A 484681-nucleotide genomic window follows, 5' to 3' on the forward strand; every position below is an offset into this window, starting at 1 on the left:
GGCTAGCTAGAACTACTTCTTCAATCCTAGGCATTGTATGCATTATAGGCTCATCTGTAATTAGTCTGATTAGCAAGACTACGAATAAAACACATTGCATTGTTCTCGTCTAACTTTTCCGATCTGAAGTTACCTACTGATAATTGCGCAATAGTCAAAGTATGCGCAAGACCACAGACAAGACACTAGTGAGTATGCGTGGGGCGTCAAAACTATGGCTGACTTCGGAGATAAAAATTATAACTTCTGCAAGAGTTAGATCTCTCACCGGTCATGTCAGGATGTCGTCCCATCGGGCTATGTGAGTGAAGGAATAATGAGGGCACCTGTGTCTGCGCAAATGCTTGTGCACTATGATATTATGTCCTGCGCAGTTGGCTGATCTCCTTACATGAGAACAGCCGCCGTAGCCGATAATCGGCTAGGAGGACATCATCATGTTAAGAAATTATGACCTTTTGGGGCACTTTTGGAAATTTTGATTTGTCCAGCTCTTGTTGCCGCTAACCATTCTAACTAAATATATTATTTTCCTAACTTACCTTCCCTGAAATACATCAAACCGATAACATTTAAATTGAGTTCTATACGATCGATAGTATCCGTTGTAACTTGTGAGAACTCCTGAAAGTGAACACAGTAAATTGTTTAGAGGACCACACCGGCCTATTTAGAGCATACAAAAAAGAACGCATTCCTTCGTATTATTTTATTTAGCACTAGCTGTGCCAAGTTTCAAGCAATTCTCGAGGGAATTCCTTTCCGTACCCGGATAAAGTATAGTCTTTGTCACCCGGGTATAGTGTAGATTCTCAACAGTGAAAGCTTTTTTAAATCATGATAAATAAAAGACCAAGAAAGAGCAGAGATGAAAATGCTAAGAGGAACGTGTGGTGTTATGCGAATGGATAGAGTATGATTATATGAGAGGAAGTTTGAAAGTAACAACGCTGCGTGGAAACCGGCTGTCATGGTATGGGCATGTGATGTGATGATGACAATGGAAGTCACTTCGTAAGGAAGGCTTTGGGTATTGGTAACGTGGATGGCATAGTTGTCCGGGTAACTGGGTTGAGGGGGTCAGATAGGGCAGTCGCTCCTTGTATAGCACTGGTACTCAGCTACATCCTAGACTGGAAACCAACACCAACATATTTGGGAAAAAGGCTCGGAGGATGATGGATGGCATAGTGGAAGAGGATGACCAAAAAACCGATGCATGGTGTGAAAGTCGATATGATTAGAAATAATGTTATTTGTGAGATGATGGCAGATGACTATGGATGGAGAAAACATGCTGCGCCGACTCCAAATAAAATTGAGATAAGAGGGGGATGATGATAATGATAATATTCATAGGATTTGGACCTGTTCATGGTTCTTGATGATCCTATAGTTTTAGATAGTTTTGAGAAGTGAATAAAAGTAGAAATGAACTTACTTTTGGCCATTCCCTCCTCCTAAACTTTCTAAATAATCTTCTAGGCATTATAAGGAGTAAAAATGTATAATATTTCTAATAATAAATGTTGAATATCTAACAAAATAAATAAAATATAAAAAGAAAGTGTTATAATGGTATCAAAACATCTGTATGACAGACAATAGAAGATTGAGTTTTTTTTTTGTGAAATATGGCTTCCTGATATCATTCATCAAAGAAGATTTCAATTCGTTTTTGAACCTCAAAAATCAAAAGTATATGTAAAGGTAGAATTCCGTGGATAGCGGCTACGACAGCCGCGCGCGGCTTACGACAGTCGTCGGCCGCGCGCGACAATAGTCAACCTATGAAAATGTATGGCGCCGCTGCCGAGGTCCGCGACAGTCGCGCGCGGCCGACGAATTTCGTAAGCCGCGCGCGGCCGTATGCATCTCAACATGGTCTAGCGCTTAGTAACATCTATATAATTTTAGTAAAACCAGAATTGAATTGTTTTTTATTTAGTCGGCAAAACTTCCTTTTGTTTTCATTACAATACAAATGCTTTTGAATCAGTATTGGGTAGTATCCTTCATCATTTCTACTTTTTAAAAATAGGGTCGATTGGTAATCTATTTTCATAATACAGCCACAGCAATACGTCATCCTCTTCTTCTTCAAGGATATCAATTAGCACTTCGACTAGAGGGAACGGACGAACAAAATCTACTAATTTCAACACAATGCCGCGCGCGGCTTACGAAATTCGTCGGCCGCGCGCGACTGTCGCGAGCCTCGGCAGCGGCGCCATACATTTTCATAGGTTGACTATTGTCGCGTGCGGCCGACGACTGTCGTAAGCCGCGCGCGGCTGCGTAAGCCGCGACCCACGGAATTCTACCTTAAAGTAAGCTGAAAATCAGCACTTTTCGAAGGTCAAGTTTACAAGAGACAGCCCCCAAAAACGCCCGCCCTTCAGCAGTTCCTATGTTTTTGCTATAAAGAAGAAATTGAGGAACTAGCTCAACAATGGTGCAACACAATTCTGCATAGTTTGTAAAACCAAAAACAAAGTGTTAAAAAAATATTGTAACTGGCCAAGCGCGAGTCGGACTCGCGCACGAAGGGTTCCGTACCTTCCAAACAATATTCTACATATTTATATATATTTATCGAAATCGCGCAAAAATGAGCAAAAAAATCACGTTGTATGGGAGTCCCCCAAAATATTTATTTGATTCTAGTTTTCAGTATTTATTGTTATAGCGGCAACAGAAATACATCGTCTGTGAAAATTTCAACTCTAACTATCACGGTTCATGAGATACAGCCTGGTGACAGAAGGACGATGGACGGACGAACGGCCGGACAGAGTATCGAAAACAATAGGGTCCCGTTTTACCCTCTGGGTATGGAATCCTAAAAATAATAAAATTATGTACAAACTAAAGTCGGTACCTGCTCAAGATTTCCCATTGGGAGCGGCTGTAAGAAGAAATATTCATAAATCCGCAGTTTGTTCGTTTTTGACGCACCAGGAACTCCACAAGCGTTGTAACTACAATGGTTTCATAGAGGAGAGGCAGTCGCTCCTTGTACAACACTGGTACTCAGCTGCAAACGGTTAGACTGGAAGCCGACCCCAACATAGTTGGGAAGAAAGGCTAGGCAGATGATGATGAATGGGACCGCGTCGTAGCAACTTAGGAACTTAGTTACTCTTAAAATCCGGCTTTTACATAAACTTTGTTCATTTGCATTCGTGCAGATATGAGTATACACTGGTTTTAGAAACTTTATGATCCCCCAGTTTTTGGAACTAAGGAAGTAGGTAAATATGAAGAGCCATTTCCAGTTCCAGTTTCAGTTTTCATACAGAAGTTGTTTTTTTCTGTTGTAACCATTTTTTATTTTTTTTAATGACGTCAAAAATCATCAAATGACCTGCTGTGGGTTAGCAGCGGTGAGGGAGTGTCAGACTCTTAAATCATAAATCATTTATTTTGCTTGAAATATGGTTTTACATAAGGTGTTAACAATAGGGTATTACATGCATTTTTGAAATATATCTTAAATAAATTCTTTAGTCTTAATATATCTCTAAAAAATTAAAAATATTTTTTTTTCTCACGTTATGTACGAATATAAATTAATTGTTTTATCATAATTTCAAATTTCGCGCGTATTTCGCGAAAACGCGGCACACAACGGACGCCATGATTGTTTTTTGGTCATGACGTCATTACGTTAGTAAACAAACTACAGCTGTCAGTAATACATATTTTGATATATATTGAAAATTTTAATAATGAGTAATTATGCTCCGTATCGTTGGTGTGTTGTTTCTGAATGTGAGAACACTAGTGTAAAAACACCAGACAAATTATGGATTCAAGTATCTACCAGTGGATATAAATATGAGAAACCCTTGGTTAAAAGTTGTTTACTACTGTAATGACGTCATTAGCATGGCGGCGACATTTCGTAGTGTTCAAAGACAGATAAAAAAACCTAAAAACTTTAAACTGCAATAAAAAATATATTTATGTACCTTACGAAGTGAAACTAACATTTCCCGATTGCTTTTCCTCTAAACAATCATTGTAATACACTTTTAATTTTTTTCTCATCTAGACTAAAATACCCTATTATGTAAGTTGTAGTGTACAAAACATATTTCACCCGTATTACGGGTATGCAAAATATGGTTCTTTAAAGCTAATGGAATTATACAATTATCTGTTTAATTAATATATTAATCAATTAAATTAATTTTTAAATTAAATTATTGGTTATAAAAAAAGGTACGGCATTTAGTGGGCACCAAATCGACATGTACTTTTGTTGAGAAACTCTTTAACACTATAAAAACTCTCCTGAATTAGCCACTTTCGAAGGGCAGTACAGAACTTGTTGTAGGTACGGCAAGTCAGTCATTCTCTTAGGCAGAGAATTATAAATTAATGGAGCCATATAGGCACAGTTTTTCTTAAAAAGCTCCAGCTTAGGGACGGGCATTTTTAAGGGAAGGCGATTAATTTTGCGTCTAAATGTGTTATCATTAGATATAAAAAGATAACCGTGGTTTTTAACAAATTTAGAAACTTCATATATGTATATGCAAGGTACGGTTAAGAGACTATGTGTCTTCTTACTGACTAAAAACCGTCGTGTTCCGTCGTAGGCCTTTTATGTAGGGCCGCGGTAACTCTTTCGAACAATCCCGCAGCCCTTCTGTTGTATCTTAGAATGTGATTGTTCGTTAAATAGAGGGGTAAAACCTATTTAGGTATATGTAGGTACCTAAATAAAACGAATAAATTCAGTTTTGGTATCAATTTATTTTTTTACTCTTACTTTATACTTATGCAAAGACTGAGTTGTTTGTGTCATTATTTGTGCACCGTCGGATAAAACGTGCCTATCTGAGTACCACTAAAAAAAACTGCATCTAAATCGATTCATGCGTTTAGGAGCTACAGTGCCACAGATGTATTTAGGGTCGGGAGTAAAAAAATATAATCATTGCTAGAGGTTAATTACAAGTTTATAGTTTCCTGTTTCTTTTGTGACTCAAGAACTAATAATGGAACCGACTGACTGTTAAGAGTTCGTCGTCTATTCGAATTCAAGTAGGTTTTCAATAACTCTACACTGCAGCGTATTTCTTGAATTTCATCAATAATTTTCTTCAAAGCTTTGTCTTTTTCCATGCGTTGTTCGTTGTCAGCTAATTGTTTGTTTACAACCACTTTGTAAATTTCATCGAGTTTCATTTGAAAAAGTTTTGAGCCTAGTACTTCATCTGACTGCTTCTTCTGCAAATGAGCTCGATCAAATATGGCTTCTCTTAGTCGGGCTGGCAGTCGTCGACAGTTCCTGCACGTGGACTTCCGAGGTCGCAGTACTATCACATTCTCCCACTTCTTATTCCTCAACCATCTCTTATACAAACACCTTGGCAGTATTTTCTTAAAAAACTTGTTACAAACAATACCTTCTAGCGATGTTATGAACTCTATTTGCTTTTCTAACCTTTTTATGTTACCTATGATTTCTAATCTATTGACGTTGTCGACTGCCACACCGACCAAGAGATTCATAAGAATAATTGAAATCAGAATGAGGAATGACATGAATATTATTCTTAGTATTATGATTGATGCTGATACTTCTATGGCACTCTTCTTACTTATGGTGTCCTGGTAATCGAACTCTGACGTCATCATGACCATGGTGGTGACGAAAGCTGACCACGGACCTTCGAACGGCGGCTTTGCACGGAACTGTATCATGAAGGTTATGGAAAAACCGAATATGAGGAATAGGAATGACAGCAGAATCTGAAAAAAAAACAAATTATATATTTTTTGTACATACATACCACATTGTTTTTAATTATAATGTGTTAGTCCTCATACTCTTATGGTCCAGAAATAGCTTCTGTCAGCGGTTACACCAGCCTCCCGTAAGAACTTTTCCGCGCACCCAGATAAAAAATAACTTACGAACTTTCTGGATACATGGACATTTACATCTCGTTAATGGACACTCAAAGAATTTTGTGATAAATAAATAAGTAAAATAAAAAAATAAAAAAAAGCGTTCAAATCGGACCGAACAAACAACGTTTTCACCTATAGTATAGAAGATTGCTAGTTAGCTCACCTTAACAACTTTATTGGCGACTTTGCCAAACATGAGTACATAGAAGCCCCAATCAGGGAATCTTGAGAGTAAGAACATCATTTCGAACCAGGAAAACAGTAGGGCAACTGAGGCGACAAGCCTTGCCCACTCTGGTGGGTCACTGCCAGTGTCCCAGGATACCACACGAAGCAAAACTACTGCCAGCAAGATGGACCAGAACTTCAACCAGGTCTCAACACTGAAAAGGTACCTCGTAGTTTTCATTTTTATGAAGATTACCTCCTGTTGAGCAAAGAAAAGAAAATTTTATACCTCAATCTATGTGTGTTAAATACATTATTTCGTTTAGCCGTCAAAGCGTAATTGAGGAACAAACAACCAAACCCAAAATATTCATTTTATTTTCATACTAATTTGCTGGCTTTTTAAAATTGAAAGTTGTAATTACCTGAATTGTTATCAAGCAGACTGTCAAGTAAGTAATTTGTATCCACCAACTGCTGTGTAATATTAAGGGTACATCTTTTTGCTTGCCGCTTTGTTTGTTTTTATCCGTATAATAGAACACAGAAACTGTGAACACGTTCAGAGACAGGACGAAACATCCGTACAATGCTAAAATACTGTAAAAAAACGGCAGAAATTCTTTCCATTTTAGATACACAAAGCTTTGTACCAACGGATGTAGTAGAAGCCGATTCTGATCGTATCTATTACCGGTATTTAGAAGAGCCTTGATCACCCTCATTTGTTTGGCATCGGACTCCTTCGGGACCAGCATTTTGAAGTCCACAGTCACTTCACATTTAGACTCTTGAAGTCCCATACCTTGAATGTACGAGTCAAACATTTCTTCCATAAATTCAGTCGGCTTCGACAAGTTGTTCATTAGTAAATCGATGGGAACCATCTTGCATCTTCTACTTTCGTGAAACCCAGAGAGATCAGCTCCTGCTCTTATAAGTAAAGCAATCATTTCTCTGTTCCCGTGAGAGCAAGCATCGTGTAGAGGTGTTTGATCTGCTGAATCGAGAGCGTTAATAGTGTTCTTATCATGTCTTAATATCAGATCTGCTATTTCACAATAGTTTTTGCTTGCAGCTATATGAAGAAGGGACGTAAATGTCAAGGTATCTTCGCAAATTGCGTTCTTACAATTTACGTAGTAGTGTACTTGAGCACCTTTGGCGATAAGCATTTCTGCACAGGTGAGATGATTATTGAATACTGCGTAGAACAATGGTGGACCTACGTTATCCATTTTGTTAACCATAATAGCTGTAGCGTGACTGTTGTATTCAAGTAAATATTTGAGTATTTCTTCACAACCGTGTTCGGCAGCTACATGCAGTACGTTGGCCTTATTCGCTACGGTCGTTTCTATATGAGAACCGGCAGTCAGTAATATTTTAAGAGCTTCCAAATGATTGTGAATTATTGCTTTGAATAGTGGAGTTTCTCCCTTCTCATTGCGAAAATCGACAGTGTTGCTCAATTTTGCGATATTCAATATCTCTTGAAGTATGTCTACGTTGCCCAATGCTGCTGCTGTGTGGATGCAAGATTCTCCATTTTCCTGTAAAATTGTATGTTTAACATTATCTTTATTATAGTGAATGCTATCACTCTGTTATACCTACTCCATGGTTGTAAGCATGGCTTAATGAGATACTAAATGCCTTTGTTTTTAGGCTGTGAAGATGACAACAAATTACAAAGTTTTCTACATTATTATGGGTGGTGTTACCTTCATAGTGATGCTGGCTCCTGCACCAAGAGCTATGCAGACGCCTTGCAACCAACCTTCTTTGATTGCTGCACAGAGTACGGTGGCGCCCGATTGGTCCTTCACGTCTACCGTTGCTAAGTGAGGGTCCAAATTACCAGGGTTTTGGTTTGCCAGCAACTATAAAAAGGGAACAGGGAAAAATATGAGTTTTATTTTTATTCAGATACTAAATGGCCCACCCTCGCTTCGCTTCGGTAACGGAGTAGGATATTCTATAGCTGATAATTATTGTTAGTGTTTCTCTACTATATTATGCGTGTATTATACACATAAACCTTCTTCTTGAAACACTCTATCCGATAAAAAGCCCATGAAAATCGGTTGCGTAGTTTTGAAAATTTACAAAGGGATATTGGAATATAGGGACAGAAAAATCGATGTAATGATTTAGCCTAGCGTTCAAAAATTAATGCTGGCAGGTTTGAATGGGCGTGGAAGAGGAAACATCTAAAATTGTTACCCGGAGTAGTTCTTTGTTTCGCTTTTTAACGCAGACATGCATCGCAGTGAGTCCTTGGCTGTTCCAAGCGGTGGCTGATGCTCCTCCGAGCAGGACCTCGTCTACTGCTCCTTCGCTTTCCAGCTCAACTGCTGTATGCAAAGGAGTGTCTAATGGATTGCTTTTATGATGAAATCTCTGGAACCTGCCGCCCGCTTTTATTAGTAACTTCACTGTCTCCTTGAAACTGCAAAAAATAATGATTTTTAGGGTTCCGTACCCAAACGGGACCCTAACAATTTTCGCTCCTCTGTCCGTCTGTCACCAGGCTGTATCTCATGAACCATGATAGTTAGAGAGTTGAAATTTTCACAGACGATGTATTTCTGTTGCCGCTTTAACAACAAATACTGAAAACTAGAATAAAATAAATATTTCGGGCGGCTCCCATACAACAAACGTGATTTTTTTGCTCGATATCGATAACGGCAACAGGTACATGCTTGAAATATTCACAGAATATGGAATGAATTATAATTATGGAACGTTTTATAAATAATAGTACGGAACCCTTCGTTCGCGAGTCCGACTCGCACTTGGCCGATTTTTTTTTATAAAAAGAGGTCAATAATTTGATCACATTTGAGTTGTGAGGTATTGGGCATGAACGTGGATGGATATAGTGGAAGAAGACGACTAAAGAAACGATGATTGGATTTTGATCAAGTAGTTATAAATGGGTAAAAATGTTACTTATGAGAATATGAAGGCTGTATAATCATGGAAGGCGAAAACAGCGCCGACCGTAAATAATATTAGTTGAATCTTCTTTTCTTTTTACACAGTCTATCTACATGTTTTTGGTCCTAACTCCCCGGGGCGGGCCTGCTGAAAGAGATTTCACATGAAATAAGCTGGGTCTTTGTAGGTACTATCTGTTTTATTTTTCTTTTTGGCTGTATTCTGTGTGTGTAACTGTGTACATAAACTATTAAATAAATAAAATAAGATTGGGATAAGGGGGCGGAGTCGTAGTGGCCTAGTGGGTAAAGAACCAACCTCTTGAGTATGAGGTTGTGGGTTCGATTCCAGGGCAGGCAAGTACCAATGCAACTTTTCTAAGTTTGTACGCCAATGGCTGATAAAAAGGTGAAGGAAAACATACTGAGGAAACCTGGATTATATAGTCTGAAATCACAAACCCGCATTGAGCAAGCGTGGTGATTAATGCTCAATCCTTCTCCGTGTGAGAGGAGGCCTGTGCCCAGCAGTGGGACAATAAAAAGGCTATAACAGTAACAGGGTTAAGGGCAGGAGAATGATGATAATTTGATCGAATTTGTGTTTTTTTTACTCGTTCGCTTCGATTTTGTGTCCATCATAATGTGCGCAGCCGACGACGTCGAGTGGCGTCCTGCACAGAAGGTCTTGCGCATGTGCGTTGGCTCCTGCGGCAAGTAGCAGCTGCACGCAGTGATGATGCGCGCGTGCGCTGGCCGCGTGCAGCGCTGTCCAACCTTGCTGGAAGATCGGCAACTGAAACACAACAACAATATGGTTAGTTAGCAAATTGTTTTCAAAAAGGCTGCTAGTCATGTGGTTTGCATACTCAGGTTTATTAACATTTCTATCTCAGGGTGTGTCCTGCGAGGTGAATTAACGCGAACATGAATACGAAGCGATCCGAAGCTAATTCAATTATAAACCTACGCTGCGCCACATCGTACCGAGCGTCACGTAGGCCATTTGAAAAGAAATCGACTGTCTGTTATTTTCGCGTCACGCCGCCCGCTTCACATTCGTATCCAAATTGCTCACAATTATTTGGATTGCATATTTTTCGTAAACGTGGATTTAAAAACTAACGACTTTAGCACTAGGTTTAAACCATCGTTTCGAACAAGTAATGGTCTAAACCTAACAAATTAATGGTCTAAGCCAGAACTTCTTAAGTCCACCTTTTATTATAAGCTGATAAACGTGCTTGTCAATAGTGTAGGTTAAACAGCAAAAAAAACAAAAAAAAAATTACAGGTACACTTTCTTCCTCACGATGTTATAATTTTGTATAATAATGTTTTTAATATTTTGTATATAAACTGTTCTTCAAATCATACAAACAGAATTGTGTTGCTAGTGAGTTGGTTCCACTATGTCTTCTTCCCATCAAAAACACATAGGAAGTAGTGAAGGGCGGGCTATCTTAAAGACCTTCAAAAACTGCTGGTTTTCAGCCTACTTTGAATAATCTTTATTTATCTTTACATACCATTTCCTTGACGTTTCTGCAGTTGTGTTCCATTCCATCTATCCAGTCGTTTGGGAAACGGAAGTCCACGTTGATTTGACATGGTGCGTTCGTCAGTTTGTTTACGGGCACGCTTTGTCTCCTGACTGCTTCCTCAGTTTTAGGGGATAAGGCAACGCAATCTAAAATACTTTCTGTCAGTGCTGAAAAAATATAAAAGTCGAAATCTTAAGTTGCTTGACCCAGAAGAGAAAAGAGGCTGCGGCGAGAAGAAACGGTTATATTATAGCCAATAGCATTGCGTAAAATCTTTAAAAAAATTATAACATCCATTCTAAGACTGTAACCGATCTCACGGATATAAAATTTAAGAACACTGTAAAATCCACTCTAATTAAAAAAGCTTATTATAAAATTCAAGACTTTGTTGACGATAAAGAAATATGGCGATAACTCATCACTCCATGTGCGGCTTCCCTGGCAATTAAACGACTTATTCTTCTCCCTTTGCATTGTATAGATTTACAGTTTAACTTTCTTGCACAACTTGCACACAAAGCACTGTTTGTACTGTGACTATATTACTTTTTAAAAAGAGTCTATGGAGTTTCTTGCCGGCTCTTCTCCATGAGACCAACTTTTTGGAACCGTGCAATTAATGTGAAGTTTCATAGGTGCCTGCAAAGGCCTATGTGAAATAAAAAGATTTGATTTTGATTTCTATTGGTCGAAACTCGAAACCCAGCTTCGCACCGCTTCCGTGGACAGACAGCCCAATTTGGTAATTTGTTATGTTATATCTGTCATATAAATAAAGACAGTTACACCACTTATTACACAAGAATGGTTGAACCGTTTAAGCTGAAAATAAGAGGGGAAGTAGCAGAGACACGGGAGAAGGACATAGCAGTTGTCTCAGAAACCGCATACGGAAGCTAGTTTATTTTAAAGCAGCTTGATCTAAATGCAGGATAAGGGTACAGACCTCGAGGAAAATGTAGCAGCAATGTAATATGCTTGACGTTGCCTTCCCAGGCCGCCAAGTGCAGTGGCGTTCTGCCCAGCTTGTCGGTTCTAGTGCATTCCGCTCCCGTTTTCAAGAGTAGTTCCAACGCATCGTTGTCGTAGAATGATGCTATATGACACGCCGACACGTGGTTCAATCGACAAGTTGCGTTGACGCTGGCACCCATAGCCATAAGTCTACAAAAAAAAAACAAGTAAATTCAGGGACCTTTTTGCCTTTTAGGCTGACGTGAGCGTCGGACTTTTTAGGACAGATAATCGGGTGTCATACACTAAAAGTCGTGGTGGCCTAGTGAGGAAAAAGCCAACCTCTCAAGTATGAGTGCGTTTGTTCGATTCCAGCTCAGGCAAGTACCAATGCAACTTTTCTAAATTTGTATGTATTTTCTTTTTTCAAATATTTTCGTTTTTATTTATTCACAATATATTTACATTAATTGAAAATAAAATAATAAAATAAAAAATTTGTATGTATTTTCTAAGTTTATCTTGGACACCAATGACTGTTTCGGTAGCACGTTAAACTGTAGGACCCGGCTATCCTTGAACATTCTTGACAGTCGTTACGAGTAGTCAGAAACCAGTAAGTCTGACGACAGTCGAACCAAGGGGTATCCGGTTGCCCGGGTAACTGGATTGAGGAGGTCAGATAGGCTCGCTTGAAAACACTGGTACTCAGCTGGATCCGGTTAGACTGGAAGCCCAGACCAACATAGTTGGGAAATAAATGAATGAATCGGGCCGAGGCGAGAACACATAGCTGCAAATTTTCATGACGCTTCGGTCTATAGAAGAGGATTTAATTAATGATCATAGATTCCATTTCATACTCACATACGCGTCGAACTTATAAAATGCAATAGAAATACTAGCAGAATGTTCCTTGACGACAAAAAAGGCGTGAACTATACCTCTATGGCCCAGCGCACACCGCTGGAAGCGCGAGCGAGCGCATTTGAAGACCATTATTTAATATAAACCTTAACTACCTTGACATACGGTCTACAATGATTGTGACCAACTCACCGTTTCATATACGCAATATCACCGCCAGGAATAGATTCCAGGAGTCTGGTGTTCAGCTTAGTGACATGGGTAGCACTTCTTCTCATGGTTAGAGTACCTTCGAGTATCTCCAGGGCTTGGGAAGTCAAGTTCGTGGCCACTGCTACTGGGAATATGCCCGTAGCAGTTGCGCTTTTGCGCACTTTTTCATCGTTTTCTCTGAAAGGATAGGCAGATCTTGGTCAGTTATATTTACTGAGATTTTTTTAGCTTGTGCCTATCATTTAAGTTGCACACAATTGTGTCTTTATTGACCCCTTATTGACTTCAACTGACATGAATTTTAGGGTTCCGTACCCAAAAGGTTAAAACGGGACCCGGCAACTAGAAAGCGAAAACTAGAAAGTTTGGGGCTCTCATACAACAAACGTATTTTTTGCTCATTTTTGCTCGATATCGATAACGGTAACAGGTCTGCGCTTTTATAAATAATGGTACGGAACCCGTCGTGCGCGAGTCCGACTCGCACTTGACCGGTTTTTATTTTTTCAAACTCACTACCTATATTTATGCAAGGTATTTACATCCGGTTAGACTGGAAGCCGGCCCCAACATAGTTGGGCATAGTTGGGAAAAAGGCTCGGAGGATGATTACAGATGTTGATAATAATGTTAAAGTACAGCTTAACAGCCTTTTTCAGGAGTTCTAAGGGTCATGACACATTATACCGGCACCGCAACAGCACAGCTGCAGCACGGCGTCGCCTCGAATTTAGACTACGGCTAGCTGCCAGCGCGCTAACTACGCGTTGTCCGCAAGGTGCAAGCTCGCCGTCCGCGCCCCGGCCGCGAGGTGTAAACTTGCTGTCACCGCAAACTCAATATTATTTTAAGACAGTTATGGTTGAACACGACGCAATGACGTTGTTTCGGTGCCGACTCGGAGTCGGCGCGTAATGAGCATGCCGTCGGCGCGCTGTACGCATAAGGTCCGCTCGCTTGCAGCACGCGGGCTGCGAGTCGAGTTGTGTGGTAGCGGCAAGCGCGCTGACTGCCCGCCGATGGCTTTTTCATATTGACATTACGAAATATATTATAATATACACGATTTAACGCTTAATTGAATGACAAGTTAAATGCTGGTGTGGAGCGGTGCTGTTGCGGTGCCGGTATGATGTGCCATGACCCTAAATGTGCACGTTAACTGTCCAGTCCGCAATTGGAAGTTTTTAATCATGTGTTAAAAATAGGTAGATCTGGATATTGTTTGTACCTAACTTCAAAATGTTACGTTAAAAATTGTACGCAGTTACCTCTGCGATGTTCTGTTGTCCAGACTTCTCGACTTTATTCTGTGGGTCACAACGTCCAATTTGTCGCATCCACTATGCGAGACTGTCGCGTTATCTAAAATTGAGAAAAATAACTAAAATACGCATCCTACGTGGACGTATCCACGCGATCCGAAGCGAATTCAGGCAATACGGAACGCCCACGGAATAAGGAAGACGAGCGGAGATGGCATAGTGCTGGTAGGTCAGGCGCTTTCTTGTAAGTCAAATTCCTATGTTGGGCTTGGCCAAAACGATAAGTTTCAAGTGAACCATCGAGGCGTTCGGGTTCTTTGAGATATCTGTCAAAGATTTTTGGTATTACAAATAAATATCGGATCCAAAGAAAAAGGGCGAAAACAGTAACGTTCCTCGTACCCCGAAAACCCCGCGTTTTGGTGCATTACTTTCTTAGGAGACAATTTGGTTCGTTAGGAGAGCGTAGGCCACGTAAGACACATCAAAAAAACAAGGATTTTTATTGTTTTCGCGAAACACCGCGTAGCTTCGAGTTCGCGTCCAAATTGCTCACAAACGACGCACTGTTACGAGGCTAGGAGGACATCATCATTTAAGGATATAACTAACACATTGTATAGGTACTTTTGAGTACTTATTTGTTTTTATTTTATCAGTAAAAATACTTAAGGAAAATAAACAATATCCTTTGTTAGCGACTTAACTTAAGCGTTTCATGAACCAGCTAGAATTTTATTTAGATAAGTTGTAGGTATCATTTTTCGTACCTACACACAAAATCTACATACAGAGTGTGTCGTTCATAATCACATTAAATCCTATCACATATACTTTATGATATTCTATGGCGAATTGTAAAAAAAAAATAACCTAATCCATTCAGTGGTTTAAACACAGGAGCCATTTTTCGTTTTTATAATTTACAACATCATGTGTAAAGCAGAGATAAAGTTAGGAGTTTCGAATGTTTTGCTCAGTTGATAGCTGTCAGTTTTCAAGGGAGAATTTCAGTTGTTTGTAATGACTGACTTTTATATGGTGTTCTAATTTTCGCACATTTTTATTCTATTAACTTTGTTTGAAAAATTCATTTTTTTTTTATTTTTACGTATATTTCTTTTTTATTTCTGTTAATCGACATATATTAACCAGTATATAAACGCATTTCATTTAATGTGATTATGAACGACACACCCGATATATTATACAAGAAAAACTAAACTTTATACAAGGAAAGTTTTGATACTTAGTTTTATTTAAGATAAATTGGCATAGTTACCTAGCCCCGAGCTGTTTTAACATGAAAAAAAAAAAACTTTTGTAAAAAAAAATACTTTGGTCCTACCTGTAACGTCTGAAGACGAAGATACACTCTTTTTGTCGCGGCCTATAATTTTCTTCATTCTAAACATTATTATATTCGTGTCTATGCTAAAAGATACGTGCAAATACTAATTTGTTTTGCGTAAATCATTGTTTATTGACAATACCTATAGATACTCAATTTTCCTTATATTGCAAAACCGCTGAAGACAAAATAATAATTGTGGTCGTACAATGTGTATCATAACGTATTTTTAGGGTTCCGTGCCCTAAAGGTAAATAAGGACAATATTTACGGACTTACATCCAGTTTCTTCATCAAAAGTAAAAGCCAAAATAATGGCATAAAGTAAAAGTAACGGTCAAATACGTTTTATCTATTAGTTTTGCTGTTATTTTAGCCTCGCAAAAACGAATTTGACCGTTACTTTTACTTTATGACATTACTTTGGCTTTCACTTTTGATGAAGAAACTGGCTGTTAGACTTCAGCATCCGTCTGTCGCCAGGCTACATCTCATAAATCATGATAGACAGATTATGTAGGTATGTGTAGGACGTAGATGTATTTCTGTTGCCATTATAACAAAAAAAATACGGAAAATAGAATTAAATAAACATTTTACTTTACGTGATTTTCTGCTCATTTTTGCTCAATATTGAAAACTTTGAAACGAGGTGGACAGACGACCTTATAAAGGTCGCCGGAAGACGCTGGATGCAGGTCGCTTCCAACAGGTATCTGTGGAGATCTAAGGGGGAGGCCTATGTTCAGCAGTGGACGTCCTATGGCTGAGATGATGATGATGATGAAAACTTTGACAGGTAGACGCTGGAAATATTGACAGCATATTGAGTTACTGTTACTGTTACAGTCTTTTAATCGACCCACTGCTGGGCACAGGCCTCATTAATTACCACGCTTGCTTAATGCGGATTGGGTGATTTCAGACTACATAGTCCAAGTTTCCTCAAGATGTTTTCCTTCACCTTTTTATCAATTACATAATTTTTATCAATTGCATATACTTATTTATACATATATACAGCTATGTAAAAACAATTACAAAATGGCATCAAAAAACTCCTCATCGCTGCTTACCGGGAGTGTACCCAAGAGGCTGGCAGCGTTAAATTGCATATTGAGTACATTATAAAATAAAAATTTAAAAACTTGCAAAAAGTTTGCGTCGCTGCAGGGTTTGAACCAGCTCATTAAATAAGGTCAAATAAGCCATTCCTATTTTCCAGTCCTTGTCTTGTTGTTCAATAGATTACACTAGTTTACAGTACATTTGTTGCCAGGATTTTTTAAGCTGTTGTTGACTACTCATATTTAACCATATTTAAAACTATTAGTAGATTTTTTTTATCAGCTCTAGTTTTTGAGTTTCAGCTAAGTGCGGTTTAAAGAGAAAAAACGTGTATTTACCTTAAAGAATATTTGTTTAAAAATTATATTAATTGTTAAGTCCCTAAAAACTTCGCTTTAAAGCTCTTCTCTTATGTGTAGACTTTGGGAAATGGTGTATCAGAGACCAGCAATAGTTAGACATCATATTTGCATCCCAGAAACCCTGATAACGTTCTTCCATGACACGTAAATCTTGATGCATACGCTCCCCCTGCTCTTCGCTCATATCTCTTAAATTTTACGGAAATCTGTCCAGATGACTGAAGAGGAAGTGAAGTTTTATGCTCATATTGCATCCCATATCTTTTAATTGTAAAAGCAGGTCTTTGACAAGTTCAACATAATTTTCATTATAATTTTTCAAAATTCGATATAATTTTTATTCTCTGAAAGTTCAGGTAAATGCTGCACTGGACGCTGAACACATGTACTACTTCGGTTTTGCCATTTAGCTCGATTTTTGGTGTTTAAGCTGTTTACATCACGCTACAAAAGTAACAGTCGTCGAGATGATTTTTCGATCTTTTCCAAATAGTTGGTGTTTTCAGTTTAAAAGAACTTCTTTTACCACTTGTACCATAATCTTATGCATTCAACGCACGATTTACAAACACAATCAGGAGTCCAACATTTATCATTTTTATCCAACAACATTCCAAAATATAAAAATAAGTATTTTTAAGCGTCTCTGATATGAAATTTCTACACATCTCAAACACATATTCTCCACATAAGTAACAAACATGGTTTGGGTTATTTAAACAACGTCTCCTTGAACTACTCATGTTGTAAAAACTTCACATATTTGTATAAACACAATAAAATACGTAATTAAGCGACTAAAAAATTTTCAGAAATGAGAAAGTCAATAACAAGTAAAGTCGAGCTACAAACATTTTTTTTCGGGTAGAATTAATAAAAACTAAACATAAGTGAACGTTACCAGCTATTAAATCCACGGCAACAGGCAAAAAGTTTGATTTTGTAAACTAGTGTTATCGTACGGGACCCTTCGTGTGCGAGTGTCACTCTCGCTTGACTGGTTTTTTGAATGTAAGCGTGAATTATTCTATTACTTAATTTTGCACATACATCTGTATATAATGTAAGTACGTCTAATATTATCAGTTCTTCCTGTGGTTTTGCCCACATCTTTAGGGAACTTTACGCATAGATAAAGAGTAGGTACTTAAATAGTATCATCGGCTCGCTTTTATCCGTGCTTTTTGATACCCCATCTTCACACTTGAAATACCAAGGCAGTCAAATTAGCGGCAACGCAATTTCATTGTTTAATATTTCAAACTGTGTCTTTGTTTCTTATCATATTTTATGACTTTTCCTAATTTGATATTGTTAAGCTATATTAAAAAAAAATCTGGAAGCCGACCCCAACATGATTGGGAAAAGGCTCGGACGATGATTAAAAAAAAAACAATATATTGTATATGAGTTTCGATTACAAATACCTACTAACGGCCAGTTTCTTCATCAAAAGTTAAAGTTAAAGTAATGTCTAAAGTAAAAGTAACGGTCAAATTCGTTTTTTCAAGGCTAAAGTGACAGCAAAACTAATAGAAAAATTGAATTTGACCGTTACTTTAACTTTAGACATTACTTTGACTTTTACTTTGGCTTTAACTTTTGATGAAGAAACTGGCTGTTAAGCTTGGGTTTCCTAGGAAAGCGGTGCCGTCTTATAGCGGCCGTCATATTACGGACGCAAATAGACGGTCTTCTTTACGGTGATGACATGTGGAAAGTTCCACGGCCGTTTTAACACACCGTCATAAACTTTTTGTTAGTTGTATCATACTTACTAACCTGTTTTATTTAATATTTCTCAAATTTCACGACACCAATTCTGTTTTAGTTGACTTTTTCTATAATCTTTACCTTTTATATTATATATTGCTTCGTGGTTACGAACGAAATCTATTAAAATTTCGTCGTCCTCGCTGCTCCAAGAGTTGTAACTATTTTTTGACGTTGTTCCGAAAAAAAAAACACAAATACGTATTAAAAAAGCTTCACCGCTTTCAATAAAACGTTCACCAAACTATCTGACACCGTCAAGACGGCCGTCATGCAAATGGCGGCACCGCTTTTTGAAGTTACGGTGTCAGTTACCGCTCTCTAGGAAACCGCCCCATTTTGTTTACATAGACAACGTTCTGGTGACGTCATTCACCGCTGTATTACGGCCGCTTTACGACGGCACCGCTTTCCTAGGAAACCAAAGTTTTAGACCGCTCACCGTCAATGTGACGGCATACATATAAAAGCGGCGATAAGAATATTTATTTATTTAATTCTAACGAATGTGGGTATACTTTTGTTTTTTATTTATGTTAAATTGAATTCTGAGTAAGTTATTACTGCCTAGCTTGTTTATATTTTACAGTAGACATTGGTTTCGTTCGGCGAGGGTAACTTGTTACAAAGAAATGAGTCGCCGGCTCCCAAATTCGGAAATTATAATAAGTAATTAATTAGGAACTGTAAGGTAAATTGTTTACTATTAATAAAAAATAAATGTGTAAGTATTATTTTTATATAACTTTAATTTAAAATATGTACTAATTTCGTAAGTATTCTCACTTAATCTCTAGTACCGTCAAGTTGACCGCTGCGGTCTTTGAAGGTATAGCATGAAGCCCGGCCCTTCTAGTGTTAATCGGTTCAGCTATTCGCCATAGTGTAACGTAGCGTAGAACATAGCGCATTTCGTAAATAATACTTATTAACTACCGCTCGCGGCTTCGCCTAATAAAAAGCCTATAAATAGCTTATGTGTTAATCCAGGGTATCACCTATCTACATACCAAATTTCAACCAAATTGGTCCAGCTGTTTTTGCTTGAAAGAATAAAAACATACATCCACACATTCTCACAAACTTTCACATTTATAACAGTAGTAGGAATTAGTAGGATTAGCAATAAAAGAGAAGCCCTGTATGTAATTAACATATTAACTAGTTTTTATTACCGGCTTCACCCGCGTTCTGTGGGAGCTACTCCACGCAGTCGGATAACTAGTATAGTCTTCCTCGATAAATGGGCTATTTAACACTGAAATATTTTTTTCAAATCGCTCCTATCTTGGGATTAATTACTACGTTCAAGCAAATAATATTATTATAAACCTGAACAGTTTGTTTGTTTATGTTCTTTAAGGCATAAACTACTGAATTACAGGATTATAAATAAATATTTTGGGATTTTTATATATTTGACTAACAATAAGGAAAATAATTCTGTAAAATGATTTAATAACTGAAATCACTACAAAATACAGTATAAAATTAATTCACAATTCTTTTCAGAAATGATATTCTCATTTAAAAGTTCTACAACTTATTTATAATGTATGTTCTATCAACCAATGATATAAAACATAAACCAATGACGTAAAGCACTGGTACTCAGCTACATCCGGTTAGACTGGAAGCTGACCCCATACATAGTTAGGAAAAAGGATCGGAGGATGATGTTATCAACCAATGCCATGTATGACCCGGGTAGGGCCGAAATCGCTTTGTGGGTTTTCTTAAACTTTCACAAAGCAGCCCGTAGTCTGGAAGTTGGTGATTGATTCACCCGTGCATCGGAGAGCACGTAAATGTCGGTCCTGCGCCTAATCTCTTTCCAGTCGCGTCGGATTGCCGTCCCATCGCGCTATGAGAGTGACGGAATAGGGAGTGCACCTGTGGCTGCGCAAATGCTCGTGCACTATAATATGTCCTGCGCAGCTGGCTGATCTCCTTAAATGAGAACAGCCGCCGTGGCCGAAATCGGCCGTGGACGCCATTATATGTATGACCTTCCTTAAGCAAGTTTTCATAAAGACACTCAAATACAGTAAGGTCGAAATCTGTACTTTACGGGAGGTAGTCTTTATTATTTTGACGATTACAAGCGATTTTAAGACAAAGTGGTTACTGATGATGTCGCCCTAGCCGATTATCGGCTACGGCGGCTGTTTTCATGTAAGGAGAGTAGCCAACTGCGCAGAACATATTACGGAGCACAAGCACTTGCGCAGACACTCACTATTCCTTCACTCTCATAGCCCGATGGGACGGGAGCAATCCGACACGACCGTAGTCAAATCAGGCGCAGCACTGACATTGACGTGCTCTCCGATTCACGGGTGTATCAATCACCAACTTGCAATCTCCGGGCTGCTTTGCGATTTCGGCCCGACCCGGGAATCGAACCTCGTAGTCAGCAGCCGCCCTTACGACAACTAGACCAACTAGGCAATCAAAGTAAGTGGGGTAAGCTATCATTGGTGCGTCAAAACAGAAACATGGCGGTTCCATGCCAATTTTACATCTGGCTTCCTGTAATTAATACCTTCGATCTGGCAGTTCTGCAAGGTATCTATTTTCCCTAAAGCCGATAGTTTTTCTTTTGTTGGCTTTATTTCGTCATCCCTTTGTTATTTTGGTTTTCAGCTATCGCACAAATCGATTCTCGAATTGAGCATGGTACAGCTCGATTAGATTTTGGCACACTAGGGGTCAGAATATATCTAGTAATATTACGTTTTTTCTCTTTCAAAATTTTGTCCATCCACTTCGGCAGGATTTTCTGAACGAATTTCATTTGTATGAAAAGTTCTAGGGATCCCAAAAATTCTATTCGTTTCTTCATTATTCTGATTCGAACTGACAATCTTATTTTTTGAGGATCAACCACAGCGGTCGATGCTATGACTGTCACTATAGTTGCGAAAATTATAAATATAAACATAGTTATTCGTAATACAGTCAAAGCGAACTCTTTGGATTTATTTTGTTTCATCAGGGTTTGATAATCGAGTTCAGAAAACATCATTGCTAGGACTTTCACGAGTGCGCTGAAGGGTCCGTCGAATGGCTCTTGAAACTTGAACTGGAGCATGAAGATAATACAAAACGCCAATATCAGGAAGGCGAAAGTGAACAAAACCTGCAAGTCAATGTTGGACACGAGAATTAAATGGTCGTCTGGGCCATCACATAAGTGTATGTAGAGGTTACTCCATACCTTCACAGTGCTGGCAGTTACTTTCTCCATCATAAATACATAGTAGCCATAATCATGAAAGTGGTATTGAAGGAATGTCATGTCTAACCATGACAGCAGTATGACCGCAGAGGCAATGTGTCTCGGTATATCTACACCTGTTAAACCCATTACGGTAGTGAACAGAACTATAAGACCCGTGATTACGAAAAAAAACCGCACCCAAGTTTCTATCTGGCGTGAGTACATGAATTTCACTTTTATGTAAAGCGTTTCCTGAAACATAAATTCATCGTCATTATCATCAGCCTTTTTTATCCACTAAACACGTTATTTTGGCTATAAATAGTGCTTACCTGTAAAACTAACAAGACTATACCGATGAACAAGATTGTTGACCAGACATATTGGCGAGGCGAATAATGACCTAAATCGTTGGTCAAAAATACAACCATGATATAAAGGGTAAATGATATTAAAAATAAGTAATGAATTGTTGTTAAAAATAGGAACAGGAGTAGTATCGGCGTATCCATCCATTTAATATAAAGAAAACTTTCTATTAAGGGATGTATAAATAGGCGTCTCTGGTCATACTTATTCCCTGTCTGTAAAAGCGCAACTATCACTTTCATATTTTCTTCATATATTACTGGTTTCAAAATATTGTAGTCAACTGTGACTTTACAATTAGCATCTTCGAGGCTTAAATTGTTTGTAGAAATGCACGAATCAAAGACATTCTCCATAAACTCTGTTGGTTTGAACAAATGGTTCATAATCACATCTATTGCTGTAGTGGAATTGTTTGTACGTGAAGCCAAATCCGCTCCTTCTTTGAGAAGGAGTTTGATCATGTCCCTTTGTCCAAAGCGAGCGGCTGAGTGCAGTGGAGTAAATCCTATATCATTTTTAAAATGTACAGTGTCTCTGTTATTATCTATTAATAACTTTGCGATTTCCACACGGTTATATCTTGCAGCTATGTGTAATGGAGTAGAGCCTTTATGTTCCTCCATAGTTTTTAGTCCGATGTCAGCATTGTGAGCTAAAAGTGTTCGGACACATTCAAGATGATTATTCTGCACAGCAAAATGAATAGGACCGTAACCTTTTTTGTCGTCCGCTGTCAGATCGTTAATCATTCTTCTAGTGATAGTATAGTCGTGGTCTAATAAGACTCTGAGTACTTCTTGGTACCCTTTTTCGGCGGCTATATGAAACAGGTTATTTTGATTTCGCAGTGTTTTTGTAATATCAGCTCCTTCTTCAAGAAGCTTTTTCACACATTCAAGATGGCCGTTGAAGACAGCTTTGACAAAAGCAGTTTCTCCTTGACTGTTGGTTGCATCTATAATATTATGATCGGCTGCTGCACTTATAATATGATTAAGAATTTCCACGTTACCTATAATTGCTGCTGAATGTATTGGTGTCTCATGTTTGTTGTCCTGAAAAAAAGCCAATCGATGTCATGTGTAAAATTGCTAAACTGAAATGTATTTTAAATTGCCTTAAAAAAAAGAGGACGTTCTCAATTCGACCATATGTTTCTTAATGTTTGTTACCTCATAACTTTGGTCTGGTTGAACCGATTCTGATGATTCTTTTTTTATTCGAAAGGTTGTCTTTTGGTCCCATAAAAATGTTATCAAGATCCAGCGAATAGTTTTTGAGTTTTTTTTAATAATGCCTATTTTGTGTTCGTAAGGTTTTTCCACGAAACTGAAGACCATAAAATAAGTTTTATTTAGTTCCTTTCTGACTGTTTTTTTTGTAAAAAAGTTCCATTAATTGTTCGCTGTTCAGCTTGATTTTTTCTAATTTTATTTAAAATTATAAGATTATGAATACGCACTCTTGCAGTGATGTCTGCTCCATTTTCTATAGCAATTCTCACACCAGTCTCCCAACCTTCCAAAACAGCTTTATGGAGTACCGTTTGTTTATCTTTGTTTTTCACATCTATTCCATGCCTTGCTAAATTCTGTAATAGAATATTTAAAAGATAAACTGTATATTATTTAAAAATAAACTAAATCTATATTTGCATAAAAAGAAACTTAGAATATATTTTCATTTATTTGTATGTAGTTCTTGCCTCACCAAACTATTTGTCATCACGGAAGATAGGTAACGTGAGGCTCTGATGCATTGACAGAAATTCTAGGTATCTATATTCTGCCGGTTTTGGGAAGGCTATAGACACAGGCTATGGTTTCGAAACGACATCGTGTTTTTCTCGAACTCTACAAAGCTACTTATTTGAAGTTTTACCAGTAGCAGCTTGTCGAAGGGTTCTGAAGTCATAGGTTACCTGCAGAAATTCCGAAAGTTTCTTTTCAACACATAGGTGGAGCGCGGTTTGGCCTGTTCGATTAAGCCAGTGAAGTGGCACTCCACTAACCACGAGCAGTGTAGCTGCATTTAAGCAGCCCAACTCAACTGCTGTGTGGAGTGGTGATTCAGGCATCTGCTTGTCTTGGCTACTGAAGTTGTTGCAGTTCGCGTTGATAAGTGTAGACACCAATTCTGTAAAACTATAATAAAATATTACTTGGTTAACCTATCTGTTTACCTTGTTTTGTAAGTTCAATGCCGTGTTAACCAGTGATCTCACTCATAATTATAAACGTGAAGGTTTGAATACATAGATGCGTGGCGTTACACGCAAAAAGTGTAGGGGTTTGAACTTTCCCTCAGGTTCCAAGCAAACCCCTGGGAACAGCTATTAACTAAGTGTAACTCTAAGTTAATTTCAATGGTTTGATTCATATAACATACTCATGGCAGTTAATATTGTGGTTGGAATAGTGGGCGGAGCCAGCAACGTCGAGGGGAGTTCTGCCAACACGGTCTCGCGCACAAGGGTCGGCGCCGGCCGCGATCAGCAAGCGCGCACAGCGGTGATGTGCGCGCGCGCTCGCTACGTGCAGCGCCGTCCAGCCCAGCTGAAGCACTGGCAGCTAATGCGAGAGATATTTCATTTAAATATTCCAACTAGGCGGCTGGTTGACGCTTCTCGTGACCAAAAGGCTGGCTATTACATAATACCTCGGACAAAGTATCAGCATGGCCATCCAACGAGGTAATGCTGCCAGCCTCTTGGGTACACTCCCAGTTGACAGCGATGGGGATGAATTTTTTTATGCCTTTTAGTTTTTTTTTTTGTTTTTACTAGGACAGTTTTTTTTTTATATTTAACGTGAATATGTATATATTATAAGATTAAAAATAAAATTATGATATCTAAAAAAGCAAAACTAAAAAAATATTCCAACTTAGTCTCAAAAGCACAAAAAACATGAACGTCCCTTTTTGAAAATTCATAGTTTGTGTTGTCAGTGAACTTGGGCATAGAACTTATTCATGTCACAGGATAATTTAGAATTGAGGCCTGTCTCTTACACCCTTTTCAACCCCTCTGCAGTTATGATCTGTAGTGTTGTTCCAGTAAGAAGGCAGCTGGGTGTTGCGCGGGCTAAAGTCACACTCGACGTTCACCAAATCCCTGACGTTCTGACTCAGCTTCCTAACTTCATCTTCGGTTGCTATCATGTCATCTACTACCCCAAGTCTGTTCTGTAAATCTGTAAAATATTTGTTAGGTCTGCTAAGTTTATTTCAGTATCGTGCCCACAATCATAGATTCTTCCTCCTAACGAGTGAATTCTCAAATCCGTCCTAAGGTGGAATTGTAACAATGACAGCTTGCTACTGAGAAGAATTTGATGACGCTGGTACTCTTTTAAGTTCTCTTTTAAAGCATTTTAATAAAACATCCGTACATGTCTGCATATTTACCTTCAGATAGGCCAAGCAAGACGGCAATCTGCCTGATGTGCCCTGTCCAAGCTGCAAGGTGTAGTGGGGTCCGCCCAAGTCTATCTTGCCTGTTCTTCTCAGCTCCAGCCTCGAGGAGAATGGAGAGGGCATCATCAGACCTCAAGACGGCCAGGTGACAGGCTGATATACAGTCTACGCCACATGTCGCGTTTGGGTCAGCTCCAGCTTTAAGCAGTCTATAAAATCACTCTTTTATTGTAAATCGTAGTCTAGGACCAGAAGAGTCACCGGGGCTGCGGGATTGTTCGAAAGAGTTACTGCGGCCCTGGTACATAAATGCCTATTTTCACCAACAAATACCTAAATTTAGGAATCCCCCTAAGAGAATTTAGGGAACACTTAATACGAATTTCGTTTTTACCAAAGTTAAAATGTCCCTTAAAACCTTTAAGTATTGGGGGAGCTTATTCTAAGTGACACTTAGTTAGGGAAACGTTAAGGAATCTTTGGTGAAAACGGGCAAAAGAGCTTAAGAAGGAACATGATGAATTTTAGTCAGTTTTATTTAAGAGTCTGACACTGCCTTACGCTGCTATACCACAGCGGGAGGGGTTATTTGATTGCGAGTCGAAATCGAGCACGAAGGGTTCCGTACCATTATTTAGAAAATGTACAAAAAAAGATACGTTTGTTGTATGGGAGCCCCCCAAAATATTTATTGTATTCTAGTTTTCAGTATGTGTTGTTATAGCGGCAACAGAAATACATCATCTGTGAAAATTTCAACTGTCTGTCTATCACGGTTCATGAGGCTGTATGCCTGGTGACAGACGGACGGACGGAAGGACGGACAGAGAAGCGAAAACAATAGGGTCCCGTTTTACCCTTTGGGTACGGAACCCTAAAAAAAAAAACCAGAAGAGTATTTCTAACGTTTGATGATGTTGTTACAATCTATACTAATATTATAAAGAGGAAAACTTTGTTTGTTTGTTTGGTTGTAATGGATAAACTCAAAAACTACAAGACCGATTTTAAATATTCTTTCACCATTAGAAAGCTATATTATCTGCGAGTAACATAGGCTATATTTTATCCCGGTGCGGGCAGTAGCTCCCACGGGACACGGGTGAAACCGCGGGAAAACGGCTAGTTATAGTATATTTTCATAAATTTTATAGGTACCAACTACACGAAAATTCCGCCTAATGAAGCTTGTGAGAGCCTGACGCTCTTCTACTCTACCTACGAGGTTCTAAAAAGAAGGTTATGATGCACAGACATTCTTTGTAACATTAAAGCTTAGTACTAAAATATTCTTTAGTTAAAATAAGTACGGTTTTTAGACAGTTCCCAGAAATCTACCATCAGACTCGTAGCTTGTCTCTGGAATCCACGAAAACCTTTCGATTTTTGCAAACATTGGAAAACTATATTCATTCACCTTTCTATTTGTCCCACATCTCGATGTCTTAGAGCTTCAAACAATCGTTTATTATTCTGATCAGGCGTGTCTGGTCCTGGAACCCCATCGCTTGAACATGAGACTTCATCAGGACCCCTTCGCCCTTGGGTTTGATTATCCCTGAAACCATACTTTTTGTTTGTTTTACAATGTTACCATCATTTTCATGATTTCACCAGTTTGCGTTGCCCAAGCACCTTCTCCTCTTCTTCTTCTTCCTCCTACCCTGTTCCCAATTTTATTTGTGGTCGGCGCAATATGTCATCCTCTTCCATTTTCCCCTGTCACTCGTCCTACTGACACTCACTTTCTTCCTATTCATATCATCTTTCAGGCAATCTATCCATCTTTTCTAAGGTCTTCCTCTCCATCCATCTACATTAATAGCCTAAGCACCTTCTCACAGAGAACGAATGAACGTTTCACTACGTTTACTCAAGGTGCTGTTGGATATTACAGTATTTCCTTATGATATGTTCCTTCATCGTTGTGGTAGTAAATTCAGCAGTCATATGTAAACCAATTTCGATGGAATTTAAATGATTTAGTTGGACACCCTTCTATGGACCTAGACTTTAATCTGCCGTCATAACTAAGAATGCAGTAATCGCAAAATGGCGGTTACGAGATAAACACAAAAAACATATCATCATCACCATCTGAGCAAGATGTTCGTATTTTATTGGTCATAATATATTTTATGAAAATCTATTATTATATATTTTCATGCACATGAACCTCTTGGGATACCATTTCTGGAAAAAAGTGAAAATCTCAAAAATGTCGATTACTGCATTCTTTGTTATGACGGCATCAGGGCAGTTTTGTGGATGGATGGTCTGTTACCATCACGGGCTCTATCTTCTACACCAGGCAGAATAAAGACTGCTCAACGAGTTTGAATCTATTGTGCATGATACATATCAGTTTGTAAACACTTATATTATATGTTCTTCTATTTGTTTGTAGGTACCCTAAAGGCTCTAAAACTCCAGAACCGATTCTATAAAGTCTTTAATTGTTGGGAAGTTACACTATGCTCGAGAAATGTAGGCTATATTTTTTGCAGGTGCGTGTAGATGTTACCCAAGGACGCAGTTGGTGATCTGAACTTACCCTGTTAAGTCAAAGAGGCTTAAACTCCTGAGATGGTGATGCGGGGAGCTGCAGTCTTCCTGGAAGCCGCTACCTGGCTGCAGAAGCGGCTGCAAGCAGCACTGCTCAGACTCAACAGAGAACTGAGCTGATTGACCACAAGTTGTAAAATTCAGAAAACCAATCAATTTTTTGATACAATGTTTTAATTATGCTTTTTTATTTTTGTAAATGTTACAGCCTTTTTTTTATCGTCCCACTGCTGGGCACAGGCCTCTTTTCGCACGGAGAAGGATTGAGCATTAATAACCACGCTTGCTCAATGCGGGTTGGTGATTTCAGACTATGTAGTCCAGGTTTCCTTCACCTTTTTGTCAGCCATTGGTGTCCAAGATATACTTAGAAAATACATACAAACTTAGAAAAGTTGAATTGCTACTTGCCTGAACTGGAATCGAACCCACACTCTCATACTCGAGAGGTCTTAGAGGACATTTTTGTAAATATATAGATTTAATTTGTTATAGGTATGTATTTTATCTTAATGTAATATAGATAAGTAGTTTTAAATGTTACTAAATATGTAAACATAAAGTTAAATTCTTAGTTACCTGAAAAGCCGATATTGTTAGTAGGGCTCTTTCTACCTTCCATGACTAAGTTACTTCTATGTCGTCCAGTCTCTTCATTTAACTTGATTAGAATGCTTTATTTCCGCTTATTTAAGTATAAATAAGTATTTTCAGGTACCTACTTTCAACTTATGATGTATTTTAATTCTTTGATAATACTATCAGACACTCGTCTTGAGTTTTAAGATTACATATTATAGAAGGTCTGATAAATAAAACGCTTGTATGTATTTTGCTAGCTTTCGCCAGCGATTTCACTCATCATCATCGTCATCATCATCATCATCATCATCTCAGCCATAGGACGTCCACTGCTGAACATAGGCCTCCCCCTTAGATCTCCACAGATACCTGTTGGAGGCGACCTGCATCCAGCGTCTTCCAGCGACCTTTATAAGGTCGTCTGTCCACCTTGTTTTATATTAAATCCGTAGCTCACTCGGATAAAAGTACTAAACAATAACCTTCCTCGATAAATGGGCTATCAAACGCTAAACATTTTTTTCAATTCGGAGCAGTAGTTTCTGAGATTTGCGCGTTCAAGTAAACAAACAAACTCATCAGCTTTTTGATATTTAGTAGGTACACAATCACAAAATAATATCAGTTGTATTTCCGGGATCTACTTGCTTCTCAAGATAAAGCTATTTCTTTATTTGACTACCGTAGTCTAGTGGTAGCAAACTGTCGTGCACAAGGACTGTAGTTCAATTCCCAGGTATGGCCGAAAAGTCTTGAAGTTCATGCTGTTACGGCGAGATACCATCAAATATTTATGTTCGCACACATTTAATTGCTAACATTAAAATAACGTAGACTTTGTGGGTTCGATTCCAGGTCCGGCAAGTACCAATGCAACTTTTCTAAGTTTGTATGTACTTTCTAAGTATATCTTGGAAACCAAAGGATCATAAAAAGGTGAAGGAAAACATCTTGAGGAAACCTGGACTATTAAGTCTCAAATCACCAACCCGCATTGAGCAAGCGTGGTGATTAATGCTCAATCCTTCTCCGTGTTGAGAAGAGGCCTGTGCCCAGCAGCGGGAAAAAGGTATAACAGAACCATACTTTGTGAGGCACTGTAACGAACAATGATTCACACAAATATTCATCCAGTTCGACTCATAATATAAGAAAACAGTAACAAGTTCTTCTTTTTTCTAAAACTCAGTAAAAACGTTACAGATGTTCGCACACATTTATAAAGACAAGGTCGCACAAAAGTAGTGTTTGCGTGCCTGCATTACCAACGCGTACCTAATTGTTTGCGAGATGATTCGCCAAGCTGACTGCCTCGTTGGTCGCTTTGTGGAAATCGCTTTGTGGGTTTTCTAAAACTTTCACAAAGCAGCCCGTAGTTGGAAGTTGGTGATTGATTCACCCGTGCATTGGAGAGCACGTTAATGTCGGTCCTGCCTATATATGTTCTGTTAATGATTCTGGACCTTTTTTTGTGCACTGCTTAAAGTTCATTCCTGTATAAGAGGTTGGTGCTTCACCCACTAGGCAACTAATACTTGTCAAGGTCAATTGGCTATGGAAATCGCCTCACGCCGCTTCGCTTTCGAATTCAGATCTCTCACTCAGGACGCAGCCGATGAACGTTATCTTGATTTCTGAGAGAGATGACCCCTGAAATTAGCTGATACCAGCCATGCGGGAACTATTGTACTAATCGTAATAATGGACAGTCCATACCATCTTCGGTTAACTAAGCTACAAGAATGAACGTTCGGTCTTAAGAACTTTGGACTAAAACGACCAAGTTTCAGTTACGTACTAAGTTTGTAAATATAGGGCAGAAAAAAGTGTTATCGAGGAAATAGAATAAATTCGATTTTTTTTTGGTGTAAATGACGATTTTACTAAAATAACCTAGAATATCATGTTTGTTCTAAAACTTTGCATCAATTCACTTTAAATAGTGATTGGTGTATTCATCCCATAGGTAAATACATCTAATATAATATAATGTAACAAATAATTTTTGGAAAAGCTTTTTGTGTTATGGTCCAATTATTATTATTCCAGTAAAAGCGAATTCTATCCCCATCTATTGAAGAACATGATAGGTCAGGATAAAATGTGCAGTCGTATTGATAATCCTTTTTTTTATTTAATGTCGGTTAGAAGCGTAATAAACAATGCAGGATATATCGGGTGTGTCGTTCCCAATCACATTAAATGAAATGCGTTAATATAATGGTTAATACATGTTGATTAACATAAAGAAAAATATGTACGTAAAAATAAAAAAAGGGAACAAATATAATGACCACCATAAAATGCTTTGATACCCTAAGTTTTGCAACCAGAAATATCTACTGAACACCAGAAAAATAAAGTCTAAAAATGTAATAGTACCAGCTATTTTAGTCACGACTTCACTTTAAATTGTATTCGACCACCAAATTTAGTAAATGATCACCAACTATTGACGACCAAATTAATGTATTATTTTTGCCTAAATAAGTCACTGTGATTGCCATAAAATGTAGGCTTATTACCAAATAAAGTATTATGATGCCATATTAAGTTATGTGTCCGGCTTGCAATGCATGCGTGAGTGTCAGTATGACGAGTGACAGGGGAAAATGGAAGAAAATGACATATTGCGCCGACGCCAAGTAAAATTGGGAACAGGGCAGGAGAAAGAAGAAGAAGAATGTGTTTCTCAATACACTCTTATCGCACTGTTTAGAGGCATGCAATAGACAATTTTCCACGCTAGTGCAGGAAAAGGGTCCCCATAATGTTATTACATTTATTTTATCAGGCCGAACTTATTTTTTTGGAGTCAGTTTACTTAAACAGGATAGCAAGATGTAAAAACTTTTTTGATGATCATTTACTACTTTTGGGATAACAATGATTTTTTTGGACTCATTTTGCTTAAATAGGATAGCAGAATTTAAAAACTTCGGTTATAATCTTACTTTAAAATGGTGGTTTAATTTTGGTGATCATTTACTATTTTTGGCTTACGCATGATTTATTTTGGAGTAATTTCACTTAAATAGGATAGCAAAGTGTTAAAACTTTGGTGATAGTTTTACATTAAAATGCGAGTTTCATTTTGGTGATCATTTACTATTTTTGTCTGCTGTTTGTTACTATATCTGGTGATCAGTTAAACATAAGCCATAAAAAAATGATTTTTTCAAACAAAGTAATTAGAATAAAAATGTGTTAAAATTAGAACACCATATAAAAGTTAGTCGTTACAAACAACTGAAATTCTCCCTTCAAAACTGACAGCTGACAACTGATTAAAACATACGATACTCCTAACTTTATCTCTGCTTTACACATGATGTTGTAAATTATAAAAACGAAAAATGACTCCTGTGGCTAAACCAATTATTTAGGATTAGGATATTTTTTTTACAATTCGCCATAGAATATCATAAAGTAGGTACATGCGATAGGATTTAAGGTCATGGCACATTATTGCGGCACCGCAACAGCACGGCTGCAGCACGTCGCCTCGAATTAAGACTAACTACGCGTTGTCCGCAAGGTGCCAGCTCGCCGTCCGCGCGCCGGCCGCGCGCCGGCCGCGAGGTGTAAGCTTGCTGTCACCGCAAACTCAATATTATTTTAAGACAGTTATAATTGAACATGACGTAATGACGTTGTTTCGCTGCCGACTCGGAGTCGGCGCGCTATACGCATGAGGTCTGCTCGCTTGCAGCACGCGGGCTGCGAGCCGAGTTGTGTGGTAGCGGCAAACGCTCTGACTGCTCGCCGTTGGCTGTTTCATATTGACATTACGAAATATATTATAATATACACGATTTAATGCTCTAAATTGAATGACAATTTAAATGCCGATGTGGAGCCGTGCTGTTGCGGTGCCGCTATACTGTGCCATGACCCTTAATGTGATTGGAACGACACACCCTGCATAGAAATAATGATACCTATAAAATGTATATTGTTATTGTTATTCAAGTATATTTAATATACCTACTATTTTATAATTCCTTTACAAGTGTAGAAGATAACCAATAAGTATCTATCTTCCGCGAAGAAAGAGTGATCGATGGGTACTTGAATAACAATGTTTATTTGACTAGCTAGATATTTTCCGCGGTTTCTCTCATGTTGAATATTTTAGATGGCTTTGTTTTTGCTACAGATAGACTTGTGTTGCTGGAGACTTTATTGCGCCACTTCTTCCTAACAAAAACATATAGGAAGTGGTGATTGAGGGCGTTTTGGGGGCTTTCTTCTGACGTTCTAAAAGTGATGTTTGCATCCAAGTCTGAATAAACGATTTTTGATTTGATTTGATTTAAATCATTTATTGTTTTTTTTTCTATGGCCTTACAGGATCTTATAAAACTACGTGCCTTCCTAAAAGCTGATGTAAAAAAGAAAAGAAACTCCATGGTCAATTTGACATCTTCTATCAAAAATTCCGCCAAAATCAGTCATGCTGTATGCGTGTTTGAACTCGTCTGTATGAGAAGAGGCCGTAGCCTCGCAGTGGGACATTTAAAGACACTATGAATGAGTGTACACACAATATGGTCCCGTATGTCACTCTGTATCAGGTCTCTCGGATTAACAGCAGCCGTTGATGGAATACCTGTGTTTTCTGAACTTATTCTTTAAAACTTCCACGAGGTAACTTTATTAAAAGTTGGAATAACGATTAAGGAATGATGTACTGATGGGAAATGTCGGTACAGCTGGCATTATTAGTATTAGGGACGGTAGGTATGAGTGATTCTTTTGAACATTGAAATAGTGTGTGGTCGTCAGACCAAAGTAAAATGAAACAAAATTCTATTATAAACTTTATTCTCATCTGCCAAGCTTACTTTCTAATCTCGCCAAAAACTGCTTTATCATTTCTAATTCCACTGCAACCTGATCTATCTTAACATTCAACTCTTCTATAGCAGTCTTCGATTCCTCTTCATAACATTTATTCTGATGCTTTATTTCTATCACAGCATCATCTATTTCATGTAACTGAGCTGCAACTTCGTCATATTTAGTCTTCGACTTAGGCAAATCGATTTCTGGCACTTTCGGCCCTTCAGGCTCTTGTTTTTCTTCCTTCTCTTTATTTATTTTCATGATGGCGTCATGCATATCGTTTAATTTAGTTTTGAAGGCTTGGAGACCCATTTCGTCTTCAATTTGTTTCTGTTGCATCTGTGCTTTAGTGAAAATTGCGTCTTTTATCCTTGAGGGAAGAGCTCTAGAGTGTCTCCACCTTGGCTTCCCAGGCCTCAGGGTCATGACGCTAAGGACATTGCGTTTGTTCTTCAAACTAGTATTCAACCTTTTAGGTAATATCGCATTGAATATTCTGTTATAAACCAAAGTGTCTAATGTCCCCAAAAATTCCACTTGTTTGACCAACCTTCTTATGTTGCCTAGGACTTCTAAATCATTGATGTCATTAACCGCCACACCGACTAGAAGATTCATGAGTACTATAGCTGCTAGGATGAGGAAGATGAGGAAGATAATTCTGACTATGATGAGGGATGTGGCTAGTTCTTTGGAATGCTCTTCATCAAATAAAGAGACGTAGTCGAACTCTGACGTCATCATGACGATGGTCTTCACAAGAGCAGCCCAGGGTCCGTCGAAGGGCATTTGTGAACGGAACTGTATCATGAAGCTGAGGGAAAAGCCTATCACGAGGAACATGAATGTTAGGAGAATCTGAAAATAAAAGGAAACGGTTAATATTAAATAATTTTGTTAATATGAGGAAATCGGAATAGAGAGAGTGAAAATTAATCAAATGACAATGTACTGTATGAATGTATGTGATATGTATTATCTAATACGAAATTCGTAATATCTAGTAAAATGTTATATCTTACTATAAGATCAAATTGGCCAAATCTAAGACAATCTCAATCAATAATAAGTGAGGAGCAGACAAATTAAAAAAATTGACCTTGCACTACTAACCCAAGAACTCATTTCAGTCTTATAACAGTTTATTTATCTTAAAAATACCCAAATTCTTAATCAAATAAACGAGTAAAAAAACTCACCTTCACAACGTTAGAAGCGACTTTCCCAAACATCAGGACATAGTACCCCCAGTTGGGGAACCTGGACAGCAAGAACATCATCTCCAGCCAGGACAGAAGCAAGGCCACGGTAGCCACATGTCTTGGCCACTCATCATCATTCAGGTTCACCACCACCACGGTATAAGGAAGAATGACTGCGAAGCCAAGTGATCCAAACTTGACCCAGGTTTCTAATTGTAAGAAGTATCTACTGCTTTTCACGTTCATGTACAGGAGTTCCTGAAAAAGACCTCTAGTAAAGAAATCTATGGGAAACCTTGAGATGGAGGGACAGCTATGTGATTAAATGCGGGGATTGGAAATTAGGCAGCAAACGTCGTCAGACCGCAATCATACCATAGCCTTTGTGCAGTATCAGTTATTATACTTAAATTGGAATGGGTACACAACTAACATATAGAATATCAAGTAGGGTTCATAATTTTATAATAAAATACAAATAACAAACCTGTATAAGTATCAAAGCAATTGTAGCATAAACTACGTAACTCCATACCGCCGGATCAAGCCACGCCGGCGTCTCTTCCTTCGTATCTCTGAAGAAAAATACTGACACGATGAAAGTCGTCAAAGAAGATAAGAATATTGCGTATAAACCTATGATTGTATAGAAAAATGGCAACAAAGCCTTCCATTTTAAGAATAGGAAACTTTCCACTAACGGATGGACGAGCAATTTTCTTTGTCCATATCTGTTCCCAGTCTTTAGGAGAGCTTCTATGACTTTCATTTGTTCCATCTCACAAACAGTTGGCATCAAAATTCCGTAATCCACAGTAACTTGACAGGTATGATCCTGCAAATCTTGACCATTACTTGAAATGTACGAATCAAATACATCTTCCATAAACTCTGTGGGCTTCGACAGATTGTTAATAATCATGTCAATAGCAGTTCTCCTATATTTCTTCGGTCCATCGGTATATCCTGACAAGTCTGCTCCTTCTCGTAACAAGAGAGTAATGACATCCCTGCATCCATGGTGACTGGCAGTATGTAATGGAAACCAGCCCATGCTATTTACTTCATGGACAGTAGTTTTATCGAATTTGAGTAAAATCTTCACTATGTCTACGTGATTTTTGACGGCAGCCAAATGCAATGGTGTCGAAGATTTGTGAGGGCTGCATGTTGTTCTTAATCTAATGTCGGCCATTTTTGATAATAGTAGCTCAACGCAGGCACCGTGGTTGTTATATACTGCGAAATGTATTGGACCAAAGCCTCTTCGATCAGCAGCTGTCAGTGAGTTGATTAAAGCATTGGTCACGGTTTCATTAAACTCTAGAAGGATTCTCAGTACTTCTAGATGTCCATAGTCAGCAGCTACATGTAATATATTCACGTCTCCTGGAAGAGTTATTTTCATATTCGCTCCTTCGTTGAGAATTTGTTTTACACAGTTTAAGTGACCGTGAATGATGGCCTTAAATAGAGCGGTTTCTCCTTCTTCATTCTGATAGTCTAAGGCATCTCTCTGTTTAGCGATGCTGAGGATTTCATTAAGGACATCCAAGTTCCCTAGTGCTGCTGCTGAATGTATGGGAGTTTCTCCATCATTGGCCTGCGGAATCATACGATTGTCATTAATATTGTGTTTAAAATAAAAATTTAAATAAACGTTTGATACGTGTTTATTTAAATTTTCAATACTTTGTTATATAAGGGCGATTTAACTTTTTGTAATAACTATCTATATAAATGTAAATGAATGCCAATTTTCGTTGTTCTATAAGTCAAGAACGGGTTCACCTACCCAAACCAAATGTTTAGGCTTTAATCAGACTTTTTAGTAGACGGTTTATGTGAAGTTTGCACAAAATCGATCGAGATTATTATTATCAGTTCTTCTTTTATCAAATTTTTTGTAACAAAATGGTGGACTTTATACGTAGCGAAGCGCATACCGCGGGCCACTAGTCTTACTTCCTACTAGTATTATAATCCTGCTAATATTATAAATGAGATAGTTTGTGAGAATGTATGGTTATATGTTTGGTATTCTTTCACGCAAAAACGGCTAGACCGATTTGGTTGAAAGGTATCTAGATAGGTGATACCCTGGATTATAGGACACATAGGCTACTTTTTATCCCGGCCAACAGGAGTTAAACCACGCGGGCAGCCGCTGGCGGGAGCTAGTACTCTATATGGTCTATAACATGTATTTGTACCTTAGAAGTGACATCAGCACCAGCTTCCAAGGCGATGCACACACCAGGAACCCAGGCAGCTTCAACGGCAGCTTGCAGAACTGAATGACCTTCCTTGTCCTTGACGTCTACTATTGCTAACAGGGGATTCGCGTTCATGTAGTCGTAGTTCGCTAAAAGCTGTAAAGTAAAAAAAAAATTTTTTTTTTTTTTTTGTTACTACCATAGATAAAAAGTGAACCTATAATTTAGGTAATTATCAGAACTTCTGTAAAAATATTATGTTACAAGGTTAAGAGTTTGTTTGCATTTTTGCTTAGTGGTCCGATTTGTAATATTAAATCATATCAAGTCTTTTATCTTGCAAGAATTCGTGGTGGCCTAGTGGACAAAGAACCTACCTCTCAAGTATGAGGGCGCGGGTTCGATTCCAGGTCAGGCAAGTACCAATGCAACTTTTCTAAGTTTCTATGTACTTTCTAAGTATATCTTAGACATCAATGACTGTGTTTGGGATGGCACTTTAAACTGTAGGTCCCAGCTGTCAATGAAAATCCTTGGCAGTCGTTACGGGTAGTCAGAAGCCAGTAAGTCTGACACCAGTCTAACCAAAGGGTATTGGGTTGCCCAGTTAACTGGGTTGAGGAGGTCAGATAGGCAGTCGCTTTTTGTAAAGCACTAGTACCTATTCAGCTGAATCCGGTTAGACTGGAAGCCGACCCCAACATAGTTGGGAAGAAGGCTCGGAGGATGATGATATCTTGCAAAGAATAATATGAAGAAGTATATGGGTACAAAATAAAATACACACAATTAAACATTAAAATACTTTTCCGAACGCGAGTGAAACTGCAGTAATTCGTTTTGGCAATTTTGTGGTAGTACAGCAGAATTGAACTTTGGGCTTCAAAAATACAACGTATAGTATATTTGTATCCTTTGGATGAAACCAAATAAAATCTATACTAATATTATAAAGCTGAAGAGTTTGTTTGTTTGTTTGAACGCGCTAATCTCAGGAACTACTGGTCCGATTTGAAATTTATTTCAGTGTTAGATAGCCCATTTATCGAGGAAGTCTATAGGCTACTTTTTATCTCGGTACGGGAAGTAGTTCCCCCGGGATGCGGGTGAAACCGCTGGCAGAAGCTAGTGGTTATATATAGGAAAGAAGGAATTATTTCAAGTAAAGCAAAGATATACTAGATCACTCGATGACACAATATTGAAAGCATCGGAATCAAAAGAGTTTGTGATTTCTTTAGTTTCAAACAACAATACTTGAGACTCCTTCAGTAATTCATAATTTTTATTCTGTCTCATTATTTTGTTCAAGTACTTGAACAAGATCAATTTATATTTTTTTATTGTGTTTACACCAAGTTTCAAAAACTCTTTAACGACTCTCAATGTCAAATTATTCTTTTACACAATGACTCAACTTTATAACAAATATAATATGTACAAAGTTATTTACAAGTTTATAAAAACATACCGCGGTTTCTCCCGCGCAAAACGTGGGAACTACTGCCCGTACTGGGGTAAAATAATATATTTAGCCTACACGGGAGAGTCCAACAGTGAAAGAAGTTCCTAAATCGCGTCAGCAAGACTAGGCTTTGCACATTATCCCTTAAATTGGCAAATCAATTTATTACAAAAATTTAATTATTTTTTGTTATTTCCTGGTTTATTACGATGACAGATGACTGAAAAAAATCGAAAAAACATCTACCTATTACAGTTTTCGCGAAAATCTATGTACTCCGGGGAGTACGTTGCCAACTATAGTGGTTCTTCTGTTCGTACTACGTGGAGTACGTTGCCAAAATATCAATAAAACACATTTTAGTAAAATCTTCACTTTATTAATCATAATTCTTATCAAACTACATAATATGCATTTATTGCGTGTGAGATTAGCGGAAGCAATTTCTTTTGTTACTTTCTCCTACCATAAAACACAAGAGCACATTGCATTTCACGCAAAAAACTTTAGTTCTTCTATCTTTGCAAAATCTACAGCGTGATTGCTTATCTGCTATTTCTGGAAAATGTCCGACAGCATTTTCTGACACTGTCCACCGGCCGTTCAGCTGTAGGTTTCTGAATTATTTTCTCCTTCACCTACCCAAATTCCACCATGTACCGGACCCCTTTCAAGAGCCGAGGTCTGGAAGGGGGTCGGGTGCAAAGATATAAGCATATCTGCTAAATCAGGTCATTTCAGGTTCAAGCACTGCTGAAAAAGAAAAAGAACATGCTGTATGACATACAATTCACAACACAACTGAAGTCATTTTACATAAAAACCAACAAACAAAGGCTAGTTTTTCTAAGTAATAGGCAATGTACTCCGTGTATACCAAAGTTTATGTTGTGGACTTCACTACGTACTTGGCAACGGTATTCAGGGAGTACATACACAGTTATGAACTTATAAAATTGCGATTACATAATTTACACACAAAATTACGAATGATTGATATTATTTATAATGTTCCTATGCAATTTAAAGCCAAATAACCACAAGTCCCATCCAAAAAAATTTAGAAAAACACAAAAAACTTACCCGTGACCCGGATACACCAGACCGCTTCGAAGACATTTTGAATTTGACTGCTATTTTTCAATGGAACCACATTCAAATATTTTTTCTACCAAAATATACAATAATGACAAGCCAAAAAGAACAAAAAATTGTATTTTTTTAAAGATTGGTACTACATTCGATTTAAAAAAAGTTAATGTCTTTTGTGGAGTACACTGCCAATTTAAGGGTTATGCGGGCTGCACTCGATCATTATTTTGCTATTATATTATTTTAAAACTGCGATATCTCCTATACAGAGTGTAACATTTAATTAAATACGTTAATATACTGGTTAATATGACATGTGTCGATTAGCATAAAGAAAAAAAATAATACGTAAAAAAAATGTTTTTTTTTTCAAACAAAGTAAATACAATAAAAATGTGCGAGAATTAGAATACCATATAAGAGTCACTCATTACAAACAACGGAACTTATTCCTTGAAAACTGACAGCATTACACAAGATGTTGTAAATTTATGAAAACGAAAAATGACTTCTGTGGCTAAACCACTGAATTTTTTTTTTTATTATTTATTTTTTTATTTGTTTCTTTCACATAAAACTACACATTTACCTTAAACTAGGCATGCAATTAGACCTCTAAGGTCTGTCTTAGCATGCCATGCATGCTAAGACATACCTTATTTTTCATGTTATTTATTATTTATTTATATTATTATATTATTATTTATTATTTTGCATGTTATTTTTTTTACAATTCACCATAGAATATCATACAGTACATGTGATAGCATTTAATGTGATTAGGTATGACACACCCGATATATCTATATATCATGAGTATAGTATAGTCCTAATATACATACCTGCAAATGTTCTTCAAGGTTTTTCTTGACGCACACATGAAGAGGAGTAAGACCTGCCCTATTCAAGCAGGTGACAGCTGCTCCAGCGTCGAGGAGTTCCTGAATGGCATCCAAGCTCTCGATTTCCACAGCAGTGTGGAGTGGTGTATCCAGGTTATCCAGCTGACTGTTCTTCATAGTGTTGAAATGACCACCAGCTCGCAGAAGCATTTTTATTACTTCGACCAGGCTGGAAATAATGAATGGAGCTGGTTATTTCTAAGTTGTATAGTTTAATTATCTGCATAGTCTTTTCCCAACTAAGTTGTGGTCGGTTTAGACAACGGATCCGTTGTTCCACGCGCTCCTCAAAGAGATATCAGCAACCCCAGTGGGCCCCAGCAGGGCCAAGGTCTGCCGGGGCTGCGGGATTGTTCGAAAGAGTTACCGCGGACATGGTACATAAAAGGCCTACGACGGAACACGACAGTTTTTATGCAGTAAGAGCCTGACACTCCCTCACCGCTGCTAACCCACAGCAAGAGGGATGACTTGAAAAAAAAAAGTTGTGGTCGGTTTCCAGTCTAACCGGATGCAGCTGGGTATCAGTTTTTTACAAGGAGCGGCTGCCTACCTTCTCAACCCAGTAACCTTGGTTGTCAGACTTACTTGCTTCTGACCACCCATAACGACTGCCAAAAATGTTCTTATGTTTTGCAGTCTGAAGCTTGAAATGTGTTTAATATTCTTATACATTAAATATATTATTTGAAATATCCATTACGTTACAATTACCATTATGATGTTGATACCCGCGGGAATTCTCTTCCCCGCTATTAAAATGACAACATCCTTTTTCCCCAAAAAATAAGAATAATATTTTTATCCCATCTTAGAAATTGTAATCAAAATTCTTGTAGCTAAAAAAATACAAATACTAAGGTATTTCCCAAGAGCAGCATACGTCTTTTCATATACACGACACAACTTTTTTTTTAGTTTCGCTCTAAAAATCCGCCCGCGGAGAAAAGTTTTACCCACGGCCCGAAGGAACCTGGATAAAAAGCGGATCTCTTCATGCACACCATATTTCATCAGATAATTCTATAAAGCCGTATTTGTAAATCTTTAGCAGTTGTTACGGATAATCAGCCGGGTAACTGGATTGAGGAGGTCGAATATGTATTGCTTCATATAAAACTCCTACAATCAGCCGGATCCTTTTAAATTGGAAGCCGATCCCAACATAGCTCGTAAAAGGCTAGGCAGATGACAATATATATCGGAACTAAGTAATGTTACACAATCATAAATGTATTTCTCTATATTTTTGGTGTCATTTGACATTCTATGAACAAAAATTTTGTACATTATATTTTGAATAATTGATTTTTGAAAACTTTTGATATATTATCTGACACTATTTGTTTTGACATTAAATTCATAGTTACCTAATCTTAATTTATTGCAATTTGTATGTGCACATTATGTAATTCTACAGAACGTAAATTGTTATTGAATAAATAAATGATGAATGATAGTGATAAGAAGCAAAAATATAGCAACAGCACTTTCACACTAGCGGATTTTCCATTCGGTATTCCGAACAGCAAAACTAGGATCACCTGACGAACGTCCACTATTGCTTATAATGGACAACCGGTGCGAAAGATAATTTCTGGAACCATGCAGCAGTTTTTATTCCGGTCAAAATTTGTCGTGACTAAGGGCAGCCCCGGATCTTCAATTTTTTTTAGGCGGGGCAAAAACTGAAAAATGCCGCCCTGCCTACCTAATTATGTTTATTTTCACCTTCATCATCCCATATAATTTCAGCTATCAATATATAGGCAGGCAGGGTCGTTACTAGCTCATGTAGCGCCTGGGTGCAATCATCAACCTATGTATTGAAAGATTTTGAGTAGTACATATTGATCAGAGTACTTAGAGTAGTTAGTTACTCGTTTTGTGACACAAAAAGTTAATAAGTTTTGAAAAGCGCTGTAAAGACTCCATAAATATTTTTTTTGCTACATTTGACTTATAAAAGGTAAGATATTTGTTTGAAGACTCACAAATTAAACTGGGAATTATGTACAAATAGAAACCGTGATGAGAGCGAGTGCCATTTATGTTCGTTGATTCGGTGTGTCAATAAAAATAATAAACAATTAAAAAAACAGCACATACATTGTCATTTAGACGCGAGCGTAGCGAGCGAAATTTTTTTTCGACTTTTTTAGAAACTTTTCTTGTCAGTATCATGATACAATGTGGAACTTCCTTATCAAACGGGTGTAATTTCATCGACTTTTCCTGGTGGTAGGGCGTCCCGTGGCGCCCCTAAGACCGAGGCGCCCGGGTTATTCGCACACCCTGCACTATAGATTAAGACGGCCCTGTAGGTAACTATTGCTGTACTTGTGCTATTATTTATTTCGTGGTAAAAGTTATATACCTAAATGATGAGTTGACATTGGTCTGTGAAGTGTGAATTTGACTGCCGGCCGCCTGATTTTGCCGCCCCCTGAATATGCCGCCCGGGGCATAGGCCCCGGCTTGCCCCCCCCTAGATCCGGGGCTGACTAAGGGTACTTACATAAAGAAACAGGTTTCCGGTAGACAAATCTGTACGGGTAGGTACCGATCAGCGCAGGTATAATATTTCAATGTAGTCCTATTCACTCACTTATACAGAAACAGGTAACTTGTCGGTGCCGACTACCTGAACCGTGCTATACGGATTTAATTTTGATTGTCTTTAAGGACAGATTCACCTGTTTCTTTATACGAGTCAACACTGTACTTATACGTGTTGTACAGATCTGTACAGATTTTTCTGTACCGGAAACCTGTTTCTTTATGTCAGCACCCTTAGGCCAGCAATACATGGACCGCTTGAAGCAGTCAAGAGAGCTGTCGACCGCCCGAATCAGATGCAACTGCTCGAGCGGTTCGTGTATGTGCGTCCACAGAACTCAGTAGTTCACTGTGCAGTCGACAGCTTAAAGATGTCGCCCCTGACTGCTTCAAGAGGTCCGTGTATTGCCAGCCTTAAATGTACTTACTATTGTGAAAGCGCAGTCAAGGTGCCATACTCAATACTCACGGGCTGCGGGTTGTTCGAAAGAGTTACCGCGGCCCTGGTACATAAAAGGCCCACGACGGAACACGACGGTTTTAGTCAGTAAGAGTCTGAAAAAAAAAAGGTTCCATACTCACTGTTTCTCATTCACATCTTGGTCGTAATAATAAGCGTAGCCAGCGACATCTAGTGGGGTTCGACCCTCAACATCTGTGATGTTAGGATCCGCTCCAGCAGCCAGCAGTAACCTGGTACAATGCTTCCGAGCACACGAGGTCGCCACGTGCAGTGGAGTCCAACCAGGTTGGAATAGCGGCATCTGGGTAGAATGTTATCATTTATGTATAAGGTAGTATGGTAGAGATCGCTTTTAGCGCTTTATAAGACCGTCCATCACCTACTTTAACTTGATATAAGACCAAAAGTGTAAATATCTATGTATCACTCCACAAGCAATATTATAAAGGTTTGCGAGTGTGTGTTTGTCACTTCTTCGCGTGGCTGAACATTTTGATGAAACTTGGTAGTAATGAAGTTTGCTTAAAAATATTAGATAGGCACTGTTTATTTCCTTTCTCAAACTTATAACAATGAAAAGTTTTGCCAACATTTTTTGGCGAATTGAAATTCGCGAGTTGCTATGCAGAAATCTTATTAAGTTATCAGATTTATGGCGGAGGTCCAAGTACCACCATAGTAAGTTGAACTCGGAATTTAGCTGCGAACCGTCATTAAGATTGGCGAGAACTATACTTTACGTCAAAGTCAAATCATTTTATTTCATTTAGGCCTTTACAAGCACTTATGAACGTCAAAAAATATAAAACAGTTCGATTCCGGTCGCCCATTCCAAAAGTAGCTTCCTATTTAGAAGAACGGGCAAGAATCTCCACGCCTTTACGAACTTCTTTCACAAGGGACTTTTTAAAAAGGTCTTTTGAACTGTTTTCATGAGGGACTTAAAAAGGCCTTTTGACTTACACTTCCAACGATATCACGGCATTCGTGGTCAATATTGTCCTTCCAAGGTTTGGGCAGCGTCATGGCAACCTCGCCAAGGTCACAGCGGACATTCGTCAGCTCCTTGATGAGAGGACACAGTTTTCTGACATCCTCCTCCGTTTCTGAAGACATGCTCTCCGTGCCAACTCTCTCCTGAATATCTGAAGAGATCATAATATAATATTGAGAAGATCACCTTTTCATCTATTGAGTGATTAGTATTATTACCTATAATGTTTATAACTGCTGCCATAACAATTTAGAGTAAGATAAAAATGTTTAAAGTTACAGCCTTTTTATCGTCCCACTGCTGGGCACAGGCCTCCTCTCACACGGAGAAGAATTGAGCGTGAATAAGATAGATATGTGTATTTTTATTATGTACTGGCATTATATGCCTAAGGTCGCTGTGCCCTAACAGGATTCACAATTGTCCTTACCTATAAACCAACTTTAACACCTTGTCAAAAAATTGTGGAATGCAAATAAAAGATATGAATATGAATAATCCTGAATAAAATACGCCTAGGTATGTTTCATATTGATTTTCGACATACGCGAATATAAGACATTTAAATAAAACTATTTTTTTACGGATTTTATCGCGGTTATATTAATATTATTTAATACCGACGTTTCGGATCCTTTACAGCATCCATGGTCACGGGCAGAGGGGGGCTCATGGATGTCTATGTTTTACTGGATATCTTCCATAGTTTCAAACGCATCACGAGTAAGTTACTTCGCGCACCCAAATATATTGTAGATTACCTACCTACATGCTTCTTCGGTGAATAAGCTTCGTAACACTTAGATCAGATAGGCAGTTGTCCCATGTAAAAACACCTTGTACACAGCTAAATTCGCTTAGACTGGAAAGTGATCCCAAGGCTGCGGGATTGTTCGAAAGAGTTACCGCGGCCCTGGTACATAAAGGGCTTAAGAAGGAACATGATGGGTTTTAGTCAGTAAGAGTGTGACACTCCCTCACGCTGCTAACCCACAGCGGGATGATCATTTGATGATTTCCCATAAAAAAGGGGGTCTAAACATCGTTTGGGACAAGGATAGGCAGATGATGATTGTTTAAATTGTTCATAAGAAATTAAACCTCAAAGAAATAATCCTGGCCACCAAACGATACTTCTTAAAAACTATCTGCTGTCACTTTGTCAGCTGCGATTTTTTGTTGAATATATTTTATCACTGAGGGTTGACGCCTTATTGCAATTTTATAGCTGTTATTAAAGAGATCAATTTAAGGAAATCAATATACAGCAGCCATGGAGATAGCTCATAATTTTATGGTATTTTTTCTTTTAGCTTTATTAGTATTGTAGCTGTGTAATTTTAATGTCATCATCGTCAACTTCCAAGCCTTTTCCCAACTATGTTGGGGTCGGATTCCAGTCTAACCAGATGCAGCTGAGTACCAGTGCTTTACAAGGAGCGACTGCCTATCTGACCTTCTCAACCCAGTTATGCGGGCAACCAAATACCCCTTGGTAAGTCAGTCTTCGTACGTTCAGTAACTTTCAATGTGTATGTTATTCTCAGGGCACAGGAGCTACCAATACCATGCTGCGAATCAATGAAAATGGAAATGTTGTTGGAACCATAATAGTTAACTGCGAAGGTATCTATGAGTATCATATATTATTGTAAGAAAATTATCTAGCTATTTGACTGCTTCTTTGGTCTTGTGGCTGATCGCCTTATATGAGAACAGCCGTCGTGGTCGAAATCGGCGTTGGACGTCTTTAATAATTATATCTATATGGCATGGATGGGCATAATGATTGCATCAGCTACTGCACCGCATTATGAGGAGTCCATTCCTGCATGAATTACTTAAATTGTTTCATGTCTGGATATACTGTGTGTAAGGAATAAACGCACTTCAACAACGGACATTATTTTTCCATAATCATAGAGGTAGCAACTGGACCTTCAGAGATTTTCTCAATGAAATCTTTATGAACATTCTTTGTTTTCAGGTTTTCCTGAAACTACAACGCTGGACAGCTTGACAGCTGCCACCTATTCCAACCATATGAGAAACCTATCCCACCATGCATCGAATGCTCTCAAAGAAATTGTAAGTAAACATCGCCTTTGGACTCTTTTGCATCCTGCCGGGGCTACGGTATTGTCCGAAAGAGTTATTTTACTCTTAGAAAATGGAAGGGGCCAGAAAGGACATTAATTCCTGGGATACAAACGGGCTCCAAAAAGAACATGGTTTCCTGGACCATCAAGGGCTCCAAAAGGAACTTGGGTGGCTCGGTAGGTGCCTGATATACCAGACACGGGAAGGTCATTTAATGATAACATGCCTACATTCCAAATAAGTCCAGTCATACTGTCGATAGATTAACGGAAGGTACCTAACATCCTTTGAAGTGCATTTCATTAGCACATACATATGAATCTAGTTTGTTTTCTGCCATAATCTGAGGGTCACTTTTAAAGGTGGGCCCACATCTGGCAAGTTGATGTGCTAGGAAGTATTATTCTCTACGGCTTTCTTATCGGTTTGTACTGTATTCAGTGTACTCTCTTTCAGGATGTAACTGATGAACTGGTAGTCTTACGGCTGGTCTCCAGAAAAACTGAGGCCGTTGTCGCTCCTGATGAAGAGTTCCACCTCATAGTGGTCATGAGAAGACATTAAACTTTCCCAGAAACTTCCATTAATTACTTTAAATAAAATTTGGTCATATGACACACGTAAGTGTCGTCAAAATCTAATGTTAATGTAACTTTAAATCAGTGAAATATTGTCTTGTTATTGTTTAAATGTATTAATGCCTGTTTATCTAGGTTATTAGTATTATAAATATTATTTATAACCAATTTTGTTGGTTTTATTTTCACGAGAAGATTGATGGCCATCTCCGTGCTCAAGAGGATAAAGATGAAACAGTCTTGCTGTAATTGTCTAATCTCTATCGAATTTACATTATGCGACATTCTGACAATTATTTTGGGTCTTTAACAGAGTTTCTCAAACTTTTAGCATTCGTGGACCACTTTCACAATCTACAACTACAATGTATCTCGTCGAGTTGACTACACATTTTTTAAATATGTTTACATTCTACAGACTGACCTACTGTGGACCCCTGATACAAATGTAAGACCCCTAAGGGGTCCTTGGACTCCAATTTGAGAAATCCTGCTCTATAACCTATTTATCTTTTCTATCTAGTTTGATCTCTCAGATCTTAACCTAACGATCCGGCCGTGCTCTCGCTGTGGCATATTGGGCTGACAAAGTGTAAGTCTCACTATAAGACATGTCATCGACACGAAAGAAGAAGAAGAACGATCTAGGTTTACCTTCAGGAAAATCCAATAACACAGCAACTTGTCTCGCATTCCCAGCCCAGGCTGCCAAATGGAGGGGAGTCCTGCCAAGCTTGTCTATCCTCAGCTTCTCGGCTCCGAACTTGATGAGCAGGCTCAGAGTGTCTCCCCCTATGAGGGCAGCAGTGTGGCAGGCGGAGACGTGGCCAAGACGACATGTTGCGTTCGGACTTGCACCGGCGTTGAGCAATCTGGAATTTATGACGAAGAATCAGAAAGGCGGCACCTTTTACTTTTTTAACCGATAATGTCACGTTTGGCTGTTTTTCATGCGGCTTTCAGAATTGTATTTGTCGGCACTGGTGTTCAAGACGAAGATAGTAGTAGTTGTATTAAGTTCAACACGGATCCACGATCTATTTTATCAATTTTTAGTACGTATATTTTCGTTGAAAGTATCAAAGTACTGACTAGTGAAAATCACTAACGATTATAATACTTGCTCTTTTTTCGCCCTACTTGGAATAATCACACCAATATTGGAAATTAGTAAGGTGTTTGGCCAAATGTTGGTACCCAGCATATTGGACGAAAATGCGACATGGTGTAAATACACTGTTGATACACTCGTGCATCGGAAACCACGTTAATGTCGGTCCTGCTTGTGATCTCTCCGGTCGTGTCGGATTACCGTCCCATCGGGCTATGAGTGTGAAGGAATAGTGAGTGCACCCGTATCTACGCAAATGCTTGTGCACTATAATATGTCCTGCGCAGCTGGCTGAACTCTTTATACGAAATCTGACTAGGACGTCATTAATTTATTGGAAGTTTGCTGTAGGTATGTTGTTCAAATGTTGGTTCCCAACATGTTGGACGTAAATGCGACCTTGTGTAATTATACTGTACTGCATTACTGTCCCCAACGTTTAAACACAATTATTTCGAGTAGATGACAAGGTGACAGACTAACCATTACTTGAAGAAATTAACCAATACTTAGGGTGCGTCTACACCGTGCATGTAGCTGGAGCAAGTTAACATGCGCATTAGCACGTCATGTTCTTAAAATGCATGTAACCGGCGCATATAGCAAATAATAAAAAAAATATAGCAAACTTCTTGCACCGTGAAGACGCACCCTTACAGTTTCCCGCTTCTTTACTTGCATTATGTGAGAAATTACTACCAGCCACATTGGTATGTACCTGTCTGTTTTCTAACCCCCATATTTGTAACCAATAGACTAAAATTCGTGTTTCCTATATAAGCAATATGTTAATGAATGTGCTGAATAATCAACCGTGCCTAAATTAACAAAACACCTAACATTGTAGGTACGCTGAACATTCTTTATGCGTAACAGTTATGATTTTGTAACAATTTCCAAAAGCTGCATAATCCTATACATTAAGATAATAATTTGATATAACTAATTTCAGATTCTTCTTAAAACAGTTCTTCAAAAAAAATCTACTTCAATAATTATATGTAGGTATACCCAACACCGCATCAACATCGTTTCTGCCAAACGTGAGATAATCGCGCACAAACATACAGGTCAAACTCTTTATTTATTTATTTATCACAAAATACAACTATTATTACAGGAGAACCTAATGCAATTTACAGATACTTCTTATTGACTAAAACCCACCATGTTCCTTCTTAAGCCCTCTATATAGCAGGGCCGTGATTAGTTTGTGACTCAACATCAATGTAAGGTAACTAAGGTATGTGCAGTTACTTTTTGATCTCTCTCCGGTGGTGTCGGATTGCCGTCCCATCGCGCTATGAGAGTGAGGGAATAGTGAGTGCACTTGTGTCTGCGCAAATGCTCGTGCACTTGTGTCTGCGCAAATGCTCGTGCACTATAATATGTCCTGCGCAGCTGGCTGATCTCCTTATATGAGAACAGCCGCCGTGGAGAAATCGGCACGCCATTTTTATTATTTTGTCAACATACATTTTTTTTTACTTAACAAGTACTTACTTTTCCACCTCCTCAAGATCATGACTCTCAATGGCTTCTAGCAGTTCTGTGTTCAGCCTCTGCAGTCGCCGATCTCCCCTTCTCCAGGGTTTGGACATGTTGGCTGCGGAGTCCAGGATTGGGGTGCTGGCTACCGTGGAACTGACTGATGATGGAGTCAGGTCGGGCATCTGGAGTTTTGTTAATGGCGGGCGGCTTGGATCACCCCTGAAAAGAAGTAAAGAACTCACTTTGGAGTTTATTTTGCTGAATATTTTTATAACTATCTATATCTCTACTATACATATTATATTATAAAACTTGAGTTTGTTTGTTTAAACGTGCAGTACTGGTCCGATTTTAAAAATTCTTTCGGTGTTAGATAGCCCATTTTTCGGGGAAGGCTATAGGCTACTTTTTATCCGAGTTCGTGCAGAGGTTCCCACGGGATGCGGGTGAAACCGCTAGCAGGAGCCAGTTGATGAATAAATGGTACATTGGCAGACTTAATGCTTCTATGAAATGCTACTACCCTGCTGTTATTTTTATATGAGTTTTTGCAATTTAAATCTAATATTTCTGCTGAAATACCGCGACTGACTGAATGAAAATGACAGAAATATCAATTATTACTAGCGCGGTAAAAGTGTAACAGTATTTTTATCAGGATGCGGGCAGATCGTGCGTCTTGGATAGTTTGGTAACTACACATCGCCACTAGAGGCGCTTGTGTAGCGTGAGGTCTTCGAAACGTCAAATGTCACTGTTTGTTTAGGCGCGCAGGTTTATATTTCTAATTTAATCAATATTTAACAATACTTTAGATTAATTATGGCAAATACAGGTTACGAATCTATAAATGCCACTGCTTTGACACACTTTTATCTTTCCGAAACTTATGTCCGCCTTTCTTTTCCGAACAAAACGGCACTGCGCAACACTGTGGCATCGCCAATACGTTTACACCATAGTTCTATTGTATTTTTGATCTAATATAATCATCTAATGTAGATATAAGTTTTGGCGCTCATAATACGAACTTTGATATTCGTAGTTTAGGACCTCACGCTAGTGTGCCATCTGGTGAAACAAAAAACGATAGCTCCCATTAGTGTTCGACCGGCTTCTATCTCTTCGAACTAAATGGTAGACTTTATACGTAACGAAGCACGTACTGCGGTCTACTTAGTATATTATATAGGGTTTGACTGCCTCGTTGGTCTAGTGGTCGCAAGCGCGACTGCCGTGCTCGAGGTCTCGGGTTCGATTCCCGGGTCGGGCCGAAATCGCTTTGTGGGTTTTCTTAAAACTTTCACAAAGCAGCCCGTAGTCTGGTGATTGATTCACCCGTGCATGGGGAGAGCACTTAAATGTCGGTCCTGCACCTGATCTCTTTTCGGTCGTGTCGGATTACCGTCCCATCGGGCTATGAGAGTGAAGGAATAGAGAGTGCACCTGTGTCTGCGCAAATGCTCGTGCACTATAATATGTCCTGCGCAGCTGGCTGATCTCCTTAAATGAGAACAGCCGCCGTATCCGAAATCGGCCGTGGACGCCATTATGGGGTTTGACTTACTGCCCAACCACCAGTCCCAATTGTTTCGGTCTCTGCATCCTGATTCGCAAATCGCCCCGCTCAGCCGGGTTAAGCAGCGGATGGGTGGCTTCATCTTGCCCACGTTCTATGTCTGTGAATACAAAAAATCGTGTTAGAATTTATTACATTTTGTCTATCTTATGGCGTGGTAACTTACGCTACCGTCTAATGTCACCCGCTTTTGAAAAATGAGCCGAGATGCAATAATGCAGGTAGGTCAGGTCTTCTAGGTCAAAAGTTACGAGTGAACTAACGAGGCGTTCGGGTTCTTTAAGGCATCTGTCAACGATTTTTGGTATTACAAAATAGGATCGGGTCCAAGAAGGCGTATAAGGGCGAAGACAGTAACGTTCCTCGTCACCCGCACACCCGTATTTTGGCGCGCTACTTTCTTAGGAGATTTTCCGTTATGGCACCTCCGCCGTCATTTTGTTCTCCATGGCTTTATAATATTAGTATAGATTTCTATAAAGATGTCGATTTCTTTACAAATAACTAACAATTTCTTCCTCTTCCTATGAATCATACTTTACTTGCCTTCCAAAAATACCGATGCGACTTTTTTACAGCTCTTACAGTCCATTTTCCATTCCATTATGTCCGGCATTTTTCAAAATGGGGGTATTAACCGGGCAGTGTGTTCAAGGTACTAATGTTGGTTTTTCCCTGTTACGGTCTCTAAGGCAGTAATGTTGGTTCGTCTAATAATTTTGTCATTTTTTTATATGATTTATTACTACAGTTATAAAAAAAAAACAGATTTTTTGAATGACGAAAAAAATTTTGTGTGATGTTAATTAATCCGGCAAGGTTTTTTTTCTATTAAAAAGGGCGTTTACACCTATTATTTTTTCGCAATATAATGTGTTCACGGTTCAGTTAAGATAGTTTTTGTTCATTCTGTACGGCAAAGAGAAGGCATAATATAACATAACTTTTTTATGAAATAAAAAAATACGCCAACAATGCTCCAAGCCTTTTGAACTTGCACTACGAAATTGATGATGATGATGATGATGTCCTCCTAGCCAATTATCGGCTACGGCGGCTGTTCTCATGTAAGGAGATTAGCCAACTACGCAGGACATATTATAGTGCACGAGCATTTGCGCAGACACAGGTGCACTCCCTATTCCTTCACTCTCATAGCCCGATGGGACGGTAATCCGACACGACCGAAGACCGAGAGATCAGGCGCAGGACCGACATTTACGTGCTCTCCGATGCACGGGTGTATCAATCACCAGCTTCTAGGCTCCGGGCTGCTTTGTGAAAGTCTTCTAAAACCCACAAAGCAATTTAGGCCCGACTCGGGAATCGAACCCGAGACCTCGTGCTCAGCAGCCGCACTCGCGACAGCTAGACCAACGAGGCAATAAAATACTACGAAATTACATAGTATATGTACCTACTAAATAATTCATACCTTCGTGACTTGATACTCTTTGAAAATAATTATTATACCAATGCAAATTTTTATTAAAAAGTGACAAAACAAGTAGTACCTATATAATAAGCCTTCAAAAAAATCCCTAGGCTTCCACTAATATCTGGATCTCGTTTTTTTTTTCAAATTAGACCATTATTGAGTCTAGCTTCCGCCAGCGGATTCCCCGCTTTCCGAGGGAACTACTTCCCGCATCCGAATAGCCTATATGCTTCTCAGGTAGATAAACTATATTACCGCCAAGTTGCGTCAAAATCCAATCATTAGTTTTTGCATCAAACAGGAACAAACTTCCGAACATCGATACATACATTCATCCAACCATACATTACATTACAATATTTTGCGTTAGTAACATGTTTAAGCCTAATCGATGAACACACATTAAATAAAAAAAACCGACTAGTTGAGAAGTGAGAACCTCCTTCTTTTTTGAAGTCGGTTGAAACTAACGAGGTTGTATAGTTAAAGTGTAAATTGATACGGATACTTGTAAATAATATAGGCAAGTTTATTATGTTTCTCAGAATAAATACGTGTCGACGAACTGGGTCGATGTACTTATGAATGAATCACTTTACACATACAAGTAACCGACAAAGATAAGATATTAACGAGATCCTTTAACTAAACATAACATGGGTAAATCAACAGATTATAATATCCCTCCTGCGGTGGGTGCAGCTATCAGAATTACTGACTAAAGCCCACAAAAGGATGATACGTATGCAACAAAGTGTGTGCTAAGTATGAATGTAGATGCATGGAGAGGAAGAGGAAGACCTAAGATAAGATGTATGGATTGCCTGAAAGATGACATAAATAAGAAGGGAGTGAATGCCAGTATGACGAGTGACAGGGAAGAATGGAAGCGGAAGACATATTGCGCCGACTCAAAATAAAATTGGGAAGGGGGCAGGAAGAAGAAGAAGATTGACTACAGTCCACCATGTTCCTTCTTTAGCCCCTTGTGTACCAGGGCTGCGGTAACTCCTATAGGATTTAAACAGAATAATATACAGTTCTAGCTAAATAACTTTGCCATTTCAAAGTCAAGCAATTTGATAAATAGGTACACGTTTCTGCAATAGAGTTCCGTTTATACATTTTGACGGGAGTTGTTGGTATTGCAGACACTTTATTTTATTTTTTTGTTCCTGCTGAGGAAAATGCCTGACGCATACACACACCGCCGCGGGGAGACGGTGAGGTTATGTGGGGCTTGCACCCACTAAAAACCACAGCTTTTGTGCCGTCTTCTGCCTTTTATAGAGGGGCCACGAGGACAAAAGACGACTTTCGTGACGTATTGCAGACACCTAACTAAGTCATCATCATCGTCCTGCCCTTATCCCAATTTTATTTGGGATAATCCAATCTTGTTATATATTCCATACCTACTCTTCTATCAGCCGTCATATCAGGGTAATCAGTAACATACTCACAATAACAATACCTAAGTAAATAACATTATTAAAAAGAGACTCTGATTAATAATCCCCAATTATTTAAAGTATTCGATAAAACATATCTGATAAGTCGCGATAAAACATTCACTTATTTAGGTTATGATGACAAATTCTCGAAATCAATCTGATTATTTATTTGTAAGACTTTTCTTGAAACGACAAAAAAAAAGAAACTTTTTTTATGAACACATTTCTTTCACAACATTTCACAATCTGTTGATAACCACACACACTGACCGGCTAAACCCTTAAATCTACACACAAAAAAAACTATTTATATCTATGTAATATCACTTTCCGAATATTGTTCTAAAATATATTGAAAACATATCACGATTTCACATAGTTAAATCTTCCGCAGCTGAGTCTAAACTGACAGTTCAAACATTGACCATGTTAAAAGAGTAGGTAAATATTTGAAGGTCAAATCGTGACGAATCATGTAAAGACAAACGCATCTTTTGTGTGTTAGTTTCTATGAGATAATAAGGCTAAGATCAGATAACAAATAAATGTGATTGTGTACATGATTCTGCTAAGTTAATAACACTAGTTTACAAATTTTTATTTTTTTTATATACCCCTCACAAAATCTACACCAGTACTCTCCGCCACCTTTGTACATTCTAAAAGTAACAACATAAACATTCTATCACGTCACATTTTTTTTCTACCCTCAAATATTTGTTTTTAGGAATCATTCTTAACTACCGATCTTTGGTGTTACATTACTTGTTTAGTTTAAGAGATATTTTTTGTTTAATTCAAATAAAATATCGCGTAGACAGTGTAAACAAAGTTGTGATCGCTTTTGTTATGTTTGTGGACAATTTATATTTATAAAAAAGAAAAGACATGTGACAGAATCATTGAAAATTGCATTTCTCCATTATTTCGGATTTCCTGTATCCAATCAAGAAAAAAACTGGGCCCAGTATGTGTTTTGTGACAGCTGTAGAATCACTTTACTGTGATGGTCATCCGGCGAAAACGTAGACCTGTCATTTGGTACACCAATGTTGTGCAGGGAACCAACTAATCACGAAAATTACTGTTACTTTTGTGTTACAAAGACTTCGGGTTTTAATAGGAAAACTATATCGGGTATTGTTTATGCATATGCCACTTAAAGAGGGAGTGTTTGGCGTCCACAAGTAAGCAAAATCATAAGTGATTTTAAGTTTGATACTCTTTTATCTACGACTGAAAAAGTTGCTTGGAATTCATTCAAAACTGTTGTTAGAGACTTTTTAAGCAATAATATAAGTGAAAACAAAGAAGAGATAGTGAGTGATTCATTTCAAATTATCATAAGATGGGTGTTAACATGTCAAAAGATTCATTTTCTACATTCCCACTTTGATTTTTTTCCGGAAAACTTAGGAAGCATGAGCGACGAACAAGGAGAGCATTTTCACCAGGATCTAAAGGCTTTTGAAGATCGTCATCAAGGCTATTGGGACGAAAATATGTTGGGAGACTACTTCTGGTCTATATTAAGAGAAACCGATTCCGAAACCTACAAAAAGAAAGTCCAAAATTAACAATTTTTAGTTGTTTATGGTCCGTTTTCTCGTGTTTTTTTAATTAAATATAATTCCAAATGTGGACGTGATAGATTTTTTTTACTATTTTTCCTAGACTACCAATAGATAGATAGATAAAATTCAACAACTTTTATCTGGGGTATAAAAACCGTGTAAACTAGTGTAATGTACCAATTGGATAAAAATTGAATCTCAATAGTAGTTTTAATCTTAGCGGGCACTCTGCTACTAATATAAGACCAATCGTATTCCAATGACATTTTATTGGTTTGCCATTGGTCTGCCATTTTGTGTCTTGGTAGTTTGCATTACAATCATATTGCAATCGTAAATCATTTTCAGACAATATGATTCATTATTGAATCACAGAAAAGGATAAAAACGTTTATTTAAAAGAAAAAATAGCGGAATGCCACATACGCTTCAATAGTAATTGAGTCGTGATTGAATCTCAGTTGGATATCGCTCAACAAGAAGTCGCTTAAGTAAAATTAGCAGATTTGCGTTCATCTGAACTTACCCTTAGATTATAATGGATTCTTCTACTAATTGATGGGAAAGATTGATATCTAAAAGCATCATGTGAATCCGCTGTGTGTATTTTTGCTACTAATGTGTTTTTTCAGAAGGAATTTTTCATCTATTAGTGATTTTGAAAAAGGTAGGTAATGCTTGTTTATAATTGTTTTTTGATTAATCTTGATATTATTTCCTAGCCTTTTTAATGATGTATTTATCTTTCTATCTCAATGAGTAAAGAACCAGTTTTTGAATGAGTCAACACTTTTTTTTACATCACACAAAAGTGTGGAATCATTTATAAGTGCACAAATAAATGTAAAAATGTAGTATCGAACTTCAGGTTTTAAACCAGTTTAAAATAGATTTAGTAAATCCAGAAATTATCCCCTACAAATAGGTTTGCTTCATTTCTCTCGTGGTAGCAAACTCAATTGTAGTGTACGAGTTCTGGCCACCGGTTCGATTCCCGGTCAGGCACACTCGGTATCTTCAAAGTTACCCTGATAGGCAGAGCTCGTTTTCTATTATATAAATCCGGAAGATGACATAAGGTCTACGAAAATCTACAGGCCAATGATCTTCTTATATCACTCTTTAATTATATTAGTATAGAAGTATGATATTAGCCTTAGCCCTTGAATACAAAACTCCTTTATCTTTACTCCTGGACCCACCTAATAACAATTACACACCTACAGTCTTACTTATAAACGTGAATTAAATAATAAGTTATACTTAAGGGGTGTTTAAGAAAAAATCTTATAAACGTGGCTGAAATAAATCATTTTCTTAGCAATGTCTTAAATCAGCTGTCAAATTAAGTAGCCTCACACCCTTGTTTAACCCGCTAATTAGCAAAATGGCTGGATTCTTACCAGCTGATTTTTCATTTCCGGTTTATTGACAGCTCGACTGTTTAATTTTATATTTTACGGATGCCATTGTTGCCATTACACAACGTTTTCATGACAAATATTTTTTTAAGCTACCAAAATTCAGGTAGTGTTGAGAAATTAGTATGTTTTTATGTCATTATCTGTTCATTGCTTAAGACATGCTTAAGCAACGTTTATAGGTCAAAATAATTTAATCACTATTTAAGGCTTTAAGTAGTAATTAGTTAAAACAATGATTAGAAGATGATTAGTTGATTTTTATAAGTAAGGCTGCTAATTATTGTACTGGTATACTGTATTTAATTCTATTCTTTATTCTTTTAATTCCCCGAAACTAAGAACCGAACTGAAAACTAAATAGCTGTAGGGAAGCTTAACTTATACTTCACTAGCATAGGTTATATTTTAGACAGATACAGAAAATAGTTCTCACAAGACTCGGGTGACACCACGGGAAACAGGTAGTGCTATAATTAGTTTCTCGTGGGAACTACATATTTCGCACACAAAAATCAACTGAGTCATCCTCGATAAGTAGGCTCTTCTATATGTATCTTATACTTACTGAAATATTTTTTCAAATCGGATCGGTTGTTCCTCAGGTTACAATTCCTACCGTCGTACCACAAAAACTTTTAAACGTCTGTTGAACACTTCTCTAAACAAAGTTAGATTATGACGTTGTAATAAGGTCTGTTTTGCAGCCACACTTTTTTTTAGACAAGTGTTCAACAGGTGTTTAAGTTTTTGCAGTTTTATGACAAAAATAAAATTAAACAAAATACCTTTGTTACGTTGCATTGTTGCACTCCAAAAACATTTTTGGCACAACACAAGCACAGCACACTTTAGTTCGTCACCGCACTACGTCTGAGCCAATGGCTAGACCTTATCAATTTCCTTTTCAAATATCGGCTAATAGACTTAATAATGTTTAGACAGGGCAAAGAATCGAATTTTATAATCCTTTAATCGCGTGAAATTGGCACACACTTGCATTCGGCGAATCGAACAGGTATGGTAGAATCACAAATGACATTTGATAGAATTCGATTCATCCGCCGTGGTCCTTTCTGAAAGGTATGCGTTCACTATAATTAGAACATATAAATAATAGTGAGAATAAAACTGTTTTACTGTTGAGGAAAAAATGATGTCGTGGAAGTTTATTATAAATAGATTATTTGTCATCTACGCAATCACTAGGTTGTTGAGTCATTTATATGCATGTATTTAATGCCTCATTTCTGTGTACAAGAAATGTTAGTTTTTTGAAGTTTATTCCATGAGGCACTTTTTGGATATAAATAGCAAAAAAAAAAACAAATTACTAAACACTAGCCGTTTTCCTATTGTTTCACCCGCGTCCTGAACTGCTGCCCGTACCGAGATAAAATATAACCTATGTTACTGATAGATAATGTAGCTTTCTAATGGTGTAAGATTTTTTTAATCGGTCCAGTAGTTTTTTGAGTTTATCCATTACAAACAAACAGACAAAGTTTTCCTCGTTTAATATTAGTATAGACAACTTGATAATTTATAACTACCCACTAATGTAGAACATACAAATCTATCAATTTCTGCTTCTATCTTTTATTGTTTTACCAATTAATTGATTACAAACAGGCATGGCATATCTAAACAAGTTTGGCTTCCTAACTCTGCGTGCGGTTTACTTTATCAAGAGATAAGGTCACACCCAGATAAGGATACAAAGAATTTTAACTTCGCTATAACGAAAACATAATTTGTACTTACATGGCCCCGGCACGTAGCTTCGAAATAATCTTCAGATGAAAACAACTCTTTAAAAATAATGACAGGCAAAAATTATAGCTAACAATAGCCATAGAATAATGATAATAATTTTAGCCCCTTCACTGGTCGATTCTGAGGTGCCGTGTCTGACCGTGAGGTGACTGATAGCATGAACGCCTGGAAAGTGGCTTGCCCAAACACAGCCTTCCCTGACAACCCGGCTTCCCAGAGACAGTGGGACGAGCCGCTCTGCAGATTGACGAGAAATAAACTAATTGAAACATCTGTCAATACTGCTGAGCGTGCCCGCCTACTGGCTGTGGGAGAGTGGGAGTCAGGGTTATGGCTTCACGCACTGCCGTCACCCAGCGTTGGGACCATGCTGGGTGACACTACATTCCGGCTCGCTACATGCCTACGCCTCGGCGCTCCCACTGCGGCTCCGCATCGCTGCCAGTGCAGTGAATCTGTGGACCGCCTTGGGCACCATGGTCTTTCCTGTAGCAAAAGTGCTGGTCGCATGGCACGACACGCCAGCATAAATGTCGTCGACGTCGTGCTCTTGTCACCGCCGGAGTGCCAGTCATTTTAGAACCCAGAGGCTTGGCACGCGACGATGGCAAGAGACCAGACGGGATGTCTATAATGCCTTGGAAGATGGGAAGGTCTTTGGTGTGGGACGCAACCTGCGTCGACACCCTTGCACCTTCCCACCTTCCCAGTACGGCGAGCTGTGTCGGTGCAGCTGCTGCAGCCGCGGAAAACCTCAAGCGGCACAAATATGTAAACCTCACCGGCAATTGCATTTTTGAGCCGTTTGGGGTTGAAACCCTGGGACCATGGGGCCCAAGTGCCCACAGACTCTTTCGAGAAATTAGTAAGCGATTAGTGGAGTCCACTCGTGACCAAAGGGCTGGCCTATACTTCGGTCAAAGGATATGCATTGCCATCCAGCGTGGCAATGCAGCCAGCCTTTTGGGCACGATCCCAGCTGACAGCGATGCGGATGAATATTTTGATACTTAGTTTTAATATTTCCCTATAATAAGATCATTTTGTAAAACTATTGAATAAAACGCTCGTCAGAGGAAATATATGATAATTAGAATAATGTCAATTATTAGACTCAATAGACACTGGATGCAGGTCGCCTCCAACAGGTATCTGTGGAGATCTAAGGGGGAGGCCTATGTTCAGCAGTGGACGTCCTATGGCTGAGATGATGATGATGATGAATGTCAATTAGGCCTGATAGTTAATTTGGGCTCTTAAATCAGTATGAAGATGTATGGAAGTTCACACGTAACAATGATCAGGTATTTCTAAGGTAGCAGACCGACTAAAAACTTTGATTGAATTAACAATAAAAAAAAAAATGATTAAAAAAAATATTAATCAAATCCAAGTTAGTTATAGCTCAGACAAGTGGGCACCAATGCAACATTTCTAAGTTTGTATAAACTTTTTAAATATATTTTAGACACCAATGGATGATTAAAGGTGAAGGAAAACATCTTGAGGAAACCTGGACTATAAAGTCTGAAATCACCAACCCGCATTGAGCAAGCGTGGTGATTAACGCTCAATCCTTCTCCGTGTGAGAGGAGGCCGCAGCCCAGCAGTGGGACGATAAGAAAGGCTGTAACGTAACGTAATCAACTTTTTAGTCAGTCCTATACCAAATCATCGGCCGACTAAAAGTTTTTAGTGTGCGCGCGCTCTTAACCGTCTCAGTAATTTTAAACCCATGTGAGAGAATAGACACAAGGTCATGATGGGTTCAAAGTCAACTGTATGAACTCTAGGATAGCTTAATCCGTTTTATTTGTTGTAAAGATAAACATCAGCTTTTAAATGCTAAAGTACCAAAGTGGCCATTACTAACGAAACTCGAATACGTTTCGGAAAGATTTCATCCCTGTTTTCTGGCAATCTCACTTTTATAAATGACATTAATCATCATCATCTTCCTTCCCTTTTTAGGGTTCCGTACCCAAAGGAACCCTATTGTTTTCGCTTCTCTGTCCGTCCGTCCGTCCGTCTGTCACCAGGCTGTATCTCGTGAAACGTGATAGTTAGAAAGCTGAAATTTTCACAGATTATGTATTTTTGTTGCCGCTATAACAACAAATACTGAAAACTAGAATTAAATAAATATTTTGGGGGGCTCCCATAAAACAAACGTGATTTTTTTGTCCGTTTTATAATGGTATGGAGCCTTTCGTGCGCGAGTTTGACTCGCACTGGGCCGGTTTTTAAGTTTCCCTTTAAAAAAAAGAGTGTCTGGCTACGAAGAAACATCACAGGAACGAATCGTAACACGATTTGAAACCAATAGTTACAAACCATAAGGATCGGGGTGAACTTAAAGTCACTAGAGATTTCGTTGACTAATCTAAGTTGTCCTAAGATCTGCTACCAACCGCACTTGATATACTTAGACGTATTTATTCATTTAATCCCTACTAATATTATAAATGCGAAAGTAACTCTGTCTGTCTGTCTCTGTCTGTTACGCTTTCAAGTCTAAACCACTAAACTGATTTTAGTAAAATTTGGTACAAACATAGAGTTGACCTTGGGAAAGAACAGGATAGGTTTTATCCCGGACTTATGAAGAGTTCTCTTGGAAATGCGATATAACCGAATTCGACGCGGGCGAAGCCGCGGGTGGAAGCTAGTGGAGAATAATTTACAGATGTCTGTGATGACTTTTCTTATCGTTAGAGTTTTCTTGAAACATGAAAGAACATGATGCGTTTTAGTCAACTCAGTAAGAGTCTCCACTCCCTCACGCCGCACCGCCGCACCTACGGGATGTTTTTGACATTCGATGATTTATAACCAAATAAATGTTTTATGCGAAGTCATTTTATTCAATTTAAGTAAAGATATACATATTAACGGATATAGTGGAAGAGGAAGACCAAAGAAACGATTGATGGATTGTGTGAAAGTAGATGGTAAAAAATAATGTTACTTGTGAGATGACGGCAGATAGAAGAGTATGGAAGGAGAAAACTTGCTGCGCCGACCCCAAATAAAATTGGGATAAGGGCAGGAGGATGATGATGATGATGATGACATATTAACGATAAAGATTTACATATTTAAAACAAAAAAAAAAGAAAACAAAAAGCATTAAAAAAAATCATCCCCATCACTGTCGTCTGTGAGCTTATTCAAGAGGCTCGCAGCATTACCACCATGCTGATCATTTGTCAGAGGTAATAGCCAGCCTTTTGGTCACGAGAAGCGTCAACCAGCCGCCTAGATAGATAGATCTTTAAATAAGGTGTGGGCATTCGGACCCCATTCCGGTTTCTTTTTTAAGTTTTTTCAGTAACCATCCTTAGTTCTTGAACACGGATACCTTATAAAATAGTGAAAAAGACTTTAAAATATGTACTGTTACCGAAACCTACCACGTCAGAGCGTCTCTTTATCAATAAAACATGCACCGCTCGGTGTCTCAGTTCACGGAATTTTGATCCCGAATTTATGTACAAACATAAAACCAGGCTGAATATTTGATTCCGACCCAAGCCTTTGTCTTGGTACATTTTAAAACGACACACCATTTTTTTAGGTGACAGTATTTATTTTAAACTCATGTCACCTTTTTCTTTTTTCCGACATCAAAAATCATCAAATGAGCTCTCCCGCTGTGGGTTAGCAGCGGTGAGGGAGTGTCAGACTCTTACTGACTAAAAACCGTCGTGTTCCGTCATAGGCCTTTTATGTACCAGGACCGCGGTATCTCTTTCGAACAACCCGCAGCCCCGGAACTCATGTCACCTTAGGTACTATAAAACGTGGTTTTAAAAGTACTGGACTTAATACTAGGTTTAAAGCTTCAACTTCGTTGAAGACGATGCTTTATTTTTTAATATTATACCTAGTTCTAAAGCCGGTAATTTCTTAGAACCACGTTTTATAATCATTATCATCATCATTCGGGTCAGTAGTAGTAACATCCCTACTAATATTATAAATGCGAAAGTAACTCTGTCTGTCTGTCTGTTACGCTTGCACGTTTAAACAACTGAACTGATTTTATTAAAATTTGGTACAGAGATAGATTTCACCTTGAAAAAGAACTTAGAATAGTTTTTATCCCGGACTTTTGAAGAGTTCTCTTGGAAACGAGATATAACCGAACTCGACGCGGGCGAAGAGACGCGGGCGGAAGCTAGTACCTAGGCTATATTTCATTCAGTTAGGTACCGGCAGTAATTCTTTTAAGATACGACAGAAAAACAGCTAGTTTACAACAAAATACTCCTAAGCGAGAGCGAGAAGAAAAATCCACACGTCTTACAAATATTTATAGTAATGTTACCTCCAATACATTAGGTATGTGGACGTAGCTCCGTCCGATGTATGTACATACACCATCCATCCATCGGTGGCCAACATCGACCATCTACGACGTGCGATGAATTTTAAAAACAATAAACTTCTAAGTTTCGAACAGTATTCTTCTGCAACGGTTCCGTATAAAATCTATACTTAAATTTATAAAGAGAAAAAAAATATTGTTTGTCTATACTAATATTATAAAGAGGAAAACTTTGTTTGTTTGGTTGTAATGGATAAACTCAAAAATTACTGGACCGATTCCAAATATTCTTTCACCATTAGAAAGCTATATTATCTGCAAGTAACATAGGCTATATTTTATCCCGGTGCGGACAGTAGCTTCCACGGGACGCGGGTAAAACCGCGTGAAAACGGCTAGTATATGATATATTAATTTATTGATGAAAACAAGCAGAGCGATGCTGACGCCTAAACAAATATTTATAGCTACTAAACACATCATAGTGACTAGTTATAATAGTGAAATTTCTAAACAAATCGATTCAGTAGTTTCGGAGTCTTTCCTACAAATTATTTTTTTTCTATTTATAATATTAGTGCAGATTTCCAAGGATTACAGGGGTCTACGGAACCCCAAACCTAGCAACTGAAAGCACATACGTCTAGAACTAACGTTGGTACAACGTGATCGATTATTTAGCAGCGGTGAGAAATTATAAGCTGCTCTCGTAAACTATACTGCCCGAGTAAATTAAGTCTTCCTTTTCATTTTGTAAATGGTTTTCGTGAACTAAAATGCATTTTTGTTTACAGTGCGGAATATCGGGGCATGTCGTACCTAATCACAATGAAATACGTTAGCATAACTGGTTAAAATATGTCGATTAGCACAAAGAAGAAAATAAAATTCGTAAAAATAAAAAAATGATTTTTTCAATCAAAGTAAATATAATAAAAATGTGCGAGAATTAGAACACCATATGTATAAGTCATTCATTATAAACAACGGAAATTCTCCCTTGAAAACTGACAGCTGTCAATTGGTCAAAACATTCAATACTCCTAACTTTATCTCTGCTTTACACATGATGTTGTAAATTATGAAAACGAAAAATTACTGCTGTGGCTAAACCACCGAATGGATTAGGTTTTTTTTTTACAATTCGCCTTAGAATATCATAAAGTATATGTGGTAGGATTTAATGTGATTGGGTACGACACACCCGATATGTTATAAAATGTTAAGACTCGTAATAATTACATCAATTAATAGTTCAAACTGCTATTGACCTTAAGTGAATTCCTAACTTTCTATGAGCACAGGTGCACCTTGCATTTACTAGGTACCTAGAGGACAAAATACTTTTCCAAGATTGGATAGGTATTGGAAACTGCTGGAATTCCTGTATTGACGGAATATTAGGATGCCGCTGTGTCCGAGTTACTCGTGACGGGACATTTCATAATATTGGTAAATAATACCGCAGAAGGTACACATTTAAAAGATTTTGAAAATTGGTTGAATTGGTAAAGTGATATCTAGATTACTAAATTAAACGAAAAGGCAGAATGTATGTAAGAACTTCGTTCATCAAAGTAAATAAATGAAAGTATTATATTTTACTAGCTTCCGTCAGCGGTTTCTATCGAGTGGTTTGTTGATAAAAAGCTTATGTGTTAATCCAGGATATCAACTATCTACATACCAAATTTAAACCAAATCGGTCCAGCCGTTTTTGCGTGAAAGAATAACAAACATATATCCATACATTTTCACTTTTACATTTATAATATTAGCAGAAATTAATAGAAATATTAGTAGAAAAGTAGTAGGATAGTAGGATTCTATACGAGATCTGTATGCCAATACTTACAAGCGACAACATGATCCTCCGATTCTTTTAAAACCACAATAAATAGCTTATTTAAGGAAACACAAAAGTCATTTTGTTGTGCATCAGTGAATTTGGGCTTGTGAGAGATAGAAAACCGACAGATATGATTTACTGCTAGAATGGTCCTTCGTAATTTTCCTGTGTCGTGTCCATATTAACAAATTCCTACCTGGCTCATGGTCCATTCAGAGTGACATTAAGCCTTTGATCGGCCATTGGACGCGCTTCAAATTGTTCTTCGACATATAAAGATATTTCTAAAAGCTATCGTACTTCGGAAATTGTATGTACTTCTGTTTCCAATTCTCTTCTTTAACGCTACCCACTGTTATCTAGATACAATTATGTAGATACTAGCTGATGTCCGCGACTGTATTTCATTTAACTGGACACCAAGCCCAACTACACACTTTATGAACTCCACTATATATTTCCTTATATACTCACATATGTACACTCTATGTACTCACCTATGTACACTCTATGTACTCACCTATGTACACTCTATGTACTGCCCTATGTATTTCCTTATATACACTCTATGTACACTCTACTACTACTGCCCTATGTATTTCCTTATGTACTGCCCTATGTAATTCCTTATGTACTCCCCTATGTACTGCGCTATGTATTTCCTTATATACTGCCCTATGTATTTCCTTATGTACACTCTATGTACTGCGCTATGAATTTCCTTATCTACTGCCCTGTGTATTTCCTTATGTACTGCCCTATGTATTTCCTTATGCACAGCCCTATGTATTTACTTATGTACACTCTATGTCCTGCCCTATGTATTTCTTTATGTACTCCCCTATGTATTTCCTTATGTACACTCTATGTACTCACCTATGTACACTCCATGTACAGCCCTATGTATTTCCTTATGTACTGCCCTATGTATTTCCTTATGTACTGCCCTATGTACTTCCTTATGTACTGCCCTATATACTTCCTTATGTACACTCTATGTACTCCCCTATGTATTTCCTTATGTACTGCCCTATGTATTTCCTTATGTACTGCCCTATGTACTTCCTTATGTACTGCCCTATATACTTCCTTATGTACACTCTATGTACTCCCCTTTGTATTTCCTTATGTACTCCCCTATGTATTTCCTTATGTACTGCCCTATGTACTTCCTTATGTACTGCCCTATGTACTTCCTTATGTACACTCTATGTACTCCCCTTTGTATTTCCTTATGTACTCCCCTATGTATTTCCTTATGTACTGCCCTATGTACTTCCTTATGTACTGCCCTATATACTTCCTTATGTACACTCTATGTACTCCCCTTTGTATTTCCTTATGTACTCCCCTATGTATTTCCTTATGTACTGCCCTATGTATTTCCTTATGTACTGCCCTATGTACTTCCTTATGTACTGCCCTATATACTTCCTTATGTACACTCTATGTACTCCCCTATGTGTTTCCTTATGTACTGCCCTATGTATTTCCTTTTGTACTGCCCTATGTTTTTCCTTATGTACACTCTATGTACAGCCCTATGTATTTCCTTATGTACTGCCCTATGTATTTCCTTATGTACACTCTATGAACTGCCCTATGTATTTCCTTATGTACTGCCCTATGTATTTCCTTATGTACTGCCCTATGTACTTCCTTATGTACTGCCCTATATACTTCCTTATGTACACTCTATGTACTCCCCTATGTATTTCCTTATGTACTCCCCTATGTATTTCCTTATGTACTGCCCTATGTATTTCCTTATGTACTGCCCTATGTACTTCCTTATGTACTGCCCTATATACTTCCTTATGTACACTCTATGTACTCCCCTATGTGTTTCCTTATGTACTGCCCTATGTATTTCCTTTTGTACTGCCCTATGTATTTCCTTATGTACACTCTATGAAGTGCCCTATGTATTTCCTTATATACTCCCCTATGTACTTCCTTATGTACTGCCCTATGTATTTCCTTATGTACACTCTATGTACACTCTATGTACTGCCCTATGTATTTCCTTATGTACACTCTATGTACTCACCTATGTAAACTCTATGTACTGCCCTATGTATTTCCTTATGTACTGCCCTATGTATTTCCTTATGTACACTCTATGAAGTGCCCTATGTATTTCCTTATATACTCCCCTATGTACTTCCTTATGTACTGCCCTATGTATTTCCTTATGTACACTCTATGTACTCCCCTATGTATTTCCTTATGTACTGCCCTATGTATTTCCTTATGTACTGCCCTATGTACTTCCTTATGTACACTCTATGTACTCCCCTATGTGTTTCCTTATATACTGCCCTATGTATTTCCTTTTGTACTGCCCTATGTATTTCCTTATGTACACTCTATGTACTGCGCTATGTATTTCCTTATGTACTGCCCTATGTATTTCCTTTTGTACTGCCCTATGTATTTCCTTATGTACACTCTATGAAGTGCCCTATGTATTTCCTTTTATACTCCCCTATGTATTTCCTTATGTACTGCCCTATGTATTCAAAATCAAAATCAAAATCAAAATGTACTGCCCTATGTATTTCTTTATATACTCCCCTATGTATTTTGTAATTTCCCTAATGTACTGCCCTATGTATTTCCTTATGTACACTCTATGAAGTGCCCTATGTATTTCCTTATGTACACTCTATGTACAGCCCTATGTGTTTCCTTATGTACTGCCCTATGTATTTCCTTATGTACACTCTATGAAGTGCCCTATGTATTTCCTTATATACTCCCCTATGTACTTCCTTATGTACTGCCCTATGTATTTCCTTATGTACACTTTATGTACTGCCCTATGTATTTCCTTATGTTCAGTCTATGTACACTCTATGTACTCACCTATGTACACTCTATGTACAGCCCTATGTATTTCCTTATGTACTCTCCTATGTATTTCCTTATGTACTGCCTTATGTATTTCCTTATGTTCAGTCTATGTACACTATGTACTCACCTATGTACACTTTATGTACTGCCCTATGTATTTCCTTATGTTCAGTCTATGTACACTCTATGTACTCACCTATGTACACTCTATGTACAGCCCTATGTATTTCCTTATGTATTGCCCTATGTATTTCCTTATGTACTCCCCTATGTATTTCCTTATGTACTGCCCTACATACTTCCTTATGTACACTCTATGTACTCCCCTATGTATTTCCTTATGTACTGCCCTAAGTATTCAAAATCAAAATCAAAATCAAAATGTACTGCCCTATGTATTTCTTTATATACTCCCCTATGTATTTTGTAATTTCCCTAATGTACTGCCCTATGTATTTCCTTATGTACACTTTATGAAGTGCCCTATGTATTTCCTTATGTACACTCTATGTACAGCCCTATGTGTTTCCTTATGTACTGCCCTATGTATTTCCTTTTGTACTGCCCTATGTATTTCCTTATGTACACTCTATGTACTGCGCTATGTATTTCCTTATGTACTGCCCTATGTATTTCCTTTTGTACTGCCCTATGTATTTCCTTATGTACACTCTATGAAGTGCCTTATGTATTTCCTTATATACTCCCCTATGTACTTCCTTATGTACTGCCCTATGTATTTCCTTATGTACACTTTATGTACTGCCCTATGTATTTCCTTATGTTCAGTCTATGTACACTCTATGTACTCACCTATGTACACTCTATGTACAGCCCTATGTATTTCCTTATGTACTCCCCTATGTATTTCCTTATGTACTGCCCTATATACTTCCTTATGTACACTCTATGTACTCCCCTATGTATTTCCTTATGTACTGCCCTATGTATTCAAAATCAAAATCAAAATCAAAATGTACTGCCCTATGTATTTCTTTATATACTCCCCTATGTATTTTGTAATTTCCCTAATGTACTGCCCTATGTATTTCCTTATGTACACTCTATGAAGTGCCCTATGTATTTCCTTATGTACACTCTATGTACAGCCCTATGTGTTTCCTTATGTACTGCCCTATGTATTACCTTTTGTACTGCCCTATGTATTTCCTTATGTACACTCTATGTACTGCGCTATGTATTTCCTTATGTACTGCCCTATGTATTTCCTTTTGTACTGCCCTATGTATTTCCTTATGTACACTCTATGAAGTGCCTTATGTATTTCCTTATATACTCCCCTATGTACTTCCTTATATACTGCCCTATGTATTTCCTTATGTACACTTTATGTACTGCCCTATGTATTTCCTTATGTTCAGTCTATGTACACTCTATGTACTCACCTATGTACACTCTATGTACTGCCCTATGTATTTCCTTATGTACTCCTCTATGTATTTCCTTATGTACTGCCTTATGTATTTCCTTATGTACTGCCCTATGTGTTTCCTTATGTACTGCCCTATGTATTTCCTTATGTACACTCTATGTACACTCTATGTACTCACCTATGTACACTCTATGTACTGCCCTATGTATTTCCTTATGTACTCCTCTATGTATTTCCTTATTTACTGCCCTATGTTTTTCCTTATGTACACTCTATGTACAACCCTATGTATTTTCTTATGTACTGCCCTATGTATTTCCTTATGTACTGCCCTATGTATTTCCTTATGTACACTCTATGTACTGCGCTATGTATTTCCTTATGTACTGCCCTATGTATTTCCTTTTGTACTGCCCTATGTATTTCCTTATATACTCCCCTATGTACTTCCTTATGTACTGCCCTATGTATTTCCTTATGTACACTTTATGTACTGCCCTATGTATTTCCTTATGTTCAGTCTATGTACACTCTATGTACTCACCTATGTACACTCTATGTACAGCCCTATGTATTTCCTTATGTATTGCCCTATGTATTTCCTTATGTACTGCCTTATGTATTTCCTTATGTACTGCCCTATGTATTTCCTTATGTACTGCCCTATGTATTTCCTTATGTACACTCTGTACTGTCCTATGTATTTCCTTATGTACTCCTCTACGTATTTCCTTATTTACTGCCCTATGTATTTCCTTATGTACTGCCCTATGTATTTCCTTATGTACTGCCCTATGTTTTTCCTTATTTACACTCTATGTACAGCCCTATGTATTTCCTTATGTACTGCCCTATGTATTTCCTTATGTACTGCCCTATGTACTTCCTTATGTACTGCCCTATATACTTCCTTATGTACACTCTATGTACTCACCTATGTATTTCCTTATGTACACTCCATGAACTGCCCTTTGTATTTCCTTATGTACTGCCCTATGTATTTCCTTATGTACACTCTATAAAGTGCCCTATGTATTTCCTTATGTACACTCTATATACTCACTATCTTTCCTTCCTCCGCTACCCCGCGACGCACCCTAAAAAATTAACTAAACAAAACGTTCTCCATAAGCCTTGGTTTAATCCAGTTTCAATAAATGAGCGTGCGTTTAATCTGCACAAACTTGCGGCGAGTACAAACGATACAAAAACGTTCTGTATGAATACAAGTGTTACAATTATTTATGTTACTGCCTAAAAGCAAATTAATTTTGGTTCGGGAGCTTTGGTGAGGCTTGAGTTTCGAGCGATTGGCGTTTATTTTACCTACAGTTTATTTAATACTAGCTGGTCCACGCAGTAGCGGACTCAAAAAATATTCATCACACCCTGAATATAGACTGAAAACGAATCTTACCAAAGAGAATCGGGTTACCTGTATTGAGAATGTCAGATAGGCAGTCGTTTTATTCCTATTACACTGCAACTGTCTCGTTAATCTAGCTGTCGCAAGCGCGACTGCTATGGAGGTCTCGGGTTAGATTTCCAGGTGAGGCCAAAATCGCTCAGTGGGTTTTAGAAACTTTCATAAAACAGCCCGCAGTCTGGAAGTTGGTGATTGATACACCCGTGCATCGGAGAGCACGTAAATGTCGGTCCTGTGTCTAATTCTCTCCGGTCGTGTCGGATTGCCGTCCCATCGGGCGCAGAGAGTGAAGGAATAGTGAGTGCCCCTGTGTCTGCGCAAATGCTTGTGCACTATAATATGTCTTGCTGGCTCATGTCCTTACAAGGACCGTGGCAACAATTGGCTAAAACGGCACTATTATTGTGTGATGCATTGTCGATGCCAAATGTTAATATTATTTGGTTTTCGTGCGAAATCTGTAGGAATGTGTTTCATATTGAGCACCGCTTAAGTTTATGCCTTCAAACCTATAAAATTCGGACTTTAATCAAACCCATACGAATTTACAAATGGCGCCCTTTATGTTTACGGTTTTACTAGGTAGGTATATTTTTACTGTTTTTGTTTGATTCGTACTAACGTATTCCTTTGTGAGGGCTTAATTAAATGATTTTTTTTCAAGTTTATAGTGTTTTTAAAAGTAGTTCAGTTGTTTCAAATTAAGATACATTAATGAATTGGACTAATTTACGTATTTTTTATATAAATCACATCTTTATGAGACTGTAAATTTCACTTCATTATTTGCCTTGACTTTTCCCAACTGTTGGGGTCGGCTTCCAGTCTAACCAGATGCAGCTGTGTACCACTATTCTACAAGGAGCGACTGCCTATCTGACCTCCTCAACCCAGCTATTCGGATACATTAAATCATTATAGATCACAGTTGCGTTAATAATTAATTAATTATGACATTAATTGAGTACTCGACGATCATTTGTATAATCTTATTGACTGAATTAATGGGTTTATTTAAATTAATTATCTGCCTTTAGGTAATTAAATTAAGGATAAAGAACACGTTTTCCTAGCCACTTATCTATTAACTGACTCTTTGGGAGCGAAATTCATCATTTGCTTTGCTGTTACCCAACTTTTAGTATAGTTATCGGCACGGATATTGAGCCCTGACCTTCACCTGCGCAGAAGCGATTTATTGGTTTATTGCCTTATGTGTACAGTGCGCAAAGCGATCCCCACTCCTCCGCCGAGAGCTCAATATCCGTGCCGGTAACTATATCGGGGTTCACTCCCAGTCTAATCGGATGCATTTGAGTATCAATGTGCTATACAGAGCGACTGCCTATCTGACCTCCTCAACCCAGTTACTAAAGCAACCCAATAAATTATATGATTTAAAATGACTGACGCTGACCTGGTTTATTTGCATGCAAGTGTACATATTTTACACTGTTCAAAGCTGGTTACACTTGTTGGAAGCAATATGGGTCAGTAACAAATTCATCAGATGTTGGCTGCACAATATACTGGGATAGAATGTTAACCGGACACCCGGGTGTAGTGAAACATTCAGTTAAACTTGAACTGACCCCGAGGGGAGTAACGTATTAACTATTTATTGATAAAACACTAGCTTTTGTCTACGGTATTGCTTATAGATGAGCTAGGTGGAAGTGAATTATGGATTTCAGTTTTTATTATGAAAAATTGCTTATTAGAAACAGCACTTTTTGAACGTCAGAATTACACGAGACTTAGAATTATTGCAATAGTAGAGTGGTCTTTCTCTCTTATAAGTCATCCAGCACATATTGCACAAATAGGATAGAATATTGTGAAAGTCCGTAAGTAAAACTAATGCTTGATATTCAACGACTCTAATTTAACTTACCTAAGAGATGTTACAAGTATTACGTAGAGAACTAGGGTGCATCCGATATTATGTATGTGGGTGCCTCCAATGCCGGTGGAATCGGAACTGATACCAGTTCCGTTAATAACCGTTCCGACCGTTCCGTTTCGATACCGGTAAATGTAGCCGTGACGTTCATGCTTATACCAAAATGTAACCTGATTTAGAAGTCAGTATCATTAGTGCTCTAACTGCAAACTTTTAGTCGGCCGATAGTTTGTTTGGGCTCATAAATCAGTATGGAGATGAATTGTAGTACAGTTACAACGATTGGATATTTAGTCGGCAACAAACCAACTTTGATGGTATGAATGGTATGAAATATAATTTAAAGCTGAAGAGTTTGTTTGCTCGAACGCACTAATCTCAGGAACGAATGGCTGGTTTAAAAAAATATTTCAATGCTAGATAGCCCATTTATCGTAGAGAAAGTTTCTACGGGACGCGAGTGAAACCGCAGGCAGAAGCTAGTGAGAAATAAAGTTTTTTAATCCTAATGATCAGATTGTTTTTAATTTTTCGGTTATATTACAATCATTGAACATTACGAAGTCAAGCTGTCAAATACATAATATGCACTAATATAATATTCAGGATTTTTTTTGTTTATTTGTAAGCCTCCGAAACTACTGACCCGAATTGAAAAATTCTTTCACTGTTGGAAAACTATAGGTACTCTTCCCGAGTAACATAGGCTATATTTTATCCCGGTACGGGCAGTAGTTCCGACGGGACGCGAGTGAAACCGCGGGAAAAGGGCTAGTACAAGATAATATAGTGCCCTTCCCTTTACAACATTACTATCAACTTCTTAGTTCAATATCTCTTCGTTACACGAACTATTACAATCCGAAACAAACATTAATTTTCACTTCTATCGGGCGTGTCATCAAAACTTGATATATTACTTGCTTGGGTTGACAAAACCTATAAATCGGCTTATTGTCTTACAAAATATGACAGGGCTATAAATAACTCCTTATCTAACGAATGTTTCATCCAGTTTACAGTTTCTCTATGCTACAGGTCTCTCTCATGCATTGTAGGTAGGTACCTACTAGGTTCCACCGGCGCGGCGGTTATAAATGGACTTAGATAGTCCATTTATAACCGCCGCGCAGACACTGAAAGGCTTTTTCAAATAGGTTTACTAGTTCCTGAGAATAAAGGGTTTAAGAAAAAAAAACAAACACACATGCTTATATGTATATATTTTGTTTTATTTATAACACAAAACTTTACACAATAATATACAGAAAAAAATACATAAAAGAGTAATGTATAAAATGACTTTTTGTATAGATAGGTAACTCTGATGCTTTGATGTCCTGCCATTTTCAGAACTAAGACAAATCTAATGTCAACTCTAATATTAAAATCTTCAAACCTTTTAAGTTCCACATCTAATCATACTTACACTTAAAATAACATACCCCCTCTAACGCAGTTGGCTAAAAAGAGAAATTACCCTTGATAAAAAAGACACAGTTGCCTATATGACGGAGATATGCGCAAATATAGCTATGAAGTGGTAATAAAAGCTGGGTTGTATGGAGACCTTCATAAACCATATCGTGGACCCTTTTGCAGGCAACGCCGGTAGTCAGGACATTATCGTGACACTGGGATACTGATAGGATAACCCGGGGTTTTTAACTTCTGGTGAAAAATAGGGGTGTTAAGTCTACCTCTATATTCCATTTAAAAGGCAGATAACTATAAATTGGTAACATACTTTATAGGGTGACTGGTAATTAATGGCTGATACATACTTCAATTTCTCATTATAAACTGTATACATACTTACTAAGTTCCTACATTTTTTCCAATATAATGCCACCAAGAAGATTTAAATCGAATTGATTGAAACCGAAGATTTATCTCTCAAACACCTAAGTACAAATCAATTAAAATAATATAGAGTATTTTTTAAGATATATTTAGGTAGTTGTTAATGTTAATGGTTTTTAATAAATGAAATAAAAGTCAGTATTCTATGATCATATTTATTTGTTACTACTCATTTTCAGTGCACACTTGGAAGCAATTAAACAATATACAAAGGCAATGATCATTAATTGACCCTATATGGTAAAATTGTATAAACACCACCAGCTGTTATTTTGAACATCTATGGTAGTCGTTACGGGTAGTAAGGTCAGATACTTTGACAACCAATCTTACCAAGGGGTATTGGGCCCGGCTAATTGAGTTGAGAAGGTCAGATAATCAGTTGCTCCTTGTTAAATACTGGTACTCAACTGCATCCGGTTAGACTAGAAGCCGACCCCAACATAGTTGGGAAAAGGCTCAGCAGATGGTGATGTGTGAGCACCACCATTGCAAAGTTTGACGTAGAACGACTGTGTATGACCTTAAACGGAGAGAAATTTCGTTTACAGTCAAAGTTAAGTATATTCTGATCATCAGAGATTCGTCAATTAATCACCATTGCCTATTAAACAATAACAAGGAATATGAACTCTTAACCAAATGAATATGTTTTGCAGAATTTAATGGAAGACTTAATTTAAATTATCTTTTTTTTTTTAAACAAAGTCTTAAATGATGAAGCGCGTGATTTAAAACAAATACTCCATTTTTTACATCATTTTAAATTACTTTATACAAAAAAAAAACTGAAAAACAATCAAAAACTTTCTTTGTAATTATTTATTAAATATGTATTAATATGTATAACAACTATAAATAACTCAATACACATGTATTAAATATTTAAATAAATATAACATACAATAACACATCAACCACGGGCTTTAAAAATATTTCATACCGGAAGAATAATAATTAAACTATTTCCGAGAATTAATTTGACATAAAAAATAATTAAATATATTTATACATATTCACATAACATACAAGCATGAAATAAAACATTTTCAGCCGATATTATCTATAATATTGATAATTTATTTTCAAAAAACGTGAATTTTACTAACTACCTATTATATCACAAAACACAGACGAGATTTATAAGCGATTAAACATAATAAGTACTTATTTACATTTATTTATATTAATACTACATTGTTATTTTATTATTTATGCTTAGAATTTAATCTTAGATACGTTAAGTTTAAAATTATTTGACACTCATTTAAATATTAATTTTACTTACAAATATTTGAAAATGACTTGTGTATTTTTTTCTGTCAAAATTATATAATTCTATTCGAATTATAAAATAAGATAAAAGTGTGAATAAATCTTATATAATTTCAAAATTACATGTTGTTTGGTAATTTCATTTTGTTTTGTCCGCCATTTTCAAATATTTAATTTAGCAACTTATTTTTATCGTAACGATTTGAACTGCACGTAGACGTCGCCTTTATCGATCGTTATTTAATTTTACTATAATTATTCATATAATTTAGTATTATTTTCTACAATTTAAAATTATTTTTTAAAACACTACATGTCTTTTGAAGTTATGATGACAAGAAACGTTAAATTTTAAAACCTTAATTTTCAATGATTTTTTATTAAAATTTCGAAGTTTCTATTGGTAAAAATGTGTGCTTAATAATCTGTGTGCCAGATATATTTTTATTTTTAATACTGTAATTCGATAAATTAGAATATTCAAATGATGTGCAGTGTGCTATGAATCAGTTTTTGTCTATTACCATACTGTGATATTAATTATCAAACTATTAATATAAAATTATGATTATTCAACGGTTTTATTTTATATTACAATCTGCCTAATTCGAACTAATCAAAAACAATCGAATATTTCTCATTCTGACAATTTTAATTATAATTTAAAAATATAAAAAAAAAACATAATTTGGAATGCAAATTGTCATTTCAATAAATTATTCTCCTTTACAATTATTATGGAAACAGATAATTGATCGCACGTTTGAGTGGTTCATTCGTTCATTTATTTTTAATTACGGCCTTAAAATTAAGTGAAATTCCAACTTTTGATGTATTGGGTGTGTTATTTTAATTTTCGTAAAAATAAAATGAGTGCATGCACGTATGAAGATATGTGTGCGTAATAAATAACATAATATATTGAACTGTTAACTGTGTGTGTAGGTAATAATAAAATGTATTCAATTGTTTTAAATGGAAAAATTGCATAAATTATACCTATTAATGGATAACGAATTGACAGATTGTAATAGAAATTAAAACCGTGACGTATATATTTTTTTCAAGTTTTATATATCTGAAATATAATTAAATCGTCGTCTGCTAGAATTTAGCTTAAACCTACATAGTATAGTGATATATTCTCTATGTACAATACTCCCCTACAAGGCATAGGATTTAAATACACAGTGGTCCGTTAATTAATATCTAAAAGCCCTACTTTATGGGGTTTTAAAAAAATAGAATCAGAAAACGCTGGTATACTTATTCAGTTTTTTTTTGTAATAAACGGTCGACGTGGTCATAATATTCCAAAAAGGTATACTGCGCCGCTAAAGATTTGTTTTTAATGCTAACTGCCGACTGCAACTGCCGACCGCACGAGCCGCGACTGCATGAAATCGGCCCAGCTGCACTACTGGTTTGTATGTATTTTTTGCATTAAACCGTTTGGATCGAAGCAACATCAGCACGTGCAGTCGCCCTCAGATATCGACCGATATCATGCAGTTGCTGCAAGTGCGGTTGGCAGTTGCAGTTGGCAGGTAGCTTTGAAAATGCACCTTTATGACTCTGTGACATAAGTCATAGCGTAATGGAAAGGATTTGACCGTCTGCGACTGAAAGAGAGGTACAGTGTAAGATTTTCAATAACTCATCGGGAATGGAAACATTGCGTGTATTTTTTTTTAAGAATACAAAATACTGCCTCATATTTTGAAGAATTTTTGATTTTGGGATCATGCCAAAATTCTGTTATTGTAACCCTTATTGGCTGATTTATCTTGCTGAACCCATATCTTTTCTTGCGATTCCATTGTTATTAAAGACTTATATTAATTATCCTTCTTCTCATAGAACACCATATTTTTCTAAAATAATATTTATAATATCTTTATTTTATAACTATAATTATTACATATTTAAAACAAAACCTAACATTGCATATAATATTCATGACGAACAGTCATTAGTCAGAATTCTTGTGTTCTAAATGAGTTTGATTTTCGTCATCAAAGTTCGTCATCGCTCCTTAGGTAACGAAATCAGTACTTATTCCAACTTTGACTGCAGTTTTTTATTTTATTTTAATTATAATCTAGGAAAATAATCACACCCTTTTATCTTGCACAGTGAGCGAAAAATATGTAAGTCGAGTGTCAAAATTTTAAATACATAAATAGAATACTTTTTTTTCTGCCAAGATTTTTAACCAATGAAGGCGGCAAAATAAAATATGGATCTCAGAAGCAGTAGTCCTTTCAGAAGTGCTTTATGCTTACGTTCTCCGTGTCAATAATTTTATTTTCAGAAGCCTCGTTGAAGTCTCGGCTTACTGTTTACCAAAGTGCTTAGTAGTAATTCCACAGTAATATACAGTTGACATATTTATATTAGGCCCAAACGACAGCAAAAAGTAAATTTTCAAACAAATCAGTACAAAATTTGACACTCGACAGGAATCATCTTAATACCTTAACACATTTAATCTGTAAGAACACTTTATACAAAAAACATATATTTATAAACAAAACAATATACATATTTGTCACAAAGCAGGTACGAATAAATTATTCATCTTAAAATTAATTCGATTTATTGATTCGACTAGAGTAGAGTCTAGGTTATCTTTTGACTAGATACAATTATGCTAGGTTGATATTGAGACCAACGCCTGTAACGAACTCGTCCCTTATAATTGGTAGTAGGGTTGTGTGCCTGAAACAAACAAAAATAGATTTTAAAACACATATTTTGACCTATGTAAATATAATGGTCCTTCTTGAGAATTGTATCTTATAGATTTATGGTTTCCTAAGTCGTTAAAAATACAATAACTTTTAATATTTTACTTGGCGATTATATACCTAAATATGTATTATTAATACTAAGATGTTTTTAATTATGAAAGCTGGACTCCAAAAATGTTTGATAAAGACAATAAATGTTACTACATCATGTTTCGTTGACATGTATACCAACCCGAATGTTATGAATCCATTAATCTTCATTCCATTAAATTTCTATATATTTTACTAGCTTCCGCCAGCGGCTTCGCCCGCGTGATGTGTTGATAAAAAGTAGCCTATGTGTTAATCTAGGGTATCACCTATCTACATAACAAATTTCAATCAAATCGGTCCAGCCGTTTTTGCGTGATTGAATAACAAACATACATCCATACATTCTCACAAACTTTCACATTTATAATATAGGTAGGATTGTCGATTATGTGTTTTATAAAAAAAAATTCTTTTCCATTATTAATCAGTCATTGAAGCTTAAAAATTCGTCATCCGTCCAAAAACAGATATCTTTGTTCTCGAACATTCTATTGCGTTGCCACAAACCAGTTTGCACCAGAATTTGAATTTCAGCACAGCCTTTGCAGCTGGCCAGTCAAAATCGTCAACTTTGTGACAAATCCGTACTAGCCTTTCTAGCTAGAATGTGTAAAAAAGAGGTCTGTGGTATTTTTTGGGACTGAAACAAGACTAAAGTAGTAAAGGAATAAAAAGAGAAAGAACATATTAATCTAACTTCTGCCAAAGGATTCATTCGCGTCTCGTGGGAACTCCTTGACGCACCTGGATAGTAAGTAGCCTATCTCGAGAAATAGGCTGTCTACAAATGAAAGATTTTTTAAATAAAACTAATTATGTTATTTCGCGCTTTATATAGAAAGGTGCTGTAGGTGTTTTTCGGATCGGGAGCCGAGTTTTATACTTTTACTGACTTCTTTAACTATAGCTAGGTGAGTATTCCTTGCATATAATAGTGTAGTATTTTTCTAACGATCCCAATTTCCACTAACATTTATTTTATACAATAGGATATATTTAGGTTATAAGGTGCTGTAACGCCATGTTGAAATGAAAACGTTGTTTGTAATTTGACTCGTCCGGGACTCGAACTGCAAACTGTGAGTATGTCACGTTCAGTCTTGTCGATTATTCCGTTGAGCCGACAGTCGCTTGCTGGGGCACGTATGTGTTTGTTGACAACCCTATCCTGATGCAGGGTTGCCACATCAACTAGTTTCATAGTCCTTGAGATGCAATTTTTTTGGCACCTTCACACACGGTCGGTTTTCCCTCTAAGCTGTTTATTAGCTTGTGTTATGGGTGCTAACACAACTGATGAACTATATATACTTATAATGACACCTAGACAACAACCAACACGCATGCTCATCGCACAAATGTTGACCATACAGGGAATCGAAACCTGGAGCATCAGTTCGGCAGTCCGGCATGGTGACCATTGCGCCAACTCAATGTATAACTGTTACTAGACGTCGTCAACTTTGTTCTTAGGAAAAGTTTTCCCAATGCCTAGATAAAAAAAGGCTGACTTCTACTCCTACATAGGTACCACATATCTCTGTCTAAAATTTTATCCAAAATGCAATAAAATCGATTGAGCGGTTTTTGAGTAAAAGCGTAATAAACAAACTCTAGTGTCTTTTTTAGAATGCTCTATATGAATTGTCAAATCAAATGGTTGAATTAAGAAAGACACAGTTGGGCGGTGAGTACCTAATCGTTAGTAGGTACCTACCTACTGTTAATGTTTTTTTTTTCTTCGATGAACTTGGGAAACTCACAGTGCTAAACAGTTTTCTGGTAGCAGCCCTAACTAGCTACGTAAACAGTTGAAGACAAAACAAGTTTACCAATACACTAGAATCAGCTGTACTTGGTTGGTGTCACTGTATTTTCTATCTAAAATACCGTGACAGGATAATAAAGGTAGTATGCAGTCATATTCGGTACTTAAAATTAACTTTCAAAAATCGATCATTTATATGCAATTTGTGTAAAAATACGAATTATGACGTCACAGATTTTTCACATTAAGGGGTCATGTGATTACTTCCATATTAAGTGTTCTTTTTGATCCAAGTTTTCATTTCCCATGGGTGTTGTCAGACTTTCCCTAATTAAAACACATATATTCCTTCTGGAACCCTTTCATTGTTATTTACCGGGGCTGGGGTCTCGCCGACTGCAGCTGAGTACCAGTGTTTTACATGGAGCGACTGCCTATCTGTCCACCTCAACCCAGTTACCCGGGCAGCCCGAAGACTGGCCGTTTAAAAAACTTAAAACTACCTACTCACTTTATATCCCTTTTTGGAAGAGGCTCATGTCCACCAGTGGACTGGGATACGCTGAGTAGTATGTCAGCTGCGGTCTACATGGAAAGGGTTAAGTCAATGATATCATATCGAAACACACGTAGATAGGTTACCAATTATGACATTTTGCACCTAACTTTTGACAGGAACAAGGTCTGTATGAAATAATAGCTTTGAACTTTGACAAATTTGCAATACACAAAACTGGAGATCAGAATGGACAATGTAGGATTAAAACGTTTTAGGGGTCAATCAATTTAATTACTTTAAACGACTTTGCAGGGCACCTGTAACCTGACCACATCCTTTTCAATAATATAATTTATTAGTTAAATTGTTAATCTGAGTGCTAATGACGCTATACTGGAGTTTGATACATAATATGAGTATTATGTCAAAAGGTCAAGATTTTCACATCTTTAAACTGTCATTGTGTAAGATTCTTAATCCAGTGCCGGATTAAGCAGATCCGGGCCCCGTGGTAAATGGCGCCAGAAAAAGTTATGTCTTTAAAGCCTGAAAGGTGTTGAAAACGACTAGTGAAGGCAGCGAAAAAAGCCTAAATTGGGCTGCGAGGGGCCTCTCTTGCTGTATGGTTAATCCGGCACTGATTGGTCCCACTGCAGCACCTATGGCTCGTATCAAAATTAATAGCGGCTTGGAACATCAAGCGGATCACTGCGCAGAAAGCGTTTTTAGACGTCAGCGAATCGTGGAGGTTAAAAGGAGAATGTTCGATGGTTAGAACCGCCATTAAGTTTGGCGGGATTGAGATACTCACTCATGAGGCGCGGGCCACGCAGGCGCATGTTTGTGTGTGGCGGCCCTAGCGCGCGCTAACAGGGTCATCACGGCGCGTTTAGTCGGCGACATTGCGGCCCGGGTGCCGCCCAGCAGGGGCCGCTTGCGGGCCGTACTCGCAGCCCCCGGCCCAGCCGCACCTGGCAACACGACTACAGTTGGACAAGGACCTTTTGGCACTATACGGGCGTTGTATAATCAACCTTATCCTCATTGAAACGGACTCGAAAATCAATTGATAGTTGATTTGTGAGCATTAGGAGATGGTTTAATGTCAAGTGCTAATTGAGTTTAGATTCTATTTCAATGGGAACAATGTTGATAATAGTTTAACGTAGCCCATATTGTGAACGCACTCTTTTTCAGATGGAAAACAATCAGTCAACTCCTGCTGTGGGTATGTCAAAACTTCTGGTAAATTAAAGGCTCCGAAAGAGATGTGAAAGGTTGACCCACAGTAGAAGGAGGAAAATGATTTTCCATCCAAAAAATGACGTTATTTCAAATATTTTTATTTTAATGCCAAAGGTCCTTGTAACACTGTACTTTTGAAGGTTTCTGGGTGTCACTTAGATGGCACCCAGGAGTTAAAAGTGTTGGGCGTTTAGGCCTAGACAATGTCACTTTTCAGAATCCTCAATTAAATTGTTAAAAAACATCTTGACCAAAAACCTTGTCATCAGTGATTTCCAATCAATAGCATGATAAAAAAAAATGACTGAAATAAAGCTTTGAGGATCTTAAAAAGTGATATTATCTTCGGGGGCTGGGAGTATAAGTATTGAACAAGATATACTGACAAAATAGGTAGTTTAATACACTCTAGTAACTATATCACTATTTTCCTATACCACTCAAAAGTATCTTATTATATCTGTCGAAAATTAAAATATGTGATATCTATTTTTGATTTAAAAAATAGCGATAAGATTTTTTACACTTCATTATAGAAATAAATTAAATAAATCATTATTTTTCATAAAGTACTCTAGAACTAACAGTTTTTGTTTAACAAAAAGTGTTTTTATTCAATGACCAAGTCTTCAAAAGTTCTTTAAAATTTCATTTTAAAGTTCAAAATATTATACTCTGATACGGATTTCAATTAAGGGTCTGTGGTCCCTAGACGTTTCAATTAAAACGCTGTCACTGTACAAAATGGTCTGAAACAATTAGCCCAGTTGTTAGGCACAAAATAAAAACAAGAACCAAGCCTGGTTGCGGCTATCTTTGTAGTTCCCAAAGTAAGCTTAATTGCTTTTCGGTAACGATACTTTTGAGCTTAGTTTTTAAGCTTCCGAAAAAGGTTCTCAATTTGAACTGAATTCTGGCATTTGCTGTTGTGTGGTTTAAAAAAAAGTCTCGATTGCACTTTGACATCGTTATTCGCTCATTTATCATACTGTTCCTCGTTTATTTTCTCTAGCTGTAGGTTTCCCATGTAAATAAATAAAGGATGATGGGCAATTTTGTATGAACCCTGGCCTGATAACCAATAAAGTTCTAATGTATATTAGATTATTACTTATACCCTACAGTTACTAAAATAAAACAGTTCATGTCAAGAATCGACCGGAAATAAGTACAGTCGGGCACAAAAGAGTTATACTTTTTGCACCATTTTTTTTTGTTAAAATAAAATCCATAGTAGAAAAATTCAGTGTTTGATGTATTTTCGTCAACTTATCACTTATTTAAATAAGCCTAGGGTAGACTATCAGTTAAAATCGGTCTTAACTAGGCATAATTGATTTAATAGTAAAACAAAACATAAAAACTTTTATTTCTACCACTGTATATTATTTCCATTATTGGAGATAAGCATTTCCTCGTTCTCCGGCACCAGGATAGTCGGCCCTGGGTTGTCGAATTATTAGAAAAGTAGCGACCCACCCCAGCTTCGCACGGGAAAACAGTATTTAGATATAGGGATATAAGGACTGTAAAAGCGACTTTGTCTTATACTATGTAGTGATGCACAAATGATAATCAAACCACGGTGGTCAAGTCCGCAAGGATACATGAGGGGTTTAATCAGTAGAATAAAGTTATTTAAGTTGTTTGTCTGCTTTCACAGAGTTCTCATCATATGGCATATCAGGCTGGTCATCCAGGACAGTCGACAGTCATTGGTGATGATAGATTGATGCCAGCACACCTCCAATTCCACAGGATTATATTTCAAAGCAAGATGTATTATCCTGGCCATTAGATGATGTCTGTGCAAGTACTCACGACAAGTATTTGCATTAAATGGGCTACGAACTTGACTGAACTGATTTGAAAAATCTTTCAGTGGTGGAAAAGTTACGTTATTTATAATGAGAAGATTTTAGTTTTCCTTATATACCATACGTGCCAAAGTAGTTTAATAAAATAGGCAGTCGTAGGCTTACAGGACTGATATCTTTTTTCCCCAGTGATTAACAATGTTCCACCCATAATAAAAATTGAAGTTTAGGGTATAAGCTATCATTTGATGCGCAAATGGATATTATTGGCTATGCCGCGCCGGTTAAAGTCACTGGAACAGAGGAATAGTTACACCTTACGTTGTGAATACTAACTGTTATTTTTTTAAATATGGACACATGTACCTTCTGTGACACGTCTTGACTGATATTGACAATAATATATAATGCACTTAACAGCCCTCCCATACAAAATAGTGGTAACAACATGTCAAGTCAAGTCCATGGGCTGTCGTATGCTATCAAGTGTCATATCTTCGTTCTCCGGTGGTTTACAATATTTTGTCCATAATAAAAAATGAAGCTTATGACATAAGCTATCATTTGATGTGCAAATGGTTTTTATTGGATATACCGGTTAGACTCACCCGAATTGCAGAATACGTACACCATACGTTGTAAATACTACCTGCTAAATAATCTTTTTTTGTTTCAATAAACTTGGAAAATATGGGCACAGACACCTTCTGTGACTTGTTCTGACAATTATTGACAATAATAATGCACTTAAACATCCCTCCCATATGCAATGAAGTGGTTCAAGTCCATGGGCTGTCCTATGCTATCAGGTGTTATATCTTCGTTTTCCGGCGGTTTACAAGGTTTTGCCCATAACAAAAAATGAAGCTTAGGGTATAAGCTATCATTTGATATGCGAATGGTTTTTATTGGATATACCGGTTAGACTCACCGGAATGGCGGACTACGTGCACCATACATTGTAAATACTTCCTGCTAAATAATTTTTTTTTATAAGCTTGGAAAATATGGGCACAGACACCTTTTGTGATATGTCCTGACTAATATGGACAGTAATATAATGCACTTAAACATCGCTCCCATACAAAATGAAGTGGTTCAAGTCCATAGGCTGTCGTATGCTATCAAGTGTCATATCTTCGTTCTCCGGTGGTTTACAAGGTTTTGCCCATAACAAAAAATGGAGCTTAGGGTATAAGCTATCATTTGATATGCAAACGGTTTTCATTGGTTATGCCGGTTAGACTCACCAGAACGGCGGAATACGTACACCATACGTTGTAAATACTACCTGCTAAATAATCTTTTTTTTTTCAATAAACTTGGAAAATATGGGCACAGACACCTTCTGTGACTCGTTCTGACAATTATTGACAATAATAATGCACTTGAACATCCCTCCCATATGCAATAAAGTGTTTCAAGTCCATGGGCTGTCCTATGCTATCAGGTGTTATAACTTCGTTCTCCGGTGGTTTACAAGGTTTTGCCCATAACAAAAAATGAAGCTTAGGGTATAAGCTATCATTTGATATGCGAATGGTTTTCATTGGATATACCGGCCAATTTTACCCATCATCCTTTGAGTAACTAAAGAGTTTTTTTGAACATGCTGATGGCTGGAAAAATTCTTTCAGTGTTAGCTCTTTATCGAGTAAGGTTGGACTTTGTATCTGGGTTCGCGGAGTAGTTTCCATAGGATGAGTGTGAAAGCGTTGGCAGAAGTTAGTCAACAATATATGGCAGACTACCTAAATAAACTTAAGTACTGTTAATAATACTGAAGAGCCTGTCAAAAAAAGCCTAGGGGTAGGTTTTTTTTTTATTAAAAAAGGGTGATTATGCCCTTGAAATGGAATGCTGATGAAAGCAAGCGATTTGGTTCTTCATAATTTAATATGCTGTAGTTCTATTTTTAAATTAGTAGCATTGTTATGTAATTTAAATTATTAGAAACGAAGACTAAAGCTTTAAGGAATTCATATTTGTGTTTTACAGCGTAAATTCTGCAATAATATTTTGATATAAAAAATTACTCTGAATCTTTAACAAGTTGTTTGTTGATTTATTAAAATGCTTCAAAGTAGTATTTACTGTGCACAATAAATTGAACTTTGTGATTTAGTATTTTCCTTTTATTTTTGTATAATAAATATATGTTTATATTTTAATTTTTAACTTATCTACCGACACTCGACTTCAGATAAACACAAATTAATTAGGTAACTCAGTTGTAATTTCCCATATTTTTTTTTGTAAACGTGCTTAGTCTGGGAACTTAATAAAGTGCGACGTACCGACCTTGCGTGGCGAGAGCGTGGACTGCAGCAGGCTTCACCCCCCTCAGAGCCGGGTGAGCATGGAGCACACCGCCCAGCACTGGGCTGCTCAGCCCCAAGATATCCCCGCCACCTGGTTAGTGAGTTAGTGAGCTTGGTTTAGTAAGCTTAGAAACTAAGCTTGGTGAGTAGGTTGTTAGCGTTGTTATAAAAATGTGGGTGTTATTGTTTAGATGGCTAGCTGTATGTATGGTTCGAGAATTTGGATTATTAGGCCCAAAATATACCAAAATAGAGTGGAAAAGTTTAAACAACCTAAAGAGTGTCTCCGTTGAAAGGTACACCGTATTAAGTGATAAAACTTCTCCGCTTTGCTCTGGTGAAATCTGGGTTTTATTCTTGTGATTGAATCTAAAGGTTTGCTAACTGGTTGAGAAAAACTATTAAGTCAACCTGACGGCAATTGGTATGCAATTATATAAATGAATATTTATATTGCCCAACTAAATCATTGTCAGCTTATTGAATGGTAAGACATGCCTAACATAAGACTCGTATCAAATAGGCTTTTACATAGTAACATTACAAACACAAGCCAGTTCTCACTAATAAATGTATCATTAGTCTCTAAAGCATACCAAATTCAGCCAGTTGTTATTGAATTCCAGGTATTGGCTCTATTGATAATTACCAACCGTGTATAAATTCCGACACACATTGTTCACTCAGGTTCGAAACTGAATATATTTACTGAACACCCGCTCTAGTAAGCTCAATAAATAGGTTTTTCAGTTACAGCATTATATACTCAATCCCCACCAAGACACGACGCAACGGTCAATTTTAAAAATTTGTAGTGGTGGATAAAAAAGCTCTTTATTTACTTTACTGCCAAAATAAGTAACAGAGATAATTTTATATTTATGGCCTTTGCAAGCATTGTCACGTTTACTTCCATTTAAACGAACCCTCATCCGTCAAAATTCATCAGAAACTAAGCTCAGTTAGCTACAACAACTGCCTGTTGCTAACAAAACCACGACGTATAATATGTCAAACAGAATTTCAAACTAAACAGTACACGGTATTGGAAACTACTTATTTAAGCTCGCTTTTAAAATACACACGATATTTTCCGAGCTTAGTTTTGGAAGTACTTTGTGCTTAGTTTTTCAAGTGTGCTTAAGTTTGGAAAGTATCGCTGCAACTAATGATCGGCAGTTGAAAGTTTGTACCAAATTGTTTGAAAGTTAATGGCCCGTTGTTTAAAATACTGCCAAGTTTCTTTAAGTACAAAAATTGAAGTTCAAACTGTGAATTTTGTTCGGGATTTGGAAAATTCTTAAGTGATTATTTTTGTTTAGATTTTTGGTAAGTTATCGAGATTTTACAATATTTCTAACTGACTTTCTAAGTAAATAATATCGATATTAAATAGTTGTTACAATTGATTTTTAAGTCTTTTCAACCCGACTGTGAAGTACCAGACCCAAATCTCTTGAACCTGAGACCAACAACGCTTTAACACTAGCGGGTTTTATGCTCGGTTTTTCTACATTCCACGCGGCAAAATACATGTTACGCACAAATAGCAGACATTGATTGCACCTGTAGATGTCATTTTGTTATGCCCTAAAAGCTACGCGTGTTAACGATAGTTGGAAAACATCTTGCCTAACCCCACTGTTCGGAAAATTTGCCAGTGTGAAAGTGCTGTTTTTAATAGAAACTTACCGAGTATAGAGTTCTGTGTGAGCAGGTGGTGAGTTGGGGGTTGTTGCAGCACCCCCCCTCCGACCAGGACTCCGTGACCTGTGTGACCGGCTGCCAGCTGAGGACAAATCAACACCATGAAGTATTTAATAAATATTATGTTCTTTGTTCCGCTTTCATGGCATTATGAGTGAACAGCTTGCGGTAAAACTTGCAATGCTCAATAAAATTAACTATGCTAAGTAAGTTAGTCTTACCAAAGGGTATCGAGTTGCCCACGTAACTCGGTTTAGGGGATCAGATAGGCAGTTGCTCCATATAAAATAACACTATAAATACACTCAATAATCAGCTGAATCAGGTAAGATTGGAAGCCGAATCCAACATAGTTGGAAAAAGTAGTAGTTGTTTAAATAAAGGTTAGTTGGGTAAAGGCTAGGCAGATTATTGTTTGTACAATAATCCTCCAATTTCGAAAAACTATGGCATACAAACAAAACTCTGATCCTTGTAGTTTACAAGGATTAACCAACCACATTCCACATTTGAAAAGTGAACGAAAAAACTAGTCACGAAAATCCGATTTCATTCATTCACAGAGCAGTCGTTCAATGTTCACTCTGTGACGAATATCCGAACAAAAATACTTTGGTATGGAGTTTCTACGTGACAATCTTTCTGTGGTAAAAACCTCTGGAAAAAGTCCAGGTGGATTTTCAGCTCAATTTTTTAGACTTCAAAGAACCTGTGGTATTCATTCAGGCGAAAATCCTGGCTGTTTTATCTGTTTTCAATGGAAGCTGCATGGTAATTTGGTGAAAAAGATGGTCTACTTTTTTTTGACTACTTTTTAAGCCACTAACTTTGTGGTGTGTGTAGATTTGGGTACCAATTTTATGTTCTTTTATTTACCATAGTAAATAACAAAAACTACAAGATAACGAAATAATTAAAATAAGATTTGAATATATTATGAGTCATATTACCTAATGCGACATTCTTACAAAAAAACTGTTTTAACAGTTTTTTAAACTGACTTTATTACATTTCAGGACTGATGATTTCTCCTGCTTTTCTGGGTGATCCACTTGAAATAAACTGAAGACAGTTTATGGTGTCTCCGACCCATCGCATCGTGTAAGGTAGGGTATGATAAAAGTTAATGCAATAATGAAACCTACCTTTGAACTTTTAATGATTGCATCTTTGGTGGTTTTGAAGTTTCATTTATGCGGAAAAGAGCTTGTTTTGTGCGGAGATTAAGTATACCCGAGGTAATTTGACAAGTTAATGACCGAATATATTAAATAGCTTATTATTGTATTTGTATTATTTACAGCTTTGTATATTATTGTGACTAACTTCCACCAACGCCAGCAAATTCATTTCAATATAAGACATTCGTTTTATCGAGGAAGGCTATAGGTGACTTTTATCTAGATCAGTGGTTCTTAACCTTTTTGGCATGAGGTCCCTCATGCCAAAAAGGTTTACCAAAAGTTTGTCTTGCCGGGGACCACCCCATTGTTTTACCTAAATTGAGGGTTCTTTGATAAAGAATACGAGCACACTATAATTAGCATTCATTTCTTTATTATTTAGCAAAAAAATAAAATTTACAGATTTTAATGAGATTTTTGTGACTGCATTCTCTTTACTAACTCCTGAATTCTTGGTTCAGTACTACTCAAAACTAAACGCATGTTGGCAGTGGCAGATTTCTATGCTTGTTTTTAACAATCAGAAGCGTCGAAAACCCACGTACGTATTTGCAAACATTGCGTTTACAAAACGCAAGTACTTACTGTTATACTTATGTAATTAGATTCCAAATGCGCGAGCGAAGCGAGCGCGATATTTTTTTCGGATTCAAACCAAACATTGCGTAAAATGTGGCCCAAACGTATCTACTTAAGTTTTTTTTTGTTGACAAATGCAAAAACAAAGGCACACATTTTGAATACGCGAGCGAAGCGAGCGCGACATTTTAATTATTTTTTAAGACTCAAAGCCAAAATTACGTAAAATGTAGCCCAAACATATTTTTTTTTCTGTTCGACAAGTAAGATGGATATCTTTTATACTTCCATGCGAAAACCGCTGATCGCATAGATAAGTCGTTGAAAATAAAGTTGGATTAGCAACGTCGCGAAGCAATGCTTCGCGGACCACTTGAAATGCCTTCAGGGACCACCAGTGGTCCGCGGACCAACGGTTAAGAACCACTGATCTAGATGCATTCCCTAAGGTCCAGAATGAAACCACAGGCGCAAGCTAGTAATATATGCTTCTTAGAAATGCAGTATAGAGAATATTATTACCTACTTGAACGTGCAACTTTGCAGGTAATACAAGGCTTCAAAGTTAACCGATATACTACGCAGTATTAAATACACTGAGGTGTTCAAACTTTGCCTACTGGACTAATTGATCTTATATCTACAGTCTGTATTAGGTAAACTTAAGTTTACACAATATATGGGCTATGGGATTGTTCGAAAGAATTACCGCGGCCCTGGTACATAAAAGGCCCACGACGGAACACTACGGTTTTTCGTCAGTAAGAGTCTGACACTCCCTCACCGCCGCTAACCCACAGCGGGAGGGGCCATTTGATGATTTTTGACGTCGTTAAAAAAAAGGCCACTGAATAATTTGTCATTTCAATTTGACTTTTTTAAGGGTTGGCTTTTTATATTGACGTTATAAAATGTTTTATATGAAATATTTTTTAAGGTTCGAATTCAAAGGACAAGTTAAAGCTGCATCATGCCCTCCTTACCTGATGATGGGCAGCAGAAAGATGATCAGGAGCCGGAGTGGGCGCCGGCGGGGAGAAGTCTCGAGCATTCGCGCCGTGGTTGATGGCGATACCACCCGGCAGGGTGGCGGGCGCTGGTGATGGTGGTACTCCTGACAACTGGTACAAAAAGAAGAACATTTAAATATTTTTTTACCCCATTCAGCTTACGATTATGATATCAAGTAAAAATAATTTATTAGTTTGCAAATTTTGTTATGACAAATAATAAAAGATTTTTCAGGAATAAAAAAGCAGCTTAATTGTTATTTTGGTTTCTTGGAATAAAATGAAAATATTTGTCTGTCCGTTGGCAATAAACTCAAAAACTGTATGCCGATCTAACCTAACCTAACCTTTGCTAGGTTTATATGTTTTTTATTAATACATAGATTCATCAGGAAGGTTTATTCATATATACATAACCCCAATAAGATTGGGGAAGTAATTCTACCGTGAATAATAATAACAAAAAAAAATTACAGAACCACTTTCAACAGGTATAAGTACACCATAGCTCAAAGTTATTCATTACTATCAAAAAAACTTCCTGAAATACTATTCCTAAACTCAGCGTAATGTCCAATGTAGTTTTTTATTCGCCATCTTTGATTGCCCAAAACGGATCACAGGACCCTTATTCGTCAATAGAAGGGTCCCAATCTACCTCCTATTGTGTACCGGGGCACAGTTACAATTTTGATTTTGTATGGGTGCCCGTATAGTCACGTTTTGGCCCATAGAATAGATTGAGAATAGAACCGGGTGTTGCGCAATTTACTTTTCTGGGACTAAAGATTTTCACGGACTTCTGTTTGGGAAATTTTGTATAGGATCTGTTTAAATTAGGTGGACTGATATAAGTGTAGTTTTTGAGTGTATTCACGCTAATAGGTACTTATTATTCTATTTGATAACATTTCATTTACTTCTTGTTTATTTGATAAAATTTGATGTACTTTTTCGAAAGTATCTTCTTTTGAAACTAGTGTAACTCTATGCTAATTTAGGCAGGATCAAAACTTTCAAGACGCCTTCTACTTATCTTCTAGCACATAAAGCCGTCAGTCTTTCAACTAATATGGTTATATTTTCCTAGTCAATTCGATTCTGAAGTAAGAACAAGTGTCTAAGATAAGTAGAACCTTTTGTTAATACTTATTTATGACTTTAAGGTATTTATGTAAATGTATGTCGCCTGTAATGAAAGGGGCCAAAATTGATATGGAATGAAAATGCTAAAACCTGTGTTATTTAGTTAAATAAGTGATCAACGTCAAGAGTACTCACTCTCTGTTTATGCGTAGTATCTCTAAGAGGGAGAGCCTCCTCACTGCCGCTCCGGGAGGACTCCGGAGGAGTGAGTCGACGCTGCTCGCTCTGAGAGGACAGGATCTGCATCTCCAGCATCTGTTCCTGTCTGATGTCATCGTTGTAGTCCTGGGCAAGAGAGAAGAAAGTCAATAATGATGTACCGCATGTAGCCTTTTCCCAATGATGTATGTTGAAGTCAGCTTCTAAACTACTCGGATGCTGCTGAGAACTAGTGTTTTACAAGTAGCAACTACCTATCTGACCTCTAGAAGCCATAAATTGGGACATGATGATACCCCATGGTAAAACCGTCTGAGTTTTGACCCTTACGACCTGGCAAAGATATTAAAATTAACAAAAAAATAAGCTAACAAATCAAATCAAATCGAATCATGTATGTATTTCATTTAGGCCTTTACAAGCACTTATGAATGTCAAAAATATAACTAAGTTTGATTCTAGTTGCCCATTCCAAAAGTAGCTTCCTACGGAGAAGAACGGGCAAAAAACTCTATATAACGTCTAAATGTACATGAGGTATGCTTTCAGACATGAATGATTCCAAAGAAAAGAAAAATATCAAAAAGTTTTCTTAGCATTAAGTTTGGAACCCTGAAATTCTTTTCAACTGGACTTTTCAAAAGTCTATCACATAAATTATCATGAAAAAGTAATTGTATTCATTTTGAGTAACATTAACAAACAAAGCGGTTATAAATTTTCTTGTAATCGCCTCTTGTCAGAGTTTTTGGAAGTCAGAAATGTACTTCAAATGTTGGCGGCACTTGATAAGAAATACTGCAAAGTTATTTATTAAGGTACATTTTTAGAATAATACGGGCAACAATATTATTTTAAATATGTATTCAAAATAAAGTTTATTTATCACGTTTTCCCATTGAAATAGTAAGTTGAATTGATTGGGATGAAAGTATGTAAAAAAACTTGCTATGTTTGTTATATTTTAAGTAAACATCAAATTGATCTATTATAAGTAGGTAAAAGTACCTACTATTTCCCTTTATTTCACTAATATATGTTTTTAATGTTATATCGATACCGGTACCTTTTTTTTTTGTTTCCGACGTCAGAAATCATCAAATGACCCCTCTCGCTGTGGGTTAGCAGCGGTGAGGGAGTGTTAGACTCTACTGACTAAAAACCGTCGTGTTCCGTCATAGGCCTTTTATGTACCAGGGCCGCGGTATCTCTTACGAACAACCCGCAGCATCGATACCGGTACCTTACGTGTAAGGGACCAAAACCAAGGTTTACAGGAGCATAAAAATAATCTTATATCATTATACTATACTCGTCTTGAACTATTAACTTTATTTTTATATCTATATAGCTCAGACCAAAGAAATAGGACAAAAATATCGAGATTTTTAAATATACCAATCGATAGCAAGAAATTCGGAATCCAACTAATTTTAGAAAAATGTCCCTCAAGTTATGCCCCGGAATAAATATTTTAATAGTCTTCCAATACTATTTCAAGCATCTTCAGAAACTCATCCCGCGATATGAAGAAGGACTATAAAACTTCACGAACGTGCTCGGATATGATATAGAATTTTATGAGGCGAAACACCATAAACGTACGAACCAATCAAACGAGAATAGCATTGAAAACTATCTTAGAAGTTCGGTTATTTCATTTCGACGGAAAATAATTTTATTTTGATCGCTATACTTCGCGATTTCGTTTTTTTTTTTTTCAATTTTGTGATTAGGTCCAGATACCAGCAGATCAATCTATCCGATTCTGTAAAATTTTACAGATTGGAGGTAGGTTGACGTGCTGTCATCTGTACATGGTTTTTGCACCACATGTAATTTTCGTTAAGAAGGGCCTGGGTTCAATCTAACCACAGCTATAGAATTCTTGGGTTTATTGAAACCAAACTATACCTAACCTACTTACTATGGCTTGGTTGAAAATTTCAGTAAAATAATAAAAAAAAAATGTATTCAGCAATAAGCTTCAAAAAATATGTGGATTCACATAAATAAGCATGCTAAATAAAACAATTTGTTCTTCAAAAAACAAAGGCCAAAAAATCACATCAATTTTTAATATCCTTCAAAAATTCCTCGCTCTGTCCCGATTCCCGAAAAACTCAAATAACAAACAACTCCGGCTGTCACACTTGTGTTAAATATTAAATATACAGTACGCGCCGTACGCAGAATATTAATATTCAAGGGTTAATATATCAAAGCTCTTTGCCTATGACAAAAGCATTCCCGTCGTCAATAATATAGGAGAGGAGCCCGTATACCCGACAAGGTAAAAATATCAATGTGAAAATTGGTAGGAGAATGCCATGTTTTTTGTCGGGAAACCTACTGATATTTTTTGTGTGTTTAATTGATTTTTTATGTGATTTTTGCTTTTTATGTTTTGGATACTGACAGAAAAAAAAATCATGTCTTTCTACTTCCATGATATAGAGTCGCTTCTAATAAAATACTGATGCTGGGCTTCTTTCGGTTAGAACGGAAGCCACCCCCGACATATTTGAACAAAATATAACCTACATGAGATGGGCAGACGATTTATATTGCTATATCTATCCCTGTTACATATGTCGACAATAGTTTTCGCCAAACTTAAACCCGGTTCACCATGGACTCACAACTAGTTTCCTAGCAAAAGTAAGCCTGGGGTCCGTTCATACAGACCGGCTCGGAGAGTAGAGCAAATTCTTAACACCTTAAAAACCGAGTTTTTAGTATTTGTAGTACCTAAGGCTTATTTTTGCCTGTGCACTGCTTTTGTCATTAAAATGCTCGAAGGCGCTTGGTGTGAAAATATAAGAGGAGCTGACCGGCTCCTATCGCGTACTTTGGTTTGGCTCCGATTGCATGCTCTCGCTCACGCAGCCGATCGGTTCCGGTCTGTCTGAAAAGAAAACTGCGCGCCGATGCTCTCCGAGTCTGTGTGAATGGACCCTGATACTGATACCACAAAATGTTTTCTGCTACCCGCATAATTTTCCGAGCCGCCATTAAGTTTAGATAGATAGATAATAAAACATTTTATTCAGACCAACAACAAGATACCACAAAGATACACAATAAGAAATAAAACAAAACAAGAAGTAGGCAGAAAGAGAAACATAAAATACAAATAGTTAGCGGCGTGGTGCAGGGTCTTACGTTTGCACCGAATGGGAGTCCAGCTCAGCACGTGTCAGGTAGAATAACTGACGCTGGTATTCTGCTAGGTCCCTAAAATGGCGCACGGACGTCGAGTAGACACAGACTAGACGTAGAGTTTGGCATTATATCCCGTCCCACCACTTACCGGCACTAGAAACCGCCTGAGTTCAGCAAGCGCGTACGCGATCCTCGCGTGCGCCTCAGCGGGCGTCGCGAACGCGCTGATCTCCACGTGCAGTTCATCTGACAGATGCGCGAACTTCGGGTCTCCGGATACACGGAGCTCTTCCTCCTGTCAAGAAAAAAAAATTGTTTAAAAAACACGCTAGTCATGTATTGTCATCGTCAACTCAGAGCGTGTGCAAAATTTCATCGTAATCGTCATAGTGGGTCAAATTAAGATTCCAACATTTTCTTACATACATAGTTAGACGTGAAGCTATTATAACAGTGTTAAAAATATATAAGAAATCATCACACTCCACACTAATATTATAAAAGCGAATGTTTGTTAATGCATTTGTGTGTTTGTTACTTCTTCAGGCGCAAAAGACTGAATGGATTTACATGGATCTTGGCTGCAATATAGGTAGCTGATATATCTGAATAACATATGTGCTAATTTTTAGTAAGTTAGTAAATTAAATTGGTTAAAATAAAACATGTCCTATAACGACATCCAAGTATAACCAGAAAAAAAATTTAGCTTTCTCGAAATAAATAACAATTATAGTACTGAAACAATTTTTAATATCAGTAGCTCTCGAGATTAGCATGTTTAACTAAACGATACAATATCATCAGTTTATCATTGCGTTGTAATGTGAAAACGTATTTCACCCTTTTAGTAACACTATTAGTCCTTAATTTAAACATCAAACAAAAACATTGTCAATTCGACAAACATTTGTCCAAATAGGAGTATTTGCTCAGTATAAAATATACCCTATTTGTATGCACATAATGTTTATTTTAGCAGTATGTTTGTACACATACGACAAGTGCTTTCATTACGCGGATGCAGCTTTCGGTTATGTCAAGAACATTTTGGACTTTCATGAGTATTTCAAAATAAATAAGTATGTATTTTGATATATTTATTTTTATAGATTCTTGCTAATAGTATAATGGCTGTACCCGTCGAGATACAAAACTTTGAAGGTAAAGAAAAAAATCATGAGGAAAGTCTGATCCACCTTGAGCAAGCGAAGTGATTAAACCCTCATGGTTTATTCCTTATCTGTACGAGAAGAGGACAGTACCCTGCAGTAGGACAGTAACAACTTATTTTACAGACAAAATAAACCCTTTAATTATAATTTTACCTAAACCCTTCTCCCAATTCTAAAACGAAAACCGAAATCAGTACCGAACTCAGTCAATAACCTATTTTGAAGTCGGTAAAAAAGGCCGATGATGATGATGATGATGATTCATCATCTTTCGAGCCTTTTTTTCCAATTATGTTGGGGGCTTCTAGTATAACCGGATGTAGCTGAGTACCAGTGCTTTACAAGGAACGACTGCTCTATCTGACCCCCTCAACCCAGTTACCCGGGCAACCCAATGCCCCTTGGTTATACTGGAATCAGACTTACTGGCTTCTGACTACCCGTAACGACTACCAAGGAAGGACCTACAGTTTAACGTGCCTTCCGAAACACAGTCATTGGTGTCCTCGATGAGCGTAATATGAATATAGCTTACCTTCTGTCGATCTTTCATGGACCCTCGTCCTAAGACGGCCATCTTGCACATGGTGTCTTCTTGTAACCTCTTCAAGGAGTTGCCTTTTGGTCCTAGCAGTTTGCCCACGAAATTGAACTGCAACAAGGACACTTTAAAATTAATTACTGAGCACGTGTTGGTAAACGGTGGCTTTTTTATGAAATAGGGGCCAAATGAGGAGTAGGTGTGGTAACCAATATGGACGTGAACATATGTAACACCAGAGTAAATGCAGTAGTATTATGATTTTTTAACCAATCAAGAAAACTATAGTTATAGTTATCGGCACGAATCTTGAGCTCTGACCTATATCTGCGCAGAAGTGATTTATTAGCGATGCACTGCGGGCCAATCACCGCTTTAGCCCGCCCCCGCGCCTCGCTTCATACCACAAAGGGGACCCTAAATTACTTCTGCGCAGTTGAAGGTCAGAGCTCAAGATTCCTGCCACATCCCATTAATAGCGCCGAGAAGAGTAACCATGGAGTATTTTTGGCCGTTCTTCTCCATAGAAAGCTAGTTTCCGAATGGGCTAAATCAAACTTATTTACTATTGACATTCATAAGTATTTGTAAAGTCCTACGTGAAATAAAATAATTTAAAAAGATTTTGACTTTGAAGGCATGATTATTTGCACGCACGACGAAAATTTAATACAAAGAGGCGTTTTTAGACTTCATAAAGACTGGATTTTCGGAAAGAAGAAATCAGCATTTTATGTTGACATTCTTTTATACCAGAATATTTTCATCCGGGTCATTGCATCTGGATCATAAAATTGCTTTAACTATGCTTAGATTGTATAATAGTGTATTTTATAAGGTTATCTATATTCTCATTTATTCTAGCCAGTTCTAGTTCAAATAATAATTAACTGAACTTCGAGTCTTGAGACTTGTTTAAAGAAACAAAACGTCTCCGTGAACATTTCTTGAAATAACACAAAGTTATAAGAACTTTTTGTTATTTTTTCTCAGTCGTTATGAATGTATAAATGGTATCTGTACAGATAAGCATTCAAAATTATAAAAATGTAATAAAATTGCTAAATTAGTAGTTACTTTTTACTTACATTTGTCTATTTGACTACATTATCTAAAATACACTAATTTACCAAAGCGTTTTTAAAAATACTTGTATAATATATAATATATACTAGCGACACCCACGTCTTGTAATAATTTTTAAAATAATTTTCCATTCCAGAGATGAGCACTTTTGGCCCGCTTTAGCCAACTATCTCTTCAGCTTTATAAATAAGAATAGATTTTTTGAAAAATATTTACAGTCAAGCACAAATAAAACGGGTGACCATCATACCTACATATTTTTGACATCATACACAGAGAATTTCACGGATTTTCGAACTTTAGAGTTCATGCATGAAACGAAAAATAAAATACTAACATAGTTCCAAAGTTCTGCATAGTTCCTGGACTGCATTGTCAAGGGACTGCCCGTACATTTTGCCATATTTTTGCCTAAAATCCAATGGTCAATGGTGTGACTTGTTAGATTTTTGACTGTTCCCAAAATCAAGTGCAAACAATTGGGGAGAATTGTTTAGAATAGAGAAATGAAGTGACTCGTCATTGTGCTTGTTTTTAAAGGAATTAAATATATATTTTTTATGTAAAACAGATACCTAAGCCCCTAAATTATTTTTTTAATGTAAAAGAGATAAACCCCTTAAATTAAAATGGGTTAACTAGAAGGTTAATTGCCATCGTAACTATTTTGTATTAGTTTTGCACTAAAATGCTACAGAAGAAATCTGTGAAGTCCAAAACGATTTAAATGGATTTCCAACTCAAATGGATGAATGACAGTTTTAATGGATTCTTACACTATATATTTTTTATAGTGGTAAAGTATTACTTTACAGGAAGGCTTTTTTATTTAAATAGCTTCCTCGTTTCAACTTTCCAATCTTCCGCATTTATAATGATAACAACTATTACAGTAGGAAGTAGAACAGAAGAAAATAAGATAGAACATACAATTTGTACTTCCATTACACGGTAAATCCTCACCATTTCGTATTCTACAAGACAGGATTACTTCATTAAGTATCGGAGCAGTACAAACGATGTTCATTTATTTCCAATTCCTTGCAGCCAGGAATCTGGAGTAAGCTATACAGCATAATTACTTGGAGAACGTGGAGTACTGGGTGAAAATGTATATTGATGGGCACTTGAATATGCTCTGAGGTAAACGCTGTGGAAGCTTCTGGAATTATTTGCAGCGTCTGATATTTTGAATACGATTTAAATGACAAAGTTCTCTATTACAGGAGATTATTAAACTGTGGCATTGATTGTACCTCTAAACCTAGCAAGTGTAAAATTATATAAATAAAGATCTATGCTTATTCCAAATTGACGAATTAAAAACAATTTTTAAATATTCAATTCTATAACTTAGGTTTCCATGGAGAAGACTGGGCAAGAAATACCCTGGTATACATCTTAAAAGACATTATATGAATATGTGCTTTTAGAAAACTTTGTCACAGTTACAGTGTCTGAAAAATAAAATCTTATATCAGAGCTAATAAATTAGTTCCCTCGAGCAAAACTGCAGAAGACAACTAATCCAATAAAATACTTTAAAACGAAAATAAAATTAAATCGGCTCCATTGCACTGCTGTCCCCAGACTCGAAGTGGAACGCTACTAATTGTCGGTCAGGCCACAGTGTCCACATACCCAGCGCCGTAGTTTGCACAACTGGTGGATCGATCAATTAGTTGTTCACAAGTTTTCTTGTCTGTGACCTTAATTGGATAGGACCGAAGCGTCCTTGTAATTGCTTTCTGAAATTCCGATCGAGAGCCTGATTGGTTGATGTGGCGTCTAATATTATTGTAGTGCTGTGATTGGTCGGGTTTTATAACAATAGCTGATTTACAGAATTCCATTTTTAAATGTACCTACTTTTTTAATGGTCTGTAAAATAATGGGGAGGGAGAAAGGGTGTTCTTATTTGTACTATCACCGTATTTGAGTATCTAAAAGCTAGTCTATCATAAAATTGGTTCACGCCTCATAGCAATAATAACAGGTATCATTTGAGCAATTAAAAGAACAATGTGTTAATTTTTACGACCATCAATTTGTAATGTTGGTCGTCCGAATTCGGGTTACGTTCGATTTAGCACTGGAATAACAATAAGGGAGAAAAAACATTTCGAAAATCGATTATTTTGATGGATAGTATGGATTTACCGAACAACCTATTCCGAAATAAACTACCTACCCCTGTAAATGGAAGTATATATTATAAGCAATCAGAAAAAAATCGAATCATTCTATGTCCGTACATTTGGAACGTTCATATCGGTTATAGATCTGTTTTTTGGCGAAAGTGTAACCGACAGACCAACATACTTTCACATCTAAATTATTATAGTCAAAATACTGCTGCCTTTCGTAACAAATTAACAAACCTCCAGATACCTATCACACAGAAATAGAACGAAAGTCAATTATGAAATGGGAATTGAAACGATTGGGAATTTTATAACTAGGCCACAAATAATTCCCATTGGATTTCAATTAGTTCTGAAATCCAGCGATTTATTGTTGTTTAACCACTTAGAAAGATTTAATTGGCTATCTCAACTGTTCTGTTGTGTCTCCGTAATGGGTGGTTCAAAGGATTTGTTCAAGCAATGTCTTGGTATCTTATGTGATCCTGGTACTTTTCTGTCTTGATCTCTATTTTGTTAACCGACTTCAAATAAAAAGAGGTTCATATCATATCATATCATGTATGTTTTTAGCTCACAATTTTTTGTGTTTTCTTGTCTTATTGAAGGAATCAAAATTGCAATTTTTATTTGAATCCGCTACTAGGTAAATGATAAATTCCGTGTGCGTCGCCAAACACTGGGCAATAAGCATCCAAAATTTGAAGTTGTTTGCCACCGACTCGCGAAGAAGAAGAAGATTTAAGTCTAAAATTGTCAATCATGAACGTTTTAGTCATCATCTGCTTAACCTTTCTCACATTAAGATTTTTCAGTTTAATCAAACGCAGCTGAGTACCAGTATTTTACAGTGACTGCCTCCTCAACCCAGATACAAGAGAACCCTTTGGGAATTTTAGTAAATATCTGGGAATCAGTTGATTACTAGTTAGATAATACTCGGCTGGATGGCAGACAAGTGGGATCGCATGAAAGCGGAGCGAGCGTTGAGAGATGAACAAACATGGCCGCTGATGCTATCGACAGATGACAGCTTGGGCTAAGGTGTGAGCGAATAGCGATTAATACCCCCTTCATACTTTTAATTCTTTAATTTGGCTTATCTCCTTACATAAGAACAGCTGCCGTAGCCTATAATCGGCTAGGAGGACATCATACTTTTAAGCCCATTTTTATTGACAACGCCAATTTTTCTTAAATCAACCTTTTTTATAATTTAACATTTATTGAATTGAATAAATAATACAAACTATATTTACAAACCTAAAATTACTTTATATGTTCAGTACATGTAGCTACAAATTAGAATAAAATGAATACCTAATAAATAACCAATAGTTTACTTTAAAAACTGAAAAGAAAAATTAACAGTAAACGGTTGTTTTAAGAAAACTGACGTTTATGTTGTCGATGAACTTGGGACTTAGTAAGTCGTTTTTAATTTGTCAAAAACGGTTAGATATAGGAAAAAAGTTATTTGTCCATTATAAAGGATAGCTGCTTATGAAGAACGGCCTTGGTCACTTTTACTTGTTCAGTTTGTATTATTTCTTTTGATTCATATTATTACAAATCAATACTCATACCATCATTAGGTAAATACTAATAATAATACTCGGTTTCCCATGGAGAATAACATTTTTCCTGATTCCATGCGGTTTCCGTTCACAACTTGGACCAAATCCGATAGTTACTATGGAGCATAAAGTGGTCTCCTAATTGTCATTTACGACGCCTTATATCAAGCCATTATAGTTACAATAAAGTACGTAATGTGATTGGTTAGAAGCTGTGTGCTCAACGACTAGTGATGGCCAACCCTTTTGCCAAAACCCGGGATTCAGAGGTCAATGTTATCCGGGATTGAAGCTGTTGGATTTTGGTGACAGAGGTTTACCTACTTTATATATATAATTTGTTAACGTGATCATCATTTACTTAGTCATTTACCGACTATGGTCAGGTTGGCTTCCAGTCTAACCAGATGCAGAGTGTTTTACAAGAGGCGACTGCCTATCTGACCTCCTCAACCCTGTTACCCGGGCAACCCAATACTCCTTGCTAAGATTGATTGTCAGACTTACTGGTTTCTGACTACTCAAAACAACTGCCCAAAATTTTCAAATAACAGCCGCCAGTTCTGGTGATATAAGAAGTTTCATTTTGATTTATGTAAATACCATTGATATACCTACTTAAATCTCCAAAAGAATTTAAAAACAAATATAAGCGGTATCATTTAAAAATTCTACCCACGCTATAAAATCCCGGGACGTGCTATACAAAGTCCGGGACTCGTGACAACACTAGTAATGACTCCACAGTGGCCTATTAGCGCTCTATTTGTAGCTACGGGATATCGTGTGCATTATTTGCGACGATAAAGGTTTTATGAGTATACTTGGAGGCTGTTATAGTTTCTAAGTTAAGAAGAGATTAAGGTTATATTAGTCACGTAAGACTGGTTATCAGAAAGTCTGACAAACAGTCTTACCAAGGGGTTGCCCGGGTAACTGGGTTGAGGAGGTCAGATAGGCAGTCGCTCCCTATAAAAGACTGGTGCTCAGTTGTTGTTGCAGCCTTTTTATCGTCCCACTGCAGGGCACAGGCCTCCTCTCACACGGAGAAGGATAGAGCGCTGCTCAGTTGCTTCAAGTAAAACTGTAAGTTGACTCCAACAAAGTCAAATAAAAGCTAGGCAAATGAAGGTCATGATCTAATGACAGTGAAATAAAAGACATTGTTTAGGAAACCTAGACTTAAGAAGTCTGTCTGTTTAAAGAAGACCTATGTCTCGATGGCTGGATATTTTTTCTTTAAAGAAAATCTGTCAGTGAAAGTTTTTAGTCGATTTGATACCGGTCAAATACAAGCGCGGATCCAGCCCTCAAAAAAGGTTGTGGTCACAGCTACTAGAAAATCGGAACTAGAAGCGGCTACTACAAAAGTAAAAGTCGGAGCATGAACATGCTCATTAAAAATTATGCAAGTCGTTTATGAACTTTTGAATGAAATTATTTCCTTTTTTCTGAGCATCAGGACTTTGGCATTAGGAATGAAAATAAACTTAGGAGGAAGTTGGACCCGATAAAAAAAAATAGTTTCGATCCAAACCTATTTCAATCAATAACTTCTAGTAGCCAGTAAGCCAATATAGGGAGGGTTTGACGCATTTGGTGCACTTCTCAACTACCAGTGGCGGCATAGCATCGGGTGGCACCCCGGGCTACCTATTGAGCACCCCAAAAAAAAAACGACAAAATAAAATTACGAACCAATCTAATAATGCTAAAAAAACGTTTTTTTTTTAATATATCTAAACTCATATTATGCTCACTATCAGTTCCGTCTCTAGCTCATGTACCGCGTGCAATCATTACTAAAGCACCCCTATGTATGGAAAGATTGTGAGTAGTTTTGTTTTTTGCGCGAGCGTAGCAAGCCGGAACATTTTTTAGATTTCGTCGTAGTTACCAAGTTATAAAACCAAAAGCAAAGACGTGGTATAAAACCGTATAAATTTGCGCGAGCGTAGCGAGCGCAAAATTTTGGAGTTTTGGGACACGAAATCACAGAAACAAGTAAAAAAAAAGCCACTGCTAAGTGAAAAAACCGCGAGCGTAGCGAGCGCGAGATTTTTTGAGTTTTGGTACTGTTTTGTACAAAAAAATGTAAAATAGTGACTATTGTAAATAATAATAATTTTATTGTAATAGACAGCTGTGTTGCTGGGAAGTTTGTTTTGTTCTTCACCGCTTCTTGTTAACCAGAAAGTCCTGAAAGAGGGCGTTATGGGGGTGCTATCCTTTTCTACTTTCAATTTTAACTTAAACTAATCTAACGTTTTCGATATTGGACTTAAACCACCGCAAAGTGAAAAAGCCGCGAGCGTAGCGAGCGCGAATTTTTTTGAGTTTTGGGACACAAAAGTACCTCAAAAACTAAAGCTGTAAGAAAAAAAATATGGTGATCTCGAATTAGTAAACAACAGTCATAAAATTAAATGCAACAAAAAAAAGTATTATTTTGTTCCCTAGTGTTATCATCAGCCTATCGATTTAAAAAAAACGTAAAAGTGTGATGTCACAAGTCTAGGTAATAAGGTTGTGGGCATGCCCATCGTGCCCACAACGGTGGATCCGCCCTTGGTCAAATACTTGATCGTTAAAAAGTCTGTAGAGCGTGTGTACTCTTAATCATAGATTACTTACTAACAAGGTGGACAGACGATCTTATAAAGGTCGCCGGAAGACGTTGGATGCAGGTCGCCTCCAACAGGTATCTGTGGAGATCTAAGGGGGAGGCCTATGTTCAGCAGCGGACGTCCTATGGCTGAGATGATGATGATGACTCACTTTACTTATTTATTAAAGAAATCTTTTCAAACATATCGAACTCTGTACGTTGTAAAACCACCCAATCACCCTTGTCCTATTTCCACGGCCATCCATCAAAATCCATTCGGAGTTGACAAGGTGTCATGTAACTCCAAATTGGTAACTTTTTTCTGTGAACAATGACAGGCCGTTAGAGATTGGTTATCGGATGACATTTTGTTTGTAACATGAGGAAAAGGGACTTGTAGTTATGTTCGTTTTATTTTTTGCTAGTTTTGTCTGCGGTTTTGCTAGTATCACGAGGAAACACTACCTGAGTATATGCTATTCTGATTTTACCTTATCACCTTTCATCAAAATGCATTCAGCGGTTTTTGCGTCGAACAGGAAAAAACATCTTACATAGATACTTTCGCGATTACGATATTATAAGGATAAATATATGACATTTGATAATATTGATATTCTTCTTTATAGAACCAGAGGAAGATTGAACTAATTTATCTAGCCAGCTAAGTGCCAGTCATCATCATCATCCTCCGAGCCTTTTTCCCAACTATGTTGGGGTCGGCTTCCAGTCTAACCGGACGTAGCTGAGTACCAGCGCTTTACAAGAACTAAGTGCCAATATGAACATGAAAATTTTGCCAATACAATAGCTTGACTAATCTTGGACTCAAAGTCACTATTTCAGATATTATAATTTAAAAAGAAAAAGTACGGAACCCCGAAAACGGTTTAGGCCATTTCATTTAGAAATAGTTCCCTTCTCTTCGTTAACCGGGTAAAAAGAGTATTAAAACACAAAAAGAGAATTTCGTATTTTCGCTTATAAAGTTCAGTTCAATCAATCCTATGGTGATATCGTTAATGGTGTTTCTTTTGGTGGTTTTTATCGCGTGAAGGCTTAGAGCATTGAACTGTCAGGAAACGCCATTGCCAGTCCTTATTTTGTTTTTCAATCAGGCCTATAAATACTTGCACAGTTCCCAAGAGCTGGTCTCATGAGAACCGACAAGAAACTCCACAGACACTCTTTACAAGAAGTGTTGACACTGATTTTCTTACAGTACTGTTCTTAATGTACTGTATTCTGACAAATAAATTTATCTTTATCTTTACAAGTTATCTCTGGAAAAGTTAATAAGATGTATTAATAATAATTTATACCAAATTTTACAATTTTAATTTACAGTTGCACCGTGTTATGTTACTCTGCCGGAGGTAGGTATCTCGACTATCAACAGATAGAATTGAATTTTATTTTGCATAATGTTGGTATGTGTGTGTTAAGTCCATACTCATGTTTGTCAATTTTCTCGTGTGAGTTCATAACTATGTGATCAAAAACGCATGAATGAGCTATCACTTTTTGTAGCGCAACGCTAAACCAAGCTTAAATTGGTAAACTTTCTCACATACAGATTACTGCTTATGGCGTCTCCAGTTGGTCATGTATTCTTAGCCTAAAGGAAATCATTTGATTTATCTCTATTTGGTTTGAAATGAGGTTTTTTTAACCCTTATTGATTGTTATCGGGATAACGGCTTTGTTAATGGAATTAGATTTCTATTATGAAAGCTTTAAGGTTGAAATTTCCTGAAAATCTGACGTAAACAAGGGTTTTTTTTTTAGTTTAGTAACGAGAAAAATTTGTGAATAGTAAGCGTGAGCATAGATGACTAAATAGTAACGGCGTTGGTATGAATAGTTTTAAAACGTTTTGACAAAAAAATAAACCGACTTCAATAATACGATTAGAAGCTTCTAAAGGTTATGGCACATTATAGCGGCACCGCAACAGCACGGCTCCACACCAGCATTTAAGTTGTCATTCAATTTAGAGCATTAAATCGTGTATATTATAATACAAGCTGTTGATTTGCATCCGTGCCATATTCAAGGAGGTAATTATACTAATGATTCTCGACCCAAATCAATAAAAAAATTGGTACGAAATTTTTTTTCTTTAATTTTTTTTCGGAATTCCGTAAATGTCATCTAGCCTTATTTAAACTTGGCGCGTATGTTACTGGCATTAAAACCGTGCTGCACCCTCACACAAACGCAAACACAAAGCATACGCAACGATCACTCATAAATTTCATTCATAAAATTGGATTACTTCGGAAATACCACGACATTACAATGACAAAAAAAAGCAGTGCATATTAGTTATTTCCCATCTAATGTAATTCCAATCGATTATTTACGTATTGTATGTCCTCCTCCTGAACTATGGCACAAATGCAAATCAACACCTTGTATATTTCGTAATGTCAATATGAAAAAGCCAACGGTGAGCAGTCAGCGTGCTTGCCGCTTCCACACAACTCGACTCGCCGCCCGCGTGCTGCAAGCGAGCGGACCTCATGCGTACAGCGCGCCGACGGCATTCTCATTACGCGCCGACTCCGAGTCGGCAGCGAAACAACGTCATTACGTCGTGTTCAATCATAACATCAATCATAATCGTCTTAAAATAATATTGAGTTTGCGGTGACAGCAAGCTTACACCTCGCGGCCGGCGCGCGGCCGGCGGGCGCACCGACGGCGAGCGGGCAGCGCGTGGTTGACGCGCTGGCAGCTAGCCGTAGTCTTAATTCGAGGCGACCGCGACGCCCGTGCTGCAGCCGTGCTGTTGCGGTGCTGCTATAATGTGCCACAAGCTTAAGGCTAAAAAATACTATGCTGAAAACCGCATCAAAAGTACTTCAGCTAAACCTGAGATAATCGACCACAAATATACATACATGGCTTGTACATATATATACGTATAGGTCAAACTGGGAACCTCCTTTTTAAGTCGGTATAACGAAATCGAACTATTTTGATACTTTTTTAAAAACTCTAAAACAAACAATTTGTAAGATCTTCTCTCTTGTAGTTATTTTTTTTCTGTTAAACGTTAGACAACAAACGTTCTGTTAGAAACGTATCAAAATTGCATTTTTTCATCTCCAAAAAAAACCTTGATATTTCAATTTTCCTTTACGAGTACATCCTGAGCCTCTGAGGAAAATTTATGTAATTTTTCAACGTGTAACAGCGAGGAAATAGTAGATAGCCATATTCGTACGTGGGGTACTTTCAGTGACACCGAGTAGTTAGCGAATGGATTATTAAATAGATAAATAAATAAAGATATGGCATTGGGAAAATTATTTCCTATTCTGCTAAAAATCTTTGCTATTGATACCAGTTTTGGGCCAATTATGTTTATGTATCAGCATGCATATATTAAATCTTGCGACCGAATTTGATTGTTTTAAGTAATTAACCTGTTACCCATATTTTTCGTAAATGTGAATAACCCCTGTTTTCGAAAATGATAAATAAAAGCTCAGCGCCCTAGTATGTATGTAGTAGTATGTATTTACGATACGATACTGACATACGCAGCTCGATTTAAATTGTTCCCAAATAACTAAAGATAACAGAAAAATTATAGCTACCTACATATGTTAGTGCATTTATTTGTCTTTCAACATATTATTTATATTTTTAAATATTAGATTACAAAAAAAAATAAAAAAAACATTTAAAAATATAAAAAATAGATGGCCACCGATATCGGACACAGGGTCCAAGGTACCGGTGGTTAGGGTCCCAGAGACAGAAACCTCCTCACAATACGCGCCGTATCAAGGAGTACTGCCTTCTGAATCAATCCCTTGATCCAGCCGCCCAACGAGAGCCTCCTGAGGTGTTCTACCTACATATTATTATTAACACAAGGGCATCAAAGTAACTTCATACATGTAAAAGTTTCGTTTTTCTAAGCTGGCGTTTAACTTTTGCTGTGCTCCACAGGGTCCACAATTGCACTTAGCTCTAAGCCTTCTGTAACACCTAATCTATACGGCGAGCCTTTTCCCAACTATGTTGATGTTGGCTTCTAGTCTAACCGGATTCAGCTGAGTACCAGTGTTTTACCTGCTCTATACATTGTGGAATGCAAATAAACAATATGGAGAAGTATGCGTACATTCCTGTACGCCCTCCATTTACAACATACTCCGTGTTGGACAACAAGCGTGATGCCTTATTTATCACACGCAAAGCGTTGGAATGACTCGAGTATTCGCTCATTCGAGAAAATTGAGCGGCGGAGTAAGAATGGGTTCCGTACGTAATATCATATACTAACCTACACCCGCAGTTTCACTCGCATCCCCTGAGAAAATAAGTAAAAAGTAGCCCAACATCATCCTCCGAGCCTTTTCCCAACTATGTTAGGGTCAGCTTCCAGTCTAACCAGATGCGGATGAGTAGGTACCAGTGTTTTCAGCTATAGGTATTACTGCCAAGTTTCATTCAATTCCATTAAGTAGTTGTTAACCGATTCCAAAAACAGGAGGTTCTCAGTTTGACCTTGATGTAGGTACGGTTGTGGTTATCTCACGTTTGGGTGCACCGATTTTAATGCGGTTTTCAGCGTGGTATTTGTTAGAATAAAGTGTATTATTGATGCGGGATTGTTCACGCGAGTTACCGCCTCCCTGGTACATAAAAGGCCTACGACGGAACACGACGGTTTTTAGTCAGTAAGAGTCTGACACTCCCTCGCCGCTGCTAACCCACAGCGGGAGGGGTCATTTGATGATTTTTGACGACGTTAAAAAAAAAGATGTATTATTGAAGTCAATATTATTCTTACGCAAAAGAGTAACAAATATCCACGCTAACAAACATACATTCTTACAAGTTTTTCTTGACTATATTAGTAGGAAGACGGGTTTTGTCATGTCTCATAAGATTGTGAACAAATGAAATGGGAATGCCGATTGCGCAAACATTTTATTTTTTTTGGAAGTTGAAGATAAAAGTTGTGTAACACAATACTGTTTGTTTGATTGAGTGATGTTTTGTTCTGTTTTCGTTATTTTGTAAATGTCAGTTAGGTATATGTGTAGCTTAGAATTTATTCATGTTAAATGTTATTCATGCCTTTTGAATATTGTAAGTTCAAAATTACCTATGTGAAAGTGTTATATAATTTCTTATGAAGGAAATAAATATATTATAAACATAAATAACATTTTTAGTAACAGGTAAGTTTTCAGGGAAATAACGCTGGTTAAACTGAAATATCATCCGTCTTACCACAAAAACTTTTAAACGTCAGTTTAAGACTTGTCTACAAAAATGTCAAATTATGACGTTGACATAAATATGGTTCATTTTGCAGCCACAATTTTTTTAGACAAGTGTAAAACAGGTGTTAAGTTTTTGTAGAACGGCCATATAAGTTTATGAGATTAGCGCGTTTGAGAAAACAAAGAAACAAACTTTAAAGGTCATATCATGATATTAATTGGGATATTGAACACCTATGAACAGCTTACAATAAAACACCTATTACACGTAAAAAAATTCGTACAATAATAAATTCCTGCAACATCATCGTTTCACCGATTTAACTTATCCAAATTACCTATTACGGAACCCCAAACATTTTGCGTTCCGTATGTATTAACGCACGTGCAACGCCGACAAAACGCGATATATTTACGTCAAACGATTTCCATTCGCATTGCAAACGTGACTAGGCAGCTTATTTATGTTAGCAAATAACGCTATTTATTATAGTCGAAAACATTCGAGGGGGGAGCAAAAAAATTATGTGATAGAAGTTTCTTGGATCTCTGGTTACACCGTCGAAGTTGGCGTGATGTTACACAGTTAAGATTTTTTTTTCGCCTTTTTTAAATTTACAAGCTATATATACAAACTATAGGTACATATCTGCAAACTTAATTACCTTCTATAACTAAAAATCTACAGACTAAAATAAAAAGTTTTTTTTTTTGTCTTTGTTTGAATTATTTTTTCCTGTGATTATAGTTCGGCCATTCAGAGAATGCGTTCCTGACACGTCGCGATTGAACTGACGACGTAACTTTGCAATGGCGTTGCAGTTACGATAAAAATATTTTTGCTGGTTGTTTACCGTTTTAACAATTGAGGAGCATTAAAACAACATTATTATATCAATAATCAATGAATGTAGTTACGTCGTCAGTTCAATCGCGACGTGTCAGGAACGCATTCTCTGAATGGCCGAACTATAATGAATATCATAAAAAACTGAACGTAGGTATCTGTTTTCCTCGGTTTCACCCGCGTCGCGTGATAACTACCTATAGTTATCGGCACGAATCTTGAGCTCTGACCTACATCTGCGCAGAAGTGATTTATTAGCAAAGAACCAATCTCGAGTGACGCGATGCGCTGCGGGCCAATCACCGCTTTAGCCCGCCTTCATGCCCCCGCGCCTCACTTCATACCACAAAAGAGACCCAATAAATACTTCTGCGCAGGTGAAGGTCAGAGCTTAAGATTCGTGCCGATAACTATACTTCCAGTACTTGGAGAAAGTATAGCTTATTTGAGCAGAGAATATTGTAGCTTACGAAAACAAGTGAATGTTTTTTTTTTTTTTAATCGGTTCCGTAGTTCAGCTTTTAACAATAATTTATGTATCATTTGCATACCTTTACATACCAGTCACAGAATTCAAGTAAAAAAAAACTAAACCTAACTCATGCCACATTTGGGCACGTATAAAAAAATTATTTAATTATTATTGGTCAACTAAGTCAAAGTCAACATCGTTTTTTAAAGTAGGCTCATTAGATTAGCACTTTTAACGTCAAAATTACAAAAATCGGCCAATTGCGAGTTGGAATCGCGCACGAAGGGATCCGTACCATTATTTAGAAAATGAGCAAAAAAATCACGTTTGTTGTATGGGAGTCCCCCAAAAATATTTATTTTATTTCAGTTTTCAGTATTTGTTGTTATAGTGGCAACAGAAATACGTCATCTGTGAAAATTTCAACTCTCTAACTATCACGGTTCATGAGATACAACCTGGTGACTGATGGATGGACGTACGGACGAGCGGACGGAGGAGCGAAAACAATAGGATCCCGTTTTACCCTTTGGGTACGGAACCCTAAAAATGACAACACCCCAAAAACGCCCCCTTTTCATTACTTCCTAGTGTTAAGGTCGGAAAGATGAAGCGGTGAAGAACAAACTACCCAGCAATTCATTTTGAAACTTTTTTTGACTTACTTTTGGATGATCCCGGACAGGCACCACAACTCGGACGCACACTTTGACCGGCTTATCTCTAGTGATGTCCAGCATCCTTCTTTCCCCTCGCCATTCACCTGAAAAGAAAGAAAGAATGTTTAATAGTATTGCTATAGAATTACTTTACGTCGATGTGATCAAATTATAAAATATGCAATATTTTTTACAACAGTATAGCGTAAAAAAAATACTAAAAATGATGTTCCATTTTATCAACATGATAGTTTTAGATACACGATATAGCATTCCCCAACAAAATAAATTCAAATACATATGTAGTATCAGTATTTTTTGCACAAATTGCAAACGGGTTGAATGACCTCCTCATCTTGATAGGGTAACAAGGATATCTCGACTTAGAATCTCCATTTGTTTCCGAAAAGGCGTTCGTAAGACTCTCAAAACAATAAACTCAGAAGAAAGATCAATAAAAAACATCAATTTGTCGGTCCAACCGCTAGAATAGGAACCACTTTAAAAAATCCTTAGAGTATCCGCACACTACAGATTAAACAGTCGGCCGACATTTGACCCAATGTTTCGCAATTTTTTTTAAAATTATTGTTGATTCCAATCAAAGTACTAGCAGCCAGTTTTTTCATCAAAAGTAAAAGCCAACGTAATGTCAAAAGTAAAAGTAACGTTCAAATTCGATTTTTCAAGCTAACGTAAGAGCAAAACTAATAGATAAAATCGTTCAAACGAATTTGACCGTTATTTTTACTTTATGACATTACTTTGGCTCTTACTTTTGATGAAGAAACTGGCTGAAGTCAGTCTGATACCGGCTAAATACCTGATCTTTGTAGTGTAGGTACATACTACCATTAATTTTCATCCTGGATTCATAAGAGTCCAAACAAACTTATCGGCCGACTAAAAGTTTGCACTATACGGGTACTCTTATAGTCGATACTTACTAAAACAAGTGACTTTGTTTGCCCATAACTAATTCCAAACTACCCGCAGTTTCTGAATAGCGCTGAACAAACAAACTAATACAAAACATTCAGTATTTGTGTTTTATGAGGTTTGGCTTTGGGAAAGTTTATGAAATTCACACTAGGGGTCTCTCTTGTGGCCTACTTCAATAGCCGAAAGGGCTATAACCACTTTGAACCTTTTCAATAATACATGAAAATTATTTGTCGACTAAGTTTAAATGTCACGGTAATACGGCTGAGCTGACGGAGATGAAATTAAGCATGCATGCGTACAGGGAAGTACCTATAGAGTACACGGAAGAAAAAAAAACGATTATCCGGATGACAAAAAATAGTTTTCTTGGGACGAGAGTGAACCCGCCAGAAACAGCTAGGTAGTTTTTTTTCATAATTCCGTTTTTATGAAATGTATCAACATACAAACAATCACCGTTGAAACTAAACAATACGGGAATTATTTGGGAATAAAACAAAACGTAATCTGATTATATGTACCAATCAGCTTTTCACTTCGTTCCGCCATATTTAATTCACAGCTGACAGCCATGACAGCTGTAATTTATCCCGCCAATTTTTTTCGTCGTGAAAATCTGTTAGGTTTTTGACGAGTGATACAATGATAAATAATAATACAGTTTGATTTAGGCACAGATTTACATAGATATATTTATATGGTTTAGAATTATTTTTAACTACAGTAATTTATTCTTCTATATCTATCTTGAAAAAATAACCATAATTTCCGAATACACCAAAAAGCAAAATCAGAAAGTACAAAATAACTTTCCTCAACATTCGCTCTATTGAACCCAATACCCCCATATCCGCCATATTTAATTCATATTTGACACCTGTCATTTTACCCGCCAATTTGACCTTTGGCCGTTTATTTTTCACATGGCAACATAATCCCGTGTCAAAACTAGAAGCATGGCTGTGAACGCATAAATTATTTATTTTGACGTAGATAGGATTATTCGGATGATTTATTTTATTATTTATAGATGTTTTAAAAATGTTATGTTATTATTTCGAAGGTTTATTTCAAGTTGACAAAACCATAGTCAATTTTTTTTACTTTTTTCTGTCCCCCAGTTGGGCACAGACCTCACACGGGGAAGGTTGAGCATTAATCACCACGCTTACTCAAGACGATTGGTATTTTAAACCCAGGATTCTTCCGGATGTTTTTTCTTGAATTCCGAGATTTAGCTTTTTATATTGGAAACTGAACTGTTAGAAAAAGCTGTTTAATAATTGTTTTTCACAGAACCTATGCCTTATTTTCTTCGGTTGAAGAAATATGGGTAAGTATATGAAGCTTTTCCCAGTTGTCGTTTTACATAATATTTTCTATTTTTACTTTAATTTGAATAATCGCAGTTTTTTTCTAGTTATTTGTGAAATATTCTGGTTAAGATTGCGTGCTTTTTATAATAATATTTTATTTAGAATTCGTGCAGGTTACATTGTGTTTAATTTTTTAAATATTCAAATGACATGTTAGCCTGCTAAGCTTATTATAGCTTGGTAATTTTACTTTAAGGAAGAGCATTTTATACGTACTATTTCCTACATTTTTTATTTTTCTGCAAGTTGACAGTTAAATAGTGGTAGCAGTTCTTCCAGGGATATTGGTTTACCCGGGTAAAGGGTTGAGGAGGTCAGATATGCAGTCGCTCCTTGCAAAACACTGGTATTCAGCTGCATCAGGTTAGACTGCAAGCCGATCCCAACATAATTGGCAAAACGCTATTACCTAATGGTGATGAAATTGATAGTTAAATAGAACTTTATAATATAGAGGTCGTTAACTTTTTTGGAATGGTTTTATCGAATTCACGATTACCTTGAAATGATGTCAGCCAACCATCTGGTCAAATATTGACCGATAGTTTATCTTGCAGTGTGTAACTCTAAGGCGAAGTTAACATCTCAAGCTTTACCAACTTAAAGCAAGCATACATTCAAGACTCCGGAGGGACTCAAGAAAGCCAACTTTGCCTGCGATCGACCGGACGCCAGTGTTGCCAACATATGAATCAATAATACTTCACGCTTCCGGAAAATGGCGGAGGATTTCCTGGAGTAAATTCCTAATGAGGGTTTGAAGACATCCTGTGAGCTAAAAGCGTGGAATAAAATATTATTTTGCTAGGTTTATATTACATACGGACAAGCCTTGTAAAATGAAGCCGTCTTCAGTTGGTTAGGTACAAGTGACTTCGAGACATCATCCTTTTGCCTCCCGATTCTAAGAAAAGAAGTTGGCGTGGAATGACTTCTTCCAGGATTCTAACGACACGGTGGCAATAGCCTACTATAGGTACCTATCGTGAATCACACTTTCTCTGGTCATCTTTTAACATTATAGCCAATTTTTTCATCCCTATGGCTTTTAATATTAGGTTATAATGGCGATGCTGCGCGATTGTTCAAAAGAGTTACCGCGGCACTAGCATTTACAGTACTCAAGAAAGACCGAAGTCAGAAAAGTCTGATACGCGAGAGGGACCCGCTGCAACCACAGATGGAGGTCATTTTATGATTTCCCATCGCAAAAGTAGGGTTTTAATGACGATGTAGTTATTGTTGGGAATCAGACCCAATATACCTTCGGCAAAGGGCGCTAGCGACCGCCTACTCGCTTCTGAGTCATCGTGGCGAGCGGCGCAGCGGCGAGCGGTGCAGCGAGGGGGCGACGGACGAGGGGGCGATAGACGAGTCTTGCGCTCATGGACACCACCGACGACGGTCGACATTCGTTTAGCTTACCTATATTAATTGTTTGTCCGCAAGATCTTTAATATTGTAATTAGAACGGCAATAAACCGCGCCTATCAACAGTATACAGTCCATTTATTTTAACATCCCGTAGTGGTGCGAACAGTTGTGTTGTACTTCTAAACTAATTCAATCGTCTCCGATCGTTTCCAATGTACAGAAAAACGCGTGTAAAGGCGCACAAGATATCTTGTTCGCTAATGAACAAAGCGCTTAGCGTTAATGCAGGCTGATAGTCCACTAATGACCTTTGTGTATGTGGCCTTATACGACGCCTCTCGCAATTTGTATGTGTATCGATTTTGTCATTGTAGATGCAATTTAAGGCCGCAAAGATATATTAAGAGGAGCTATAATTGTCATTTGGCTCATGGCTAAATATTAGCGGCACAGGTCGCTTGATCAAGTCAATCAATGAAGTTTAGGCAGGCCTCTTGTAACGGCGGCTCAGTCAGAAGTCAGAAAATTAGCAATCACGTTGACAAAGAAATGTCGGGTTGCCCGGCTAACTGGGTTGTTGAAATCAGATTAGCAGTAGGTTCATATAAAACACTGGTTGTTGCTTAGAATTTAAGCCGCTTCAAGAAAGGCAAATAGCTAGACCATATTGAATTTTGTAAGTACACCTTTTCAAATAAGACCACCTTCTTAACTAAATTACGGCTATATATTCATTATTTCACCACTTTAACTTAACAAGAAAAATAAACATTACAAATCAAAGAATGACTCTTTGCCTACAAAAACTTTTATGAGCTTTCTTGGACATGGAGTAAACAGCAAATGAAGTGCTCTCTTACATCCAAAATTCTTTATGAAAGGCTGCCGTGTCTATATTTTTATCCATGCTAATTGCCTTTCCAATATGGCGGCCGTACGTACTCAAAATGTAGATTCGAATATGTAGGTCTGTAGGTGAATTTTTCGCCTCGAATGTAAAGAGCCGTCGGGAGAGAATTTTAAAAAACTGTGTCAGGAATTGACTTTTAGATGTAGTGAATTTTCTTATTTCGGCAGACACTGTATTTAAATTAATTTGAATAATGCATTATACCTTTATATTGTAACATCTGTGGTTTCTCGTTAAAATGGAATAACGTTGATACTGTTACTGTTTTGGATGCGTAGAGGCTGATCTTTTTTTATGAACTTTAGTTATTATTTCGTTTCTGATAGGGTGTATTTTCGTTTGGCAGGTCTAAGATCGAACCTGGTTTACTGTTTGCGTTCGTAACAATGATGAATCCTATAAATCCTGCTTGGTATCAGCACCTACATATACTGGCTATATTAAGAGAGGAGTTAAGAGACCATGTGCAGATTTCATCAATCTTCTAAGATCCTCATGTAATATCTATGTTTAACAAATAAATATTTCTGATTTCTTATAATAACTTTCCTCAAAGTGATACAACACTTTTACTCAGTTCGTACTGTCAAAAGGATGATGATGATATTCGACATGTCTCTTTATTTCTTTTGCACTGTGATCCAAAGTCTAGATGTCATAATACAACTCAGCTTCTTATTAGAAATTCCTTGAGCTCCTATGTAACAATAAATAATGTAATTTAACCGTATAATCAAACAAATAGCAGAACACTTCAGCTACAAAACAATCAACCAAATTCAGAAATACACGAAACTATTAACAATTTCCTGCAACTAGTCAAATCTCTAATTCTATATGCTTCATTCCTAATCTGACAGCCGAGAGCCGTCAAACTTTGAACAAACTGTTAGGGGAAAAGCAAAGGTGTTTGCTTTACGTTAAGGTCCAATTTGGCGTGACATGTTAGTTCTAAGTTTTAAAGTGGATCAAGCCGGTGGGTTGTCAGTTGCAGCGGGAACATTTGTATGTTCTAATTAGCCGTTGATGCATTTGTTAAGCGGTTTCATTGGTGGAATATGAAGGTGAAAAAGAAAAGATTTGTGAAAAACTTCAGATACTTATCTAAAATAATTCCATAAGCATGAACGCCTAACCTCCACGGTGTTTAAAAAAATCAGAGCCAAAGTCAACCATTTGATTATTTTTTTTACAGAAAGATAAATTCTGTCATTTCAGTTTTATCTGTTTATTATTTAAAAACTTTTATGAAATAACGATATTAGGATGCCATTTTATTTAAAAATTAGTACCGAAAATCTTCAAGGTGGGAAAAACTTTATTGTTGACTAGCTTCTGTTAGCGACTTCGTCCGCATTACATTTGGACTTTGTGCAAAGAGAGGCTATCGAGAGTTAAACATGTTATTGAGCCAACCATAAAAGATAGACATATACTGTTACATAATTTTAAGGAAAACATTTCCGTCATACATTGTTTCTGTGTAGCTTGAACCATTAAGGCTGCACACGCGACGGAATATTAAAAAATGGAGTAATTTCTCCCGTTTTCCCAACATTTACCTTCACTGCTCTGCTCCTATTGATTATAGCGTGATGAAAAGTATCCTATAACCTTCCCAGGAGTACGGAGAATCATTATACCAAGTTTTGTTGAAATCCGTCAAGTAGTTTTCGTTTCCATAACGAACATACAGACAGACAGACAGACAAAAATTTTACTGATTGCATTTTTGGCATCAGCATCGATCACTAATCACCCCCTAATAGTTATTTTGGATATATATTCAATGCACAGAATTGACCTCTCTACAGATTTATTATAAGTATAGATTTAACATTTTCTAAACGATGATATTCTGCTATTTCGTTAGCGAACAAAATGTGCGTAGACAATTTTGGTGAAATCTCGCCAAAACGTCTTAAGTATCTTCGTCAAACAGTTCATAGACGAAAAACTGCAGTTACATTTAATTCAACTACTAAGTCAACGCATCTCAAGAACCACCTATTATGTCGACCAAAACCGAAGTCAAGCTAACTGCCGTCTAATTTCTACGTCCAGTTAGAAAGTCAAACATAAGCAGACCGAACCGTCGACCGCTGACCGCTCCAACTAGAGCCTTGCACTAAACTAACAAACCACTGGTCTATATTACCCCGCAGTTGTTTGACTTAACAAGTTCTACGATTGGGTCAGTTTCATGGAGTAAAGAAAGCTAGCAGAGATGGAATAATACAGGTAGGTCTGGCGCCTTCTTCTAGGTTAGATTCGTACGGTGGGCATGACCAAAACGATCACTTATGAGTGAACTGACGAGGCGTTTGAGTTTTTAGAGACATCTGTCAATGACTTTTGGTATTACAAAAAACCGGCCAAGTGCGAGTCACACTCGCTCACGAAGGTTTCCGTAGCAGAGCAAAAATGAGCAAAATCACGTTTGTTGTATGGGAGCCCCCATTTATTCTACTTTTCAGTATTTGTTGTTATAGCGGCAATAGAAATACATAATCTGTGTAAATTTCAACTCTCTAACTATCACGGTTCATGAGATACAGCCTGGTGACAGACGGACGGACGGACGGAGGAGCGAAAACAATAGGGTCCCGGTTTACCCTTTGGGTAGGTACGGAACCCTAAAAATTATGATGAAGACGTATAAGGGCGAAAACAGTAACGTTCCTCGTCCCCCGTACACCCGCATGTTGGCGCGCTACTTTCTTAGGAGATTTTCCGTTATGGCACCTCCGCTAGTCATTTGGTTCTCCATGGTTAGTCTACAAACCTTAACTGTAATGTAGTAACACTAGTTTCAGCTCTGACTGTGGTTGTGATAGTAAGCATGGTTGGTGGTTAAAAATGTGTGGTATGGTATCACATTTTTGGGAGAGGAATTTCCGAAAAAAATCTGGCGGTGTAGCTATTGTGGGTTATTCATACATAATTTTGAAAATAGTATGTCGTTTTTACATTTTCGTATAAGTGCCTACATAAAATATTGTTAGGTACGAATTCAATCGTACAGCCATTATCGAATGAAACTAGGTAAAGTCCCTTAAACTAACCATATCCTTGTTTCTGGCGCGGATTTGCGTTATAAAAACTCGAAGCAGTAAACGTCAGTGACATTCTACAAAATTTTTAATATTTTTCACTTAAAACTACAACCAATAACTAAAGTATATTACCCGTATTTTTCAAATAGCTTAGATAACAGAATGCCTGACAAATCCCTCGCGTCACATCGACAGCGGATTTATCCGGTTTTCACCGTCATAAACCGGCGCAATCCGGTTCGTGGGAGAGCACACTACGGCAAAAGTGGAATTTATTAAAGTGCCTTTTCTATTTCACTTAGCAACTATGTTGATTAATTTGTAAAAGGAGACAAAATTCAATTAAGTTTTAAATTCTATTAGAAAGGTCGGATAAAGCAATTTGATGAACTTTGACTTGGTTAAATGATACCTATTTTAGATCTAAGAAACACAAACGTGTTCTTCTCATTTGTAGGAAAATTATCTTCATCAATCATACTTTCGGCTTCCAGTCTAACCGGATGCAGCTGAGTACCAGTGCTTTACAAGGAGCGACTGCCCTATCTGACCTCCTCAACCTAGTTACCCGGGCAACCCGATATCCCTTGGTTTGGCTTCTAACTACCCGTAACGAAAAAAAAAATAAAATTAAATAAGAGAAAAACGAACACACAAGAAAACACAGAACAACAAAACACCAATCACAGAGTTATTCAGAAAAAAACGTTTCAGATAACGGAGCAAAAATATAGAAAATGAAGCAACAAATGTAGGAATTATCGTGAAAATAGTGTCGAACGAGAGGAAGCTGTGTTTCGGAGGCTGCGGGCTTTGGGTCACAGCCAACTGATAACGCCGGCCCGGAAGTTTTAGATCCGCCACCGAGTAATGACGGAATGGAGATCGCGTTAATGGAATTTTGGTGGGTAGGTATTTAGAGAGGTAGACGTGTTGGTCATTGAGGCGTATTGCGTCACTCAGTAGGAGTGTTAGGGTTAAAAGTTGTGAGAAGATTTTGAGGTAGGTATGTAAAACAATTGTACGAAAAATTTATATGTCAATAATTGAAAATATGCAGTAGGTACGAAAAATTATTGTCATTCCAGGTGGATGAACTAACTAAAATACTTAGACGTGTTCACGTCAATACAGAGTTGTTGAAAGCTAAGTAATGACTAATTGTTATACCTACATAAGAAAAAACTCATTATTGGACTGTATTTTTTATTATTTAGGATCAGCTTTATTTAAAAAAAAAAACATGTTAATTAGGGCAATCATTTATTCTTGCCTACCCTATCTAGGTAGGTACATCATATAGTAAATAGTTACCTCGTCCATGAAGTCCAAGTTTCATTTTTATATTTTTTAATGAATTTCAGAGCTCCATTGATTAATTACTCCATGGTAACTGACCCTTTTGCGAGGGGTCAAACAGATAACATCTGAGGATGAGGGCGGTCTATCTGCTGCTATGACAAACACCAGCTTTTTAACTTGCAAACTTTACGGAATATTGAAACTAAAATATTTTACCCATCTGATAACGCTTTGAAAATAACTTGTGAAATTTAGTGCGTGGCTCGGATAAAGTTAATGTTGTTTTTCGGTCTTTCTGTAAATAATGACTGGTAGATAATGGAATTAATTTATTTTGGAAAAGTTAAAGTTTTTTCTTTTTGTCTCTTCTGAAAAAGTTTTCGAGGAGGGATGACCGTTTATGTAGCACTGGATATTTCATGTGCTTTCACTTTTCGCCCACAGATTTTTTTTTGCGTTTATGGATCAACAGTACCCTTAAGTTTTCCTCAATAAATGGTCTATGTATCACTAAGCAGTTAATACAAATAATGAAATATTTTTTTATATACATATTTAAATAGGTAAGTAGGTACATGTTGAATAAGTGGATAAAGAATTTAAAGATGAATTATAAATCGTACGTTTTATAACCATTAACTAAAGTTACAATAGTTAATTTCTTAGACATTACTCCACTTTCCGTTCACGATTCAATTAGAATGTCTGTTCCTAATTGATAATGATAGGGTTGACAAAATGGCCCCTTCATTTGCATATTCACCAGCCACCCTATAAAATACATTGGCGTTAAGTTAAACAAAGCCCTTTCTCATAACAATGCCTGCGGAACCACAGTTGCAAAATGTTCACCACTTAAGGTACACTTTCGATACAAGCACGTGTCGCGTGCAGCCGACCGACTGATAGTCGCGCCGCCAATAAACTCAAACTCAAAAACGTTTATTCAAATGAGCCTGTTAAATCATAATAACATTTTTCGAATTTTCGAACCTTGAAAACTAAAGACAGCTCCCAAAACGCCCACCCTCCAATATTTCCTATGCGTTTTTGCTGGAGAGAAGAAGCGGCGCAACAAACTCCCAGCAACAATAGTATGGGAATGGTATGGTTTCTCAGCCAAGCGAACATACAGCATGTGGCCACTTCATACTCTAGCCCATACATTTTTATACTGTAACATTACAAATGACGATTTGGCCCACCGCGTCTGCTGTGAGGGCCGTGCGTGATAAAGCCTGTATCGGAGGGATACCATTACAGTACATTTTAATATGATGTCACAACAATTTAGCTGTTATTTCGTTACACTATAGTGCATATTACAAGGAACGTACTTTTAAAGGAGGTTCCAGTTAATTATTCTGTTTGTAACTTGGTAACTAAAACTTTATTAGGTACATGCAAGTCAACAATAAGTTAAAGGGAATATAGGGCAGGCCATTTGTAACAAAGGGGACCCAATTTATACATTTTGCTCGAGGCAAAATAACGTGCGGGTCGATCTATAATGAAGTTAAGCAACACTTGGCAAGGTCGGGCCGTGGATGGGTGACCATCCTGGGGTCAGTTTCCTGTCTAACTGGTTGCAACTGAGTACCAGTGTTTCATATGGAGTGACTGCCAAAGATGTTCAAATGACAGCCGGGACACAGCAATTTATCGTGAAATCTGTTGGTTTGGCTGTTATTTGACTATCTACAGCAGTCAGTAACTGTAAAGGGCTTTCAAAAACTTCAGTTAATGCAAAAACAAAGTCTACTTTTACTTGTTACCATCAAATGGATCCAGAACTTCCATCCGCCATATAATCTGTCCGGAACTAACTAGTTCCAACTGGTTCAATCGAGTTAGCGTCGAACTGGACGCCGCCGGACGCCATCGGACGTAACCGGACAGGATCGGACACGGGCCGTTCGATAAAAGTTAGTTCCGCAACCTTTAGAGTACCTGCACACTGCGAAACTAAATAGTTGGCCGACAGTCGATAGCCTGATGGCTGGCAATTTTTTTATTTTATAAGAATTTTTTTAATTCCATCAAATTTTTCAGTCTGTTTTTAATTCCATCAAAGTTTTCAGTTTCGATTCATTTTCATTCTGATTTATGAGCTGAAAAGGCCAATGCAACAATTGCAAGTACCAATGCAACTTTTCTAAGTTTGTATGTACTTTCTAAGTACATCTTGGACATGAATGGCTGATAAAAGTTTGCAGTGTGCAGATAATGTTAATTCTCCAACCATTACAAGATTCCGTGTGAATTTTTTATGGAATTATTTACTTAGTTTGGTTTTGTGAATTTCTATTCAATTTAGCAAGGTTTCGGTTTTGGGTAGTTTTGCTTGCTTGTTTTTTTTTGCTTGCTTGATTGTTCTGTAATTTTATTGATGAAAATGTTTTTATATTTTGAAGTATGTGGCTGTTTCCCGTGTCTGTAACCATTTGTTGTATCTATTTTTCTTTAAAGCATATCAATAATGAACTATGTAACATTTTTTTTAGGGAACTTCTGCGCATAGCGATGTTATTATGTCGGTCACGTCATATCCTAAACATAATTTTCGCATCGCCTTAATTCGGCTGGGACAAGAATTTATGAAAAATATGTAGGTACTTCTTCGTCAGCTTGCAAAAATTCAATTATTAGTAACTAGCTGTTGCCCGCAACTTCGTCTGCGTGGGCAATATAGAATAGTCAAAATACTACTTATCCCGTAGGTGCATTCTTTCACGTGACAGTATAATTAGGATTAGCACTTAGCAGTCGCATAGATTCATTGATCAAGGTTGTGTTGTGGATGTGACCATTTATCTAAACAAAAGAAGTAAAGTTTGTGACGTTGTGAATATCTCTGGATCTAGTCAGCCAATTTGGAAAATTATTACGTATGGTGCGTAAGTAATTTTCACAGGAAACAGCTATAATCTATGTCTATATGCTTTGAGTCTGACAAAGCTGTCATTTGTACATTTTCTGCAGCTGCTGCGACTAATCAGAAGCCAGAAAGTCTGTCAGTCTTACCATGGATATCGTCTTGTGTAGTTGACTGGATTGAAGATAGGTAGATAGGTAGTCGCTCCAAGCAAAATATTGGTACTCAAACAGATTCGGTGACTGGAAGCCAACACCAACATAGTTGGGGAATAGCTGGATGGATGATAAAATGAGTCATCATCATCAGCAGGCGCATAGGGTAGGATAGTTTCACTACTGGGGAGAAACACTTGTATGACGGGGATTTTCTGTGCACTTACTCACTATGATAAGGCTGACCCCACATTAGGCATGCGTGATCCTCGGGCGTGTGAGTAGCGCGGGCGTCGCGAGCGCGCTGCGTGAACGTCGCGTTTTGCTGCCCTGCGGCCTGTGTGAAGAGTGCAATTGACGCGCTCGCGGCGAGCACGCGGCGCTCGAGTTGCGTTCTTACCCCTTCGCCCGCTATCCCCGCCGCCCGCTAAACGCCTTAGCAGTTAAACGTCAAGGAGAGCGGCGCGTGCAAGCCGCGAGCGCGCTGCAAATGCCGCAGGGCAGCAAAACACGACGGTCACGCAACGCGCTCGCGACGCACGCGCGGCGCCCGCGCTACTCACACGCCCGAGGATCGCGCACGCCTAATGTGGTGGCCTAAGCCGGGACTCCACCGAAATGTTTGCATTAGTTCACGAATAGGCAAAATGTACGTATCTGTGCGAGTCCACTTCATGTGTTCGTACTTGAAACCTGCAGTTTTGCCAAGATTTTCAAAATGTACGCTCGCAATTTGCCATTTCTTGGTGGAGCCAGCAAATCAAAAGAAACATAAGTGTTGTATACTGTGCGTCACTATCGCACACCGGGAAAATGTCGCTATTGCGGAGGACGTTTATATACCATATTTTGTGTCACACGTAAACAGGACGACAGTAAGTATCCACCGAAACACTGTCAAAGATCTGATGAACAAACAAATCAGACCTGACTTGGTCACCTGGGGCCAATCAGAGCTCTATGAAGCGATCATACGCTTTGGCTCCTACTGTTATTGTGGTTTCTGAAAATTTCATCACCTCATTCAACGATGAATGTAATTCTGATGGTACTATTAAGAACACTTGCTTAGCGCAGAAGCTGACGTTAGCAGTTCAAGTCTTTTGACTTCTCGAATAGGATACCATTAGTTTTTGTGCAATGCACACCTGCAATGCATTCTGGATTAGGATAGGATATAGGTGAATAGGATTTGCAACAGAGAACAATTCTGTCTTTGTGATTAAATGACATCAAACGTAGTTTTATATAAAAGGTGTTTTTTTAGACTTGGCTCGGGTCTTACTGAGACTGTTCGTAATCGTGATCAGTGTATTTGCGATCAGAAGTTGAAAGTAAACTTGTCTCTGGTATGCGGCGCGTAATTTGTACGTTTTCAGACGCATAAAGCATTTTACGTGTGTATGGTATTAAATCGAGAAAGCTCCCATTTCTTATCTGCACTTTGTATCTGGGCTTGTTTTTAAAGCTACAGAATCCTACATTACCTACCTCACGCTTAGCAGCGCCTGCGAGAGATAGATCCTCATTTCTTCTAGGATTAATTTTACATATTTTGCATCAGAAAAAATAATTAAGGTCTACTTAATACTACTCACTCAAAGTAATTTGTTTTAAGGCCACCACATTAGTGGAAGATAGGCTAAACTATGTTTATGAAAAAATCCTGATATGAACTCCATCTGTAACTTTAAATGATAAGTAATTGTTCCACTAAAGTCATCATTTTTGACATAATGTTCAAAAAATAATTTAGATGGCACCGTTTTAAATTTGGCCGAGAACTATTAATTTTCCTTTCATCAAGGTAATAATTATAGTTGGATTTTGATGTGGCACGGCAAACTGACAAACACAATTGAAATGTCTATCGAAAAATTACACTTCGTGTTAAAATATGGTGAATTACGGAAAATACACAACTCCATCTGTTGAAATAATAATCCTCTATAAAGAATGTATGGTAATATGGTCATTTACCACCTCGCTCCTTTGACAAATTGATGATGTATTTTATTTACCACAGATGGAGCTACTTTAACCTTGGCTAAACAAAATTTTCATTTTTTTTTTCTTCCGAAGTTACTTATGAAGGTGTGATTTTCTGTGTAAAGATTAATAATAGGCCGATCAACTAATATAAGTACAACATTCAAATGTACAGTTTTGACAAATAGATTGCGTGTCGTAATATTTTACATGTTGAATTCACAAAATTAATCATATCTTTTGATAGAGTGAATCGATTTCGATGAAACAAAAACTAAATAATACCCCAAGTTACGTAGAATTTTTGTATATAAGCATTGTCTGCATTTAATTCGTAGATTTTACGTGAATCCCGAACAAACAAACAGATAAACAGACAAACAGACAAAAATGACAAAAATGATGGAAATGGGTTCTGTTAGTTATCCTTTAACATGCTGGCTATTTTTTTTGTCAATTTCTTCAATGTACAAAAATTACTTTTCTACAGATTTATTATATGTATAGAATACTTGTAAATTGGTTAAATATGTATTGTAAATATGTAAAGGCTGATATTCCATTAAATGTATCTGTGTTATATTGGACACATTTGTGACTTTTCAAATTCAAAAGTCACAAAGCGCATTGTCTTTTTTCTACAGTACAGTAAAGACCCTTTGAAAATTATTTAATGAACAAACACAGCCATAATTAGCTCTGCGTACGTCCATTGTTTCTAGAATATTTTTCAACGTAATCACCTTTCCTTGCTAACAAGACCCCTTTTGTTTTCTCTAACTTTGTCACAAAAACTTATGTTTATTATTTACGAAGCGTGTGGAAGCAATGTTGCATCGGATAATCTAACCAACTGGAGACGCCAATGCTGTGTCTCCCCGCTACTAAAGGTACGAGGTTGCTTGCCATAAACGAATGTCTGCAGTGCGAGCATAATGCTCTATGACTATTCTGCTAGATTTTTCGAAAGAGTTGTAACTCTCGTCTCGTCTCGTCGTGTGTGTCTCTGTCATAGAGCAGCGGCCCTGGCATACTAAAGGCTCCAGAAGAACCAACATGATTTTTAGTCAGTAGAAGTCTGATACTCTGTGGCTGCCTCAGCGCAAGGGGTCGTTAGATACCTAATCATAGAACACTGAAAGGGACAACATGACCATTGAATACATAGCTCTAGAAGTCGGTATCTGCAGGTCTATTAACCATTTTTATCTTGAGCGTAAATTGGTAGACGTTTTAGCATACAGATATTTATTGTTTTTGGCAGATCCAGTAGGTTGCATGCTCTAAGCGTGTATATAATGTAGCCTTTGATAATTATTTGAGACCATTCATTCAGACGCGTTCGTTCATTTGACTAACGAGCAGTGCGTTCACAAACGCTTACGTTCACTCGTTCATTCATTCGTTCTTGTTTTGAATTGTGCTTGAGGAAGATGTTTATTTGATTATATATGTTATGGACCAAGTGATAAATTGAGCAGTATACATAATGCCCGGTCATTATGAAAAATGCCCAATATGAGAGCGCAATTTGATAATAATTATTCAAATAATCAAATTGACCGGGCACTATACATATTGCCCGTGACCTTTTGGGCAAAGTAGTACAAGCAAAGTAATAACATATTTATATATTTAATTTTTTATTGTTATTGCCATTTAATTTAAAATAAACTAAATATTAAACCACTTAAATAATCAGCCTCATGATTTGGATTAATTATGAAGGACTTCTGCCTTAAAAATCCACTAGTTTTTGCATTTAAAAGTTAAGGAAAGTCATATTTAAAGGGTGCTTATTAAACAGGCTCCGTTTTAATATAATTATTCGCCCCGAATAATGTATGTTGCCTTCTAAATTACTAAGTCAGCCACAATTAACGAGCATCTAAATAATACTATCTCAGCCACTCGTTATCTTCTAAGTAAACCGCTCTAAATACAACTCCGCATGATGGTTATTTTTTAGCATCTAAATTTGTAGCATGCGTTCTAACAGTAAACTTCTAAAATACTATTAAATGACATCATAAAATTTATTTATTTAGCTTCTAATTTTTTAACTCAGTACGTTTAAAATGTAAGCAAGCAACATGCAGCAAGCATGGCTTCTGTCACGGCTCCGGTGCTGCGGGGCTCCGGCGGTCCCATGCGAGCTTATCGTCGCAGATGGTTTTCACGCTCACCGCCGCAGCTTCGGCTTGCTGGCCGGCTCAGCCGGCCAGCCTCAGCCGCGTCGGCGAGCGTTAAAACTACCTGCGCCTCAGCTCGCAGGCCGCCTCGCCCCTCCACACTTACGCGGTTTTGAATTGCACTCTAGGGGTAGGACAGACAAGACTACGTGGAGTCGGTTTTGCAGCGATACGTTTTCGTCACATCATCCTCCGAGCCTTTTTCCCAAACTATGTTGGGGTCGGCTTCCAGTCTAACCGGATGTAGCTGAGTACCAGTCCTTTACAAGGAGCGACTGCCCTATCTGACCTCCTCAACCCAGTTACCCGGGCAACTGTTACGTGGGATACGTTTTCGTCACTAACTTCAATTTTTTGCTTTATTATCAAATTGCCCAACTGGCATGTAGCAATATAATAATGCCCGTGCAATGTGATAAATAATGAAGTTAAGATAGTTATTAATCACTTGGCCCGATAAAGCTAGACATTATTCATAATGCTCGGGCATTATTAATAATGCCCGAATTAATCACATGGTCCATAACATATATACTAGATTTTTCGTTGGTTTCTCTTGTGGTTGTCAGTTTTAGCATTTATTGTATAACGTTGATTGTACTTCTAGTGTTTTTAGATAATTATTCAAAAGGATACACAAAGGCTAAATTGTGAAACTCTTTTTTAGAAGTCGGTTCAAACCAAATTCCTGGATCCAGGTTCCAGGATCGGGCCGAAATAGCTTTGTTGGTTTTAGAAAGTTCCACAAAGCAGCCCGGAGTCCGGAGTTGGTGATTTATGGTATAAATATGATATAACTTCTAGACTTGCATCCACGTAATTGTCAGTCCTGCGCCTGATCTCTCCGGTCGTGTCGGATTGCCGACCCACCGGGCTATGAGAGTGAAGGAATAGTGAGTGCATCTCTATATGTGCAAATGTTAGCATTCTATAATATGTCCTGCGCAGTTGGCTAAAGCTTTGGTTTCCTAGGAAAGCGGTGCCGTCATACAGCGGCCGTAATATTACGGACGCAAATAGACGGTCGTCTTTACGGTGAAGACATGTGGAAAGTTCCACGGCCGTTTTAACACACCGTCATTGACTTTTTCTATGCTAAATCTTTACTTTTTATATTATGTATTGCTATGTATTGCTGTGGTTACGAAAATCTATTAAAATTTCGCTGCTCCAAGAGTTGGAACTCATTTTTGACGTTGTTCCGAAAAAAAAACACAAATACGTATTAAAAAAGCTTCACCGCTTTCAATAAAACGTTCACCAAACTATCTGACACCGTCAAGACGGCCGTCATGCAAATGGCGGCACCGCTTTTTGAAGTTACGGTGTCAGTTACCGCTCTCCAGGAAACCGCCCCATTTTGTTTACATAGACAACGTTCTAGTGACGTCATTCACCGCTGTATTACGGCCGCTATATGACGGCACCGCTTTCCTAGGAAACCCAAGCTTAATCTCCTTACATGAGAACAGCCGCCGTGAGGATATTATTTCGCCATTTACTTCAAAAGCGATCTATCGTTCAGTGACTTATTCATCTCAATTGAATACCCGTATTTAACACAATCCTAACTCTAAATCCCAAAAGAACATTTCAAGCATTAAAATTCTTACACATGAAATTAAAAGTTCTGGGGAAAGTGATAAAATTCCGAAATCGCGTAGCTAGCATTTTCGTCCAGAATAATTAAAAGTGTATCCGTTTCCCCCGGGTTCGTCTGGGGACGTTTTCTTATAAATTGTAAAACTTCAAAGACATCTTTTAGCTTCGCATCCAAGCGTTCCGTTGTAGGTTTGGGTTCACTACAAGTTGTGAGATTAAGCGATTCTATTTTTGCTGTAAGGATTTTTTCAAAATAATGGGGTATTTAGCCTAAAAAAAAAATATTTTTATGAAAGAGTACCATAATAGTGCCACAGTTAAAAAAAAATGGTAAGTACTTATGGAGAAAAATAAACAAAAATAATCATGGTTGTACAAAAAAAGACTTATATAACGATATCTAGGTAAGGAAATTCTTCTCCTTCCTGCCCTGTTTCTAAGTTATTTGGGGTCAGCAAAATTTATGGATCTTTTAGTTGTCCGAAATAAATGATTATTATTATAATAATAGGAAGAAAAATTTCAAAGCTGAGAAAATAATGCAATTTTAAGTTAACATTATTATACGCGATACAATACCAAAATAATAAAAAACTATTTATAATATTAGGCTAACGATTAAAATCGCCTGTCGATTGTTCAATAAGAAACTAGTTCACTTAACGTTCACAATAAAAATTCAGTTCTCCTTCTTAGAATTCCCCGCTACCCCTTACATTTTGCACTGCCAAACCATTTACACAGTCATACTCAAGATCTCACTGGAAACACACGCATCAACTCCCGTTGCACATTTTACTGCATACCACTTACTCTAGCTATCATTGCACTATTGCACTATATTGTTCAAGCAAATACATCTGGTACAACCACGTTAATTGACGAGGTGTTAGTACGAATTTGTACTCGAGAAATGTCTAAAGCTGGGTACTCACTTAGAAGTGTAGCACATAACGTATCAGGTACGATCAACCTGCAAGTGGGTACGACTCGTCCATGGTCCTCACGAGCACACTACGAGCCGCCTTTGTGTTCGCAGCGAAACCGCCACTCGGCGGGTCACTGCGAGCTTACAGCGTTCCACGCGCGAGCGGCTCGCAGCGGGCTCGTGCCTATGTACTCACTTGATACCGTATCTGATACGTTACGTGCTACACTGCAAAGTGAGTACCCAGCTTACATTTCATTATGTAACTACATTAACTGTTATATCGGTTTATGTATAGTTTTCTCTTGTTTTCTGTTACTTTCACTTGCTTCTACTGACGCTACGCCGCCTTTGCGGGTCTTGTTTTCTTAAAACTATATTGTATGAGATACTAGCTGTTCTATTTAAATTGATTTTGAAGTTTCAAGCTCTTATTTGTTCGCGTTAAACTAAAAAATACTGAACAGATTTTCATACGGTTTTCACCAATCTTAGAGCGTTTTATGATTATGCTTTCGGAATGTAGGTACGTAAAACATGAGGATGATATCGAGGAAAAAAATAATTCTCGATATATCCATAGCATTCTTTAACTCGTAAATAAAGGAGAATCCTTCTGGAACCAAACGCAAGACTGTTGCATTAAATCAAATATGCAGTTGGATATTATCCAAATTGCCAGCTATTTCGGAGTTTGTATTCTGATTGTAATAGCTCTGTAAGTGTTTGGGGCTGTTGAAAAATTTATAGAATTTATTGTTTTGAACTTTATTTCTTGCTAGAGGACGAATGGAGTGGAAAATTGACCAGTAGTATAAGATCGCTTTCTCACGAGCGGATTTTTTTAGAAACAACTCATTTCACGTATATAACTGATGTTTCGTATGTTTGAGAGTTATTATAAGAGTTAGTTTGGTTCCATATGCAACAAGTTCATTTTTGAGAGTTTACAGATAGAGTTTAGAGCATAGAAAAAACTTTTTTTGCTCCTGTTGGTTGAGCAGACTTTTACCTACTGACTTAAACCCCCTCATGTTTCATCTGCAGCCCATTATGTACCAGGGCCGCAGTAACCCTTTCGAACATTTTTTTCCGTAATCCAATAATATAGTTAGACCATTTATATACTTGAATAGCAAATTAAATAAGCAAAGTTTGACAAAACAGTTCCATAAAAGCCACCAATATTTACCAAGGATTTTCCGTACATCAATAAAACGAACTATACGTCTCATATCAGGTTTTCATACCTGCACCCTGAAATATATTCCAAGCGATGTTTTTCTTCAATCTCAGGTCATACATACCTAGAATATTGGCAAAAAGGAAAAAAACTGAAACCGCGTTGTAAAACTAAGGGTTGGGACACATATAAGCTGTTGATTTGCATCCGTGCCATATTCATGGACGTAATTATGTTAATAATTCTCGACCCAAAATAAAAAAAAAATTGGTAGGTATTTTTTTTTTTCGGAATTCCGTCAATTTCATCTAGCCGTATTTAAACTTGGCGCGTGTGTTACTGGCCTTAAAACCGTGCTGCGCCCTCACACAAACGCAAACACAAAGCATACGCAATCATTATTCATAATTTTCATTCATAAAATTGGATTACTTCTGAAACACTACGACATTACAATGACAAAAAAAGCAGTGCATATTAGCTATTTCCCGTCTACTGTAATTTCAATCGATTATTAACGTATTTTATGTCCTCCTCCTGAAGTATGGCACAAATGCAAATCAACACCTTGTATAGAAGTGTGCAGCGCGGAACATACCTTACTTTATAACATTGTTATTTAAATCTGTGGTATTTTAATATATGTATTAATAAGGCTACATTTTGTCACTGTGCTAGCTTTTCTTTCGACCGCAATAAACGTGTGAACTAGCTCTTTAACATTTTACTGGAAAATCCCAAAACACAAGACCAAATTTTAAGTTAATGTCAATTTCGACAATAGTTTGACAGTGAAAAGTGCTCTCTGCTACGCTTTACTAAAAGCGAACACACATTATTATCCCAGCTGAACGCGGTGAAGAAATCGTTCATATTTTTTTTACACCTGTCATACTTAATTATGAAACGAGAAGAATTGAGCATAAATCTATCTATTAGTTAGATTTATGCTCAATTCTTCTCCATGTAAGAGGAGGCCTGTGCCCAGCAGTGGGACGATAATAAGGCTGCAACAGTAACAGATGGTAACAAAACGTGGAGTGCCCGAAAAAAAGTGAAGTCAGTTTAATGTAAAATACAGTTACTTTCATAAGGTTTCATGTGAATAATTCTAGAATTTGTTTCGTTCGAGGCGGTCGTCTCTGATAAATCTACGTTCGCCTGAAATGTGCACCAACCGTAGAACTAAAACAAAATATCGTGCGCCGAGCTTGCAATATTAAATTTTATAGTTTCCAATGCAAGCCGCGGGCGCTGCGGTCGTACACAGATTTTTTCTTAATATATTGCTTTAGTTCATGCTGTATTTTTACCTGGATTTTGTATGTTTATTATTTGTTTTTTTTTTTAACATGTTTTTTAAGATACGTCGTAGTGTAGTAGTAATAATAGACATGATATTTGTGACATGACATAACGAGAAAATTATAGAACGGATTTTGATGAAACATTGTAGTAATATGTACTCGTAATACTTTTCCGCATGCATGAGCAATCAAATGTCAGATTTCAGTGCGGTCAAGTTAGTTTATCAGAGCTCTAGAAATATCAATTTGGATGTTTTTTTTTGTGTTTATAGGTAGATTACAAAACTTTGAAAGGGCACTAAATAATAGTTCATTTCGGTATCAATTTATATTAAAACTTGTACTAATATAATACTGTAGATAAACATTAAATTCTATTAATATTACAAGGATTTCCATCAAAACTATTACCAGCCACAATTTGTCAGATCTATCCGAAACTAGTTCTGCAGTTACCCGGCGTTAAACATGACGGTTACAATTTATTAGTTAACTCGCAGTTAAATGTTATTTACGACTAACTTGCAGTTTGTTTTACGGTTAAATCTGTGGAAAATCTGGCTGCCTGTCAAGTCTTAGTGTTGCTTTAGTCTAAATAGATTGAGATTCACGATGGTTTGAAAATAACATTTTATATGAATGATTATTTTTTCGTTCTTATCATATTTTCGAAGGAAAAAAACAGAGACGAAAAGAATATCTGTTTCTTGCGGTTTCAAATGACATTCTGTGTAAACTACTTCGCACAACCGGACAAACAAATACATATAAACTGTCTTTCACTGGAGTAACTTTTCAAAATGAGCAGTACCTAGCTCTTGAGGTTAACGTGTTCAAAAAAACGCTTCAGACCGCCCATCGTACTCACTCTGGCTGGATTTGTTTGTTTCGTCGTTCCATGTTTGTTATACTGGTGTACAATAAAGAATATTCTATCTATTTTCAGCTTTATATTACCTACGTGTGGTAATGTGGGCTAACATTTGGTGCCAATACTATCATCGTACATATAATATACGGGTTTACATGATAGATATTACAACAATTTCTTACACTGTAAGACATTATTTAGCAACCCAGTGAGACGGAACATGATACAAACTTTACTAACATTTTGGCAAGATATTGTGTGTTAAAGTGTGGGATTGTGTGCTAGGCTTTATACTTTGTGTATACAGTGTAAAGATCGTTGAGGAGATATGTGAAATACCTCTTCTTTCTTTATTATATGTGTGTCCAAAAAATCGTAAATACTGAAATAAATACCCAATACTCACAATCTATTTAGGGGTACACGCATACACGTACCTAAAACCACAGATTACTTTAATAGTTATTTCGGTGATACGAGTATGTAAATAGTTAGTTTCAGGTAGGTACATCATTATCAGCCTTTTCATCGTTCCCCTGTTCAGCATAGGCCCCCTCTCACACAAAATGATCACCATGCTTGCTCAATGCGGGTTGTTTCCGCTTATGCTCTCGCAAAGACAGCATGCGTGTTCATCATTTGAACGCAGAATCTAGGGGCTAAATATCAATTATTATTATATATCATTATGTCTACGCTCAGTGGGAGTGCCTAGTCTGCACAGTGCGTTTACACTATCGGATTTCTCGCTCGGGTTTTCCAAGTGGATTTTACGGGCGGTGCCACGCGTATACGAGCAAGCAATTGGCAACCAGATCTCAGTTGAAACGATGATACGGGAAACTGCACGGTAGTTAGAGTTCCGTATCCAAATGGTAAAACGGGACCATATTTTCCCCTGTTTTCGCTCCTCTGTCCGCCCGCCCGTCCGTCTGTCACCAAGCTGTATCTCATGAACCATGATAGTCAGAGAGTTGAAATTTTCTCAGATGATGTATTTCTGTTGCCGCTAGTACAACAAATACCTACTGAAAACAAAAATAAAATATTTTTTATTGGGAGGCTCACATACAACAAACGTGTTGATTTTGCTCATTTTAGATAATGGTACGGAACCCTTCGTGCGCGAGTCTGACTCGCACTTGGCCGGTTTTTTTTTAAGCTAAGATCAAGAAAAGTATGGTATAATGATGATAACAATAGGTAGGATAAGTTACAACAGAATCCCGTAATACCTACGTAAAATAATCTAGCCTGAAATCGTCACTGAGTTTACAAATGCCCATAAATTACAGAACTACTAATGATCCAAACAGAGCGATCTAATTGAAACTTCTCATTACGGTTGCATAATCATGTCCATCTACAAAACTGCAAGCGAATACCAACCTTATCTCTACCGCATAAAGTTGAAAGTTCACTGACATGAAAACTCCAGTATTTGGTTTAGGATAATCAGCGCTGGTATGTACTAAATTGGAACTTGTAGCCTGGGTATTAAGGTTGATATTTGGCTGTAGTGTAGATGAATATCCTTCTAATCAAGAACGGATAATAGTGAGCGATATGCCATTAATCATGATGTTTGAATATCGACACAAGTATTACAGGGTGGTTATAAGGGTGGAAATGGAAATTAATTACTGCTAGTACTAATCACTATTTATGAGGTACCTTGTATCTATGGTAAACCTATATACTTATACCTACATAGAGATGCGAGTTATACCCACCATCATCCTCCGAGCCTTTTCCCAATCATGTTGAGGTCGGCTTCCAGTCTAACCGGATTCAGCTGAGTACCAGTGCTTTACAAGAAGCGACTGCCTATCTGATCTCCTCAACCCAGTTACCCGGGCAACCCGATACCCCTTGGTTAGACTGGTGTCAGACTTACTGGCTTCTGACTACCCGTAACGACTGTCAAGGATGTTCAATGACAGCCGGGACCTACAGTTTAACGTGCCATCCGAAAACCAGTCAGTGGTGTCTAAGATATACTTAGAAAGTACATACAAACTTAGAAAAGTTGCATTGGTACTTGCCTGACCTGAAATCGAACCCGCGCCCTCATATTTGAGAGCTTTCAAATGCTTTCCTTTATGTTAGCCGTTATTTGATTCTCTATCATCCACTCCATATTTTGCATCTTCGGCCTTCCCTCTTCTGTACATTCTCTCTATTCATCAAAATTCATACTTTACATCCGTGCACTCAGTGACTCTTATTATTCTTAAAACTTTATAATACCTATTTAGATTCATTACTTGACAGTAGCCATATCCTTGCTTTTAAACAAAGCAGTTAATGTATATACATATTATGTCCTGTATGCGAATTAAAGTTTATACTAGTGAAACTTTCACCCAAGCAATGTTTAATGGCTATCCGCTCTTAACTGGCGTTGACGAGCGGTACATAATTACTCTGCTGGTCTTAAATGCATAACAAGGTCACTGTCACCTTTTCAGTGCATTAGTTAATGCACTACGAAATATTTGATGCATCGCGAAACATTATAAGAAAGTTTTACCACCCTCCAAACGACCACTTTCAAAAAGGGTACCTTAGCATACCCGTAAACTGGAGATTAAGCAGTCGGTCGACAGTTGGCCCGACTGGATTTCAGTCAAAGTTTTTATTGGAATATGACAAAAAAAAACATAGAAATAATATAAAAAGAAAAATAATTTAGATGTTCCTTCCGCTCCGCGTGTGACACATTTTCTACAAAATTTTCATTAGTTCTGTTAATCTAATGCTTTATTTCGTTACAACAGTTTTCAATTGATACTGGCCAAATACTTGATCGACGCTATGTGTCTACTTCCATTAATTTCTGTACTGATTTATGAGCGTAAAAAAGTCGGCCGACTAAAAGTTTACAGTGTGCAGTGGGCCAAGCACGAATATCTAACGTATTCGAATCGACAATGTATCGAGGCCTCGATTCGAAAACGGAGTTTGTCGATAGTAGGCAGCACGAACCACATTCGAAGCACTATCGAACACTCGATTCGAATTCCAAGGTGACGTCATGCAAATGTAAATAGGGACGAGCCACAGTGAGCAAAATGAACGATTGTTGAATGAATGGTGCGTTCGAAAACTAACTCTAGTTGTTAATATTTTTTTTACCTTTGATTAAACGTTTTATTATTATTAAATTATAATAAAAACTGAATGTAATATAAAAAAGAGACCCAAAGTTAATTATTAGACATTATAAAATGGCATTATCTCTAGCAATATAACATAGTTACGGAGATTTTATTTTTTAAAATTGACGGGTACCGAACGCACCCACTTGACATCCGACGCGCGTAAGGGCGCCAAATTTGTTTATGTTTTGCTACACGTCCACAACAAAAGTATTTCTGTTTTTTTTTTGCTACAAATAATTAAGTGCTTTCAATATAATAAATATTATGAGAACCAGTCAGACGCAATATGAAATGATGGTTGAATTCATGGAAGCGTGAGTAAACAGTTTTAATAAGTTTGAGTGGCATAAACTTTAGTGTGAAGTATTTTAAGTGCAATGCTATTTCTATATTTTTAAATTCGGTTTCATTTATGTCCAGTGGATAAATTCTATTCCTAAGTTTTGCTCTGCGCGTAATTTCTCTACAATGATTAAAAATAAACATATAAATAACATTTTTTTTTTCAAACACATTAATTCTATAGGTTCGCAAATAAATAAAATATGATTTAATTACTTACCTTGTTTCTCGTGATTGATATCCATAATATTCTAGTAAAGCCGCTAAAAAATAATATGCGGTACTACGTTCATACAGTGGCGGTCTTTGCATTTTAAATTATATTGAAGCTATTACTAATTGTTCCAATAACTTAACAATAATTTTATTCACAAAACTAACTCTAAACAAACATAAACACGGTTAAAACTTTATTTTTACACTTCTCGAAACCTTTCTCACCGACTATTTTCAAGTGAATAATGTTTCGACCATACTCGATAGCCAGCCTTCGAGAGTTTACGTTACCGTACTGTTAGAAACCGGTCTAGGAAACTCTTTTTAAAAAAAAGGAAACACTTTTACTGAAATTACACCAACACAATTTATTTCAATTATTACAATATTATCGCGAGTGCAATAGGCAAGTGCACGGGATGGAGGCTTGAAGACGACTGAGGATGAGTGGGATGGATGCATGAGGAGTAATGTGTCAGCATTCTGATGGAATTGCAGCATAAGCTGTTGGGTCAGCCAGAAGGGGTGCATTGGAAGGGTATAACAGCCCCCCGATTAAGAGGAAACTTATGGGTGGAAAGGTAAGTTGACGATGAAAGAAGGAAGTTCCAGATCGAGAAGGGTTCTTCAGGTCATTCGGAGTCGAGGAGCAGGGATGTCTTCAGGATCAGGGCATGACATCTCTATGGTGCTATCAGGTTTGGGCTTACATCTAGAAGTTTTAAATGCTTTAAAATAGTAATACAATTTATATAATATAGCAATAGCTATTACTAAACTTATTATAATAGTAACATAAGAATAGAAATTACCGTAAAGGACAATATGAGGTTTCTCGATAATTTCATCAAGATTTGTTTTAATTTGGTCAGTTATTTTATTATAATTTGACAGAAGTGAATCTAGATTATTAACGTTTTTTAAGTTAACATAAGGAACCTTTATATTGTCTTTTTGGTAAGTAGTAGCACTACAACAAGTATCGTTGATTAAATCGAAGTGTAATATTATTGGTTTTGTTTTAATTACTAAACTATGTTGAGGTATCAACTTATTATCTTTACAATAGGCAATACAATGTTCTGGTATAGTTAATATTCCAGTACCATGGATAGAAAACTCAGATAAGTCTTGATTATTACATTCTATTGTGAGTTTTGAATTTTGGCTTATTACATATATCCATTGGTTTCTACGTAGTTTATGAAAGGTTTCAAAATTACCGTTTACGAATTTAGTGTTACAAATATGTGGGACAGAAGTCAATGCTTTAGAAATAATCTCACTTTCGCATATAGGGACTGCAGATGTGGAATACACACTAGGTGTTTCACAGATATAATATTGCGTATTTATAACTTTACAGGAGCTAAGTGAGTCTATTTTGCAATAAGATGACTTATCTTTAGTTATACCTATATATTTCGTGGATGGTATTATCGTTGAGTATAGTGTGCTATTTACATCATTAAGCTCAATAGGGTAAGGTATAGTGTTATATAGATCAAATTCCTTTACGTTCACTAAAGGTATTTGTAATACAAATATTATTTTGTTATTTGTATAATAGCTGGATACATCAGATATGTTTTCTATGATGTGGATGTTATTTAAGATTAAGGGTACAGGTAATTGCTTAGAACTAGGTAGAAATCTATAATTATCAACAAGATCTGCAAAGAGTTGTTTAGGAGTAATAATAGATGGGTATAATATATTAGACTTACTAAACATAATAGCACTAATAATATCTTCTAATTTAAATGATAATGTTAACATAGTACTTTCCAAAATATCTGATAATCCTGATATCTTAGATCTCATTAATAGCTTATCTGTTGCTAAAGTGATGTTAATTATATCCTGGTTTAAGGTATCGATAGCATGGTTTAAACTGGCTTCATTTGAACTAATTTGGTCAATTATTTCTTTCAGAGACGTTAATGTAGATTTTGTAACTAATATACTATCTTTCATCAAAGTAGCTAACTTAGTTTGATCATTTTCTAAGGTTTTAATGGCATCGCTGTATTTTATAGCGTCTTCTTCATCCATATTACCAAACAGTTGTTTAATAACAGAACCGATTCCAGCAAACCAAGCTGATCTTTTATTAGATTTGGACATGAGGTGAGATATAGAATCGAAATCTCTTACTATATCATAATAACGGGATGACAATGGTTGAAACAGATAATGACATTCGCTTTCATAATATGCATTACTTTGTTTACATAGATATTTTGAAGTTCCTAGAACGTCTCTTATGTTATCTAGATGTGGTTGGATAAAAGATATATCTATTGGAATAATAATATCTAATGTATCATCAGTGGTTTTTAGAGAACCAATAGGATCAAAGTATATGCCTGCGTTGTCAGATGCTGGTTGGATATAATTTTGTCTGTTTGATGCCAGGGACGGGTAAATGTAACCAATTCTGGAATGGAAGGTGATTGTAAGTTATTAGATTATATAGTATAGTATATTATACGCTGTTGCTAGTATGCAATTTCATTTCATCAAAGTGGTGTTTGACATGACGCCTATTTATTAGGAGTGACGCGGTGTTATTTCCGTGTATTTTTACTATTTTGTACGGGCCTTTCCATATTGGTGAAAGAGCTTTTCGAAGCCGTAGATGATTTTTCAGATAAACAAGGTCGCCGACCTTATATTTGATTGGCCTTGAACGAGTGTCGTAATAGTTTTTTGAACTTTCTTTAGATTTTTGTATGTGTTCTATAGCTTTAGCTCGGCTGTATTTGAGTCTGTTTTGTAGCACACGGACATAATCAGGGTAAGTTACGCTTGCAGCTTCTTCATAGACAGAGTCTGGTATGTATGGTTTATTTCCGAACACGAGTTCGTAAGGGGAGAAATGAGTAGTCGAATGGATAGCGGAGTTATAGGCAAGCATAGCTGTATATACAAAGCGGTGCCAATTATTTTGTTCTTCGTTTACATAGGATTTTAAATATTCTTTTAAGGTGGAATGACTCCTTTCAAGAGCGCCTTGGGTCTGAGGATGATAAGGGGTACTCCACAACTGTTTGATTTTTAACAGTCTGCAGGTTTGTTTAAACAGTTCTGCTGTGAAGTTAGTCCCTTGGTCCGTTAAAATTGTTTTGGGTATTCCAAATAGCGTGATAAAATGGACTAGACATTCACATGACTCTTCAGCCGTAGTGTTGGTGATTGGATAAGCGGTTGAAAACTTGGTAAGGTCATCTTGAAGTGTTAAGATAAACTTAAACCTATCGTTACCGGCTTCCGGTAGAGGACCTACAATATCTAATGCTACGCGTTCAAAAGGACGAGTGGAAAGAGATGTAATCTGCATGGGAGCACGATTAACTTTCCTAAGGGCTTTGTTAGTTTGACATTGCGGACATTTTTTCACATAGTTTTCTATGTCTGATCGCATATTTTTCCAGTAATACTTTTCTTGAATACGTTTTAGCATTCTAGCGGAACCTAAATGACCGGCGATGGGCATGTCATGATTTTCTTTCATGATTTTAGGGATTTCACTTAATGACGGATAAATGATGGAATTTTTGTAAATATGTACATTTATTTTCGAATTGTGAAATAAATATAATATTATATTGTAAACTTTTAGGTATTGATGACAATCAAAGGGGTTGCTAAAGTCTGAGATGGCTATCTCGGGATTGTTTTGATCTGCAAGACTAACTATTAGCTCATTTCTTATGGATTTGAGAGTTTTGTAAATATCTTCATAAGTGCAGGTATCAAAATGATTGACTTTAGTAAAGAGGAAATAATACGTTTTGTTTTCGGATTCGTATTTGAGAAAAGTGAATAGGGTTCTTTCTAATAGGGAAAATTCACTCAAATTAGGAATATTAGATATAACTTCTTGAACATACGGGACGGATTCATCCATATCTATGGATGTAGGGATGACAATATATTTTTTATCGGTTTTAGATAAACTTTCGTTATGTTCTATGATAGTTGCATTAGAACTGAAGTCTTTTGAGGTAGTTTTAAGGAAATCTGAGTAGTTACCATCTAGGATATTTGGACTTCTTGAATTTGAGCCGTCGATTGGTATTGTTGGATTTGATGATGGTGTGTTTTGGTTAGTTGAATTATCGAGGTCATCAAGATTACCTAATTCTGGTAAGCTAGCAGGTGGAGCAAGTGGATCTATGAGATCTTCGAGTTGGATTAAATCATCTGAATTTATTGACTTGTCGGAATCAGGTGAGTTAACATTTTGCCTTGAAGTGCTAGGAATAGGATCTATGGCATTAACAGATTTAAGTGGAGGGTAACGCGATAACGCATCAGCAGCATTATTTAATTTTCCTTTCTGATAGACAATTTCATACTCATATTCCTCCAATTTTAATCTCCATCTTTGGAGTTTACTACTGGGATCAGAGTGATTAAATAGCCAACGCAAAGGGCGATGGTCGGTAACAATCAGGAATTTCCTACCATATAAATATGGGCGGAATGTCTTGCAACCGAAAAGAATCGCAAGTAATTCTTTTTCCGTTGTGCTGTAGTTACACTCACTTTTATTAAGTGTACGAGATGCGTAGGCGATAGGTTTATCTTTCCCTAATTCGCCTTGAGAAAGGATGGAGCTAATAGCATAATTAGATGCATCGCAAGTTAAAACGAATGGTCGTGAGAAGTCAGGATATGTCAATAGTGGTGCTGTTGTGAGTTTGTTTTTTAGGGTTTCAAATGCTAACTGATGTTCATTTGACCATACAAACTCTACATTCTTTTTTAATAGATTTGTTAAAGGTTTCGCAATACTAGACAAGTCTGGAATAAATCTGCGATAATAAGAAACAAGTCCAAGGAATGACTTAATGTCCTTGGGAACTTTTGGTACGGGGAAATCCAGTATCACACTTATTTTTGCAGGATTTGGTTTCACACCTTTGTCAGTGATGACATGGCCTAGGTATGAAACTTCCTTTCTTAGGAACTCGCACTTGTCGGGTTGTAATTTAAGTTTAAATTGGCGCAGTCTGTCAAAAACGTTTGTTAAGTTATTAATGTGAGAGGCAAGGTCGTAGGAGTATATAACAATATCGTCGAGGTAAACAAAACATTGAATACCTTGGAGCCCAGATAAGGCTGAATTCATTAACCTCTGAAAGGTTGACGGAGCATTTTTGAGTCCGAATGGCATACGTGTGAACTCGTAATGTCCTGTTGGGACAGAAAATGCTGTTTTTGGAGCGTCATCAGCAGACATATTAATTTGATGGAATCCGGATGCTAGATCTAGCGTGCTAAAGTATTTACTTTTGCCCAGCTGATCTAGTATGTCTGCTATATTTGGGATAGGATAGGAGTCACCGATGGTTATATCATTGAGCTTGCGGTAGTCGATTACCACACGCCATTTCTTTTGACCGGATGCGTCGAGTTTTTTTGGTACCACCCAAATTGGTGAAGACCATGGAGACATAGAAGGTTTTATGATACCTTGGCGTAACATTTTATCGATTTGGGAGTCAACTTCCTTTTTATGACATTCAGGGAATCGATATGTTTTTACATGAATTGGTTCATCCGACGTTGTTTTAATTTTATGTTCTATTGCGTCGGTTGAGGTCAGGTTATCATCAGGTAAGTGGAAGATGTCAGAGAATTGGGAACAGACTGAGTATAGTGCCTCGGTTTCTTCTGCATTAAGGTGGGATACGCGAAGTTCCTTTAGAACTTCTTCTGTACGTTCAAAAGTGTGTGATTCGGCTGTGATTCCTATAAATTTTGAAGCTTGTAACTGGAAAGGCTCTAAATGCAATCGAAGGTCAGAATTGATTTTTACGGGTTCTTCTAAGGTGTTTAAAATTGAAATATTAACACGGTGGTTTTTCTTTACTTTAACTACACAGTTGGCTATTAGCAGGTTTTTAGATATATGTTGGTTGATTACTAATCCCTCTCCAATTTCTGGATTTGCGACTGTACATTCTATGATAGCTTCGCTACGCGCTGCTATTGTATAGACAGGTTCATTAAAATACATTTGAAATTGAATGTCTTTTAAATATAACATGCTTTCTTCATAATTAACTTGGCCATTCTTGGAATTAAATAAATCGTTGCCGATAATGCCATCATAGGGTATGGTTAAGTGATCTATTAAGTTGAATATGTGAGTCAAGTATTTACAGTCACTGTGGTCTTCATTATGGGTACTCATGGTTATGGGAATTTGTCCTAATGTGCTTAAAGGACTATCGGTGGTTGAATCTATGCCTTTGATCTTAAACTTGATTGATTCATTGATTACAGGCATATGATTGATAACTGATGTTTTTATAATACTTATAGATGCACCGGTATCAACGAGGAGCAAAAGATCTTTAGAAGACACAGGGGATTTAACTTGTATGTAAGGTAAGTATTTATTTGAAATGTTTTGTGTGAATTCATATATGGTTTTATTAATGTTTTCTTTATTTTCAGGATTACGGACAGAATCTACGATTTGGGGCTGGTTACCCTGTTGCTTGATTCTAGGTGATTTTAAGGATTCATCAGAATCTACGATTTGGGGCTGGTTACCCTGTTGCTTGATTCTAGATGACTTTAGGAATTTATTAGAATCTACGATTTGGGGCTGGTTACCCTGTTGTTTGATTCTAATTGAATGACCTCGAGTTTTGGGCTTATCATTACCATGTCCATGGGTCATCGTGTCGATATTGGTGTCGTCTATCATGGTTTGTCCCGTGCGACACCTATTCGGGACATTATTTAGTTTAAATCATAATTATCGACAGTATCATATCCTTCAGTTTCAGTTAAGGTGTTAATTTGTGGTTTGAAGGACGTGCCTGGTTGAGTGTTAGAATTAGATGGTTTATTTACATTGAATTTTTTGTTGTTATACTCGCGGAGTCTGCAATTTTCTAAAAGATGGCCTGCCTTTTTGCAATATCGGCAGAACGGATCTTTTGAAGCTGCTTGACTGGAATAAGGTTTTTGAGTTTGATTATTATTATAAAAGTTACTAGTTCTATTAGGTTTAGCGTTTATATCATTATTACGTGAAGTTTTCGCGACCGTACTCTGTTTATATGAGTATTGTTGTAACTTTTCTTCTGAAAGAGCACAATTGATGGCATCGTTAAGATTCTTAGGGTCTCTGCATCTGACTATATTCGCGATACGAGGAGTGAGGCCCATAGTGAAAGTGTGAAGAGCTAGATCCTCCATAGCCGCTACTCTACCAGCAATTTCACTTTTCTTGTGATTGGTAACCGCGATTTCTGTCAGAAGTTGGGATAGGCATGTTTCAACCCTAAGTGAAAATTGGCTAACATTTTCTTGTGCGCCCTGTCTACAATCTTGAAGTTCTATTAAAAGATGAGCGTAGTGTTTTCGCTCTCCGAATTGGTTTTGCAGGAAATCCCTAAGTGAGGGCCAAGTTTCGAACTCTTTTATTGAGCATGCTATTTCGGCTTTACCGTCTAGCTGGCTGATGATATATTTGAATACGATGTCTTGTTGATTAGGGGCGGATAATGAAATCGCATTATCGCAATTATTTATAAAAGCGTTAAGTTTTTCTCGGCTACCATCAAAAGGTTTTATGAATTTTAGGATAACGTTTAAGGTTAAGCCTTCCTTTGGCTCTTCCTTGACGTTCTTGGAACTTTGAGACATATTAATTAAAATAATACAAACATACAATTGTAACAAGCAAACCCTGGAAATAAAATTAGTATAGCTTAAAAGTTTACACGGCGAAATATTTCGTAGAACTGTTCTTATCGCTGTGCACTGGAACTGCGTCGAATCAATGTCTAGACGGAATACTTTGTAATCTTGTTACAATGTTGCGGTTATGAGATAAGCCGTCCCAAGAAAGTTTGATGGAACTTTGGTTTAAGCACTTGTAAATATTATAAGAAATTATCACAAAACTCACAGGAGCACTAAACATGTGTTTTTCATATTTATGCGGGAACTGGAACTGGAGTTCTGGATACTGGAACCGGGGTTGACCTTGTACCGGGTCGGTGCTGGATCTGGAGACGGGAGACGCTACTTGCGTCCCTGCTCTTTGCCACTTACTGCACAGTGGACCGGTTATGAGGTTCACCGGTATGGTGTACGGTATACACCTGGATGATGCGAGTCGCTTCGTGGAACTTATGCATTCACTGCACTCACTGCACTAGATTTTATTGATTTACGGAGGGAACCGGGAATTTTCAATCCCTTTTCAGCTGCCACCAATGTTAGAAACCGGTCTAGGAAACTCTTTTTAAAAAAAAGGAAACACTTTTACTGAAATTACACCAACACAATTTATTTCAATTATTACAATATTATCGCGAGTGCAATAGGCAAGTGCACGGGATGGAGGCTTGAAGACGACTGAGGATGAGTGGGATGGATGCATGAGGAGTAATGTGTCAGCATTCTGATGGAATTGCAGCATAAGCTGTTGGGTCAGCCAGAAGGGGTGCATTGGAAGGGTATAACAGTACGTCAAAAGAATGTTCGTGCTGCCATGTTTTGTTTCCTTTTACGCCCGATAGGGGCGCTGTACAATTCTCATACAAATGTTACTCGATTTCGATACGAATAACTTTTCGCAAATATTCGTGCTTGGGCTACAGGTATTCTAACTTAAGGAAAACATTAATGAACTCAATATTTTAACCCAAAAATGTCCTGGGAGGTTTTTCGCCTTCATAAATTCCGAGCACCATAAAGCGGGTCTTTTTAAGGGTTAAAAAACATAATTTCAGCCACAAATTAAGATTTTACTTGAAAAAGCTGATTCTTTTTTTACGTTTTGCAGTTAAAATTTAAGGGTTTTGTGGTAAGGCAGTATTTTTTTATTTGTTTACATTAGTTTAAATATAATGAGTTATTTATTTTATGTTAAAGGACAAAGTTCGGATATGAACCTATATGAATTTTTAATTATCAATTAAGCTTGTGGCACATTATAGCAGCACCGCAACAGCACGGCTCCACACCAGCATTTAAGTTGTCATTCAATTTAGAGCATTAAATCGTGTAAATTATAATATATTTCGTAATGTCAATATGAAAAAGCCAACGGCGAGCAGTCAGCGTGCTTGCCGCTTCCACACAACTCGACTAGCCGCCCGCGTGCTGACCTCATGCGTACAGCGCGCCGACGGCGTGCTAATTGCGCGCCGACTCCGAGCCGGCAGCGAAACAACATCATTACGTCGTGTTCAATCATAAAATCAATCATAATATTGAGTTTGCGGTGACAGCAAGCTTACACCTCGCGGCCGGCGCGCCGACGGCGAGCGGACGGCGCGCCGGCCGCGAGCGGACAGCGCGTGGTTGGCGCGCTGGCAGCTAGCCGTAGTCTTAATTCGAGGCGACGCCGTGCTGCAGCCGTGCTGTTGCGGTGCTGCTATAATGTGCCACAAGCTTTAGTGGCCTATTTAAGCCATTTGGTACATCGGAAATAATAAACATGACATCTGTGTCCAAAAACTGGTTATATGTTATACCGAAAATAATTCATTTTCCAAAACTCGCACTGGCATAAACTTCTGAAACTCCTGCCTTCTGTTAACCAGAAGACAATTATCAACATGAAGGTACGTACGTTAAATTCATGACTAATTTGCCAAGATAAGCCTATTTCGCGATAAATGTTTTAATTAATGTGAGACATAAATTGCAAGAAAGCGTCTTGAGCCCAGTGTAAATAAACCCGTACTTATTTTACGGTTCGTGTGTGGTACAAGTGAAAAGATATAAGAGGGGATAAAAAATAGTTGTAAAAGTTTCAGTGTCTCTTCTCAAAATATAGTCAGATAGTAAATACCGAAATAATCTCGCTTTTAATGAAAATTTCATGTGTAAGTGTTAGGTACATTCAATCTATGTATTTACAAAATAAATATTATGTATGACGCAACATCGCCCGTGAAATTCGCAGCGGAAAAATGGCAAGTGTGAAAGTGCTGTAAATGTGCATATGCAGTTAGGCATTTCTATGAGAAAAACATCTGACTTTGAAAACCAACTCTTTTTTGGGAAGCCACAAACCAAGTCATACATAGACCATCACCAGGATCTACCATGCTATCTTCAAAAACATATCACTATATACCTAACTTTAATAAGTAACTATCACGTCGGTGTCAGTTGTAAAATTAGACACAACATAACCTTTTTCGGTAGTCGGCTAAAAATACACAATTCCTACAATCTAAATTTTTCAAGCAGTTTCTTACATTTTTGATTTTTTAAGCTTTAGTATATACCCGCTACCGCTTATAACTTGTACCACAATCTCCAAGGCATACAGATGCAGCCATCGGACTCCCGATATTTGCATCCGCGAGATGGTGCAAGAACCATGAATAATTTACCTACTAGCCTGGAAATATTTATACGAAGAGGCTTCACCTGTGTCATTATATAAGGCAGGCAGAAGTTCAGCCGCTGAAAAATTTTAGTTTTTCGAAAACAGTGAAAAAGAATAAGAGCTTAATGTAAATATTTCGGCGTAATTTTATACATTGTTCATTAATGCTAGCTGTGTCTCTCGGCTTGACCTGAGCCTCGAGGGAATTAAGGGAGGCTCCAATTTTCAGTTTTTTTTTTTAAAAGGAACCTTTTTTTATCAACGTCAAAAATCATCAAATGATCCCTCCCGCTGTGGGTTAGCAGCGGTGAGGGAGTGTCAGACTCTTACTGACTAAAAACCGTCGTGTTCCGTCATAGGCCTTTTATGTACCAGTGCCGGGGTAACAGTTTCGAACCATCCCGCAGATCTGTAAGGAACCTTAGAACTGCTTTTTTAAGTCTGCACAATTTCATCAAAATTGGGGTTATTCTTCACTGAATTATAATATTTTCTTAGGCAAAAAGAATATTCATAATCTTCTGTTTTACCTGTACAAGTGTTTGCAATTTCTTGCCAATATTTTGGCTTGTGTTTATTTTTATGCAGTCCTCGTCGCGATACGATTAATATTGCCATTTTTTATAAATCTTTATTATAGTCGCTAGGAGTCCTAATCTGAATTATAAATAAGAATTTTATAAATACGAAAGCGAGTTCATTCGTCACTCCGTGACGATCCCGGATCAGAATAGGACGTCCCCATCTCTCTCCCGCGGGTGTCGTAAGAGGCGACTAAAGGGAACCTAAAGGCCAGTACATAACATCTGTACTTTGGGCCACCCGCACGGTGACGGGTAAATCACCACAATAGCATTCCCAAAGAGGGTTGGTGTCAGGCAGGCGGCCGACCATAAAACCTAAGCCAAAACTTCTGCAGCATGGGGAAAGAAAATATAGTTATGAGCGATAGGGCTAGGGCGTACCCCACAGGCGACGCGCAGGAGCAGCACCCGGCTCCTGTGGGAAATGGACAAGGGTTGTCGCACCATAACGGGCGGGTGCGACGTAAGATGCGAGCTCGAAGTGTGAGAGAATTGAGATTGAGGTATGCGAGTTGGAATGTAGGAACGATGACTGGAAGAGGAAGAGAGCTAGCAGATGTTTTGAAAAGGCGACGAATAAATGTAGCGTGCCTGCAAGAGACAAAATGGAAGGGTGCAAGGGCTAGAGAGATAGGCGAAGGATATAAGTTTTTCTATTGTGGAAGTGACGGCAAGAGAAATGGTGTGGGTATAGTTTTGGACAACAGGCTGAAAGAATGTGTCGTAGATGTTAAAAGAATGAATGATAGATTAATAGCGGTTAAATTAATTGTGGACGGCAAGGCCATAAACGTGATAAGTGTTTATGCGCCGCAGTCAGGCTGCGAGGAGAGTGTAAAGGAGAAGTTTTGGGAGGACTTTGACTGCTTGATGATGAATGTACAGGGTAGTGAGGAAGTCTATGTGGGTGGGGATTTTAATGGTCACGTAGGAAGAGAGAGCGATGGATATGAGAGAGTGCATGGTGGTAGGGGTTTTGGAACCCGGAATGCAAGCGGCGAGACATTACTTCAAGCTGCCTGTGCCTTCGACCTGGCCATAACAAATACGTGGTTCAATAAACGAGAGGAGCACCTCGTGACATATAAGAGCGGCCACCACGCGACACAGATAGATTACTTCCTGGTGAAGCGGAGTAGTCTATGCTGTGTCAAAAACTGCAAAGTGCTGCCAGGCGAAGCATTAGTCACTCAGCACCGACTTGTGATTCTGGATGTCAAAGTAACTGTCTCGCCCAAAAGCAACAAAGATCGGCCCCCTCCAAGGATTAGGTGGCGTATGCTAGAGAAGGAAGAATGTGCTGATGTATTTAGGAGTCAGGTTGTGGAAAAAATGACAGAAATGAAGGAGATGGAAGGTAGATGTGTGAATGAATGTTGGAGTGAAATGGCAAGCCATATAAGGGAAGTCGCAAAAGACGTGTGCGGAGAGTCGAGAGGAAAAGGTTTGATAGATAGAGATACATGGTGGTGGAATGATGAAGTACAAAAGGTTTTGAAAGAAAAGAAAGTAGCATTCAAAGAATGGCAGAATGTTGAAATAGCGAATGCAAGTCTGAAGGATAACAGAAAGAGAATATACATGGAATGGAAGAGAAAAGCAAAGAAGGCGGTAGCAGTTGCCAGAGCTAAGGCGCAGGAGAGGTTGTACAACTCCCTGGACAGTCCAAGAGGCCAAAAAGAGCTCTACCGAATTACGAAAGAGAGAGAGAGACGATCGAGGGACATAACCCACATAAAATGCATAAAAGATGAGTCTGGCAAGGTTTTGTGTAATGATGAAGAAATAAAAGAGAGATGGAAGGTTTATTTTGAAAAGCTTATGAATGAAGAGAATGTTTGGAATGGAATACTCCAAGAGGCACAAGTAAATAAGGGATTGGTAAGAGAAATTTGCATGGATGAGGTAGAAAGAGCACTTGGAAGTATGAAGAATGGAAAGGCCTTGGGCCCTGATGATATACCAGCTGAGGTGTGGAAGGTGTTAAAGAAGAACGGATGTATGTGGCTGACTTTATTCTTCAATAAGTTGCTGCATGAAGAAGTCATCCCGCAAGAATGGTGCAGTAGTTCGCTAGTGCCCATCTTCAAGAATAAAGGGGATGTGCAAGATTGCGGCAACTATAGGGGGATAAAGCTCATGTCGCATACTATGAAGGTATGGGAGAAAGTGATAGAGAAAAGAGTGCGAGAAGAGAGTGAAATTACCCAAAACCAATTTGGGTTTATGCCAGGTCGAGGAACAATGGACGCCATCTTCGCACTTCGCCAATTGTGCGAGAAGTACAGACGTGTGCACAGGAATCTGCACATGGTGTTCATTGACCTTGAGAAAGCGTATGATAGGGTGCCTCGGGAAGTGTTATGGTGGGCCATGAAAGAGAAAGGTGTGCCTGGGAAGTATGTGGAGTTAGTTCGTGCGATGTACAGGCAGTCCTGTACGTATGTCCGATCGTCGGCCGGCAATACTGACCAGTTCAGTGTGGCTGTGGGCCTGCACCAAGGGTCTGCTTTAAGTCCTTACCTCTTCCTGCTTATTATGGACGCCTTGACGGCGGACATACAGGAGGAGGCACCCTGGTGCATGCTGTTTGCCGACGACATCGTCCTGGTTAGTGAAGACGGACCTGAGATCCAGAGCAGATTGGGGAGTTGGCAACAGAGACTGGAGAATGTTGGCTTAAAAATCAGCAGAACCAAGACCGAATATATGTTCTGCGATTTCGGCGGTCTCTCCAGTCCTGAAGCCATAGCGCTGGATAACGCACTTCTTCCAGTCTGCTCCGATTTCCGGTATCTCGGTTCGCTTATTCAGGGCGATGGCGAAATAGATCGGACAGTTACGCACAGAATTAACGCAGGATGGATGAAATGGCGGCAGGTAACGGGAACAACTTGTGACCCTCGTATTCCCCTTAAAGTTAAGGGGAAAATTTACAAGAGTATGGTCAGGCCTGCTGTCTTGTATGGATCAGAGTGCTGGCCCACAAAAGCGACGAATGAAAGACAATTGCATGCGGCAGAGATGAGAATGTTAAGAGGTATGTGTGGAGTTACGCGAATGGATAGAGTGAGGAATGAGTATATAAGAGGAAGTTTGAAAGTAGCGCCGGTATCAGAAAAACTGCGTGGAAACCGGCTGTCGTGGTATGGGCATGTGATGCGGAGGGATGAGAGTCATGTTGTGAGGAAGGTGATGAGTATGAATGTGGACGGATATAGTGGAAGAGGAAGACCAAAGAAACGATGGATGGATTGTGTGAAAGTAGATATGGTAAGAAAGAATGTTACTTGTGAGATGACGGCAGATAGAAGAGTATGGAAGAAGAAAACATGCTGCGCCGACCCCAAATAAAATTGGGATAAGTGCAGGAGGATGATGAAAGCGAGTTCATTCGTTTGTTACAATTTCATGTTAAAACGGCTGTAATATTTTTCAAACTAAAAAGCCTCGGATGAAATATTGCAAAAATATGTACCTAGGTATTTTTAAGCAGTGGGCGATCCAAAAATTAGACTTACAGAAACTTCATTAAAGACACACGGATCCTTAATTAATCTTCGAGAAATATCTAACTATCTGAAATACGTTGTTATTCTGAAAAAAAAAAAAATCTTCAAAAAACAGTCCCAACATACTTACAAGTTTCAAATCCGATTGCTAGAGATTAGCGCGTTCAAACGAATTTCAACTTTATCTCCATTACTTGAAAATTGACATTCGAGTGCAGATTAGAACTAGCTGCGTTCAATATTAATCGTGTACCTTCGTAATGCGTTTGACATTTATTGTACATTTCCAAGATGGCGACACCTGTGCCCCGTTTTCTGGATAAAACTGAATTAATGGCTGCCCTGTACGTACAGGCGGGTACAAAATATTTACGCATTTTAGGCTTGCTTTAAGTGACTGTATTTTTTAAATATGGGGAACATTTTTTTTTCAATTTATTGTGGAATTAAAAAAAAAAATAATTTAATGTAGTATTTGTCAGCTGCAATTGTATTTACTTTCGCAGATTTCTGACGTGTGATCTTAATATATAAATTGGCTCATCAAAAAGTTACCTAATTGCGTACACATTTGTAGTTAAGTACCTAATTATTCAAAAAATCACTAGGTGGTACTTATAAAAAAAAGTCGCCTTTTCTGTCCCTATATCCCTACGTCCCTTTGTACGCTTAAATCTTCAAAACTACGCAACGGATTTTGATGTTTTTTTTTTAATAGATAGAAAGATTGGAGAGGAAGGTTTATAATTATGTTTAAATAAATAAAAAACAAAACTGACAGAGTCTTACCAAAGTCTCGTATGTAGGTAATAAAACGGGTTTTTTAAGTCAGATAGGTAGTCATATCATCTAAAATTCTGATATTTACATACCTACAAGCAGACTAAAAGCGAGCTCCAACAAAATTGTAGGTAAACGATCATTACGCTTACCGCCAATTTAAATGTGGCTAAATTCCGTAGTTTAAAACTTGAATATTAACTGAAAAGTTTGAATTTGCTTGCAATAGCAGATCTGGCATAAACCTTTCAAAAATTAGTTTAATAATTCAAGTTATAAATTAACTTTTGCCTACAGCGATCCCGTAATATTGGAATAGTAAAACTGTCAATTAAATGTCGAATTATATCATAAAATTAGTTAAGCTTGACATGGTAAAATAAATCATTTTATTCCAGAAGAAATTTCTTTGGGTTTTAAATAACTTTTTTCAAGTTTTTTATTAATTAATGAGTTTTAAAATATGACAGACACGTTGAAATAAGAAAAAAATAACAATAAGTCTCTACTTAATTATTTTGGTTTATAAGCACCATTCACTTCATTAATTTAAAGTATTAAAAATAGGTATTTATAATAATTGATAACCGCTTCATGCACGTGACTGTACTTCTAGTGACCCTTTTTAAACGATTATATTATTTTATTATCATTAAAAGGACGAACAGCCAGGTAGGTTATGAGCTATTTTCTTAGTTACAGTGGCATAACAATTATTAATTGAGTATTAATTAATTAAGGAGTGCCTATTGTTCTAAAAGAAACAAATAACTTTCATTTTTTACGAGCCTAAGATAGACCTTCAAAAGTTTTTGATATTTTCTACAAAATTCATGAAGTTAAGCAACTGTCATCACTGCCATAAAATCATAAAAAGGACGTAGGTAACATTCCACAAATGGATCAAAACAGACAATAGACAGTCGATACTAACTATTTTCCAAAAAAACAAGAAAAACAAAGCAACATTGAAAATGATTCATTCCCTCTCAGCAGTGATGTATACCTGAACAAAAAAGAGAAACCTGCTAAATAAAGCAAATATATTTTGCTTTCTGAACTGAATGTAAGCAATTAGTGACACGCTCCCGTTACATAGAGTATAACGTGGTAACGCAAGCATAGACAAAGTGCCAGAGATAACAAAAACAACTGTTGGTAAACTTCTAGTGTCTTTGGTGAAACAGAACAGTGATGTTGATAATAAACAGCTGGGTTGTGTGGCTATGGAATTAGCGGCGGCGGAAGCGGCAGCGAGTTATTTTCGTCAATAATATCTTGAAATTTACGACATTTTTTTAAAGAAAAGCTCTATGTAAGGCTCTATGTAAGGTGGATGCAACGATGGATTTGTAATTTAATTTTTTTTTGGAAATCAAGTGTCAAAAAAATATTAACCTAGGTACCTAAGTCACAGTAATATTTTTTTGCTTACATTGGCGTTGAGCCACAAGCTAAGATAACTTTGTATGTATTGAATGATCGTGCGCAGAAGGGATGATACTTAATTACCTTCATTTTTACACCATTTAGAAAAATAATTTACATAGAGTCCACTTCTCCCGCCTTTTTGCCACTCTTCACGCTTATTTCCTACCCTCAAACTACGCAACACAGCGAGTGACCGCTCGTATCTCACGGAATATCGCCACATTTGTAACGAGACGTTCCTGAGAGATCGCTGCCCGTCACACTGCGAAATAACAAACGCACTCATGCTGTTCCCGTTTTAAATTGCACTGTAAACCGTGCAGACTGCAAACTTTTAGTCGGACGATATATTGCTCGGGCTCATAAAGATGAACCTGGTAACACTTTTGGTAGTCAGTGTAGAAGCCAGTAAGTCTGACTACCAGTCTTACTAAGGGGTATTGGGTTGCCCGAGTAACCGGGTTGAGGTGGTCAGATAGGCAGTCGCTCCTTGTAAAACACTGGTAATCAGCTGCATCCTGTTAGACTGGCACCGATCACAACATTATGTAGTTTGGAAAAAGCTAGGCAGATAATGATACTCAGTTTGTTTGGCTTATAATACAGTATGAAGATGAATATTTGTACACACATTGCGAAGATCTGGTATCAGACCAACTGAATTGATTTAAATCAAGATTTTGACAAAAAAAAAAACAACATTTGGCAACAATCGGGTCTACTGTCGGCCGACTGTTTAGTTTCCTGTGTGCCGCCTAAATAGCCACATCACCAAGAACAACAAAATAAAGGGAGTTCTTCAAATGTAAGGCTTCATTTATATCAATGAATGTTAGCAGTGAAGGGAAATGTATTGTTTCTCTTGCAAACAGTTTACACTTAATTGTAGTTGGTCAGGCGGAGCGATTTTTAAAAACAAGCTGGTATATGGTCTTAGGAATTGGTAATTTCTTTTGTTTTAGTTTAGACTTGAGTGCAAGATTTCATGGTAGGGGTACGTTGATTAGTCAATATTTTTTTATTATGATTAAAACAACAACAGGGGTCGCCAATGTGGTGCGTTTTCTTAAAGTTTGAACGACCTATTTGTTTTAAAATACGACAGAACCAGTCTGATTTTTGTTTAAGTACTTATTTTTCAAACTCCACATAACTTTTATTCTGGTGAATATGTCTGACGTTTTGACAGATTTTCGATAGAAAATATGTCAAATCGCCGTGGTTATTTCTTAGATAGACGTTAAAACTGGACTGAAAAAATCGGCCCTAATACGTTAAAATATTAATATATTTGTAGTTGTTGTTTCCAGTCTCCTGCGACATAATTTTATCTTATATGCATATACATTAATCATAAGAGACATAGTGACATTTTGACTATAGTAAATATGAATAAATCACCCATTTGACTAGAAGTATGACAACTTATATTATTGATGAGAAGTACATTTGTCATTGAAAAATGTTTAATGACCAATCTCTTTTCAGGAAACGGTAAGAAAAAAAAAAACTAAAAAATTAGCTCTAGACTAAGTTTGTTGTGCCAGGATTTTTTTGCAAACGAGGTCAGGTATGCGCGAGACACAACAGATTTTTTATTGCTTTATAATTGCTTTATAATCATGAGTCTTGTTAACTTATTAATGGGTAAACCATACTTGATAGCCGCAATAAGTCAAACCAAATGGAAATGGTATCTAAGAAGTAGTACCTTTTTTTTCCGACGTCAAATATCATCAAATGACCCCTCCCGCTGTGGGTTAGCAGCAGTGAGGGAGTGTCAGACTCTTACTGACTAAAAACCGTCGTGTTCCGTCATAGGCCGTTTATGTACCAGGGCCGCGGTATCTCTTTCGAACAACCCGCAGCCCTGGCAGGCCTTGGCCCTGCTGGGCCCCGCTGGGGTTGCTGACATCTCTTTGAGGAGCGCGTGGAACAACGCGCGCCGTCGACACGGGTCTGTCGTCTAAGCAGACAGAAGGACGATGCCACCCGAACTCACCGCCCACAGACCCATGCCTACGGTGGCCGGGAGTCATCACGCGACACCCGGCGCCCATGGTGTCTACCTGGTCCAGCGCGGCGGCCGGGATGAGAGGTGCGTACTCTCTGGCGTTCCGACTCCTTCTTCTCGAGCATGACCGCTTCGCAGAAGGAGGTGACGGCATCCCATTCCCTCTCGCCTCGGACCATGGCCTGAACCAGGGCCGGACGCGAGAGGTCGCCGCCGCCCAAAGCCTCGACGAGGACCCGGCGGTGCCCTTGCCACGCAGGGCACTCCTGGACTGTGTGGTCCACCGTGTCCTCGGGGCTGTCCGCACAGTGATGACACCCGGGCGCCTCCTCACGACCGATTCGATGCAGGTACCTCCCGAAACAACCGTGTCCGGTGAGGACCTGCGTCATGCGGTACGTGAGGGCGCCATGACTCCTCCCGAGCCACTCCTCAAAGAGGGGACTCACCGCCACGATGGTGGCGTGCCCTAAGAAGTAGTACCTATATGAGACCATCCCGCGTGAATATAAGGCGTTTTAACATATTTATGTTTTAACCAAAACATCTGATCTTCAAAAACTTGTAATTGAGCACGAGTCTTTCATACTCCTAAAAACATAACACTTCTCTCCAAAGTCGGTCAAATAGCTACTCAACAAGCATCTCAACCAATTAGCACAATTGCTTGAAAAATAGCGAGTAATAACAACACGCTGGGCGCTGTGGGGCCATAAAACCAGCGGATTTATTCGAAAACTTTTACTTTGGTGGCGGCAAGAAAATATTGTGTTTTAGTACCTAGTGGACGGCACGGTTTTAAAGTTTTTAAAATCGCGGTTCTTGGTAAAAACTTGCTTGAGAAGTTCGTTGTTTGAAAGTTTTAGAAATGTGTCTATTATCTATGTCTGTACGTACACAACACAGGCATGCCTCTGTGTTGTGTACGTACAATTTTCCTAATATTTTTTATGTTTGTATATTTTTTCTTATACTGAAAATAAATGTTTAATATAAGATAATTAAAAAGAAAAGATATATTTATTTTTAACGTGACGCCATTAATAATTTTAAACAGGTACACCTACATTAAAAATGCTATCTGTACAAAAAAAAAAGCTTTTTTCAACTGGTGATAATTTCTTTATTATATCAAAAGCATTTGTAAAAATTCACAAAACAAATATTCATAACATATTGAATTCTAAAAAAAACTATGAAAACTTACAAAAAATGTATGTCTTTAATGTATTTAACATGTTTTATTAAAAAAAAATGTTTCTTAAGACAATTTATTTCGACAATTTTGGCTAAAGCCCAAATTTTTTCTCCGCGCCCTTATCTAAATATTTAAACAGACTATGATTTATACCTAAACGCTTGACACTAATAAATAATGAAAAACAAAATGGAACATCTTAGAAAAAAAATCTCTTATTTATTAAGTAATAGCGTTACTATGTTTTCTCGCGGTTTCACCCGCGTCCCATGGGAACTACTGTTCGAACCGGGATAAAATATAGCCTATTTTACTCGGGAAGAGTGTAGCTTTCCAACAGTCATTAGAATTTTTCTAATCGGGTCAGTAATCTCGCAGCCTCTAGGGTACAAAGAAACACCATTATCTCCCGAACCTTTTCCGAAATACATATGTATCTATGTTGGGGTCGGCTTCCAGTCTAACCGGATTCAGCTGAGTACCAGTGCTTTACAAGAAGCGACTGCCTATCTGACCTCCTCAACCCAGTTACCCGGGCAACCCGATACCCCTTGGTTAGACTGGTGTCAGACTTACTGGCTTCTGACTACCCGTAACGACTGCCAAAGATGTTCAATGACAGCCGGGACCTACAGTTTAACGTGCCATCCGAAACAAACAAACAAAAATAATATTGCTCTTTTTTATATTATTGTAGAATAGAAGAATTATTTGTCTTTTTGTTTGTTTGAAACAAAAGCTATTTCGGTTGACACCAATGTTTAAAGTTTATGACTCAAGATAAATGGTGTGGTATTTGCTTCTTAAAGTTTTGTTTGAACTCAAATAACCTTGTGTTTTGGACCTGAGATAAATGCTTTTTACTTGTTTTATTACTTACTTATCTTTTATTTTCTTCCATTCCGAATATTTTTCTACCAACTCCAAATTATTATTTTTTTAACTAGCTGTTTAACCCGTGATTCCACCCGCGGAACTACTTCCTGTCATCATCCTCCGAGCGTTTTTCCCAACTATGTTGGGGCCGGCTTCCAGTCTAACCGGATGTAGCTGGGTACCAGTGCTTTACAAGGAGCGACTGCCCTATCTGACCTCCTCAACCAAGTTACCCGGGCAACCCAATACCCCTTGGTTAGACTGGTGTCAGACTTACTGAACTTAACGCGGAACTACTTCCTGTACTGGGATTAAAAGTAGCTAACGTGTAAATGTTTTGTATATATGTACATATTAACCTATCGGTACATACTTTTGTGTTTAAATTGTTATTATTCCCAGATTTTTTCTTTTCAATATAGTTGATGTTTTATATGGGTAAAGTTTATGAAGACTAACTAATGAAAATACAAACAGTACAGCTGTGACAATTTATTTATATATTCTCTTTAACCTTTTCTTTCTTTCCTGTCTTCTTTCTTTATTGTGTGTGTACGGTAGACCGCACATCAGTGGTAACTGTCATGCTCCTTAAGTCAATAGTAATAAGTACGATTTTCCTATAAAACTGTTACTTTTTAACTGTACAAAAAATTAAAATAAATAAATAAAAAATAAACCTTCTGTTTCGTGGCCAAACACAGCAAAAGGTAACACTATTACTATTGTCCGACAGTTTCAATTTAAAATTGCGCAATAATCGAAGTATTTCGTGATGGCAGCGAGGAAATTAAGTTTGGTAACATTATGTGAGAAAAATTGGAAATTTTCCAACGTGTTTTGCAGCGAAGGAAAATCGGCAAATAGAGGTGTTGGTAGTATTTATAATATATTCCTTCTCAGAAACCGTCTGGAGGGTTTGAGAAAACTGTGAAGAAGTGTATAGGACTAGTGGAAGTATATGATGGACCTGCTATGTAAGCACTCATGAAGTACACATGTAAAGAAGTAAAGTATGTAGGCTTAGTTTGCTGAAATGGTATGATGAGTATGGTTCTGGTGTTTGCCTTGTACTACGGTAGAACTTGTAGCCCACAGTTTTTCGTGATTTTGAAATTAGCTTTCATCTAGCTAGGATAATAATATATCACAGTACCTACTCAGTTCCTAAATTATAATTGAATCAAACTTATGTTTTAGTTATAGTGTTTTTTTGTTTTGCTAGGATAGTTTTTATATGTATTGTAAATATGTAAATGTCTATGTAAATAAACATTGTAGATACAATAAAACTTAACTTAAATCAAACTTAACCTTAATATTATAACACTTACGGTCAGTTTCTTCATCAAAAGTTAAAGTTAAAGTAATGTCTAAAGTAAAAGTAACGGTCAAATTCGTTTTTTCAAGGCTAAAGTGACAGCAAAACTAATAGAAAAATTTAATTTAACCGTTACTTTTACTTTAGACATTACTTTAGCCATAACTTTAACTTTAACTTTTGATGAAGAAACTGGCCGTCAGAGAGCAGTCTTATTGTATCCATATTTAAATAAATCACCTACTCTTCTAAACTCCCTTCAATAAAATACACTACAAAATTCACACAATACACGCAAAAAAATACTAGTAGCCACTGATTTCATTGACAATCGCACTGACCTAACCGTAGCGAGTCGGAATACGTAATTTGCTAAATTCAGGTCACCGTACCGATGGTTACAGGGGAGCTATGTTCTAGTAATGTTAGCAGAGATTACCTATATCTGTAGACTATTGTAAAAGGGGTTTGTAAGGATGGTGATACGAGATTTACTTGGCTTGAGGAAATATGTTAAGATTTTTTTTCAGTTTAATTGGTTGTAAATAATTAATGAAAGAAATTATTGACAGACTGAAAGACCTAGGCATTGTACATACACTCAGCTATATAGAGAAATAAACATATACATATAAATAGGTACATTCATGAAATTACATAAGTGTACTAAAAGCAAAAGAATCACTGAAAAAGCTGGTTTCTTGCTATAAATGTAGACTGTTTATTCTGCAAATCCAAATTATAGCTCAGATTAACACCGTCACTTACCATCCAACTGGACTTCGTAATTCAATTAATTTTCAATTTGAAAATTATATTTTATATCATTTTGTTTTTATACAATCGATGGCCCATAATTTCACTTATATCGTCAAAACAGTGCCAAAGTGAGAACCCTACACCCCGCCTATACACACACATAGCACACACGTATGGCACATACGTGTCGACTAAACGCCGACTGGTGACCACAGGCGAAATTGCCAACACACAGTGAACATTGCATACAAATGAAATACACTCTATGTGCAACTGGCTATTTGCTGGGCGCGTGATAAAAGAACAAAAGAACGCTGGCTTTGTGGTCATACTTGTAGATTCCAAAAGTGTATGTGAATGATTATTTGCTATGCGTTATAGGTAGTTGAAAGAACCAGTTTAAATCTTTTTTCATAGACTTATAAAGGCCTGGTGCTACTTCAATAAGTTGGCAGATAAAGCACGGCTAAGTCTGAATGTGTGGGTTCGATTCAAGGTTCAGGCAAGTACCAATGTCTAAATTGTATGAGCTTTCCAATATTATAACCAATGAGGGAAGAAAGATGAAGGGAAACATCTTCATAAACCTGGACGTTAAAGTCTGAGATCGCAGATTCGCCTTGAGCAACCGTGGTGATTAAAGTCCTTCTCTGTACAAGAAGAGTCAAAATGAAAAGGCTGATATGGTTTTACTGTCAAATTGTAAGGGACACCAAATCGCAATAAGGGCTCTTGTTTACATTAAAATACATTCCCCCTTTCTACCAATTGACGGTATTCGTCCCCTTTAACCGAATTTCACCACCGAGTCTATTTTTACGACCGAAATTATTATTTTCATGGTTCTGACGTCATATTAACGGCAACATTAAGCCCTATTCGGTTCGCATAACATATATTTAGAGTACTCGCACACTGAAAACTTTTAGTCGGCCGATAGTTTGTTTGAGCTCATAAATTAGAATGAAGAATAATGGTAGTACGCACATTACAAAGATCAGCTATTAAGCCGATATTATATCATATCATATCATTTATTGCATATATTGGTATCAGAACGATTGAAATCATTGATTGGAATAAAAAAGAAATATAAAAATAAAAAAGTTATTTATTCAAAATAGGCTGGAAATCAGCCTTTTTTGAAGGTAAAATTTACAAAAGACAGCCCCCAAAACGCCTGCCCTTTCCTGAAAATGTGATCAACCATCGGATCAACTGTCGCACGACTAAAAGCTGGTAGTGCGGCTACTCTAAGCTGTATTTGGTTCGCATAACATATATTTATTCAGCTACTTATGAATTCCTGACCTTAGATGGTTATCGGCCTACACCGTGTTATTATATACGACTTATTTTGTTGGCAATTAGTTGCTTAATATATATTTTGGGGTGTGATACTTTCTTCACGTGTAATAAAGAGAAGGGTGAATGTGATTTTATTTACTACCTCCATTTTCTCGTGTGTATTTCAGGCATTTCTAAAAAGACAGCTGTCTTTGTGTGGGTTGAATCAGACCCACACAAAGACATTAATAAGCATTCTGACAAAACACTAGTTAATTTTTCCCACTAACAGCCAGTTTCTTCATCAAAAGTTAAAGCCAAAGGAAAAGTCAAAGTAATGTCTAAAGTAAAAGTAACGGTCAAATTCAATTTTTCTATTCGTTTTGCTGTCACTTTAGCCTCGAAAAAACGTATTTGACCGTTACTTTTACTTTAGACTTTACTTTAACTTTAACTTTTGATGAAGAAACTGGCCGTAAGTGTTTTTCTTATTTTTATTATGGATAGTTGTGATCTCTAGTTGCACTCGAGTTCCGAGAGAACTACCTCCAATGCCTGGGTAAAATCAAGCTTAGCGTTATCACAAATAACGTAGTAGTAGTTCGATTGTAGTTCAAAGTCAAAATAGATATAGTAAATACATAAACAGTGATAAACCCCACTAAAATCACAAACTCAACCACCTTTACCCTTCTTATTACTGATAGGAATTTTTACCACCCCCGAAAACCTACAAATCAAACTGACTTCTGAAAGCCCTCAATAACTAATGCCTATTTTCACCAACAAATACCTAAATTAAGGGATCCCCTAAGAGCATTTACGGAACACTTAATAAGAATTTCGTTTTCACCAAAGTTTAGGTATCCCTTATCCATAGTTATTTAAGTCAAAATTGGGAGAGCCCTTATTCTAAGTGGCACTTAGACTAAGAGATTGTTGGTGAAAATGGGCATAAGTACCTAGGTAAACTATGCCATAATCATAATACTCCTTTCTAAGCACGACACAACCAGACTAATAAGCCAGCGTAATGATGCGACACAAAAGCAACATTTATACAAAAAAAAAGACACTTATTTCCTTGAACTTTCTCCAACTAAATAATAAAGTAAAACGATTCATAAGAGAGCTACAGTAAAGACAAAAGAATAACGAATTATTTTCTACAATTACGAAAGAAATATCAGAGCGAACATCCATTTCAATTTAGACTTTATCTCTTGACCATTAAAGTATCTAATTGCTTGGCTGACATTCAGAGGATGGCTTTTATTGTTTCCGAAGTGGGTATAATGTCAGGTTTCAGAGTGACAATATTGAATTTTTAAATATCCTTTTTAGAAAACTGTGTTTCGTTTTTCCTGTTCCCTTTGTTAAGGATTATAGGTAAGAATAAGTTGTTTTAGCTATCTAGAAAAACATTACTTTTAGTCGTAAAACTATAGATAAGAAATGTTATTCTTAAAGGGATATTATCTAGTAAAGATATTTGTTGTTTAACTGCTTCATTTAAGAAGTAGAAAGTTACAATAAACAGTTAAGTCTCAGCTTCAAATTTTCGACCCGGGACTTTTTCTTTTGTGTTTTTTTTTTCATTGTAGGTTCAAGCGCGTCCTGTGAATACTACTTCGCACACTTATAGGTAAGGATAGGTATTGTGAATATGCGAGTAGCCTAGACACTAAAACATATTCTAAATTAAACACGTAAGGGCCTGCAATAATTGCATCCAACCGAACAATATCTTCAGGTTTATAACATTAATATTGTACCTAACTAGCTTCTGCCAGCGGTTTCACTCGCATTCCGTGGGAACCTCTGCACGAACCCGGACAAAAAGTATCCTATAGCCTTAATCGATAAATGGACTACCTTACACGAAAATAATTTTTCAAATTGGACAAACAAAGCAAGTTTTTCAGGCAAACAAACAAACAATCTCTTCAGCATTATAATATTAGTATAGATAAGTAAACAATAAGATTATCATTATTACTTCAATCACCAGTTTTTCAGTCACCAAGCTCTTCAAAACGTTTCAGTACTTGGAAACAAAAGTGAATTTTAATGAAATGTCTCATAAACTGTTCTTTGTGCTCAAAGAGTCGCGTTAAATTTAATATGTAGCCCATTTATTAATTAGGCCAATATACGCTATATTGTGCTAGAGGACATGGATTGGCACTGTCGAATGGATTCATAAGAATGGATATGGCAAGTTCATTGTTACCGTAACTATTCCTGTTACTGTCAGGGACTTTTAAATAGCTTCTGATTCGCATAATTTACATCAACTTCATATCATTAGACCAGGGAAACACTGGAGAGAAAACTTGGACAGCTTCCTCGTGGACTGGCCACAAACAGCGACCGATAGAAAAAGATGGAACGCTATAGGAGAGGCCTTTGCCCAGCAGTGTGGCAGCTGGCAGCATAGGTTAAATAAAAAAATATATAATCATACTACATTCATAAGGAATAGCAGGATCAAATATTTTAAAATATTAGAAATTACATCTGTCTCTTATGGATTCACGCCAAAACTATCCCCGCGATTTACTCAAATGAATCTTGGTTAACAGATAGTCAAGAATCTTAGGAAGGGCAAAAGGTACTTACTTACCCAGATGCGGGAAGTAGTTCTCTCGGTATACAAGAAAAGCACAGCACAGCAGCTAGTGCAAACATTTTTATTATATTACTAGCTTCCGCCCGTGGCTTCGCCCGCGTAGAGTTCGGTAAAGTATATCGCGTTTCCAGGAGAATTCTTCAAAATTCCTCGATAAAAACTATCCTATGTTCTTTCTCAAGGTCAACTCTATCTCTGTACCAAATTTTATTAAAATCAGTTCATTGGTTTAAACGTGAAAGCGTAACAGACAGACAGAGTTACTTTCGCATTTATAATATTAGTAGGGAAGACAAGACTTTAACAACCAGACTTATCAGCTTACAAACAAAACGGCGAATAATAAAGTCAGCATTACCTTCTCCAGAAAGTAAATAAAAAATGTACAACCATACTCATATTCGCAATACTTTAATCCAGCAACAAAGCCTCACAAAATAATATAATAATAACCGCAGTCAGACGGTCCAGCGAAATTAATGAAATTATACTGAACCCACGTAATTTGCCCGCGTAATTACTTTTTGGGGATCAGTGCATAAGATAGGGGAACACACAGAAGTTGTATTCAGAAGTCAAATCCTCATGTAGAAGGTATACTTTTATTAAAAATGCGATATTTCAGGGCAACGTTGACCAATAACGCAAGTCTCTAATTTTTGAATACAATACTTTTTCATTACATTTTTCTCTAATTCTAATTTATTAGCTTTTACAGTGTTTTCACACTGGCGGATTTTTGTCGTACGTATCGAAACCGAGCGTACATCGCCCGACACACTACAAGAAGAAATAAAGCGTCATTCAGTTTTAAAAGTCATTTTTCTACCAGTAGTAGTCAATTGTTTGATGTCACGGACATACGCGTGACACGGAACGAATCGAGCGACGTCGCTGGGAAAAACTGAGCGGAAAATCCACTAGTGTGAGAGTGTTATTAGGCTGGGTTCAAACCAAACTGACTGTCAGCCGCCGAACGATCAGAATATTACGCATAACGTACCATCGGTTAGATATGAACGAAAAAGTGAATATACGTAGGTACCTATATGGAAATGCAATAAATTACGTAACGTTCATTCACATTCGGCGGCTGACAGTCAGTTTGGTTTGAACACAGCCTTAGCATTATTGCCACAGCAAAAACAACATATAGGTATATATCTATTTAATACAATAGAATCTCCTTACAAAAGTGGTCAATACAAAAGGCTACACAACATATAAGAAAAGGGGTTTACTGAGTGAAACCCTAGTTAAGGCGTGAGCTACTTCATTAAGCCTACATTGTGTGAAAATTGTGGTGAGTGCACTTAGACGCTTAGAAAATAATGCGGACACCCTGTCGTGTTAAAGTGCTGTTCTTATAGAAAGTATGTAAATAAAGATGTAAGCTTAGAATATCTATTGACTACCTACTTTTTTCGTTGGAAAATAATTTTACATGGCCCTAACATTTGAAATTAAAGAGATTTTTTATCCCTTTGGTTTTCCGCCTGTATATAAACTAAGCAAATTATTGACCAAGGTCAAAAAAACGTTATGACGCAAAAAATAATATCTAAATAATATGGTGACAGTTAACTTCAGCTAAAAAGAAAATTGTGAGAGGACAGTTGAAGGCGGAAAAGCTGTCTAGTGCAGCTAAAAAAAAACATGCCAATTTGTTCACGAACGTTTTATATTGCAAATAGAGAAGTGAGTTGTGTTCCTTTGCTAAAACCGTTGAATCTAAGTGAAACTTATTGGAAAAGCATCCATGATTTATATTAGGTACTGTGAAGTAATTAATATCGATATCGATCTCAATTGAAGTAATCAAAATTAACTATTTCAATTTAGTATTTATCCCTACTAAAATGCGAAAGTAACTCTGTCTGTCTATTACGCTTTCTCGTCTAAACTGAACTGCTTTTAATAAAATTTGGTACAGAGATAGAGTTGACCTTGAGAAAGAACATAGGGTAGTTTTTATCCCGGACTTTTGAAGGATTCTCTTGGAAACGCGATATAACCGAACTTTACGCGGGCGAAGCCGCGAGCGGAAGCTAGTAATAACTAAAGCTTCAAAGTTAAAGTAAGAATGATTAGTTCAACAGACACATTTCTCAAAAACAAACACATCAAATTAAAGTAACATTCACTCATAACGAAAACAACTTCACCACTTATAAAACAAAAGGCGATCCATTCGACCATCCTACTAATAAACTGGAAACTACCGAACATAACCTCAAAACGGTACAAAAAACATTCATAAGTCGTCGTAAGATTAATAGTGGCCATCCGCTAAGATGTCGGAGACAAAGTCTCGGAGTCCGACACGGGAGTTGGAAAGCTTAGGCCTTCGCCCCCGGTCCCTTTTGGGGCTTATCGCCGTCTGTCTAATATGAATGGATGGTAAGTAATAGTTTTGTGATCTAGTGTGTAGTTGGTTGGGTAGCAAATTTTCGGTTATACCTATATTATAAAGCTGAAAGATTAGTTTATTTGCTTGAACGAGCTAATCTCTTTTTTATCGCTATCTCTAATTTCATACCTATAAAATTTGCATGCTGAATATGAGGCGAGATATGAGAAACATAATTGTATTGTAAAGCCATGTATTCACTGGGAAACAATGTTTCAGATACACAGTTTCTGAAACATCACGTAGATGTTTACAGCAACAATGTTTCGGAAACTGCCGTCCACACCGTCAGATGTTTACAATATGTCGCCCGAGGAAGTAGTGTTGTTGTGTGGTGCCTACATTTATTTGTATAAGTCCATTTCTAGTAAAAAGAAAAAGAAAAAAGAAATTACTTGCTATGAAGACATTTATTTGGCGTTTATAAACAAATGAAACACGCGTCCACACTTGTATCCATATGTTGCGCAACTGATATGTTTCTGTGCTCCCCACCCGTGGCGGGGAGCACAGATTCGATAAACACGTAGTGTTTACAGAAACAAAATTATATGTTTCTGAAACAAAATTATATGTTTCTGAAACAAAATTATTTGTTTCAGAAACACGTAGATTTTGTTTCTGAAACAGTGTTTATAAACAATTGTTTCTCAGTGAATACATGGCTTTCGACCTATATTGTACCTAACCATATTTCAAGCAAATAAATATATTCTATTCTATTCTATTATATTCTTCTGGACCTACTGGTGCGATTGGAAGAATTGTTTCAACAATGTTAGTTAGTCCATTTACCAGTAATATAAATGTCCGTTTTTCTGAAAACAACTGTTTACCTTGAAAATTGAAAGTGAAAATTCATGGAAAAAAGTAAAACAACTGCTTGGTGCTGTTTCCCATGAATTATAACAAGAAACTGACATTTATGTTGTTTCTGATTTGATTTTATTATCATTCCCATTAAAATTTAAAAAAAAAAAACTATTAAAACGGACCTAAATCGGAATTACGTTATGAGACAGCATATCATCAAGTGGGTAACAAAATATGTTTATTTTTCGAAAACCCATACTTATTGTTCATTTTATTCAACTTCCACGTCATTATTTATGCCTTTACAGAACTGCTTAATATACAAAGAAAATATCTACTAGCCGTTTTACTTTTTAACCAATCCGACAATATTTTCTCTATCATATTTTTCCTATATAAAGCTCTTCGAATTACGAAGCCGTATGTAACACACACACTTCATAAAGCAAGCAAATATGACCCTTGTCTGCTAGCTCATAGAAAACAATCTCCTTTGGCGGCGAAATAAATTGTTATTCTGGAACACATTCGTTTTTATTTACTTTAGTTTCAGGGATAATCTAGTTCCTGATCATGCTGAAGCTTTGTAGAGATTTTTTCTATTGCTTGTGTTATTTGTTGGAGAAAATGTTTTTTGTCTACTATGATATTATATCTACTGTTTGTGTCTTAAAACCAGTCTTACCTAGGGAATGTTCGGGTAACTGGGTTGAGGAGTTCAGATAGGCAGTCGCTCCTTGTAAAACACTGGTACTCAGCTGCATGCGGTTAGAAGCCGACCCCCACGTAGGTGGGAAAAGGCTAGGCAGATGTTGATCATCATCTCCCGAGCCTTTTCCCAACTATGTTTTGGTCGGCTTCCAGTCTAAACGGACTCAGATGAGTACCAGTGCTTTACAAGGAGCGACTGCCTATCTGACCTCCTCAACCCAGTTACCAGGGCAACCCGATACCCCTTGGTTAGACTGCAGTCTAACTTACCATGATGGGATGATGTTATAAAGAAAAAAATGTGTTATATAAATATGAATATACGATATTCTGAACTTAATATTTGAAAGTTGAAGAGTTTGTTTTCTGGTTGGGCTGATAAATCAACACTTTTCGTCAATACAGATTCGTGAATCATAATTTAAATAGCAAATAGAGTTAGAAAACATTACATATGAATGTAACAATATAGGATTAACAAGTTTATCAACTAATAATATAGTTTGTACCCTTGTAATATTATTGCTATTGTTTTGGACCTCACAATACAAAGCTTAGGAAGACAATAGGCATTCATTGAGTTTGCGGTAATAAAGATATTGTCTCCTTACTTACTTATAAGGGTTCTGTCTCTCTTATTACGAATGTGCCTAATATTTACTAATATTATAAAGAGTTTGTTTGTTTGTTTGAACGCGCTAATCTCAGGAACTACTGGTCCGATTTGAAAAATTCTTTCAGTATTAGATAGCCCATTTATCGGGGAAGGCTATGAGCTACTTTTTATTCGGGTTCGTGCCGAGGTTCCCACGGGATGCGGGTGAAACCGCTGGCACGAGCTAGTAATGATATATTGTACTAACTGCGATGGTCTAGCTGTCGCATAGAGCGTCTATGCATGAGGTCTTGGGTTCAATTCCTGTCTTAATCATAATTTTTATTTGTGGTCGACGCACTATGTTTTCTTCTTCCCTGTCTGTCTTTATATCACAAGTGACATACTTTCTCATAATCCACTTCTCATGTCTTTCACAAAATCCATCCATCGTTTCTTTGGTCATTTCCTTCTTCTGCATCCATCCAAGTTCAAAATTTCTCCTGTGAGAGTTTGTGAGAATGCATGGATGTTTGTTTGTTATTCTTTCACGCAAAAACGGCTGGACCGATTAGGTTGAAATTTGGGATGCAGATAGGTGATGATACCCTGGACTAATACACAGGCTACTTTTTATTAACACTCCACGTGAGCGCAGCCACGAGCGGAAGCTAGTATTTTCATAATGTTGAAATTTCGTTATGAAGAAGTTTATAAATGAAGTTTTTTTTTACCTACTTACACCTGAATACCTTAGAGGTATCCAAGTAATATTTCCTGTAGGTAAATAAATGTCTGTCCCAGTGGGAAGACTGTCCGTCAATCACGTCACTGTCTCGTAAATAAATGGTCTATGAAGGATCCGATGCATAATTAATAAAGTTACGTAGCTCCTGAATCTTTCTGTATATTTTAACAGAGGTACTTTTTGGATTTTTGGATAAAAGTAGCCAAAAATTTGTATAAAATGAAGTAAAATTAAAATGATTTTTAATTGGTCATTAATAAAAAACCAATATAAATAAAAAAAAAACTACCCTTTTGTATACAGATTCCAGATACACAATTAAATCATGCTCATAAACCATTCTACGAGTATCTATTTGTGAAATCTGCAAGAAAATCCATTTGGTAGATTCTAAGATAATTGCAAACAGGCAGGCAGACTATCAGAACGAAGGATTAATTTCAAAAACCATTTATACAGAAAAGAGAATCTTTATTTACTACTTTGCCAGTGTAAAAAAAATGTGAATATCTTTTGAATCATATTAGCGCCAAAACCACGCACGGTCGCCATTTTGTCTTAAATGTCAGTTTCATTCAATATTAAAACGCCCAAAATCTTAGGTAGAGTTTTGACACTAAATAAGTGGGGGGACAACGATGTCGTTTGCGTATAACGAAACGTTTTAGGGTCGGTCCGTTTTATGTTCAATATACGGAATATGTTTTGAATAGCGGAATTACTTGCTTCATGTAAATCGCTTAAGGCGCAAGTTCATTGACAGTTCTTATAAACTTTATTGGAGTTTTCTTAAAACAACTGTTTCAGTACTATGAATTTTCACGTTCCATGATTTTTTTTGGTAAATGGGGCGTAACTTTAATAGATTATACCAAAAGTTCTCTGATAATGATGCCCGAATTTAACATTAATTTTAACCGACTTCAAAGAAAGAAGGATCTCAGTTTGACTTGTTAGTTTTTATGTATGTGTGTATGTTTGTGTTTACGATTATCTCACGTTTGGCTTAACCGATTATGATGCGGTTTTCGTTATAATTTAGGTCAGACGAGTAGGTAGTTTTATTTGTATTTTTTTTTCTAACAAAGAGTAGAATTTATTATAATGTATTTAAACTAACATCTCTCTTTGGAGTGCTTCATTAAAGTAAATTGAGTTCTATTAATACGGGAATAAAGTTCATTATCCCAATTACGACGTAACAACTTAGGCGTTGACAACATTCTTTGAAGAAATTAGCATTAATGACTAAATCAGTAATTTGGTTAATATAATTTACCTGAAGTTAAGTAGATTGAGTTGATGATCTTACCTGAAAATAAAAAAGGCAATTTAATTATTGTTCATTATTATAATCATATTTATGACTGGCTGTTCAACGTGGTTCCACCCGCGATTCGGAGGACCAGTTTCCGCAGCTGAGTAAAAAGTAGCCTCTCAGTTTAATAGTTTTGGCGTTAAAAGCGGACATACAGACGTAGACACAAAGGTTCTTGCGAAATGGTAATATTAGCAAGGATTTATAATCAAACCGCTTCTGCCAGCGGTTTCACCCGCATCCCGTGGGAACTCCTGCACGAACCCAGATATAGGGTATTCTATCTAGGCATATCTATATAGCCTTCCTTGATAAATAGGCTAAATCGGACCAGTAGTTCCTGATATTAGCGCGTTCAAGCTAACACACAAACAAACTCTTCAGCTTTATAATATTAATATAGTATACATGATCGTCTTTATAAGTTTCTGTTCTCTTAAGTACCAGTCGTAGAAATGTCGCAATCTAGTCTAGATAAATACGCTATCTTTTCTGAAAGTCCAAATCAACAAAAAATACGCAAAATATACAAAAACTGGAAGTTCAACAAACCTCATTGAGACATCAAGATATACTTATTTACTCTTTATTTACTAGACTTTATTTAGTCGTTATTTACAAGGCAAAGTCTAATTCTTTTGACATAAAACAATTTTATGGGGTTCATTCCAAACTTTTATGGGGACGTTGCCAAAGCTGTGACCTTTGCGGAATAAAGGCCTATAGGTATTGAAGTACAAAAATACATATTCAATATACATTAGATTTATCTTAGCAAGTTCTTTCGTGATTCAGAAGGCATGTAGGTAACCAGCCAGGTGTCATTTGTAAGCTTAATTATAATTACCACACGCGTCTTATGACTCATTTTGTTTACCTCTATAATCTTATTTATTTATTTACAAATTTTGTACACACACATAATAGAGAAAGATGACAGGAAAGAAAGAATTTACAAAGGTAATGCTTATTTCTTAAGAAATCTCTTCCAGCATACCTGCGAAAGGAAAAAGAGAATAAAAGAGATGTAGACAGTGTGTAAAAAGCAAAGGAAACAGAAATCAAAATGGAAGAAAACAGCTGAATAATGAATACAGAAAAAGTAAAATATTTTTTTTACGCTAATAAGCCAACTACGTTATTTGATCATTGAAAGTCAATGAAATTAATTCAGGATATAGATTATAAAAAGCCAGGCAGGTGAAGATTTAGGTATAGATAAAGTGATGAAATTAAAATTCAATATTTCTGAAATACATATCTAAAACAGTTTAATTAAATAAGTTTGACCGAATTAGCTTACAGCGTGTAGTAAAAAAAGTATTTAATAACAAAAAAGAACCTAATAAAACTCATCTATTGTTTGAAAAGCACTACGATTCTGAAAGACCAATAAATACACTTGTTTATATTGAAAGCGACCTCTTACTCGGACCGTCAGCAAAAACAATCTCAAAATAGACTCTATAAAAGTCTCAACAAAGATAGTAAAGTACACTTCAGAAATACAGCCCTCATATTTGTTTTTTTTTTATTTGTTGCGTTTAAGTTTTAGTCTCATGCACAGTTTTATAAAATATATTTTTATATATTCTTTTAATGTTTGCATTTCTTTTTGTTTCTAATTTGTATACCGAATTTGTGCAGTCTATAACTGTCAATTTTCAGGGGAAAAAACATGTTTTTTATTGACTGACAGTATGGTCAACTACACCAAAAATGGTCCAACCATACATCTGAATATTTATCATTTTAAAAAAAGCTTACGACTTTTAGGTATTCCTAAAATTAAAAGAAGATTTATTCTGTGTAGGAGTACCAACTACCGTGTAGTCGGTATCTCAGAATATGGGTCTAACATCTGGTCTGAAATATATGCGAGCGTCTGAATATGAAAATTTATGTTCTGATAGCGAAGTCAGGATGATAAATCATAACATACGACCATGTGGCTTGTGGCAAATCTAGTCATGTGCTTTTGTATGTTTTCTTCATTAGGTACTATTAAAATTTATTAAGTTAGCTGTTTTTCCGCGATTTCACTCACGTCTTGGGGTAAATTCTTCCCGTAACCGGACAAAATATAGCCGATGTTATTCGAAGATAGTCTAGTTTTTCACCACCGACTTTTTCAAATTGGTTCCGTGGTTTCGGAGCTTTTGGGGTACAAAAAAAAAAAAAACAAAAAAATGGTTCCTCTTTACTAAATTAATTAGTATGGGAAAAACACAGTGTCCTTTCATATACTTACTGCAAGAAACTATGCAAAAAAAATGTGTGACATTTACCTTAACACAAGAAAACTGTCTTGACGCACACAAAGAAACCATTTAATAGACCCAGTCATTCAAATAGAAAACAATAAAAAAACAGCAATGAAATTTACTACCCCAAACCCTGTCAGCAAAAACGTACAGCTTCACATAATTGTGGCAAATACCCACGAACCCAACAAAACAAAGTGAAAACATAAATTCCGTATGTCCCGTTGTTTTTACCCAAGAAAACGGGAAATATTTCTCATGGCAACCCTATTATTATGTTCTGACTCCCGCCATGTTTGTTTAGGATGGGGCGAGTGACATATGAACATACAGACCGTGCACTTTTAATGTTTTTGATGTTTTAAACGTTGAAAATGAATTGGGTTTTCGAAATTGAATGAAAATAATGTTTTGAGGTAATAAAGGGTTTTTGACCGCCGTTTTTTCAGTTTTATACCCATGAAACATGCCCTAAGGCATTATGAAATAATGTTTACTTTTTGTTATCAACTATCCATTTTACCGCCGTTTCACTTCCATCCCATTGAAACTACTGCACATACCCGGATAATAATGTAGCTTTCCGACAGTGAAATATTATTTTTATATCGATTCAGTAGTTTTGTAACCTTTAAAGAATAAACAAATAGTATACACGCAGGTGAAACCACGTCACCATCTCATCTCCCGAGCCTTTTCCCAACTATGTTGGGGTCGGCTTCCAGTCTAACCGGATGCAGCTGCGTACCAGTGTTTTACAAGGAGCGACTGCCTATCTGACCTCCTCAACCCAGTTACCCGGGCACACCACAGTACCCCTAAAACTGCTTGAAACCACGTGTAACATCGAATATACAAAAGATATAATCTCGGCCGTGTATTGAGGAACTATGTAACTTAACAAATTTACTTAAGTCAATGAAACAGCAAACACAAATAAACTTTACTAGGGTACACCGAGCACAATAGGAAAACCTTTGTTGTGACCCACCGTCTTAGACTACATAAATAACTGGATATGCCATGAGCGGAAAGCTTTAAGTCAAAGCAGCGATAATCATGAAATTTAAAAAATTGCCAAACTCAAGCATAAAATTGACACACTGTCCTGGCATTGTGCGGCGTAGGTCGGGCCAAAACCACTTTGTAAGCATCAGAAACTCAAAGCAGCACGAATTATGGAAATTGGAAAAACACCAGAACTAATAAGGTGGTTAAACTCACAGCTCTCTCAACACACACATATAAGTATGACTCGTACCTTTGGGATGGCATAAAATGACTTGTCCAGTACGTTAAACGCTCTAAGCCCACCGTAAGTAAATTAAATAGCACCTACCAGACAAAGGTAGGGAACCCTCTTGAATCAAGTACAAGTATATACCTCAATTTACCCGCATTCACTTAAGTAACATACTTATCCCTGCGATCAAAATATATGACGTTCCTCCGATATGGAGGGACAAAAATTCAAAGTATGTTCTGTCGTTATGTTCAAAAGTATATTATTAAATTAATAAGAGTAAAACGAAATTCGCGTTTTAAAATTTTGAGTTGACGAGAATTTTTGTGCATAATGTATTTTTTTAGATTAAAACAAAAGATAAGGTGTGGTTTTTTTTTTGAGGATATTAGTGAAAGTTAGAGAACCCGCACACTGTTGTCGCAGTTGACCAACTAAATCAATATTGTTTTTCATTAAACTTCATTCAAATTGAGGTTTCCAGTAGGTCTGATACCGGTTAAATGTCTGATATTTGTAATATGCGTACTACCATTCACCTTCAAATTGAGTTATGAGCCCAAACAAAATATCAGCCGCCGAAATTAATGAAAACATTATTTTACTTTCTCATTTTTTTGTAATTGTGCATGATCTTCGCATGCTATTTATTATTGTATGTATCAATACATACAATACAATAATGTAATAACCAACTATTTTTAAAAAGAGTAACTATGGAGTTTCTTGCCCGTTCTCCTCCATAGAAAGCTACTCTTGGAATGGGCAACTAGAATCACACTCATTTTTAATTTTCACGTTCATATTAAGTGCTTGTAAAAGCCTAAGTAAAATTAATGTATGACTTTGCATAGTACAATAATTTTCAAAAATAAAATTTCAATAAGGTCTCAAGATGGCATACTTTTACCAGCCTTTTTGATATTTGACATAACGTCAGTAGCCATCTTGAATTTGCCTAGTATTCTTAACTCCAAGACCAACATGAAGGATAAAATACCGTTCGCCCTGAGGGGCCGTAAACCAAAATATCACGCGACGGCCTATAATTTAGTCGCGTTAACCTAAGTCCTTAAGTTACGACCAGCAGTTAACTTTAACTGGAATTAGTAAGCTTTTCGGTTAAAGAAATGCATTTGAAAGTTAATTTATAGTTTATCATAAATGTACCGTAAGCTGACAGGTTTTGTGTTTAAAAAAATATGAGTTTATAATGCTAGCAGCTATGTACTACATGCGATTTTCCCATGGTTTATCTAACCCATAAAAGGCTTTTGAATAATATTTTGATGCTGAACAAAATAAGTAACTAGCGGTAAACTTCTTCCCGTATCCTGATTAAATATAGCGTATCGTCCAGGGATAGAGTAGGTTCCCCGCAGCAAAAGATTTGTTGAAGTCCGTTCAGAAGTTTCGGAGTCTTGAGGGTACAAAAACCCCCAAAAAATTCTCTTTATAATATTTTTGGATTTATTGCTTGAGAATTTCTGTCAATTTGATACACAGTCGGCAACTGAAAAAAAATGGTGATAAACATTATAAGGAATCTTTGAATAGTTTTATATGGATACTTTTTCATAAGTGTAATTTAATTAATCATTTAGTTCTCGCCAAAACTATATTAAACCTAGTAAATGCTACTAACATTACATTTCAAGTACGTGAGTTCTATAAAGTGCGGTGAAGAGACGTCACAGTGAGTTGGGCTCACCACACACTGGCTGTTTACATAACATAGCCTACAGTCCTGAATTCAAACGTTCAAATCAAAAGTTTGCCTTCTATATTATATTAGTGAGTAAACTTTTTGAAATAAGGTTTGTTTTTGCTTGTACGTATATTTTGTCTTTTAATTTCAGAATAGAATGTTATTGGTGTTTAATTGCCGAATTCGTTATTTAAGATTTCTTGTATCAGGGTTGGCTCAACTCCACACAAGACCAACTTTTACAGCACTTTCTCATTGGCAGATAAAATAGAAGCAAAACCAAGCGTATGTCTGTGTACTTTTTAATTAATAGCGAATTATTGACCAATTTTCCAGAAAAAATAATGTTTTTATCTTTGTTTTGTAATTCCAATCTCAATCGATCGATTTTCAACACCAAATGAGACTGATTCTGATAGACTCAACCATACACAAGCAAGATTTCATAACAAACTGACAGCAGTACAGAAACTAAAAAGCCTGTAAAATGAAGAAACATTTTTGAATACCAACTCATTTTCAAATATGCATGAGTATGTCACTCTGACGTAAATATTTCTCTATGAGCAGTCCTCGACTTTTTAAAACTACACTGCACTGCAAAAAAGGAGTCAGCTACACTTTGTAAACGTAAAAATGTCTCACATACGAAATGTTACGTTATTCGCTTATTCTGCCTACAATGTATGTAATTTTTAAATTGTTTTCATGCATTTCAAAGATGTAGGCATGGAGAACAAAATGACAAACGGAGATGTCATAATGCAAAATCTCCTAAAAAGTAGCGAGACAACATGCGGGTGTTCGGGGGACGAGGAACATTACTAGCGCCGCTAAACTTCTATGCAAAACGCCCGTTATTTTCAAAATAAAATCACCAATCAATCAATTTATTTATTTATTTATTTATTTATTTATTGGTTTACCAACAATTGAATACACTAACATAGACATAAAAAACAATCAAAACAGATAAACAGTAGTGCACAACCAGTTACAGGTAAACTCAGCATTCATATGGTAGTTGTACGTATGCAAAAAGTAAAACGATGCATTATATAGGAACTACTACTAAGTTACATATTATATAAAAAAAAAGAATACTAAAACTAGGTACGAGTTTAACAATATATAAAAAAAAAAAAAATGATAATAATTTAAACACATAAAGTATGCATAATCAATCCTTTTCTAGACTTTTCAAAGTCTTTGACTTTAGAGTGCACAGAGAGTCAAAGTGTAGGTCAATAAGATCGCTACAGTCATTAATGGTCTTGCTTAACCTCGCAACAGGGGAGTTAGCACCTAGCACCGTTCGTCGGAGCGGTGGACAGAGCGGTGTTATGGGTTTACGCGGAATCCTTGAAGGCACACGAAATCTAAAACTACTCAGTATCTGTGGGCAAACAATTTTGTTAGCCATTACTTTACCCACGAACAGTACGTCCATAAGGCGACGGCGCTTTTCCAGCGAAATCATTTTAAAATGTTCTAACCGCTTGTTATATGAACGCGTTTTTTTTGCTATTCCGCCAGCAAATGCCAGGTGAAATAGAAAGCGCTTTTGGATTCTCTCCAGGCGTAACGAGTGTGTAGCATAATGCGGACGCCAGATCACGCAGCAATATTCCAGCCCGCTCCGAATGAGACTGTTGTAAAGCATAATTTTAGTTTTTGGACACCGAAACTGTTTGCAATGTCTTAAGACGAACCCAAGCATTTTCGAAGCCTTTTTTATTATGCAATCCATATGTGGGATAAAAGTTAATTTAGCATCAAACGTAACACCAAGGTCTTTTATTGTGTTTAATTCTGCTATTTTAGTTTCATTTATGTAATAGTCTTGTCTTATCAAATCATACTTTCTAGTGAATTTGACATGGTAGCATTTACTGGGATTTAACAACATTGAGTTGTCTTCACACCATTCAACAAGCCTATTGAGATCAGTCTGCAAGAGAGTGGCATCATGTTTAGATTTAATAATTTTGACGAATTTCAGATCATCGGCATACATAAATACTTTAGAATGTAGGAAACAATTTGGAATGTCATTTATGAAAAAATTAAATAATACCGGGCCCAGATGGGAACCTTGTGGAACTCCGGAAGAGATATAGCGGTTGTCGGATTGAAATCCGTTAATTACTACATAAAAAGATCGGGCTCTAAGATACGAATTTAACCAAGAAAGCAACATTCCAGTGATACCATACGCTCGCAGCTTATGTATCAGTATCTCATGCGATACTCTGTCGAAAGCCTTGCTGAAATCCGTATAAATGACGTCGGCTTGATGACCTGAATCCATTGCCTCTGATATCAGTTCGGTAAACAAAAAAAGATTTGTACTTGTCGATTTTGCCTCTACAAACCCATGCTGTTCGTCGCTTAGGTACAGTTTAAGGTGCTTTTGAATAAATGGACAAATTAGAGACTCAAAAATTTTAGCAAAGCAGGATAGAATTGATATGGGTCTGTAATTAGAGATCAGATTGTCCTCGTCAGCTTTATGTATGGGTACGACTTTTGCTACCTTCCATTCTGATGGAAAGACACCTGAGACTAAGGATTTGTTGTAAATAAGCAACAATGGGGTGACCAACTCAGCAGCACACTCAGAGATAAAAATTGGGGGTATCCCATCTGGTCCAGCGCCCTTATTGATATCTAATTTCTTAAGCTTTTCGTGTAAACTTTCACTATTTAAAGATATGTTTGATAGACATAAGCTATTAATTTCAATATTATTCAAACATTTTGTGTAGCCGTTATTGCAATTATCTTGAGAAGGGCTATAAACAGAGGAAAAGTAAGATGCAAAGTATTCACAAATGGTTGCGGGATCAGACGATGTATCGCAACCATTTGTCATTGAAATAGGATATGAACTTGACCCATCTCTTTTAGCTTTAACATAACTCCAGAATAACTTCGGATTACCTTTGAGTTCGTCTTGCAACTGCTTTATATAATTGTTGTAACAAAGTTTTGCAAGGTCATTACAGCGTTTTGTTAAAATCTGCAGTTCAATTTTATCTAAAGGGTTGTGGTAAATATTGTGGCGTTTCCTGATCTTATTTTTGCGATTAAGTAATTTGATCAGACTTCGATTGAACCATGGTGGAAATTTACTTTTTTTTGGGACTCGCTTCGTTATAAATTTCTCTATACCTTCACGAATAACGCCATAAAACAGCTCTACCATCTCATTAACATCCGCCTGTGCATCAAATAACTCATGCCATTCAATACTACTCAAGTACTTCCGGATCGGTATGTAACTCGTTTTCCGGAAATTAGGTCTATCATCAGTTGTGTTATATGGTAGTCTGTCTTCCTTATTCAGAGAAATAACAATATCAAGGGGAGGATGGTGCTGGTCAATGTTACCAATCGGATCCTCACTTTGACTCACTCTACACATTGAATTGTTACAAAGCACAAGATCCAAAATGCGGTCAGAAGAGTTACATACATTGTTAAATTGCTTAAGCCTATTTACATTCGCAAAATCTATTAATGTTTGATCTATATTGGTCAATTTAGGGCACTTATCGCAATCGGGAGTATTGACAATGCTCCAATCTATGCCACCGATATTAAAATCTCCTGCGATACAGACATATGAACAGTTTAGCTGTTCAAACACTTCATTACATTTATCCAAGAATTGTTCCAAGTAAGGGACTCGCACAGGTGGTGGCAGGTATACAGAACAGAAAGCTGCCCGACGAACAGATCGTGCCACAGACAGATCCAAAGTTAACCAAAGATCTTCACAATTACTTTCAAATTGTTTCTCTCGTTTGGAGTTCATAGATTTTTTTACAGCTATCAACACACCCCCACCCCGTTTACCACTCTGTAGGCAAGAACTTTCTCTGTCCCTTCTGTAAACAATATATCTGTCGTCGAACAACTCACTGCTCAGTACTGTACAATCAAGCCACGTCTCAGTAAAAATGACAATATCATAGTTATTACAACACACATTACGAAATATGGTATGCGTTTTTGTTCTTACGCCTCTACAATTTTGGTAATAAATATGTAAGCTATCGAATTTTACAGTATGTTTCTTATAATAACATGTGTCTTTAATTTAATTATATATTGCTATCAGACTAATTTATTTAGTGAGTCTAGATTTTTAACGAGGATGTGTTCGGACATATCTGTTTTTCTTACGAAGATTCTACCATTTCTGACCCACACAAATTTAAATCCTTTTTCTTTTGCCTTTAGCCTAGCAGCAGCATGCAGTGCTTTATTAGAGGGAGACAGGTGTTCTTGCACATATATTGGCTTCCTTTCACCAGCTAGTCCTAGGTCCGAAGTATTAAGTTTCTCAATGTTATTCTTACCCTTATTGAAGTTTATGACTGAGGACAAGAGCAGGTCACGAACTCTAGGGGAGGCCAATTGAACAACAACGGATCGCGGGCGGGAACCAGAGTTTTGTAGTTTGGCTACACGGGTACAGTGATGAATATCGGCGTCGCTCAACTTGCATCCAACGACGGTTCCCAGTTGCTTAATAACCGTGTAGAGATTTTCTTGTTTATTTTCTGGCAAGCATTGAAGTTCTAGATTAGTTGAACGCGTCTGTTGCTCCAAATAGTTAATTCGAATGCCCATATCTACCACTGACTTCTTGAGGTTAGTATTCTCAGTCTGTAAATCTTTCAGAGAGGTTTTCAAAGCTTTATGTTCTAACTGATATTCTTCAAGCTCTTTTGCATGGAAATTCATTGATGCCATCATGTCAGCGAACTCACTCTTTATCGGCTCAAGCTCTTTGTTTACGACTTTGAGTATTGAAAAGTTTATTTGCTCAAGCATAGAAGCAAACTGCTCCTGGATAGCTTCCTTGATGATTTCACGTACATCTTCACGGGTCACGATGGTTGTTTGAGGGGGCGAGTTTAAAGCCATTCTCTTGTACGCTCTTGAGGTGGAAACGTTACAGGATGGTGTATTTTCCTTTTTGGAGGAATTCAAGATGTAACTGGCGCAGTTAGAACACTTCCACGTATAGTAGTCTTCAGTCTCTTCAGAAATTTCAGGAAGAGACAGGCACTTAAAATGGTACAGTCTGTTGCATTTGGAACAATGAATTGATTTTATTTCATCATTGTTATCTTTATTTGCACAGCATCCCCAGGGTAATGTTGACGAAGCCATTCCAGTTAATATATATTAAAAAAAATGTAATAAAAAAAATGTTCCAAGGTAGCACACTATAAAAGACCCCTTCGAACTTTAATATAAGAAGTGCACACTAGTAAAGGTCCTCCGCAACGCAACGAGTGCACTCGGCGCAAACTCGCGAGAAGAACGTCGTAAGCGCCGTGAATACCGCGGCGCTTACGCGTTTTGTTTGAGTCGCTCGGTAAATTACTTCTGGGGGTAGACAATCAACAATTTTGATACGTTTTGGTCTAGATTTGATACACAGAGCACTAAAGTCACTTGTAGATTATAGTCAGATTGTTGTTATTGATATTATTCACACGGTCGGCACTTTTAATGACACTTTAAAGCACTTTTGACGCGTTTTAACAATATTTTTAACGGAGCAGATCGAATACAGTGTTGCTCGTACAATGTTCGGTCTAAACGCTAGACCAATCTTTGACAGATTGGTTTTGATTTGACAAGGAACCCTAACGCTTCGTTAATTACAGTAACTGATCAAGTCTATCGTACGTTGCTTGACCTACAAGAAGGCGCCTGACCTACCTTCCTTATGGCATCTCCGCTATGTTTCCTTCCTCCGTGGATGTAGATGATTCGTGTCAGTTCTCCTCACGAGTTGGATTACAATGTTGGTTTTATGGTCTGTTTTATGAGATTTCAATAAAACTGTAACACCTGTATTCAGGTATTTAGGTTTTGTTTTATGGGTACAGAGGTTTTTAGTATTTGTTTGAGTAGCGTATCTTGGCCTAATGATATCCTTGCGGTTTTAGGAATCGTGTAGAATTTCACCACTTAAGGAGTCAAATTGGCTAATAGCTACATTCATATTTTTAATGCTCAATGTTCACTGTAGTTAACAGGATGAAAGTTCAGTTATAACCTTTCAGATTTTACAAGTATTGTTGTTCTAAAGCGCAGTTTCAACTGTTATAAAAACATGGTTGTATATAATATAATACCTTTGACACTATTCGTTTAAAAAACTAAAATTCTGTGATAGACATTGACACATAACTTCGTAACATGTCATTTGAAACTAAAACGGATTCCCGTATAAAAAGCGAAAGTTGTCCAATAAACAGACCAAAAAATAAAATAGGTACCAAAGCAAAGAAATTCTAGCCAAAAGCCAATTAGTTTTCATCCTACCCTAGATTCTGTTTCTGATAAGTCTGATTGATCAAATTCTAATGGCAGTGCCCTCTTCAATACAACACTTGATTGATTGAATCTCAGATTATTCCTTTGTGTCTCTGAAGGAGAAACTGCTTTATCTTCATTCTAGTCGATTTCCATGTAAATAGTTATATTTGTAAATAACTGGCTGTTTCTCGCGGTTTCACCCGCGTAACGGGGTAACTTCTTGTAGTCGGATAAAATATAGCCATCCATCCTCCATCTCTGAACCTTTTTCCCGACTATGTTGGGGTTGGCTTCCAGTCTAACCGGATGTAGCTGAGTACCAGTGCTTTACAAGGAGCCTAAAAAAAGGAGGAGGATAAAATATATCCTTTGTCGCTCAAGGATATTGTAGCTTCCCAAATGTGAAATTATTTTCTAATTAGTTCAGTAGTAGTTCCTACTTTTGAAGCCTTTATGGTAACAAACAAATGAATATTTTTATTTTCTTCAATATATTTGTTTATATAAGCTTTTTCTCACGCTTTTGTCGGTTCCCTGGGGGAATTTAGTTACGAACTCGAATAAAAAGTAGCTTATTTTTAGGGTTACAATTTCTAATCTTCATACATCTCAATCGGTTATGTTATGTCTTTCCCACTAAAATATAAGGAACATACAAAGGTGGTTAGATTAGGTAGAGAGAAAAAAATAATACTTTTGAATAAAGAAGATTTATCACAAGGTTAAATACCTACATAACTTTAACTTTACAGTTTTCTTACAGCCAGTTTCTTCATCAAAAGTTAAAGCCAAAGTAAAAGTCAAAGTAATGTCTAAAGTAAAAGAAACGGTCAAATTCAATTTTTCTATTAGTTTTGCTGTCACTTTAGCCTTGAAAAAACGAATTTGACCGTTACTTTTACTTTAGACATTACTTTAACTTTAACTTTTGATGAAGAAACTGGCCGTTAGCCAGTTAGAGTTATCTTTATACCTGCTTTAACGGCCAGTTTCTTCATCAAAAGTTAAAGTCAAAGTAATGTCTAAAGTAAAAGTAACGTTTGACCGTTTCTTTTACTTTAGACATTACTTTGACTTTTACTTTGGCTTTAACTTTTGATGAAGAAACTGGCTGTAAGGCAAGCAGAATAGCCGGTCACCTTTAAAAGCAAGAACATGGTTATTTTTTTTTCAAAAAACGAAGTCATAAATATTTCTTAAGTCAAATTAAATAACAAGGAAAAATTTTGATAAAAAGTAAAAAGCGAATAAATGAAGCATTTTAGTATGTTAGCATCCAGTTGAACGTAACGCCTTCTTGATTATTTCCCTCCTACCCTTTTTAGAGTCTAGTAAACATGTCACGTGAGTCATATAAGCTGATGGTTTATGCCCTTTCAGACGGGCGGTGTAATGTATTTCGAATGGGCACCGTCACCTGTGTGATGTGCCTTTGATGGGTCGTGTGGAAAGCCTTTATTATGTCACTGATATATTGGGTTTTGTGATTGTGGAAGGGTTTTTTTATGAGAGTTTAATGTTTTTTTTTTCAGTAAGGTAAATTCTAGACTATTTACTAAAGGAATTTTGATAAATATGTACGCGAAATAACGCTCCGCCATGAGTATAAAATACCCTACTTAGGTAACTACCTACATACATTATAAATGTAAAAGTTACGTCTACACACTAAAACTATTGACTCTATTTAGATATGTGAGAAAGGTCACAGGATAACATTTATCCAAGTGCAGAAAACAGTTCTCTTGAAACCGCGTAAAATTGTTTGTCCAAAAGGGTTATTTTGACATTAAATGTCATGCTCAGTCGTTGGGAGTACCGAAGGAATTTAATATAGGTACACTTTCATTCTATTTATTAAATTCCGAAAATGTAGCACACACATGTTTAATCCTTGTACAAAATTCAGCACTTCAGTACTTTGTTTCTTGCAGACCTTATCAATTATTTGCGAAGACCGTTAGGCTTAGTTTACAACGCCGGGCCGAGAGTGTAAGACGAAAATAGTTTTAGCCAATTTATGTTTGAATCCTAGGGCCTGCGAATACATTTTTAATATGAACTAGAAACAAAATGAATTGGAGAAATAAATAACATAAATCAGGATCTCAGAGTTGTTCAAACTACATTTTGATAGGTCAGGTATTTCATCATCTTCATCATCATCAGTCTTTTTTTACTGAAGGGCAGACCTATTTCTTCCCATAAAGAGAAAAAATTACAGATTTTACATAGGTAATTAATTTACATGATACATATGTAAATGATAGGTAATTTTGCATAAAAATGGTCTATAATGTTTAGGTAAAACAAAACCACCTGTAAAATAACCCTAAATCCTTTCAGCAATGTTATCAAAAATATTTTCACATCTAAATCTAGAACAAAATTGCTACAGTTTTTACCCAAACCACAAATTAACACTTCGGACGGCCGTTGTCACATGTGGTAATGTGGTTTCGGCCTGTCCCGACCGTCTACACCAGCCTTTACAAACGAAGTGTATATTGCGAGCATTCTCGTCAAAAGCCCAAAACTTTGTTGTTAATATGGGTCTGTTCTATGGAGGAAGGAAAGATAGCAGAGATGCTATAAGGAAGGTAGGTCAGGCGCCTTCTTGTAGGTCAAGCAACGTGCGTAGACGTGATGAGTTACTAGAACTAACGTGGCGTTCGGATTCCTTGTGAAATCAATCTATCAAAGTCTGGCATTGATTGACTGGTGATTTTATTTTGAAAATAATAGACGTATGAGGGTGGAGCTAGTAACGTTGCTCGTCCCCTAACACCCGCACTTTGGCACGCTACTTTATTAAGAGATTTTGCGTGACATCTCCGTTCGTCATTTTGGTCTCCATGGTCTGTTCAAAAATGTATAACTTGAGTGTGGTCGAAGGAATTTTCAGTTGGTACACAGGGAATAAAGTTTGTGAAGATATGCTTGTTGACTGCAACGGTTTATGGCAATTGGCTTTAAAAATATAATATGAAGGATTTTTATTTAAAAAAGTGTGTATGTTTATCCAAGCTGAAATGACGCGAATAACTAGTACACCTACATTTACGAAAAAAAAAAATACAATATCCTCGCCTTTGCTTGTTAGTTGCTTCCGTAAAAATTACTTAAGTAACTTCCATAGGTTAAAGAAATTATTATAAGCGACTTACGAAAGAATTTTACATTTGCAAAACAACCGTATGTTAATATCGTATCACAGACTTCCAAGTGAGAAGGCAACTTATAAATACAAAATGTGGTAGCAGGGAACGATATTTCAGCTTAGACAAGTTCTAAGTATCTTTTAGTAGTATCTATTTCCAGTTCCAAAGAGGGTTTCTGTTTGGTCAGTATTTCTCGTGAAATCAAATAAAATTATTGACGCTACGGTGAACGAAGTCCAGACTTCTGTAACTATTTCTTAGATATATAAACCTCTAACACACTATAGTATACTGGAAATAACTATTCTAATAAATACTTGACCCATACAACCTTTTACAGGTCTCGGTAGACACGCGGCACATTCGCTTCTTTTCGACATTTCATTATCAAAAATTCTCTTTCAAAATGCCTTCTACTCTAATATCTTTCATCCCGGAATTCGCTACTTTCATTAACTCAAAAATACCACCAGAAGATGGACATTCCGATAACCCGCTAAACCATAAACGATGCTTAAATTATAGGAATTCAGAATATTCGACAACTATTCAACAATCATTAATTAAAACCGTCTATTTCCATCAACAGTTTGCTTGGCTATAAATAGATTAAATAGGTGCAATACTCCTAGCTATATCCTTACTCCACTACTTTATACAACGTTATTTTTTGCTTGTGCGAAACCTGAATACGAGTAGGTATAGTTTGTTCAGAATCAGTAACTGAATCGATTCCAATAGTTTTTACACCATGTTATATTTTTTCCCAAAATTATCTAAAAAACTTTGAATGTTGGACACCATAAATAGGTATTTATTCTCGCACAACAAAGGTCACGGCGAGTTCATAGCGGGCGCGAGCGCACAGTGCTATCGCGTTGCGCGGCATGTGTGCGTTTTGTGGTGATTATGTATTTTTACGGACAGTCCCGTAACTTAACAAGCTTATAACTTTGTGATTTTTCATGATACGGTTTTGAAATTTCGTACATAGATTCTTTACATAAAAATACTAGATAGGTGTATCAGGTTTCGCATAAACAAAAAATCACGTTGTATATCTATGTATTCCAACGCAACTGTCTGTACGAGTATGTTTGCGATATACTCAAAAACAATTGATCGAATTTTTATGCGCTTTTCACTAATATACAGGAATTTATGAAGATGGTTTTAATATACGTAGGGTCGGCTAAATAGTTAATTAACTCATGTGTTAGGTAAGTAATCACTCGTAATCACGCAAAACTGATTGAGACTTAATTTATATATTTTGTTAGTCTATATGGGTTTTAATTGCCTGAGTATAAAGAATATTTAATTTAATTTGTCACACAAATGTGGTGGTAGCGTAGAGATAGACAAAAGTTACTATCATGAAAGTTCGGGTAAGATGAACTCTAGCAAAAATATAGGTAGTACCAGAAAGACGGATATAGGCTACTTTTTAGGGTTCCGTACCCAAAGAGTAAAACGGGACCCTATTGTTTTCGCTCCTCTGTCCGTCCGTCTGTCACCAGGCTGTATCTCATGAACCGTAATAGTTAGAGAGCTGAAATTTTCACAGGTGATGTATTTTTGTTGCCGCTATAATAACAAATACTGAAAACTAGAATTAAATAAATATTTTTGGGGGCTCCCATATAACAAACGTGTTTTTTTGTCCGTTTATAAATAATGGTACAGAACCCTTCGTGCGCGAGTCCGACTCGCACTTGACCGGTTTTTATCAAAGTACGGGAAGGAGTTCCTTCAAGATGTGAGTGAAACCGCGGGCAGAATCTAGTCTATAGTTATGAAATACATATTACAGCTAAGACTTAATTGAGTCGGAGTACTCAAGCGGATAGGTAGGCACTTCCCACGTTGACTAATTGATCTCTATTAATCCCTGGCATTTGTTATTCAATTGCAAGCGAAATGCTCTATTCAGAACTGTTTGAATATAACTAATATATACTAATGTAGCGTTTATGTTTGTTCCCTGTTAAGATTTCACGATTAATGGTGAGTTGCATCATTTAACTATAACTATGATGATGATGATGATGATAACCGAACCATTTTCACAGCACAGCACACACAAACAGCTGCAAAATTGTCTCTCAGTGGTCAAATCGGCAATTTAACCACTGAGAGACAATTTTGCAGCTGTTTGTGTAGTCATCGTTATAGTGAAATGGTCATCTGACCCTAAATGTCGAAACTGAATTACTTATTTGATTAGGGCATCTGAATTACTGTAAAGTATCTGATCTCTACGTCATAAACTAAAATTCAACTCAATTGGCTCAGTCGTTTTAAGCATAAATCTAAATAAAAAAGTTTCTTTGTAAAATAACCGACTTCGATAAACTCAGAGAATTTTAAAACAAACCTTTACAGAAAAATCTTTACCTGTCATAAGTCAGAAAAAAATGCAATAACCCACAGAAAATGCATTTAATACACTGGATAGAGGTAGAGTTAAAATAAATAATATCCAAAAAGCTACCTAATATCTTCAACAAGGATAAATATCTGAGTACTCGCAACGATACTTAAATGGTCATTAGCGTGATAGGAGACCCGATAAGGATAAACTTATGCTGTTAACATTTTCCTTAAAGGGGTGATAAGCATTAACCAAAGTACAGCTGACTTAGAAACGACTCGTTTTGCTTACCAGTAGACGGTAATTTTTAAACGACCGACCAAAAGGAGGAGGTTCTCAATTAGTTTTTTTTCGATACAAGTTCCATGGAATAAAGGTTACAGAATAAGCAACCCTAAAGTTAATTAGACAACTGGTTAGGTTACCAACGATGGAACGACACTTTGTACTAATTGGTATTATATAATAGCGTACTAGATTTTTTTTCCAAGAATCTATCTTTCTTTGGGAGCTATATATATTTCCTTCTTCAATAGTTCTTGAAATGAATTTGTTCATTGAAAGTAAAAAAAAAACTCTTAGGCTTTATAATATCAGCATAGCCAGGTATCTACTACAAACTAGGATTAACAAGCAATAAATAAACATAGTTTTCTGCTTCCGCGCATAGTAATATCACGTTTAATGAAACATTTACTGAAAAGCAATACAGGAATTTATTTTTGGCCAAAACTTTTTTCTGCATCCACAGACTACGTATGTTAAATTCAATCTTTTTTCAATAACGACCTACTTTTGGGGCGAAATAGCTTTTTTTGGGTTTACAAGCAGCATTCATTTTCCAAAAGTTGTTTAATTTATTTCTTGAATGGGATTTTTCGTGGAAACCTAGATTACTTTTATGCACGGTTGATGGTAACAGAGTTTTTACATTGGCGGCCTTTTCACATAGCAGACCCGAGTGGATATAAAAAACGCGCGTTAGATTTCGAAAAGCAAAAATCTGTAGCACAGTTTTGAACGCCATCTTTGTTGCTAGAAGTTGTCAATTGTTTGCTTAATATACTTTCTATTCAGTGTAAAGTACTGTCGTGCGGAAAATCCGCTAGTGTGAAAACGCTGTAGAAACTTACCTATTATACATTTTGAAATATTAAACATTTTACCTATTAAAATATTAAAGCAAATTATCAATGACCTAATGGGCAGACATGGAAAATTCTTTAAATAGGTTAGGCAACTGATAGAAGAAGGCAGTAGATTACAAATAAATGTATTTCGCGGATACGGGTGAAACCGTTGGCAGAAGCTAGTCTTCTTCTAAATCAGTCCAGTCTTTTACTGAGAGCGTAACAAACACACGATCTCTCATATTAGTTAGGCAGATGATATAAGCACATTAGGTACTTAACGGGCCATTACAACTGGCAGTTAGCCACGCGAAGCCACGCGTTGCCATTCCGTCGGCGGAACGGCAACGTTGCCAACACACCTGTGTTTTTGACATGGGGAACAAAATGACTAGCGGAGGTGTCATAACGGAAAATCTCCTAAGAAAGTAGCGCGCCAAAATGCGGGTGTTCGGGGGACGAGGAACGTTACTGTTTTCGACCATATACGCCTTCTTTGGACCCGACAATTTTTTGTAATACCAAAAATAGTTGACAGATGTCTCAAAGAACCCGAACGCCTTGTTAGTTCACACACGTACCTAACAGGTCGTTTTGGTCATGTCCGCCGTATGAATTCGACTTAGGATAGGGCGCCTGAGCTACCTGCATTATGGCATATCCACTCATCTTTCCTTACTCCGTGGTTTTTGATTATCATCAGATCTTGGGCTATTAGCATTTCATGTGAGTTTAATAGCTGGGAATATGGGATCTTCAATTTATGTGGCATTCAGCCCATTTGAAAGCCTAGGGTAAAGAAGTGTATCATTTCTGAGTATCATAAGCTTTAAATCCCTCTATCGCTTGAAGGTTTGCTGTAAGAGAACCAAATTCTGAATTAATAAGTACGACGTTGTTCATAAACTGACTGTTTTTTATGTTTTTCCTATATTAAGTGTGCAATAAAGAATAACAATACATATAATACCTGCTACTGAAGTTATTTCAGACCACGACAGGTAACGGTTTAAGGGATACTTTAAGCTGGTTTTCTCCATTTCTTCTCTTACCGTTAGTAATTGTATATGTATAATTCAGTCAACGAAACTCTTTTTTCTTTTTGCTCTCTCTAATTATTTCTTTTCATCGAAAAGATTTGAACGTGTTTCAGATTTTGTTAAAAGACTGCGAATTCACCCTATAGCTATCGACTAAATAAATTTCAATATAGATATAATCAGTTGATTATTTATTAGTCTAGATTAAGATCAAGACCGAGTCGAGCTTGTATAATCTCTACGACTCATCAATTTGTGTTCTAGCCAATTTTATAAGCGCCTGTAAAGTGCTATCTTTTATTGCAGCTAGAGAAACTTACATATTTATAATATGCATGATGTAATGACTTACGTTAAGGTCGAACTCCTAAAAAACTAACTACTAAAAAGTACCTATTGTTCTCCTACTATTCTTTTTCACAAAACAGCCTTTTCACATTGAGCGATTTTCCGACCAGAAAAACCAAGCAAACAATTGCCAACTGCTGGTACAAAAGTGACGTTCGACAACGCGCGATAAATCCACCATTTTGAAAAGGTTGTAAATGTCAAAACGTGTGCTACAATGGCTACAATACAATACGAAAAATGGCATCCAACTAAAATGCGAATGAAAGGATAATCCTTATTGATCCTGAGTTAATACATCAAGTAGCTCTCAGAAAACAACAGCGAACAAAACCGAAGACCAAACATAGCAACCACACGACAAGTTTCTTAGCTGCCGACCACACGACGTAACCTTGTACACACGGGAATTCAAAGCGGGAAACTCAACGCGAACTGGGTTCCGCATGGAGAACAAAATGACTAGCGGAGATGTCACAATGCAAAATCTTTTAAGAAAGTTGCGCGACAACATGCGGGTGTTCGGGGGACGAGGAATGTTACTAGCTACGCCTTTTCAAGCCTTCTATGGAATCTGCACATTATTTTCAAAATAAAATCACCAATCAATCAAGACCAATCTTTGTCAGGTTGCTTTTGATGTGACAAGCGACCCGAACGTAACGATAGTTCTAGTAACTGATCATGCCTACCGAGCGATCCTTATGACATCTCTATGTTTTCTTCCTCCATGGTTCCGCATGATTAGTGATCCGTACGCTGCACATCAAAGTTGGACTTCAAGGTAATTAAACGTTTGGAAACTTCCAGGTGTCTAGTAGCTCAGAGAAATTAGACGGCGCCACGTATGTTCTAGAATCTAGAACTTTCTATAAATGTAGGTAATTAAGTTATGAATATCAGAAGTTTTGTAATTAAGAATGACTGTGTGTAAGTTGTTAGGAAGTAGTAATTTGAAACAGATTTTAGTTGCGAGAAAGGGATGGCGAACTCTACAGACTTTGGTATTTTGGTAATGTAAAAAAGTAGGTACCTGCAGTCAAGGCATAATATTTTTTAAGGTTGAAATGGAAGGCAAAATTAAAAAATATATGTTTTCCAATAACTTTGCGTTATTCATAATTCCAACTTTTTCACCTTATAAAGCAAACAAGGTTGTTATTAATTTCCCACGCAAGTAAAACTATAGGTTTCATAAAGCTCATCAATAATTGAACCAGTTTCCTAGTATTAGCTCACATTACCTTGAAAACACTTGGGAATTCTCTTGAAAGTATAATAATATTATATTTTTTTGCAAAAGAAATATCATTTCATTTTACTTTTTTATTAATATTAACTGTCGTGCTCCTGGTTGATACTTCCCGTGACTCAAATGAAAGCTTTAATGGGCCTAGAGGTTCTAACGTGGAAATGCTACCGATCTCTCGGGGGTACTCGCAAATGATGGCGAGTAAACATTTTACAGAAACATTTTTCTGACCTTGAATCTTATTTTTTTGTTTCAATACAATTGTCAGTCAGTCAGTCAGTCTTGCTTGTTGTTCTATTGGTTGTTTGTATTGCATAGAATTTTCTTTAATGTTTAATTATACAAATACGAAAACCATTTTCCAGCTTAACCAAAAAGTTGTACGTCAGGTTGTAGATTAGAGCCTAATGTTAGGAATTTTACGTGGTTCCTCAAGACATTACCACTGTACATATATACATACGTATAGAAGAAAACAGTTTGTATGGATTCTTTCAGTGTGTTAGTGTGCCCATCTCTCCTCATGCAATGCCCATCATTCGAAGATCATCACTCTATCTAGCTACTTTTTATATTTTTGACAACATAAATATAACAAGAAAATATGAAACTGAGTTCCACTGAACCCCAAAAGCAAAACTATAAGGAGAAACTAAAACCATTTCCCAGTTGTGCGAAACTTATCGCTATGAAGATATTAAATGTCTCCCAATGTCCATTTCTTTTGTGACACGCGAAAACAATTTGGTGGAGCATTACTTTTGTTGAGAACACGTCATTTGTTAAGATATAGCGTTAATGGTACCACATTTCAGGATGATGGGATCGCCTGGAAGTTTTGTACACACCTTTATTTTTTTTTTCGACTGGCTGTACCCACCCGTAAGTACTACTTAAAGCTTTTGTCTTTCCTCAAGTTATAGGCTATCTACGTCCAAAGCTGATGTGACGATTTAAATGAATTTTAAACTGTACAAAATTTGGTACCTACATAAAAACTGAAAATTCTGTAATCTTCAAAAAGAAAAACATCATCAAGCATCACGAGCATTATTCAGAATCTTCTTTATTAAAGCTCTTTGCCTAAAGGTGGCAAATATAGATCATTCATGATTATCATCATCATAGTAAAGAAAGATATAAAAATCTACGAACTCGAAGAGGAAGATGTCCTGGATAGAGCGAAGGAAAAGAAGAAGATACGGAAAGCGGACCTCGTCACGAGGCGGGGACAAACTCTAGAAAGAAGAATAAGATGATTATTATCCCTTCGGTATCTAGGGAAACACGTCAGACAGATTGAACACCAAAAAACCTACTAAAACTTTCCTAAGATTATTCACCATCCTTTTTTTATTATTCACACCAAACTCGGCATAAACCGGAGGTCTGACAGTAAAATGTTTACGACTAGCCTTCGCACAGTCCGATACGTAGTGACGGCGAAATTACATACAAATTGATGTATTGTCTTGGCATACGTGAATAAATTGGAAGGATGGGCGATGTAATTTTGACCGAATGACTTGAAATTCTGTAGAAGTGAAGTTTTTTCGACTTGACTGTAAAATGTACAGGATTCAATAAAGTTCGAGACGTAGGGTCTTGATTATTAAATAATCCGTGTCAGCGAGACTATATAATAAGATTTCCTTTTTAAGTTTATTTGATATATCTGCTCTTATAATTTCTTACTACTTACTTGGTGTTCTGTTTCTGTAAGATACTCAAATATCAAGTTCTTGGTAAAATCGAGGTTTATATAGATAAATACTAATATCATCAATATTTGCCAGTTTACGGCTGCCTCCCAATTCACCAGTTTGGGAGAGCAGAATGGTTAAAAGTATTGCGAGTGTATTAAATATTCTAACCTAAATCAAGAAAAATTACTATAGGTACGTTGTTGGTTGAAGTAGCTAATATTTTTTACCATCCCATTGGATGATGGTAGATAAATAAATAAGTAAAATTGATAACGAAGCACCAATAAAAAAATTGATGAACACCCTAAAACTTCCCAGAAATCCCCCAAACTTCATGTTTTTAATAACAAACCAACTTAACTCCACAAAGCCACTTCAAATAAACATAATTAAAAACATTTCGACTTCCAACAGACTTCCAATATTCGCCAATTATTAAAGCAAACAAAATTTTATAGGTTTTATGAAGTCGTTGTAGGAATTAATCAAAGTTATTCAAAAGGCGTTAGAAACAGATGTTACCGAGTTGAGACTGGTTAAGAAATTGAAATATTTTTAAGCATGGAGAACAAAATGACTAGCGGAGATGTCATAACGCAATATCTCCTCAGTAACTAGCGCACCAAAATGCGGTTGTTTAGGGGACGAAGAACGTCACTAGGTCCGATCTTACAAGCCTTATAATATAGAACCCGCCCAATACTTTCAAAATAAAATCAGTAATTAATCGAGACCAATCTTTGACAGATAGGTTTTTTGTTTTCGAGTGCGTGGTTAGTTCTAGTAACTGATCACGATCACCATACGTTATATATAGTGACCTACAAGAAGGCCTACCTTCCTTATGGCATCTCCACTACCTTTCGTTCCTCCGTGACTTTAAGTCTAAACTTTAACTTTGAAACAAAATTGTTTCACAGTTGGAACTTAGTTTCGGGAGTGGCTCTAAGTTTTGCTCCTTAGTTCTTTGTTACTTTTGAATGAATTAGGTCTTAGAATAGTTTTTAAGTGGAAATTTACTTGAAACTTAACAAATAATCATCATATAGAATAAGACCAAGTTTCACCATTTAACTATAACGATAGCTCAACCATAACCAGAAGTAAAGCTTGCTGCACGTTGGTCAAATCGGTGATATCAATAAATCATAACTGAAAATGGTTCGGATATCGTTATACTTAAATGATGCAATCCGCCGTGATTGTATCTGGTATCCAATTATACGTTTTCTTCACATGTGGCTATTGCAAAAGTGTAAGTACACCTTTTATTTTATTATTTTTTTTTTTTTTTAACGACGTCAAAAATCATAAAATGATCCCTCCCGCTGTGGGTTAGCAGCGGTGAGGGAGTGTCAAACTCTTACTGACTAAAAACCGTCGTGTTCCGACGTAGGCCTTTTATGTGCCAGGGCCGCGGTATCTCTTTCGAACAACCCGCAGCCCCGGCAGGCCTTGGCCCTACTGAGCCCCGCTGGGGTTGCTGACATTTCTAAGTGTAAGTACACCTAAAATGATATCTACAAAGCCCCGCTTTATTCCGTAAAGACAATACGTTTGGCGAAGATCTTTTAAAATTCCAGTCGAAACCTCTGAAAAATATTCACAGCCCAAATAATATATTATCGCCTATCTAAAAATTCAAATTGAAAACCTATCTTTCTTTCGAATTTCAAACATGAAAGAAAATGAAGCAACACCACTGATCTACAACAATATCAATATGAATACAAGATTATGTTTCCGCAAAATTCTCCAAGTTTCTCCAAACTTGAGGGTACAGTTCAGAGTTGTTGATACACTTCGAGCTTCGTATAATATCTTGCAGTTCATGATGTCCTAGTACCTAGGGCGCAGAAGTTTTTATATTACGTCATACGAATCCAAATGAGGTCTGGAGAAAATACGCTGAAGTTCTGATGTTTGTTTTATGTGGAAGTGTAGTGTGCTGGTTATTATATCATACTAATATTATAAAGGAGAAAGTTTGCGAGTATGTTTGTTAATTCTTTCAAACTAAAACTCCTGAACAGCACACGTAAAGTGTAAGTTTGGCCGGCTCGTTTATGATATTGGTGAGTACAAGTACAATAAACCTTGGTAGGTAAGACTGGTTGTCAAACTTTATGGCTTATGACTATTCGTAACGACTTAAATGTGCAAATAGCAACCATGAACGGGTCTTCCAAATCACGGAGCAATGCGTCATGACAAAATGGTCACCCATCCACGGATCGACCGCGCCAATCGTTGCGTAACCTAACGATTAATCGAACTGTGTGGCTGTTACTTAGATATGAGATAGTGAATAGCTTCATAATATTAACAGCAAAATAAAAAATAAAGTTCAATCGTTTAACCACAAAAGCGTGATTAATAAACACCGATAAAATTCATTCATACAGTTCATTACAAAAGAAACAAAAATACGTCTGTTTTTACTCGGGCCAATATCGCAAAAAGCTCAGTATTCATAGTAGCCACGAATGAATGTGGAGTGTCTATTTTATGATTCATTGGCAACGGGAATTGGACTAAAATTAATTGGTATCGTGGCTAACTTTATAAAAATAATGGTTATTTTTTTTTTCGTTTTGTTGATGTCTCTATTTATTCATTTTTATTTACGACTAGTTTACACTCGCGGTTTCATCCGCGTCCCGATATAAGTGATTCCCATAGCCGGATGATGACAAAAATCCTATGTTCTTCTCCCGGATCTATCTAAGCTATCTTCCCTCTAATTTTCAGGTCAATCGGTCCAGCCGTCCACGCGTGATGGCGTGTCCAAGGGATATAGGGATTCATTTTTATATATGTACCTCTAGAGATAGGTAGACCCCTATGAAAGAAGCAATAGTTTGAGAAAAGGTGAGGGCCAACGATTGTCATGGTATGGGCCTATAATGAGGATTGCACATGTCACAAATAATGTTGGTGGATGGTGGTGGGAAACGAAATTCAAAGAAGGAAAAAAAGAATATAAGAAGAAAGTGAATATTAAGTATGACGGCTGATATAGAGGAATGGAAGCGGAAAACATCGTGCCAACATTTGAAAGCGGTCAAAAAATGTTTGTTTGCTCAAAAATGTCTTATGTACCGTTACGTTTTCAACCAGTCTTTTAACTTTCAAAGACCCTTCAAGCAGTTATGTGAAACCACGTTCCCCCAAGCGACGTTTACGAACTTAATTCCAAGATATATATATATAACAAGATAATACTATAGGATGATCACATCACTATGATGCCAGCCTTCTGGGTACATTACCCAGTGACAGCGATGAGGAGCAATTTTTTGATGCAATGTATTAGTTTTAAGTTGTATATATAAGTTTATTTTTAATTGTTAAAATTATTGTAAATATTATGTAAATATTAGGATGATCACTTAATTTCAAATCCAATTACGCTAACCACTTAATGACTACCCATAACCGTTAATTAATGGGAGTTACCCATAAAGTATTATAAAGGACCATAATTATTGAAGCAATTAGCGTCATTTGTCGCCAATCAAAGCCGCCGGCGTAATGAATTAATGCGTCTCAATGACTTTCAATTAATATCGATATTAATTAATAATTCCATTATTTTGGAGTGTTCAATTAATTATAAGGGGTTTTACTTTGATTTAATTGTGTTTACTTAATGGTTTAAGGTTATTCGAGAGTTAATTTTATTGAAGTTGTTGATAGGTTAAGCCGGGGAACTGATTCTTGGGGGTCCAAGGCAAGACAAGTTCAGTGCTCTTTCGGTATATTACAAAGTAGTCTATGCAGTGGTTTCAAGCAAGATTGAGTGCCGATCTTTTGCAGTTTGCAGACTGAAAATGTATGCGTCAAGCTGAAGACCGCAGACGTGGTTCTCGTTATGATAAGAGTATACGATATACTTACATATAAATAGTTATGTTCTGTCGCGGATTTTACCACAGAAGAAGCATGGCTTCTGCTTATCTTGTACCTAACTCTGAATTTAAATCCTAACTAGTATTATAAATGTGAAAGTAACTTTGTCTGTCTGTCTTTCTGTCTGTCTTTTCTTCACGCCTAAACTACTGAACCGATTTGTGTGAAATTTGCTACAGACACAGTTTGGAGCTTGAGAAAGGACATAGGATAGTTTTTATTACAAAAAAAATACAATTTATTCCGGACATATAGCGCCATATATTGGTTAAACCAAAAATCTGCCTGAAGTCACTATTCCACGCGAACGAAGTCGCGGGCAAAAGCTTGTTTCCTATTAACTCACTATTAAAGCAATTTCCTATTATCTTTTGACCATCTGATTAGTATGCACGCAAAACGTCAGTTGCACGAACGGATAGATTTTCTAATATTTTGAGACCTGATACATGAATTATGTATACATTTTTTTTTTAATTCTCTTTATTATTTTTTTTATACATAGTTGTTTGAACTCACGAAAGAGTGTGAGTTATGCTTGTGTTTGCAAAAGTATGAATTTACTTTATCTTTCAGGCGACCTCAACATATTTGGGAAAAGGCTAGGCAGATGACGTTAATTTAATTTTTCGAGTACTGAAGCTTTTGTAAAGATTTTGTCTTGGAAAGCAATTAATATCGAAGTCCTTGCATAATAATCCTATAAGCTCATTTCTCGATTTAATTAACTTTGGTTGCGGGTACTCTGTAATTACATTTATATGGATGCCGTTATTGATCCAAGTTAATATTTCCTAGGAAATGACTTTGATATAATTATGGGTTAAGTTTTCTTTAACCGATTTCAAAACAGGAGGTTCTCACTTTAACTGTATATGCGAGATTAGTTCCTGTGAAAGGATTTTTTTTCCTGACTCTTACATATTTTTTTTACCGTTAATATATTGGGAAAGGTTTTCAGTCACAGTCAAATAAGTTTTATCAGTAGCAGTATAGGAACTTTATAAGAAGTGAGAGGGGTAGCAACAATTAAGCACAATTAACATCAATTAAGTAGCAACAATTAAGCAAGTCTGTTGATAATGTCCTACATATTTACTAAATATTGATCTTAAATAATTTGGTCTAAATACTGTATAAAAAAATGATCTTTGTAAGCCATACTATTAGCATTATTCACGCAAACTCAATATAATTCCATTGACCCATTTTCAGTAAATAAACTTAATTTTTGCATTAAAAATCAATAGCAAAACAAAAACTAATTAAGCTGGCTAACTCTTGCATAACATCGGCCGGCTCAATATTATAACCAATCACAATGCGCCGTGCCGCTTACGTCATTACACGGATGGCCGGTATTATGCAAATTCACGATGGAAATAATTCCACGTCCGTTTTAATTCGTTCCAAAATAATTTTATTTGCTCACTTGATTGCATGCTAATTAAGCATTATATCGGAGTTATTTTAAACCCTACAATTATAGGGGAATGATATTTAAACCCAATTATTTTAGGATTTAATTTTGTTTGAGTAATTTTCGTGTTTGTTTTATTGTTGTTGCTGGTAAAATAATGTTGGTATTTGTGGGTTGTGAATACATGGGTTTATGTGTATTTGTCATTTTATTTATCAATTTTGACAGATATACTTCAAAGGTATCTATGGTTTTAAAATGCCATCATTCCTTAAAAATTGACAGCTGTCAACTGCATTAAGCATTCGGTACCCCCGTACCTATTTATGAATAAAGTTTAGGTGTCAGATATTAGACACAAAATAAAGAATAATTTAGTAAGTTAAAAAGTAAATAAAAGCCCACATTTTCTTTAAATATTTTCACAAAATAGCTGCGCAAATATAGCCTTAATTCTTCCATAAAAAGTAACATCTGCCTTTTAACTTTTATTATTCAGCCGTGTCTTAATTTTTCAGAACTAATACCCTCTAAACGAGAAAATACATCATGTCACATTTTAAAAGTGCTCCTTGAAACGTAATCCATTTTGAAATTACACTAATGTACCAATTTATTCCAGTCATTTTAATTTTGAGCAAAATAATAAAACAGCTTACCGCATTTTCTTAGCACGCATTTGTTACACGTAGCGTAAAAATAATATTAGAAAGCATTACGTATTATTTTATGCTAACGACAGCTATAAAAGGCATGTTTCGTGTCTAACATAAGCTGAGCTCTGAACCCTCAAACTTTCGAACCAACCAGGGGTCAAGTAACTTGGTCGTTTAGTATTCTCCTAGGGAACGCAGTACGATGCAGATTACAGGCAAATTTTGTCTTATTTGAATATAATAAAGCGTAAGATCGACGGTTTGTAAATATTCATACAATCAGAGTGGTTTATGTTAATTTACTTGTGTCACGACAACATTTTCAATATGGCGAACTTTTGGCGCCAAAGTGGAGTATTATGCGCCTCGTTTGATATTAATTCCGTTGTTTTGGTGAATTATATTCTTTTGGATTAAAGTTTACCGTTTATTTATCACGGTGAATGGAATTATAAACTGTGTTCACGTCTAGTTGGGTTCTTTATTTATTTTAACGTTTGTGGGTGTCCGCCATCTTTGTGTAAGTTCGCTTTGATTACAAATTACGAACGTGTGGATGGTTTTCGCGCGTGACAAAATCGTTGATGTACCTTTCCTTATAATGTTATAAACGGTTCGGGTATAAATACATTTATTTGTTTCCGGATTCTGATTTATTCTAAACGTAGGATCTATTCTATCCCTTTTTGAGGGAAAATATATAGGCTAGAAACAACAAACAACGAACATATTAGGTAGGCCAGATAAGTTAAGATAATGAAGAAATGGTTAAGTATAGTTAAAGCTCATTTCAACCAATAAGTTTTCTTTCTTCCTTTTATCTCAAATTAAAGAACAACAGTGACTTAAAACTTAGCATTGACCCAATTGATACCAAAATTGATTTTTGCCACAAGCAATAAACTAAGTTTTAGCTAAAAATAATATTAGCTAAGTACTGCAATGTTCAATGTTCAGCCAATCAATCAAGCAAGCACTTTTGCATACTAACACACGAAAACTTAACGGTGTTGAATCACGCGACCGTAGTTCAACAGTAGCGGGAGTATTCATAAATATATCCGTAAGACCCACGTCCGATAAATCGGTGACGGATTTTATGTAGGAGAAAAATAAAACACACTGTTAGCAAAAGTGCAACGTCCTACAAAAAGTAGATTAGGAAATGCTTGTCAGAATGTCCTTCAAGAAATCGGAGCGATTATCAGTCCTACAGAAAGTCTGATGTGGGCGAGAAGCCTGAATGTTTTGAAGGAATGTTATGACTTGAAGTGATCCTGACTCGTTAAAATGTCATAAAGGCTGAAACCGGGAAAATCATTCATTCATCATTGTAGGTATCATTTGTTTATCTCAAAATTACTGAAAATTTTGCCCTCGGTTTCATCCGCATTACTAGAAAGTCAATTTTGAGAGGGCAAATGGTAAAAGGATTTTAAAATACCGATACAAATATATAAAAGAGGAGCATTCGTTGCTAAGATTGGCGCGTTTTATATTATTTAGCTTTATAATATTATAATAGACATAACAAATCATAAAATATTAAAACAATAACACTAAGAAAACGTTCCAACAGAACTAATTATATTAATTAGTCACCGAGTGAACTTGTTCTGTCTGACAGCTGTTACGAAATAACATTCTAAACTTATTGTAGCTGAAACACTGTGACGTTTATAGTATTTTTATTGGTTTAATAGTTTATTTTTGTAAGGTGTTTATAATTATTATACCTACTAGATTACACTTGCTTTACTCAGAATCTTGAAAGAATTTTATGTATCCCAGCATATTATTATGAACACCACGTGTTTACAATTTCAGTAGCAGTCAACATTATTTTTTATATATTTATTCATTATTTGACTAAAAAAACTAAAGCTAACAGCTTATTATATTGATTTTCCTTGTTTTTATATCCGTCTTTCACTGCACAGCTAATTACGACGAAGCTATCCATCTATCCATCATCTGCTTAACCTTGTCCCAACTATGTTGGGGTCGGCTTCCAGTTTAACCCGATGCAGCTGAGGACCAGTATTCTACAAGGAGCGACTGCCTATCTGACCTCCTCAAAAAAAGTGTATTTTATGTCTCGCGGAGTATGTCTCTTTCTTCCACCTCATGCATGAGCATGTCTTCCTCTATCTGATATCATCTCACAAGTGACATTCTTTCCACATCCTGATATATCTTTCACACAACTACACATCGTCTCATTCGTCAAAAATAAATCTAGAGACCGTAAAATAACATGAAATCTAACACAAATTTAAAAGAAACAATAATTTTGAACGAACACTTAAAGCTATTAATTCCATACCTTGACCGGTACCTATAAGAAACGACCGGTAACTATGAAAAATGACTGGTTATGTTGTTCACGTAACAAGCTCGCGTGACCATTGAACCGAAGTGAAATTCTTATTTTATTCATTTATTTAAAATTTCAGACGCGTTCATAAATAAAATTCTAATTAAAACAATTTGTTTTGCTAAGTAATCTTGGGCAATTTGGTTTCGTTTCAATTATAAATGGTTTTCATTTGACAGTTCATTGAAATTGGCTTTGTAGGACGTCATTTTAAACGACTCTAAAAAATGGACGTTCTCAATTTGACCTGTGTTTGTGCGCGGTTATCACGTTTGGCTGATTTTGATGTGGTTTTCAGCATTGTTTAGAAGAAAGTTTAGGTAAATACCTATTGATAGTAGTTTTTAGGGTTCCTTACCCGTAGGGTAAAACGGGACCCTATTGTTTTCGCTCCTTTGTCCGTCCGTCCGTCTGTCACCAGGCTTTATATCATGAACCGTGATAGTTAGAGAGTTAAACTTGATCTTTTTGCTCATTTTTGCTATGGTACGGAACCCTCCGTACACGAGTCCGAATCGCAGTTGGTTTTTTATTCCACTTCATTTCTCTCTAACTAGACATTAACATTTATTTACCACTGAAAGAGACATTGCTTTTAGGAGACAAAGTTGTCTTCATTGTATTTCTAAATTAAGTGATGCGTCCACAGTCACACCTACACCACAAGTGCATTATCTAGACTCAAAATAACAATATAGGATAGAGAAAATGAAAATACAATTACAATAGAAAGCTTTCATTAGTTCACCAAAACAAAGGAAATGCGAAAATCATCAATTTCTCTAACGTAACTCTATTCAAATGTGTAAGAATTGAACTGGATTTAAAAATAAATGATATCCATATATTATCGACTTGTGATTTTGCGAAAACTCACACTTTTATTCGTCACCATTTTTTGTTTCGATTTTTTTCAATCTATTTCCATGAATTTGTTTAATTATGTTAAAACTTAATAGTTCTTTGCCCAACCCCAAATTATAGTTATTCAGCAAAGCAAGTCTCTTAAAAGGTCGGCTAGGAGCAAAGTTCTTTGGACACAGAGAACGGTTTAGTGCTACAAACGCAGTAAGGAGTTTCAGGAGCGGGTTGTAACTAAGTACATACACAAAAATAAGTGATTTCATTTCGATGTTCTGACTGTTTTTATTATATTACAGATTCAAATAACAGACTGTTCGTCGAAAGGCTTCGAAAGGCACTTTTTTGCCTGTATACGCACACATATAAACAGTTTTTGATTAATTTAATGTTGTATGGATAATGCGTCATTTTCCCAAATACATTTTCTTCAACACATACAAGGCTCCGGATATTATAAAAAATTACTCGAACACATTATGATATGGTATCCAAAAGCAGTTAGGAACACAATTTATAATAAATTCTCGAAACAGCCATTAATCATCCCACTTTTAGGCTAATATGCTTACTTTATGTAATGATCATATTTCATTCTTATGCCTACCACTTAAATACTGATTTATTTTTATATTGAAGCGACTGGAGTGAGGTTAAAACCATCTTCTTTGCAATAAGTTTATGACAGTCGTAAGCTAGAGCCAGTTTATCATCGACAATAATTGTAAATATTAATATATTTATAAGAAAGAAAGCAAAACTATTGTTTTGGAGATATTCTTGAATTGGGTTTTTAATTCTTGAAAGCAATAGCAAACCTTGGAGGAGGTCTTCTAGAGACTTTCGACTGAAACCACGAAAGGGCAAAGGAACTATTAAATGATGGGGTTACCACCAACAAACGGAACTATAAAATAAATAATTTCTCGTAAAAAAACAGCTTATACCGTAAAACAAAAACTAACAATTTGAAAGAAAGTAAAATCACACATACTCCGTTACTACAATATTATAAACAGCAAAAGTCAGGCTATCAGATGCAGTGACCCACCTTGGTCATAGTATACCCAGATTGAATGCATTGAGGTTCGTTAGCAAGCCGCAATGGAGTAACTCCTAAGAGATGTTAGTGGCGCCCAACGTGGGACTCGAATTTCTCGGATCCAATTGAATAAAAGTAAAGTTGTAGAGTTGTTAAATGTTTAAAAACACATTCAATTATTATTTTTTAATAATAAACACGACCTATTCGTAGTAATGATTAACCAAACAAAGTTGGCGCCCACCGTGGGACAACTCGTTCAATAAATAGTTTATATTTTCCATAGGTAATCTTGTAATAGTTCAAATTAAATTAAAGCAAAAAGTATAAAGTAACCACTTTAAGTATAATCCAGTTTTACTAAACTAAGCCAATCCAATCTTAATAACCACTAGACAACATTATTTACCCATCACAGTAAATAAAAATCTTCGTAAAAGATTTTTATCAACGGAAGTAACTACTATAATAAAGTTAATGACCAATATTAATTTTAAAAAACTTCTCAATAGGACGTCTATCGCCACTCACAGTTGCTATGCAAATGATCAAAGGGCTATGATTGGCCTATATACAGTTAGTAGTGGTTAGTGGTGGGGGGTACTTTAATAGTGAATACAAGTGTATCATGTTTGCTAACTATTAATTGGATATTTGTTTTATAATTATGGCGTTTTTATCGTGAATTATGATGCTACTGAATCTCTATACGAACGCGCTAATGTCGAGGACTGCTGAACCGATTTGAAAAAATATTTCAGTATTAGGTAACGTATCTATGGAGAAAAGCTATAAGCTATTCAGCCAGAGAGATCTTCAGAAGACCATTAAGAGTCTGACATTCCAATGAACCCACAAATAAAACCATATATCTTTGATGATTTCCCATCGCACAAAAAAGACAAAATTCCGATGAAAGCTTGGCAGTAGATATATTTAAACACCTCAACCACTCACCTTATTTAAAAAGAAACAGGTAGGCACATAATATATTACTAAGTGGACCAGTTAAAAAAATATAAACATATATCAGTCTTTCTAAATCCATATCTTAAAAGATTTGAAAAATATTTCCAACGACCCGTTTTAATTGACACTAATCTAAATAGAATTCACTCCGTTTTTATTCGTTGTAAGTCTACTATGAAGACATTATTCGATAAAACAAGGCAATCACTATGTTTTACGATGACAAAACATGAATTTTATTATCATGCTTAGTGACTTACTGTGAAAAAAAACAAAAGAATTGAAGAGGCAATATAGTAGAGTTATTACCAGTTAGGCCGGGCGCCCATTGACGGGGCGGCGCGGTATTTTTAGGCTACAAATAAAAATATTGTATTGAGTGAAAAAGTTGAAAATTCAATGTTAACGGTTGTTTGTGCGAAAACAATAACCTTCCGTACCGTACATTGTAAATTTTACCTACGTCCCGCCCGTGGGAACTAGTCTAGTGCAACTGGTAAAAAAATAGTTACCCATAGCCTTTGTCCAAAACACTGCTATCTAACACGGAAATATTTTTTCAAATCAGACCAGTAGTCAGTGAGATGAGCGAGTTTAGGCGAACAAACAAATATACATATAATATCATAGAGTTCTATTTATACTCGTCCCATAAAAATTACCGTGACGTACCGTACCATCAATGGGCACTGGGCCTTATGTGAATCGAATGAGCGTTTTGGCGATGAAAGGTCCTTTATACCAATAAACGTTTTTTACTTCAATTGCTATAGACATAACAGTCGTTCAATGAGACAGGGCGTTTTATGGCATTGGTTTTTGCCATAGATAGATGATAGCAGACGTAGATGCGGTAATATAAAATTATATCCATACTAATATGTATCTAAACAGGAAACATTTGTTTGTTTTTCGATGATTCTAAAACTACTCAATTGATTCTAAAAAATATTTCACTATTGGAAAGCTACACTCTTCCCGAGTAACATAGGCTATATTTTATCCCGGTACGGGCAGTAGGTAATTCTCAAGGGACGCGAGTAAAACTGCGGGAAAACGACTAGTTACAAAATACAAAATAACGATGTGTTGAATTAATGTTTCACTTACAAAAAGTTACCTTTCACAAAAAAAAAAAACAAAATAAGTGGTTTTAAAGCAATAACTTAAAAATTAACGAGATTACTTCTAGATATGAAAACTCAGTCCTACTTTTGTTCTAATTTCAACCTTATCTCTTTAGAAATAAGCACTAAAATTAAAGGGTTGGTAGAAATAATCTTTTGTAACATTTCAACAAGTATCTCAAGACAATAAAAATAAATCAGAGAAAACCAGTATTGTCGGGAATTTTCCGATTTTTATCGGCCATTTCTCGCTCTGACATACGAGGTTGTTAGCGATAACCAATGAAAACGTATCTTGTGGTAATTCAATGTTTAAAACGATGTTATAACCATATTATTTCGATGTAAATCAGAGTTATGTCGTTACGTTTGAAAATCATTAAAAGTACTTAGTAATTTTACTGAAGCAAATATCCAATGAAGTATCGAAGGATTCCGGGGCTGCGGGATTGTTCGAAAGAGTTACCGCGTCCCTGGTACATAAAAGGCCTACGACGGAACACGACGGTGTTTTGTCAGTAAGAGTCTGACACTCCCTCACCGCTGCTAACCCACAGCGGGAGGGGCCATTTCATGATTTTTGACGTTGTTAAAAAAAAGCTTTTGTTCTCCACGATTTGACCTAAAAACTTTTGTGTTTGAAAACCGCTGGAGACAGGCAGACTTCTCAAAATATGACCTACCTAGATACCTACTTATTCTTCAAAAACACTTTGCGTAGATCTAAAAGCCATTAAGACCAGGTGTTGAGATCACAGTACATTGATCTCTTTGTTAAATTTATATCAATTAGAGGTTAGAGCCATTTAGTTATTCATTTGAAGAATTTTGTGAGCAATTTTATGAAAGAAAAGGCAGAATTTGAAAGTGAAATTCTTAGGAATACATACTGGAGTTAATATAATTTATTTTCTAGTCTTAAGTGAGTATGTGTTTTTTACTCTGATTATGGTATGTGATTTTTTCACACACATTTGTTTGTGAACAAATAATAAGTAACTTGCTTGCTAGCATGTGTCTTCGCGCACACATGTTAAAATTCGCAGATTTTTTTTTGTATGTAAGCAAACAATATGTTACTGTTTGGTAGAGCGAGCCATCTGCCCAGCATTTTCCTTAGATTTTTTAATAATCTTCCCAAAAAGGGGGAGCATCTCAATTCGTCAGGATCTTTTTTGCTAGATTTAGTAGACTAAAAAAACATTTGTGTGCGTCACAGTGCCACAAACTGATGGAATCTTGCCACAGAATATAAATCGCGCTTTAACAGAATATAACTCATGACGTCATATTATTGATAAAAATCTGTGCACAAACATATGTACATAACCTTACAGTCTGTGAATCAATAACCATCATAATGTCATTATGTTTTATTCGTACGAGTGTGTGAGTGTGTAGGTACAGCGAAGGGTTAAATAAGTACTTTATAATATTGTTTCATTTTAGGGTTACGCATAGAACTTATTGAAACGTATATTTTTTTTAGTGCCTGATACCTGTCCGTATACGATATGGTAGTCTGGATATGAAAGTTTTTGCACATATCAACTACTGTTCGGAATTGTGCAGTGCCTGAGTGGGCCTTTTTGAAATATTTTTTGAGAAAAAAACGAGTGAATGTAATTCTATCAGTCTATTAGCAGTCAACAGTTTATCTATCAATTTCTTTCAGGGAAAACCAGTTATAATTTATTACATATTAGATGGTAGGTGTGTATAGTTTTTATACATAACAATGTTGTAGATTGAGTCAAATAATAAATTGTTCACCAGAAAAAGAAAGTTAAAAAGTTAAAACGTAACAACTTACCGTCTTACCACAAAAACTTTTAAACGTCAGTTTATGCCTTGTCTAAAAAAATGACAAATTATGACGTTGACATATGGTTCATTTTGCAGCCAAAATTTTATTAGACAAGTGTAAAACAGGGTTTAAAGTTTTTGTAGTAAGGCCCATAATGTTTTAAATGTGCTTAGAGACTATTTAAGTAACGCCACGGTGGTATAAATTAAATTAGCTAATGTTGGGTATAGGTACAATCAAGACTTTATAAGTAGGCACAAATTATTTACTACGATAATATCTGTATATAAGTCATCTTTAGAGCTATATCTACTAAAACACCGGTATTCAGCCGCATCCAGTTAGACTGGAAGCCAACCCCAACACAGTTGGCAAAAAGGCTCTGTAGATGATGAGGACTATATCTACAGAACCACGAAAGAAAATAATTTAAAGGACGAAGGAATTATTATACTGATTGGAGGTGATGCCGCAGGCTTATATACGCTAGTTACCATTTCAGGCGTAACATAAGCATGATTACAAATATCATTACCAGAAAGCCAAGTATGATTACACCTTAATAGCAATAATTACGAAATTTTCTTTACTAGAACTTGAAAACTAGCTTAATGACAGACCGAACGGCTAATTTTAGCTGTAGGTAAATTATGTCAAAGCCTACGGTAAGCTTAGAACATTAAACCAACCGAAACAGACATAAAGCTTATGCGATAAAGTACAATTACAATTTACAGCGCTTACGCAGTGGTTGATTTTACGCTAGGTTTTTCCGCGCGTTAAAAAGTCCTGTGTGTGACTGATTATAGGTGAAAGACAATCTCGAGGAAACCTGGACTATCAAAAGTCTGAAGTCACCAACCCGCATTGAGCAAGCGTGGTGATTAATGCTCAATCCTTCTCTGTGTCAGAGGAGGCCTGCGCCCAGCAGAGGGACGATAAAAAAGGCTGATGATGGTAATGACACATACGAGTATGAGAAACAAAATTATACCTTTGGCAGAGAGGAAGGCGCTTCTTGTTGGTTAAGTTATCTAAGACGCAACGTGTTATCAGATTTGCTTATATTTTATGAGTTTTACCAAACTTCACGGTTTTGGTTAGATTTGACGATTGTCGACACGGTTTTCAGGTCAAGATTTTTGTCACAAACGTTGGATTGTACAGCGTAGACTTGTTAGTTTTGATTTTCTTAGAACTTAACTCTTAGGTAAACTTATCAAATATTAAAACGATTAATATGTATGTCAGCTTGTATTTACTTAAGTATATAAAATATTTGTTTGTGTAACTAGATATGGCTGTTGGAGGCATATCTAATTAATGCCATCTAAACATAAGATGATATGCCTATACGAAATAGATGAGACAGTTGCACAGCGATTTTCAAACACCATTTGCCTATTTATTTTTATTTTACTCCTCTAACTAACTCATATAGGAATTATGATTTATTTATACCTAGTTCAATATGCTACAACACTTGGGCCATTATACCCATTGTCCATTCCATTACTGAAATGTGAATATAGGCAATTATCTCATAACTTACCGTTCTTATGAGCATAGTATCCAGTCCCAGAAGATGAACCACTTCCAGTGGAGGAGCCCTGCGGAGGACGGCCCTCCTCGTCCACCTCCAGCGGCAGCGGAGTAGCCTCCATCACTCACTGACACACTCACTTGGCACTCATCACTAACTCACTTGCACTACTCACTTATACCTGGAAAGAGATGAAAAAATAGTATTAATATTATAAAATATAGTATTTACATATGTATATAAAATACGAGTGTTTATATGGTTGAAGTGTGTGTGATTCTGATTAGTTTTTTTTTTTTTTGGGTAAATAAAATTATTGTATGTTGTTTTGGTTTAACAAATATAATGGGGACAAGGATGAATAAGTTTTCTTTTTATTTAAACGGTTCCAAGTAATTATTAGTTATAAGTAAGAGCATGACAGACTTATAGACAGACATAGGGTTGTTTTGTATTCATATTGTAAGGATTAAATCTGATAAACACAAACCATGTTGTATTTGCGTTATTTTCGGAATATTTATGAAGTTATAATAATATTTTATTGAATAATATTAATAGCATTAACATTTAAAATCCTTTTGCGCAATAAATCATAATTTTCAAGTAAAGCAAAGGATATTTAAAGTAAAATCGTTCGTCTATTAAATTAGCAAATTAAGTGCCAGCCAGAAGGGACGCAATTTAAACCTTGGAATTCACTGCAAGATATATTTTATCGCGTAATATACGACAGGTATGTAATCGTTTCATTTGAAACGCTAATTTGATTAAGGATTTAGTGCATCTGGTTAGACTGAAAATAAACACCTAAATTATTGGGAAACTGGCAAAAATGATTTTTGATGATTGATAAAAAAATGCTTTCTATTGAAAAACGTTTATTCGTTCACTAGCTTTCACGAGCGGTTCTAACTACATCCTGTAAGAAATACTCTGCGCACCTGGATTAAAAGTAGCTTGTACCTTTCCTCGATAAATGCACTATCCATCGACTATCGAAATGACATAATCATATTCTAACAAACTCTTCAACGTATAATATTAGTAGGTATAGATGTACCTCATATATTTGATTGCTCTCAAGAAATATATTTTTGGCATGCGTGCCACCCAGGTTGGCCGACAATAAACAAGCTTAGATAGGAATTTGAGCGACAGTTGCGGCTTCTATTTATAATCCAGCCTTATAATATACGTTCAAAAATATATTTCAATATATCAACGTACGGCTATAACGTATGTAAGTCATGGTGACTGAACAACCAACCTCTCAAAGTATGTGTGGGTTCGATTCCAGTTTAGGCAAATACCAATGCAACATTTCTAAGATTGTATGTTCTTTCCATGTATATCTTGGACACCAGTGACTGATTCAATGTGAAGGAAATATTTCGGGGAAACCTGGACTATAAAGTATGAAATCACTAACCCGCATTGAACAAGCGTTGCGATTAACGCTCAATCCTCCAGAAGAGGGCTATGTTTGTTCAGTGGAACTTGGCTATTATAAGTTTGAATATGAGAAAAACAAACTAATTAACATACCTAATAAATCATTTTGATACAAAATACGTGTTCTAGTCTTCCTTATTCTTATTCTTATTCTTTATTGCACATACTAAACAATAAATACATACGGGATACAGACAGTTATGTACAACGGCGAGCTTAACCCAGAATTGGGTCTTCCTACATAAGATTTACGTTTTACTACCTAATATAATAAAATTGTATTTGTTATGCCAACATACTTATAGTGCCAAACGATCTTTAAATATTAAGGAATCTTCTGTAAACACGTGTCTTTAATTATTATAATATTTAGTAGAATAAAATATCATAAAACTCTTGGTCGTAGAGTAACTGTCCTAAAGTCTTAAATGATCTCCCAATTCTATCACACTAGTGAGAAGTGATATATGGATCTTTTTGTATATACTTGTCTTTTGGAATATTTGATAGTCTGGTAGACGCCTACGCTAGTCCGGAATCTATGATTAGTAGCTATTGTCAAGCCGCAGCGTGTCTTTGGTTTAAGGAAATAAATAACATGAAATTGCAAATAAATAATACGAATATTAAGGAGCTAAACTTAGTAACCACTGGTCCTATTTCAAGAATTATTTCTGTGTAAACAGTCCATTTATGGAGGGACACTATAGGGTAATTTTATACGATGTTTCCTTGGGATATGGATGAAATCGCGGGATAGAGCTAGTCACAGGAAAGTACCTTATCAGTCAGTCTGAGAGAATTTATACCCGTGAGAAATGAGATACGGTATGAGTAAACTTGTCATCTTCGTCAAAATTGCCCTTCGTTACCGAAATTCCTCTTACAAAACATTACAACAATACAAACAACAATTTGAATGACCCGCAACTCGCAATACATACAGCCATATAAACCGTCCGGCCGTCGGTCATAAACCAAACCCGTGACATCATACACATGTCGTGCCAACTGCTACTGACTGATATTTCCTTTATTTTATTAGTTACGAGTATTGTGGTCTATTGTATTTAGCTATTGTTCTGTTTGTAGCAGGAGTAACTAGCGAGAGATTGCGAGATTATAGTATTTATTGTCCATAAGTTTTTTTATTGAAGTTCTTATGGTCATCTGGTTGAATCAAACTCAAGGCTCAACTATATAATACTCTCGTATATAATACTAGCTGTCCCCCCCGTTCTACCGGCGTCCTGAGAGAATGACTTCTCGCATCCGGATAAAAAGCAGTCTGTTATTTTGCGCCCTTAATTTTAGTCGGTTAAGTAGTTTAGTTCTCGCGTGAAATCGCGAGGACAGACTGACATACGGGGTTATTTTTTCACCTCTAAAATGTCGGTATAAACATTGAAGTTGCTGTCTGGTTGTAAAACTGATAATTTCAATATTGATATGCAAAATACTTTATTTATAGGTATGTAGTGTATTCTAGCTTTATTTCAAGCCTATTACAACAATAGTTCGTAAACGCAAAATAAATGGACCAACGAAAAAACACAGACACACTTCAACAATACCTTCAAGACAGCTCAGTATAAAATTAAACATTAAAAAACACAGATGAGAAATGAGAGAATTCAAGAGTAATTATAATAACCGAGTCTCATTGGCCTTGCCGCCATTTTGAACGGAGACAGTCATTCATAACATAAGACAACCGTTTGTAGTCGAGCGTCGACACGACGCATCAAGAGTGTGAAATAACACGGATATAGGCCAGATCATGGGAAAATGAACCTTATAATCACTGTTCTTTAAAGTCCCTTAATATACAAAGCACACAAGTTTACTTGGATTATAATAAACATAATGTCATAAGTGTCAATGGTTATAAAGTACATTTTCGCGTGGATGGTCATATGAATCTCTTAGTGAGTGACGTTTTCTTCATAAAGATCGTATTTCCTTGTGTCATGTTAGGAAAACTAGCTGTTACCCTGAAGGAGCTATATTCTAGATTTGATTTAGATAATAATATACTTAAAGGTACTTTTGTCATGCACTAGCTTCCGTATCTGGGTAAAAAGTAGCTCTTTGGTATGTTATTCCGATACGTAAAATGTTACTGTAAAGTCTTGCAAAATCCATAATATAATTAAGTCCATCTTACAGAGCTTACACTAGAGGATTTTTCGCTCGGTTTTTCCGAACACTGGATTTTGACAGCAAACAATTGACAACTACCGATTCAAATGCTGACACGTGAAACCGCGCGATAAATTTTCTGTCAATTAAAATGTGTCGCGCGTAAAAAAACCGAACGGTAAATCGTGATATCCAAATCATATCTTCTATAGCTTTCATATAGCTTATCTTTCTATACAACGAGGTCCTAATACAGCATTTCGCTCTTCATTTCGTGCCGGCCCTCCACTTAATGAGACATGCGAAATAAGGAAATATTTGCAGCATCCCATCTTGAGCTAAGAAATTTACCCTAATTTAGGGAGGACCCTTTTTTGATGGTATTTACTTATACCTTTAGGATATTACTTTATTGTATATTAAATCTTAAGTGGACTCCAGTGGGCGGTGTGTTTTCAATGCGTGTTTTGGATATTTGTGTAAGTGTTAAAGAGCTATTGCTACTTGTTTATGCAAATTAGGAGGAAAATGTTATAGAAAAGATAAATTTAACAAAATATTCGTAACGTCATAATTATTATACAGGTACTAGTCGTTTTCCAGCGGATTTACAAAATTTCTTCGTAAAATATTGCCTATGTTACAGTGAAAGAATTTTTCAGATCGGTTTAATAATTTCCGAGCCTTCATTGTCCAAACAAACAAACAATCAAAAATATATTTCCTCGTTACTATGTTACTATAGATATATGCGAACTCTTTGAAATACGAAGAATTTATACTTTTGAAACCAGCATGAAGACATAAAGTTCTAAGAAGAAGTCTAAAACGATTTGTGTCAGGAGTTACTCATGATAAATATTCTTAGTACGCAGGAGATGAGACGGGAATTATAAACCACCTGTAGATTTACTAGAATTCTAAGAAAAATATATTATACGCGGTTTCACCTGTCCAAGGGAAATATTTCAAGTTTTTCTAAGTTCTTGTAAGTTTATTAAGCAAGTTTTCAATTGGGATAGTGAGTAAGCTGATAGTAAAGTTTGTGTCTATTGTACCTACATTTTTATTTTCTTGCTTTTTTATTGTTAGTGAATCTATTTATAATCGTCGCACCAATATTATAAACGTGAAAGTTTAAACGCAAAGTTGTGTTTTACTCCTTTCAAAAACTACTGAACCCCCAATAATATTTGGCCTACCTTTAAACCGGGTGTGCGATGCGATACAGTTTTCTCGGAAAGTGAGTATAAAACGGCAACGGAAAAGTTAGTTCTGCATATTTCTGTTTTGTAGAACAATAAAACTATTCTCAGGAAATCGCTACAAAAGTATATATTTCTTAATTATTCCATCCGCATAGTCTATTTTATTGGAATATGGAAATGGCAAGCTCGTGCAGAGAGCGGTTAAGAAAACCAGCGAACGTTTTTGTTCAATTAACATAATGTTCATTTCTTTAGTAACTTATGATTATTGTGTTGGCTTCTGACTTTAGAATTAGGAATAACTTGAAGAAAGTTTTTTTCACCATTTTATAACAGAAGAACTATCATTTTTTTTTTTACAATTTATATCAGGGTAATATTTATATTGAAATACCTACTCTGTTATATCTTCAGCATTAGTATAGGTTCATTAAAACTAAATCAAAGCATGAAAGGACCATGGGCAAAAATGTATGAAGCCTGGGCTCACCCACCAACAGAGATGAGACCACTTTGAATATACTTGTAAAGCACTAAATATAAAGATTTAAACTCATTTTTGCGAAGAATCCATGGGGTTATTTTGCTATGAAAATTTTTCTCCGACCATAAATAAACTAATATTCTGCAAAAAGTAGTGCTGTTATGGCAGTGTAGGTTTTGTTATTGAACACCTTTAACTAGTTTTAATTCCAGGTTTAATGTATACATAAAAAATAAAACAGCTGTTAACAGTTAAAATTATTTTTGTTAACATTTCAATCAATATCAATAATAATGTCGTCTAAATATCCTGCCGGTGGATTAAATTGTGAGTGCCTGCCTCACCCTAGATACCATATTATTGAAATGATATGAGCACAACTTCCTGCTGAGCGTCTACCTGTTAGACACGAGTAGTAATACTGAGCGATGGCATCTCGACCCATTTCGTTTCTGTTAACCAGAATGTATACCTACGTAATATGTAAACCTATTTAGGTGCATATCTTTTTTTTGCCATGGAATTGAAGGTAGTCCCCATAGTAACAATTTTAGTACAAACAAAAACCTTCACAACGGCATATGCTATAACTCTGTTGGACAATGAGCCCAATTTGACTCATGGTCCTTTAATAATTAAAATATAACCTACCCAAAAAGTTCAGCATAAAACCTTATTAGGAACACAAAAAAACGAGCAATCTGTAGAACCTCCTTCGAAAACCACTTGGCACAAAAGAAAAAAAAACACTTCACACAATTCGAATTCCGAAACCGACTATTCAAATTTGGCACGGCGGGAAAGTCGGTTGCTTCCCGCCTGTGGCTTGCAATAAACTGAAGACGAATTTGGTTTGACTCGCCACTATTTTTACAAACGCTCTACCTCGGGAGCTAGACCATCTTGTTTATTTTTATTTTATTTTTACAACTCGTAAAAGTATTTAGATGATGTTGATGGAAATAAAAAGCAATAAATCTCTATTTAATAACGTATAGACGTAACATAAAACTGTTTCCTCGAAGGGTTGTGAACACGGAGGAAGGAAAGATAGCGGAGATGCCATAAGGAAGGTAGGTCAGGCGCTTGCTTGTAGGTCAAAGTAAGGTACAGTAGGCGTGATCAGTTACTAAAACTAACGAAGCGTTTGGTTTCTTGTAAAATTCTTGTCCTTTTTATTTTATTTTGAAAATAATGGGCAGGTCCCATATAAGGCGTATAAGGTTGGATCTAGTAACGTTTCTCGTCCCCCGAACACCACTATTTTAGCGCGCCACTTTCTTAGGAAACTTTGCGTTATGACATCTCCGCTAGTCATTCTGTTCTCCATGGTTGCGAAGAAATGTACCAGCACGTAAAGTTTAACGACGACGGTTTTACGTGTATCGTGAATAAATTGGACATTTTATTGGTTACGGCTGTAGTTAGACATTTTATTACGAAATAACCTTAATTTTTTCAGAGATATCAAAGAATAAATACGTTTCTTAATCTTCAGTAATGATCATAAAAACGAGTGAAACAGTACTTAAAAAATCAGCCAAGTGCGACAAGCCAAGTCCGACTCGCGCTCGAAGTGTTCCGTACCAATGAGTAAAAAAAATTTTTGTATGGGAACCTCCAAAATATTTATTTTATTCTAGTTTTCAGTATTTGTTGTTATAGCGGCAACAGGAATACATCATCTGCGAAAATTTCAACTCTCTAACTATCACGATTCATGAGATACAGCCTGGTGACAGACGGACGTACGGACGGACGGGCAGAGGAGCGAAATCAATAGGGTCCCGTTTTACCCTTTGGGTACGGAACCCTAAAAAAAAGTAAAACTATTTCGCTCAAAATATTCAAAGATTTTCCAAGTCATCCTTACCTACTTAACTCTTTTTGAAGTCTTGTTAATTTAACAAGTAAGCACTTTTGTTAGAAACTTTAAGCGTTTAGCTGATGCATCTGGTCTTGATATTCTTTCAGAAATGTTTACTTAACATGCATTACTTACCTATATTTTCTTTGGTAGCATGTTTATTTCTTATAATCTATTCATTTGTTAATATTTATAATATTAATTACAAATGGTTATGGAAAGCGGAAGGCACAAATTTGCCGTTAATTGCTGATGATTTAAAAGAAATTAGCGTCCCACCCCGGCCTTGTCCGGCTGTGTTCCTACACCTATCGTTTCCCCACATTCCATCTATGGGAAAACTGTACGAAAATCCGTGCAGTTTTTCACTTTATCTCGAACAAATAGAAAATGAAACGGGACGCAGAATATTCTGTGATTATGAATGTTTGTTAAAATTAAATATATATGTATGAATACCTATATATTCAGACAGATTGAGCACAAGCTTATTTATTTCCTTAAAAAAATCCTCTTCAGCCAATATCCTCCACCACTTTCTTAACTCAAAATCAAAACGTTCTAGCTCAAATTACCCTCTCAAATAGGTACCAATCTAAGCCAACTCCATGAATACATTAGACTCTGATTCACAAGCCTTGATACTAATAGTACCCGCACACTGCAAGCTTTTAGTCGGCCGATAGTTTGTTTGGGCTCATAAATCAGTATGAAGATGAATGGTAGTACGTACATTACAGAGATCAGGTATTTAGCCGTTATCAGACCTACTGAAAAGTTTGAATGGAATCAAGATTTTCTTTAAAAAAAAATTTGCCAATCACAGATGATGATGATGTCCTCCGAGCCGATTATCGGACACGGCGATTGTTGTCGTGTAAGGAGATTAGCCAACTGCGTAGGACAAATTATAGTGCACAAGCATTTTCGCAGACACAGGTGCACTCACATAGCTCGATGGGAGGCAATCCGACACGACCGGAGAGAGATTGTTTAGTCTGCACTGTTCGGGTACTCTAAACGATTTCGTAGATATCTGAGTGAATTTGCAGTCAACACCATCTGTTCACATTTATAGTTTAACGATTCACAATTGTCTGCAAATCGTTAAATTTAACGAGACTATTTTAAACGTTACGCTAGATAAATTAGAATAACTGGAAGTAATGGAATTTAGGTCTTAGATTTATTCAAGAAATCTTATTGTTTCGCTTTGCTATTCATTTCAAAATGTTCTAAGTATTTCACATTAATTATTTGACATTCCAAGTAGAAGGCTTAAGGTGTTACATCATTTAACTATACCTAATCATATCCGGATCATTTTCAGTTGCCAAACGCCAATTGACTAATAGGCCTCAAATATTGTACGACTGATTATGATTTTCATCTCAGGCTAGTAACTTTTTTCAATTATAATGTTCTTTTTCAATATATTTTGGACACCAATGACTGAAAAAAGGGAATGGACAACATCTCGAGGAAACCTGTACTTACCGAATCTAAAATCGGCAATCAATCCGCCGAGCATGCGTGGTGATTAACGCTCATTCCTTCTCTGTATGAGAAGAGACCTCAACCCTGCAGTGTGACTATAAAAAGGCCAATGATAAAATGTATGTGACATGCGACCTTTTCTTTATGATATTACTACTTTGTGGCTAAAATAGTTGATACTAAGGTGACCACTACTATACATTGTAGGTAGCGTTCGTGCGTAAATAATAAAGTAACTATGACATTTATAGGGACAGAATGTAACACTGCAAGTTTGCAAAGGAACTGTCATTTTGTAAATAAATACATTGACATACATACAGTTCTCGTCAAATAAGTCTGCCTCTCTTAGGGCTGCCATCCGTCCGGGTTTCCCCGGATTTGTCCTCGTTTAGAGGCCGTCCGGGGGCCGTCCGGGCGGGGTTTTAAGAAGTGTCCGGGGAAAACCCGGACACTTTTTATGTAAGGAAGCACCTCATTGAATTTAAGTATATGTTAATAGTAAATGGATTACAAATTAGGTATTATTTTGTTTAAAAAAATCGTACTCGTTCGGGGAAAAAATGCGATTTACGCCAAATGTCCGGGTTTTTTTAATGTTTGTCCGGGTTTGGCGAAATTCGAGATGGCAGCCCTAGCCTCTCTGAAGACAGATATTTTCCGCTTTGCGCATGCCTTATAGTGGATTATTCGCATATTTTGACCAACGGCCAATTTCGGAGGCGCAGAATTTTATGTGTAGCGTGCTGTGCACACTGCCTCAAAAATGGGTGCTCGTTATCTACTCTAAGCTGAAGTTAGTTTGTATGAACGCGCTTGTCTCATTAAATAGTTGACCGATTTTAAAAATTCGTTCAGTTTTAAATAGCCCATTTATCGAATGAGGCTTTTGTCCTGCTACGTATAGTATGTAGTTTCTACTAGACGAATTTTTTTTTTCTCCAATCGGAAATCCAATATTAAAGTACAGACATGCGCCGCGTTGATACCTAGATCAATGAGCCAGTAAATTACCTACAAATGTAGGACAAAACATTTATATGTTAATATAAGAAGGTTACGTAAAGCTCAATGGGAAAATAGATTACCTACAAACAACTGGAAGCTTTTGTATAGACATAATAAATTATAGTCAAATAGGAAAAGTCACCCATATTGTGATTAGCACGAGGTTTGAATTAATTGTAGCTAACACGTGGTTCCTGTCATATTTACAGGGACCAGTTTGTTGAAAAAATTGTATTGGTTTTGTTTTTAGGTGCAAAAATTGTTAAACGTCAAAACTTCATGGACAGAAAATGAAACCTTTTTTACCTTTTTCTTCTTTGTTCTTTTGTTCTGCACTTTTGTTTTAAAGCTGTCACTAGAAAAATGTCATGAAGGCAAAAATTGTATTTTAATTTATTGTTTATTGTAACTAATTATTTCTACTATGATTAAAAGCTTATAAGAATACTCGACGCTTTGACTAAAACCCTGTCTGCGAGGCATTGTAAACATTGGTGACCCCGACGTGATCGCGGCCGAAATCAAGACTTGGCGGTGTGACGGCGGCGGCCGTGGCGTGATGACCATACCGGACTCAGCCGTTATCATGCTCATAACGGAATGTGGTAGTGAGTGACGCGGTTTGGCCATAGGGAAGTACGCCCAATCTTAGTTCTATTAACTTTGGAGTCAGATAACCTCTAATTGAAATGCCTCAACCTACTTAATCTATGTAACGAAAGTTTAACCTCCTACTTTGAACTTCTTCTACTTGTATCTCGCTTAAGGACGCACCCTGGCATTTTCCAGATTCGCTGTGTACACCTGCTTCTTGGGTTCCTGTGGAATGCACTGCTACTGCTAGATATCTCTATTTGCTTGCTACAGCAAATGCTTGCTGTATCTTGTGCTGTGTGACCTGCTTTGCTCGCGTGCGTCGCTGACTGAAGTTCGTAGTCGTTGCCTGTGCGCGACTAGCACGGTTTGGCTTTGCTTTCTTTAACTTAACATACCGTGTCTAATACTGGAATAACTTATTTCTTGACGGCCTGTTCAGTTCTTATAAGCTTCCACTATGTCTGCTGAATTAAAAGCTCTTATTCGGCAGCGGGGTTCAATAAAGGCTAGAATAACTTTATTTGATAAATACTTAAAATCTGTTAAACTGATAGAAACTGATAGCATTACTAAACAAATTATACTTGAAACCGAGATAAAACTAACAAAATTTAAAGAATTGTTCACACAGTTTGATGAATTAAAAACTAAAATTGAAGAATTAGATCCCACACAGTTGGAAGAACATGACTTGATAGAAAGTGACTTTTGTTCTAATATTGCTAAAGCTCAATTGTTAATCGAAGATCTTAGCCCTACTGGAAATACGAACTATAATTCTTTAGCCAACTCTCAAAGTAATAAACAGGATAGCCACTATAGTCACAATATTAAATTGCCTACCATTCAGTTGCCTACCTTTGATGGAGACTACTTGAAGTGGATGGAATTCAGAGACACTTTTGATTCATTAATTAACAATAATGACAGTATTTCTGAAATAAATAAGTTTCATTACCTTCGTTCTTCATTAGTGTCAGGAGCGTCTAATGTAATTAAGTCTATTGATTTCACGGCTACCAACTATAAATTAGCGTGGACTATATTGACTGAACGCTTCGATAATAAAAGGATAATAACTAATAACCATCTAAAAGCTATTTTGAATTTCGACAATATAACTAAAGAAAATTACAAATCTTTGCGTTACATGATAGATTATTACTCTAAAAATATTAGAGCCCTGTCTTCTTTAAATGATCCTGAATCCCGCTGGGATATTTTACTTGTATTCATCATGGCATCAAAACTAGATGGCGCCACAAGTCGCAAGTGGGAGGAACATAGGAATACTATTACCACTGCTCCGACAATTGAGGAATTCTATACCTTTTTAAGAAACCGTGCTGACGTTTTAGAAACCGTGCAGTACACTACTAATACTAATAAATCTGATAAACAATATTATTCTAAAGATATTAAACAAACCAAGTCACTTGTTTCTTCTAACATAAATGATAATAAAAAATGTGTTGTATGTTCACAAGATCATTTACTATATAAATGTGAAAAGTTTAAGAATATGTCTGTAGATGCTAGATTTAATGAAATTTCCAAGCATAAGCTTTGTCATAATTGTCTGCGTCCTGGTCATTTCTCCACTCACTGTAATCATCACTCTTGCAAATTCTGCAATAAAAAGCACAATTTATTGCTACATAGATCACGGTCTAACACTGACAAGGCAAACTCATCTGTTGACAAGACTTCTGCAATGTCACCTCCTCAAGAAGCTAGTTCTTCCCAGGTAACTTCTACTATTGCTTTGTTTAATCCTGTGTCACACTCTGTGGCAAAACCTGGGCAGATCCTGCTATGCACTGCTCAAGTCAATATAATTGACAGTCGATCTTCTGAGAATTATACGGTTAAAGCTCTCTTAGACAATGGAAGTCAGTCTTCATTCATTACTGAAAGATTGCAGAGAAAAATGAACTTGTCTTGTTCCAATACAAACATATCAATTGCTGGTATAAATAATAAAGTGACTAATACTAATAAAATGTGTAACATAAAACTTAAATCGCGGATTAACTTATTCCAGACTAATGTAAAATGTCTTGTTGTGCCTCAAATTACTGGCACATTGCCTAATTCCTTTATTGACTCCTCTGATTTAAATTTTCCTAAATCTATAAACCTAGCAGATCCTACCTACTATATACCCTCTGAAATAGACATACTGCTAGGTGCTGATGTTTACTGGGAAATTGTTGATTCTAAACAAATTAAATTAGGAAAAAATAAACCTACACTACAAAAATCTAAACTAGGTTGGCTCGTGTCTGGCCCGACCGGTGTGAGATCTACTCCTTCTATCACCACTCATTCTAACTTTTCTCAGGAGATTAAGGACACTCTGACTAAATTCTGGGAAGTTGAAGATATTCCTACCTTTTCAAATAAAACCCTTAAGCTTTCTAATGAGAAACAGTATTGTGAAAGTCATTTCGTGGAAAACACTGTCCGCTTGAATGATGGAAGGTTTTGTGTAAAAATTCCTCTGCGTGAAGTCCCAAGGGAGGCTTTAGGAGACTCTTATTTTGTTGCTAAAAGGCGCTTCTTGAATTTGGAAAGAAAACTGGATAAATCTGGAATGAAAAATGACTATGCTGAATTTCTTAATGAGTATCAGCAATTAGGACATTTAACTGAAGTAACACGTCCGAACTTCGGATATTATATTCCTCATCATGCAGTAATTCGCGAAAGTAGTGAAACCACTCGCCTAAGAGTAGTATTTGATGCATCTTGTAAAACCTCTTCAAACAAATCGTTCAACGATATCCAGTTTGTTGGACCAGTTGTTCAGGACGATTTAATGTCGATTCTACTCAGGTTTCGTAAGTATGCCTATGTAGTGACAGGCGACGTTGAAAAAATGTATAGGCAGATCATGCTAAATGAATCACAGCGCCATCTACAGCTAATACTCTGGCGGGAAGACAAAAGCCAGCCAATCAAAGTATTTCAATTGAATACTGTCACTTATGGAACAGCTTCAGCTCCTTATCTGAGCACAAGGTGTCTTGTGCAGCTCGCATCAGAGTGTTCTAATGAAGCTGTCGCCAAGACGATTAGGCATGACTTCTATGTAGATGACCTATGTACTGGGTCAGATTCAAAATCTCAATTGAAGGCCAATATTTCAGGAGTAATTGGCAAACTTGCAGAAGGCTGTTTCCCTTTACGGAAGTTCAGAACTAATTCTCCTGACATTTTTGAAGACTTACCTACTACTGGCTTATCTCAGGACTTCAGTAAAGAATCTTCTGTTTTAGGATTGAAATGGTCACCTAGCCCTGACATTTTGCACTATTCAGTTGAAACTAAATCTACTCCTATAACAACTAAACGCGCTATATTGTCAAATTCGTGCCGAATATTTGATCCCTTAGGTCTCTTACCTGCTTGCACTATTTTCCATAAAATCTTATTACAGAAACTTTGGTTACTTAAAATCGACTGGGGTAATGAAATCCCAACTGATATTAAAAGGTCATGGAAAGAATTCTATAAAGAATCTGAATATTTCACTCAGATACCTAGATACATTTTCTGTAGTTCTCCTATTTATATATAGGTCTATTGCTTTTCTGATGCTTCACAAGAAGCATATGGTGTATGTATTTATCTAAAGTCAAATAACAATTTAGGTGCTTTACTTAGTGCTAAACTATATTCCAAAGTCCTTCATTCTTTAAACCTTAGTATTTCACGCTCAGTATTTTGGACAGATTCAACTATAGTTCTATGGTAGTTAAAAACTCCACCTAGAACTCTTAAAACTTATGTAAGTAACCGTATTGAACAAATTCGAGAATTATCTGATGTAACTACTTGGCGTCATGTATCATCTGAGTAAAATCCTGCTGATATGGCGTCCAGGGGCATTCGACCACGGCTTCTCTATAATAATACTCTTTGGTGGCATGGTCCTTCATTTCTGACCAAGCCTGAAGATGAATGACCCCAATTTAAAGCTACTTCTTCTACCTTGCCTGAAATAAAAATAAGTTTAAATATCCAAACTATTACAACTTACGTTGTACCATTTCAAAATTAACTCCGAACTATATAAACTACAAAGGATATTTGCTTATGTACTAAATGTATAAACAACAGTAATAGGCTGAGTACTAAACTTAATGGTGTACTTACTTGTTCTGAGTTGAACAATTCACTGGAACTATTAGCTAAGGTGTCACAGAGAGAAAACTTAAAAACTTTGTAGGTGCCAATAACGAACTGAAAAGGCTGTTCAGAGAAAATGAGCGGTTGATTAGCGACTACGCGGGCGGAGCAGGCATACAATTTAAACTCTCATCCGCATATGCACCGCATTTCGGGGGAATCTAGGAGGCCGGAGTCAAAACGGCCAAATTCCATTTAAAACGAATAGCGGGTAATTCTAGTTTAACCTTCGAGTTATCTACACTCTTTGCACCAATTGAGGCTCTTATGAATTCGCGTCCCATTACTGCAATGTCAGCTGATCCATCCGATCTTTCCGCACTTACTCCTGGGCACTTTCTTGTGGGTAGACCGTTAACCTCGCTGCCATCACCCGTGACTGAGAAGATCGGTATCAACCGGTACCAACTTATTGAGCGCCTACGGCAACACTTCTGGTCTCGTTGGGCAAAGGACTATCTAGCCACTCTACAGCAGCGTGTAAAATGGCAGCGAGAACAGCAGCCAGTTCGTGTCGGCGACTTAGTCTTCGTGTTGGACGACCAGCTACCACCCTTGAAATGGCTTATGGGCCGCATTCAGAAGCTCTATCCAGGAACTGACGGTGTTTGCAGGGTAGTCGACGTCAAGACAGAGAACGGCGTCATTCATAGGCCCGTCTCTCGACTAGCCCTACTAGATTCCCATGAGCTCTTTGGGGAACATGTCCCCAAGGGGGGGGAGGATGTTAAACGTCAAAACTTCATGGACAGAAAATGAAACCTTTTTTACTTTTTTCTTCTTTGTTCTTTTGTTCTGCACTTTTGTTTTAAAGCTGTCACTAGAAAAATGTCATGAAGGCAAAAATTGTATTTTAATTTATTGTTTATTGTAACTAATTATTTCTACTATGATTAAAAGCTTATAAGAATACTCGACGCTTTGACTAAAACCCTGTCTGCGAGGCATTGTAAACAAAAATATTAAAAAAACAGGTAACTCATTTAAAACACATGCCGAAATTAATCAAGTTCTATCGAAACATTGTTATGCCTTTACTTCTTATTGGACGTGTATTTATATAACACATTTTTAACAACCACTTATTGACCGCGGCAAAAATGACCTTTTTTGCCCTTGGCAAAAAATGTTAAAATAATTCCAAATAAACAGAACAATCGAAACGAAAATTTCATAAAAACATAAGCATATTAAAAGCTAACCGTCGTAAAACATAAACTTTTAAACGTCTAAAATAAGGTCCGTTCAGCCACACTTTTCTAGATAAGTGTTCAAGGTGTTTAAGTTTTTGTGGTAAGGCTGTAAATATTTAAACCAATACACTGAAATCATCATCCTCCGAGCCTGAAATAAATTAAAACACATTTTCTTGATCCACACTCCCGCACCATCTTGGCATGTTTCCCAAGACAGTTTTGACGTTTAGAAAAAAAAAGAATAGCTATTTTTCTTAATGCTTTTATTAACAACCGTACATCATCTTTTGGTCTCCATTTAGAACTAGACATACACGATATTATCGTCCTCCTTTCTGTTTCAAAGAATTTATTGCCAGTGAAAAAAAAAAATTTCTCATCTATTCTTTAGTACCTATATAAAGAGGAAAGATTTGATTGTTTGTTTGTTTGTTTGTTTGACTCGAATAGGCTATGGATTTACTGAACCGTTTTGAATATTTTTTTCACTGTTAGAGAGCTAAACTATCTGCACTGAACATGGGCTATGTTTTATCCTGGTACGGGAAGGAGTTTCCCCAGGGCGTGGGCTATCAAGCAAAAACCAAATTACAGAATGCGGTCCAATCATGGAATGTCGATCCACCTGCTCACCCGACTTAACTGATCACCGAATACCAGGATATCACAAGTTACATGAACATACCCATAACCAAGTATCGACACTATTGCTCACCATGTACCAGGACAGCATAACATACATGGAGCAAATCCCTCGACACGCGAGTGAAACCGCGTGGAACAGCCAGCTGACAATATTTTTTTTTTTGCTCTCAATATTACTTCTATCTCATTTGTTTCGTAATTTATCAACGGTTCAACTGATGGGATAAATGGTGTAATTTTTTTTATTAAATATTAAATTGGTACGCGTTTTGGGCGTGATTGTACTATTGAGTTTTTTTTCACCATTTTAATATGCTAATGAGATGTTTGATAAAGCTTTATTGCTTGTGAAAGTGGAACGGGTTGATTTCTTATATTTTTACATAGAATATGAAAAAAATCTACTACACAAAAAACGTGCAGAGGACAGCACATCAACCTACCCCAGTCTCTCAAACTTTTTCAATAGATTTTCAACCTTATCACAATCGTGGAAGGTAAATTTGACAGATTCGGGTAGGTTGACCTGCTGTTTCTGTACCACGGCCGAAATGACATTATTTTTAACTATTATTGATCATACTTTTAATTAAAAAGTCAACATTACATAAAAAACTGCATTGTTTACACAACGCTGACACATGAAAGAGTAAAATAAAGTGACAAGCTGTCAAAGTACACTCGACTACACAAGTGGTTCGCAATTTAAATTTGCACGCAAATTAATGACGTGTGCGCCCGTCAAATTGGAGGTTCAGAACCAGGCATTACCGAATTCATGGCGCCGCCGAGACCAGGGGTTCGCATTGAGGATAATTAAAGCGAATTTTACTGGATTGGATGCAAAACGTATTTCTGCATCTCTGTTTTGATTTTGAAATGAATTTTTGAGAAGTTGGTTGTATGTTGTAGGAGTTGGTTTAAAGTGTTTTTGTGAATTTATATACTTACACTGTTTAATTTTATAACACTGCATTTAATTAAAAAAAAATATTAACTGAAAAGCTTTTGTTCACTCATAGTAAAATCACCAACTGGTTTAGATTTAATTAAATTAGTATGTATCTAGATTGAAATTGCAGTAGGTACAAAAAAAAATCATTTAATTAAAACATGTAGGTAAAGTTATACCGTGAAAAAGCGGGTGAAGTCAATACAGATAGGTGTATTTACATAATATATATTGGATGGTTGATTTTATGTCTGTTTTAGATTTTAATAGTAGAACATTGAAGCTTGTTAGTGTTATATACAGTGTGTAAACTATACATTTTAAATAGAACATAAGGAAACCTTTTCTAATTCCTATTGTTCCAATAAAAAGTTACATTGTTAAAGTAAGAAAGAAAAGCTGTGTAAAATCCTGTGCTTATTTAACAAAGGTAGCGCCGAACGTAGGAAGCCAACATTTTTCTTAAAGAAAGCTAAAAAGACGAGTTAAGTCGGTACCATGTGGCTTTCAGTAGGTACTTTTCAGAAACCCTGGGGGGACGACATGAATTTATATTCGTGTAGTTCAAAGTTTAAAACCTTTAGTCTTTCGTTTTTGAGAGTTCTGAAAATTCTTATACTTTCCTATATCCTTAAAGAAAGTCTTTCTCCCAATCGGTCTGTTGATTGAGATAGGCATTTATCTATACCTACTTCTATAAAAATAATTAAAAGATGATATAATATTTTATAATAATATTTTCTCAAAAGCGACGTGGGTATGCACCGTGATATGGTAGCAGTGGACAGAGGACTCACCCCGCTGTCGTTGGCAAATGAGAATTGGCGCAAACCTGTCGTACTAACTACCCACGATCGCAAGGAGGTATGGCAGAGCAAACAGCTACACGGACGCTTCTTCGGGGCTCTTCATGGCCCCGATGTAGACTTCAAAGCGTCCGTATCTTGGCTATTACGCTTCGGTGACTTGTTTGGAGAAACCGAAGGGTTTGTATGTGCAATTATGGACGAAGTTATCCTTACGAATAACTACCGGAGATATATCGTGAAAGACGGGACGGTTGACATATGTCGGGCAATGCACCATCCGGGTGAGTCTATCAGCTCGTTTGGCTAATGGTGAATACTTGCACAGACATAACCAAGTGGCCAAGATCATCCACCAGCAGCTTGCTCTGCAATACAACCTTGTAGACCTTGAGGTACCGTACTACAAGTATGCGCCCGACCCAGTTCTCGAAAAGGACCGTATCACGTTGTACTGGGATCGATCTATCATCACTGACAGGACTATTGTAGCCAATAAGCCTGATATAGTGGTGATAGATCGATTAGCGCGCCGCGCGATGATAATCGATGTCGCCGTTCCGCATGACGAGAACCTCGTGAAAGCAGAGAAAGAGAAACAAATAAAGTATCTTGACTTAGCACACGAGGTTGTCGCCATGTGGAGTGTCGACACGGCTGTTATTGTGCCGATTGTCGTTACAGCCAATGGTTTAATAGCCAAGAGCCTCGACGAACACCTCAGGAGGCTCTCGTTGGGCGGCTGGATCAAGGGACTGATTCAGAAGGCAGTACTCCTTGATACGGCACGTATTGTGAGGAGGTTTCTGTCTCTGGGACCCTAACCACCGGTACCTTGGACCCTGTGCCCGATATCGGTGGCAACCTATTTTTTATATTTTTAAATGTTTTTTTTTATTTTTATATTTAATATTTAAAAATGTAATAAATACGTGCAAGAATAAATTAAAAAAAAAATATTAAAAGATGAAAATTGACTGTTTGTATATTTATATTGTTGTGTTACGTATTTGTTGTTGTAACCACTGAACCGATTTAATAATTATAAGTAATAGTCTAATCCAATAGTTTAATTCCACTAAAAGTTCGATAATACTGCGGAAACATAAACTCTACAAAAAAAAACCAGTACATTCAATAAATATGCACTGCGTTTATAAACTATTTATATTACACTTTTTAAATAAATAAAATTCCAGTTCGATAAAAATTACAATTTACAATTTGATGCAGTGTAAATATTTATTTGAACTAGCACTTTACTCGGCGAGTATACGCCGTGTGTTGAATTTGTAAACAGTTCATATTTTTCATATTTATTTTTAATCCTGTGGATTAATATTAATTCTATATTTGACTGGTTTTTATTTTTTTATAATCCATTGATTTGTTATACAAGCTGTTGATTTGCATCCGTGCCATATTCAAGGAGGTAATTATGCTAATGATTCTCGACCCAAATCAATAAAGAAATTGGTACGTAATTTTTTTTCTTTAATTTTTTTTCGGAATTCCGTAAATGTCATCTAGCCTTATTTAAACTTGGCGCGTGTGTTAATGGCCTTAAAACCGTGCTGCGCCCTCACACAAACGCAAACACAAAGCATACGCAACGATCACTCATAAATTTCATTCATAAAATTGGATTACCTCTGAAATACCACGATATTACAATGACAAAAAAAGCAGTGCATATTAGTTATTTCCCATCTACTGTAATTCCAATCGATTATATACGTATTGTATGTCCTCCTCCTGAACTATGGCACAAATGCAAATCAACAGCTTGTATATATAAAGTTAGACTGACTATGTTCAGATTATAAATTCTAGAAAGATATTTTATTTCTTTAAATAAAATAAAGTTAGTTTAATACTTTCGCCTAGTTTCGTACAAGCGTACAAACAAACAAACGTCAGCTTCGTTATATTATGGGGAGTTGCACCATTTAACCGAACCATTTTCAAATGTCAAATCAATTTGACCAATGAGTGGCAATTTCACGGCTTGGTTATCATCACAGTTAAATTGTGCAACTTACCCTTATCTATAGATCTAATATATAGATAAATAAATACCCTCAGTACAGCCTTACCAAAAGTTCGCAAAATAAATAAAAAATCAAAACATATAATATATTACGTGACCTATTTTCCCTGGCTTGAAGTGTACAGCAAGACACCAAGATTGCAGTGTCAACACTACACAGTCGGCTGAGCTCTTCGCAAATACTTGATCAGCTTCATACGAGTTAACTTAATCATAATATTATACTGAACATACATGCTGAAGGAGTTATGGTTTAGTTACAGCCGAGTAACGTGCGATCATGATAAAGTATCTGATAGCCTATCAGGAATTTATCTGTCAGATGAGCTTTTGCTTGCACTGATAATAAATAAGCAGCCTTTATGTGGCAAGTGGCATTAACCATCAGATAACTAATTGACACTTTATCGGTAAACAGTCAAACCGGGCCTTAGCGCTGTTGGTCCGTGAATGGGTGACTATCTTGACATGACGAGTTCCTCTGTGTTTCTAAAGGCATGTACATTTTGGTATATTTCGCAGTCAGAACTGTCGCTACGACTCAGAAGTCAGAACTTGGTAAGACAAGCAGTCTTACTCAGGGGTATCGGGTTGCCGGAGTAATGGATTGAGGAGGTCAGATAAGCTGTCGCTCCGTGCAAACACTGGTACCTACTCAGCTACATCAAATTAAACTGGTAGAAAAGGCTAGGCAGATGATGATATTGTTAAATTATTATAGCGAACTGACGTGAATTCCAAATATCAGGTCTATCTAGAGATAAATTACCTATTTCGAATTTGAACTAATGAGATCATTTCATATGCCTGCTACAAACTAATGTATGCCGGTGCTGTCAGGCTCACAGATAGATTCAATTAGAATAATCTTACGTGACTATATCTATATCTAGTACAACTGTGGATTGATAAATCAATATACCTACTGTCTTCGTGTAATTATTATTGGTAACTAGCTGTTTGTAGTTTCAGCTGTGTCGAACTATTTCCCGCAGCTGAATAAAATATGAGACTCTCGAATAACCTTGCTTTCTATTTAGGAATATCTTTACTGCTTAGTATAATGTTTAATATCTTTGGAATTCCCCGTCATAAACTCATAGACCTATGTCCTCATCCTCCGAGCCTTTTTCCCAAACTATGTTGGGGTCGGCTTCCAGTCTAACCGGGTGTAGCTGAGTACTAGTGCTTTACAAGGGGCGACTGCTCTGTCTGACCTATGTACCTATTATTCCAAGTAGACAGTAAGTTGGTAAGTAAATTAGTTTGCTCAATAAAACAGTTTCTTCACAACATTGATAATCTTGTAGTGGTACTACAACTGTCAACACCGCCATCTACACATTCGGAGACGCAACTATCATCAAGTATCCTGCATCGCACATGCAGTGTTCGCGCGCACATTGAATACGCATAGATCACCCCGACAACAACTGTCGGGCAGTAGCCCACCGGACAAAAACACCTGTCCGATCGGAGGATCCTCCCTTTAGTGCGAGGTATGAGGAGTTTTACTCTCTGCTCTCATACCTCCACAATCTAGATGGGTTAGGTACTATCAATGCCATGTCGAGTTTTATCGTGTTTTGGTACACACGTAGGTATAAATGAGGATCCCGGATATCATTTTAGTCTAACCAATAGGTAATTAGAATCCAAGAAGTCTGACAAACAGTTAGAGTTAGATTGACTCCATATAAAACACTTTAAGCTGCATATAGTTAGTATTAAAGAGGACTTGAAGAAGACGCTGGATGCAGGTCGCCTCCAACAGGTACCTGTGGAGATCTAAGGGGGAGGCCTATGTTCAGCAGTGGACGTCCTATGGCTGAGATGATGATGATGATGAAAGAGGACTTCAACATAATGGGAAAAAAGCAAGCCAGATGACGAAAAGAAATAAAAATACTCAAAATATTTGGTTTTAATGACACACTCGTTTGAAAGCTTGCCCACGTATAAAATTATATTTATTATGCCCACATACGCTGGCAATACCAATTAAGCACTCACAAAAATACAGCAAATAAAATAATATTTTGCTTTGAATGCGTTTTGTACACTTGGGGCCAATGAATTCAGGTCAGCCATAAAAAACTTTATGTTGCTAAAACTGTGAATTTGCAATCTTTATGACGTATGAGATATTCAGAAGCAGTAAAATATTTAGCATAATTTCTAGTTCATGAAGCTTGTTATACTTCTCTTAAGTGCTAGGAACGAAATCCTTAAATTATATTCTAGTAATAAAACAAAGTGACGAAAACAAACTATATTTTAGATTTTTATATCCCCCTGGGTTCTACGTTAAAGTATCAGGCATTTGGGACAAATATTTATATATTTTCGTACACATAAGCTTCGGTTTCGATACTATTAATATATCACTTTTCTGTTACCACCCACATCTTCCGTTCATGAATGAACAAAATACAAAATATCTTGGTGACGTCACGTCAATCGTTTAGCGATATAAATAACTGACAAACTTACATTTGCATGTAGCAGTGGCGCCACTTTGTATGAAAATGTGTCAAACTACTGTCAAATGCAGTACTTTTTACATTAGTTTCGTATTTTGCCACCTGCAAAAGTAAAGTTGTAACTGTTTCTTTAAATTATCTGTTGCACGTTTCTTTGCCAAAGTATTTGTGCTATTGCGAATGAATATTCATTTGGGAAATGAGAACGTAAAATATGCTTTGAAATATGTAAGTGTCAGAAAAATTGTTGACGGAAATATGGTGCAAGATGTATTTGTAAAAATATTATTTTCCAGTAACATTGCAACTGAAATAGCCTGCGACAAGTAGTTCCACATGAACAATTAATTTTCTCAATTAAAGCTAACTTCTATCACCGGTTTCACTCGCATCTCATGGGAACTGCTGCATTAAAATTAGCCTATAGCTTTTTTATAGGAACTCATCAAATGACCCCTCCCGCTGTGGGTAAGCAGTAAGAAGGAGTGGAGTGTCAGACTTACGTAGTAAAACCCATCATATTTCTTCTTGAATCCTTTAAGTACCAGGGCCGCGGTAACTCTTTCGAACAATCCCGCAGCCCCGGCAGGTCTCTATAGCTTTGCTTGACAAAGAGCCAAGGAGGTTTTGGAATTAGCGTGTTCAACCATACGGGCAGCTTCAGCTTCATAATATTAACTATTTAGAAATAACTAGTCGCATTCTAGGACTACTGTTACTATCTCCATAAAATAGTATTTTATAATATACTTTGTTCCATAGTAAGAACTTACCCTTACTTACTGGATTCTCAAGGATTTTATTCAATAACTCCTTTAAACCTAACATCATAGAAAACACGAACATTATACCTAAGTACACAGTCTGTGTTCTCTGTGAAGTACATAGACTGTGTACTCGAGAGAGTACACAGGTTTGGCTGAAAGCTAATGTACAGACTACGTAAATATCTGTGTTTGTTTAACAAATTGTGCTCTAGGCCCGAGTGGCTTGAAATAATAAGAGACTTACGTTTCTTAGAAGTCTTTGTTTATAATCTTATTTCCATAGTAACATGGTCTATCAATGTTCTATTATTAACTTGTATGTCTTTTTGAAGCTAAAGGGTTAAAAAGGTTATTTTGGAATTATTGGATAGTGAGGCAGGTATGCATACGGGGCGACTGCCTATCTGATCTCCTCAAACTAGTTTACAGGCATGAGGCAATCATGATACTCCTTGGTAACCCATGATGACTGACAAATGACAGTAGCGATCAAAACTTGAAATGACGTGGTAAGTCTCTTTAAGACGAAGAATATGCTCACCCATCCAAAGATTGGCTGGGTGAAGAACATATTTTTCGCAATCGATCAACCTGTGCGTTTGTTTCTCAATATATTGGTACCTGTAATAATAGTATTAAAGTTAACGTTTTTCATTCATAACTACTTTGAATATTGGACTCATACTCGTATATTGCGGGTAGGAACGACATTTTATTCAATTATTATCCTATCAATAGTAATTACATTACGCTGAGCTTAATCCTGGGCTTACGTGAAGTTACTGTAATTGCGAGAGCGTTAATTATTTTAATTATTCTTTAGCTTGAATGTATAACTTACCTATTATATAATACTAGGTATAATATGTCGTTAAGAGGGTGCAGGGGATGCCCTAAAACGGGTAGGTAACTACTTAGAAAGTCAAAGTCAAAATCGTTTATTAGCAAACTAAGATTAGCACTTTTTAACGTCAAAATTACAAAAATGACAGCATCCCTAAAATGTCCCCCTTTCACCACTTCCTAGTGTTATGGCTGGAAAGAAGAAGCGATGAAGAACAAACTTCCCAGTACTAAAGTGTTACCTAGTGATGTCCAGTTCTTACAAGCAAAAAACAATGCTGATGGGCGGTAACTTTTATTCTATGATGTTTATGGAGCCCGTAAGCGAAATAAATCCTAGCTAATCTTATAAATGTGAAAGTAAGTCTGTCTGTCTGTCTTTTCTTCACGCCTAAACTACTGAACCGATTTGGGTAAAATTTAGTACAGACATAGTTTGGAACTTGAGAAAGGACATAGGATAGTTTTTAATACAAAAAAAATGTATTCCGGACATATAGCGCCATCTATTGGTCAAACCAAAAATCTGCTGGAAGTCACTATTCCACGCGAACGAAGTCGCGGGCTAAAGCTAGTAGTTTACATAAAAGGCACTTGGCATCAGACTAATAGGAAGTATCTTAGCTGCAAATAAAACACTAGCATAAAGATCATGAGTAAAACCAAACAAAACATGCCAAGAAAAACCAGAACTATTTCTCAACTTCTTTATTACATTCAACCACGATCACTAATACAATATATCAACGCACACATATCGCCAATTACAAATACATACCTATATTGTTATCAAAATCTTGTTCGCATTAACAGATATTCAGAATATTGTGTACTGCTCAATAATTTACTTTCAATCCGAGATTCTTGTTGGCGTGAATCCAACAATAATCATGTGTTCTTAGGTTAAGAGCACACTGATTGAATTTTAAATAAGACTACCGGTAGTTTAAAGTGTATTAAAAATATATCAGTGTGAATAGAGGTCTAAATTTATTTATTTAATTTGGAAATCACATAATCGTCTGAAATAATTTCAAAAAATGTAGAAGTATGTAAATGTCACCATCGCTGCTCTAAAATTATTGTGAAAATCCTTATTTTTCAATGTATGTGTATCTATTTATTGCCTTACTAAAGTTGGCATATATTAAAAAAAATCATATATCATCCCCACCTTTCAGAAAACAAAATCAAAGTCCTTTTCAACAATTTTTCAACAAACGATCTTTTACAATGATAGCAAAATACCAGAAAAATCCGGTTTCCATAGTCAAGGATCCAAGAGTCAAGCACACCCGCACACTGGAGACTAAATAGTCGGCCGACAGTTGACCCGATGATTTGCAAAATGTATTTCAAAGAAAAATTCGAGTCAAGGCAAAGGCTTTTATTCCTTATAGACCTATGACAGGTGCTAAAGAAACGTCGAGCTAGTTGCGCGGTTCCTAAAAGTGGGTCGTATGGAGTAGAACCGGCAAGAAACTCCATAGATACTCTTTTCAAAAATGATCAAATCAGCAATCAGCAAGATCCTATTAGTGTTTTCAGTCAGTCTGATACCGGCTAAATACCTGATCTTTGTAATGTGCGTACTACCATTCATCTTCATACCAATTTATCAACCCAAAAAAACTATCGGCCGACTAAAAGTGTGCAGTCTACAGGTCCAAAGCACCGAGTACTTTATTAGCAGAGAGGTCGCTTTTCTCGAGATGAATAGGGGTCTATTCGTCTGCTCGAGAACTCGGGTAAATGTGAGGGAAATGATTTAATTTTGCACCTAGAAGCGTTGAAATTCAAGGATGGTATATTAACCCAGTGTGTTCAGGTAGTAGGATTATGGTTCAAGTATATCTTAACTAGGGAGCTTGAAGATAGCATGTGTCCTATAGTTCGGCCATTCAGAGAATGCGTTCCTGACACGTCGCGATTGAACTGACGACGTAACTTTGCAATGGCGTTGCAGTTACGATAAAAATATTTTTGCTGGTTGTTTACCGTTTTAACAATTGAGGAGCATTAAAACAACATTATTATATCAATAATCAATGAATGTTATTACGTCGTCAGTTCAATCGCGACGTGTCAGGAACGCATTCTCTGAATGGCCGAACTATAATGATTCTCATTTCCTTACCTATATTTTATGTGGGAAATGCGTTTGTTCGTTTATTTCTTAAGTACGGTAGGGATCAGTTAAGTTCGTCACCACCACCACCTAACCTAACCTAACCAATTGCATAATTAGTCTATAATTTTAACTAGAGTATCATTTTTTTACTGTTTATACATTTTACATAACATCATGATGTCTAGCTGTTAATTTTTTATTCTTCAGGGTGGGCCAAAAGGGCAGGAGTTCGGGAATTCTCAGAATTAAAAATAAAGACGAAGATAAAAAAATAGTAAAGCTTAATTTATGAAGAGGTGGAGCAAAATTAATTCTGTTTTAAAAAACAAATGGCAATCATTTGTTTTTTTAATAAAGTAAAAAAAAAACACACAGCATTCCAATTTTAAAACACCAAAAAACCTAGTTAGTGTTGCCATAAAAATTACAATATACTCCCAGGAATGAAATAGTGTTTTTTATGACCAGTTCAAATGTACGAGCCGGACTCGAACCTGCAGTTTGTTGCGTAAATGTGTGTTGGCACTGCGCCAGTGGGACTGGTAACAGTGGGAGCGAGTTTGTGGGTCAGTAGTGGTGGTATGTTGACAATGATTGGGAACATATTGTTTGTTTGGAAGTAGGTGTTGACAACGTCGTTGATGTTCGTCTTTTTTCATTCTAAAATATTTTTTTATACTGCTAACTAGCTAGAAATTAGGTATGTATAGGTGAAAACTACAATATCATGATTAAATAATCTCTCACTTGGATAACACTCACCTACTTCTATTTAATGTTTTTTTTTCAATTACCTAATATATTTTTTTTTAATTATGTAATACATACGTACTCATACCTGAAATAGAAACCCTTTACATAAACCTATCATTCATTGAAAATACATTTGAAAATAACACTATAGACCGCAAACAATATCTACTACTAAAACTTTTTAGTTACAGGTAAGTTATTTATAAGAAGAAATTTTAATATATTACGCGTATGTTATCCAATCAATCCCGTAGACATAGCAAGACAGGACACAGTCCAAAACTTGTTTTATAGTCTAACTAAAATTTGATCACGGTAATTGGAACCAAGCCCTGTAGGTATTGTCTAAAAATCGCTACGTATAAATTGTGTTCACATCCGCCTGTCAGCGCGGAATGATTGTCGTGACACTTACTAATGAATTACAACTACATTGAAAAAAAAAGATTCCTTATGATTGTTGCACACCAAAACAGTGAAGATTTTTTTTATTTATTTCAACCTATGTAAAGTTATCAAAAACTTCTTGTTTGACGCGAGATACAATGCTCTAATAATCTGCAGATCCGCGGCTGAAACAATTGCAATAATAATAAGAATGATTCTTCTATTGAACTATTATTTTATGATTAAAAAAAACATCATGTATGTGTTAGTTTTCAGTTTCAAACAATTAAAACAATCATAATTATGAATATCATAAAAATAAATAAACTAAATTAAATATAAAATAAATAAATGGAAATTAATCACAAAAAATAACAAACTAAAAATAAAAAAATAATTTATATCACAAGTATCGCATCTTCTACACACGACCCTAACCACATATATTTAAAGTCTATTTCAGCATACCGTGTTTCCGTCCCACATGATATACACACAACGAGTGAAACCGAGGTCAGAACTAAGTGATATAGCGACAGATGATTTGAGATCAAAGATGTCCATCCACGTGACTGATTTCAAAGGAGATTATTATTAGGTAAAGGTAGGTATTATGAGTAGAAAAATTAGTGTACCATAAAAATATTTTTGGTAAAGGAATACAGAGAAAATAGATTTTGTCTCTCAGGAATTAAAGTTTGATGTTGATAGGCATCCATCTGTGAATTGGCCGCGGTAAGCAAAACCCACTTAACTATACAGTGAAACGGACCGAAATAACATGGCTTTAGAAGTCGATGGTAAAATAACAAGTCTGTGTGTCAATAACAAGTCTGTGTGTCAATAATAAGTCTGTGTGTCAATAATAAGTCTGTGACACAGACTTATAGAGCCATATCAAAAGTTTCACTTTTTCTATTTCAGTGTTTTGTACTACTTCGTCATTCTTTTTAGTTTTGCTTTTCTGTGTCTAGGACCTAAACCATAACCCGAACCTTGTTGAGAAAAGTCTAGGCAGATGATGTCTAGGCTGCCACTTAGACAGATATTTATTTATTTTATTCACTAGCTTCTGTCAGCGGTTTCACCCGCATCCCGTGGGAACCTCTGCACGAACTCGGATAAAAAGTAGCCTATAGCCTTCCTCGATAAATGGGCTATCTAACACTGAAAGAATTGTTCAAATCGGACCAGTAGTTCCTGAGATTAGCGCGTTCAAACAAACAAACAAACAAACAAACTCTTCAGCTTTATAATATTAGTATAGATTTTAAGAAGATTTAGAGACAACAGAATAGATAACAAAAAATATATAATTCCGTTGCTAATAACAAGCCTCCACAGATATATAATATTTACGATTCACTAATGCCCGGATGGTTCTTTTTGTACCACTAGCCAGTGCTTCATTCTTAAAAAAATGAATTCAGTTAAAAGTTTTCTCGCTACTTTCGTCTTAGTGCAAAATAAGTCAATATCATTCTCACGAGATAATAATTCATTAAAGCAACGAGCGCTTCTAATAAGATATATAATAACATATTTCGATATAAGAATCTGGTATATGACACTGCAAAACAAACAAAACTTTTCAACAAAACCAATACGTCTCTCACCCGTAACTATAGCTATAGATACTCAAATATAACTATAGTTACCTACTCCAGATAATTACTGATCTTAACGACACTCGCTAATTAGGTGCCGAGAGGTGTCACCCGTGAATAATGCTCCTGTTTGTGCTACCGACACTTTTAAACTAAATAGTTTGGTAAACTTCAAAGGAAAAACGAACTAAAAGATTGTTCTGGAACTAGTAGGAAAGTTATAGAACTAGAAGGGACAATAGCTAGCTGTATTTTATAAACTTTTGATATTCATTTTTGTGTAAATGTTTAAGCTGCAGGTCGTTTATATTCCGATATTATTGTTTTGACTAAAATCTTCATTTTTTTTTTAATAAATCTGTCAATAAATACCTAATCAATAGTAATAACAAAACTTCTAAAAATAATTGCTACCTATTTCCGTGGGAAATTGTGAAATTCATGAAAATTTGGGAAAATGCTAAGCAGATGACCTAATTCCGTGGAATCAGAAAACTAAGTTTCATATGTTAATAAAAAATAGTAAATAGTCCATTCCGAGGCTTCAATCTATCTCTGTCCTTACCGATAAATCACCCTAATCGCTTCAGCCATTTAGCGTGTACACTAGCATACTCTCACATGACTAAAATCACAACAGAATTTAATAAAAATAACTTCTAATATGTTCTTAACATCATCAACCGGTTCAAAAGGTGCCTAAAAAGGAAATAAACTGACTGAAAAAAATTCAGCAACCCCACCAAGAAATATTGAGCGTTTAACTCATTTCCGAATTACATTTCCTTCGTCATTAATATTCTGTTTAAGGGATGTTTTCTTTCATTGTAATTGAAATTAATTAGAGTTGTCTGAAGAACTGGATTTATTCCATCAACTAGGAAAAGCTTTAGAGTCTCACAGTTTGATTACAAAATCTGTTTGGCTTTTAAACACACTTTTGAGTATTGTTTCAAAAGAAACAATCAATTTTTCGCGTAAATACAAAAACTTTCAAGAATATTGGGCAAAGGCAAGATTTCAGCAACTAAACTATTACAAAAAAAAAAAACAATTGCATAATTTACTTACAAAGGTAACTATATCGATAACTGATCCATTTTCAGTTGTCAAATCGCCGAATTGACCAATGAGCGGCAAGTATATGGCTGGTTATGATTTAGTTTTCATTACAGTTAAACGGAGCACCTTCCCCAAATACTTTTAAAGGCCCCAGTACACATTGGCCTGTGTTGGGCCAAGCGTTGCAATGCACAAATGTAGGCCACGATCAAATGATGTTTACACATTGGCGCATGGCTCATTGCTGCCTGGCAAACCACTTGCGATGGACGTCGAAGTAATTAAGGCCGCGGCTATTTATTTGTACACTACTATATATATTTATACTATACTACACTACTATATATATTTATATTATACTACAGTACTATATTTACTACTATGTTTATTATTATGTTTATTTTTACACGCAACACAAAAGTGTACTATCCTCAGCGGTCGGTGACGAACTAAACATTGGCCGAATGTGTAAACACCACACGCCAAGCTGGGCCAAGATTCCTTTGATGTGTGCCCAAAAAACCGACAACTCGCCGAATGCGCGCCAACCTTGACAAATGTCCGCCAACCTGCACCAATACCCCGTGTACACATTGGTGATGGCGTGTATTGGCCGCACTTGGGCCAACGTGTACTGGGGCCTTAATGAGAACATTTAGTTGATCAATAGACATTCAAAAATAATAACATCACTTACCTAACCAATTAAAACCTAATAACTTATTCAGGCCACATATTAAAAAGTTCAAACCATTGACAATATGGCCGCTGTCCTAACAATAGTTTCTGGTTGGTCGACTCCACGGAGGAAAGAAAGATAGCGGAGATGCCATAAGGAACGTAGGTCAAGCGACGTGCGGCAGACGGGACCAGTTACTCGGACTAACGAGACGTTCGGGTTCCTTGTCAAATCAGAAACAATCTGTCAAAGGTTAGTCTTGATTTTTATTGTGATTTTATTATGATAATAATAGGCGGATTAAATGGCAAGTGTAAGGGTAGAGCTAGTAACGTTCCTCGTCCCCCGAACACTCGCATTTTGACGCGTTACTTTCTTAGAAGATTTTGCGTTATGACATCTCCGCTAGACATTTTGTTCTCCGTGGTCAGCTCTGACAAATCGATGTGTCCATTCGTTTTATTGTCCTTAATGGCTACCTATTTGTCCTAATGACAGCCTTTAGGAACTAAAATAAAATTTCATTTGAAAACGATATTATATTGAGGATAAAAAGACCGAGTTGATTTTATGTTTTTGTCTATATTATAAAGAAGATTATGTTTTGTTTGTTCTAAAAAAAAAAAGTCCTGGTGGCCTAGCGGGTAAAGGACCAACCTCTCAAGTAAGAGGGCGCGGGTTCGATCCCAGGTCAGCCAAGTACCAATGCAACTTTTCTAAATTTGTATGTACTTTCTAAGTATATCTTAGACACCACTGACTGTGTTTCGGATGGCACGTTAAACTGTAGGTCCCGGCTGTCATTGAACATCCTTGGCAGTCGTTACGGGTAGTCAGAAGCCAGTAAGTCTGACACCAGTCTAACCAAGGGGTATCGGGTTGCCCGGGTAACTGGGTTGAGGAGGTCAGACAGGCAGTCGCTGCTTGTAAAGCACTGGTACTCAGCTGAATCCGGTTAGACTGGAAGCCGACCCCGACATGATTGGGAAAAGGCTCGGAGGATGATGATGATGTTTTGTTTGTTCTGAACTACAGAACCGATTGGAAATATTATTTCACTGTAGAGGTTTCACTATCTGCGGAATTTCTGCTGCGTATTAACAATAATAGGAGTTCAATAGTTTGACACGCCTTTTGACACACTTAGGAGTTGTATGTTGTAAATCTGCTTATGTGGGATTTCATTGGTTAGTGCAACAATAAATTGAATAACATCAAGAATCATCAAAAAATATAATAATCTGCCTAGCCTTTTCCCAACTATCATCAATCAGTCATCAGAACATTTCAGTCACAGAACGGGCGGGACCGCACGTGAGAATCGGGCTTGGTCAATAGGGTTTTCTGCTCGGAAAATCCGCCAGTGTGAAAAGGCTGTTAATCCCCAAGACAATTTGTTCTCGTTTCTACATCACTGGCAATACTGAACATAACTAAATATTTGCATATTAAGTATACCTAAATATTCTAAACCTGAAAATACCCGTGACAGGAAAATATTGAACTACCCGCGGGAAATCATGATAATCAGGGTTAAAATCACCAACGACTTTCTATTACAAAAGATAAAATCAATACAATACTTAGCACCTTAATGTCCTTTACTATACCAAACAAAAATAAACTTTAACACCCTGCAATAGGGTCCAATTTTGTCAAACAAAGTATCTCATTAATACGAGACGGTGGTACAATTGTATCGTTTTGAAACGAAATGAATTCTTAATACGAACTTTAAGTCAATACGGTGAAAGTAGAAAAAGTTAATGGTTTTCGAAAAAGTAAATAGTAATAGTTTTTTTTTGTAATTTGAAAGTAGAGAGAGGTTCTAGATATTATCTCAAGTGTAGGTAGATCTATGACATTAGAAGGCATTTGATTGGTAAAAATACCATTCCGAACTCTGATACTCACTTTTGACTATTGGTTAAAATATTAAGAACTATCTGGTCTTTTTTTGACTAATAACTGCAACTATTTTCATGAAAATCTATCACACGAAATATTTGACCGCAGCGTAATCGATTGATATGAAATAAAGCACTTTGCTGAAGCTTAACTATAGGTTAACAACATATTAGGGATTTAATTGGCGACTGTGTAAGTCCTAGTCATAACAGAAATTGTACTCTTACGGCCAGTTTCTTCATCAAAAGTTAAAGTTAAAGTAATGTCTAAAGTAAAAGTAACGGTCAAATACGTTTTTTCAAGGCTAAAGTGACAGCAAAACTAATAGAAAAATTGAATTTGACCGTTACTTTTACTTTAGACATTACTTTGACTTTTACTTTGGCTTTAACTTTTGATGAAGAAACTGGCTGTAAGCCTTATCTACACAGAAGCTGTTGGTAAACCCTTTAATAAATAAATAAATTAAAAGTTTTCACCCGGAAAACATGAGTGGAACTGTGTGAAACCACTAGTCAATATTAATTGCAGTATTTGCCTTATTAAGTACAAAATTAGTTCCAGAAAGATCGTAATTTATATGTGCTGAAATATATAGCGTCCCATCACATTACCCGCCGGAGGGTTTAACCCGGTTGATCCTTCTCGCCAAAGCTAAGTATTTTAGGTCTCCAAATGGCATTTTGATGAATAGACCTTTTTTTGTCGTAAATGTTTGGGATAATTTTAGATTTTCAAATTATTGTGTGTAAGGTAGCTTTTCATATTTAATTTTGTTAGAGGTCACTGTCTTCTTAAACATGGGATCTACACTTGCTTGTTTTTAATTGACCCTAATTAATGTGAATGGCAAAAACACGTTGTTTCCTTTAAATTACTGTTTTTTTATTAAACACAATTAGGGCGCTACGGTAGAAAAAAACACTTAGGTGATCTTCCCACTGCCCCGCATCACGCTGCATCTTGCGTGTCGACGCACCTACGCGCGTTCCTGCGGGAGTGCAGATCTGCATCATCGTGCGGGTTTTTCACGCACTCACGCGCGTAGGTGCGTTTTGTAAATTCACGCACAGCGAGTTCCATTTTCAAATATACACGTCACGCCCATTCAAAATCACGCGCGGCATTGCGGGATTCAGTGTGCCATACCTTGCGTCTCGCCCCGCACCTACGCGCGGGGGTGCGTGTTTCTCCGCATGTATGTGCGTGATCCGCATGAACGCGCGTGGATGCATTTTCAGTGTGTTGGACTATGCGTGTTTTCCATACAAACGGAGATATTTCCATACAACGGAAAAAAACGCATCCACGCACTACGCTGCATCATGCGGGGCAGTGTGATAATCGCCTTATTTTCATAGGGCATCGTCAGTGTCACAAAGTTTCTTTAAGATTAAAGCTTCATTAAATTTATTGCTATCACTTATTATCTTGTTGACGAAGAAAGAGGCAGCAATAGATTTAAAGAAGCTTTAACTTTAATGGAGCTTTGTGCAACTGACGGTAAGGATTTACCTATATTTCATCAAGCATTGCTTACTACACACTACCGAATAATTGACCTTCCAAATGAATAATAAATCTAAGTCGGTTCACTCGTTCGAGGCTTTCTACTACTTGTATTATCATGTTTGCGTTGGACCTCATAAACCAGTCACTCTACCCTGAGATTACTTATATATCAAAAAAAGAAATATATTTTTCAATCAAAACTAATAAGTACTTTTAGATAAATACCATCGCATTTAACAAGCAAACTTTCCTCATACATCCTATTTAAAATAAAATAATCGGCGCACAATATCGCTAACCCAACTTCAGATGTGTCGGCATCCGGCGATAAAACCGGAGGTCCGGCTGATTACACATACGCGTGCCGTATGCACGGGATCTACGGGAAATAGGTCGGAACATCCGTGTCAAGGAGTTTGTACAATGTTCGCATACTTATTTCTGGGTTAAAGTATTGTTGGTGTTGCCAGTAAAATATGCAAGGACTATTTTCATCGACAATAGAGAATTCCGTTTTCCTAAAACTACTGATAGGAAATGGGACGTAAAAATCCATATTAAGGGTACCAAATATTTTTTACAATTAATAAGTGTCAGTCTTTAAGAGAAAATACCATTGTTTGTACTGGCACAGACTATCAACTGCACTAAAAGCGATCAGACTGTAAATATAATTTTTTTTTTTTTTTTTAAGAAAACTGTCGTTTATGTTGTCGGTTATTGACCAAAATTACAAATCGTGAAACTTAACTGTCACTACATTGGTTTTTATAGCTGTGATGATGAACCGGCTAACCTGATATTGGAGAAATTTTAAGCTAGGATAACACAACTACGACGCCTAAGGAAAATTAGTTTATTTGAAAGAGAATAGGTACAGAATTTGAAGTAATAATAGATAAATAACTTAAGATATAATGATAAAAATATATGAGTACCTAATACCTTTCATTTTTGCTATATCTTTATTATATTTTAATTAATTTAAGACTAGAAACCCAAGAAAGGATATAACAAGTTTTACAAGTGCAACCGCTGAAAAAATCTAGCGAGCATACAATAATAAAGACCTGTATAGTCGTCGGTAAATTGCGTGCAAACCTTTGAGCTCCTCCAACATTGTTTGTTGAAGATTTTATTATATTTTCTATACCTTAAGAGGAAATATCTGTTTCTTAACTAAAAAGATAAAAGAAAAAGAATAGTTTTCTTTGAAAGAAAGCGTGAGGTCACAGCTATCTTGGGCAAATGGGTTTTCTTTCAGACACGACTATTTGTAAATTTTATAGGCACCTTTACCTTAGCGTTTGATAAATGTGAATCGTGCTTAGATTTTCTTTTGTGAAAGTCTAAGAAAACTAAAAATATTGGAGTTTTTTACTTTGAATTTTTCTTTTTTTTACCTGACAATGCCTGATTAAAGGATTTATATTTCGACCGATACCTAATGTTGGAGATGTTTTATCTGCTCTCTAAATTATATTATTTTTGAAGGGTCTTCTTGGCACGCTAAAAGGGCGAGTCCAAGGTCTGTCCTGGGGATATCTGGTAGTTAAGGGTTGAGGTGGTCAGGTAAACAGTCGCTCCATATTGAACACTGGTACTGCAATGCATAAGGTTAGACAAGAAGCCGACCCCAACATAGCTGGGAAAACACTAGGTAGATAATAATAGCACGCTACTTATGGAATTGCCTAGCTTCTAAAATTATTCAATATGACGGCTTTATTAAGTACCTATCGAGGTAGATAAATATCTTTGTGATTTAAACTTTATATTTTTAAATTCTTAATTATCAACTTACCTAGTCTTTCTATTTGGTAAATGTCTAGAAGTTTTTGAGTTCATCGCAAACAAACAAAACATATTACGCAATGGAATTGTCCCAGTAAAAACTCTGAGATCAGTTTCACAAACTCAGTTAAAAACCCCATTTATAATACGTATACAAAAATACTTTAAAATGAAACAAACGTAACAGTTTTGCCGCCAAAGTCATTAGTTAGAAGTCTGCACACGTTCTGTCAAAGTCAATTATCGTTGTTCTAACTATTATACACGGCGTTCTAGTGTGAAATATTAATGTTTCGCCATTGTATTAATAAATAGGGACTATAAATAATAATGATTGGTATTAAAAATAGGATTTTTGGTAGTTTGTTACTGTTTTATTTTGATTCTTGAGAGACCTACTTGACTACATCGTATGAAAATAATCTTCAGGGTTTTGTATACCCGGAGAGTAGATATTTTTCTAACTTTTATAATATCAGTATCCATCCTACGAGCCTTTTTCCCAACTATGTGGGGGTCGGCTTCCAGTCTAACCAGATGTAGCTGAATACCAGTTTTATAATATCAGTAAGCTTTAATAAATAAATAGATATTTTGTAACCAAATCTTGTAATAAATAACATTACTAATCAGTCTCTATAGAATCAATAAATATGTCTTGTCTAGAAAATTAAACTGAAAATCTAGAGCCTGAAGCCCTACGCGGCACGGAACTAAAAGATTAAATGGGAGCACAAGAAAATCGCTGAGATATTAATTACTTAGTTTTACTTGTATTTCATTAAAACTTCGAGAAGATCAAGTAGCCTGAAATACTTAGTTTTACTTGTATTTCATTAAAACTTCGAGAAGATCAAGTAGCCTGAAATACGATATTTAATTAACTATTATTTCTATTAGTTTTTTCTCGTTCTACTTAGTTAGAGAGAAAGGAGATTTTATTTAATTGCAGGTAAATTAAAACTAGGTAACTACATCCTTTTCTAGGCATCCGTCTATTATTATACTAAATCAATTCTAAAAAATTAACACACACAGTTTGTATACAGAGTGTGTCGTACCTAATCACATTCAATTAAATACGTTAATATAGTGTTTAATGTATGTCGGTTAGCACAAAGAAAAAAATAAAGTAATAGGACGTGCAAAAATTAGAACACCACATTCATTACAAACAACGGAAATTCTTCCTTGAAAGCTGACAGCTGTTAACTGGTCAATGCATTCGATACTCCTAACTTTATCTCTGCTTTACAAATGATGTTGTAAATTATGTAAACGAAAAATGACTCCTGTGGCTAAAATAAATGAATGGATTAGGCAATTATTTTTTTTTACAATTCGCCATTGAATATCATCTATACTAATATTATAAAGCTGAAGAGTTTGTTTGTTTGTTTGTTTGAACGCCCTAATCTGCGGAACTACTGGTCCGATTTGAAAATTTCTTTCAGTGTTAGATAGCCCATTTATCGAGGAAGGCTATAGGCTACTTTTTACGGTACGGGAAGTAGTTCCCACGGGATGCGGGTGAAACCGCTGGCAGAAGCTAGTAAAGCATATGTATATTGGGTACGACCAACACACCCGATGAAGCTATATTAAAATTTAAAGTCTCATCACAAATGACCGTTTTGATCTGTTATAGTCAAAATAATTTAACATCAAATACTGTTTAATTAATGCAAAGCTAAACCTAAATGAAATGTTTTTGTATGTCTTTATTTTAGGCACCTATCATGGATTATCATCAAAGCTGTAATTGTATGCAAAACGCTTTGACAAACTCGTTAAAAGGATTAGTTCAATGAAAAACAAATGCTCAATGGAACTTTTCCAAAATAATTGTTCAACGTTTGTGAATAAACTAAATACACTCTTTTGCAAAAAAAGGCGGGCACCTACGTGAAATCTTGGTTTTAAGGACTTTACGTGTATTTTTACTGGTTAAACCTTGTTTCGGACTAATTCCTTGTAGAAAATTCGTCGGAGTTCAGGAAAGTTTTTGGCGTGATTTTTAGAAAACTGGTAATGCAGTTTTAATTAATGATTTTTAGTTTAACCAGTTTCTTAGCAATTAATTCTCCAAAATTCAAATTTAGAATACACTCTCATGCATGCTTGGCTAACCGTTTTGATGCTAGTAACATCCTACAGTTATTAAAACCATTTTATATACACGTAAAGTCCTGAAAACCAAGATTTCGCATAGGTGCTCGCTTTTTTTTGCAAAAGAGTTTATCAAAATGCACCTTCTATTTGTATTCAAACTAGATTCTGGTCACACTCCAATTCTTTGGTGCATCCGCGTTTGTTGTGGCACCTTGCCCTACGTGAGTCCGTATGCTATAAATTATAGCTACGTGGAAAATATATTTGCTTTAGGAAATAATTTGTTGTGTTTTTGTAAGTTTGTTGTTAAAAGACATTCCTTAGAACTATTTTTTGGAAAAAAATACTTGTAAGGAATTTTTAGATTAGACAAAGCTTCACTACTTACTAATTAAGTAGTGAAGCTTTGTCTAAGTTTTCATTCATAAAGTATCTATCGAGGCTAATGGATAAATACTTATGTAAGTTTTTAGAAGATAACCTATATAATAGTGTACATATTTGATTGAAAATAAATGAAGAATCTTATGTAAGTAGATTTTCTTTTCTTTGATTATCACGGTAGCTTTAGGCAGATGGAATGGTTTCCTATTACCTGGAACCAAAATATCCAGGTTCTCTCTCCTGTCTTGTCGAATTGCCGTCCCTTCGCGCTATGAGAGTGAAGGAATAGGGAGTGCACCTGTGTCTGCGCTAATGCTTGTGCACTATAATGTCCTACGCAGCTGGCTGATCTCCTTTAATGAGAACAGTTACAGCCGCCATATTGTTATATTTATATTATCGCTTCGCTCCCGTGACGCAACTAGGACAAAGTCAAACACTACGTTACACCGATGAGACACAAATGTTATTTTAATTCAAATAAATCTTAATTAATGTCTCCTCTTGTTTGAGTAAATAAATTACCATGAATATTAGAGTCGAAATGTATAGCAATAGGGCTGTCTGATTTGAATAAGCCTATATTTCTTAATTTGTGAAAACACGTTTATTATGACTTCGATTCAAATAAGCACGATTGACAGGCTTTCTGTAAAACCATAAACATTAATTAGAAAGAAAGAAAGAAAGAAAGAAAGAAAAACCATTTATTTTACACACAAATGACGCAGAAAACGAAACACACACAAATACAAACAAATAAATCTAGGGACAAAACTAACAGTAAAACAAAAATAAAAGCGCTGCAGCTGCGTCACTTATGCGTGAAAGAGGGGCATATTTACACTAGACATATTTACACTAATCGAAAAGACGTATGATATTTTTGTAGTGTCATGACGTGAATGATACATCTCAGATAGGTAACACAAGTAAGTAGGTAGGTCCAGTATTTTGGCAGATCTATATCGCTCACATAGACGAAGTCGCGGCCTTACTACTACTAGGTACTATTATGGTTTAACTACAAGCTAAAAGAGGAAATCGAGAACTTGTGCAATCGCAAGTATACTGAGTTTCACACTTTGACAATGGTTCAAACTTACCGTATGAAATGACAATAAATGACAACCCTATACCATTTTAATGTCATCAAAGATTAGTTTAATGTAAGTGCTAAAACACTATTGTATTTATGTCATCCAGCGCGTTAAATACTAGATTCTGTCTTGTCTTTATGTTTGTATATTATATTATCTTTATAGATACATTATGTACGTCTATTAGATTTGGGTCGTCTTAGGAATCTCGACAATAAGTCGGCATTTGATTTGCAAGCGTTCTTTTGTTTTTCTTTGTTTTGCTCGATACTTCATTAGGTTAGATTAGTTGTATTTGTAATTACTTATTATAAGCAGAGAGAAGCTTATGCTAGCCCTAATTTTTCGTGTTTTCGTCTCCTTGGGAAACCCGAAGACCTTTTATAGTAGAATATGTAACAATTTAGGTAATATCGTTCAGAGAGTGAATAGGATACTTGTAGGTAGGGCTGCCATCCATCCGGGTTCCCCCGGATTTGTCGTCGTTTGGAGGCCATCCGGGGGCCGTCCGGGCGGGGTTTCAAGAAGTCTCCGGGGAAAAGCCGGACACTTTTCAGATATTATTTTGTTTAAAAAAAAATCGTACTCGTTCGGGGAAAAAATGCGATTTACGTCAAATGTCCGGGTTTTTTAATGTTTCTCCGGGTTTGGCGACATTCGAGATGGCAGTCCTACTTGTAGGCAATGCTCTCCATCTTCAACCACATCGTCGCTTAGCATCAGGTGAGACAGTGGTCAAACGACAACCTACTCATATTAAAAAAAAAAACGAGCTAACTAGCTGATTTGGCTGACACTACTGCTCTCTATATTTCCTTTCACAGTCCAATGGGACAGCAATCCGATCGGAGAGATCAGGCACAGGACCGACAGTTTAATGAACTCTCCGGGGCACAAACAAAGTAGCCATAAAGTGGCTTTCAAATTCGAACCATCTACGACTCTTCATTAATGAATCAGTCAATCAATACAAAACGTACCAAAGGTACCATTCAGCAAAGTGGTACAAAGAGCTAGTCAGTCCAAAGGTACCATTTAACAAAGTGGTCCAAGCTAGCTCCATTAAACGAATGTCAAATGTACCAAACATTAGCCATATTGAAAATTAATTTTGAAAAGCGAACGTCGGCCATTTTGTCCGTATTTCGGAGCAATCAAACTGATGGTTCAAAGATACGGTTATTTATTGCAGAACGAAAAGTTAGCTTTTTCATTTCCCGTTTATGGAGATTTTTTGGATGTTTCGCTGTTGATGTTGGGTGAATGAAACTGATTTTCTGTTTATGATACGAATCGCAAGTTCACAAGTAAGCCAAAAAAAGTATCTCCATATAATACATTTTTTATTAAGATTTTTTTAAATGAATAAAATATCAAAAAAGCCTGAAGATAGTGTTACCTGCAAAGTTATTAAGTAAAAGGTCCACTCAAAATTCCAATATTATATATTTTATTTATTTCTGTAAATATTCCTTCCGTACACAAAGCTATCGTAAAACGAGCAACCGATCAAAACAACAATTCATTTTCGCGATAAAACGACACGGCAAAATAACTCCCAACTAACAAAGGTTTTTGTCTCCAAAATTCTCAAATAACGACATTAAAATTTTGCCATAGAACTCATCAGCTGTCCAATTCGAAAGTAATTATTACGTTTCATCAGGCCATAGGCTTTCATAATGAAACGCAGAAGCGGGTCCGATACGCCAAATGGAGTAATAAGGAACGTCGTACCGAAACGCCGACTGGATTTCGGAGTACGCGATAATTGTATCGACGGAATAATTAGGCCGAGTTTCCATTGACGCGGAGCTGGGCGGAGAGGGGCGGAGAAGAGCGGTGAAAAGTGGTCAGTGTTTCCACTGAAGCGGAGCTGGGCGGAGAGGGGCGGAGAGGAGCGCAGCTGAGCGGAGAAGAGCGATGAAGATTTTGAATGCACCTAGTGACGTAACGAAGACAACTGACACACTGCACGCGAGTCACGCACCGCCCCGCTCCGCACCGCTCCGTGCCGCCCCGCTGTCCTCCGCTCTGCACCCCAATGCTCGCTGTCCTCCGCACTGCACCGCCTCGATGTATGAATGTTCGCTCAGCTCTGCTCCACTCCGCTCGTACTGTTTCCATTGAAGCGGAGCGGAGATTTCAAGCATAGTCAATGGTCAATTTGTGCACCGCTAAGCTCCTCTCCGCGCCGCTCCGCGTCAATGGAAACGCGGCCTTATGCCGTCAATTTTGATAGCTGTAATATTTTAGTGTTTCTATTTATTTTCTTTTGTTGTTCTTCTGGTAGGTTTTGTTTTTGTTTATTGTGTTTCTTTCTTTATTTCATGAGATGTTTTATATCTTTGCTAAATTCACATTTTATTTATTTAACAGTCTAAATATGTAACTACACATAAAAAAAAACATACAAGTATATATAATAGAAAAAAATCTAAAGTAACGCCAAATTAGTACACAAGAAAATACCAACTTCTCTAAAGGACATCCCAAAAAAAACACGCATATTAAAATACATTAAAACGCTGACGGCCCTGAAAAAATCCCTCGTTTTTCCATATTTTTTTATTTAGTACTTCAGACTACATCATTAAACCAAACACAGGTTGTCTAAAAATAGCGTCAAGTAACAATACGAAGTACGTTACTCATTGCTAGCCAACATATAATCATATCACAATAGAATAATTTTCTATCTAAAGCGTTTTCCAATGGTCGTTACTACGCCGAAGCGGGTTCGCCAGCTCCCAGATAGCTTCAGGCATTAGATAGTAACGGTATCATGCTACGTTCAATAGTAATACCTAGTTCTGTGAAAATCTGCCACATAACCATTTCATGTTATACTGAGCGTAATTTGTACAAAATGTTCATATAATGCATTGGACAGAAGAATTATGTGTAAGTTCCCAGAAAGCTTTGGTTATTTTTTTTATTTATTAATCATAATCCAATTTCACCTTTTTCGATTTTTTCTCAAAGCAAAGGCAACTTTTTGTACATGCAAAACATGCTTTATAGATAGTCATTACCATATTATGCTTGCTCGGGGCGAATTCAAAAGTTATATGACCGACCAAGCAGACTACACCTTTTCCAAACTAATTTAGGTGCAATTTGTTCGCCTTGTATAGGATTGCTTATGGACCTCTACCACCTTCAATCTGGGTTTCCTCAATTGCCTTCGATTTGGATGAGGAACCTGGATTCCCCCAAAGCAAACTGCTGACATCTCAAATAGCTAACGGTGGATTTTTATATTCCAATAATCGTTGAATTGTGAATACAGATTGCATTTTGACATTAGCGCCATAAATAAATCTCACAACAACAAATTCACAGGTTACTGTAATTTGCAGCTAAAGATCATCTAATCTCATAAGAAGGTTACTCTAACGCTGCGATCTCTCTACAGGTTCAAGCATTTCCTTCCTATCAGTACTAAAACCACTTTGGTACAGTCTCTTGTGCTTCCCATCATTGACTATGCTGATGTTTGTTACTCGGATCTATCTCAAGAACTTCTCAACAAAATGGATCGTCTTCTCAATAACTGCATACGCTTTATTTTCGGCCTTCGTAAATATGATCACGTTTCCTCTTTTCGTTCTCAGCTTAAATGGCTGCCTATTCGTTATAGAAGATCCCTTAGATCTCTCTGTATGCTCTTCTCTATTCTCAACGATCTCTGTGCTCCTGATTATCTTCTAAATTATTTTAAGTTATTGGGCAGTTCTCATAGCCGTAACCTGCGTTCCTCTGAGAATTTGTTGCTCGAAATTCCATGTCACCGCACCGGATTTTTGGCTAATTCTTTTGCTGTATCAGCAATTAAACTCTGGAACGCTCTTCCCCTTGACATAAAAAAGGCACCCAGTAAGTATTCCTTCAAGCGTAAAGTTCGCCATCATTATTTAAACTCTTTACCTAATTGAGTCGTCGTCACTCTTATCGATTTGATATTTTATTTTTATGTATATATATATATATATATATTATTATTATGTATTAAGTATTTATGTATTGTAATATGTTTTTATTCATATCTATTCATGACTTTCTCTTTTTTTTTTTTGTACTACCTATTTATTTTCTCCCTTTAACCTGATGGTTGACTGGTAGAGAATGCCTTGAGGCATTAAGTCCGCCAATGTACCTATTTTGTACATAAAGTATAAATAAATAAATAAATAAATAAATCATCAATTGACTTCATTATACTCACAGCCTCATCATCATCATCACAGCCTTTATTACACACTTTATTATACAGGTCTCCTCTCACTCGGAGAAGGATTGAGCGTTAATCACCACGCTTGCTCAATGCGAGTCGGCGATTTCAATCATCGTCATCAGCACAAAATCAAGCGACAATAGAAAACTGTGTTAGTGAAACATAATTCACCGGTTAATACATCATTGTTACCGAGTTTCAGACCGCGGTTCACTCAATTGTTTCAGGTTTTAATCGACTTGTCACCCGAATTGCTATTCGATTGTCGATGACAGTCCTATCGATAATCAAGTGCTGAATATCGATTTTGGTTTAGGTATTGTGATAACGATTTATAGCCTAAGTTAATTTTTACAAACACGAAATTATTTCTAAGTGCGAAAGTAACTTTGTCTATCTTTCAGACTTTCTAGGCAGAACAACTGAGCCGATTTAATTTAAATTAGGTATATAGTCTCTGTATGTTAGGTAGGTGTTTATTAGTCATTTCCCCGATTTATTGTTATATTATCAAAACAAAGAATAACAAAACAAATAATAATTTATAGACAGGAAACCAAAAGAAAGGATAACAACGTTAATTATTGCCCCTCAGATCAAAAATCGAATCAAAACAAAATGGAATCGCAAAAAAAACAAAACCTTAAAAATAATTCGTCAAATAAACAAGAGTAAAATACTCCCCCAAACCAAGATATCTTCGAAAAATCAACAAAAATAACTCCAATCTTCCATTCACTTAAATATTATCGCCAACAAAGAACTTGTTTATCTTTTTCTAAACAAATACGGATGGGAGAAAAGGGGGAATATGGGGGAATTCCCCGTTCCCAAATGTTTCTTTATACTCCCCTGTCTAATCTGACGGCTCTTTTGTAGCGAGCTGTTGTGGCCCCTACTAATTGTAAAAACATTTAAAACATGCAAACGAATTGAAAACTGAATTTTTTAAAGTCGGGTAAAATCTCACCTTTTCAAGAGTAGGTACGTCACGTATTTACAGCGTTTTTATACCGGCGGATTCAACTCACGCGCAAAACTTAGCGTAAAGACATACCACATTTTTTCGTCTCGGAATGTGTTTCCAGGCTGCACTATTTCTTAGTAGGTACTTGGCAAATACGAAAACCGAGCAGAAAATCCACTAGTGTGAATGTGCTACTAAGAGAGCTAGGTTACATTCTGCGTCAGGCTGGTATACCTACTTAGTGCTACTAATATTTCGTAAGATCAAAGTGTCTAATGTGTACTTTTTAGGTTAGTAGCTCTTTACCAGTTTCAACTATATCTATAACACATTTTATCTCAATGTAGCCATTTCATTTATTTATCCATTTATTTCAGTCACAGAGACCCTTATTTTTGTCATTTATTTATTTTTAAACATATATTTTACATTTTTAAACATTAAATATAAAAATAAAAAACATTTAAAAATATAAAAAATAGGTTGCCACCGATATCGGGCACAGGGTCCAAGGTACCGGTGGTTAGGGTCCCAGAGACAGAAACCTCCTCACAATACGCGCCGTATCAAGGAGTACTGCCTTCTGAATCAGTCCCTTGATCCAGCCGCCTAACGAGAGCCTCCTGAGGTGTGGGTCGAGGCTCTTGGCTATTAGACCATTGGCCGTAACGACAATCGGCACAATGACAGCCGTGTCGACATTCCACATGGCGACAACCTCGTGCGCTAAGTCAAGATACTTTATTTGTTTCACAGAGACCCTTATTATTATCAACATTATAAAATATCAAATTAGTACATAAACTTATTATATTTCTTAGTTCCCAGTTTCAATCGAATACAAAATGAGATACTATCGAGAACACATACCTAGTACCGTTTGTTTCTTGAACGTAACATTGTAATCAGGTATCGCACAGTGAAAAGAATCAACATGTACCATATCAATACATATGTTAGCCTCCTGGGTTTACTCATTCTTCACCTGTCTGCCGGAAATTGATAGGCGAAGTTTCTCTGTAATTTAGATCGAGAAATAAAAGATTAAAGACTTCAATAGCGTCCTGAGGAATATATTCCCCGAAACTGGATAAAATTTACTTACTTACTAAGTCTATTTACTTAGCTTCCGCCAGCGGGTTTGCCTGTTTTCTGAAGAAATTCTTTCCGTTCTTGAATAAAAAGTGTGTTACTCCAAAAATTAAGTTTGCTGTTTCGGGGACAATTCAGAAATGTTCGCACGCAATTTGTTTAGATCAGAAGAAACATTTGTATGCTTAAAGTGCGCACACCGGTAGAATCTTTCGTAAAACGAACCTAAAATCAGGGCTGCGGGACTGTTCGCGCGAGTTACCGCATCCCTGGTATCAAAGGGCTCCAGAAGGAACATGATAATGTTTTAGCCAGTAATTCTAACACTCCCTTACGCTGCACCCACAGAAAAAAGGCTCATATGAAACCCACAAAAAAGACGCACTTAAAAGTCACAACATTAACCCATTTACCCATATCTTACCAAAGCCTCGAACCATGAACAAACATTATGTCAGTCTCGAACCTTCTATCAGTCAACGAGCAAGATATCTTTCAGCCTATCCTTACAATGCCGTAGTTTGTCGCTGAAGCGAAAAAACGGCATTGTGCTGGAACATTTAAAAGGCAATTTCGGTATCATTATGTCCTTTCGGCTCACGGAGGAAGGAAAGATGAGCGGAGATGCCATAAGGCAGATAGATCAGGCACCTTCTAGATCAACTACGTACGGTGGGCGTGATCAAAATGATCAGCTACTATAGTCTGTTTTTTAATCTCGTAGACTAAACTGACATTACGAGTGTGGTCAGTTCATTGCAAAATCATTCTTAATTTCTTTTCTTTTTAATTACTTTTAATTTTTAACCCTTTTACTTGAACAACCTAAAAATAATGTTGAGCCTACCTTTAATTTAAGAGCATACACTAACTGTTGTTTCATTTATTTTTAAGATTGTCTGTATGTGTCTTAGTTGGTAAGCCTTAATAAATAAATAAATTCTTAAATAGTGATGTGGCACGACCGAAACTTACCGTTAATAAAATCAAGTATCGTTTTATTTTACAATGAGTCATCCTGAAATAATGGGCTTATTCTTGATGATTACGCATGGCGTTGCGTGGTCAGATATCCCTGGCAGTTTGTAGCACGTCGTGCAGCCGTGTGTACGTACGTGAATTGTAAATATAAAACTTTGAATGAATATTAAATTCGTCTATTATAGATAAAAAGTTACGATTCAACAAACCGGTGTCGTAAGTACAACACTGCTCAAAAAAGCTAGCAACATTATTTGTAAGTTTGACATTGTGCAAGTGTCAATTTAGTCTAAGAGATTAAAAAACAGACTTTAGTCTTTGATTATATTTAGTAAACTAGAGGTGTTTAGGTTCCTTGAGATATCTGACAAAGTTTGATCTTGATTGATTGGAGATTAAATGCACCGGTCGTGGTGGAAATTAATTAAGTTATCCAAAGTCAAAGTCAAATCATTTAAAGTTTTTTCAATTTATTTCATTTAGGCCTTTACAAGCACTTATGAATGTCAAAAATTATAAATAAGGTTGATTCTAGTTGCCCATCCAATCTTGGGAGTAGCACAATAAAGTAAAAAAAGTGAAAAGAAACGTAAGTCTTCGACTTATTGCAATCTTAATCCGTCTTCCTCTATATTATCATCTAGTCTCTTTTCTAGCTCCCCATTCACTCTTAGTTCACTCATAAATTCCTTACTGCTCGTTCATACGATTCCTTTTACTTACAATGCATTCTACATTTAATAAAAAAAAAATGGCCGTGTTCTGATGAAGGCTTATGCGGCCATAACCAGTAATGTTCCTCGTTGTACGAGCACCCGCATTTTGGCGATGCTACTTTTATATGCACCAACCCGCATTGAGCAACGTGGTGACGACCGCTCAATCCTTCTCTGTGTGAGAGGAGGCCTGTGCCCAGCAATCTAACAATAAAAAGGCTGATAATGATGATGATATTCTTAGAAGATTTTACTTCTTTTATGACATGTCCGCTCGCCATTTTGTTCTGCATGTTTTCGGTAACAATAGTGTGGGCACCGCTTAGTCACAATGGCGGTTATACCCTTATCCGACGGCGCGGATAATGTGCTCCATGTGGCGGATATTTTTTGACGATAGGAACAACACTTATGGTTTCAAAAGGGTGTGATTTTGTGTGTTATCCTTCTTTTTATTTGGTGAAATGGTATAATATAATAAGGGAGATTTGGTAATCGCCACAAAAAGAAACATTTGTGTTTACTTTTTACGCCGATTTAAATATTATTTTTTGGAAATGTGTTAGATTTGATATAACTCGGTTTGGTGTTAAAAAGCATCTAAAGATTTTTTGTTTTCAAAGACTTCTGGTCCAATTTACGTAATAGATAGTGTATGAAGATCGCTTTCCACTGTCCGGTTGCCTATATGGATGTTTGTAACATCTTTTACTGAAACACGACTGAACGGATTTTGATAAAACTTTGCGGTACTTAATAAAGCTTATCTTATACATGACTATAATATGTAGACATTTTTTTATCCGAGTGCTGAAACTGTTGCCCTCGAGTCGCGGGAAAAACCGCAGCTAAAACTTGTTAAGCGCAAAAAATATTTCTTGTACTTAAACGGCTAAGTTAAAGTCGCCCAGCCATACTTCTTTTGAGAGCCAATTTTGTCATTTTACTATAATGGAGGGAGATTGATTGGAACCTTGTCAAATTGCCTCGACAAATGAGTCTGAGATCAGTCGACTTTATCCAGCCAATCACGCTATGAAATATAATTAAATGCAAACCGTCTTACCACAAAAACTTTTAAACGTCAGTTTATGCCTTGTCTAAAAAAATGTCAAATTATGACGTTGACATATGGTTCATTTTGCAGCCAAAATTTTATTAGACAAGTGTAAAACAGGGTTTAAAGTTTTTGTAGTAAGGCCCTGAAACTTTACTTTCTTTTGTACTTTTTGTTCACCGGTAGATGAGTGGTTAAAGTCGCGTTTTGCTTACTGCGGTCAGTTTTCGGATTGGCGACCGTTTGCATTTAAATCGAGTAAGTGGTTCGTAATTGGGTAAAAAAAATGTATTTTTATATTTTCTGTGAAAAATGACCTCACACTTATATTCACAAAAGATAAAAGATTGGATGTGTTAATTTTGTTTAAACGCTTCCAAAAGGCTTTAAATCCCTCCTAGAATCTCCTCCTACAAGGCAATAATTGGTACAAGCATGTTTAAGAAATCCTTAAAGTATGGTTTACGTACCCTATGCTTACGATGCCGTGTGCGAAATGCCTAAACCACACGAATGATCCGAGCGGAAAATTCGCTAGTATGAAAGCGCTGTTATCCTATGTAAATCTATTGAACGAACAATCACTAGAGACTCGATGCAAATTGCTACTATTCAACTTATTTCGATTCCTACGAAATTCGGTAGCTAGCAAATTAACACGTTCTCCGTAGATCGCCTTAGATTCAGTTCAGAATACAAATTACCTATACCCGGTTTACCCGGGCCGTACCCGGGCGTCCGGCTGATTTATAACCGGATCGAACCGACGTATTTTATTGTTATAACCTCCCGGTATTGTAAGAAATTTGCAAGTGTGAATTGAATATTTTTTTTTAAGAATTTGTGTATTTTTTTTTTGTTTTGGGTTATGAGTATTGAGAGTATAGAACCTGATTTATGTTAAAGTTAAGGTTTATGGTAGTTGCTTAGACGACAGACCCGTGTCGACGGCGCGCGTTGTTCCACGCGCTCCTCAGAGAGATGTCAGCAACCCCAGCGGGGCCCAGCAGGGCCAAGGCCTGCCGGGGCTGCGGGTTATTCGAAAGAGATACCGCGGCCCTGGTACATAAAAGGCCTATGACGGAACACGACGGTTTTTAGTCAGTAAGAGTCTGACACTCCCTCACCGCTGCTAACCCACAGCGGGAGGGGTCATTTGATGATTTTTGACGTCGGAAAAAAAAAGGTTAATGGTAGTTTACCTAATAAATTATGTACTCCATGCACCAGTAATATTATCTACTTATATTACAAGAAATCTGCCATCGCAACGATTACCACCGGTCGTTAAGTGCTAATAAACAGTTTTCATTATTATTTACCTAAAGGTAAAATCGTCTGATTGTTTCAATAAAAAACTTAGTTCACTCCAAAAATAGGATTCAAATATAGCTACCTATATCGTCACATCAAGACAAGCTATGAACATTTCTCACACAAATTCTTAGATTCTTCCTTCACGTAAAAACCAGATGATAGATCCCAAAACTTCTTCACATTTAATAAACACGTCTTATACTCGTTCACTTAATTTGCTCAACATTTTCATAAGCAGCTGAAACTTGGATGATAAATATGAAAACAACCAAGTACCCTCACGCATATTTGGTGAAACTTCAGAACTTGGCAAAAGTTAAACATTTTAATACAGGTTTGATATTTGAGCACAAAAAGTAGGCCGATGTTAAATTTTAACTTAATTCCTAAGGGTATCGATCGGGGGAGGTGTTTTTATGTTTTGACTTAAGCTTGTGTTTGAATTTTAATTTATTTAGGAATCAATATACCTAAAAATATAAACATCTTGAGGAAACCTGGACTAAATAGTCTGAAATCACCAACCCGCATTGAGCAAGCGTGGTGATTAATGCTCAATCCTTCTCCGTGTGGGAGGAGGCCGCAGCCCAGCAGTGGGACGATAAAAAATAATATACCTTATATTTGGTAAATATGGTCATATTAGTAAGACCTTCTGTTATGTTATCAAAACGTTTCATGTTTCTATTATAACGCTATTTTATATAACATATTTTTGGAAGTCTGAATATTACTTGTTGTACTTTGCTGTACTTGTTCACTAGTTTAATAAGACACATTAGTCAATTAGTAAAAAACATTTGCTAAAAAAATAAAACCGACTTCAGTAATAATAAAAATATAGCTGAAAATTGAAGTCAAGGTGGCCTAGTGGGTTAAGAACCAACCTCTCGAGTATGAGGGTGTGGGTTCGATTCCAGGTCAGACAGGTACCAATGCAACTTTTCTAAGTTTGTACTTACTTTCTAAGTATATTTTAGACACCAATGACCCATAAAAAGGTGAAGGAAAACATCTTGAGGAAACCTGGACTATATAGTCTGAAATCACCAACCCGCTTGAGCAATGGTGATTAATGCTCAATCCTTCTCCGTGTGAGAGGAAACCTGTGCCGCGCAGTGCGACGATAAAAAAGACAGTACCTGAAAACAGCGTGAAAATCCGTTCAGCCAAACGTGAGATAACCTTACACAAACATATATACGAACAGTTCAAAACTTACTACTACGTCCTCCTGTGTTTTGAAGACGGTTAAAAACCGTTTCACGTGAGCTTCCTACAAAGATAGACGAATACCCTTACTAGGAATGAATTTGAACAATATTGTTTATAAACCAATAGATTTATCCACAGTTGACTTACTATCGATTATTGTTCAGCTGCTTCGAGCTTTTTTAAATCTTCCAGACAACTTTCCGCTTCATTTGTAATCAAATTAAATTATGTTCGTACCGGCCTTTCCTTTTCTTTTAGGGTTCCGTAGACATATAATAATTACATTTATATTTTTTATAAATTATAAAAATTATTTTCAAATTATGAATGTTGATTAGAATCTTGATGGATTGTTGTTGAAATTTCTAGAAACACACTGTTATGATAAATAATAATTTTAACAATGGTTTTCAAATATTAATTATATCTTTCCAATTACCAGGTACTTCTACTAATTTTGTTTAAACTTATATTATTTTGTTTTTTAGGTTTCAATCGTAACTTAACGAAATTTTCAACTGCCAAAACTCCCTACGGAACCCTCACATACTTTTTCACAAAAAAAAATATCTGCCATTCATCCGTACTCATAAATTCGGCCCTCGGATATTGAGTTCATGGCTAATATTGATATTCTCAAAGCCAATTGATTACATTACAAGGGTAGCTAACAGGTTTCCATTTTTAGGGTTCCGTACCCAAAGGATAAAACGGAACCCTATTGTTTTCACTCCTCTGTCCGTCCGTCCGTCTGTCACCAGTCTAATGAACCATGATAGTTAGAAGGTTGAAATTTTCACAGATGATATATTTCTGTTGCCGCTATAACAACAAATACTGATAACTAGAATTAAATAAATATTTTGGGGTCTCCCATACAACAAACGTAATTTTTTGGCTCATTTTTGCTCGATATCGGCAACAGGTAGATGCTTGAAATATTCACAGAATATGGAATGTATTACAATTAATTATGGAACGTTTTAGAACTAACTAGCGACCCGCTCCGGCGTCGCCCGGGTAACAGTTTTTTTTCCACTATTTAATGTATGCTATTACACATATAAACCTTATCACTCTATCTATTAAAAATAAACCGCATGAAAATTGGTTGTGTAGTTTTGAAAATTTAAGCGCAGAAAGGGACATAGGGACAGAAAAAGCGACTTTGTTTTATAATATGTAGTGATAGTACAGAACCCTTCGTGCGCAAGTCCGACTCGCACTTGGCCGGTTTTTTTTATATACCTATCTTTGTATTCACTCCGAGTGGAGCCGGGATCCTTTCTTATAGCTTTTTAATGTTATGATATGATTAGCCGTAAAGGTCTTCGCGAGATATGAAGAACCTTTTTTTGTTATATTATATTTTTTATGTTATTTGCGGTTTTTGTTGTTATTTGTTGATTTGTTATAGGAGTAATTCATTTTTTATGTTATTTAACTTATTTCTTTAAAAATCAATGGTAACGCTATTTGAATAAGTAAAAAACTGTTCGTTTTGCTTTAATTTTACATCTTTTTTAGTATAAAATGTTTATACCATTTAGAATACGGTGGTCATGATTGTTTTAAGTTCAGCTAGTTTTTTTTAAGCGCCATTCTCAGTAGACTATCCATTTTTGAAAAACCTTACCACTAACAAATTAGACAATAATTTTTTTAACCAATGCGTAACCTCAGACAAAATCAACGAACTTTCCTTAAAAAAAAAGCCGCATTAACCAGAGACAAACACAACCAATTTTCCTTGTCAATAAAAAAATCCTACCAAAGACAAAAGCCTATAATGATCAATCAAAATATCTGTCGTAATGATCGTAACAACTATTAGGGAGCCATTAAAAATGATCTGACCTACAATCGATCAGCCCGCGGGCCTAATCAATTGTTCATAGACGACACGACCTTTTGTTTTTTTTAAGGTCTTTTTAGGGTTCCGTACACAAAGGGTAAAATGGGGCCTTACTACTAAGACTTTGCTGTCCGTCTGTCTGTCACTAGGTTGTACCTTGTACCAAATGAACAGAACAGTAAAACAATTGACATTTTCATAGATGATTATTACCCGTATCAATAAATACTAAAAACTAGAATCGTCGCAATTTCAACCGTTTTCTGAGGGTAAATCTTCCCAAATCGGGATAAAAACACCATATATGCTGTTCTGATATATAAGCTATATGTAAAATGGTACTCATTTTTATAAAAAATCCCTCCGTACCGTTATTTTTGCGTGAAGGACTGACAAACATACACACACTCTAACGCATTTGTAATATGTACATATAAGTGTGCTAATCAAAGATAGAAAAACATAATTACGTAAAAAAGGTCCTTACAAACCTAATTGACAACCTTAAAACCCTAGTGGCCTTACTACAAAAACTTTAACAACTGTTTTACACTTGTCTAAAAAAAATGTGGCTCCAAAATGAACCTTATGTCAACGTCATAATTTGACATTTTTTTAGACAAGTCTTAAACTGACGTTAAAAAGTTTTTGTGGTAAGACGGTAGTCCTCTAACCATTTCAGTACATACGAAGCCTAAAAGCCTAATTAATCGATGTTTGAATTACATTAGAGTACTACAAACTAGTTTACATCCTTAATCCCGGATATCCGGATATCCGCCAAGTTTTAGAGTAGGCTGTATCCGCGGCGGATAGCGGATGGCGGATATGTTACTACTCTAGTATGTACCTGTTTCTGTATTTGTCTGTTTCGGGAAATTATGTTTGTAGAAATGTGAATATAATTATGTGTTCAATATGATACGAGCCATAGAAATCTAAAATGTAGGTATGATACGAAGACCTAGATAAAAACATGTTTTGAAAAAAATACATAAAAAAATACAATAAATATTATAACAGCCTATAAATATAAAAATAATTGAAAAGCAAAAAATATCGTCACATGTGCTTAGCGCTTATTTTTGCCATTATACAATGTCAGCCATATTGTAAAAGTTTAACTTTCATATTCATGATGAAAAGCTAACATATTTCTTGATACCTGTAATTGACACAAATTCAATAAACATCAGTATCAACTAAAAATCAAATTAATATCTCAAAAACAATTTCCTTTTGAAGAAAACCGAATTACGTAGTTTCGAAAAGAAAAAACGTAAAAAGTACAAAATTTTCCCCAACCCTTATAATAACGAAACCAATTTATTTCGTTAACCTCAAAAAAACCGGTAACGTAAACTTGATCAAATATTTTCGAATTTTGCACCTTTACGTTTTTTTCGTTTAGAGCATAGAACCTACTGGACGCACCATTGCGTACCCCTCTGTAAAGGTATCGAAACCTGAGTACCTACTCATGAGATGTATGGCTATGTCAAATTTTACCGTGCTTGCTCAATGCGGGTTGGTGATTTCAGAAATTATAGTCAACATTCATTGATGTCCATGATCCACTTAGAACGTAGGTACATACAAACTTAGTGAAGTATTGGTGCTTTCCTGACCGGGAACCGAACCCACATTCATACTTGAGAGGTTGGTTTTTCACCCCAGTGCGCGGGCATCGCCAATTCGTTCAACGCTCTAAGTATTTTCGCCACAAAATATTATTTCTTCATTCGTTCAATTCGTTTAGGGTCTTGTTCTAGTAATCGTTTTTGGAAAACTGTTACGACTCAATTTGCTTCGTAATATCGTGAAAAAAAGTAATTTTCTCTTTAAACTGCCGTTAGGGTTGGGCCTCCAAATTGCGGTACCAAAAAGTCTCGTTCCCAACAGACCTTGATTTGCAATGCGCTGCAAATTGCAGTTTGTTTTTGCTTATGAATTTTGAAAAAGATAAAATTGTTCTGCAAAATCACTACATAGTATAAAACAAAGTCGCTTTTTAATCCCTATGTCCCTTTGTTCGCTTAAATCTTCAAAACTACGCAACGAATTTTGATGCGGTTTTTTTCAATAGATAGAGTGATTAAAGAGGAAGGTTTATATGTATAAATAACATACATTAAATAGTGGGGAAATACTGTTACCCCGTGCGAAGCCGCATCGGGTCGCTAGTTAATTATAAATGTCACTCAGTGAGTGAAGAATAAAATAAATGTTTTAAGAAACTGAAGTCTATTCTGATATCTTTATCATTATCACCAAAGTTTTTTTATGAGACAGTTTTTCATCTAAAGTTAAGGCACCTAACTACTTTTTGGTACTCATTTTATTCAAATTAATAGAGCTGCTTTTCAACAAAACTGCTATATTATAGACTTTTCAGCTATCCAAACTTTCCCGTCGATGCCATTTAAGGTGCAACGGCCGATTATGCCAAAACTTTCGTCGATTTTCGGTCACTAACCTTACTTTAATAAAATCTCTGCAGATTAAGAGTAGGTACACTGAAGACTTTTTAGTCGGCCGATAGTTCGATCGAGCGCTAAATATGGAAATGAATAGTAGTATGCACATAAAAACGATTAGGTATTTGACCGGTATTTTTTTTAACGACACCAAATATCATCAAATGACCCCTCCCGCTGTGGGTTAGCAGCGGTGAGGGAGTGTCAGACTTTTGTCCGACTAAAAATCCGTCGTGTTCCATTGTAGGCCTTCAATGTACCAGGGCCGCGGTAACTCTTTCGTACAATCCCGCAGATTTGGCCGCTATCAGACCTACTAAAAGTTTTGATTGAATTCACGACTTTCTTTAAAAAAATACAAGAATCAAGCCAACTGTCGGCCGACTTTTTAGTCTGTAGTATGCAGATACCTTAAATCTCTGCAGATTTTTTGAGCAGGTTTTATATCATAATCATAAACCCTTAACTACCATTTTCTTACAAGAGTCAGTTAATTTTAACTACATATGAAACCGACCTCGAAATGTTTGAGCCGTAACGAATGATCATACAAAATGGCGGCTGATTAAGTTAAATTACAGTTTGAGAATTATTTGGGACCTCATTATTATGACAAAAGGCTGTTTGAAGTAAATGAGATATCTTTGAATATTTGTGTTTTGGAATAACGAATAGAGTGGCATTTAAATGTTAATTATGTACTACGTACACGATTTAAAATTGAGAAGTATTTTCACTGGTTTAATTGTTATTATAAAAACATTAATATATTGGTATAAGAGTCACCTGAATTTCCACTAAACCGCTTTATAATAATTTCCGATTGATGTAGGTACCTGTAACAGACAATAGATTTGTTAAGACAAACATTTAAAAAAAAAATAGTTTTTTACATTTGCGCATTCAGATCAAAGATTAAACCCATTTAATCATATGACAACTAACTGCCAAGTATCACTTAAATCCTGATTTTAATATTACAGTAAATAACCAACAGTTTAAGTTCAACTTAAACTTAACTATCAATTTAAACCTACGTTAAATATAATACCCCAATCATAAAATACCGAAATGGGAGTTACCCTTTCGCAAATTGTCGGCGACACGCCGTCACAAGTCTGATATTTCATACTAAGTTTAATTAACATTAACATATTAAAACCGTATGTTTATCTGTCCTTTTGTAGATACATAACTGGATAAACAGTAAGTTTATTACTTTAGTAGGGCTCGGGAATTATTTTATTAGCTAAAGGTAGTGTCAGTGTATTGTATGAATTTTGAAAGTATAGTGCACGCAAAGTAATACTCAAGTATACCCAGTAAAATAGCCTGGTGATTAGGACTTTGGGATTTGTTGAATGGACGTAAAAATAAACAGATAAACCTATACTTATCTATCTTCACTTATATATCCTGAAACTATCCTTAACTTGCCTTCCAATTTCAATTATCTATCTGTTGATTTGCTAACTTCGAGTAGATATAGGAATTTGCCTCTTTGTAGATAGAGGCTGACTGCCTCGTTGGTCTAATGGTCGCAAGCGCGGCTGCTGTGCTCGAGGTCTCGGGTTCGATTCCCGAGTCGGGCCGAAATCGCTTTGTGGGTTTTCTTAAAAACTTTCACAAAGTAGCCCGTGGTCTGGAAGTTGGTGATTGATTCACCCGTGCATCGGGGAGCACGTAAATGTCGGTCCTGCGCCTGATATCTTTCCGGTCGTGTCGGATTGCCGTCCCATCGGGTTATGAGAGTGAAGGAATAGGGAGTGCACCTGTGTCCGCGCAAATGCTCGTGCACTATAATATGTCCTGCGCAGCTGGCTGATCTCCTTAAGTCTCGGCCGTGGACGCCATTATAGGAATTTGACATGCTCTGTATGAGGCTAATGCAAAGACTATAAAACCATGCTTTATGGGGCTTATGTGGCACTACTTTCTCCAGTAAGCAAAACCACAGATAGACAGCTTATTAAAATCCACAGTAAACAAACAAAAGCAAAAAAGAGCTACTTACAAATCTTTCTCATTGCAACAAAGCCTAATTATCTTAGCTTGAACCTTAAATTAACATTTCAGTCAATTTCAGACGGATTTAATCAGCCTGTTTGTCAGTTTGTGCGAAATTAACTACACAACTGTGGGAAGCCTCAGAACCTAATATTCTAAAATGGTTTTGGTTGAAGCCTCTATTTTATTATTGTATAATTTGCTGCAAATATGCTGTTAATTTTGCAACTAAAATATTGTATTGCATACTAGCATTTACCAGCAGTTTCACTCGCGTATAGCATATAACCTTACTCAATAGAAGGACTTTATCTAAAACTGAAGATTATATCAAACCGGACCAGCAGTTCTTGAGATTGCTTAGCACATTTAATCAATCAAATTAACTATTCAGCTTCATGTTATAGTGTACATATTCATTGTAGGTACATAAAAGATTTTGTCTCTAATGGTGTGGACTAAACGTTTTTTTATGATCCTTAACATATTATGTACAAGGGAAAACGACAAAATTATTGGATGGATGGAGATAAAATATTCACCAGTTAGATTTAAATATGAACATACACATCACACATCGAAGTATGTAGTACAAACTAAATCCACTAAAAACCATGTAACAGGTTTCTCTTTACCCCGAGATGAAACAGCACGAAAACTATACACACAGTGCATATTAAACTACCCAGAAAATACATACATGTAAGGGCACACTTGCCCATTTCATTTATTCATACGTCCGCAAGTGTATCGCGACACAAGTCTACCAACACGGAGAAATAAACTAGCAGAGATGTCATAACGCAAAATCTCTTAAGAAAGTCATCTGCTTAGCCTTTTCCCAACTATGTTCCAGTCCTATGTTCCAGAGTCGACTTCCAGTCCAACCGGATGCAGCTGAGTACCAGTGTTTTCCTATCTGACCTCCTTGACCCAGTTACCGGGGCAACCCAATACCCCTTGGTAAGACTGAAAATCTCCTAAGAAAGTAGCGCGCCATAATGCGTTTGTTCGGGGGACGAGGACCGCTACTAGCTCCGCCCTTACACGCTTTCTATGGAACCCACCTATTATTTTCAAAATAAAATCACCAATCAATCAAGGGCAACCGTTGATAGATTGGTTTTGATTGACAAGGAACCCGAACGCCTCGTACATTACTTTGACCTACAAGCAAGCGCGTGACCTACCATCCTTATGGCATCTCCGCAACCTTTCCTTTCTCCGTGACTACAATACATACGTACATACATGTTGTATATCCCGGCTGCGGTCGTTTTGTGTAGTAAATCTGACCTCTGGTTGGCTTCCGTGTAGTTTTATTACTCTGTTCCCGTTTTTCGGCTTTGAAGTGTAGTGTTGCAGGGTAAATTGTGTAGATTCAAAGTGGGGAGGATAGAATTCCTAGTTTCAGATCGGCTTTACAATGTGTTTTTTTTTTTCAGTCTCTTATTTTTTGTTGTATCTAGTAACAAGAGATGTATCTATCACTATATCCTCTGTGTGTATGAATGTTTATTCAAAGTTTCCCGGGTAATCTAGACCGACCCAGACACTAGGTAGGACTGGTCGTCCGACTTACTGGCTTCTGACTATCCGTAGCGACTGCCAAAGATGTTCAAGTTATAGTTAAACGTGCCCTCCGAGACACGGTCATTGGTGTCCAAAATATATAGAGAGTACATACAAATACCTGGAATGGAACCTACACTCACACTTAAGAGGTTGATTCTTTACCCACTAGGCCACCGACTTCAGAAAACGTAGAAAATACAAAAATGTTATTACTTTGTCGTATTAATTTAATTTAGTATTAACTTTCAAATGCACACTGCAGAATATTTCGCTTTTTCAGTAAAGCTGAAGCAATCTTCATAATTTTGTTTGACAAGCTTGAAAAAATGTCGCTCATAGCCACAGCTTCTATATTTTATAAAATTTAATATGCTTAAAAGGGATGATATTAGAAGCAAGCTTTATTTTTTACCCGACTGCACAGGTGGAAGGTTATTCTTTTGCGAATTTAAAGTGTACCTATGTTTTAGGTGCATATAGGTAGGTAGTAAGATGTTTAAATGTTTTTCCTGAAATATTTTGTCCGATCACCTGCAAAGTGTTCAGCTCTTTATTTCGTTGTATAATAATTATAATGCAAGACAGGTGCTACACCGAAGTGAATTGCATAGTATCTTATGTAAAGATACTATGCAATTCATTTCAATGACCGGGGCTCAACCTTTCGATAATATCGGATTTTACAAAAGCAAAATTATACTATTTCTTTGATCTGAGACTTACGCAAGAAAAATATATCGACATCAATATTTTTAAGAAATCGGCCAAAAAACTAGTCATTCAGCTAGTAGAAAATATCCGAATATATTTTCTTTCACATTTCAAATAATAATATTGTGTCGAGTCTTTTATATTACCTTATGCATATCTTTAACAAGACCGATATATCACAACTATTTTCGTTTAGCAAAATTCAAAAGCAGCGCAAACCACCTCATTCTGGAACATTCCAGCTTATCTATAGCCATGGAGAACAAAATGACTAGCGGAGGTGCCATAACGGAAAATCTCTTAAGAAAGTAGCGCGCCAAAATGCGGGTGTGCAGAGACGAGGAACGTTCCCAGCGGGGCCCAGTTAGGGCCAAGGCCTGCCGGGGCTGCGGGTTGTTCGAAAGAGATACCGCGGCCCTGGCACATAAAAGGCCTACGACGGAACACGACGATTTTTAGTCAGTAAGAGTCTGACACTCCCTCGCCGCTGCTAACCTATAGTGGCAGGGGTCATTTGATAACTTTTGACGTCGTCAAAAAACAAAATAAATAAAAATAGATGAGGAACGTTACTGTCTTCGCCCTTATGCGCCTTCTTTGGATCCGACAATTTTTTGTAATGCCAAGATTCGTTGACAGATGTCTCAAAGAAACCAAACGCCTTGCTAGTTCACTCGTAACTGATTTGCTTTGCCTACCGCTGCTTTTGCTGCCTACCGATCGTATGTGACCTAGAAGAAGGCGCCTGACCTACAGCATTATGACATCTCCGTTCTTTCCATACTCCGGGTCTATAGACGTTTCTGGTAACTTGGAGATACAGGCGTATCTAAATAACGGCATCTGAGGTGCCGGTGCTTGGAGGGCGCCATTTTTACTTGAAAGGCGGAAATTATTCGTCATTACGGGGCTCTGATGCCGAGAATTTTTGGCAAAACGTGTCTCTTGGTAGGTGAAAATCTAGATGCTTGTTTGTTTAGTATTTTGGGTGAATTTAAGGCATTTGATTTATATATGTAACATTTGGTATGGCAGTATTTTTTTAAGATCCAGTTTTTATAGTGAATGAGAAGTCTTGATGTGTGATTGAGCGTGCAAACACAAAGCGCTGTTTCTTTTAAGTAAGTTTATTAGACCTAGAATAATAATAAATAGAAGTATACTAAAATTAATTTTCGTAGTTAGGCAAGCAGTCAGGTACCTTGGAAAGTGAGCACCTGAATTTCTCACGTACAAAGATCTGCTTCATACAGGTATATATCATTTGCAGATTCGAGACTAAGAAGTTTGAAAGTTTGACAATTAGTCTATGGCTAGACAAAAGACAGACGCTCAATTACGGCATTAAGGTTTTGAATGTTACCTGTCGACCGCACATGCCGCGACTGCATTAAATCGGCCGCAGCTTGCACTAGGTACTGGTTTGTATGTAATTACATGAAACCGTTTTAGATAGAAGCGGCAGCAGCACGTGCAGTCGCCCTCAGATATCGGCCAATTTCTTGCAGTCGCTGCAAGTGCGGTCGGCAGTTGCAGTCGACATCTTGCTTTCAAAACACACCTATGTAGCTGTATATAACATTTACTAATTTATTATACTTTTTCTACACATTTTACAAAAAAATGAATGTACAAAGGCGGACTTAACGCCTTAGGCATTTTCTACCAGTCAACCTTTAGGTGGAATCATCAGCATTATTACAAAAAGCTAGACATACGACGATTCTTCAAAATTCTCTACATTTTAACAACCAGTAGACCTTGGAAGTACCCTTTGCAAGTTACCCAACGTTCGTTAAAACTCGGTTCCACTTTGTAGGCAACATCCATTACACTAGATGGCATTTTAAAATACCCAACAATATTTTTAAAGTCATCTGACACAGCTAAGTCCACTACTAAAAATTCTGACGGCATTCCGTATTTTATTTATTTATTTATTTATTTATTTAATAGTTTTGTACACATAAAACACAAAGAAGAATAAATAATAGAAACAATAGTACAAGGGCACAGCTTATCTCTAAAGAAATTTCTTCCAGCAGGCCCGTTGTGGGAGAGTTAGAATAAAAAGAGATAGGTACAGATAGACAGTGTAAAAAGAAAGAAGATATAACCAATATATAATCACTAACATAAACTACTTAAATACATATAAATAAATATACATACAATAAATACTATATGCAACTATGACAGAGAGGAAAGATAGTGTTCTTTCAACTTGCGTTTAAACACAGCAACAGTCTGGCAGCTCCTCACCTCAGGCGGCAACTTATTCCACAGCCGTACAGCGTGCACGGTGAAAGAATAGGAGTAGAAGTCAGTGGAGTGGGAAGGGATTTTAAGAAGGGATTTGAGATGAGTCCTGCAGGACGCATCAGGTGAGCGGAGAAAGGAGAAACGTTCCCGCAGGTAGGTTGGAGATTTAGGATTAAAGAGGATATTAAAAAGAAGACACAAAATGCGAGTGTTCCTGCGAAGACGGATTGGGAGCCACTTGAGTTCCTTGCGAAAGTGTGAAACATGATCATACTTTTTAAGATTAAAAACAAAACGTATACAAAGATTTTGCAAGCGCTCAAGTTTATTTAAAAGCTCCTCTGTGGCATCCAGATAACAGGCATCAGCGTAATCTATGATGGGTTGGATGAGAGTCTGAGCAAGAGATATTTTGGTTTTCAATGGCAAAAAGTATTGGAGGCATTTCAGCGCATGGAAAGTGCAGTAAACTTTACGACTAACTTCATTGACTTGAGCTGTCCACGATAAGTTCATATCAAATGTAATACCCAGGTTTTTGCTGTATTAGCGTAGTCAATCTGAACCCCATTCAAACCTAGAGGTGGTAGCGACGCAACATCTAGCCTGCTACGCATGTATCTGCTGCCAATGATCATGGCCTGAGACTTCCTGGGATTAATTTGCAGCCCAAAGGACTGCGCCCAATCACCAATCGCATCCAGGTCACGATTCATGGCAGCAATGGCAGCTTCTGCATCAGAACAGGGAAAATGTCTGTAAAGCTGCAAGTCGTCTGCGTAGAGATGGAAGTGGGAAGAAATGACCTTTGTGACAGAGTCAATGAAAATAGAAAACAGGAGAGGGGAGAGAACGCCACCTTGAGGTACACCCGCAGTGAGATTGCACCAACTAGAGGTCAAGTTATCGAGGCGAACACATTGTGAACGGCCTTTTAAATAAGAATCAAACCAACTTAGGGTGGAAGGGGAAATATTTACAGATTTAAGAATACCAAGTAGGATATCAAAGTCAACAGAGTTAAAGGCACTGCTAAAATCAAGAAGGATGAGTAAGGTGAGAGATTTGTTCTCCATCGCGAGGCGAATGTCATCAGTGACCTTCAACAATGCCGTTGATGTACTGTGACCAGGCCGAAAGCCAGATTGAAACGGACTCAGCAGATCCATTCTGTCTATATACGCAGTCAGCTGACGGTGAACAAGATGCTCAAGAACTTTAGAAAGGAATGGGAGTATAGAGATGGGTCTAAAATCTGTCAAAGCTATAGGATTAGAAAGTTTGGGCAAAGGAATAACAATAGCTGCTTTCCATAGATCGGGAAAGGTGCCGGAGAACAAGGAAAAATTAAAAATGTGAGTCAAAACAGGAAGGACAGAGGAAAGAGTGAGGGAAATCATTCGCGAGCATATGTCGTCGTTGCCAACTGCATTAGACGAGATCGAAAGAATTGACTTTTTCACATCATCCAAAGTCACAGCACACCACTCGAAAGGAGGGCAATCAGGCAACGGCACACTAGCCAGCCTGCTCAGAGTATTGGCCCTGACGTGCGCACCCAAACGAACAGGAGGAGAGGAGAAGTGATTGTTAAGAGCACACACGTCAGTGTCACCACTAGGAGCAGCCGCAGTTTTACCGATACCGATAGATTTTAAAAATTTCCAAACCTCAGAGGAATTACGGTTATCAAGAGAATTGTGGAAGTAGCGTCTCTTAGCATCTCTGCACATTCGACTGCAGCGGTTACGTAAAGTTTTGTACGCTATGAGGTTACGCTCAGACGGACTACGCTTCAGCCTCCTCTTCGCCCTATCACGACTGGCCATCAATTCCTTGATAGCAGGCGTGAGCCAAGGAGCCGGAATATTCCTTACTTTAATTCGACGAATAGGAGCGTGGCTGTCGAACAAATTTAACAATTTAGCGTTGAAGCAATTAACCATTTCGTTGATGCAGTCGTACTCAAAAATACAGGACCAGTCAATGAGATCTGCATCACGCTTTAACGCCTCCAAGTCAATGCCCTTGTAATTCCGAAGGAAAAGGTACTGTGGCTTTCGCTTAGGAGGACGAATCCTGTAAGACAGAAAGATGAAATCGTGGTAGGAAAAACAAGCAGTAAGCTGTCCGTGAAAAGAAACATTGCTGATCTTAGATACAATCATAAGATCTAACAGGGAAGGAGTACAATTGGGAAAGTGGTGAGTAGCAGAAAGAGGTAAAATACTAAGATTGAAAGAAGAAAGGAGAGATTTAAGTTTATACGCTCGACTGTCATCCTTAAGCAAACAAGTGTTAAAGTCACCCATGATAACTACATGCTCGTACAAGGGACAATAATCATATAACAGAGAGTCTAACATGTCAAAGTAATTTACATTAAGATTAGGACTATATAATACTCCAAGAAGTAACTTGGTGCGATTAAGGAGAATTTCAAGAAATAGATACTCTGCTGATTCCGAGTACAATGAAGGCGAAGCACTGACGATCTTAAACGGGACATCGGCCCGCAAGTACATGGCGACGCCCCCACCTCCCTTTCCAGTTCTGTCATTACGAACCAGAACAAAACCAGGGAGGGCATAGTGAGTAGACAGAAGTGAAGGTTTCAAAAAAGACTCGGAAATCAACAGAGCATCAAGATGCGCACTGTCAATAGATGCCAGAAGATCGGAGTAGTGACCAGGAACACTTTGAGCATTTATGTGGGCTATGTTGAAATTGTTGGGGTAAGGAGATAGAAGTGAGGAGATCTGATCACCCAACGTCAGAGGGGCAGAAGAGTTGCTATCCACACTGACAAAACTGTCGGAAGTTGAAAAGCAAGAGAAAAAACTATCATCTAAGCAAAAATCATCCATAAATATTTAAAGAAATATATATATAAAAATAAAAATAGGTATAAAATAATAAAAAAAAAAATAAAAAAAAAATATCCGTAACTCTTGGCTATTTTAACTCACCACACAACAGTCGCAAAAAAGCAAGAGAATTAAACAAACAGTACGAAAAAAAAAACAATACACGCTACATTGACACTGAATACAAATAATAATAACAAAAAATTAAAAAAACAGAAAACGAGAATAACAGTATAAAAATAAATAAAGAAAAGTGGCAACACAAATAAAAGTACGGACATCAGTAAGCTAAGCGAGAATAGCAATGACATTAAAAATAAAAAATTAAAGATGTTGACAACTAATTAATGTCAAATGGAACTGTCATTGTCAAACAGAACCACTTGTCAAACAAATGATACATAAAATAAACACAAATTGAAGTGAAATCGAAAAAAATAAAAATAAAAGCTAGCTACCGACGTTAAATAAAAACAAGAACGTACGTGGTCGAGTATGTACCGACATTACACACACAAAAAGTAAGACACACAAAAGAGAACTATAAAATTAGGAAGTTAAAGCGGAAAGTGACAAAGCAACATTTAGCGACGCGTCTTCCTCAGCACCTTCGCTTTCTTAGCATCAGCCTTTGGAGAAATGCTAGCCACTGAAGGCAACGCACTACCTCCAGCAGTCGCTGCACTAACACTAGCGGGAAACAATGCAATAAGATCGTCTAGCTCACCCAAACTGGAGATCTTACGACGAGACTTATCTGCCGCTTGAACGATGATCTTTCCCTCCGCAGACCAACAGCTACTGATACCAAAGTGTTTCCGAGCAGCAACAAAAACCTGATGACGGGTCTTAGTCAGAAACTCGGATATAGTAATACCCGAGCCTTTGAGTGAAGTTTTGTTGTCCCAGAGAACTCGACGATGCTCCATATCCTTAAAGCGCACGAGCACAGGCCTGGTTTTAGCCTGCGAGGCACCAAGTCTATGGCACACCTCAAACATGTCCAGGCAGGCGTCATCCAACTTCATGCGCTTAACAACTACGTCCAGAACAGTCTCGTTGACCTTCTCATTGGCCTTCTCTGGAATACCATGGAACAGCAGGATCTTCCTTCGCATGGCAGTTTCGTGTTTGTCAAGAGCACGGGAAACAAGCTCAATCTGTGCTTTAAGAAGAGTCAAAGAATGACACACAAAACTTTTAAATTCGATGAATTCAGAAGAAAGCGACGCCAAGTCGAGGTGCTTTGGAGCACTGCCAGCAGCAATCTTCAGCAGCTTGTCTTCATAGTTTTGCATACGGGAACCAAAGAGTTTCTCCAAGTCAGCCATGCTCTGTGCAAGTTTGTTGTCCATAGTTGTAAGATGATGTGAAGTGAAGAAGTGTTGTTAAATGGAGAGTTTATTATAGAAAAGTGATGAAAGGTGAGTTAAAGAGCCAAATCAATACATGTAATTATCAAAATACTGTAATTTCTAATTTAAATAAATAATAAATATAAGCAGCAAAAAACACGTCTAACTGTCACTCCTACCCACATAGAAATTCTATTTTATTTTGTACACTGGCGGCCAGAAAAATGAGGCACCTGCAAGTAAAGTTTAAAGTTGCTTTGAAGAACGTGACCTTTTGAAAGAATAGCTTAGGGAACAGATATCGTGTTCTATCTCCAGGTTTCTGACCTTATTTTTCTGACCTTTACAGGATAATTCTTTAGAAATGGCAAATTATTGTTACTGTACGTGAATAGTAAGTCTATCTTTCTGTGTAGGTATGGCTATTGGATATTGACTGTATTTTATAAAGAAGGAAAAATGCAAAGATCGCTTACTCGTATTTAATAAATAGCAAGAATATTGGAGAATTGAAGAATATTGGATACTTTGTTTTTAATAGCGTGAAATACTTTTACAATAAGTTAAGTAATTAAAAAAAAAAAACTAAAAAAAATGTTTTTGCTTCTTCTCTCAATTCTTAGACTTCAGTATAAGTCCTAGTTTCAAGAACAAAATAGGAAACAAATAAACCAGTTTAATTTAAAAAAGTTGAACACATTCGATCGTTTAATTTAACGGCGACATTAACCGTCGGCTTCGGCGGCAGTTTAGTGTTCACACTAACTGTTCAAATGGTTTAAACCCTAGTTTAAGACGTCGGAAGTTAATAGCCTATGTGTATTGGTTAGTGTTTAGTGTTATACACATCGTTTGGAATAAAGGAGGTCATGTTTCAACAGCGAGATGTTTTGTCTTCTTACTGTGGATTTCACTGAATCACAAGCTCGTTTCAAGATATAACATGTTTTTTATTATAAATAAGTCATCTACATAACTGTCTGTGAATTTCCATAGACACACAGATTGTTTAAATCCACCGTTAAAAAATATTTTCGGTACATATTTTAGAGTCCCAGAAAGGACATATATTACGTAACTTTTTACCCGTTTGCGGGAAGTGGTTCTCCCGAAACGTAGGTGTAACCTCATAGCATAGCTAATTTCACCCTACACAGATTTACAGGTCACAAATAAACACATCCCCATAATGTAAGTAGACATGTCTACGTCCACAGAGATTGATAGATTGATAACTGTGAACATTGACGTTGTCCAAATGTAGGTCTGTTAGTCAGAGCATGAGTGATGATCTTGTGTACTGCTTGAGATATTGTGAGTTGTCTCAATCGAGTAGGTCATTTGTTTGTCTGTCTTGAGGGCTCAGACAATTGTGTTGAGAAGTTATTTTTGAATTTGAAGCTGTGAAAAGACTATTAGAACGAATGATAAAGTATGATATGAATGTGCTTAAAAAAGGTTTATTAAAGAGTAGTTTTACAGTTTTTTTTTTTGTCTTTACCAATGTTTTAGATTAGATTTCGCTCACGATATTGATGGGAGCCATTTCACGTAATCGGATAAAAAATAGCCTATAAAGAAACCTTAACTAAAGAAAACACGGCATATTGTTAAAAAGAACTTTTCCTACCATCTTTAAGGCCAAATTCAGAAAACTACATATTACTATAGAAAACAAATGGCATTTCTACTGTTCCCTTTTCTATGTCCTCAACTGTACACTTGTAGGCGGAGTTACAACAATGTTACCAGAGCAAAATTACTTAAAAAACTTTTGGACAGTTCGAGCGTGAAAAATAACTGGTACGTGGTCAGAGAGCTGTAATCTACTGTTTGTAAGTATACAATATAATACAAATTGCTATTTTCTTGTGACCTACTCTTCAAATCTAGAATAATCTAGGTCAGGTATTATATTTCAATTTTGGTACGCATTATCGTTATAATGACAAATAAAATAGAATGAAAAAAAAAACTATCTCTAATTATATTTTTTAAGGTCCGTTCGAATATTATATTAAACATACGTTGAAATTTTAAAATATGCATTCAATAATGTAAGCACGATTCGGTAACATAAGGTAGGTATTGAGGCAACGCTGGATATTATAAAAAAAAAAAAAACTCCTATGTTTAATAATGCGCGATTGAATTTCCTAAAAGGCAGTACTGGTGAAAACAACCGTCAAACAGTAGTTTCTATTTTAGCCGACCAAATAACTTACGCGGTAATTCCGCACTATCACAGAACCTCTAAAAAAACTATAAAATACTTGAAACTTCAAACACATACAGAGGTACCCATAGTAAAAAAATATCAGGGACCCCCATAACTTTCACTTGAGAAGTCGTAAACTATGGATCGATGGGATCGGGACCACAGATAGGAAAACCATTTCAGTATAGACTTCAGTATATCAAGTATTTATTTATTAACCCACCTTTTTGGCGACTGTTACTTGCCCAAGTAAAGTATCGAGTTTCCCGGGTTGAGGAGGTCAGATAGACTAACGTTCGTTTCCTATATTCTATCTATATTTGGTTTTGAAAACTAGAGATAGGTATTTGATATTTCTTGAGTGAGGCTTATGTTAAAGTTTACCTCTAGTAAGCAAATCAACAGATAAGTAGACAATATTGAGAACGGCTGTTAGTTGCATTCAGTTAAACTGGAAATAGACACTAATATAGGGAAAAGGCCAGGCAAATTATAACCAGACCACGTTTACGGCAAGAGGAATAAGAATTCTATTTATAAAAATATGACTATCATTGTTTTGGGGTTGAGAATGATGAAACACTATACAGGAAACGTTTTTTGTTTGTTTTTACCTACTTTACTTTACGATTGATCGATTCGAATCGATTTGAAAAACTCTTGTCCTGTCTAAAAGCTGTTATTATTTTATCTACGTACGTGAAGAAGTTTCCTTGGGACTCGAGTGAAACCGCAAGAAACGGATAGTTTACGTACGTATAATGATGATGATGATGATGAAATGAATACACAAAGAAAAATCACGTTTTCTCCTTAAAAGCTATATCTTGTTAATTACAAAAGATCTCATTACGTAAGATAATTTGTTTTCTTACGATTCGCGGTGATACGGCCGAGATCTAATTAAGAAAATAATATTTTGTGGCCAAAGAAATGTTGCCAGCGCTAAGCTAAGCGTACAAAATCCTTTATTTTTGTTAAAATGTTTTACTTTGCGTTCGTCTGTCTCTTGAGGGTCTTGTTAAAGTCAATGATACGCGAGCGAGCAAAAAGGCAAAAGATTTTCATTTTGAACTAATACTAATAAACTTTTATTGAGTACTAAATATTAATTTATTAGCCTAATCTAACCTAAAGAATAATTTACTAATATTATCAATGCGCCGCCACACCAAAACTACTGAATCGAATAAAATGAAATTCGGTACTAGGGTCTGAAAAGGACATCTATAATCTATAACATATAATAAATCTGTAGAAAAGTAATTTTTGTACATTGAAGAAATTGACAAAAAAAATAGCCAGCATGTTAAAGGATAACTAACAGAACCCATTTCCATCATTTTTGTCATTTTTGTCTGTTTGTCTGTTTGTCTGTTTGTCTGTTTATCTGTTTGTTTGTTCGCGATTCACGTAAAATCTACGAATTAAATGCAGACAATGCTTATATACAAAAACTCTACGTAACTTGGGGTATTACTTAGTTTTTGTTTCATCGAAATCGATTCACTCTATCAAAAGATATGATTAATTTTGTGAATTCAAGATGTAAAATATTACGACACGCAATCTATTTGTCAAAACTGTACATTTGAATGTTGTACTTATATTAGTTGATCGGCCTATTATTAATCTTTACACAGAAAATCACACCTTTATAAGTAACTTCGGAAGAAAAAAAAATATGTAAATTTTGTTTAGCCAAGGTTAAAGTAGCTCCATCTGTGGTAAATAAAATACATCATCAATTTGTCAAAGGAGCGAGGTGGTAAATGACAATATTACCATACATTCTTTATAGAGGATTATTATTTCAACAGATGGAGTTGTGTATTTTCCGTAATTCACCATATTTTAACACGAAGTGTAATTTTTCGATAGACATTTCAATAGTGTTTGTCAGTTTGCCGTGCCACATCAAAATCCAACTATAATTATTACCTTGATGAAAGGAAAATTAATAGTTCTCGGCCAAATTTAAAACGGTGCCATCTAAATTATTTTTTGAACATTATGTCAAAAATGATGACTTTAGTGGAACAATTAATTATCATTTAAAGTTACAGATGGAGTTCATATCAGGATTTTTTCATAAACATAGTTTAGCTTATCTTCCACTAATGTGGTGGCCTTAAAACAAATTACTTTGAGTGAGTAGTATTAAGTAGACCTTTTTTTTTCCGACGTCAAAAATCATCAAATGACCCCTCCCGCTGTGGGTTAGCAGCGGTGAGGGAGTGTCAGACTCTTACTGACTAAAAACCGTCGTGTTCCGTCATAGGCCTTTTGTGTACCAGGGCCGCGGTATCTCTTTCGAACAACCCGCAGCCCCGGCAGGCCTTGGCCCTGCTGGGCCCCGCTGGGGTTGTATTAAGTAGACCTTAATTATTTTTTCTGATGCAAAATATGTAAACTTAATCCTAGAAGAAATGAGGATCTATCTCTCGCAATCGCTGCTAAGCGTGAGGTAGGTAATGTAGGATTCTGTAGCTTTAAAAACAAGCCCAGATACAAAATGCAGATAAGAAATGGGAGCTTTCTCGATTTAATACCATACACAGACACACGTAAAATGATTTATGCGTCTGAAAACGTACAAATTACGCGCCGCATACCAAAGACATGCTTACTTTCAACTTCTGATCGCAAATACACTGTTTACGATTACGAACAGTCTCAGTAAGACCCGAGCCAAGTCTAAAAAAACACCTTTTATATAAAACTACGTTTGATGTCATTTAATCACAAAGACAGAATTGTTCTCTGTTGCAAATCCTATCTACCTATATCCTATCCTAATCCAGAATGCATTGCAGGTATGCATTGCACAAAAACCAATGGTATCCTATTCGAGGAGTCAAAAGACTTGACCTGCTAACGTCAGCTTCTGCGCTAAGCAAGTGTTCTAAATAGTACCATCAGAATTACATTCATCGTTGAATGAGGTGATTAAATTTTCAGAAACCACAATAACAGTAGGAGCCAAAGCGTATGATCGCTTCATAGAGCTCTGATTGGCCCCAGGTGACCAAGTCAGGTCTGATTTGTTTGTTCATCAGATCTTTGAAAGTGTTTCGGTGGATACTTACTGTCGTCCTGTTTACGTGTGACACAAAATATGGTATATAAACGTCCTCCGCAATAGCGAAATTTTCCCGGTGTGCGGTAGTGACGCACAGTATACAACGTTTCTTTTGATTTGCTGGCTCCACCAAGAAATGGCAAATTGCGAGCGTACATTTTGAAAATCTTGGCAAAACTGCAGGTTTCAAGTACGAACACATGAAGTGGACTCGCACAGATACGTACATTTTGCCTATTCGTGAACTAATGCAAACATTTCGGTGGAGGCTTAGGCCACCACATTAGGCGTGCGCGATCCTCAGACGTGTGAGTAGCGCGGGCGCCGCGCGTGCGTCGCGAGCGCGTTGCGTGAGCGTCGCGTTTTGCTGCCCTGCGGCATTTGCAGCGCGCTCGCGGCTTGCACGCGCCGCTCTCCTTGACGTTTAACTGCTAAGGCGTTTAGCGGGCGGCGGGGATAGCGGGCGAAGGGGTAAGAACGCAACTCGAGCGCCGCGTGCTCGCCGCGAGCGCGTCGCTTGCACTCTTCACACATGCCGCAGGGCAGCAAAACGCGACGTTCACGCAGCGCGCTCGCGACGCCCGCGCTACTCACACGCCCGAGGATCACGCACGCCTAATGTGGGGTCAGCCTTACCATAGTGAGTAAGTGCACAGAAAATCCCCGTCATACAAGTGTTTCTCCCCAGTAGTGAAACTATCCTACCCTATGCGCCTGCTGATGATGATGACTCATTTTATCATCCATCCAGCTATTCCCCAACTATGTTGGTGTTGGCTTCCAGTCACCGAATCTGTTTTAGTACCAATATTTTGCTTGGAGCAACTACCTATCTACCTATCTTCAATCCAGTCAACTACACAAGGTGATATCCATGGTAAGACTGACAGACTTTCTGGCTTCTGATTAGTCGCAGCAGCTGCAGAAAATGTACAAATGACAGCTTTGTCAGACTCAAAGCATATAGACATAGATTATAGCTGTTTCCTGTGAAAATTACTTACGCACCATACGTAATAATTTTCCAAATTGGCTGACTAGATCCAGAGATATTCACAACGTCACAAACTTTACTTCTTTTGTTTAGATAAATGGTCACATCCACAACACAACCTTGATCAATGAATCTATGCGACTGCTAAGTGCTAATCCTAATTATACTGTCACGTGAAAGAATGCACCTACGGGATAAGTAGTATTTTGACTATTCTATATTGCCCACGCAGACGAAGTTGCGGGCAACAGCTAGTAGGTACATAAACCACAAGTGAAAGCTATTATAGTAATGCATTGGAAACAGAAAAAGGAACATAAGATAATTCTGTACCTACTTTTTTTGATAGTATCGTAAATAACTACTCACTTCGTAATATAGTTATTGGCACGGATATTGAGCCCTAACCTTCACCTGCGCAGAAGCGATTTATTGGTTTATTGCCTTAAGTGTACAGTGCGCAAAGCGATCCTCACTCTTCCGCCGAGAGCTCAATATCCGTGCCGATAACTATAACCTTTTGGTCCAAAACACAGCTCCCCAATAAAAAATACAAATTAATTAAATTGAAAACAATAACAGACTCGGCGAAAAATAAATAAAACTAGAGTAGGGTCCGATCGACAATGTCCGGACCCTCCCATCGGACCCTGTAACACGTCCAAACGAAATAGTCGCATATACACGAGCACTGGGTAATTGGACTCGATTCATTCGACTCGATTGTTGGTTAGGTATCGAGAAATCTGTGAAAGGAAAGTAGTTTTAGTGCGGATTACAATAACTGATATCCATTGTTTACGATTAAAGATTGGACATACTTAGTTAAAATGAAGTTTATGTCAAAATTCAATCTCCAATCAAAAACAAAAGATGGATTCTAATCCGCAGTTAGTGATGTATAATATTGTATAATGGTAATCGATATTGATAAATTGTTACGTTATGACTATAAAGTTTTAAAATTTTATAAAACACCTGCTTGAATAAATGAAAGGTTTACCTTATTTACTATAAAATTACTGTTTTAAAATTGAATTACCGTAATTAAAAACATTGACAAAATATCGATGCAAACACACTTAAGATGATTATGTCGTTGCAGTCCCAAAAACCCGTATGTTTAAATAATTTTCTTAAAAAATTCATTGGTGCTATTCCCATACACACAATGACACATTTAAATATAAAAAACTCATTCTCTATGACTGAAACCGACGGAAAACCTAGTATCAAATAAATTAACTAAGTAAACTCCGAAATTATTAAAAATCCATTATCCAGGTATCTCCCAAAGTTTTTTTATCTGACTCAGGACTTAATTACAGACCGCGACAAAAAGTAAATTAAACTTTAAATCGCTTTCATTAATACGATAATTAAAAGTTTAATGGCCTATAAAACATTTTTCATTTTTATTACAAAATATTTTTTTGTGAAAAAATCTTCTATAAGTGGCTAGTTAAGAACAGAAGTGATCCAAGTAACATTTTTGACAAAATGGAGCTAAGTCGATTTTTGGAACTTTTGAGTATGAAGTGAGGTTGTGCAAAAGTAATCCAAGTGCTATTCAGTACTTTTTCAAACAAACTCTTTTATGTTACGTTTCTGTATTTCAACAAATATTGCTATTTTCTACAATTAAATCAATATTTTTATCAAAATTGCATTTACTAAAGAAAAACAGCTATGAAAGTTTGAGTTATGTTTATATCTATCAAATAACAAACATATTTTAAATCATGTGCTCAACATAATTATGATATTCATAAAAACGCATTTCTATGAATATCTCAACTTTTAAAAAATGCTACTTGGATTACTTCTGTTCCTACCTAGCCAAGTGTACATTCAAGGACAAAAATGTCGGGTCAATATTTTTTGGCCAGTAATTGGTAGAATATAAAAGAAAATCTTAATTGGCATGTTTAATAAGGCACCAAAAGTAATTACTATACTAAGCAAATACAGATAAAAGTCTATTTTATTTTTTGTAGTACATTTCAATTCATTCTTTTTTTATATTTAATTTGTCATTTGTAGTTAGAAGTACTTTATACTAAATTGTATAAGAATAAAAAATGCCACACTAAAAAATAAATAGGTAAACCGTCAACAAATTTTACAACAGCGTATTTTTCCAAACCTTTTTTAAATGGCAAATATGTAAATTAAATTCATTTACCGAAATGGAAAGGGTCAAAATACTTTATAATCCCCTAATTCGCGATCCTAAAAGGGTAAAGTAGACATTATTCTTTTTTTACCCACCGTGACACGTGCAGGGTTAGCTCGGGAATCGAACTCGTAACAGCACAGAACTGAGCCAATTTCAATGAAATTCTAAGCCTATTAATTCAGAAGGTTTTTGGTAAAACAGTAAATAATCCAAGTTTAAGCCAGCTTTAGTGCGCTGAAAATAGATGACCTATTTAAGTCGGATAGTATTTAGGGAATTGTGATTTGCATGTTTGATAATAGCTAAGTTCTGCCCGTGGATTTTCCCGTGTGCATAATATACATGAAACATAACCATATGTTAAAAAATAAATGAAATACATAGATTTAAGACTGAAATACAAGAAAATTAGGTAAGATTATTTGAAATAATGTCATTCAAGATATCGTATTGAGAAAAATTAAGAAAAATATAATTTAAATATGGTTTAGTGCAGGCAATTCAGAAGGCAGTACTCCTTCAAACAGCGCGAATCGTGAGGAGGTTTCTGGGCTCTGGAGTTTTAGAGACTGGACTGTTCCCGATACGGATCACGGTTGGTGGTAATCACCTAATTTATTGTTTTAAATTAAAATAATTTAGAATTAAATATGTATTTTTGATGATTACAGTACCCCGCTTATCCCCTTATTCACTGAAACTTAAAAACAATTCTCTCGTCTATACTGATTCCTCTAAGGAAAATAGCCACGAACCTGTCTTTATCAATATCTTAGCAAAACAACAGAGTTATAACAAAAGTAGTATTATTATAAAGTGTAACAACATTTTTATGATATTAGCGCAGTAAAAATGTATGGTCACATAAAAATGTCAATCAACTGAACAAACTTCAGCTAGGCTTTATGACAGTTTATGACAGTACACTGGCGTGCAAGAAAACCTTATCACGATGAGAATTTTTCTTTGAAATTGTGACTTTGATAGTTTACTTTGTTAGAAATTGAGAATGAATTGAAAGGTTTGAATTCATGGCAAGTGGAAAGATGAGTAATCATACCTTTATGAAATTGGTACGTCAAAATGCTTTATCACATACATTGAGCAGGTACGCAGGTATAAAGGTACGATACTTAGCCAATTCTGCCGAAACGTCGGAAAAGAAAAAGGTATACATTAGTACATATATTTATATTGCGTTTAAATCCCGATTATTTATTATTTATAGGAAATACGTGTACAAATTGCGCAAGTTTAGAAACCTTTAGTTCAAAGATAAGATTTAAAAATATATATAATATAAAGAGTAATGGCCTGACCGTGACAGTTTAAATAACTTCGATTACCTTTGCCATCAAATAAATACAAATAAATGCAAAAAAAAAAAACAAAACCAATAACTTTAACAACCCAAAATATTACAACAAAAGCTGGTCCATTAATTCTGCCCAGCACTGCTTAATACTCCGTTCACACCGAAACAAGAAATACGTCAGTTTGTTACTCCCCCGTGTTACGGCACGGTGTGACAAACTCCGCGGATACCACTCGAAACAACCGGCCAAAGTGGGGCAGTTAGCCAAGTTAAATTGGCCAAGTGGTTGCAACTTTTTAACTAGTGTTTACCCGCTATTTTGGTTGAAATATTGCTTTTGTCGAAACGTTTTCGCTAACGGCTTAGACTGTCTAACTTACAGGAACAGTCATGGGCACTAGTCTCCATGCGAAACAGAAAAATCCTGGCAATTTTTGCGCGAAAATGCAATGGAACGATTAGTGATAACATAAATCATTTTGTATCACATTATTTTTAGGCACACTTAGCAAAATTTTCAAGAAAAAACGTCATGACGTACTCATTTACATACGATCAAAGGTGAGCTACGTTTTCGTACTCTTTGCCAGATAGGAAGGTACAGCAAGTTCGTCTCCGGTTGGTTTAACACTCTAAGCCTAACGTACTCTCAAACCTTATGCTTATAGGAATAAGTTATAAATTAGTGTGCCCTGAAGTTTATATAAGAAGCTGTAGTTCTCGACAAATGGTACACGGAAAGTAATATTTATTTAGGGAACTACTTCGATATGGCTCCCGATATTAATATTGTGAGTAGGTAATTTACTGACTGTCCAATTGCCCTGTGGTTTCATTTTGTTAATATACAGGCCGTATCTCACGGTTTTGCCTGCGTCCTTTGGAATTTCCAAATAATTTTTCTGTGGCACGTTATTTATTTCAATTTCTTAGCGTACAAACGTTTCTTAGTTGTAAATATAGGCTCACTTTTTTTAACTTGTACAAAATTCTAGCTCTAGAAGCCGGTGGCAAATTAAATACCAGTGGAAGGTCGATATACCGACTTCTATATTAATTCTCAGATTTTCTATGTTTTTAGAAGTCCTTTATTTTTATAGAAGTCACCGTAATCTATCACTTAATCTTCTTTATAATTAAGTACTATTACAGCTTCTAGTAACCAAGCCAGGTTACCAAATGTAACCAATATCCTTCTGTCTGTCAGCCTCTGACAAGGCATTGTAACAACGACTGTTATGGGCTAACTCCAAAGGAGGATGGTTCATGACAGCACGCACAAAGCTCTCTGAGATCTATTACAAGCCCTTTGTAGCTGCTGGAATACTGCGAGAAATTAGCTGAGTAAATAGCACCTAAGACCAGTGCTATATGCTTTACGGTCAAATGTACCTCTTAATCTTAATAGCAAAATATTTCTATTTCCGTCGTTTCGAGGCTTCCACTGTTTTCATGGCCAAATTTTGACTCAATCTCTCTACAAACATAATAAGCCAAACTGGTACAGCTATTCTCAAGTTTTAGCGTAGTTTCTCAGGCTTTTTTATCAAGTTTTTTCACGAACGTTATTTTTTATTATTTTTTAGTATATTATAATAGTTTAATGTAATCGCCTAATGCTGCCAAACAAACCAATTATAACCAGAATCCTCCTGTCAGCCTCTGACATTGCATTGTAACAAGGACTGTTCTGCAGGATGGTTTATGACAGCACGCACAAAGCTCTCTGAGATCAGTTACAAATGCATTGTACTGAGGTAATACGAGAACTAGATTATAGTGAACCTAAATTCGGTGTATTATACGTAATTTAGTTTACTAGATAAGGTTGTTAAGCTTGAGGCGATGTAAAAGCCACACTCCCCGGTTGATTGATCATAAGGTTAAACGACGCTTGGCACGATCCGTGGATGGGTGACCATCTTGTCATGACGAGTTCTTCCGTGTTCCGGAAGGCACGTTAAATGGTAGATCCCAACTGTCGACTGTCACTTGAATATGGTATCTCTGGCAGCACAACGAGTAGTCAGAAGCTGGAAACTCTGACAACCAGTGCAGTCAGGGTATTAGATTGCCCGGGTAACTTGGTTGACGTCAGATAGTCGTTCCCTGTAAAACACTGATACTCTGGTAATCATAGTATGGGCAAAGGGTAGGCCTAGGCAGATAAATAGAATCGATGAGTTCTCAGTGGTTCCACTATTTTCAAGGCTGTCACAGCATGAAACAGCTTCAGATAAAAACAAAACCTCTTACTCTCTCATAGCAGCAGGCTTTAGCCATAAAATTCCCATAAACATAATGCCTTACGGTACTTAACCTCAAAATCGGTTTCCTAAGTTATTAAAGTTCCTATATAATATTACTGTCTGAGGTCAGTGTGCTAGATTTGACCTAATATAAGTTAATAAGTGTAATTTTATAGTGTTTCCTTGGAATTGAGCCTGGCGACATTATTTTGCTTGGGATCGGTATAAAGATAAGAGTAATTTTTAACTTTGTCTGTTTGTTGTAAATAACTTTTGCATAAAATCTTTTATAGTTATCGGCACGGATATTGAGCCCTGACCTTCGCCTGCGCAGAAGCGATTTATTGGTTTATTGCCTTATGTGTACAGTGCGCAAAACGATCCCCACTCTTCCGCCGAGAGCTCAATATCCGTGCCGATAACTATACTATGTCGGAATTGGTTCAAGAATAGCCAAAAATCTAAGAAATAAATACCCAACCAGATTTCGGTTCCAAGGGAACTACTTCCCGCACCCGGACCAAAAAAAGTCCTTTCTCGGTCTCCCGACAAACTTTGTAGCATATTTCAATAGTTTCAGTAATCTTGGCGTGAAAGCGCGTGAATTGTGCATTTGCTAAATTAGTAAGGATTGGATGGGACTTAAACATCTGCAGCCTTACTTATAAACGTGAATTAAATAATAAGTAATACTTAAGGGCTGTTTAAGAAAATTCTTACTTATAAACGTTGCTTAAGCATGTCTTAACAAACAATCACTACTTAAGACTTTAAGTAGTGATTAGTTAAAATGTTGCTTAGAAGGTGATTAGAGATTTTTATAAGTAAGGGGGCTGGAAAATTATGTGAATATTTTACCTAACCCTGATGAAAACAACCGTTATTTCTCACAACAAAACCAATTTACTCTACTTCAAATAGCCTTCACTGACTAGGTTTTTTTCTTACTGCGAAGCCTATACAGACTTCGGACTCCTTAATTATTGATCAACAATATCGATCAATGACTACCTTTATAGACAGTCATGTCTATTACTTATGAATGTGTAGAATCTAGGCCAGGCATGTCTAGGTAATCGATTAGTCTATGGTTTCTAGGAATCCTTTGTGGTCTAACGTGGTCAAGTGAATTACGAGTTTTTTTATAGAAATTGGTAAATTATTGTCTGTTTGCTTAAAGAATGAAATGAACCGAATAACTGGAAAATTGGAGCTAGAAAAATATTATTTTTCATTTAAAAAACGGATATTGAGTCATATTTAGTAGAAAAAAGACAAAAATTACAAAGCCAAGCTTGTTGAAGACAGAATGTCAAAGTAACGTGTTATGTACATGCACTACAAAGCGTTGTCAACATTTTATATTGACGAGGCCTAAGGCCACTACATGATGGGACTGCGAGATTGTTCTTTAAAGCCTTTTTGTACTGGCGGATTTTCCGAGAAGAAATGATAACTACTGTTACAAAACTGATGTTTAAAACCGCGCGACAATACCAATACAAGCCGCAAGAATCCGCCCGCCGGTGTGAAAATGCTGTAAAGCCCCGCGGGCTATGAAAACCAAAAAAAGGAATAATTGAAGTCAATAAGAGTCTAAAATAGTAAGTTTATTTTACTAAGAGCGCGTAGCATCCATAAAAAGCATCAAACTAACCATCACCCTCGTATCCTTATGCCAAATGTGTTTACTCGTGCATCGGAGTGCACGTTAATGTCGGTCCTGCGCCTGATCTCTCTCCGGTCGGATTGCCGTCTCATCGGGTTACGAGAGTGAAGGAATAGTGAGTGCACTTGTGTCTGCGCAAATGCTCGTCTGTCAATACGTCTGTCAATGTGTCAATATGTCCTGCGCAGCTGGCTGATCTCGATCCTTATGTGAGAACAACCGCCGTGGTCGAAATCGGCCGTAGACGCCATTATTATTTACTCGTCGCAGCATGCTTTCTTTTTCCGTACTCCTCTATTTGACGTCATCTTACAAGTAAAATTCTATCCAGCCATATACCTATCGTCATTCAGACAATCCATCCATCGTTTCTTTGGTCATCTCTCTATCTATCCATCTTTCTTCATCATGCTACCAACTATGTAAATCATCAGAATACGAATCCATAACGTACAAATTATACCTCAAAGCTTGAAATTACAATAATAATTAATTATTATTGCTAACTGTCAATTTAATTACCAAAGTTCGGCCAAGCTGGTTGTGTCAATAAATTGGATTGCTTATTCATAATCTGAGTTACGGTATGGTATTGAGACAGGGACAGTTTCAAACTTCTGTATCTGTTTATTTACTACCTTCAAGCTGTGCTCAAGGCTCTTCTGTCAAACAGAAGATATGCTGGAAGCAGACTTCTTCTGGTAAAGAGAAGGTATGAGCGTTTTATCACGCTTGTTCAAGGTGGATTGACGATTTTAGAATTTCTTAATGCCTTTGTATTTTCTCAAGTTGGTTCCTGCTTTCCTAAACACCTTCATTGTTAATGTTATTCAGAATATAATTAAGCCTAGAGGCATCAAAAATAGAAGGTGTAGGTAAAGCCAAGAATAATACCTATAGGTACGAAAATTGAAGCAATGTTTTATGTTAATATAAATGATAGGTACTTTTCGTACATTCATGATCACTTGTTTTCTCATACCACTCGAACATCGAACATTGACTTCCACGTGAGCCATAAAAAATAGAAAAATATTTATTCTTCTACTCCGTTTTCCTCCTCATACTTCGAGTCGTTATGATGGATCCTTCACTGTTCGCGCTGTGAGGCTTTGGAACGCTCTGCCTCACAGTATACGTGACAGCACATCGTTAGATGTCTTCAAGAGACGAATTAAAGAACATTTCCTGTCAACATGACCTTATTTGTATGTATGTATTTATTTATTTATTATATTTTATGTTTTATTTATAGGTATATATTTTATGTTATGTAGTTTTATCCTTGTTTTGTTTAATGTTGTGCACTTTTAATTTTCTCTTCCCTATCGCATCTCTCTATCGCTCTAAGGTTTGCTGTTAGAGAACCCAGTTCTGGGTTAAGCTCGCCTTTGTACATGTCTTCTCTGTGTTGTGTGTATTTTTATATGTTTTTATAGGTTTGTTTTCTACTTCCATACCAAAGTTCATCGACCTCACATACAATTCTACCGTAAAAGAGTAACAGTATGAAACAAAACCATATAAAAGCGATACAATATGAATGAAACAAAGCCATTTTCAGCATTTTGCATAAAACTATGGATTTAGCAAATGAGTGCAATTAGCAAGTCCAAAAACTACAATGAATTAAAATTAAAATACACTGCAATGATTAAATTTAGGCGTTGCCGTACACTGCACACTTTTAGTCGGCCGATAGTTTGTTTGGGCTCATAAACCAGTATGAAGATAAATGGTAGTACGCACATTACAAATATCAGGTATCTGGAATGTTTCATACTGAGTGAAAACTTTGATTGATACCACGATTTTCAAAAAAATATATCCAACCATCAGCTCAACTATCGGGTAACTAGGTTGAGGACGTCAGATAGGCAGTCTCTCTTTGTAAAACACACATAGTTGGGAAAAGGTTCGGGAGATGATGACGTCAACTGTCGGCCTACTTTTTAGTCTGCAGTCTGCTCTTAATCCTCAATGTTCGCAAAACCGCGCATTCCTCGTAATGTATGCTTGTATGAACCTTATTACCGCTCGGAAATTATTCTGACTCTGGGCTATTCAAACTGGTAGAAAAACAGCGTGTATTATTACTGTTTTACATAGAAATATAACTTGTGAGGCAATAAATACAGATCCCGGGAAGTAGATCGGAATCGGTAATATGTTTTGGTAAATATTCTGTGTATGGGGATGCGGTTTCGCCGTAGGTTATACTGGGAAACTGATTTGCGTACCTGGATAAAGGTTGTGCCAAAAATATAGATTTTTGAGCAATTTTCCAAAAAATATTTAAACGAAACAATTTTGTATTTAAAAAGACTTCATAAAAGTCGTTGTTTGTTCTTTTAACTCTCTATGCAAAAATAAAGGTCTATAAGTTTGACTTCTGTGTTTGTCGAAAGTAACTAATTTGAATGTATGTCCATGGATATCCACATAACTACGTCTAAGGAAGTAATACTTCTTACTTGTTCGTCAATAAAAGCTGTTTCAGCAACCACCTGAATAAGAAAATAAATTCTGTTGTTCAAGAGTTTAGGTAAGAATATGTATAAACTACTTGCACCCGCCCGGTAAAAATGATCAAAGGTCCTTCCCCCGCTTCAATCTATTTTGCCCTTAGGGTATTATAGAGCGACACGCTGTCACGGCAAAACGGTTATACCTACCTGGTTTTATAATATTGGGGACGAATTACGTAAAATAGGAGTTTCTGTTGTCATAATCATCGTATGGTGTTTAATCCCTTGAATGCCGCTGCGCGGATCCACGCGAAACACAATTAATTTTCTATTGTTCCCTAATTAGTGGCATTCAAGCACACTCGATAAAGAAATGTTTTTAGTTAAATGTCAAAATCAAGATTTAATATACAGAGCAATCCAAATTGACACTAGGCTCTGCTATCGCAAGCCCTAGGAGCTTTTCCACAGGGTTTTTCCTTTCAGTGTTTTTACGCGCGACACAGTCACACAGTTTCTCGCGTTATTCTCTGATGTACACACCGTTCAGCAAAATCACTGTCAATCCTGTTAAGAGACTGGCAGGAAAGCTTACTCACAGTTTGGCCTTGTGACTTTATTCTTTATTCACGGAACACAAAATCTGATATAGATGTCAGAATTTATGACAATAAAATAGAATTAGTCTGCCTTTGTCACAATAAAATTCCGTCTGAAAATTACCACAAGTGTGCCATACAGAATTTTATTTGACAGGAGTGTTTTTGAACACCCGAGTGTTGTAGAATTGTTGAAGTTCATCGTTACGAACTCAAGTAGCACTATCGATAAACGCGATTATAAAGCATGGCTTGTTTTTTGAAATAGGCTTGTTCGATTTTTCGGTTCTGTTTTAGATAGTACCTACACATTACGTTATCTGAAATACTTACATAGTTTTACTAATATTATTAAGCGGAAAATGTAATGTTTGTTTGGTCAAACGCGCTAATCACAGAAACTAATGCTCTATTTTTTTTTCAGTTTCACGTATTTAATTTACTGAAGAACCTAATTTACAGACTTTTATTTGTATAAAATATTACTATAAGTACCAACATTACTAATATAACAGAAAAGCTTCTACAATACCAAATAAAACCTTTACTAAAGCTGAAACCCAGTGCCCCATTTAATTGAGTCCACTCCTGTAGTCCCCATTCGCCTGATTACGCGCACTATTGTACTGAAATCATTATTATTGAGAGCTTTATTTTCTAGCTGGAAAATAAAGCTCATTTTATATTAGCTTATCAAAATGCAGCAGCATTTTAATAAGCTAATATATATTAATATGAATAGTACTGTATATATATTAATAGTACTGGTTGTAGATCTTATTCTCATATATGCAGATTATCCTCAGATATGCAGATTAAATCACCAGGAGCAGCTATGTACCAGGATAAAATGAAATCTTTCTAATATTCAAATGTATAAACATATACATACTAGCAACTACCCGCAGTTCCACTCGCGTGCTGAAAAAACTAAAAAAATATTTGGTAAAAAGTAGTAAGTATATGACCTTTCTCAAGTTCCAGGCAATCAATGTAAGATTCATTAAAATCGGATCAGAAATTTTGGCATTTGAAAGCTAGACATGCAAACAGAGTCATACTTTTAACATAGTACCTATGATAATTTACCTCTAATTAAGACTAAAAGGACATTCGGGTACTTTGATTGTTTAACCAACCAGTTTTTAACACAAATCACTTTACAACCTTCGAATCCTTTTAATATTATTCAGTCATTTTGAAGGTCTTCAAACCAATAGAATCTATTACAACAAATAGGCCTTTATTTTCTTTGAACACAAAATATCAAAACAAACCAAAAAGCTTTATTTCTGCCCATTCACCATCATCCAAAAATAACAAACGACACTGCTTTAAGCCGAATCGTAATTAACAGCTATAAATTAGAACCGTCACATAAAGTCGGTGCGAGTGGCTGTATTATTTACGAGCTGACTGCTGATTCTCCGATCATTCATGAAACAATTTATGGTGATGTCATTTGGAGTCTATGTTTAGGTGAGTCCAATTCCAGGGGAGCTGGTGAAATGAGGTTAGGTGTGTTGAAAATAAAGTTTGTAATGCTTATTTTTTAAGATCATAGAAGAATTTGTTTGTCTGCTTGAAAGCGCTAATTTCAAGAACTACTGGTTTGATTAAGAAAAAACTAGTATTTTAATAAGCCCGTTGATCTAGGTCATACATAGGTCATAGGCTGGGTGGGCAAAGTAGTTCCCAGGCGACGTAGTAAAAACCGCTGACGGAAGCTACAGCCTTTAAAATGTATGTTGTCAAAGTAACCAAATAGGTGTCAGAATATTATTAAACAAAGGATTAACTTCTATGTGACGCTTCACTCTCACGGGTTTGCCGAGCTTAAAATATGTGTGAGAACTCTAAAAAATGCATTCATTCCGTTTGTTTTCGTTGTGCCATTTGCGCGAAAAGACGTTATTATACACACGGACTCACAAACTTTCATCTCTATAACGTTAAAAACTTTTTACACTGTAAAACCAGTAAAGTAGAAGGTAAAAATGACATCAAAAATAATAAACTCCATGCTTAAGCCTGCCTACAATGTAAATAAGGTAGCCATTACAACCGGGATCACTTTCCTGGAATGCATAATTTAGAATATCTTAAAGTTTGTCATCCAGCCGCTGTGTAATAGCCGAATTAATTCGGAAATGAGAAAATTTTCTCGGATTATCTCAGCTTGCTTACCTTGCGCTCTAGGAAACTATATAAACGCGGAGAAACCGCTTTTATATACCTTGTAGAATACCACATTTTTAACAAAAGCTGAGTAAATATATCTTCGCTTTGAAGAGAAAAAGCTTACTTATATACTACGTTTTGACGTACATGTATTTAAGTAACATTTTCAACCAAATAATGTTTTTTTTTATTTAGGTATTAATAATTTATTTATGGCTTATTTGTCAAGGGTCTTAAAACCAAAAATGTGGTCAACCTTGCACCTAAGCACAACTCTCTTGGGACAAAACCCAGTCTTAAGAAAACAAGCAGACAATTAGTAATTAATCAAACTAATTAACTAAAACTGTCCCAATTGAAAATAAACCAAAATATTAAAAAAACCGACTCTGCTTTCAAAATAAAATTACCCATTTTCCCCTAATATTTTTCGACACAAGGACCGACCGCCAATATAATCCCCTTTTAAAGCAGATATACTCTTATAAATCATGGATTAACAAGTGGAGCTTTCTAAAAATTGAGCGGAGACCAGTCATACCATAAATTTACAGTATGCAGAGTTGTCAATCCTTTGGCTCGCTCACAAAAATGTACGGACACGAAAATTGTGCTCCAATGTAATTCGCTACGCGATTCTGCTTTTGAATGCAATATGTTTTACTTTAGGACTTGTGTTTGAAAATTGTGTTGCACGAGCTTTTTTGGAGCTGTTTTAACGTGACATGGAACTTTTGACATAGAAATAATGTTCTGAGGATTCTTCTTTATCCAATTCAGAAGGACAGAAGAAAATATGACGTTAAGCTGTTGCTACTTAATATTGTTCATTGGCCGTATTATAACTTAATAATCAAATAAAGATTTTGAATCTCAGTTTCAAGGGTCTGTCTGTTCCTAAGTTCACACAGAGACATCAGTTTCGAAGCCGGATGTTACTTTTGCAAGCCGATCTAAAACATAGTTGGGGAAAGTCTCTAGGCAAATGATGACTGTTCATAACATGGGGTTTACTTTAAATCCCCTTTCGGCTTTACTTTCGGGTATATTTTTAACAACCTATGTAAATACCTAGGTTCATCACTTGTTTAGTACCTATATTACAAGCTTTACTCAGTTCGGTATAAGATGACATTGTAAATGTGTGAGGAACATACATTCTCCTCTTGTAATGTCCTGACCTTCGTCGTGTCACGTGACTGACCCAACAATTAGGACCGCCTCACACGTTGTCCGCGCACGTTTGTCACTTTCTTTCCAGTCGTAATTAGTTTTGGACCTTTCACATGACAAAATTTGTTCTAAAGCGTTACAATTACGTGTAAACAGGATTTTTAGAACAAAGCAAAAGTAAAAATAATGCCTGGAGTCAGCCTTGCCAGCTTTGCCGTCTTGAGCGCAAGTGGTGATTGATACTCATCCTTTCTCTGTATTTCTTTTCCCAACCAGGTTGGGGCCTTACGGATGCAGCTGAGTACCAGTGTTTAACATGAAGCGACTGCCTATCTGACCTCCTCAACCCAGTTACCTTGGCAACCCAATACTCCTTGGTAAGACTTGGTAACCAGTGTCACCGTATTAGAGACACAACGCACGTCTGAGCAACGCGTTGACATCGCCAACGCCTCTGGGACGCATTCTCTTTTATATTCAGACCGTCTCTTCAATCTAACGTTCATTAAGTCTACTTTTCGATTTCTCGACATTTTGCTACTTCATTTATTATGGAAATTTTATGGGATCAATTCTGTTTTATGGGTTTTGAAAGGATTTTCTGTGTTGTCATGGTTGTGAATGAGCCCTATTAGTACCTAAGACCAATCTGGTCTACGGTGACAGTATTCGACTATTTTATATTCTTTACAATGGTTTATAATGCAATAAAGCAACACCAGTTCACTATAGGTAACAAATTTTGCGTCATCTTGAAAATACCTAAAACTTAGTATAAGTATAACTTCTTGTACAACAAAACATAAAATTATGCCACATTTTTGCTGCATTTATTCTACAATTTGAACTTTAATATCCAGCTAATCATCATCATCATCATCATCGTCAGCCTATCGCAGTCCACTGCTGGACATAGGCCTCTCAATAGCTGCCTGTCAATAGCTAATTCATTGTCTCAAAAATAAAATACCTACAACGAAAATCTATCACTCATCCTTACCAATTTGAGTCTCACCTCACTCATCTTCAGTGTAATAGTGTCACACAACAACCCTGTCAGTGCAAGCGTGACACTAAAATGATCAGTCCCGTGCCAGGGAGTAAAGAAAGATGAGCAGAGATAGCTTAATGCAGGTAGATCAGGCGCCTTATATTAGGTCAAATACTTATGGTGGGCATGGCCAAAACGTCAAAAAGTCGTGGTGGCCTAGTGGGTAAAGGACCAACCTCTCAAGTATGAGGGCGCGGGTTCGATCCCAGGTCAGGCAAGTACCAATGCAACTTTTCTAAGTTTGTATGTACTTTCTAAGTATATCTTAGACACCATTGACTGTGTTTCGGATGGCACGTTAAACTGTAGGTCCCGGCTGTCATTGAACATCCTTGGCAGTCGTTACGGGTAGTCAGAAGCCAGTAAGTCTGACACCAGTCTAACCAAGGGGTATCGGGTTGCCCGGGTAACTGGGTTGAGGAGGTCAGATAGGCAGTCGCTTCTTGTAAAGCACTGGTACTCAGCTGAATCCGGATAGACTGGAAGCCGACCCCAACATGATTGGGAAAAAGGCTCGGAGGATGATGGGCATGACCAAAACTATCAGTTACGAGTTAACAAAGCGTTAACAAAGGTATCCTGATATCAGAATGAATGACCTTTAGATGTTGATTATCTTGAAAACCATGAGGGTAGCAATTGGTAGCAACTTTCTATATGTATTTCCAGGGGATCTATAAGAAGTGCTCATTGATACTTACATCACTACTACTTTCTTAAGTCATTTTCTCTTATAGCATCTCCGCTAGTCATTTAGTTCTCCGTGTGTCACATACAGTTAACCCTGCTAGTGCGCGTGACACTAAAATGATCAGTCCCGTGTCCGACAATCAGGGACTCAGCTCACGCGCCTAGCTCTTTGTCTTACGTTCCTTGTTGTGTGGTACAAGCTGTAGGCGAAGGGTTAATTAGTGTAATAGAACGGTAAGTAGCCTGTTATGTGGACGAAGGGAGAATATATTGTGAGCGACGTTCTGAACGTGTTTAATGGGTACATGTGGTAATTAAAAACTATAGTGTGAATTATGAAGAGTGTGGGTAGGAAATATTTAGGACCTTATAGAGAATGAATGAGAGGATATATTACTGACCTCTAATAAATTGGAATAAGAGTAGGAGGATTATAAAATAGGATCGATTATCAAGAATTGCGTGGCCAGCACTATTTTTTTTTTTTGGTTGAATTTTTCTGTTTACAGGTTTTGACTGCGTAATAATTTCTTGCGTAATCTTTCCGTAACCTAGCTTTTTATAGCTGAAATCTTCAAAAACGCTATATCTTTAGACTCAGCCCTCAGTCCGCTCACACAATACCGTGTCGCGAAACTCGAGCAAAGTTTCGAATGTCCCACTTTGTAAAACGTTATATTTGAAGCTTCCAACTTAAAGTTTTCACTATAGTTTTGTAGTTTTTTCATAATATGATAATATTATTAAAGAGACGTTTTGGTTTTAAAATGGAAGGAAGATTTTAAGTTATAGATCCACATTTTTTTACCTACTCATATTATAAGAGGTATAGATTGTGAGTTGATTTTTACTTATGTATTGTGAGTTTCAAGAGAGTAATCAATCTGTAGATGAACTGAGCCAATTTTGAAAATTCTTTTTCTAGCAAAAAAATACTTTATTTGTGCCTGTCGTAGGCTCTACTTTATTCTGACAGATCGAGAAACATCTCGATGACTAGGATTAAAAAACTATGTTTCACATAATATGTATATGTTATGGACCATGTGATTAATTCGGGCATTATAAATAATGCCCGAGCATTATGAATAATGTCTAGCTTTATCGGGCCACATGATTAATAACTATCTTAACTTCATTATTTATCACATTGCACGGGCATTATTATATTGCTACATGACAGTTGGGCAATTTGATAAAAAAGCTATATTTTGCGCGGTGATATTTTCATTTGACTTTTATTAAGAGAAGATATTAATTATGCCAAATAATAAGTCTATTGCTTAAACTTTAGTTTATTTTGTTTTGTAATAATAAGTAATTTCTATAAAACAAAGATTTGTTGTAAAATTTTTGTTTTTTAATAATATTTTTTGTTATATTTTTAATATGACTTTCCTTAACTTTTAAATGCAAAAACTAGTAAATTTTTAAGGCAGAAGTCCTTCATAATTAATCCAAATCATGAGGCTGATTATTTAAGTGGTTTGATATTTCATCATCTCAGGCATAGGACGTCCACTGCTGAACATAGGCCTCCCCCTTAGATCTCCACAGATACCTGTTGGAGGCGACCTGCATCCAGCGTCTTCCGGCGACCTTTATAAGGTCGTCTGTCCACCTCGTTGGTGGACGTCCTACGCTGCGCTTGCTAGTCCGTGGTCTCCACTCCAGCACTTTACGACCCCAACGGCCATCTGCTCTGCGAGCAATATGGCCTGCCCATTGCCACTTCAACTTGCTAATCCGGTGGGCTATATCGGTGACTTTAGTTCGTCTACGGATCTCCTCATTTCGGATTCGATCACGTAGAGAAACCGGGTCGTTGAGAGACTTTGAGCTTTGAGATGAGGCCGATAGTGAGAGACCAGGTTTCGGTGCCGTAAGTCATCACTGGTAGCACACATTGGTTGAAGACTTTCGTCTTGAGGCACATACCTCATCATCCTCCGAGCCTTTTCCTAACTATGTTGGGGTCGGCTTCCAGTCTAACCGGATTCAGCTGAGTACCAGTGCTTTACAAGAAGCGACTGCCTATCTGACCTCCTCAACCCAGTTACCCGGGCAACCCGATACTCCTTAGTTAGACTGGTTTCAGACTTACTGGCTTCTGACTACCCGTAACGACTGTCAAGGATGTTCAATGACAGCCGGGACCTACAGTTTAACGTGCCATCCGAAACACAGTCATTGGTGTCTAAGATATACTTAGAAAGTACATACAAACTTAGAAAAGTTGTATTGGTACTTGCCTGACCTGGAATCGAACCCGCGCCCTCATACTCGAGAGGTTGGTTCCTTGCCCACTAGGCCACCACGACTTTTTAGGAGGCACATACCTCATGTCGGACGAAAAAACATTGCGTAGTTTCCCGAACTCTGTCCAGCCGAGTTGGATTCGGCGGTTGACCTCTTTCTCGATGTTGGACCTGCCTAATTGGACTACTTGTCCTAGCATAGCGTTTGATACTTAGTTTATTTTAAATTAAATGGCAATAACAATAAAAAAAATTGAAATTAAATATGTTTGTATTACTTTGCCCAAAAGGTCACGGGCAATATGTATAGTGCCCGGTCAATTTGATTATTTAAATAATTATTATCAAATTGCACTCTCATATTGGGCATTTTTCATAATGACCGGGCATTATGTATACTGACCAATTTATCACTTGGTCCATAACATATATAAGAAAACTCCTACAAACTTCTTTTTGTTTAATCATGCTCCAAAAATCATACCAGCCACCCACCAGCAACATATTGGCTAAAAAATTCACTACCTGGCATAATTCTTTACACAAACAAATTCAAGTTCATTGAACTGTGATTAAACAAATACCTATCTATACTTCATTTAGTACAAAGTGTATACAGTAAATAATATTCAATACAGTCACAGGCTTTCTTGTTCTTTCAGAAAATACAAAAGTAGCCTCAAGGCTTCCCTTTGATCCTCCGCTTTGTACGGCCCTGTTCATAAGCCCAAGATTACTGCTATTGATATCATTGTTTTGAGAGCTCACAATGTTCTTAGTTGTGCTGAGAAATAGTAAAAAATCTGAAATAGTAAGTTAATAGTAAGTTGGTTTTCAGTCTAAAAGGCTGCAGTAGAATACCAGTATTTTGTACGGAGCGACTGCCTATCTGACCTTCTAATCACTGTCACCGGGCACTCGATACCCGTAATGACTGCCAAAGATGACCAAATGACAGCCGAGATGCAAAAAACGTGCCTTCCCTAACTTGTCATGATATAGATTGCTGCTTAACCTTATAATCGATCAACCAATGCGGTTGTTGCCTACATAGCCGAGAATTGATAAAATATAATTAAGAACTCATTGACATTCATTGGTATGTAAACCCGAAAATACCAACGCCGGTCAACTCAACCATATTCGCATATTTATATAATTATGTCAAATAAAATATCTATAAAATAAATTCATGGCAAAATTACTAAGAAATTATATGAGTATGATACTCTATAATAATGCCAAAAGGGAAATAATATGCCATGATATGTTTATCAAATGTTATGAGATGGTTATCATTTATGGGTTGGCTGCATGCCAGCGCCCATTGCACTGTTAATGCATATTAAAGATGATATGGACCGTTATGCTATGTTTTTATTGCGCTCGGATAATATTCGAAAATAGTGCGAATTAAAGTTGCTATATTTGTACGTGGAAATAGGAAATGAGCAGGTGGGTTTATTCCGCATAATACTAGTTAGGTATTTGTGATAGGAAAACCTCTCGACTCTTGAAAATCTGAAATCACCAACCGGCATTGAGCAAGCATGGTGATTAACGCTCAATCTTTCTATGCGTGTGAAAGGAGGCCTGTGCCCAGCCGTGGGACGATAAAAAGGCTGACGATGATTATTACAACCAGCCTAAGTTTAAAGGTTCTTTGATTTTATCTTACAATTTAATGAATTAATGATAGCTAATTTAATGGCTTGTTGGAACTTCACAAATATATTTTTCTGTAGTTACGATCCAACTTCAATGTTATAATTACCCAAAAGCAACCTTTACTAAAAACAACGTCACCTTCAAAACTACTCCCAAAAAAATCCAATCTCCACCACTTAGCATTTAAACACCATGACACCCAAATATTTTGCCGTCTCACCAATATACTGAACAAAAACGGGTCACTCCGGTCCAGCGTCCGGCAGTCAGTCCGGTAGGGTTGCCAACATTGCGAATGATTGATCACCGCGTGCCGGAAAGCATCGCCGTTTGCCGACCCATTCAACGGAGTCACTTATATAAATATCAAATGTTAAGAACACTGTTTAAATTTTGAGGTTGGTCCTTTAATTAGAGTTATTTGTAATAAATACAATTTGAAATGTGCCCGATGCCGGTAGGACACTATTTTTATTTGTTTTTTTTTTTTTTTTTTATAAAGGATAATGTAAAATGATAATGTAAAATACAACGACGTGTGATGAGGGCATTAAGTACTCTTTCTCTATTGTACATTCTCCCACTTCACCTTCTTATTTAACTCCTCACTTCCAATATATGTGTTCTCAACATTCCAAAAATCTTCGCTCTTCAAATAATCGTCTTCTACACTTCCCCTTCTCACCGTTCAGACATCATTCATTCTTCCTTTTTCGTTAAATCCATTCTTCTCTGGAATGAGCTTCCTCTTGAAATCAGGATGGTTAACAGTCGATATTCCTTTAAAAAGGAACTACGTGACCACATCCACAAGAAATTGGCAGAATCGCTACCATAGCTTGTTTTATTTTCTTTTTTATTTCTTTGTCTCTCATGGCAAATGTAATATGTATGTATATACTATATATATTATGTTTATATATTATTATCCATATATTCGATATATATATATTTTCTTCGCATGTAGACTATATTAAAAACTGCACCTACCACTGCTATTTCCCCACCACCCAAAGGTAGTCTGGGGGAAAACGCCTAAGGCGTTAAGTCCGCCATTGTACTGTTTGTACAAAAAGTATTATAAAAATAAATAAACAAAATATTATATTTTCTGCCGAAAAATATTTTATAGACACTAGATTGAGTTGATCGTAAATACATACCAATCTGTTAATGAGTAGGAAATTCTTATTACCTGCAAAAAGAGAAGAAATCTAGTTTAATTACTGAAAAACAATTACATTTACTAAAAATATTTCGTTATGGTAAAAAAAAATATGAAACAATTTATTTCAGGAGAGTTTCTGCCAAAACCCATATTAACACATAATCACACTCTGATTACTAATTATATAAATACGCTAATTGAACCCGCAACCAAATGCAATTACCTACACTCTGGACCTGATAAAAGAAGTCCATCAAAGTCAAAATCAGAACACACAAGTATAATCTCCACTTCAAAGAGAATTCACAAACCCAAAAAAATATCAAACATTCATAACACACGTCAGTTTTAATTAAAAACACAAGTTCATAATATCCAGAGCGTCCAAAAAACTAAAGTTTCATATCCTAACGCGAATTGGAAGTAAAACACAGTATTTATGAAGTTGGGTTATGGCTCCACGGAGGAAGAAAAGATACCGGAGATGCCATTAGGAAGGTAGGTCAGGCACCTTCTTGTAGGTCAAGCAACGTACGGTAGGCATGATCAGTTACTAGAACTTTAGGCGTTCGGATTCCTTGTCAAATAAAACCAATCGGTCAAATATTGGCCTTGATTGATTGGTGATTTTATTTTTAAAATAATGGGCGGGTTTAAATGATTTTAAGGGTGGGACTAGTAACGTTCCTCATCCCCCGCATGTTGTCGCGCTACTTTCTTCGGAGATTTTGCGTTATAACATCTCCGCTAGTCATTTTGTTCTCCGTGACTTGGTCCAATTAGACCCGATGCGGCCTACTGGGGCAATTTCGGCACCGGCGAGCGAGGGTTAGGTGCATACGTAGTGAATAGGTTAGTTTTCGTTTGTTTTTGGTGATAGGATGCAACTGTGTTTGTTAGTTTTTTGGTATTTCGAGTCTAGTTTTCGGTTTCTTTGCATCAAAAATTTTGTTATTCTTAGAAAAAATCGCTGCATTGGTCAACACATATAGACTTTGCACTAGTTTCGGAACCACTTGGTTATTATAGCAATGAAGAGGATACCTACTGAAAATCTATGACTATAGTTATTAACCTTTGCTTTTGAGTTCTCTGTTAATCAGTACCCAATCAGTGCTGAACTCCTGGCCATATATTTACGCACAGTATAGAAACCACAACTGCATCAGGCTTTAGTTCATAATACTAATTGCACATGTGCATTGAGGCGAGGTTGCAATTGAAGCTAGCCTGATCATGAGACCGCTAGTGGTGGAAATTAATAATTATGGTAGTGATAAAACATCTGTATCAGGCAGGATTCTTGCCAAAATAAAACTATTTTTAAAATCCATAAATAAATAAAAATAAAGATCGCAGACAGCTCTTCACGCTGGATATACATAAGATAAAATCAATGGATGAATACCATGTTCAAATGATGATGATGATGATATTATTAAAATTAGACTTCTTTCTAACCTTTAATATCTATAATTTAATAACCATCTACCAAACTAATTCCAATTGATGTTATCCAATCTTGAAACACCATGATTTTATTTTTGCCAAAAAAAATACAACTTCATAAATATATTAAAAGCCGTTATAAATAAATTGCGTCTCCATAAGCGAGAAATAGCTTTTACTTAGAGTGGCAACGTATTATTAAGTTTTTCCATTAAGACATTTTTCATAGAAGCGAATTTTTCATAAATTCGGAATCTTTCATTGGAGCTTAAATTAAAATACTCTCTCCTAGGTGAATTAAAAACCTTTCTAAGGAATAAAGTCTGTGTGCAAAGTCTTATGAAAACTTATAAAAAAATCGTCTTTCTGGAATGTTGACCGTAACTTTATTTGTAGCATGGGTGTAGAAAACTCATTTCATTATTCACTAACATTACCACGATAAATGGGCTATCTAGCAACGAAAGAATTTTCCAAATCTTCCTGAGATTGGAATGTTAAACAAACATACAAACAAACTCTTCAGTTTTGTTACATTTGTATCTTAGATTTATCGAAACTAAGCGATTTTGTACGTAGCATATCGGTCAACGGTTCAAACAGGGAAAATAGTTTTAAATATTAATTGCGAAATGTTTTTTTTTTCTAATCATGAAAATATAAATAAAAATCACAAATGAAGGGGAAAAAACATTTTTAATTAAACGTAAAAATATCTCATCACAAAGTCACCATTAACACAAGGTTTCACACCAGAGCTTCATATTTAATTTACACTTTTTTGCAAAAAAAAAAGAACCAGCCTTTATAGTCTCGCAGTGATAAAAAAAACCACGCTTAGACCTAATCCATCACACTCTCAAGAGACCAAAAGTTATACGGAACATTTTTCATCCCCGCATCATAACAACACAACATCAGGTATAAACTTCTAAATTAACAACAATAAACTGGTAAGCTCTCAGCTTTTAATATAGAAATATTTAAAAAATGCTAATTTTCTCTCTGTTTGAGTACTTAAGCCTTCTTTTTTTGCCGGACAGTGTAATTAAAATGCAAGTTTGTCGACCGCAGTGTAAATTGGGTCTATGTGCATTGTGGATTATAATATTATTACTTTTTTAATATGAAAAGTGTACATAACATTTATATTATAAACGTGAATTAAATGTAAAAGGGTTTACAATGAATTCATGCAAAAATTACTAAAAGGATTGGGACTTATTTGTCTAACAAAAAATCCAGTCTACTTCTTAACCCATTGCAGGAAGAAGTTTCCTCGGAGAGTAGGTGAAATCGCAGGAAGCAACTGTTGCCTACTTCATAAATTGGGAGGTTATCAAAGGTTAAATTAAACCATCATAACTACTTTACGACGTTATAGATACTCCATAGTTACACACTCCTGAAAAATTACAGCTGTCTAGTACTAACAATCTCTTAGCAAAACGTCTGATAGACTAAAAGACAGAACGAGTCATAACGAAACTATGTACAAGGATTTTTTGTTCAAGCCTAAAATTCTTCAACACATCTAAAAATCTAACATAGAATTTCCAAAACAGAACCAGGCATCCACATTTAATTTTGACACTTTTAAGAAGTGTACACATTTCGCCACAATTCCTGAGACACTTCCATTGCGCTCATCACTTAATACCTTCTTGTCAGTTATGTCTTTTATCAAAACGTACCCTCAGAAGCCTCTAGCGGACCCCTGAGGCATACCTTTCAAAAGGGATTAGCCCTACTCTATTATTTAATTATGTACTGTCCCACGTAAATGGTGGTTAATCCGATGTAATGATAATACATATTTTAGGTAAAATGGTTTAAGTAATTTGGTGATGAAAAATGTTGATATATTTACATACTATGTCTTCACCCCGGTTTTGCTTACGAAACAAGATAAGTAGGTACTTGGCACAGCGTCATAGAAAATAATCTAAGCGTTCCTCGATATATGGGCTACCTTATAATGAAGAATGAAGTATATGCATTTTCAAATTGGACTAGTAGTTCATGAGATTAGAGCGTTCAAATAAACAAACTCTCTTAATTATATTAGTATAGAAAGTTTGGACTATGTAGAATGGAGACCTTCAGGCGAGCCCCAATAACATTTTATTTAAGGAAATATCCAGGTGTGATTGACACTTTTCATGACCCTTAGGCGGCTATTACTTTAGACAAAACACTGCCAGCCTCTCGGGAACGTTAGAAAAACTTTTTGATAAGTCTTATTTATTAGTTTTTATTGAAAGATTTTTTGTTTGTTTCTGTTACTGAGTACATGCAACGTAAATTACAATGTATTTGAATGGATTAACCAAATCAGAATTTAGTTATGTTATCTTGTGTATATATTTTGCAGTCGTTACGGGTCCGAAGATAGGAGTTATTCTGTAACCCGCTTTACAGGTTTTAGGAGCTTAGATAAGCAGTTGCTCCATGTAAAACACTGGTACTCAGCTACATCTGATTAGACTGGAAAGTGACCCCAATGTAGTGAGGAAATCAATCAAATCAAATCAATCAAATCGTTTATTTTGCAAAGAATATGGGTACAAAATAAGATGTTAGATTTATACATAGTTCCAACACATTCTACCTTACGGCATGCAAAAGAAAAATAAAAGTTTTAAAGTTATTAGGTACTATACAAACAAATAAAAATTTATTAAAAGGCAACAATTACTTAAATTATAATAGAAAAGAAATATACCTATAACATTATTATAGACTATCGTCATTCAGAAAATCTTGAATTGAGTAATAGCATTTATCTATAAGTAGTGACGTTAGCCTCTTTTTGAAAAGACCTAAAGTTAGTTCTTTGTAGGCCTGGGGTATTTTATTATAGATGACAGGGCCCATTGTCAGAAGGCTTTTCTTTAATAATGCTGTTTTGTATGTACCTGTAAACATTCGATTTTTATATTAAGACTACTAGTCCTATCGTTTTCGTTACGGTAACTCTTTCGAACAATCCCGTACCCCATATCATTGACACAAAACATACCATACCGAGAGCCACAAAAAGCAACGGCACATAAATTACAATTAATTACAAATTATAATCAAGTTATCATCGTTAAATAATTACGAGTAATTTGAAAATAAATTTCGCCCGCTCAGTTATTTTGCGAAATTTATGCGGGCACATAATTGAATTAAAAGTACGAGCACACTGAAAACTTTTAGTCGGCCGATAGTTTGTTTGGGCTCATAAATTAGTATGGAGATGGATGGTAGAACGCACATTACAACGATGAGATATTTATTCCACATCAGACCGACTGAAAACTTTGATTAGTTTCAAGATTTCTCTTTAAAAAATCGACTATCGGCCAACTGTTTAGTCGGCAGTGTGCTCTTAAAAGGCGTAATAGGGTATAGGATTTTTATTGCATACTTTTGTAGCGCGACGCATGTAAGTAATTATTTTAGTCATAAAGTTGAAAACCTTTTATAGGCTGTAATTAGTGGAGGCTCGACATTTTTAATTGTTGTTTTAAGTGGCTTTTTAAGATAAGAAAATCACAGGTGCTATTTGAGAGCTGGGTCTGAGGGGTTATTTGAAAGAGTTACCCAGGTCCTGGATCATGAAGGGCTCCAGAAGGAACATGATGGGTTTTAGTCAGCAAGAGTCTGACACTCCTTCACGCTGCATCGACAGCGGCTAGAGGTCATCTGATGGTTGCCTGGCAAAAAAAGGTGATATTGGAGTATTGTAAGATGGGCATAGAGAGATTAAGTCGCCAAACTTTTTGTTCGACAATTAGAAACCAATTTAAGGTATTACTGAGTGGCGGTTGGGAGGGAGGGGGTGAAGGCCACAGTTTTATGAGGAATTTAGTATGTTTTGTAAGCCATGTAGATCGAATCAAATAAAGTAATGATATGACGAAGTTATATATAATGATAGATATGGTAAAGATGAATGGGAGCTTTCAGAGCTTAAATCTTAAATCTCAAGAATTTACGAATGTCACATATTAGTGTACTAAAATATTAATAAAATAATTACTCCTTTAACACTTCGTCTAGAAAGTTAAAACATGAGCCCGTATTTATAACACTCTCCTTCCAAATAGAGAACAGTAGGGTTTATCTCCATAATCCGGACTATATCTCAAAATAAACATTAAACACAAACTAAATCATTACATAGTAATAAGAGTCCACCCTGTATAAAGCAGGGACGACACTTTATCCGGGTCGACTGTATCTCACACCCTGTATTATAAAGTTGCAGAATTATGTTTCGCGTTAAAACGTCCACAATATAACAATAATATTTTGCATATGAGTAGTATTTACGCACTGCCACAGTTTTAAAAGCTTTTTAACCGAATGTAAATAAAGGTAATTTTTCATTTGCTTTTTATAGTTTGCTAATCGTCAAGGCAACTTACTGCAGATCTCAATAACTTATCTTTTGTTTTATGTAGGTATATAATTTTGTCATTAGACCAATTAAGTTTATAACAAACTCCTATCTTCAGTAAGTAAATCGACAGAATAAAGTAAACCCGCAATAAAACAAAAGACGAAATTATAACAAAACCAATGGAGCTTAAACGCTTCTAAAGGTTTGAACATCAAATATTGACACCGTGCAGGGAAGGTTAAAACAATCTACAGATCTGGTACAATACAATCCAAGATCCGCTCGCTCTCAATATATCGCCTGAATTATATATACGTACAATCAGCGTCAAAAGTTGTAAAACAACATTTTTCAAAACTGCTTAATCACGTCATCATCATCATCTGCCGTGCCTTTTCTGAACTATATATACTAAAATGTTATAAAATATAATTATAAATTAGTTAATAAGCTACTGATAAACTCTCCAACTTCTTTAAGTTGTGCCCTATCGGGGCCATGTTGTTTCTAGACCACAATCACCTGTATAACATATGGAATGTAAACAAAAAAATATTGAGTATATGTTGGGGTCGGCTTCCAGTCTAACCAGATGCAGCTGAGTACCAGTGTTTTAAAAGGAGCGACTGCCTATCTGACCTCCTCAACCCAGTTACCCGGGCAACACAATACTTCTAGGTAAGACTGATTGTCAGATGTTTGTACAGGGTCATAATTTCTTAACAACACTTTCAAAATTAATTTAACTATTTTAAATACTCTGGTAAGTTATCAAAGAAACAATGTTTTGCAGTTTTGAAAATAAATTGTTCAGTTACTTTTGAAGCCGACTGTACCTTGAAGATCCGATGTTTTATTTATAGCAATCGATTTTAGAATAGGGACCCACTTTATTAGTCGCCCTACGAATGTGTGAAGGTCCTCGCTTTATTTAATAAACTATATCGCTTGGGGCTCTGTTCCTGTTTCGAAGGAACTATTTCCTGCATGTGGATAAAAAAATATACAGTCGTTTTCGCACCCAAGAGAAGGGAACGTCCACCCGTGCATATAAGCTTTCGCAATTATTATATTAATTAGTACGATTCTAGAGAGTATAGTATCTAAGACAGTATAAAAAGTGTTGCTCGGAACTTCTTACATATCTAGAGAGAACAATTTTTTTCACCCGGATAAAAATAAGCAAAATATCCTATCTCGAGCTCCACACTATGAGTGTACCAGTTTTGGCGTGAAAGTGCTGCAGACAAACCGAGTTACTTTCGCATTTATAATATTAGTAAGTAGCTAAGTTTAGCAGGCTCCCAAATTAACCTACAGAAGCATAATAACATTAATTAACGAAACATTATTAATATAATTTTAGCCAGTTTACTATTTGAACCAAAATTATTCCGAGCTTTATTAACTAAGATTATTAACAGGCTTAATTTAATATGATTTTGGTTTACACTGTGATTTGAAATTCTAGATACTAATATTGTAGTTAGGTGTTCAATTGTAGTTGTATTTAATGTCGAAATATTACCTTTATATGTAACCAATGTTTACCTGAAACTAGAATAAGTTAGTCAAAACTAAATATAAAAAAAAAACCGTGGTGGTCGTAAAAAAACCGGCCTCTCAAGTATAGTTTGTCACGTAACTTTGCAAATCTAAAATTAGTTATAGCATCGCGCTTTTGCAGAAATGTTTTCATCATAACAAAATATTTACTCACCCACCTGCCGTGACCTGCCTATAATTTTCCCAAGTATATTGGAAGTATATTGGACAGACTGGAAACCAACTCCCAAGGTTAGACAGCCGGATGCCCCTGAGCATCAGTGTTTTACATGGAGCGATTGCCAATCTGACCTTCTCAACCCAATTACCCTGGCAACCCAGAACCCCTAGCTAAGACTGGCTGTCAGACTTCCTGGTTTCTGACTGCCCGCAACAAATGCCAAAGATGATGAACTACACTTGTCTGTGTGTAGAAATAAAATGTTATTTGTTGTAGGAAAACCGCAGAAACCAGCTAGCCAATTATAATCAGCTTACGCCCAACATTGGTACGCACAAAACATTCACCCAACTCGTCCCACAATAATTTCTACTTTTAGAACAAAAAACTTTTTCTTTTTGAGAATACTTTTGTTGACATCACAATTCCCAAGTACTAAGGAGCTTAAGAGTGTTGCCAGTATTTTAAATTCATTATTTTCTGCAAACAGCTGAAAGAGGGAGGTCTGAAATAAGTCTGACTTTTAATGCTTTTCAGTAATAATGATACTATTTTGTGGTGTTTTGTTTTTGTGATATGGATAGCATTGTATTCATAATGATCGAAGCAGATAAAATACGCGTTTTAGAATTATAGTATAATAATAATAATGGCGTCCACGGCCGATTTCGGCCACGGCGGCTGTTCTCACTTAAGGAGATCAGCCAGCAGCGCAGGACATATTATAGTGCACGAGCATTTGCGCAGACACAGGTGCACTCCCTATTCCTTCACTCTCATAACCCGATGGGACGGCAATTCGACACGATCGGAAAGAGATCAGGCGCAGGACCGACATTTACGTGCTCTCCGATGCACGGGTGAATCAATCACCAACTTCCAGACTACGGGCTGCTTTGTGAAAGTTTAAGAAAACCCACAAAGCGATTTCGGCCCGACCCGGGAATCGAACCCGAGACCTCGAGCACAGCAGCCGCGATTTCGACCACTAGACCAACGAGGCAGTCATAGTATAATACTAGCTGTTTAGCTGTAATTTCCCGCATCCGGATAAATTTTATCCTAGTCCGGGCGAAAGTCTCGTCCAAGTTAGTCCAGCTATTTCTAGTATTGGTCGCAACAAAAAGATAGACAGACAGATAGTTAAGTATTTGCATAAGTATTCGCATTTATAACATTAAGGGCAAAGAGTCATTAGATAACATTTAAAAGAATAATACATACTTATGTTTGACGTTTTGACAGCTTTTGTATAGAAAATACGTCAAACTGCCATATTAATTCCTCAGATAGAAGTTAACTGATGATTGAAAAGTCGGCCCCGGCAAGGTTGAATATAAACATTACTAGATAGTAAGAATCACAACGATAAAACCTACACATACACAGTCAAAACCTCGCATAATATTTACTCACCCACGTTTCCTTTCAAGGCTATATTAAAAGTAAACATGACAAGAATTCATAGTTGTGTGCAATAAAGGCGCGGCTCCACCGCAGTGCACGCTGTGCACGGACACGCGGCGCATTTTAGCTGCGTGTATTCATTTGTTTGGCAACGTGGGTCTACGTTTCCACTGAAGTACACGAATATGACCCACGACTATGTATAGCGTGGCACGGCGCACGGGTAGACCCACGCTGACAGCGTTGAGCTACGTAACCGCTTACAACTGCTCTGCGATAACCGAGCTGTACATAGTCGTGGGTCTTATTCGAGTACTCCAGTGGAAACGTAGACCCACGTTGACAGCGTTGAGCTATGTAACCGCCTATTCGAGCAAGCCACGCGTGTATCAATGACGTCAATTCATGCGTAGCCTCTCCGTGGGTTGCAGTGGACACAACCACATACATTTTCTTACAAAGCGAAGCTTAATACACGTGCGTAGCCTCTCCGTGCACCGCGGTGGAGCCGCGCCTTAACTCTCTTATTGGCTTCCAGATTATGTCTGAAAGTCTCTTGAGTTGACTGCAATGAGGTCAAGGATTGTAGGTCTCATTGCAAAGACTTATTGTTATTTTAAAGTGGGTAGCTTATTTATAGATCAACTTGTAAAGAAAACATATTTATTAAATGGCTTCCGCCCGCGGCTTCGCCCGCGTAGAGTTCGGTTAAATCGCGTTTCCAAGAGAATTCTTCAACAGTCCGGGATAAAAACTATCCTATGTTCTTTCTCAAGGTCAACTCTATCTCTGTACCAAATTTTATTAATATCAGTTCAGTGGTTTAGACGTGAAAGCGTAACAGACAGACAGACAAACCGACAGACAGACAGAGTTACTTTCGCATTTATAATATTAGTAGGGATCTACATCTATACAAATATTTTGTTTGTCTGTACAATAAATAGTCTGAAATTAGTAAATCGATTTTACGAATGATTTCACTATTGGAAAGCACGACTATTCCCGACTAACATAGGCTATATTTTATCTCAGTACGGGTAATAGTTCCCAAGGGACGCGGATGAAACCGCAAGAAAACAGTTAGTTTCCGGACGAGTACGTTAATATTTTCCAGATTCCAGAATTTTCATAATCCCGATGTACGGAATATCGAAACTTTGTTATGGCGAAATACCGAGATGTATAAATGTCAGTGAACCTGGCAGATCATTGTCTAGCAGATCAACTTTTTTTTTGAGTTCTTATCGCATGCAGATGAGTTCTATAGTTCCTGATAGTTTTCAGGAATAGTTCTACCATTTTCAGCTGAAAAACGATAGTTCACAAAATGATCTGCTAACTTCCGGTAGCAGAGCATTTCTCAGAAAATAAAAAAAAAACTGAGATATTGTCACATAAAGATGAGTTCCATAGTTCCTCATACTTTTCAGGAATAGTTCTGGCGTATTTCAGCTGAAAAATATTTTTTTTCCCAATTCACGTTTGAGTGTTAAAAGAGCATGAATAAAGATTAAAGTGTTATTTTCAAAGTTCAATCCAGATAAAAGGGCGAAAACTCATTTGTTTTCGATAGATGCTTCATGAAACTGTAATCTAGACTTCAATTCAAATCTAGAACTATCATTAAAGTATCAGCAGAGCATGCTTGAATGTAAGAATCTATGAAATTTTACACTTTAATATAAAAAAAAATATTTTCGCGATTCCAATTACTCTAGGAGGCGGGAACTATCGCGTTTCTGATAGAAGAATACCACCACCATAATATAACAGCAGATTCAAACCCAGAACTCTCACAAAAGTATCAGCAGAGCATGGTTGAAAATAAGAAACTGTGAAATTTCACATTATAATATGAAAAAAATTTTTTCGCGGTTCCAATTACTCAAGGAGGCAAGAACTATCGCGTTTATGATAGAAGAATACTAGCACCATAATATAACAGCAGATTCAAACCCAGAACTCTCACTAAAGTATCAGCAGAGCATGGTTGAAAGTAAGAAACTGTGAAATTTCACATTTTAATATGAAAAAATTTTTTTCGCGGTTCCAATTACTCAAGGAGGCGGGAACTATGGCGTTTATGATAGAAGAATACTAGCACCATAATATAACAGCAGATTCAAACCCAGAACTCTCACTAAAGTATCAGCAGAGCATGGTTGAAAGTAAGAAACTGTGAAATTTCACATTATAATATGAAAAAATTTTTTTCGCGGTTCCAATTACTCAAGGAGGCGGGAACTATCGCGTTTATGATAGAAGAATACTAGCACCATAATATAACAGCAGATTCAAACCCAGAACTCTCACTAAAGTATCAGCAGAGCATGGTTGAAAGTAAGAAACTGTGAAATTTCACATTTTAATATGAAAAAATTTTTTTCGCGGTTCCAATTACTCAAGGAGGCGGGAACTATCGCGTTTCTGATAGAAGAATACCAGCACCATAATATAACAGCAGATTCAAACCCAGAACTCTCACTAAAGTATCAGCAGAGCATGCTTGAATGTAAGAATCTATGAAATTTTACACTTTAATATATAAAAAAAATATTTTCGCGATTCCAATTACTCTAGGTGGCGGGAACTATCGCGTTTCTGATAGAAGAATACCAGCACCATAATATAACAGCAGATTCAAACCCAGAACTCTCACTAAAGTATCAGCAGAGCATGCTTGAATGTAAGAATCTATGAAATTTTAGACTTTAATATAAAAAAAAAATATTTTCGCGATTCCAATTACTCTAGGTGGCGGGAACTATCGCGTTTCTGATAGAAGAATACCAGCACCATAATATAGAAGCAGATTCAAACCCAGAACTCTCACTAAAGTATCAGCAGAGCATGGTTGAAAGTAAGAAACTGTGAAATAACACATTTTAATATGAAAAAATATTCAAAAAAATATTTTCACGGTTCCAATTACTCTAGGAGGCGGGAATTATCGCGTTTCTGATAGAAGAATACCAGCACCATAATATAACAGCAGATTCAAACCCAGAACTCTCACTAAAGTATCAGCAGAGCATGGTTGAAAGTAAGAAACTGTGAAATAACACATTTTAATATGAAAAAATATTCAAAAAAATATTTTCGCGGTTCCAATTACTCTAGGAGGCGGGAACTATCGCGTTTCTGATAGAAGAATACCAGCACCATAATATAACAGCAGATTCAAACCCAGCACTCGCACTAAAGTATCAGCAGAGCATGGTTGAAAGTAAGAAACTGTGAAATTTCACGTTTTAATATGAAAAAATATTCAAAAAAATATTTTCGCGGTTCCAATTACCCAAGGAGGCGGGAACTATCGCGTTTCTGATAGAAGAATACCAGCACCATTATATAACAGCAGATTCAAACCCAGATCTCTCACTAAAGTATCAGCAGAGCATGGTTGAAAGTAAGAAACTGTGAAATAACTTCTTCTTACTTTCATGGTATTCTTGCTGGTATTCTTCTATCAGAAACGCGATAGTTCCCGCCTCCTAGAGTAATTGGAACCGCGAAAAAATTTTTTTCATATTAAAATGTGAAATTTCACAGTTTCTTACTTTCAACCATGCTCTGCTGATACTTTAGTGAGAGTTCTGGGTTTGAATCTGCTGTTATATTATGGTGCTGGTATTCTTCTATCAGAAACGCGATAGTTCCCGCCTCCTAGAGTAATTGGAATCGCGAAAATATTTTTTTTTATATTAAAGTGTAAAATTTCATAGATTCTTACATTCAAGCATGCTCTGCTGATACTTTAGTGAGAGTTCTGGGTTTGAATCTGCTGTTATATTATGGTGCTGGTACTCTTCTATCAGAAACGCGATAGTTCCCGCCTCCTAGAGTAATTGGAATCGCGAAAATATTTTTTTTTATATTAAAGTGTAAAATTTCATAGATTCTTACATTCAAGCATGCTCTGCTGATACTTTAGTGAGAGTTCTGGGTTTGAATCTGCTGTTATATTATGGTGCTGGTATTCTTCTATCAGAAACGCGATAGTTCCCGCCACCTAGAGTAATTGGAATCGCGAAAATATTTTTTTTATATATTAAAGTGTAAAATTTCATAGATTCTTACATTCAAGCATGCTCTGCTGATACTTTAGTGAGAGTTCTGGGTTTGAATCTGCTGTTATATTATGGTGCTGGTATTCTTCTATCAGAAACGCGATAGTTCCCGCCTCCTTGAGTAATTGGAACCGCGAAAAAAATTTTTTCATATTAAAATGTGAAATTTCACAGTTTCTTACTTTCAACCATGCTCTGCTGATACTTTAGTGAGAGTTCTGGGTTTGAATCTGCTGTTATATTATGGTGCTAGTATTCTTCTATCATAAACGCGATAGTTCCCGCCTCCTTGAGTAATTGGAACCGCGAAAAAAATTTTTTCATATTATAATGTGAAATTTCACAGTTTCTTACTTTCAACCATGCTCTGCTGATACTTTAGTGAGAGTTCTGGGTTTGAATCTGCTGTTATATTATGGTGCTAGTATTCTTCTATCATAAACGCCATAGTTCCCGCCTCCTTGAGTAATTGGAACCGCGAAAAAAATTTTTTCATATTAAAATGTGAAATTTCACAGTTTCTTACTTTCAACCATGCTCTGCTGATACTTTAGTGAGAGTTCTGGGTTTGAATCTGCTGTTATATTATGGTGCTAGTATTCTTCTATCATAAACGCGATAGTTCTTGCCTCCTTGAGTAATTGGAACCGCGAAAAAATTTTTTTCATATTATAATGTGAAATTTCACAGTTTCTTATTTTCAACCATGCTCTGCTGATACTTTTGTGAGAGTTCTGGGTTTGAATCTGCTGTTATATTATGGTGGTGGTATTTTTCTATCAGAAACGCGATAGTTCCCGCCTCCTAGAGTAATTGAAATCGCGAAAATATTTTTTTATATATTAAAGTGTAAAATTTCATAGATTCTTACATTCAAGCATGCTCTGCTGATACTTTAGTGAGAGTTCTGGGTTTGAATCTGCTGTTATATTATGGTGCTGGTATTCTTCTATCAGAAACGCGATAGTTCCCGCCTCCTAGAGTAATTGGAATCGCGAAAATATTTTTTTTTATATTAAAGTGTAAAATTTCATAGATTCTTACATTCAAGCATGCTCTGCTGATACTTTAGTGAAAGTTCTGGGTTTGAATCTGCTGTTATATTATGGTGCTGGTATTCTTCTATCAGAAACGCGATAGTTCCCGCCTCCTAGAGTAATTGGAATCGCGAAAATATTTTTTTTTATATTAAAGTGTAAAATTTCATAGATTCTTACATTCAAGCATGCTCTGCTGATACTTTAGTGAGAGTTCTGGGTTTGAATCTGCTGTTATATTATGGTGCTGGTACTCTTCTATCAGAAACGCGATAGTTCCCGCCTCCTTGAGTAATTGGAACCGCGAAAAATTTTTTTTCATATTAAAATGTGAAATTTCACAGTTTCTTATTTTCAACCATGCTCTGCTGATACTTTTGTGAGAGTTCTGGGTTTGAATCTGCTGTTATATTATGGTGGTGGTATTCTTCTATCAGAAACGCGATAGTTCCCGCCTCCTAGAGTAATTGGAATCGCGAAAATATTTTTTTTTATATTAAAGTGTAAAATTTCATAGATTCTTACATTCAAGCATGCTCTGCTGATACTTTAGTGAGAGTTCTGGGTTTGAATCTGCTGTTATATTATGGTGCTGGTATTCTTCTATCAGAAACGCGATAGTTCCCGCCTCCTTGAGTAATTGGAACCGCGAAAAAAATTTTTTCATATTAAAATGTGAAATTTCACAGTTTCTTACTTTCAACCATGCTCTGCTGATACTTTAGTGAGAGTTCTGGGTTTGAATCTGCTGTTATATTATGGTGCTAGTATTCTTCTATCATAACCGCGATAGTTTCCGCCTCCTTGAGTAATTGGAACCGCGAAAAAATGTTTTTCATATTATAATGTGAAATTTCACAGTTTCTTATTTTCAACCATGCTCTGCTGATACTTTTGTGAGAGTTCTGGGTTTGAATCTACTGTTATATTATGGTGGTGGTATTCTTCTATCAGAAACGCGATAGTTCCCGCCTCCTAGAGTAATTGGAATCGCGAAAATATTTTTTTTTATATTAAAGTGTAAAATTTCATAGATTCTTACATTCAAGCATGCTCTGCTGATACTTTAGTGAGAGTTCTGGGTTTGAATCTGCTGTTATATTATGGTGCTGGTATTCTTCTATCAGAAACGCGATAGTTCCCGCCTCCTTTGGTAATTAGAACCGCGAAAATATTTTTCTGAATATTTTTTCACATTAAGACGTGAAATTTCACAGTTTCTTACTTTCAACCATGCTCTGCTGATACTTTAGTGAGAGTTCTGGGTTTGAATCTGCTGTTATATTATGGTGCTGGTATTCTTCTATCAGAAACGCGATAGTTCCCGCCTCCTAGAGTAATTGGAACCGCGAAAATATTTTTTTGAATATTTTTTCATATTAAAATGTGTTATTTCACAGTTTCTTACTTTCAACCATGCTCTGCTGATACTTTAGTGAGAGTTCTGGGTTTGAATCTGCTGTTATATTATGGTGCTGGTACTCTTCTATCATAACCGCGATAGTTTCCGCCTCCTTGAGTAATTGGAACCGCGAAAAAATGTGTTTCATATTATAATGTGAAATTTCACAGTTTCTTACTTTCAACCATGCTCTGCTGATACTTTAGTGAGAGTTCTGGGTTTGAATCTGCTTCTATATAATGGTGCTGGTATTCTTCTATCAGAAACGCGATAGGTCCCGCCTCCTAGAGTAATTGGAACCGCGAAAATATTTTTTTGGATATTTTTTCTTATTAAAATGTGAAATTTCACAGTTTCATACTTTCAGCCATGCTCTGCTGATACTTTAATGATAGTTCTAGATTTGAATTGAAGTCTAGATTACAGTTTCATGAAGCATCTATCGAAAACAAATGAGTTTTCGCCCTTTTATCTGGATTGAACTTTGAAAATAACACTTTAATCTTTATTCATGCTCTTTTAACACTCAAACGTGAATTGGGAAAAAAAATATTTTTCAGCTGAAATACGCCAGAACTATTCCTGAAAAGTATGAGGAACTATGGAACTCATCTTTATGTGACAATATCTCAGTTTTTTTTTTATTTTCTGAGAAATGCTCTGCTACCGGAAGTTAGCAGATCATTTTGTGAACTATCGTTTTTCAGCTGAAAATGGTAGAACTATTCCTGAAAACTATCAAGAACTATAGAACTCATCTGCATGCGATAAGAACTCAAAAAAAAAGTTGATCTGCTAGACAATGATCTGCCTGGTTCACTGACACGATGTATAACTTATTATATAACTTCTAAGGGTTATAATCATCGGCACGAATCACCTGCGCAGGAGTAATTTATTGGGTCCCTTTTGTGGAATGAAGTGAGGCGCGGGGGCGGGCTAAAGCGGTGATTGGCGCGCAGCGCATCGCGTCACTCGGGATTGGTTCTTTGTTAATAAATGACTTCTGCGCAGGTGAAGGTCAGCGCTCAAGGTTCGTGCCGATGATTCTAAGAATTGCATATTTCTTTGAAGGTTGCAAATGTGTTGGCTACTTTAAAATAAATATTTTTGCATCGCTCGGCGCCGCAAATCGCTCACATAGGACGCACGTCGCTGTCGGCACTCTATAATATATTCTGTTTACGTCAATCCTCATTTGTTACGTGCTCGTTTTACATTTCACTGATCTTATGTGCATAAACAATATTTATAGGTATTGTTTTTAAAAATATTTTTTACTGACAATTAAATGTTGCCACGCCAGTTAAAAAGGGATGAAATATGGCAGATATAAATGGATGGAAAAAGCATGCTAAGTCAAATTCAAATGGGTTGACATTACAGAATATTCACTTTTTAAATAAACATTATTTTCGTGAACTTTAACCATCGGATAATACGACTTCTCAGCGACTAGTCTCCTATGAAAGGTTTTCCGATATAAGCACTTTTAAAATTATAATTTATCATAGGTGCCTACCTACCTATATACCTACTGTCTTACTATACCGGTTAGCCTCTTGTATATCGGTGCGCAGATATACGCGAGACACAATTGATTTTCTATTGTTCTATACAAATTAAACTTCCTATTTATAAACTTAATTAAAATTTTAAACAATTACCTGCTAACCACAAAAATAGAAATAATTTAAAAAGAAAAAAAAAAACATACTCCATTCTCATTACTGAAGTTAACAGCATTCGCGGAATAATTGACCAGTTATGATTAATTATTTTATGCACATTTTATTGCCTTTGGTAATTATTTAATTATTACGCGGCCAGGTAATGGGTTAAACCATAACAGCGGTATTCATTGTCGCTTTTAACTGTTATTAATAGATTAAAAGTTTATGTTCCTATAGTAGGATTATGGTACTGTATTGCGTACATATCATAAATGTTGAATTAGTGTTTGCACTCAAAAGCTTTGGCTAAATTGATTAGATATCAAAGTAGTCATCATCCTCCGAGCCTTTTTCCCAATCATGTTGGGGTCGGCTTCCAGTCTAACCGGATTCAGCTGAGTACCAGTGCTTTACAAGAAGCGACTGCCTATCTGACCTCCTCAACCCAGTTACCCGGGCAACCCGATACCCCTTGGTTAGACTGACTACCCGTAACGACTGCCAAGGATGTTCAATGACAGCCGGGACCTACAGTTTAACGTGCCATCCGAAACACAGTCAATGGTGTCTAAGATATACTTAGAAAGTACATACAAACTTAGAAAAGTTGCATTGGTGCTTGCCTGACCTGGGATCGAACCCGCGCCCTCATACTTGAGAGGTTGGTCCTTTACCCACTAGGCCACCACGACCAAATAACGAAATAACGATATCAAAGTAGTACGATTAATAATTTGTAACTTTTTATAGTTAATTGGCTTTCACCAGTGGTTTCAACCGCGTCCTGTTGGAACTACTTTGCGCATTTGGGTAAAAACTACCCTAAAGCCTCCCTCGGTACGTGGGCGTTGAAACAACTTATCAAATAGGCTCAGTGGATCCTGAGCTTGAAAAGCACTGCACGAACTATTTATTACCTACTGATCTATTTATTTATCTAATATTTTAGGCTACCTAGCGAACATTTTATATTCGTTTGTCTTAACTATGTAACCTGTACCTACAGGTATTATAATTATACTTCTCCAATTTTTTTTTGGCAATACGCAACGAATTCACGAGATCTCCTTCCCCTTTTCAGCAAAAAATTATACTAACAATGCATTTTCCACACAGAAATACACTCAAACACTTCCGTATTCGAATAAAATCGAAATCGAAGCACCTTCCAAATATAATTTCACAAAAATCATACGATCAAGCGGTTTTTCCTGATATGGGTACCAAACACGGAGAACAAAATGACTAGCGGAGGTGCCATAACGGAAAATCTCCTAAGAAAGTAGCGCGCCAAAATGCGGGTGTGCTGAGAACGAGGAACGTTACTGTCTTCGCCCTTATACGATTTCTTTGGGCCTGATCGTTTTTTTGTAGTACCAAAAATCGTTGAAAATAACCCTCTCGCCTAGTTAGTTCTCTCTTAACTGATTGTTTTGATCAACCACCGTACCTATTTGACCTACTAAAATAAGGCAGCTGACCTACCTGAATTATGGCATCTTCGTAATCTTTCTTTACTCCGTGGTACCAAAGTTCACGTAAAAATGATTAGTGTGCGGAACCTCTAATACGGAAACGCGGAACCAAAATTATGAGCGATAGCTCTTTTAACGTCTTGAATATCAATCGGTTTTTTTGGGGTTCCGCGGACGAAAATTGGATATGAAATATGGTGTGCGCATTTTTTGCCGTGTCACTGAGATGCGGTATTGTGGTGATAGATATTTTGTGAACACAGGTGCTTTTTGTTCCCTTAATCAAAGTCTAACAAAGGAGGTTCTATAATATATTTTTTTGAGCGTCAATGTGTTGAGAATATTGTCACCCATCCATGTTTTAGCTGAGAAACAAAGTAAGTTAAAGCTTTCATCCATCATTATCATCATCCTCCGAGCCTTTTTCCCAACTATGTTGGGGTCGGCTTGCAGTCTTACCGGATGTAGCAGAGTACCAGCGCTTTACAAGGAACGACTGCCCTATCTGACCTCCTCAGCCCAGTTACCCGGGCAACCCAATACCCCTTGGTTAGACTGGTGTCAGACTTACTGGCTTACTGGCTGGTAAGCTTAAGCTTTCATCATCAGCCTTTTTAAAGTCTGACCGTAAGGCACAGGCCTCTTCTTATTCGACAACAGGGAAGGAATGGGCGTTATACACCATGATTGCTCGAGGCGAATAGGTGATTTCAGATTTAAGTCCTATGTTCCTTAACGAAATCTTCACAGCTATTAATGTCGAAAATAGGTATAGTTACACTTAGAAAGTCGTACAATATGAGACTTAAGTTACTTACGCCTAAAATTAAAATGTTTGTCTTATCCTTGAATGGGGCGCCTTTTACATAGGTAAGAAAAACCAACTTAAAACCTATATGTAGGTATCTCAAAACCCGCATCTTTACACCCTTATATTAATGTGACTTTCACACCTTAACAAAACAGTATTTTTGCCACAAAAGCGCACTTCTAAATCTACACAATGAGCGTACATAAATAATTCCGTCACAATCCGCCATTATCCTTCTTTTTATATCCCGCAATCAGGGATGGGGATGGGGGATAGGGGATGGTAGATGGTGATGCATCAAATGTGGCCATTTTTATTTTTGTAGGTCGCTCCGTGATCGATTGCGGACGTAATGCTTTTGTCGACAAACGTTGTGTTCGTGTAACCCGATATTTAGGCTTAAGTGAAAAAAGTTTGGGAATTGAGAAGTTTTTAATTTTCGGTGATTTTTGACGAATTTTGTCGGATTTAGGTTGGGTTTCAAGCAGGCAGGATTATCGAGGTTGTTTTTTTAATGACGATGATGATGTTCATTTGTTTGTTGAGTACGCTTTTTTAGGGGAAACTAGCTGCTCGCCGCAGTGTCGCGGGAAAACTTTTTTACAAAACCGAGTAAAAAGTATCCAAAAGTAATGCAGGCTAAAGAATTTGAAAGTTTTTTTTTTATAAACGTGCCTAGATACAAAATTACAGAGAGGCGATGTGTTTTACCTACTAGACCACTATGACTTTTATTTTATAGTACCTTCTGCAAACGGTTTCACTCGCATCCCGTGGGAACTACTCCGCGCAGAAGGATAAAAAGTAGCCAATAGCTACTTAACATAGAAATAATTTTTCCAACCATGTTGTTCCTGACACCGAGTTCAAACAAACAAACTCTTCAGCATTACAATATTAGATAGTATAGATTAATCTCATTACCCCGAACGCACACCAACTTATCACAAAAGGGATCAAGGAACCATTCAATCTAAATTAGACCCTAATCTCTTGGTCATAAAGCATCTTTTTAATTTCCGCTGGCGTTGTGATTTATCATTTCTTTCACACGTTCCATCTTGAGGGGTCAGGGGTGTTAAAAGTTAAGGTTTATGTAGTAGTGGAGATTTCTGGTACTCCAGGATTTAATATAAGGAATAGGGTAGTAATTATTCCCTCTTTTAGTAGTAAAAGTAAAGGGATTTTGTATATTATCTGGGTCCTAAACGTCATTTATAAGGTCCAGTAGGTAAATACATAAGTAGTTATATAGTTATTATTCAGCAAAAGTTCAGTGAGGCTCAATTTCTTTCTTATTCTCTTTAAATACATTTATATAATACTAGCTGTTTTACCGCGGTTTCCTAGGTATGCCTCAAGAGAACTACTGCCCGTACCAGGCGACATGTATAGCCTAAATTATTCGGGGATAATTAGCTTCAAAATAGTAAAACAATTTGTGTTTCTGAGCCTTTCAAGTAATCAAACAGAAAATATTTCCTCTTAATAATAATATTATTAAGAGGAAATATAATATTTACAGAAAATATTTCCTCTTAATAATAATATTATTAAGAGGAAATATTTTCGTGTTTTAGTGTAGATGTAGAGATTAGAACCTTAAAATATGATATTCTAAACTGTCCAAATATCCAACTTAACTTACTAATTATTGGTTTAACCGTCAAACTGTCGTCAATTATCTCGCGCTTATATCAAATCGATATAAAAAATTACACACTCTTCTCCTCTCTATAACAAAAAAACAGAATACCTTAAAAGTTTTCAATTAAGCGATCATCCTTACAACTTCACCACCAAAAATAGCTTAATTTAATAGAGATATCTCATTCTGCAGAGTCACTTACCGGCTGAAATAGAGCGAGCATTCCTCACTGTGAGGCGAGAACTTTTAGCCAAAGTTGTAACTGTTTCCACTCGGTAGCTACCCAACTGCTGGGGAAGTGGGCTACGATTTTATGTAGTTCTTTTTTTTTGTTTGGGAAATTATAAAGATGTTTTGGTACTTTTTCTTTTTTTAACGACATCAAATATCATCAAATGACCCCTCCCGCAGTGGGTTAGCAGCGGTGAGGGAGTGTCAGACTCTTACTGACTAAAAACCGTCGTGTTCCGTCGTAGGCCTTTTATGTTCCGGGGCCGCGGTAACTCTTTCGAACAACCCGCAGCCCCGGCAAGCCTTGGCCCTACTGGGCCCCGCTGGGATAGAGTAGGTGCCTAAGGTACGGCTATAGGCGTCTCCAGTTGGCTGAATATCTAAGCTTTCAATACAAAACTTTTGTCACAAAATCTCCTTGAAACAATCAAAATATCAATTATAAAACGAGCGGAATTTCCTTAACCAAGATTCCAAATTCAAAATACAAAAGTTGGCCGAGTTCTAATTTTGAAAAAGGTTCTATTCTATATTCAAAATGGATACGCCGTTTTAATTGGCTGCGATTCATTTTGGCGGGAAGACCGTTATTTTGCAGTAATTGAATTATTAATTCGTTCGGGAATGGCGCCATAATGATAATGGTTAAGATGGTGTCTTGCAGTTTATGCTGGAATTCACTTTGAGGATGATTGATTAACCAGCATTTTTAATCACTTTTCTGATTTTTATTGGAACTTAAAGTAATCTATCTAAGTAGTAATCGAATACTTCTTTGCTGTTCTATACTAATATAATAAGCAGGATACATTTTTGTGGGTGTTTGTTTATACCTCAAAGGCTCTGCAACTCATCATCCTCCGAGCCTTTTCCCAACTATGTTGGGGTCGGCTTCCAGTCTAACCGGATTCAGCTGAGTACCAGTGCTTTACAAGAAGCGAATGCCTATCTGACCTCCTCAACCCAGTTACCCGGGCAACCCGATACCCCTTAGTTAGACTGGTGTCAGACTTACTGGCTTCTGACTACCCGTAACGACTGTCAAGGATGTTCAATGACAGCCGGGAGCTACAGTTTAACGTGCCATCCGAAACACAGTCATTGGTGTCTAAGATATACTTAGAAAGTACATACAAACTTGGAAAAGTTGCATTGGTACTTGCCTGACCTGGGATCGAACCCGCGCCCTCATACTCGAGAGGTTGGTTCTTTGCCCACTAGGCCACCACGACTTTTCAAAGGCTCCTACTGAACCGATTTGGAAAATGTTTTCACTATTGGAAAGCTACATTCTTCTCATATAACATAGACTATGTTTATCCAGGTACGAGCAGTATTTCTAAAGGGACGTGAGTAAAACTGGGCGAAAACGGTGTGTTTAGTATTTAGTTTAGGAAACTCTATAGTAATAATATAATATAAAGCTGAAGTTCGTTTGTTCTAAATACCTAAGGGAAGCCGGAAAAAAACCAGTAGGTATAATTATTATAATTTTGAGTGATTTTTGTAGCTAATACGTATTGACTTTAAAAAATATGTGACATCTTTTGAAGGACACTTATACCTACAAATAACCTTGACCTTCACAAAATCAAACAAAACAAAACATAACAATACATTATAAAAAACACCTTTTATAAAGCAATGGCGGTGCCAACACCCTTTGTGTAACCTAGGTCAAACCATCTATAGACTCACACGAATCACTACAAAAGCCAATTAACGAAAAACCTTTAAAAAGAAATTTAAACCACAAACTTTTACAAAGATTTTTGTACTCACAAACTGAAAAAAAACTGATCAAGTGTGACTTGGACTGGCTCAGTAAAGGGTTCCGTAACATTATCTGCAAAACCGACAAAAAATCACGTCTGTTGCTAATTCTGTCCTTAATTATATATTTAAATCAAGTGTTTAGTGTGTCGTCGTGTCACCACTAATGGACAAAGGTGTCTCCTAAAGTTCGCCACTTTACTCGATGTTCAGCAACATCCACTGATTCCCAGCTAGATCCACCTAGTGGAGTGCTTGCTCACGCTGCGCCTACGGGTTTTAGTAGGCATGTATTGCAACTTCTAATACATCATCGAATACAAACGAAACAACAACTGTCAAACAATCGATTTATGAGATGCAACCTGATGTCAGACGGACAACAAAGCTTTATAATAGGGTCCCGTTTTACCCTTCCGCAACCCTAAAAAAAGAAAATTTCTAAAAAAATTCGCGGCAAGAATTTTAAGAGATCAATTTTCTTCCCATTGTTTTATTTAAAATAACATCGCTCTATTACAACAAAGTGCGATAGCCTTAATTACTCAAACTCAAGCATTTTGGGGCGACGTTAATGGTCTGAAAAAGGGGCAGAGAGTATAGAATTTTACAGTTTTACAAGGCAACATTCTTTGTCAGTTTTTAAAGGGTTATTGTGGGTAAGGCTCGGGAGGATGACTTGAGAAAACGGTGGGAAATTGAGGATGGGAAGTTAATGGTGATATGGATAGAAAGGGTTAAGATTTTATTGGATTAAAAGCATGAGAAATGTAGTAATAATGATTTTTCTCTATAAACATTTCAGAAATAAAAAAGTTGGCGTTTATTGTTATTTCTCAGACGACACATAGACACACAGACGGCGATGGGGACGAATTTTTGACGCTTTTTAGTTTAACTAGCATAGTTTTAATTTTTATCGTAAATATTGGTAGTTCTGTAAATATTTACTTTATTTTTTTTTTTTCAATAAAATCAACACGTCTTGTAGTAGATAGGATCGTAAAACATTAAACGAAATATTTAGCTGTTTAAAATTATTTTACTAAAATATATTTTACGTTCTACTTATTTGCAAAAGACATCCACCAAAAACGTTCATGAATAGGTTTCCCAAAACGATTTCATAATAAACTAGTTTCAGCTTCCATTCAGTATAGCTATTTAATAATAACGTTATTATGTCAACGAATATTATAATATTTGTTCGCGGAACAGTAACTATATTGTGTTCAGTCGAAATTCTATGGAACTGTAAACCTCAGTTTCCAGTTATTCCTAAGGGGATCAAATTAGGTACATGAATTTCTGTGATTTTAACACGAATATTCTATATTTGTGTTGTGTTCGATGAATTGGCACTAGCTATACTGGAGTCAAAATGGGGACTAATTTTATTCGCAAAATATTTTTTTATGATGATTTTTTTCAGGTGCCTTTGTACTATCTGTTCTATTTTTCTTCTTGTCTGTATTCTGTGTGTGTACATAAACTGTTAAATAATAAATAATAAATAAAATAGTAATTGTCCATAATTTTATTTATATTTGTTTCTTTAAAACAGTACTTTAAAAAATAGCAAACTACAAACTTATGGTCAATCTATAATAGTTTGATCAAAGCGAACATTTCAAATCAGGCCTACTAAAAAGTTCATTCCGATTCGAATCGAGATTACATTCAAATTACACTGTTAATATTCTGCTAGGGCTTGATGACATAAAAATAAGTAAATGAACATCAATTAAGCCAGTACTGGGCAGACACCAATAATTCCCATTCTACTCTTATTTCTTCTCGCCTAAAAACTTTAACAGTTATTCCGCCCTAAAACTGGTCAAAACCAACCCCACCTTTTCCCCACCTGTGATAACATCATCTAAATTTACCCACAAATAATGGAAATTCGTCTATTTGTCACACTGCACAATATCAACTACGGACGTTACATTACACGCTCCGTGAGCTGACAAATTCTGTACGGAACCATTATAGTGAATGTTAGTTCATGCGGTGTATTATGTATTATGCATTTTGTTTGTTTTGTGTTAATTTTGTGTTCGTTGTTTATTATTTTAGTTTATTTGCGGTTCATGTGTTAAATTCCAGTGAATGTTCTAAATTCTAATGCTGTGGGAACCACGTTTTAATTAATCCTGATTAAAAATATTAATGGAATAAAGTGGAAACATTTTTTATTTGTTTGTTTGTACCCTAAAGGCTCCGAAACTACTGAAAATTCTTGCAATTTTGAAAAACTACTCTCTTCCCGAGAAACATATACTTAGGCTATATTTGATATCAGGATACGCAAACTAATTCTCACGGTCGTAGGCTAGCGTAACATATAAAACTTGTTCTAACACATTACTACATTACTTATTTACTTTTACTATTTATTCAATAGTTTTACAAAATGATCTTATTATAGGGAAATATTAAAACTAAGTATCAAAATATTCATCCGCATCGCTGTCAGCTGGGATCGTGCCCAAAAGGCTGGCTGCGGCAATGCATATCCTTTGACCGAAGTATAGGCCAGCTCTTTGGTCACGAGTGGACTCCACTAATCGCTTACTAATTTCTCGAAAGAGTCTGTGGGCACTTGGGCCCCATGGTCCCAGGGTTTCAACCCCAAACGGCTCAAAAATGCAATTGCCGGTGAGGTTTACATATTTGTGTTTACTTATTTACCCAAAAAAGAACAACACAAACACTAATCAAAGATAAAATGTTGACGCTAAAATACAGATATTTCTCAAACCACATTAGTATTGATAGATGTACGAATCTGAGCAATCAATTCATAGCCCGAATAGTAACTTAGTTACTTGTGATTGGCTGACCAAAATACTAACTAGCCTTATAAATTGACGCGAGAACTGGCAGATTTCCGTTATAAGTTCATTATCTTGATATATTGGTTTGTTTTGAACAATTAAGACTGATTTATTATTATTTACACCGCGTAAATATGCTAGAAGTAGGAATATATGTTCGGTACTCTTACATGCAAAAACTATTATATAAATGATTTTGATGTAATTATTCTTCTTTATCCACGTGCGGGAAGTTGCGCCCTTGGGACGCAGGTAAAACCGCAAGCGTAAACTAGCCCTTTTCTGTTGCGTAGATATTAGGTAAAATGTAGAAGCAATCTGTGTAGTTTACATAGTCTTTAGTTTTATATATGTTTATTCTTATTTGCTGTTACATCATGAAGTGATGTTGCCAGTAAATTTTTAATTTTATTATTTGAGTTTGTCTTAAAAGGGCAGTTTAAGAGGCAATTCGACTCCCTTTTGGATTTACCTACCTACTAGTATTTTTATATACATAAAATATGTCTTCTCTATACATATACATAAAATATGTCTTGACTATTCACAAGTTATTTATATTACAACAATACAAATAGGTTATTGACAAATAGCAATTTCCACCACCAATAAAACCTTCATTACAAGGTTGGCCTCTTTCTAAATAAAAACATCGACACTCAAAAAAAATGGATGACCTTTCATTGCCTTTCAAAACGCCAAAATAGCAATACATAAAGAGCTTCGATACTGCATAGTGGTAAGGTGTAACTAGGGTTGCCACCCGTGCTCTAAAATAAAGTATTAGTATTAGGATACGTTATTTCAGAGGCTTACTTCAGCTAATTTTACTTAAGCGACAAACGATTGATATCCAACTAAGATTCAATCACGACTCAATTAGGTGCGATTGAAGCGTATGTAGCATTCCGCTATTTTTTCTGTGAAAAATGTTTTTATCCTTTTCTGTGATTCAATAATGAATCATATTGTCTGCAAATGACATAGACCAATGGTAAACCAATGAAACGTCATTGGAATACGATTGTTCTTATAGTATATCAGAATACCCTGCGATACAGTAGTTATCCAATTGTCACATTATAAACTTAGCAGAATCAAGTGCCAGGTACCTACCTTATACCTTTTGATAACAATAAATAAAGAACACAAAAACACTTTTTTATTTTTTTGTCATCTTATTTTAGTATTTTTTCGTTACACGATAGAAACAAAGAAACTCTAAATTTGTTAAAAAGTTTTAATTTAAATAGTGCGATTGGTAAGTAGAGATACGCATTTGATACAAACATGTTTTTAAATACATCAAAAGAAGATATAGTTTGTATACTATTTTGTATTTATTATAGTTTGTATACATCCTAAACGTTAAACTGTAGGTCCCGGCTGTCATTGAACATCCTTGGCAGTCGTTACGGGTAGTCAGAAGCCAGTAAGTCTGACACCAGTCTAACCAAGGGGTATCGGATTGCCCGGGTAACTGGGTTGAGGAGGTCAGATAGGCAGTCGCTTCTTGTAAAGCACTGGTACTCAGCTGAATCCGGTTAGACTGGAAGCCGACCCCAACATGATTGGGAAAAAGGCTCGGAGGATGATGGATGATGTATACATCCTAACTAATATTTTAAATGTGAAAGTAACTCTGTCTGTCTGTCTGTATGTCTGTCTTTTCTTCACGCCTAAAATACGCAATCGATTTTTGAGAAATTTGGTACAGACATAGTTTGGAACTTGAGAAAGGACATAGGATAATATTAAAAAAAAAAAAAATATATTCCGGACATATAGCTCCACCTATTGGTCAAACCAAAAATCTGCCAGGAAGTCACTATTCCACGCGAACGAAGTCGCAGGCAAAAGCTAGCATCTCTATAAAAACCAATCTACTTTAACTTTAACAAAAAAATGTGGCAACCCTAGTTGTAACTGACAAAGTCGATTCTGCTAGTCATGATCAGCCAATTACCAAATAGTTTGCAGTAGCACCCTGTAGCCATGGATCAAAGGGGTTATAATTTGACTACACCCTCTATATAAGGGGTTTGTGGTCGGGGTTAAAGCATGTTAACAAAACTGTTATTGGATTTTCTTTGTTTAGCAATGTTGAAGGGTTTGTAAAAACTTAAAAAAAAAACAGAATACTTTTTTTTAAGTCGGTTAGAAATAAGGCTTTGTGAAATTTTACCTACTAATATGGCTTTCACAAAAGTGGATTTTTCGACCTTTTGTATCATTTTAAATGTAATTAGGTACACAATTAAGTAGTGTAGAACTTGAAACATAACATAAGCTACATTTTTAACCGGGTGCGGGATGTAGTTCTCCGAGGACGTGGGGGCGGAACTGCGGGGAATCCTAATATAATTAAGAGGAAACGTTTTTTATTTGTTTGTACCCTAAGGCTGCGTCTCCACTGAGGCGGAGACGAGCGGAGCGGAGAGATGTGTGGGGATCGACCAATCACGTTACATGAAAAAGACGAGAAGTGGATTTCACGTAATGTGATTGGTCGATCCCCACACATCTCCTCTCCGCTCCGCTCGTCTCCGCCTCAGTGGAGACGCAGCCTAAAGCTCCGATACATCTGAACCGATTTGATAAATCCTTTCGCAGTTAGAAAGCTACACTCTTCCCTTGTAACAAAGGCTATATTTTATCCCGGTATGGGTAGAAGTTCTTCCAAGTCGTGGATGGAACTGCGGGTAAACGTCTAGTAGCTAATAATTATAAAAACACTATACACTAAAACTTTGCCGGCCCGATTTCTTGGCAAAAATGTCACAATTTGAAACAAGTCAATTTTGTATGGATAACATATTTTTCGAGTCACTGACTCGGAATAAACCACTGAATTTATTATCCCTTCTCGCGAAGTAAGTCTTGACAGCTAGACTTTTAGATATTTCTGGCTTCCAAAATAATATAAGCATTAAGCACTATAGTTCGGCCATTCAGAGAATGCGTTCCTGACACGTCGCGATTGAACTGACGACGTAACTACATTCATTTATTATTGATATAATAATGTTGTTTTAATGCTCCTCAATTGTTAAAACGGTAAACAACCAGCAAAAATATTTTTATCGTAACTGCAACGCCATTGCAAAGTTACGTCGTCAGTTCAATCGCGACGTGTCAGGAACGCATTCTCTGAATGGCCGAACTATAGTACACCAACAACATAAACATTATTTAAATGAACTGCGGATTTCAATAACTAACGGCCAGTTTCTTCATCAAAAGTTAAAGTTAAAGTAATGTCTAAAGTAAAAGTAACGGTCAAATACGTTTTTTCAAGGCTAAAGTGACAGCAAAACTAATAGAAAAATTGAATTTGACCGTTACTTTTACTATAACTTTGACTTTTACTTTGGCTTTAACTTTTGATGAAGAAACTGGCTGTGAGTTGTTTTTGACTATAGCTTCATAAAAATTAGGTATATGAAAAATCAATCTCTATGCAAAAAACGAATGTATTGTTTATTGAAATTTGCAGTGAAACAACTGTTTACTATGGATTTTCAAGTCAATTTTTAAAGTAAACAATTGTTAAAGGGAAACAGACGTATATACATATGTTGTCGATATACATCGGCCTTAAAAGTTGAGATATACCTACAGGGTTTCTTGTAATTTGACGTGTGTCTATGTGATAGGTAGCTATGCTACATGATATAATATTAATGTTCATCATCAGCCTATCGCAGTCCACTGCTGGACATAGGCCTCTCCAAGTGCACGCCACTGAGATCTATTTTCGGCTTCTCGCATCCAGCTCCTGCCAGCCGTCTTGCGCAAGTCATCACTCCACCGTGCCTAATGCCTATCTAAAGAATTCTATTTCTTAAACGCGCCAATTTGAAAATAATATTTCAGTGTTAGATAACTCATTTATTGAGGAAGTTTGTAGGATATACTTTTTATCCAAGTACGGAAAGCGCGTATGAAACCGCTGACTGAAGCTACTCTCATACATAACAATGAAGTCATTAATTTGGCAATAACCATTAATCATCCTCCGAGCCTTTTTCCCAAACTATGTTGGGGTCGGCTTCCAGTCTAACCGGATGTAGCTGAGTACTAGTGCTTTACAAGGAGCGACTGCCCTGCCTGACCTCCTCAACCCAGTTACCCGGGCAACCCAATAGCCCTTGGTTAGACTGGTGTCAGACTTACTGGCTTCTGACTACCCGTAACGACTGCCAAGGATGTTCTATGACAGCCGGGACCTACAGTTTAACGTGCCATCCGAACACACAGTCATTGGTGTCTAAGATATACTTAGAAAGTACATACAAACTTAGAAAAGTTGCATTGGTACTTGCCTGACCTGGAATCGAACCCGCGCCCTCATACAAGTTTTGGCAATAACCATTAATAACTTTCCGAAAATAAATTCAAAACTAGTTTAATCTTAGAACAGCTTACAGCAAGATTGAAACATCAACCGTATTCCTCAACTGAAACCAGCCGACCGACTAACTTGGAAGTAAGCTAAGACGCAGCTTAAAGCTTTTAAAGAAACTGTCCATTCATTTTCATTAAAAACTTGCAACCACAAGCGAATATGGAAGCTTAGCTGATGTATTATGAAAATGGGCGTCAAAATGCACTTGGTGTATTCAGATTTCTATAACCGATATATTCATTATTTTGCAATGGGCATTGAATTTTGACACTCTCTCTTCAATTTACGAGCCCTGCTCTTGTCGGTGCAGCTCCTTCCATTTACGCCTATCTAGCGCCAACTCCTGAACTTCCTTATACGTCACAACATTCACCTTCTCTTTAATTTGCTTCATGTAGCTGTACCCTAGACGACCCCTTCCCCTCTTTCCTTAGAATTAGCAATGAAGAAGTACTAAATAGAACTATTGCATAACATAGAGAACAGGAGAGAAAATATGATAGGACACCTTATAGGTACGTCACGACGATTCTATCAAAAACATCGTGGAAGGGAAAGTCGAATTTTGACACTAGTTTCATATAAATTATGTATTTTAATTTGTAGTAGGAAAACAATGAATGGATTGGTTGTTGAAATCCGTAGTTAGTCATTTGTTTACTCAAATATCAAAGTTTAAATGTATGGATGATTGTTACTCTCACGCAATAATAGCTTTAATCATTTTGACGGAACTTCACAGGGTTTTAATACTTTTTATAAAGCTGAGGAGTTAATTTTTTTGAAAGCGCTCTCTCAGAAACTATTGGAGCAATTTGAAAAAAAATCTTTTAGAATCAGTTATGTTGTTGTCAATACAAAGAAACTTAATAGAGGAGTTTCCATCAAATATTCTGACACCTGAGAACGAGAAAAATATTTCATGTTTTACGTTCCGCCGACTGATTTTGTCATATTTTCAGTCAATATTTAAATGACTTAGAAAGATATGTTACCTGTACTAACATGATAACCAGAAGGCATGTTTTTGTTTGTACCCTTAAGGCTCCGAAACTACTGAAACGATATGAAAAATTATTTTACTATTAGAAAACTAACGGCCAGTTTCTTCATCAAAAGTTAAAGTTAAAGTAATGTCTAAAGTAAAAGTAACGGTCAAATTCGTTTTTTCAAGGCTAAAGTGACAGCAAAACTAATAGAAAAATTGAATTTGACCGTTACTTTTACTTTAGACATTACTTTGGCTTTAACTTTTGATGAAGAAACTGGCTGTAAGTAAATTATCCACGAGTAATATAGGTAAACAACAAAAATTCAAAACATATTACAACTACTAGAGCTACTGCATGATTTTAAAAAGTGAAACCAATTTCTAAAACAAAATAAAACAATCTAAGGGTAGTTGCACCATTTATTTAACTATAGGTAACGATAACCAAACCATTTTCAGTAGTCAAATCGCCGATGTGACCAATGGGCGGCAAGTAAACGGCTGGTTATGGCTTGGTCATCGATATATTTAAATGGTGGAATGAGGTCTTAGAAATAAGTACTATTTACTGAGTACCAATCATACCTACTGTCAATTATAGTATGTAGTGATGGTTAAATAGTGCAGCTAACCTTAAGATTTATTAGAAATTGGTTGTAATTTTTATTATATTAAAGTTTGACAAGGTAGCTTAATGAGTAAGTATATCTTAGACACCATTGGCTGTGTTTCGGATGGCACGTTAAACTGTAGGTCCCGGCTGTCATTGAACATCCTTGGCAGTCGTTACGGGTAGTCAGAAGCCAGTAAGTCTGACACCAGTCTAACCAAGGGGTATCGGGTTGCCCGGGTAACTGGGTTGAGGAGGTCAGATAGGCAGTCGCTTCTTGTAAAGCACTGATACTCAGCTGAATCCGGTTAGACTGGAAGCCGACCCCAACATGATTGGGAAAAAGGCTCGGAGGATGATGAAGGTAGCTTAATGAGGAGGAAAGGTTGAACATTATTAAAATACCTATTATAATGAAAGTTTTCCCCATCCTGCTAAAATATACCAACTTAAATAGATACTAGAAATTTCCAGCAAAGTTACGCTAGAGAAATAATGTAGTGAACTTCTAATGAACTTTCAAAATCTACACGGATGGGATAAAAGAAAAATATTGAGTTCAACTTACTAAAGTTAGGATATCGTTTTTGTTTTCTATTTAATTTCTGAACTATAATGAACGTTTATTTTAAAGGAACACTTTTTTTCAGTGGAATTTGTAAATTATATTACTATTTATTTCCCGTAGTTTCCTCGTGTCCAAAGTTAACTATTTCCCGTAACAGTATAAAGTAGAACTTATACCTACCAAGAATCGGTAGTCTCAACGCCTTACTGTTACTGTTACTGTTACAGCCTTTTTATCGTCCCACTGCTGGGCACAGGCCTCCTCTCACACGGAGAAGGATTGAGCATTAATCACCACGCTTGCTCAATGCGGGGTCAACGCCTTAAGGACAAATAAACAAAAATATTGTGTGTCCCTTTTCACTCATTTTATTAAAGCTATGAACAAACCAAAGATACAGTCTACAACTTCAAATTCCTTTGATAACTCGCAACATTAAATAGCAAACTTACAGAAGGCGAATTAATTTAATATTTAACTAAATAATAAATAAAACATTTTGTTCCGTAATTCAAATAGAAGGCTACAATTAATTCTTTAGCGTTCTTGCACACTGGAGACTAAACAGTCGGCCGACACCGGACACAATGCTTGTCAATTTTTTTTATAGAAAATCTTGATTCCAATCCAAGTTTTCAATCGGCTTAATACCGGCTGAATACGTGTTTTGATGGGAAATTAATCATCAAATGACTTCCGCTGTGGGTTAGCAGTATAAGGGAGTGTCAGACACTTACTAACTTAAACCCATCATGTTCCTTCGTAGGCCTTTTATGGACCAGGGCCGCGGTAACTCTTTCAAACAATCCCGCAGACCCAGCTAAATGCTTGATCTTTATAACGAGCGTACTACAATATTCAATTTCAAATTCAAAATCTTTGTTATTATTTATTTTCATACTAATTTATGATTCCAAACAAACTATCGGCCTACTAAAAGTTTGCAGTGTGCGGTTACTCTTGAACTGACAAATACATTTCTGAAATGTCAAGATAGACAGACATTTTATTTATACAGTTAAGCAATATTAGATTCCAATGTTTGTACTATTAATATTATATAATACTCTGTAAATTATTATTATAATTTAATATAATACTCTGTAAATTATTATCGAGTTATTTAGGTAACAATACACTTGAAGGCAGCTAAAACGGGTCAGCGTAAAAAAGTTTTATTGCTCACCAGCTGTGTTTATTTTTTATATTTTCTTAGTAAGTGCTTGTAACTCAATAGGTATTATAGATGTAGTAAGCCTTTTATTGTCCTATTGCAGGGCATCGGCTTCTTCTTATATAGAGAAGGAATGAGCGTTAATCACCATGCTTTCTTAATACGGATTGGTGATTTCAATGTTATCATTACGATCTGTTCCTTCACCATAGTCAAGGAAGCCTAAGAAACACTTAATACTCATTCGGTCAAGGCAAGTATTTTTAATCTTTAATAATGTTGCAAAAGCCAAAGAGTTTGTTTTTTGCCTGAACACGCTTATTTCAGGAATTATTTTAGTGAAAGATAGCCAATATAGCATAGCATTAATCAAGGAAGGCCATAGGCTATTTTTTATTCTTAAACGTGAAGTAGTAAACCCGGAACGAACGGGTGAAATAACGGGTAGAAACTATATAGTGAACTTATAAATAAGTATTTTATCATATACAATACAATTTATCGGCAGTAATAACATAGTTTTACATGATATTTGGTGTGAGTTTAGCATCTATTGTAAGTATGGTCTGCAGTGAACAGCTCAGTTCCGATTTAGTAAAATATATCTTTCCGTATGCTGTTTAGTAAGTGTAAGTATAGGCTGTATGTTTTTTGGCACGTTCGTGTAATATTTTCCACTCATGTTCAAGGAAACATTCTTCCAACCGACTGCTTTATGACGACTTTCTTCATACAAAAGAATTAAACCGTACGCCTTTTTTTAGTATCTATCTATGGCAGTACCAAAATTTCATCTTTGCTAGTGTGATATAAGAAAAATATAAAATTACGTTTTAACGCAAGATAACTTTTATATGAAGAAAACGTTTGACGTTTTGACAGCTTTTGTATAGATAAATCAAACCTACGTATTTTTTTTGCAGATAGAAGTTAACAGATAATGGAAAAACCGGCCTTATATCATAGAAGGTTGTTGAATTGTAAGTGTTAGAAGGCATGATGCTATTGTCGTCTTTTTATAAACGCTTAAAAAGATTACCAGTTTTAAACATTAAAATACCGCATTATCCTACAGTTTCCAAGCGACCGAATTCTAAGTAAAACTATCAAAGAACCCTAAGAAAAATGTTTCAATTTCTTTTACTAAAACGCGTAGCTAAAACGTCAATGTTTTTTATCTAAAAGAATGTTTCCTTTTGACAAGCTTTACGATATTCGCAATGATAAGTATAGATTCGACAGTTTCTCGAACACGAGGCTCAGAGAAAAAATATATTTCTTTAGGGTAGTGTTACACTTATCCTATATCTTTGTCCAAAATACCTTACTCAGTAACGTTTATTTAAAATTTAATTAAGGATGAAAAATCAGCTGTTTTCGAACGTCAAAAAAAAGACAGCCCCCAAAACGCCGACCCTTCATACGTCCTACTATTTTATATATTTCCTATGTGTTTTTGCTGAGAAGAAGAAGTGGCGCAACAAGCTCCCCAGCAACTCATACTTTTTCGGTTCCTTTCACCAGTGGTTTCAATAGCATCCTGAAGGAAAGTCATTTATTCAAAGTAGGCTGAAAATCAGCACTTTTTGAAAGTCAAATTTACAAAAGACAGCCCCTAAAACGCCCGCCCTTCACTACTTCCTATGTGTTTTTGCTGGGAAGAAGAAGTGGTGGAACAAACTCCCCAGCACCACAATTTTGTCTGTATGGTTTGAAGTACCGTATACAAATATTAAAAATATCATTATACAAAACACTGGAAGCCGACACTCACATAGTTGGGAACTTAGTTGGCACTGGACAGTATCCAGTCATCATCATCTGCCCAGTCTTTCAAAAGGAGCAAGATCAAATACCTATCTTGCGATAAGTGTATTTCCACCCTTAGATATATCTCCGTCGTAAATCCCAGTACTATTTCACTGACGGCACCCTTCTGTAGTTTTGTTAAGTAATTTTGATTTTATGTGAGATTCGTCGTGTTTTATCACATTTCCTTGTGAGAGTAGGTCCTTAATATGCGATGAATTGAGTATTTTTCTGCCTTATTTTTACAAATGTTTATAATGAAAAGGAAAGGAGACTATAATCTGTATGTTTGTGTTTTAAAACTTTACTTATATAAATGAAAAAGTAGCTTTAGTAATCTGTCTCTTTAGAACTACTAAACTGATTTAAACGAAAATTGTGATAGTCCAAAGCCTGAGAAAGGATAAGGGCCGTTTTTTATCCAGGTGCAGTAAATAGTTCCTTAGGGACTCAGGTGGAATTTATAATCAAACTAAAGTTATTGGTTGGTCTATATTCTACACTACAGGAAATGTTTGAGCCTAACACTCTGTTAGGAACCTGACTATTAATTATGGTAATGGTCTAATCTCCCTAAATGGACAGTCACTACACAAGATTATATATACGATTTCATCATCATCATCATCATCTCAGCCATAGGACGTCCACTGCTGAACATAGGCCTCCCCCTTTGATCTCCACAGATACCAGATATACGATTTGTAGACGTACAAAATCTATGTAGGTACGTAGGACATAATACATTTTAATTCATGTATCATAGGTATTTGAAAGAGTTCTATCTAGGGTTCACCAGTTTTATATCAAAGCAGCAGAGCCAAAATAGACTGATAAAAAAATACAGGTCCCTGAAATAAACTTTATTTTCTTAGATATTTCTTTCAGTATAGTACCATCACCAAACTTAGTTAAGGTTTACCCAATAATAAACCTACAAAGCTATCGACAGTGCTTTTGTCTTATGCATGTATTACCTGTCTACAGTATAAAAAAATATAAACATCAAAATTCAGAACCTACTCCTATTGGTAATCAGTTTAAAAAATCCAAGTCCATTATTCTGTAAACTCTTTTCAAATACCAAATAGCAAAACGAATGTCATTTGAATATAAAGAGAAAATATCAAAAAATCTATATTCATTTCTCAGAAAAGCAGGAAAAATGATTTCATTGAAAGAAAACACGAAATACGTCAAAAACAAAAAAGCTTAATGAAAAAATTCTATTTGCGTGTTTCCTAACTCAAGGAAAAGCCGTATAATTAACTATTTCGATACAAAATACATCGTTTCATTAAAACGAAAGTGAAAAGGACCCTTCGGAAACGTCTCGCAGTTACAAATCTTCAATAGAAAAATCTTACCTTTTTTCTTAGACTATATCAGATGATTGAGAAGCTGTCTAAATCTTGTTGTTAAAACTGACACTTTTACACAACAAATCAAACAAATTTTTAGTTTTACTTTTAGTATTTTTTAGTTACACGATAACTATACGAACATTATTTTATTACGCGACGAGGATAGCGCTTAGAATTTTATACGTCCGCTCGGTCTGAGCTTCGGACGAAAACTGGCTGCGAGAAAATGATAGAACACCTCCATGCTGTTCTACTAATTTTCACAACGACTTAAGCCACAATACAGCGCTTTCCATTTTCAATTTTATGACAAGAACCTGAAAGTCGAATTTCCAATGCGGTTGAATTAAACTTACGGTATAAAATTGCACAAATGTTAGCAGGTAACCAATGGTGCTGTTCGGAAAATTCGATTAATTTCTTATGAAAATAATTAATGATGTTTTTTAATTATTTATCGGAGAACAACTTTGGGGACGAATTTTGGCCTTTTAAGTGATTTGGCCATATACCTTTTTGTGACTTAATTATTAACCGTCATAAGCAGAAAGGCCTTTTTGTTAATGCTCAAAAGTTGGATAAAATCATTTGATAACTTTTGAAGAGAGATTATTTTTGATTAATTCATGATATATTTCTGTAATACTTCCAACTCTAGTGATCTAAGTATCAAATACAAAGAAAACTTATTAAAAATCTCAATGATAAAAAGCGACTCTTTTGCTAATAAGCTAATAAAAATAACAATCTGTTTCCGAGAATTTTATATAGAAAATCTAATGACGCTCGAACAAAGAACTATTTACTAAGCTTTTCTGAGTAGCAAGAAAACTAGTAGCGAGAATATCATAAAAATATATAAAACGTCCGTCTGAATTGCACAATGTAATAGAGGTACCTACTACCCAGCTTTAAATGAGATACTGATTCTTTCTTGTACAAATTATTGATGAAAATATTTGTGTTTATCGAGACAGGCAGCCGTGGTTTTCTAGGATAGTTTTATATATGTATTGTAAATATCTACGTAAATAAGCACTATAATACATTATGGCAGCCGTGGTGGAATATTTTTTTACATCATGATAATTTTTTTGAAAATAGGATTAATTAGCATTTTTATAAATATTTTTATATCTATACAGCTATTCAGAGCCTCGGTGTTAGTCGGTCAATTGTTAGTCAGTCTGAATTTTTCTGTCAGGCAGACTTCAGAAAACCCTTATATCAAGCTTCTTTTTTGCAACTTTTTTATAAAGAATTAAACACGGGGTAAAATAAAATAATCCCAGATGTAATAAATATAAACATACAAAACAAAAAACCAACTTGTACATATTTTTTTATTTTTATTCCTTTATTTCAGGCAACTTAGACCCATAAAAATACAATACAAAAATATAAAAAATACTTATAAACTATTGCATAAGATTATCACAATAAATACAATACTATATTTTTAATTTAAGTTACTAAACATACCTCAAAGAAATCAATTAATTAAAATCTACAAAAGCGTCGCAGAACTTAGATGCACTAGTTAATTATAAAAGTTTCGTGTATCTTTAACAGAATTACAACAAAGTGAGCCGCCGCGTAACTTAAATTGAACGCGTTTAACTTGGCGGCACATACCTTTGATAACATGTTTATCTTGGAAACTTTGCCGATATGCTTTTGTTTTGATTAAACATATCTGCGAGGAAGGGGTTTTTAATCATCTTCTTTGCCTCTTATTCTGTGTCTTTGAAATAGGAATTAGTAACTCATAATCGTTAATTTTTAATGTAGCTGTCTATTCCATGTCTTTGAGACACACAATTTGTGACTTAAATCATTAATAGGATGTGGCTGTAAATCTAATATATTTGGCAGTCGTTATGGGTAGTCTGATAACCAGACAGATCAAAGGTTGCCCGAGATACTGGGTTGAGGAGGTCAGATAGGCAGTCGCTTCATGATAAACACTGGTACTCAGTTGAGTCCGGTGAGACTGGAAGCCGACCCCAATATTGTTGGGAAAAGGCTAGGCCGATGATACTACAAAAATAAGTACTGAAAGCCACCCATTTAAGCAAAAAGCGATATTGTCGTATGTCTACCGACATTTACCGTGATCAAGATAAATGGTTCGAAAGAATCATTTATCAAAATACTAACGTTTATTTACTAGATTTTTAGGACACAGAAAAAACGTTTTTCAGGAACTAAAATAAGTTCGATAGCCTATTTCTTGAACAAGAAAAATGAGTAACCTAAATAGGTCCATCATCAACCTATTTTTATTTTCCTAGTACAGACCACAGGCCTCTTCTCATACAGAGAAAGAATGGGCGTTAAACAAACTTTCACAAGGTGGCTTGGTGTTTTCAAACTTTAGTTTATAGTCCAGGTTTCCTCAAGATCACCTTAACTCAGTCATTGCTATCCAAGATATACTTAGAGAATACCAGGACGAAAGAAAATATTTCTAATACGAACACCTTAAAAAAGTAACAATGGTACTTGCGGATATATAATTATCATCTTGCCTCAAGACATAGCAAGTAAACACTATATCAATTTGCCTCAGTTAACGTCTGAGAAACTCATTATTATTACGAATCTATCCAAGTGGATGCTGTTTTGAACAGATCTAATCAATTAGTCAGTAAACCAGCTCAGTATTATGCGGTATATGTACTTGCATTTAACATTATCTGTATTACAGTGAAAGACAATTAAACTGACCCAGTTTGAAAATTACTTAATCCGAACTACAAATAGTTATATTTTTCGGATATATTTATGCAAACATAATATGATGAAGAGGATTTTCGGAGATATTTTTGAGCAAAATCATGTTACTTATATCATACATGCCATGATGACGTTCATTAAATATATTTTAAACATCTATTTTTATGTCTAAGTAACTAGCTTCTGTCAGCGGTTCGACTCGAGCCAAGTTGGTACTGCTCTCCTCGAGATATGGGCTACTTATGTATGACATATTTTTTAAAAAATATTATTAATAGTTACTGAGATTAGCCCGTTCAAACAAAGAAACAAACTAATATTAGTACAGATCAATTTTACACTTTGTAGTGTAGCATGACGTATTTGTTGTTTTGTAAAAAAAACAGAATCCTAAAAGGAAACCACATTTTCATCAATCGCAACAACCAGGTACACCAATACAGAGAGTTGTAAATTTTTTAAGCTCTTTCCACATAATTCAGGGCAGTCAGTTATTTAAATTGTTGCAACAAAAAAATATGCCAAATTGGCGATTGTGCTATCGATTACGAAATAATGAAGCTTGCAGACTGAAAATAACAGTAGTACAATTTTATGGAAACTTTTGAATGAATTTTTAATCTAACAAGTTTTTTCTATGAAACCTTCTTAAAAGAAATGGAAAGCTGTCTCTCTATTCCCTCAACCTCATAGCCCCATTGGGCTATGGGGACTAAAAGGAATGAAATACAGAATGTACCATCATCCACTTGTCAGTGGAGCCCACCAGGGATGAAGCCTGCCAGGGATGCGAGATTGTTCGAACGAGTTACCGTGGCCCTGGTACATAAAGGGCTTCAGAAGGAACATGGTGGGTTTTACAGCTGGAGGTCATGTGACGATGCCCCACAAAAAAAGCACCTAGAATCTGATATATAGAGAATGCACGACCCTCGCGCTTATATTTGTTAGTTAGTCTATGTTTGGTGAAGAAGTAATTTTTCACCAGCTGAACCAATTTTAAACAAACTTGGAATGCTTTAAAGCTGGTATTCAGAATTAACAAATAGACTACTGCTTATCCTACTGCACGAAGTCCTTCCCTCTTCATCTCTGGTAAAACCGTGACAAACAGCTAGTTTTTGATGACACTGGTGTTTCTACACTGTGACATCTGACTATCGTGTAAACATTGACACACCATCAGCTTTCGTTAGTGAACGCTGATGGCTGCACGTTTTACCCGCTATTTAGTTTGCCAGCTCAAAATAACAGGTAAACAACTAATTGATGGAAAAATAGAATGCCTGTTTTGTGTTTAAGAAATGTAGAACTTGTAAAAATAGATCTTTTTTTTTTACATTTGTGGTTTGACACACTATAAAGTATTGGTTATGTAAATGTAATGTAAATATGCTTATTTCAAATTCAAAAAAACACCTGAGAATATTATTAAAAAAAAATTGGATAAGCGTGTAGGGCTTGTGTATGAAAAAGCTTGTAGCAACTACTTTGCAATCTGAATAAACATAATTAGCCTTTTTTAGTTTATATTTGGTTTGCTTTAGAATAATGTGCAGTTTAATCTTAATAATAAATTCGGAAATTGCCTTCTTCGATAACTGAGTTCTCTATGAATGTTCATGACATATAAAACCTCATTGGAGGATGTATTTAATTTTAATTTTTTCTAAAATGTCAAGAACAAAAGAAATGAATGTCACTCTGTACAAATTTTTCCTTGTGAGCACGTTTATATAATTTCCTCTAAATTAATAAAAGTATTGTTACATATTTACACCACTTGGAAAGCCTTTTTCTTTTATGTTCCCAATGGCCACACCAGCGTGATATTGAAGAACTAATTATTTAACTTTGTGGGGAACAATGAAATAAGGTTTTTTTTATTCGAATCAGGAACGCTAATTTGATTTTAACTCATAATATTTATTTACTTGTTGCGTATAGCAAAATAATTAAACAACACTTCGTAGTATTTTTCCGATGTGGGGAAATCGCTACAAATGGAGCGTATCGCCAACCAAAGAAACAACCTATTAAAATTATGTTATTGTTATAATACCCTATGTCAACTTATTTTTTAATACCTCACGCCTTACCTATTAAACTAAACAAGACAAAAACGCAGTGCCAACTACAGTTCACAAGTACGCGACTAAAATCGTCGCTAGTCAGAGCAGGTGTAGTCAAATATGAATGATATATGACGACACAGTGCTCGCGAGACGAGTGGCGAACACAGCCCCGTGAAACGGGAGTACAGGACTTAGTTTTTGTACCTTTATTTATTTTATTAAAGAAATAAAATCGGTGTGACAATTTTTTTCAGAAATAACATGTAAGGCGCATGCCAGGAGATGAGTTAAACGACCGAATGATGATTTAAGACTGACTTTATTATAATAATAATTTGGGTTATATTGATAGGATTACACGTGTATGTATACTTATTACTACTACAACTTAGATACTACTACAAACATCTTTGTGAAAAAGTTATACCATATTGATTTTTTTCTGTCTATTGTATCGAGTAATCTCTGTAACATCTCATTTGATACTGATGAGTATTTCAATGCTTCCTTAACTAAGTATATATAGTACACACTAGCTTTTGCCCGCAACTTCGTTCGCGTGGAATAGTGACTACCAGCAGATTTTTGATTTGACCAATAGATGGCGCTATATGTCCGGAATAATTTTATTTTTTTTATTTTTTTTGTAATAAAAACTATCCTATGTCCTTTCTCAAGTTTCAAACTATGTCTGTACCAAATTTCACACAAATCGGTTCAGTAGTTTAGGCGTGAAGAAAAGACAGACAGACAGACAGACAGAGTTACTTTCGCATTTATAATATTAGTTTGGATTTGTTTTTAACATTAAATAAAAGAAAAGAAATATGTTGTATTTTTAATTTGTTACGTAATTATAAGAAAACCTATTCTACATACTATGATACACAAAGGCTACCTTTTATCCATGTGTGGGAAGTTGTCCGTCGAGACGCGGAAGCTAGTGACATAATAAAAATATGAATCATCTAAGTATGTTACCTATAGTACTGCAAATGATTGTAGGTACAGTCGACTCTCGTTAATTCGAAACTCGAGGGACTCTAAAAATATTACGAATTATCGAGTTTTTGAAATACTAAATGGTTCGAAATTTGTGAGAGAAAATAAATAGAATTTCGAATTATCAAGTGTTGATCAATTATTATTTATTGACTGCTGTTCTATAACAATGTCAAAAGTTTAAAAATACATTTGTGTACACACATGTACTTATTCATAATATGAATTAAGTAATCTTTCGAAACAACCCCGTCGTCATACTGGTTTGCTACAGAGCAGATTGCTGCCACTCTGAATTCAGAATGCTCTCCGACTCTGACTAACCTCACTCTTTCCGCCCCTTTCTCTCTGCAACTTTGAATTGTCGAGTGTTGGACGACTAGGAATTCGAAATAACGCGTCGTTTTGTTACATAGCAATGATTTTTTCGTTTGAATTACCAAGTGCATAAAAATGTATTGATTTAGTTCGAAATATAAAGAGATTTTGTAGGGAACTCGTGATAACTTTGAATTAAAGAGAGGTTCGAATTATCGCAGGTTTGAATTAACGAGAGTCGACTGTATATGCTTAAATCTATGTATAACTCAATATACATAAAATAACATATGAATATGAGCCACATAGTCACGTAACTCCTAGTTTATCAGTACCTGGTAACTCAGTCTTGGTAAATTAATTAAACTTGATTGATGTTAACTAGGACACAACAAACATTGCTTTAATGGCTTCTTCGTAACATGGTAGTATGTATGAACATAATATACAGACAGATAAAACATGAGTTACATAACTATATAATCTTATTATGTTTTGGGAAAAAAATCAAAACACAAACACTAAGAGAAACATAAAGAAAAAAAATAAAAGAAAGAAAGAAATGGAAAAATACGAAATGGCGTATTAAAATACGACAAACCGGAACTGAAACTCCCAACTTCGTCATCGAAAGTTCATTATGTCCCAACATATTTATGTATTTCTACTAAATACAATAACTTTACAACGTGACCAGAACTAACCCAAAACAACAAACAGAACACGAAACGAACACATAATTACATTTTAAAACTAATGCAACGCTGACCCGCAATGGCGTATTACGAGTACAATACGCCGTTTCGTATCCCGACTCCCGGCGTATAGCAAACTTGGTCGTCACTGAATTAATATACTGTGATTGATGTAATACGCCAAACTCCCCGGTTTGGCGTAACAAACAAACACTGCTGTAATTAATTTAAAGTAGTTTACTTTTGCGAAGCCTAATTCGGCGTATACTGGCTTGATTTAGCTGTGGTACGCTAAAATTTTGGCTTAAGAGAACGAATTACGTTATGTCTGCCAATCCTTCATAATACCAGGTAAGATGTTATATTTGAGACAGGTATTTCTTGTCGCTTGTTTGGGCTATAAGAAATTAATCATTTTATAAACTTCTTGTTTATTGAGTATAAAAGAAACACCAAATACTAAAGAAGGTATATGGATAGTTTTTACTCAATAGAAGCTTGTACCGCCATCTGTTGGCCATTTTACTCTGCTTTTGTCCATTTTTCTGCTTGGAATGTAACGCGTACGCGATGGATTATGCTAAAGCGGCTAGTTTAGAAGCGGTGCGAAAGACAGAATAACAAATAAACATATAATGTTCTCTCTTTTACCGCTGTCATATTTTATTTATTTATTTCATTCTTTTCTTTGAATAACAAACGAAGGCTGCACATTTACATTAATATATCATATGGTGGGATAGCTTGGATGTGCACTCCCAATTGTAGGCGACCACATCAAACACACATCATTATTGCTCATAAAACTAGAACTAAACTCTCTTGCAAAAAAAGCAGGCACCTATGTGAAATCTTAGTTTTAAGGACTTTGTGTGTATTTCAAAGGGTTTTAATGGTTGTAGTTTGTTTCTAGCATCAAAAGGGTTAGCCAAGCATGCGTTACTTTAAATTTGTTTAGTCGCAGCCCAAAGTACTGGTACTCCTCTAAATAGTGTTTAATTATGAAAAAGCGATATTTTAAAACACATGGGTACAATATCTAAACAATAGAACGCTTTACACCAAAATATCGAAACTCTTAACATTGCCATTAATCATCAGTATAGCCCATTTAGAGCAGGTGAAAATTTTATCAAATACGCATAGTCTTTCAAAAATGTTTTGACCTAACAAAAAGGTACATTAATCATTAATAAAAACTGCATTATCATTTTTCTGAAACTTCAAAAAATTTTCAAAACACTGACGAACATTCTGCCAGCAAGTAGTCCAAAGCAAGGTTTAACCAACTTCTTAGCAATTGTACAACATTCAAATTTAGAATACACTCTCACGCATGCTTGGCTAACCCTTTTGATGCTAGAAACATACTACAATCATTAAAACCCTTTGAAATACACATAAAGTCCTTAAAACTAAGATTTCGCATAGGACCCCGCTTTTTTTTGCAAAAGAGTGTATATAAAACAAAACAAAAATTAAGGTATTCAAACGAAAAATCTATTTTGTTTTATTAAGGAAATAAAATTTCCTGCTCACCCCACAAACGTTACCTAGATTGAAGATACGCGGCAACAACAAATGCTACAATTTGCTATAATTAAAACTTTTAATCAGGTCACTGTAATTTTGTGCATGTGTCGACGACATTAAAATTAATAATTACATCAACACTGTTACAATAATACGTAACCTAGAACAGTGGTGTGTGGGACAAGTTACAAACTTAAACTTGTGTGCAAGAACTATGCCACCGAATTTTGTAAAAAAAAACTAATTATGGAACTTTATATTTACTCCATAACCTTTTATTTTATTTTATTTTATTCAAAAGGAACTCCAACAAAGGATACACCATACATGCGTAATTATAAAAAAGTTATTTGTAGATTTGTGACTCCTTCAATTACAGGAGAACACATCATGCATACATCATCTTCAGTTAAAATTAAAGAAACTTAAACAATATAATCAGAAAATCAACGCGCAGGAATAATAGCTTCAAGTATAGAAAGGCTATACTTTCATTTTAATAATTCTTACTCAGTCATTGTTATTTTGATCATTTATGACCAAAATGCGGAAGCAATGTGGAAATGAGTTTGTTTGACACGCTCTGTCACCAATATGGCTGAATCTATTTGGATGAAAACTGGGCATAGAGAGAGAGAGAGACTTATATTTATGTGCGGGATGTACTTCCTTGTAACACTAAATGCGTAAAACCTGAAAATAGAAGACGGCTTTTTCTACAATATCCGTAATAATAGACACTGGTGTAACATTTAGACATTAAGGTTCCATTATACTAGGGCCCTTAAAAACGCGAATCGCTTCTAACTTACGCCAATTAACACAACAGGGACTAAACAATCTCAAAGTTGTGTGAAACTGTTAATAATAGATATAGTAATTTAACTTCACATGTTACATTATGACACTATCCGCCGTTTTAATGGCCCGAGAGGGATGACTGGTGCCGGCTTGATTAGTTGAGATTTAGACAGGTGAAACCGTGTCAAAAATTAATAGTTATTTATTTTATAACATACCATACAACAGACATATACCTTCCTATTTAAAAAGAATACGTGGTATATACTTGTTCGAATTGAGAACCGCCTTTTTTGAAAGTCGGTTAAAAAATGAACCGCATCCCGTGGGAACTACAGTTCGTACCAGGATAAAATACAGCCTATTATGTTACTCGGGACGAGAGTAGTGAAAAAAAAACCAAATCGGTTCTATAGTTTCGGACCCTTTACTACAAACGACCAAAAAGTGTTCCCTCTTTAATATATTAGTCCAGATTACTACATAAAATCACAATAACATTTTAAAAAAATAGTCTATTCAACAGTCATCATCATCAGCCTATCGCAGTCCACTGCTGGACATAGGCCTCTCCAAGTGCACGCCACTGAGATCGATTATCAAATTATTATCGATCTATTCAACAGTAAAGAGTACAATTATTTTTTGGTATGCCAACCAAATACAGCGTTAAATTTAAAAACAAAACACAATTCCTAAATATTTTTTCAAAAATATTGGCTAGATATTTGCAAGACGTCAGTAAATGCACTTTAGAAAACTGCATTGCCCGGGGCAGCGTTGCCATGCATCGAATCTAGCCGCAATACCATTTTATTGCAGGTTTACATACAAGCTTTTCTCGAACCTTTTTTTGGGTCAAAGTCTATTAAAAATCATTTAAAAGTGGTTAAATTAATTTTCAATAAAGACTTTTATGATTTTGGAATCATCTCCCGAGTCTAACCGGATTCAACTGAAAACCAGTTTTACAAGGAGCGACTGCCTATCTGACCTCCTACACCCAGTCATCCCCTTGGTTAGACTGGCTTCTGACTACCCGACAGTAAAAGTTTTCAAATCGGTTTCGTAGCCTGCAAGACACAAATAGTCAAAAAATCTTCTCTATTATTTATTAGCTACATATGGCCTTACTACAAAAACTTTAAACCCTGTTTTACACTTGTCTAATAAAATTTTGGCTGCAAAATGAACCATATGTCAACGTCATAATTTGACATTTTTTTAGACAAGGCATAAACTGACGTTTAAAAGTTTTTGTGGTAAGACGGATAGAGTCTATTCACGTGTTACATTGTATGTATAGCATTAAATATTTACGTATTCATAATATATGTATTATGACAGTGCAAATCAGATATTGGGTACATCCGTGTAATAACAAACTTCTTTCCTATAACGAACTACATAAATGACACGTTAGAGCGAGTGAATCCGAGTGATTTATGTGTATATGAAGCATCGAGGAAAAAATATACATTTCGAGTAAGTCTCATTTGATCCGCTTGCATATACATTACGAAGGTGAAAACATACGGGAAAGGAAACTGTCGAACATACGCTTTACGCGTTGCAAATATATCTTGACATTACATTTAAGTTTTTGTGTTCACAACTAAAGACCACGTAAAGCGTCCATGAATGCTACTCAGTGGCAGTCATTGTTAGAATCCAACACCAGGAACGTCAGGTGGACTTGAGAAAACTCTGGCTTGTTAGGTGTTTAAACCTGCAGCTTACTCGATAAGATGGAGAAGTTTTGAAGAAAAACCCCAAAACTATTCCGTATTAACCACGAATATAATGACCAAATTCTGGACCGTATAAACTCTTTGTCTCGTTAACTAAGAATACTTAAGAAAACTTTATGATTAGTTATTGTATAAAAAAAAAGGGTTGGTGAACCAAACCAAATGGACATTTTATTTGTGACAAGTTCCTCACAACACACACCCGTATATTCCGCTCGTATCTGCGTAGTATCTCTCGCAGTTTATGCGTGGTATGTAACCCACAGGCTTGAGGATGACGGCGTGAAGCCGCGCGTGACGTGCCTGCTCACACGGATTGTTGCCAAGAGTTACAGCTGCTGCTGTGATGAAGGGAGATATATAGGACTTATTCATAGATCTTCAATTGATGATTTACAGAAAAAAGTTCAATATTCCGTAATAACCGTGTGAATATAATGACCAAATTATGAACCGTTTGCGATCTTTGAGTCTTTAACTAAGAATACTTACTTTATAAATAGATATTGTATTTTTTGGAAAAAAGGCAAGGTAAATCAAACCAACTGGACATGTTAAACATTTTATATGCAACGAGTTCGTCACAACACACACCGGTATATTCCGCTCGTATCTGCGTAGAATCTCCCGCAGTTTATGCGTGGTGTGTAACCCACAGGCTTGAGGGTGACGGCGTGAAGCCGCGCGTGACGTGCCTGCTCACACGGATTGTTGCCAAGAGTTACAGCTGGTGCTGTGATGAAGTGAGATATGTGGGACTTAGCTTTTGGATGAATGAACTTAGAGCATTTTAGTTTTAAAAGGTGTATCTTTCATTTTAATCGATTCAGTAGATAGTCAGAAAAGCATTAAGGCTTACCCAGCTGTGAAACAGCAATGGAAGCCTTTGAAATTGATCCTATCTACGTAATTAGATACTGAACATTTTTAGACATTTATTTGTGACTAATTCTTCACAAAATACACCCGTATATTCGCCTCGTATCTGCGTAGTATCTCCGGCAGTCTATGCGTGGTGTGTAACCCACAGGCTTGAGGGTGACGGCGTGAAGCCGCGCGTGACGTGCCTTGCTCACACGGATTGTAGCCAAGAGTTACAGCTGGTGCTGTGATGAAAGGAGATGTGGCTTAGTTTTGCGTGGTTCTTCAATTGTTTTTTGTCTTTTCTATGTGTGAATTGAGTATTGGTTAATAGCGAGATAAAGGGTAATGAAGGATCACAGGTGCATGAATTGTAGCCAAGCAATTTAAAATCTGATAAACATCTTCCTTTAAATAAAAAGAAAGTCGTGTTAGTTACACTGGTTACACTATATAACTCAAGAACGGCTGAACCTTAAAACTGAAAATTAGAGTATAGCTTAGACCCGGCAAAAATACACAGGATATTTGTCACTATCGAGCTACAGAAAGCAGTTATCTAGGGAAGCGGCGGAAACCGCGGGCAGGAACTACAATTAAAAAAAAAATTGAACTTCAGCTTCTACATACATGAACAAAGATTTTCCTGAAGAATATTGGTAAAATTAAATTAAAATTAGTAATACCAAAATTAAAAACAACAACTTATCACCCCTTATTAACAACAAAATCAATATCAAAGTTCAAATACTGAAAGGCGTTCATTAAAATCGTCTTACAGAGCGGTTCGATCGACTTTTCCCGGTACAGTCGCACACAGCGGTACAGTCGCGTGAATTAATAATACAAGGCCATTTATTAGTGACTCTGTTTGTGTCGACAAGTGTCTAGATGTTTGTTCATTATAAGTACTCATTAGCACGTGCCATAGAGTAGTTTACGACAGAGAAGACAAAAGGATTAAAAACTTTTTCGTGTATTTTTTTTGTGCTTGTTAGTGTAGTGTCTTGATTATTTGTTGGAAGATACAAATCAAACAGTTACATTGATATATTATTACCGCGTATTAAATTACTGGTTTTATAATTTATTTCCTACGTTTTTCTTATTTTGTTTTTTTTTTTTTTTTCATAGTAATCCATTTTTTATGCTAATGACTTAGATAATTTTCTTTTAATTAACTTTGAAGTTTTTACGATCATTTTTAAATGTACAATTAATACTGTGCTAATTTTAACTGCAACTTTCATATTTTTAATGCAATGCAAAACACAGAAGAAACATTATAGCGAATCATATATAAAATTGCTTTTTTGGCCATGTTATCTTAACCAAAACGTCATCTATTTTACAGTCTATATTACATTAACAAAATACTGCAACCTCTGTTACCCCCTACTCTACGCCCATGAATGAATAAGTGATACCTCATGACTCCGTCCGTCAGCCGTGAGCTGGCTGCTTACCACCGCTTACGGAGCCAGTCGTGACTTAATGGACTCAACAGAAAGAGCATATGTAAGGATGTGTGATGCCAGCCTATTGCTGTGTTTGCTAATTAGCTGGCCTATATTGTAGGCCTTGACTTGAAGCCAGTAAGTCTAACACCAGTCTAACCAAGGGGTATTGGGTTGCCCGGGTAACTGGGTGGAGGAGGTCAGATAGGGCAGTCGCTCCTTGTAAAGCAATACTATTTTATATTAATAATACTCAACTACATCCGGTTAGACTGGAAGCCGACCCCGACATAGTTGGGAAAAAGGCTCGGAAGATGATGATGATTGTAGGCCTTGACTGCCTCGTTCGTCTATCGCTTTGTGGGTTTTAGAAATTTTCACAATGCAGCCCGTAGTCTGGAAGTTGGTGATTGATACACCCGTGCATCGGAGAGCACGTTAATGTTGGTCCTGCGCCTGATCTTTCTCCGGTCGTGTCGGATTGCCGTCCCATCGGGCTATAGGAGTGAAGGAATAGTAAGTGCACCTGTGTCTGCGCAAATGCTTGTGCACTATTAATGTCCTGCGCATTGAACTAATCTCCTCACATGAGAACAGACTTACAAACAAAAAAATATTCCTGTTTACCATATTATCAGTACCTATAGATTGGTAAAACTTAAAAAAAAACTACTACGCACTCTATCTGCAACTCTTTCTATTCTAACTCTCTCATAACGGGCCAGCTGGAAGAGATTTCTTATGAAATAAGCTGTGCCTTTGTACTATCTGTTCTATTTTTCTTCTTGTCTGTATTCTGTGTGTGTACATAAACTGTTAAATAAATAAATAAATAAAAAAACAAGTGACGCCGTGTTCAACATTAGTTCAAAAACTAAACTCATTCCAAAACAGTGTTACCTATAACAAAAAATAAACTACAAACAAGAAACACCTTTTAAATCCCAAAACGGGCCATATTTCCCGCGAAAAAACGCAAGAATCGACCGATTAACATAATCACATCATTTCTAAGCTTGGAGAATATTCTCCAAAGTTCTTCGGCGTGCACTTAACTCAGAAACTAATATAACATGCTCTACCCTAAGGGTTTATTGGCAAAAAATCAAACTTTCTCCTAACTATATTCTGTTGACGTAAAAATGGGGGTAGGGTGTGCTAGGTTTGTGTGTTTTTGAAGACTATTCCAAGTGTCAAGGTCGTTTTATGGTGACCCGAGATGTTAGGTTATTGCATTATTGGTATAACCAACTTGAAAAAGATGATTGTCATTTCAAAATTATTAGCATTGTATACATTACTAGCTGTTCCGATATTAATAGGAAGAAGAATACTTTTTTGACAATGATGTGGACGATACACAGAAGATCCAATCTTACATACCTGTTTATAATATTACTATAGTTCGGCCATTCAGAGAATGCGTTCCTGACACGTCGCGATTGAACTGACGACGTAACTTTGCAATGGCGTTGCAGTTACGATAAAAATATTTTTGCTGGTTGTTTACCGTTTTAACAATTGAGGAGCATTAAAACAACATTATTATATCAATAATCAATGAATGTTATTACGTCGTCAGTTCAATCGCGACGTGTCAGGAACGCATTCTCTGAATGGCCGAACTATATCTCCCGCTTGCATTTTCACTAGTGTCTCATGAGAACTACTTCACACTCAGGAACAAAAAAAAAACATCTGAAGTTTCCCTCCACAAATAGGCTAATCATATTTAAACAATGAAATATTTATTGAAATAGTAGATACCAGTAGCTACGTAGATTACTGTGTTCGTTCAAGAAACAAATTTAGCTTTATTAAATTATTAGATAACCTCTATGTAAATCCAAGAACTACTGAAGTTGTTAAGAATAATAAATTAGATATGTAGAATGCTGTTATAATTAGATACTAGACATTTCATAGAAACAGCGAAAATAATGTATTCTGTTTTGGGCTTGTGTTATGTCTTGAAGGAAATCAGTTTAACATTCTCTAAGTACAAAACAATGAGCTTTGAGCTACTCAAGTTACGTAGAATCCTCTTAATGTACTACTTCAAGTAAAGGTAGGTCTTAAGAAACTAGAAATATACGTAAACAAGACACTTTCCTTTTAATCTGACACTCTTACGTTTGTATTTCTTGCTTATAAATGCTTAGAAAAAACAAAGAACATATTATTTTGGAAAGAATATATGTAATCGCATTTAATGTTTTAATATACATACTTTATTTGCTTACCATTTTTATAATAATAGTGTGGTTCTTCTTCTTTATTTACCTCCCACATTTTGACTTCCCATCTTATTTACCTGCCCACTTTTTGACCTTTTCGAATGACTGCCGGGACCTACCAATACAACGTGACTTCCGAAACACGGAGGAACTCGTCATAATAAGATGGTCATCCACCCACGTCATGACCACGCCAGTCATTGCTTAACCTTATGATCATACGGCTATTACTCACCCACGATTTCCTTTAGAGTTTATTTATATAAATATATTTTTATTTATTATCTCTTTGCTTATTTGGATAATAATAAACAAGTAATTCTTTAATTAAAAAAATTTTACCTATAATTACCTGTATTCATAACGATGAGGACCAATTTTTGACGCGTTTTATTAATTTAATTATGGTTTCGTAATCGTACATAATTCATGGTCACCCTATAACGAATAACCGCATATAATAGAAATTGAAAAATTGTTATAATGTGTTTTTAGATCAATTGATAAACTGTTTAAGAAAGGTGATAACTTGATAACTGGATAAGGGCTTGCACACACTTGATACAATAAAAAATAATCGATTTAAGTTTGTAATAAATAACTTTGAGATGACTTAATACATATTTTTTACTCAGCTTTCCATGTGTCTATTTATTTCCATTTAGGCATCGTCGTCAACAAATGTTGAGTATATGTGTATAAGACGAATGCAAAATGTAAAATAGAATGACAGATAAATTAGCACTTTTCGAACGTTAACAAAAGACAGCTCCCTAAACCGTTTCCTATATTTATGTTTTTGATGCGAAGGACTACTAGTACCAGCAACATCTTGTATAGTTCATCATCATCATCATCCTGCTGCCCTTATCCCAATTTTATTTGGGGACGGCGCAGCATGTTTTCTTCTTCCATACTCTTCTATCTGCCGTCATCTCACAAGTAACATTCTTTCTTACCATATCTACTTTCACACAATCCATCCATCGTTTCTTTGGTCTTCCTCTTCCACTATATCCGTCCACGTTCATACTCATCACCTTCCTCACAACATGAATCTCATTCCTACGCATCACATGCCCATACCACGACAGCCGGTTTCCAAGCAGTTTTTCTGATACCGGCGCTACTTTCAAACTTCCTCTTATATACTCATTCCTCACTCTATCAATTCGCGTAACTCCACACATACCTCTTAACATTCTCATCTCTGCCGCATGCAATTGTCTTTTATTTATTAGTATATTACAAGATACACTGCTTCTAACTAGAGCACGTGCGAGAATTCCGATATACTCAAGAAATTGTTTGATCATAGCTTCGTTACTTAGAACAGAAGATTTATGCAACTTCATGTTGCTTGAGAGTTAGTTTCCTCTTAGGTAATATCAGGACTTGTATTTCTTGAGGGGATAGGCAGAGATATTAGGTACATAAAAGTAGTTATTTACTCCTACATGTATTTGTGTATTTAGCTACAAGCAGAACATGTATGTAAGTCATCCTCATCCTCCGAGCATTTTTCCCAACTATGTCGGGGTCGGCTTCCAGTCTAGCCGGATGTAGCTGGGTACCAGTGCTTTTATGAAAGTAAATATTTAAATTAATATGGTATTATAGTGTTAAATACTTTCACATTAGACAGCCCATTAATCAAAGAAGGCTATAAGTATGCTACTTTTTATCCAGATACGCAGAGTAGCTCCCTCGGGATGTGACTAAACCTGCTGTTGAAGATAATTGCCCTTTAGTTCCATTAGAAAGAGCCAATTACAGTAGATATCAAAGAAACTTTTACCAAAATTCTCTGACCACTTTCTAGGTACCAAGCCTTTCTCGATCCCTAAAAGTCTTTTTGATTTTCGGTAAAAGAGCAACAAATCTACAAACCAGTACCAAACCAGACTGCCACAGGTAAACACAATACCCCTCAGGCTGAGCGCAGTCGGGTAACTCTCAAGTAGACGATGGAACTTTTTCAATTTATCCCGCGTCGAGTGCCATTATTCTATGGAGACCGTATGATGAGCTCAGCATCAGGATTGGGAGTATGGCTATATTTATGGGCCGTGAAGAGGTTGGAGTATGAATTACTAGCTTTCGTCTACGGCTTTACCTGCATCCCGTTTGCATTCCTTAGCTCGCATAGATAAAAAGTAGTATATAATAGTTTCTTCTGCAATATGCTAATACAAGCTTTTTTACCACGAAAGAGTAACAAAATACAGAAGAAAAATTGTACACATGGGAAGGGTATTCGATACCGCAGCTAATATTTTCTCAATAATTCAAATCTCAGTGCTCAGATAATTTTAAAAAAGCAAAACATCCTCCCTTTTTTGTACCGAACAATGTAATTATATGACCTTTAAAAGTAGCCAGAAAAAACCTGTCAAAGGTTAAAATAACAACAATGCACTCATAGAATATTTTACTGTCTGTGTTTGTGACATCATAATGACATCACAATGACGTCACACGTGAGTGACGGCTTGATGAATTATACGGCAGCAAGGGGATGATTCGTCAACGCGCTTATTGCAAATTGTTAGCACATGGGTCCGCGTTTGATGTGTGAATTTTTTACCAATTTTTGTTAACTTTTAATATTTTAAATGGTAAAAATAAACAGCCTTACTACAAAAACGTCATAAACATCTGTTAAACACTCCGTCTTACCACAAAAAGTTTTTGTGTAAAGCGTAAAACAGTGGTTAAAGTTTTTGTAGTAAGGCCAAATATGTCTGAAAAAATTGCGGCTGCAAAGCGGACCTTATTTGAACGTTATAATCTGATTTTTTTTTATACAAGTGTTCAACAGACGTTTAAAAAGTTTTGTGGTACGTGTAAAGTGGTAAAGTGTTATTTATTTTCTACGTGTTAAACACGATATTAAAAAGATCCGTTTTTTTATCCATTCATGTAATCACTGGATTATTATTCCATATACCCACTAACTCAAATTCGATTGTATATTCTGTTTTCACAAACCTACATAAAAATTTAAATAGCCCACCAAATACAATGCGGTTTATACCGTAACAAACACTCTGTCAACCAAAAAAAGGATAATAGTGTGTCATATAAACACATTGTTAATGGTCATAAAGAGGTATACTACTTTACCGTAACGACGACCTTAAGCTACGACGTTTTACTACGGCGTAGGACCTAAGCTACGACTTTTACTACGGCGTAGTAAGCTACGATGCTACGCGGTCTGCGTAGTGGTGCAGATTTTTATGAAGCGTCATGGTTGGTTGATTTATATCTTCTCTATTTTGTTATAAGTATGTATTGTATTTCTCTAACAACAAAGTTATTTATTTATTAAACTTTATGCAACAAAAACATTACATAGGCGGACTTAATGACATAGGCATTCTTTCCAGTCAACCTTAGGGTGACATATCGTTCGTAGTGCAGCTTCAGCTTGAACCTACATAGTCTGAGCGTCAAACTTCTAACTTAAAGTAAAATACCTTTATTGTAATGAGGATAATATCATCTATTTATAGTTAATATTCAATTTTGTCATTCGTTAGTTGTCACTCATGTCTTTTATTAATTTTAATTAATAATGCACCTACCATATTATATATGCATCACCCTAAGGTTGACTGGAACGAATGCCTGTGGCATTAAGTCCGCCTGTGTAATGAATTTTGCATAAAGTTAAATAAATAAATAATGTCAATTCTATCTCTGGTAAGCAAATCAACAGATAGATAGAATGTTAGGAACGGCCGTTAACCTCGACATCTGTCTATCGACTCTATAGCCGAGTAACAGTGTTTGTATCAAATTAATACTTAATAAAGCACAAACAAATAAAATAAACCTCTCACAACAAAATAAATACATTGTTATAATTTTTTTTTTAATCCACACTTTGGAAATATTTAAGGGTTAAACAAGATCCTGCCAGAAAGGGCACGATCTTTCCAAAAATTTTTATATCAGTAGTGGGACAGACTGAACCCACTTGCTAGGGCTCAATCAGTTTGTTCCGAGCAAAGTCGCCCCTTATATGTAAAGCCTTGCAACGAAACCATAGCGCGATCTAACTCGACGCCAACGCTATCTATCGAGCGACGCGACAACTCTGGCGCTCGAAGCAAAGGCTCAATGTTTTTTTTATTTAATACTTAAACGAGAAACCTTGAAAACGACTTTTGCTTCACGTCACTAATATTATAAATAGCAGTTTATTTTACATATGCTTTTACGATAAATCAACAGATCCAATTAAAGTAAAATATGATAAAATAAAATCCGGTAATGTAGCAACTCTGTCTACTTGTTTGTCGCGCTTTCAATCCAAAACTACTCGATCAATTTAAATAGAATACACATCCTGAGAAAAGATATTTTTACCCTATTTTGTGGAACGTGGTTCCTCCAAAAAGTGGGTAAAACTACAGAAAACAGCCAGTATTTCATGTCTATAAAATACTGGCTGTTGTACAGCTAAACACCAGGAAAGGTTTTGAATGAAATCTTTAGAAAAAATGGAACTTTAAAAATCCGATCGGATCATAAACCAGGCAGGTTTACATGACTCCTTATGTAACATTGATATCATTGAAGCGGCTGATTTCCCGCGGGATCAGCCGGCAAACGGCTGCTAAGGTGATATTAAAAATTCCACCTTTAAATTATGTAGTACAGAGAAAAACTTCTTAGTAAGAATATTATAAAGTTCCTGGAGTTTTCTACAGGAGTTTTATGGTCAGAATTTAATATAAAAAAAGTTCTTAAAGGTAAATAAATTCTTGTTTCCTGATACTTTAGGATCAAATCATCAAAATGCCATATTCGACTCGAGAACGTTCTCCTTTTTAGGATTCTGTAACTAAAGTATAACCCCCTGATAACAACAAATACAAAAACACGTTCTTTTTAAATCTAGCAGTTGCTGCTAGTGCCCGAATTTACTATTGTTTTTGGAAATTACTATTGTTTTTCATAATACACATTATTATGTGGAACTAGTCGTACTCCAGTCTGATTTGCACTTAGCCATTTATTTCTTAAAATAGATTGTGTGCCCTTTACATACTTACAATACATACTGATCCTAAAATATGACAGTTAAACAATTTGGTTAGCCCAATTTGCACACAAGTCCTTCCGATTCAGAGCGAGTGATATTTATTCAAATGCCACTACGTGACCCTTCTGACATTTGATTAATGAATAAAGTCAGAAAATCCTTGTGACCTTTGCAATGTTACTCGCATGTCACTCGTATATACATATGTGTATGTTTATTTACAAAACATTTATCCTAACTTTAATCTTATAAATGCGAAAATTACTCTGTCTGTCTATCTCGCTTTTATGTCAAAACTACTGAAACGATTTAACTGCAAAAGTTAGCTAGTCTAGCTAGAGCGTTGAGAAAGGACATAAGATACTTTTTATCCTGGTTCAGGAATAAGTTCCCTTGGGACACGGATGAAACTGCGGGATATAGCTAGCATAGCATAGCCAAGAATATCATATAATCAAATCAAACTAAGATTGAATATATAGAAAAATGTTATATGTCTGTTTAATTCTATTGAACTGATTAAAATATAACTTGGCAGTGTTAAATCTCATTTATTAGAATGACATATAAGTTACCTCTTATCTATGGGCGGGAAGTAGTTTCCTTTTTACGCAGATAAAAACTTGCGAATAACTTATTACGACCCTAAATGACAGAAATTACTTGCAACTCTCTATCTTATACAGGAATGAATTTTAAGCAGTGCGCAAAAAAAAACTGGTCGTCCAGAATCGTTAACAGAACATATCTGCATCATCAGTAAAAAATTTTTTTTCATATTTTTGTCCGCCCTAAAATCAGCAAAATATGGATACCAACTATTCTTACGCGCGCCGAGCGGAGCTCCGTCAGTAAACCGGTTTCGCGTTGCCGCCGTGCATACTATGACGACTGTGACCGTACTATCGGTTACAAAATAAACATCTTTCGATATCAATAACTTTTTTTTTTGTACTAAAACACTACAAAATAAAAATATACGTATCTATAAAACTTATTTAACTATAAGTTGACAAAGTTTGCGCACTGGATAAAATTCATTCCTGTATAATACTAGTAAATTACACAATGAAATAACAAAAGAAACATGTACTTACAGTACTTTAGTAATTAATAATCTTCTTTATAGACGTACTAAGAATGTTTAAGACCTAACTATTTATGGCTTGGCTTTAACGGTATGAGCATTTTATAGCCTCTTGATGGTGAAAACTTGTTTCTACGTGTGTACAGCTATTGCACAGTGTCAGCTGTGTTGGCGCCAATGTTGGCCCAACAAAATGTCGTCTAACGGAAAATTTAAGCGTTTTAAGCCTATTTGACAGTAGAAGATAGTTGATTAAAAGTTGTGAATATCAACTAAAATAAAATAAAATATGGCTGAACTATTGTAATGTATCTGTGTCACCTGTATTGTACCCATATTTGCGAATAAATTTATCTTTATCTTTATCTTTATTATTTTAAGCCGACATATTTTTTTCAAACTTTTGAAAAAATATACTGTAAAAAGTGGTTTTTGAGTGTAAGCGATAATAATAATAAATATTTGTTTGCCAATGGATAAAATATATCGAACTGTAAAAATATCATTTAAAATCTACTATGGTCTCCTTTATATTGACGAATATATGTTTTTGTTTCTATAATACCGTCAACTCTTTATGCAGCAGTATCCTTTAAACCAACACCCAATCAGCCAAAGCCATTTTCATATTGGCCAAACATTGGTCACAGACCCACATAAAATTAAATGTCCATCAATACACTTAAGTTGGGTTTATGTGTTTGTTAGAATTGAAACGTTCCCGAGCGAGTACATTTGTGTTGAATACGACTCGATAAGAAAATGCAATTCTTTGCTCAGATCTTCATGTGTCAATTCACGCGTCTCCCGATAAAGTGGATGTGTGTTACACCGAAGCGTAATGGTGAGATTCCACGAAAATTTGTGGAAATTATGTACGCATCGGCACGGGCCCACTGCTACATAGATTTCGCCCACAATTAGGTATTGCAATTCGTGGTAATTTTGTTGGTACTGTAAACATTTGAATGAGTCACAGCACTGCACCCCCACCGGTGAAAACTCGTCCTAACTTTAACTCGTATCGTTGTACTTATCTGTTTGTAATATCGTGACTCGAATATGGATAAACTACCCATTAGATCTTATAATACTTTTACTGAAAGCTTTCATTATACTTAATTCTCTTAACAGTTGGGATTTAATGAAATCTGCAAAAAATCTGATCTTCACTTGACTTCAAACGGATATACCGTGATTGATTTTTTGTTGAATTGATTCAGAAATTCCAACCTGAATGATTTTAACGTTACGTTACAACACTACGTATACGGCAGCCGCACGATATCAGACATCTCACAGTCAGAAGAGAGTTGCACATGTTTTTATTGAATAAGATATCAGACACACAGACGGACTGAGCTGTTCATATTACACTGTTACGTTTCCAATATCGAGATGCTTCGAGGGTAGTTGTCGAGATAATATTTTTTGTTTGTGTTAATATTTTGGTATAGTGTGTCCACAGTATACACAAACTTTTGGTTAACTCAGCGTTTTCACACGAACGGATTTTTGTCGTGGCCTGATGGGCAAAGCACCAACCTCTCAAGTATGAGTATGTGGGTTCGATTGCAAGTACTAATGCAACTCTTCTGAGTTTGTATGCACTTTATATGCATGTCTTGGATACCAATTACTGATTATAATAATAGAGTGAAGGAAAACATCTTGAGGAAACCTGAAATACGAACGAATTCTACGAAATCTGAAATCACCAACACGAGTGATAATTGACGCTCAATCCTTCTCCGTGTGAAATGAGGCAGCAGCTCAGCAGCGGGACGATAAGAACGTCTGATGATGATGATGATGAATCTATCGCTCGGTTTCGCTGCATCTTTAGCACTGGTACTTATTGTATGATTTCGCTCGTATACACGCTCGGAAAATCCGCTTGTGTGAAAGCACTGCTGGAATCTCTCTGGTGTCATTGACCTTAGCTAAAGAAATATTTATGAACTCCAAAAATAATAAGAAAAAACTAAAGTTGAAGAATCGAACAAATGTGTAATCCCAATTCAATCTCAATCGCAGAGAAACATAAAATTCGTTATAAAAAATAAATAAATTCTTCGCTAGTATATTTGTTATTCATAAAATAGTTTTATTATCTGTTCATGTCTATTTCAGCTTTATATCTGGAGAGTGCACTTAATTCTTGTTAATATACTAGCTTCCGCCCTTGGATTTGCTTCAGAAATAATTCGCACACCCGGACAAAAAACCCTTAGCCTTCCTCAATAAATGAACTATCTAACGCCGATTTTTTTTTATTGGACAAGTTTTTCGTGAGATTAGCGCCTTCACAACAAACTAACAAACTCTTCAGCTTAGTAATAGTACTTTTCACAGAACATGAGTGAAACTAGTTTATAATATTAATAGAGTTAACTTCCATATATCTCAAAGATTAAAACTATTAAAGTACGAGTAATAGTCCCCAAAGTGAAACATACATAAGTAAGCTAATATACTTACTAGAAACAGAAAAAACTCAACTTCAGTATGAAAATAACAAAGAATTATTAGAACACAAGCGAATGGTAATAGTTTCGAAGGGCATACCATTTCTTTTCTCGTTCCCATGGGGCACATAAACTCGGAGCTCTCGCTGGCTTCATAATAAATCGCGCTGTGCCTGATATCTACTTATTATATTATACGCTAATATTATAAAAGGGTGAGGCTGTATGTGAGGCGAGAATAGGTTGTGCTAAAACTGCGAGAATATTCTTTCTAATATTATAAACTAGCTTTCCGCCCGCGGTTTCACCCGCGTCCCGAGATAACTGCTTCCCGTAGCCGGATGGTGATAAAAACTATGTCCTTCTCCTGGCTCAAACTACCTCCCTGCCAATTTTCAGCTTAATCGGTTCAGCCGTTCTTGAGTTATAAGTGGAGTAACTAACACGACTTTCTTTTATACAACATGTAACGTAATTAACGCACATCCTCAAACACCCCAATTAGAATATTTTGTTATAATCATAATACATACACTGATTTTTAATTTAACATGTATATGCATTGTTATTTACTAAATTAGTTATACCAATTCTTGGAGAACTTTTTGGTCATACGACTACGCACGCAAATATCGCGCCGCGCGCCGCTCGACTCGACACAACATAACGAAACTACGGAAAAATCCGACAATACACGAAGTCTTATTACTTTGAGTTACGGTCTATTTGAATTTGTTTTGACTGTACAGGGTTAATATGACAATAATTTCCGCAGTTTAAATTATTTTTGGGATAAAAATTTACCTATATTAAAAATGATATAAATCGATTCAGTAAACGATTCTGAACAAACTAATTTCAGGATGTGCGTTAATTAAGTTACATGTTGTATACATACATATAGATGAGAGTAATTCTGTACGTGTGTGTTGCGCTTTCACGACCAAGCTTCGGAACCGATTTGAATGGAAGTTACCAACTTCCACAGATAGTCTAGAGTCTAAGAAAGGACATAGACTTTTTATCCGGATGTGGGAATTAGTTTCCTTCGGTAGCTTTTGTTAATCATGGATAATTTACCTTTTTTAATCGGTCCACTAGTTTTTGAGTCAATTCAATATAAACCTATAAACATACAAATCTTAACCACTCTTAACATGTACTATTTATTACAATTTTCAAAAAAAAAAGAGTATCTCTAGTTATGAGTCATATATCAATTAAAAGGTCATTAAGCGCTATATTCCATCTAAACATATTATTTACCAATTGTTAGTATTTCAAAAGATATACCTAGTGAAACTAAGGCATATTGTCGATACTTTGTATTGTGTTAAGGAATAATATTCCCCCTTTAGTTATGAACCACATATCAATCAAAAGGTATTTTTAAGCGCTACATTCTTTCTTAACTTACCCCTTGCCAATTCTTAGTATTTTGACAGACATAGCTTAATGCTAAAGGAGAGGTAGACCAAAACGCTCATTGTCTTTTGTTTCAATCTATTTGTTTTTATTTTTGAACACAAAAGCTTATTTTTTTTTTAACAAAATGAATCCAAAAAAAACATAGTTTTTATCGTTTTCAAAACTTGACATACTAGTAGAAAAATTGAAACTGCACCAATTATGTTCCACCGGTGAGGGTTCGCAAAGCGTGGCTTCAGCCCGTACGTTCGCTAGCTCGGTACCAAATAAAAATGACCAAATCTGCTACTGAACTGAAAAAATAATTGGCGATTCAATATTTTGGTTCGAATCACCAATTTGTTGAGTTATGGCAAATTTTAAGGGGTATCAAATTCTATTGGGTGAACCCCAGTTATTATTTTATGCAGAGTATTCCAGTTTTCTTTATTTCTTATTGCCATAGTTACGATTATATTGCCAAACCTCTGTTACTTGTAAGAAGTCTTACTCCCGTATCGCAAAAACTTCTTGGCATTAAGGCACTGTTTCTGGATAATCTATTTCTACCAGGTTCAACCATTTTACCTTTAGAACACAACAAACAAAATACATTAAGTGCTCTGCCTCATTAAGACGCCATGGCGACGTCGCCAGCTGCGCAGGTCTGGCTACTTCTGGCATCCAAATGTTGCCAAGTCGAGTGGCCATCGCGTCTCGACAGTCAATTGTTTACGTCGTCGCTGAAGAAACGCTGACGGGCAACCACACTGGCGACTGAGTGAGCGAAGTGCTCTTTACCGTGTACGTTGTAGTGGCATCAGTGGCAACGTCGCCAAGCTGCTAGAATGTCCAGAAGCCACGTAGAGAGCTGTAGCTCGTGGCCACGCTTTATATTTGGCGACGTTTCCAAACCGTCGCCAAGTGAGTTAGGTACCATACGTTTCAATATTAACTGTTTAGATACGTAGCCGGCGACATCGCCACTGGCGTCCTAATGAGGCAGGGCTCTTACATACCAACTAAAATTCCTATCTCACATTAAGAAGACTCCAATATACTAAAAGGCTAGGCAGATAAGGACTCACCTTAATCAATAAGATCGCTTCTTCGATAGCATCTTCCGGTGTGAGGACTTTTTCCCTTTGGAGCCAGTCGCCGAGCTCTGACGATCTTCGTAAACCTGCAATGATCCTACCATGAAAACAATTAAACCACTTAATATGCTTACTCTATACAATTTCAACAGACAAAGAGGGTATGCATGACGAGTTAAGTGAAATCGGAGGGCCACGGCTATCAATTGAACATCTTTGGCAGTTGTTCCAGGTAGCCAGAAGCCAGAAAGTCTGACAACCAGTCTTACCAAGGAGTACCGGGTTGCCCGGGTAACTGGATTGAAGTGGTCAGTTAGGCAGCCGCTCCAAGTAAAACGTTGGTACTCAGCTGCATGTGGTTAGACTAGAAGCTGACCATAACATAGTTGAGAAAAGGGTAGGCAGGTGATCCTGTGGCAAGCCATACAATTTAATGCGAAAAAAACAGACTCCTTTTTATAAAGGTAAATAATTTATAAACCCAATGTATAAGACTCAAGGGTATAAAACATTTATCATTACCTTCCTTAACATTCCTAATATTACAAAGCAAAATAACTACGCCTTCCTACGCTAAATAATATGTACTTATAAATATCTATCGCTTTCAAAATTTACATAAACCGACGCCCAATTATACCGCCTAACACACCCTTATTTCATCTTCTCCTATACCAGACAAATAGCAGAATCTTAAACGCCGCTACCCTTAGAAAACCAACCCGGGTTCGAATCCTGCAATCACTGTTCAATGTTCAATGTTCTTTTTGGCCTTTTTTGTCAATTTATCGGTTTATATGTATCGTAGTTTCGTCATACAGTTCATAGGACTCGTTAGCTCAGTAGTTAAGAGCGTCGGGAGTCGAAGCCTGCTCACCGTATCCTATGTAGGTATATTCATTTCTTGGGAGCAGGCCGGCCTCGGAGGACGGAGGTGCAAATCCTTCACGAGTCAATTATTGTTTTTTTGGATGTCAAATACTCTTTTTTATATTTGGTTAAGATATAGAATATAGAAGACCCGTTATGCCCAAGATATTATAAAACTTTTGCAATTCGATTTTTGAAGCATTGTGATTTTTTATCTTAACGTATTTTTTTTCCTTTGTACCTCTCCTCTTGATTGTTAAGCTTTCTCTCAAAAATGGTTGGACCGATTTGGATGACAGTTGGCACACTAACAGAGAAGAGAAACATTGAAGTTACTTTAGAGGAAAAAGGTAGACTGGATTACCTCTAAACATGATTCATCATCATCATCATCAGCCTATAGCAGTCCACTGCTGGACATAGGCCTCTCCAAGTGCACGCCACTGAGGACATGATTAAATCCATAAAAACAGCTATACTTATTTTTTTTTTGTATTATTAACCACTGTTATGTTAAAGCTGCAATCTAGTCTTACCGTAATACCTACATACAAAAAATATCGAAAACGAGAAAAGGTTAGTCACCTCCACTAAGAAAACTACTAAAATCAATTGTCATTTGTTTTAAAACGGAAAATACGTGCGGAATCTTCTAGAAAGGACTCCTTAGAGACACGTACCCCTTACTGGGACCCTGGACGACAATAACCAGCTGTATAGGGTACCTCTAAACTAAGGGATGAGTGTAAATTGTGATACAAGTAAATATCAAAATGTTTCTAGAAAAATCTTTAGTCTGCGTTAGGGAATTTGTAATTTGAAATAATATTGTGAATTTGTTTGTAAGTTCTGTTTGCGTTAATAAATTTGTTTGTAAAGGAGTGAAGCTGTTTTGATGAGATTTGATATAGATTTAAATAAGCCCAAGGGAATCTCGTAGTTTTTATTCGAATATCTATCAAAATTCCTTTACGATCTCACCGAGTCATAAAAGTACACTAAATAATTATGAAATCGTGTAACATTACCAAATGGATTTTCATGGAAAAAAACATGACATACTTACATATAGACATCTGAAGAATGTAAGTTATCAATTTTTTATCCAGATGCTGGAAGTAGTTTCCTGGGGTTTGCCCTCTTTCAGCAGCCAGTACGAAATTAGTATTGCACTTATCCTCCTATTTCTTTATTTTTCAAATTCTAAAACCCAGTCTATTTTAAAATTCCCCCGTATTGAGTCCTGCTAACTTGAGTGTACAACTCTGCCTCGCGTGTATGCCTCGAGGCATCTAATTGTTAGACGCTTGACAATACGATTTAGCTCTCAGCCAGTCGCTTTGTTCTAAATAGAATTTCAGACATTTTAAAATGTTCGAAATATATTTCCGTTTTAAATGTTTTCAGGTGAGCTTAGTTCTCTATATGTAGCTATTATGCTAACCAGTCGGAACATAAATATTGCCAGACTGACGATCACTGACATTTATTTCACAATACAGCTTTATTTGTTTTCGTCAATTTTCAAACCTAGTCAGACATTTTAAGCATTTTACACCAAAATCTTTATCATGACTTTGCAATGACGATGTCTTTTGATATCAAAATTGATATTGCATAATTAACTACGTTATAAAATGAAATCAAAAAGGTCACGAAAATCAGCTTATTGTCGACATCTCCCAATGTTCTAACGGTCGTGAAATTATCTACAAAACGAGTCTCTTTATTTTCTGTAAAATTAAAAATCAGCTCACTGGAAATTATTCAGCACATAAAACTTATTATGACTGAGCTAACTGTAAAACTGTGGTGATTTTTCTTTTCGAATATCAGCAGTATAACATCACTAGAGGTACATAATATAAAACAAAGTCGCTTTCTCGGGCCCTATATCCCTATGTATGCCTAAATCTTTAAAACTACGCAACGGATTTTGATGCGGTTTTTTTTTAATAGATAGAGTGATTGAAGAGGAAGGTCTATACGTTTACAGCACCCGTGCGAAGCCGGGGCAGGTCGCATTTTAAATTATAAAGTAGGTACTTACACTGACATTCTTCTTAACGATGATGGCGACGCCTCCGCCCCTGCCGGGCTTCGCCCCCGCAGGCCGGGGCACCCGCCCCACCAGGCATCTATCCTGACGCCGTGGCTTCACCGGCTCACTTTCCTCGTCTTCAGATGCTGGAGATACAGATGCAGCTGCAAGTTTTATAAAGAGTATCCCTTAAAGTATGAATCACCATGAAATAAAATAGTAGAATCGGTCAGGGCAATTTTCAAGTTGATTTTCAAATCAACTTTTATTAAAAGGAATCATTTTTTCAACGATGTCGCACATTGCTCAAAAAAAAAACAAACATTTAAAAAGAACTTTAGATATCGTAAAACAGGTGATTTATTTTTGAAATACACATCTTTATGCGAAATTTCCTTTCCCACCGCAATCTAAAATACGGACAAACTCGTCCTGACAAGATAGTCACCCATCTATGGATCGACCGCGTCCGTCACGGCTGGAGAGAGATCAGGCGCAAGACCGACTTTCACCAACAGGTGTATCAATCACCAACTTCCAGACTACGGGCTGCTGTGTGAAAGTCTTATAAAACCCGAGACCCGAGACCTCATTCATAGCAGTCGTGCTTGAGGACAACGACGCAGTCAACTCCAATAGTTTCTACACATACTCACAGTCTATATAATAATCTCTCTCATAGGTGGAGTTCTTCAGTATGCCTGGTAGCTTGTATCTCACTCTCTGGCTGCTGCGACTCCTGATGGGGTGGTCTGAATCTTCAGGCTCCGACTTGCTGTGGATCTTACATTTCTTCTTCTTTACGTTTCCGTTCGTGTATTTGAGGATACTGAAAATATAAAGTTTAAAGATAGTATAAACTGTGTAAAAGTCTCTCTTCTGAAAGAAGAAAGCCTGATCTCTCTCCGGTCGTGTCCGATTACCGCCCCATGGGGCTACGGGAGTGAAGGAATAGTGAGTGCACCTGTGTAAGCGCAAATGCTGGTGCACTATAATATGTCCTGCGCAGCTGGCTAATCTCCTTATATGAGAACAGCCGCCGTAGTCGATAATCGGCTAGGAGGACATCAAAAGTCTCATTTTCTTAGGTCGTTAACTCAGTTGTTATGAAGACGCGGGAAGTTGCCGTCCATCATCAGCTTTTCTCATCATCGTCATCAGTTATCAGTCTTTTTATCATCCCACTGCTGGGTATAAGCCTCCTCTCACACAGAGAAGGATAAAAGTAGCTTTAGCATTAGCGATTGATCATAACATTAAGCAACGCTTGGTCCGGTCGGTCTGTGGTTGAGTGACCATCATGTCATGAAGAGTTCCTCCGTCTTTCGGAAGGCAAAAAGTCTGACACCCAGTTTTTAATGGATATCAAGTTGCCCGGGTAACTGGGTTGAGAAGATCAAACAGGCAGTCAGTTCATATCAAACACTGGTACTCAGCTTAAGTCCGACCTCAACATTCTTAGGAAAAGGTTAGGCAGATGACTTACGAGAACTTCTTTTTCTTCTTATCCTCCGTGGAAGAACAAGAGTCATCAGTTTCTGAGTCCGTGTATTTGTAAGGTGGTTTCCCCATTATGTGTATCCGAAGCAATGTTAGTTTTCTATATACCCTGGTTTATATTTTGAAGAACTGTTTAGCATTTTTTGGGGTTTCTGTTTTCTACGTGTTTTTAGTGCATTTTTGTATGAATTTGGACTTGGTGTTTGTTTGATGTTTAGAATGACGTATGATGTGATTTTTGACGAGTTCTTGACAATGTGTGAAATTTTACTTTTTTTTATTATTGTTCTTTTTAAAAGATTGTGACTACGTTAGTATAGAGTTTCAATATGACGTCAATTTGACTTAATTTTTGCACTTAGGTAAAAGAGTAGTGGGTAATTAATTATCTATAAATATTGTATTTTACTGCTGTAAGGATCTATAATTTTTTCACGTATTTATTTATTTATTCAGTAGGCTATCACAAACTTCAACCGTCAGCTCTTTTGTCCCTCCGTATTTTTCACAAAAATAAGAAAAGTGATTAAAAATGCTGGTTAATCAATCATCCTCAAAGTGAATTCCAGCATAAACTGCAAGACACCATCTTAACCATTATCATTATGGCGCCATTCCCGAACGAATTAATAATTCAATTACTGCAAAATAACGGTCTTCCCGCCAAAATGAATCGCGGCCAATTAAAACGGCGTATCCATTTTGAATACAGAATAGAACCTTTTTCAAAATTAGAACTCGGCCAACTTTTGTATTTTGAATTTGGAATCTTGGTTAAGGAAATTCCGCGCGTTTTATAATTGATATTTTGATTGTTTCAAATGAGATTTTGTGACAAAAGTTTTGTATTGAAAGCTTAGATATTCAGCCAACTGGAGACGCCTATAGCCGTACCTTAGGCACCTACTCTATTCTATGGCCGTATACAGAAATAAAAGTAGTATTTGCTTTACTTCAATCTGCTAGCTTTATGTAAGTTTCATCAGCTTTCTTTCAGAATATATGTGTCAATTCAACATATTATGCCAAAGTTAAGATCTACCCGTTTTCGTATCATGTGGGCTTCTGTTTTCATTTTGTCGAGTGGGTGCATAACAATAGATGTGATCGAAAATGTATGAGTGAGTTATCCCTATTTGTTGCGTTGCTTTATCAGACTTTTTTGCGTACAGATTTGTGCTCCAGCCAGTTCCGGTTGGGTTAATGCTCTAAGCTTGAAACATGAGTTACCGTTAATAAAGAGATTATTGTTTTGTCCATTGTTCGTCATTTGTAAGTATTTCTTTAGACACGTAAACACTGGCATTAGCTTCCATTCATGTTTTCTAAACTTATTTATTTGATTTGCTTCTAAATTATCCCTTTGTGACGGCATTCATTAATTTCAATACAAACAACATTTAACGTAATTAACGGCCACCCTCAAAATCCCCAATTATAATACTATGTTGGAATCATAATACATACACTGAATTTTTAGTTTCAAATCAAATCATCTTTATTGTGGACTATAGGTATGCATCATAAATACATATAATTTAACATGTATACAACATGTAACTTAATTAACGCACATCCTGAAATTAGTTTGTTCAGAATCGTTTACTGAATCGATTTATATCATTTTTAATATAGGTAATTTTTATCCCAAAAATAATTAAAACTACGGAAATTATTGTCATATTAACCCTGTACAGTCAAAACAAATTCAAATAGACCGTAACTTAAAGTAATAACACTTCGTGTATTGTCGACTTTTTCCGTAGTTTCGTTATGTTGTGTCGAGTCGAGCGGCGCGCGGCGCGATATTTGCGTGCGTAGTAGTATGACCAAAAAGTTCTCCAAGAATTGGTGTAACTAATTTAGTAAATAACAATGCATATACATGATAAATTAAGAATTCAGTGTATGTATTATGATTATAACATAATATTCTAACTTATTGGGGTGTTTGAGGGTGTGCGTTAATTACGTTACATGTTGTATATATGCATTGTTATTATTAAAATAGTTATATAAATTCTAGGAGAACCTTCAGCACAAGCAGTTATCGTGCAATTTTGCAACTTGCGTTACAACATGGTTAATATGACAATAATTTTTGTATTTTTAATATCTTCTTGGGAAAAAAATATCTCTATTAAAAATAATATAAATCCATGAAGTAAATGATTCTGAAAAACTATTTTCAGGTTGTGCGTTAGTTGTTACATGTTGTATTTAATTTATTATTACATACCTCATTAAGAATTCTTAATTAGTTAGGTTAGGATAATTCGAATTATCCAGCTGTGCAACAAACGCTTGGCCAGTTTATTAAGTTCGCTTTTTACACAATTCCATATTGGTTGTTTTAGTTTCGAAATTATTAAAACGCTGGTAAAGGGAAACACTTAGAGCAGCTAACCAATCGGAATCGCTGAAAGCATTTTCTCAATGTGGAAAATTTTGTTTATTTCAGAGGCGAGGTTACATTATTACACACACACACAACAAAATTCTCACGCACACGAGTATGACTGCCAGTCTTTGTGTAAAATATATATCATTGAATTGTAAAAGACTTGACTTGACTATGACATTTGAGTTTGTTTTTTCTAAAGATAGTCAGGAAATAGTCTTCATCTCCCTTTTTTCCAAAGGACGTGTTGATTTCAACCACGAATTAACGAAAGGTGCGGAGATACCATAAGGAAGGTAGGCTTCTTGTAGGTCAATATAATGTATGGTAGGCGTAATTAGGTACTAGAATTAACGCGGGCGTTCGGGTTCTTTGTCAAATCTAAACCAATCTGACTTTTTCGATTGATTATTTAATTTTTAAAATAACGGGCGGATTCTAAAGACGGCGTGTAATGGCGGAGCTTGTAACCTGCCTCGTCCCCCGAACACCCACATTTTGGCGCGCTACTTTCTTAGGAGATATTACGTGTTGACATCTCCGCTAGTCATTTTGTTCTCCATGATTTCAACCTATTTGTAAAATAAATTCTTATCATTTGTCATGTAACTTCGGAGAGGCAAGCACGGCATTTGCGTATCCAGTTGGTTCAATGCTCTATGGAGAAATATAATGTTTTTATTCATTTTTGTTTTAGTACGAACGAATGTTTTCATGTATGTATTCCCATTTCGGTATACACATGGTTTTCAATTTGAGAGTGCGAAGAGTAGTTTTTGCAAACGATTTAAAACGCTTCCATTTCGAAAAATCTACACGAGGTTTTATGTCAAGCTTAAGCTGAAGCTGTTATTTAGGAGGGACTAAAAATATTGAGGGTAATTCATACCAAAATAATTAAGAGGAAACCTTTTTTTAAGTATCTAAAGGCACCGAAACTACTAAACCAATTTAACAATTCTTTCACTGTTCAAAAGCTACACTATTCCCGAGTAACATTTTCTTTGTCTAACCGAATGCAGCTGAGTACCAGTGTTTTACAAGGAGCGACTGCCAATCTGACCTCCTCAACCCAGTTACACGGGCAACCCAAATACCCCTTGGTTAGACTGGTACCAAGGATGTTCAATGACAGCCGGGACCTACAGTTTAACATGCCATCCGAAACACAGTCAAGTCATTGGTGTCCAAGATATACTTAAAAAGAACAAACAAACTTAGAAAAGTTGCATTGGTACTTGCCTGACCTGGGATCGAACTCATGGACTCATACTTGAGAGGTTGGTTTTTTACCTACGAGGCCACCACGACTTATTTCACGAGCTCCTTCCTTTTCTTCCTCCTGCCCTGTTCTCAATTTTATTTGGGGTCGGCACAATATGTCATCCTCTTCCATTTTCCCCTTTCACTCGTCATACTGACACTCACTCCCTTCCTATTCATGTCATCTTTCAGGCAATCCATCCATCTTTTCTTAGGTCTTCCTCTTCCTCTCCATCCATCTACATTCATACTTAGCACACACTTTGTTGCATGCGTATCATCCCTCCTCATTTCACGAGCTCCTTGTGGTAATTAAATATTAATTATATTTATAAGCACGTAAGCCTACAAGGCCTTATTACGATGCTACATCACAGTTCCATTACGAAGCTCGTTAGCAAGCCATTAATGTCGATAATTTCACTCACTAATCAAACATTATTAATTAATTGCACTCAACTACGAATGTTAAGTGATTCTACTGAGTATGATTAAGAGTGCGCGCACACTACAAAGATTTAATCGGCCGATAGTTGGTTTTTGCTCATAAATCAGTATGAAGATGAATGGAAGTAACACGCAACAACGATTAGGTATTAGTTCTGTCCGACTTAAAACTTTGATTGAATTCACGACTTTCTAGAAAAAAAAACCTACCAAGTGCCGACTAAATAGTATGCAATGTGCGAGCATGTTTAAGGTGTTTAATATTCCTCTTTAATATTACTAGCCGTTTTCCCGCGGTTTCACCCGCGTCCCGTGGGAGCTACTGCCCGCACCGGGATAAAATATAGCCTATGTTATTCGCAGATAATATACCTAACTTTTTAATGGTGAAAGAATATTTAAAATCGGTCCAATACTTTTTGAGTTTATCCATTACAACCAAACAAACAAAGTTTTCCTCTTTATAATATTAGTATAGAAGTTTAGATTACATAAATAACCTTCAACTTTACCTTTCTGAGACATGAAAGCCGAAACTTCTATAAAATAAATAAAACTAGACAGTAGGCAACATATTTAAAATCTCTTTATTTTCAATATAAATCGATATGGCATAACTGTAGAAAAAAATCTTAATTTACTAACTTAGCTTACAGTACACATATACCCTGTAAATAAACGTACAAAACAACAAGAGCCAATCAACGCTCCGTATCAAAATAGGCCATATTTTTCTGTGATTTATCATTATTCTGGTTGCGTACTCCTGGCTAATGTAACAAGACCTGCCACCCGCCTCTCATGAGTAAAATAAAAAACCGGCCAAGTGCGAGTCGGACTCGCGCACGGAGGGTTCCGTAGGTAGGTACCATTATTTATAAAACGGACAAAAAATCACGTTTGTTGTATGGGAGCCCCCCAAAATATTTATTTAATTCTAGTTTTCATCGGCAATAAAAATACATCATCTGTGAAAATTTCAACTCTCTAACTATTACGGTTGATGAGATACAGCCTAGTGACAGACGGACGGACGGACGGACGGACAGAGGAGCGAAAACAATAGGGTCCCATTTTACCCTCAGAACCCTAAAAAAGTTAAGGTAAAAGAGTCTGTATACGATGTAACGAAGGCCAAGTTTCACTGGTTGTTAGTACCAGTCTAAGAGTAAATCACACCGATTCTTAGCAGAGTATTTAGTGTGCTACAAGACTATAATAATGTGAACTTATTTCTTGAGGCATTACGTTATAATATTACTTATGACTTAATACGGTTTTCTCCGATTCCCCCTATATATTTTCATGAAAAGTTTCCCAGCTTCGGCAAAACAGTGGGGTCTTTAGGTACAAACAAACAAAAAATCATTTTTATTTTAGTGAGCAAAATTAAACAAACAAAAAAATATTTTCTTTTCATGTACTTATCAATAATATCGGACGACTAAAAAGTCTCAGTGTGCGACTCTCAATAGATTCTTCCGGTTAAAATAAAATGCAGTGCAATTCACAACCGCGCGGTTCATCACATTTATGCGTTGAATTCGTTTTTCGTTCTTCGTTTTGAATGCAAGCTACCGACTGCAACCGCCCACCGCACTTGCAGCGACCGAATGAAATCTGCTCACCGTAGCCGCCGTCTATGAGAGTCCTTAGTGTCGCGTGTGAATCGTGCTAACATTTTATTAAGTTCGTTTATTGAAGAATTCATTTGACTTATTGACGATTCAATCTTAACTATTTTATTCGTTATTTCTTTACAATCTATATCAGCTTGTGACTTATTTTGCAACATCATGGTTTTAACCGTAGCCATCTCATTATGTATTTCATCTAGCTTCTCTCTATAATTTAGTGATCCTACTTCGTCATCCGTTTGCTTATACCGACATTGCGCTTTCTCAAAAAGAGCCTCTCTTACATGTGATGGTAACATTTTGTAATTTCTAGATTTTGGATCGTTGGGACGGATAACAAACATTTTTTGACATTTCTTACCTCGTAACACATTTTCCAGCCAATAAGGTAGAATACCCCTAAAACGACTGCCGTTGTAAAGGTTTTCTAGAATTCCTATTAATTCTACTTGTTTAGCCAGTCGTCTGACGTTGCCTATGACTTCTAAATTATAAAGATCATTTACGGCTACTCCTACCATTAGATTCATGAGAACAATAGCTGCAAATATGACAAACATAAGAAATAAGACGCGCACTACGAGTATGGATTTCACGAACACTGCAGGATCACTTTCTTCAACTAAGTCTCCATAGTCGAACTCTGAGGTCATCATCACTATGGTCTTCACGAGGGCTGCCCATGGCGACTCGAAGGGCGGCTGAGAGTGAAACTGTATCATAAAACTGAGAGAGAATCCGAACAACAGACAAACATTTATTGAACATAATAGACTAATGTTGCTAAAAAATTGTTATATGTACATTAAAAATATATAAATTAATGTGAAAGGCAATATGGCAGCCAGGCAAACTGAGCTGAATTTTACCCAAGTCTCTAACTGACGAAAATATCCATTGCTCAGGTTCAAGTATAGAACTTCCTGGAACATACATGACGGCATTAATAGTAAATCCGAGATGGTCAAATATACAAATAGTTGTGACGTTTGTTAATGTTGATTGGAATAAGGTACTAGTCATTCTACTTTTAAATATTAATACCTCAGAAACGTACACAAAGCCACTTATAGTTAGGCCATTCAGAGAATGCGTTCCTGACACGTCGCGATTGAACTGACGACGTAACTTTGCAATGGCGTTGCAGTTACGATAAAAATATTTTTGCTGGTTGTTTACCGTTTTAACAATTGAGGAGCATTAAAACAACATTATTATATCAATAATCAATGAATGTAGTTACGTCGTCAGTTCAATCGCGACGTGTCAGGAACGCATTCTCTGAATGGCCGAACTATAAAAATTAACAAACAATATCAAAACATACATCAAACATAGATCAAAACGAGCCTTGTGATAACCTCACGATGATAATGAAAAGTTTACTAACCTGACACACTGTCAAAAATATCGTGATGTATAATACCACCACCCATAGAGTAGAATTGAGAACAAGCGGAGCAGTGTCCTTTATGTCTTTATAAAAAAATACAGAAAGAACAAATAAAGTTAACGATAAGACGAAGAAAGCGTAGAAACATATCACTGTATAGAAAAATGGCAAGAGGGCTTTCCACTTTAAGTACAGGAAACTTTCTAGTAATGGGTGAAGCAGCAGCCGACTCTGACCATACCGATCTCCTGTCTTAAGCAGTGCATCTATAACTTTAATCTGATCATTTTCATCAAGTTTAGGTAAAAATAACTGAAAATTAACTGTGACTTCACAATTTGGGTCTTGAAGATTTAAATCGTTTGTCGAAATATACGAATCGAAGATATTTTCCATGAATTCTGTGGGCTTTGGCAAGTTGTTCATAAGCATATCAAAAGCTGTGATTCTGCATTCGTTTGGACCATCTGTTCTTCGAGATAAGTCCGCCCCGCCTTCAAGAAGATGCTTGATCATATCTCTACTGCCATAGTGACAGGCTGCATGCAGTGGAGTCCATTCCATATCATTTGTTATTTGATCGGTAAATTCACTTTTAAAAGAGATAATTTTTGCTGTTTCCACATTGTTGTAAATTGCAGCTATGTGTAAAGGCATCGAGCCTTTATTTATACCGCAAGAAGTTCTAAGATGTCGATAATCATTTCTGGAAAAAAGTATACTGGCGCATTCCGGATGATTATTTTGCACGGCAAAATGAATAGGACTGTAGCCTTTATCATCGTCTTCTGTCAGTTCGTTAATCATTGTTCTAGCAATGGAATAATCGTGATCTAATAAGGCTGTGAGTACTTCCAGGTACCCTTTTTCGGCGGCTATATGAAACAGATTCATCTTATTTGAGAACGTTTTCATAATATTTGCTCCTTTCTCAAGAAGACACTTTACACATTCAAGATGACCGTTCGACACTGCTTTGAACAAAGCGGTTTCTCCTTTGTCGTTAGTCATGTCGATGACAATCTTATGTTTCTCTGTATTTAGGAGTTGATTCAGAATATTCACGTTGCCAATCGCGGCTGCAAAATGTATTGCCGTTTCTTGATTGAAATCCTGAAACAGTCAAGTCATAAAACATATGCAACGAAGCACTTCCCTGGGTCTACTTGATACCATACTTTGGTTTTCAAACGTGGGTCCTATTTCTGAATAAAGACATTTTCTATACTTTCTATTATTATCTTTTTATTTTATCAAATACAAAACATAGTTCTGTGTGAACTGCAAAGGTTTTCTTTCACCGACTTTCTTTAAAGCAGTCGGCAGGCAAATATTCTAAGAAGGCCAAATTCTTGCTTTTTATTTACTTTACCAGTTTTTATTCTATACAGTTGGATTCAAGAACTGCATCTACGTTGACGATTTTTGTACCTTCCACATGCTATTCGTCGATGTTACGCGAAAGGGACAAGGATTTGGGACTAGTCGTCATAGTGAACCTTTTTGCCTTGCCAAGACCTACGCAATGGTACCATAATCAACACTGTTGGACAGGGTACAAAAACGTCCATCGTCCTTTTATAAGTTACATACCTGTGCAGTGATATCAGCTCCGTTTTCTATTAGAATGCTCACACCGGGTTCCCAAGATACCAGCAAGATACAGCTTTATGAAGAACTGTTCGGTCACGGCTGTCTCTAACATCTATCGGTCTTGGTTCATCCTTACCTGCTACTTTGTGAGATGCTAAAATCTTGAACATGACAAAGCATTTAAATTTTTATTTTGATCAATTAGTATACGAGTGTCATTTATGTAATTAAGTATCAAAAGGGCTTCTCATTCATGATGGGGTTTAGCTGCATTATGAAGACAGTCTTTGTGTTTAAAAGTCTGAGTAATATGAACTTATATAAAACCAGCTTCTGCCAGCGGTTTTCAATATAATACTGCTAAGTTTTGTAAAATCCGTTTGATAGTTTTTATATCCGTTTGATAGGCACAAACATCTATCAAAATGTAGACAATTAAAAGGCGTTATGTTCTCTTTCTATCATGATTACCTGCAAATGTTCCTTGAGCTTTTTTTCAACACACAAGTGCAAAGCAGTTTCGCCTTGGTAATCGCCTGCGTCTAAAGGTACTTTGGCATCTATGAGTATTGTCACAGCTTCCAAACTGCCCAATTCCACTGCTCTGTGGAGAGGAGTTCCGATCTTCTTCTTTTTCTCAGTTCTTAAATTCTCACGATCTTCTCTAATAAGTATTTTGATTACTTCTGTAAAACTACAATCCAGTTACGTTTATTACTATGTATGTTAAAGTAAAGTGTATGGACAGTTTTTCTGTAGTGAGAGTTTATTGAGCAGGACTTAACCAGGACGGTAACTCATTAGCGAACCTTTCAGAAACCATTGACATTTTTTGGTGCCACTGTTGCTGCGTACAGTAAGTAACACCAAAAAATATGAAACGGGTCACCGCTGCCGCTTAGAATGTGATTTTTGCAGGAGGTTACAGAATGATTTTTGTTTAGTTTAGCTTATTTATTAGGGCATTACGTTAAAGACCACCTGCACCAAAGTAATACTTTACTCAGTAGGTATTTTTATTACTCTGTATCGCTTACACGGAAAAAAGGTTTCTCAAAAAGAGCTAACCCTAATAGTAAGAAGGACATACTTATGAACGTCAACGTGCTGATTGTAATAGATGGCTGCTCCGGCTACGTCGAAGGGAGTTCTGCCGCTGATGTCGCGCGCGCTCGCGTCAGCGCCGGCTGCGAGCAGCTTGCGCACGCAGCGGGGTTGTGCGCTCGCGCTCGCCGCGTGCAGCGCCGTCCAGTCGCCATACAGCTCAGGCAGCTGACAAGAGAATACGTTACAGCCTTTTTATCGTCCCACTGCTGGCCACAGACCTCCTCTCACACGGAGAAAGATTGAGCGTCAATCACAACGCTTGCTCAATGCATGTTGTTAATTTTAGACTTTATAGTCCAGCTTTCCTCAAGATGTTTTCCTTCACCTTTTTATCTGCCATTGGTGTCCAAGATAAACTTAGAAAGTACATAAAAACTTCGAAAAGTTACTTTGGTACTTGCCTGAACCTTTAATCGAACCGAGAGGTTGGTGCTTTACCCACTAGGCCACCACGGCCTATAATCGGCGACACGAGAATCATCATCTCCCGAGCCCGCTGTTGGGGTCGGCTTCCAGGCTAACCGGATTCGGCTGAGTACCAGTGTTTTTTAGGAGAATACCATCTCTATTTTATTTAAATATTTAGATAAAACCTGATGCAATTACTTAGCAAAAGTTTGCACATGTGTGGTACAAACCTTTGATACTTATTACTTTTGCCCAGTGACTCAAGCGTCGGCCTGAACCACAAATAATTTGTGATGACTCTACTTAAGAGAATAAGAAAAACGAAGAACCAGTAGAAGTGTTATTTATCGCTTCTACTGTTCGAGAATACTGCTCCCATCAAGCTCATTTAAATGAGAATGAAAGGAATTTTTGAAACGATAATGAGACCTGTGTTAACTTACGTCATCTGCAAACTCTCTGCAGTTGTGATATATCCTGTTGTCCATCCACTGAGGATCTAAGCAGTCGCTCTTGAAAAGCATCTGCTTCTCATTCACGAATTCCTTTAAATTTTGACGAAGATCCTCAATTTCCTCCTGTCTATTTCCATTGTCTCCTGGAACCAGTATGTTCTAAAAATCTTTAATATTTGAATTTTTATTTACGTCTGTTTTCCTGTATCATTCGTGACGGAACAGATCTCCGAGGCATTAAGCCTCTCTCATGATCTTATGTCACACATAATTATATCATTTGAACGGCTTTCGAGGGTATGAAGAAACTTGGTTTTGGGCAATTTTACAAGCGCCGCTAAGATGCAAACCTAAACATTGTTTTTGTAAATGGACTATGGAGGTGGGATGACCTGAACGCCTACAGCCGTGGTTGATGGGAACTCTCGGAAGATCGAGAGATGTGGTGACAAAATGGGGAGTTGCCCAGCAATGGGATTTGTCAGGCTTGGGAAAAAATCGCTTGAAAGTACAAAGACTTATGTACCATTAGATGTATCAAGTAAGAGTGCAATCTGCCTGTCATTTCCTGCCCAAGCAGCGAAGTGCAGCGGAGTCCGTTTATTCTTGTCCAGCCTGTACTTCTTTGCTCCAGCCTTGAGGAGAATGGAGAGAGCTTCGTCAGTCCTCAAGGCTGCCAGGTGACAAACTGATACTCCGTGGATACAACACGTCGCGTTTGGGTTAGCTCCAGCTTTGATTAACCTGAAACATAATTTTGGCATGTTTTGGCAGTGTAAGGTAAAGTAGCCTAAAGAGTAAATACCCGCATACCACAGACTGGACAGTCGACCGACAGTTGGCCCGATGGTTGGTAAAGTTTTTTTGAGAAAATTGAGATACAATTCTACTTTTAGTCGGTTTGACACCGGCCAAATACCTGATCTTTGTTATGTGCTTACAACCGTTCTTTTCCATATTTATTTATGAACCAAACTACTATCGGCCCACTAAAATTTTGCAGAGTGCGGGGTACTCTAAAAGTTCCATGAATATTAATTATTATTTAAACATATATTTATTTACAGCCTCGTGTAAAGGATTTTGTTGTCAATATCAGCATGGCATAGCACTTAATGTACAAAATAACACTACCAGATAACGCCAAAACCCCTGAAACTGTACCTTTCAATGTCCTGTAGATCCCCACTTTTGGTAGCGTTGAGCAGCAAAGAGTTCAAACGCGTGATCGGCTGGGTGTATGTAGGGACCGCTAGCGACGTTTCTTCGTCACTCGAAGACTTCTCCGACTCATTATATGCCTCCCGAGTTGATTTGTATAATATTTGACCAGATCGTTGTTCCCTAAAATCGTTATGTTACAGAATATAAGCAAAAACGTCTAAGCAACCGATACCAGCAAGTTTTGGAAGAGACGACCATCTACAAGTCGTCTAGTCATCTTCTGTAAGGTCGGCAACTACACGGTGCATTTAGCTGGAGCAAGTTAACATGCGCAAGTGACAAGTGACAAGAGCACGCGGGTGGGTATTTTACTTTGGTACATGCGCGAGTCGCTAGACCCGCACTTTTTTAAAAGCAACCTGCGCATGTGCCTCAACATGCGCGAGCCACTTGCACCGTGTAGATGCATCCTAAAAGGCAGTTACTAATTGATTTTCAAACGATTTTGGGGCAAACGTGACCATAATGTCATTGGTTGATACTACATGGTTATATGGATATACATATATATGTAATGTATATATATTGACTGATTTCTCTCCGGTAGTGTTGAATTACCGCCCTATCGGGCTATGAGAGTGAAGGAATAGAGAGTGCACCTGTATCTGCGCAAATACTGTGCACTATAATATGTCCTCCGCAGTTGGCTAATCTCCTTGCAAGAGAACAGCCGCCGTAGCCGATAATAGGCTAGGAGGGCTTTATCATCATCATTATATGTGCAGTTGTACATACACGTATACTTGCGTAGCTGAATCTGGATCACCACTGTCGGCAGCTGATAGCAGAGCCCTGCCCGCTTCCACATCTTCCAAGCTGTGAGCTGATGAAAGTCAACATCGAGAGTTTAGTAGACCTTAAAGTGCTAACGTATAATTGCATGCAACCAATCATTTTTTTTACAAATGAAGAATCTAAATACACCAACGTGTTTTGACTTTTCTCTGCTGATTTTTTTTCCCTCTAAGTATATGTATAATAAATACCCACATTTAGTGCTATTTAAAAATCAACAAATAAACATAAATCGCTATCAATAACTATTCTGTTTTGTATTAGTACAAAACAAATTAAAAATACACGTATCTATAAAACTTATTTAACTATAAGTTGACAAAGTTTTTGCACTTAATAAAATTCATTTCTGTTACTTGTTCTGTTGAATATTACTTGTGAGATGACGGCAGATAGAAGAGTATGGAAGGAGAAAACTTGCTGCGCCGACCGCAAATAAAATTGGGATAAGGGCAGCAGGACGATGATGATGATGAATAAAAGTCATTCCTGTATATAAACAGCTAAAAACTAATAAACGTTATCAAACAATTGCTCCTCATCGCTGTCACTCGGTAATGTACCCAAAAGGCTCTGCTGAGTAGGTTTTTTAAGAATCCCGCATCATCAAAATCGACATGAATGTAGGTGCATTTCGGAATATACCTCTTACTTTTATTATCTGTTTAATTTTTTGACAATTATGTGTGCAAACCGATACCCCCTGGCCTGGTAAGACTGTCAGACAAACTACTAACTACCTGTAAACGGCCAGGACCCATCACTTTAAGATGCCTTCCGTAACACGGAAGAACTCATAATGACAAGTCTGTCACCCATGTGAAGCCCTAACTAATATTAAAATGTGAAAGTAACTCTGTCTGTCTGTCTTTTCTTCACCCCTAAACTACTGAACCGATTTGTGTGAAAGGCACAGACATAGTTTGGAACTTGAGAAAGGACATGGGATAGTTTTTATTACAAAAAAATGTAAAAATAAAAATTCCGAACATATAGCGCCATCTTTTGGTGAAACCAAAAATTTGCCGAAAGTCACTATTCCATGCGAACGAAGTCGCGGGCAAAAGCTAGTATTGTAAAAAATAAAATTATCCAGCGATGCGATTTCACAGACGAACAAAAACAGACACAACATCACAAAACATCACACCATTCACGGATAACCTTATCTCTCGATTCTCTTTTACCTATCGAAACGTACGGTAGACCGCACATCAGTGGTAACTGACATGCTCCTTAACTTAATAGTAATAAGTACCATTTTCCTATAAAACTGTTACCACTTTTTTTTTAACGACGTCAAAAATCATCAAATGACCCCTCCCGCTGTGGGTTAGCAGCGGCGAGGGAGTGTCAGACTCTTACTGACTAAAAACCGTCGTGTTCCATCATAGGCCTTTTATGTACCAGGGCCCCGATTCTCCTAAGTTAATAATGTCAAAATCGAATAGAAATCGAATCGCAATATGATCGTAATAGCAGTTTTAACCATATCGGGCATTCTGCTGCTAATAAAAGACCAATCGTATTCGATTGACATTTGATTGGTGTGCGATTGGTCTGCTATTTTGATGATTTTAGTCTATACGGTAGTTTGCTGTACAATCATTTTGCAATCGTAAATCATTTGCAGACAAAATGATTCATTATTGAATGACAGAAAAGGATAAAAACGTTTATTTCAAAGAAAAAATAGCGGAATGCCACATACGCTTCAATCGTAATCGAGTCGGGATTGGATCTCAGTCGAATCGAGTCGAACGTCAATCGAATGGCGCTTAAGTAAAATTAGGAGAATCGGGCCCCAGGGCCGCGGTATCTCTTTCGAACAAAACGCAGCCCCGGCAGGCAAACTGTTACCACTGACCTGAAGTTGACTGTACAGCTGTTACTGAGTCACAAGCCTAGTTAAACACCTAATAATTAAGTAATCCCTTACCTGCAACAATTGAATCGCTTTCGCCACCAGTTTTTTCACTAGACATATTGTAGAAAGTACTTAAATGACATTAATATGCACTACGAGCAATCGTCACACGTCTTCACAATACATATTTATTTTGTATTTTTCCTTAATCTGCAACCTTGAACCGGCGTCGCAAATACTTTCGTTTTAAAATTAAAATAGAATGCGTCATGCGCCGGCCAGTGCAACCGTGTGTCTCACACAATCACCAAAAAACTATGTACCTATCTGTAGATATTTACATACATGCAGGATGATTGATAAAAATACTCTTTGAGCCGAGAGGGGCTTAGCCTAGAGGTAGCCTAAAAAGTGCTTATTATTACCAGTAAAAAAATAGTGCTTTGTTTTGAAATGAATAATATTACACCTTGTAATATCTATACTTATAATAAATCTGTAGAGAGGTCAATTCTGTACATTGAATATATTTCCAAAATAACTATTAGGGGGTGATTAGTGATCGATACTGATGCCAAAAATGCAATCAGTAAAATTTTTGTCTGTCTGTCTGTCTGTCTGTCTGTCTGTCTGTCTGTCTGTATGTTCGTTATGGAAACAAAAACTACTAAACGGATTTTAATGAAACTTGGCACAAATATTCTTCATACTCCTGGGCAGGTTATAGGATACTTTCCATCACGCTACGATCAATAGGAGCAGAGCAGTGAAGGTAAATGTTGGGAAAACGGGAGAAGTTACTCCATTTTTTAAGCTTCCGTCGCGTGTGCAGCCTTAATGGTTACAGCTACACAGAAACCATGTACGACGGAAATATTCTTCATAAAATTATGTAAAAAATATCCCATGGCAGCATATATCTATCTTTTATGGTTGACTCACAATAACACGTAAAACTCTCGGTAGCTTAGCAGTTCGGAGCTTTCTGATTATATTTGTCTACTATTTCGTTTATAACACTCACTCACACTAATTAAACATAGTTAACAGTATTATCTATTAACTAAAAAAAGAATGACTTAAATCGGTAAAGAAACACCAAAGTTATACATGAAAAACGGTAATAAGCCACCGCGCGTGAATACTGAATCACGCACGCTATAAGGATCATTTTTGTGCAACGGTCGCCGCGCTCGACGCGACTCGCGGCGCGGTGGCTGCGCGAGCTTCATACAATATTTGGCTGTTGGTGCGATTGATGCGAACAGACGTTCAGAGCGTTCAACCTTATTGCGCGACTTTTAGGTTTTAAATAATTTATTTTTAACTTTCTTTTGTTGTTATTTTATAAAATAGGTTGGTATCTATTAGTTATTTTTGTGTTTAAATATTCGTTCAAATTACAAATTATTAATAGTTTACATTTTATTACTTAAAGTAGCAGTAAGTACGCATAGATTTAGATAATTGGAGGGGCTGGTGTTTATTATTTCTTCCTCTCTTTGCACAAAGTCCGACTCTAACGCGGACGAAGTCGCTGGCAGAAGCTAGTTTAATAAATAATATTGAATAATATTACACCTTGTAATATTATGTGTAATAACATGGAAAAATACTGTTATCCCGTGCGAAGCCGGGGCGGGTCGCTAGTTTAGAATAAATCATCATCCTCCGAGCCCTTTTTTCCCAACTATGTTGGAATCGGCTTCCAGTCTAACCGTATGTAGCTGAGTACCAGTGGTTTACAAGGAGCGACTGCCCTATCTGACCCTCTCAACCCAGTTACCCAGGCGACCCGCTACCCCTTAGTTAGACTGGTGTCAGACTTACTGGCTTCTGACTACCCGTAACGACTGCCAAGAGTAGTTTAGAATAAAATGACAAAAAAGCTAGCATCCTTTTCGATTCCTATCTATAGCACCCGGCTATAAGTTATGTAGTTCCTAATTTCAAAGCAATGACCGTTCCCTCGGGATCCATCCGTGCTACATACAATAGCTTTGAGCCTGTCTGGCCTTGTAGAGGTAGCTTGTCACGTTAACGTAGTCTGTAGTTCCTGTGTCCTACGTATCATCGGGAGCTATATGGTGATATAGGATGCTACGCTTTTGACGAATGCCAGCTAAAAATATGTAGTATATTTTGACGAGAAACGTAAAAATGCATATAAATGATGCAGTTTTTAGTTGCGGTAAATGAATATCTGTTTTAATTTTTTTAATGTATTAAAATTAATGAAACCTTAACAGAAACAGATATTTAAATCCCAAAAGAAAATAATTAATACACCCGTGTAAAGTCTAAAATAAATAAATCCAGAAGTAGGAAGAATATCCAAGAGTAGTAAAAAAATACTAAAATATACCACTAAAATGATGTCCTCCTAGCCGATTATCGGCTACGGCTGCTGTTCTCATATAAGGAGATCAGCCAGCTGCGCAGGTCATATTATAATAGTGCACCAAAGCATTTGCGCAGACACCTGTACACTCCCTATTCCTTCACTCTCATAGCGCGACGGGATGGCAATCCGACACGACCTCCTCACCTCGGTCCTGCGCCGATCACCACTAAAATACAAAATCTGTAGCACAGCGTCGCACCCACGTAGGGCATATTTCCCAACAATACAAGTAGGTTTCAATTACGGATTCGGAACGTAAGCAAGTTTGCTTGCACTGACTGACAGATAGCCGAATGCATTTTATCTCAGCTGCACCGAACACTGATTGGACCACCTCATCATTCGAAGAGTGGAAGTTCAGTCCTTGGATTTTCGGTTTCTTTGGATTTACAGCAAACCATTTCATTTGATACCCATATCATGGACCGGATTTCAAACAGCGAGTCCGCCATCTTGGGGAGGCCGCCATATTGGATTTGTAATGACGTTTCTTAGCTGATGATGATGTCCTCCTAGCCGATTATCGGCTACGGCGGCTGTTCTCATGTAAGGAGATTAGCCAACTGCGCAGGACATATTATAGTGAACAAGCATTTGCGCAGACACAGGTGCACTCCCTATTCCTTCACTCTCATAGCCCGATGGGACGGCAATCCGACACGACCGGAGAGAGATCAGGCGCAGGACCGACATTTACGTGCTCTCCGATGCACGGGTGTATCAATCACCAACTTCCAGGCTCCGGGCTGCTTTGTGAAAGTCTTCTAAAACCCACAAAGCGATTTCGGCCCGACTCGGGAATCGAACCCGAGACCTCGTGCTCAGCAGCCGCACTTGCGACAACTAGACCAACGAGGCAGTTAGTTTCTTAGCTAGTCATGTATTGTCATCAGAACTCAGAGCGTGTGCAAAATTTCATCCTAATCGATGACCGGAAAGAGGGCGCAATTAATATTCCAAGATTTTATCACATACATACAAGTGAAGCTAATATAAGCATGTAGAAAAAATCTATAGCACAGCGTCGCACCCTCGTAGGACATGTTTCCCAACAATACAAGTAGGTTTCTATTACCGATTCGGAATGTAAGCAAGTTTGCTTGCACTGACAGACTGATAGCCGACTGCATTTTATGGCAGCTGCACCGAACACTGATTGAACCGTTGAACCACCTCATCATTCGAAGAGTGGAAGACGGAAGTTCAATAGGAGTAGCGTCCTATTGGAGTCTAGATTTTGCAAATGGATTTAGCGATGTTTGTTTGAATTGAGTATTTTGGAGGCATTTTAGATATTTCGTTAATTTATTCGCTGTTTATACCTGCATTTATTTCTACTTAACATTATGTACGGTATAGAACTAAAAAAACCTCTTTAAACTACTTTGTATCTCAGTTAGGCCGCGTTTCCATTGACGCGGAGCGGGGCGGAGAGGAGCTTAGCGGTGCACAAATTGACCAATGACTATGCTTGAAATCTCCGCTCCGCTTCAATGGAAACAGTACGAGCGGGGTGGAGCAGAGCTGAGCGAATATTCATACATCGAGGCGGTGCAGTGCGTAGGACAGCGAGCATTGGGGTGCAGAGCGGAGGACAGCGGGGCGGCACGGAGCGGTGCGGAGCGGGGCGGTGCGTGACTCGCGTGCAGTGTGTCAGTTGTCTTCGTTACGTCACTAGGTGCATTCAAAATCTTCATCGCTCTTCTCCGCCCAGCTGCGCTCCTCTCCGCCCCTCTCCGCCCAGCTCCGCTTCAGTGGAAACACTGACCACTTTTCACCGCTCTTCTCCGCCCGTCTCCGCCCAGCTCCGCGTCAATGGAAACGCGGCCTTAATCCTGTATGTACTGTACATACGTAAGATTGTCAGAACCAATTTTAATGCGGTTCAGCAGAAAACCGAAATCTTACTTGGACTGAAATTTTATCCTGAACCTGACGAATACAATGCTTTGTATTCGTCAGGTTTAGGATAAAATTTCAGTCATTTAAGTAGCTTTTATTTTTATGAACGAAGTAGCCAAAAATTAAAACGTGAGGAAGTTTAGAATTTGATTGAAAGTATGTATCTTATCAAATAATGAAAACATCTCCCTTTCTATTAAAAAAAATGGCCATATTATCTTGCATATAGGAGAAAATACTTGCAGTAAGTATTCATATAATAAAATAACTCTATGTCCATGCTATCCCGGTATTCGTACGAAATTCACTTTATTGTGAAATAACGGTGAGACACAACTTGCTTTCAGCTAATAAAGTATGGAATTTGTTTATTTAACAAATGCCATCTCTGCTTTCTCGTCTCGGTTCTTGAGACTTTTTGATTTAGCGTTTTCAACCTTATTGCTATGAAATCAAGATTGAAAACGTTTCAGAAATCGGTCTTGAGTGTCCTGTGTTCTTTTTACCAGCGACTTCTAAAGCAAAACAATGTTATTTGGCTAAACAATATATTCTATTAACATTTGTATGTATCTATGAATGCTTCTTCCTATACCTACCACGTAAAAACTACTGTATATATTGTGATAAAACTTGGCCATATCATTCGTCCATGTGCAGGAAATAGTTCCTTCAGGACACAGGTGAAACCACGGGAGGAACTTAGTACAAACATAAAGGCACAATAGCCACAAAAAACCTCTATTTACGAAGTCGGTTAAAAAGCCCATAACGCTTACTTCAAGGCATTCGTGGTGCGAGTACCGACGTGTTTCCTTCACCTCGTGTTGGACGAGAACTTCTGGCCACAGGACGTGGTGTTCCGTCGCTTCCGCGGACAAGTGCTACAGGACCGCTCAGTGACATAGTGCACAGTGGAGTGTTACTAACATAGATTAAATTTTTTTATATACTAACAATTTTGTAATATTAATAATGGCGTCCACGGCCGATTTCGGCCACGGCGGCTGTTCTCATTTTAAGGAGATCAGCCAGCTGCGCAGGACATATTATAGTGCACGAGCATTTGCGGTGACACAGGTGCACTCCCTATTCCTTCACTCTCATAGCCCGATGGGACGGCAATCCGACACGACCGGAGAGAGATCAGGCGCAGGACCGACATTTACGTGCTCTCCGATGCACGGGTGAATCAATCACCAACTTCCAGACTACGGGCTGCTTTGTGAAAGTTTAAGAAAACCCACAAAGCGATTTCGGCCCGACCCGGGAATCGAACCCGAGACCTCGAGCACAGCAGCCACGCTTGCGACCACTAGACCAACGAGGCATAATAAATATGTACGTTAGTCTTTAAGGTATTTATCTATGGGCCAATGCAGCCTGAAAATAAAGTTATTTGATTTGAAAGGGCATACCTTTAAATTGTAGCCATTGGTTCGTGAACAAAGGGTAAGCACATAGTACAGGCCCCGCGGCTTGGGCTGAACGTTGTGCTCACGGAGGAAGGAAAGATAGCGGAGATGCCATAAGGCAGGTAGGTCAGGCGCCTTCTTCTAGGTCAAATACGGTCTAACCTACAGACAGACATGTGTTGCCGGGAGTTTGTTGCGCCACTTCTTCTTCCTAGCAAAATACATAAGAAGTGATGAAGGGTGGGCTGTCTTTTTTAAATTCCTGACGTTCAAAAAGTCTTGTTTTGAACGTCAGGAATTAATAAATGATTTTTTAAATTTTATTTTGACGCACAGTGGGATTGATCAAAACGGTCAGTTACCAGTGGACTAATACACTTTTTGACATATCTATGAAAGTCTAGCTTCCGCCAGCGGCTTCGCCCGCGTGGTGTGTTGATAAAAAGTAGACTATGTGTTAATCCAGAGTATCACCTATCTACATACCAAATTTCAATCAAATCGGTCCAGCCGTTTTTACGTGATTGAATAACAAACATACATCCATACATTCTCACAAACTTTCACATTTATAATATAAGTAGGATAAGTAGGATTATTGGTTGTACAAAAAATGAGCGGGTTTCAAAAAAGCGTGTAACGATAGCTAGTAAATGCCCTTGTCCCCTGAACACCCGCATTTTGGCGAGTCACTTTCTTATGACATTTTCCGTTTTCGCACAGGGCCGCTGTATATGCTGAGCGAGGACCATTTCGCGTTCTCGTGACGCATATTTCTTCTACATTGTTCTTTTGTTTTACAATTACACCATGTTATTTTGTGTTTTTGTACATACATTTGGTTGTCTGTTTTGTGTCCTATATGCGTCACAAATAACCGCAAATAAAGGCTTTGATTCAATTTGTTATGGCTTCTCTGTTCGTGAAGCAACAAAGTGTGTGCTCAGCACGTGCTAAGTATGAATGTAGATGGATGGAGAGGAAGAGGAAGACCGAAGAAAACATGGATGGATTGCCTGAAAGATGACATGAATAGGAAGGGAGTGAGTATCAGTATGACGAGTGACAGGGGAAAATGGAAGAGGATGACATATTGCGCCGACCCCAAATAAAATTGGGAACAGGGCAGGAGGAAGAAGATGGCATCTCTGTTCGTCATTTCATAGTCCATGGTTGCACTGCATCGTTGCATAGTGATTATTCCTGGTAGAATGTTGGCGCTGCGATTACCCGGGTACTACCGTGCATCTGAATTAGTACCGGGTCAATGGTGCCTTTAGCTTTCATTGTGTGTGGTTTGCAAATACACGGAAATAAACTTAGAAATGTTAAAATGTATTTCGTGTTCTAGTTTATATTGTTAAACTTGCAAATAATGAACCTGATACCTGATACTTTTGCAGCAAAAGTAGATACAGCCAGTATTAAGAAACCCCAAAACTAGTCTTTCTATTCAGAACCGGGTTGTTGGTCAACATCGATAGAAGAACATCACAATGAATAATTACCTGAGAATCCTTAAAATGACAATTTACTAACTCGAACTATGAAACGCTCTATACTAAATCGAATTTGCCATCGCTACTTCTAGTGGAGTACAAATGGGTTGAGTTGCGTCGTGACGTCACAGGGTACATATCAATCACTTGTGGTATTTAGTATGTAATACTAAACATGTTGTAGGCTAGTCGTCTTACCCATTCCTAATATTATATCTATCTGCCTGAGGCAAGATTCCGCTATTTTACTTAAGCGACATACGATTCACATCCGACTGAGATCCAATCCCGACTCAATTACGATTGAAGCGTATGTGGCATTCCGCTATTTTTTCTTTAAAATAAACGTTTTTATCCTTTTCTGTCATTCAATAATGAATCATTTTGTCTGCAAATGATTTACCATTGCAATATGATTGTAGAGAAAACTACCGTATAGACTAAAAACACCAAAATAGCAGACCAATTGCAAACCAATCGAATGTCGTTGTAATACGATTGGACTTATATTATTAGCAGAATGGCCACTAGGTTAAAACTGCTATTGCGATTCAATTTCTATTCAATTTTAACATTATTAACTTAGGAGTATCGGGCCAATGTTGATTTCCTTACTAGAGATAGAATTCTGACATCATCTTCTTACAAGTAATGTGAAATTCCTATCTGTACTAAGCAGGATTATAGATAGATCGAATATTGAGAATGGCTGCTAGTCGATAGACGGTAAAATTCTCTGAATTTAAGATTCAGTTTTGAGTATTTTTGTTGAAATATTTTACTATAATAGTTAACTCAAGATCTACTTATAATGGGGCTGCGGGTTGTTCGAAGGAGATACCCCGGCCCTGGTACATAAAAGGCCTATGACGGAACACGACGGTTTTTAGTCAGTTAGAGTCTGACACTCCCTCACCGCTGCTAACCCACAGCGGGAGGGGTCATTTGATGATTTTTGACGTCGGTCGTTAAAAAAAAAAGATCTACTTATTATAGAGAGTACTAAATGTATACTATATAGTGTAATATATCGACTGCAAGCAAGCAATACCTCCTATCGGACTCCGGGTGGATTTTAAAGGGGAACAATAAAACTTAATAAAATCCTTATTCCGAGGAAGGTATAATGAGATACTGAAAATCCAAGTTTTCTTTTTCTAAGCATAGTATTGATTAATAAAGTTTTTTGTTTTTATTTTGAATCTAAAGGTAGTTTATGGTAGATACAAGTTTTTTGGTTTTTTGAAACAAAAATGTCAGATAGGAGGTATTGCTTGCTTGCAGTCGATATTGTGTATAACCTAACCTAACCTATTATACCCAACAATGTTGGGGTCGGCTTCCAGTCTAATCGGATGGAGCTGAGTACCACTGTTTTACATGGATTGACTATCTATTAAAGAGTGAATCTCTATATATCTCTATATAATATCTCGTCTATTAATTATTTTCTTTGTCACTATATTTTTTTTACGTTATTCTAAGCAAAGTCTCATTAATTGTTACGGGGTTTTCCCTACATTTATATTTTTTAGTTACTTATAGTTTTTTTAGGAAGATATGGAAGAAGAAGATACCTATATTGCGCCACCCATACTCATATAAACCTTACGCAAAGGGACTTTAAACTACTACTTGGGTGACCACAACAAAACAAAATAGCCTACCGAAACTTACAAATACGATACCCAATAGTAATTTAAATTGAACATTGATACGGAACCCGCTGATTTGTGTTCGGCACAAGACGGAAGGTAGCCAAATAAATCTAATAAGCCGTGAACAAGTTATTTATGTGGTACACTTTACTGAGCCCGTTGCAAGTGTTAAACTTTGGTGTTGCCAGGTTAGGGTTAAAAACTTTTTTGGTAGTTTTTTTTTTTTTTGTAATTTTTATTTTGGTTGTAAATTCATTGATTGGAATGTGCGAAAAAAATGCGTAATTTTAATAACTTTAAAATACCTTAAAGTCTAGCTAGTTATTTTAAGTTTCTATCGGTAAGATTACAGGACAGCATGTGTTTTTAAATTACTTATTTTTTTTTTTTTTTTTTTCGACAATACAAACGTGGATGTTTATTTATTAATTACAATACTAATATTTACAATACATATTTACAATAAAAATCAAAAACTATCCTAGTAAAACAAACAACTAAAAAGCGTCAAAAAATTCGTCCCCATCGCTGTCAACTGGGAGCGTGCCCAAGAGGCTGGCAGCATTACCTCGTTGGATCGCCATGCTGATTCTTTGTCCGAGGTAATAGCCAGCCTTCTGGTCACGAGAAGCGTCAACCAGTCGCCTAGAAAGATCTTTAAATAGAATGTGGGCATTCGGACCCCACGACCCGAGGGTTTCAACCCCAAACGGTTCGAAAATATAGTTTCCGACAAGGCCACTATATTTCCGCCGCTTGAGGTTCTCCGCAGCCGCAGCGGCAGCAGCAGCACAGCACGCAGAACTTGGAAGGTGTGATGGCGCAAGAGTATCGACACAGGTTGCGTCCCATACTAAAGGCCTACCCATCTTCCAAGGGAATAACGACATGCCGTCTGGTCTCTTACCGTCGTCGCGTGCCAGGCCGTTTGGTTCTAATACAGCTGGTACCCCGACGGCAACAAGAGCTCGACGTATAATGTCATTTATGTTTGCATGCCGCGCAATACGGCCCGCACTGCGGCTGCACGACAGGCCGTGGTGTCCGAGGCTGGTGACAGCCTCACCACAGTGGCAGCGATGAGGGGAGCAGCACGGTGCTCCTATACGTAAACAAGTAGCGAGGCGGAAAGTTGTATCGTCAAACATGGTGCCAATGTTTGACGACGGTAGTGCCTGAAGCCAAAGCCCCGACTCCCATCTACCCACAGCCAGTAGGCGCGCTCGCTCAGCAGGAGTAATTGCCGTTTCTATCAAACTATTCCGGGTTACTCTGCAGAGCGGCTCATCCCACTGTCTTTGGGAAGACGGGTTGCTGGGTAAATTTTCGTTCGGGCAAGTAATTTTCCATGCATCCATAGCCTCGGCTAAATACGGCACCTCGAAATCAGCCAGTGTTGGAGTAAGAATATTCCTGGTTAATTTCTCGGTGCCGTGAACCGAGGATATGAATGCCGGTAAACTAATACTGGTAATTTTGCGGACGCCGAGACCTCCCATTCGGATGGGCAATGTGGCTTGTTGCCAGACTCGGTCGTCCAGGGCCACATTGAGAATGGAGCTGAGGGTATGGCGGATAATTTTATCAATTGGGTCTAAAAGGTGGCTATGTTTAAAGAGATGAGAAGAACGGAGGTACATAATGTGTAAATTTAGGACCAAAACAGCAGTGTCGAATAATTGTGATGGCCGAATGCATTGATATTTTCTGTAGGCGTTCCGAAACATCGATGAAATTATCAATTTTTTCCGAAATAAATGTAGAAAAAGATTGGTCTAGGATGGGAGCCCCAAGGAGGCGGAGAGACTGTTTATCTATAATTTTAATCTGTGGTGCTAATGATTGAAATTTGGATATTGTCATTTGTCTGTCAGTCGATGGTCAGTCGTGTCAGTAATAAATAATTCACATTTTGTACAATTTAGTTCTAAACCAATGGAATGAAATTTATGTTTTAAATGAATGAAATCCTGAAATACGGTCTCTACATCGCCTCCCAGGGTCCCATCATCTAGATACCAAACGTTGAATTTGGAATTTAGCTCTCGAATGATCGGGTGAATGGCTAGGCTGAAAATTACTGGCCCGAGGGGATCACCTTGTTGGCATCCGACTGCAGATTCTAATAGGTTGTCCTTATAAAGTAATTTTGATGGGTGCCTGTAACACTGATAGAGAAAACTATAAATTTTGGGAAATTCTTTTTGTGCTTCAGCCAACAGGGTGTCCCGGTTTACGGAATTGAAAGCATTTTTGATGTCAACCTTCAGGATGACCTCTCCTTTGCCACAATTTAGGTAGGCCGACAAAGCGTGTACGGCAGCCTCGCAGCCCCCTTTGGAACCGTATCCCAACTGTAGGGGCTGGAATTTTTTCGAAAGTTCCTCACTGTAAAATTTGCAACCGATTTTGGCTGCTATACGACGATATGTTGTTCCCACGGCAATGGGACGAATACCGCCGTCCTTTTTCTTAAGGGCGCACAGATTAGCGCCATATAAGACGTCGAGGACAGCATCGTGCACACTGCCGGAGAGCATCACATTGGTTAGGGCTGTAAGCTCCTTAAGAAGCTCCGCACCGGCGTCCCCGGCGCCCGAGCTCGTTAAATCTTTAAGATGTTGCGGAGTCAGGCCGTCGAGGCCACCGGCGGTTCCGCTTCGAAAAGAATTTACAGCCTCAACCACTTGTCGACCTGTAACTGTGAGGGTGTTTGTATCAGGAAGGGGAGGGTCGGGAAAGGAAAGACCATCAGCGGGGGCCGGGTGTTTGCTCTCCAGGGCTGTAAGAGTATCCGGAGAGCATGGCGCCACAACATCACTGCTGAAGAGTATTCTGGCTGCACCTCTGATATCACCTTCGCCTAGCTTTGTTTCAATTAAATTGCTTATACACCTTGGGGATGTAAAACATTGTGCTGGTAATTTAGAGTCAAGATTTTGAGTCGAAATTATATTATACTAGTGGAAAACCCGGCTTCGCTCGGGTGAAATTTGACTCATAATACACGTCTAGTTGCAAAATGTAGGTAGAAATTTCTGTAGTCATTGGGTCTCAAGGAATATTAAAGGAATAAGCAAGGCATAGATTCGTATAGCTTCGTTCGTTATCCAAACTAATATTATAAATGCGAAAGTAACTCTGTCTGTCTGTCTGTCTGTCTTTCTGTCTGTCTTTTCTTCACGCCTAAACTACTGAACCGATTTGTGTGAAATTTGGTACAGACATAGTTTGAAACTTGAGAAAGGACATAGGATAGTTTTTATTACAAAAAATAAAAATAAAAAATAAAATTTATTACGGACATACAGTGCCATCTATTGGTCAAATGTCGAGCTGTTCCTATGCTCCGTAGATAGATGGCGTTAATCGCGCAATGGTGTCATTACACGTGTTCGGTTCATGTTATTGTTTTAATTCATCGGAAAATCCATCAGAAAAATGTAAATAAACAGTAAAAAGGTATAAAAAAATTAATATTAATATAATAAAAGTTTTACTACAAAGTTCTATTAGTACTACGCGCAATGGTGTCGATCGTTACACGAGTTCGGTTCATGTTGTTTTAATTTGGTACAGACATAGTTTGGAACTCGAGAAAGGACATAGGATAGTTTTTATCCCAAAAATCCTGCGGGAGCGGGAACTTCTCAAAAATCCCGCGAGATCGGGAACTATGTGGGTAAAACCAAAAATCTGCCGGAAGTCACTATTCCACGCGAACGAAGTCGCGGGCAAAAGCTAGTGTTTAATAAATATAATAAATAAAAACTGCAAAAGTTTTTACACAAATTATTTTTATTTCAAATTAACATTCAAAATAAACTAACACAAATTAACAAAACATATAATTTAAGGTTTACTCTGTGTAAACCTCTTTGTTTTAAGCACTCAGTCTTTTTCTTTACTTTGACAGGTAGATAAGTACTTACTAATTTTAAAAATAAAATATGAAATTGTGGTTCTTTATCCAAATTGGCTAAATCAAGAATAATATTAGGAAGTAGGTATGTAAATTGTAATTTTACAATGAGTACTTATCCGAGAATTTGGCAAAGGTACTTATAAAAAAATATTCTCTATTATACATCAGAGGTTGATTATCACAAAATTTCTCTATATATAACATTTTTCGATAAATATTTATCACCTTTGAAGCCTTGTTCAGTGGTATTGATAATTTGAATTTTTACATCATCGAATCTTCGAACTCGAAATAATTGCCGAGGAAGTTTAAAATCAATTGCTTCATTCAAACATCTTTCCCATTCTTGATCGTCAAAAAGGAGCCCTCTTGCTTGAGCAGCTTCTCGAAATGAGTTGTAAATAATATTTTCATAAGTTCTAACATTCAACTCTTCGTTATCGACCTTAAAGGAGAAAATATATTAGATAAATATTCAAATAATAATAACTATTGTGAATGTATGTAGGTATATCCTCACATCTCTATCTGGTAATAAGTATTATTTTTCATTTTACAGCTACAGCACTCGCAATAATTGAAATTATCTGCAAAAATATATTATACAATTAATAATGTCTATTGTATAATAAGAGCCAGCCAAGATCAAGTAGAACTTGCGCATGAAGGGGTTCATTTCATTATCGAGAAAAATGGTGAAAAAATCGTGTCTGTTTCTGTATGTGTTCATGACACCTCAACACAGGCTATGCGTGTGGTCATTTATTATTATTTGTCGAATTATAGAGAAAAAATATTGAGCCGCTTACCGAGTATAATGTTGTCGCATTCCACACATCGACTGCACATTTGCTTTTGTTTGCCATCTCGTGCAAATATTTTGCCATTACAAAAATTGCATGTCACTGGAAGTAAATAAGTACTTATTTTATTTTTAAATGCAGAAGGCTCACAATCCACACTTTAAGAAGAAAACAAAACAAAATTCACTTAAAAACACAACCTGCCTACATACCTACTAAAATACTACACACCATCTTTACGAAGAGCCCTTCGCTCCATCCACTTTCCACAATTGTGACAATGTTTACCAAATGCACGGAGATTCGGCTGTTAACAAAATGATATAGGTATCATCAAACAAAAGACTAAACGAAGACAGAGACACGACCAACGAAACATTTTATGAAATACTTACGATTTTCGGCATGATGTGTGTAATCCAAACAAAGTAAATGACAATGACATTTGAACAACTAAATGACATTTGAACTAAAACTTCGACTTTGAGGTTATGGTTATTATTCTTCTTTCTATGGTTTTTATCGCAATCGGCCAATCTTATGCTACGTTCACACGCGCGCCGCGCAACCCGGCGGGCTGCCTGGCGGGCTGCGCGGCGTGCAGCCCGTCGCGGGCAGGCGGACATTCAAGCTGTTCACACGCGCGCCGTCGTGTCAGTCAGTGCAAGAATGGCGAGCAGCGAGGATCTCGGTGTTGTTGCTGTCATAGCCTTTGGCTTAACTTATTTTTATTGGAAAAATAATCAAAATGATGAACGACTTAACCATTCCGCCATGTTGTTATCTTCGATCGTAGCGACTTTCTTAGAACGTTTAATCGTCACGAAAGCGCAGGAGAGACTGACTGCCCGCGCGCGTGTAAACAGTCGCCGGGCGCCCGCACATTCATCCTTTGAACTTTGCCAAAAAACCGACACTCGACCGATTCGCGGCGTTCACGGGCACGGGCGCGTTCACGGGCTCGGGCGTACCGTTTACACGCTCGTGAACGTGACTGTGCCCGTTGAATGTCGATTTGAACGCGCGTGTGTGAACGTACCATTAGGTTTAAAGAAAAAACACATAACAAAAAGTATATCATAAAAAAGTGTCAAAAACAATATTTTCGCGAAACGTCAACGACTGACGAAAAGTATTTTTTGATAAGATTCACTAAACGTTGGCGATGCGTATCTAAGCAACGTTTATTAACTACCCAAGATGGCGACTGTGGTTTGCCATCGAGCTTAAAATTATAGTTATATGTCAATGTGGTTTGCTTGTCAGTGCAATTGAAATTTAACGAAATTCTCCATAATCCGAATTTTGCGGATATATGTTGTCGACTCAAAATTAATATTTTTTTTATGTTTTGTTATTCATATAAGGTTTCGATCGAGTCTACCGTACCCTTTGACGAAATTATTAATATAGATTATTATTATATTTTGGATAATAATTAATTAATTACTTAATTAGTTTACATTTATTTACCTCCCCACTCAGAGACATTAACCATCTTACCACAAAAACGTTTAACGTCAGTTTAAGACTTGTCTAATAAAATGTCAAATTATGACGTTGACATATGGTTCATTTTGGAGCCACATTTTTTTTAGACAAGTGTAAAACAGTTGTTAAAGTTTTTGTAGTAAGGCCATCAATCATAATTTGCACAATGTCTCTTAAGTAATCATTAAAATTTAATGATTACTTCACTCCTTAGTGACGGAATGTCATAAACATCCTTCACTAAGGAATGGCTTAAGTAACCATTAAATGTCTCTGAGTGGGGACGTTAGTGTTTTACCATGGTAGTTAAATCCATGTCATTCCAATTTATTTTACAATAAATTTCAGTATTAATATGATAAATACAACGTGTACGTTATTTATAAATGCGTAAAATTATGGTGACGCGATAATTTGCAAGGCTCCGCGGTTGCTCTGAATTACGTTATTATTTATTCAGAATATTTGAAATGCAAAAGGCTATGGAACCATATTTGTAGACAATATACCCATTTAATAAAACCTGTATGTATAAAATTAAATATAAACTGTACATGTGACATGCTTACAAGCAACATTGCTTTTATTTGAGAGTTTGATATATATATTTTTTTGTAAGTATTTGACTTCTAACACGTAGGACATTAATGAAGAATAGACCTCATTCATCACTATTACATAAGTAATTGAAATACCATACCTTACGAGAATGAACTAAAAAATACATACCTACCTAGAGTGAGATACCACCGGTGTGAGCCACTGTGAGGCACACAATTTATGTTTCTTCTGGTCCGGTTCTGGTCGAACATTTCTAAAATGTCCCCGAAATCAATAAATAACGTTTGGGCACATATTTTTTAGTGGTAGCTCACCATAGAACAATAAATTAATTAAGTTTTTCAAAACTCCAATAACAGTTAATAAAAAATATCTGCAAACTATTAAAAAAAAAGGAGAAATTTAATTTTAGATTTAACTAATATTAAATATGTTTACCAAATATCTGGCAACTCTGGGTTAGTTCCACTAAATGTTTACATGTTTCTTTATTAGGCCGTTCATTGCGGAACCCTACTTTTTAGAGTCCCTTAAGTGTATTAGTGAAATCGCTATAAATCTTGTACCCTGGGAAGTATGTCTTTAAAGTTATATAGGTATAGGCCCTTATATAAATCGACTAGCTTCCGCCCGCGGGTTCACCCGCGTATTGTTCGATTATATCGCGTTTCCAAGAGAATTCTCCAAAAGTCCGGGATAAAAACTATCCTATTTATTTATTTATTTATTTAACAATTTATGTACACAGTGAAAATATAAAAGAAGTAGACATAGCATATAAAATAGTACAAAGGTACTGCTTATTTCTAAATATAACCTATGTTCTAATATTATGTTTCTAATATATCCTATGTTCTGTCTCAAAGTCAACTCTATCTCTGTACCAAATTTTATTAAAATCAGTTCAGTGGTTTAGACGTGAAAGCGTAACAGACAGACAGACAGAGTTACTTTCGCATTTATAATATTAGTAGGGATTGGAGATAGTTTTTGATGTTGATATTTTGAAAAAAATAAATTAATTGATGAAACTGTGTTTTAAATTCATGCAGTGATCTTGTAAATTAATAGTTTCTCAGTTAAATAAAAATAAGTACTGTTAGTTAGCTGCAAGTATCACTTATCCACGAGTAGTTACGTACCTCGTAAAACATGCATGTAAATAAATATAAATAGTACTCCGCGCAACCGGGTAAAAAGCAGTCTACAGTTTTCCTCGATAAATGGGCTATCTAAAACAGAAATAATTTTTCAAAACAGCCCAGTAGTTCCTCAGAAAATTGCGTTGAAATAAACAAACTTTTCAGCTTTACAATATTAGGTAAGTATTCGTAGAAATGTTCGCTTCCTGACAATATTCATACACATTTGATTTCTAAGTACATCCCAAGTCACTTTATGAGTGTGACAGGGACATCCTTTCAGAATTCTTTATCAAAGACATGAATCGTAACACATACATATTTTTTTACATACTTACATGGAGAACAAAGTCTGTATGTTGTCAATAGTCTACGATTTGTCGAATACAATGGGAATTATTGATTTTGAAGTCAAAACGATTGAGTATGTTTCCTGTTTCCGCTATAGGTTTGCTAGGTAGAAAATAACTAAGTATCTTATTTCCTGAATTCTCTTATAAAATACAAAAATATAATTATTTTCTTGAAAAGTTGTGAAAGTTGAAAGTTTTTTGACGTAAAATTAGAAATGGGCTAATTACCAACAATCAATCAGCCACTAAAATGCTTAAGCTATTAGGAAGAAGTGGTGGAACCAACTCTCCATCACCAATAAGATTTTTTTTCTTAGGTGCTTAGCTATTTAGTAATTATATACATCCTTTACTTTCTCGCATCAGTTTCTCTAGAAGTAAACTACCTAAAGGTTAAAAGATGTAAGGGATCCTAGAAACTGCAAGTCTTTTTTAGGGTTTCGTTCCGTACCCAAAGGGTAAAACGGCACCCTATTGTTTTCGCTCCTCTGCCTGTCCGTCTGTCACCAGGCTAAAATGAATGCTGTACCTCATGAACCGTGATAGTTAGAGAGCTGAAATTTTCACAGATGATGTATGTTTATTTCCGCTATAACAACAAATAATTAAATCTGTAAACTAGAATTAAATAAATATTTTGGGGGGCTGCCAAACAGCAAACGTGTTTTTTTTGTCCGTTTTATAAATAATGGTACGGAACCCTTCGTGCACGAGTCCAACTCGCACTTGGCCGGTTTTGATTTCTAATTGCAAGATATAATTAAAACAGTAATACCTGAACAAAACAACAAACTATTTAAACAACAAATATATATCCAGCAACTATTGTTAATTCTAAACATCTTCATAATCAACCAGTACGCGGTATTTTGGTATTCTTCTTCCTTTAGTCACACTTGAGTAGAACCTCGCCGACTCACGAGGCGTTCGCGTTAGATTAGGACTGAGAAAGTCTACAGCATAGAGTCCATATTTCGTCCTGAAACATTATAATAATATCATTTTAGCTGAGGGTGCAATTACACGGTTAAAATAGCTCGCGCCTGTTAAGGCACATGCGCAGGTTACTTGCATTTTAAAAGCGGATCCAGTGACTCGCGCATGTACCAAAGCAATATACCCACCCGCGTGCTCTTGTCACTTGCGCATGTTAACTTGCTTCAGCTACATGCACCATGTAGACGCACCCTGACTTTCAGCCACGGCGGCTATTCTCTCTAAGGAGATCAACCAGCGGCGCACGACATAATATATTATGGTTCATAAGCATTTGCGCAGACAAAGGTGCACTCACTATTCCTTCACTCTCATAGCCCGACACGACCGGAGAGAGATCAGCCGTGGGACCGACATTTACGGTATTTTAAGTGTACCTACCACTACTGAAATACTAGCCATCATTAAACAAAAATTGCATATAAATCAGTACATCTGTTGAACAGCTGCAATGTCACAGACAGAAATAGCGGTGAAACTTATAACAATCCTCTTTTTGCAGTGTTCTACTTACTTGTAGCCAGTCACCCATTCGAAGTTATCCATCATTGACCATACTGTGTACCCCATGACGTGGATGCCATCGTTTATGGCGAGAAATACCTGCAATATCGCACTTGTACATATAATGTTGTAAACTTAAAACTTGTATATAATAATGGGAAATGTGAAATTGTGGATTTTTTTACTCATAAAAAAAAACTACTAGGCGAATGAAACTGGCCAGTAATATAGCATTTAAAAATTGAAATTTTCAATCACTCATGTCACTTTTATATCACTTTAAAATACAAATATTTACATAACTGTGACGTAAGAAGAATTTATCTCCGTATTTTTTATAATAAAACTACTTGGATGCTGTAAGTTAAGGACACGTAAGTGCCAGAAATTATTTTTTTTTTCATTTGACAAAAAATATAAGATGGGAAGAATCAAAAAACTACACCTGCGCTCGATAGATGGCGCCTCTAGTTCGATAGCTAGATCGCGCTATGGTTACGTTCACAATGCAATATAAATAAAATGTTCATGTTCACATTTGTTGTATCAAGAAAACATTCGCTTTGTAACTTTAAAACTTTTTGGAAAGGCTGATCAGTAAAATGACTTAGGCCTAAAGAAGGAAAGAAGATATATTTATTCGCGTATTACTGGCATACCTACCTAAAATTTTTCGACGACTTTATTTTAATGATATTTATTTTATTACTCTTGTTGAGGATATGCACCAAAATTAATTATACTCCCACTCGAGGTTTGATTATCTTGTTCATTCTTTATTTTACAAACCACTGGACTTAGCTACTTAGGAAGAAGTATTTCACACATATTTAATATCTTGGTAATTCAAAAACTATTATTAGAATCATTATATTTCAACCTCTGCGCTTATTTTCCTCTCTAAAAACTCCTTGCGTGCTCGATAGATGGCGCCTCAAGTTCCACAGCTAGATCGCGCTATGGTTTCGTTCACAGCGCAATATAAAGCGTTCATGTTCACATCGCATTTGTTAAGGTTGTAAACATAATGTCTATCATAATCGATTAATTCAAACTTAAAAATAGGTAAATTTTTGGAAAGGCCGGTCATAATATGACTTAGGCCTTGTATAGAAAAAAATCGTGTATATACGATGCCTTCCTACTTTTTTTTTACCTACGTATATATGTAGGTACACACCAAAAATCCTACTTCCTACTTATATTATAAATGTGAAAGTTTGTGAGAATGTATGGATGTATGTTTGTTATTCAATCACGCAAAAATGGCTGGACCGATTTGATTGTTTGGTATGTAAATAGGTGATACCCTGGATTAACACATAGGCTACTTTTTATCAACACACCACGCGGGCGAAGCCGCTGGTGGAAGCTAGTTTAATATAATATAGTCAAGTAGGTGTAGTCTTTTCGTGTAATCAGTGTCGTATAACGTATAGATGATACATGAAATTATTACCAGTCAAAACAAAAGCAATAAATAAAACTTAAAAAAAACATGTATAGGATTTTTTGTTAAAATTAATATTAATTAACCCCAAGACACGGACGTGTTTATTAAATATTTTTTTGTATTTTTTTTTTTAACACCAGCTGAGTTTTTCAAACCGGACCAGAAGTTCCAGAGAGTTTTACAATCCAACAGACACATTTAACTTTACAATATTGGTATACACTACCCGTCATACCACAAAAACTTTTAAACGTCAGTTTAAGACTTGTCAAAAAAAATGTCAGATTAAGACGTTGAAATAAGGTCCATTTTGCAGCCACACTTTTTAGACAAATGTTTGACACGTGTTTCAGTTTTTGTAATAAGAACATACCTGTTGTAACATAGTCTTTATGTACGTCATTCGTTGGACGTCAAATAGATCGTCATTGAGGTCTGGGTACCCATTCTCTGTAATCATGACCTGGTCTACTCCGTAAGTGTTATTGATCCAGAGCAATTGTTCCCGAAGACCTTCAGGGTATATCTGAAAGAGGATGACATAGGAAGATCGAATGTTGCTAGAATTTAGCACGGTTTCACCCGTAGCCTGGGGAATAGCTGAATAAAAAGCGTCTTGGGCCGATTCTAATTTCTAATTCACGCACCGAAACAAGACTTACTATGAAAGCTTTAAGGTCACATCTATCTTCAAAACTAATGTGTCGGAATCAGTTTATCCATGTATGCATATTTTAACTAACCAATCATTTTCGCCTTTACAACTTGCCTAGAGGGAATTTTCATCATTCCCTGATTATATCATTTTGTATAGACGCTAGAACATCAAGCTACTATATACAATGTGTCAAATATTTAGAAGATTTTCAACTTTATCTCTTAAGTATAAGGTTCAATGTTAACTGGGACAAATTTACAGTTTGGATTAAGTAGATGATGACCCTATACAATATATGTTTAAAAAGTTTCTTGCCGCAAACCAGTCAATGACAGCCGTCTTCCAAGTAGGATGGTTCACAAAGTCGACGCCGATCTCCTTGCAGCCGTAGTAAGGCCAGGAACCAGCTTTCTCAGGGTCAACCTTACGCACTAGACGGGTTGTATAGTGGTTTAACGCGTAGAAATCGTAAGTACCTGAAAAACGGTAAGATCGAATCCTCAATAAAAGAGCTTTCTGAAACTGAAATTACAAATCAGGCCAATTAATAGTTCCTGAGATTAATGCAATGTAAGGAAACAAACTTTTTAACCATCGTCTGAGGCTTTTCTCTCTAGTCAGCTAACTACGTTGGGGCTCGCCTACAGTCTAACCGGGTACATTATAATAAACTTGACGACCTCGATGGGGTGCAATGGTCACCATGCCGGACTGCCGAACCTGAGGTCCCGGGTTCAATTCCCGGTTCGGTTGACATTTTGTGTGATGAGCATGCTTGTTGGACGTGGTCAGGATGTTACAATATGTATTTTTAAAATATGTATATAATATACGTAGCTATATGTAGTCTATCAGTTGTGTTAGCACCCGTAACAAAAGTTAATAACTTACCATGGAGCTAACCGACGGTGTGTGAAAAGGTGTCCCGATTTATATTATTATTATATTCAACTAAATGTTGGACTTAACTCCGCACAAGCTTCCTTCGTACTATACATATAATCCCATATACATTATATAATTGTCTCAAAATCCTTACCTTTAACGAATTCAATTTCTTCAGGAGTGAAAGGAGGTAACCTGGGATATGGATAACCTTCCTTCTTACTGTTTTCTGCCAGTATTTTCTCTAGTTCTGGTGGCCAGCCACCCGATTCGGAGTATATGGGGTGAGCATATCTGCCTTCCTATACATTATTGCTTGGTTATACATTTATTTGGCAAGAAACTATATAAAGTCGTATATAATAATGGCGTCCACAGTCGATTTCGACCACGGCGGCTGTTCTCATACATATAAGGAAATCAGCGAGCTGCGTAGGCCATATTATAGTGCACGAGCATTTACGCAGACACAAGTGCACTCACTATTCCTTCACTCTCATAGCCCGATGGGACGGCAATCCGACACGACCGGAGAGAGATCGGGGTTGGATTCCCAGGTCGGGCCGAAATCGCTTTGTGGGTTTTCTAAAACTTTCACAAAGCAGCCCGTAGTTGGAACTTGGTGATTGATTCACCCGTGCATCGGAGAGCACATTAAAAGTCGTATATACTTCACTAGCTGTTCCCCCGATTTCAACCGCGACCTGGGGAAACCTCTTCCCGTAACCCTCATCAAAAAGCTTGTTACTGTGACGTTGCAAAACGCCATCTGTTATCAAAAATACATAACCAATTGATTTGTGTTTTGTGCAATCTTATTCTTAATCGTAAACAATCAAAAGGTTTTTAATTAATTGTTTATATTAAATAATTAGTAGGAATTATTTAACGAGGTTATATGTTTTGTTCGGAAATCATTTGATTAATTTTTCGGTCTGATGCATTCGTACTAAGGATCGATTAGTCGAGTTTGACAGGAAATTGTCTATGACAGGAAGCGATCCTGCTCTGTGGTCAAACATTCGAGTTTAGTGCGTTGTCATTGCGGAGCGGAGGGATGGAATTTTGGCTTGGACGTGAGAAGTCACGCCTTTGGGTCTGAGCTTGGTGTCTGAAGGGGCCAGGGTGTCAGGCATGTTTCCCGCTCAGCCTTATCTAGGATCCGTCTGGAGTGGAAGCTGTCCTTGTTCCTTACTGCTTCTGACGCTTGTCAACCATTATTTCTTCGGACATAAAAATATCTTAATAACTCACCCACATTTGGATAGCAAGTTTCGTAGCCTCCTCATCAGTTGTTTTCTCCGGCTTGAACCAGAAGAAAACGTTCGCCATTGACAACTTTCCTGAACACAAAATACATTATTTTGTTTAGATAATAACAGACAAAGCCTTATGAAAACTTCCTCTAAGATGAGACAGGTCAGAGACATGTTAAGTTGCAATACATTGAGAAGGCTAGATAATAATATCTAAATCTGCAGTTCTGTTTTGAGGTCTTATAGGACAGGTATAAGTCACGTTTTCAGTCCTGCTCAAAAACTCAAAAGTTTTGCCTTGACCTAAAATAATTGATGATGATGATGAAAATAATTAGTCAATCAAAATTAGTCTTACCATAATACAGCGATTGAAACTCCTTCTCATAGACCCGATACGCCGCAGCATGAGCTAACAACACATGCTTATTACACAAATACCCGCCAATTTTCATGTCATCTAAATACGGGGCGGCCATCTTGTTGTAGCCGCCATCACAGATCGCGAGCGGCTCGTTCAATGTGATCCAATATTTCACGCGGTCTCCAAAGAGGTTGTATAATACACGTGCGTAGTCTCCGAACCAGGTTGCGATGAGGGGGTTTGCCCAACCACCTGAAAAGGAGGGCTGTTCTTAATTACTCAAGCATACAGCGTCATCATCTATAGAACTTCCATGGCTACTTAAAGACAATTGATTTTTTAAAAAAACGTCATGGACCATAAACCTTGCATCATTATTTGCAGACAATTTTGCAACTCATATTTAAGGAACGTAGATTTTAGTTTTTCAGGTATTTCCAAATGTTAAGTCTCCTTACCATTACATAGGTCATCATCATATGCATCATCGACTGTTTATCTAAATGCTTACAATAAACCCAAAACGCGAGGATCTATGTTTTCACGACCAGATAAAATTCATGGCGAAGGCGAACCTACAGTTACTATTGGCTTGGGCTACCTTACCAAGATCCTGCAAAGACTGCGGCAAGTCCCAATGGTACATCGTCACAACAGGCTGTATGCCCTTCTCCAGCAGACCGTCGATCAGGTTGCTGTAGTACTTCTTGCCATCCTCGCTGACTTGGTTGGGGAAACCAGACGGGAGGATACGAGGCCAGGATATTGAGAACCTAGAAATGGTAGGTAAATACCTATATTAAATGTTCATACAGCTTTCGTCAAGCATCTTTACACTCAAACTTTGGCAAAAGCCAAAGGTATGAACGAAAGGATACTACTGCGCATGGGCAAGGCATCGGCTTAATTAAAGAGCAGCATTTGTTATGCCGTCTCTTTAAGATTATTCAAATCTTAATTTTATTTATCCAAAAATAGTGATTAGATTCGAAAAAAATTATATACTCCTCTAAGGCGATTATCACACGGTAGCGCGCACCGCCACGGAGGGTAGTGGCAGCATAGCGGCTTCTCGGTTCGTAGCTCGTTTTACGCGCGTGTCAGCGCGGATGGATTTTTCGCGGATTTGACCAGTTTGATCACAGACACTGGCAAAACTTCGGCGCCCCGTGTGTGATGCACCGCCCAACAGCGCCGCCGGCCGCGTGGAGGGGCGGTGACGGTAAGAGCACCGCTCGAACCCGCGGTCAGGCGGTGAACGTGTGTTAGGCATCAACGGATTTAATACAGGTCAATGCGACATGAGATCCACTTCACCACCTACCGCGGTGGTGCGCGGTGCCGTGTGTTAATCGCCTAAGTTACTGTGACAAAAGAAACTGACCTATACACATTAAGGCCCAACTCCTTAGCCACTTCGATGTCTCTCTTCCACAAATGGTAGGAGTCACAAGCCACGTCAGCATTGGAACTGTCCAGGGTTATGTCATTTGTGGAGTGCAGTAGTCTATCCCACATGCTCTCTCCTTTATCTGGAATATTTGAATGAGAAAAAATCCTTAAGAGAAGGGCTAAAAGAGTGGCCTTTTATTCAAATAATATCGATCCCACGTATATGAATTAAAATCAGTAAAAATCTACAATGGCCTTTCAATCTGCCTACAACGAGAAGAGTCCTGTGATGATGATGAGCAAATTTAAAGAAAAGGTCCAAGATTTGTTTGCCAAGTGAACATGTCTCTAAAGGATGAACTGACTATAATTATCAAATTATAGCCTGTTTTAATGCGAGACTTCGTCTGCTTCGCGCGCTGGTAGATAAAGCACACGGATAGACGTTACCTTGGAGTAACGTCTATCCGTGTGCTTTTCATCCTAATTCGATTCAGCTGTTTTTACGTGTAAGCATAGTAAATTCACTCTCGCATGTACAAATAAGTACGGATCACCAATCGATTAGACTCAACTCTTGTGATTTATTAATTTAATTTAGAACCTTAAACTATTTAGAACCTAAAACTAACCTAGCATTGAAAAAGTATACTTACCACCAGCATTCCAGCCTCCTTCGATCTGGTAAGCGGCAGTAGCTGCTCCGAATAGGAACCATGTTGGAAATGTCTCGTTCTGCCCAAAGCACCCAGACACGACGGCACTGGTGAAGTTCAAGTGTACGAAAATCGACAATTAAATGAACCAACGCGCAACGTAGGTACATTTCTCGTACAATGAACACATTTTTAATCAGCTATTAATCTTCTACCTAGGTATTACATATTATTAAAAAAAGTGCCGAGCCGCATCTGTCTATCCGCGAGAAACTCAAAAACTACCGCATCGATTTTCAAGCAGTTTTTACCACTTGACAGCGTGATTTTCGAGGAAGGTTCTAGTATGTTTAATTTGTTAAACTTTTTTAATTATCTTTGAGTAAACATTTCTCCGTGCGTCCACTAATTATTTAAATTACGACAGGCATAACAAATTAAATCATGAAGCTAGGTAAATTGAAATATTGATTGCCGCACAATCAAAAGGCAAATAGTAATTATTATTTGACTTACCTAAACACAACTGCACTGATAAGCTGCATATTTTATACTGGCTTAAGTCCTATAAGATTTTTTAATCATCTATCGTATTTTTAGAGTATCGAAAAATCTACACCTCTGAATACACTAGGAGAGACAGTGGTCAAATGCATGCCTGTCTATCAGTAATAACAAAAAATCAAAAAAGATTTTTATATTAGAATTTGCAATGGATTTTTGACGACCTACTGTTCTGACCTTCCCAGTCCCCATTTTGACCTTTCCTATTTTGAGGCCCCTTTTAGAAGATCGCAATAAGTCCCCAATTTTTCCTTCTTATTTTCGTTATAATAGATGCATCATAATCGTTAACAGCTAGGTACTACATCGCTATATAATGTTGAAAAAAAAACATTCTAATTTTAACGACTTTCCTACAGCTCATGAATAAACTAGATTCTGATGAGTCCTACACATGGAGAACAAAATAACTAACGGAGATGTCATAAAGCAAAATCTCTTCCGAAGCGCGCTAAAATACGGGTGTTCGAGGGACGACGAACGTTACTAGCTTCGCTCTTACACGCCTATACAAGTTGTTAGTTCGTTGTTATGTAGAAGTTGTATAATACAACCCACCATTTTCAAAATAAAATCACCTATCAATCAAGACCAATCTTTGACAGATTACTTTTGATTTGGCAAGGAACCACAACTCGTTTGTTCCAGTAACTGCTCCCATACGTTGCTTGACCTACAAGAAGGCGCCTGACCTACCTTCCTTATAGCATCTCCGCTATCTTTCCTTCCTCCGTGGTCCTACATGATTACAACTACTAATCCTTTGCTGTGTTCACAACGGTGGAGCGTTCAACTAAAAACATAATTACAACCAATTTACTATGCATTACTGTGTTACAAAATTATGTATCCGACTAACTAAGCTCTAGGTCAGGATTAAAACGAGACTTTGTAAATTCAACGCTAAATTGCGTTGTTGTGTGTTAATTTGGTTTTCAGTGAAGGATTAAAATACTTTCGCTTTGTGGATATTTTTTTTTTGTAACCGTTTGGCAAAAATATTAGGTGAATGTCACTGACTACTTATTAAAAAAAGTAGAGTCTATGCTGGAATAAGCTCGTGATGACTTCAATTAAACCACAGTTGAACCGTATTTCTAAAATATTATAGAAAATAATCGTTTTGACAAAAAGACCTCCAAACGAAAGAAAATACTACCTAACACCAAAGAGATCTCCAACCGAAGGTAAATATATACGCAGGTTTGTTTTCACGAAAGCAGGTGAGCCATCCTTGTGTGTGTGTTAAAGTACATGCAAAGTGTATGACTCGGCGCCTCGGGCAGTACCGGACCACCGGACCACCAGACCGCTCCCGAGCTTACGCATACAAAGACAATGTGCATGTAAATTTACACACCAAGATTATGAGGATATTACACCAACAAGATGGACAGACGATCTTATAAAGGTCGCAGGAAGACGCTGGATGCAGGTCGCCTCCAACAGGTATCTGTGAAGATCTAATGGGGAGGCAGTAGCGGCTTTAGGATAGGGCGCGGTTGGGCGACGGCCCAGGGCGCCGGACATAAGGGGCGCCGCAGGCGCCCCCAACCAATCCTTGATCAGAATTTTACTGCTATTTTTGTTTTAAATTTCATCAAAGCTCGCAGCTTACAAGAACTGTATCCAAATGTATGGATAGCATCAGGGCCGCCTTAACCTATGGTGCAGGGTGTTCGAATAACCCGGGCGCCGTAGGCTCAGGGGCGCCGCGGTACGCTCCTTGACCAAGAAATTTCAATTAAATTAATGTATTGTCATACAATGCCGGGCGCGTTAGATACACTACTTTTATGTCCCAAAACTTAAAAATGTTCGCGCTCGCTTCGCTCGCGGTTTCTTTACTTTACTTGCACTTACATTTTTTTTCACATATAGCTACTTTTAATTTATGTCCAAATACTCAAAAAAATTCGCGCTCCCTTCGCTCGCGGCTTCTTCACTTCACAGTCGCCTTTTATTATATATGTTAAGGACTTTTAGTGATCCAAATCTCAAAAAAGCTTTTTCGGGCTTGCTTCACTTTATAGTTGTTTTTATTTTTCAACATTTTTTGTCTACCCTAGCAAAAACGTAACGTCGTTTTTAAGTCCTTTTATTATTAAGAAATTAACTTCTAGTTTCTATTTATGGTACTACTTTAAGTCCCAAAATTTTAATTCACAGGCGCCAACACCAACAAAGAGTTATATACGTTTGGGCTACATTTTAAGTCATTTTTGTTTTGAGTTCTAAAATATAACAAAAAATTTCGCGCTCGCTTCGCTCGCGCAATCAGCACTTCTGTTCCCCTGTTTTTTTATTCACTAACCAGCAATAACTTATGTACGATTGGGCTACATTTTAGGTAATTTTTGCTTTGACTTGTTAACTATAAAAAAAAAGTTCGCGCTCGCTTCGCTCGCGCAATCGGTAACTACATATGTCTCTGTTTTTCGTAAGGGTTTGAATTGCAGTTGGGGGCGCCGTAGAAATCTCGCCCAGGGCGCTAGTAGAGTTAAAGCCGGCACTGGGGGGAGGCCTATGTTCAGCAGTGGACGTCCTATGGCTGAGATGATGATGATGATTTACACACACAAGTAAGGCTCACCCGCTTTTCTGAGATACGAAAACATACGAAAATAAACTCTTGTTTGCTCGGTTAAAAACCACGTCACGTTTAATTCCCAATGTAAATAACAGGCATAGAATAAAGCATTTCACTAGAATTTTGTGGACGCATAAATACGATGCAAATCTGATTAGTGGACGTTTCAGCCGAATAGTTCAGGAATAATTGGCTCGGTCCGGTTTGATCCGGATTAAACTAGTCGCCGGAACGTTTTGTATGTAGGTTTGTAGCCTTTTGTAGGCTGGGGGAATTTATGCAAGTCATGTATTTTGGGGAATTGCGTTTACATATTATTTTTGGAGGTAAGCCATTATTTGCGTCATCATCGGGTTGATATTTAGGTTATAAAACTATATAATATTTAAACCATGACTCCATAGATAAACACAATTTAAGAGTTAGTAAGTTAGGGCTGGGGCTCTGGGATTGTTCCAATGAGTAAACGCGGCCCTGTAAAACAAATGTTTAAAAAGAAAAGGGAACGTGGGTGGCTTTTAGACAGTACCTATGCTTCTTACTGCTGCACCCACAGTGATATTATAACTAAATAACGATTCCCAGATATAAAAAATATCACGTCGACTAATTTGGATTTAATGTAAAAAATAAAATTAAGTACAGTTTCATTTTTAAGGCATTTATTATAATAATTCATTTATCTACATGATTTTTTGTTATAATAAGGGAAATAAATAACATAATTACTGTATTTTTTTAACTTAACAAAATATTTTTCTACAGCTAAATACAATTAAAAATGATTTATAACCCTTCTAATACTTTATCACATCTAATACATTTATCACTATCATCAATAACGTTATATTTTCTACACCGTAAACACTGGCCATTTTTACTCTGTGCCAATTCAATATGAGCATCTTTCCCGCCATTTTTACCTGTCAAAGTGACAGATGACAGCTCCAAAATCTCACACAGAACACTGTCATTTATTCCGTCTGACTTATTTAATACATTTAACTTATCATATAAATCTGAATTTAATACAATATTAGCTTCGAGCTTCTTCAAATTTTCATTTTTCGCTAACACACATATTTCTCTCTTCAAATCCAAAATGGCGCCCATTAGTGACGTATCTACATCTATAGATTTCAAAACCGGTAACTTTTCGGTGAAAAAGAACGGTTTTTCGTGCAACAGATGGTGTTGCCATACTTCTTCTATCAAATGGGGTAAAATAGGTCCTAAAGCTTTGCTAAGAGAGACTAGAATCGTATGAACTACCAACTGTGCTGACAATCTTTCTTCAGAATCTTTTTGAGAGCAGTACAATCTATCTTTTATACAATGGCAGTACAAACCAGATATTTTATTACTAATAAAATGCAGTATACTTTGAGCTACATTATTGTATCTAAAATTATTATAACTATCGTTTATTTGGTTGACAAAATCCTCGGTTTCCTTGACCATGTAGTTGTCGAAATAATTTAAGGTTGGGTTTCTTGAGAAATCTGTTTTTTGTAGATCAGTTATGACTCCTAGTAGATATTTCATGATATTTCTTATTCTAATGAGTTCGCTTTGACAGTCGTCTAGGAGTTTTTTACTGATTATTATTTGGGAATGCTGAGTTGAATGGCTTGCTACCCACCATCTGAAAAATAAATGTTTATCTGAAATGGCAATACTACACAGAAATGTTGCCATAAAAAAGTAGTAACAATTTAGAATTTAGAAGATAAAATAGTTTTGTCGTTTTATTTCGAGTTCAGTGATTCGTCAACCTTCTCTTAATCATTAATTATAGCTAATCTGCGCACCGGGATACAACGGGTTAGTGGCAACATGGTCAAAATTACATAATGTACAAATTGCATTATTTAGCCTATTGTACCTATTCCCATGAACTGATTAAGATAGAATGTGGTCATCTAATCTTAAAATGTTCAACCTTTTGCCTCAAAAGCTTAAATTTGATTTTAAAATAAATCAATTATTTTTTTATCATTACTATCCTATTATAATATTAAATAATATCATAGATAAGCAAGACTTACCTTAGAGTATCAACACCATAAGCTGGCTGGCTATTCTTATCCTTACCGCCATGTATGATAGTGAGGGGATCTATCACATTGCCTATAGACTTGGACATCTTGCGCTTCTTGTCGTCTACTACGAAGCCGTGGACGAATATAGACCTACGAAGAGGATAGACAGGTTTAATTTGGTATGGTTATTAAATGAAAAAGATACATTTAAAAATTAAAAGGAATATTTGACAGAAAAAATATCTCTTAAGTAAATAGGAATTCACGACTTTTTATCATATGTGTGCTTATCTTCATCAGCCTATTCATCAGTAGTTTTGAATCAGTATCGAAAGGCTAAAATAATGTTCTTAAATAACTGGGTTTATTAAACATTTGGCAACTAAAATGTCACAAACATACAGACAGACATATACATAAAACTCAAGCAATTTAATATTCACCGTAGTTAGGATGGGTTGCGCCAAGTAACTATAATGATAACCAAACCATAACCAGCCGAATACTTGCCGCCCGTCGGTCAACTCGGCTGGTTATGGTTTGATTATCGTTATACATCTATACTAATATTATAAAGCTGGGGAGTTTGTTTGTTTGTTTGCTTGCTTGAACGCGCTAATCTCAGGAACTACTGGTCCGATTTGAAAAATTCTTTCAGTGTTAGATAGCCCATTTATCGGGGAAGGCTATGGGCTCCTTTTTATCCGGGTTCGTGCCGAGGTTCCCACGGGATGCGGGTGAAACCGCTGGCAGAAGCTAGTAACAAAAGACCTTTAGAATATCACTATTAATGAAGGTCTGTTTGTTGACTATATATGTATTAGGGTCTAAGTTCACCGACAACATAAACATCATTATTTCTTAAAAGTAAGGTAAAAATTGTATCGGTAAACTTGGACCTTGGACCTTGGACCCGCAATAAATTCCAAAACTCACTTATAAGGTGCCTTCCCAGTCAAAGCGACAGAAGTTAGCAAAGAAGCTTGGAACCACCCCGTGAGCTGATCAACGCCTTCAGAGTACAGTTGCGCCGTCCGGCCGTCCAACGTGCTCCACGATAGACCGGAGTCTAGCCAGATATCCATTATATCCTGGAGAGAAATAGTGGTTTATTAATGAAATCGTTTATTTTGCAAGTTGGACATTAAATCACTTTTATGCGTCATTTTAAAGAACGCTGAGGTCGGCATTTCCTAATGACTGATCCCTGAGAAGAAACGCCGAAACCAACTCAAGGGTCATAGTCTCTTTTAAAGTCCAAACATGTTATAAATCAAATAATATTATGTGTGAGTGTCACCATGTACGCGGTCTGGAATGGCCTTTTGAGGAAAGAGCCGCATCAATGAGAACTAGTGGAAGGAATACTGGTTTATTTATGGGCAACTGGCAACCAGGGCTCTTGTCAAATAACTTTGCCGGTCTGAAGTTAGTTGCTAGTGACTGTGGATTAGTGAACAACGCAACGGTATTGCGCATGTAAATGGCTATACTATAAAATAAATAATAATGGCTGACCTTCAGAGTAAATGTAATTATTTGAAACTATAGATATAAGTAAATAAATGATTATTAAAGATACCACAAGTGATCACATTCTGTCAAAATAATTTTAAAATATTTTGTTGCTTAAATTCGAAACATAATATTTGTTTTTTCCGATAACATACCAATTGATATAAACAAATTAAACATTTGTATATAAGGTCTATCTATGGGCTTTAGTCGCCTGATAAGAAAGGTTTAAATAAAAAGAAATTATTATTCCGCTCTGAAAGCAACTGAACTTACATTGCTTTTAGTAACTTCTTTGCTATCTAGATTTTGTTCCTTTATGACGTCATTGGGCAGCAGTTCGTTGACGTCACAAGTCCACCACACGTCGGCGCCACGAGACTCTATTAGAGAGCATAGCTTGTCTATGATACGTCTGAAATAAAAATCCGTTCATTTCTTTATAATTAAATTAAAGAGACAAATATCTCTTGAAATTTTTACTACGCTTTTGAATTATTACATTTACTTTGTTTAACCAAAGATACCTTTACTGCCAAAACTAAAAACAGCTCACATACGTCCAAAAATCAAAATAAATAATCATTTATTCAAAAATTTACAAAAGACAGCCCCCAAAACGCCCACCCTTCACCACTTCCTATGTATTTTTGCTGGGAAGAAGTGGCGGAACAAACTCCCCAGCAACACATGTCTCTAAAAATGTTTTCAATTCTTTTGTTCATTTTACAGTAACATATATATGTCACCGTAAGATTACAAACATCGTTAGATTACAATCTATCTCGAGAGATTGTAAACTGTCGAATTATTGTAAACCGTAACACCTGATTGCAATTTAACGCATTATTTTTCGCTATATTATAATCTATCGATGAGAAATTGTCAAATTGTCAACTGTCCGAAAGCTCTCCCTGATTGGTCAGTCTTTTTGTAAGATCGAGAGCGATGTAGAGCGGTCAAATTGTCAACTGGCGTAGAACGGAATGCATCTTGCGCGCTGATTGGTAGAACGTCAAAAAAGACAATGTTCTTTGCAACTCCCGGTGTCACAGCTCTTTGACGTGCAAAAATAAGTGACGGTTTAATTTTTTATAAAATCAAAAATTGTACTTAATTTTTAAGACTCAAATTACACACAATTAAAAATTGTATTAAAAATTGAAGTTAGTGACGAAAACGAATCGCTGCAAAACCGACTCCACGTAGTCTTGTCTGCCCTACCCCTAGAGCGCAATTCAAAACCGCGTAGGCGCGGAGGGGCGAGGCGGCCTGCGAGCTAAATAATACTATCTTAGCCACGAGTTATCTTCCACTCTAAATACAACTCAGCATGATGGTTATTTTTTTGCATCTAAATTTGTAGCATGCATTCTAACAGTAAACTTCTTAAATACTATTAAATGACATCATAAAAATATTTATTTACCTTCTAATTTTTTAACTCGTAGGTACCTACTGAGTTTTTTGTTTAAAATATAACACATCCCATATTAATTGACCCAGCATGGAAGTAAGCATGCAACATGCAGCAAGCATAACTTCTGTCACGGCTCCGGCGCTGCGGGGCTCCGGCGGTCCCATGCGAGCTTATCGCAGCTTCGGCTTGCTGGCCGGCGGAGCCGGCCAGCCTCAGCCGCGGCGGCGAGCGCTGAAACTACCTGCGACGATAAGCTCGCATGGGACCGCCGGAGCCCCGAAGTTTACTGTTAGAATGCATGCTACAAATTTAGATGCAAAAAAATAACCATCATGCTGAGTTGTATTTAGAGTGGAAGATAACTCGTGGCTAAGATAGTATTATTTAGATGCTCGACGCTTTATTAATTGTGGCTGACTTAGTAATTTAGAAGGCAACATACATTTTTGGGGGCGAATAATGATATTAAAAAGAAGCCTGTTTAATTAGCACCCCTTTTATTTTATTTTTAAATATTAGTTTGTATTTGAAGACAAAATACCTAACTGTATTTTTATAAGAGTTATTTTTATATAAATTTAATACTTGAAGAATTTTTGAAGAGCATTTATTTTATTTAACTGACACCTCTATTTCATTCCTAACTCTACGGGAACTCCATGGGAACAGAACGGCTGGTCGTGATTGGTCGATCTTACAAAAAGACTGACCAATCAGAGAGAGCTTTCGGACAGTTGACAATTTGACAATTTCTCATCGATAGATTATAATATAGCGAAAAATAATGCGTTAAATTGCAATCAGATGTTACGGTTCACAATAATTCGACAGTTTACAATCTCTCGAGATAGATTGTAATCTAACGATGTTTGTAATCTTACTACGGTAACATATACATATAACAAATAAGTATATTGCCTCGTTGGTCTAGTGGTCGCAAGCGCGGCTGCTGTGCTCGAGGTCTCGGGTTCGATTCCCGGGTCGGGCCGAAATCGCTTTGTGGGTTTTCTTAAACTTTCACAAAGCAGCCCGTAGTCTGGAATTTGGTGATTGATTCACCCGTGCATCGGAGAGCACGTAAATGTCGGTCCTGCGCCTGATCTCTCTCCGGTCGTGTCGGATTGCCGTCCCATCGGGCGCAGAGAGTGAAGGAATAGGGAGTGCACCTGTGTCTGCGCAAATGCTCGTGCACTATAATATGTCCTGCGCAGCTGGCTGATCTCCTTAAGTGAGAACAGCCGCCGTGGCCGAAATCGGCCGTTGACGCCATTATTAAGTATATTTACTTACTCATCCACCAAAACGTGATCCCCCTTATACAGCGCAGGTATAGGCACTCCCCAGGCGCGTTGCCGCGAGATGCACCAGTACGGACGTTTATCCAACTGTGCACGGAATCCCACGCGGGACTGCGAGCTGCTAGATGGGGGGAGGATCTCCACTTCCTCTAGAGCTGCCTAGAAGGTGGAAAGTTGGATTGAGAAAAGTTGAAAGTTGTATTGAGGAATGTTGAAAGTTGTATTGAGGAAAGTTGAAAGTTGGATTGAGAAACGTTGAAAGTTGTAAGTTGGACTGAGAAAAAAAGAAAAGTTGTATTGGAGTAATTCAAGGTTAATATTGGGTAACACTGAAACATTTAGTTAATGAGAGTTGTCTTTTTTATACAGCGCGGGTATAGGCACTCCCCAGGCACGTTGCCGCGAGATGCACCAGTACTGACGTTTGTCCAACTGAGCGCGGAACCCCACGCGGGACTGCGAGCTGCTGGACGGAGGGAGGATCTCCACTTCCTCTAGAGCTGTCTAGAATGTGGAAAGTTGGTTTGAGATAAGTTGAAAGTTGTATTGAGAGAGGTTGAAAGTTGGATTGGGGAAAGTTGAAAGTTGGATTGGGAAACGTTAAAAGTTGGATTGAGAAAAGTTGAAAGTTGAGTTGAGGAAAGTTGAAAGTTGGATTGGGAAACGTTAAAAGTTGGATTGAGAAAAGTTGAAAGTTGAGTTGAGAAAAGTTGAAAGTTGGATTGAGGAAAGTTGAAAGTTGGATTGAGGAAAGTTGAAAGTTGGATTGGGGAAGAAAAGTTAGATTAGAAAAAAGTTGAAAGTTGAATTGAGTAAAGTTGAAAGTTGTATTGAAAAAAGTTGTTTGATTGAGAGAAGTTGGACTGAGAAAAGTTGAAAGTTGAGTTGAGGAAAGTTGAAAGTTGGATTGGGGAAAGTTGAAAAGTTTTATAGGGGTAGTGTTGGACACTTGCATAGCGCAAAAGTTATACGAAAATTTGTAAGAAATGTATGGCTGTCAGGGCAACATTCAAAAGTTAAGATAGAGAAGTTCAAAAATTGAAAGGATAACCATTACGAACATATAAATAGATAATAAATACACCATAATACTTTTCTAAAACTTACCAACGCCTTTTCTTTCAACGCCGCCGTATCAATAAACCACTGTTGGCTTGCTCTTATAATAACCGGCTTCTTAGTCCTCCAGTCCAAAGGGTAAGAGTGGACATACACTCCTGAATGTATCACATCATCAGCTAGGCGAGAGATGATGGTATCCTGACCTTCAGTGAGGACATACTGGCCGTTCAGGTCAGGGTCCAGGTTGGTGTAGCGGCCTGATTCGTCGACGTTACATTGCTGGGTGAAATAAAGAAGGAATTGGTTATTTTTCAGAATATGTATGTACGTATATTATTGCTTAGGATTTCATGCATATTTGGGAAACGACGTTAGATAGAGAATTGTGGAATAAGAAAAAAGGTTTGCCGATTATTTATAAACTGCTATAGCACTTATGACATAAGTAGAAGAAAGAACTAGTTTTGTTTTTTTTTAATTAACTAAATGATGAACTCTTACTTTGAACAATCTTGAATAGTCTCCTTAAGTAAATCAAAATACTTAAGCTAGATTGTTAATTACTCAAACTAGATAAAAATTCATTGAATTTTTATCACAAACAAAATTATTTTTTACCTATGTTTAATTAAGCAAATATATAAAATTTACCACAGTCATATTATTCTTCAAAGCTACAAGAAAGTCTTCGGGGCCGTGCGCGGGCGCAGTGTGTACTAAGCCCGTGCCCTTCACTTCCGTCACGTGATCTCCTTCCAGGAAGGGAAGCGTTTCATTCACTAATTTATTGTAGTAGGTTGTACCTTTGAGACTAGTACCTGTAAATTGTACAAATTAAAACAGTTACTATATATTAAGAGTAATTTCACACTAGCAGGTTTTGTTGCGTAGTTAAGTGTCATTTGAAGCGGTAGCAGTTGTCGGAAAATCAGCTCATTTGAAACCGCTTTAAGAAAAGAGTTTTTTATCGGATTATATACAAGGTGTATACTAGTTTAATAAAGGGAAAACATTAATTATATTAGTACAGAAACATAACATAATTTGTTTGTCTTCTCTGATACTACTGAATCGATTTAAAATATTCCTTCCCTATTGGAAAGCTTAACTATCCCTGGGTAACATAAGACTGTATTCTATCCAGCTACATGAGGTTATTCCTACTGGACGCAGTTGAAACCACGTCGAAACGGCTATTCTTAATAAAAAGAGGGGGGGGGAGAGGAGAAGGTACGTTTATTCTAAAACTGCTAACGCTCAATCCTTCTCCATGTAAGAGGAGGCCTGTGCTCAGCAATGGGACTATAAAAAAGGCTGTAATTTAGAACTTTTTGTAGACACATACCATCAAACTCAGCCACAGTCTTCAACTCTTCCTGCAGCAGTTCTCCGAGAGCCTTCACCAGTCCTGTAGCTACCACCATCAGACCACGGCCTGAGGATACGATGCTGTACCGCATCTGAGGGTTGTAGCATATCGCGCGGTTGGCTACTAGTGTCCAAGGAGTGGTCGTCCAAATTACTGCTGAGATATTTTGCCTGGAAATAAATCAGTTTTTTATTGAAAACTTGCCTGGGTTTTAAGGGAATTATTATGTTCTGCATCTATGATGATATATGATATATGAGTCGTGGTGATATATGATATATGAGCCTCTCGAGTATGAGGGCGCGGTTTCGATTCCAGGTCAGGCAAGTACCAATGCAACTTTTCTAAGTTTGTATGTACTTTCTAAGTCTATCTTAGACACCAATGACTGTGTTCGGGTGGCACGTTAAACTGTAGGTCCCGGCTGTCATTGAACATCCTTGGCAATCGTTACGGGTAGTCAGAAGCCAGTAAGTCTGACACCAGTCTAACCAAGGGGTATCGAGTAGCCCGGGTAACTGGGTTGAGGAGGTCAGAAAGGCAGTCGCTTCTTGTAAAGCACCGGTAAAAATCAAAAATCAAAAATCAAAATCTTTTTAAAAATCAAAATGTCATCAATCAAAATCCCTTCAGCCGTCTATGACACAATCACAAACTTTGGTCTTTATGTTATAAAAATAGTGTGATGTGATAGATATGTATACAGAAATGAATCCTTATTTACTGCCTGGTAACATAGACCATCTGAAAATGACTTTGTTTGTTTACGAACTACCCATGAGCTTTGAGACTGAGTTATGAAGGTAGGTAATTCTCTCAGACAATGCACTAATTAACAAATCTACATACCCTTTGACTGCATCCTTAATTACAACTGGTATATTCTGCAGAGGGAATGTGACATATACTTCTTTGCTCTTATACTGAGGATCATACTCCAACTCAGCTTCAGCTAATGCTGTCCTGAAATGTCAACATAAAATAGGTTACAACTGAATCATTATTTCATTAACTAGCCGTTTTCCCGCGGTTTCACCAGCATCCCGTGGGAGCTACTACCCGCACCGGGATAAAATATAGCCCATGTTACTCGCAGATAATATAGCTTTCTAGTGGTGAAAGAATATTTAAAATCGGTCCAGTAGTTTTTGAGTTTATCCATTACAACCAAACAAACAAACAAACAAAGTTTACCTCTTTATAATATAGCGGCTTTGCCCGCGTGGTGTGTTGATAAAAAGTAGCCTATATGTTAATCCAGGGTATCACCTATCTACATACCAAATTTCAATCAAATCGGTCCAGCCGTTTTTGCGTGATTGAATAACAAACATACATCCATACATTCTCACAAACTTTCACATTTATAATATAAGTAGGAAGTAGGATTAAAGATAGTATAGATGAAAGTGCAAGTATATACCATTATACTCTTGTCTATGAATGTTTTAAAAGCATTTATTTTGTCCAAAACATGCAATAAAAACATTGCAGCTGCTGAAATGACTAAGATAGTTAGGAACTAGGATAGGATAGGAGAGTAAAGCAATGTACCTTGCCTCAAAATATTGAAAGATTACTTAAGTTCAAGTTCTACTTATACTAACAATTTTTTTGTATAAAGTTATTGTTGAGCAGTCCTGAAAAATCAGTGGCATTTTGGTATTCGGCTGGTTATAAAAAAAATAACTCACTTAGAAGAAGGTGACCAATAAACAGGTTTCAAAGCCCGAAATATCAATCCAGACTTATACATCTTATAGAACTGTTTCAATTGATTCTGTACATATTCCTTTTTTAACGTTAAATAGCATTGTTTGTCCCAATCAGCCATTACGCCCCATTTTTTAAAAGCTTCCTTTTGTCTTTCAACTGTTTCTAAAGCAAATGTTCTAGCAATTTCTCTTATGTGGACTGGGTCAGAAATTTGGTTGGTTTTTGAAGTTTTTTTGGCCTTTTGTAGAGCTTTTAACTCTATGGGTAGACCGTGACAGTCCCAGCCGGGGACGTAGTGGACGCGGTTCCCTTGTAACACTTGGCTTCTGTTGTTTATGTCTTTAATTATCTGGAAAAGTAAGGCATTTTATAAAATTGGAGAATTAATTAATTAAAATTTTACAAAGCTAGATAATTGTTCCAATTAATGGCAAAGAACAATTGAAAAATAGGGAAGCTTGCTTGAAGATACCTTGTTGTGAAACTTATCCTATTGATTAAAATTCCTAGACGTTGTTCTGATTTTTTAGATTTTTTTTTCATTAGGTGCAGTATGATTATTTACCTTATTAACAGCATGTCCCATGTGTAAATCTCCATTGGCATACGGTGGACCATCATGCAGTACAAACTCTGGCCCTGTTAAGTTTTTCCTTTGCCAGTTATAAAGCTCAGCAAATTGTGCAGTCTGAAAAACAAAACAGCTTTTAAGTTGACCAAAAAAAATTGGAATTATACCTTATTTAGTATTTTATAGGCTTTATAGATTGCAGGGAAGTTGTAAAGATGACAAAATTGATTATTAATAAGCTTTTATGTCAATTTACCTTTTGAATTTCCTCTTTTATTGCGTTACTTGATCGAGCTGGGAATATAGTCTTTGGAGAAAGAATGGTATGAGAATATGTCTTGGTTTTTGGTGCAGTTGTACTTTTCACACGTACACAAGTTGCACATGTCCATTTTGATACGATTCTTCTGTATTTATTGTAAAAAATGTTTGAATTTTTCGCTAAATACATTTTTAAGGTTACTTTGTTATGACAGCCTGTATTGACATTGACATTTGCTTTTCTGAGGTTGGCCAACATGGAACTCAACTCTACAAAATATTTTTGTCTATGTTTGCTAGGTGTGTTCATTTTAGGAAGCAATTCGTGAATACAAACGCTGACAACAACATTTCGTTCAAAAAAGTCATAAATGAACGTTTATTTCTACCCACGTGTTTCTAAACGTAAAAACATTCTCTTTGACGTTAGGGATGTGACATTTAACATAAAAAATCGATTTTTTATTAATCGATTAATTTATCACTATGAAAAATCGATTAATTAACAATCGATTTTTCATAAGAAAATAATCGATTTTTTATATTAATCGATTTTTTTTCCTAATTTATCAATTATTTTCACAATGAGTCCCAAAAATAGTATATCAATTGATTTATAAATTAAAAATAATTTAATTTTGTTAATTTTTGTGAAAAGCATTTTAATGTGAACTCGATGGCTATGGATTTTTAGTTTTTTTTTTTAATATTTGAATAATTAAATTTTGTTGATTTATGTGAAAAACATTTAAATTTGAATTCGTTGGTTACGGTTTTTTTTAATATTTGTTAAATTTAATTTTGTTTTTGTTTTTAGGCGTAGACATCGTTGACTAGACTTTTAATAACACTTTATAACACTCGAAACTTTTAGTCGCGAAAAGCTTTCGTTTTACGGAGTTTCACTAACGAATTATGAATGACATACTTATCAACTAAACTGTCTTAAAGATACAGAAGGAATGCCGTCATAGATACATAGATGGCGTTAATATAACATCATAGAGATAGTATTCTTTGGTAGTTTGCGTCCCGGGCCAGAAGACCAAACTTAATGTCGGGGGTTGCAGATGAAAAATCGGTAATAATAGACTGAATTATTAAAAAAAAATCGATTATTAATCGATTATTCATATAAATAAAAATAAGCATCAAAATCGATTTTTACTTTAAAAAAAATCGATTTTAAATCGATTATTTCCATAATCGATTATTTTTTCACATCCCTATTTGACGTACGCCTTTTCAAAACAACACATGTTTTGCGCGTATTTGTTATTTAATTCCACTAATATTACCCTGAACATTTAATAAACGTGCTTCAAAATGGTAACTTATTACATTACTTTTATCCACCTAATTATATCTGAAGTTTTTTTTCTATATTTAACGCCTAACCTAATTTCAGCCGAAAACTAAAAAGAAATTCATAGATCGTAAGAAAGCAGTGACTTTCAACTTGGTACATCGTTCACAAAGGGATCCTTTGGCCGCAGATGAGACAGCCCCGCAAAGGGTTTTAGTTCCCGTCAGTGCTAATATACCACAGAAGAAAGAAAAAGACCCAGTGAGTACATGCTATATTTTGGTTCAAAAATACTGTTGTAAATAATTGTCTGAGAGCTTTTCAGCACAACCGTCTTGCTTGAAAGGAAATGCTGGAATACACAACATGCATTAATTACTTGAGTAACAAGTGTTCTAATCATACAATTAACTTAAGCTGTATTTAATCAATTAGCATTAAAGCAATTAGCATTTTCAGATGTTAAAAATAGACCCATAAATGGTGTTACAAATTGTATACATGAATGGTTATATTCATAGGTTTGTTTATTGCAGCATTTCCTTACTAAACTCCATCAAACCATCATTTTTTGTCTGTCCAATTTGCATTGAAACTTTTGACAGTAGGTTATTTTAACCCACATTTTCTACGAATTGACACTTATTTTTTCTTAACCTTACAGGATCTAACTCCAGAACAGAGAAGAGAGGAACAGATCAAGTATGGCATCTACTTTGATGACGACTACAACTACTTGCAACATCTCAAGGATTCACGAGAAGTCACACTTGTTGTGCAGCCGGTAAGATATTTATTTTCTGTAGTAGTATACAATATGCTCATAAACAGACCCAGTAAATAATAATTCTATCTCTATCCTGTTGCCTCTAACCCAATTTTATTTGGTGTCAGTGCAGCATGTTTCTTCCTACATACTCTTCATCTGACAAAGTTACTAAACATATTTTTATTTAGTAATTTTTTATTGAAAGAATTTGCTAATAAAATAAAAAGTACATACAATGAGAATGACCTCATCTGTTATCCTTCATCATGGGCATACAATACAGCTTGAAGAAGGCTTATACCTTACTAGCTTCTGCCAGCGGTTTCACCCGCATCCCGTGGAAACCTCTACACGAACCCGGATAAAAAGCCTATAGCCTTCCTTGATAAATGGGCTATCTAACACTGAAAGAATTTTTCAAATCGGACCGGTAGTTCCTGAGATTAGCGCGTTCAAACAAACAAACAAACTCTTCAGCTTTATAATATTAGTATAGATTATCTTGTGTAACAATAACAATGTCTTTCTAGATGAGAGTAGTTGGTAAAACACATAAGTCATTTGCTAAAGTAGATAAAGTTTTTGTTACATACATCATCACAAAAACTTAAAACTTTTTTTTTAACCTTACAGAAACCAATCCACAAACGTAAAGAGAAATCTGCAGCTACAACAGAGGAAGGCACAATTCCTGTGACAGAAGCACTGAACCTGCCCAGTTCTGTGTTCGCTTCAGAAGTTGAAGAAGATGTTGGTTTACTGAACAAAGCTGCCCCACAAGGTATTTTTCTCCCGGTTTCACATATGTACTGTGAGAACTACTGCCCATTTTGAGATAAAATGCAGCCTATGTTACTCAAGACTCAAGGATAGTGTAGCTTCCCAACAGTGGTAGAATTTTTCAATTTGGTTCAGTGGTTTTAGGACTTTTAAGTACAAAAAAAAAATCCTTATTTATCATAATAGTATACTTTATTTCCAATTAGCCGGTAACTACAGTTCCACCTAAACCACTTCCCGCACCCAACTAAAAATTTGTGGCAATGTAGTTCTTAAATAAATGAACCAAATTGGATACAGTTTTTTTTTTATTAAACGTTTTTGGTTTATTAACTGATTACCCTTACTTATTTATGTTTTTTATTTCTAGGTCTCTGTCTGGATTTGGATCCTGAAGTGGTGGCCGCTTTGGATGATGACTTTGACTTTGATGACCCTGAGAATGAATTGGAAGACAACTTCATTGATCTTGCTATGGCTGAAGGTAAGTAAAGTTATTGATGTTTATTATTTGAGAACATTATCCCTCATTCAATGTCATAAACTTATACCTCACTTGCTCAATCCCCTATGTTGTCACTCATATACTTCCTTATGTACTCCTCCTATTCATTCCCTTTTGTACTCCCCCTACATACTCCCTAATGTACTCCCCCTACGTACTCCCTAATGTACTCCCCCTACGTACGCCCTAATGTACTCCCCCTACGTTCTCCCTAATGTACTCCCCCTACGTACTCCCTAATGTACTCCCCCTACGTACTCCCTAATGTACTCCCCCTACGTACTCCCTAATGTACTCCCCCTACGTACTCCCTAATGTACTCCCCCTACGTACTCCCTAATGTACTCCCCCTACGTACTCCCTAATGTACTCCCCCTACGTACACCCTAATGTACTCCCCCTACGTACTCCCTAATGTACTCCCCCTACATACTCCCTGATGTACTGCCCCTAAGTACTTCCTTGTGTACTCATCGAAGTAAATAGAGGTATTTAACTTCTGGACTAAGGACTTGATCCTCCACCACCACCATAAATGAAAAATAAATACGAACAAATCCCTCATCCTCATCCTCTGAGCCTTTTCCCAATCATGTTGGGGTCGGCTTCCAGTCTAACCGGATGCAGCTGAGTACCAGTGCTTTACCAGAAGCGACTGCCTATCTGACCTCCTCAACCCAGTTACCCGGGCAACCCGATACCCCTTGGTTAGACTGGTGTCAGACTTACTGGCTTCTGACTACCAGTAGCGACTGTCAAGGATGTTCATTGACAGCCGGGACCTACAGTTTAACGTGCCATCCGAAACACAGTCATTGGTGTCTAAGATATACTTAGAAAGTACATACAAACTTTGAAAAGTAAATAAAACAAATATGATTCTTAAAAAATATATAATTTTTCAGGTGGTGAGGGATCTGATGATGAAGACTATGAGGATGAGGAAGACGGTGACAGCATGTCAGACGACGGCAATTCTGACAAGGCGTTCGCGTCAGACCTCGATTCTGATGATGATAGTGATTCTGTGAGTTTTATTTGACTATTTAACTATATCTTGTATTATCTATATAAATATAATGTTAGTCATCCTCATCATCATCCTCCGAGCCTTTTCCCAATCATGTTGGGGTCGGCTTCCAGTCTAACCGGATTCAGCTGAGTACCAGTGCTTTACAAGAAGCGACTGCCTATCTGACCTCCTCAACCCAGTAACCCGGGCAACCCGATACCCCTTGGTTAGACTGGTGTCAGACTTACTGGCTTCTGACTACCCGTAACGACTGCCAAGGATGTTCACTGACAGCCGGGACCTACAGTTTAACGTGCCATCCGAAACACAGTCCATGGTGTCTAAGATATACTTAGAAAGTACATACAAACTTAGAAAAGTTGCATTGGTACTTGCCTGACCTGGGATCGAACCCGCGCCCTCATACTTGAGAGGTTGGTCCTTTACCCACTAGGCCACCACGACTTTTTTATACGACGACACGACATAAATATAATGTTAGTATGTAACATATATTTTTTTTAAATAGAGCCAAATGAAACAAATAATATATTATGTAATTATATTTGAACCTGTTTAAACATATTTCATATATGTTGCCCGCGGTTAGACCCACGTCCCAAGTAAACTGCTTCTTATAGCTGGATGGTGACAAAAACGAACTAATCCTGTGTCCTTCTCCCGGGTCTGAGCTACCTTCCTTTCTAATCAGCTTAAACGGTTCAGCCATTCTTGAGTTATAAGTAGTTAAGAATAGTATTCTAAATCTTCCTCATCTTCTCCACCAGGGCGACAGAGCTACGAGAGGAGTCCGCATGCCGAATTGGGACGCGCGTGACAAAGATGACACCAAGTCGCGATTCTCTCAGTACTCCATGTCTTCAAGTGTCATGAGACGCAACCAGGGCTTGACACTGCTGGATAATAGATTTGAAAAGGTAAGTGGGTAAAATGAGTTGGTTTAAAGTGTAAATTCCATTGTGCGAAGAATAAATTCCATTACGGGAAGAGCAAATTCCATTAAGGCGTAGAGTACAATCCGTTATGGATGGAAAAGATTACATTCCGTTATAGTAAAGGGTAAACTCTGTTATCAAAAGGCAGATTATAATTATATAACAAAAGTAAGATATCTACTCAAATCTAATTTACCATATTTAAAAATTATTATTTTTTTGTTGATTTCTGACACGTACGCGAATATTAGACATTTAAATAAAACTACTACAGATGGATGCTGTAAAGGATCCGAAACATTAATAATATTAATATAAGCCCCGCAGGGCATCTGAGGCGGATGACGGGGAGTACCGACCCCGCGGGGCTATATATCCGAGTGCTCCAGGGAGAGTATACTGTCCCCCATCTCCGGCTTGCCGGAGTGAAGCATGACGGGGGATAGGTCTCCCGCCTCTTGGCTTGCCTTCATCGGCCGGTCAGAGTGGACGCTAGAGCAGGGTTAACAGCCCACTCGGAGGGTAGGTGCCTCGTGGTAAGTGGCGAGTGGGCCGGTGATGCTGGACCCACAGGGAGCGCGTGATCTGCGTTTAAAGTCCGCCGAGGTATCCTCACCCTTCTCAGCCGCTCATGTCCCTGTTGCCCTCTTGTTGCGATTTAGCGACTGATTCCCGAGGGCCCAGTAAGTGAGTTGGCGAGTCTCCACCTGCCATTTTTACGTGTATTTATTACATTGTTATCGGCAGGTGCCATAGTTCCCGTAGTTTCCCCATTCCTAGTCCACTAGCATCCCATCACAATAGCCCAAGTAGTTTTCATCCATAGTTAGCAATAGTTTAGCACAGAACCGGGGATTGTCCTTGGGTACATTTCTATAATGTATACAGGGATAATCGTCGGTTTTGTGTCACCATTTCATTAAAGTTGTCTCAAAAGGGCTTCAGCGTGTTGGCTTCGGCCCCACGTTTGCCTCCCAAAAATCCGGGACTCTATAGTCCCGAGGTCTGGTAGAGACATACAAAAAAAAATTAATATAACAGCGATAAAATCCCTAAAAGTAGTTTTATTTAAATGTTTTCTTTTTTTGTACAGATGTTCGCCGAATACGATGACACAGAAGTAGGCGCTCTAGACCTGGAAGAGATCGAGGGTTTCATGCCGGAGACACACGACATGCTGCTGCAGGCTGCAGAGCATTTCGAGGAGTCGCAGCGACGCTACCAGCTCGACAAGGAGAGGGAGATCGCTAGGTGAGGAGTACTCTCTTGTTGTACTTTACTTCTTGCCTGATAGGAGGTCCTTAAGGTCAAAAATGGGGGTGAAAATGTCGGAGAGCATATTTGGAAGTTCAAAATTAATAATCAAACCATCTTCCCTATGTAAAAATGCTTTTCGTGAACAACTTTTCAGCCGGTTTCAGAAAGAGGTTCCCGCGGGACGTTGTTGAGACCTTGGGTAACAGTTAACGCGTTATATAATTGTGTAATGTTTCGTTACTCAATTAAGTTCCACAACTCACTCAGCTCATCTCGATATGCCTTAACTATGTCCCACCACAACTAAAAAAAAAAAAATTGCAGGTAAACATTTTTTTGGGAAGTTGAATAAGTGACAGTAAGAAGAAAAAAATACACCTGTCTTTTTAACGTCTCACAATTATGAAGTCTCTCTCTAGTTTGTTAAATATTACTAAATTTCTTTAACAAAATTAAAAATACTTTTATACTTCAACAGACTGAACCGCCTACAAGAAATAGCAGAGGAATCGGAAGATGATCTGGTCACGGTGGACGCGGACCCCAAAGAGAAATGGGACTGTGAGACCATACTGTCTACCTACTCCAATATATACAACCATCCTAAACTCATTGAGGAGCCTAAGGTCAGTCATTAGTGCCACACAAAATTGTTGTTAAATATTAACAGCCTTACTACAAAAACATAAACATCTGTTGAACATTTGTCTAAAAAAAGTGTGGCTGCAAAACGGACCTTTTTTTCAACGTCATAATCTGATTTTTTTTTTGACAAATGTTCAACAGATGTTTACAAGTTTTTGTGGTACAACGGTAAATGTCTCATAATATTTGTAATAAGCTGCTGTAAAAGTATCTCTCTTCTTTGAACTGTGCTCCATGGGGTCATATTGTTTCTACCTTAAACAATATTACATCTATATTACATACGGGATGCTAAAATATAAATGCTTAATTGAGTACTAAGTAAATGCAGCAAAATCGTAAAAGTTTTCGACATTATTTCGACTTTGCGATATCGAAAACAAAATTACGAAAAAGATTTTTATAAAATGATTACTATAAAAACCTTCATATTTTAAAGAAAATAAAGTGGTTTTTAAATTGGAAAATATGTGTATGTATGTTTATCTTTCTCAGAAACCCCAAAAAATCCAGCTGAACGCCCGAGGCATACCCAAGGACGTTCTGGGCAAAGATAACAAGTTGACCGTCAAATCTCTCGCCAAGTTCAACGCCATGCAAGAGGGCGCCGCTTCCAGTGACGACGATGAAGACGGCAGAACTAATGCCGAAACTGTGCTGTCTACGCTCAGCGTACTTTCTATACGGTAAGTTAATATATACCTAAGTATAGCGCTTGTAGGAAGATATATCGGGTGGGTCATACCTAATCACATTAAATAATATACTGGTTAATATATGTCGAATAGCACAAAGAAATAAATAAAATACGTAAAAATAAAAAAAAAATGCAAAAATTGGAACACCATATCAGAATCAGTCATTACAAACAACTGAAATTCTCCCTTGAAAACTGAAACATGATGTAAATTATGAAAACGAAAAATGATTCCTGTGGTTAAACCACTGAATGGGTTTTTACAATTCGCCATAGAATATCATAAAGTATATGTCATAGAATTTAATGTGATTATATAGGTACGACTCACCCAATATAACGGGAAAGGTAGCTATAATATAAAAGTATAATGACAATATCCAAATTTCAATCATTAGCACCACAGATTAAAATTATAGATAAACAGTCTCTCCGCCTCCTTGGGGCTCCAATCCTAGAACAATCTTTTTCTACATTTATTTCGGAAAAAAATGATAATTTCAACGATATTTCGGAACGCCTACAGAAAATTACAATGCATTCGGCCATCACAATTATTCGACACTGCTGTTTTGGTCCTAAATTTACACATTACCTCCGTTCTTCTCATCTCTTTAAACATAGCCACCTTTTACCTTTTTTAGACCCAATTGATAAAATTATCCGCCATACCCTCAGCTCCATTCTCAATGTGGCCCTAGACGACCGAGCCTGGCAACAAGCCACATTGCCCATCCGGATGGGAGGTCTGGGCGTCCGCAAAATTACCAGTATTAGTTTACCGGCATTATATGCTCAGTTCACGGCACTGAGAAATTAACCAGGAAATAACACTAGCTGATTTCGAGGTGCCGTATTTAGCCGAGGCTATGGATGCATGGAAAATTACTTGCCCGAACGAAAATTTACCCAGCAACCCATCTTCCCAAAGACAGTGGGATGAGCCGCTCTGCAGAGTAACCCGGAATAGTTTGATAGAAACGTCAATTACTCCTGCTGAGCGAGCGCGCCTACTGGCTGTGGGTAGATGGGAGTCGGGGCTTTGGCTTCAGGCACTACCGTCGTCAAACATTGGCACCATGTTTGACGATACAACTTTCCGCCTCGCTACTTGTTTACGTATAGGAGCACCGTGCTGCTCCCCTCATCGCTGCCACTGTGGTGAGGCTGTCACCAGCCTCGGACACCACGGCCTGTCGTGCAGCCGTAGTGCGGGCCGTATTGCGCGGCACGCAAATATCAACGACATTATTCGTCGGGCTCTTGTTGCCGTCGGGGTACCAGCTGTATTAGAACCAAGCGGCTTGGCACGCGACGACGGTAAGAGACCAGACGGCATGTCGTTATTCCCTTGGAAGATGGGTAGGCTTTTAGTATGGGACGCAACCTGTGTCGATACTCTTGCGCCATCACACCTTCCAAGTTCTGCGTGCTGTGCTGCTGCTGCCGCTGCGGCTGCGGAGAACCTCAAGCGGCGGAAATATAGTGGCCTTGTCGGAAACTATATTTTCAAACCGTTTGGGGTCGAAACCCTCGGGTCGTGGAGTCCGAATGCCCACATTCTATTTAAAGATCTCTTTAGGCGGCTGGTTGACGCTTCTCGTGACCAGAAGGCTGGCTATTACCTCTGACAAAGAATCAGCATGGCGATCCAACGAGGTAATATATACATACATTCAAGATAAAAATGCTTGGAAACATGCTGGTCCTGCTCCATAGAACATACTGACAATATCTAATTAATTAACAAATTAAAATTACACCAGCAAATAAAATTGTATTCATCTTTTGATTATTTGTTTGTAACTTTGTACCAAAATATAAACCAATTTGTAAATGTGAACACCATGTAGCATTTTAATTGTCACTTTATCCTCATTTGTCTTTGCGATTCTACATGATCTTCGCATGCTTTTACTGTATGTATCAATACATACAAATTGTAATACTATATTATTTTTAAAAAGAGTAACCATGGAGTTTCTTGCCCGTTCTTCTCCATAGGAAGCTACTTTTGGAATGGGCAACTAGAATCAAACTTAGTTATAATTTTGACGTTCATAAGTGCTTGTAAAGGCCTAAATGCAATAAATGATTTGACTTTGACTTTGTAATGCTGCCAGCCTCTTGGGCACGCTCCCAGTTGACAGCGATGGGGACGAATTTTTTGACGCTTTTTAGTTGTTTGTTTTACAAGGATAGTTTTTGATTTTTATTGTAAATATGTATTGTAAATATCTATGTAAATAAACCCTTCTAAGTAAAAAAAAAAAGTATAATTATAATTGCCTATGTTCACAAATGTTTAATTTCTCTTTACAGGCCTAAAGACGAGTCCCCAGAAGAGAAGAAAGAAAGGAAACGCCTTCTCAAAGAGTATCGGAAAGAGAGAAGAATTGAGAAGAAGGCTAACAGAGAAGCTTTCAAGGAAGAGAAGAAACGCCAAGAGAAGATTATGATGAACAACAGAAATAATGTTCAGGGCAACAGGATATTGTAGTTATGTATAGAAAGTAGAAATAAATGTATGTTATTGTATAAGAATTGTCGTTTTATTTCAAAGAAAATTGTTTTTCGATATTTCACTGTGTTTAGAAGTAAGTTCACTTAGGCGTCGTAGATTGACCACGTAAGTCGGGTAAGCAGTCACTCCATATATCGGATGTGTCGTTCATAATCACATTAAATGAAATGCGTTAATATACTGGTTAATATATGTCCATTAACGCAAAGAAAAAAGAAAAATACGTAAAAATAAAAAAAAAGAATTTTTCAAACAAAGTAAATAGAATAAAAATGTGCGAAAATTAGAACACCATATAAAAGTCAGTCATTATCATAGACATAATATTAGTAAACAGGACTGCGCATATAAACCCAAAAAACGAGCCGAGTGAAACAGTTAGTACGGAGGCTGTCTGTCCCTTTCTAATAGGGTGACTATGAGATTAAGCTATGTGAGACAAATCCGAATTTGCTAAGATTATTAAACACAGATTAGTATTGAAGTTTTAACTTACGCAGTTTGTGACCTTAAGATACTAATAAAGGCATTTAATAATTAGCGGAAATTAGCAGTATAAAAGCAGGAAGATTCGAAGTGAAGACTGTTTTTTTTTTGTATTTCTACTTCATATAAAGACTGCTGAGCCATTTATGTCGCCTTTCTTCATTTTTTGGGAAGCTATAACAATAGTACAACAGTTTTAAAATCCATCACCCATATTTTGACTCGTTACAAGAATTCATGGGCACCCTAGTTGTTTGGTTTACGAAAATGTTATTATTAGCTAACCTGTGGAACGATATATTGCAACCACCATAGGATTCACTTTTGCAAGTAGAAACGCAACACTTTTTTACCATTTTAATAGTTTAAATTGATTTAATACAAAAAAATATAAACAAAATTTTAAATGCTGATTACGCGCCAAGAATGTTCAGGGTTACCGCTAGAAAATAAAAAAAAAGCAAAATAAAAATTTATGTTGTTTATGTTTTAATAATAAATACGAATAAATTAGTGCGATTGTTATTAATTTGTTGAATTACAATTGTTAAAATAAGATAAAAATATAAGTGATTCAATTGTTTTTGGGAAGACAAAACTTTTGATCACAACATTTTTTTATGCTGGCAAGGTGTTAGAAAGAGACAAACAGCCTCCGTTCGAACTATCCCTCTCGGCTCGGATTTGCCTCTGTGTATTATGCAACCAATTTAGTACCTTATTGCGTTAGAATAGAGTTCATTTTCGTAAATATATATTTTGAGCGTGCGCAATCTTGTTTAGTAATATTATATCTATGGTCATTATATACAAACAACTGTAATTCTCCCTTGAAAACTGACAGCTGTCAACTGATCAAAACATTCGATACTCCTAACTTTATCTCTGCTTTACACATGATGTTGTAAATTATAAAAACGAAAAATGACTCCTGTGGCTAAACCACTGAATGGATTAGGTTATTTTTTTTACAATTCGCCATAGAATACCATAAAGTATATGCGATAGAATTTAATGTGACTGTGAACGACACACCCGATATATAGTTACCGGCACGGATATTGAGCTCACGGCGGAAGAGTGGGGATCGCTTTGCGCACCGTCCACTTGAGGCCATAAACCAATAAATCACTTCTGCGCAGGTGATGATTATACTAGCAGTTTTCTCGCGGTTTCACTCGCGTCCCATGGGAACAACTGACTGTCACCGTACCCGGATAAAATATAGCCACTGCTACTCAGAAAGAGTGTATCTTTCCAACAGTAATTTTGGCACCTCTAGGATACAAACAAACAAAAAATGTATCCTATTTATTATATTAGTATAGATTAGTAAGGATGCTGCCTCTGGCATAAATTGGGAAAAGTTTCGACAGGGAAATAAAATAAAACCACAATAAAAATAACACGAAATATAATTGCTTCTATAAAACATTACGTATTAAAACTTAAATAGAATACATTAGAAATTATATTCGTAACTTATTTACACTTAACATAACATGAGATTAATTAACTTTAATATTAAAATAACAGGAATGTGGTTTAGTAACAAACATTCCAATTTTTACCTAAGGGTCAATTCCCACTGAAAGAGCAGCGGCCGTAAGAGCACGGACAATGTAAGAGCGCGGCGCGGCGCGGCCCAGCGCGGCGCCGCGCTCAATCACTTGCATTTACGGCCGCTGCCGGCCGCTGCTCTTTCAGTGGGAATTGACCCTAACTCGGTCAAAATTTACCAAATAAGGCAATAGAACCAGCTTACCATAATTTTTATCAACAATATGTAATACAGATAGTTTCTTCGTTAAAGTATTTTTTGTGATATTTGAACTATTATTATTTAATTTTATGATGCATGAAAATACATTGACAACTTCGTGCACATTTGTGAAACTTAATATCGAGTTTGAAACACCACAAAAATTACTGTTTAAAATCACAAAATCACTTCAATTTTTGCTAATCCGAACACATTTGACTTTTAATCTAGGGTAAGGCTTCTTACTCTATGCCCTAAGCTCTTCTTACCCTAGCTTATAAGCTGGGTAACGTATTCTGACCCTCGCTTCTTAATAGAGGTAAGACCTTACACTCGCTTCTTAGACAATGTAACTTCTTTCGATTGCTTCTAAACCAGGCTTTTTACCCTACTTTCCAAACCAGGGTAATGACTTATTACCCTAGATTCGAAGGAAGGTAAGCCCTTACCTTAGCTTTTAAACTTGGTAAGGCAATTTTACCCTATATCTTAAGCTAGACTAGAGCCTAGGACAAGGTAAGGCCTTTATACGCGTTACCCTAAGCCAGATTAAGGCCCTCATAGCCCAGGCCCTCAGGGTCAGGACACTCCATCCTGTTCTTGAGATGCTGCAGTGTATTGTGGAAGTGCTTCGTGATCTGTTCCACTTCCTCAGATTGGTCTAGGTTCGCTAATTCTTCGCGGATTTTTTGGATCACCTGGGGATAAATAAGTTGATATTAGTGGCAGTTAAAGGGGGAATATGAAGGTTTTGTTTTTTTTTTATTTTGTACAAAAATATTATGTGTTTCGAAAGGCACATAAAATTGTCCTAACTGTAATTTGAACATCTCTGGCTAGCGTCTGACAACCAGCCTTAGGGTGCTTACATAAAGAAACAGGTTGCCGGTACAGACAAACCTGTATGGATAGGTACCGATCAGTGCAGGTATAATATTTCAATACAATCCTAACTAATATCTTTGTCAAAAAGATAAAAGCAATAGATTAAATGAAGCTTCAACCTTAATGGAGCTTTGTGCAACTGATGGAAAGATTGACAAAAACTTCATTTCCTCTCTGTCTTTCGGAGTGCCACATTCTCATCTCTAAGGTATGTCCATTAGTATATGTCGATGATCCTGGCATTACTCCTCATTGAAGATATACTCACGGCGTCAATAAGGTTAGTAGTAAGCGCCTCGTTGCCCCGCTCCCGCAGTAGCGCATACCGGCCCAGCAGCTCCGCCAGCAACTGAGCCTGCACGCCGCCGTCCATGCACTGCTGCGCCACGCGGCCTGCCTTCTTCAAGCAGTCTAGTGCACGAGATGCCTCGTTTAGATGCCACTGTGGATGAAAAAATTACACTCTGAATTTATATGAATTCAAATTAAGCTACAAACAGCACTTTTTGAACGTCAAAATTACATGAGACAGCCCCAAAAATACTTCAGCACTTCAAATGTGTTATTAACGTGAAGATTTGGCGCAACAAACTCCTCAGCAATACATCTCTGTATGTAGCATACAAGACGACCATCGCGTTGCGACAGTTATAATAAATAAAATAATACATATTTAAGACAAAGTAAAGTAGCAGGAATGTATTTTCAACAAATTTAAAACCAACATAAATTCCTCAAGTTTTCAAAATGTCGTTTCATCTTCGTCCATACACACACCTACCTTGAAATAGTTATTATTTTCAAAATTCTTCGTCATCGATCTTAGAAATAAAATGTTACTAGAAATCCGAATTGTACTGAGAAATAATGAACCATAATACAATAATTTTAAGTCTGCGTTAAAAGACCAGGTATTATTTAAAACATCCCTTAAAACTTCAAAAATATCTTCATACCTGTTTTCCATCCTTAGCGGCCTTCCAGAAGAGATGAGCACACAAGGCCACTGCGCGGCTCTGGTCGGGCTTCTTCAGTAGCTTGCTGGCCGCTAGAGCGCATTGGGTACGCATTGGCTCTGCGTTTTCAGCACCTAAAGAATTTACATCAAATAAGACATACATAAGATCTTTATTTTTTCAATAACTATGTTTTACAAATAAATATAGTCTATTCTATTGTTATGAGGTTTATTTTAACAAGAACAGGTTCGAACGATAGTTTATTATTTGTTAGGTTTTAAATACATATTAAGTTAACAATCCCTGCAGTTGCGAATGTATCTATTTACTGTTAATGATATAAGATGGATATTTTGTGTAGGTATAAAATGTTATGAAGCACTAATTTAAGTTAGTTTATTAAATAAAGATGAAGTGTAAAAATTTTGGCAATGGAAAAGAAAATTATATATCATTATTTATTTAACGAGTCTAGAAACTATACTTTTGTGAAACAGCCTGTAAATTGGAGCTAAATATATGAAAAATATGTAGAAAACTTCACGTATGTATTTTAAAACACATTGGTATTGCAAAAAACTTACCAAAGCAATTAATCTGTTCGAAAGTAGCTATAATCAGCGTAATAGCAGCCAACTGCGCCTTGCTGTCGGATATCTCGTCTTCGTACAACGAGAACGCCTGCGAGAGGAACTCGTACGCGATAGTCTCGTGGTTCGCGAAACCTATTTCACTGATCGCGAGGGCGCCTTGTAGGTATAATCTAAGAAAATCAATATATCTAATTAGATTGCAAAGTAAAAGCAAAATAAATTGAAAAAAAAAACTTTAAGTAGATCTTGGTCTCCTTGGTAGTAGAGTTCGGTCTACTTGGAGTAGACCTCGGTCTACTCTACGAAAAGATCAAAGTCTCGTTATGATATTGAATAATTAATTGTATAATTTCGGTCTATATTCGTTACTGGCTTGTTATCGGATATCTCGTCTTCGTACAACGAGAACGCCTGCGAGAGGAACTCGTACGCAATAGTCTCGTGGTTCGCGAAACCTATCTCACTGATCGCGAGGGCCCCTTGTAGGTATAATCTAAAGAAAACCAATATAATTAAAAGGCAAAGTAAATTGAAGAAACACCTTAAGTAGACTTCTACTTGGGAAAAGACCTTGGTTTACTCTATGAAAAGACCAAAGTCTCATTATGATATCTCTAATTTTATATTTTCGCCCAGTATTCATAACTGGCTTGCTATCAGATATCTCGTCTTCGTACAACGAGAACGCCTGCGAGAGGAACTCGTACGCGATAGTCTCGTGGTTCGCAAAACCTATCTCACTGATCGCGAGGGCTCCTTGTAAGTATAATCTAAGGAAAATTCATATAATTAAAACTAGCTATAAAATCATCGAGATTGGGCAAGGTAAATTTTATAAATTTAAGACGACGTAAGTCTACTTGGTTTATTCGGAGTAGACCTTGGTCTACATGGGACTAGATCTTGGTCTACTTGGTCTACTTGGTAGTAGACCACAGTCTCCTCTACGAAAAGACCAAAGTCTCATTATGATATTAAATTATTAATTTTATAATTTCGGCCCGCATTCCTAACTGTTTTGCTATCAGATATCTCGTCTTCGTACAACGAGAACGCCTGCGAGAGAAACTCGTACGCAATAGTCTCGTGGTTCGCGAAACCTATCTCACTGATGGCGAGGGCTCCTTGTAGATACAATCTAAAGAAAATTAATATAAAAAGGCAAAGTAAATTGATGTAAAACCTTAAGTAGACCCTGGTCTACTTGGGAGTAGACCTTGGTCTACTCTACGACAAGACCAGTCTCATTGTGATATTTAATCTTTAATTTTATTATTTCCGCCAGTATTCGTAACTGCCTTGCTATCGGATATCTCGTCTTCGTACAACGAGAACGCCTGCGAAAGGAACTAGTACGTGATAGTCTCGTGGTTCGCGAAACCTATCTCACTGATCGCGAGGGCTCCTTGTAGGTATAATCTATGGAAAATTGTCATTTTATTATAATCTACGTAAAAATAAACAAATAAATGCAAAAAACTTCGCCGTTGGTTTACTTGAAAAGCAGATTTTGGTATTCTCACAAAATATACTTTGATCTACTAAGACGCAATAAGTAAAACAATAGTTTTCAGTTTCTTACACATCGAAATAAAATTCCTAATTCTGGTAATCCACGTACTCAAGGTAGTGGTTAGTGGTTACTTATTAAACTTACCTCAAAGGCAATTCCGCTAGCTCAGCTTTGACTAACATACTGATAGTCTGATGGCAAAACTGGAATATTTTCTGACATTTCTTCTCCCACATTTCGTCCTGTAAACAAACAAGATATATAGTTGTTGATTTTCTCCAAACTTTTTGTCCTCACGAGTGACGACGCCGTGCAAAAACCAATTTTAGGTAGCATCAGTGGATACAGAATTTTACAATTTGAAGGTGCGACGATCGATCAATCGTAAGGTAACGTTAGCCGCCGTCAATCCGTGGATGGGTGAGTATCCTGACATGACGAGATCTTCCGTGTTTCGGAAAACACGATAAACTGTCGGGCCCGGTTTTCATTTTAACATCTTTGGTAGTCGTTACTGGTAGTCAGAAGACAGAAAGTTTGACATCCAGTCTTGCCAGGGTTGCCCGGGTAACTAGGTTAAGGTGCTTAGATAGGCATTCGCTCTATGTAAAAACACCGGTACCCAGCTGCATCCAGTTAAACTGGAAGCCTACCACGACATAGTTGGGAAAAGGCTCGGAAGAATATGAAGAAGATATGCTTTGCTTACCTTAAGCTCATCTTTGTACATGAATTTTCAAAACATTTTAATAAAAAATATGTGTAATAAAGTATTAATAAATAAGTATAGATACAGACGGTATCCCTCAGCTCCCTGTATGTATGCGCTAGACTGTACGCGTGGAACAGTATGGGCGGGCAGTAATACTCACAGTATCCCTCAGCTCCCTGTATGTATGCGCTAGACTGTACGCGTGGAACAGTATGGGCGGGCAGTAATACTCACAGTATCCCTCAGCTCCCTGTATGTATGCGCTAGACTGTACGCGTGGAACAGTATGGGCGGGCAGTAATACTCACAGTATCCCTCAGCTCCCTGTATGTATGCGCTAGACTGTACGCGTGGAACAGTATGGGCGGGCAGTAATACTCACAGTATCCCTCAGCTCCCTGTATGTATGCGCTAGACTGTACGCGTGGAACAGTATGGGCGGGCAGTAATACTCACAGTATCCCTCAGCTCCCTGTATGTATGCGCTAGACTGTACGCGTGGAACAGTATGGGCGGGCAGTAATACTCACAGTATCCCTCAGCTCCCTGTATGTATGCGCTAGACTGTACGCGTGGAACAGTATGGGCGGGCAGTAATACTCACAGTATCCCTCAGCTCCCTGTATGTATGCGCTAGACTGTACGCGTGGAACAGTATGGGCGGGCAGTAATACTCACAGTATCCCTCAGCTCCCTGTATGTATGCGCTAGACTGTACGCGTGGAACAGTATGGGCGGGCAGTAATACTCACAGTATCCCTCAGCTCCCTGTATGTATGCGCTAGACTGTACGCGTGGAACAGTATGGGCGGGCAGTAATACTCACAGTATCCCTCAGCTCCCTGTATGTATGCGCTAGACTGTACGCGTGGAACAGTATGGGCGGGCAGTAATACTCACAGTATCCCTCAGCTCCCTGTATGTATGCGCTAGACTGTACGCGTGGAACAGTATGGGCGGGCAGTAATACTCACAGTATCCCTCAGCTCCCTGTATGTATGCGCTAGACTGTACGCGTGGAACAGTATGGGCGGGCAGTAATACTCACAGTATCCCTCAGCTCCCTGTATGTATGCGCTAGACTGTACGCGTGGAACAGTATGGGCGGGCAGTAATACTCACAGTATCCCTCAGCTCCCTGTATGTATGCGCTAGACTGTACGCGTGGAACAGTATGGGCGGGCAGTAATACTCACAGTATCCCTCAGCTCCCTGTATGTATGCGCTAGACTGTACGCGTGGAACAGTATGGGCGGGCAGTAATACTCACAGTATCCCTCAGCTCCCTGTATGTATGCGCTAGACTGTACGCGTGGAACAGTATGGGCGGGCAGTAATACTCACAGTATCCCTCAGCTCCCTGTATGTATGCGCTAGACTGTACGCGTGGAACAGTATGGGCGGGCAGTAATACTCACAGTATCCCTCAGCTCCCTGTATGTATGAGCTAGACTGTACGCGTGGAACAGTATGGGCGGGCAGTAATACTCACAGTATCCCTCAGCTCCCTGTATGTATGCGCTAGACTGTACGCGTGGAACAGTATGGGCGGGCAGTAATACTCACAGTATCCCTCAGCTCCCTGTATGTATGCGCTAGACTGTACGCGTGGAACAGTATGGGCGGGCAGTAATACTCACAGTATCCCTCAGCTCCCTGTATGTATGCGCTAGACTGTACGCGTGGAACAGTATGGGCGGGCAGTAATACTCACAGTATCCCTCAGCTCCCTGTATGTATGCGCTAGACTGTACGCGTGGAACAGTATGGGCGGGCAGTAATACTCACAGTATCCCTCAGCTCCCTGTATGTATGCGCTAGACTGTACGCGTGGAACAGTATGGGCGGGCAGTAATACTCACAGTATCCCTCAGCTCCCTGTATGTATGCGCTAGACTGTACGCGTGGAACAGTATGGGCGGGCAGTAATACTCACAGTATCCCTCAGCTCCCTGTATGTATGCGCTAGACTGTACGCGTGGAACAGTATGGGCGGGCAGTAATACTCACAGTATCCCTCAGCTCCCTGTATGTATGCGCTAGACTGTACGCGTGGAACAGTATGGGCGGGCAGTAATACTCACAGTATCCCTCAGCTCCCTGTATGTATGCGCTAGACTGTACGCGTGGAACAGTATGGGCGGGCAGTAATACTCACAGTATCCCTCAGCTCCCTGTATGTATGCGCTAGACTGTACGCGTGGAACAGTATGGGCGGGCAGTAATACTCACAGTATCCCTCAGCTCCCTGTATGTATGCGCTAGACTGTACGCGTGGAACAGTATGGGCGGGCAGTAATACTCACAGTATCCCTCAGCTCCCTGTATGTATGCGCTAGACTGTACGCGTGGAACAGTATGGGCGGGCAGTAATACTCACAGTATCCCTCAGCTCCCTGTATGTATGCGCTAGACTGTACGCGTGGAACAGTATGGGCGGGCAGTAATACTCACAGTATCCCTCAGCTCCCTGTATGTATGCGCTAGACTGTACGCGTGGAACAGTATGGGCGGGCAGTAATACTCACAGTATCCCTCAGCTCCCTGTATGTATGCGCTAGACTGTACGCGTGGAACAGTATGGGCGGGCAGTAATACTCACAGTATCCCTCAGCTCCCTGTATGTATGCGCTAGACTGTACGCGTGGAACAGTATGGGCGGGCAGTAATACTCACAGTATCCCTCAGCTCCCTGTATGTATGCGCTAGACTGTACGCGTGGAACAGTATGGGCGGGCAGTAATACTCACAGTATCCCTCAGCTCCCTGTATGTATGCGCTAGACTGTACGCGTGGAACAGTATGGGCGGGCAGTAATACTCACAGTATCCCTCAGCTCCCTGTATGTATGCGCTAGACTGTACGCGTGGAACAGTATGGGCGGGCAGTAATACTCACAGTATCCCTCAGCTCCCTGTATGTATGCGCTAGACTGTACGCGTGGAACAGTATGGGCGGGCAGTAATACTCACAGTATCCCTCAGCTCCCTGTATGTATGCGCTAGACTGTACGCGTGGAACAGTATGGGCGGGCAGTAATACTCACAGTATCCCTCAGCTCCCTGTATGTATGCGCTAGACTGTACGCGTGGAACAGTATGGGCGGGAAGCTGTGCCGCACCCGCGCCGCGCCGCCCGCCTGCAGCGCCTTGCGGGCTGACGACAGGATCAGGTACTGACGATCCGCTGAGTCCGACTTGAAGTGGTGGATTAACCTAGAAAAAACGGTCTTGTAACGTATTGGCCAACAAGTCTAGTAGACGAATCAAATATAACAGTGGCCAAAAAGACCAGTAGACTAAGAGGCCAATAGACGAAAAGTGTTGGCCATCGCTGAAAATAAGCCTGCGACTCTGTCTCGCTTAGGGTCGCTGAGCGAGGACCAATTCGCGTGCTTGTGTCGCATATTTTTTTCCTACCTTATTCTTTTGTTTTGAAAAAAACCCGTTCTTAGAATGAAGTGATTTGAATGAAATGATTTCTTTATAAATTCATTTACATAAGATCCGCAGTGTAATAAGTTGGTAGACAAGTAGGCCAAAATACTAACCAGCCTTTCTTTCATTAAGTGTTTAACATAAATCCCCGCGGACTACTGGGTCAGTAGACCAATAGACCAAAATAAAGATGGCTTTCTAACAAGCCCTGTTGATCCATAAAATCATATACATCAGGCTCTCTACTCGAGGTCTACTGATCCAGTAGACCAGTAGACTAAATAGACCAGTAGACCAATAGACACATAATATACCTTGCTAACAAGCCTTGTTCTTTCATAAAGTCTTCTACATCAGGCTCTGTACTCGAAGTCTACTACTGATCCAGTAGACCAGTAGACCATAAGACACTTACCTTGCTAACAAGCCCTGTTCTTCCATGAAATCTTCAACATCAGGCTCTGTAGTCGGTTGGTCCGGTTGGTCTTTTACTAAAACGTCTAACATAGCCAGTACTGCTTCCACCTAAAATAGTACGAATATGTATAAAAAGCATTAGATATATATTTTTTTTATAAAACTAGCTGTGTTTTTAAAGTTTCATTCATTGTATTTCCCTTAAAGACAAAGATATTTTTTTTTTACTAAAAAAAATCCATGTTTTAGGTAAATTTTCTAAAAGACAGCTTTTCAATATATCCCTTCACCCCTTTTATATGTGTGTTGGGAAGAAGTAAATGGTGGTACAAACGCCCCTTCCCACATCTTTTACCAAAATCCACAAAATGCTGGAGACAAGAGCCTAAACAGTTAAGCAGCATATTTACATAATATGTATATTACTAAAAAGACACTTTTATCCCCATCAAAATAATGGTAAAATCTATTCAAAAATAACCCTAGACCGATCCAAATATGGATAAAAAAAACATATTGATAAAGTCCTCCTTTTTGGGAAGTCGGTTAAAATAAAAATACTCACATCCTCTGGCGTAGAAATCATGCAATCAGTTTCCAAAACATCGTTGATCAGATGAACAGCGATCATTATCCTGCCCGGATGGTTCAGATGCTTGATCAGCGGCGCATAGTTCTGAAGTTTGATCAGTGTCAGAATATTCTTATAGTGGTCTGCCGGCAGCTTGAGGATCTTCATGAGTTCTTTGAAAACTGCTGTGTTGTGTTCTAAGTGGGTTTTGCCGCTGAAAAGTGAGATTTTGTTGTAGAATTTCGTTAATGGGGGTTAAGTTATAGAAATATAGGATCAGGTTTATATAAAAATTTTTTTTTGGTTTTGGTGTTCAATTAATATGTAAGAAAACAGTATTTATGAATGTAGTTTTCGCAAAAGTTCGCTTGAATATCTATGTTCGTTAATCTCAATATGTATCGATACATAGATGCATAATTTTAATAGATAGACATTTAGTCCCCTTAATTTTCTTTCGCCATGCATTCAAGTTAATCCAAGTTTTAACAGACGAAAATGTACAGTAATTCCTTTCTTATTCCTTGGTATAACTTTAACTCTATTAATAAGAGGGTAAAATCATAACAGAATTCATTCTAATTTACCTCAAAAGAATATATCACAAACTTACCTAGCCTGATGTATATCAGCACAAATTTTGTCAGTGTGAGCGAGAACTCTGTCGACATAGTTGAGTTTGTCAGGGTGGCAGCGCTGCGCTAGCTTCAGTAGTGCCAACTGAAGGGACAACATGTCTTCTGGGGGCATGTCTGTGCGAGACTATAGGGAAAAAACGACGAAATAATAGTGGTTATTTATTAATATATTTATAATACAAAATAATATATTATGTAGTAAATATCGCAATTTATTACATAGACAATGTTTATTTAAAGATTTATGTAAGTATTATAAAAATGACGTTGAACTGAACTACTGGTCCGATTAAAAGAAAAACAGTGTTGTTTCCAGATAGATTTATCGCGAAAAAGTTAGCACGGGACACGGCAGCTAGTGCTACTGTACATGAATAAATAAATATGTTTATGAATGATGACATAAGGTACCGTCATGCCGTTTCCATATTCACATCATATTCATGTCATTTATTTGCGTGCCACAAATTTGTCAAGGTGTTACAATAGACTTACAGCTAAGTACAATTGTGGACCCTGTTAGGGAGCAGCACCTTTGGGCATTTAATACCAGTACATAACAAAAACTTATGCTTATAACTATCCCCATATACTTATTCCCATCACGGCATACGAGTTAACATGTTTAAGAGTGAGCCTTAAATAATAACTGCGGGTTGTTCGAAAGAGATACCGCGGCCCTGGTACACAAAAGACCTATGACGGAACACAACGGTTTTTAGTCAGTAAGAGTCTGACACTCCCTCGCCGCTGCTAACCCACAGCGGGAGGGGTCATTTCATGATTTTTGACGTCGGAAAAAAAAAGAGCACAAATGATAGCCGCCATATATTAATATGTACAAACCTGTGTGATAGCAGCCACCTGGTCTGAGAACACTTCGAAGAGTTGCACCTCCTGTTCCTTGCCATCTTCCATCACCACGCTCAGGTTTATGTTGCCTTCGTTTCTCTGTAATTGATCAAAAATTTATTTTATAAACTCTCATAAAAAAGGAAAACATTATAGAAAAAAGCATTTTTTTTCTTAGATCACTTTACGTTCACTGGGTAAACGTAAACACAGCAAAATGCGACAGTTTGCAAGCATGTATATTTGTACCAGCGCGCTAAACATACACATACTTATTAGTTTCTCACGCTGAAACTACTGGATAGATTTTGATGAAACTTGGCAGTAGCATAACTATAACTTATATTTCATGATAAGATATAGGCTACTTGTTATCCATGTATGGGAAGAAGTTCCCTCGAGACATGTGTCAAAGCTAGTATTATAAATGCGAAAATAACATTTCTCCGTCAATTATGGGACGGTTCTCAACAGCTAGAAAGATAATTTGTATAAATTACCTGGCTATAAGTAGCAAGTCGTTCAATAAGCGCTATGATGATGTTCTTGATGTTAACTCCTGGCTGTAGTTCAGCGCACGACTTCAGGAACGGCTGAAGATTCGCCAGGTGGAACTCGTCGGGGAACACCTGGGTGAAAACATAGGTTTTAGTTATTGACGCTATTTGTGAGTGTCAGTATGACGAGTAACAGGGGAAAATGGAAGAGGATGACATATTGCGCCGACCACAAATAAAATTGGGAACACGGCAGGAGGAAGAAGAAGAGTTCTTGACACATTTTATTATTATAATATGTTGTTTAGAGGTAATTATTGTTTTGACATGCTATTTAAAATACTCTGCTAAAGTCAAAATGGGTAGCAACATCATGTTTGAAGGTACATAGTTTAAAATGCCTTTGACTGTTTTCTATATGTAACTGGCATAGTAAAACCCAAAAATTTTTTTAGGAGGTGAACTTAATATGCATAAAAATGCACATTTATAATCTAAACTAATACTATAAACTTTTTTTTTGTTTGTGGCCTTAGAGCTCCAAACTTCTGAATAGGTCTGAAAAATTAATTCTTCATTGGGAGTTATTACTGGGTTATTTTGTTCGGAGCACCAGTATGTCCACTGTGACCTGATGCAGAGGAACAACCGACCTGTATGATGCACTCCATGAGGTACTCCTGGGCTATCGCGTCCCGGCAGCTGACGACTTGCTCCAGGATGCCGGGCAGCACCAGGCGTCCATAGTCTTCCACTGTGACAGACTCCAGTTGAGAGAGGCGGACTAGGTTCGTGCCTACTAGGATGCGTAGTTCGGAACGTTCGCGTTCGCGACGCTCTTTGTCTCTGGGGGACAAAGATATAAAAAATATAAAAAAGACAAAAAAACAGTCAAAACTTAATTCTACATAAGAATCATAAGTAACTACAATCTTTTTTAATTTCAAAGCCTTATAAGCTAAGATATTATATTTATGTAATAACTGTTTTGCCTTTTTCTGTCATATATCATTATACTCTGCAGAAAGGGACAAAACATCACAGAAGGCTCAAAATTTGTGTTTACCTGGAGTGACCCTGATGCTGCATCCTGACCCACAGTTTGTTCATTTCAGCGAAGTTCATCAGGACAAAGTCGATCGCATCTTTTACCTGTACAACAACAAATAAAAATTAGTATTTGTAATCAATACCGAGGTTTACGTTTTAAAAGAGAGAAATGTTTTTTAATATGACATATTTCAGAAACTGAGAATAAGAAAATAACAAGAGGCTATTATCAAGAAGAAATGGATACTAGATCCTGAAATCGTAAACTTCAAGAATAAAGTTCCATAACTTTTAAGAAAAACTTAAATATTGAATTTAGTAATAACCTTTATAAATTATTTATTTATATAGCATACAAAACCCATACATAATAAAAAAACACTAAAAAAACATTTAAAAAATTCTCATAGGACTCTATCCATACTCACAACGCCTTCATTCTCATTCTGTGCCTCCGAGGTATCAGGTAGCACATTTCTGGTGCACTGCAGGAGGTAGTTCCTCAAGAAGAGACCTCGGAGCGGATGCTGTACTCCTCTGCACATCTCCACAAGATCCTGAGGAGTTAAGGCATATTTGAGGGTTTGGTAAAGCTTGAACCTTCTGTGGTTACTCGTAAAGTTGAATGTTGGATGTTTGATGAGTGATTCAATTGCATATTTTTACCATCCCATTGCAGGGCTGCGGCCTCTTCTCGTACAGAGAAGGAATGAGTGACAATTATTACCACTGTGGATTGGCGAATATAGACTTTAAAGTCCAAGTTTCCTCAAGATGATTCCTTGACGTTATTGGTCTATAAGATATACTTAGAAAGAGGTCATAACATAGACATTGGTACATAGTAGACCTGGAACTGAACTCCTACATTTATAACCTTTTTCTAAAATAAAAACTATTATGTACTAAATACATACCTTCAATAAATCCCTCCTCAGATTGCTATTAGTCTTGATATACACAAGACCCGCAGTTATAAGCAGATATAACCTCGGGACGATGTTGCCAGCGTATTGCACCAACTCATAGAGGTCGGCCACCTTACAACCTCTTTTAAACCAAAACTATTGCCATTTATAATTTAAAAAAAACTACGTACCTTCAATAAATCTCTCCTCAGATTACTATTAGTCTTGATATACACGAGCCCCACAGTTATAAGCAAGTACAACCGCGGGACGATGTTGCCAGCATATTGCACCAACTCATAGAGGTCGGCTACCTTGCGACCTTTTTGGAACTCTTCAAGTAGGTACAGCTCGAGGTGACGAAGCTCATCCGTTATGGCCATGTCTGGGGCGCTGGTTAAGGATTTTGAAGGAGTTTTGAGGACTTGTAAAATGGTGGTATATTATGTACTAGCTATTTCTTGTTTACGCACCGTCGGCAGGCAACTACCTTCCGCAGACGGAAAAATAGAAGCCTATAGTCTTTCTAGGTAAATGGGCTATTTAACTAAAAACTTTCAAAATTGGTCCATTAGTTCAATGATAAAAAAATCTTCAGCTTTGCTCTAATAAATAGAGAGTTGTGTATAATTTGATCTAATAAATGAAAGAAATTAATACATGATCACTTATCTATCAGACATGTAAGATGAATCTCATGTAACTTAAAACCTTGTATTATGTGTTAGAAATCAAAGAGAAAGCACTGTTCATTCAATATCTGATATCAGTACATTGATGTTTGTATTTTGCCCTTATTTACAGCTTTGAAAACTATATAAAATGTATTTACATCAAACTAAAAGCTAGCTACTATTTATAAAGTCATCATCTTCATAACTATGTGGGATTTGGCTACCAGTACAACCAGAACTAAAAAGTGTTAAAGTTTTACCTGGAGGGACGGCTAATCTAACCCAGTCAATCAAGTTACCTAGGTAAGGTAACCCAATACCTCCTCTCCCCCAAATACCCCTTGGTAAGACTGTTTGACAAACTTTCTGGCTTCTGACTACCTTTGACAGCTGCCAAAGTTGTGATGGCATAGGTAGAATCTTACATTAAAATAATGAAATCCTACAGCTAAGCTTAATCTTACCAATCTACCTATAAACTTATTATTTAATTACAAAATATAAATACTAAACCCAATATAAAAACTGCACATCAAAATAGCTTTTATATAAAAAGGATACAAAGCTCATAATAGCTTTTAGGAGACAGGAGTGAAGTCCTCAACTCTCCCAGCATGGTGGAGGCGTGCTTCAGAGCATCCATCAGCTTCGACTTGTCCAGGCATCTCTTCATCTGAAATGCCTGTAACAAATATATGTCAAAGTTGTTTATTGAATGAATGGGAGGACTTAATGAGCGCATCCGGCCGTGCTCTCGCTGTGGCGGCATATTGGGCTGACATAGTGTAGTCTCAATATATGACATGTCATCGACTCGAAAGAAGAAGATTGAATGTAGGCTGATTAACCTATTACTTTTAAAAGTTACAAAAGGACATCACCCCCAAAAATTAGCCCATTTTAACATTTCTTAGTGTTATGGCTGGAAAGAAGTGGTGATGAACAAACTTCTCAGCAAAATTTTGTTATTTATCTTTATTTACAGTGGTGCATGGACTATGAAAATGTAAGGTACAAGTTAGTATTTGAAGGAATATAAGTAGCTTTTTCTATAGAGCCTAAACTGAAATAATGGTCAGTGAGTCATCTTAGGGACAGATTTCATTGATCTTTAAGTTGGTCAATGTTTACAGAAATGTATCTACAAGTGTAAGTACCTATAGAAAAACGGAAACATAAATAAAAATATCATCAGTTTGTCTTCAATTTGATTTTTATTTGTAACTAGCTAGTGAGAAAACTTTATAAAAGTTCATTTACATTCATTGTTAATTAGAGTTATCACTAAAACTAGATAAGGGAGAACCTAATCATATTCATATTGTTTACTGCACTCTCATATGCAACAAGATACTAACACCTCATTAATATGCAAGAAGGAACAAAAACAAAAGAGTTTACAACTCGAAAGACGAGTTATAACAACGTGTTAAAAAAACGGAAGCCGCGTACCGCCCATAAATTGTCTATTGAACAATTAGATAATAATCATTGAAAACAAACCTGCACTTTGACTGTATTCAACGCCTCATCCAGGAGTTTCTCCTGCTCCTCCACCGGAGACGCCTGGTTCGTCATTTGTGCCTACAAAACACAAACAAATAAAGTACATTTTGATAAAATACGATAACTTTATGTACCAATAACTACTAACTGTAGACCATGTATACAAAAAAGGATCATTTATTTGCTCCATATGGCTCGATCAACGTGTTAATTGACAGTGTAACATTGCTCAACGCACCTGTGCTATGAACTGATCGCAAACGAAGCCACCGATAAGATTTTCTTAGGATAATTTATTTAATTTTCTTCGGTAGGTATGAGACAGTATGAGACACCTATCGTAAGCAATTTGACAATTTACGACTTGTCAAAGTTGACAAACAGGTTTGATGTTTTTATTTCAGGGATACCAATTTAATAAAAAAAACAATAGGGATGTTATGAAAATAGAGTCACGGCCGATTATCGGCCAGGGTGGCTCTTATGCCAGAAGCTCAAAAAACCTATACTCCCAAAATAAAAATAAACAATACCAGACTGACTGTGTATAAAAAAAAATGAAATGTCAACGTCAGTCACGTCATTTTCTGTTATCTACGAGCAATTCTAGCGATAAGGGCGAATTATAAACAGTAAAAATGGATAATAAACCATCGCTGAGTCAATATTTCGGCGATAAGGAAGTTCCTCCCGCCTCCCAGTTTTTCGATGAAATCGGGACATCGCCCTCTGATATGATACAGAGTATTTATTTAGGCGAATCAGAAGGTAACATTACAGTTACATTTTACGATTGTTTTTCTAATAAAACTATACAAATCACTAATGATTTAAAGAATACATGAGTTTATTTATGTTATCTAGGTAACCAATCAACATCAGGCAGCATTTTTCCTCAAAACATGAGTGCATCTTTTAGTCAACAAAAAGTGCCTGAAGAGATGACATTTACGAATGTTTTACCTACTGTGAGTGGTTCTACTGCGGTACCGGCGGCGAGTTTACCTGATCCCTCGACGTTCTTCGACACTATAGGCCCTGAACCTCAAATAGTTCCCACTAAAAGTACTATAGCTAGTCCTAGTATACTTACAGAAGCATTGGATGGGTTAAGTATTAAAGTAAGTTTTTTTTTACACGCTTTTTATTAGCTTCACCTGTATGTTTGTAGGTTTGTATGTTTGTTTGTAACCGACTTCTTTGGGCGCGATTTTGACCCACTAAACAGCCAGATTCCGTTCAAACTTTGTAGATTTATTGAGGACCGATGACAATACACTAATTTGATAAAATTATTTCATTTTTAACCGACTTCCCAAAAAGGAGGAGGTTACACATACACATCGATTACTCCGAGGTTTATAGACCGATTTACGTGATTCTTTTTTTGTTCGACTTGGAATAGCTGCCAGTTGGTCCCATAGTCATCAGGTCAGGATCTGATGATGGAAACCCTGAGAAATCGAGGGCAAGCTTCAAAACTTGTAGGCATACATAGGGTAAAAACTTAACACTCAGGTGTACGCCTAAAAGCACTATTCAACTGTGAAGATTTGAAGCTGACCTGATGATGGAGACCAGAGAAAGTCGAGGGAACTCGACAACTGAATATGTAAACTACCTCGTGTTTGGGCTTAAATTATTCGTATTGACAAGACCTATGCAACATTGAAGGTTTGGAGCTGACCTGATGATGGAGACCAGAGAAAGTCAAGGGAACTCGACAACTGAATATGTAAAATACCTCGTTTGGACTTATATTCTTTGTATTGATGAGAACTTACCACTTGTATGGATAGTGACAACTATTCGTATCACTGAAAAGCTTTAAATAAATAACCTTTTTACAAAAAAATTAAACCGACTTCCCAAAACACTAAAAAGAAAAAAAAACTAATTTTAGGTGCATCGGCTTAGAAGTCGGTGGCAAAATTAACTTAGTAACATCCATTAGACACCGACTTCTAGGCTTTTCAATTTGCAAAATATGATTTTTGTTAATTTATATAATTTTCATGTATAGTCGATAAGGTAAGAAAATTAATTAAAATTTTCTAGAATTTTTCTCTACAGTCGATAAGGCAGGACTCGATGTTAATTTTTATTTCCAATAATTATCTTTAGCCGTTTTCTCTAATATTGACAATTTTTTGTATACTAAAGAGAATTTTAATTCTACAAAACAAATAATAGTTTTAAAACAAACTAAAAAGTAGAAAATAAATAATAGTTTAAAAAAACTAAAAAACACGCTTTTTATAGAAAAACGAACTAAAAAATAGGAAATAAATTTTAATGAATTTAAATTAAGAAAACAGTGTTAAAAATTTCAATGAATATAAATTAATAATAGTGTGAATACAAAAAAAAAATATTAAAAAAAAGCGTGGGGTGCTTTTTAAGATATTATCGAAATGAAAATCACTGTACTCATATCTGTCAATAAAATATTTATAACTATTGACACCATGCACCCCACGCTTTTTTTTTAATATTTTTTTTTGTATTCACACTATTATTAATGTATATTCACTGAAATTTTTAACACTGTTTTCTTAATTTAAATTCATTAAAATTTATTTCCTATTTTTTAGTTCGTTTTTCTATAAAAAGCGTGTTTTTTAGTTTTTTTAAACTATTATTTTTATTTAGTAACTGTCCATTATTTACACTTACAAACCAAACAATTGTCAGTCTCTATTTATTATATAAAGTTCACAATATAATATTCATACAGTGAACAGCAGGAAAGTTTGTAAGTAAAATGTAATATAAAACTATGTTTCTAGAACCAACCTGTGGATAAAGAGGCAGATAGAAGGAGGGATGCCTGGCTACCCAATGAGGAAGCTAAGAAGACACTTATGAAGGTACATAGGGACATATCGCAGGAAACAACTTAGTTTTCTATATTTTTCTTTATAATATAATTAATATTTATTTGGTAAATACTGCCTATTTGTTTACATAAGACTTTCGTGGAACATTAATAAAATATAATAATTCCCCAATATAATAATTTTCCAGGCTCAGTCGTCACCTAAAGGCTCGTTCTTCCCTGAGAGAGAAGTTCTCACAATGCCAGGCCTAGTGCTTGAAGAGGAATTGGTAAGTGTATTAATAAATATTATTAACATATTTCTGTACCATTCAGACAAGTTTACTTTTATTCAATTTCCATTCAACTATTTTTGTACCATGCAGACTATGTACCATTGAATAATTTTGCAACAAAATTGTCAATATCACATTTTTGCCATCATTTTATTTTGATAGTAATTATTTCCCGCAATTACAATACAATCATAAAGGAACTATCCACAGTATCCACCACTCTCTGTTTCCCTTAAAACTGTAGCAGACAGACTTTTGCCTTGAAGTTGTTTTGTTCTGTACCTTTCTGTAATAAGTATTACTACATTGTCTACCTCTGTCATGCTGGCTTGATTAAACTTTCACTCAGTAAACAAGATAATAGGTATGTGTACATTCTCACCAAATACACTAATCACAAAGTTATACAATCCACATACATTTAATTCTCAGGCCGACGCACTTCAAGAGGTAGCAGTAAAGTACCTAGGAGTGAGCTCCGCTGGTAGCCGCGGCGTCGTCCGCGCGGAACATGTGAGTCGCGACGAGGCGGGACTGAGGGAGCTACTGAGAACTGGGTATCTGAGGGCTGCTATTAATCTTACACATGTGTTGATCAGTGCTGCTGGACAAGGTGAGAAAGAGGGCAGTTTTAGTTATTTTGCCATATTCTGTGACGTCTAGACATTGGATCAACTGCCTTCTGTGACAGTTTTGGAAAGGTCTCAACAATATTCTATGCTTTTCTACCAGGCTGCTTCTTATTTTTATAGGATTTTGTAGTTTTGCTTCTAAAGAAGTGTATACTTATCTTCATGTTTCTCAACTTAAATTACACAACCATTACAGTTCTCATCAAATAACTTTGCTTCACTGAAGTATACATTTGACTCTTTGCGCCTGTGCATTATTATTTTGTTCTTACTTTTTGGCTACCGTGAAATCACTAATAGCCAATTTCGGACATACAGAGCTCCTAAGACGGTCTTTAGTTGCTGTTTACGTAACATATACATCTGTTTTTCTTAGAACAACTGTCTTTCTTTTTCAACTTGAACACACAAAGAAACCTGACTTTAACATTGTTTATGAACTTAGGTACTGAACTAATTATCATACCATATTTTTCAGGTGTAGGCAGAATGCATCGTCCCACGAAACACACGCCGCGCTCCCTGCAGCTGTGGCTAACGAGGTTCGCGGTCATGTTGAGGATTAAACTGACTGAACCCTTGCTTAAAGAGGCTGAACCTTTCGGGGATTTTAATAAGCCTGATATGTTTTATGAGGTATGTAGACCAATTTATAAAAAGACAGCATTATTTAAGTTAGTAAATTCAAATAGATTTTGTAAAAAATAATTGTTGAAATAGAAGTCGAATAGAATAGAAACCTTACAGACATACCACCAACTGTGGCATCGTAACTCTTAAACGGATGAAACCATTCGGATGCGGTTATTCTGATGAACGCTTGTGTTTCATTTCTTAGACATGTTTCATTAAAACCGGCTCAGCCATTTTTAATTTATCTTTTTTGTCAAGAGAGAATCTTCTGCTTTCTTGTTTTATACCACATATTAGCAAAGCCTATGTTCAATAGATTAAATATGATGATGATACGTAATTATATTTTTCAGTTCTACCCAGATTCATACGAAGGTCGCACGGGTAGTCTGGTACCGTTCTCGCTGCGACTGTTAGTCGCCGAACTGCCGGCACACGTCGGCAAGCCGGAGGAGGCTGTCGACAGACTGTATGCTATGCTCGACACTATACAGACGGTAAGTTTTTATGTAGTTCTAGATTATTCTAGATATTTAAGTCACGTGGAGGTACTAGACTCTTTGGAGCTCTGATAAAAATCGTATAACATTGAAGATTTAAAACTGATCTGATGATGGAGATGAAAAAGAGTCAAGGGAACTTCTCAATAGTATCAATAACTAGCTTCTGTTAGCGGTTTCACCCTCATCGTAAGAACCTGATAAATGGGCTATCTAACACTTAAAGATTTTTTTAAATCGGACCAGTTCTTCCTGAGATTAGCGCGTTCAAATAAACACAAACTCTTCAGCTTTATAATATAAAGTATGTATCCACTACCTCGTGTTTGGGCGTATTAATAAGAGTTTTTCAATGACGTAACACTTATTAGGAGTAAAAAGTTTGTGACGATTTTGAAAAGCCAGAAGATATAAGGTACTTTCTTTAAAATGTGACTTTCTCTTCTAGATGTTATCAAACCTTCGTGAGGGTAAAACAGAAGATGGTTCAGCCACAATATCAGAACAAGACAAGACTGAGTCTATTCGTCTATGGATGGGCAGAGAGACTAGAGTCAATCACTCTCTTGTCAACTGTGCTATTGCTATGAAGGTAAACTATATTTCAATTACAAAGCTTCATTGTATAATTATATACACATTCATTTTCTGTTATAAACTAAAGTCAAAATACTATACATGTTACACTAAAAATTCATTTCAGTCCACTGCAGGTTTCAACTTAGATATGAACAGAACATGCATAGCTACCACAATCTTTGCCACAATCTGTCTAAAGCATTTTACCTACAGATAGAATTATTACTTTCGGAGTCAACAACTTCCAAATACCTACTTCCAATAACTTATTTCTTTTTTTTGGAGCAACAGAATGTAATACATAACATTAGGTAACTATTCTTCAACTTTTGCAACTATCTCTACTATAATGTTTGTTATCAAATGCTTTCTAATACTTAAAACTTTACTCCACAAAAAGTAACCACTTTGTAGATGACCCTTAAATCTTTCCTTTTCATTAATTCCACTTAAATCCCCAGGACTACAGACAAGCAGCCCGCATACTAACAACTCTACAACAGCAATCATCTTCTCCGGGACAGAAGCGAGCCATATGTTCCGCGCTATGTCGCCTCTGGCTGTTAGCAGGACATGTTAGAGCCGCCATGACTTGTTTAGACAACGCGAGAGAAGCTAGGCATCATATGTAAGTGATTTTAGTACATAAAGACGAGGTTGGTACACTAAAAGTCTCTCCGGGACAGAAGCGAGCCATATGTTCCGCGCTATGTCGCCTCTGGCTGTTAGCAGGACATGTTAGAGCCGCCATGACTTGCTTAGACAACGCCAGGGAAGCTAGGCATCATATGTAAGTGTATTTTAATATTTTAATGTCATATTTGGTACACTAAAAGTCTCTCCGGGACAGAAGCGAGCCATATGTTCCGCGCTGTGTCGCCTCTGGCTGCTAGCGGGACATGTTAGAGCGACCATGACTTGTTTAGACAACGCGAGAGAAGCGAGGCATCATATGTAAGTGATTTTAATATGAAGTTGAGGATGGTACACAAAAAGGCTCAATTGGTACAAAGACTTTTGTACCAATGAAGTGTATAAAAGACATTAGTAGGTACCCAAATAGGCTTAATTGCTCCAACTTTAGTGCTGCTCGGTTTTTAATGTGAAGGTTTTGTGTGGTACACTAAAAGGCTTAATTGGTACATCAATGGTATTACGTCTCTTGTACATTCATAGACGTCAGGGGTATAAAAGTGGTTTGCTCATAGTACAACAATGAAATTTCGTGGCCCATGAAATATTTTTGCCATTATACGTTCCGGTAAATGCAGTCGTCTTCTCCGGGACAGAAGCGAGCCATATTTTCCGCGCTATGTCGCCTCTGGCTGTTAGCGGGACATGTTAGAGCCGCCATGACTTGTTTAGACAACGCCAGGGAGGCTAGGCATCATATGTAAGTGTTTTTAATACAAAGTTGAGGTTGGTACACAAAAAGGCTGAATTGGTACAAAGACTCTTGTACCAATGAAGTGTATAAAAGACATTAGTAGGTACCCAAATAGGCTTAATTGCTTCAACTTTAGTACTGCTCGGTTTTTAATGTGAAGGTTTTGTGTGGTACACTAAAAGGCTTAATTGGTACATCAATGGTATTACGCCTCTTGTACATTCATAGACGTCAGGGGTATAAAAGTGGTTTGCTCATAGTACAATAATGAAATTTCGTGGCCCATGAAATATTTTTGCGATTATACGTTCCGGTAAATGCAGTCGTCTTCTCCGGGACAGAAGCGAGCCATATGTTCCGTGCTATGTCGCCCCTGGCTGTTAGCGGGACATGTTAGAGCCGCCATGACTTGTTTAGACAACGCGAGGGAAGCTAGGCATCAAATGTAAGCGTTTTTATATATAAAGTGGAAGTTGGTACGCTGAAAGGCTCAATTGGTACAAAAGTCTTTGTACCAATGAAGTGTATAAAAGGCATTGCTACCCTAAAAGACCTAATTGGTACAATAAATGGATTGGTAGAAATACCACTAACGTACCAATCACAATTAATTGGTACATTTAAAGTTACACACAAGTATGCCTCAACAGCATCTAGACACACGGCAGTGTGTCCGCCAAGTTCGAGCAAAAAAAGCGACACACCGGCCGTGGGTTATATTACACGAACCATTTCGGGCCAAATTCGACCCCCCTATAACTCAAAATCTATTTTATTTACGCATATCAAATTTCTAGTATCTGTTGAGACCCCCTCACTTATCTAAAATACAAAATTTCATTAATATACCTATTGTAGGTCTTGAGATATTGACGTCAGAAAATCGCTATTTTTACTATACACTCACTGACTGACTGACTGACTCACTCATCAAAAACCTAGACCACTTCCAATGGTCGTATTGACTTTGGAAATTTGGCATGGAGGTAGGTCTTTATGTCAAGGTAAAGGGAAAAATCTGAAAATGGCCAAGTGTGAGTCGGTTTCAAAATAATGAAGGTGTAAATTTATACCCGGTGTAAACTTATACCGCTAAGGAACTAAAACGAACTAAATTTATCTATATTTATATAATATATCTTCGAATGGTCCTACCGATCTGAAATTCGTTACAAAGGTTTGTATTTAGTCAAAGTAAAGTAAAAATCTGAAAACGGCCAAGTGTGAGTCACTTTCGAAAATAACGAATGTGTAACTTTTATCCACGAACATAAAATATGACAACATGTCATGTCAGTCAGTTGGTAAATCTAGTCCATTTAGTTAATCTAGTTCATTTCTTTGTAAGAAACATAGTGCATATTCAAAAATCTGAAAGATAGTATAAATGAGACATTTCCTTAACTAACTTAATCAAAAGAAAAAAATAAAATAAACAACCTTACAAAAATAAATGAAATCGCCTATAAAAGAAGTGAGATCTGAATAAATACCAAGTTCCATACACATACCTCAGTTAAAAATAGTTACTTTTTAATAATGTTACTTGGCAAGTTTTAATAGAAAATTAAATACTTGATTCATTGCGTTTAGTAGGTTTATAAGAAGGTGTGTGAAAACTTGCCAAGTAACATCATTAAAAAGTAACTATTTTTAACTGAGGTATGTGTATGGAACTTGGTACTTATTCAGATCTCACTTCTTTTATAGGCGAAGGATTTCCATATTATCGAACTTGGCAGCCTTTCACATTTTTGTTTTGGGTGGGATTGAATTTTCTGATTGAGATAAAACATCGGTAGTCTTGTATTTTTCAATTCCGTCCAAAAGTTTACAACAAAAATCCAATTTTTACAACCCTATTATAAATGCTAACCACTATATTATTTCATCAGCTGCCCGACCCCGGACGTGAGAGAATACGTGGACCTCGGGCTCATCGACATAGCGCACGGGAAATATCAGGAGGCGTACAATAACTTTGCCAGAGCTGCCGACCAGGAACCCACTAATATTATGGTATGATTATTAACTAAAGCCGTTATTTATTCATTAATCAATTTTATTTTTAAAACTAGCTTCCGCCAGCTTCACTCAATAACTACTTCGGGCACATATGCATAAAGCCTTTCTTGGATTATGGATTTATTATATTATGGACTTGGATTATGGAGTCCAGTCGTTTCTAAGATATGCTCATTAAAGCAAGCAAACAAACAAACTATCCAGCTTCATAATATTGGAATATTTTATAAATTCGAAAGTTTGCTCATAAAGTTTAATAGATAAACCGATCAATAAATTTTCTAAAATTTTCTGCAAATTAAAACTTTGTGTGGTAGTCAACACATGTCGTGCCCTCGAGTTGTTAAAAATGTTGCCAATATAAATATCATTGTATCTTTTTTTTCACAGGTAGCAAACAACTTATCCGTCTGTCTACTATACATGGGTCGTCTAAAAGAAGCCATTTCAGTATTACAGAAAGCCATAAATTCAGACCCCGAAAGAGGTCTAAACGAGAGCCTTCTAATTAACCTATGTACGTTATACGAGCTGGAATCTTCAAAAACTAATGAAAAGAAAATTAATTTGCTAAGAATGTTATGTAAATATAAAAGTGATACAATACCTAATGTTTTAGAATGTTTGAAATTGTAGGTTATAATTTTTGGCGCGCAATTAGCTCTTTCTGTAATGAAAAGTAGGTTTTATGTTAATAAGGTATGGCTGTAAGGTTCAAAGAAAAAAAAAATGGTAATATTTAATAAAAAAACTCATATTATACTAATTATTGTAGAAGCGTTTTCGCAAAAGCGAATTTGTCGCTTGGTTCTTCCGACAACAAATAAAGAGCTATCGTAGCGAAAGATGTTTTCTAAAACCGCTCGTAATTCGTAGCCCGTAGAAAAACCAAGAGATAAAACTCGCTACTGCGAAAGTGCTGTAATGCTTTTAATCAAAAATCTTATCTTTGTAAAAAAATCTGAAGTTGACATTATTTAATTTTCTTATATTAGGCGGCCCCCTAGACTTGTAAACATTGGGCAATATTGCAGGAAAAATATTGGTCGCTTAAAACATTGCGCAATGAAATTGACCGTCTAGGGAGCGCCTTACATATATTATCATAAATAAAATTGTTCTATCAGCCGTGAATTCCTTAGCAGAAATTTTAATATAGAACATGTAAATAGTTAATAATATATTATTTGTATATAAGAATTTAAATTGTGGATGTGTGATTATGATTATATCCCAAGACAACACACAAAATTTATTGAAATAGCTAATCTAATAAATAAATCTATGTATATTAATACTCTACTGTATAGTTAAATTCTTTTCTAGGCTAATTTATGCAATTGGATAGCTGCTGAACTAGGGGCAGATTGAATAATCGGCCCTGAAACTATTATAAACCAATAAAAAACGCATACAATATCAAAGCATTTTTATTTGATTACAAGCTGAAGAAAGCCCGATGCCTTCATACAATAAGAAAAAAAAAGATATTTTCTTCTCTGGACTTCCACAAATGTCTCCAGAACAGAATTAGCCGAATCTCGCCTTTGGTTAAGTTGTTGTAAGAACGAATTTCAATTCAGTGAAGGATTTTCTTTTTCATTATTTTCCTAGCTGATGACTAGATGGCGCTGACCTAGGTAAGAATGCAAGAAACGGAACGTCATATAATTTTCATTTTTTACGTTTTTCTCATCAACTATTAAAAATATATAAAATAGGGAATTAAAACAAAAAAGAAGTCAGTCAGATTATTATCTGAATGTCCCGACAGATCAGAAATCTGAATTTCTTGGGTCTCGGCTCAAAGGGCTCGGTGCAATGTTTTTTTTAACTCGGCAAAGGTACACGTTGCACGTATAGGTACAACGGCAACGTCCTATCCTACCCCCGTTCTTCACTGTTCATTTCACTGTCTTCCCCTTATTTATAAAAAAAATGGGCGATATACCAAATTAATAAATAAAATATAATTTCTACAATGTATCTGAAAATACCGGAGTTCGACCATAAATCCACCCTTAGGGGTAACCTCCACTATAATAACATTAAAGCTTCTTGGTAAATTCGCTAAAAATTTCGAGGTACAGTGTGACCACAATAATGAATCTGTAGATTATAATTTTTTATGCGTCTTATAATCTCATCACTTCAACGTATAAAATTGATTTTACAAAATTTTAAGTTAAATACAATCCTTTGTTTTGTATTCTTATTTTGCAAACAATATTTTATTTTATTTCCTACTGGTTTAGTTGCGATCTTTGGCTGTTCTCAATTTACCTGTGCGTTACTAAATGTTTGCATAAAAAAGTCATAATAAAACAGCACGCTGCCAACCATAGACAAAAGAGGGAGGAAGTTTGTGAATGATCGATTTTACGCCGGCCTCCTGAACTTCTCAACGACATTTTTCTTTGTTTGCCGTAACGCGTGTGGACAATATTAACTTTAGCCGCGAGTCCGCGTACAATTCAATAAAATGGCGAACACGTTTCGCGCGGTGACGGTATCGGCGGTGAGTGGCGAGGGTGCGCTCGCAGCGCGCTTCAATTTTCCGACAAACGTAAACGTGGATTATGACCCGCAGGGGTTGAGTGTTAAAGTGATTCGTGCGGACCCGGTGCTGGCTCAGGAGGTGCTCGAGTTCCCTGTCCACAGCCAGAGTGAGTGCTCGCGCGTCGCTGGCCAATCGTACATATTCACGATTGACAATGAAACGCTATTCTTCAAGTTCGCGTCTGACGCCGACTGTCAGGCCTTCCACCTGCTCGTTACGAAGACCAAGGCGGGCAGGTCGTCGTCGGTGTTTACGGTGCGCACGGAAGACTCGTCGGCAATGCAGTACTTCCAGTTTTATGGTTACCTGAGTCAACAGCAGAACATGATGCAGGATTACGTGAGGACGAGCTCGTACCAACGCGCTATACTGTCGAACATCAACGATTTCAAGAATAAAGTGGTGCTGGACGTTGGTGCAGGCTCAGGTATTTTGTCGTTCTTTGCTGCGCAGGCTGGCGCTCGCAAGGTGTACGCGGTGGAGGCGAGTAACATGGCCCACCACGCGCAGGCGCTGGTGCGCGCCAACGGGCTGCACGACCGCATCACGGTGGTGGCTGGCAAGATCGAGGAGATTGAGCTCCCTGAGGCTGTGGACGTGATCATCTCAGAGCCCATGGGCTACATGCTGTACAATGAGCGAATGTTAGAAACATACCTGCATGCAAAAAAGTGGCTCAAACCAAATGGTAACATGTACCCAACAAGAGGAGACCTCCATATAGCACCATTCACAGATGACGCGCTGTTCATGGAACAGTATAACAAAGCCAACTTCTGGTACCAAACCTGCTTCCATGGAGTTGATCTAAGTGCACTGCGCACGGCTGCCATGAAGGAGTACTTCAGACAGCCTATTGTGGACACATTTGACATTCGTATCTGCATGGCGAGGTCAGAACGACATGTAGTAGACTTCTTGAATGCACATGAGACAGATTTACATAGAATTGAAATTCCCTTCAGATTTGAGCTGACACAGTCAGGTACGTGCCACGGTTTGGCATTCTGGTTTGATGTGCTGTTTGCTGGAGCACAGCAGCACATATGGCTGTCCACCGCCCCCACAGAGCCACTCACACATTGGTACCAAGTGCGATGCCTCTTAGAGACCCCTATCTTTGCCAAACAGGGTCAAGCACTCACTGGTCGCGTGTTGCTATTAGCAAACAAACGTCAGAGCTATGATGTCACTATGGAGATCAACCTAGAAGGTACCAACATCACTTCATCAAACACTCTGGATCTCAAGAACCCGTACTTCAGGTACACTGGCGCGCCGGCGGCCCCTCCGCCCGGCGTGAACAGCAGCTCCCCTAGTGAAACATACTGGAACTCTATTGAGTCAACTGCTTCACTGACCAATGGGCAAGGCGTGATGCTTACAGATGGAGCCCAGCAGTACTGCTCCACACCTGATCAGACCATGGCTTATGGAGCACACCCCAACATGATCAAGACAGTGATGCTGCAGGAGGAGTTCATCAAGAGGATCGGGATAAGTCAAAATGGGGACATATAATCCGAGAGGTCGCGCAGAGCGCGCCTTAGGGCAATAAGAAACCGCCGTAATCGGTTGTGAACTATCTTCCGTTCAGACTTTATAGTGTGTAAGCGGACTTATTTATTATGATACATCACAGTGACACAATCATGTAACTAGAGACTCTGCTGGCCTTGTAAATTAAGTAAAAAGTGAAATGGTAATCAAAGGCAATAAGTTAAGCCTTCTCGGAGAATGTTTAGTTTTGGCGGTACCAACGCTTATTAGTGTAATTTGAACACACATAGAAAAGTGAAATTCTGATGTAAATATTCTATAGTTGGAGGCGAATCGGCGCGACTGGCCGGCTGACAGTCCCGCTCGAGGCAGCTCTGGGATAGTAATTGTACTACTATTAATATAGTCCAAGTACATTTAGGATAAGCAATAAGTGCTGATTTGAATGATGATGCTTATCATTGTCAATACTCATTTATCATTATTGGAGTCAGGCTCAATCATTAGTTAGGTAGACACAGCCAGTGCTAACCAGTCCAATGATACCTTCTGTCTGCCAGTCAACACTAGAGATCGCGAATAATGAAAATTTACTTCCGTCAAATATTTTTATACACTGCACTTTAGCCATAGATTGTGTAAAAATCCTTTTTGTAAATATAGGATAAAGTGATCAATTCTTTTTCTGGAACATTGATATTGAGCAAATAATCAGTATTGTACATGTTCTTATTTCTTGATAAACTTATGAATACTGTGAACTTTTGTATTGTAAGTGGTAACATTATAGTAATGCGAGCAAGGATCTGCTATTTTCATTGTAGACATTGGTGCTTGATCCTCTATTGCACAAAAATAGATCAGATAACATGACTACCTCATGATTTGGCAGACAAATGGATCTCGAAAACGTGCTGAGAAGTTGCAAGCAAAATCGTTCTCCCGTATAGACGTAAACAATTTGTATGACACATCTAACTACTTAGATACATAAATGATCTAAATTAGGAGCGTTGAGTGAATGAGTTTGCTTGCAAAAGCCTTGGTAGAATAGAAAATAATAACATGACAATTTTGTATGATGAAGATCACATTGAGTTGCCATAACAGTTCTGGCTACAAGTGGAATGAAGGTTGTTCAGGGCACATAGACTGAAATCAATTCTATAGTATGTAATGTACCAATTTATTTGTAACATCTTTAAGTAAAATAGAACATGTTAACTATCCTTGGCGATTACTATTGTTGGTTTATTAATCATGATTAAAATTGAATCAAGTTAATTGATTAATTCAAACACTTCTTGGAATTTGCATGACTTAGTACTTATACATTTCAAATGTGATATTTATAGTATGATTGATTAATTACTTTTGTTGACATAAATTGGTCACTATAGTTAAGACCAACTTTAGATATTATTATTTATGTATCTGTTTGCTTGTTACATAAATGCCTAAACAACTTTCATTTCTCTTGTATTCTGAGCAATAATGAATTTACTTCACATTAGTTACTCTGGCAACATTTGAAGTAAGATTACATGCGGGCGGGGTGACCATTGTAAAAAATATGTGCTTTTAATGTCTTGTAGTTAATCTACTGTATGACTAGGTGCTGTCATAAATCAATAGGGATTGTAGCACCCCAGAACTTAAAATAGGGACTTAAATAGAAATTGGAGACGCGTGCTGTGACTTGGACAGTAGAATTGTATTTTCTACCCATACAAAATTATAGCAAAATGTATAACTTGGGGTGAGTTTACCCATAAATAAAATAATTCAAGGGGTAAAATGGTAATAAATAAAGTAAATCATCATAATTATTTTTTTATTTAAAATGTTGCCATAATATATTGGCGCTGCACCCCGTCCTGCCTCATTGGTATTTATTACGAAGCCAATATCACTTGCCATTTAACGAAATTCACTTTTACGTTAATATCATAGAGTTTATATTCCCTTGGCTAATTAGGTGTTAGGCCACTAATTAGAGTAACACCAATGTTAGATCAGTGAGCTAAAAATGAAAATTTAATTGATATGAATTGAAATGAATTTATTTTGATGGCTGTCTTGTTTATAATAATTATTAATCAGTGACTATTGTATGTGACGTCTTCGCGCTCATACACTTTTTCACCGCCAGCGTAAACGTCCGTTTTTCTCAAAACCACTGTTCACGTTAAAAATGGTACGTAAATAGTAAACAATTGTTTTAAGAAAACCAACGTTTATTTTGTCGGCGAACTGGGCCCGAGTAAGTAGAGGTAAACAATTGATTTACCAGTTTTAAAGTGATATTATTAAATTGCTGACATAATCAGTGAAATTGTATCATAGCTTACTTCATATAGAATAAGGTGATAATACTAAGACATTGTAGTATGAATGACTATTCTCACTTCAGAGAACATACATTTTCTAGACATAGGTCTCCTGTCAGCCATTAAGGGTTAGCTAATAAAGCTAGAACGTTTAATACCATTTGGTATAACTTATGAATAATAATGTATCCTTAAGTATAAAAAGGATAATAGCAACTACCATTCAGCCACATTATATTCACTGCCAGATAAAAACCTTACAAATGAAGAAATATTCCTCGATACGAAATAGGGATGTCTTAAATTTTCATTTCTAGCAACACCTAGAAATACAGATTATGTAAATAAGAACAATTTGCAACGATTTCGTTTGATATTTTTTTGACTTGCATCACTTTTCGCGGTTGTGTATTAAAATCTTTTTGTATATATATTATATGAGATTAGCATGTTGTATGTAGAAATTAAACTAAGTTTACTGGTTGATTAAATAACTTTATATTAACACGAGTGTAGTCTTGGACACCGGTTATTTAGAATTCTTGGGAATTGCTGAATTGCACCCTGGTTATCTAAAGTCTATGAAAATTCTAAGAAGTTAATCTATAGAATAAAAAGTTTAGCCTATTGTGTTGTATGGGCTTTTATACAAAGCATGGTAATTTCTGGTCAGGCCCATTGTCAACTACCTGAATTTATTTCTAATACAGGTAGTTGAAAATTGGCCTAGTGGGAATAACAATGACAAAAGGGCACATTACAAAAAATAGGTTCTATATCAGCAAAATAAAGAACAACCAGTAAACTTGGTTTATTTGCAATAATAAAATATCAAATCAATTGGTCAATTTCATGCTTAAAAAAAATTGTAAGCGGTATTTTAACTCTTTGAATGTTTATAGAATATAGTCCTTCGATTTACATAAGAAATAGTTTTATAATCGTGGAGTTCCACTGTCTTGGCAATGTTTGTCTTCCAATGCTTAGGCCCAAGTTAACAGTATAAACATAATTTTCTTAAAATGACTGTTTACTTTGAAAGAAATAAACAGTTGTCTTAAGAAAATTGATGTTTATGTTATCGATGAACTTGGGCTATAAGCTGGTATTCCGATTCACGCGTCTGTCGTATGCGGCCAACATTTCGGACGCGAAGCCCAATCTCCAAAGCGGAGCGGAGGTAAAGAGAGAGAGTTGAGAAATCTCGTCATCGCCCACTCTGCAGTATAACCATCATTATCATCTGCCTAGCCTTTTGCCAATTATGTTGGGGTCGGCTTCCAGTCTAACCGGTTGTAGCTGAGTACCAGTGTTTTACAAGGAGCGACTGTCTATCTGACCTCCTCAACCCTGCTACCCGGGCTTAAGACAGCTGTTTAAAAACTTCTCCGCTCTGCTCATTGTATGGACCAACGCGATGCGAGTTCGCTGTCGACAAACGCGTGCGACAGGATTCGAGCCTAAATATCGTGTAATCTGTTTTGAGATAATTTTCATTCAAGAGTTAAAAGACTGTATTGATTGAAATTCAGTAGTTTTTGAAAGACTGGGTAATAATAAATGTTTGAAATTCTAAGGACCTCGTACGATTGTTGTCCATTACCTGCGTAAAAACGGGCTATAAAATATATTTAATGAAATCTGGTCATGCATGGCAGTGTTTCCGGGAACGCAAAATAAATACCAGTCTTTCAAAAAGTTCTCGAATATGTTTTTTTTTTATTTGGAATCTGATTTTGTATGTAACGTAGCCTGTATGACAATTATAGAACAATTTAGTTTCATTTTTTTTCTCGACAACATAGAAAATTATGTTTTGGATATCGTTCCTATTCACGCTGCGGGAGCGGATCGAAGGATCTAGAACCAGAAGCTTGTCTGTGATCGTTTAGAAAGATAAACTTATATTTTGTAGTAATGTGCGAATTAGTTTCTTTGTACTTCTCAGAAGTCATTTAACTGTCCTCTAAAATAGTGTGGTAGTAATTTTGTAACTCAAACTCTTTTGAAAAAATATGTATCGGTAACCTTTCGGTCCGCTTGTGCAGTGCTTCTAAGTGGGTGCAGACATATTGTGAAATTTACCATAAACGTCTAAGAGCAAACAATTGTGGTGCCTACTGAGGCAGTTGATTTCGCAGGCCATGGCTTATAGAACCGCACCGTGGCCTCATATTATAGTCCCTTATCTAGAAATATTGCTTTTAAGTGTACTTGATACTCTAGGAATTAAGCCCTCATTATAGCTCGGAAAATGTGGCTTGGAAATGAAGGCATATAAGCAATAATTAATTTTAAGTAAACATTCACGCGGGGAGCAATAAGCTAGTCGATTCTCAGGGCCTTACCGTGGCCTCGCTAGGCCCGTCCTATGAGCCTTGGCCTGAAGCTCTTACATTAAGTATTAATTATTATTTTCACTGCACGTCCACGTAATTTTGTGTAGTAAACAATCAAAGTGTAATCCTAAGTTGATAATGACGATGACTTAATATTATTATGAAAATGAAAAAGTTTGGACGGCAATTTTCGGTAATAATTATATCAAATAATTCTAATCTATATTTTCGTTTGATTTTGATGTTACCTACGTCCTATATTTTTACAGGATTTGCAAGTACATAGCTACTTTAAAACAAAAACATAAGAATTGCTGAACAAACAGACAATATGAATTCCCTGAAGATAGAATTATACTTGTGGGTACTTCCTTCCAAAAATCCGACTTCTGTGTCGATTCCAAAATTGGCCCGCTACTAGGGGCCCTAGTATCTAGTGTCATCCATATCGAGGCCCTTAGTTTCATTTTTTTTTCATCCAAACAAACCAATTTCTATATTATTGTAAGAAGGATTAGCACAGGTTTTCAAAAGCCGCAAATAAAAGCCGGTAAAATCTTCGCAAACTGATCATCAATGTCTGGAAGATAATTTTAGCGAGCGTAGGTAAGATCTATCTTGGCAGCCGGCCAGGTAACGACTGCGAGTTATTAGGTAAACATGTAGGAACTAAACAATCTTTTCGTGTTTTATTTTATCGATAAAGATACGGCAAATTAATTGATTTGCTGTTTCTAGGAAAGATTAATAAGTAGATACTTTGGTATACCTGTGTTATTTAGTTGATTTGCCCTATATAAAAGAAATATAGTTCTACTAGCTTCTTTAACTTCTGCACGAACCAGGTATATTATATAGTACCCTTTCCTTGATAAATCGGCTATCAATACTGATAGAATTCTTCAAATCGTAGCCGTAGTTCCTGAAATTAGCGCGTTCAAGCAAACGAAGACTTCAGCTTTATAATATTTGTATATATGTATTTATTACTTTAGAAGTGATTTGATGAAGAAGAAATGCATAATTATGCATTCTTAAAGTTGATTATAATAATACCTATAAGCCTTAGTTGTCCAAAATGTATGATTTTACAGGACCGTAAACAAACTCAGTTTAATTCCTTGAATATTCCTTGCAGGAAAATTATTTAAGTAATTCATTACCTATTGTTATTGTTCGTTATTATTGCATTAGAACAATCATTTGTGTTTACTACGTAGGTGTTATGCCTGAGTCACTATTGTTTTTATTTTTCTCAATATTTGCTAAGATAACTGACACGTGCCGACACTCAGATGAAGTAGATAGGTGCCTACTTAGAAGTACCTATCTTATCATGTAGCTGTGACGTAGGTGCATTACCTTTAAAACAGGTACAGACAACAACAAAAGAAAAACAATACACAATAATCATCAGCCTTTTTTACCAACGGATAGGTCCTACAACACCAAAAATCATTAACACCATTGAAATTTCAAAATGCCTTTACACTAAGCTTTTTTTTTTTTCCGACGTTAAAAATCATCAAATGACCCCTCCCGCTGTGGGTTAGCAGCGGTGAGGGAGTGTCAGACTCTTACTGACTAAAAACCGTCGTGTTCCGTCATAGGCCTTTTATGTACCAGGGCCGCGGTATCTCTTTCGAACAACCCGCAGCCCCGGCAGGCCTTGGCCCTGCTGGGCCCCGCTGGGGTTGCTGACATCTCTTTGAGGAGCGCGTGGAACAACGCGCGCCGTCGACACGGGTGTGTCGTCTAAGCAGACAGAGGGACGATGAGCCACCCGAACTCACCGCCCACAGACCCACGCCTACGGTGGCCGGGAGTCATCTCGCGACACCCGGCGCCCATGGTGTCTACCTGGTCCAGCGCGGCGGCCGGGAGTCATCTCGCGACACCCGGCGCCCATGGTGTCTACCTGGTCCAGCGCGGCGGCCGGGATGAGAGGTGCGAACTCTCTGGCGTTCCGCCTCCTCCTTCTCGAGCATGACCGCTTCGCAGAAGGAGGCGACGGCATCCCATTCCCTCTCGCCCCGGACCATGGCCTGAACCAGGGCCGGACGCTAGAAGTCGCCGCCGCCCAAAGCCTTGACGAGGACCCGGCGGTGCCCCTCCCATGCGGGGCACACCTGGACTGTGTGGTCCACCGTGTCCTCGGGGCTGTCCGCACAATGGTGACACCCGGGCGCCTCCTCACGACCGATGCGGTGCAGGTACCTCCCGAAACAACCGTGTCCGGTGAGGACCTGCGTCATGCGGTACGTGAGGGCGCCGTGACTCCTCCCGAGCCACTCCTCAAAGAGGGGCTTACCGCCACGATGGTGGCGTGCCCTGCACTGGGTTGCGACAGTCGCTCCCTCCAGGCCACCATGAGATCGCGCCGGAGCTCCGCCCGCTGCGCGACAACTTGCCGCGGCAACGAGGTGATTTGTATTCTCTGATGCCAAAATTATTTTGTTACTTAGGCAGTCGTCATAATTGTAGCAGATCATATAGTTAGGTACCTACCTATTTAAGTGTTTCGTTACTTCGTTTTATGACTGTACTTTGATCATATTAGTACATCATCTCCCGAGCCTTTTCCCAACTATGTTGGGGTCGGCTTCCAGTCTAACCGGATGCGGCTAAGTACCTATCAGTGTTTTACAAGGAGCGACTGCCTATCTGACCTCCTCAACCCAGTTATCCGGGAAACCCGATAACCCCTTGGTCAGACTGTAGACTGGCGTCAGACTTACTGGTCTGACTACCCGTACCTAACGACTGCCAAGGATGTTCAATGAAGTTGATCATGTTGGTACATTCCGACTTAAATAGGTGTCTAACTACATATGTAATATAATTCAAAGTCCATTGTTCTCATCATTCAACAGAGAGCAAAGTCATGCTTATTTATATAATATTTCTACTTCTATCGTGTCGTCATTTCGTATCTGCCTATTAATTTGTTGTCATCACGGTCACGCCACCTACTAATCATTATTGACAAGAAAAACATTTAATTCTATAAATCTTTGTATCCTCACCTCAACTAGCTGTTTCCCCACGGTTTATTTCGCGTTCCGGTGAAACTTGACCTCGTACCCGGATAAAATATAGCCCATGTTTACTGAGAGTCAGTCTAGCTTCTGAATAGTGAAAGAATTTTTGAAATCGGTTCAGTAGTTTCGGAGCCTTGAGGGAACAAATAGACATAAAAATGTAAGTGTTCATTGAAACAAATTAAATACATAATTGTATAGATTTTATTCCTACGTAACAATATCTTTATTGTTTTAATTTCTTCTGCAGTTGTAAAAGAGGAGCGTTCTTAGTTTTTCTCTTTTCTTTCTTCAGTTGGCCAGATTCTATCGCCTTTTTCATGACCTGCAGAAAACATGTTCAAAATATAAATTAATAAGGGATGTATTTCTTTCTATAAACACAAGAGTTTGTATGTATGGACAGTCCGACTACAGCATGACTGTTAGGATGCAGCTGAGTATCAGTGTTTTACAAGGAGTGACTGCCTAACTAACTACTGACTCCGAAACACAGTCATTGGTGTCAAAGATGTTAGAAAGTACATACAAACTGTCCTGGAATCGAATCCACACACTCATGCTTAAGAGGTTGGTTCTTTACCCACTAGGCCACCACGACTTGTTTTTAACGTTACCAGTTGTAGCATTTACTTAAAAATTAAATATATATTTCAACTTTTCTAAGTCTGTATGTACTTTCTAAGTATATGTTGGACACCAATGGCTAATAAAAAGGTGAAGGAAAACATCTTGAGGAAACCTGAACTACATAGTCTGAAAGCACTAACCCGCATTGAGCAAGCGTGGTGATTAATGCTCAATCTTTTTCCATGTGAGAGGAGGCTGTAGCCCAGCAGTGGGACGATAAAAAGGCTGTAACAGTAACAACAGTAACAGTAACGACATACCTGCAAAGCATTTTCCTCACTGCTCTGGAAGGCAGTAACATCATTGAGTGTGGGGTACTTGAAGGAGAAGCCTCGCGGGTATATGGGCCGGGACAGCATGGCGTCTAATTGACGACGTTTGGCTTTTAATGCCTTTTCTATAGAAGAGTCCACTTGTTTTACAGGACTGGGGTGTAGAGTTAAGGAAATTGTGTGAAGGTAGAAAATGGTAGATATCGAATAGCTAGAACGATTTTGATGCAATTGGGTGCATAGTTTACAATATAATGTAATGATTTTTATTACTTCGAAATAAATAAATTGCTTTCTGCATTATAGCACAGCCGATATTGATGAAAGATGAAAACGGCTGGTAAACCAGCTCCTAACTAAAGAGAATCCCTTCCGAATCGGTTCATCCGTTCGATTTGGAGCGTTCACATACAGCGCATAAACGAATAACAATATTTTTGCATCGTGGATTAAAAAAATAGTAACCACTGGACAATTAAAAAAAAATCTGTGTTAGACAGCACATTGGAAAGGCTATGGACAGTTTTATCCGGTTGCATGACTACAAATTTCAAAAAGGATACACATCATCATCATCAATGATAATATCCATTTCCCTCGCAGCCCTCTCCTTCCATCCCTGAGCCTGGGCCGACCTTCGTTTCTTCAGTTCTAGAGCATCCAGCTCACGGGCTACCACCATCAGTTCTTTGAGAGGAGTGAGGACTGCTGACTCCACGGGGAACGTCGGAATGTCTGATGCTGGGGACAATAATTGTGGTTTTTAGTAAAGTCTAAAATAAGTTGATGAGTATGAAGTTCGATGATTGGTTGTGAAAGAGATAATTTTTTTGCTAAAATAATTCTACACCAAGATATTTCTGATTGATATAGTGAAGTAAGAAAGAAGAAGGATGGATTTGGCCAAAAGAGGAGTTTCTCCATTAAGTTGATGGCTGTATGTATAATTTAAACAATCCAACCATCTATTTAGCCATTTAACCACAAATTGAACACACTATACTATAAAAAATAATAATTTGGTCACAGGACAATTTATAGTTACCTACATGTTACCTATTTACCTCTTGGCTGTCTTCTAAGCAAATCCGCTGTGACTAAATTAAATAACCACATGGACTTCCATTGCCACACTCGAAACTCCAGACACACTCCAGTATTTCCCCTAATAAAGACCTCAAAAAGTAAAAAAACTTACTTTTATTCAAAGTCCTACACATTTTGACATAGCTATAAGCCTCGGAAGGGTCCATGATGAGTATAGTGAGTCCCTCAGCACTGGCCCTGGCTGTGCGTCCACTGCGGTGCACGTAGCCCTCCGCCGTGCGCGGGAGTGTGTAGTGGATCACGTGAGATATGTTCGGGATGTCCAGGCCTCGGGCTGCTACGTCTGTGGCTATTAGTATGCCGTGAGGGTCGTCGCGGAACCTAGTAAGAAATAAGTTAATAACTGTATTATTAAAATGATAAACGCGAAATTTTGTATTTAGGGATGTTTGTTCTTTCACGAAAATATCTCCTAAATGGATTATGACGAAAGTTGGCTGTAGTAATAACTTCTCAAACAGTATAACATATAGGACTACTATAACTTGTTTTACACCTGTGGGACGTAAATAAGGTAACTCCCCAAAATGCCCATTCTATTCTATTTATTTTAGTGTTTTTATGAAGTCAAAAACTAGAAAGTCTGATAATTGGTCTCGTTTAGGGGTATTAAGTTATCAGTTTACGAAGTTGTAGAAGTAAGAAGATATACTGGAACATAGACTTGCACAAAAAAAAAACCTGCTACTGGGACTTACCTCTCCAAATTCTTGATTCTCTGTCGTTGCGGCATGCTCGCGTGTAGCGGTAGAGGGCGACACTTGAGCAGCGTGAATAATTGTGCCAATCTGTAAATATACATATAATACGCCTCAATAGATATATAGTAACATATTATTTTAGATTTTCGTGTAACTTAAATATTTTTGATGCAAAGCTACACTTTGTTTTCGATTTTTTTAGTAATAATAATTATATTTACAAGAAAATCTTCAATTATTTACTGAAAAAGAAAAATGCTTCAAAATTTAGTATTTCTCTGGTATCAGAAAACTTGCTACATTTATTTAAAAACAAATACTCTACACTGTGGAATAAAAGCACAAACTTACCTCTTTACACTGCCTATAGAGTTACAAAACACTATGGTTCGACCAGGATGTCTCTTTATAATATAGTATAGGTATGCATCTTTATGTTCTAGAGCGCAAGTTATTCGCGACTCTGTTAGGTTCTCTGCTGTCCCTGTAAGATATAAAAAGGATGATATCCTAACTAATATTATAAATGTGAAAGTAACTCTGTCTGTCTGTCTGTCTGTCTGTCTGTCTGTCTGTCTGTCTTTTCTTCACGCCTAAACTACTGAACCGATTTGTGTGAAATTTGGTACAGACATAGTTTGGAACTTGAGAAAGGACATAGGATAGTTTTTATTTCAAAAAAAAAAAAAATTATTCCGGACATATAGCGCCATCTATTGGTCAAACCAAAAATATGCCGGAAGTCACTATTCCATGCGAACGAAGTCGCGGGCAAAAGCTAGTTAGGATATATGTATACAACTATTTTCCGCCAGCGGTTTCACCCGCGTATAATGGGAGCTACTTCGCGCACTCGGTTGTTAACATTATAATATGAATGTTCAAGTATGCAGCAATGTGTAGCAAGTGTCTTTTGATTTAGATTATTTGAAAAAATAAAACCTATTTTCGTACGATTGTCTGTTAATCTCTGGATCGGCTGCACATAATTTGAAGGGAATTCAGAAAATGCGTTAGGCAAAAAAACAATGACTCTGACATAATCAATTTCAAATAAATTCCTCTTTTCTCACAGTCGGTTAAAAACCACTTACCAGAGTTATGAGTAGTGATATCAACAACTTTGATATCAGTCATGCCGATCAATTTGACCAGTCTATTGATCTTCTGTTGAGGAGTCATCTTTTCTATCTTCCTGTTCAATATCTTGCCGTGTTTGGTCACCTGTCATATTTGAAGTCAGTTAAAAATGGGTAACGGTTATTAAAAAAAAAAACAGCCAAGTGCGAGTTGGACTCGCGCACAAAGGGTTCCGTCCCATTATTTAAAATCACGTTTGTTGTATGGGAAAAACCCCCAAAATATTTATTTTGTTCTAGTTTTCAGTATTTGTTTTTATAGCGGCAACAGAAATACATATCATATCATGTGTGAAAATTTCAGCTCTCTAACTATCACGGTTCATGAGATACAGCCTGATGACAGACGGACGGACGGACAGAGGAGTGAAAACAATAGGGTCCCGTTTTACCCTTTGGGTACGGAACCCTAAAAACAGATGAGCTGAAGAACTTAGCATTTCATTATTGTTTCCGGCGAGGCTGCGGGTTTATTCGAAACAGTTAACGCGGCTATGGTACACAAAGACCATTAATGGGTTGCCTTGTATGTGCCATCAATCTAAATCCAAGATGGCGGCAAAAATGCATGATGGCGGATCAATATGTTTTATAATAAACCAATTTGCATATAGTGATAATTATGGTGATGTTCTATCACCAAAAAAGGGGTATTTATTACCTTCTTCCCCTTCATATGCGAGGGCAGGTCATGTACCATAGTGAGGGTTGCGGAGAACACAAAATTCTGTCTAGCGGCGCGGCGTTCTTCGTCAACGTTCAGTCGCTCTAGTAAAGGAGTTAGCTCTTCAAAATGGCCGCGCTCTATCATGCGGTCTGTTTCGTCTATTGCTAGGAACCTGGAAAAAAGGGATCTAGATTAGCTTCATATGTTAAATTTAATAAAAAGGCTTTACCTACGTCAAAGTGAACTTTTTTCTGTACCCAGGTAAAACAACTTGACTCCACTTTATTCATCAGTTTGGTATAAAAAAGATTGTGGTGGTATGACAGCAGAGAGTAAAGCTCATCATACCTCGCAGTAAAGGGAAGATCCTCCGACCGGACAGGAGTTTTGTCCGGTGGGCTACTGCCCGACAGTTGTTGTCGGGGTGATCTATCTGTGTTCACTGTGCGCGTGAACACTGCATGTGCGATGCAGGATAGTTGTTGAAAGTTGCGTCGACGAATGTGTAGATGGCGGTGTTGTCAGTTGTAGTACCGCTACATCAAGATCATAAAGAGGATTTTTTTTTGTTTGTACCCCAAAATTTCCAAAATTATTGAAACGTTTTGAAAAATTCTTTCGATATAACACTATTCCCAGGTGACAGGCTACATTTGGTTCCAGGTGTGTGAACTCTCAAAACTATACCATAGACAACCTATAAAAAGATACATGCTGAGGCTAAACTAATGACTTACTTGACAGAGTCCAGCTGCTGCAGATGCGGCTGGCCCTGGGTGATGAGCTCCCACAGGCGGCCGGGAGTCGCCACCACCACCTCGGGCCCGCAGCGGAGCACCCGCTCCTGTTTCACGGCTGCCATGCCGCCTACTATCGTTGCTACTCTTATACCTGACCGGAAAAAGAAAGGTTGTATGTTTTTAATGTGCAAAAAATGCACGCGTTTGAATCCGAGGATACCGTTATTTTTTGACAATTAATGTATACTATATTTGTTACCGTTTTAATTAATGTTTTGCTAGCAGTTCCTCGCGGTTGCCTATGTGAATCTGGGAAGACAAACCATTCTATTTTTGAAAAAATTAACAAATCCAGATTCACATTTTTTCATCACATTACATATGTACATCCACCTATACATACAAACCTTTCCACTTTATTAATAATAGCTACTTCTCCCGATTTACACCGCATCTCGAGAAAACTGCTTCCCTTACTCGGATAGAATACCCTGTAGCAGTGTAGCTTCCTATCTTTCTTTTGGATTTTCTAGTAATTATTAGTAAAGAAGTATAGATTTTCTCTCAAAACATAGAGACCTAGTAAACAATTTTATATGTATAACCCTATTTAGAACAAATAAACATTCCTGATTTCCATTATAATCTCATTACATACCTGTATATTTAGCTGCAGCTATCAAATGCCTACTGATCTGTATAGCAAGTTCCCTGGTAGGCGTGAGTATTAGCGCGAACAACGGCTTGCCGGTCCTCACTGACACGTGTCCCGGGATTTCTATGTTATCTACCACTTTCACGCAGCCTATACCTGAAAATAAATAGTTTAAGAAAGTTAGAAGTTAGAAAAAAAATTGCCTACAGCTAATTGGGTAACTTTTGACCCTCCTCTGTAAATTAGGACTTCAAATAGTATCATCATCATCATCATCTCAGCCATAGGACGTCCACTGCTAAACATAGGCCTCCCCCTTAGATCTCCACGGATACCAAATAGTATATTATGTATGAAACTTTGACTATCTTTGTGCAAAACATTTTCAGTAGTCTTGGCGTGAAAGAGCATCAGACTTAGTTTCGCATTTTTAATATTATTAAATTCGTCTAAAATACGTATAAAATAAGTTAAATTGAAGCAATAATCTAAAATTGACCTTAGTTGCTTACCTTGTTCATTTTCATTTCCTTCATCGGGAACATCACTATTTTCTTCAATTTCTTCATCATCCACCTCAGCTTCATCATCATCATCATCATCTGCTTCTAAATCTTCCTCACTCTCTTCATCATCTACGTCACTTTCTTGATCATCATTTTCATCACTCTCAACTTCCCCTTCAATTTCATCATCCCCACTAGCATTTTCATCATCATCATCATCATCGCTAGTTTCAGCCAAATCATCAGAATCCAACATATCTGACAGATGAATATAATTCTCATCATCATCGCTGTCATTTCCTTCGTCAGCAGAATTCTCTCTTTTTCTCACCGGTACTTCTATTTCTTCTAAATAATCATCATCTGTGTAATTGTCTTGCTTTGGTTTTGTAAGTTCAGATTCATCATTACTCTCAACTCCACTGCTGTAGCCATCTTCAGAAGATTCTTTATCTTTACCTTTGGGTGGTACTACTTCTTTCACTTCTTTCTTTTTGTCATTGAATCTTTTCCTATCTTTCCTCTTAAATCTTTGTTTCTTGTCATCTTTTGGTTCAGGATTTGTTTTCTTAGCGGATGATTTTTTGAATGGTATGTCATAGATATCAAGGTTTTTGAGTTCAGCTTTTTCTTTTAGTTTGAGGATTCCAGATAGGATTGGTAGACCGAAAGCTAATGTTTTACCACTACCGGTTTCTGCTGCACCGAGGATATCTCTTCGTCCTGTTGAAAGTAAATAGGTATTTACAATTAATTGGTATTTTCTTGAATTTTCATAGTTTGACAAATCTTTAATCTCTTACTTAACATATTAATTGAATCTTTTATATTCATTACGGATTATTTTGTTGAAGGATACTCATAGGTTTTGAAATATGAAAAGACTGAATTACAAAAAAAAAACCTAAAATAATTCTTAAGACTAGAAAGACCAAGGCAGTCAAATTGACGGTAAGGCAATTTCATTGTTAAATATTTCACAAACTATTTCTTTGTTTCTTTTCATATTTTATGTTTTTTTCTAATTTGCTACTGTTTAGCTAAATCTACATTAAAAAAAAAATTACATATGTATGCAATCGCATTGACAGTGCGCGGCCTTATAGTTCGGCCATTCAGAGAATGCGTTCCTGACACGTCGCGATTGAACTGACGACGTAACTACATTCATTGATTATTGATATAATAATGTTGTTTTAATGCTCCTCAATTGTTAAAACGGTAAACAACCAGCAAAAATATTTTTATCGTAACTGCAACGCCATTGCAAAGTTACGTCGTCAGTTCAATCGCGACGTGTCAGGAACGCATTCTCTGAATGGCCGAACTATAGTCGGTAGAGCATGAAGCCCGGTCCTTCTAGTGTGAAATTCTACAATTTAACAAAGTTCTAGAAAACCATATTTACCATGAATAGCCGCTGGCAATGTCAACTGCTGTATTTTCGTCGGCTGTTTGAATCCCAGCTCCGTCAAAGCCCTTATTATTGGTTCCGGCAATTTAAACTCGGCCCAAGTCAGCATATCTTCTGGAGTCAACTCTGACGTAGACTGCGGTAAGTCCCCTAACTTGGCTTTCACTTTTTTGGGAACATTTTCACTACCTTTCACAGAATCGGTAGCTTTATTATTTTTGTTCTTAGATTTCTTATTTTTTGTTTTAGTTGGAGCTTGCGAGTCATTATTCTCTGTATTGTTTTTTAGTTCTGTTGTTTTCTTGTTCTTGTTTTTCTTATTTTTGTTTTTGTTCCTTTTTTGTTTACTGTTGGCTAAAGATGGTGCGGTTACGTTACATGATTCTACAATGAAACCATTGTCTAGTTTTACTTTTTTGCTCGGTACTTCTTGCGGTAAGCTTTCAGAAGATTTACGTTTCTTCTTTTCTTTTTTCTGTTCATTTTTTTCTTTCTGTGTAGGTTTCTCTGGTTTGAGTTTTTCTTTTTGTTTGTTCTGAAAAAATTAAGTATAAGTTTCATAATGTTGAAATTATGTTGGTTGGTTGGTTGGCTGTTTTTTTTATACAGTTTAAAACAATTGTTGTGCAATATTGTTCAATTCAGTTTTATTTCAGCAAAAGATTTATTAGATATTTTATAATTTAAATACCTAAGAATGATACATAACTGCAAGGCAAAGCACGTATTCTTAATGTTGTTCTCATGCAGTACGAGTAAAAGAATACAACCAATGCTTCTAGCAACCACTCAATTTTATTATAAAATCTCATTAAGATAATCCAGGGAACAGAACACGTGAGCCAGTAGAGAATTATTATAATTTTAGTACTGATCAAAAAGGTTATAACCGAAGTAAACATACCTTTTTAGACCGCTTTTCTTTATCAAAACTATAGTCTGTGCACTCTTCCAACCCCACAAATCCTTGGAATTTGTCGGTCATGGACGCGGGAAAACCATCCAGCGCCACCGACTCCCATTTCATGTTATTCAGTTTCTTACTCATTTTAATACATTTAATTCAAAATTCGTAAAAGACGTGTTATTTTGACTAAAATAACCTCAAATTACTGCGCAATGTGACTTTGACGTTGACATGACCGTTCGGAAATTGAGGTTGACAGTTGCTGTAGAATATAAATCCTATTCCTTTAGAGGTTGAGCAGAGATGAATATTATAATGAACTACATGAAAAAATAACACAGTATTCTAGTTTTCAAACAGTATTCTAGCTACTACGTCCTTGTAGAGACACGTGTAAGTATTTATGGCAGAGTGCAAGGTAAGCAAAAACGTGTGACAGCGTGAGCTATGCGAGGCACGGACAGTTACTGCGCACTGGTCTGAGTCAACGGTTCTCTCTGGGGGTTTACGCGAAATATATCCGGCATCCGAACACCGTGTTTCTCTCCCACTGCACCCCCGACCAGACGAGGCAGTACTCAATTATGGATTCAACTCAACAAACGATATCTAAAAGCTCAAAGATCCAACTAGAGTCCAGGAAAAATAACGATAAACACCGCAACTCTCTTTGATAATGCTGGCCAAGAGGTCTCACGTTTGGGTACCTATAGGTCCATAATTTTCAAAGATGTAGGTACTTAGTATTATTTGATTTCAAATAGTACTACTACTTTTACTGTGTTTCGGATGGCACGTTAAACTGTAGGTCCCGGCTGTCATTGAACATCCTTGGCAGTCGTTACGGGTAGTCAGAAGCCAGTAAGTCTGACACCAGTCTAACCAAGGGGTATCGGGTTGCCCGGGTAACTGGGTTGAGGACGTCAGATAGGCAGTCGCTTCTTGTAAAGCACTGGTATTCAGCTGAATCTGGTTAGACTGGAAGCCGACCCCAACATCATCATCCTCCGAGCCTTTTCCCAACTATATTTTGAAGCCGACCCCAACATGGTTGGGAAAAAGGCTCGGAGGATAATGGATGTAATCGAATCGTACCAGTTTTGTTATTAAGACTAGTTGGTATGTTTTTAGCATACGTACTTTTTACACGCTTTTTATTAGCTTCACCTGTATGTTTGTATGTTTGTAGGTTTGTAACCGACTTCTTTGGGCGCGATTTTGACCCACTTTAAACGGCCAGATTTCGTTTAAACTTTGTAGATTTATTGAGGACCGATGACAATACACTAATTTGATAAAATTATTCCATTTTTAACCGACTTCCCAAAAAGGAGGAGGTTACACATACACATCGATTACTCCGAGGTTTATAGACCGATCTACGTGATTCTTTTTTTGTTCGACTCGGAATAGCTGCCAGTTGGTCCCATAGTCATCAGGTCAGGATCTGATGATGGAAACCCTGAGAAATCGAGGGCAACCTTCGAAAGTTGTAGGCATATATAGGGTAAAAACTTGACACTCAGGTGTACGCCTAAAAGCACTATTCAACTGTGAAGATTTGGAGCTGACTTGATGATGGAGACCAGAGAGGGTCCAGGGAACTCGACAACTGAATATGTAAACTACCTCGTGTTTGGGCTTAAATTATTTGTATTGACAAGACCTTTGCAACAGTGAAGGTTTGGAGCTGACCTGATGATGGAGACCAGAGAAAGTCGAGGGAACTCGACAACTGAATATGTAAACCTCGTGTTTGGGCTTAAACTATTTGTATTGACAAAACCTATGCAACAGTGAAGGTTGGGAGCTGACCTGATGATGGAGACCAGAGAAAGTCGAGGGAACTCGACAACTGAGTAAATAAACAAATAAACTGAATATGTAAAATACCTCGTTTGGACTTATATTCTTTGTATTGATGAGAACTTCCCACTTGTATGGATAGTGACAACTATTCGTAATATCACCCGTGTCGTCACGTCACGCACCAAATCCTCAACCATCAAGAGACCAACATCCAAAATATGTTTTTGTAAGACTTTAATATACCAGCTTAGAACAGTGCACAGATGAGGTTTTATTTATCATCACCCCATCTTGTGTACTAGTAGGTCAGCAGATCACCTAGTAGCTTAGCTAGGAAACAACAGTCGATAAGGCAGGACTCGTTGTTAATTTTTATTTCCAATAATTATCTTTAGCCGTTTTCTCTAATATTGTCAAATTTTTGTATACTAAAGAGAATTTTAATTCTACAAAACAAATAATAGTTTATAAAAAACTAAATCTACTTAAAAAAAAAAAAAAAAAAACAAACTAAAAAACAGAAAATGCAAAATATCTTGATTCCTTTAACTAACAAGGCTATAATACTAAAAATAGTTGCCAAAATAAGGCGAAAAATTTTTTTCGATCGTAAAGCACTCTCTGATGCTTCGCATCACGAGTCGTGCAATAGTTTAAAATTAAAAAGCTATTATAAATAATCCAAACTAAAAAGTAGAAAATAAATAATAGTTTAAAAAAACTAAAAAACACGCTTTTTATAGAAAACCGAACTAAAAATAGCAAATAAATTTTAATGAATTTAAATTAAGAAAATAGTGTTCAAAATATTTAAAAAAGCGTGGGGTGCATGGTGTCAATAGTTATAAATATTTTATTGACAGATATGAGTAGAGTGATTTTCATTTCGATATGACCTTAAAAAGCACCCCACGCTTTTTTAAATATTTTGAACACTATTTTCTTAATTTAAATTCATTAAAATTTATTTGCTATTTTTTAGTTCGGTTTTCTATAAAAAGCGTGTTTTTTAGTTTTTTTTAAACTATTATTTATTCCTATGTGTTCACCATAATAGGGCTTTCACACTGGTGGATTTTCTTCTCGGTTTTTCAAAGCGACAAACAAACAATGGACTTGGTA

At 36.9% G+C, this 484681-nt stretch overlaps 13 protein-coding genes and 1 pseudogene across 19 annotated transcripts; 3 read left to right on the forward strand and 11 right to left on the reverse strand.

Annotated features, from left to right (window-relative positions):
* Positions 1-4744: 4744 nt before the first annotated feature.
* On the reverse strand, positions 4745-15341 carry LOC124641537 (transient receptor potential channel pyrexia-like). The gene is made up of 11 exons (XM_047179634.1): positions 15236-15341; positions 13894-13987; positions 12602-12799; positions 11535-11752; positions 10571-10752; positions 9656-9837; positions 8323-8548; positions 7821-7979; positions 6522-7649; positions 6092-6355; positions 4745-5766 (listed from the first exon to the last, which is right to left on the reverse strand). Exons 1-11 carry the CDS (start codon positions 15300-15302, stop codon positions 4963-4965), a joined length of 3522 nt encoding a protein of 1173 aa, XP_047035590.1. The 5' UTR covers positions 15303-15341; the 3' UTR covers positions 4745-4962.
* Positions 15342-20576: 5235 nt separating this feature from the next.
* On the reverse strand, positions 20577-28722 carry LOC124641538 (serine/threonine-protein phosphatase 6 regulatory ankyrin repeat subunit A-like). 2 transcript variants are annotated; one of them, XM_047179636.1, is made up of 11 exons: positions 28598-28721; positions 28008-28134; positions 26871-27011; positions 25445-25662; positions 25049-25230; positions 24425-24606; positions 23958-24180; positions 23499-23627; positions 21997-23091; positions 21662-21916; positions 20577-21583 (listed from the first exon to the last, which is right to left on the reverse strand). In XM_047179636.1, the coding sequence occupies exons 1-11, from the start codon at positions 28638-28640 to the stop codon at positions 21053-21055; spliced, it is 3126 nt and encodes a 1041-aa protein (XP_047035592.1). In that variant the 5' UTR covers positions 28641-28721; the 3' UTR covers positions 20577-21052. The 2 variants fall into 2 exon arrangements, with proteins under 2 accessions (XP_047035592.1, XP_047035591.1); XM_047179635.1 differs by having other exon boundaries at positions 20577-21916; positions 28598-28722.
* Positions 28723-33410: 4688 nt separating this feature from the next.
* On the reverse strand, positions 33411-58028 carry LOC124641333 (transient receptor potential channel pyrexia-like). Of its 2 annotated transcripts, none has more exons than XM_047179393.1 (11): positions 57876-58028; positions 51189-51300; positions 49634-49840; positions 47674-47891; positions 44311-44492; positions 43467-43648; positions 40266-40494; positions 36864-37022; positions 35138-36253; positions 34648-34908; positions 33411-34306 (listed from the first exon to the last, which is right to left on the reverse strand). In XM_047179393.1, exons 1-11 carry the CDS (start codon positions 57889-57891, stop codon positions 33431-33433), a joined length of 3558 nt encoding a protein of 1185 aa, XP_047035349.1. In that variant the 5' UTR covers positions 57892-58028; the 3' UTR covers positions 33411-33430. The 2 variants fall into 2 exon arrangements, with proteins under 2 accessions (XP_047035349.1, XP_047035348.1); XM_047179392.1 differs by lacking the exon at positions 57876-58028 and adding an exon at positions 51747-51936.
* Positions 58029-74624: 16596 nt separating this feature from the next.
* LOC124641603 (KH domain-containing, RNA-binding, signal transduction-associated protein 2-like) lies at positions 74625-339347 on the reverse strand. 3 transcript variants are annotated; one of them, XM_047179750.1, is made up of 12 exons: positions 339155-339347; positions 320444-320449; positions 209023-209187; positions 111572-111669; positions 96915-97031; positions 95353-95499; positions 92016-92165; positions 90708-90845; positions 87947-88043; positions 86235-86345; positions 81683-81842; positions 74625-78479 (listed from the first exon to the last, which is right to left on the reverse strand). In XM_047179750.1, exons 3-12 carry the CDS (start codon positions 209132-209134, stop codon positions 78407-78409), a joined length of 1203 nt encoding a protein of 400 aa, XP_047035706.1. In that variant the 5' UTR covers positions 209135-209187; positions 320444-320449; positions 339155-339347; the 3' UTR covers positions 74625-78406. The 3 variants fall into 3 exon arrangements, with proteins under 3 accessions (XP_047035706.1, XP_047035704.1, XP_047035705.1); XM_047179748.1 differs by lacking the exon at positions 86235-86345 and adding an exon at positions 80884-80957 and having other exon boundaries at positions 339155-339346; XM_047179749.1 differs by lacking the exon at positions 86235-86345 and having other exon boundaries at positions 339155-339346.
* A 26380-nt stretch (positions 339348-365727) lies between these two features.
* Positions 365728-370218, reverse strand: LOC124641105. The gene is made up of 4 exons (XM_047179080.1): positions 370133-370218; positions 369303-369475; positions 368656-368810; positions 365728-365832 (listed from the first exon to the last, which is right to left on the reverse strand). The coding sequence occupies exons 1-4, from the start codon at positions 370216-370218 to the stop codon at positions 365728-365730; spliced, it is 519 nt and encodes a 172-aa protein (XP_047035036.1).
* Positions 370219-375307: 5089 nt separating this feature from the next.
* Positions 375308-384934, reverse strand: LOC124641400 (annotated as a pseudogene).
* Positions 384935-397618: 12684 nt separating this feature from the next.
* Positions 397619-398997, reverse strand: LOC124641642. 3 transcript variants are annotated; one of them, XM_047179806.1, is made up of 5 exons: positions 398738-398997; positions 398574-398649; positions 398349-398444; positions 398060-398126; positions 397619-397984 (listed from the first exon to the last, which is right to left on the reverse strand). In XM_047179806.1, exons 1-5 carry the CDS (start codon positions 398966-398968, stop codon positions 397966-397968), a joined length of 489 nt encoding a protein of 162 aa, XP_047035762.1. In that variant the 5' UTR covers positions 398969-398997; the 3' UTR covers positions 397619-397965. The 3 variants fall into 3 exon arrangements, 2 of the variants coding, with proteins under 2 accessions (XP_047035762.1, XP_047035763.1); XM_047179807.1 differs by having other exon boundaries at positions 398555-398649; XR_006985695.1 differs by lacking the exon at positions 398060-398126 and having other exon boundaries at positions 398555-398649.
* Positions 398998-402723: 3726 nt separating this feature from the next.
* On the reverse strand, positions 402724-410598 carry LOC124641471 (myrosinase 1-like). The gene is made up of 11 exons (XM_047179540.1): positions 410570-410598; positions 410054-410160; positions 409390-409537; positions 408612-408778; positions 408000-408257; positions 407640-407728; positions 406540-406687; positions 405816-405976; positions 405216-405368; positions 403400-403488; positions 402724-402868 (listed from the first exon to the last, which is right to left on the reverse strand). Exons 1-11 carry the CDS (start codon positions 410596-410598, stop codon positions 402724-402726), a joined length of 1494 nt encoding a protein of 497 aa, XP_047035496.1.
* Positions 410599-413886: 3288 nt separating this feature from the next.
* Positions 413887-424684, reverse strand: LOC124641141 (isoleucine--tRNA ligase, mitochondrial). Its single transcript, XM_047179132.1, has 12 exons — positions 424457-424684; positions 424195-424317; positions 423608-423978; positions 422763-422876; positions 421890-422083; positions 421196-421362; positions 420590-420823; positions 419475-419641; positions 417041-417179; positions 416186-416340; positions 415256-415399; positions 413887-414852 (listed from the first exon to the last, which is right to left on the reverse strand). The coding sequence occupies exons 1-12, from the start codon at positions 424649-424651 to the stop codon at positions 413994-413996; spliced, it is 2862 nt and encodes a 953-aa protein (XP_047035088.1). The 5' UTR covers positions 424652-424684; the 3' UTR covers positions 413887-413993.
* Positions 424685-425681: 997 nt separating this feature from the next.
* LOC124641147 (protein LTV1 homolog) lies at positions 425682-434929 on the forward strand. The gene is made up of 11 exons (XM_047179139.1): positions 425682-425790; positions 425870-426028; positions 426432-426551; positions 427170-427317; positions 427687-427800; positions 428727-428848; positions 429622-429771; positions 430883-431040; positions 431525-431672; positions 432187-432377; positions 434711-434929. The coding sequence occupies exons 1-11, from the start codon at positions 425788-425790 to the stop codon at positions 434886-434888; spliced, it is 1491 nt and encodes a 496-aa protein (XP_047035095.1). The 5' UTR covers positions 425682-425787; the 3' UTR covers positions 434889-434929.
* A 2703-nt stretch (positions 434930-437632) lies between these two features.
* LOC124641143 (vacuolar protein sorting-associated protein 35) lies at positions 437633-452716 on the reverse strand. The gene is made up of 18 exons (XM_047179134.1): positions 452611-452716; positions 452370-452450; positions 451428-451548; positions 450384-450577; positions 449713-449841; positions 449301-449386; positions 448888-449080; positions 448238-448366; positions 447732-447836; positions 446861-447009; positions 446242-446461; positions 445675-445784; positions 444869-445037; positions 441255-441352; positions 439589-439767; positions 439002-439135; positions 438314-438487; positions 437633-437858 (listed from the first exon to the last, which is right to left on the reverse strand). Exons 2-18 carry the CDS (start codon positions 452442-452444, stop codon positions 437700-437702), a joined length of 2424 nt encoding a protein of 807 aa, XP_047035090.1. The 5' UTR covers positions 452445-452450; positions 452611-452716; the 3' UTR covers positions 437633-437699.
* Positions 452717-452938: 222 nt separating this feature from the next.
* LOC124641144 (trafficking protein particle complex subunit 12) lies at positions 452939-462661 on the forward strand. Its single transcript, XM_047179135.1, has 12 exons — positions 452939-453140; positions 453237-453493; positions 455162-455242; positions 455400-455480; positions 455919-456099; positions 456597-456754; positions 457105-457248; positions 457700-457843; positions 458292-458400; positions 458563-458620; positions 461113-461236; positions 461633-462661. Exons 1-12 carry the CDS (start codon positions 453011-453013, stop codon positions 461876-461878), a joined length of 1713 nt encoding a protein of 570 aa, XP_047035091.1. The 5' UTR covers positions 452939-453010; the 3' UTR covers positions 461879-462661.
* Positions 462662-463574: 913 nt separating this feature from the next.
* Positions 463575-470194, forward strand: LOC124641145 (histone-arginine methyltransferase CARMER). Its single transcript, XM_047179136.1, has one exon. It carries the CDS (start codon positions 463725-463727, stop codon positions 465321-465323), a length of 1599 nt encoding a protein of 532 aa, XP_047035092.1. The 5' UTR covers positions 463575-463724; the 3' UTR covers positions 465324-470194.
* Positions 470195-473198: 3004 nt separating this feature from the next.
* LOC124641140 (DEAD-box ATP-dependent RNA helicase 13) lies at positions 473199-481988 on the reverse strand. The gene is made up of 13 exons (XM_047179131.1): positions 481748-481988; positions 480838-481378; positions 479436-480152; positions 478927-479079; positions 478266-478419; positions 477523-477700; positions 476817-476946; positions 476074-476206; positions 475720-475809; positions 475113-475342; positions 474478-474655; positions 473903-474068; positions 473199-473337 (listed from the first exon to the last, which is right to left on the reverse strand). The coding sequence occupies exons 1-13, from the start codon at positions 481889-481891 to the stop codon at positions 473239-473241; spliced, it is 2913 nt and encodes a 970-aa protein (XP_047035087.1). The 5' UTR covers positions 481892-481988; the 3' UTR covers positions 473199-473238.
* Positions 481989-484681: the final 2693 nt, after the last annotated feature.

Source organism: Helicoverpa zea, chromosome 22 (genome assembly GCF_022581195.2).
Source record: "Helicoverpa zea isolate HzStark_Cry1AcR chromosome 22, ilHelZeax1.1, whole genome shotgun sequence".
Taxonomy (NCBI): domain Eukaryota; kingdom Metazoa; phylum Arthropoda; class Insecta; order Lepidoptera; family Noctuidae; genus Helicoverpa; species Helicoverpa zea.

Bases quoted from the DNA above. Each gene is read 5' to 3' on its own strand.
- LOC124641537 (XM_047179634.1), bottom strand. From the start codon at position 15,302: ATGTTTAGAATGAAGAAAATTATAGGCCGCGACAAAAAGAGTGTATCT. The intron at 11,753-12,601 runs GTGAGTTGGTCA...TTTTTTTTGTAG, and splicing joins GATATTGCGTATATGAAACG to ACTTATGGCTATGGGTGCCA. The intron at 7,980-8,322 runs GTAACAATTTTA...CCCTTTTTATAG, and splicing joins GAAACAAAGAACTACTCCGG to TTGCTGGCAAACCAAAACCC.
- LOC124641538 (XM_047179635.1), bottom strand. From the start codon at position 28,640: ATGGAAGGTAGAAAGAGCCCTACTAACAATATCGGCTTTTCAG. The intron at 27,012-28,007 runs GTAAGTTCAGAT...GTATGGTTTCAG, and splicing joins AGCCTCTTTGACTTAACAGG to GGATAATCAAACCCAAGGGC. The intron at 24,181-24,424 runs GTATGTTATATG...ATTTTATTATAG, and splicing joins CACAATATTAACTGCCATGA to TTTTACAGAATTGGTGTCTA.
- LOC124641333 (XM_047179392.1), bottom strand. From the start codon at position 51,816: ATGCCGGACATAATGGAATGGAAAATGGACTGTAAGAGCTGTAAAAAA. The intron at 47,892-49,633 runs GTAAGTACTTGT...CATAAATTCCAG, and splicing joins GATCTTGAGGAGGTGGAAAA to ATTGCTCAACGCCGGTGCAA. The intron at 34,307-34,647 runs GTGAGTTTTTTT...TTTTATTTTCAG, and splicing joins TCGCTTCTAACGTTGTGAAG to ATTCTCCTAACATTCATGTT.
- LOC124641603 (XM_047179750.1), bottom strand. From the start codon at position 209,134: ATGGAGGCTACTCCGCTGCCGCTGGAGGTGGACGAGGAGGGCCGTCCT. The intron at 90,846-92,015 runs GTGAGTACTCTT...TTTTTGTACCAG, and splicing joins ATACTACGCATAAACAGAGA to TTGTCAGGAGTACCACCATC. The intron at 86,346-87,946 runs GTAAGTTTCTAT...CTCACTAACCAG, and splicing joins CACACAGAACTCTATACTCG to GTGGCGGGGATATCTTGGGG.
- LOC124641105 (XM_047179080.1), bottom strand. From the start codon at position 370,218: ATGGGGAAACCACCTTACAAATACACGGACTCAGAAACTGATGACTCT. The intron at 368,811-369,302 runs GTGAGTATGTGT...TAAAACTTGCAG, and splicing joins GAGAGATTATTATATAGACT to CTGCATCTGTATCTCCAGCA. The intron at 365,833-368,655 runs GTAAGTACCTAC...TTTTCATGGTAG, and splicing joins TCGTTAAGAAGAATGTCAGT to GATCATTGCAGGTTTACGAA.
- LOC124641642 (XM_047179806.1), bottom strand. From the start codon at position 398,968: ATGTCCGCCTGCCCGCGACGGGCTGCACGCCGCGCAGCCCGCCAGGCA. The intron at 398,650-398,737 runs GTAAGTATTTCA...TTTTGTTAACAG, and splicing joins CACACATCATGCCGAAAATC to CCGAATCTCCGTGCATTTGG. The intron at 398,127-398,348 runs GTAAGCGGCTCA...ATATTTTTGCAG, and splicing joins ATGCGACAACATTATACTCG to ATAATTTCAATTATTGCGAG.
- LOC124641471 (XM_047179540.1), bottom strand. From the start codon at position 410,598: ATGCAGCTTATCAGTGCAGTTGTGTTTAG. The intron at 406,688-407,639 runs GTGAGTTATTAA...AATAATGTATAG, and splicing joins AACTTGCTATCCAAATGTGG to GAAGGCAGATATGCTCACCC. The intron at 402,869-403,399 runs GTAAGTAGAACA...ATAATGTTTCAG, and splicing joins GAATGGGTGACTGGCTACAA to GACGAAATATGGACTCTATG.
- LOC124641141 (XM_047179132.1), bottom strand. From the start codon at position 424,651: ATGTATTTAGCGAAAAATTCAAACATTTTTTACAATAAATACAGAAGA. The intron at 421,363-421,889 runs GTATGTGTCTAC...TACAATTTACAG, and splicing joins GACTGTGGCTGAGTTTGATG to GTACTAGTCTCAAAGGTACA. The intron at 417,180-419,474 runs GTAAGTAAATAT...TTTTTATTTCAG, and splicing joins GATCACGTTTTGGTGGATGA to ACGTATCATAGACAAGCTAT.
- LOC124641147 (XM_047179139.1), top strand. The intron at 426,029-426,431 runs GTGAGTACATGC...TTAACCTTACAG, and splicing joins AGAAGAAAGAAAAAGACCCA to GATCTAACTCCAGAACAGAG. The intron at 427,801-428,726 runs GTAAGTAAAGTT...ATAATTTTTCAG, and splicing joins TGATCTTGCTATGGCTGAAG to GTGGTGAGGGATCTGATGAT.
- LOC124641143 (XM_047179134.1), bottom strand. From the start codon at position 452,444: ATGACGAACCAGGCGTCTCCGGTGGAGGAGCAGGAGAAACTCCTGGAT. The intron at 449,081-449,300 runs GTAAACACAAAT...TTTGTCCCCCAG, and splicing joins CAGCATCAGGGTCACTCCAG to AGACAAAGAGCGTCGCGAAC. The intron at 447,837-448,237 runs GTAATTTATACA...GATCAATTACAG, and splicing joins GACTTGCTACTTATAGCCAG to AGAAACGAAGGCAACATAAA.
- LOC124641144 (XM_047179135.1), top strand. From the start codon at position 453,011: ATGGATAATAAACCATCGCTGAGTCAATATTTCGGCGATAAGGAAGTT. The intron at 453,141-453,236 runs GTAACATTACAG...TATGTTATCTAG, and splicing joins TTATTTAGGCGAATCAGAAG to GTAACCAATCAACATCAGGC. The intron at 458,621-461,112 runs GTAAGTGTATTT...TTATTTCATCAG, and splicing joins AGGGAAGCTAGGCATCATAT to CTGCCCGACCCCGGACGTGA.
- LOC124641145 (XM_047179136.1), top strand. From the start codon at position 463,725: ATGGCGAACACGTTTCGCGCGGTGACGGTATCGGCGGTGAGTGGCGAG.
- LOC124641140 (XM_047179131.1), bottom strand. From the start codon at position 481,891: ATGAGTAAGAAACTGAATAACATGAAATGGGAGTCGGTGGCGCTGGAT. The intron at 480,153-480,837 runs GTAAATATGGTT...TACTTTCAACAG, and splicing joins ATTGCCAGCGGCTATTCATG to GACGAAGAGATATCCTCGGT. The intron at 478,420-478,926 runs GTATGTAATGAG...TTTTCCGGTCAG, and splicing joins AGCTGCAGCTAAATATACAG to GTATAAGAGTAGCAACGATA.